At 51.6% G+C, this 412588-nt stretch overlaps 23 protein-coding genes and 2 long non-coding RNA genes across 98 annotated transcripts; 11 read left to right on the forward strand and 14 right to left on the reverse strand.

Moving 5' to 3' along the window:
- Window positions 1-351: 351 nt before the first annotated feature.
- Window positions 352-56234, forward strand: CDON (cell adhesion associated, oncogene regulated). 2 transcript variants are annotated; one of them, XM_051812590.1, is made up of 22 exons: window positions 352-547; window positions 17422-17511; window positions 19419-19549; window positions 21572-21844; window positions 23373-23519; window positions 23810-23953; window positions 24795-25079; window positions 25920-26189; window positions 27076-27414; window positions 31537-31817; window positions 33989-34163; window positions 36142-36270; window positions 37536-37742; window positions 38384-38565; window positions 39712-39817; window positions 43096-43218; window positions 44633-44860; window positions 45902-46173; window positions 48483-48562; window positions 53035-53291; window positions 53873-54850; window positions 55708-56234. In XM_051812590.1, exons 3-21 carry the CDS (start codon window positions 19480-19482, stop codon window positions 54037-54039), a joined length of 3735 nt encoding a protein of 1244 aa, XP_051668550.1. In that variant the 5' UTR covers window positions 352-547; window positions 17422-17511; window positions 19419-19479; the 3' UTR covers window positions 54040-54850; window positions 55708-56234. The 2 variants fall into 2 exon arrangements, with proteins under 2 accessions (XP_051668550.1, XP_051668549.1); XM_051812589.1 differs by lacking the exon at window positions 17422-17511.
- Window positions 56235-56354: 120 nt separating this feature from the next.
- On the reverse strand, window positions 56355-61900 carry VSIG10L2 (V-set and immunoglobulin domain containing 10 like 2). 3 transcript variants are annotated; one of them, XM_051812591.1, is made up of 12 exons: window positions 61765-61900; window positions 61330-61683; window positions 60232-60516; window positions 59316-59591; window positions 58883-59164; window positions 58331-58591; window positions 57940-58233; window positions 57553-57855; window positions 57220-57342; window positions 57122-57146; window positions 56928-57046; window positions 56355-56842 (listed from the first exon to the last, which is right to left on the reverse strand). In XM_051812591.1, exons 1-12 carry the CDS (start codon window positions 61838-61840, stop codon window positions 56766-56768), a joined length of 2475 nt encoding a protein of 824 aa, XP_051668551.1. In that variant the 5' UTR covers window positions 61841-61900; the 3' UTR covers window positions 56355-56765. The 3 variants fall into 3 exon arrangements, with proteins under 3 accessions (XP_051668551.1, XP_051668553.1, XP_051668552.1); XM_051812593.1 differs by lacking the exon at window positions 61765-61900 and having other exon boundaries at window positions 60232-60311; window positions 61330-61393; window positions 61640-61733; XM_051812592.1 differs by lacking the exon at window positions 61765-61900 and having other exon boundaries at window positions 60232-60311; window positions 61330-61733.
- Window positions 61854-76368, forward strand: PUS3 (pseudouridine synthase 3). 2 transcript variants are annotated; one of them, XM_051812599.1, is made up of 5 exons: window positions 61854-61917; window positions 72709-73142; window positions 74221-74774; window positions 75083-75273; window positions 75876-76368. In XM_051812599.1, the coding sequence occupies exons 2-5, from the start codon at window positions 72756-72758 to the stop codon at window positions 76136-76138; spliced, it is 1395 nt and encodes a 464-aa protein (XP_051668559.1). In that variant the 5' UTR covers window positions 61854-61917; window positions 72709-72755; the 3' UTR covers window positions 76139-76368. The 2 variants fall into 2 exon arrangements, with proteins under 2 accessions (XP_051668559.1, XP_051668560.1); XM_051812600.1 differs by lacking the exon at window positions 61854-61917 and adding an exon at window positions 68636-68689.
- Window positions 62740-70626, reverse strand: DDX25 (DEAD-box helicase 25). Of its 3 annotated transcripts, none has more exons than XM_051812602.1 (10): window positions 70571-70588; window positions 67523-67658; window positions 67344-67436; window positions 67157-67259; window positions 66394-66508; window positions 65890-66067; window positions 65082-65319; window positions 64716-64878; window positions 64416-64604; window positions 62740-63244 (listed from the first exon to the last, which is right to left on the reverse strand). In XM_051812602.1, the coding sequence occupies exons 2-10, from the start codon at window positions 67633-67635 to the stop codon at window positions 63180-63182; spliced, it is 1257 nt and encodes a 418-aa protein (XP_051668562.1). In that variant the 5' UTR covers window positions 67636-67658; window positions 70571-70588; the 3' UTR covers window positions 62740-63179. The 3 variants fall into 3 exon arrangements, with proteins under 3 accessions (XP_051668562.1, XP_051668565.1, XP_051668564.1); XM_051812605.1 differs by lacking the exon at window positions 70571-70588 and adding an exon at window positions 68368-68567; XM_051812604.1 differs by lacking the exon at window positions 67157-67259 and having other exon boundaries at window positions 70571-70626.
- HYLS1 (HYLS1 centriolar and ciliogenesis associated) lies at window positions 70863-76480 on the reverse strand. Its single transcript, XM_051812607.1, has 2 exons — window positions 76388-76480; window positions 70863-71779 (listed from the first exon to the last, which is right to left on the reverse strand). The coding sequence occupies exon 2, from the start codon at window positions 71753-71755 to the stop codon at window positions 71015-71017; it is 741 nt and encodes a 246-aa protein (XP_051668567.1). The 5' UTR covers window positions 71756-71779; window positions 76388-76480; the 3' UTR covers window positions 70863-71014.
- An 83-nt stretch (window positions 76481-76563) lies between these two features.
- Window positions 76564-79721, forward strand: RPUSD4 (RNA pseudouridine synthase D4). The gene is made up of 7 exons (XM_051812606.1): window positions 76564-76740; window positions 77740-77905; window positions 78120-78321; window positions 78501-78594; window positions 78669-78819; window positions 79056-79153; window positions 79274-79721. The coding sequence occupies exons 1-7, from the start codon at window positions 76579-76581 to the stop codon at window positions 79457-79459; spliced, it is 1059 nt and encodes a 352-aa protein (XP_051668566.1). The 5' UTR covers window positions 76564-76578; the 3' UTR covers window positions 79460-79721.
- A 97-nt stretch (window positions 79722-79818) lies between these two features.
- Window positions 79819-84030, forward strand: PANX3 (pannexin 3). The gene is made up of 5 exons (XM_051812601.1): window positions 79819-80961; window positions 81634-81776; window positions 81865-82079; window positions 82219-82883; window positions 83724-84030. Exons 1-5 carry the CDS (start codon window positions 80781-80783, stop codon window positions 83783-83785), a joined length of 1266 nt encoding a protein of 421 aa, XP_051668561.1. The 5' UTR covers window positions 79819-80780; the 3' UTR covers window positions 83786-84030.
- A 470-nt stretch (window positions 84031-84500) lies between these two features.
- Window positions 84501-89586, reverse strand: SIAE (sialic acid acetylesterase). 2 transcript variants are annotated; one of them, XM_051812595.1, is made up of 10 exons: window positions 89451-89586; window positions 87913-88077; window positions 86745-86908; window positions 86512-86650; window positions 86243-86426; window positions 85844-85953; window positions 85627-85760; window positions 85255-85409; window positions 84981-85176; window positions 84501-84904 (listed from the first exon to the last, which is right to left on the reverse strand). In XM_051812595.1, exons 1-10 carry the CDS (start codon window positions 89509-89511, stop codon window positions 84629-84631), a joined length of 1584 nt encoding a protein of 527 aa, XP_051668555.1. In that variant the 5' UTR covers window positions 89512-89586; the 3' UTR covers window positions 84501-84628. The 2 variants fall into 2 exon arrangements, with proteins under 2 accessions (XP_051668555.1, XP_051668556.1); XM_051812596.1 differs by having other exon boundaries at window positions 88912-89524.
- A 74-nt stretch (window positions 89587-89660) lies between these two features.
- On the forward strand, window positions 89661-91441 carry SPA17 (sperm autoantigenic protein 17). 4 transcript variants are annotated; one of them, XM_051812609.1, is made up of 4 exons: window positions 89661-89741; window positions 90065-90237; window positions 90542-90612; window positions 90738-91434. In XM_051812609.1, the coding sequence occupies exons 2-4, from the start codon at window positions 90084-90086 to the stop codon at window positions 90810-90812; spliced, it is 300 nt and encodes a 99-aa protein (XP_051668569.1). In that variant the 5' UTR covers window positions 89661-89741; window positions 90065-90083; the 3' UTR covers window positions 90813-91434. The 4 variants fall into 4 exon arrangements, with proteins under 4 accessions (XP_051668569.1, XP_051668570.1, XP_051668568.1 ...); XM_051812610.1 differs by having other exon boundaries at window positions 89676-89759; window positions 90063-90237; window positions 90738-91439; XM_051812608.1 differs by having other exon boundaries at window positions 89685-89800; window positions 90738-91437.
- A 2635-nt stretch (window positions 91442-94076) lies between these two features.
- Window positions 94077-101254, forward strand: NRGN (neurogranin). Of its 50 annotated transcripts, none has more exons than XR_007908565.1 (6): window positions 94077-94260; window positions 96826-97032; window positions 99923-100645; window positions 100686-100725; window positions 100844-100883; window positions 101082-101180. XR_007908565.1 is itself a non-coding variant. In XM_051812612.1 (3 exons), the coding sequence occupies exons 1-2, from the start codon at window positions 94246-94248 to the stop codon at window positions 97030-97032; spliced, it is 222 nt and encodes a 73-aa protein (XP_051668572.1). In that variant the 5' UTR covers window positions 94077-94245; the 3' UTR covers window positions 99923-101067. The 50 variants fall into 50 exon arrangements, 1 of the variants encoding a protein (XP_051668572.1); XR_007908582.1 differs by having other exon boundaries at window positions 99923-100487; XR_007908580.1 differs by lacking the exons at window positions 100686-100725; window positions 101082-101180 and adding an exon at window positions 100962-101067 and having other exon boundaries at window positions 99923-100487; window positions 100606-100645.
- Window positions 101255-101713: 459 nt separating this feature from the next.
- ESAM (endothelial cell adhesion molecule) lies at window positions 101714-110594 on the reverse strand. Of its 2 annotated transcripts, none has more exons than XM_051812597.1 (7): window positions 110498-110594; window positions 105008-105165; window positions 103448-103661; window positions 103216-103371; window positions 102946-103072; window positions 102708-102871; window positions 101714-102316 (listed from the first exon to the last, which is right to left on the reverse strand). In XM_051812597.1, the coding sequence occupies exons 1-7, from the start codon at window positions 110541-110543 to the stop codon at window positions 101769-101771; spliced, it is 1413 nt and encodes a 470-aa protein (XP_051668557.1). In that variant the 5' UTR covers window positions 110544-110594; the 3' UTR covers window positions 101714-101768. The 2 variants fall into 2 exon arrangements, with proteins under 2 accessions (XP_051668557.1, XP_051668558.1); XM_051812598.1 differs by having other exon boundaries at window positions 101840-102316; window positions 102708-102846; window positions 102950-103072; window positions 110498-110593.
- A 2123-nt stretch (window positions 110595-112717) lies between these two features.
- Window positions 112718-131961, reverse strand: MSANTD2 (Myb/SANT DNA binding domain containing 2). 7 transcript variants are annotated; one of them, XM_051812494.1, is made up of 7 exons: window positions 124073-128242; window positions 123951-123997; window positions 122515-123840; window positions 121877-121919; window positions 121006-121264; window positions 119247-119307; window positions 112718-114172 (listed from the first exon to the last, which is right to left on the reverse strand). In XM_051812494.1, the coding sequence occupies exons 4-7, from the start codon at window positions 121886-121888 to the stop codon at window positions 113320-113322; spliced, it is 1185 nt and encodes a 394-aa protein (XP_051668454.1). In that variant the 5' UTR covers window positions 121889-121919; window positions 122515-123840; window positions 123951-123997; window positions 124073-128242; the 3' UTR covers window positions 112718-113319. The 7 variants fall into 7 exon arrangements, with proteins under 7 accessions (XP_051668454.1, XP_051668453.1, XP_051668456.1 ...); XM_051812493.1 differs by having other exon boundaries at window positions 121877-121922; XM_051812496.1 differs by having other exon boundaries at window positions 121877-121922; window positions 122515-122597; window positions 123951-128242.
- An 8058-nt stretch (window positions 131962-140019) lies between these two features.
- Window positions 140020-152481, forward strand: ROBO3 (roundabout guidance receptor 3). Its single transcript, XM_051812299.1, has 26 exons — window positions 140020-140202; window positions 142830-143156; window positions 144046-144203; window positions 144988-145108; window positions 145181-145319; window positions 145737-145864; window positions 145945-146069; window positions 146521-146692; window positions 146783-146994; window positions 147246-147327; window positions 147412-147580; window positions 147666-147832; window positions 148063-148187; window positions 148268-148487; window positions 148569-148681; window positions 148777-148948; window positions 149069-149254; window positions 149334-149460; window positions 149541-149644; window positions 149729-149877; window positions 149935-149946; window positions 150042-150187; window positions 150259-150426; window positions 151739-151845; window positions 151926-152186; window positions 152267-152481. The coding sequence occupies exons 1-26, from the start codon at window positions 140052-140054 to the stop codon at window positions 152479-152481; spliced, it is 4056 nt and encodes a 1351-aa protein (XP_051668259.1). The 5' UTR covers window positions 140020-140051.
- ROBO4 (roundabout guidance receptor 4) lies at window positions 152423-160696 on the reverse strand. Its single transcript, XM_051812488.1, is given in 20 exon segments — window positions 152423-153889; window positions 153891-154002; window positions 154099-154233; window positions 154338-154681; window positions 154762-155151; window positions 155253-155375; window positions 155463-156017; window positions 156102-156393; window positions 156476-156652; window positions 157172-157302; window positions 157377-157527; window positions 157607-157778; window positions 158322-158443; window positions 158532-158751; window positions 158866-158978; window positions 159660-159787; window positions 159862-160000; window positions 160078-160356; window positions 160445-160489; window positions 160611-160696. Coding segments are annotated over 20 exon segments (3738 nt in total). The 5' UTR covers window positions 160690-160696; the 3' UTR covers window positions 152423-153858.
- A 1760-nt stretch (window positions 160697-162456) lies between these two features.
- Window positions 162457-166815, reverse strand: HEPACAM (hepatic and glial cell adhesion molecule). Its single transcript, XM_051812515.1, has 7 exons — window positions 166645-166815; window positions 164270-164611; window positions 163757-164038; window positions 163557-163650; window positions 162987-163060; window positions 162831-162901; window positions 162457-162752 (listed from the first exon to the last, which is right to left on the reverse strand). The coding sequence occupies exons 1-7, from the start codon at window positions 166727-166729 to the stop codon at window positions 162465-162467; spliced, it is 1236 nt and encodes a 411-aa protein (XP_051668475.1). The 5' UTR covers window positions 166730-166815; the 3' UTR covers window positions 162457-162464.
- Window positions 166816-167944: 1129 nt separating this feature from the next.
- CCDC15 (coiled-coil domain containing 15) lies at window positions 167945-182257 on the forward strand. Its single transcript, XM_051812503.1, has 11 exons — window positions 167945-167999; window positions 168576-168739; window positions 170372-170521; window positions 171311-171475; window positions 172202-172312; window positions 175809-175976; window positions 177080-177193; window positions 178825-178928; window positions 180827-180997; window positions 181069-181217; window positions 181907-182257. The coding sequence occupies exons 2-11, from the start codon at window positions 168584-168586 to the stop codon at window positions 182011-182013; spliced, it is 1395 nt and encodes a 464-aa protein (XP_051668463.1). The 5' UTR covers window positions 167945-167999; window positions 168576-168583; the 3' UTR covers window positions 182014-182257.
- A 1396-nt stretch (window positions 182258-183653) lies between these two features.
- On the forward strand, window positions 183654-193309 carry SLC37A2 (solute carrier family 37 member 2). 3 transcript variants are annotated; one of them, XM_051812490.1, is made up of 20 exons: window positions 183654-183775; window positions 185823-185904; window positions 186013-186100; window positions 186464-186542; window positions 186741-186876; window positions 187287-187363; window positions 187458-187624; window positions 188005-188042; window positions 188269-188448; window positions 188597-188687; window positions 188766-188828; window positions 189315-189400; window positions 190218-190266; window positions 190483-190556; window positions 191044-191122; window positions 191215-191312; window positions 191638-191702; window positions 191979-192027; window positions 192549-192581; window positions 193031-193309. In XM_051812490.1, exons 1-18 carry the CDS (start codon window positions 183717-183719, stop codon window positions 192019-192021), a joined length of 1554 nt encoding a protein of 517 aa, XP_051668450.1. In that variant the 5' UTR covers window positions 183654-183716; the 3' UTR covers window positions 192022-192027; window positions 192549-192581; window positions 193031-193309. The 3 variants fall into 3 exon arrangements, with proteins under 3 accessions (XP_051668450.1, XP_051668451.1, XP_051668449.1); XM_051812491.1 differs by lacking the exons at window positions 191979-192027; window positions 192549-192581; XM_051812489.1 differs by lacking the exons at window positions 191979-192027; window positions 192549-192581; window positions 193031-193309 and having other exon boundaries at window positions 191638-191968.
- Window positions 193310-198359: 5050 nt separating this feature from the next.
- TMEM218 (transmembrane protein 218) lies at window positions 198360-201113 on the reverse strand. The gene is made up of 3 exons (XM_051812526.1): window positions 200970-201113; window positions 200757-200859; window positions 198360-198898 (listed from the first exon to the last, which is right to left on the reverse strand). The coding sequence occupies exons 1-3, from the start codon at window positions 201071-201073 to the stop codon at window positions 198764-198766; spliced, it is 342 nt and encodes a 113-aa protein (XP_051668486.1). The 5' UTR covers window positions 201074-201113; the 3' UTR covers window positions 198360-198763.
- A 12007-nt stretch (window positions 201114-213120) lies between these two features.
- PKNOX2 (PBX/knotted 1 homeobox 2) lies at window positions 213121-298820 on the forward strand. 4 transcript variants are annotated; one of them, XM_051812499.1, is made up of 14 exons: window positions 213158-213197; window positions 254301-254362; window positions 262822-262973; window positions 263298-263383; window positions 271614-271722; window positions 277633-277772; window positions 281976-282147; window positions 285390-285578; window positions 290417-290549; window positions 292392-292489; window positions 294496-294615; window positions 296368-296444; window positions 296931-297109; window positions 297927-298820. In XM_051812499.1, the coding sequence occupies exons 5-14, from the start codon at window positions 271639-271641 to the stop codon at window positions 298172-298174; spliced, it is 1440 nt and encodes a 479-aa protein (XP_051668459.1). In that variant the 5' UTR covers window positions 213158-213197; window positions 254301-254362; window positions 262822-262973; window positions 263298-263383; window positions 271614-271638; the 3' UTR covers window positions 298175-298820. The 4 variants fall into 4 exon arrangements, with proteins under 4 accessions (XP_051668460.1, XP_051668459.1, XP_051668462.1 ...); XM_051812500.1 differs by lacking the exon at window positions 254301-254362 and having other exon boundaries at window positions 213121-213197; XM_051812502.1 differs by lacking the exons at window positions 213158-213197; window positions 254301-254362 and adding an exon at window positions 220052-220157.
- A 2139-nt stretch (window positions 298821-300959) lies between these two features.
- Window positions 300960-315193, reverse strand: FEZ1 (fasciculation and elongation protein zeta 1). Its single transcript, XM_051812516.1, has 9 exons — window positions 313396-315193; window positions 309297-309390; window positions 308054-308155; window positions 306506-306713; window positions 305146-305417; window positions 304125-304205; window positions 303667-303742; window positions 303108-303173; window positions 300960-301119 (listed from the first exon to the last, which is right to left on the reverse strand). Exons 1-9 carry the CDS (start codon window positions 313668-313670, stop codon window positions 301103-301105), a joined length of 1191 nt encoding a protein of 396 aa, XP_051668476.1. The 5' UTR covers window positions 313671-315193; the 3' UTR covers window positions 300960-301102.
- Window positions 315194-317089: 1896 nt separating this feature from the next.
- LOC127482324 (uncharacterized) lies at window positions 317090-317497 on the reverse strand. 2 transcript variants are annotated; one of them, XR_007908512.1, is made up of 3 exons: window positions 317446-317497; window positions 317331-317366; window positions 317090-317229 (listed from the first exon to the last, which is right to left on the reverse strand). It is a non-coding gene; the product is annotated as an uncharacterized LOC127482324 (long non-coding RNA). The 2 variants fall into 2 exon arrangements; XR_007908513.1 differs by having other exon boundaries at window positions 317430-317497.
- A 4174-nt stretch (window positions 317498-321671) lies between these two features.
- LOC127482199 (BRD4-interacting chromatin-remodeling complex-associated protein-like) lies at window positions 321672-325095 on the reverse strand. Its single transcript, XM_051812300.1, has 6 exons — window positions 324879-325095; window positions 323745-323790; window positions 323517-323559; window positions 323136-323201; window positions 322591-323043; window positions 321672-321962 (listed from the first exon to the last, which is right to left on the reverse strand). The coding sequence occupies exons 1-6, from the start codon at window positions 324931-324933 to the stop codon at window positions 321672-321674; spliced, it is 954 nt and encodes a 317-aa protein (XP_051668260.1). The 5' UTR covers window positions 324934-325095.
- A 723-nt stretch (window positions 325096-325818) lies between these two features.
- On the forward strand, window positions 325819-332610 carry LOC127482200 (ubiquitin carboxyl-terminal hydrolase 42-like). Its single transcript, XM_051812301.1, has 13 exons — window positions 325819-325939; window positions 326145-326292; window positions 327617-327817; window positions 328845-328955; window positions 329028-329127; window positions 329271-329338; window positions 329493-329563; window positions 330095-330177; window positions 330413-330524; window positions 330789-330929; window positions 331132-331232; window positions 331967-332325; window positions 332579-332610. Exons 3-13 carry the CDS (start codon window positions 327631-327633, stop codon window positions 332608-332610), a joined length of 1365 nt encoding a protein of 454 aa, XP_051668261.1. The 5' UTR covers window positions 325819-325939; window positions 326145-326292; window positions 327617-327630.
- A 1055-nt stretch (window positions 332611-333665) lies between these two features.
- On the reverse strand, window positions 333666-337352 carry LOC127482321 (uncharacterized). Of its 2 annotated transcripts, none has more exons than XM_051812525.1 (6): window positions 337191-337352; window positions 336443-336514; window positions 336260-336352; window positions 334545-334664; window positions 334141-334279; window positions 333666-333952 (listed from the first exon to the last, which is right to left on the reverse strand). In XM_051812525.1, the coding sequence occupies exons 1-6, from the start codon at window positions 337276-337278 to the stop codon at window positions 333676-333678; spliced, it is 789 nt and encodes a 262-aa protein (XP_051668485.1). In that variant the 5' UTR covers window positions 337279-337352; the 3' UTR covers window positions 333666-333675. The 2 variants fall into 2 exon arrangements, with proteins under 2 accessions (XP_051668485.1, XP_051668484.1); XM_051812524.1 differs by having other exon boundaries at window positions 333666-333955.
- A 785-nt stretch (window positions 337353-338137) lies between these two features.
- LOC127482326 (uncharacterized) lies at window positions 338138-338980 on the reverse strand. Its single transcript, XR_007908518.1, has 3 exons — window positions 338514-338980; window positions 338353-338418; window positions 338138-338240 (listed from the first exon to the last, which is right to left on the reverse strand). It is a non-coding gene; the product is annotated as an uncharacterized LOC127482326 (long non-coding RNA).
- Window positions 338981-412588: the final 73608 nt, after the last annotated feature.

The following is a 412588-nucleotide window of genomic DNA, read 5'->3' on the forward strand; positions in this document are numbered from 1 at the left end:
GGGTCCCGGTTTGCTCGGGTCCCCTATCCCGCGTGTTCCCAGGTCCCGCTTTGCTCGGGTGCTCGGTCCCGCGTGTTCCCGATCCCGCGTGTTCCCGATCCCGCGTGTCCCCGGTGCCGGCGCAGGGACCCCGCGGCGCCCCTCGCGCACGTGCAACCCCCCCCCCCCCCGCCCCGCTCCCCTTAAAGGGCCCGCACCGCCGCTCCCGCCGCCCGCTCCCCCCCCCCTCCGCAGCGCGGTGGGCCCGCCCGCCGGAGCACCCGCGCTCGCTCCCCCCCCTCCGCCCGGCGGTGGTTCGCTCCGCGGGGCGGGGCGCGGCGGCGGCTCCGCCCCCGACACGGGGCGCCGGTGGGAGCGGGGCGGGGAGGGCGGCGGGGCGGGGGGGGAGATAAGCGGCGCCGGGCGGCCGGGCGGCGCTGGATGGAGGCTCCCGCCCGCCGGGACGCCCGCCCCAGCCTGGAATGTCCTGGCGAGCCGCCGCCGCCGGCGAGCGGGACCGGCACCGGCACCAGCGGGACCGGGACCAGGGAGGGGGCGCGGCGCAGAGGTAACGAGCGCGCGCGCGCTTCCCGCCGCCGGCGCGCGAGTGATGGGGCGGGGGGGGGGGGGGGAGGCTCCCGGGAATCCTCACGGGGCTCCCGGGAATCCGAGCGGGGCTCCCGGGAATCCTCACGGGGCTCCCGGGAATCCGAGCGGGGCTCCCGCGGCTCCTCCGGCGCGCCCGCAGGTGTCGGCTCCCGTCGCCCCCCGCACGCCGCCCGGCTGCGCTCCCCGGTGCCGAGCGGGGCGAGCCCCCCGAGCCGCCGCCGCCGCCGCGCTCTGATTTACGGTCTGGTTTCTCCGCTTGAAGGAGGTGCCGCAGAGGGGCACATCCAGCCTTCTCGACCGCCTTAAGAGTGTTAGCCTCGGTGCTTTTAACCTGTAAAGGTCACTTTCCTCCGCAATTAGGGCGGTGGAAAGTCGGTCCCTGAGGCGGGAGGTGGTGTGCGATGCCCGAGGACTGCGGCTGTAAAGCATTCTGGCATCTTATCTCTAATTATTGCTGTTACTGCGTTAAGCTGCCTCCATCCTTAGAGCCACACGAATCTTGAATTTTAAATGATTTTAAATGATTTTCCCGTGCTTCGTCTGTCTCTTTGCCAAAAAAAAAAAAATATAAATTATACAGTTCCTGACTTCTAGTGGAAGAACTTTCCAGCCGTCTATCCCATACTTTCAATGCTGATGTTTTTTAAACCAAGAGAGACGTGTTTTTCGCTGCTGGGCAGAAAACAGGCAGTGTTTATTTTGCCCCCACCTCGCAACTGTGTAAAGGATTGGTGAAGGGGGTGAAGTGATGGCTCAATGTAGCTTTTTCTTTTTAATTATTATTTTACTGCTTTCCCCAGCTGTTTTGCTGCCTCTGGTCAGGAGTAGCTGTGCCGAGCCTGGGGCTGTAAAGCTGTCAGCTCTTGAGGGGCTGTTTACTCAGCAAGTTCTGTCTTTCACACATGCACCAGAAATACAGTTTACCAACCCAAACACCAGCCAGGGTTACCCAGGAGCGCGGAAACTTCGGTTGTTCAGGGTTTTATCCTCCGTGGCCCAGCATTTGCCTCGAACAAAGCAGGTAATCCCGGGGTGCTGCTGCCTGGAACCCGGAGGCTTCTCTGCTCATCTGGGAGTTTTGACAGTTGCGATTTATGGGATGTGCAGGAGAAAAAAGTGCTCTTGTGGTGGTGGTGGTTGCTGAGGGCGGCAGCCCGCTCCTTCTGTGTTACAAAAACTCGCGGCGAGCGTTTCCCGGCACGGTTTCTTGATGCTTTTCTGTTAAGCTCGATATTATTTGCCCTTAATTACGCCCGGCGTGCTTTTGTTCCCCCAAACTGAAACGGGCGGCGAGCGCCGCGTGTGAGTCGAACGCGTCCAAACCAAACCCTGCTCTTTCGAAGCAGTTGCAAACCTGTCTCGTGGGGAGGGCTTGATAATGAAGTGATTAGAGAGAAGTTAACATTTTTGTCCCGTTGTTACCCCCCACCCCTCCAAAAGAAGAGGGAAGCTTCTGCCTGGCTTGGTTCTGCATCTCTGAAAACCCGCAAGTTTATGGAGAAACCCATGACTTGCCCAAAGCTATTTAAAGTGGATTTACAGATAAAAGTACCAAGGTGGGATCCACTGGGTTACCTATTGTGTTAAAAGGGACTTTTCTTTTTTTTTTTTTTTTGTCTCCTCAAGGGGTAGGAAGTGAGATGGGCTCTGGTGTGGATTAGTAACTCACCCGAGGATGAGTGTGGTGACTTTGTCGCTTGGATTAATGTGATTTACACCCTTAAGCTGCCCCAAGTGCCCCTAAACAGCCATGCCTGTGTGTGCAAGGGGAAGTGTGGGAGGGCAAGCTCAGATACGCCACGGGAAGCAGCTTGCAGGGTTGGTTTTTGCCATCCTTCATGCAGTCTTGGTGATCTTTCATCCTTTTTCTGTGGTGGGACACCAGCTCTGCGTCCTTTGCCCACCAGCCCCTTGGGATGCTGGTGGTGGGGTTTGGTCCGAGGCCCCTCTGTGTGCTCCCTCTGCTGGCTTGCTGGGCTGCACTGGTGCTAAACTTTGTGGGTTTTACCCCAAAACTGAGGAGGGGGGTGAAAAAATGTGCAAGGAGAGGCCTGACTGTGCTGGGGTGAGTCCCTCCAGCACTTTCATTATCTCAAGGTGTGCTGTAAGCCCATAAACCGAGGCTCCTGCTTACTTTGGCTCGCTGGTGTGTCAGAGGAATAAGGCAGCTGTGCTCTGACTTCAGGTGATGTCACTTGAGGATTTTAACTGTCAGAGCTTAAAAATACCCTGGCTTGTTTAAAGACTGCTTCTGCAGATGTGGGGATGGGGGAGCAAGGCAGTGGATTGGCCCGTGTGAGCGCACAGCCGCTCCGGGGTCCGGCATCTCATAAATCCCCCTCTGCTGTCCCCCAGCAGACCTGCTCTGCCTGACGGGGCCTCGGGCGTGCCACCACTGTGACATTAATTGGTGGCTGCTGGAGGTAAGGCACGCTGCTCTGAAGTGTAAGACCAGCAAGGCTTCGGTGCCGAAAAGCTAACTGCGAGGCGTGTGATGAGTAAATAATTTTGGGAATGAAGCTGCTCTCTGATGCGATGGTACGGTCAGCAGCGCCTTCTCCCACGTGGCTGTTGGGGTTGTTGGTGTGACTGGGTGTGTGAAGGACCAGCTGCTGTGATTTTGGGTTGTTTGCAGGGCTGGGTGTGAGGGGCTGTGGGTTCTGAGGTGTTTGTACGTGCACGTGTCTCTCTTTGCTGCACAACAGGCTTTGTGGAAAAGGTTGATGCAGGTCGTGTGAGCTATTTCTGATTCTGTATGAGAAAAGGCATTGAACTTCACATGGCTTTCCTGTATCTCCCACTAAACCCACTTTTCACACCTTCTCCAAGAGTTCCTTTACCTCTTCTCATTTTGCCAGGCCTCTTAGCCTGTGCTGGGAAACCTCCTACTGTGCATTCTTGCTCATTCCCGTGCCCACAGTTGTGACTCCTGAGGGGTTTCATTGCTGTGCTCTGCTCTTGGCACACAGTCTTAAGCAAAACAACATGGGAATGGTGGTGAACCTGCTGCCGAACCTGGTTCCACGAGGCTTTGAAACCTTTGATTTAGTCCCAGAAGCCCTGAGACCTGAGCGGGTCTTCACCCCCAAAGCTGCTGGGATCGGGTTATCTCAGGTGATGTCTCCTATGGAGCCGCTTCCAATCGGCATCTGGGAAATTGACTGAACGAGTTTCGTTTGGCAACATTTTATTTGTTTATAAATACAAGTTACTCGATGTACTGTAAACTTGAGCTGTGTGTGTGTAGAGTCAGGTTTTTGTCTCCTACTTTGCTTATGATCTCTTAACTAGTGAGGGGCTCCCTTGAGCCGAGCCCTGCCCCTTCCTTGCTGCAGTGGTTTGCTGTCAGTTCTCTGGTTTTTGGGGTTTCAATGGGCTGGGGAGCTTCAGAGCCAGTTCCTGTCTGCAGCTGGGGTGAGCAAGAAACCTTGTGTCAAGTGGAATTGGTCAAATTTCCTCTTTAAATGGGAATTTGCAGCTTGCCCTGCAATTCTGACTCTTAAACTGGTACATGGGCAACAAACTGGGTTGTCTGTCTGCTATTTTTGCTATTCTGAGCTATTTTGTTAACAGGTGAGCTGGTACTCAGTCTGTTCTTCAGGCATTTTTCTTTTTCTGCTCCCTTTCTGCTCTCCTGGAGGCCTCCCTGAGCAAACCCTGCTATTGTGTGTCCCTTTCTCCTACAACACTTGCTCTGGGATGGTGTTTGTCCTTGGTAAAATAAGCAAAAACCTCTTTTCTGTATTACTTTGGCTGGCAAGAGGTCTCCAGCTACCCTGGCTCAAGAATTTCTAGACAAGATAGTTTCTCTGTGTGTGTGTACGTATATATATATAAACTTTTTTTGAGTTGAGTGTTCTTCCAGTAATTTCCTTGGTAGATGGCTCAGTAAAACTTCCAGGGCTGAGTGTGTCAGAGTTTTCCACTCACTTTCCCCAGCTCACTTTTCCCTTTCCGGTGGGGATGATGATTCTCCAGTGACAGTGATCACTTTAGGGGAAATGCTTGTTCAGCCCTGTGAGGGATTGAGCCTTGTGCATCGAGACCACCTGCCTTTCCCATTAAGCCCCTGCTTGCTCTTTCTGTGCGTGAAATATCTGCTGTCTTTCAACAGGAGGGAAAACAATCATGTAAGGTGGGTTGTTTTCCCATTTCCCATACCTATGAGATGTCTTGAAGCTCTTCTAGCCAGGTGGGATTCTGCTTTTTTCTTTTTTTTTTTTCCCCTTTTTTCCCCCCTCCCCGGTTCCTTGGGCGCAGTTTCACGTTACAGCTCCATCTGAGGACTCGCTGCTGCAGGAGGTGGCAGGTACATTCCTGCCTCTTCCCCTGCTGTGGGAATCCAGCAGTGGAGCAGCCGCAGGGGAGTGACTCCAGCTAACCCTTCAAAAAAAAAAAAAGGAAAAAAAAAAAAAGAAAAAATACCCAAGCCCCAAACTTTCCTGGATCTTGCCCCGCAGTTAGAGTTGGTAAATCTTCCACTCGGATGACTGGGGAGGCCCCGGGGGGCTGGGGGCGAGGGGGAGATGGCCCCTTTTGGCAGCAGCAGCTTTTCAATTGGCTTTGCTGTCTTCTAAACCTGCTCGCTCTGCTGCCGAGCCGAGGGCCGGGTGCCCTCCATCTCCTGCCTCTGGAAATGCCCAGCTGAACCGGTTCAGCTCGTGGAAACGGCAAGGAAAAAGGATAAAATCGCCCCCCCCAAAGCCCGGAGCGAGCGAGGCCAGCTCGGCTGGGATGTTCCCTCCGCCTGGCAGCGGGAGGGAACTGGGGCGGGGAAGGGAGACCGTCCCTCTGGCAGCGGCCGGGAGGCTGAGCTGAAAGGTGAAACCGCACCCTCGGCCTCACCTGTCTGCCTGATCGTGCCTTTGATTTATACCCCGGGTTCTGCTGTTTAGCTTTCCCCGCAGACTCCAACCATTGCATCTGATAACGAACCAAGTGGTTGAGCCTTATTTGTTTAATTCAAAGAGGAGTTTAATATTTCCTACCTGGCAGCGTGCGGAGGCTCTGCCTCGCAGCCCGTGGTTTTCCTTGCAGGGAACCTGTAAAGTGCCAAGACAAGGGAGAAAGGGCTCGAGCTGTGAGCAGCCCCTTGTTGGAACAGTCTTGGCAAAGAGGCCAGGCACCACTAGTTTACATTTCTGGGGGTGTTTTGTCTCTGCAAAGGTGGCTGAGGTTTGTGCTGCCTGTGAAGTGTTGTTCCCTTCCAGCTCACCTTCCATGTGCTGGTGAACCCCGGGTGCTCATGGAAGGGAGCTGTGGGGACCTTCTTGGCCCACCTTAATCTTAAATGAAGAACAGATGGGTCCCAAATGCCTCTATAATCACACTACAGCATCTGATGGAGCACTGAAGGACAAGCAGGTGCTGGAGATGTTCAACCTCCTGGAATTTTATTTTGTGTAGGCACCTTGTGTTGGAGACAGCCTGCTCTAGCTGGAGATGCTCCTGTTCCTGGAGGGGCCTGGCACCAGGGGTTTCCTTTCCCAGTCCTCAGTGAGTAAAACCAAGCATTTATCTGGGTAAAAGGCTTCGCTCTAAAGAATCTTACAAGAAAATAATCTTTTTTTCCGTGCCACTTTGGAAGGTAACCCCCAGGTGACTGTTATTCTGCTGGGGAACAGCAGAAGGGGACAATGTGGCCCCTTCTGAAACAAACTGAAGGTGTTTGTTCCAAGTTGAAATCCCCTGCTTGCTGCCAGGTTGACCCAACTAAAGTTACTGTGATCAGGTGGTATGTTTTCGGTTTTAAATATTTTTCCTTCTTTTTTTTTTTTCTTTTTTTTTTTTGCTTGTTGTTAGTTGAGAGCTGATAGATCGGCCCAAATAAGGCCATGAGAAAGGCTGGCCATTTCCAGGAGGATCCACAGACAGTCAGTGCATGACTTGTTGCCTTTATCTCTGAGATCAGGAGATTCCTTTGCAGTGATGGATTAATCCACTCCTGAGTGAATAATATAACCGAGAACAAGTAGGAGCCAGCGCTCCAAACAGATGATTTGTTCAGTACGTGTGTGCCTCCCTTCCCCTCCCCCTCTGAAAAGTGTCTTTCTTCACCGTTTCATTCAGCCTGTTGAAACCTCTCAGCAACCTGTGCCTGCGCCAGCCCCCGGCCCGACGGAGGGTGAGGATGGGGCTGTGCCAAAGGCCTCTGCTCCCAGGTGCAGGAGCAGATAAACCACAGCCCCAACGAGCCCAGGATGGAGAGGAGGTGCCCGTGGGCTGCTGGGGCTGTGTTGTCACCTGTCTGCACGTTTCCCTCACTGTAGGTAGAGGTGTTGATGCTGGCACCTGCCCAGGGTGAGCTCGCAGGGCTCCGGTCCCTCGGCAGCCATGGCTGTGCCCCAACATGAGGCAGCGGGCTCTTTGTCTGGGAAAAGTTGTGTGTATGGGAACTGGAACATTGGGGTTGGGGGAGTGAACTCACTGGGCACAGGGGGATGGCAGTGGATGGCTTCAAACAGGAATATGATGTTTAGGAAGATGGTTCTTCAGTTGTGCCAGGGTGGATCTGCCAGGCTGGTACCTCACTGGCAGAGCCACAGCCCCTGGAGCTGCTCGGGAGTGTCCTGGAGCTGTGCACCAAAGGCCTCCCAGTGACAGTCCTTGTTAGCACACATCCAGTAGGGTGCAAGGCCGGGAAGGGAGTTGCACAGCTACGAGCAATGGAATTCATGTAGCAAAATCGATTATCATCCCCATGGATATATTGGAATAACTCTTTGGCAGCTCACAGGCTGTGTCTTCTTGTTTTAACATCTTGGAACGCATCAAGGGCTGGTCCTGTTGAGAGGCTCAAACAGGCTGTGAGGGTGTGAGATGCCTGGGGAGATCCTCCCTCTTCTTGGGGCCCCCCAAGGCTGTCACAGCCCTACTGGGAAAAGCTCCAATAGCTCAAAGTCAGGTTGGTGAAAGTCCCCAGCTTTGGCTTTCCTTGTGTCATGAGTGCTGGTAGCCTTGCCTTGATCCCATGCACTTGGCCTATGGGATTGGAAGCACTAGTGGAAGCTTTCAGCTGGATTTTGGAGAATTTCTGTGCTGCGTGGGGCAAAGGCAACATCTTTAAAATGGCATTTTCCCTTTGGAGAATGGGCTTTGCTGCTGTTGGCTGTAGGTAGTTTCTGGGAGCTGAGGAGTTTTGCTGCGTAATGTTCCAACTCCATGTAGATTAAATGCATTGTGGAGTCAAACTAAACAATAGCATGTGGTTTTCCTTTGTTCCCCCCTTCCCCACGATAAGAGTTCACAAAAGTTCCCGAATTAGGGCTCTGTGTGCATGTGCTGGAGCGTAGGCTCGGATTTTCATAAAGCTTGCTGAGGGCTGTTACTGCCGAGGAACTGCTCACGTTTGCGATCCCTCCGGGAAACCTCTTTGTTTCTCAGGAGCCTTTTCCGAAGGTGTGTTCCAGTGTAACACTCAGTTACTTGTTGCCTTAAATACTTTGCAGTGACAGTGTATCACAGCTTGATGGAGATTTGAGACTCCTCTAATAAAATGCAAGGGAAGGAGGAAAACCCCGAGGGTTTTTTGGAACAGAAGATGTTTTCTGTTCCTGCCACTAATCTCTGTTGCAGAATGAAGTAGGAATGTATACTTTAAATCTTTGTCAGGGTGTAGAAGGAAGCTGGCAACGGATGTAATCAAAAATGTTATTATCAAAACTCTCTAAATATGTTGAAATTTCAAGCTTAATGATATAATTTTAAATGCAGCTATTCAGACTGAGGCATGTTTTTGGGGTGCAGATTGCACTTCCAAATTGCTGTGTGTTGGGATGGGCCAGAGAGGAGTTAGGAACAGATGGTGGGTACTGCAGAGGTGTGGCTGGAGTCTTTTCAGCCCTCTCATCTCCAGAGCACTGGTAAATTGGGGCATGCTTTTCTAAATTATTGGCTTTGGGGCTGAGCACTTTAAAAATGGTCTCCATTTCCAAGTTAGCATTTTTCCTAATTAGTGCATTTCTCATGGCTTGTAAGTAACTGGCACACGTGGAAAGTGTGTGTGTGTGTGTTCAGAGTTTGTCTGAAACAGCTCTGGGCACAGCAAAACACAAGGAAGCCACACCAGAATCAATGCACAGTAGCACAGACTCAACCCAGTGCAACAGGAGACAGAAAGCTTCCAGCCTTAAACTGCTTGGAATAAGGGAACTGGGAGTAACCTTCACCCTTCTGACCGTTCCTTGAGCGGAGAGGCTGCAGGTTGAGGACACAGGAGAAGCTGAAGTCCTTCTCCGAGCCAAAGGTGTGAAGCTGTTTATTTTCACTGGGGCAATGTATATATTGCAGGAGGCAGATGCTTGCCTGCTCAGCCCAAGCACTCGCTGCCTCTCTGGGCTCTGGCGAGTGTACAAGTGTTGTCCCTTCTAATCCCTCAACATTAAACAGTCCAGGCACCTTTCCCTGGCTGAGCCTGGGACTGCTTTACAAAACACACAGAGAGAAGCCAACAAAAAAGAAACATTTGCTTTCTTTGCCAAGTTTAAATGAAGAGTAATGCCGTGGTGCTGCTTAATCTTGTTTTTCTTGCTATCTGATGGATGCTAACGTGGGATGGAATCAATCCCGGCAGCCGGTTATCTTTGCAGGGCCTCCGTGTTGCTGAGCTCGGCATTAAAGTCTTGTGGGGGAGTTGATGTGCTATGAGGAGTCTGGAACCTTCTTCCTGCGTGGCAAAGCCACAGCAGCGGTTTCCCATCTTCCTTTGGGGAGGTTTCTCACGGAATTGCCGGTCTGCCGTTGGACATCCGAACAGAAACCCCGTTCGGCAGAGCAGGATGTGTCTGTGCGAGTGAGAACAGGGCACAGTCAGGTGAACCTGGCGGAAACTTCTCCCCGGTCCCCGTGATGAAACTTTAACTCCTTTCCTATCAGTTGCTCGTGTTCGAACTGGTTCTGCTGGGAACAGCTGCCGTGGCCCCGATCCTCGGGAGGAGGTTTGGGCTCTGACTCACGGCCTGGTGCTGCCCCAGGCAGGGGTCTCTGCTGCTGGCAGGGCTGAGCTGGCACTGCAGCAGCGGCTCAGAGCTCGGCTGCAGTGCGTGAGGCAGCAGGGCTGGAGCAGAGGAACCCTTGGGCCACAGCTTCGTGGTCACTGCTGCCTCCCTGCTCTGGATCGAGGCTCTCCTTCGGCTCCGCTGGCACGAGGAAGGAGGCGGGAAGCTACGGCCGGTGCTCAGTTGCGCAACACGGCTGAGCAAATCCAACCCAAAGCCTCCCTCTCCTTCCCCCCCCCGTGTTCCACTGCCCCTCTCCTCGCCTGGGAGCCCGGTCGATTTGTTGTAGCAAACCTGGCCTGCCCAACGCGACTTTCTCATTTATTTTTCTGCCTAGCTGCTGCTTTTATCTGGGCCCGAGGCGAAGGGGCTTGTTTTGCTAAGGAGTATTGTCAGTCGTGTCAGGATTCCTTCCCTCGAGGTGAAGAAGCGCAGAAGTGTGTGTTTGCCGGAGAGTTTGGACTTCAGTTTTGAAACCAGGTTTGGTCTTTCGAGTGTGGGGGGAAGGGAGGGGAGAAGAGCAGTAAAACTGAATTACTGTAAGGCTGGAGGATGGATTGTGCACAGGCTTGTTTCAGTCGGGGGAGGAAAGACCGGGGTCTTTCCTGCTCTCTCCCTCAGCTGTCCCTGGTTAACCAGTTTGATTTTAATAAGCACTGTTCTGCCTGGAGCCTGGGTCCAGCAGCAGGGAGTGTTGGCATTGCCTGGGATAGCATGTGGACGTAACAGGAGGGGAAGCAGTGATCTGGAGTGGAGGGCAGCACTTTTGTTTAGCAAACAGAGTCCAAATGGGTCTGTTGCTCCGTTTTGTGCCCCATTCCAGCCGTCTGCAGGCCCAGTGAATTCTGGAGGTGACTAACGACTGTAACACAGGCTTGGCTCTCCGGTTCCAGCGCGCCTCCCATATCCTGCAGCCATGAGTTCACAGGCTCCTAATTGCCTATGATGTAAGACAGCAGTAGATGAGGTTGCTATAAATTCTGGCTGCAGGTGTGGATTTAATGGTTGTGCTTCCCTTTAAGGGCTCACGGATAGCATGGATCCCTGCAAGTTACAACAGCCCGAGTTGGACTCGGGCTAAGGCAGCTAAAAGAGCCCATTTGTCTGCGTTTTTTAGAGCTGTTGCTTGCTGGAGGCTACCAAAGGACGAGGTGTCAGCGTTCATCTGGAATCACCTCAGGAATGAGCCCGCTGTCCTCTAGCAGAGCTCAGCCATGGTTCCAATTCTTTTCATCAACCTTCTCCCACAGCAAAACTTCCCAGGCACGGGAGTGCTGCTGGAAGTGGACCTTTAGGCAGCCTGTGTGGACACAAGGGCCTTTGTCTGAGTCTGACAGGTTTTTTTTTTTTGATGACCAGAACAAGCCTGTGGTTCTAGTCTTTTCTACTTTTTTTTTTTTTGAATTCATGCTTAATTCTGATTATAGGACCCATGAAGATATAATCATGGGTGATTGTCCTTGACATGCAAAATGCAGGCTTTTTGGAGGGGAAAAGACACCCCCTGGGGCAATAGTGCAGCTTGCTGTGGTGTGTGCACCTGTAGCTCGGGTAATTAGGCCAGCGAGTTCCCCTGCTCCCTTGAGAAAATGGGCATGGCTCACTTGGAGTAGGGTTTTGTATATTTTTCTTCATTTTTACGCACATTCTTGCAGTCCAGGGTTTATTAAACATACTGGGGTGGTGCTTCATGAGTCAGTCTGAGGCCTCACGCTGTTCAAGTGCAAAGTTCCCGTTCTTGGATGTCCTTTCCCAGCCCCTCCTTTGGGCCGGTGCTCCAGGACTGCGAGGGGAGCTGAAACTGCTCCCTCATCCAGGTGAAAACCGAATCTCATTTTTTCTCTGGCTGAGTTTTCAGCTGGGTCTGCCAGCAGCTCTGACTCACTCGCTGGCCGCGGGATCCTCGGTGCAGATTGGAGAATGCAAGCCAGGTCCTGAAGGAAGGTGTTGCTGCCCTCCTCGGCAGCGGCCTCTCTTTAAATTGGCTGAAAAGCTGGTTACGAAATCCCGTTCTCGGTTAAAAATCAGAGTTGGAAAAGCAAAGCAGGCGCCTCGCTCCGAGGCTCGGGCCAGCCCTGGGGAAGGAGCAGGGAGGGGGTGTTGGCAGAAGGACCCTTGGAGACACGGCTGAAGGGGAGCAGGGCTGTCACAGGTGTCTGTAGGTATTCATGTGCAGCGCAGGCTGCACAGGTGTGGAGCTGAATGTGGGGAAGAAAACGGGAGTAAGAGGTGAAGCACTGCCTGGGCAGGAGATAAGGAGAAGGGGGGAGGTCTGGGGGGCCTCAAAGAGCAAAGGGTGAGAACTTTGTATGTATTTGGCCTACAGTTACTGCGATGGAACTGTTAAACTAATGATACCCTCAGCTCCCTTGGGGGCTGAAAGCCCTGATTTAGGCATTTAAGCATAATTGCAGCCCAGCAGAACTGTATATCAGGCTAATGCTCTGTTCTCTTGCTTCCCCCGAGGCCAGAGGAGGCAGGAACCATTCCCACTTCATTAGCGTGGCAGCAGGGGGACTGTCTCAGCTCTTTTGCTGAAGTTAATAATAAAATTAACCTAATTGTTATGCCTGTTTGTGGGGAAGAAAGTGTGGCTTCTGTGGTGATTTATTTATTTTTCTCCTGATGTCTGTCTTGCTGGATGGGAACCCCAGGTCTCCCCCCTCAGAGCAGGGACGTGTGTGTCGGGAGCAGACTCGTGACTTTTGTGTTTTTCGGAGTGTTTTTGGCTGTGTGTGCCGAGGCACAGTACACAAACTGTTAAATTTCCTTCCCCAGGCTCCCCCAAATCCATTTCTCCAGTCCATGCCAAAGCATGCGTTCTTCTATCAAGACCATATGTACGCCAAGACCGAGGTTCTAAAGTCAAGGTGTTTTTGAAATATTGGAGTGCAAATTAAGGATCTGAGTAATCTTAACTGTCTTCTTTAAAAAAAAAAAAAAAATTCTCTATCAGCCTCACATATAACTCAAAGGATTAATGGAAAGCTAAACTTTGATCCGAGTCCAACAGCTGATACCAACCGTGAGACTTTCCAGGCCTGAAAGCAAAATAGAAAAATCCAGTGAAAAAGATCTGGTGCTCCATCTTTGAGGCATGCAGCCTCTTGGCCATGCTTTGGGCTAATACTGCTATTTTTTACTTAACCTCTTCTTGTGTCACCTCTGTGCTGTGCCACTGGACCTTACCTGTAACAGGTTGAGTAAATTACTGACATTATTTAGGGTGTGTAGGAAACACATCTGCCTGATTATTGAGGAAGGCCATCAGGGCTTGGGAGTCCCCTGTCCTTGCTGGGACTCAGTCACTGGTTTGCTCAGCACTGTTTGTTTTTCCTGCCATCTGCCACCCGAGCAAACACTCGTTCTATATTTTGACAAAAATAGCAACTTTTAGGTCTTTAAGGTCCCTTCCAACCCAAGCCATTCTATGAAAATTAGAGTGCTATTAGTGCTACACAATTGATAAAGGATTTTAGCCCCCAAAATTGCTCTTGGGATTCATCCCTGATTCATGGGGGGTTTAAATCATCTGGAGCAAGAAAAAAGATCCATGCGAGGCTGCTTATAAAAATAAATGTTGCATTAAAAGGAGTAAAAATACCAATTGAATCATTAAGTGGGAATCCACTTAGGAAACACTTGGATGTGACTTAGCACTGATGGATTTGGGTGCCAGGCATGGGTCTAGGCAAAAAAAGTGGAGGCATTAATGAAATCCAAGCTGAGGGTTGCAAAGGTTGAGCAACTGTAATTTTTCTCCCTTTATTCAGGAGATCCTTATCCTTCTGATAAGGATCTGGAAGGTGCACTTTCATTTGTTTAAAGTGTAATAAATAAATATGAACAGAACATCAAAGGATGCTTTTTCTTGTAATTTTTAACTGCCTCCCCAGTCGGGGTGTTTCTGTGAACGCCTCGGAGGGCATTTGGCCCATTCGTGTCTCTCACACTTGGTTTATGGGGTCACTGTCAGCAAGCTGGTTTTTGTAGGGTTTTCCCTTTCAGATTGTTTTTTTGGGGGATGGAGAAACTCCCAGGCGTGCAGGACTGCTCGGCAGAGTTCAGCGCGTTCCCTAAAAGCGCCCGCAAAATCCCTTTGAAGAACATAATTTTATTACTTACACCCATGAAATCCTCTCTTTGGTGATGCCATAATTCCAACACAAATGCCTAATTACGGTGGTTTTTCTTTTACAGAATCCCCAACCCTCCTGTAACCGCCTGGCTCCTTATCTCCAGCGCTCGGCTTCCTGTGATTTAGTAACGCGCAGGCTGCAGCTCCAGAGGTGGAGAAGAGTAAAACGGGAGCGCCTGAATTTTTTTTCTTGCCCGAGCTGTGATTACAGCCCTGGCGTTTCCCGGTGCTCCAGCCCTCTCTTCGAAGCGTAATTAGGAACACATTGATTCTTATTGCAGCTGGCAGCTGCTCGCTATTGCCTTTTTCAGCTTCTGACCCCCATAGTCCCGCTGACCTTTCCTGGGGTTAGTCGTAGGCCCTTTTCATTGTGATGGGCTCGAAGTGGCTCATGTGGAGTTGATTATTTCCTTGCTTGTCTGGCCTTTTTGGTGCCATAACTCCAAGTCACTTCCATTTTCTTCCCCTGCTTTTGGCTGACCACAGTGAAAGGAAATGCTTTTGCTGGCGACAGGATCGGTTTGCACGCTTGACTGACTCGATTGAGACCCTGAAAAGGGGGGGAGGGGGAGGGTAATGAACACTGTAGGTGCTGCATTTGCTTTTTAAAGGTTGATGTTAATGATTGAGTGGTCATTAAGCATTCATAAAAACGGGGGGCTTCGGCCGGCTCCGTGTCCTCTTGGCAATCTCAAACCCGCGGGTTGGCATCAAACATCCCCCCGCCCCATCCTCGACGGCAGCGGAGCCACACGGGGCAGGTCTGCGGCGTGTGGCGAGCCCGCCGCTGTCAAACAGCTCGGGAATACCTCGAGGTTCTCCCGGCCACTGGAAGACTCCGGGAATAAACCTGGGAGGTTGTTCCGTGAGGCCGCCGGGCGGGCTGCCGGTTGCTCCCGGGCTGTAACCCGCTCCTCCCAGCCCAGAAAGCTAATGAAGTCTATGTGCCAGCTGTTACACTCATTTTGCCAGACCCCAGGAGGACGGCATGAAGACAGTCAGTGATCAAAGGCTCTGGAGATCACTGAGGAGCCGAGCGGCAGGAATGTCTGATTGCTTTCTCTTGGAATGCCACAGGCTTCAATACCTCCTTTTTTTCCTTTTTTTTTTTTTTTTTTTTTTTTTTTAAGGTGTCTTGGTGTGAGATTTAATGATCTAACTCGGGCTTGCTCCTGCTAAAGCCAGAGTGTTTTAGTTAATTTTGGGGGAATTTGTTTGCTCTAAATTTAGGTGGTTTGAAAACCTGTGACTTTTCTTGTACTGGTGGCAAGTTAAAAAGGCATTTTTCTTGGTAACTAATGGGTGACCTAGGGAAAAAAAACCAACTTGCTGTGCTTTGGGTGTTGAATAACATATAATATGATAAAGTGAGTGGGATTAATCAATTTTGAGTTACTGCTGTTTAGGAAAAATGGGAAATCTTTGGTATCCAAATCCTTTACTCCCAGATGGCTGTCACGATGCAGCTGCCCTTGAGGCAGCAGCACTCAGTCACTTTTTCCTTGGGCTGCTCAGCAAAGGCCCGTCAGCTCCTGGAGGTGGAGTGGGCAACTTGAATAACTCCCTCTGTTCCCGAGGTGCCTGTTTCCTTCCTCCTCCTCCTCCTCTTTCTGCTTTACTCCAGCGTTTATGGGACCTGGTGTGTTGAGGTAGTGCAGAAACCCTTCCTCATTTAGCTCCAGCGTGCTGTAGTGGCTCGCTGAAGGTTGGAAGTGTGTTGGAGGGGACTGATGGAGTGGGAGTGCAGTAACAGATTGAGGTGGAGTGGTGGCTGTTGGGAAGGGAGGTCCCGGTGTTGTCGTGCCAGCTGGTCTGAGATGGCAGGAAGATGATTCAGGGAGCTCAACCAAAATGGGGATGAGATAATGTTCTTTTTGAAGTGACTCTGCCCTCAACTGCAAGGGTGGAGAGGAGAAGTTCAGGGTCCAATAAATCAGCAGGGCAGGATCTCGGCTGTGTTTGGAAGGACACAGGGTCCTCTGGAGCTTAGCACCATGGGAATGCATGGAAAACAGCATTTTGTCATCTTTTAGAGAGTGAAACCCTTTTTTTGGGGCAAGCAGGGGTAGGAGTGAGTTAATATGGAGGTGAGGGTTAAGTTACAGTGACAGGACCAGGTCTGTGGAGCCCTACATTGAAGACCACTGGTTTCTGGAGAAACAGGGACAAACGTGAAGCTTTGGGAAGAGAGGAGAGGGTCACTGCCAGGGCTGCTGAGACCCTGGATGGTGTGGTGCCTGTGTCTTGCCATCTTGGCTGAGTAGAACACTTCAGTAAGCCCATGGGCTGGTCCCTGGTCCGGAATGGCCCGTATCCATCCTGGTGAGGTCCTCAGGCCTTGAAAGCCAGGTGATGATGTGCCCTGCAGCATCCTGAGCGTGCCAGGGCTGGTGTGCCCTTCTGGCAGTGGGGACAGCCGTGCTCCCGTGCTGGGAAACCGCCGGTGCTCCTAAATGGAAAGTTGAACTGTCCCTTCCCCTCTGTTTGGACCCAGTGCTGATGGTTTATTTTCCTCCCTGTGTCCGGCATTCTGAAGGTCATGGGGCTGAAACTGGGACCTGCCAGACAGCCTGTCCCCACGGCTCTGGGCTGAGGGGTCCCTTTTGTAAAGGGTCTGTGACAAATGAGGTGCACAGCCAGAATTATGTCATCTGCGGAAGTGCTTCATCTTGCTAATTACCTCCAGAAGTACCAGCCCCAGGTTTCTGGGTGCCCCTGCGTGTGCAGTGTGCTTCCCAGGGGCAGGCAGCCAAAGGAATGGTCGGGATGGCCCCTCCCCCTGACACAAGTCTGTTATCTTCCTTGTTTCCCGTGATCCATGAGCAACAAGCTACTTTAGAGCTGACAAGGAGGTCAAGTGCTGGTTGAAGATAACTGGAGGATGACTTTAGGTGGAGATATCTGGGTGGAAGTAGGAGAAGTGCGGCCTTTGCCGTGCTGTGCCTTTCTGATGGGCTGGAGGAGTGGCCAGTGCAAGTGAAAAGTACATTCTCCTTGATCCACTAAACCCATGTCCATCTCTATTCAACCTTGAATATTATTCATATCCTCTTATTACTGTTTTAGTTTAAAAGGCTCAGACAGTGATACCTCTTGCTTCAATATAACTGACTCCAATCCACAAGTGATGGAGATTCATCCTCTCAAGTAAGGAACAATGAACAGTGGAGAGAGTTGTTCTGGGTTGAGCTCATCTTGGAGTCTGGGACACTTAAATGGAGCCACATCTAACCAAGGTGCTCCTTTTTCTGATCCTAGTGGGACCCCAGTGGCTGGTACTTGCTGTCAAAATGGGAGCTCAGGTTTATTGAAGTGATGGCAAAGGGGAAGAGTCATGTTTTTCTGTCCCTGAGGCTTTTTAATGTAATATGAAAGAGGCAAAGTTTCTCCACAGGATTTCTAAAGACCCTAAAACTACGAGCTGTGGTCTCGCCCTCTTCTCTGTGCTTAGCAAGGGGCTTCTGGAGTGTCACCATCTGCAGAAGAAAAAGAAAAGTATTTCTGGGTTGGGCTGCTTTGCTGGGTCTCATCTCCCCCCAGTGTTCCCATATTTACCAGCGAGGAAGATGTTTCTACCGTCCCTTCAGAAACAGATGTTGGAGAAACTTCATTCAGATGCCCCAGTGTTGATGCTGAACAATCCTAGCCCACTTAAAGCCAATATTTTTCCCTTTTTCTTTTTTTTTTTCTTCCCTCCAGTCAAAGAACTTTGGTCTTTGTGGCTCGCTGTGTGTACTCACTGCTTTGCAGTTGATCTTACCACTCCGCAAGCCTGCGAAAGCCAAACTGGTAGGTCAAAAGAGGAGTAGCTGTTGACACTGGCAGTAAGGAACATGTAAGGAGAAAGATAAACAGAGGGAAATCAGAGCCTGGATAAAGTAGATCTCCAAAGATAAAGTTTAGTTAAAGATAATGAGCTGGCCTTGTTTAAAAAGACAGCTGCAAAATAACCCAGTAGCTCCATGTGCTGGGGTTAAAGTTGACCCAGAATATACGTTTCATTGCTTTTGATAAATAAATAGTGGAGGGAAGATTTGGCAAAAAGCAACATTGCCCCCAGCCCTCTTCAGCAAAGTGTTTGATGTTAACAAGTTCTCTGGGTGTTTACTTTGTCCTCCGCGCGCGCTGGCGGAGCGGCGCTCCTGCCCTTGAACCGAGGGAGAACTCAAATAAACCAACCCCTTCGGCACAGCTGGGCTCCTCTGCCATCTGCGGCTTCCCAAAACAGCCCCGGCTCGCCTTGGGAACCAGCCTGGGCCGCAGGATTGCCGGGTCTTCCCGACAGCTGAAATAGATTTGCCGGATCAGATAAAACTGCCCAGAAACGGGAGCAGAACTCGGCAGCGTTTCTTCCCGCCCTCTCAAGCTGTCAGCGGGACCCAGAGTGCAGTTTGCAGGCAGAGGTGGCAGAGAGCAAATAGCCCCATAAAACCCAGAGTGATTCTCTTACAACCGGAGGCTTTTCCTGATGCTCAATTTGCATATGTGTTTTACAGTGATGCTCCGATGACAAAATACTCTTATTTTAAAATGAACCACAGGAATCATTTTGCTGTTTATATCTGCATCCAGCTTCTTAGAAAGCAAATGGCTCCACGAACACTCAATAAACTGGGACTTATTCCTCTCAGGCATGTGTGTTGCTGCACTTGTTTCTGTGCTTCAGGAAAGCTCCCAGTTGTTGTGTGTGTTGGATACGTGTTTATGTACACGGCTGATAGATGAGATGTTTAGAGTATATGTTGAGTGTTATCAGCGGCTGAATTGTATGGCCAGGCTGATAAATGAAGTAACTGTGCTAAACGAGCTCAGATCTTATTTATCATAATGTTATGCAAGGCCAATAGGACATTTAAGTGAACGACAGCTGCAGATTTATGGTTTTCTTGGGGAAATGAGCGTTTGATAGAGACTGGGAGTGTCACAAACACCATTCCTGAGACTCACCTCGGGGCAAGTTTGGTTGCTGATTCCGTGATTTAGTTTGTATTTTGCTCATTTAACCATTTATCACAGAATCACTTAGGCTGGAAAAGACCGCTGGGATCATATTTGTGATTTATTTGTATTTTGCTGGCTTAGTGACGCAGTTTATATTTTTTGATGGTGAAAGTTGTATATAGGAGGGAGCATCACTGGTTTGGGAGTATAAACGAGAACAAGACTGATATTGGTGTTTTCTTCAGTGGCACAGTTTGCCTGTAAAGCCCAGCAGAAGGAACCAGCAGATGACAGGTCTTGGGAAGCAGATTTAGAGCAATTGTGAGTGGCAGCAGCATCACAGCAGTAGATTCATAAAAATTTGTAAAACAAGCGCGGCCTGGTGATAGATGGTCAAATGATTATTGTTTACAAACAATATTATCTCCAACAGATAAGCTGTTTACTTTGGACTCCAGCTCCTCTGGGTGGAAAGGAGTCTTAATTCATCAGGGCAGCGGTTCGATGGGGATGCCTCATGCCCCAGCTGTGGAAGAACTCTTACATTAAGAATAGGACTTGGAACCACAGTGAAGTTCAGCTCTAACTCACTTTTACAGATGGTTCCTATATTGCAAAGAATATTGGCTGTTTCCTGGTTGAGCCTTTTTTTTTTTCTTTTTTTTTTTTTTTTTTTTTAAACACTTTGTTGTGAGAGAGTTAAAAGAGGGGGACTCCTGAAACTCACAGCAGACATCTGTTTGTTTGTTTTGTAGCTGTTTCCGTGCCTCGTCTTAGTCCGGAGCCTTGGGCTTTCAACTTGGATAATCTGGCGCTATGCATCCAGCCCCCGGGCGCTTCCAGGCACTGCTGCTCATCGCCGGCCTCGTCGCTGCCACCAGCCCAGGTGAGGCCTCACCCCATCCAGGGGGACTGGCTGGGAGGTTTCGGGGTCGAGCCCAAACTTCTGAACAAGCGGCGCTTGGGAGCGCGTTTCCGAGTGGCCTCTTTTCATGGACATTGTCAATAATCTGCTTTTAAGGGAGCACAGAGCACTGAAACGCGGCCTCACGCCGAATAGATGGCTTTGCTCGTGAAAACTTGGCTCAGAGCGAGCGCCAGAACGTGGAGGACGCTGGGTTACGTGGGTTTGTTCCTTGGGGTCTCCGCGGATTTAGCTGGACGCCGGTTCTGCTGCGTGCAGTGCATCCTGTGTTCCCAGGGGTCGGGAGGGGTTTGGATTTGCAGCAGGAGAGGGGAATCAGCTCTTTGAAACGTGGAGGCTGATGCGTGGCTGCAGTTGGAACAGCTCTGGCGCTAAAGAGAAGAAGAGGGATGGTTTTAATTGACACATCTGCTCTGTGTAGTCAGCTTGTCTTAACGTAACCACACGAAAAAGAAGCTTTTACTACTTTTAGCACTTCATAGCCAGTCGTTATAAGCAAATGGGATAAATTTTATTTTTCAAGCAGCCATAGCAGATAAATTCCAGCTGCAGGGTCACTGCTACCAATTTTGCCTTTTACGCGGAGCACAAAGTGTTGGTGTCAGAAGTGAGGGCAGGGGCGAAGATGAAAGTAGCAGTGTGATTTCATACAATTGGAGCGAGCAAACTGAAAGGTCAGTGCTTCCCTCTTATCCCTGGAAATTCAGACTGAACTAATAGGAAAAACAGTTTTCTAATTAAAAGCTAAAAACGGACATCTGGAGTCCTGTGAAATGCTTGGATACCATTTTTATGGATTTCATCTTTTTTTGTTAAGTGGAGCCACACTTTAATTTCCAGTTTTATTTTATGTTTATGCAGATAGTTTATGGTTCTGTTAAAAATGTGCAGTTTCTCATCTGAAACTCATAACCAGAGCTGGGATGGACTGACTTGAGAAGAAAAGCATGAGCCCAGGGCCCCACCTACAAGAAAACTGTCTCTGACTTGGATGTCATTTAATATTATCTTGACCCATACTATCTGGAATTCCTTAGCTCCTTTACAAACTAGGAATTGTTTTTTCCCAGCTGATGTGTCTATTTTTAATTTTGTTTTTTCTCCTAATTTGTATTACTAACCAAATAAGTGTCAGTGGTGCCAATTGCCTTTTGCTTGCTCCCTTCATGCAAAAATCTTTAGTGGAGAATTTCATAGAAAACAAATGGAAATAATTCCCAGTGTTTCACTGGCCAGGATAGGAAAAAAAAATCTCCTCCAACAAGCAGGAATTTTCTTCTGGCAAATAAATGGATTCTCATAACCAAGTTCTGTGGAATTGAACCTTTTATTTATTAGCAGCTCTTCCTGTTTCTGTTCATCTTTGCTCAGTAAAGATAATGGATGCCCAATTCATCATCCTTGTCCTGATGAAGTCCATGTATTTGGAATTAGCCAGAGCCTTTGCTGTTCGTCCAGCTTTTTTTATCCTGCTATTTTTAATTAGTTCTGCAGACTCAGAGACGGTTCTGTATAAATACCTGGCAGGCTCCTGCCATTTCTAACATTTTACAAGTCACGTCCGGGCCCGCTTCATATGGGACAGATCAGCTGCAGCTGCGTGTTCCCGTGCTCCGGCTCTTCAGGTGACGGCTGCTCTTTCCCTCTGGATAAATCCAGTGGGATTGCAGTTTTTGCTGGCCCTGGCAGGCACATTGCCTTTGCCTTGGGAATGTGTCATCCCCTACGCTGCACCTAACTCTGTTTAATTACTGTCACCCCCTTTGTGGGGTTCAAATCTTGGAGTTTTCCCGGTGTTTGAGAGTGAGCAGGAATCTCTCCTGAGCTCCTCTTACCAAGGAAAAGGCAACACCTGCTTGAGTATCATTTGCAGCTTGGGGCTTAGAGACCCTCTATATGCTCAGTCTTTCATACCAGTTTACCTCATCACCTGTCCCCGTGCAAAATGCTGCTCTCTAACCCGATATTTACATTTCCTTTCAGATTTAACTCCGCGTTTCATTTCTGAGCCCTCCTCTGCCGTCCAGAAGTCCGGCGAGCCCGTCCAGCTCCGCTGCTCTGCCGAGCCCTCCACAGCTCACCTGTCTTGGCTGTTTGATGGGGAGCCTCTGGACAGCAGGGCAGGAGAAGTGGAAATCCAGGCGGGATCTCTGACAATCGTGTCCCTCAGCCCGGCGACGTGCGGCCGCTATCAGTGTGTGGCGAGCAGCGGTGTGGGCGCCGTGCTGAGCCGGCCTGCCTCGGTGTCCATGGGCAGTAAGTGCCTTCTCCTTCCTGCCCTTTGCTCCTTGCAAACCCTGCAGACCTCAGCTGGCTCGTGTGGGTTGTTCTTCTTTGACTTTTTTAATTATATCATCTGTGACCTGTCGGGTGATGCAGCCCCTGGAGCAGATTCCCCAGAGAGCTTGAGGATCCCCACCCTTGGAGGCTTTTAAAGCCTCGGCCATACCAAACCACACCTGATGGATTTTGCCTCATTTCGACATGAAGGACCTCAAAAATCTTTTTCAGCAAGCACAAATATTATTCAGCAAAATAACATTCATTTCCATGAATTGGCCTGAAAGTACAAGAATCCCAAACACTTCCCTTCACAGATGATGTTGAAAGGGCAGCTGATCTGCCACACTGTTGCAGAAGTGTGCTTGAGAGTGGAGGAGAAATGAGTGAGAATTGTTGCCTAGGAAATAAGTGGGAGAGGCAGATTTTCCTTTTCGTTTGATTTGATCAAACCAACATAGATGTTCTGCAGGTGGGGACAGTCTTCTGTCCATTGAGGGACAGTTTCCCTTCTCTCAGTTTCACCGGTTCTTCTGATCAACCTTTGCCTTGGTGCTTGATCTGTAAATTATTTGATCTCGAGGGACTTCAGAAGAGGAAGGGGCAATGTTTTCCACATGGAAAGGACGATGTGATGCTGAGAATGGGAATACAATATTCCTGCATGAGCATGATTTGTCTGCTTGGGATCTCGGGGCTGTCTGAATCAGGCCTTTGTCAAGCAGGGTTTGAGTGATTTCTCTGGAAGGGTACCTCATCTATGGAGCATGTCCAAAATCCCCCTGGGAGGAAAATCTCTTATAAGTGAGAGAAGTAAGTGTTTTGGTAAAGTACTGACCCATGGCCAGACCCTCTCAAGAGAGCTCTAAGGGTGGCTAACATAGAAAAACTTCACAACCTCGAAGATGCTTTGAACATGAAGGGAGTAGAAGAGCAGCTTCCACACTTCCCTCCTGCCTTGGAGGTTTTGGCAGCATGTGGGGAGGTGCTGGGAGCTGGGGGCTCTCTCTTAGGGAAGGTGCTGGGAGCTGGGGGCTCTCTCCTAGGGAAGGTGCTGGGAGCTCTCTCCTTGCCTCAAGGCCAGTGGCAGCAAGAGGGAGGCACTGCTGCACTCACTGCTGTGTTCATTATCATCACAGAGAGACAATTCTATGTTTTTAGGGACAGTGTGAATTGTCTCCTGTAGTGCCTGCAGACCCCCTGAGGGAACCCTTTCCACTGTCTCTGCTTGCTTTTCCAGGAGCAGTTGAGGGAACATAGGAATTGTTTTTTCTCACTATTCCCATGTAAAAGCTGGTGCTTTTTGTAGTGAGGAGGTGGGTAAGGAGGGTTTGTGCTGCTATGGGCTGCAGGATAGACCATGCCTGTTGATGTGAATGTCCAAATGCTGCACCAAAGACAATCAGGATGAAGCCAGCTGTGTTTTGAACACAAATACTGAACTTGCTGCCCTTCCTCTCTCCCAGGCCATGGCTGCTCTTAGACTTTTCCCAAATCTCTCCAGGTTTAGGTGACTTTGATGCCTCGGTGACAGCTGCCATTGCAGCAGAGGAAGGAGGCTCAACTCTCATTGAATGCAAGGTGCCAGAAAGTCACCCTAAAGCACAGGTTCGCTTCCAAGTGCGGGGGAAATGGCTGGAACAATCAAGAGGTGAGATTTTGGTTTTTTGTGCAATGTAAGTAACCAACAAAAGCTTGCCCAGAGTTTTTTCTTAGAACCTACAGGAAAAAGTCCTTGTGAAACTTGCAGAACTTCCTGTGCATGACTTTATCTAAAGCTGTCTTTGGAAATGAATCTTCTTGGAATGGTGATCTCTTTGTCATCCTATGTTTAGGGTAGATTAGTATAGCTGAAAAGTTAATTAAAAACTAAAAAGAGGAAGCCTTTTCTTGAAACTACATTAAATATAATCTTCTTTTTTTCCTTCCCCACTTCTTTAGACAACTACCTAATTCTTCCATCTGGAAACCTGCAGATTTTGAATGTATCTTTAGAAGACAAAGGATCCTACAAATGTGCAGTGTACAACCCAGTCACTCATGATCTCAGAGTAGAACTCACTGGACGTAAGCTCACAGTCACACGTGAGTATCCTGTTCAGCTTCCCAGAATTCACACACCTCAAACTCAATAAATAACATCCCTAGGGGTTTTTGGCATGGGCATATCAGTGTCTCCAGTACTGTGTGATGTAAAATCTGTCCTGCATTCTTTGCACATTCAGTTCTTATTTCCCCTCTCTGTGGAGGAGCAGCATAACTGCTTCTCAAATCCCAGGAAGACACAGCACTCAGCCCTTGGAAAGGGGATATTGTGTATACTTCTGTCCCCAAACCTGTTTTGGAGCAGGACTTCTTGAAGAGAGCATCACAGCATTGTGCTTAGTCCCAAGTGCAGACACATGTTTGAAAGGCATGGAGGAGGACTGGGGAACAGGATGGGAGGTGTAAAAGCTTGATTGGTGTCAAGATTAGAGGGCTGGGGCACCTCTGCTGTGAGGAAAGGCTGGGAGAAATGGGATTGTTCAGCCTGGAAAAGAGAAGGCTTAGGGGTAATGTAATTGTGGCCTTCTAGTACCTGAAGGAAGCCCACAAGAGAGCTGGAGAGGGACTTTTTACAGGAGCATGGAGTGACAGGACAAGGGGGAATGGCTTCCCACTGACAGAGAGTAGGTTAAGATTAGATATCAGAAAGAAATTCTTCCTAGTGAGGGTGCTGAGGCCCTGGCACAGGTTGCCCAGAGAAACTGTGGCTGCCCCATCCCTGGAAGTGTCCAAGGCCAGGTTGGAGGGGGCTTGGAGCAACCTGGGCTGGTGGAAGGTGTCCCTGCCTGTGACCAGGGCTTGGAGCAGGATGAGCTTTAAGGTCCCTTCCAGCCCAAACGACTCCATGATTCTGTTCTACAACTCATCTCCTTTCTTCCAGGCCCTTCCTCAGGTGGCTCCCACATCCTTCACCCTCTGGCCCCCCAGACTCTGGCAGTGCCCCAGCACAGTGCCCTGACACTGGAGTGTGTGGTCAGTGGGGCGACTCCCTCCGTCCGCTGGGTCAAGGACGGCCGGGCCGCGCTGGGGCGAGGCCGGTGGGAACTGCTGCACTCCCACCTGGTGACGGACAGGCTGGAGGCATCAGATGCTGGGAACTACTCCTGCCTGGTGGGAGCTGACTCTGGAGCAGTGAAATACGTTAACTATTCACTTACTGTACTTGGTAAGAAAAAAAGACGTTTTGGATGTCCGGGCAATGAACATTTCCTTCATGTACGTGCTGGTTTTGGCATCTGCTCCCAAACAGCATCACATTCCTTCTCAGTCTTAAGCATATTAAAATAAAGAACACAGATCTGTTCATAATGACCATGTCCCGTCATCTCTTCCAAGTTAAAATCCATAATTATTTATCTCTTCAAATCCTGTGCAGTCTGAAGTAATGAAACAGTGAAGGATAACAAACTCCGAGGGAGGAACTGATCCATTTATTTTCCTGTGGAATGCCAGTGTCAGTGGTATGCCAGGGATCAGATGTGCCTCTCCTGAGGCTGTACACGAGCAAGAGGCTGGTGAGGGGAGGTGAGGTATTTGGATGAGGACATAAACAAAAGCAGAAGAAACATATTCATATATTTGGCCTCTTTTGTGTGGCTGCAATTTCTTCCTCATTTTCCTTTTCCATTGTAGCAGATATTCCTGGTGTTTGAGGTTTCTGCATCCTTGACTGGTTTTGTTTGGGTTTGGAAATGTGTACATTGAAGTTACTCAGAAAACAGGGTGTTGACACACAACATGCCTTTTGTTTTGGGGTTGCCACTAGCAAATTATTTTGAAAATAAAGGTGTTTTATTTACGGAATTCATGCAAACATGTGGCTGTTTGGGACAGAAGGGAGAGACCATTCAAATAAACCCATGTGTGGGAAAACCAGCCTTGGGCTGTGCAGAACCAGCAGTGTGTGGTGACGTGACGAGCCTGTGGGACATTTCACAGCAGTTTTTTCAGGGCTTAGTCGAAGATCAGCAGACGGTGGTTTATGTAAAATCACTTCCCTTTCCAGAACCTGCCTCGCTCTCCAAGGGGCTCCAGGATGAAACCGTGGCCGCCGGGAGGACTGTGCATTTCTGGTGTGATGCCCGTGGCAACCCCGCTCCAGCCCTCACCTGGCTCCACAACGCCGCTCCCCTCCGGCCCTCCCCGCGGCACTTCCCGACGGGAAACCACCTCTGGATCTGCGGGGTCACCCCGGGGGACTCTGGCTTGTACCAGTGTGTGGCAGACAATGGAATTGGGGTTGTGCACTCCACGGGGAGGCTCCGTGTCCAGCCAGGTAGGAGCACTCGCAGCCCTCAAGGAATCACATGAAGCATTTGTGCTTCAGGCTTTATTCTGGTTTGTTTTTTTTTCCCTCTGGATTATGTATTAATTTGCTTCTGACCACTAATCTTGCAAAGAAGGTGCTTTCAGTTGGATTTTAAGAGACTTTTGGGGTTGTGTGGTTACTTGATACTTAAACCTAGATTACCAGTTGCAATTAAATCAGCTTATGATTGAATTTGACATGATTTGTGCTCAAATAGAGTCTGGGTCCTGTTGTGCTGGATGAGCTGGTACTCTTAGCAGTATTGGCTGATGAGTAGTTATGCCTGTTCCATACTCTAATTTGCAAAACAATCCTCAGGCTGGGGGTTGATGCACACTTCCCCTTTATCAGATTGGCAGGATCAGGCACCAGGAGTCATCTAGATCACTTTTCAGTCTAAGATACTTTCTAATGCCCAGAGAACTTGATTTTTGCTAGCACAACGATGTTGGCAAGACCATTGCTGTCCCTGTTCTCTCCCTGTCATGTGTAGCTGAAGCTTTGAATCCTCTCAGTACCAGTAATGATCCCTGTGAGCTGTGCAGAGCCTGGCTGAGCAGAGATTTTGTGGCCTGCTTGTGTGTGGAGTGCCTAAGCCAGTCTTGCCTGCAGTGTTTTCTTCACTGACAGTCAAGTCTTCATCATTTAGAGAAGCTGAAGTGTGGTTTGAGTTTCTCTCAGCCTCCTCTAAGCAGTCTCAGCTGATCTCTCCAGTCTGGAAGGGAAGCCTGGAGAAGAAAAAACTGTTAAAATGGTTATAAAGAACCACGTGTGACATTTTTAATTGTACTGACTGACTTGGGCATTAAGTGTCATATTCCTTAGTCAAACTCATCGTTTGCATTTCCCCCAGGCACAGGCTCTGTCCCTGTCATAGTCTCTTCCCCCGGGAGTGTCACCGTGGTGGCTGGTGGGGATGTGACGCTGTCCTGCAACGCCACCGGGCTGCCCGCGCCCACCGTCCACTGGTACGACAGCAGGGGCCTGCTGACCAGCCACCCTGCCCAGGTGCTGCATCCCAAGGTGCAGAGGCCTCCCCCAGAAGGGCCGGAGCCCTCCTGCCCCTCTGTGTCCCAGGTGGGCTGGAGCTCCCTGCGCCTGCGGAACGTGACCCCGGAGCGCGCCGGAGAGCTCAGGTGCGAAGCCGTCAACGAGCACGGCTCTGCCGTGTCCAGAGCCTTCCTCACGGTCGGTAAGTGAAGCCCAAAACCATCCCATTGGCTCCCTGGTTTAGGTGAGAAATGCCTCAAAATAAGAGGGTGGGGTGGGATCCCGGGGAAACGAAGCAGAGGAGTCTCTATTGTCTCCATGGACCAGTTCCTCCCTCCCCCTTTTAAGCAAAGGAGAAGTGCTGTGTGCATTGCATGGACATCTTACATGTGCTAAAACGTATCCAAGGGTGGGGTTTTTAATTTATGGTTTGAAATTACTACTAGAAAAGACAGCTCTTATACTAAAGGCAGGATGGAAAAGAGCCATTTCCTTTCCTCACACTGGAATATTATGTGACATTAGTAGAAGGTTTAAGCCCCCCCCAGGTTTCCTTCACAAGAACTTAGATACAGATTTTTAGTTACATGAAGTGACTTAAGTTTCTTAGCTCTTTCAGCACCTTGCCTTAGTTAATTCAGCTGAATGCCAGGGAGATTTCGGGTCAGTGGGATTTAATAAGTGGCCCCATATTTAAAGTTCTTTGGTTAGAATTTAAAACTCCCGTAAATAACTTGAAAAGCTGCATAAAGGTTCACTTAGAGAAAAAAAGAAAGAAGAAACCTCAAGAAAGTGATCCCATCATGTAGTTTTATAAATCAGTTATTGTTGGACCTTGCTGAGTGGAAACACGAAACTAAATATCATCCCAGAATTCAGTCTGTGTCAAAGAGAAAAATCCCTCTGCTTTGCCTTGGAATTTTATGGCAGTAAGTTCAATTTTAATGCTTTGTTTATTAACTTTTATCGGTTTCTAATATGTTGTACTGGCTGCTGATTATGGTGCAGAGGGTGGTTAAGGCATTTGGTTTTGATATAAAAGTCCCCGAGGAGTTTCTGGGAGCTGTTAGGGCTTTAGAGCAGCTCCCAGCCATGCCGAAGGCATGCTCAGACATTCAACTGTCTGATGAAGAATTTGTGCCAGGTAACACTTCCGAAGCACCTGAATGACTTCAGCTGGGATTCCAGCGCATTTCTTCAGTAGCAGGATCAGCTTAAGCTCCTCTCAGCCTTGTCCCAGCACACAGTAAGAGAGCTCATTTGGCTGAAAAATGTATCTTTCTTTTTTTTTTTCCTTGTGCTGGATCTGTTCCAAGCCGTGATTCATCGCACGGTCTTACAGCGGGCAGGACAACTTCAGCTGCCACCAGAGTGAGAAACCACCAAAATGTAAAACGATGCCTCGGGATCCTGTACCCACGGCCCTCCCTCCTTTTGTGTCTTTTTTAGACAGTTGTGGGGTTTGCCTGCATGGCAGTAGCTTCCCAGAGCCAGGGAAAGAACACAAGGTTAATTCTCCAACATAACTTCATCTAATGGAAATGAAGGAGAAAAACACACTCCGGGCGGTTTGAGTAGCAGGAGAGTGAGTGTAAAACACAAGAAGGAGCATTTGGTGTAGGCAGGTGGGTGATTCAGGGGCGAGAGGCTGAAGTTGCTCCCACAGAAGCCTTATAGAACCTCTGAGAAGTCCTAAGGCGATTTGAAACTCTTGCCAGGTGGGGGTGACCTCACTGATGTGCTGCATTCAGGTTTTCAGGGGGCTTTCCCAGCCCGTGCTGAGGTACTTGCAGAGTGGGACAGATCCTGTGGCTGTTTAAGAGGCAGGGAAGCAGTGCCTGGGAATGTGATCTGTTTGCACAGCAGAGACAAACCCCAGAGCTGCTGTGCAGCCACGGCACGGCATGAGCTGGGATCTGCCCCTGGGTGCACCCCTGTGAGGAGGCTGGAAAGGTGAGGGCTCTTTGCCCTCAAAATGAGGCAGTTGAAGGGGAGAAACAACAACAAGCTACAAAGTACTGGGTATTATGGAGAGTGTGAATCACAGCTCTGGAGACAGGCTGGGAGAGCTGGGGGTGTTCACCTGGAGAAGAGGAGGCTTTGGGGACACCTGAGAGCCCCTTCCAGTGCCTAAAGGGGCTCCAAGAGAGCTGGAGAGGGACTTGAGACAAGGGCCTAGAGGGACAGGACAAGGGGGAATGGCTTCCCACTGCCAGAGAGCAGGGATAGATGGGATATTGGGAAGGGATTCCTGACGGAGAAGGTGGGGAGGCCCTGGCACAGGTTGCCCAGAGAAGCTGTGGCTGCTCCATCTCTGGAAGTGTCCAAGGCCAGGTTGGACAGGTCTTGGAGCAACCTGGGCTAGTGGGAGGTGTCCCTGCCCATGGCAGGGGGTAGAACAAAATGAGCTGTAAGGTCCCTTCCAACCCAAACCATTCTAAGATTTTATGAGTACATTCCTTTAATGCCCAAATTCGGGACATTCAGTCCTTCTCTGATTGCTGTTGGAGGCAGGGTTTTGGGGACATGCAGCCTTTGGTCTGACCCAGCTCAGGGCTGCTGGTGTTGTGTTCCACAGTGGGACTGGGAAGCTGAGGAAGAAAAGTCTCTGTGGCTGAAGGGAAAGGGATGGCACTGAGAGCAACAGCCAAAAAAAGTTGCATAATGACACAGCAGCAGAGAGAAAGCTGATGTGCTGGGTTATGTGGGTAGCAATTATGCCAGAAACTTCTCAAATAGAGCTTAGATCTGAATTGCTTAATGGGAATTGTTACCCAGGGGTTGTTTTCTGAAGCAAAAATACGAACAGCTCGGCGGTTGTTGACGACTCCCCCCCCGCAGCAATAAACACAGCGCTGGCTGCGGGTCTGCTGTCACCAGCTGAAACCACAACTCATTCTCCACTCCAAGAGTCCGTGTCCCCAGTGCCAGCAGGCGTCAAACCAAGCTGTGCCCACCCACACACCCTCAGGGTCCACCACGGGGCCGTGGGCCTTCCGCCTCCTCCCATTTGTTTCCAATATCGGGCCCTTCCCGCTGCTGCGCTGACAGCGGAGGTACCCCTTTCACTCGGGGGTTGTTCTGGGGGTGTCTGACATTTTAGGACCATCTGGCTTCGGGGACATCCTCCCCGCATTGTTCCCTTCTTCCTGTCTCCGAATTTTGTGGCGTTGCTAGATAAATGAGAAGGAACAAACAAGGAATGCTTGCCGAGAGCGTGTCTTCAATTTGAAAAGAGAACTTTCCTCCCCAGCTTTTTAGAAAGTGGCCAAAAATAGCAGCCACACTTGCTGCTGGTATTTTAATGGAGGTTTGGAGGAATCTGAGTCAGCCAGGCTAACACTGCCTAGGCTTTACATTACCAAGGAATTTGTTTGTTTTGTAAACCAAGTTCCCTTCATTCCCTTCCCCTTCCAGACCCCAGCACGTAACATAAACCTACACAAATCTGAGAGGACGGACAGGGCTCCGAACATCTGGCAGTCCCAGCACTGCCATGTGCAACCTTGAGGAGCTGCACTGCTTCCCAAAACTCCTTGCTTTAAGCACTGACGTTTTCTTGTCCTGGATAATCTCAGATGTCCAACCTGCCATCCCTTTCCTGCCTGGAATGCTGACGAACCCTGCATTGGCTGAACAGGGCTTTTTTTTTTTTGCCTCTTTCGAGCTAATATTATATATATTTTTCTTTTCATGCCAGGAAACATAAATAGGATGGAGGAGGCTGGAGAAGGATTTCTAGAAATGTGTTGGTATTAAATTGCATGTTAGATCTGCCTGTAAACTGAGTTTATTCTCAGCATAAATTTTCAAATGAAGTAGTTGAGTCGTGCAGCTTTCAAAGCTTCTCAAAATTACAGCTAAAACCTCAGAAACTGAGGTAGGAGAATGTCCTCTTGTGTGCATGCCAGTGCAGGCCATGAAAAGTTCCTTGTACAAGGGCGATTAATTTAAAATTGCTCCATTTGTGTCACAAGTGTAGCTATATATATTTATTTATTTCTTTTAACATGCATTGCCACAACTGAATTTAGAGGAGATACAGTCAAACTGTGCCTGCAGACCTCGAGTTTCAGGTTTTCTCTCTTTGCTACTGTGAAAAAAACACTAAACCAAATAAAACAAACCAAACCCCACTGCTGTGCCCTGGAAAAACACTGAGGCCGCAGCTTGGCACCGGGCTCAGGTCTGTGTGGGTACCTCTGGACCTGGAGCTTTGCAGCAGGGCTTGTTTGGAAATGTCACTCCGAAATGATTTAGCGTCCCGTGGGCGCGGGGCGAACGTACGTCATCGTGGGGATGTAACCAGACCCTCCCTTTGCAGTTCCTCCAGCAACTGGCACGAGAGCAGGAGAAACAGCTCCTCTGGAGCTTGCCCAGGGCGATGAGAGCGGGGGTGATTTCGGTGCAGAGGCGGCGTTTTCGAGCTCCCCTCCGACCAAAGTGCCTCCGGACGCGGCTGCGATGGACAAAGCTGCCCCGCCCGAGGCCCCCATCATCCTGAGCCCCCCACAGACACCAAAACCGGACACCTACAGCCTGGTGTGGCGGCCAGGCCGGGCCGGGGGGCTGCCCATCAACGCCTACTTCGTCAAATACCGCAAGGTACCGTCTCCTGTCCCCCGGCACGGGTGGATCACGGCACGTTGGGTTCCTCAGGGAACCAACTGTGCTGGTGTTGACCAGGCCATGAGGCTCAGGCCAGAGAGAACACAGGATTTAGTTGAAGCACAGCGTGCCCACAGCTCATTTTAGGGATGGCTGACGTTGTCACAAATACGCTGTTCTGTCTGGTTTGAAGTGAGAGTTATGCAACCAGCAGTAGGGCAAGAGGGCACAGTATTAAACTGTGCCAGGGGAGGTTTAGGTTGGACATCAGGAAGAAATTCTTTCCAGAGAGAGTGATCAGCCATTGGAATGGGCTGCCCAGGGAGGGGGTGGAGTCCCCATCCCTGGAGGTGTTTAAGGTGAGACTGGATGTGGCATCAGTGCCATGGGCTGGGTGACAAGGTGGTGTTCAGTCATGAGTTGGACTAAATGATCTTTTCCAACGTAGTTGATTGTGTGATTATCCAGGCTTTTATGACTTTTACAGTGTCATTATGGGCAATGGGCTCCAGGGCGTACTCTGTGCAATGTCAGTGGTGTTAAAAATGCATTTGTGTGAGCAAGCTTGAATCTGTGTGTGAGAGCAGAAGGGAAACTGGGTTTTACCCCAGCATGTCACAGAGTTTGCTGTTCTGCGTCCCAAAGGGACTCGATTAAACTAAAGTTACCAAATATGAAGGTGAATTAAAATTTGCTGGGCAGGTACCTACCATGTCCCTAAAAATGGTGTGTCAACACCGAACTCTTTTGCCTAAAATCACATGGTGGGATCCTTGGGGCTGTCCTGTGCAGAGCCAGAAGCTGGACTTGGTGATCCTGGAGGGCCTCTTCCAACTCAGGAGGTTCTGTGATTCTCAAATCAGAACCAAGCAATGCCTGGTTCTTCCAAGCAAACTTCTTCCAAGCAAAATCTGTTCTTCCAAGCAAACAGTCTTCTGCATGGCAAAGCTGTTTGATTTATTTTTCCTAAGCTTTTTAATCCCCTACATCCTGATCTTGTCTTAGCCTGGAGGGAATGCCTAGATTTTTGACCTGTTGGTTCCTGAAAACCTAGTGCCAGAGTCTGCTGATGATAATTTCTCATCCAAAGGCAGTTGGTTCACGTAAGCCCTGGAAGCTTTGGATGCTTTTTTGACCTTTTTGATGCTCACCCTTCACTTACACCAGTCCTTTCCACACTAAATGTGCTCACTCATGAGTTTCTCAGCAGGGAGTTTACCCTGGTTTTTAGGGTGGTGCTCTCTTTGTGTCATTAAATTATTTTATTGATTTCCCTCTTTTAATAGAGGGGGGGAAAAAAAGATGGGGGAATAAAAGACTTGGAGTGGTTGCTGCAGAAGAAAATAGTTGAACAAAGACCTCTGGCATAACCTTTGATAATCCACAGCGTTTAGATCTGCCTCCAATGTTTTATTAAAGTCTTATGTTGTTTAGTAGTTTATTTTTTGTGGAATCTTTGTCTTTTCCTTTGGGATTTGGGGTAATGTTTTCCTGGATAGGTCAAGCATTAAGAGACTACCCTGAATCTCTTTTCCTTTCTTAAGTGGAGCTGATGGTTTCACTGCTAACTTAAAAAGTGTTTTGGTTTTTGTTTTTAAAAAAAAGGAAACATGCATTAATAAACTGAAATCTTTCATCTCCCTGCTGACATTTTTCCAGGCTTGAGGAGTAACAAAGGCATAACCTTTGTTGCCCATTTCAGGCAGTAAATACTTAAAAATGCTGAAGTACAGCAAAAGCTGGGCTAGTTCAGGGAACATCTCTCCCATCAGGGTGTTGGGTCCAGCCCTTTAGTGGCACACACTGCCAGCTGAAGGCTGAGCAAAGGCTTGGAAACCACTTGGGCTCTTGTAGTTTTAACCACGAGTGAAAATGGAAAAACAAAGAAGGTCAAAACCACGTGTGTGTGTCTGTGTCTGTGTGTGTGTGTGTGTGTGCACGGAGAGGGAAAGTAAGTCGAGTTCATCCCAGGAGTGCTGTGAAAGTGGTTGCAAGAGTGGTGGTTTGTGGTAGAAGCACCTGGAGACAAACCATGGGTAGATGTAGGAAAACAGGAGGAGTTTTGGCAAGGGGCAGAGGTCGCTCGGGTGCTTGTTCATGGAAGCGGTGCGGGATTTGAGGGTCCCCTCGGGCTGCTGACGCTGAGTTTGTGTCCCTGTCGTGTGCAGCTGGAGGACAGCGTGAGTGCAGCGGGCAGCTGGCACACCGTGCGTGTCCCCGGCAGCGAGAACGAGCTGCGGCTCACGGAGCTGGAGCCCTCCAGCCTCTACGAGGTGCTGATGGTGGCCCGGAGCGCCGCCGGCGAGGGCCAGCCGGCCATGCTGACCTTCCGCACCAGCAAGGGTAGGTGCAGCCCCACGTGCCCTCTGCCCCACCTCCCAGGGACACTTGCTTAGTGACATCAGCCATGTGCTGTCTGCTGAGCCACATGTGAAATATTCCGCAATTTACTTTAGCCTCAGCAGCTAAAATAGCTGTAAGGGCAAACCTCCCTGAGCGTCACCAGGGTTGTTGGTAAGTAGAAGCTATTAAAAGCTTGATGATGTTGGTTTTTGGGGTGATTATTAAGATTTCCACTGTGAGGTTCCTCTTGCTTAAGGACGTGAAATCAAGGAGCAGCCCGTCCTTGTTGAGGCTTTTCAGAGAACCACAAAAGAAAGTCTGCATCATCAAGTTTTCATATATCAACAAAGCTGCTCCTGGTTTGCTTTGCAGACACCTCAGTCACAATCTCTGCTGACCACGAGCCAGCTGTTCTGCTAGTTGTGTGCAGACAGCAATAAGCACAAGAACATTCCTCCTAATCAGACCATTCTTTTTCTTTCAAGTTTGGACACTGGTGGCTGTGCTCTTTAGCATGCAAACAATTAGATATTTTTCATACTATAGTCCAAGAATGGCTTTAAAGTGACAGAGGGCAGGGTTAGATGGGATATTAGGAAGAAATTCTTCCCAGGGAGGGTGATGAGGCCCTGGCACAGGTTGCTCAGAGAAACTCTGGTTGTCCCATCCCTGGAAATATCCAAGGCCAGGTTGGATGGTGCTTGGAGCAACCTGGGCTAGTGGAAGGCGTCACTGCCCATGGCAGGGGATGGAAGGAGATGGACTTTGAGGTCCCTTCCAACCTCCCAGACCATTCTGGGATTCTATGCAGGACAGGATAGCTTAAAATTTTATTAAGAATGTGATGTATTCATGAAATCTGTGAAAGCTACTTGGGATCCTTTGCCCTATGCATCCTTATCATTGTTCTATCAACAAACAGATCCAAAACTGATAGCCCCCAATCTCTGGAAATCTTACCCCCTGCTAAAAAAAAGTCAACAACTCCCTAATTGTGACCTACCCACGTCCTGAAACATCTCTCCCTGATGAAACTTTGGGTCCCTCCCAGGCATCTGCCTGATAACACAGATCCTGACTGACCTCCTACTCGCCCTACATGTCACAGCAGACACAGCCCCAGCTGCCACTGCCCTCACCCAGACACACAGAAATGTTCACTATGGCTGATTGATCCCTAAGCTGCTCCGAATGGAGCCTCATTCTTCTTCACCTGCATCCATCAGCACGTTGAATGAGGATTCTGCTACAGCTCCTACTTATACAAAGAAACCTGCTCACCCTCCTAGCAGCTCCCTTCGTAGGCTGTGTGCTGCCATGAGGCCAGGTACCCTTCTGAGGGGCCACAGTCATCACTGGCCTGTTCTCAGCCATCCCCTACCTTGGACAGACTCTTGTAGAATGAGCCTGAGGAGGATTCTCCATAGAAAACCCCACACTTACCTGAATTTTTGCCCCACACTTCCTCCCTTTATAGTCACAGGCCCCAGATTCCTCCACCCCACCTTCCTCCCCGAGTCAGGCTCCAACAGCCCCCAGGGTGTGGTACCAAACAGTGGCAAAATCCCATTCCACCAATACTTTTCCATAAAAGACATCCTAGGATTCATGCTCATGTTCCTCCCACTTCTAACCCTCCCAACTTACTGGGGGACCGAGAAAGCTTCACACCAGCAAACCCACTTGTCACACCCCATTGTATTAAACCCCAACGATGCTTCCTGTTTGCTGTCCTGTGCGCAATCCCCAGAAAACTCAGAGGAGTCAATGCTGCTACCCCTACCCTGCTCTGTACTGTGCTGCCATACCCACTGGACAAGCCAAAAACCCACTCAGCCTGGTGTCGTGGCTGTGCCACAGCAAGTGACCTTCTAGAGGTCACTAGAAGGTCACTTCTAGAGGGGGTAGAGGGGGTCAGTGAGCAGCATTTCCTTATCCACTCCCTGAGCTGATGTATTGTCTGTCAAATCTTTCCTAGAAAGAACATCATCCTTGAAAAACACTCAGGCTCCATCACCACCCATGGGCATCCCCAAACAACCCGTTGTTCATGAAGGCACAAATAATTTCGGTGTTGTCCTTCCAGACCTGTCTCGCCACAGCGGAGGTAGGAGTGGGGATGGTTTGTGATCCAGGTGCTAAAGGTTGTGTTGCAAAGATCTGTGTTTGACTCAACCTGTGTTTATTACTGCTTCGGGTGCTTGTATTGCCTCTTCTGTTTCCTGTCTGTCCCAAGGCTGCTCTGTTGCACAGGGTATTTCCAAGGATGATGTTACCTGCAGGTGTGGCTCTCAAAAAATAAGAGAATTTTCACTTACAACCCACTTTCCTGCTGCTCGTTTTTCAACCTGCGGTTGCTTTTTGCAAAATACTCTGGTTTTCTCTTCCCTTCCACTGTAAAAGAGCCAGAGGAAGAAGGGAAGTGGGAAATGGCTGTGTCAGAGGTTTAAGTTCTCAGAGTGGATGATATCTGTTCTGAATGTCTTCCTGTGGCTTCCCAGGCATGGGCTTATTTCTGATGGCGAGGAGATACAAGCACTTCCCAGTAGGTGTGACTTTTACTCTACTTTCCAGTGAAAACAGCATTTTTGTAGTCCTTTTTCTCACCCAGCCCAGCCTTTGAACCCTTGGCCTGATTCAGGCAGATTTCCTCAGGGCCTGAGATCTCAAAGGTATCAAAAATTTGGGGTGAAGCCAAAGGTGAGCAGAGTGACACAGGCAGGGAGCTGAGCACTGCACACTTGTGGCAGCACTGAATGTCAGAGGAGCCACACAGGGGCCTTGCTTGTGTCTGCCTGCAAACGCTCAGCTGCTTCATGCCCCAGAGCTGCCAGCCTGCTGTTCCTTGCTCTGTTCCCCTCCTCAGTGTTCACAAATCCAGGCTGGCTCAGTAAAGCCTCACAGTTCTTACAACCAGATTTACTAACCCCCCTCTTTCCCTTCTCTCTGTCCCACTGCTGCCTGTAACTTCAGTGAGTTCCGTAAGTACATCCTAGCACATACTTTATTTGTTCTTCCTTCTCCTTTCTCCAGCACTCCAGTTAGTGTGGATGGGTTGACATTTCATTGGGTCTGAGGGAATTTGGGGGGGTTTGAAAATAATAATCACATTTTTCCTGTTCACTTAATGTATGTGTCCGTTTCCATGTAAAGGTGGTCAGGGTAGTGCAATACTATATGATTTTTTAATATTTTATTGAGAAGATAATCAATTCTTCTGTTGTCTGCTGGTCATCCAGCATTACAGGAGGATTTAAGATTCTCCTTGTTAATATGTGAAGTCCAACTTAATCACCAGCAATGAACCTAATTGGTAGTTACAGAAAATGGAGTTCCAGCTGACTCTAATCGTCTTGTAACCGAAATTTCCAGTTCCAGAAGCTCCAGACCGACCCACCATCTCCACAGCATCGGAATCATCCGTCTACGTCACGTGGATCCCCCGGGCCAACGGGGGCTCCCCCATCACAGCCTTCAAAGTGGAGTACAAGCGCCTGGGTCGCAACAGCGACTGGCTCGTGGCAGCTGACAACATCTCTCCCTCCAAGCTGTCCGTGGAAGTTCGGAACCTGGAGCCAGGTATTAGAAATGATCTTCCAATGCTGCAGCTCTCTGGTTGTTTCATTTTAACTTCTGCTTGGATTATCCTGTTTCTGCCTGATTGGGTTTGGAGTTTGTGTGTGTGGCCTAGGAGCCATACATGAATTCAAGTTGGTTTCTGGCTTTCCAAGTGGATAAAAACCCCCACCATAATTTAATACTTGTTCATGTGGAAAGCAGGGTTGTGTATCACCGCTATTTTTAACTTAATTGTCCTTCTAAGTGAGCACTCAGAATGCAAAGAGAAAAATGCACCGATGAAAAAACGTCTCTCCTGACTTCTCCCGGCACCCAGCCCTGAAAATTCAGGGAAAGAGCACAAGAGGAGAGGCAGTGGATGGTGACAGGGATCCTTTGAAGCATCTTCTCAGTACCCACCAGTTTAGGGACTTCCTGAGCTGATGGAGGCATCTCCATCTGTGCGTGGATTTTCCTTGAGTGGCTTTTAGAAGCTGTTTATACTCCTGATCTCCACGTCAGTCCGCGGCAGGGAGTCCTCCGCTTTTCCCAACTGGACGTCGCGCGAGAAAAGCGCCTCCTAATCTTGTTTAGTCTCTCCTCGAATCCCCCTTTCTAGCGCTCGTTTTGCTACCGGCGGCTCCTTTCTCTTCCCTTAAAAGGAGAAATGTACCGGTTCCGCGTGATCGCCGTCAACAACTACGGGGAGAGCCCGCGCAGCGCCGCGTCCCGCCCGTACCAGGTCGCCGGGTTCACCAGCCGCTTCTCCAGCCGCCCCATCGCCGGACCCCACATCGCCTACACCGAGGCCATCAGCGACACCCAGATCATGCTGAAGTGGACGGTGGGTACCGCGGTGCGTCCCGGCCCTCCCGCGGTTTTGTGCTGTTAGGAGTCGAGGATTAGGAGCTGTGAGTGGTGGTTTCCCCCCCTTGCCCGAGGCTCGGGGGTGATGGTGTTCCTCCTTCGTGCCCGTGGGGTAGAACTGGGGGAGCTGCCGGGCCATGTGCCTCTCCAGCCCTTTGCCCCCATTTCCAGACCCTTTTTCCCCCTCGGAGGCAGGCCTGTCAGTTGTCTGCTGCATTTGCACCATCTCCCCCCCACCCCACTCCCCTTCCAGCCCCCCGGGGACACCACACACCCTCCTCGGGTTACGCCAGATGTGACCCAACTGGCAGCTCCAGTGAGGGGCTGCAGCCGCCGAGTCCACCTGCTCTGGCACAGACATATCAGAGGCACCAGTGGGCTTAACTCTGTCCCAAGCCCTGTTCGTGCCATGAGTTGTGAGCAAGTTGGCTCCGTTTCCTGCAATTCCTGCTGCTTTTGTCAATCCAGGCTGGGGTGGCTGAGAGCATTTCAAACCCTCCGTCTTCCCTCACATCCAGTGGAGGTTTCATGTCAGAGAAACGTTTTCCTTTCCCCTGTTACCTCGTCTATTGTAAACAAGTACTTTAAAGTCCTTATTGAAACCCACAGAAATTCTTTGCTCTTGTTTTGAAATCTAACCCCCTGGTATACTTTGGAGGATTTAATGTGTAGAGTTCCCAGTGTTAGTTTGCTCTGCTAGCTCAACCTTAAGAGATGTTAAGGATAATAAACTTAAAATAACCTCTGATTCCTCAGGAGGCTGCATAACTTAAAGTAAAAGAGTCTTGAGCTGATTTTTAGAGTGACCTTAACTCTTTCTGAAGTAAAAATGGTTTTTAACTTTTCCATTTCCATTAATCACGAAAATTTTCAGGCCGTTCATGGTCAAACCCTAATTGAGGGTTTGGAAAGTGATGTGGGAGGAAAGTGTCAGCCCCAGTCAGTCTCTTATCCCCATCCCACACTCCTTTTTTTCAGCTGCTCTGAGGAGATCAGTCACCTTTACTTGTACAACCATATTAAGAACATTCACATTTCCAGGGGATCAGACACTCGGCGATGACAGCAGGGCTCAGTTAAAATTTTTCTTCTCTAATGCAGCCCTTTCAAATTCTCCTTGCAGTACATTACATCCAGCAACAACAACACGCCCATCCAAGGATTTTACATCTATTACCGGCCCACGGACAGTGACAACGACAGCGACTACAAGCGGGACATCGTGGAAGGTACGGGGCCAGGCCCGGGGGAAAACACCCCTCCAGGGGAGGGACACCCTGCAGCCTGGCTGGCTGTGTTTATACGGAATCTAAACTGCTGTTCCCAGGCGCAGTCTTTGCCATATGTCTGGCAGAAGGAGCTCTCTCAACTACCTAACCTCAGGTTCTGCCCACACATGAGCTGGTTTCTTCCTTCTGAAGCTGCTTCGATGCGGGAACTTGAGAACTAAATGCTGGGTTTAGGTTTGGGTTGTTGTACTGCTGCACATCCTTAGTGCAGGTCTGTTTAAACTGGTGTAGCTTCAAGTCGTGTAAAGAGAAAGCAGTGTAAATGGGGTTTAACCCAGGGTAAAAACATCTGGGTTACAGACTGTGCTAATAACTAGCAGGCTTTTAAAATTATTTGCCCCAGCACAGACTTTCTAAGCTGGTAGTACCTTGTGTGTAATTGCCCTTCTCTCCTCTTACCTCACCTAATCACTTCTCCTGCTATAAGGAAGTTGCTTTTAGCCCCAAGTGCTGTAGCACGCTGCAAATGCAGGTATGTTTGTGCCTCATTTTGCCTTTTAATCAAGTTATTTTTTTCCCCTGTGCATATTAGATCATCATTTTCCTGGAAGAAGTTATTAGATAATGTCTATATTAGTCCAGAAGTGGAAAACCCTTTTAAAAATATTTTATTTAATGTCCTTATTGCTCGGGCTGAGCAAACGCAGTGATCTCATTCTGGCCCAATGACGTTAATTATTTTTTTCCCCCTCATTTATTTCAGTTACAAGGGGAATGGGCCTTTATTTTGAAAATTTTCCCCTGCCAGACAATTCTGCACATAGTACTTTGATGCATGACATAAGCTTTTGCACACTATAAAGCTATTAAAGATCCAGAGTTTGGGCTCAGAGGCTTTAAAGAACCTTATGCAGGCTGCACCTTCATCTGCAAATGTATTTTAGCCTTTGCTGCACAGAACTTGTGTGTTTATAAGTCTTATACACTGAGCAGTTAGTTGTTTAAGTGGGCTCCACTGTGCTGTGAAATTAGCTTGTTTCGGATTTTTTTCCGAGCGTGTGTGTATTGAACTCTTTGTGGCAGTCTGAAACCATTAGCAGCTGCTCCACTCTGCCAGAGCCTGCAACAGAAATCACTCGGTGGAAAGATTTAAACCTCATCTTTTCTTTACTCTGCTCCCCTAAATTAGCTTTTCGGGGAGGGGAAAAAAGAAAAAGAGACAGAACTATTTTCAATTAAAGTGCGATTGGAAGCGCTTGATGTGAAATATGTAGAGGAACATGTGACTTAAGGTATTTTTGCCATAAATCACTTGTCCTTCACTTTTTTTTCCCCCCCCTCTCTGTTACCTTTGAATTAATCTGTCTGTTTTTTGACAGGGAATTTTATCTTGAAATGACTGCATGAGTTGTGGAAAAAGTGTTGTGATGCCTGTGTTAGCTAAGTGCTTGCCTCAGGCTTTCCTCACCGCTTCCTGTTAAGTCTTGTCTTTCGAGACATTCAAAACTCTGCAGAAAACTTTTTTTTTTTCCATATAAATGCCGCTACAGGCAAAATCAGATTTTATTTGAAGAAAAAAAAAACAAAAAAACAAGCAAAAAGCTTGGCTCTGGTGGCTCCTTGGTATCTCTTTTTAAGCAAAAACAAAGCCAAATCAACCCTGTCCTGCATCGATGATCTGAATTTCTCTGTTTCTGGTCTGAATTTCTCTGTTTCTGGTCAGAATTTCTCTGTTTTGAGGGTCCTGGAGATTGAATTTTAAATGTAAATGCAGTCTGATGTCAGTTGTTTAAATGTTTTCCCTTGCTAATGGTGCAAGAAGAGGACAGTTAAAAGTGCCTGTACTGATTCCAGTTCCACTAATGGTTTGAAGCGGAAACCTAAAACCTGGTGTAGTAATTACCGAAAGGAATGCTTGGGGGTGGGGGCGCCGGGAAAACCGAGCCTGAATCTTGGGAAAACGTGCGATTTAGGGAAAGGCGGATTCCAGCTTCAGCCAGGGCTTGTCTGCCCTCACTGGAACGCTCAGCGAGGGCTGAGCTCCGACCACATCTCATCTCCTGCCCTTGTGGGGCCGGGGGGGGGGTCCTGGACCTGGGCGGGGGTCCCGGAGGAGTTGGAGCAGTGTCACGGTGACAGCCCCCGCCCGCCGAGCACGCTCGGTTCTTTTTATTCCTGCTTAAATCAGTAGGTGGTATGACAGTTCCTTAGAAACAGGGGAAACAGTTCAAGGGGGTATTTTCCAAGAGGGATTAGGAGCACTCAAACAGTTAATTAAACTCCTTAAAAATAAAAAAGAATAAATAAAAAGAAAAAAAAAGAAAAAAAAAAAAGGGTTGCTGTTTATTAAAATTTGTCACAAGCCCGTGAAAGTAAAAACTGGGAATGATTTATCCCGAAGTGCTCAGTACTTCAGGAGGGTGTCTAAATGAAATGCTGGCCGGGGGCCAGAGATGACAAAACGGTCCTATTAGAGAAGATTGCTTGGCTCGGGCTCAGGCTCTGCTGGGGCAGCGGCACCGGGACAGCCTCGCTGGGTTCCCAGGATGGTTAATAAAATGCACATTTTGGCCACGTTGAGCAACCCAGATGTGTCCTTCCTGCGAGACACAGGCGGCTGCAGTCGTACCTCGCACCTCAAGCACTGCAGGCTGGGAGAGGGTCTTACCACAGCCAAGTTTTTCCACTATCTCAAGTTTTCTGTGCCAGTTTCCCTTGTTATTTGCCCAGTGTACTGTAAATTGCCAGCATAACCCACCCTAAACCCATCTGTGCAGCAGTTCCATGTTTAGGCTGCTGTTGAATTTAAATGCACAGATGGGGACACTTGGATGTCTGTTTTTTGAGTTTAGTGAGTTCTGGCTTTTATAGAGAAGGATTTTTTTTTTTTAAATCAATTGCCAATAGTGAAAAAGACTCACTTTTATTCATCAAAAGGTTCTTCTGATTCTCAGTTTCACAAGATAATGTGAATCTTATAGAACCATGGAATGGGTTGGGTTAGAAGGTACTTTAGAGAGCATCTAGTTCCAACCCCCTGCCATGGGCAGGGATGCCACTCATAGATCATGGTTTCAGCTAAGTCCATAAACAGTTACTAAAGACTTCTGTGCTAACAGAAGAAGCTGCAATGTCCCTGCACTTGGTAGAGAAGGACCCTGCAGTACACTCATCCCTAATTCTGGCTCAATTCCTAGATCTTCATTCACGAAGCCTGGCCATGAATTGTGGCTCACGGGAGTAACTGAACTGCAGTTGTTTTTTCTCCCCCCCCACAGGTACGAAGCAGTGGCACCTGATAAATCACCTGCAGCCTGAAACTTCTTATGACATTAAGATGCAGTGCTATAACGAGGGCGGGGAGAGCGAGTACAGCAACGTGATGATCTGCGAGACCAAAGGTGAGGCCGCGGGGCTGAGCCCAGGTGGCGTTCGGGGCGCGAAGTGCCCGCCGCGGGGAATTCTTTGGGCAGCTCCGAAGTCAGCTGCGATGATGACTGCGATTTTCTGGAATGTTTCGGAGGATTGTTTTGTCTTCCGAAGCCGAGATTGTTTTGAACATATGGAAAGTGATCCCTTGCGCTCCTCCCGGGGCCCTCGGCGGAGCCGTGCAGCTCTGCCTGCCCTCGGAGATAGCGCCGGCTCTGGGGTGCTGATGGCCTCTCCTCAGGAGACAACCATGCGCCTGAAGATGACAGAATTGATTTGTACGTCTGTTTTATGTCTTCGGGGCTCTGTGACACGTTGTATAAGTGCAGACCACAGCAATTGATGGTTGTGTTGGCTGCCTCCATCCCTAATCCTGCATGCCTCTGGCACAAAGTTTGTACTGTTCTTGGGAAGTGTCAGATATGGCAGTCACATTTATTTTGCGAAGGATTCCTGTCTCCTTTAATCTCTAAAACCAAGTAAGGCTGTAAAGGGAAAATGCAGACAGTAAACTTCAAATGCAGTGCTATGAAAAAATGTCTTTAAAAAAAAAAAAAGAAAAAAGCCCTCTGGGAGCGGAAGCATCAAAATTCAGCAAAGTGAGTAGTGAAACCTTTGAAGGAAGGAGTAGGAGCTGCAGGGCTTCAAGACTGTGTGCACAGTTGTTCTCCCTCCTGCAGGGAATATAACTTTCTTCTCTAATTTTAAAACTGACAAGATGTATCTGTCATTCACGCTGCCTCTTCCTTAAAATGCACCTCCCCCAGGCTTATAGGGGTGATCCAGTTTATCCAACATACCTCCAATGGAGGTGTTTTTGTCTCTCTGACCAGCTTCACTCCTAAACCAGGCACCTCTTTTAGGTTTTTAGTGTCAAATGAAATGAATCTAAGCTGTGGTGTGCTGGAAACTAATGTAAATATAATTCCTGGGTTAAACTACCATCTCGTTTTTAGGGATTTTCTACTCAGCTCTTGGTGAGGTTTGGAAACGGGGTTAGGAGGGTTCACATCAGATAAAAGTAGGTCATCTGGCAGAGGCTGGGCGAGAGAAATGCGTGTTGTGGTTTTTCCTGACCTCAGAAGTGGAAAGATTTGCGCTCTTTCAAGTTGGGAGTGAGAGCAGTTGTAGCCATGCGGACCCCGAGCGGCTCATTAAAGTTTCAGTGACCTCAAAGAGGGGGTGAGCAGGCAGGATAATCACCGTTTTCCAAGGCAAACAGCTATTACCCAACAGCAGTTGGCCTTCTCCTTGTAGGATTTAATATTGGCTTGGAAGCTTTCTTTGCGAGGCATTAGGACTTGAACTCGGCGGCGATTATTTTAGTTTCCTAATGAAAAAGAGCGTTGGGTGAGTGTGCCCATGCCTGTGTCTCTGCCCATCCAGTGAAACGCACGCCGGGAGCGTCGGAGTACCCGGTGAGAGACCTGAGCACGCCGCCGAGCCCCCCGGAGCGGGCAGGGGGCGGCGGGGCCGGGCCCGCCAGCGGCCCCGTGCGCAGCAGTGACATGCTCTACCTGATCGTGGGCTGCGTCCTGGGCGTCATGGTCCTCATCCTCATCGTCTTCATCGCCATGTGCCTGTGGAAGAACCGGCAGCAGAGCGCCCTGCAGAGTGAGTGGGGGCCCGGCTCCCTTCCGCGGCGAAAATATTATCAGGAGTGGAATTAGTAACGCTCATGCCGCATTTTATGGGTGGGAAGCGCCTTCCTGTTAGGAGCCAGCTGGTATTTCTGTAGAGACTTACACTTCTAAGTGTGCCCTAGGTGCAGATTTGGGTTTTTGAGAGTCTCCATTGCTTTTTGCACTGGTGCTCCCTGCCCTGCTGCATCCCCGGAGGGTCGTGCTGCAGTTTCACCCAGAGAATGGTGTGGGAAAGGCCTGGGCAAAGTTTCTGCAGCTTGTGTTTAACTTTGAGCCCCTGCCTAGGTCTCTGCTGATTGCAGAGGCAGAGCCTGTGTAATTGTAAGTACCTGTTAAATGTGGAGAGTTAAACCCTGGATCTCTCCTTTTCTTAGGTGTATCTGGAAAGAACAAATGTGCAGCACTAGGACAAGTCCCTTATTACCTCTCAGTCCCTGCACAGTGAGATGGCATTCAATGGCCAGGTCTGTCAGAGAGGTGTTAATCAGGCAAACCTGTTCATTAGCCCCTGGAGCAGGAGCTTTTCGAGGTGCTCTGCACCAACCAACAACCTGGTGCCAGCAGAATCTCTGGGCTGGCCTTTTCTGTTCCTTGTGCATAAATCAGCCTTGCTCTTGCCACGGCTTGTGGTTATTTTTAAATGTCCTTACTCTCTGACAGAGAGAAATGAAACAAAACTTCTTGCAAGATAAGATAGTGCCTTCAGCTGCAGCCCAGAGAGATTTTTGGGAAGCAGCTCATAGTAGATGGCAGAGGGGCTATCCATGATAAAAATGGCCCATTTTTAGGACACTCTCGTAGAGATTGATGTCAGCCAAGTCCTTCCAGACCAACATTCCTGGTCTGCTCTCCAGGATGTGTCTGTTTTCCATGTCTGTACTTGTATACTAAGCACTCGGATATCAGAGTTAGTTCACAAAAGCTGCAGGAAGACAAAATGAGCTTCTTTGTCTTTTAGGGACGCTCCTTTAGCTTCTCCTAAAGGCGCTTTCAGCAATAATGTCTTTTGCAGAATACGACCCCCCTGGGTATCTGTACCAGGGGGCGGATATCAACGGGCAGATGATCGAGTACACGACCCTGCCCGGGACGAGCCGCGTCAACGGCAGCATCCACGGGAGCTTCCTCGGCAACGGCCTCGGCAACGGCTGCCCCCACGTCCACCACAAAGTCGCCAATGGAGTCAACGGGATCATGAATGGAGGAGCAGGACTGTACCCAGGGCACACCAGCTCCCTGCCCAGGACACACGTGGACTATGAACACCCCCACCGCCTCGTGAACGTAAGCTCCTGCACCGGGTGGGAGGCTCAGCGCAGACCTTGGGGTTTATTCAGGGGCTGTGCAAGCAGATTTAATTCGGGTGGGGGAATACTCATCCGTTGATAACAGCCAGTTCCACTGAATCCTTCATCCCAGAGGAAGCAACTGGGCTGATATTTGTGATACAAACATCATGGTTTTCATTTGAGGATATCAGATGACAGCAAGAATTCCACTTACTCTGGGAAATCTGCCTCTACCCTCCTCCTAACAGCATGTAAGCTCTGAGAATGCCTCAGTGCTGGGCTGAGATCCTTTGCTCGTACATATGGTATTTCTCAATCTCCAAGTTAAATAGATTTAATTATAGCTGCTTATTCTGCAGCTTTATGGATCACCCGTTTTTCCCCCACCTGTTTCAGATCTGTAACTCTGAGCAATGCTATTAATTATGGCAAAGCACGAATGGAGCAGGAGGTTCCATGGAATGAAGTGCCCCATACATCTTGAACTGCAGCAGTGCAATAACGCTGCTGCTTTTTTCTTTTTTTTGCAGTCCCCTGTTTGTGACTGTTGAGACAGGCTCGTTTTTTGTTTTGAAATTGAAAATAAAATTAAAAACTAATTTCAGTCTGCGATCCAGCCTTTGTATGCTGTGGAAAAATACTTCATTTGCTGAAACGTGTCCCGTTTCCAAGAGAGAATAATGATTTCATTATTGTCTATGGAAACAGATGGCTTGCATTCAAACTTACTAAACTTACTCAAAACTGTGAACATTGCCCAGGAAAACTGAAAGAAAAAGTTCAAAAGTCTGAATAACCCATGCTGTTTCTGGAGAAAAAAAATGGGCCTATTGTTTGTGTTGGTAATTGAGCACAAGCACTTCTTTTTATTGAACAACAAATTAGCACTTGCACAGTAGTTGCCACTTCAGTTCCCTCCAGTCTCAGCCCAGACCTGTCAGTTTTTCACCTGATTCTGTCCTTGGCCTGCCAGAAGTGCCCATTTTTGGCTGTTTTCAAGAGCACCCGAGGCCCAAACTGGGTTTTTTGGACCTGTCCAACCTCCCAGTGGGTGAAACTCTCCAGAAGTCTCCAAGCCCCCAGGGAGAGAACATTTGTGGTGCTCGAAAGCTCGCCTGTGAGAAAGCCTGGGGGCTTGCATTGATGTTTTGTCCCTCCTATTTTTATTTTTTGGGGGGCTGGGGGAAAGAAGGAAATACATGTGTGGTGACAGAGGTCTCGGTGCTTGGAGCTCCTCCGTGCCACAAGCTGTCCACACAACGCCGCTGTCTGTAGGTGACGGGGATGAGTTTTTTGTTCCCCACACTCCTCGTTGTAGAAAGTTTGAGTCACAGGATCTCTGCCCACAGAGAAGGCCCTGGACTGGCACGTGGGCGAGGCAGCGCAGGGGAACAGGATGTTCTCATCCTCGTTAGGCCGCTCTTCATTGTTTCAGTGATTGGGCTAAATGAGGAAGGGAGAAGCTGGCCAGGATGGCAATCAAGACTAATTAGGCATTTCCTCAGTGCTCCCCATCCTTCAAAAACTTCAGGGTAAGCCCTGTTTGTGCAAAAACAGGGGTTGTTAGAAGTTCCCTACCACTTGGACTGCCAAAAGCCAGGTGAGTCTTCCCGGCCCGGCTCCCTGGAGCCCGGCACAGCGGCCTGGCTCCGCGCGGCTCCCGCATCACTGTCCGCCTGGTCCCTAACAATGAGGTATGTGTTAATCTGGGCATTTCGACTGGCTTGTAATGGCCCCCTCAGCCAAAACCAACAACGCAAAATCCCTCGCACCCCGAGTCATTGCTGGCTGAGGAATTACCCCATCTGTACAAATACGAAACGGCTCAAAAATCAGTGTAGCGAAGTAAACTGATCTAATCGGAGTAATTACAGGAAAGTGGGATGGGTTTGTGTGTGACATCAGCCCTCCAAATTTAATCCCCTGTCTCCCCAAACGAGCCCGGTGTGCTAACGAACGGCAATTCGTTTTCGTGTCTGTCATCAGCGTTAAAAATAAACATATTTACAGTGTGTTTATTAAATTAAACCTCAGCATATTAAGCTGAAAACAGACCAGGGAAATGACCACATACTTGTCTAAGCTGCAGTTATTTACTTTTCCCTGACACACACGCTGGCAAAGCCCTCCCCTGGCCTTTGGACAATCGCTCAGTGTTGCCGTGCCGTGTTTGGCCCAGAGCGGGGCATTGATAAGGTGGCTGGACTGGGAAAACCAAGTCAAGGAGCTGAGCTGCCTCCTCTCTTAGATGTTCTGATAGTGATCTGATTTCTAAGGATTTACTGTTAATCCTTCCTGCTGCAGGGTGGCGGGATGTACACGGCCGTGCCGCAGGCTGACCCCTCGGAGTGCATCAGCTGCCGGAATTGCCGGAACAACAACAGGTGAGGAATGGTCTGCACCAAGGCAGGACCTGCACCAAGGCAGGACCTGCACCAAGGCAGGACCTGCCCCGACAGCAGCCCTCGCTCTGCGTGCTGTGGTGAAGCTGGGACTGACAAAAGCCAGGAGCTGGAGTTCTGGCCCAGGGCACGAGGAGCTGCGTGTCAGGGGGTGGCTCGGAGAACGGTTGGGAATTGTCCGTGGGATGGCATAAAACAAACTGTTAAACCCCCCAGAGCTCACTTTGCTCAACATGCTCCTCCGAGGCTCTCTAGGAAGCAAAGCAGGTTGAGCACTGGATTTTTTAAAAATCCTTATTTCCTGTGTTTTCCTCAGCTTTGAGATAACAAGATCATTCCATGTGGAGTTTGTCAAATCGGATTTAATTGGTCTTCTGCATTTTACACTTCCTGCCATTCCCTTAAGAGCACCGACCAACTGCAGTTGCCCCTTTTCCTTCACAATGCTATTCTTTGTAAAACATGGGATTTGGGGTTCTTCAAGGCCTTCAGGAGCAGTTTGACCAGCCATTGTCAGTGTGGGATAGGATTTTTTCATGGGAAAAAGGATTCTTGTATAGAATAAGGGAAAATCTGTCTTCTATGTTGTATCTGGGAGTCAGGAACCTAATGAAAATCATTAGGTTTTTCGCTTTTGGAAGTTTTAATGAATATCCTTCCAGGCTTCTGACTAAATCTCTGGTTATTCTAATGACTATAAATAGGACTGGGCTACTCTGACTGGTAAATTCTGGGCTTTTTTTTCAATCATACTTTGATTTTTCTGTATTGTTAAAATGCTCAGCTGCCTTTAGGTGTACATCTGGAGAAGCTGAGTTGAAATGAATCATTGAATCATTGAATATTCTGAGTTGGACCCACAAATAGCGTGGAGTCCAACTCCTGTTGGACAAATAAGCTGTTGTTGAAGGCAAAAATCGTGTTCACTTTATTTTCACGGGTTTACTTTTTAAATGCCACTTATAATAGGCCTTAAATCCTTCCCCCCTCCATAAATGTGTGCGTGATAGTGTAATGTTGACGAGCTGCTGCTTGCACGTGGAGCTGGGCATGCTTTGCCTGGACCAGTGTCCCGACAGGTCTCCAGGGAAGCCCAGCACGTTCCCTCACACACCAGTTGTGTGTTTTCCAGCAGGCTCTGCAGCAGCTCTCACCAGGCTGTCTGTGACTCGCCGTAATTTGGAACATGCCATATGTGTTACGCTGTAATTAAGAGCTTGCGTTCCAGTTTTAAGCACATTTAATTTTTTACTTGCTCCCTTTTTTTTTCCCCCTAAGAAAGCAGGGAGTGGGTTCCATCCTCTGCAACTGCACTGCTCCTCCCAGACGGGTCATCAGCGGGGCCTGAACTTTGAGTTTTCACATCCCCCTTCTATATTTGACTGCTTGATAGAGAAACAACTTGTCCCTTACAGCTGCCTTTCCCCGGAGGGGACCATTAACCTCTGCTCTGGCGCTGGGGGAATGGGAGGAGGACATGGGAGAGGGGAATGGGGACGGACCAGAACGTGCCTGAGCATTCCACCAGGGAGCTGGGTGTATGGCCAGGGCGAGGAGGAGGAGGAGGAGGAAGGCCTGGTGCGTTAGTGCAGTCATGTCAGCAGGCTTTGGGGCTGGAGCCTTTTCCTCATTTTTGTTTAACCTCGTGGCACAGGTAAGGGCTGTTCCCTCCACCTGGGCTCCTGTTGGTGGAAAGAGAACCTGTTCCTTGTCCCACCCTGGGATCACTGCACCTTTTGTGCTGGAAAAGGCAATTCCCTCTGCAGCCCAGGAGGTTCAGGTGGCAGTACCTGTAGCAGGGCAATGTCTCCAGCTCAGGAGCATTGTGGGTGCACGTGGCCTTGGCACCACAAATTCCTCACTGACCCATTTCCACTGGTTTGGGTTGAATTTAGCAGTTATTTGAGTTGTGACCATGTGCAAATGAATCCTAGAGGTTCAATGTATTTCATAGCTGTTTTCAGCAATAGCCATCTCGGAGCAGGTTTTATTATTCCAGTGCTGAAATCCCTGGATCTTCTGTTTAAATTAGCACTTTATCCCTCCTAACTGCTCGTGGAGGCTTGCCAGAGGGAGAAGCTGCTGAAACCTGGAGACCTGCTTTGCTTTTGTGGACAAAGCCTGTGGTTGACAGGATTGAGAACTGATCTTTTTTTCTTCCCTGGTGCTTTTGTGTTAAAACTCTCGAGATACCTGGTGGCTGCAGAGGAATTTACACTTTTGCAGATCCCTCTTTGCAAATCCACTGTGTTTTGATCAGAAATGCGAAATGCATGTTTCAGATGTATCAGTTTGTTTTTCCGGTGTTTTCATCTAAATTATGCTTTGTTTAGGTTGTGGTTTGGTAGGGGTTTAGCACTGAGAATTGATAGAAAATGTGTTTTCTGGAGCAGGGATTTTACACCACTCTTCCTGCACACTCTGCTCAGGATATCCCCATGGCTAGTTTCCATCAGAATGTGGTTATTTAAGCTTAAAAAGCTGAACTGCTGTCTGGAAACATCCTTCAAGCCCATACAATAATACAGAGAAATACACCAACCTCTGTATCTTTAAGAAGAACCCCCAGAAACATGTAAACCCAAACATTTTAAATGGGTTTCTCTGAGCTTTTTTTTCCAAATAATAAGTGAGTGAAGTCAAAACCTCTGCGGAGAGAAAGGCAAACTAATAAATGGATTTGTTTGAAGACCAGATGTGTTTCATGTGGATTCTTCAGTGGCTTCTGTGGTATTTTGGTACTTGGAATAATGATTTTGGAGGCAGTTAGGGGAGCAGAAGGACAAAATAGGAGAGAGAAGGTTGAAAATGAAGCTTGGTGCTGCTCCATCCTCAATGGCTTTTGGGAGGGGAGCAGGCTCTGGAGGGATGCCCCTTGTCCCTTGATTTGGCTTTGCACATGAAGCATCTGCAGGAGGGGAAACTCTCACCAGTGCCTCCTCTAGGAAGTTTATTTGTGTTGTTGTTGGATGTTTTGTTGCTCTTTCAGTTTGGGCAAAACTGATCACGGGTTTTGTTCAGGTTTCAGGCGTGAATTGAAGCTCCTGTAGGGCAGGTCCCTGCAGTGGGATGTTTTTAAGCGTTGCACTGACCTTTTTAAAGGCATAAAAGTGGTTTCTGGGACTTGGGCAGGACCTTGCTGTGACTGCCAAGCTTCATGTATCCCAGTTTTAAACCTGTCTGAGCTCAGTGCTGAGGTGCTCAGGGCTCAGCTGCTGTTGGAGGTGGCTCTGCTGGCTGCTGCCCTGGCACTGCTGACATTCCAGTCCATATTCCCCTCCTCTTCCAGCCGTATTTCATCAGCCCTGCTCAGTTTTGGGCCAGAGTCACTGTGGAGCAGCACACCAAGCCAGCACCAAAGCAACCAGGTCCCAGGGAGCAATTTTTATACTTCCAGATGCCAGGCTCAGGCAGCCCCAGGGATAACCTACAGCAAATGCACTGGGCTGGTCCCTGTCAGCAGAGCAGGCAAGGGATGGATTTACACTTGGTAGGAAAGAAGAGGAGGATGCTCAGAGTTGTACCTGTATCAGCACATAAAAACCTGAAGCCTGTTCAGCCTTTGTGGGAGCGTTTTGGAGGATCTCTGGTGGGTGTGAACGCTCTCCATCCTTATTTCCATGCTTTTATCCGTGGATCCATCTCTGTCCTGCGCCGCACAACAAGGAAGAGTTTTGGGGGGTAGTTTCCCAAAGTTCGTGGCAGCTGTACAAGTAAACCTTTTCCTTTTGGGGTAATTATGGTTTTGTCTAAAACCACACTGAAGTGGAATATTGGGGGAGGGGCTTTCTTATGTAGGAATTATGTAATTATGTATATAAATGTTCCCTGAGGCCACGTTGTCCACGTTGCAAACACTGAGGCGTTTTCCCTGCCTGCTGCAGTGGTACATGTATCAAAGTCCTGCTCCTTTTTGGTTAAAGCTTAAATACCTCAGCTGTAACAGTTGATTCGCCACTTTAGCTTCGATTCCACAGCCTTACAAACATATTACGGGGCCACAACCTGACTTGCACAGCAGAAGAGGGCGTTAAATTTATAATCTTGCATCTATTTTTTTAATTTGTGTTCCCTCTGATAACACTTAGTATTAATTTTCCAAGGTGCTTAAGTTTGCTGCTCGCATTTCAAAATTTGAGCTCTTTATCTTGGCAGCGAAAATGTGTTTTATGGGGTTGCTTTGATGGAGAAGTGGACTCACAAGTCAGGTCATGGGGTCACAATCGATGGGGGAAAGAACTGAGCGTGTTTCGAGTGTTTTCAGCTGTCTGCTGGGAGAAAAAAAAACCCACTCGGTGCTTTTCTTAACATCAGGATTGCTCCAAAAATATATTTAAAACTGATTTTACTTTTGACACGTGGTAAAGCACTTAAAAGTTGCATTTTCTCAAGATGAGGGGTGGGGGGGAGAAAGAAGCCACTCTGAGTGACTGCAGCCTCTGTCCCGCCCACAGGTGCTTCACCAAAACCAACGGCACCTTCGGCAGCGCCGCCCTGCCCGTGGTGCCCCTGGGAGCCCCTTTCCAGCAGGATGGTGTGGAGATGAAGCCCCTGAGCCCCCACGTCATGGTGGCCATGTGCTTGGCCTCTGCTGTCCCGGAGTGCAGTGCCCGGCTGGAGGAGGACGGCAAGGAGGGCTCGGAGCCTCCCTCCCCCCAGCACCCCTGCTGCCAGGAGGGCGTGGGCCGGCTCCCCGTGGGCTGCATGGACGGTGAGGCAACCCCGGGGAGGAGAGCACCTGGCTGTGGGGCCGGGAGTATTCTGTAGGACAGCTGTAGGGTGCTTAATTGATCGTGGAGAAGCTGGTAATTAAGCCCACAAAAGAGCTGGCTCTTTGAGGGAGGTTAAGCGTCCCCGCCTTGTGCCTGGTCCTGTCATGTCCTTGTGATTGATGCCTCTAAACGGGGCTCATCCAGCACCTAACGAGGCTGTGACTGATTGATGCTGCCCCCACAGGGCACCAGTGGGCTCCGACACTGCTGAAAAGCTGCCTAATGGAGTTTTCCTTAATGAGCAGGCATTCCTGAGGGCCCAGAGCCATCCTGGAGGCAGGAACAGGCGCAGGGAGGGAGCTGGGCTGACCTCACCAGTGTGAGCTGTTCCATAGCTCTGCCAGGACAGAGCCGATGCCCTGTGCTTGTGCCTGGTACAGTGGGAATGAGCCTGAGCCCAAAGAGCATCACCCACTGGAATAAGGAATTTTGGGGGGGGGGGGGTGTGTCTGTTGAGCTGACAGAGAGTATCTGCTGAAAGAAACCACCAACAACCCCCCGCCCTGATCTTGCTTCGCAGGCAACAGCTGCGTGCACTCGGAAACATCGAACCACGTTCTGAGCTGGAGTCCCCTCATTCTGCAGCCTGCTTCCAAGGACTGTAAGGAAAAACCAGGATGGAGTTCATCCGGAGTCACCTTAAACGGTTCTGGGGACCTTCGGCAGCTCCAGCTGCGGGAAACCTGAGGAAGTGACCGTTGTCCCCACTAAACGCCAGGAACTGCCAGTGTCGCTGAGAGGGAGTGACGGGGGGATGTTAATTATAACAGAGAGAGTCACTATTTATTTTTTGTAGTAGTGTCATATGAATGTATCTTGGTTTTCAAAATGGTTGCCTTTTTATATTATTTATGCCTTGAAACCCCTTTTTTTTTTTTTTTTTTTTTTGTTATTTTTTTTTCCTCCCCTCACACGCCGCGAAACTAGCCCTGGTTATGTGTATAAAAAAGAATTGTAATAATATAAAGAAGGAGGATGGGAAATGTGGAGTGTGTTTCCGTGGCATGTTACCAGTGTGAGAAGCACTTCCGAGGAGCCCGGGACAGGGATTTAAGCAGGTCTGATGTGGTGACCAATGGCTGCCACCTCCCTGGCACTCAAACCATCCTTTCCATGAACACATCCCATCCTCTTTTGGTTTCTCTGGGAAGATCTCAATGAGAAAATGAGAAAATAAATAAGAAAAATGAGCCTCAGCTGAGTCCGTCCAGCGCAGCTTGAAGCAGAGCTTGGGTCGGTGACTGTGTCTTCAGATGCTTGATAACCCTTCTGTCTGCAGAAGCACAGGTGGAAATCCAGCCTGTCTCACCTTGCCCCTCACAGAAGACAAAATCCAGTTCTACTCTTGGTTTGAGGGAGTACTGACAGCTTGGATAGCTCTGAAATGAAAGCAGTGGTGTCGGAGCAGCTCCCACCGGCCCCGCGCGTGCCTGTCAGGAACCCACCCGCCCCGGACACAGCACGATGGAGGTGTTGCAACCTTAACTGCAGGGTTTGGGTAGGTTTTTTTTTCTTTTTCCTTTCCAAATTTAATCCCAGAAAATGAAACAACCTTGTGCTTGTAAAGCACTCCCTCCCCCACACCACTCAGGAGCGCAGGATCCCAGAAATGAGGTGCATGCCTTACGGTTACGGCTGCCCTGGGGACACGCCTGTGCAGCACCTTTGCACAGAGCAGCATGTTTCTGACCAGGCTGGAAAAGAAGGAGGCTGTGCTGGCCTGGCTGTGGCTGCTCCAAACCCCTCGGGGACCTCAGGGCTACAGGTGCAGCTTCACCAGTCGCGGGGTTTGGGGAGCGATGCCTGTGCGAGAAGGGAGCCCTTGAGATCTGCTTTGGCAGCGGTGTCTCCTTGGGCTGTTCCAGGTGTTGGGGTGGGCTTTTTCCTTTTCATGGAATCCCAGAAGGGTTTGGGTTGGAAAGGACCTTAAAGCTCATCTCATTCCAACCCCCTGCCATGGGACACCTTCCACCAGCCCAGGTTTCTCCAAGCCCTGTCCAACCTGGCCTTGGACACTTCCAGGGATGGGGCAGCCACAGCTTCTCTGGGCAACCTGTGCCAGGGCCTCCCCACCCTCCCAGGGAAGAATTTCTTCCTGATATCCAATCTAACCCTGCCCCCTCTGGCAGTGGGAAAACATTCCCCCTTGTCCTGTCACTATCTGCCTGCCTGTATAAAAAGTTCCTCCCCCTTTTATAAGCCCCCTTCAGGTACCGGAAGGTCGCAATGAGCTCTTCCCAAAGCCCTGTCTTCTGTCTTCTCTTTTTTCTTTTTTGTCTTTTATCCTCTCCCCTCCCTCCCCTCTCCTCTTGCATTATTTATGGTTGTATTTATTTTTTTACCTTTTTTTTTTAGGGTTTTGGATCCTCCCAGCCGGAGCTGCCTTATTCTGAAGTTCCCTGCAAACCCTGGACCTTACACCCATGGGTTTTGACTGGCATGTACCCTGGAGCCACCACAGAGCCCCCTCCTCCCCCTTTGTTTATCTCCTCCTTGCAGTCTGGACTTTCCCTTCACAGGACCTGCTGTGAGGCTTTCCCCTTTTCCGATGGAGAGGTTGGAGTTCACCTCTGGCTGCTTCGTCCTCCCCGAACACTGAGATTTAACCACGGTTTTAAACGACCTTGCTTAAATCCCCCCCCTGTATCGTGGGTGTGTTGGATAAAGACACTCTGTTTTCCAGAGAATCTGTAATATCCCTTTGAAATCTTATGTATTTGGAAACGATGCTGTTTTGCAGGGGTTTGGGGTGGGGTGTGTATTTTTGGGGGTGATGCTGCTCTTTGGCCAGCATGGGGGTTGATGCTCTGTGGGCACTGATTTGAGGTGTCACTCAATACTTCCCAATGGATAATTAACCAAATATAGGACAAATGGCCCAACATGCTCTTGTTTCCACAGACACCAAAAGATGAGGGGTTGAGGAAGGCTGGGAAGTGCCTGACACTTTCCTTAGACCCTGCCTCCCTCCATGCTTGCATGTGGGGAAAAACCATCACCAGTCACTGTTTTTGTCCTCTTGTGGTTTGGCTCGAAAATGGGGAGCTTGGGGTGAAGATGAGGCCCCTTCCCTGCCCCCCAAATCTTCGTGGCTGTTTTTGCACCACAGAAAATTCAGCACAGTCCCAGAGCAGCATCCCCATCCAACGCCAGCCCTGGGCCTGAGGGCGGCACTTCGACCCTCAGGGATTTTTTTCTGCCATCGGTGAGAAACTATTTATCGTAGCCTAAATATTTATTTTAGCTCCAGCGGTAACTGCAGGCCCGAGGCTGAGCCAGAGGGGCTTTCTCCGGGTGCAGCTCTCGGAGCCAGCTGCCTCCCAGCCTGACGTGACACAGGTGGGTGGGCGCTGCCGTCCCCTGGTGTGGGACGAGAGGAGCAAAGGGAAATAAAGGGGGAAAAGCCGGAGTGGTCACGGCGTCGCCGTCGCGGTGATGGTGACATCAGCTGGTGGGTCATCAGTGGTGCCTGGCGGTGCCGAGGGCGGCTCTGCAAGGGGTGGGAGCGCCCCGGTGCCACCAGGTGTCACCGGGGCGGGTGGCTCAGCCCTCGGCTCGCCCCAGGGTGCGGGTACCTGCTGCTGTGCTGGGGGCAGGCACTTCTCCCGGTGCTGGTGCTGCCTCCTCCTCCCCGCTCGCGGCTGCTTCAGCATCCTCCGGCGTGTCCACGGGTTCCTGGGCGCCAGGACCGGCCCTGGGGGAGGGACGTGCGGGGTCTCGCTGGCGCCAGGGCGGGGGAACAGCGGGGCAGAGGGATTTGGGCACTCACGTGCGGAAGAGCAGGTCGTGCAGCCCTGGGGAGACAGAAAGACGTGAGGTGTGGGGATCAAGGCTCCAGCCCACAGCCCCCCCAGGGCTGGCACTCACGTGGGAGAGTCTCCCGGTGGCGGGCGATGCAGCGCACGGCCAGGAGTGACGCTGCGGTGGCCACCAGCATCCCGGCCACCGCCGCCCCCGTCACCGCCGGGTAGGCCTCGAAGGGAGGCTCAGCTGGAAAAGAGCAGAGAGAGTATGGCAGGCAGCAGGGACGGGCAGAGCCCAGAAACGCCAGGGACCGTGCGAGGCTGTGCCCGTTCGCTCTGAAAACCTACTGACGGCTGCTCGCACTCAGCTCCTCAGCTCCACCGGGATGGAAACGTTGCCCTTCTCCACTCAAACCCTGCTCTGCCCCCATGGAACAGCAGCCCCTGCCCACTTCACCTGGCGTCTGCACCTCGGAGGGGTGCCCGGCCGTGCGGTGGTTGACGGCCAGGACGCGGAAAGCATAGAGGACCGCGGGGTCCAGCCCCCCCAGGCGCCGGTCGCGGGAGTGGGGCTCGATGTTGCCAGCGGCCGTTTCCCAGGGGCTGGGCGCCTCTCGGAGGGGTTTCTTGGTTTGGCGCCGCTGCACCACGAAGCCGGTGAGGTTGCCGGTGCCCTGCGTCCGCCACTCCAGCTGCACCTCGGTGCGCGCCCGCGTGTAGCGCAGCTTGCTGATGGTGACGTTGGGGGGGGCCGGGTACCCTGCGGAGAGATGGCACCCGGCAGGAGGGGGCTGACGCCCCCAGCCCACCTTGGGGGACCTCCCCTAGCCCTGCCAGGACTCACGGTCCACGCGGAGGCGGACGGGGAGGCTGGCGGTGCCCACGGCGTTGGTCGCGGTGCAGCGGTAGATCCCGCCGTCCCCCGGCCACTCGGCATCCAGGACAGTGAGGTTGAGCCACGCTTCTCCCTGCTCCAGCCGGTACTTGGCCAGCCCCTGTGTCACCTCCCGCTCCTTGGGGTCGTACCAAGCCACGGTGGCAATGAGCCTGGCGCTGGTGCCACGCTGCCGGCAGGTCAGCAGCGCCTCGCCGCCCTCCAGCACCGCCACCTCGCTCGCCGCCTCCAGATCGGGGACCTCTGCTCGGCGAGAAGGGAGGACAGTGTGGGCAGGGACGTGCCACCCCAACACTCCCGCTGTGGCACGGTGGGAGCACCGGGGACGGGTCTGGCTTACCCAGGCGCAGGCGGCAGTCGGGGCCGGGGGCCCGCAGCGGGTGGGCGGCCGCGCAGACGAACTCCCGGCCCCCAAGGCTGCCCTCGGTGCTCAGCACCAGGACGGCGGTGGAGGGTGTGGGGTCCCCCAGGGCCCGGCCCCCACCGTCCCTCCACTGCAGGGTGACGGGGGGCGTGCCCCCCTCCCACCGGCACTGCAGCATCACGTACTCGTCACCCTTGGTGGCCGCTGCCGCGCAGGTGGGGCTGCCCGGCGGGACCCCTGCGGGATGGAGCGGTGTCGGGGCGGGGCACTGCCGCGCTGTGCCAAAGCACCGCCAAAAAGCAGATACCACCACCCCCCCTCAAGGGCACGGGGGGCTTTTGCAGGGCTTTGCACCCTGAGGACCCCCATTCTGGAGCAAGCTGGGGGTGCTGGATGTCCCAGCAAAGGCAATGGCACCCTGGGGTGCCCATCCCGTGGTGTGGCCATGGCACGGGGTCACCACGGCTCTGGGGTGACACGGGGGGTCAGGAAGGGGCTTGGGGGGCAGATGGACCCATCGTCACTCACACAGGGTGGTCCCACATGCAGCCCCCTGCGGCAGCGCGGGGTGGGAGGCCAGGCAGGAGAAGGAGCTGCCGTTCCTTGTGGCTGCCCCTGGCTGGATCCTGGTGGCCATGGAAAAACTGGTCCCCATCACCCCCTCTTCCTCCTCCTCCTTCTCCTCCTCAAGGGAGCCCACCCAGCGCAGCTGGGCCAGGGGGAAGCCCCCCAGCCAGCGGCACCGCAGGGCCACATCCTGCAGGTCTCCCGTGGCCAGGGCAGAGCAGCTGGGGCTCCCGGCTGGTGGATCTGCAGGAGACCATCAGCGCTGGGGGAGGCTGGGGGCTCCCCCCCAACCCTCCTCGAACTGCCCCTCGCACCCACATCCTCACCAGGGAGCTGCGTTGGTCCATCTCACCCCGGGGGGCCCCGCCGGCCCCCCCTCCGCGGGGTTACTTACAGTACACGGTGAGGACGATGGTGGCCTGGGTGCGGGTCTGCAGGTGGGTGTTCTCGGCCAGGCAGGTGTAGGTGCCCGCCTGGGCGCGGGCGATGGCGGCGATGACGTAGGTCTGGCCGACGTGCACCTGGGTACCGTTGTGCAGCCAGACGTAGCGGCTGGGGGGGTTGGAGGGAGCCAGGCAGCTCAGCACCACATCCTCCCGCTCGCCCGCGGAGAAGCCCCCCTGTTCGGGGGAGAAGGGCTCCACGCTGATGGCCGGCTCGTCGGGGCCGTCTGCGGGCACACAGGGGTCCTTTAGCCACGGGGTTGTCCCCACAGAGGGGACACAGCCCTCCCCGGGGCAGCCTCCTCTTGGTGGGAAACGGGGCAGCGAAGCCTCCTTAGAAAGGGCCCACTTATGGGGGTTGGTGGCCAGGGACATACTGTGGTGCTTGGTGGCCACAGATGTGCCACGGTGGCCTGGGAGGTATGGAGGTAGCAAGGTGCATGGTTGTCATGGACACGCCTTGGTAGCATGGCACACGGTGGTCACACAGTGGCCATGGTGGCCATGGACAGGCTATGGTGGCCATGGAGGCATCATGGTGGTGGGGCGTACAGTGGCCAGGAATACATCATGGTGGCAACATGCCACACCATGGTAGCCATAGACACATTATGGTGGTCATGGAGGCATTCCAGTACGTGATGTCCATGGACACACCATAGTGGTTATGGATACACTATGGTAGCTATGGATGTGCCACAGTGGCAGGGTGCTTGGTGGCCATGGCCATGGCGTGGACATACCATGGAAGCATCATGGTGGCCACAGACATGCCACGGATGTGCCATGTTGGCATCTCTCGCCCCAAAGATGCCCCCCCAGCTGGTGGCTGAGGACCCCCGTGAGGGTGGTGCCCGGGGTACTCACAGACGATGTCCAGGTAGACGGGCTCGCTGGTGTGGCTGTTGACCTCGTTGCTCGCAGTGCAGAGGTACCAGCCCGTGTGGCTGCGGTTGGCGGGTGTCAGGCTCAGCTCTGCCCCGGAGCCCCTCAGCCCCACGGGGGACACTGAGGGACCCCCCCGGGGCTCCTGGTGCTGCCAGGAGAAGCTCAGCGGCTCCGTCCCCTCCCGCACAGTGCACGTCAGGGCCACCGCCGCCCCCTCTGCCGCCGCCGCCGCCGTCGGCCGCACGAAGGGCTTGGAGACAGGCACTGGGGACACTGAGCTGTGAGCAGCCCCCACAGACAGAAGGACCCCTTCAGGGCCCTCCTGTCCCCCCTCCCAGACCAGGTGATTGAACAACTGGTGCTGCAGCAGCCAGTAGGATGGCTAGTGAGGACACCTATGGGCTAGTGAGCGGCATCCTGGCTGTGGGCGTGGGGACTGGGTGGAATGGCTGCTGAGACCAGTTAAGGGTGGTGGGCTGCTGGAGTGGCCAGGGCAAGGAAATGGGGGTGGCTAGTGGGCTGCTACATTGGCTAGTTGGGGCTTACACTGGCTGGGGGTAAGGGGAATGCACTATTCACTGGCAAGTGGTGTGCTGGGCTGGCTAGTTGGGCTCTGGGTTGGCTAATGGGCTCTTCGTTGGCTGGTGGGTGCTATGTTGGCTGATGTTGAGCTACCTTGGCTGGTAGGATGCTATATTGGCTAGTGGGGTGCTATGTTGGCTATTGAGGGGCTTTGCTGACTAGTGGCAGACTACAGTGGCAAACAGGGTACTCCGCTGACTAGTGGGGTGCTTTGTTGGCAAGTGGAGTGCTACACTTATTAGTGAGCCACCCTGTTGGCTAGTGGGGCTCTCCATTGGCTATTGGGGCCCTTCATTGGCTAGTGGGGCACTATGCTGACTAGCGCTATGCTTTACTGACTGGTGGAGCTTTGTTGGCTAGTGGGGTGTTCCACTGGCCAGTGGACAGCTCTGCTGGCTACTGGGCGAGGGGCTGCTTGACCGTGGTGCAGGGGGGCACGATGCCAGCCACTGATGGCCAGCAGGGCCCCTCAGGGTGGCCACGGCAGGGGCTTACCCAGGACACGCAGGAGGACGGCGGCGTATCCCACGCGGAGCCGGCCCCGCTCCGGGAAGAGCCCCTGGCAGAGGAAGCGGCCCTGGGCAGCCACGCGCAGCTCCCGCAGCTCCAGCGTCCCGTTGCGCAGCGTCACCCGGCCCAGCGTCCCCGTGCCGGGGGCCACGACCACGTCCCGGCCCGAGCCCACGGCCACGGCCCGTGGTGGCCCCTCTCCCCGCGGTGTGAAGCTCCAGAACACCACGGCCGGCGGGGCCGCGGCCACCAGCCCACAGCTCATCTCCACCGCCCGGCCTCGCACGCCCGTCACCTGCCACTCCTCGTAGGCCGCCTCGCCGGCCACCAGCGGCTGCCCTGCCCCGGGGCACCGTGTCCATCAGGTCAGGCCTCTGCCTGCCCCCCGACCTAGGAATGCGGGGAGGGGTCCCTGCTCACCCCCTGCCAGCGCTGGCAGCAGGCACAGGATCCAGGGCCCCCTCCAAGGCGGCGGCACTGCCCGGCCACGCTCCATGGCGCCATGTCCGGCACCGGCACTGCCTGAAGCAGGGCTGTGCTCTCCGGCCCCATCTCCTCTCCGGTTACTCTCAGGTAATTAGGCCCAGCCCTGATTAACCATTAATTATTTATCAACCTGGTGGTGCAGGGGGGAACCCGACGCCGCCGCTGCTGCTGCCTCAGCCCCTGCAATCTCGGGGCTGAGGACGGGCGTGCTCACGGCAGCAATGGCAGCATCCTTGCCTTCCCCGTGCGGGGGGAATCGAATTCCTGAGTCCTCCCTTTCCCCACCCAATTTTTTTTGGCTAAAGCAGGGGGAAGATACACTGCCACCCCACCATGATCGAAGGCGGGGGGTTTGGAGCCAGGGAAGCCGGGCCAGGAGTGGGGTTTGATATTTCATCTCCCGCTCCCTGCCGAGCCCCGGCCCATCAAACATTCATGGGGGCGGCCGTGCCGTAACGCAATGCCGGGGGGCCTGAGAGCCCCGCAGGGGGGATTTCTGGGTGCACGTGGGGGAGGGATCTGGCAACACCCAGGAAAGTCTGGAAAATGACCCACCATCTCTCATCCCCTCCCCGATTCTTTAACTAGAATTAATTGTTCATTACCACAATTACACTGTTAACACTGAACGTGAGATTTCCCACAGAGGTTTCAGGCCTTGAAATGCCCCAAAGGGGTTAAAGCTGGTGGTGAGGGGCTGCAGAGCCAGGGCCAGGCCCCCATCCCGCTGCCACGTGCCTCCAGCGGTGCTCTGGTCTGTTTTGTGCTCCTGCAGGTTGGGCTTGGGAAGAAATTTGGATGAGGGGAGTGGAGGGCAGTGGCCCATCTGGGAAACGCCACCATTGTCAACACAACCCTCCTTCCAGAGGTGATAAATTTCAGGGGATTTTGCTAAGGAGGGAGCCACCCTGAGGATTACAAACCATTTATTTATTAAAGATTAACAAAGGCACAAACACAGCCCTGGGGCTGGGAACAGGCCGCTCCCAGGGTCCAACCTCTTTCCCTACACTGCTGGACCCCAAATGCTTGGATTTTGGGACCCCAGGGTCCAACAACTCTCTCCGCACTGCTGGGACCCCGAACACTTGGATTTCGGACCTCCAGGGGTCCAATCTCGCTCCCTGCACCACCAGGACCCCAAACACTTGGATATTGGCCCCGGGATTCGGGATGGCAGCGGTGGATTCCTGCTGCCATCTAGCGGGATGAGGTCTGCCCCAGCATCTCCTCAGGCAACAACAGAACTCAACAGCTTCAGAACACAAGAGAACCGGGAAGTTTTCCCCTGTAACTTTTCCTCCTGTCATGAACCAGAACTCGGATTAGTGGGAGTGAATCCCCACTCCTCACTCAGCTGCAAGCCTCTCGAGCTCATCCATGTCGTATGGGTCCAGCTGCTTGATCGTGGTCTCTGTAGGAAGGAAAGAGCTGTTGTCAGGAGGTGAGAGCAGAGCTTGTGCCCCCTCAGCTGGTGCCCCGTGCCACCTGGGAAGCTCCTGGAGTGCTCGCTGCAGCATCTCCCTCCACTGGGAAATCAGCCAGGAGGAAGTGGGGAGGGAACTGGATCAGTGGGGAAATCAGCTGGGAGGAGGCCCGAGGGGAACAGAGTCAGGGCAGCAGCCGAGGCACGGCAGCAAGAGCGAGAGGTGGCCCTGCAGCAGCAGCACACCAGGCTCAGCCTGTGGATGTGCTCCCGCTCCCTGCTCCCACCTCCAGAGCCACGCGGGACAGGGAAGGTTCATGTCCTCGAATCCCAACATCATGATGTGAAAAAGCACAAGTCAGATCGCCAGGAGTCCATCCCATTTGATTTTCATCCTCACACTGCGCTCCTTTGGCTCGTTCTGGCCATGGCTGTGGTCAGGCTCATCCACATCCCAGTTATTCCAGCTGCTCATTGCTTCTACTGCTTGGGAACAACCTTCGGACTATTTGGCTCGTGTATTCCCTGCCTGGTGTCCACCACAGGCTCGCTTGGTGTTTAAAGGACAAGTGGAAATTTAAAGGAACCAAGAGGGTTGAGCAGCTCCAAGGACGGAGCTGAGGAAGGAACAGCACTTTCTGCCCTCCAAAAGGTTTCCATAACTCTTTTTTTCCCCTAAAAATCACAGGGATGTCAGGCACCGGGATTCAAAAAGCAATTGGTACAGCCATGGCATCTGGCAAATCCCATGAAAATCCTCTTGATGTTGACAAGTGACAATCTATTTCCACTCAGGAAAGATTTCCACAGCTGCCAGCTCCTGTCCCACAGCCAGGGCTGAGCTGAGCTGCAGCACCAGGTCCCCTGGGACAAGGATTTGCAGGGAAAGGCAGAAAAAATGCCTGAAGGAGGGGGAAAATAGGAGGTTCTAAGGCATCCTGGGTGTTAGCAACATCCCCTGTGAGTTGCACACAATCTGTGGGGCTGTTTCTCGGAAAATTTGGCTGCTGGGGGGCAAAAAATCACCCTAAAAGCTGCATCTATCACCTGTTCCCAGTGGGATGAGCCCTGGGTAGAGGAGCAGCCCCGCAAGGTTCGAGGGGGAGGATGACAGTCCCAGCCCAGCCTCCCAGAGCGGTGGATCCACATGGATACTCACGGAAATGCTCCTCTATCTTGTGCACGAGCTCCACGGTCTCGTTCTCCACCATGCTGAAGGCGATGCCGCGGTGCCCGAAGCGTCCCGCCCTCCCAATCCGGTGCAGGTAGGTCTCAAAATCTGGCTCTCCATCCAAATCCCTGGGGAGGCCGAAGTTCACCACGGTGGTGACCTGCTGCACATCGATCCCTGGAAGAAAGGGAAAGGGGCTGTGGAAAGGGATCGCCTCGTCCCACGGCATCCACGCGGAAGAACCGCAGGCCTGGTGTGTTTCGAGGGATGCTGGGTTTCCCAGGATACCTCTGGCACAGACATTGGTGGCGATGAGGACCTTCTCCTTGCCCTCACGGAAGCGCTGGATGACGCTGGCCCGCTGGACCACCGTCAGCTCTGCCGTCAGCGTGGCCACTTGGTGCCCATCCCGGCTCATCTTCTCCGACAGCCAGTCCGCGAGCCTCCGGGTCTGGGCACGCGGGGAGAGGCTGAGGCCCAGAACTGCCCCCCCTCCCAAATCCCCTGCTCCTTTTGAGGGAGCTCCCAGTGAATTTCAACACCCCCCTGGGGTCTTGTTTTGGGGATCTTGTCCCCCCATCTCCACACCATAGAAGGACCCATTCCGGCCATCCCCAAGGGCCAGCGTGGGGCTCTCCTGGGCAGGGGCATTACCTGGCAGAAGATCATGACCTGGCCGATGGTGAAGCTGCCGTAGAGGTTGCAGAGGGCCTTGTACTGCTCTTCTGAGTTCTGGCACACCATGAAGTACTGCCTGATGTTGCTCAGTGTGAGCTCCTCCTCGCGCAGCTTGATCACGATGGGGTCGGGGATGATCCGCTCAGCAAAGGCCCGCACGGGTTCCTTGAAGGTGGCCGAGAACAGCAGCACTTGGCAGTTCTTGGGAAGAGCCCTGTGACAGGAGAGAGGCCTCCTCAGTCCCAGTGAGTGGCTTCTGTCCAGGAGGACATAAACTCTAAGCTGATTTTGTGTGGCCTGCGATGGAAAGGGAAGCCAAGGGGGCTTACAAAGAAGATGGACAGAGACTTTTTACAAGAGTGACAGGACAAGGGAGAATGGCTTCACACTGAAAGTGAAGAAGTTTAGATTGGATATGAGGAGGAAGTTCTTTGCTGTGAGGGTGGTGAGGCATTGGAACAGGTTGCCCAGAGAAGCTATGGCTGCCCCATTCCTGGAAGTGTCCAAGGCCAGCTTGGATGGGACTTGAAGCAACCTGGTCTAGTGGAAGACACTGTGCCCCTGGCAGCGGGATTGGAATGAGATGGGCTTTAAGGTTCCTTCCAACCCAGGCCATTCCACGATTCTCCAAGCTGCAACAGCTCAAAGGAAAGGTAAGGAAGGTAAAAGTCTTGCCATGTGTCCAGCAGATGTGGTTTTAGGGGAAGCTGGACCCCTCTACAAGCCCCCTCAGCACCATGTCTGAAAGCAGGGAAGGGGGATGCCAGCCATCAGGGACACTCACCTGTGGATGCGGATGCTCTGGCAGGAGAGGCCCTGCGTGTCGATCATGATGTCGGCCTCATCCAGCACGAACAAGGAGATCTTCGTCAGGTCCAGGATGCGGTGCTTGAAGCACCAGTCCAGCGTGGTGCCCGGCGTCCCGATGATGATCTGCTCCTCCAGGACCGTGCCCTTCGGAACTGCGAGAGGGAAAAACGCACCTGGCTGCCTCCAGGCACGGAGCTCTCTGCTGCTCCCCTCGGCTCAGTCAGACTCTGGCTGCTCAGTGATGCCTTCCAGGGGTCATCACGACACTTCCCTGCAGCCTTTGGGGTGGGAACCAGCCCTATGTGGGAAGGGGGAGTCTGGAAGCAGCCAGAGATGGTGGAAAAGCCTCCTCAGCAGGCTTTATTGGCCTTCATGGAGATCTGGCTGGTCCCTGGTAGCTCCAGGCTCTAAGAGGGGATCCCCGTGCTCCCTTCCCACTCCTGGGGCAGTCCCAGTAGCTGTGCTGGGCTGGACTCACTTCGGTTTCCCCGGACAGCGTAGTTCACCTTGATGTCAGTGCAAAACTTCCCAATGGCCCGGACCACCTGTCCGATCTGCAGGGCCAGCTCGTACGTGGGAGCCAGGCAGAGGCACTGGTGGGAGAGGAGAGGAGAAGAGGGAGCTGTCAGGCCCGGGATGGGACACGCTGGGCTGGCAACGAGGGCAGGGACAGCAAGAGGAGCACAGCAGCATTGCACAGCACTGAGGCACAGGTGATTGGGCAGCCGGGCATGCCTGGAGGTCTGGGAGCTGGGCTGTGTTCCCAGCTCCAGCCATGGGGGCAGAAAGAAGCCACTGTTGCTGTTTCTGAGGAGGAAATTCCCCTCTGGAAGCACAGTGCAGCTCATTCCTGCGCCCTGGTTCAGTCATCACATGCATGTGAGAGAAGATGTTACATGGCAGGAACCAGCAGGCAAAGCTGATTCTGCACCCAGAGAGGGGACTTGGGGGCATTTGAGCCACCAGAAAACCAGCAGTGTCTGCAGTTGCTCCTCAAAATTTAAATTCCAGGGCAAATGAAGCCTGGATTGATCCGCCCTGGCAAGTCAAAGTGCCTCCCTGGGGCAGGCACTGTGCTTTCAGTCCTACCTGCCACTGTGACAGCCCCTGGGGGTTTGTCATCCCCCTCCAGTGGGTGAAGTCACACAGGGACGGGGACAAAGCCCGGAGCTCTGGCCTCGGCAGTGTTCCAGGCACTTGGGCCAACCCCTCCTGCATCAGCTCTCCCTGTCCTTCGTTACCTGCGGGTATTTCTCGTTGGCATTGGCTCTGCTCAGCATGGCCAAGACAAAAGCTGCTGTTTTCCCTGTCCCTGACTGGCTCTGGGCAATCAGATTTTGGGGCCTGCAAGGCAAAAGCAGCTTAGTGGAGCACAGGGGTCAGAGCACTGGGATGCCACTCGGAGCCGGGGTTCTCATTCCTACTCACGGGTACGCCAGCATGAGCGGCAGAGCCTGCTCCTGGATTTTGGATGGTCTGTTGAAGCCCATCATGTAAACCCCCCGCAGGAGCTCCCTCTTCCTGTGGAAATAAAGCATCCCAAGGGCCCGTGTGAGGGCGGCCAGTGGCGCTGGCGTTCAGCAAGGCCAGGGGCTGTGGCTACTCACAGGGGCAGCTCCTCGAAGGTCTTGACGGAGAAGAGTGGGGAGCTGGGGTCCCGCTGCAGGATCTCCACGTGCTGGTCGGACTCCACCAGGGACGTGTGGATCAGCTTGTTCATCAGCGAGATCTCCGCCAGCGGCACTGGGGAGAGGCAGCAAGTGGAATAACACAAGTGGAATGGCAGAATCGTTAGGGCTGCGAGGGACCTCTGGAGATTGTGGGAGCAAGCAGAGCCACTCTGCACCTGCATTTAGCTAATTGGAGTTGAAAGGGAGGATCGACCTTGGGGAAGTGCTTCGAAAGAGAGAATGTTCTGCTTCTCAAAGTGGAAAACCACTTTCAACGGTCTACATGATACGCGTGTGTTTTTCTCTCGTGCCTGAACACAGCCACCACATGATGTGAGCTGAATGTGCGGGATTGAGGCACTGGTTTAGGACGATCCTGGGAATTCTGGTTAGCTAAAGAAAAACACCAGGTGCTGTTTACGAGAGAACACGAATAAAAGGGGAACACCGAAAAGGATCAGTGGACAGGTCCTGAAAATCGAACTCTGTGCAGCTCCATTTTCTGTCAGGGCCCGTAGAGACCACCCAGTCCAACCCCCCGTGCCCAGGCAGGGTCACCTGGAGCAGGTGACACGGGTGGGTCTGGAATGTCTCCAGAGAGAATCCACGAGCTCCCTGGGGCGGCCTGTCCCACCCTCCGCGGAAAGAAGTTCTTCCTCGCGCCGAGGCGGAACTTCTGCTGTTTTAGTTTATAACAAAAGGCCTGTGATTTGAACCCTCTCCCCTGCAGCCCCGGGCGGGGGGGAATCTGTCCGTGCTCCGCGGGGGGCTCCGGGACCCACCTCTTTCCTCGTCCTCCGCCTCGGCCCCGAGCGCCGGCGGCGCGGGGGGCGCGGGGAAGGGGCCGAGCCCGCGGGCCGGGCCCCGGCCGTGCAGCTGAGGGCAGGCGAGCCCGGCGAAGCGGGAGGGCGGGCGGCGCAGCGGGGCCGCGGGCCAAGGGCAGGGCAGGCCGGGCCCGGGGCCCGCCGGGCCGAACCTGCCGAGCCCGCGCCCCGCCTCCGCCATGGAGCCGCCTCACAGCGCCCGCGGCGCCGGACGGGGCGGGAACATCCGGCACCGGCGGGAGCGGGCACGGCACCGGCTGCGGTGCGGGGACGGGGACGGGTATGGCACGGGGAACGGGTACGGGGCACGGGGACGGGGAACGGGGACGGTATGGCACGGGGAACGGGGCACGGGTACGGCACAGGGCATAGGGACGGCACGGGGCATAGGGACGGAGATGGGGAAAGGGGACGGGGAACGGCGGGACTGGGGGAACGAGGGAGCACAGACCCCCGCGTAGGGTGGGGGTCCCTGGGGAGTTGGGGACAGCGACCTCATAGGGCGGGGAGGGTCTCCTGTTGGGACCCCGCAGGGTTCTGGAGGGGTATCTGGAGTGCTGGGGCACAGAGACCCCCCCACTATATCGTGTAGGGTCCCTGGGGAGCTGGGGACAGGGAAGGTTCCCTGCTGCAGACAGGGACCCCACAGAGTTTTGGGAGGATGCCTGGAGTGCTGGGGGACAGAGACCCTTCACTATAAGGTGGCGGGTCCCTGGAGAGTTGTGGGCAGGGGCCCCGTAGGGCAGGGACCTGATAGGTTTTTTGGGGGTGTCCCTGCGGTGCTGGGGGACAGGGACCCCCTCCCACTATAGGGTGGGGGTCCCTGGGGAGTTGGGGACAGTGACCTCGTAGGGCAGGGAGGGTCCCCTGTTGCACACAGGCACCCCGTAGAGTTTTGGGAGGATGCCTGGAGTGCTGGGAGACAGAGAGCACCCGCTGTAGGGTGGAGGGTCCTGGAGAGTTTAAAGGACCCCGTAGGGCAGGAGGGTTTCCTGCTGTTGCACACAGGCACACTGTAGAGTTTTGGGGGGATGCCTGGAGTGCCGGGGGAAAGAGACTCCCGCTATAGGGTGGGGGTCCCTGGGGAGCTGGGAACAGGGATTGTGGGAAGGTCCCCTGCTGCAGACAGGGACCCCATAGATTTTTGAGGAGTCCCTGCAGTGCTGGGGAATAGGGACCCCCTTGCTATAGGGTGGTCCTTGGGGAGTTGGGGACAGCAATATCATAGGACAGGAAGGGTCCCCTGTTGCAGATAGGGACCCCATAGGGTGCCAACCCTGGTCCCCATTTTGTTTTGGGGGATCCCTGGGGACAGAGCCTGTCCCATAGGATAGTGGGAGTCCCTGAAGAGTTGGGAACAGGGATGATGGTGCAGGGAAGGTCCCCTGCTGCAGACAGGGACCCCATAGGTTTTTGGGGGGTCCCTGAGGTGTTGGGGACAGGGACACACTCCCTCCCTGAATGCTGGGAACAGGGACACCAAGGGGGGAGGGTTGTCCCCAGGTAGATAGAGATGCAGGGACCCCATATGTTTTGGGGGCTTCCTGGGGTGTTGGAGGACAAGGAGCCCCCCCCCCGTAAGGTAGGGGTCAGCAGCCTATGATCCTATGGTCAGGAGATGAAGGGTGCCCCAGGGTGATGGAGATGCAGTGATCCCATAGGGTTTTGGGGGGTTCTCTGGGGTGTTGGGGACAGGGACCCCTGCAATGGGTGCTGGAGACAGGGACAGCAGAAGGGGAGGGGTATCCCCAGGGTGATGGAGATGCAGGGACTCCATAGGGTTTTGGGGAGTCCCTGGGGTTTTGGGCACAGGAACCACGGAGCAGGGAGGGTCCCCTGCTGCAGACAGAGACCCCATAGGGTTTTATGGGGTGGTCCTTGGGGTGCTGAAGGAGCAGGGACCCTGTAGGGTGAGGGTGCTGTCCCCCATAGGGTTTGGAGGAAAGTCTCTAAGGTTCTGGGAGACAAAACTCCCTTCATAGGTGGATGGAGGTCCACAGGGTGCTGGAAAGCCAGGGACCCCAACCCTGGAAGGTCCGTGGGGTGCCAGAACACCCCCAGTGTGGGGTAACCACACAGGCCTGTGTGTTTCCCATCTGGGATCACATTCAGAGGAGGTTTGGTGGGAGCTGGACAGAGAGCTCCAGGCTGCAGCTGTCACCTGTGTCCTGTCCTCCCCGCTCCCTTTTCCAGCCATCCCATTCAGCTTTTGGGGACTTTTTCCTGCGCCAGAACTGCCATGTTTTCAGTCCATCCCTATACCTGGGAAAAAAATTAACGCTAATAATAGTAATAACACTAATACTACCTTACTTCCATCCCAAAGCTCCCTTATTTTAAAAATGAGGTAAAATAAGGCCAAGGGAGCAGAGTTTGGTGGAGCAGGGATAAGTCTGGAATAACAGATGCTGCCTGTGGAGTTTCTAACAAACCCACAGAACAATAAGGAGTGTTTGCAGATGCTTTATTAAAGGAAAAGACGCTGCCGAGACATCGCAAATCAAACCTCCTCCACAGCAGAACTGGAGCGCGGCGAGGGGATTTTCCAGGCGATGGAGGATGCTGAGGAGGGGAAAGCGGTGGTGCTGGAGAGGGGGCTGTGGCTCTAGGAGGCGTCCTTGCGGGGTATGAGGCACTGGGCCAGGTCCCGGCGCACGCCGAAGCGCAGGGCGTCGCGCTGCTTGGTCGTGGGCACCACGTACGTGTTGGGCACGAGGCGCTTGGGTGCCCGGCGCAGCTCTCCCGGCTGGGCCATCTGCCTCCGCACGGCCCAGCGCAGATCATCGTGTGGATCTTCCCCCGGGAAGCTGTATCTCTCCCAGTCTTGTCTGTATCCGTGGAATTTGGCCACTGGGTCGGTTTTCTTCCGTCTGCCAACCTGCGGAAGAATGTAGGACGTAGGCGATCCCACCCGAGCGGAGTGCTGAGACGTGCTCCGTCTCCCAAGATCCTCAAGGAGAGAGCAGGGGCTGTCCTCAAGGAACCACTCATCATCACAGGGCATGCACTCCTCCAGGTCCTCGCTGCTGATTTCCCCCTCGGAGATGGTGTCCTCCATATAAACCCTGGAACGCTCCGTATTCCACAGCTCGGCACCGCACTTGGGCTCGGCACTGCACCCTGGCTCATTGTTCACTGACTCATCAAAGATCTCCACCATTCCATCGGGTCTGTGCCTCAGCACCTTCCTCTTCATCACCAACTTCCTGTTTTCCCTCTGATGCTCAGAAAGCACTGGAAGGTCTGACTGTGCCCCAAAAACGATGGAGGCATCGGCGTAGGGGTCGTCACGGGGACGCCCCAGCTCCTCGCTGCCTCCCGGCCAGGTTCCCGATGTCCCCTCCATGATTCTCACCAAACCGGGTGGACTCTGCAGAAAAAGAAACCAGGGTTAATGTCTTGCAGCATGTTCAAGCTGGCTAAAGGTGTCAAAGGGGGCTCCGAGACTCAAATGTTTGGGTTCAGGGGTGTTGATTTAGGTTGGGCATGTTTTCAGAGCACTGCTGAACCTCCTGCTGCCAGCAGAAGGCTCTTCCCTACAGTAGCAGAAACACAAGCCCTTAATTCCTGCTGGAAAACTCCACTAGAATTAGTTATGTGGTCAGTTAAGTCCTGCTTGACAAACACAGGGCAAGTTCCATGCACCGGGTGAGAGATTAATGGTTTTCTGCTTGTACCTGTGCTTCTAAATCCACACTATTTAGTCATGATTTAATCCAGGGACATCAGAGAGGGTGTTCTACTTCTGCAGAGGAGGAGGAGGCTCAGCACAGCATGTTTAGATGCTTGCTTATGAGTCTGGTGATAGTAAACCTCGAGTAAACCTCTAGCCCTGTGACAAAAAGGGATCCGGACACAGATCCCACTCCCAGCACAGGCTTAGGATATCTTTAGGCGGGTTGGAAGAGCTGCAGGAGCCCCTGGTGGCGCTGGGAAGGGCAGGAGCAGATGGCGGGGCGGGATGAGTGGCAGCCGTCAGCGCGCTGTCTGCAGCGGGATGCAGGTGTGAAAGTGAGAAGGCTCCGTGAGGGCTCGCCGGGAACGTGCTGCGCTGACGGAGCGGATCCCATCGGCTGGGGGAAGAGGAGTGATTAAAGACTCCAAAAAAAGAGACTGGAGTGAGATGAAGGCTGCCTGAGCTGAGCCCCCATGGCCCTGCCCATGCTCTGCTGGGAACATGGTGGGGCTCAGATGATAAAAACCGACCCCGTGGATAAAGGTTATTTTGCAGAGCCAGCCTAGAGGTGCAATAAAAACCACATAAAAATGTAAATCCACCATTTTTTTCTTTCCCTGCAGACCCCAAGGATCCACCAGCAACAAACTGATGCTCCGGGGCAGTGGCTATGGCCGAGGAGAGCACGGCTGCTGACCACGAGGGGCTCCTGAGGAGGGTGCAGGAGCTGGAAGCGGAGGTGAAGCGGCTGCAGGAGAAGCTCCAGGATGACAAGGAGGGCACTGGGAGGAGAGAGGCTGCTCTGGCCCCCGGCAAAGCCAAAAAACGCCAACAAAGGCCCTTTGATTTCAGCGCACACGGCCGCAGGCACGTGGCACTGCGCATCGCCTACCTGGGCTGGGGCTACCAGGGCTTTGCCAGCCAGGAGAACACCCCCAACACCATTGAGGAGAAGCTCTTTGAAGCCTTGAAGAAGACACGGCTGGTGGACAGTAGAGAGACCTCCAACTACCATCGCTGCGGGCGCACGGACAAGGGAGTCAGTGCCTTTGGGCAGGTCAGCATCTCCTGTGGGTTTTCCTGGGTGGGATGGAGATCCAGTGGGATTGCTGTCCCACAGCACAGCTTGGATTTGTTCTTTGAAAGCCATCAGCTCTTACCCCTGGAAGTGAGCCTGGCAATGGCTGTCCTGCATGTGGAAAGACTATTTCAGACCCCTGAAGTGTTTTAGTGCTGTTTTGTCCCCCATATTAGTTCAAGTTCTTTTCCGGGGCCCTGCTTTAGGAGGATAAAACATGGTTTAGGCTGCAGCTTCTCCAGTAGCTCAGTGCTGCCCAAAAAGGGGCGATGCCCTGTCTTTGGCAGGGCCCTCAGCTGATTTAACTCTCCAATCCCACCAAAATCCAAAAACCCCAGAAATTGGCTCCCTTCCTGCAGCATCAGGCAGCTGAATTCCTGCACAGAAGGGTCTGAGAGGAGCTGCAGCCAGCGGAAGGGAGCGTGGGAGTGGGAGCTGGAGGGAGGGGATGGAGCTGGCCTGCTCGGTGGGCACGGAGCCACCCGGCTGGCTGAGCCATTGGGGAGAACACAGCCGTGGTGGCTTCACCATTGGGCCGCTCTCCTTCCTTCCCTCCTGGTGCAGGAAGCAGAGCTGGCATAGGTTTGGCCTCGAGTGGCTGCTCTGCTCTCCATGGCAGGATGAGCCGCACGAAATCAGGGCACTTGGTGCCTCCTCTTGTGCTGTTTCAGCACATGGCGCCCGCAATGGGAATGAACTTGTTCCCACACCAGGTTTCCAAGCGAGCCAGGCTGTTACTGCCTTCACCTCCAGCTCAAAAAAAAAAAAAAAAAAAGCACATTATAACCCAAACCCAGTGACTAAAGTTGAAGCTGTTCTGAGACCGTGCTACGTAGGCAGCCTGCAACTTTGCCTGTTTTATTAATGGAATCTGTGGCATCTGCTCGGCTCCTCAGCAGAGGCACTCGCAGCTCCATGGTAGGATCACCCGACTGAAGCCACCTTCATCTGTAGGAGATCCTGGGTTTATTTCCCAGAGGCGTAGGAAGACTTGGCTCCACACGCCGCTGCGCCCATCCATCCGCGCTCTAATCCCGGTTTTTACTCGTCTCTGCAGGTGATTTCCCTGGATCTCCGCTCCAGCCTGCCACCGGAGGGGCAGCAGCAAAACGGGCACGCGGGCGAGGGGCAGCGGGAGGAGCTCCGCTACACCCACATCCTGAACAGGGTGCTGCCCCCCGACATCCGGGTGCTGGCCTGGGCCCCCGTGGCGCCGGAGTTCAGCGCCCGCTTCAGCTGCCAGCGCCGCACCTACCGGTACTTCTTCCCCTGCGCCCAGCTGGACGTGGCCCTCATGGACAGCGCCGCCCAGCGCTACGTGGGCACCCACGACTTCCGCAACCTCTGCAAGATGGACGTGGCCAACGGGGTGCTCAACTTCCAGAGGACGATCCTCAGCGCCCGCGTGACGTGGGTGGAGAGAGGGGGAGAATCCGGGCCGCGGGATCCCTTCCGGCTGTGCCAGTTCGAGGTGACGGGGCAGGCCTTCCTGTACCACCAGGTCCGCTGCATGATGGCCGTGCTCTTCCTCATCGGCCAGGGCATGGAGAGCCCGGACATCATCGACCAACTGCTGGACGTGGAGAAGAACCCCCGGAAACCGCAGTACAGGTAGGGATTGTTCTGGAAAACCGGACAGAGCGATGGCTGCACCCGGAGTGCTGCTGGCGAGCCACGTCCCTGCCAGCACATGGAGCAGTCTCCCAGCATGGAAGTAGGCTGCCAGCCTGGGATGTGTCCATAAGGACCTCTGTTGTCTTGCTCTCAGACAAAGCTTTAATGGCTTTACTCCTTGGTATTTGGTGAAAATTAAGTCAGCTTTTATTGGGAAAGGGAGTTCTGTGAAGGGCAGAGCTGGCTGTGGCAGATCCACTGTTCTTGAGCCTTTTTGTGGGCTCACCTCCTGTCCTTGTCCCCAGCATGGCAGTCGAGTTCCCCCTGGTCCTGTATGACTGCGAGTTCCCAGACCTGCAGTGGCTTTACGACCCAGAGGTGCAGGGCTTCAACGTGACACACCTGCAGCAGCTCTGGGCCAGCCACGCCGTCAAAACCCACGTGCTTCGGGACATGTTGGCAGGGCTGGACACTGCTCCCATGGCCACTGGCAAAGGTAAGGGGGGAGTTTGGGGGAACACCTTGGAATTCACACTGCCAGCAGGGTTAGATGGGATATTGGGAAGAAATCCTTCCCTGTGAGGGTGGGGAGGCCCTGGCACAGGTTGCCCAGAGAAGCTGTGGCTGCCCCTGGATCCCTGGAAGTGTCCAAGGCCAGGTTGGATGGGGCTTGGAGCAACCTGGGCTAGTGGGAGGTGTCCCTGCCCATGGCAGGGGGCAGAACAAGATGGTCTTTAAGGTTCCTTCCAACCCAAACCATTCTGGGATTCACAGAATCAATTAGGTTGGAAAAGACCTGAAATCAGGTCCAACCTGTGACGGATCACCACCATGTCAACTGGACCACGGCACTGAGTGCCACATCCAGTCTTTTCTTGAGTATCTCCAGGGCCAGTCGCTCCACCATCTCCCTGGGCAGTCCATTCCAACATCTAATCACCCTTTTTGTGAAGAAATTCTTCATAAAGTCCGGCCTAAACCTTCCCTGGCGCAGCTTAAGGCTACGTATATAATTCTGTGAACTAGAGGGGTAACTGGTTGAAAAAAAAAAAATGAAAGAACGGGGTAATTAAACGTATTTCTTCCATGATGTCACAGGTCCGGGGAGCAGCCTGGTCAGCAGCTTCGTGGAGGGGGTCCAAGCCCGCAGCTACAAGCCCTTGCTGGCCCGGCCCCGGTGCGAGGGGCTGGAGGCTCGGATCGAGCACTTCGTGCGGAGGGGCCGCATCGACCCCCCCCGGGGGCCGGGGGTGCCCGGGGACCAGCAGCCCCCCGGGGACCAGGAGCCCCCCGAGGGCAAGCGGGGCAGCAGCACAGCCCCCGAGCAGCCGCCCAAGAGGGTCTGCGTGGACACCGAGTGACGGGGCGCCTCGGCACTTCTTTGTATTACTGTTATTGGGGGGAAAAAGCGCGTTTCTTCGGTGCTGGTTTTTTATAAATCTCAAGAAATCTCTTGTAGCAGTGCTGTGTCCTACGCTGGGAGGGGAGGGAAGGAGGGAGGCGCGGCACCGTCAACTTGCAGCGGGGCAGCAAAGTGAGGCTTGCTGAGGTTACACTGGGTTATTTTGGGTTACACCGGGCTGGCCCCCCACCCCTGTCGCCCCCGGTACCTCCGGCCCGGCCGCGCCGCTCCCGCCGCTCCGTTACGGGCCGCAACCGCTGTCGCCGTTTAAACACCCCCGCCCCGCTGCCATTGGGCGGCGCGGCTGTCACTCAGCTCACTGCCCCTCCCCATTGGACAGGCCCTCCAAGGCGCCGCCGCCATTGGCCGGCGGGGGCGCGGGGGGAAGCGGGTAGGAAGATGGCGGCGGCGGGCGGAGCGGCGCGGCAGTGTTGGCGGCGGGGCGGTGCGGGGCTGGCCCGGGCGGTGCGCGGCCTCAGCGGGAGCGTGCAGGAGGCCGAAGGGCTGCGAGCGGAGGAGCTGGCGGAGCGGCTGAGGAGCAGCGCGGGGCAGCGGCGAGAGGTGAGCGGGGAGTGGCCGGCTGGGCCTTAGGGACTGGACTACAACTCCCGGCGTGCCCCGCGCGGGCCGTCCCGGGAGCGGGCTCGGGCGGTGCGTCCCGGGATGGAGCGGGGGAAAGGACCTTAAAGACCATCTCATCCCACCGCCTGCCGTGGGCAGGAACACCTTCCGCTAGACCAGGTTGTTCCAAGCCTGTCTAGCCTGGCCTTGGACACTTCCAGGGATGGGGCAGCCACAGCTTCTCTGGACAACCTGTGCCAGGGCCTCACCACCCTTACAGCCAGGAATTCCTTCCCAATATCCCATCTCTCCCTGCCCTCTGGCAGTGGGAAGCCATTCCCCCCTTGTCCTGTCCCTCGAGGCCCTTGTCCAAAGTCCCTCTCCAGCTCTCCTGGAGCCCCTTTAGGCACTGGAAGGGACTCTCAGGTCTCCCTGGACTCTCCCGTTTTCCAGGTGAACCCCCCCAGCTCTCCCACCCTGGCTCCAGAGCAGAGGGGCTCCAGCCCTTGGACCATCTCTGTGGCCTCCTGGACTCGCTCCAGCAGCTCCATGTTATTCCTGTGCTGTGATCCCAGGGCTGGAGGCAGCTCTGCAGGGGGGTCTCACCTGAGGGGACAGAGAGGCAGAATCCCCCCCTGCCCTGCTGCCCACGCTGTGGAATCAGCCCAGGGCACATGGACAGGGCATGTCCAGCCTCACCCACCAGCACTCCCAAGTCGTTCCCCCCAGAGCTGCTCTCCATCCCTTCATCGCAGCCTGGATCAATCCCAGGAGTTGCCCCAACCCAGGAGCAGCACCAGCACTTGGTCTTGTTTAACCCCATGAGGTTCCCATGGGCCACTGCTCGAGCTCGTCCAGATCCCTCTGGATGCCACCCTGTCCCTCAGGCATGACACAGGCGCACACAGAAGGCGAGTGAGTTGCTAGAGGTCCCACTGGAGCTCTGTGTGAAACCCAAGAGTTGTTTTTCCCCTGCTGAGTGTCTTGTTCTCTCCTCAGATCCCCAAGGATCCAGCACAGCGACAGCTCCGGGAGCTCACCGCGCTGAGCCAGCAGCTGCAGCGGGTTCACCCCAACGTCCTGGCCAAGATCCTCAAGCAGGAAACCGTGTACCAGAACGAGGAGATCGTGGTGATCAACAAACCCTACGGGCTCCCTGTGCATGGTGAGGGAGAGGGGGGAGTGGAAATGGCTCTGTGGTGCTGACAGGATCCTCTGTCTCTGTCCTCCCTGTGCTGGGGTTTCTCTTCCCAGGGAGGGTTCCTGGGGGTTGATCACTGTCAGATCTCAGCCTTCCCCTCCCCAGGATACCTTGGGGGTGGTTTAGGGTGCATGGGGAGGTGACCAGTCCCCTCACTGCCCTGCTGTGGGTCACACAGGCGGCCCCGGCATCAAGAACTGCATCGCTGACGTGCTGCCCATTTTGGCCAAGATGCTGGAGAACATGAGAGCTGAGCCCCTCCACCTCTGCCACCGGCTGGACAAGGAGACCACGGGTGTCATGGTGCTGGCACGGAACAGGGAGACAGCGGACAAGGTCCGGCTGCTCTTCAAAACCCGTCAGGTGGAGAAGATCTACTGGTAGGAAGGGTTTGGGTGGAGAAGGGGCTGCGAAGGGGCTTTGAGGAAGGGGTGAGGGGACAGTCCTCAGGATGTGGGGGCAGAACCGTTTTATAGGGCTGTGTGGTGGGAGAGGGCTGAGGGGAGGGCTCCCTTCCTGCAGGAGTGACACCCCACAGACTTGTGCTTTCCCTGCCCAGGGCAATTGTCCTGGGGGACCCAGACCCTGCTGAGGGCATCGTGGAGATCCCCATCGTGGAGAAGGAGGTGCAAAGCCACCAGTCGCACTACAAGGTGAGCCCATTCCAGCCTGCTGCCCCTGGCACTCCCTCCTGCCTCCCCTGGCTCACCCTCTCCCTGCCCTTCAGATGACCCTGGCTCCCAACTACCGCCTGTGTCCGGAGGATGGGAAGGTGGTGAAAATCCGCAGGAACCGGAGCGCCGAGAGCGCGGTGACGCGGTACCGCCGGCTGGCCGGCGCCTCCGCCTGCTCGCTGCTGGAGCTCCAGCCCATCACCGGTGAGGGGGCCAGGAGCAGCACTGGGAAGTGGCAGCTCATCGTTAGACATGACTGGAATCCTTTCTGGGACAAGGCTCTGGGAATAAGCCCCACTGGGGCAATGGTTTGCTGCTGAGCTGTTCTCTGGCTGCCGGCAATTTTGGCATAGCCTTGTCCAGCACTGAGGATGGTGGGTGGGAGGTGAGGCCTGGCACGGCTGGATGTCACTTTTCTCCTCTTTCTGTTTTCCCCTCAGGGGTGAAGCACCAGATCCGTGTTCACTTGGCCTATGGCTTGGGGTGCCCCATCCTCGGGGATCACAAATACTCACATTGGAGCAAGCTGGCACCCCAGGTAGGGCAGATCTTGCACTGGATCCAGCCCCTTGTGTCCCCCAGCTCCCTGTGGGCTGGGGATTTCATGTCCCAGCTGAAGAGCTGGGGTTTTGAAGGGACGTTTTCATCCATCCTGCAGAAGCTTCCCGTGCTCACCTTGAGGAGGCTGAAGCTGCAGCAGAGCAAGGCTCGGCACCTGCCCCTGCACCTGCACGCCCACCGGCTCTGTCTGCCCTTGGGCCAGCCCATAGACCTCGTCTGCAAACCACCCCGCTTCTTCCAAAAAACGCTGAAGAAGCTGGAGCTGGACATTGCTAAGGACTGATGAGGAGTGGGGCCGGTTATCTCCTCACGTCCAGCACGTGGTAGTGGCTGTGCCCGCCTTGGAGCCAGCGGTGGGTTGAAGCCTACAGTCTGTAGGCTGGTGTTGCTGGATTCAGAGCAGGTGCCTGCGTGTGCTTCTGGCACAGGAAAGCAGCTGGGCACACTGAAGAGCCTCTAGACAAATGAGGCTGGATGGACATTGGGCTCTGCCTGATCCATGTTTTGGACTTGTCTCCGAGCAATAAAAGCTCCGGTTCCCTCGAGGGAAGGTGTTGTGTGTCTCTGTGCTCAGGCCGGGTGGGACTCAGTCCCTGGGCAGGTTTGAGCACACCTGGGTGCAGCCCCTCCTGAATTGGAGCCGTCAGTTTTCCCTTTAGAGCTGTTTAGCTCAGATTTGGAAAGTCCCTTCATTGGAAAATCCATCGAAAGTGCGATTTGGCAGCGACTGTGGAGTTTTTTCACTATGCTGAGAGACTGCATGGGGAGTTCCTTGGCTTGGCTGGGCTGAGCAGCTCCAGGACTGCCCCTGCTCTGTGCTGCCAGCAGTGTTAGCATGGATTTCTGGGCACTGACTGTGCTCCTGGGAGAAACTGCTCTGTCCCACCGCCCCTTCCAGTTACCCCATCCCTTGTTTGTAGATCCTCTTATTGGGATCTCTTGCCCTTGGGAGCTTTTCTTGGAGCCAGATTCCTCCCTCTGTGCCTCGAGAGGGAGGCGAGAGGAGGGATTGACAATCTGGGGAATTGCAGCTGATGTTCTGCCTCAAAACTCGTTTTGTGACTCCTGGCCTGTGCCAGGACCTTAAGGCGGGGCAGCAGGTCCCCTCTAGCTGGTTTGGGTGCTGGAAAGGATTCTTTGTACCCCACAGGCCAGTGTGTATCTGGGGCTTCTCCCTGGGGGAGTGCCCTGTCCCCTGCCTTCCCACTGAAAATAGCCAGGCACCCCTGTGCCCTCGGGCCACGGCGCCAGAAATCCCTCGGCTGATGAGAGAGTGGTGTAAAACCGCGGGGAGCCGGGACGGCCACAGCCGGGCGGGAACCCTGCCGGGGAGGAATGCTGTCGAGGAGGAACTCTGCCTCCCCAGCCCGCTGCCGTGGCTGCTGGGGTGGGATTTTCTATTTCTATTTGTGAAAAGGCTTCCCCTGTAATTACGGGGCGATTTAACGCCCTGTCTGAGCTGTCCTTCGCAGCCATCGGACGCAGCGCTCGGCAGGGACTCCTCAGCTCGGCCAACTCCCTCCTGAGCCGGTCACACCTCAGGTGACACCAGAGCTGCCAGGCACCAGCAGCACTTGCCAGCGTCTCCTCTTCCTCGCTTCAAAATGTCCCTCTCGCACACGGCTGCCGAGTACATGCTCTCCGACGCCCTGCTCCCGGATCCCGGCAGTGCCCGAGCCAAGGGCCTGCGGCTGGAGCTGCCGAGCGATCGCCTGCTGAAGTTTGTCACTGTGGGGCTGCCCCTCTGCCTTGTCTCGCTGGCTTTTGCCCGGGAGTTCTCTGCCGGTGAGTCGCATGTTTTGGACATCCCTTTTCCAAAGGGATCTTTGGGCTGAGGGCAGTCGCTGGCAGGGGTTTGGTTGTCACGGCAAACCCCTCGTGTTCGTGCTGATGTCGTGATCCAAGGCAGAGCAGACTGGAAGTCCTGTTTTAGGGGCTGTTCTGCGTCATGGGTGTTTATTGATTGTTTTTAATGGATCACTGTTCACTGGGAAAGCCCGGGAACAGCCATGCTAGGCTGTTCATGTGCCCCAGGAGCAGTGCTGAATCGATGCCCAGCCTCAGCTGCTCGTGCCCAGCACCTTTGGGCGCCGTGGGGTTGTTTAGGAGGAGGGTGCTGGCAGCACAGGGGGATGCATTGATGGTGTGTCATGGCTAAATCTGGCCTCGGCCAACATTCTGCTGCTTCCCCTGGGGATTTGGTTTTACTCCAGCCTGGCTGGTCTCTAATTCCCGGCACCGTGTACACACCACTGTGCACAAAGGGTTTGTGTTTGGGAAGAGATGGAAAAGTCCTTGCTGGAAATGCAGCAGTGAGGAAAAGCAGCTCCAAAATGACCATGAAAAAGGCTTTTTTTAATTCAAAGCGATGCCTTAGATGTAATCACCCTCCTGGCTGTGGAATGCTCCTCCACCCTCCATGGCTGAGGTTCACTCCCCTCCTCCTCCTCACCCCAGGCTCCCAGATCAGCTGCTTCTCTCCCACCAACTTCACGGGGAAGCAGTCTGCCTACACCGACGCGGCTTGCTGGGACTCCCTCATCCACCACGGCTTCGACGCCGAGGGACACGCTGTCACCAAGTCCCTCTGGGCTCTCAAGGTAGGGTCAAAGTCACGTCTGGGTGCCCCCAAATGCCACCTGGGTGCACACTCTGCACCCTCAACGCCCTCTCATCCCCTTTGCCCAGGTCTTCCCCTACTCGCTGCTGGTGGTGGCGGTGCTGATGTACCTGCCGTACCTGCTGTGGCGTTACGCCGCCGCCCCCGCCCTGCACTCCGACCTGCTCTTCATCATCGACGAGCTGGATAAATCCTACAACCGCTCGGTGCGCCTGGTGCAGCACATGAGGAAGGTCCAGCAGGCCAGTGACGAGCCAGAGCAATTCTGGGAGGAGTACGAGAGGTGAGGCCCTGCTGGGTCACCGCGGCCCTTGGAGTCCCTCCTCGGGGTGTTGTGGCTGTGGCTGTTCCAGGATGGACTTGGGTGAAGCAGTGAGGTTTGGGGGGTGGCTCTCACTCCCACTGTGTCCCTCTGCCTCCAGGGCCCGCCGGGAGAGGTATTTTGAGTTCCCATTGCTGGAGCGGTACCTGACCTGCAAGCAGCACGCCCACGCCCTGACGTTCATCTACATCCTAAGGAACCTGCTGCTGCTCCTGTTCCTGGCTGCCACCTGCCTCTACCTGGTCTTCCTCCACCTCAACATCTTCTTCCAGGATGAGTTCAGCTGCTCCATCAAAACAGGGCTGCTCCAGGCAGAGCCCCACATCCCCCCACTCATCCCCTGCAAGTTGGTCTTCTTCTCCATCTTCCAGCTCATCAGCCTCTCAGTCGGCAGCGTCTACATCCTCCTTATCCCCGTTGTCATCTACAACGCCCTGCAGCTCTGCCAGTGGGACAAGGGGCTGCTCTCCGTCTACGAGATGCTGCCTGCCTTCGACCTGCTCAGCCGCAGGATGCTCACCTGCCCCCTCAACGACCTCAACGTCATCCTCCTCTTCCTCCGCGCCAACATCTCCGAGCTGACCTCCTTCGGCCGCCTCAACGCCGTCAGCGCCCTGAGGGAAACCACGGCCAACAAGGAGGACATCGACACCGTCATCGACTTCATGACGCTGCTGGCCGGGCTGGAGACCACCAAGCCCAAGCACCACGCTTGCACCCCGGAGGCTGAGGGTGGCACAGCCCTCTCCAATGGCACGGCCCTAGGTAGGCTCTTTGGGTAGAGACAACTTCCCTCTTCCTCTTAGTTCCTACACTGCCAGATCCCACCTCGGGAATGGGGCTGGATCCGTCCACCGCTGCCCTAAACCCTTTGCCAAGACATTGAGGTGTTTGGGGGGTAGTTGGGGGGCTGTTGGGGGTCACCATGAGGGCTGACAGCTCTGGGAGAGGGTTCTGGCAGCTGGGATGTAACGTTGCTGCAATCCCAGGCGTGGGCAGGAGTTGCTATAGGAACAGCAAGCAGAGAGCTTGCCACTTAAATCCAAGCTCTGGGCAAACTGCAGGGCCACGAGGGTCCCTGTTTTTGGCAGCTCAGCCTGCTGGAGTGGGATTGGGAGCTTTAAATCCTGGGGGGCTGATACCAAGGATGCCGTGCCTGCTCCCTTCTCCCGTTTGCATGGCACTGGTGGGCACAGTGGGGCTGTGTGTGGAGAGGGAGCCAGGCTCCAAGGGAGAGCCACATCCCTGGGGCTTGCACTGCTCCCTCTCCCATGTGCTTTGGGTTCTGGGGAGGTGGGTGCCTCCTTTGGGATCTCCAGGGATCCCCAGTGCCCACGGCAGTAGTTTCCAGGCTGTGTAAGGCAGCCCATCCCTGCAGGCAGGAGCTGGGAGGCCTGGGCTCCATTCCTGGCCCTGAACACACAGTCTGAGCTGTGGTTTAAAAAAACCACCCAGACTGAGCTGGATTTCACATCCTCGTTGCCATGGCAACCACAGGGCCAGCACACCTGGCTCATGGGCCAGTCGCACGCTGCTGGAGAAAGCCCAGCTCCCATTGTGCCATCGCCCTGTTAAATAACTGCCTGCTCTTCCTGCCCTGTCTAGGACCGAAGCCTGGAGTGGAAACGATGGGAAAACCCTCCCGGGACTCACTCGGCTCTGCCTGATCCAGGAGCAGGCAGGGATCCTGCGATCCCAGGATCCACTTTGATCCACATCCTTCTTTCCAGCATCACTTGAGTGCATTACCCTGGTTCTAACACAGCTGTGATGTGGCAGCTGGGCTGAGCCCACCTGCTTTTCCTGCAACTGGGCTTTCCCTTCTTATGTATGTTTTTCCAGAAAAAGAGGGTTAAACAATCAATGTTTTGTACAGAACCTCTTGGGTTCTCTTATTCCAAGCACTGGGTTCCACAATGTGCCTCTTCCACACAAATTTCCCTGCTGTTACAGCAGGAGGGGGAGGATGGAGGAATAAAGGGTACTCCTCTGAAGGAAAAAAGGATCCAGGAATAAAATAAGCTGGTTTATTAACTATTTACTATTTATTGTTTATTAACAGAGGGAGGTGGAAGGCACTCACACCCTTCACAGCTCCCTTTCCTAGCCCAGCCTTAGTCTTTGGCTGTGGGTTTTTGGCAGAGCTCCTCTCCCTCCCTCTACCCTGCAGCTGGAAGCTGATCCCTGGATCCCACAAGCACCCTGCTGTGGGGGTGAGCAGTCCATGCCCTGAGAAATGGGGTGTCCTGGGGAGCCAGGACCAGCTCCATGGGCAGAGGGAGAAGCAGTGAGGGGTTTGGCTCCCATCAGTGTGTCCTACTGCTTCTCTTAAAATAATTTTTCATAAATTTAATTGTAAATTGGCTTTTTTTTTTCCCCCTGCAGCCTTGGCTTGAAGCCAAAGAGGAGCTGGAAAGTTGTTTAATTAGTAGGACAGTAATCGAGCCCATTGCCTCCCAGGATTGGAAGGGGACCCAGAAGCCTGAGCTCCCTCCTCTCCCCTAAATCCCTCAGGAGAACCCAGAGCCAGGGAGGAGAAGCAGCTCCCTCCCTCCGTCGGTGCTGCCTGTGGGGAGGGTGTCCAGCAGGAAGGGGGGTGCAGGCAGCCCCTGGGGGTTGTAGAGGGGGCAGGACTGGTACTCACAGGGCCACTCGGCCCAGGCGTAGCGCAGGCCCAGCACCAGCGTCCCACAGCCACCCAGGGCCAGTGTCACCGTGCGGGACCCCACGGCCACCACCGGTGCCGGCAGCCACCGGCACGGGGACGCCTGGCTGGAGCAGCACACCTGGGGAGGGGAGAAACCCTCATCAGCGTGGCCTTCCCCTCTCCCAGCCCCTCAGGGAGGATTTCCTACCCCTCACCTCGAATGACCGTGTGTCCCTCTGACGGCAGATGAGCTCCTGGCTGTAGGTGACGTTCAGCAGCCCCCTGGTCACCTCCAGGACGGCCCGGGTGGGATATGGCCCCTGGAAAACCAGGTCTTTGTCCCCGTACGCCACAGCCCTGGCGCCCAGCAGCAGCCGGTGTGCCACGTTCTGCTTGTCCCGAGGGTGGATGCTGCCAAGGAAGAGGAAGGAGATGGGGTTGGTACCCAAAAGCTTCATCCCTACACCCTCACCCCGGCCCGGGACTCGCCTGCCGTAGGGAGAGTGCTCATCGCCCAGATCCATGGCTACGGCCATGAAGGTGCCGGGCATCCTGGCATTGGGAACAACCCCCAGGTCGGCTGTTTGGTGCCAGCGGAGCCGGGCAAAGCTGTCGTCGGGGCTCTCACGGCGGTAGGTGGACAGCTGGAAGGCAGGGGAAGAACGGGGGAGTGGCTTAGCCATCACTCCCAAAAATGGCCATTCTGGCCCCTGCCCGGGATTCAGCACCCAGCAGGACCTGCCCGTGTGTTTACAGCATCCTCTCCCTGCTGCCAGCTTGGATGTGGCCTCCAGTGGGGGAAAGGATGGGTAAAACCTTCCTGGGCAACCCCATGGGGGTCCTGCCTCTCACGCCCCCAACCTGCACGAAGCCAAAGGGGAGGAGTGGCTCCGTCTGTCCGGCTGATCCAGCGTGGAAAGCGCGGCGCCAGTCGGCGATGAGCGCGGGGAAGGTGCAGTTGTACCGGTCCGTGTGCAGGAAGGCGTTGGCCTCACCTGTCCCACAGAGAGAAGGGTCAGTGAGAGCCCCGTGGGACAGCGGGGGCTGCTCCACCCCGGGGGGATGCAAACAGGCTCACCCTGGTACCAAGCGATGCCCCGCAGGGTCATGTTGAGCAGCGGGTGGATCATGGCGTTCCAGAGCACGGATGGCGTTTGTGGGCCAGAGAGATGCCAGTGTGGGGAGGTGCTGGAAGACAGAGCTGAGCTTAAAGGGATTGTAAAGCACAAGGGGGGCTTAACCCTGCACGGTTAAAGCAAGCACCGTGCCAAAGGGGAGCTCTGGGGGCCTCATCTTCCCCCTCCACCCACCTAGATTTGCCCTATGCCCTTGGCATGGGAGGAGATTTTATCCAGAGGGGGACAAACGATGCACAGAGGGGACAGCAGGAGAGGAGGTGGGGTGGGAAGGGATGCGGATACTCCCCAAAAGCAGTGCGGAGCAGGGCAAGAGGTGTTTCCACAGCACCTTCTCTCACCTCCCCATGTCTTCCGGGAGCCCACACGCCTGCAGAGCCTGGCGGGAGGACCAGGCCTCGATGGGTGTTCCCCCCCAGGCCACCTCCACCAGCCCGACAGGGGACCCCAGAGCCTCGTACAGGGAGCGCCCCAACAGCCAGCACACGGCCGAGAAGTAGGTGAAATTCCCGTGGCCCAGGTTTTCTGCTCAAGAAACAGTGGGCTGCAAGGGGAAAAAGGGGGGGGAAAGCTGTTTCCAGGCTTTCTTTTGGAGGCACATTGCACTCACCAGCCGTGGGGATGGACCATGGCAAGGCAATCTGCTCCAGGTCCTCCAGCTCCACGTCGGAGCGGGCGGGCGCCGCGGCAAAGATGCGGACGTGGGGATAGCGAGCGGCGGCGGCGAGTTCCTGGCTGGCGTTGGCCACCTGGGGAAGGGGAGGGAGCGTGCCAGGTGCTTCCCTGCCTGATCCCTGCCTGATCCCTACCTGATCCTGCCTGATCCATGCTGTGGGGCCTTACCTGCAGGACTGTCATTGCCATGTTGCTCTGCCCACTGCAAAGCCACACGTCCCCAAAGTAGATGTCCCACAGTGTCACGTTCTCTGAGCCCTGCTCGGCCGTCAGCGCATAGGGACCACCCTGATCCATCGGGTCCAGCACAGTTGTCCATGTCCCAGAAGGTCCTGAAGGAAGAGGATGGTGCTTAGCTTCTACCAGCCCTATAAAGATCCCAAGACCTTCACAGGGATATTGGATGAGCGGCCAACAACCAGTGGGGATGGACAAGCTTCCCCACCACAAAGCTAGGCTGGGGAAATGGATTTTGGAAGCTCTCTGCCATCAGAGGGTCTTTCCTCCTGGAGGAATTAAGGGGTTAAAAAAGAAAATCCAGAAAACAAATGTGTGTCAGAGCAGAAGCTGCTGGGAGGAACCGGGACTACAGGAGCAGCTTGGTGTGTGTGACACTGAGATGTCTCTGGCTAATTTTAGAGGTGCCGAATTGAGGCATGAAGATATTCTGCTGGAGCTTAGCATGGATTTTTGGGCCAGATCCTGCAGATCTCCTGGAATCACTGCTCTCCCATAAGACATCTCCAGGCTCTCCAGCTTGTGGAGGTGCCCTTGGGCAGCAGTTTTGCCCCCTCAGAGGCGATGAGCAGCCCCCCAACTCTCTAAGCAGGGAAGCAGCTGGGATTTGAGGTGCTCCTGAGCCCTCTCAGCCCCCAGGAAGTCTCTGCCTGCACGGGCGACATCCTTCAGGGCTTAGAGATCCCAAGGGGGCACAGATAGAAAAAGAAGCCAGGAGTGCTCTGGAGATTCCCCAGAGATGGTTTTGATGGGGAGAGGAGCTGGACCCCCCTCTCCCCTCGGCAGCCTCGCCGCTCGGCTCCAGCCTGTGCGGTGCCACCCACTCCAGCGGCAGCTCGGCTCCCGCTGGGCGCCCACGGGATCCGCTGCTGGGAACCAAAGTGAGCAAAGGCTGGCGCTGGCAGGGATGGCTGAACCCCCCCAGATCTCCTGCAGAGGGGAAAGCATGATGTGGAGAAGTCACCATAGCCTCTGCACCCCCAGGAGACAAACCCGGAGTGGCGACAAACCCCACTGGCTGCTCCGGTGTGGGCTCGGACGAGCTCCTCGGCCCCCACAACCAACGGCCCCCAGTCCTTGGTGAGGGGCCAGGACTGACCTTTAACCTGTGCTGTTTTCTTCGTGATGACGAGGCCCTGAGCCCCCGAGAGAGTCACGGTCACCACAGCCCCTGGCTCCCCGTGGCCCCACACCACGGCCCCCGCCGGCTCCCTCTGCAGCACCATGTGGTCGCCGTAGTAGGAGGCAAAGTCGAGCATCCCCCCTGGAATCACCAGACAGGGCAAACATCAGCTCCAAGAAGAAAACAGCCTCTGAAATATTCCCACTTAAACACAGATTATATGAGAATCTGCTCAATTTACAGCTTCCTGGACAGCTGTAAGTGGTTAACATCACCCCAGAGATGAGGAAGCGACAGGATTGGAAGTCCCCAGGAGAGAATTCATCTCCCAAAGCACAGAGAGTGTGTTACATCTTGTGTTACATAGATTTGGACACAGGTTTTGGTATAAATTCCTCTAATAACAGCATGGGAGTGTCTCTGCCAGCCCAGCCTTGCTGATAGATATGTTCTGATGTATTTTTCCCTTGGGAAAAAAGTTTGGCAAGGGTGGGATGGGAAACACCAGGCATGTGGCACTGGCAACGACACCTTCAGCAGGGAGGGAAGCAGAGGGCTAAGCCCTGGCAGCCCCAAAAGCTCCATTTTTGGGGCGTGAAAAGAAAATCATGTTTGAAAAGGGCTTGGGGCGATGTTTGAGGGGCAATTTGGGGCAGGGATCCCAGCTGGAGCTCACGGAGCCCCATCTCCTCCGCAGCTCATCCCAGGCTGGGGTTTAAGCAGGGAACAGAATTCCTCAGCCCCCCCGGGAATCAGCTGCGTCGCCGGTCCCACTGCCTCCTGCCACGAGGCTCCGGGAAGAACGAGTTATATAAAAAACAAGTCGGAGGAGAAAAAAAAAAAGAAAAAAAAAATTAGAACTGAGACGCCAGGGAAGTGAGTGGAGGCTATAAAAAGCAGCTGGGAGGAGGGAAGGGAGGAGGGAAGGGAGGAAAGCCCACGAGACACGGCCGAGGAGCCGCATGTGGCTCCCACCTTACGTAAAGCGCCGTCCCACGGCGGCAGCTCCGGGCCAAGGGCACCGGGGAGGGGGTGCGGCGTGAACGGTGGCAAAGTGGGGCCCAGAGGGTGCAAAAGGCGTCGAACTGGGGCTCTGGGAGTGCACCGGGCACTGAAACAGCGCTTGGGGGTGCAAAGGGTGTCAAAGAGGGGCTGGGGGGCCGGCAAGGGCATCAAAGCTGGGCTAAGCAGGGGTGCCAGGGGCATGGAAGAGGGGCTGGGAGGGCACCAGAGGGGGGCTCGGGGTGGCGGCAAAGTCACCGAAGGGGGTCTGGGGGTGCACTGGGCGCCAAAGCGGGGCTGGGGGGGTGCCAAGGTCCCCGAAGCGAGGCTCGGGGGGTGTGCAATGGGCACCAAAGCTGGCCGGGGGGGGAGGTTAGGAAACGCCAAGGGCGTGGAAGCCGGGCTGCTGGGGTGCCAAAGTGCCCCGAAGTGGGGTTCGGGGGGGTTCCGCTGCAGGGGTTGCCCGCGGGGCTGGGAGGGGGGCGGAGGGTGAATCCCTCCCAGCCCTTTACCTGCCGCCGCCGGAGCCCGAGCCAGCAGCGCCAGCAGCGCCAGCAGCGCCCACGCCGCCATCCTGGGGGCACGACGGGCTGTGAGGGCGCCGGTGCCCCCCCGGTACCCCCCGGTGTCCCGGTACCCCCCGGTACCCCCCGGTACCCCCCGGTGGCCCCGGACCCTCCGGTGGCCCCGCCCCTCGCCCCGCCCCGCGGGCGGGGCCACCGCATGGGGGCGTGGCCTGTTTGCGGTTGCCAAGCGACGGCGTCCGCACCCACGGCCTGAGGCGGTGGCGCGGCCCGGGCCGGGTCTGACAGCAGAGGCCGAGGGAGGAAACTGGGAGAGCGGGGGGACCCGAGGGACCCAGGCGGGCACTGGGGACACTGTGGGGACACCGTGGGGACACCGTGGGGACATCGTGGGGACATCGGGGGCCTCCCCGCGCTCGCCCCCCCCCCTCCCCGTGCCCTGCGCGCTGCGCGTGCGCAGAGGGGATCGCCCCCTAGCGGCGGCGCTGCCCCCCTTCCTCAGCGCTCCCCGCACCCCCTCGAACCCCGGGTTCGAGTCCCGGCGCTGCCCGGTGGCACCGGGGGCTGCGGGCTGGGGTTAATCCCGGGCTGTTCTGCCGCAGGGAGTCCAGGAGAGCGGCCATGTCCGTCCCCTTCTCCACCACCAGCGTGAGGGTGCCCGCCGGCTTCCAGAACCTGCTGGAGGGGCTGGTGCGGGAAGTGCTGCGGGAGCAGCCCGGCGACGTGGTGGCCTTTGCAGCTCAGCACTTCCAAAGGCTGCTGGAGCAGAGAGAGGGTGAGTGGCCCGGCCCAGCACCCATCCCCACACTGCTCCATGCTGCACTGCCTGCCCAGCCTGTGTGGCATCAGGCCTGCTCCACGTCCCATCACCAGAGTGTCAGTCCTGCCCCACGTGCCCATCATCAGGCCTCTCCTGAGGCCCAGCACCCACGGCATCACACCTGCCCCATGTGCCCATCACCCATGGTGTTGTGCCTGCCCCAAATGTCCATTTCCTGTGGCATCAGGCCTTCCATTTGTGCCCATCACCCGTGTCGTTGTGCCTGCCCATGTGCCCATCAAGCCTCCTCTTTCCCCAGCTGGTGCTGTTGACCCGGTGGCGTGGGGAGCCCTGCTGGAGGACCACCGCCTCACCTGGCCCCCTTCCCAGGTAGGAAGGCCACCCTCCCTTCCAGGCCCCTCCAGAGAAATCCGGGTGCCGAGGGCTGCACTGGGTCCCACCCCGTTCCTGCTGCCCTTGTCCCCTACCACCTAAATTTCCCGCTTTTCTTCCAGGAACCAAAGGAGGCCAAGGACACGGGGGCAGCACCAGGGGGAGCAGAGAGCACCCAGGGCACCGACACGCCGTGATTCCACCCCAAAATGCCCAGAGAGACACCCAGGGGGTGCACGTTCCCATAACCCTCATGAACCAGGACACCTCCCCAGGGACACGACCCCAGTGCTTGCCCCAAATATCCCATTTCCCACCATCCGACCCCAAAACCAAAAAAAAACCCTTGATCCCACCCTGGCTCCTGCCCTTCTCCTGAGTGCTCCCATCCCACCCCTGCAGCGCTGTTTTAATGAGGACTTTTATTAATGAGGTCCTGACCATTATTAGCGCTGCTCACCTGAGATTTCTCCCCAAAAACTCCTGGGTTTGGGGCTGAGCGGAGCACGGGTTGATATTTTTAGCCTCTATATTTAGGCCCCTGCATCCCTGGAGGTTGGAAGAAACTTAATAACATCCCGGCGTGAAGAAACGATGTGACATTGCTCCTCTCCTACCCACCTCCAAGAGCTCAGATGCCTCTGTGGAATTTTGGGGTGCGTGCAGGGCTCCCCTAGTCTCACTCCAACCGGTGAACTTCACGTTTTCCCACCTGGAGTGGTTCCAAAATCCCCCCCTCCCCGCAATTAGTGATGGGGTTTGTGTTCTATTTTTGGGGGTGGTCTGAGCCCCCCACCCGTGCTCACCCTGTTTTTCCCCCCTCTTTCCTGTTTTCCCCGGCCGTGTGCGGCGCTCGCCCACGGCACGGGGCACGATGGCAGCTCCCCTGGGAAAAACAGGAAGGAGGGATGAGGAAAAAAAGCTGGCGGGGACCCCGTGCCGGGGCTGATGCCAACCAGCTACGCCTTGACCCCCACGCCGGCACCGCCTCGCCGGCTGCCGGCTCCTGCTTCGGCAGCCGGCAACGCTGCCCGCCCAGGGCATCTTTCCAGCATCCAATTCCCATTTTGTTTTTAAGGATTCTTTCCTTTTTTTTTTTTTTTTTTTAAAGGGTTTTTTAGCACCTCAGTGCCAACCATCTCAAACCACAGCGGCGGGATGTTCCCGGCAGGTCTTGCCCAGCTGCGATTTCCCGTCCTACTCCCCTCCCGAAATCTGAGTTGTTCTCTCTGGAATTCATATTTTGGAGGTGCTGGAGCACCTGGAAAAGCATCACCCGGATGAAGGGGCCCGGGGAGGAAAAATGCAGAGCCTGGAATGGGCTCAAAACCCGCCGTTAATGATTAGAAATGTTCTGGCATTTCACGTCCCTCCTCCGCAGCCGCAGCCTGCGGGAGACGGCGGCGCTCGGTGGCTCTGCCAGGACCGGGGGGCCACGGCTGGAGCGGATTTTGGGGACTAATTGAGGGACTAATCCTAATTTTGGGGCTAACTTCCCAGATCCTTGATGGATGAATCACCCCGAAAACCCTTCCCGCCTCGCTCCCCCAGACGCGCTGTCTCCTCTGATCGGAGCGGGCAGCGATGGACCTGCACGGTCTAAGAAAACAGGGAAAAGGATCCCAGAAGAGCTGCCGAGGCTTCTTCTGGAAGCTGGAGCGGGGTTTTCTGGAGCAGAGCTATTCCCCACACACCCAGCCACGCTGGTGGGAAGAGGTGGTGGTGGAAAAGCGTCTCCAGCAGGGAGAGTAGGGTGCCAACAGCTGGTGGAAGAACTGAGGGATGCTTGAGAGCATGTCCTGGAGGGGGATTTGTGTGCCTGGGTGATGCGAGGTGGGGGTGACCCCCATCAGCCTCCAAGTGTGGGTCACAGTGGGGGGCAGGGGTGGAATGTTCCTGGGATGAGATGGAATGGGGTGGAGTGGGATGGGGAGCAGGATGTCTGGGTGTCCTGGGGAGCTTGGGGTGACAGGGCACAAGGGGTGCCACCACCTGCATCCATCTGGAATGGCCCTGGGGACAGAGATGGAGATGGGATGGGAAAGGGACAGGGCTAAGGATAGGGACAGGGATGAGGGTGATGATGGGGAAAGGGATAGGGATGGGGACAGAAATGATGGGTTGAAGCTGGAAATCGGGACAGCGATGGGGATTTATGAGGGGGATGGGGACAAGAAGGATGATGAGGACAAGAATGATGATGGGGACAAGAATTGGGATGGGGACAGGGGAGGGGACAGGAATGGGGATGGAAACAGGGAAGGGGAATGGAGATCATGCCAGGGATGGTGATGGAGATGGGGACAGGCAAAATGGTGGGGATGGAGAAGGTGATGGAGGTGATGAGGATGAGGTCAGGGATGGGGACAGGGCTAGTGGCAGCAGTGGTGACAGTGACAGGAACAGTGACAGTGATGTCAGTGGGACAGGGATGAGATGATGGCAAAGAGGAAGGTCAGTGCCAGCAGGCCCCCTAGAACGACCCCAGGGTGAGCAAACCCTCCCTGGGTGCCCCGGCAGGGCTGGGCTGTGTGGGTGGGCCGGGGGTGCCGGTGCCTGTCTGGGGGGGCCACGCTGTGTTTTGGGGGCCGGCCGGAGCGGCATCGGCGCCGAGCCCACGGGCGACTTATGCAGTTGCTTAGCAACTCCCAAACCCGGATTAGAGGAGAGCGAGGCGGGCGATGGGGGGGCTGCAGGCTGCAGCCCCCCGCATTGCCCTGGAGGTCCCTCCTCTTTCCCGGGCTGCCCCGGCTCACCCTGCCAGTCCCAGCACCTCGGCGTGGTCTGAGGCTGGAAGCAGGGGCTGCAGGCAGCACCAAGGGCCAGGAAAGCAGCTGGGGGTGCAGCTCTGGTTGGAGAGCACCCCAAATGTGGGGGGTTGGATACTCCTGTGAGTGGGGAAGGGACCCTAGACCCCAAGAGTGGAGCCCACTCCTCTGTGTGGAGCCTGGAGTTGGGCACATCACCCCTGGGCTTAAGGGGATGCTCGCTGGGACGTGGTGTCCCACCATACCCACCCTTCCTCACCATTTTCATCCTCACCATCCTCATCCACACTCTTCTTTGAGACCAAGTCCTAAGTAGGTCAAGAACGATTTTCCCCCTGTGCAAACGAACCCGGGGGGGGGCAAAACCTCCCTCCAGCATCACTGCGGGCCAAGTGTCCCCCCCAAAAATGCACACGTAGCCCCCATTTACTACAGGTTTGTCCCCTCTCTCAAAAAAAACCCCAAAAACCCTCCACGCCGAGGGCGAGCCCCGTCAGATCTTGGCTCGCGTCCTCCGCATGTGATGTTGTGTTCCACGAAACTCCGAGGCGAGCTGCCGGCTCCTTTAAGTGTTAGGAGGGAGTTGGAGGCTGCGAAATAAAATTGGAGGAGGGAAAAAAAAAAAAAAAAAAAAAAAAAAAAAAGAGGAGAAAGGGAGGAAAAAAAAAAAATAAGACACCCCCCCTTTTTCCCCCCCAAAAGCCTGGCAGGGGTGTCGGGCTGATAGGCTCGCCCGGAGGAAAGCGCATTACGTAGGCAAGCGGCTCCGCTCAACTTGCCACCTGCGCCGGGAGAGCTGCCGGGGAAGCGAGATCCTGCCGGAGCCCCTCGCCCGCCGCTGGCCGCCCACCCGCCCTCCGCCATGGACTGCTGCAATGTAGGTCCCCCCTTCCCCCTCTCCCCCCCACCCTGCACCCGCTTTTCCGCTTTTAATCCGTTATTAGTGTGGAGGTCCGGGGGCGGCCGAGGGGGTTTGGGGTGGCGGGGGCGGGGGGTGCGATGGGTGCTGCACCCAAGAGCTCGAACAACTCCACGTCTCCCCCCGACCCCAGCGCTGCTGCAGCCCCCCAGGCCCATCTCCCCCCAGCCCCCCGCCCCAAACCCCCCTCCTGCTTCGCACCAGTTCAGGGTTCATCCCGCCGGGGCCACAGCACGGTCAGCATCCTGCATCCCACAGCCCGCTCGGGAAAATCACCCCCGTCCCCAAATCCAGCTTTTTTTAAAGCTTTTTCTTCCCCCTCCTCCACCCCCTAAATTACTGTCCAGGTGGGATCGGGGGTTGCCTGTGGATAAAGGGATTAAATGGAGCTGCACCCCTCGCTCCTCACCCGAGGGTGAGCTCCCCTTGCTGCTGGCCGGCTCGGGGAGCTGATCCGGCACAAACCCACATCCTTTTCCCCCTCTCTCCTTGTTTTCCCTGACTTTTCCTGCCCCTCTCCCCCTTTCTTCCCCCTTTTCCTCTTTTTTTTTTTTTTTTTCCCCTTTCCACTCTTTTTTCCCCTCTTTCCCCCCTCCTGTTCAGGTGGCAGCACTGGGAAAATCCCCCATCCCTTCTCCTGGGCACCTCCAAACAGGCAAAGCCCACCCTGGGTATAGGATTTCTCCTCTCTGGATATGGAATTTCTCCCTGACATATAGGATTTTTTCCCTCATATATAGGATTTCTCCCTCTGAATATAGGATTTCTCCCCTAGATACAAGTTTCCATCCGCTGTGTAGAGGTTTTTATCCCATGGATATGGTATTTGTCCCCTGAATATGGGATTTCTGCCCTGAATATAGGGTTCCTCCACCTATATAAAAGATTCCTCCAACTAGACATAGAATTTCTCCTGTGGATTTAGGATATGTCCCCCTGGATATGTTTTTTTTCCCCTGAATATAGGATGTCTCCCCTGGATATGGTTGTTTTTTTCTCCTGAATATACATCTCCCCCACCTATATATAGGATTTCTCAACCTGGATATAGGTTTTCACCACCTGTATGTAGGATTTCTCCCCTGAATATAGGATCTCTCCCCTGGGTATAGGAAATTCCCCTGCATATATAGATTTCCTCCACCTGTATATGGTATTTCTCCCCTGGATGCAGCATTTCCTCTCTCTCAATATAAGATTTCACCCTTGGATATAGGATTTCTCCCATGGATATAGGATTTCTCCCATGGATATAGGATTTTTCCCGTGGATATAGGATATTTTTCACTGTATATAGGTTTTCTCCCCCGACTGTAGGATTCCCTCCCCCGGATATAGTATTTCTTCCCTGGATATAGGTTTCTCCCCCTGTATATAGGATTTCTTCCCTGGATATAGGATTTCCTCCCTCTGGATATAGGATTTCTCCCCTGGATATAGGATTTCTCCCCTGGATATGGGTTCCCTCTCCTCCCCCCATATATAGGATTTCTCTCCTGAATGGAAGATTTCTTTCCTAGCTATAGGATTTCCTTCCCCTGGCTATAGGATTTCTGCCCTGCCTATAGGATTTCTCCTCTGGCTATAGCATTTCCACCCTGGACATATCACTTCCACCTTGGAGCCGTCACTTGAGCCTCTGCTCCTTTGCTCCCCTCACCTTTGGCAATGGTAAAACAACCTGAGCAACTCTGTGGAGCTGTGGCCGCTCTCCGGCAGGATGATCACCCTCCCCCCTCCCAAAATCTACAGCTTCCAAATAGCCCCCCCAAAAAAACCTCCTTTAAGTACTTTTGAGCCCCTCTGGGGGGACGAAAAAGCTTCACTCCCTGCCCAGCATCCAACGCTGGCTCATTTCCAGCTCGTTTCTTTTTCCTGTGGGTTTTTTTTTTTTTCCCTCTGGATCTTGGTGCTGAGTCCAACTGCTCCAGTGGGATGTGGCAGGAGGGGACTGGGCTGTAGTGATTTATCCCTGGGGGGGCTTTTCCTCCCCTCCAGCATCACTCCCTTCCCAAATTTCCCAGTGTTTTCAACCAAAGCCCCGGGGAGGGATACAGGAGGATGCAACAGGTTGCGAGGGAAGGGGAAACTGAGGCACGACCAGCTTGGTTTGTGCAGCGTGGCCCCCCCACCCTGCAAAAAATCCCCCCCAGAACCCATCCTCTGCTCCCTGTGTCAGAACCCCCAGGAACCAGGATCAACCTGGCTGGGGTTTGGCTTCTTGCAGCTGGGTGGCCCAGGGTGGGATGTAGGGATGGGCAGGGGGTGAAGCATCTTCCCTTGCTGCACCTTCGGTTGCAAAGCCCCCGAGGCTCCTGCAAGAGACCCCGATTTTTAGCAAACTCCCTCATTTTTAGCAAAGGACCCTCATTTTTAACAAATAGACCTAATTTTTAGGAATCCCCCCCTCCCAAATTTTTAGCACAGGGGCTAATTGAGGACCTTCTGGAACGGATCCCTTTGGGGAGGGGGATGCCCTGTTTGAGGTCCCACCAGCTGTAACCCTCGCCTTGCCACCGCCAGGAGGGAGCCTGCACAAAGCTGGACGAGGACATCCTGGACATCCCCTTGGACGATCCCGACGCCAACGCGGCGGCCGCCAAGATCCAGGCTAGTTTCCGTGGCCATATGACCCGCAAGAAGATCAAAGGGGGAGAAATCGATCGGAAAACCAAGGACGCCGAGTGCACCAACAGCACCCGCGGCGGCGACCTCCGCAACGGAGACTAGGTACAGTCCCAAAGCCCCCTTCCTCCCCCCAGAACGGGACCACTTGACAAGGATGCTGCTCTGAGCAGCCTTTGCTGTGTTGATTTGGGATGGAGCATCCTTCCCTGTGCTGATTTGGGATGGAGCATCCTTCCCCGTGCTGATTTGGGATGGAGCATCCTTCCCCGTGCTGATTTGGGATGGAGAATCCTTCCCTGCACAGATTTGGGATGGAGCATCCTTCCCTGTGCAGATTTGGGATGGAGCATCCTTCCCCATGCTGATACGGGATGGAGCATCCTTCCCTGAGCAGATTTGGGATGGAGCATCCTTCTCTGCACAGATTTGGGATGGAGCATCCTTCCCCATGCTGATACGGGATGGAGCATCCTTCCCTGAGCAGATTTGGGATGGAGCATCCTTCCCTGAGCAGATTTGGGATGGAGCATCCTTCTCTGCACAGTTTTGGGAAGGAGCATCCTTCTCTGCACAGTTTTGGGATGGAGCATCCTTCCCCATGCAGATTTGGGATGGAGCATCCTTCCCTGCACAGATTGAGGATGGAGCATCCTTCCCCATGCTGATATGGGATGGAGCATCCTTCCCCATGCAGATTTGGGATGGAGCATCCTTCCCCATGCAGATTTGGGATGGAGCGTCCTTCCCTGCACAGATTTGGGAGGAAGAAGGGGTTTTTCCTCCCAGGAGATGGAAGCACGCGAGCAGGCAGCCCCTGCCTTGCCCTAATTTTGGGCGCGCGCCGTAGTAGTTGGGAAGGATGGGAAGTAGGATGGGAAGGCGCAGCCCTAGATTTGGATTGAATCTCTCCCTTAGCAACACCACCCCGAGCGCCTCGCCTCAGCACATGCTATTTTTAAAAGCCTGTGTCACAGTCTCCTGGCAGGAAAAGGTAAATTTAAAAAGCGCCCACGGTGCTGAGGCCGCGTGGCATGGGAGCCCGGGGGGCGGCTGCTCCGTGCCCGGGCCGTGCCCTGTGCCGAGCCGGCACCGGGAGCAAGGAATGGCCTCGGATACCGGGAATGCTGGTTTGGGGTTAGCAGCGGGGAGAGCGTGATGCAGGCTTGGCCACGTGTGTGTGGCGGGGCTGGTGGGGATGGAGCTGGGATGGGACTGGGATGCAGTGAGGATGAAGTGGGGATGCAAGGGGGATGCAGTGGGGATGTAGTGGGAAGGAACTGAGGATGCAGTGGGGATTCAACAAGGATGCAATGGGGCAGCAACGGGAATGAACTGAGGCTGTAGCGGGGATGGAACTGGAATGCAGCTGGGATGCAGTGGGGATGAACTCAGGATGGAGCGGGGATGGAACTTGGATGCAGAAGGGATAAAGTGAGGATGCAATGGGAATCGAACTGGGATGTAGTGCAGTGGCAGTGGGGATGCAGTGAGGATGCAGTGGGAACTCACTGGAGATTCAGGGAGATGCAGTGGGGATGTGCTGATGAATGGGAATTCAGCGGGGCTGTGGTGGGAACAAACTGAGGATGCAGTGGGGATTTAGGGAAGATCCAGTGGGGACACAGTGGAAACACAGTGAGGACACAGCAGGGATGCAATGGGGAAGGAGTGGGGATGTGGTGGGGATGCATGTGAAAGCAATGGGGATTCAGTGGGAATGCAGTGGGAAGGAACTGAGGATGCAACAGGGGTTCAGTGAGGGTACAATGGGAATGAACTGAGAATGCAGTGGGAATTCAATGGGGCTGCAGTGAGGACTCGGTGAGGTTGCCCTGGGGCTGCAGTGGGGAAGCAGCTGCCAAGTGCAGGTGCTGTGCAGCTCCTTAGGGCCCGGAGGTTCCTCAGGGCTGCCTCGTTAGGGGGGCTGAGCAGGCTGGCAGCAGGGGGGACGGGCTCTCCCCCTCTGCCCCCCTCTGCCAGAGTGCTCTGCCCAGGGAGGTGCAGGCTGGGGGTCCCCCCATGCTCCCAGGCTGGGTGAGGGCAGGGTGCAGGCAGCAGTGGAGCCAGGACAAGGGTGCAGGCAGGGTGTGGGTGGGCTGCAAGTAGGGCACGGAGAGAGTGTGGGCAGGGGGAGGGCACAGAGAGGGTGCAGGCTGCAGGAGCAGTGCGTGGGCAGGGTGCAGGCAGGGTGCAGGCAGAGTGCAGCTGCAGGGCACAGGGTGCAGGCAGGGTGTGCAGAAGGTGCAGGCAGGGCACCGGCAGGGTGCAGGCAGGGCTCAGGGTGTAGGGTGCAGGCAGGGTGCAAGTAGGGCACAGGGTGTAGGCAGGGCTCAGGGTGCAGGGTACAGGAAGGGTGCAAGCAGGGCAGAGGGTGCAGGCAGGGTGCAGGCAGGGCACTGGGTGCAGGCTGGGCACAGAGTGCAGGTAGGGCTCAGGGCACAGGCAGGGTGCAGGCAGGGCACTGGGTGCAGGCTGGGCACAGAGTGCAGGTAGGGCTCAGGGCACAGGCAGGGTGCAGGCAGGGCACCGGGTGCAGACAGGGAGCAGGCAGAGCTCAGGGCTCAGGGTGTAGGGTGCAGGCAGGGTGCAAGTAGGGCACAGGGTGCAGGCAGGGTGCAGGCAGGGCTCAGGGTGTAGGGTGCAGACAGGGAGCAGGCAGGGCTCAGGGTGCAGGCAGGGAGCAGGCAGGGCACAGAGTGCAGGCAGGGCACAGAGTGCAGGTAGGGCTCAGGGCACAGGCAGAGCTCAGAGTGTAGGGTGCAGGCAGGGAGCAAGCAGGGCTCAGGGCTCAGGGTGTAGGGTGCAGGCAGGGAGCAGGCAGGGCACAGAGTGCAGGCAGGGCAGAAGGAGCAGGCAGGGCTCAGGGTGCAGGCAGAGCTCAGAGTGTAGGGTGCAGGTAGGGAGCAGGCAGGGCACAGGGAGCAGGCAGGGCTTGGGGTGTGGGGTGCAGGCAGGGCCAGGCCCAGGGCTGACTGCTCTCTCCTTGTTGCAGGGGCCTCCAGCCGCTCCCCGGACCCCCCTCGCCACCGGCCCCCCCCGCCGCCGCCCGCCGAGGCCCAGGAGCCCCCGCTTTGCCCCATCGCCCCCCGCATGCGACCCCCGGAGCCCCGCAGCAGCCAGGCCCTGCCCCCACCCCCGGCTGCCCCGCCCCGCCCCGGAGACCCCCCACCCCAATAAACGCCCCTGCCAGAGCCCCGGGCTGTCCTTGGTGCCGTTCCATGTCCCCGGCGGAGGGTGAGGGCACCGCGGGCACAGCGGGGAGGGGCCCGGGGCGGGGGGTGCCCGGCAGTGATGGCACACGTGCGTGTGGGACATCGTGCGGGCACGTGTGACATCGCTGCAGCCGTGGGACGGCGGGAGTGACATCACACAGCTGCACAGGGCGTGGTGTGGGAGAACACTCGTGGGGTGCTCCTGCCCCGAGGGGGGTGGTGACGTCACTGCTGGATGTGTGACAGCTGCTGTGACACCATCCAGGGGTGTGTGATGTCACTGTGGGATGTGTGACACCATAGAAATGTGTGTGATGTCACTGTTGGATGTGTGACACCATAGAGGTATCTGATGTCACTGTGGGATGTGTGACACCATACAAGGGTGTGTGATGTCACTGTGGGATGTGTGACACCATCCAGGGGTGTGTGATGTCACTGTGGGATGTGTGACACCATCCAGGGGTGTGTGATGTCACTGTGGGATGTGTGACACCACAGAGGTGTGTGTGATGTCAGTGTGGGATATGTGACACCACAGAGGTGTGTGTGATGTCACTGCTGGATGTGTGACACCACAGAGGTGTGGGATGTCACTGTGGCATGTGTGACACCACAGGGGTCTGTGCGATGTCACTGTGGGATGTGTGACACCATACAAGGATGTGTGATGTCAGTGTGGGATGTGTGACACCATAGAGGTCTGTGTGATGTCACTGTGGGATGTGTGACACCACAGAGGTGTGGGATGTCACTGCTGGATGTGTGACACCATAGAAATGTGTGTGATGTCACTATGGGATGTGTGACACCATAAAGGGAGGTGTGATGTCACTGTGGGATGTGTGACACCACAGAGGTGTGTGTGATGTCACTGTGGGATGTGTGACACCATACGAGGGTGTGTGATGTCACTGTGGGATGTGTGACACCATAGAGGTCTGTGTGATGTCACTGTGGGATGTGTGACACCACAGAGGTATCTGATGTCACTGTGGGATGTGTGACAACATCCAGGGGTGTGTGATGTTAGTGTGGGATGTGTGACACCACAGAGGTGTGTGATGTCACTGTGGGATGTGTGACACCATATAGGCCTGTGTCATGTCCCCACTGGCTGCCTGATGCTGGGTGTGACATCATGCAGGCCTGCAGGACATCACTCATGGACATGTGACATGCCTGTATGGCATCAAACAGGCATGAGTTGGAAGCCGTGATGTCACACACTCGTGGTGACATCGTGGTGACAGACAGGCCACAGGGTGTGAGAACACACGTGCACCACAGTGTCACCTCACCCCGAGGACCTTGGCTGGTGCTGTGACGTCACCCCGCCCTGTGACATCACCCAGAAGGCTGTGGGACCCCCCCAACCCCGAAATCCCCACAGACTCACCCAAAGCGCCGGTGCTGGGCAGCACAGCAGCTTTTAATCAGAAAACTCCTAAAAAAAGTGTGTCCCCTGCCTGCCTGTCGCCCCCCACCCCCCACTTTTAATGCTCTTTTATGAAAAATCCTCCTTTCCACTGATATATAGATATATAAAAAAAAATAAGAAGCCCCACACCCCCCTCGCCGGGGCAGGGCCAGGGCTGGTTTGGGGGGTGATATTTACGGGGAGACTCAGCCCCCCCAAACCCAGGGGGCCCCTGCACCCATTAAACATCCCCACGACGAGTCCAGCTGCTCGAGGCATGTGTTAAAAAGAAAAGGAACCCAAAAAGGGACAAAACCACCCCAGAAAACGGGGGTGTGGGGGGTTGAGGGGTGTGTGTGTGTGTGCTGGCTCTGGGCACCCCCGGTGTTTGAGGGGAGGTGCTCACACCAAGGACCCGGCTCGGCTCTGCGCCGGCACCATGACCGGGACGGCGCCCGCCCGGGCCAGGCTGGAGGGGGGCAACGCCCCCGGGGGGGCGGCCGGGTCCTGGTGGCGCCGGGGGGTCCCGTTAACGGCGGGGGGCGGCAGGTTGGGGGGGCGGCCCCCTCCCCGGGGCGGGGGTCCCCGGTAGCTGCCGGTGGCGGTGAGGATGGAGGCGGTGTCAGAGGGCGGTCTGGCCGCATAGAGTTTGTCCCGGGGGCCGGCGATGGAGGACAGGGTGCTGGTTTTGGAGATGGTGTCCGAAGCCGGTCTCCTCGCCCACGACGGGGTTTTGGGCGCCACAGCGTCCTCCCTGCCGAGAGGGGAGACTGTCGGAGAGAGTGGCACCGGGAACCCCGACATTCCCCGCCCTGGCGTCCCCTTCCCGAGCAGCGGGGCCGCCCAGGTTGAGTAGAGTTTCTGGACCCCCGAACAGGGGGACAAAAGGGAGCGGGGGGAAAACAGAGGTGGAAAATGCTCTCGTTAACTCTGAAACCTAATGTTAACTGGACAGATGTGGAACCCTCACCCCCGCTTGTTAACTCTGAAGCCTAATGATAACTGGCCAGAGGTCAGTACCTCCTTCCCCTCTGTTAATTCTGAAATTTAGAAAAGATTGGCCCGAGGTGAGAACCTCCTCCTCCCCCGTTAACGGTGAAACCCAGCGAGGGCGATTTGAACCTCCCCCACGAGAGGAGCCTCACTTGATCTCGTTGGCTCCCTCCTCCTGGCTGTCACGTTTCTTCCTCCTGTAGCCAACAACCCGCTGGGCAAAGAAGATGATGGTGGCGAGAGCGCCCAGGGAGCCCAGCACGGCGCCGGCGATGACTGCTTTAGTGCTCGCTGCCAGAGAGACACGGACAGGTCCCTTAATCCCACAGGGATCCCACGGGGACCTCGTGGGGACCGTGTCCCCCTCTCCCCGACCCTGCGGACACGTACTCACTTGACTGCACCTCCAGGACGATTCTGCACTTCTCAAAACCCGCTCGGTTTTCGGCTGTGCAGACGTAGAGACCCGACATTTCCAGGGAGAGGTTGGTCAGCCTGAGGGTGCCCCTGGCCAGGTCTGCGGGTGGAAGATTTGGGTTCTGCCCCACAGTCCCCCCCCTCACCGCCCCCTCCTCGTGCAGGCAGTGGGCAGGAATCCCCCAGCTGAAGCTTCAGGGGATATTCCAGCCCAGCCGGTCCCCCCCAGAGGTGCCCCCTTACCCTGCGCCGGGGGGAAGAAGACCTGCGGGGTGGGGTCCGCGCGCTCCCACTGGTACGTGGGCGAGGGTTTCCCCTTCTTGGAGGAGCAGCTGAGGGTCACGTTGGCGCCCACGGTGGGGGTGCCGTGCAGTTGGCAGGCGGGGACGGCCGGCGGCACTGCGGGCAACAACGTTAGTCCCGAGGGTCGCCACGGGGAGGCCGAGGGGAGCCGCGGAGTCCGGCGGAGCCTTACCCAGGACGGTGAGGTTGATGACGCCGACATCCCTGCCCTCGGGGGCACCGTCGTCCACCACGTTGACGGTGCACATGTACTGCCCCGAGTCGCGCTCCCGGGTGGCGTTGATGACCAGTGAGATGTTGTGGCTGAGGACTGGGTACAGGAACCCCACGCGGGACTTCAGGTCCGTCTCCCCCACCTTCTCCGTGCCGTCCAGGTACATCAGGATCTGCACGGGGGAAAACACCCCCTTGGTCCCCTTGACCCCTCCGGAGAAGGTGAAGAAGGAGAGAAAAGCCCCACAAATCCCATATTCTGTGGAGCAGCAGCTGCTGCAGGAGCCCCCTCCAGCCTCATCTGCCCTGAGCATCCTGAACGTGGGGACTGTGGGAACATGGGAACATCTCCCCACCATGGGCACCATGAGCATTCCCCCATCATGAGCACCAAAATCATCCCCCCCCATCGTGGGCATCTCCCCCTCATGGGCACCACAAGTGTTCCCCCATTGTGGGCATTTCCCCATTGTTGTGGGCACTATGAGCATCCTCCAAGGGCATTTCCCCATCCTGGGCATGACAAACACCTCCCTATGCAGGCATCCTGGGCATGCCCCCAGTGTGGGCACCTCCCTTCATGGGCCCAATGATCACCTCCCTATCCTGGGCACCTCCAGATCATGAGGACCATGGTCATCTCCCCCCGAAAGTATTTCCTGCTGTGGACACCACAAGCAGCTCCCTGCTGCAGGCACTGTGGGCATGACCTCATTATGGGCATCTACAGATCACCATGGGCACTCCCCATCAAGGGCACTGTGCCATGGTGGGCACCATGGTTATCACCCCACAGGGGGCCCTGTGAGCTTCACCCCATCGTGGCCACTACCTCATCATGGGCAACATGAGCTTCCCCTCGTCCTGGACACCACCCCATCACGAGCACCACAGGCAGCTCCCCACTGTAGGCACCATGGGTTCATCTCCATCAGGAGCATCCACCTGTCGTAGGTACCACGGGCACCAGGAGCATCTCCCCCACCATAGGAACCTCCCCATGGTGGTCACCATGAGCTTCATCCCATCATGGGCAACTCCTCACCACAGGCATTGCTGTGGGACCACATGAACCTCCCCATGAGCATCCCCCCACTGTGGGCATCTCCCCATCATGGACACCACGTCCTTATCATGGACACCTTCCCATGGTGGGCATCTCCCCATCATGGACACCACGTCCTCATCATGGACACCTTCCCATGGTGGGCATCTCCCCATCATGGACACCACGTCCTCATCATGGACACCTTCCCATGGTGGGCATCTCCCCATCATGGACACCATGAGGTTCCCTCCATCATGGGCACCTTCCCAGGGCAGGCACCATGAGCATTCCCCCATCACAGTCACCTCCTCATCACGGGCATCCTCCCACCATGGGCATGGTGGCCACCACTCCGTGGTGGGCACCATAAGCTTCCCTCCATCACGGGCACCACCGTATCACGAACACCATGAGGACCCCCCTCTATGGCCACCTCCCAGCTTGTCCCCTCTGTCCCCACCCCCCTGTCACCTGGAAGGGGCCAGCATTCCCCTTGTGCAGCAGCCAGAGGATGTAGGGTTTCTCCTGGGAGTGGCTGGTGTACCAGACGGGCAGCACTGCCTGCTGCCCCTCCACGGCGAACACCGAGTCCGTCCCCACGTGCACCTCCAGCACGGCCGAGGAGACACCTGCCCGTGGGAAATGGGGATGTGACTCAACCCCAGGTGCCACTTGTCCGTAGAACCCCCTCACTCGCAACGGAAAACCCAACAATCTCAGGTTATCACCAGGAAGCTGGGCCAGGAGGACATTTTGCCTCCTTCCCCGGCATGGGAAGGGCTTTCCGGCTGCTCCAGAGGATGCAAGACAATGCTGTTTCCTCCCATCCCGCTTCCCAGTGCCGCCCAGGATGGGAAAACATCCGGCAGTGGCCAGACACCCCCTTTACCTCAGTATTGGGGCATCCCCAACCCTCCCATGATGTTGCACCAGATCCCAAGGGATTTATTTAGAGCAGGGGCCCCCCTATGCACCCCACAAGCTTTCCCCAGCATCCCCCCTTTTTGCTGCCAGTGCTAAACTGGGGTAATTCATGGGTGGTCTTCCCTGACCTCGATCCCATTCCACCCCAAATATCCCACCCCAATCCCCCCATCCCTGTGTCCCCTGCACCTCAGCATCCCCCCAAACTCCACTGGATGGGATATGAGTGGGTACCACGGACCGGAGAGGGATGCTCGGGATTATTCCCCAGCTTTGCCTGGGAGGCTCAGCCAGAAAATTAATCGGCTCAGGGAGGCTGAGTTTGTGCCGGGGTTGCTTTGTTTTCCCCGGGGGCACATCGAGGCCCCGCATCCCGGCGGCTCCATCCCTGCATCCCGCCCATCGATCTGTGTCCCCGGCTGGCCCCGCTCCCGCCAGAGCCCCAGGGATGCTCCCGGCTGGGACACAGGGCGGAGAGGATGATGCCACCCCAGCATCCCAAATCCTGGCTTCGGAGGGAAAACCCCCGGGGTCTGAGGGATTTCGGGAGCCTCCAAAGGCCTCGCACTTTTCCCTGAGAGCTCAGAGGTTGTAATTGGATTTTTCCAGGGTGGGAAGAGGAAAACAAGGCACTGTGGAGTATTTTTAGCCTCCTCCCGCATCCGTTCATCCCCCCACCCGGCAAGGCATCGGCACTGCTTCCTGACGGAGCCTTCCAGCTCCGGGCAGGAAACTCTGCTCCGGCTGATAAGTCTTCTCAGGAATTAACAAAAAAAAAAATAATTAAATTTCCCTTTCTCTGGTGAAAAACCAGGAGAAATCAGGCCTGGTCTGGTGAGGATGCGTAAAAATAGCTCACCCGGGCTAAGAACATAAACCCTTAAGTCCTGGAGGGGGTGGGGGGGATGCCCGAGGCACCTGCGGGTCCCAAATCATCGATATATTATTAGTATTATTAATTACATCAAGCTGTGGTATCGAATCCAACAGACAGCATGGAAAAATAATGCTAATTATAGTGTAATTTATATGTAGCCATACAGATAACTGTATTAAATTTAGGGAGTGTGGAAGGAAATATGAGATGGAGACTCATTAAACTGGAATTTCCAGAATAAAATAGATCTTCGAGAACATATAATTTATAGCAATTATAAATATAGGTAGATTTTTGTGAGAATAGGGATAATAGTGGTGATGTGAGAGTTATAATGGTGCTCAGAATAATGAGAGCAGTGATCAAAGTGAGAATAATAATTAGAAAGGTGATAATAATAACGATAAAAGTGATATTAATAATGATAAGAGTGATAATGATAATAATAATTGTAATTTCAATAGCGATTATAATAATTACAACAGTGATTACAACAATTATAAATCATAATAATAATTATAACAGTGATAATAATGATTAAAATAATAATTATATTAATAATTATGAACACGGTTATATAGCTCATTAATTTTGCAGCTGGAATCATTAAATGATGCCACAGCCCCTAAACATTCCCAACAGCTGGGAAAATCCAGGTGTTTTCAGCCTGGCTCATCCATTATTAGGGATAAAATTGTGTTAAACTGTGATAATCTAGAGGAAAATAGATGATATCCAACAATTATATCGTGATTTCTACTGGAAAAGACATAACAGGTTGTACACACCTTGTGGAATAATTACGAACTTGATTGTAGTTTAATGAAAATAATTATGATAGTTTTAATATTTATAGTTACATATTATATTATAATAATTATTATATTACAACAGTTATGACGATTATATTTGTTTATATTATAATAGTTATAAGTAATAGTTATTATAATGATAATAATGATAATAAAATAGTGATAATAGAGGAGATTATGATGATGATGATGTTGATGATAATAATAATAATAATAATAATAATAATAATAAAGAGGTTCATTAATGATGCAGATGCCATTGATAAGTGACTCCTAAACCTCTGTGCATCCCCAACAGTTGGGAAAATCCAGGCTTTTCATCCCAGTCCCTCCATCAGGAGCAGTTTTGGCTCCAGTGCTGGGCCAAGGGGCGCTGAGGGTCCCCCAGTGAACTGGGGAGGGGTGGATGGAGCTGGATCCCAAGGCTGTTCCCTCCCCCAACTCCCCTTTTTCGAGCCACATTCGCCCCAAATTCCCCATCTCAGGCAGATGTGACCCTAAATAGGGCTGGGAGAGCTGCAGGCACGGGAGGGACCGAACCCTCTGGCACAGCCCCAGCTTTGGCCACCTCGACGCTCCAAATCCTCTAATGCTTTAACCAGATCGAAAAAATTAAGCCGCTCTCGGCGCTCATACGCGTTTGGGGGGGCCCCGGGCACCTCCTGCCTGCTCTCTGCTCAGAAACCTGGATTCTGATCCAGCTGCCCTGAGCTAAACACCTGCCCGGCTGCCTTCCCTCCGCTCCAGCCCATCTGCTGGGATTTTTTTTTTTCCATATGAAAAACCCAAATGAATTTAAATTTACCTTTAAAAATACTCTTACTTGTTTGGTTTGTTTGGTTTTTTTTTTTTACCCATGGAATAAATATCTTTTAAATTACCGTTGCAAACACTTTAAAGTTTTTTCCCCTATTGAAAGGAAAAAAAAAAAACCACAAACACTTTAAATTTTCCTTTGAATTTTTTCCCCATGGGAAAAAAAAAAATCACCTTTAAATCCCTGCAACCTCGACATTAATCCCAGTGGCGATATCAACCACCCCATTCTCATCCAAAATCTCATCATTTCAACCCCAAAAGAGCTGTTTCCTGGTTCACAGTGCAGCCTGAACCCCTCAAAAAAGCAACACCCCCAGGCCCCCCCCAAGCCTCTGAGCCATTTACTGTACGGGGAATTAAATCCCGGAGGCGGTTGGGGTTTGATGACCCCGGGTGATAGGATTAAGGCGCCGGAGTCATGTGAAACCCAGACCCAAATTAAATCCCAAAAGACCAAGCTCGGGATTTAAAATACACAGCGGGAATCTGGCCGGAAAAAGGACCCCTAGAAAAGCTTGGAAAAAGGTCAAGGAGCATCTCGGGGCTGCCACGCAGCCACTCGCCTCCCTTTGCTTTTTAATTTTTTTTTCTCAATTATTTTTGGGGATTTTTTTTTTCCTCTTCTTCCCTTAACTCCAACTATTTATAAACGGGCAGATAGGAGATGCCTGACTGTGGAGCAGTGTCCGTTGGGAAAATCCACCACGGCATTTCTCACGACCCCGGGGGTGGGGGGGAGGCAGGAGGAGCCGTGTCCTCCGGAGAGACCAAATTTGGGGAAAAAAAATTAAATAAAACAAAAATCATACGTGACTTTGCTATAGATGGAAACACGCTTCAACCCCTGCCGTGGGAGATGGAGGCGGGGATGGGATGGGATGGGATGGGAATGGAATAGGATTAGGAATGGGATAGGGATGGGATTGGGATGGGTTGGGGATGAGATTGGGGGTGGGATTGCGGATGGAACGGGTCAGGGAAAGGGATTGGGGATGGGATTGAGGGTGGGATAGGATAGAGAAAGGGATTTGGGATAGGGTTGGGGATGGGATTGGAAAGGGAAAGGGGTTGGGAATGGAACTGGGGATAGGGTGGGATGGGATTGGGATGAGGACAGGGATGCCAAACATCACCCCTCCTTTTGCTTTTCCCCTTTATGATCCTGTGCAGATGCCACAGGATGAGGATGGATTGTTTGAGAGCAAATTTAAAGGAATCCCACACATTTGGGGTTCAAAAGTGACTTTTTGCTGCATTTTTGGGCTCTTGGTCCCCATAATGTCACATCCCAGGGCTCGGGCATGACTTGTTTTGGGGTAATCCATCACGACTCCACGCAAAAAACGCTGTTGGGATGTGGCAAAGGAACACCCTGGTGGGATTTAAGGACTAAGTGACGCTGTGCTTTGTCCCAGCACCCTCCAATTAATTTTTATCAGGGAAGAAAACCTTCAAGGAGGGACAAGTGGCGGCTCCAGGACCCCCACCCAGCACCCCGCTGGGAGGAAATGCTGCTGCCATTGTTTTTGGGGCCGTTTCCTTTCCCCAAAGGCCTCTCCTTGTCTGGGAATGCCAAAGGATATTTCCCTTTGGAGCAACTGTGGCGTTTCAAAAAAAAAACTCCAATAGGGTGGGAAAAATAGGGAAGGGAAGGAGGGAAAAACTCGTGAACAGAGAAGGGTTGAGACTCCTCACCTCAAAACCAGCTGGGGTGGCTGTGGAGCACCAGTAAACGAGGGAAAAGGAAACCAAATGGATTTTTTTGCAGCTCGACGCCAGAGGGGAATTATCGGCTCCGACACATCGGAGTCCCCGGGGTGTCCCTGCATGGCTTTGGGTTTGGGGGTGCTGGAAGGTGCCATTTGGCAGCTTCAAGGTAAAAAATTGCTTTTCCCAGGGGGATCCAGATTTTCCCCACTCGGGACACCCCTAGATTGGGCCCCCCCACCTGCCAACCTGCCTGCTGGGGTGGGGAGACTGGGGCCACAGACAGGGGCAGGTGGGTGCTGTGACCCCCCCCGGTACCCCCAGGTCCTGCCCGATGCCACCCTAAAGCTTTCCAGGGTCCTATCCGGTGGTCCCGGGCTCCCGTGCGTCTTGCAGGATGCCCCGGGCTGCTCCACACCCTGCCCCGGTGACCCCCGCGGTACCCCCGGGTCCTGCCCGATGACCCCGCAAAAGCTTTCCCGTGTCCTTCCTTGTGCATCCCGCGCCTCCCGACTCCTGCCGGGTGCTCCCCCGCGGGACCACCGGGTCCTGCCCCGTACCCGCCGCGTCCTGCGCGGTGCCACCGCTCCTCCCGCGTCTCTCCGAGCGCAGCCCCGGCACCGCCCGGCTCCTGCCCGGTGCGCTCCGGGTGCCGCGTCTTGGCCGGTGCATCCCCCGCTACCCCCGCGTCCCGCTCGGTGCGCCCCGAAAGCTCTCCCGCGTCCTGCCCGGCGCCCCCCGGTTCTCCCGGCATCTTGTCGGGTGCCCCTCCCGGTACCCGCCGCGTCCCGCCCGGTGCCCCCCGGTGCCCGCGGGGCTCACCCAGCAGCGCCGCCAGTGCCAGCGCCGCCCGCCGCAGAGCGCCCATGGCCGGAGCCGCCGCCGCAGCAGGTGCCGGGGGGGGACCGGGAGGGACCGGGGGGGACCGGGAGGGGCCGCGGGGCGGGGCCCGCAGGTGGGGGAGGTGCCTGACGGAGAGGGCGGGGTGTATCCCCACCCCACCCCACGGGGGTGTCCCATCCCAGGCAGTGACAATTCCCCCCCGCTCCCCCCAGCCCATCCCTCCCCGGGGTCCAACTCCGTCTCCACCGTCTTTGCACCGATTAATTAATTATATGGGTTATTATTTATTACATTAGGGTTAAAGGGGGCGTGGTGCAACGTGGCACTTCAATGTCACACAGACCCCCCCGGAAGGGCACAGGGACCCCCAAGCCCCCCGCATCCCCATCCCCATCCCTCCCACACCGGCAGGGCGGAGCATCCCATCCTGCATCCCTCACCCTCATCCCGCCACCACCCTTCGGACAAACGCATCGCTCCCGAAAAATAAATAAAATGCCAAAAAAAGGGCAATTTTGACACCCTGGTTTTCAGGAGCCCCAGGGTGGATCCTCCCTGGCTCAGCCAGGGTTATCCCGGTCCTCGATCCGAGCAGGGTCAGACCTCGAAGCCCCAGTGGAGATTAGACACCGGCGGAGGAGGAGGAGGAGGCGGTGGGGGCAGAATTAATCCCTTCTCGCCCTCTCCTCCCCCCGTAAATCCAGGCTGGCCGCCGGGATTGCAGGATTTGGGGAGCGAGGAGGCTTTGGGGGATCGACCTGGCTTGATCCCACTGGGAACCAACCTCTCCCTGCTGACATTCTCACCTTCTGCTCCATCCAACGCTTCCGACTTGGCAGCGGCTCTTTGGGGCAGCTCTCCCTGTGCGGGGGTGATTCCCTCTATTTTGAGGACTGGGAGGGTGGGTAACCTCCTCCCCTTCCTCACTCCATCTCAGGCCTCAGCCGCATCCAAAGGCAGCGTCGGCTTCAAGTCAGGCAGTGATCCTCAATTTTCAAGGATTTTGAGCATCTCTGCAGGGAAAGGAACTGGCTCTGGCGGCACTCACCCCCCCAAAATAAATAAACACCTCCTGCAATGATGAACGAAGCCCTCACGGAAATATCCACAGGGAAGAGCACGGTACCACCCCAAACTCCCCCTGGGAGGGAGGAGAAGGATGTGTGGAAGCCCATAAGTGTTTGCTTGATTTTATTAGGACCGACACATTCATCGTATGTCACAACGTCACCGATGGATGAGCTCCAGGAAATAAAACCCACCGGCCCCAGGCGGGGCTGGACCAGGAACACGCTGCAAAGGCATAAATGCGTCCTCCCCCCGCCCCCCTCCCGCCCCGTCCCCCTCCCCACCTTCCCCTTCTCACAGCTTTGATTGTATCCATAAGCAATGGGTCGACAAAAAAACAAATAATAAAAATAACCATCACGTTTTCCCAGCTGCCAGGTTATTCTCACAGAGAGTTATGGAGCTCCATAAGGAAAAAAAAAAAAGGGGAGCCTCCAAAAGGAGAAGAAGAAAGAAAATAAGAAAGAAAAAAAAAAAAAGGAAAAAAAGAAAGGAAAAAGAAAGAAAAAAAGAAAAACGAAATGAAAGGAAAAAAGAAAGAAAAATAGAAAGGAAAAAAGAAAGAAAAAAAGAAAAGAAAAAAGAAAGGAAAAAAGAAAGACAAAATGAAAGGAAAAAAAGAAAGAAAAAAGAAAGAAAAAAGAAAGGAAAAAAGAAAGAAAAAAAGAAAGAAAAAAAAGAAAGAAAAAAAAGAAAGAAAAAAAGAAAGAAAGAAAAGAAAGATAAAAAAGAAAGAAACAAAGGGAAAATAAAAATAATAAAAATCCCCCAAAATTAAAAGGAACAAAAGAAAAAGAAAATACCAAAATGAAAAGGAAATTTAAAAAAAAAAAAAAAAGAAAAGATAAAAAAGAAAAAAGGAAAGAAGATAAAAAAAGAAAAAAAAGAAAAAGTTAAAAAAGAAAAAAGGAAAGAAGATAAAAAAGAGGAAAGGAAAAGAGATAAAAAAGAGGAAAGGAAAAGAGATAAAAAAGAAAAGAGAAAGGAAAAAAGAGGAATAGAGAAAGAAGAAAAATAATGAGAAAAAAGAGAAATAAGGTATAAATAAGAGGGAAATAGTGTTTTAAAAAAAGAGAATAATAAGAGAAAAATAAAGCGAAAAATAAAAGAGAAAAAAATACAGAGAAAAAATTAAAAAGGCCAGGAATTATTTTAATGTTTAAAAAAATAAAATAAAATAAAAGCAGATATGGCATCGCTACTAAGGAAGTGGAATACGTCACGGAACCCAAAGTCTTTGCAGGCAACACTGTTCAGAGAGAGGAGAACACTCGATGGTGAAAAAAGTGAAGTTCTAAATTATATACAAGATATCTAAGGGTGGCTTTGAAAAACAGTCCCCGGGCCGTCGGGGGTTCCCTCGCCGTTATCTATTGCTTATTGATTCAGATCCAGGATAACACTTAGAGACGGATGCGTCCGGATGAGACACCGTGGAATAAAGGAAAGACCAGACCCCCAGTTTCCGTATGAAAACGCCGCGTGCACGAGCTCGTCCCGTGTGGAATGTACCGACCGCCGTCTCACGGGCCGGGGGCTCCTCCTCGCCGCGCCGCTCCCGCGGGAAACCGGCCGGAGCGGGGAGAGCCGGGCCCGGCGCGTGGGGAGCGCCGCGCGAGCCTCCGCGCACCCCAACGCGCGGGGAAGTCCGAGGCGCCCGGCTGTGAACGGACAGGATCCGAGTGAGATGGAAAATGGGGCGGAAAAGCCCTGATCCTTATGAAGGACGAGACTCAGTTGTTAAATTTTAAGGGGTACCCGATGGCTTTTTCCAGGCACTCTACCAAAGAGCCGGCGGACAGAAAATCCCTCTCCACTTCCACAAATTTGATGTAGATGGATTTGGGCGAGACGCCGGGCTCTACGACGCAGTTCTGAGATAAAAAGGCGTTGATCCCGACCCAATCTTTGCTGAAGGTTTTGGTGTTTGCCTGGAAGTGTAAAAACAGGCACTGCTGGAGAGTCCGGACCTCAGCGATGCCAAGGTAACAATAGATAATCCGGGCGGATTCCATATCCACCCGGAGGGAGGCCTGTGGAGAGGGGACCTCCAGCTCCCCTGGAGTCTCATTGCTGGGGTCAGGCGCCCGGTGCTCGGCCAGAGGGGAGGGGGGCTTCTCGTGGCACTCCTCGTATCCGATGGCGTACAGGCCAGGGCTTTTGGGGATCCCTCCCGGCAATAAATACTGCACCACGTTCCCCCCGGTGGGTTTGGAGTGAGCGATGGGGATCCAGTCGATCTCCATGTGCAGCTCCAAGCATCGGGCTTCGCTGATGGTGATCTCCAGGAATTTGTAGTAAACGTTTTTCCAGTTCATTTTCTGCACTCGGGTCATGATCACCCGACCCTCGGGTTTCTCCGAGTTGAAGTATTCCCGGAGCCGCTTGCCGAGGGGCACCTGGGAGCTGATCTCTGCGTAGTGGTAACGGATATCCTCCTTCCAGCGGGTGTTGTACCCGATGCCAAAAATGGCCAGTTTGTTAGAAAGATGGAGCCTGGAGAAGTCCGTCCAGCTCTGAAACAGCTCCCACTTCAACTGGACCGACTCCAAGATTTGCATAATGTTCTGCATGACGTCACGCTTCCTGGAGATTAAGGAAGAGGGAGAGAAGGATAAAGGCGTCAGAGCTGGAAAACCATCCCGGCAAAAACACCGATCTTTGGAAAACATTAATCTCAATCGGCTTTCTCAGCTGATTTTTATGATTACTATAAATATTGCTGGGGGAGCTTATGGACTAAAATAAGCCCCTGATGGGTTTTGGGAATTTTTTTAATTAATCTTGGCAAAATCAAAACAAGCCCAACCCAAACTCCTCCCAACATCAAGGCAGCTCCAAGGAAACACGTGTCTGGCATTGCTGAATAAAACCACACCTAATTACTGGGTCATTCTTTCCATTGCCACGTGGTCCATGTGCTGGATCCCCAATTTACAACTGCCACTCCAAAGCTTGCTTCCACCTCATTGTTATTCCAAGAGTAATGCCAGCAAACAGGACTATTAATTGTAAAAACCCCCATGGAAGCATCAAGCTGCTCCAAAGGGCTCGGTCCCAGTGCTGGGATGGAAACATGGCTCAAGTGACCAACACCCTGGAGTAGAAGATACACCCAGACACATTCTCAATCCTGTGGGATCAACAGTGGGAATTCCTCTGGATAGGCAATTAAAAAATCCCCATGTTCCCAAAGAGCTATTTGCACTCCCAGTAGTGAGGTTCCATGGAGTGGCTGACATTGGCAGAGAGCATCCACGTGCACCTGTGGTGAGCTGGAGCAGCTTCCTCTGGGATGAATGAGACCATCAGGGTGTAATTAGCTGGCAGGGAGAACTCCTAATCTGAGGAGTTATTGTCCTGTGACCAAAGGTGTAGGAAGATAATGCAACTTGTCTGCTATCAGAGAAGCCTCTCTTGGTCCAACAAACAGAATGTCCATGCAAGTCTCCTTCCTTTTATCCATTGTGCCACGTCTGGAAACCAGAACTGGGGGGTCACCACATTCCCAAGAGGACATTTGCTCCTCCCAAACCCCACCAGGAATACAAACTGTACCAGGTAACACTGCTTTTCTTCTGTGGGGCAGAAACTTCCCTCTGCCCTGGGAGTTCCTCAAGAATTTGCAGCACCAACCATGCCAGAAGATTCCTGGATAGACCTTAAAAGGCATTTTGGGAAGCACATCTCTGCCATGGCTGGCGCATAACTGAGTTTCTAGAGAACAGAGGAGGGACAGGCTGGGCAAGCAGAGCTGTGTTTGGGCCAGAGGTTCTCAAAAATGCCTGTTCCATTGCCACCAAAATCCTGTTTCTTACTGCAAGTTATTCCTGAGGAATCAGTTCCACTGCCTGGCAGCAACGGAGAGAAATCCCGGGCAAGGAGAACACGTGTTCACCCCAAATCCACTTCCATTTACACACAGGCACTGTGGCAACACTGAGTCGAGGCTTCCCTGCTGCTCTGCCACCCTTGAAAAATGTCTTTTGGAGGTGCAGGTTCACCTTCTGGGCACAAGGGGAGGGGACAGACGAGGGGACAGGGCAGTGCCGGAGCCCAGCGCGGTGTCTCAGCGCCGGCACGCGCGCTCGACTCCCGATGGCAGCTGAGCTCCAGCTGCACACGGATTCCCATCCCAGGCAGAGCCAGGAGAGCGCGGCGTGGGCAGGTTTTCATTCAACAGCGGAGGAACAGAGCGAGGAACCGAAAGCAAAGCCCCCACCTTTATTAATTGCACTATAAATATTCAGCTTAGCTCGGCACAATCCGGAGCTGGAGCTCCGGTGCATTAGTCACTCCGACTGCTCCTGTGGGGAACAGGAGCCTTTCCATGAGAGGGGATCTCAGGCAGCAGAGAAAGGCTTTCCACAGGGAACTCACCGCTTCCAGCATAGAGGAAACCACTGAAAGAGGAATTTTAAGGAGTTTTGCCTTTCAGTTATAACATCTCCTCCCTTATGCTGGGACCCGACGGCTCAGCTGAGCTTCACATTCCAGGCTCTATCCGGGACCTCCACGTCAAGCAGAGGTATCATAAGCAGTAAGAATTATTTATTTATTTATTTATTTATTTATTTATTTATTTATTTATTTATTTATTTATTATTAAATTTTAATTGTCAATTGTTGAACTATTTTAAATTATTTATTTAATATGCATTTATGTATTTGTTTTATTTATATCACTAATATTATTCACTTTTCATGATAAAAACGGGAGGAGAGCAGAGTGTTTGCCCTGTCGTGTATCTCAGGGCAATCTCACTTGTCAGCTGCAGAAGGTGCCCTAGAGCTGGATTTTCCCCTGTCCTCAAACCACCACCTGCCTGCTGGAGTCTGGGATCTGTGTTTCTTCCTCCTTGGAAGCTTCTGCAATTCAAATGAGGAAAAGACTGGAGACAAGAGCCGGGGCAAGTTCGTTCCAAGGCGCTGTTCCCAAACCAAGCAGACTTCAAAGGGGTCAGAACAGCTGCTTTCAGTGGAGTTCCACGAGCTTTTCATCCTCCCAACGCCCGCAGTGAATCAAACTGCTCCTCAAATCAACTCAAAACAGTGGAACGGTCTTGAAGCAGCATTTCACTTTTCAAAACAGTTTATCTGGAGGCAGCAGCGTGCCAAGGGGAGGCAACAGCAGAGCTACTGCAGGGAAGGAGTATCTTGATGGAGCATGGGATGTGGACATGGGTTACCTATTCCCCTTGGCTTCCTACACCGCCCAAAATAAGGTGACACTGGAAAAGATGGGAAGTCCTCGTATGTCACAGACTCATAGAACAATTTGGGCTGGAAAGGACCTTAAAGATCATCTCATTCCAAATCCCTGTCATGGGCAAGGACACCTTCCACTATCCCAGGTTGCTCCAAGCCCCATCCAACCTGGCCTTGAACACTTCCAGGGATCCAGGGGCAGCCACAGCTTCTCTGGGCAACCTGTGCCAGGGCCTCCCCATCCTCCCAGAGAACAATTCCTTCCCAATATCCCGTCCAACCCTGTCCATTCCCCCTTGTCCTGTCCCTCCATCCCTTGTCCCAAGTCCCTCTCCAGCTCTCTTGGAGCCCCTTCAGGCACTGGAAGGGGCTCCAAGGTCTCCCCAGAGTCTTCTCTTCTCCAGGCTGGGAGTGTTCACCCAGAGAAGGTTGCTGGGAGACCTTAGAGCCCTTTCCAGTGCCTGAAGGGGCTCTGGGAGAGCTGGAGAGGGACTTGGGACAAGGGCCTGGAGGGACAGGACACAGGGAATGGCCTCCCATTGCCAGAGAGCAGGGGTAAGTGCAACATTGGGAAGAAATTCTCCCTGGTGAGGGTGGTGAGGCCCTGGCACAGGTTGCCCAGAGAAGCTGTGGCTGCCCCATCCCTGGAAGTGTCAAGGCCAGGTTGGACAGGGCTTGGAGCAATCTGGGCTAGTGGAAGGTGTCCCTGCCCATGGCAGGGGGGTGGAACTGGATGAACTTTAAGGTCCCTTCCAACCCAAATCATTCTGGGATTCTGATTCCCCATGTCCAAAAGCACAGCACAAGGTTCATCAGATAATTTGAACAATTTTATGGAGGTTATTTCTGCTGAAAATCTGCACTTGACCAAGACTGCAGATGAACCAAAATGCCCTGACTTTGAATTAAGTTATCTACATTTTAAAATGTACCACAAAGAGGTAAAAAGTTAGGCAACTATTTATTTTCTGTGGCTTTTAGATGCAAATCTATTTTTTGAAGATAACAAATAAGTATTCATCTTATCTTTGTATCAGCCCTACTACTCCTGACTGCTTTTAACCTACGAAGTCAGAGTCTAGAAGTTCCTTCCCCTCAGAGACAAGAGGAAAATCAGCTTTCAGCAAATCTGCGGGTTGGAAGATGCTTTGAGCTTCCACTGAGCACGTAGGACTGTCACACTCCACAAAATGTCCCAGAGTTCAGAGACTCCAGTGCATTTTAGGGGGAATTTAAGGGGGAAAAATGACCATAAAACTCTGAAAGGTCTAATTTACCAAAATCTAATCCAGCTGTCCACGTACAAAATTTCGAAGAGAAGTTTCAGGTAGTCCAAGCCTTCACCTCAGAAAATTCAGGATTATTTTGCTATGCTATGCAGTTCCCTAAAGGCAAAATTACTCCAGAGCAGCACCAAGAAACTGTTCAATAACAACATTTATGCTGAAAAACGTTATTCTTCTCCAGGTTGTCCCGGAGTTGCTAAACTGAATTTGCTCCACGTGAAGAAAAAAGTCACCTTTGGGCACGTGAAAATCCACCTGAAGAGAGAAGTTTGATGAAGCTACAGCACTACAATGAAAGCTTCTTGTTAATTATTTTTATTATTTTCTTTTTAAATTGTTTTATTTTTATTCGTATTTTAAGGTTGGGGTTTTTTGCAGGTTTTGGAGGACCTTTTTTCCGTTGAGTTACAGCACAAAGCCTGTGTTGTGTGACTCACCAGGGACGCTCAGCTGCTGTTCCCAGTGCTGGTGACCTCCTACGCTACAGGAGCTCGTTTTCCACCATGGAAAACCCCCGACTGACTCCAGATGACTACAAGTCATCTTGGCGGGGGAGCTCACGTGTGGAACACGCCCTGAAGGGTCTGTGAGCCCGGCTGCTGTGGCTCACTACCCCCACAGATGGATCCACAGCCTCCCCGTGGGTTTTACAACCCTAAAGGTTGGCAGAAAGCAGCACTGGATGGAGAAAATCCAGCACAATTCCTTTCATTTTTGGGAATGCTCCGTGTTATTGTTGGCGAGGGAGATCCGCGTGCTCAAAGCGCCCAGAACGCTCCAGCGTTTGTTACAGTAAACCCAGCCAAAAGGTTACAAATAAGGTCTGGAAAGTTATAAAAATGAAAATAAAAGGCTCCCAAGCTTTGGCGTGCCTTCCCACCAAGGAAGGGAGCTTTTCTTGTGGATTTTATCCGTGGTTTAAGTCCTTGCATCCATGTAGTAAGCCTCGTTTCATGTGCTGAACGGCAAAGCCAAGGAGAAACAGAGCTGCGAAGCTCTTCAGCTGTTCTGAGGTAACAGGAATAATGCATAAAGCAGATTCAACTGTATGAATAGTCTTGCACAATGTATTTATAATTATAATCAGAAGTTTCAAATATCCTCCCCTCCTGCACAACGTCCCCAGGGAAACACATTCCAGGGTAAAACATTCATAAACTACTTACTGCGCGTCTTCTGAAGACTCCTGTTTTATCTTTAGTGTTCTTTTTGTGGTAGGCATTTCATCTGAAAGGTAAAATTCCAACACATAATTATATTTTAAATAATGCACTTAGGGCTTTTTTTTTTTTTTTCCCCAGAGGCTGAAATTAAATAAAAAACAAATTAAAGTTGCTTCCTAAGCCAGGCAGTCTGCTGGAGTTCTGCACGAGACAGTTCCAGTTCCTAAACCCTCTGTAATTGATTTGGTTTTTCTTTAACTTGGAAGGGATGCTGTCAGTTAAGATCTGAATCTCTCCCTGCAAGTGCAAAACCTTTCAAGGACAAGGCTCCAACCCCTGCTGTTAAATCACAAATGGACTGAATCGCAAACTGCATTGTTTAAAGAAATAGGGAAAAAAAATAGGAAAAAGAAATAAAAAAGGCAATTTTGCTTCCAATGGCACAGCTGAAGACAGGCAGCAGCAGAACTGCATCTGTGTTGCACTCAGATGCTGCGTGCCAAGTGCTTTGCTCACAGTTTCTGAGCACGAAGGACATCGTCAGCCCCGGCGCACGCACACGGCCCCGAGAGCGGTGACGAACCAGGAGATCCCGCTTTGACTCACCAAAACAAGCCAAACCAGGCAGGATTAGCCGTCATTTACATACGTTTTGTAACGTCTTCTTCTCCCCACCGTTTCTCTCCCACATATTTCTGATTTTTAAATCCCCCAGGGAAGAAGCCTGAGGCACCGGAATGCACTCGACAGCCAACTTGAAAATTTTAATGTTAAACTGTGATTTAAGGCTCTTCCAAAGCATCCTGACTCACCAGTCCCTTAAACACAGATGTGAACACATACCCGACTGCATCTCCTCTCCCTCTTTCATCCTACAAATGGGGGGGAAAAAAGCCTTTATCTAATTCACCTTCTTCACTTGCAACTCCATTGAATTTGATCAACTTAAAGTTTCCTGTGCTCAGGCAAGGGAGGAACACACACACATAAGAGCAGTGGCTCAAGAGGGAAAAATAAGCCTAAAGAAAGCCACTTCTTCCCAGAACTGCTCAGACTGGTGTGCATTTTCCATCAGGAATGTGGTACCTCGCTCTGTTTAACAAAGTTCAGTAACCCACAAGCAAAAACTAAACCTCCAAATTAAGTAATAGACTGATTCTTATGCAGAGACAGCAATAATTCAGGCAAGAAAAGCATGTGGAAGAGTTTGGTTTAGGTCTCAATCCTCAAGTGTGAGCTTGCTTGCTATTTTTGTATTTAAGAAAGGCCACATGCCTGGATATAAACATGTTTAATTTCAATATATCAGGGTATAGAGGAAGGAACAACACTTTTTTATAGTTGTTGGTGTCACCAGCAGCAGGTTGAAGCCCTGTTCACAATTTAAGCAGATGGTGTTTGAGTGATAACACTCAGGTACCACTGAAAGGGAATTTTACTTCCCTTGAAGGGAAGTAAAACTGAGAGCAGAAGGAGAGACAGGGAAGGTGTCACCTCCTCCATCATTTCTGGTCACACAGCCCTTCTTTCCTCCTGCCAGGCTCTTTGAACTCCAGTCCTGACCCTAAAATGCTTCAAGAACCACGTGTTGCTTTTGACTGACCGGGGGATTTCTGCCCCTTTTCTCCCCAGGGATGTGTTTGGCACCCTGAGGACATCACACCCAAGAGATGAAAGCTGGTACTGAGACACGTTTGTGTGAGACAGGCACGAGCACAGGTAAAATCCAAGGCTGGAGATGTGCCAGGCTGGGGTTTCTTACCCAATTCCTGCTCGCCGGTCTGGTAGCAGTGAAGGTCCTGACTGTGGTTTCCCCAGTCCTCCTGGGAATACTCCTCCATCGTGCTGCCATCCGACTCCAGCTCCTGGTACAAGCCGCTGCTGTTGATGAGGACGGGCTGGCAGGGCTGGGAGTCCCATCCTCCCTGCCCAAACACCTGCTCCAGCTGCTCGAACGTGTAGCTGCTTTTCCTCTTCCCCACGCCGTGCTCCTTCACGCGGCTGTAGCACCTGCGGAGGGTCTGAGACAGAGAAAAGCAGGTTGAGCCACGGGGTGCTGGGCTGGACGACCACACAGGCACCTGCAGACAGTCACAGGGCTGCCAGGCAGAGTTTAGGGGCTTGGGGGTTATTTCTACTGGTCATATTTGCCCCACGCTCACGAGCAACGCTCCCAAATTAATCTACACCCACCAGGAAGCATCGTTATGTACCCGACGTTCCCACTTGGCATTAACGTTACTACAACAGAGGACAAGTTGTGTGGCAGCTACAGGTTCCTTGGGTTTAACTTGGCTGATTTATTCTCCTTCCCACTTATTAAAAAAAAAAAATAAAATCCCCAGATGTGCTATGGGCGCAGGGAAAAAAATAAAATAAATCAAAATACCAAGAGCCCCCCAGTCAGAGACACCAACCAGCCAGGAAAATGCACACCTACTACAAGGAAGAGAAAGCAGAGCTGGTGTTGTGCCCACAGCTTGGAGAGGGGGAAGCAGGGAGGAGAGAGAAAGGAAAGAGAAAGATTTCCCCCAAAGCAAAGACAGTCCAACCTTCCTTACTCTCGTAAGAAGACACAAGGTACAAAATGGATATGCCTAAGCTTTTCAGCTAGAAAAATATATATTACTTACACATTTTTGCATTCCTTACTAACTCACTCTGTCTCTTGTGAAGCTGCTGAAATTTAAAAGAGGTCAAATCAATAATGCTCCCAATTCCCAGACTTCCATATCAAGCATTAAGTAAGAAACAGCACTGAGGTGGCTTGGTCTGAGCAGCCTCTCAAACAGTGCTGGGGCCAAACCTCCCACACAGATGCAAAGGGCTCATCTGCCTTTGGTGATCCCTCTGACATCCCACACCAACGGCTGAGCTGCTCCACAAGTTCCATCCACCTTTTCCCCCTAATCCAGAGCAACATACAACTATTTGGGGGTAAAAAAACTAAAGTTTAATACGCAGGTCTCGATGTGGTTTTAATCCTAATACTGCTCTACTTTTGAAAGGCCCCAGGTTTGCTGGAACTTGATGGATTTTGGATCGGTAAAGTGCTAGAAAACATTAATTTTTTAAAAATTAAATGTATTAGATTGTTGGGGTTCTAACCTGAATGGCAAAGCTGCCTCTGGAATTCAAGAGAGGCAATAATTTGGGAAGAGCTAGTACTGTTGCTTTCTGGAGGAGGACTGTAACAGACACATCATTACAAAAAACACTAGTTTTATTCCCCAAAAAGGAACTTTTATGACTCCAGAAAGCTGGAACCTACCTAATGCTCCTCATATGCTGGTTTAACAGCATCAGCAGGAAAGGGATACATTTCTAACCAGTTTCCTCCTGAGATTCAGAGCCCTGGGAGCAGAAGCAAAACTGCTAAGCAGCAAGTCAGTATTACCCTGCTGTTTTAAACAAAAACACACAAAATTAACACAAAATAAAAAAACAACCCATATAAACACACAGGCAGCAACAGGCACCAGTGGTTTACAGCGGTTTGAGGTGGAACCCTTCCCACTTTTGCCTTTGCTACCTCAGGATAAACAGACAGATCCTCTTTGGATGGACACCAGCACATTTTAAGCTTCTGTCTGTGAGCTGGGGGGAAAACAACTGGCTACAGCAACCTGGAACCAAAACCTGGCCTTGAAACCTCTCAGCACCCACTAGGTGTAAAGTGGTTCCCTCAGGCTGTACATTTGCTTGCTAAAATTCAGTTTCCTCACTCCAATTTCTCTCCTTTCAGCTCAAATCTCACCAAGTGATATCTCAAAGTGCCCAAGTGATAAGAGCAAACTCTTGTTTCACTCACAGACTCTTTCTAAAATCCACCCCAAATCAGATCTTCTTAAAAATATATTTCCCAAATCCCAGTTCTTACGTCTGCCCTGGCTTATCCACCAGAGTTAAACACAGATTTAGAGCCTCTAGCTGAATTTATTAGCAGCCTTTAAGCGACACAAACTGTCTCCTAAACACCCCTACTCCTGGCCAAGCCCTCTGGGATCGCTCAACACCCACAGCCACTCTATTTTCACACTCTATTTTCAGCCTCTGCTTCCAACACTGATGGGGCTATGGAGGATCTCACACTGGGTTGTAGCCCAGTAGTAATTATTTCAGTCAGGCTGCAAACTGGCTTATTTTACTATGAAAATAATTTAGCAGCAAGTCAATGAAGGCTAGTGGAATAACTAAAGGGAGCAAAGCAGAAAGGGGGACAAAATTAAGTGAGCAGTAGTGTCACTGCTCATTACTCCTGCAGGTCAAGAGTACTTTTGGGGATACTGCCCAGATGCTCACCTGGGTGTGTTACCTCTGCTTCTGCCAGGAGATAACCAAAAATTTGAGGGAGATAATCTCAAATTTGGGGCTTTCCAAAGCACCAAAGGGCCTGTGGCCAAGCAGCTGGTGGCTCCTTGGTCTTGTCTGCTGGAGAATCGAGATTCCTGCTAGCTCTTCCTTCTTGGAGATTCTTCCCAGTGTCTCCAATGGGCAGTCCCTACTAGTTTTTATGATGTTCCCTCCCAATACCACAGGTCAGTCTTGTTTCACATAAGCCCCACAGCCTTCTCTTCTTCAGAGACTCTGGTAAGACCTAAGTAATTACTCAGATTTCAGGAAACCTGGAGAGTTTTTAGCCCTTAACCTTTCTCCCACCGGGTTATTCTGATCTCCAAGATCTAGGATCTGGTTTTTCTTACGCACCTCCTCTACTCCTCCCGGTGTCCAGCTCAACTCCTGCTCCGTGGTTCCTAAAGTGCACATACACATATTGATACAGAAACACAAGAAACCAGGAAATGTAGGACAAGTAACTGAAAACAGACCTGATCACTGCCCAGTGACTGCCCAGACTGGAAGAGATCGAGGCTTTTGCTTATTGTTCTGCAACACTGCCTGCAACACGAAGACAGATTATCCCCACTTAATTTATAATTAGGAAAACCAAAGGAGGAGACAGTCACAAAGCTCAACGTGGATTTTCTCACCATTTCTAACTCATGAGTCCTCATCTCTACGAGTGAAGCCACCGGAGAACCTGGACCTCTGCAGGAACTGCAGGATGAGGATCAGAGAAGCCTTAGGGAGTGACTTTAGGAAGGCTGATATCACAGTCCTCCCTCCAGCAAAAAATGAGGGAGAACCACACCACAGCGAGCTTTTTATACATAACCTGAGGTGGTCTAACACAAGGAACTCCAGATCCCTGAGCTTATGTTATTACTCAGGGAGACACCACAGGCTCTGCAGAGCATTTTGGTGGCCTGTGGCTGTGTCCACAATCATCTCTTTAAGCTGAATTACAGCAGCCTAAAGGGGTCCCTATGGCCCTGAGCACCGCTCAGCAAAACACTCAGCTCCAAAGATGCTCTTTTACTTAATGGGAGAGAGGAGCTCTCAGCTCTATATCCCAAAATAAGAACAGCAGTATCAAACAGCTCCATCCCTCATCGTGCCAGGATACTCACAGGCAACATGAGATGAAACTACACTGGGACAAAAGAAATGGCTTTTGAAGCCTGGAGTGGTTGTAGGGGACAGTGAAAGGTCTTGAAGTCTCCATTCCTGAGTTCCCAGGAGCAGAGGGAAACAGAACTGGTGACAGCAGTCTGATAGCTCCAGCTCAAGAGCTTTTAGATTAAAAGCTGTGTGCAAGGCAGGAGAACACAAGGCACACACTGGGTATCACCACAAGAAGCCCTGTTTGTGTGGTTTATCCAAAATACAAACAGAACAGCAGCACCCCAAACTCTGAAATCACACAGCACTGCAAAATGCAGCTGGACAGCCTCGACACGTCTCCAGCACGAGGAACCAAGCTGGAATGCTCCTCTGCAGAACACAAGAGCCCTGCACACACACACAGCCCCCTGAGAGCTCAGCGTGGGCCACAGGAGCTGCTGCAGCCTTGTCTGCAAAGGCTCCAGCCCCACAGCTGGCTGCACATCTGCCCCAGTACAGCACTGGGGTCACACCAGCCATCACAGTGAACCATGCTCTGCACCACAGAGCGAGGCCTCAGCTGTATCCCCACATACCTGAACACACAGGGACTTCCTGAAGGATTTGGCTCTCGGACAGAAAAAGAAAAGTGATGGGAAAGAACCTTTTCCTGACATCCAGCCTAAATGGATGAGATGCCTGGGTAAGGTTCAGCCTGCTCCTGGCAGAACCTGTTCAAACACTTACTTTGGAGTGATGAAGGCCACATCTGAGTAAGTTATCTTGCCTTTGGAAACAAGCTCATTCCTAAAATCAAACCTGAAGTTTCGTGCATCCACTGTGATCAGGACAAGCATCTTCACCCACAAAACCAGACTTTTATGGAAAACCCAAAACTGCAGCAGCCTGGATCAAAAGAGGTCTGAGATGTACTTAAGAGGTCACATTTGTGCAAGTCATGAGAGACCACAGACTCAAATCCTTGCTGGTCCTTGCTCTCAAATGAATGGAGCAAGGCCACAAGCCTGTCCAGAAGAGGAAGAGCAGCACAAACCATTCCACAGGTGAGAGGGAAAATGCTCCTCTCCAAAACAAGCTTCAGTCAAGTGGCTGAAAGCATCAACATGGGCAGCACCATGGGGGAGACACCTTGTGTAGTTCAGAAGGCTAAAACCTTTGCCATCCCACACGGTCCTAGCAGTGTGTTGTGCCCATCCTGGGGCTCAGGGTCTCTAGAGGAAGGTCCATGCCACTCCAGCTGTGCTGTTACCAGGGGAGAGCAATCCCTAAATCCACAGGAAGAGCTGGAAGTGAAATACCAAAGAGGGCTTGAACCCCAGTGTTCACCAGGACCAGTGGTCAAGGGTTGGTAACAGGTGAGACCACAGCAGTCCAGAAAGCATCATCTGCTTGGCCCCAAATTATACACTCAGCAGGAGGGAGGTTCTGCTGCTGTGCCAGTGCTGGAAGCTGTGTGCAAAAATCAGGAGGATTTTTAACACCTTCCCAAGTCCTCCATAGTCAAAGAGCATGACAGGAAAAAATTGTGTGTGCCCAATCTAGGATTTAATGTTCAAAAATCTCAAAAATGAGACTTAATGTTCAAGCTTAGCAAATTTGTCCTTCTGCAACAATTTCCTGACCATCAACTGTTTCTGTCTCAACAAGATAAATCCACCAGCTCGCTCCCAGCTTCCTCAGGGAATCATTCTGCACCCATGGAATGAGCAGTGGATGACCCAGGTGTACCAGAATGACCAGACCAGACTATTACAGACACACAACATGGCTACACAAGCCACTGGATTGTAAAGACACTCATCCTGCCCGTGCAATTCCAGCCAGATTCTTACGGGCACGACAGTGCTCTGCAAATACCCTGATTGAGGAGAGCGGGTCCAAGGGGGTTTGCTCCAGATGATGCTCATCTCCCTGAGATCCTCCTCTGCCACAGCCCCACAGAGGAGTAAAACAACTAAATCTGCTCTTTGTCACTGGAGAATTTATTTTTCCTGGCTATAAATGTCAACAAAAAGTTGCTCCCACCTACGGGGGCCCGTGAGATCCTCCAGCGAGAAGCTGGGCTGTGGGAAAGGATTCAAGGGATCATAAGAAACAACCCAGTCTGGAAAACACAGGAAAGAACCAAAGGTAACTTAAACATCTGCATGTGCTGTAGCCCAGGGAGCTACTGGGACAGGGACTGAGACAAACTCAAGATGAAGACACACCACATTCACAAGAAATACAATCATAGAATGAGCTGGGTTGGAAGGGACCTTAAAGCTCATCTCATTCCAAATCCCTGCCATGGGATCCACTAGCCCAGGTTGCTCCAAGCCCCATCCAACCTGGCCTTGGACACTTCCAGGGATGGGGCAGCCACAGCTTCTGTGGGCAACCTGTGCCAGGGCCTCACCAGGGAGAGTTTTGTCTTAATATACAATCTAACCCTACTGCTGACACTGTGGAGCCATCCCCCCTTGTCCTGTCACTATATGCCCTTGTAAAAAGTCCCTTTCCATCTTTCTTGTAGGCTCAAATCAAAGGCAAAGCTGCTTTGAAGGTGAATAGTTGGCTGGTTGCTACAAAACGCACCAATGCTCCACCAGTTGAGATCTTTAAATGAAAAGACAGCAGCTCCACTCAACCCTATTGGACCCAAGGATGGGATTCTGGGTGAAATCCAACCTCCTGTAACATGCAGCAGGTCATACTAGATCACAGTAGGTGTTGCTTCTAAGATAGCCTCATTAAAGCAGCTTTTCCTGCCTTAAAAATTACTTCATGTAAGATTTACAAACAGACATTTTACACTGTAAAGCAGCTAAAACCACAGCCCTGCTACAAATGAGCCCTCCACACGCTGCTTAAAGCAAGAAACACCAACAGCTGATAGCCAGGTGTAATTTTTCATTCCTTCCCCAGCATTCACGTGTAATTTTCCATCCCTTCCTGTTCCATGTGGGTTTGTAGCAGTCCCAGCTCCTCTTTGTTCCTACGTTCTTCCCAAGCTCTGCACCAGCCTCTTCAAGGTACAGAAAATCCAACAACAGGGCAAGTGGGACCAGCAGCAAGACTTGGGAATTCCTGCAGCTGGCAGGAATTGGAGATGTTGGAGCTGCTTCTCTTTGAATCAATGGCTTGGCATCGACTCTGGGAAAGGCAAAATGAAAGCAGAACTCGCACTTCCATGGAAGCTGAAGAAAAACGACGTGTCGAAAATGCCCCCGAATTAGTTTTAATGGCAACTTTTAAGGAGGGATTTGTCTTTGCTCAGGAAAGGCTCTCCAGCTGTGCCCACAGCCAGAGGACTTCCAGCCCTGAAACACTTTCCCATCTCAGCTAAGCAAAGTGCCATCAGGAGGGTGATTCCGTGAAGATGGGAGCAACAGAAGCAGAAATCCTTCCATGGGTTTAAAAAAATGCCTAAAATTCAGTTCTGAAAACACATCCGGAGCCCATTATTTCAAGAACACTCCTTTAAAACAAAACAAGTCTTTATTGCCTGAAAACACCCCTTGTGCAGCTCCAACTGCACCACCCGAGCTCACCTGAGCTCATTTTCTCATAGCTAAGCTCCCAGCAAACCTCCTGCTGCCTGTGCCCGGCTGAAACAGCACCACCAGGTGCAGGGCACAGGATCCTGGCAAGGGTTTGGCCAAATACTCCATCACCTGCCTGAAAACCCCGGCCCAAAGGTCAAACCTGAAAACTACAGGGCTGTCCATGAGCTGCTGTGGGGAGGTGATGAGTTTCAGGATAGACAAAACCAGGGTAAATCCTTGCTCAGGAACACAGGGAACAGGAGGAGGGCTGGCTGAAAAGCATGTGTGAATGGCTCCTCAACATGAGCTCCATGTCATAGGGACAGTCAGAGCGTGCTACTGAACAAGCAAGGATTAAGGATACGTTGTGACACAGAACTGTGGTGCACAGGACAGCTTTTCTGGGAATGCAACAGGCAGAAATCAAGATGTTTCACTTCTCCTGCGGCTCCTGATTGCTGAGCTCACCAAACCACCGACCTCAGAGCCACCAAGTCACACTCAAGGTCTCTTTCCGAAGGAAAAGCTGCTGGAATGGTTACATGTGAATCCCTAAATTTGAAACAGACCCTTCCAGAGCAGCTCCAACCCCACAGCAGCCTCGTTCCAGCGGCTGATGTGCAGAAAAACACATGCAGATGGTGAGGGATGGGTGAAAATCTGCAGTGGGACCTTCCTGCTCACCCTGTTTGAATTAGGAGGGAACACATCCACGCCATACAACTGGAAAACTCTCTGCTTCTAAGCTGACTTGTTCCTTTCCAGCTAAACTTGCTCCTCAAGACTTGGCTGTGGCCAGGGAAGGCAGGTATCCCAAAGGAACCCAGTGTCAAGCCCTTATCTAAAATGCATTTATGATATCAGCTGAACAGGGTATGTCTGAAGCACCATTTACATTTATAATCCAGCAGCAAAGCCTCACACTGCCCTTCCCTGACAGGCATTAAGTATCCCATAAAATCATGGAAATACAGAACATTATGGATAAGGAAGGGATGGAACATGGATAACTCCCAGCCAGGCATCACGGTGTTGAAGGAGAGCCCACCCTGACGTACTGTGGTCTACAAACATCCAACAGGTCTGCCAAGAGCTGCTCCTGGTGATAAACATCACCCTGTGCCCTTTCACTGCTGTTTGACTGGTGGTTTCTTTCAAGCTGGAACATTTCAGGAGTAAGGACCTGTTCAAGCCTCACTTTTGAAGGGAAGGGGGGAGAATCCTCGGCTGCAAGGAGCTCCAACTGCTGGGAATCACCCAAACACTTGCTCCGGCCACAAGGCACCCACAACCAGCTCCATCCAACAGCGTCCTCCCAACCCAAACAGCCGGTTCTGGGCTGTCCTAACAACCAGACGTCTCCTCACAGCCTGCTCAGCATCCCCCCGAGCCTTAATGCTGTGACCAAAACTGGGGCAGGGGGCTGTCCCTGACAGATGCTGCATCGACTCCCACCACAGCCCAAAACCATCAGGCAAAGCCAAAGCACCCCAGGGAACTCTTCCATCACAAACAAGCACCTTGAAAACCGCCAGGAAAACGAGGCACTCCGAGACAGTCTGCGGTGCAGCAACATTCCTCTCCAAAAATATTTGGTTGTGTTGGAGGGAAATAGATCCCTGAGCAGCAAATTCATGGACATGAGGAAACACACTGAGAAATCAAAGCTTCTGTAGGAAGGGGGTTTGGTTTGAGCACCTGCTTCCAGGGACAGGCTGTTCTAATCAACAGGGGGAATCTCTCACTTATTCCCAGGCATTCCTGATGCTGTAGCACCCCTTATTCCATGTATTTTGGAAACCAAAAGCAGCCTGGGTGTACACATCTGGAGAGGCCCAGCCCAGCTGGGCTGGCACAGGTGTATTTAAGGGATGGGAAAAGGAAGGAAGAAACAATGGGCTCCGCTGAGCCCCAGCAATAGCAACACGTTACTTTTTCAATCCACTGGCATTTTTAGGTGGCTGCAGGGGGATCTCGGGTCAGGAAAGGGGAAATAAAAGCCAGAGGGAGCTTGGAGAGTTTAATTCACCCTCCTAAACATCATCCATGTTTACAAACTCAAACCCTCCCCACAGTGATTCCCACCCCATCCATGATCCCTCTCTCTGTAAAAGCAGGATGTGGCTGCTCCCAAACCAGGCACCAAACCCAGCCCCTCCTTCCCCAGGGAATGATGGAACTGGAAAGATCCCTCTGAGAAACGCAGCCCAGGGGGCTGTTCATCAATTACTCAAGGGGTCTGTGAAGACTCAGCATGCTCCAGGAGAGCTGGGGAAGCCTTTGGTCCCTGCAAAGCAACTCCAAAGCAAAGGAGGGACAGAGCCCGAGCCACTCCTCCTGACTGGGGGAACTGGGAGCTCCTTTTTCTCCAGGGGGCCTCAGGGAGCAGCCAGTGCCAGCCCCTCATGGACAGAAGATGCTGGGGGATACATGAGGGGACAGAGTCAACCACGGTGCCCACCATGATCAGGGCCAAAGGAGGCGACCCAGGGCTGCCCCAAAAAACAGGGGAAGGGTCCTATTGGGGCTGTCCCCATGAGCAGGGACACGAATGACTGGGACACTGTATCCACTCATGAGAGGGGAATTCTGCCACAGCCCACCCATGCCAGAGGAACTGAGGGGCTGAACCCAGTGCCCAGGTCCCAAGGGTGCTGCTGGAGGCTGCGGGTGCAAGGGGTGAACCCAGGGGATGTGACACCCAGCAGATGGGAAGTGGCACCCAGGAGATGGGATGTGGCACCCAGGAGATGCCAGCCAGGAACTGCAGGAAGCCAGGCAGCTGAGGCAGGGATAGTGGTGCCCTGCACCCAGGGCAAAGACTGGGCTGGGCTGAGCCCTGGGGACACCCATGCCAGGCCCAGAGGATGCTTGGGAAAACTGCAGCACGGAGAGACTCCAAAAAGCTGAGCCCTGGGGACACGGTGCCTCCAAACCCAGGGCCAGAGGATGCCCACAGCCAGCACCAAAGGATGCTGTGGGAGAGATCCCGACAGGATTGAACCCCCAGGACACAGTGGTCCACGCTCAGGGCCAAGGGCTGGGCTGAGCCCTGGGGACACAGTGCCCCACACCAGGGCCAAAGGATGCTCAGGAAAACCCCTCTTCCAGGGGAGCCCCTGAGGGACGATCCCCTGGCGGGGTGACCCCAGAGCTCACCCACCCGCGGGGGGGCCGAGCCCAGGGACCCGCGGCCCGCCCCCCCTCCCGGGCCGCGCCCCCCCGGGGTACCTTGATGCGCTCCCGGCACTGGGACGGGGTGCGCTCGTAGCCCAGCTCGGCCAGGGCGCGGGAGACGCGCTCGTACATGGCGGGCCCGGGCGCTTTGCTGCCGAACACGGTGCCCGCGCCCTCCAGCTGCTGGTACCGAGCCTCCACCAGCCGCTCGTTGCCCCACACGGCGATCAGCGCGTTGGTCTCCGCCGGCGTCCAGGACATCCCGCGGCAGGCGGCGGCCGCGGCGGCGGCGGCGGCGCCGCCCGGCGAGAAAGAAACGGAGGGCGAGGCCCCGCCGCGGGCGCCCAGCGCGGCCCCGCCGGCCGCCGGCCCTGCGCCCAGTGGGGAGGCGCCGCTGGGCGTGGAGGGGTCGGACAGGCTGGGGTTGCCGTCGCTGAGCGCGCCCGGTGAGCCCGGGGACAGCACCTCCATCTTGGGGATGCGGAGCGGCGGCTCGGCCGGCGGGAGCTGCGAGGAGCCGCAGGGCGCCGCCATGATGGGGGTGCGCACCGAGCGGGCGGAAGTGACGCCCGGCCCGAGAGGCGGGGCTTCCGGCAGCGCAGGGTGGAGGGCGTGGTCAGAGCAGGGAGGGGGCGTGTCCGCTGGGCGGGAGGCGGGGCTGCAACGGGGGCGTGGTCATGAAAATGAGGGTTAGGCTGGGGCGTGGCTTGTTGTGGGCGTGGTAGTGAGAGGGGGCGTGGCGTGGAGTGGATGGGCGGGACCTGGTTGGCAGTGGGCGGGGTTGCGCGATGGGCGGGGCCACGCGAGTGGGCGCGTACGTGCGGGCGTGATCATATGTGTAGGCGTGGCCTCATTGTAGGCGTGGCCTCATGGATAGGCGTGGCCTGGTCCCCACCCGGGTTGGGGCCCCAGAGACCCCCAAGGACTGGGACCCCAACAGCCTTCCCTGCAGTGCCTGGGGCTGAGCACCCCCAGATGTAGGGCTGAACGTCCCAAGTGTGGGGCCGAACATCCCAAATCTGGGGCTCAGCACCCTGAAATCTGGGGCTGAGCATCCTCCAGTCCAGTGGCTGAACATCCCAAGTGCGCGGCTGAGCATTCCCGTCGTACCGGAGCTGACTTCCCTCTCCCGGGCTCAGTATCCCCGAATTCTGCAGCTGAGCAGCCACAAAAGTGGGGGCCGAGCAGCCCCAAATTCTAGGTCTGAGCATCAACCCTTGCCCCCCTCCCCCCCGATCTGGGCACCCCTTAACCCCGGGGTCGAGCACCCCTGAAGTGTGGGGGCTGAGCATCCCGAAGCACCGCGGCTCCCCCCGTTTTCGGGGGGGCCAGGGACCCCTCTTCCCCCACAGCTTGCTGCCCCCGGTCCCGCTGCCCCCGCAGCCCCGGGACCTCAATTAACGGTGGCCGTGATTGATGAGCCGAGGGGCAGCTCGCGGAGGGAGGGGGACACACCCCAGCTGCGCCCCAACTCTTCGTTAAGCCAAGACTAACGAGCGTCAGGGAGATTCGACCTCCCCAGACCCTCCCAAAAGCTCCCATCATCCAAGGGGGGTGGTTAAGAGGGGTCCTTAGGGATCCCCGCCTGGGCTGGTTAATTAAACGCTTTAATTAGGGCCGTGTTGGTTAAACAAATGGGGTGGGGGCGGCAGGACTTGGAGGGGGGACATCCCCCTGCCTCTGCCTGTCCCTGCCCGTCTCTGCCCGCAGCGCGGCGCGGAGCGATCAGGACTGTAATTATCCCCCTCTAATTAGCGGGATTAGGGGCTGGCGGCGGCGCGAGGCTGCGGGGGGGGGTAGGGGGAGCATTGACCCCCCCACACACACCCCGACCGGGCGGGGGGCGCGGGGCCGGCGGGCTCTTTGTCACCGGCTGCTGTCCCCAGGGAGCGTCCGCAAGAGAGATCCCCAACGCCGGCATGTCCGCACAGGGATGTCCCCACCGCCGGCGTGTCCCTGCCGCCACCACAACCCCAAGGGGTTGTCGCTGCTGCCAGCGTGTCTCCAAAGTACTGTACCCACCGTCACCGCTGTGGCACGTACCCACTGCTGGTGTGTCCCCAAAGGAGTGTCCCCACTGCCAGCGCGTCCCCAAAGGGACGTCCCAAATGTCAGCCCCATATCACGTCCCCGAAAGGATACATCTGCTGCCACCGTGTCCCGAAAGGGATGTCCCCGAGGGGATGTCCCTGCTGTCACCTCGTTCCCAAAGGTTTGCACCCGCTGCCACTCCTGTGGAGTGTCCCCAAAGTGATGTCACTGCTGCCACTGTGTCCCCAAAGGGATGTATCCCCACTGCCACCCCAGTGGCACGTCCCCAAATGGATGTCTCCGCTGCCAGCCCTGCTGTGTGTCCCCAGGGGGCTGCACCCACCATCGGCCGTGCCAAAAGGGTCCCCAAAGTGTCCCCAAAGCAGGGTCCCCAGAGAGGTGTTCCCACTGCTGGGGTGTCCCCCGGATTGCCACACCCTCTTCCAGCGCTCCCGCTCACCCCCATCCCCGAGCCCCGCGGAGCTGACCAGACCACAATTAGAGGCCTGGGAGGGGGGGTGGCGGGACGGATGCAAATGAGGGTGGCGGTTAATTAGGGCCTGAACACCCATTAGGGCCCTGGAGCAGCTGATTGCGATGCGGCCCCGCGTCCCGGCAGCGCCATTTGACCGCGGGCTAATGGCGCGGGGGGCGTGCAGGGGGGGCCCCCTCACCCGACCCCGCATCACATCGCCTCTGCAGTCATTCCTGCAGAGAGCTGGGCCCGTGCTCAGCCCGCCCGCAACAGCACGGCTCATCCCTGCCATGAGCTGTGGCTGTGCTCAGCCGAGGCTCATCCCTGCGATGAGCTGTGGCTGTGCTCAGCCGAGGCTCATCCCTGCGATGAGCTGTGGCAGTTCTCAGTCAGGATCGCCCCATGCGATGAGTTGTGGATGTTCTCAGCTGGGGCTCTCCTGTGAGATGAATTGTGGGTGTTCTCAGCCAGGATCACCAGTGCGATGAGTTGTGGGTGTTCTCAGCTGAGAGTTAACTGTGCGACGAATTGTGTCTGTTCTCAGCCAAGACTGCCCCGTGCAATGAGTTGCGGTCGTTCTCAGCCAAGACTCACCTGTGTAACGAGTTACGGGCGTTCTCAACCAGAGCTCATCCATGAAATGGTTTGTGGTCGTTCTCAATCAGGGCTCACCCATGCAATGAGTTGGCCATTCTCAGCTCCCCGGGGGACGCGCGGACGGCAGGACAAGGAGCTTGGGGCAGCAGTGGGGAAACACCCCCCTGGTCCCCAACACTCCCCCACCACCTTGTTCCAATCAACCTTCCAATTCAATAGAGATAATTAAAACTCCGCCAAAAAGCCGAGCGGACGGGTCGTTAGAGCCAGAGCAGTGTGCTCTGCAATTTACTGACCTGCTCGTAATTAACCTCCTGCCGCCAAAATACGCCGCTGAAAAGAAGTATAAACTTATTAATGGCGACGGTGGCTAATTAAAGCCAAAGCTGCAATTATCCTGAGACGTGGCCGTGGGCAGGAAACTGATGAAAGGCGAGAAAAGACGCTCGATGCAATATTCGGGAGGACGCGGGGATGCCGAGCGAGGCAGCGCCCTGCTGCCGTGCGCCGGTGCCCATCAGCATCCTGAGCGCCTGCATCCCGATCCAGCTGCCCTGCCCGCTGCACAAAGGGGACCCAGGCGGGCTGATTCGGCGCGGGGGCTACCGGCACGCCCCCCTCTTTGTCTCCCTTTCAAAGCCAATATCCCGACCCCAGATGGGTTAATACATAATGCAGACAAGCAAGTAATTGCCTGCCTTTGTGAGGCCGTCAGCGCTGGGTCCCCGGCCCTCTGATCCCCCATTAGCGGCCATGCAAACAAGCCTTCCACCCAATTAAGCCCAGCTTTGATAGAGCCTTTCCCAATGATGTGGCGGTCCCAAACTAGCGATTCGCACATGAGCCACTACCTGTTAAACCCGGAGCCGGCTTCCTTCGGGGATGAGCATCCCTCGCCTCTCGCCGTGACCCAGCTGCCGAGCTCTGCCCGGCTTCCCCTGGCCCTGAAGGGAGGCTCGGCTGATAAATGATCTCGACAAACTCTATATTAAAGAGGTGGAAATGGGATGTTAATATACCCCAAGCCGCTCATCTCGAGAATACACGGGCTCCAGCTTCCCGAAGATGCCGGTAATGAGGCGGGCTGGGATGCCCGCGAGGAGACCTCGACCCACTGGCCTCCTGCGCCTGCCAGGTGTGGAGGACAGACAGCCTGACACCCGTCCTCTGAGGCATCCTCACACCGTCCCGCAGAGCCCTCCCGGGTCATCCCCTAAAGCATCTCAATCTGCTCACCGAAAGCATCCCTGCAGCATCCCCTAAAGCATGCCAGTGTGCTTCCTTGGAATATCCCAGCTTTATCACTTAGCACACCCTGGCATCACCCTCTAAAGCACCTCAGTGCATTCCCCTAAATCTTTCCAGTGTCATCCTCTAAATCACCCCAATAAGCTCTCCTAAAGCATCCCAGCATCATCCCCTAAAAAACCCTGGCATCATCCCCTAGAACATCCTGGCATCATCCCCTACAGCCTCCCAATGTCATCCCCTAAATCATGCCAGTGTGTTCCCCTGAAAGAGCATTATTCCTCTGCACACCCTGGCATTGTCCCCTAAAGCATCTCACTGTCTTCCTCTAAAGCATTCCAGTGCACTCCCCCAAAACTTCCCAGGGTCATTCCCCTGAAGGATCCAATGACATCCCTTACAGCATCCCAGTACCGTTCCCTACAGCATCCCGGTGTTCTCCACTGTAGTGTCTCACTGTCATTCTCTAATACATCCAGACATTCCTCCATGTATCCCAGACTCATCCCCTAAAGCATCCCAGTGACATTCCCTAAAGCAACTCAGTTTGCTCCCCTAAAGCATCCCAGCATCATCCCCTAAAATGTCCCCATACGGTCACCCCAAATATCCCAGCATATCTCCTTCATTCATCCCACCATCATCTCCTAAAGCATTCCAGTATGCTCCCTGAAAAACTCCCAGCACCATCCTGTAAAGCATGCCAGCATCATCCCCCCTATGGCATCTCAGTCATTCCCTACAGCATCCCAGTGCTATCCCTTAATGCATCCCAGTGCCATTCCCTGCAGCATCCCAATGTCATCCCTTAATGCATCCCAGTGTCGTTAACTACACCATACCAGTATCATTCCATAGAGCATCCCAGTGCCATTAACTACACCATCCCAGTGCCATTCCCTACAGCATCCCAGTGCCATTAACTACACCATCCCAGTGCCATTCCCTACAGCATTCCAGTATCATCTCCTACAGCATCCCAGCATCATTCCCTACACCATCCCAGCATCATTCCCTACACCATCCCAGCATCATCCCCTAAAGGATTACAGTGCCATTCCCTACACCATCCCAGCATCATCCCCTAAAGGATTACTACACCATCCCAGTATCATTCCCTGAAGCATCTCGCTGTTCTCCCCTAAAGGATCCCAGCATCATTCCTTAGGGCATTCCAGCCTCATTCCTTAGGGCATTCCAGCCTCATTCCTTAGGGATCCCAGCATCATTCCTTAGGGATCCCAGCATCATTCCTTAGGGGTCCCAGTCTCATTCCTTAGGGGTCCCAGCATCATTCCTTAGGTCATACCAGCATTATGCACTAAATAATCCAGGTGACAATTCCCTAAAACATCCCAGGGACACCCCGTAAAGCATTCCAGTTTACTCCCCTACATCATTCCAGTGCCATCCCCTACAGACCCCCAGTATCATTCCCTACAACACCCCAAACCATTCCATCCCCATCCCCTCCATCTCCGCTGCTCCCAGTCCCCAGGATTGCTTCTCCCCACCCCCCAGCAGACCCTGTTCCCCCTTCCCCCCTCCCCATGTGCCGCCACAACCTCTATAAATATTCAAAAAGCCGCGTTTTCCGGCCAAGCGCCCAGCTCGGGGTGGGGGCTCCCGGGGGAAATGCTAATAACGGGGCTGCCAGGGATTCCCCCCGGGCAGCGGGAAGGGGGGCTCAGCCACTCATTTGCCCAGACAAATATCTTGTCGCTCCTCATTACGGTCTTCGTGCCTCAGTTTCCCCACCCGCTGCTGCCCGGCGAGGGTCGAGAAGATTCAGGAGGAGTAAGGAAGCAGCAAAAATAGGGAGGAATAATGAGGACAACGAAGTGTGGAGGAAGCCTCTCCCCCACCTAAAAAGTTTGGGGGGGGGGGTGATTTGGGCAAAGCCTGGGCAAACAACCACTAATCGCCGAATCAAGCGGCAATTAAACGCCGCGGCGGCGAGAATAAATCTGCTAACAAGGAGGCAATGCCCCCGCGCTCGGTGTTTGCCCAGCTGATTAACGGGGATGAATCTGAGGGGGATTATCCATCGGGATGAGGCGGCTCCTTTGTCTCCATTCCCCATCCCGAGCTGTCTCAGAGGAGGTATTGGATGCGTGTGTCACCCCCGGGAGCCCATCGATGCAGCCTCAGGACTCATAGCGGGATTAATACAGAGGTGCTTTAATCCCTGGGGCTCCCAAAACCTCCAGGATCCCCGTTAAAAACTCTCCCGTCTTCCAGGCACTCCATGAAAAGGGGCCCAAAAGCTGTCCAGGGATTAACATCCTTTTCCATCCTGTAGTCCCGTGACGAAGATGTCCCATCCCTTGGCTCAGCTCTCCAAAACGGGAAGGTGGGGAAACAGAGCAGCTTTTAATATTCCAGCGTTGCCATCAACTCCCATCCCGGAGAATTATTCAGATAATAGTTGGATAAACCTGTTATTCTACGGATAATTTATTTCTCCTTTTTTTTTCTTTACTTTTTTTTTTTTTTTTTGATCCTACTGAGAAATCCCTGGGCTGCTGCATCCCCAGCAGGAGAAACGGAAAAGCTTTGTGCTCCTATTAAATTAATATTTATTTACTTTCTCCGTGCCCAGCTCTGAGAGAGATGGATGAATAATGCATCACCCCCTGGACACCCAGATAGGAGCTTTGGATCTGACAGATTCGGTGGGATATGGAGAGCCCAGAGGGTGCTGGTGAGGCTGAATGGTCCCAGATGTGCACAGGAGTCCAGATGTGTGCCTGTCTGAGGCCCCAGCACAGCTCTGAGAGAGAAGTAAGCCTGTGCAAGCTCTCCAGATGTGCAAGCTGTCCAGATGTGCACTCACCTACCTCCTACTTACGCCTCCAAATGTGCACAAATAGAAACCAGCCGTCTCTCCAGATGTGCTTGAGCATCGCTGTGCCTTCAGCTGTGTGCCCAGCTGTGACCCTGGGGAGTCCTCCAGCTGTTTGCCCAAATGTATGTGCATCCCCCAGACCATCCAGCCCTCCCAGATGTGAACATCACAGAGATCCTTGGTGCCCCAGATGTTCGTGGAAAAGCCTCCCCTCTCCCCAGCTGTGTCCCAAGAGTCCTCCCAGATGTGAACTCCCTTTGGGGCACATTTGCCTCCCCCCGCCCAGATGTGCAAACGTGCTTGGGCCCGTTTCCTCTGCTGCTGTGCATCCAGATGTGAAGTGCCTTCTCCCTCGCCCTGTCCCAGATGTGTACACCCAGATGTGTGTCCCCCACCCTTCCCCATCACCCCTTCTCCTCCACACCTCCTCTCTCCCCCCAAGCCCCTCCGGGTTCCCCACACTCCCGACTCCCCCTTTCTCCCCACCTTTGCCCCATTCCAAGTGCCACTGTAACACCTCCTCTCTTAACAAATCCCCCTAATAAAGCCTCCTATTAAAGAACACCCCTAAATAACAACCCCCCCCCTATAATGGACCCCCCTAAACTCCCTCCCCCCTACAGAGGGCTCGCTGGAGGAGGCTCTTTGCTTCCCACATCAGCCCCAGCGCATTAATTAAGTGGCCAATTGCTAATTACGGATTCAATGGCATCATGTGCCGATTCCTGTGTGTTCCCTTCCTCCCCGCAAATTCAAGGCCACTGGTGCTCCCAGCACCCCCGAAGTGCCCTCACCCCTGCCAGCGCCCCCCGGGGTTGGGGTACGTGGCCCCCCCGAGCAGCCGCGGTTCCCCGGGGGGTGTGTGGGTGACGCTGCCTTTTGGGGTTCATTGAGGAGGGTCCCGAGTGGAGGGTGACAGCAGCCCTGTGTGGTGTCACCTACTCTGGTGTGAAGCCAGGGAGCTGCTGCCCCTCTTCCTCCTTCTGCTCCCTCCAATCCGAGGATTCCCCTTTTCCTTTGCTCCCCCAAAAGTCACCCCCATTCCCCTCCACCGTGGAGTCCCCACCCCGTGCGGGACACACCCCCTTCTGCCCTCATCCCGCTTCTCAGGGAGGAGGGGGGGACACAGGGACACCCCCATCTCCCCCCGCCCAGCACAGCCCTGGCCCGTCCCCCCACCCGGGAGGCGGTGCCGCAGGCTGAGCCGAGCCGAAGTGAGCCGAGCCGGGCTGAGCCGCGCTGGACTGAGCCGAGTCGGGCCGGGCTGAGCCGGGCTGGGCTGAGCCGACCCGAGCCCAGCCAAGCAGAGTCGAGCTAAGCTGAACCGGACCGGGCTGAGCCGGTCTGGGCTGAGCCGAGCTGAGCTGAGCCGGTCTTAGCCGTGCCGGGTCGTGTGGTGCTGAGAGGAGCCGAGCCGAGCTGAGCCGAGCCTTGGCAGGATGCTGCGGTACCTGCTGAAGACGCTGCTGCAGATGAACCTGTTCGCCGACTCGCTGGGGGCCGAAGGCTCCAACTCCTCCTCCTCGCTCCTGCTCGGCATCAACCGCTCCATCGCTGCGCTCCACCTGCCCGATCTCACCCCCGGTAATGGTACGTGGCCCCCGGTCCCTGTACGTGGCCCCCGGTCCCGCTGTCCTCCCGTCCCGGGGTTCCCACTTCTGGTCCAGACAGGATGCTGGAAGTAGCCCGCAGCCCCCCGCCCCAGCCGGGACCCCGCCGGCACCGACACTGGGCTCCCAACCTGGCCCCGTGGCCCCAAACCGGGACCTGCCCCATGTCCCAACTTCGGGATGGAGCTGATGCCCTCAGACCGTCCCTGTGTCCCCAAACTGGGACCTGCCCCGTGTCCCGAGTCCAGGACTGACCCTGTCTTCCCACATCAGCCCCACGTCCCCATTCCGGGACCGACTCCTTGTCTCCAGACCAACTCCCAGGAGTGATGCTACATCCCCAGACAGTGTCCATGGCCCCAAACCGAGACCAGACTGCTGTCCCCAAGTCAGGACTGACCCAATGTCCCCAAACTAGCTCTGTGTTCCCAATTCTGATGCAGGAGAAGTCCCCATTCCCAAACTGTCCCTGTGTTCCTACATCAACGCCCAGACTGCGAGCTGGGACAGACATGTCATTCCCAAATTGGTCCTACGTCCCCGGACCAATCTCCAGACTCCAAAGTGGGGGTGACTCAGTGTACTCAAACAGTCCCTCTGTCCCCACGCCCATCCTCGGTCTCTGAATCAGGACCAGTCCCATGTCCCCAGGCTGCCCCTGTGTCCCCAAACCAACTCCCAGACACCGAATTGGGAGAGACTCCATGTCCTCAAACCAGCCCTGTGTCCCCAAACTATTTCTACATTCCTAAACCATCCCAGTGTCCCCCAACCAGGTCCGTGTCCCCTAATTCTCTCCGTGTCCCCAAACCAGCCCCGTGTCCCCTAGCTGGGACAGAGCAGCGGTGGGGGAAGGAGATGAGGGAGGGGGTGTCTGCCTGAATTTTAACCCCATTTTGGGCTTTTTCCCTCTTTTTTGGTCTGAACGTCCCCCTCCATCTGGCTCTGGGTGGCTGGTGAGGGAGGGGGTGTCCCCAAACCCCGCGGGACCCCCGCCCCCGCACAGCCGGCTGGGCACAGGAGGGGGTCTGGCCTGACCCCCCGCTCATCCCAATTAGCCACCGGGCCCAGCTGCGGCCCCCTCAGTCCCCGCTGTGCCCCCCGGGGGTACCCGGTACCCCGCAGCATCCCTCCCGTCCCCATGGCAGCCACATCCTGTCCCCATGGCAACCCCGCGGGCTCCCCAAATTGCAGCCCCCCCCTTACATCCCGCCACAAGACTTGGGGCAGGGGCAGGAGAAAGGAGACACACCTGTGCATGCGTGTGCATGTATGTGCAGGCATGTGTGTATGTATGTACATGTATGTGTGGTGTGCATGTATGTGCATGTATGTGAATGTGTGTGCATGATGTGCATGTATGTGCAGTGTGCATGTATGTGCATGTATGTGCAGTGTGCATGTGTGTGCATGTATGTGAATGTGTGTGCATGATGTGCATGTATGCACAGTGTGCATGTATGTGCATGTATGTGCAGTGTGCATGTGTGTGCATGTATGTCAGTGTGCATTTGTGTGCATGTATGTGCATGTATGTGCAGTGTGTATGTATGTGCATGTATGTGCAGTGTGTATGTATGTGCATGTATGTAAATGTGTGTGCGTGTATGTGCATGTATGTGCAGTGTGCATGTGTGTGCACGCATGTGCAGTGTGCATGTGTGTGCATGTATGTGCAGTGTGCATGTGTGTGCATGTATGTGCAGTGTGCATGTGTGTGCACGCATGTGCAGTGTGCATGTGTGTGCATGTATGTGCAGTGTGCATGTGTGTGCATGTATGTCAGTGTGCATTTGTGTGCATGCATGTGCAGTGTGCATGTATGCACGAGTATGTGCATACATACGTGCGTGTGTCCCTCTGCATGCCTACACACGCGTGTGCATGTGTAAGGACACACACGCCCCTGCCTGAAAGCACACGTGTGTGCCGGTGTGTGTGTGTCTGTAACTACACACACACGTGTGTGCAGGCGTGTGTGTGCATGTATGTGCGTGCAGTGGCATGTGCCTGTGCACATGGTGACACACGGTGACACTTGGGGACCGACCTGCCGAGCCAGCCCGGGCGGCGCTGGGGACACGCGGGGTTCAGCCCAGCCGGCCCCAGCATTAACGAGCATTAATTATGCCGGCATTAATGAGCATCCATTAATTCCCATGCCCCAGCGGGGGGGAATTTTCCTGCAACGGCCTCACAGACCCAACATGGGGCTTTTTTAAACTTGAATTTAAGTGTTTCCTGCAGCCTGGAGTTACTGGCTCTGCTACGGAAAATCAACACTTGCAGATGATGGAAAAATCCCTGTTTTGGGGAGAATTTAGCCACAACTCCATTTCCACAGGGATGCCCAGTCGGAAACTGGGTGGAAAAGGGCCATTACCGGCAGCGGAGCTGCTTTGTCCCACTGTCCCTGTCTGAGCCCGCTCCCTCCCCACCGGCACCCACCCTGGGATGGGGCAGAGGGGGATACACGGGGCTGAGACCTCGCCACACTTCATCTCATCTCCTGCTCTCCAAGCAAAGCAGGGGCTGGAGCCAGGGAAGCGCGGATGATGCTCAGCCCTCACAAACCCCACCTCCCCACGCCCCTAATTTTTCCCGCAGGGTCCCAGTCTCAGCTGGAGGACACGGCCCCCCGCATCGTGGAGCACCCCACGGATCTCCTGGTCTCCAAAGGCGAACCGGCCACGCTGAGCTGCAAGGCCGAGGGGCGGCCGGCCCCGGCCGTGGAGTGGTACAAAGACGGGGAGCGGGTGGAGACGGACCGGGAGGATCCCCGCTCCCACCGCACCCTCCTGCCCGGCGGCTCCCTCTTCTTCCTCCGCATCCTGCACGGGCGGCGGGGCAAGCCCGACGAGGGGGTCTATGTCTGCGTGGCCAGGAATTACCTGGGGGAGGCCACCAGCCGGAACGCTTCCCTGGCGGTGGCCGGTGAGTCCTGGGGAGAGGGAGAGGGGCTGAGGGGTGATTTGGGTGGGGGTTTAGGGGTCTGGTGTCACCAACCCGCTCCGGTGGCTGTGGGACCAGGGGCTCTCACATCCCCGGGCGTGGCGCTGCCAAGGGAAAAGAGGGGGAAAGAGATAAAAGCAAGGAAAATAAGTGAAAAGAAGGGAAAAGGAAGTATTTGGAAATAAATAAGTGAAGAGAAATGGAAAGAAATTTGAGTGAGTTCGAAAGAAGCGAAAAACATTGGAAATAAATGAAACCGAGGGGAAAGAAATAAAAAAAAAAAAGGAGGAAATGAGTGAAAGTAGATGGAAAGAGTAGAGTGAAAGTAGATGGAAAGAGTAGAGTGAAAGTAGATGGAAAGAGTAGAGTGAAAGTAGATGGAAAGAGTAGAGTGAAAGTAGGTGGAAAGAGTAAAATGAAAGTAAGTGAAAATGAATGAAAGTAGGAGAAAAGACATTAAAACGTGGGGGGAAAAAAAGAAATGAAATGAAGTGGCAAGAAGTGAAAATGAATGAAAAAATAAAATAAGTGAAAATAAGTGAAGAAGAACAAAAATAATGAAAAAATCAAAATAATTGGAAATAGATGAAAAGAAGTGAAGATCACTGAAAAGAAGTGAAAATAAGTAAAAATAACAACAAAAGAACACAAAAGAAATGAAAAGAAGTTAAAATACTTGGAAACAAATGAAAATGAGAATAAACAAAAATAATTGCAACAAAATAAAACCAAATGAAAATAACTGAAAACGTTTGAAAATCAAGTAAAATCAATGAAGATAAACTAAAATCAGCTAAAGCCAATGCAGACGGTGTCCCAGGCGCCACTCCCAGGGCTGGGGAGCTGAGGCCGGGCTGGTGTGTCCCCCCAGTGCTGCGGGACGATTTTCGGCAGCCCCCCGGGGATGTGGTGGTGGCGGCGGGAGAACCGGCCGTGCTGGAGTGTGTCCCGCCCCGCGGCCATCCCGAGCCCAGCGTCTCCTGGAAGAAGAACGGAGTCCGGCTCAGCGACAAGGACGAGCACCTGACGGTGAGGGACGGGGCGGGGGGCACAAAACCGGGGCGGGGGTGTCGCAATGGGGGTGTGGGATAAGGTAGGGATAGAGGATGCAGCAGGAGCGTGGGATGTGAGAGGGATACAGGATGGGGATGTGGAATGCGGGATTCGATGGGGATGCAGGATGCAGACGGAGATTAAGGTTGCAATGAGGGTGTGGAATGTGATGGGGGTACCTGATTCGATGGGGATGCGATGGGGATGTGGGATGTGGTGGGAATGTGGGTGCAGTGAGGATACAGAATGTGATGGGGAGGTGATGGAGAAGTGGAATGTGATGGGGATGGGGGATGCAATAGAGATCTCTGATTCAATGGAGATACAGGACGTGATGGGGATGGGGGATGCAATGAGGATGCAATGGGAACGTATGATGTGATGAGGGTGTGATGCAGTGAGGATGTGGGATATGATGGGGATGCGAGGGGCATGTGGGATGCAGTGGAGAGTTCGGATGCAATGAGGATGTGGGATGTGACTGGGATACAGGATGAGATGGGGATGTGGGAATAGGGATGTGGGATGCATCAGAGATTTGGGATGCAATGGAGATATGGGATGTGATGAGGGTGTAAGTGCAATGGGAATGTGAGATGCAGCCAGGATGCGGGATGTGATGGAGATACGGAATGCAGTCGGGACGGGAGGTGCAATAAGGATTTGGGATGCAGTGGGAGTATGAGATACAGTGGAGATGCAGGATGCAATGGGGATGCTGGATTTGATGGGGATGGGGGATGTGATGTGCTTCCCCCAGATCCGTGGAGGGAAGCTGATGGTGGCCAGTACCCGCAAGAGCGACGCCGGTGTCTACGTCTGCGTGGCCACCAACGTGGTGGGGGAGAGGGACAGCGAGCCGGCCGAGCTGGTGGTCTTTGGTGCGTGGGGTGCAATGTTTGGGGTGCTGAGGGGTGGATGACATCCCAGTGGGACTGACAGCTGCCCCACAGAGCGCCCGGCGTTCGGCAAGAGGCCCCTGAACCAGGCAGTGCTGGTGGAGGGGACGGCAGAGTTCGCCTGCGAGGCGGTGGGGGATCCCCAGCCAGCGGCACGGTGGCACAAGGAGGAGGGCGAGATGCCACTGGGAAGGTGAGCAGGGGGTGAGGGGGCTGATGCAGGGCACCGGGGCCATCGGTGCAGGGCTCTGCAGTGCAGCTGGGTGGCATTACTGTGTGCTAGCCTGGCATCCCCATGACATCACGTACCCCATCACATCCTATATCCCTGGTGCACCCTCCATCCTCAGCACATCCTGCATCCCTATTGCACCTCAAGTCCTCATTGCATCCTGCTTCTCCGTTGCATCCCATATCCCCATCACATCCCACATCCTCACCACATTTCACATCCCCAATGCATCCCTCATTTTCTTTGCATCCCAGATGCCTGTTGTGCCCACATCCTCATCACATCCCACATCCTCACTGCATCCCAACCCCTTGGCACCTCACACTGTCCTGGTGCCCCGGCACTCTGCTGGTGCTACATCCTCACGGGGTTCCCCAGGTGGGAGGTGCTGCCAGACAATACCCTGCGGATCAGCCGGCTGCGAGCAGAGGACGAGGGCACCTACACCTGCGTGGCCGATAACAGCGTGGGCAGGTCAGAGGCATCTGGCACCCTCACTGTGCACGGTAAGGGGGGCCCTGGGGAGCACCCTTGGGTGCTGGTGGAGTGCCTGGGCAAGCCCTTGTCTCTCCCCACACTGTGGCAGTGCCCCCCCAGCTCGTCACTGGGCCCCGCGACCAGGCTGTCACCCCTGGCCAGAGCGTGACCTTCCAGTGCCAGAGCAAGGGCAACCCACCGCCCGCTGTCTTCTGGCAGAAGGAGGGGAGCCAGGTCTGTGCCCATCTCTGTCCACATCCCTGTCCCCATCCCTGACCCCAGACCCAGCCGTAGTCCTGTCCTCATCCCAATTCCCACCCTATCCCTGTCCCCATTCCATCCTCATCCCAATCCCATCACCATCCCTATTCCATTTCCATTCCACCTCATTATCATCACCATCCCCATCCCAATTCTTAGCCTGTCAGTATCTCATCCCCATCCCAATCTCATCCCATCTCACCTCATCTCACCTCATCCCCACCCAGTACCCATGACCATCTCGTCCCAGTCCTTATCCCATCCCTGACCCTGTTTCACCCCAATCCCAATCCTCACCCCATTCCATTCCATTCCATCTGATCCCTTCACACCCCATCCCATTCCTGTCCCCAGGCACATCCCTGTCCCCACCATGTCCCATCCCACCTCTCCCTCCCTCTCACTCAGCCCCCTCCCTCCCCAGACCCTGCTGTTCCCGGGCCAGCCCCCGCTCCCCTCCAGCCGTGTTTGGGTGAGCCCTGGAGGTGCCATGACCATCGCCGATGTCCAGCCCGGCGACGCCGGCCACTACCTGTGCCAGGCCATCAGCGTGGCTGGCAGCATCCTGGCCAGGGCACGCCTGGAGGTGATGGGGGGTAAGTCTGGCACCAGCAGAGAACCGGCGCATTCGGTGCACGAGTGGCACCCACCACACCACCCAGCAATTCCCGGTTTCCCCCCTGTAGCACCCACTGAGCTCCACCCGCCGGTGGTCAGCCCCGTTCCCGCCAACCGGACGGTGCTGCCGGTGGGGGCCACGGCCCGGCTGCCTTGTGGGGTGTGGGGCGGTGACCCCCCGGGCAGCGTGGGGTGGCTGAAGGATGGCAGTGCCCTGGTGGGTGCCCAGTCCCGTGCCAGCCTGCTGGAGAACGGCACCCTGCAGATCACCGGCCTCCGGGTGAGCCGGCCCCGGCAGGGGCACCCGTGGGGGTACTGCAGGGAGGGGAGGGGGGCAGTGGGTGTGGGGGGGTGCAAAGGGAGGTGGGTGCTCAGGTTGGTGGGTACAAGCAGTGCTGGGGCTCAGGGTGATGGGTACGAAGGGTGGTGGGTGCTCAGGGTGGTGGGTACAAAGGGCAGGGTGCCCAGGGGGGTGGGTGCTGAGGTGATGGGTGCTCAGGGTGATGGGGCAGGAGCTCTTCCCCCCCACAGGTGAGAGACTCTGGGCTCTATGAGTGCGTGGCCACCAGCCCAGCGGGCGAGACACGCTGGGGCAGCTCCCTGGAGGTGCAAGGTGGGTCACAAGGATGTCACTGCTCCAGGGACACCATGGCACCGGGGACAAAGCAACCCCAGACCTCCACACATCTCTCTGCAGGTGATGAATCTGACCTCTCCCCACCCTCCCCTGTGCCCGGAGTCCTCCCCGGGCCACCCTCCACCCCTGTGGTCACCAACATCACCAAAAGCAGTGTCACCCTGAGCTGGAAAGCGAACAAGGACAGCGATGCCACCCATGTCACCTCCTACATAGTGGAGGCTTTCAGGTATCACTCAAGCATCCTCTCTGGCTCAGGGATGTTGTGGTGGCCCGGTACCACCCCATCACGGGTCACCCCTGTCCCTTGGCAGCCAGGCGGCGGGTGGCCCGTGGCGGACGGTGGCAGCTGATGTGGAGGGTGAGACCCACACGGTGAGCGGCCTCGTCCCTGACACCGTCTACCTGTTCCTGGTGCGGGCGGTCAACGCCTACGGGCTCAGTGACCCCAGCGGCGTCTCAGAGCCTGTGCACACCCAAGGTGAGACCCAGCGGTGACATTGGTGGAGATGTCTGAACCCACCATCCACCTCCACTTGGTGACACACATGGAGGTGCCCGTGGCCCCAAAACCTTTGGGTCTGTCCTTACCCAGTGGTGCCGGTGGAGTTTCCCACGTACCCACCATGGGAAGGTGGTGTCACCGTGGCCTCTCCACTCGGTGAGGCCAGCGGGGATGTCCATGGACCCTCCATTCTCTCATGCTTCCAGCAGATGCCAGCCCCACGCAGCAAGGGCTGGACCCCGAGCAGGTGCAGCGGGAGCTGGCCCAAGTGGCTGTGCACCTGCAGGAGCCCGTGGTGCTGCCGCTGGGTGCCGTCCGCCTCTCCTGGACCGTGAGTGCCGCACCCCGCTGCCAGCACGGGGCTCCCGGTGCCGAGCATCCCCCTATCCCACCCTCCCCTTGGCCCCGCAGGTGGAGCGCCCAGCACCCTTCCTTCAGGGCTACCGTGTGCTGTACCGGCGGCGTGGTGGGCGCTGGGAGGAGGCGCGGGCGGTGCGGGCGCCGGAGGAGCGGGGGGCCCTGCTCACCGAGCTGCGCCGGGGCCAGGACTACGAGATCAAGGTCCGACCCTACTTCCGTCAGCTCCAGGGTCCAGACAGCGCCGTGCGCACTCTGCGCACCCCCGAGGCGGGTGACTGCAGGAGTGGAGGGGGAGGTGGGGGCCCCCAGGGGACAACCTGGAGGTGACACCCCGTGTGTCCCCTACTGGCAGCCCCCAGCGCCCCCCCGCGAGCTGTCAGCGTGGCTGGGAATGGCACCAGTGTCCGCATCTCGTGGCAGCCACCACCACTGGCCGAGCAGAACGGCGTCATCCGGGATTACCGGGTAAGGGTGGACAGCAGCAGGGACGTAGCAGGTCCCCTCTGTCCACCCATGACACCATGTCATGGCGTCCCTCATCTTTCCCTCCCCGCTCCCAGATTTGGTGCCTGGGCAACGAGAGCCGCTACCACATCAACCAGAGCGTGGAGGGGACGGTGCTGGCGACAGTGCTGCGGGGACTGGTCCCCGGGGTCCCTTACCACGCCGAAGTGGCCGCCGCCACTGGCGCCGGTGTGGGTGCTCGCAGCGCCCCTGTCCCCATCCGCGTCGGTGAGTCTCCTGTCACCGCCGCACCTACGGGTGGGGAGTGGCGGGGGTCACCCACTGTGGTGCTGCGGATGGCTCCTCGGCATCCCACCGCTGTGTCCCCCTTCCCCGTGTCACTCGCAGCCCCCCTGGTGGAGCGGGATGCGGAGCCAGCGGGCGGGAGCAGCATGACCGAGCGCTTGGCTGAGGTGGCCAGGCAGCCAGCCTTCATCGCCGGCGTCGGCAGCGCTTGCTGGGTCGTTCTCGCCGCCTTCGCCGCTTGGCTCTACAGCCGCCGCCGCAGGAAGAAGGAGCTCAGCCACTTCACCGGTACAGGGGGGTGCTACCCCTGAGACCCCCCACCCCTCACCCATCGCCCACCAGCCACCTATTTCCCCTCTCTTTACAGCCTCCTTTGCCTACACACCCACCGGTAAGCCCACAGGTGGCGCGGGGTCCCGGCGTGGCCTCTCGCCGCCCTCACCCCGCTCTCTTTCCGCAGTCGCCTTCCCGGCTCCAGCGCGCGGCAGCCCCAGGTAACCCCCCGGGTATCCCCCGCCCTCTCCAGGAGCCCCAGCGCTGACCACCAGCATCCCTTCCCCCCGTCTCCTTGCAGGGCAGCCGCCGGCAGTGGTTACCCGTGGCTGGCGGACGCGTGGCACGGTGGCGGCACAGCCAGTGCTGCGGGTTGCTTGGGCACCGCTGAGAGATACTACAATGGTAAGGGGTCAGCACGGGGGCGGGTGCGTGGCTCTGACTGGGGAGGTCATAGTCAGCCCTGATGGCGGCAGCCGCCCTCTGCAGACGCCGGCATCACCCGTTACATCGCCCAGACGGAGCAGTTTGGGGCGGGGGCCGGCGAGGGGCCGGTTTACAGCACCATCGAGGCGGACAGTGAGGAGCTCTGCACCTTCCCCCGTCCCTTCTCGCAGTATGGGACCCCCTATCCCGGGGTGGGTCCTCAGCCGATGGATGCTGCAGCCACCCAGGCAGCCCGAGGATGGGCTGAGCACGGTAGGGTGGTGGGATGGGTGGGGGGACACAGGGGAGCCCGGGGTGCAGTCCCCTCCCCACAGCCCCCCCAGCATCCTGCCTTGCCGCAGGGGCCAAAGCAAAGCTGGGGCAAGCGGTGAAACTGCCAGCGGTGAGTTGGACAGAGCTGCTGCCCCCTCCACCCTCGGCCAGCGAGCTCAGCCAGTGCACCCAGGAGAAGGAGGAGGAGGAGGAGGAAGAGGAGGATGAAGTGGAAGAGGCAGCCAGAGGGTGAGTGTGGAGGCTTGGGGGGGCAGGGGCCTGCTGCCCCCAGCACGCACCCTGTGCTCTCTGCCCTGCAGGTTGGGGATGGAGGTGTGGTACCCCGGTGAGGACATCCCCTGTGCCACCGCTGCATCCTCACCCACCACCTCCTCCGGCTGCCGGTCCACCACCACACTGACGCCATCACCCCGCACCACCGAGGACATTCCCCGCCTCCGGGACTTTGACAGCTCCCGCCTGCCCCGGTAGGAGATGGGCCTCGCTTGGTATGGCCGTGCCATAGGGGTTTGGATGTTCCATTGAGGTCCAGGTGTCCCACCATGGTCTGGGTGTTCCACTGTGATTCAGTCATGTTGTCACTATCCAGTCCCTGCTCTGCCATCATGGTCCAAATGTGTCATTGGGGTCCAGATGTTTCATAGGGGTCCAGATGTCCCACCATGGTCCAGGTGTTCCACCACAATCCATCCATCTTGCCACCATTCAGCCCTGCTTGTGCTGTCATGGTCCAGCCATGCCATTGAGGTCCAGATGTGCCATCTGAGGTCCGGGTGTCCCACTGAGGTCTGGGTGTCCCATTGTGATCCAGCCACGTTGCCATGACCCAGTCCCACTGTTCCACCATGGTCTGGCCTTGCCACTGGAGTCAGGATGTCCCACCAGGGTCCGGATGACCCACCACAGTCTGAGTGTCCCATCACAACCCAGCCATGTTGTCACAATCTGGTCCTGCCATGCCACCGTGGTCTGGCCATGCCATGGGGGTCTGGATGTCCCACTGGAGTCTGGACGTCCCACCATGGCCCAGGTGTCCCCTTGTGATAATTCCATGATGTCACCATCTCTGCTCTCCAGCTGTGCCCCGGCCATGCTGTCAGGTCACATCCATGACAGTGTCAGCTGACTGGGGCATCACCATTCAGCTGCACCATCACAAGCCAGCTGGGACATCATCATCCAGCTGTGCTGTTGTGGCCCAGCTCTGCCATGATCCAGTGGTGCCATTGCAAGCCAGCAGTGCCATCACAATGCTGGCACGTCACTGCACTCCAGCTGTACTGTTGTAATCCAGCCATGTGGTTGCAATCCAGCTGTGCTGTGACCCAGCTGTGCGGCTGCAATCCAGCTGTGACATCCGGGGCCAGCTGCATCACTGCCATCCAACTGTGTGCTGGAAATCCAGCTGTGCTGTGACCCAGCTGTGCAGCTGAAAGCTGTGTGGTTATAATCCAGATGAGCAGCCGTTATGCAGCTGTGCTCCAGCTGTGCCATTGCAGGCTGGCTGTGTCATTACAACCTTGCCAGGCTGTGGCTTGTGCTCCAGCTGTGCTCCTCCCCTCCAGCTGTGCCACTGCACTCATCCATCTGCCCATTGCCAGCCCAGCTGTGTGACTGCGATCCAGATGTGGCACTGCCATCCAGCTGTGCCAACACCCCATGTCTTCCCCTGGCCTCAGCACAGTTCTGGAGGGATTGTGCCAGCCAGCACTGTGGTGGCCACCGAGCCCCCCATCCCACTTGCCCCACCTCGGCTTCATCCCACCCCCTCTTTACCAGGAGAACCCCCCACAGCACCGGCACCCCCCCACAGGCACCCAGTCCCCCAGTGACTCCGGATGCCAGCGAGGGCCACCCACCCCGAGCCCGCTGCCCCCCCGGCGCAGGTGAGCCCTGGAGGGCCGGTTTGGGTGGGCGGGCACCGCACTGGCTGTGTGGGGAGGCTGACACTGCCATCCCCCCCCAGGGAAACACCGCGGGGCGGCCCCTAAAAGTCGCCTGAAGCCCAAATGCAGCCGCTACTGCCGGGAAAAGCAGACGGGAGGTGAGTGGGGGGGGGAAATTAGAGGCTCCAGGTGGGTCCAGGAGGGCTCAGCCCTCTCCTCCCTCTCCACCGCAGACCTGCCGCCGCCGCCGCTGCCGCCGCCGGGAGAGACCCGCGGCCCCTCTCCAGAGCGGGAGCCCAGCGGGGCCGAGCGCAGGGTCGCCCATCGCCCGCCCCGCGGCGGTAAGCCAGGGCCACCGGCTGTGTGACAGAGGGGTTGGGGGTGTCACTGCCGAAACCCAACCTCGTCCCGTCCCCCGCAGACGAGCTCGTCCCCTACAGCAAGCCCTCCTGCCTGCCCCGCGGGCAGGTGTCTGGCAGCTGCTCCACCACAGGCAGCGTCTCGTCCCGCGGCTCCGCCAGCTCCCGGGACCACGGCTCGGGGCGCAGCCGGATCCCGGCGGAGCGCGGCGAAGGGAGCGGCCATCGCCGCCGCCCGGGGGCCGCATTGCCCGGCCCGTCGCAGGAGAAGCGATAAAGTGGAGGGCAAGCCGGTGACGGGGTTGGGGACACGGAGGGACGTTCTTTAATTTCTGGGTGGCGTCGTGTAAATAGGGTTGCACAGAGCCAGCGGCCGGTGGGCGTCAGAGTGAGGGGGGACGGGGGTGCTCGGGGTGGGACAAGGATAATCACAAGGGATGAGGACCCTGGGGAGGGACAAAGATGCTCAGGGAGGGAGGAGGATACTTGGGGAGGGATGAGGACCCTTGGGACAAGGACGGTAGGGAAGTGCAAGGATACAATTCGGAGGATTAGGATGCTCAGGGAGACCAAGGACAGTCATGAGGAATGAGGACCCTGGGAAGGGATGAGGATGCTCAGGAGGGACAAGGAAGATGCTTGGGGAAGGAGGAGGAGCCTGGAGACAGAGACAGTTGTTCAGAGAGGGATGAGGACGTTGGGGACGGATTAGGATGCTGGAGGGGGATAAGATTGATGCTTAAGCAGGGCAAAGATCTTGGGGACAAGGACAGTTTGGAGGAACAAGGATGCTGGGAAAGGACAAGGACGACTGTGAGGGATAAGGATGATTGAAATGGATGGGGACAGTTGGGATGAGATTAGAAGGGAGGGACAAGGACACTGCAGATGGTTTAGGGTGCTGGTGAGTGACAAGGAAGGCAGGGGGACAAGGATGTCTGGGAGCAAGAGGACACAGGGAAAGGATAAGGTTGCTTGGAAAGGACAAGGACAGTAGTAAGGGACGAGGAGGATAGTTGCTGGGGGATGAGGACAGTGGGAAGGGACAAGGACACTTGGTGCATAGGGCAAAAACAATTAGAGAAGGATGAGGATGCTCAGGAGGGCTGAGGACCCTGAGAATGAGGATGATTAGGAGAGACAAAGACACTCGGAGGAGGCACAGGTGGTTTGGGAAGGATGAGGATGCTTGGGAGGGACAAGGATGGTTGAGGTGGGACAAGGATGCTGAGGAAGGACATGGACTTTTAGAAATGACAAGGACAGTGGGGAGAAATGGGAATGGTCAGCAGGCCTGGGGATGGTCAGGGGGACAACCCTGGGGAAGGACAAGGACACTTGGGATGGACAACAGTGCTTGGGCTGGACAAGGGTAGGTGGGGGGGATGAGGGCACTGGGGAGGGACGAGGACACTGTGGAGGGATGTGGACACTTAGAGGGGATGTGGACTCTTGGGAAGAATGAGAATGCTGGGGAGGAATAAGAAATTTGGGAAAGTATGGGGTCACTGAGGAGGGATGGGGACACTGCGGAAGGATGGAACACTTGGGAAGGACAAGGACACTGGAGAAGGAGGGACACCCACCCACCTTGGTGCCACTCACCCTTTGTGGGTGGCTTTTCCTAGTAAAGAGCCCCTTTTTGGGGAACTGCCTAATAAAACTGGATTTTAGCCGAGCCAAGGGGACTGGCCTTGCTGCATCCTGCACCCTGGGGACCTCCATGCTCCTGTCCCTCCTGTCCCCAGCTCACCACCTGCCCTGGCCCAGGGGCTGCCACTCCCTGACCCCTGGCCACCTGGGAAGAAAAGGGGACATTTTCCAGCACCCCGCAACAGATGGCACTCCCTTCCACCCCCAGTGCCCGTCACCACAGCATCGGGGCACCGCTCACCGTTCTGTGTGATGCCCAGAGGTGCCTCTGCCCTGACTCTCTGTGGGACCCCCAGCGCTGTCCCCCAGTCCCAGGTGGTGGTTGGGACCCCAGGTGAGAAGACCCGCTCCAAGGGTGACGGTGGCGGTGAGGGACCTGCAGGAGATGGCGGCGTCACCGTGGTGCCACGACAGAGGCACCTTCCCCAGGGAGGTGACGATCCTTGGGGTCAGAATGGGCGTCAGGGACCCTTCACTCACCCCTGTAAGGCCCGTCAGTGTCCTCGAGGCTGTAGCAGAGGCCATCGGCGGCCACGGCCAGCGCGTGGGCGAAGCTGGCGTCCAGGAGGAAGGAGCCGTCGCAGGAGCTCACGAGGCTGCAGCGGGCGCTGGCAAAGTTGTCCTCTGAGACGGACCCCCAGCCGTTCAGCAGAGACCCCCCCGGCGAGCCCCTGGTCGCTGTCCGCTCTTCCTCCTCCTCTTCTTCCTCCTCCTCCTCCTCCCCCTCCTCCTCCTCCTCGCCCAGCTCGGAGGCTGGTGGCCCGTAGATGTAGCCGTAGGTGTGCAGTGGTGAGAAGGACTGTGGCGTGCTTGGTGCCGGGGGTCTGGGGGGGACATGGGGCGGACACTGATGGCACCGGGGGGCGCTGCCATGGTGGGAGTGTCCCACGGGGGTGGGGAATACCTGAGGCAGGTGGTGTCCTGGTCCATCTCCAGGTCCTCAGCCACCTGCTGTTGTGTGAGGACCCCGTCGCTGAACGCTGGTGAGAGGCGCCCGGTGACTGGGGACCTGTCCCTTGGGTGCCTGGTGTCTGGGGACATGTCCTTGGGGTACCTGGTAGCCAGGAACATGTCCCTTGGGTGCCTGGTCTCCAGTGATGTGTCCCTGGTGTGGCTAGTGGCTGGGGACATGTCCTTGGGGTACCTGGTGCCCAAGAACATGTCCCTCTGGTGACCAGTTACTGGGGACACCTCTTCAGGATGCCTGGTGACTGGGGATGTGTCCCTTATGTGCCCAGTGGATGGGGATGTGTCCTTTATGTGCCCAGTGTCTGGTGACATGTCCTCAGGGTACCTGGTGACCAGAAATATCATGAAGGGACATCCCTTGGGTGCCTGGTCACCAGTGATGGGTCCCTCGGGTGCCTGGTAGCTGAAGATGTGCCCTTGGGGTACCTGGTGCCCAAGAACTTGTCCCTGTGGTGCTCAGGGACTGGTGACATCTCCTCAGGGTGTCTGGTGACTGGGGATGTGTCCCTGGGGTGCCTCATGGATGGTGACATGTTCTCAGGGTACCTGCTGGACAGGAACATGTCACTTGGGTGCTTGGTCACCAGTGACAGGTCCTTGGGGTGCCTGTTGGCTGGGGACATGTCCTTGGCATACCTAGTGGCCAGGAACTTGTCCCTGCAGTGCCTGGTAGCTGGAGACATCTCCTTGGGGAGCCTAGTGCCTGGGGACATCTCCTGGGGCAGCCTCGTGCCTGGGGATGTGTCCCTTGGGTGCCTGCTGGCTGGGGACATGTCCTTGGGGTGCCTAGTGGATGGTGACATGTCCCGCTGGCACTTGGTCCCTGGTAATGGGTCCCTGGGGCACCTGGTGACCAGGGATGTGTCCTCAGGGTGCCTGATGGCCAAGACTGTGTCCCTCTGGTGCTTGGTGGCTGATGACATGTCCCTGGGATTTCTGGGGACTGGGGACACATCCTTGGGGTACCTGCTAGCCCAGAGCATGTCCTTGGGGTGCTCAGTGACCAGGGACAGGTCCTGGGGGTGCTTCGTGGCCAGTGACACATCCCTGGGGCTCTCAGTGGTCGGGGATGTGTCCCTGGGGCGTTGGGTGAGTGGAGCTGTGTCCCTGGGGATCCCAGTGGACGGGGACAGGTCCTTGGGGTGCCTGGTGACCGGGGATGTGTCCCTGGGGCACATGGTGGCTGGGGACCTGCAAGTGCAAGCAACACAGTGGGTTTTGCAGCATGGGGTTTGGGTGCAGGGCACCCGTCTGGATGGGAACACTCAGACTCACCGTGTCACCGGTGGGTGCCGGGCATGGGGTGGTCTCGGGGGTGTCGCTGGTGACCCGGTGACACCAGAGGCCAGCGAAGCACTGCCCCGACGTGGTTTTGGGGAGCTGAAGACTGGCAGCTGCCCGTTCCCTCCGTCCATCACGGAAACAGTGGTGTCACCCTCGTGTCCCCTTCGCTGAGGCCACCTGGCTGCTGGCCCAAAATCTGTCCCCCACTCGCCTCTGCTTCCAGTGACAGGGACGTGGCCGGGGCCAGCCGTGAGCGCCGGGGTGCTGTGCACTTGATGCAGCTCTGCATGGGGGATGTGGGACACCGAGCCGTGGGACACCTCCCCGGTGCCCCCCGTGTCCCCCCGTGTGTCCCCCATACCCACCTCTCTTGCGAATGTGCTCCCAGGGCGCTGGGTTCGGGGTGCTGGGCGAGGTGTGCACCCCGGGGTGCCCCCCACTGCAGCACCCCGTGTCCCCGAGGGGCGGCGGGTGCCCCCCACGGGGGCTGCTGCGGTTGGGGGGCGTGGGGGGGCCAAGGCTTGGCGGCTCCAGGGAGAGGGCTGGGAGGGTAAGAGAGGTCATGGGTGCTGAGCTCTGTGCCCCTTGTCCCCTCTGCCCTGGGGTCTGTGTGTCCTCAAGTCCTTGCTGCCTGCAGACAGGCAGTGGGGACCACCGAGGTGCGGGTCCCATGGCACTGGGGTCCCAGGGAGAGGGTTGGGGTCTTGGGCACACTTTGCTGGTCCCATAGCACATTGTGAGGGTCCTAGGCCTGGGTGGGGGTTCCCATGGCATCAGGTCAGGGGTCCTATGGTAGCGAGTGGGGGGCCCAGAATACCCTGTGTGGGGGCTCCATGGCAGAGAGTGGGGTTTCTATGGCACCGGGTGGGGATGCCAGCTCTGGGGTTCACTGCAGGGGTAGGGGTCCCATGGCACTAGATGGGGGTCCCAGCTCCCACAGGGTTCACTGAAGGGGTAGGGGTCCCATGGCACTAGGTGGGGGTCCCAGCTCCCACAGGGCTCACTGGAGGGGTGGGGGTCCCATGGCACTAGGTGGGGGTCCCAGCTCCCACAGGGCTCACTGGAGGGGTGGGGGTCCCTGCTGTCACTGCCCAGCAGTCGGCTGCTGAGGCTGCTGCTGCTGCTGAGGTTTCGGGGGGCACAGCTGGGTTTCCAGGGGCCACCGAGCCACGGTGAGTCACCGGCCACCAGCCTGCAAGGCAAGGCATGCTGTCAGGGCATCCCAACCCCATCACAGCAGGGATCCCCCACCCCATGGCCTCTCACCTGCGGCGAGCTGCGGCGTCCTGGCTGGCGCGGCGCTGGCAGACGAGGAGGAGGAGGGTGAGTAAGGCCAACCAGAGCATGGAGCCGGCGGCTGCGATGACGGCAGGCTGCCGCAGGGCCTGGACCACCCCGCTGCTCCCCGCTGTCAGCCCTGCAAGGGTCCCACTGGTGTCACCTCGTGTCACAAACTTGACCCCCACCCGCTCCCCGCCTTGCTCCCCGTCCCCTACCCAGGACACCACAGGTGGTGTTGCTGGGGACCCCCAGCCCTGCACCGTTGAAAGCTGCCACCTGGACACAGAATTCGACGCCGGGGTGTGGGAGGAGGGTTTCCAGGCGGCGGGTGCCTCCGTCCACTGTCCTGTTGGTGGGGCGCTGCCAGCCCTCGCCCACTGACCAGACCTGGCAGGCACCAAGGGGATGAGTCCCCTTAGATGATTACCCTTGATGGACCCCCTTTAATGGATCCCCCTGTGGATGGATCCCCTTGGATGGACCGCTTTGGATGGACCCCCTCAAATGAATGTCCCTTGATGGACTCCCACTGATGGATCCCCTTTGAATAGACTCACTTGGATGGGCTGCCTTGGATGAATCTCCTTGATGGATCCCCCTTGGATGGACCCTTTTGGATGGGCTCCCTTGCATGCCACTAGGATGGATCCCCTTGGGTAAATGCCCCTGGGATGGACCCCCATTGATACATCCCCCTTGGGTGGACCCCCTTGGATGACTCCCCTAGGCTGGACCCCTTTGGATGAGCTTCCTTGGATGAATGGCACTAGACAGATGCCCTGGGATTTACCTCCACCTGGATTAGCCCCTTTGGATGAACCCCCATGTTGAGATCCCTCCTGGATGGACCCCTTGGATGGATCCCCTTGGATGGACCCTCCTTGGTCAGAAGCCCCCCAAGCCCTGCCCCCTCACCCTGTCACCCCAAACCTGGTAGCCCCGGATGATGCCATTGTGGGCCTCAGGAGGAGGTGGCTCCCAGCTCACGACCACGGTGCCGTTCCCCGTCTCAGCCTGGCCCACGGTGACTTGCTGGGGTGCTGCACTGGGCACTGCCGAGACAGGGGTGCTGAGACCCCTGGGACCCCCAACCAACCTCCCTATCCTCCACCCAGGCATCCCTGGGGACATACAGCGCACCTTCCTCAGGTATCCAGAGGTGCCTGCTGTTGCTGTCCGAGCCCTGGGTCCCTCCAGTGTAGGGTCGGACCTTGAACTCGTACTTGTAGCCCCTGCGGAGCGCAGGGATGATGGTGCTGAGCTCCCTGCCTGCGTCGTGTTGGACCCAAGGGGTGGTGGCCGGGAGCAGGCTGCGGTACAGCACCATGTAGGACACCGGCACCGGCACCGGCATCAGCATCTGAAGGGGATGGGAAGGGTTCCGAGTCGTGGTGGGACATGGGGATGTGTCTCCAGCCTCATCCCCGTGTCCCATCCCCGCCCTCCACTGGGGACATTCCGGCACGACACTGACCCTCCAGCGGAGCCGGACGGCAGCGGTGGGCAGCGCCGTGCCATTGTCCAGGTGCAGCCGCACAGCCAGCAGGTCCCGTGGGGCAGCGTCCCGCCGGCCCGTTGGCAGCCGATCTGTGGGGCAGAGGGAGGAAGGCTAATGGCAGCTCCAGGCAGGAGTGGAGTCCCCTGGCACCTACCCAGACACCCACCTCAGATACCTGTACCTGATGTCTCCCTAGATGGATCCACTCAGATGTACCCCTTGGGGGGGACCCCTTTGGACAGATACCTTTTCATGGGTCTGTCTTGGATGGACACATCTTGGTTGGACCTCTTGGATGGGCCCCCTTTGATATGTTCCCTTTGTGGACATGGGATGGGCCCCCCTGACACACCCCTATTGCTGTGTACCTCTTAGATGGAGCCTTTGGATGGATACCTCTTGTCCTATCCCCCTTTAATGGACCCCCACCTTGGACAGACTCCCTAAAATGGATACTCTCGTAGAAGCCACTGTGGCTGGATCCCCTTTAGGTGGGCTCTCTTGAACGGATCCCCTTGGATGGACTCCCACCTCAATGCGTCCCCTTAAGTGATCCCCTTACACGGACTTGCCTGGATGGAGCCCTTAGGCGGATCCTGTTGGATGGATGCTTTTAGATGGACCCTCCCTTTGAACGGATCCCCTCAGCTGGATGGACCCTTTTTTGATGGACTCCCCTCGAATGAACCCCTTGGATGAACCCCATTAGATGGACCCTGTTAGATGGCCCCCCAGATGGCCCTGGGCGCCTGTGAAGTCCCACCACTGACCCTCCACGTGGAGGAGGGCGGCGGTGGCGGCGGTGCCCAGCTGGCTCTGCGCTGTGCACACGTAGGTGCCGGCGTCGGCGGCTGTCACGGCGTAGATGCGCAAAGTGTGCTCCCGGTCCACCTCGTGCCTGCGGGTCACCAGCTCTCCATCAGCTCCATCCCCACCCCAGGGACTGGACACCTCCCCCCTGCCACCACGTACCTGCCCCAGGGCAGGTCCCCACGCTCCTTGTGCCACTGCACCCGCGGCGCTGGGTCACCTTGGGCGCCGCAGCCCAGCTCCACGGTGCTGCCGGCCACCGCCACGGCGTCGCTGGGGTGCCGCACAATGGTTGGCTTCTCTGCAGGGTGACATCGAGGATGTGGCACCACAGCCGGGTGTGACGTGCCCACCACCCACGGGAGACCCTTGGCTTACCCAGGACGGAGACACGGGCACCCCGGCTCTCCCTCTTGCCTGCCGCGTTGGCCGCCACGCAGATGTAGAGCCCGGAGTCGCTCCGTTGCGCTGGTGCCACCCTCAGCTTCCCATTGGTGACCACATACCTGTCACCCACCAAGTCCAAGGTCACCCCGTCTTTCTTCCAGGTGACGCGGGGTTCGGGGTGCCCCGAGGGGGGGACGCAGTCCAGCTCCAACGCTTGCCCCGCCGTGGTCACCAGATCGCCTGGCTGCAGGCGGAAATTGTCCCGCAGCACTGCCGTGGGGAGGGCACACCCTGGGTGAGTGGGACAGGATTTTCTTGGGGCCCTCCCACCCACATCACCCCCACCGAGCGTCCTTACCAGCCAGAATTTGTGGTGCCGTGGCTGCGCTGGGGGGGTGGCAGCCTGTGGGGTGACAAGGAGGTGGGAGGATGCCGGAGGGTGCCCCAGGCGGGCACAGTCTCAGCCCCAGGGTGGGCAGGGGGCAGAGTTAAGGGGATTTTGCCCCCCCATGGGCTGAACTCACCTCCACGGTGCAGAGCGGCGAGGCAGAGCCCCAGGCCCAGCGCCGTCGCCCAGCCGCCCGCCATGCCAGCCCCAGCCATCCTTCCCGCTTCCTCCCAAAATCCCAGTCCCTCCCTGTCAGCACCGGGGCCGGATCTGCCTCCGGATGGGGGGGATACAATAGCCGGATGTGGGGGCTGGGAAATGCCGAGGGGAGAAGGAGGGCTGGTTGTGGTGAACAAAAACAGCTCAGTCCCGTCGTGGCAGTGGGGGCACCTGGGTGCGGTGGCACTGGCAGCACCTGGAGACAGTGGGGCTGGGGACACCAGCAGTTAATGAATTTAATTAGTCACAATAAATTCCCCCCATCCTCTGCCATGTTCAGAGGAAGAAATGAGCTCTCAGTTGAGGACACCATCAGTAGGGACCAGAGTGAACAGGCCAGGGTCTCCCAGGCTCTTCAAGCTGAAACTCGAGTGCCAGCCAGGAGCATCGGGCTCGTGTGGTCTCAGCTGTCACCCACCTCTCATGTGTCCCCCCCACCCTGGGGAGGGTCCCTGTCCCACAAAGATACCCAAGGGTGCTGCTGCTGGCCGGGTAGTATGTTTAGTTTATTGGTTAGTAGTGCACCCCAAGCACTCCAGGGTGCCCCGGCACCCACCCCGGGTGCCCCAGGGCCCGGCTCGCCTGGCCGGCTGCCCTCTGCTTTTCATCCTAAACCTATTTCCTGGGAAGGCCTGGGGGGGAGACGACAGCGTGTGCCCCAAAACCGGGGTATTTTCACAGAAAACGCCGGTGCAGTGGAGGGGCAGCGCTCGGGCCAGGGCTTCCAGCCCACATTTAGAGGACGGTGCATCCGGGGAGCTGGGGGGCAGGAGGGAGCCCCTGTTTAGGCCACCTCTGTGCATGTGTGCGCTTGGGCGAGGTTGTGTGCCAGTGCATGCCCTGCTCCATGCGTGGGGGGGTGTGCCACGGCAGGCAGGCACGGTGCTCTTTGACACGCGTGTGCACGGGCGGTCGCTGGGCGTGCCATGCATGTGCTCCCATGTGCTCCTACACGCTCTGAGCACACTCAGCTGCACACGTCGTGCTCAAACACCTTTCCACGCGTGCCAAGCGCACTCGGTGGCTGCTCCGTGCGAGTGCTGCACACACCCTTCTCTCCTCACGCTCTTTGCACACTCGCTGCATTCTCCATGCAAATCCCGCGTGCACGCTCTCTCCACGTGCTCCATGTGCACTCTGCACGGGCTCTCTCTGCACACTCGTGGTCTCTGCGTGCTCTGTGCATGCTCAGAGAACACGCCCAGTGTTGGCATGCCCGGAAACGCCGTGCCTGGTCTTACCTGCACACCCCGTGCACACTCCGCTCACACTCGGTGCAGTCTTAGCTGCACGCTCCGTGTGTGTTCTCTGCATGTGCTCCACACGCTCTCTTGCACGCTCTGGGCATCCTCTCCCTGCACACTGTGTGCACACTCGCTGCCCACCCTCGTGCCTGCCCCCGTGCACCCCCTGTGTGCGCTCTGTGTGCTCTCCTGCACGCTCCATGCACGCTCTCTCCGTGCTCTGCCTGCACGCTCTCTCTGCACGCTCCGTGCACGCCCTCCCTCGTGCTCTCTCTGTGCACTGCTCGCATGTTCTCTCTGCACACGCGTGTGCTTCCTGCACGCTCCCTGCGCACTCATCCCGGCGAGAAAGCCATTAAAGCGACGCCCCAGGAAGACGGGGGACGGAAGAGGGGAGCTCCAGGTGGGATCAATAGGAAATTAGTGACTTTACGCCGAGTGGAATGATGCCCGGTGGCGGAAGCGGGGCCGTGCCAGTGTCCCCGCTTGTCGCACGCTGCCGCCGAAGCGCGCACAGTCCCCCCTGCTCAGGCGCTGATCTCCACGGCGTTGGCCTCCTCCTGCTCCCGGATGACATGGACGCCCGCAGTCCGCAGCAGCCGCGGGGCGCCGCGGGAGCGCGCTGGCGAGCCCGGTGGTGACCGGTGGGTCCGCGTGGAGGCGGGAGAGCGGGCTGGCGAGCGATGGTAACGACGGGTCGAACGCCCCACCGGCCCCGGCGAGCGACCGGCCGCTGGTACCGGCGAGCTGGTGTAACCCGGTTCAACTGTGCCGCGGGGTTCGGGTGGTGAATCCTCCTCTGCCTCCGGTGAGTCCTGCCAAAAGCCAACAGTAGATGAGCGTGGGATGTGAGACCCTGCACCGGCACGATACCAGTACTACTGCCTGCTCACCTTATCCTTGAGGATGTACAAGGCCACTGGGTTTTTGCGCTCATGGTCGCCGCTCCGTGGGATGCCCTCGGCTGTAGGGAAGCAAGGTGTTGCTCACAGTGCCAGCGACATTGGTGTTCCCCAACCCGCCACTGCCATGCCAAGGCCGGCACTCACCCTCGTGCTTCAGGCGCTCCTCATCCTGCTCGGTGTAGTCGGAGGCCGGTTGCGTCTCCGCTTGTCGCTTCTCCCTGGGAAGGGAGAGGGGATGGGGCAGCACCGGCATCGCGGTGGGGGCAGTGGGGGGGCTACCTGCGGCTCAGCCAGGGAAGGGCCCATTGCTGTTGGGAGGGAGAGATGGGATGGGGTGGAATGGAAGGAGGTAGAACGGGGTGGGAGGGAATAGGACAAGATGGGATGGAGTGAGATGTGAACAGATGGAATAGAACAGAATGCAATCGGAGAGATGGATCAAGGTGGGATGGCATGGGATGGGATGGTGTGGGACAGGACAGATAAGTCACGACAGGATGGGATAATATGGGTCAAGACAGGATGGGATGGGTCAGGTCGGGATGGGAAGAGATAGCATGGGATGGGACAGGACATATGGGTCAAGGCAGGATGGGATGAGGTACGATGTGGTGGGACAGGACAAGATAGGATGGGAAGAGATGAGATGGGACAAAACAGGATGGGACAAGACAGGGTGACCCCCTTTGGCTCCCGTGTTACCCCCAGCCGTACTTCTTGGAGGGTTTCCAGCAGGCGCAAACTGTCACCAGGGTGACAAGAAGGAAGATGCCTCCTGTGGACAGGATGATGTAGAGGGAGCTCCGGCCTGGGGGAGAGGAACGAGGGGGAACAACCCCCCCAAAATTTTAGCTGGAAGTATCTGCAAGGGATGAATAACCCTGGGGGTGCAAGAGGGGGGAACAGTGGCTTACGGTAGACAGTGAGTTTCACAGGGACACTGCGGCCATGGCTGATGGGGTTCTCCACCAGGCAACTGTAGACGTCATCGTCAGCCATGAGGACGCGGGTGATGGTGAGGATCTTCTGGTCGGGGGAGAGGAGCAGGCGGGAGTCATTGCTCAGTGGCCGCCCATCCTTCAGCCAGGTGTAGGTGGGTTTGGTGCCATTCTCGTGCGAGCAGTTGAGAGTGAAGAACTCACTGAGCTCCAGCACCGTTGAGGAGGCCACCAGCACTTGTGGCTTCGAGATGGGAACTGTGGATGAGCAGGGGAACCATGGTGACACCATGTCTCGGGGGACAGTTGGGCCCAGGAGACAGGAAGGGAGACAGCAAAACCCCACCAGGGATATAACTTGGCTGCGCGAGGTGGTTGAAACCCCCAAAACCACTCCTCAGTTGGAGAAACCCCCTCCCAAAAGTGGTCAGGGAAGACATCCTATGGAGAACCGAATCTCCACGGGATGCCCTTCCTTCTTGCCCTTACTGTCCACGGTGAGGTTGATGGTCTTCTCGCCGGTGAAGGTGTCATCGGTGATGGACACCTCCACCTCGTAAGCGCCTTCATCAGCCAGCTGCAAGGGGCTGATGAGCAGCGAGCCGTTCTCCAGCACCCGGATGCGGTCGCGGTAGTCGGGCCGTAGGTTGCCGATGATCTCGGTGCCGATGGACTGGACGACGGTGACGGGTTTGTCCCTCTTCAGCTGCCACTTGACCACCGGCTTGTCGGCGCTGGCGCTGGCGTAGCGCACCGACAGCAGCGCCGCCTTGCCCGCCGTGCCGCGGACCAGCGGCGTGGGGCTGGTGATGTTCACTCCTGCCAGCAGACCTTGGGGTGGAGAGACACACCTTGGGGGGGTGCTGAGCACGGGCAAAACTGGGGATCTCCCTTCCAGAGCATCCCTTCCAGAGCATCCCCAAAATGCCCAACCTGTTTCCGTGACCTTTGCAAAGGTGCACACATCGCCCCCGAAGTGCACGAGGGGCGGGAGCCCTCCTGAACCCAGATCAACATTGCTTTGGGCGTGGGAGGTGGGTCAATGCAACCCCCTGCAAAGATGCATTATCACCACCAAAACTTCATCGGGGGTGGGAGTGGTCCTGCAGTTGGGTCAGTGCGACCAACCCTCTGCAAAAATTCCTGTATCACCCCAAAAATGCAGGAGGGAGTGCTCCTGCAGTCAGGTTGATGCAACCCTTAGCAAATAGGCACACATCACTCCAAAAAATGCAGGGGGGGGGGAGGCAGCTCGATGCAACCCTTGGCAAAGATTCATCATCACCCCCCCAAAAACTGCACCCCCCCAGTGCCCAGATCAATGCTGTGCTTTGCAAAGGTGCCTTAATCCCCCCCAAAATGATAGGGGGAGGATTTTGCATCCCACTGCCACCCCCATTGAATGCTACTGTCCAGACAAAGCCCCCCTCAGATGCAAAACTGCATCACGGGCGTCAGTGCACGTGCAACGCTCCTCATCGCTGGTTTTAAGCCAAAAAAAAGGCAGAGAAAAAGTGGAAAAACATGGGTTTTGGGGGAGGAGCCTCCCAAAAACATCCTCTCTCCCCGAAATACCTTAGCTCCATCCCTCTCCTGCCATCCCAGGGGTCCCATCTATGAATCCCCCGTCCAGATGCCGTCATCTGACGGCGAACAAACCCCATATTGAAGAGGAGGGGAGAGTGGGAAAACCAGCTGGGGAGGGCGAAGCAGGAGCAAGAAAGGCCTTAAACAAGCCCGAAAAGTCATGGGACCTATTGGTATGCAGCGTCCGTGCATCCGTCCTCCTCGGGAACGCCACACTTGCCCTGCAAACATGCCCTGACTCGCCGAATTTAGGGCATCCTCCATAGGGAAAACCCAGGCACGGGATGGGGATGTGGCCTTTAGTGAATCCTTACCCTCTGCACGCCTCCAAATCACTGCTCTTAAACTGTTTCTTCCCTTTTTTAACCCAATTCCTAATTTTTACGCCACTCTGGGTAATAAATTCGGGAGTTAATTAATAAATCAGGCAACATTCCCATTTCCTACGGTATCCCTTGGCTTAGGGGTGCAGATCTCCCAGACTGTATCGACGGTTTCTGTTGAAAAAAACCCACCAAAAATCCTCTTTTGCCAGCTCTTTCATGCAATAAATCCCTATTTCTTTGCAAAAAGCACCACAGTATTTTCGGGGTGCCCTGGCTGCAGCCCTGGTGCTTTTTTAGGGTCTAAATCAAAGCCAGCAATGAACCCAGCTGGTTTTGCTTTGCACCCATCGTCCTCATCCGGGGGGAAATGGGGCCTCCCCAGGGCTTCTTTCGGGTCCAAACTTCGGTAAAATGGGGCAAAATTGTTGCAGGTGATTTTCTTTGTTGCCAGACGGGGTGGGATGGGATGGTTTAGGGTTCATTGAACCCCAAAATGTGAGGATTTAGGGAATAAATGATGGAGGAAACCAGAGTTGTAATGGGATGGGGGAAACCTAGAAATGGGGTGAAAAATGAGATTTTTAGGAAAGCTGAAGAATGGGTAAGAAAATAGATTTGGAGACGCTGAAAAATGAGGAAAAAAGGGGTTTGGGGGAAGACAAAAAGCTGGGGAGAAGCTCGGGGTGGGGGCGGTGCCAAATTCACCCCCCCCCATCAGGACCCGGTTTGTTCCAGAAAGTGTTTTCCCCAGTTTTATTCCCAATTTCACCCCCTTTTTCCTGCCTCCCAAGCAGAGGGTACGTTCGACAGCACAGCAAACCACCTCAACCCCCCTCCACTCCCCCATGAGGTATCGGTATCATCACCCTCCGGCCCTCAACCTCCATCTGGATACCCCCAAACCCCATGGAAAAATGGGGAAAAGCGTGGAAAACCGGGACGTCTCCCTACCTGCGTGCAGCGCCAGCAGCCAGGTCAGCGGCAGCAAGCAGGGGGGAGCGGGGTGGCCCCGCGGGGCGGCCGGCGCTCCCCACATTTCGGGCAGGCTCGCCCCCCGAATCGCTCCGCTTCCCCACTCCGGGCACGTCCCTCGGAGCTCCCGGCTTGGCGCTTCGCCCGGCTAATTTATTTTTTTCCCTTCTCTTTTTTTTTTTTTTTTTTTTTTTGTTCTTGCCTTTCTCAATAGAGCCCTGTGTCCCGGTGGCTTTCGCCTCCCCAGCGGCCTCGAGCTGACATTTATTTGAGGAAAAAACACTCAGATTTGCAGTTTTCCCCCTGTTACGGACCCCCAGTTCCATGTTTTCCCAGTTCCGGGGGCACACTCGAGGTGGGGGGCATCACCCCATCGAGCCCAAATAAGGTTTGCTGTCCCCTCTGCGGACAATCCAATGAGATTTAGGGCTCTGGACATACATTAAGTTGGGATTTTCTTTTAGGGGGGCATTTCTCGAAGCTGGACCCCTACCCCAAAGGAGCTCCCCCCCTTTTTTTCTTCTCTTCCCAGACTCTAAAACGAAGCTGCGGTCACATCCAGGCTTCGTTCCAGCTCCGGTGCCAATTAGCACTGGTTTCCCGGGCATCACTGAATAGGGCAGCGGGATGTGGGGCAGGATGCCCGGAGCCACTTCCCACCCCCCCTCTGAGGTCTGCCGAGCTCATCACCCCCATGAGCCACCGCCCGCCCCCGCCCGGAGGCTCCCTGGTCCCCGAAAGGGGTCGAGACCTGTCCCAGAGGGAGGGAGATGCTCTGGGGGAAATTTTGGAGGGGGACACGTTATGGTGGGATGGTACAGGGAGGGCTTGGGGGTTGACTTTTGGGGAGGACACTAGAGGGTGGTGCTAACAGGGAGGGATTTGGGGGATGATACAGGAAGATGCTTTGAGGGACTTTTGGGGGGACATTAAGGGGAATCGACTCCTGAGGGAGATACTTGGGGGATATATATATATATATATATATAGGGAGATGCTTTGGGGAGGGTTGGGGGTGTGTGTGTGCAGACATTCTAAAGGGGTACTTGGGGGGGTGGTTCGAGGGTGGTGTGAGGGACACCATACGGATATTGGGGGGGCGATTTTCAGGGTGATTCCCTGTGCGGGGGTGTTCCAGGGATGCCCAGGAGGGTGTTTCGGGGATGCTCTGGGGAAGGATCCCCGCCCAGCCCGCCCCCCCATTCCCTTTTCCAGCGGAGGCGGGACTCGAACCCGTGTCCCCGGGAGCACGGCGGGGCGGGGCCGCGGGCGGGGCCGCGGGGGCGGAAGTGGCGCCGCGATTCAAAGCCCGGTGGAGGCGGAAGCGGCGGTTGGTGCGGCCTGGGGGGGGGGGTCTGGGGGCTTGCGGGGTCCTGGGGGCGCTCTGGGGGATTAAAGTGCGGAGTCCTGCTGAGGAGGTTGGGAAGGAATAAGGGAGAGGGCGCCCGAGGCCGTGGGGGGGTCAGGGGAGGGATGGGGAGCTGAGGGTGCGGGGGTACAGGGGGCGCGGGTTGGGATGGTGGGGGCGGTGGGGTGGGGGGTAAAGGGGGACTCGGCCACTGGGGGTCCTGGGGAGGCCGGAGCTGAAGGTGGGGTTGGATAACTGGGGGAGGGACAGTGGGGAGAGGGGTGCGGTAATGGGGGGGTGCACAGGGGTGTAGGAGGCGCTCACCCCGAAGGGCGCAGGGACCGTGTGTGGGGGGAGCTGCAGGTGGGGTGCCCCGGGGCTGCGGGGCTGGGGGGGGGCACTGGAGGTGTCCCGGGGCTGCGGGGCTGTGGGGGGCACTGGAGGCGCCCCGGGGCTGTGGGGGGCACTGGAGGTGCCCCGGGGCTGAGGGGGTGGGGCAGGGGGCAGGTTGGGGTGCCCGGGGGTTCCACCCTCACCTCCGCTTCCCCCTTCCCTTCCCCAGGTGCCGGGATGATGCCCCCCTCGAAGGAGCGGCCCCAGGGGAGACCCCCGGCGAGACCCCCGCGGCAGAGCGGGCGGGTGCTGGGCGAGAGGAACCAGAGCGTGGCCCCCGTGGGCGTGTGGGTGGAGAGTGCCCCGGGGCAGCCCGAGCCCAGCCCGGCCTTCGTGAGTGCACCCAAGGCACCATCTGCCGGGGCGTCTCCAACCCCGCAAATGTGCCAGTAAAACCCACAGCACTAAAAATGGGCTTTTTCGCTGAAGGCGGCCAGGGATGTGGCTTCTGAAAATAGTAATTTATTTTAGTGATTTTTAGTGGGGTCAGAAGCTGCCATGGTGCCTATCGAGTAGCCTGGCCTCCCCCTTGCACAAGCCCACAGCATCTCTCTGAGTCAATTCCCCTCCAATAAACTGTGGTTTTGGGGCAGAAACGCATCAATTTTAAATATCAGTCAGGTGGGGAACCCAGCCAGTGCTGCTCTTCGCCTTCCCACTCATCCCTGAAGGATGTTGGTGAACGGAGATTTTATTCCATGTTGCTGATTTAAAGAAAATATATATTGAGTGTTTCAGGGTCTGGAGCCAATCTCAGCTGTACCCCATTAGAAACACTTAAGGAAATCTTTATGGATGCTTATCTCAGGGATTTCTGCTTTGAGGGTTATTCTAAGAGGACTAAAAGTGCATTAAATATCAGATGATGAGTTCAGTCCCCTGTAATTAATGTCTGAACGTTACAGAAGCTCCTGCCCTTTTGAGATGATTTATTTTTATATTGTAATTTAAATCCTGAAAGGTTGAGATAATATATGGAAATGAATCATCTCCATATTCCACAGAACTTCCATCTTGGTGCTGTAAAACTTCTGGGGGAGCTGAACTCTTCCTGAGAGCTTTGGGGTGCCAGGATGCTCCTGGGCCCCCCCCCGTGGGGCTTCCAGGGGTGGATGAAGCTGCCCAGGGTTATCTGAACTTATTTAATACTTTTAATTGATAAGTATTAATGCCTCCTGTGTCAGAGTTGCTGCTGAGGTGGGCAGTGGGTGAGCTGGTGTTGGGCTTTTCCCTGGAGCTCTGGCTTGGTTTCTTCCATAACAGTGTGGATTTCTCCCCATCTTGGAGCTTTGTTGGGCTGTGCTGACCCTGCTGTGCTGCTGGGAGTGTTCCAAGTTTATCTTCAGCCTCACCCCTTTCCTCCATCCCTGCAGTCCCTGGTTTCTCTTGCTGTGGTGGCAACCAGGAGAGGGATGCCATTGGTCTTTAAGCCACGGTGGTGCAGAGTTGCTTGGCAGGACTGCAAGGAATAAAAAATGGGGGTTTTTGGAGTTTTCAGGTCATTGCTGTTAATATTTCACTTCAGATGGTAAAAATATTCTGGAGCAGTGCTGTGGTCTGTGAACTGCTTCCCTGATGTGCTTCCAGCCTTGCAGAGTATTAACAAGATGGGGGGCTGGCCTGTTCCTTTTGGATCCAGGCTTTGGATATTTGAGCATCCTTTCATGGGAGCAGGAGTTGGGAGCCACTCCATGAAACTTTTTCTTTCCTTCCAGTTGTGTTGCAGAGAGGCAAGGGCAGAGGTGTGCATGCTCTGCATCTGTCTAATCAGACCCAATCCAGCCTACAATAATCCAGTAGACATTGTCCAAGCTGTTATTCCACAGATTATGAAACAAAACATGAAATTTGCTCTGTATGCTGCTTGTCTGCCTGGTCGCTGCAAGTGGGGGAAAAGGGGATGCAGGGATACAAGCTGCTCTGATGTAGCAAAAACCACGTGGAATCTGCTTCTGTCTCTTGCAGGCCTCAGTATTCCAGGTGGAGGAGGAGCTGAAGGAGCAGCAGCGGCAGAAGGCAGCCAACCTGAGGAGATTCCAGGGCGAGGTGAGGCAGCGGGTGAACCGGCAGGTCAGGATGCGCCGGTGGCAGGAGCTGCAGAAGTCCCACGAAGCGGTAAGCAGGGCTCTGTCAGGAGAGACTCCTCCAAAACCCAGTGTAAACTGGGAATTCCAAGTCCTAACACTTGAGCTCAAGTCAAGGTGTTAATGTTTGCCCTGTGGCGGCAAACGGTGTCCTGGCAGGCTGGGTCAGCGTGACACCTTGGCTGGCGCTGAAGGTGCTGAAGTCTCCCCACAGAAAGGTCACTGACTCCCTCGGGCAGCAGCAGAACAGAATTCCCAGAGCCCTGTGTGGAATTGCCTGGAGTTAAAAAGCATCCAGGCCAGAGCTGGGAATGATGTGAACGTCTCCTGGCTGCGTTTGAAGCAAAACAGCTTTTCTGCTGTCTGTTTTCCAATCCCTTTTCCAAAGCAGCCAAATAGTTTTCAAGCAACACTTTCCTGCTGTCTCCAAATTCCCTTTTCCCCCATGGGCTTGTTTTGGATTATCCCATGAATATATTTAATCTTTTCTACTCTCAAACAAGTGCTGAGAGGACTTGCCAGGATCTGACTGTGGCTCAGAAGGGAATGCACTGAAATGTCACCGGCTTTGGCTGCCCCTGGGGTGTTTGGGCTGTTTCCATGGCTGAGTGGGGATGTCCTCATGTAACTCCACCAGCTCCAAGTGGGAAGCCCGCAAATGCCCTCAGCCCCCAAGAGCCTGATGGTTCTTTGTGCTTTCTCAGCGTTGAAAGCCAAAACCTCCATCCCAAGAAATGCCACCTCTGGGTGGTGAAATGTCACCAAGGTTGACGTCCTTCCAGGTGATGGTTGGAGATCCCACGTGGTTTTTCCCCGGCAGGCGGAGCGGGAGAGCTGCTTTGCCGTGCAGTACTGGACCTCCTGGAGGAAGGCGTGTCCGTTCCGGAGCCACCGCCCTCCCATCATCTGTGGTCCCGGTGCTGGCTCCAGCCCGGCCCGGTGGGAGGGGACACACGGCGAGCCATTCCAGCAGCAAGCTGCCGAGGTGAGCCGTGCCCCTCCTGCCTTCCCAGCCCCGCTTCAGCACCCTGGGTCCTCGGCGTTTGAACTTAAGAACAGGCAATACTTCTTTTTTCTTTTACAGCACGTCCCTAGTATTCGCGTTTTAGTATTGAATGAAACATTAGCTCCTATTTTCACCCTGAATGTTGCTCCTCAGAGCATCCAGCCGGGTCACAGGTGCCTCCTCCTCGGATGCTGTGGCTGAACTCGTCCATCCGCTCACAGACACAGCCGTGTCCTGACGCAGAGCTGGCACTAGGTGGTGCCAGCTCATTGCAGCTTGTTTCCTGCAGACCAAAATCTGGGAAAACCTGCCTTGAGGACTGTTTTAAGCTTCCCCCCCCCCCCAATAGTGATGCTTCTGCTACATTTGGTGGTTTAAAAAGCCTGTGTGCTCACCTAGGAGCTGGAGTTATTCCATTTGAAACACTGTGGGGTGGGTTCCAGTTGAAGTACCTTAGGGTGGAAAATCACTGCTGGCCACCAAGCAGGAAAGTTGAGGATGTGGCATCTCAGCAGCGTGTTTTAGGAGCAGATGAGTGCTGAGTTCAGCACCTTGGGGCAGCTCTGAAAGACCCCTCCTGTGTGAGGGTGACTGTGTGTTGGGTGGTGCCACCTTGACCGAGCCCCTCGGCTGGAGCAGAGCGATTGGGAGATCTCTGGGTGCAGCTGAGCTTGTGCTGTGCTGTGTTTCCCTCCCCTCTGGCAGCTCAGCAGGGCCGTGAGGCAGGTGCGGCGCAGGCTGGCGTCCCGCAGGACCGTGGCCCCTGGTGCAGAGCCCCCCGAGCCCCCCGTGCTCCCCAGCGGCTGGAGGCAGGAGGTGAGCGAGGGCTGCCTGGGCAGGGGGGGCAGAAATTGCCGTGCAAACTGTTTGGCTCTGATTAAAAAGTGCAAAGCATAATTCAGGGATGAAATAAGCTGTGCTGTCCTGACCCACCTGGTGGGTAGCTCGTGGATTTCGGTGGCCAGAGGACTCTGTTTCTCTGCCCTTGCTGCCTTTCAGAGAAGGCAGCGGGATAAAGTGGGTGAAAACGTCTCTGAGATAAACTCAGAGACAAGAATTCAAAAAAGGCTTTTAAAGGCTTGTGATCCGAGATTGTGATCTGGGTGTTTGGGAGGCATGTGACAACCAGCTCTCCCCTCAGGTGCCTTTATTTCTTCAACAAACCTCAACAACTCTTTGCCTTGCATCAATCCCTTGTTTTGTGTGGGTGGCAAAGATCTGGAGTGTTTCCCTCACCCGGGGCTGTCTTCTGCTGGAGAATAGTTGGCATGCAGCTGCTTTCCTCGAAGCAGTGCACAGGAGATCAGTCCCACATTTTGCTGTGCTGAATTTCATCCTGCTTTTGCCCTTCCAGTTCTCAAGAACAACTTTGTGTTGCAGCTATTATCCTGCTCTCTATGCCAAGACCTTTCTCAAACAGACATACTTTGGAGAACACCAGCAGCAACCCAGCCTGGTGTTTTCTCTTATTGCCTCTGTAGCCAGATTCCTGCTCATCCTGCAATTCTTCATTCCCATCTCTTTCTCAGGTTCACCAAAGGTGAAGTAGATCTTGGCTGATTATCTAGAAAATACCTTTTATGTAAGGGCTGGTCTGGCTCTTCCTCCTCTGTGTACTCTTAGATTTCTGAGGAAGTCAGTTCTGCAAACAAGACTCGGAGAAACACGGTAATTATGGGCTCAAAAACCTCCTTACCTGTTTCCAGCACCAAACATCCCTCCTGTTTGAGCCCTCAATGCATTCAGTGAGTTCCAGTGATTCATGACTTCACTATTAGTAGCATTAAAGCTTCACATAAATAACAGAGCCACTGCCCAGGGGAGCCAGAGGAGATCCATGGGAGTCCTGGGCAAGTTATCCACAGCAGTGAGAAACACTGGGAGGGATTTGGGACCATCCTCCCATCCCAGCCTCACTGCAGCTACAGTTAATCTACATAAGGAAGTTTAACAGCTTCCCTGGGTGATTTATTCCAGGAGGAATATGTTAATTTATTGCACTGCTCTCTTTTATTACTCCAAGGTAGCGGAGGAGAAAAAAGCTCTAATATTATCTGGATCTGTCTCCCTGTATGAAGGTTTGGTGTGTTCCCACCTAGACAGGATAGCAGTGTGTTCCCTTCTCTTCAGGTGCAAAAGGCTGCCATGGACATAACCAGGGACTTAACCCCTTGGTCTCTGCTTTTGTCCTCCCTGGATTTCCTTGTGCTGTGTATTCAAGCCCATTTCTTTGGTTTGAACCCAAGGGCTTTCCACCCAATACTTCTGCAACTGCAGGTGGGGTCAGTAGTTTAATCAAGGTGCTTCTTTCTTCTCTCATCCAGGCTGATAATGAAATCATGGAGCAGAGCCCACCTAGCTCTTACCCTATTTCTGTGCAGTGAACTCCTGAGACCAAATCTGGGCTGTGTTTTTAATCAGTCCTGCACCTCCCATGTCAGACTTCCATCAAACAGGTTTTGCTTTACCCCAGTGTTGAATTAGGCCACGTCAAGAGCTCAGCTGAACCCCCAGAGTCTTCTGCTCTTTGCCTGAGGCCTCTTCCTTCTATTGTAGGAGAAATTTAGCCCAGCGTGACCTGACTTGCTCTTGACAAATTTATGCTGATTGCTGCTTATCTTGTTTTCTCGGGGCTTACAGGCAGTTTGCAAGGTGATTTCCTCTTGTTTTTCCAAAAGTCACAGTTAAACTCTTCAGGCTAAACCCTTCTATTTAGTGTTTCCTTTTCCCCTCCTTTAAGTAAAGAGAGACACTCCATGTGCCCTTTTCCGATAATCCAAACTTCCACGGATTTCAAGGAGCTGTTCCCACCTTGACTGCCACTCCTGGCAGTGGCCCCCGGGCAGGTCCTGCCTCCTTAAAAACCTCAGCTTCTAGGAGTAACGTGACTTTCTTCCCAATAACAGTACCAGCATTTTTCTCCCTGCTTCTAGCTCAGAGCAAGCCTTTGGCTGAAATGTTTTTTTTTCTCCTTCAGCCCTGTTTTCTGCATTTTTCTTCTCATTTTTCTATCTTCCCTCTAAAGTGTTGCATTCACTGTGATCAGTAATCCATGTTCCTAAAATCATTGCTCTTTCTCTCCCAGAGAGATTTCTTTTCAGGTCAAAAGCATGCAAAGAGTTGATTCCCTGCTTTCCCAAGCAGATACCGACCTGGTAATCACCTGGAAATGACCTGTTTGTTGTTCCAGGTAATCTCCTTCACCAAACCTTTACCTTCAGGGTTTGGTGGACTGCTGTAGCTCCCAAGTGGCAGCACACAAATTCTGTTCCCCAGTGTCTCATTCCACAAAGTTGGTGGGTTTTTTTCTCACAGTTTCATGTCTTTCAACTGTGAGGGCTCCAGTGCAATCTTCCAAAGAAATAACCCTTGCCCTGTTCCCTTGTCCACACCAAAGCAGCTCTTCTGTGTCATGTTTCTGTTATGATGGGGTTGATAGGGTAATTCCTGTGCCTATCAAATAATTCCACATTCAGACTGACTCCAGGCTATCCTCTGTCCTTCCTGTAAAGCAGCAGAGCCATCTCAAGGGATTCTTGGCATGACCTGGTCTCCTGCTGATCCATCCTCTCCCTCTGTCACCAGTCCTTCTCTTCCCTTCCCACCATGCTGAATGAAAAAAAAAAAACGAAGGGAAAAAAATTTATCCTGGCTCCAAGCTTGCTTCTGGCATTTTGATTCCTTGGTTTGTAGGAAACAATCTGCTGCCTCTCAAAATATTGTGGATTGCCACTGGGGAGCCTGCCCACTTCCCATCTGAAGGAGTACGCTCCCGTACTCCGGTGTCACTCCAGAAATCCCAGCTCCTTGCCATTGTGAAACAGTGCCTGGAGAGGTCTTTGCCTTGCTTTGCAGTCACCCCCCCACATGTCTATCCCGTAGTCACAGGTCACCCTGCCACGTTCCTGTTTCCCAACCCTGGTGCTGCTGAACACGTGGCGCTGCCAGATCCCATCGGACAGGCAGCACACGACAGGCAGCACACGACAGGCAGCACACGACAGGCAGCACACGACAGGCAGCACACGACAGGCAGCACACGACAGGCAGCACACGACAGGCAGCACACGACAGGCAGCACACGACAGGCAGCACACGACAGGCAGCACACGACAGGCAGCACACGACAGGCAGCACACGACAGGCAGCACACGACAGGCAGCACACGACAGGCAGCACACGACAGGCAGCACACGACAGGCAGCACACGTGCCCTCATGTTAAAGCTGCCCTGAGGGTGTTGGGTTTGCCCTTGGCGCCAAAGCAGCCAGATTTGAATTCCATGTTCCCACCCATCTCCTCCCTTCTCCAGAAACCAGAGCCTTGCCTGGCAGCCTCAGTGCCCACGGAGGGCGAGGGTGAGGAGCTGCTGCTGGAGGGACACCACGACCTGCCCGCTGAGCTGCAGGAGCAAGGCACAGCCCCGAGTCGCGCCGGGCAGGACGATGATGACTTCTACATCAGAATTGAATTCAAAAAAGTAAGACCCGTTCAGGGTTTGGTCTTAAGAGGTTCGGATCGTTGGGTTTATTTTGGATTAGAGCAGTTGCTCCCTCAGGCCTGCTTAACTCTTACACCTGCTGTTGTCCAAGTGGGCTCGGGAGCAGCGTCGGAGCTCAGTGAAGTCGGCGCTGCCGTTTCTTGCTTTCACGGTGCAGCTGTGGCCTCACAGGGGTTTGATTCCTGCCTGCCTCGTGATGCGGGTTGGCAGCCTCCCAGCCGAAATCTGAAACCCAGAGGCCGTGCAGTCGCATGGTGTTGGAGCCGTGCTCAACCCGCGCCGGCAGGACCCGGGCCCGCTGCCCTGCTCGGGGTGGAAGAGATCAAATAGGCCAGAAACCTCCCAGAAAAAGGAGGGGGAGGAAGGAGGAAAGCTTTGTATCAGATGAAGGAGGTGGCTGTGTCAATCCCGGTGCCTCCTGTTGGCAGACACCGCCCTTGGTGGCAGACACTGCCCTTGGTGGGGTCTGCTGAAGGAGCTGATGTTCTTATCGGTCCTCTTTTGTTTCCAGGCAGCTTTTGTTGAGCATCTGGGAGGGGTGGAAATGGTTTGGTCTGATTACCCGGGGCGGTTGGCAAAGGCTTTATGGTTGTGGCAGCCTGTGCCCAACCTTGGCTGGGGATTAGTCCAGCTTGGAGCAGAAGTACTGGCTGGGCAGACAGTGAGTGGGGGGAGATAGTGGAGGATAGTGGGGTTTACACTGAGGTTTTGGGAGATGTTGGAATTCCCCTGATGGTTTGTTATTTGTATTATTCTTTTCACACTTCACGAAGTTCATAGTAGAAGTCTGGGGAAGAGAGATGTGAATCCATCTTTAAACTAAACCTCCTACAGGGGATACCTTTAGAGGTGTTTTGGCAAAGCTTTCATGGTCAGACTTCTGTGTGGAGATGTGGCACATGTCTCCTGTCTGTAGCCAAAGTGTACCTGAAATATAGCCCATCTCAGAGATGGGTCACCCTGTTGAGGACTGTAAGGATCACACAGAGGACTTGCCTCCAGTGAAGAGCATTTTGCTGAGGGAAGATGAGAAACTTGACCCTGGTGATGCTGATGCTGCTCCCTTATGTTGTCTCTTCCAGGTCTGTGATGGGTTGGTGAAGGACCTGCCCGAGCCTCCCTGGAGGCCACAAGCTGATTACCACCCTTCCCTCCTGCGCTGGGCTGGTGTTGATGAGGAGGAAACCAGGAAGCAGGTCTGTCCAGGGGGGCCAAGCCCTCCTGGTTTTGTCTGAAAGGGATGGGACTGTCAGGAATGCTGATGGCTCAGATAAGAAGCCTCAGAGCAGCCTTGACGTATGAAACCCCTGCTGGGTTTAGTTTGTCAGCTCAGCCTCATGGTGTCTCAGGTCTTGGGCAAAGCTACCAGGTGATTTTTTTAAGGTCTCTTGTGACTAAGTGGAACTCTTCTGTACTCCTTCTGTAAAATCTAGGATCTGAATCACACCCAAGGGTTGGAGGAGAAATGGGCTCCATTCATTCTGCCTGACAAAAGCCAAGAGTTGCTTGCTGTAGTTGCAGGGAGAGAAGGAACTGCCAAAAAACCAAAACAAAAACCAACAAAAAACCCCTCAAACAAGCCCAACTTTATCTTGTTTGGGTACAAGGCTGGAATATAAAGATTTCTCTGATTTTGGGATAGTCTCAAGCCCGGCCTGATGCCGAGTGGATGATTTCATGAGGAGGGCTTACAGCCTGTGTCCAGGACACTTTGGCTTGTGCTAATCTGGGTGATGCAGAAGGGTGATGTTTGTCTTGGATGCCTAAAGTGAGTGACTTTTATTTTCCTGCTTCCTCCTGCCATGAAGAGGAACACTTCCCTCTCCTTCTGTCACCTTTTTGCAGCTTACAGCGTAAAACTCTGAACAGTTTGTTTTTTGTTCCTTACAAGTATTTTCCAACCAGCTGATCCCAGATCTGGCTGTGGTTTCTCCATGGTGTGACAACAGCTGGGGCTCCTCAGGCTGCTCCTTCCCCCCACCATTCCCTCTCCCCTTGCTTTTATCTCCTTGGCTCTGATCCACCCGAGATAACTGGTTTTGCAGCAGTCTCCTCTGCCTGGGTTTTTTCCATCCAGCTTTCTCCACTGGTGGCCTGGTGATCCCTCCTCCTCCTCCTTTATCTTCATCTGTGCTGGACTCTCCACTGTGTGAGATGGACAAACTTGACCCAAAAGCTTTGATGAAGAAAAATCCATGCCTTCAGCTGTTGCAAGTCATGGAGTTTAAACTAGCTCTGTACCTCCTCTGTGGGAGGGCTTTTGGTGGAGCTTTAGCCAGGAGGTTTCCCTGCCCTTGCTTCTTCAGTGGGATCAGCCAAAGCCCAGACACTAAACCCTCAGTATCCCTATGGGAATTGTTCCCTGCAGGGCTCCTGGATTTTCCTTAGCAGTGATTTTGCCACCTCTGTGGTTCTCCTGTGTGTAGCAGATCCAGGTTGGTGTTGCGCATTCATTTTTGTGGGGAGATAGAGGGTTCCAGTGAGCCATAGGGGAGCACCAGTCCCCAAATGGATCCAGATTGAAGTGGGAACTGGCTCTTTTACCCTCAGGAAAGTGAGAGTTTAGGAATTTGTCAGGTGGAAGAGCTTCCATCCGTAGGAAGCTTCAGTGGAGGGATGCTGGCACAAAGCTCTCCGGTGCTCCGAGATGACTTGGCCCTTCTCTCCAGCTTCCCAGTCCCGGGCCATGTGCACTCGGAGATGTCCATTTGAGGGTCTCTTGGAGAAGGAGCGAGGTTCCATCCTCCAGAAATCAAGCTGAGCACTGATACAGGTCGATATTGATCCCAGGCATCCTTCCCAAAGGTCCTTCTCTTCCTCTCCGCAGCGGCAGAGCGAGTTCCTGCGGTGCCGCCGCCTCTTCATGGCCATCGAGCGGGAGCGAGTGAAGGACCAGCAGCGGCAGCGAGAGAGGCAGCAGAGAGTTGCCCAGTGAGTCCATGTGGGTGCTGGGGTCACCTCCTCCATCAGGGCAGGGCCTTTTTGGAGGCCAGAAAGGTCTTGTGAACTTGTCACAGGTGCTGATCTGACCCCTGGGTGGGATTCACTCAATTGACCCCCCCCAAGAGAGACCCTTAGGCCCTGTCAAGTCCTTCAGCACTTCTCTACCTGATTTCTGAGTCCTGGTGCAGCTTGTTTAGGAGTTGGGAGCCGAAACATGGGGCTGGGAGAGATGAAACTTCCCAAGCCATGACCCTTGGGAACCCGAGCCTGTTCTTAGAAACTTTAGGGTGAGGTCACGCCGTTGTGGTTAAACTGTGCCTATCTCTGGCACTTTTAATGTCAGACCCTTCACCGTCACAGCTATAAAAACTTATACAGTGTAATAAAACGATTTCCACTCCTTTACACTCGGTATCTGTGTAAAAGTATCAGTTGTGGTGGGGATTTCTCAGCTTCTCGCTTGAAGTGGCTCGTTAAGGAGGAGCTCTACAAATTCACACTGAAACAGGAAAGCTCCTCTTGGCTTTTCCCTGGCTTACCCTCAAGTGAACTGACATAACTCTGACCATCCCAGCTCTTCTGTGGGCAGGCTTTGTGGGAGCAGGACAGGCACCTCAGGGCAGGATTTTCATGGCCATTTTTTCAAGGAAAAGCTGCCGGTCTTAATCAGTGCTCCTCCCACCACATCCCTGATGTTCTAATGGCACGTGGGAGCTTTGGAGAGCTTGTCCTGCCCTGCAAGTGCTGGCAAGGCCCCAGGGATTCCCTTGTTAGTGTGATACCTTTTTTTATTATTTTTTTCCCCCAGAGTGTGTGCAGGGAAGAGCTGGGTTTGTAATTACGGGGCGTAAAGCCCCGAGTTGGCCTTTGCCTTGATTTCTGGGGCAGGTTTATGGTGCTGTACTTAAGGCTTTACATTTCATTTGAAAAGCATTTCAGTGAACTTCAACCAGAGAAGTTTGGTTTCAGCACTTTCCTTCTGGAGGTAAAGATTTGACCCCCTACACGGAGTAAGATCTGAAATGTCTTGTCTGATGACACTGCCTTTCCCTGGCTTCTCCCCAGCCTTGACGTTGTGTTTTAATACCTCCTGGCAGCGAGACACACTGTTGCATTTGGGAATAAAATGGCAGATGCTTTGGTGTAAAGTCCTTGTGCTTTGCAATTGCTGTTTGTTAGGGAAATGTGTGTTGTGTTTGGTGGGAATTACACAACCCAGGGCCCACTTAAGGGCTGGAGGGCTTTGTAGGTGCAAGGGAGATTGAGGAAATAGAGGGAAACTTGGTTAAAAGTGCATCTTAAAGCCTGTTTTGGAGTAAAGGTGGGATCCTTGGAGTGTCTCTGCTGTACCCTGTTATGCTTCCTAGCCCTTGAAGCTGCTTATAGAAGGATCCAAGCTGCCTCATAACCAGAATAATGGGAAGTAGGGAAGCTGGCAAGCCAAGATGTTGGTCCTTTCTGGTGGGTATTAAAGAGCTTGGCTATTGTGCTTGGTTTAAGGACAGAAGAGCAACTCTGGGGAACTGCGGGTGACATTTCCTAACAGGAGCACCTGTGGATGTGATGCAGGAGGGAGTTGGAAAGGGAAGTCTACAGTGGTGACAAAATGAGCAGGCAGGAAGATTTTGAGGGCAGGAGGGTGTTCACAGGCTGGTGTTGCCTTATGGGGGGACGAATGGAGGCTCAGAAAGCGTTTTTGACTATTTTATGTTTAAAGCCAATATATTTATATTTATATGTAATGCTGTGATTAGTGCAGAGTTACTTTTGCCTGCAAAAGCAGCAGTGTCACCCAGATCCCTGTGCCCTGACCTCACAGACAGGGACTGGCTGGGAATGAGGGGTTGGGATGGGGAAACTTTCCCTAATGATGTGTGTTCCTGCAGGATTAAGAGGCAGAAGGAGAATCAGCGCCGGGTGGAGGAGCAGAGGATGCGGGACTTGGCTGAGCAGCGAAAACCCTCCCTGGGAGAGGGAGCCTGGGAAGCCCTGGCCCAGCTTCAGCTGGAGGAGAGGAGAGTGAAGGACAGACAGCAGCGGGATAAGGAGCACGCGAGGTAGGGCCGGTGCCCGCTCCCCACGCAGAGCCGGGTGTCGCTGGCAGGAGTGAATGTTTGGTCCCTCCCAGGTATGTGGAAGCTCTGAGAGCCCAAATGAGGGAGAAGATCAAAGCCTGTAACATCGACTTGCCCCCGCTGTGTTCCTGTGGGTCCGAGTTCTGGGATTCCCACCCGGATACCTGCGCCAACAACTGCGTCTTCTACAAAAACCACAAAGGTAGGAGCTCCTGCTTCCAGAGAGGAGGCATCTGGGCCTGGATCTCTGATTTTACAGGGAGAAATCAAACCAGCATAGGTGTTTTCATGCTCCTGGGCCACTATGCAGAGATGCTCTTCCAAATATACTCCAGAGAGGGCAAGTTGGGCTCTGTCCCTTAGGGACATCCTGAACAAAGGGCCCTTAATTGGCATCCTGAACAAAGTACAAACCCCTACAATGTGTTAAGTCATGCAGCTGTGACACAGCCACATGTGCATGGGGACACAGCCACGAGGAAAATGCTGCAAATCATCTTGTTAGGGACACGGAGCCACCTGCCTTAGATGCTTAATCTTCTACTGGGAGGATGCATGAAGGCATGGAAATGGTCTTTGTTAAGTGATTGACTGCTCTGATCTGGAGCACAGCTTGGGAAAGTACCTGGCTGGGCAACTGGGAGTTATCTGGGAGAGAAAATAGAGAAATTGGGGCTTCATAAAATAATCTTGGCTTACATACTGCTCTGTACTCAATGGCGTGCAGAGCGTGCAGGCAGGCGTGTGGAAAACTACAGGCATATAGATTTACCTTAAATCCCAGTTGTTCCCTCTCTGCTCTGTGGTGAAAGGCTGGAGCCAAGCCCAGTGTTGGGCCATAAGTGCAGCTTTCATCCCCTGACACGGTTTCCATGTCCCCTTCCTGCTCAGCCTACAGCCAGGCGCTGCACTCCGTGATCTCCTCCTGTGTCCACACGGCCACGCAGCCGCTCCAAGAACTGGCCGCTCTCTGCGCTCGCTCGGGGAAGCGTCTGTGACTGGGGCAGCCCCGTGTGCCCTCCCCATATCCCCGTGACTGGTGTGAGCAGGGAGCAGGGCTGGGCCCTGTCCTGCCTGTCCCTTGTGCCAGGCACCAGGATGGTGTCACCTTTGCTCTCCTGCTTTGTGTGCCCAGTTTGAGCTGTGCCTCTCCCGGTCTGAACCGGGGATCGCTCTGTGACAGGTTTATGAGCAGGCACTTGGATTCAGGCACTCAGCTATGGAATAAACTGTTTTCAAGGATTGTTTGTCTTTCTTGGAGTGTGAAAGGAGAAACGAGGTGCCAAGGGTCAGTATCTCTTAGGGGAGGGTTTCTTACCTCTTCCCCCACCCTCCTCTCCCTTTCCTTAGGGCTCCTGCCAACCCCTGCTACTTGGATCGCCCTCTAGAGTCAGGTATTTATTCTTAGTTCATTCTTTTCCATGCGAGGACCTCTCTTCCACTAACACCCACCCAGCATCACACCAGACCCACCCTTCCACAGCCTCTGTTTTGCTCTGGAAAGGAGCATTTTCCTAGTAAAAAAAAAAAAACCCTGCAGTCCTTTGCAGGGGTGACTGGAGCAGTATGGGTTTTCCCAAAACTGCCTGGGGTGGGGTAACACATGTTCCTGGGCGGAGGTTGCTCCATACCCTGTCATTAATATTTACTCCTTGCTGGGTGCCCTCTCCAATATTAACTGCAGCAGGAAGGATGGGTGGCCGAGCGTGCCGGATCATTTCCCTGTTCCCATCCCATGGGGCGTGAAGCAAACCCACGACCCCAGGCCGGAGGTAGCATGGAGGTGCAGAGCCAGGGGATGCTCCTCAGTTCTCCCTGGAGAATCATTCACCGAGGGATCCACGGCAGCTGATGCTGTTTATTAACTGCTGCTTGCGTCAGGGAAGGTGCTACAGCCCTAATTCAGGGTGTTGGAGTGGGTTTGGAAAGGGCAGGATCTGCCCTTGGAGGGGCCAGGGAAGCAAAAGGCTGAAGCTGCAAATGGGTTTTTTGTGACTGACTTCAGTTCTGGGGCAGCTGAGTACAAGTGGTTCCTTGGCAGGTCCCCAAGGTCTTGCTCAGGTCCTGGGGACTCCTGTTCCCACCTCTCTGGAGGGATCCTCAAGGGGCATTGGGCTGATTTGTGTCTTAAAGGAATGGTGGTTAAATAAAGCTGTTGCTGCTCCTCATCTTTGATCTGCCCCTTGCTTGGCTCTGTCCTGGCAGGATAAATGGGATACTTTAGAAGCAGGAGTTTTTGTCCTGGTGTGAAACCCCAGGGCAGAGGAGAGCAGGACTCCCAAAATCCCTGGAAATAACCCCAAAGCCTGTCTGGGATGGCTTAGCCGGCATGAGGGCAGCGAAGCCCGTTCGGGGGTGCTGGGAAAAGGAGCAGAAAAGTTAATCCCAGCTTTTTGCGCTGGAAAAAGCATCTGGGGAAGCTCCCAGAGCCCTGGGAGGGGCACGAACCGGCGGCTGCTGGGTCCTTTCGGGGTTTGTGTCCCCTCTCGGTGCCCAGCGCGGCTGTTTCCTCATTCCAGCCGCATCTGAAGTGGATTTTTGTTTCAAGGGAGAAGCAGCGACAGACAACCCGGTTCACCCCGCGGGGCCGGGGCTGTGCCGGGGCAGGGCCGGGGCGGGACCGGGGCCGGCGGGGCGGGAGCGGCGGCCCCGGGGGCGGTGAAAAGGAGCCGGGGGGGCCCGAGCGCCGCCGCCGCCCGCCATGAGGGCAGCGCTCGCCCCCGGGGTCCGCCTGCTCCGAGCCCTCCCGCGGGACAGCCGGTGAGTGGGAGCGGGGAGCGGGATGCGGGGACGGCACCGGGAAAGGGACAGCTCTGGACATAGGGAACGGCACCGGGATAGGGACCGGCACCGGGAAAGGGACCAGCTCTGGACATAGGGAACGGCACTGGGATAGGGACCGGCACCGGGAAAGGGACCAGCTCTGGACATAGGGAACGGCACTGGGATAGGGACCGGCACCGGGAAAGGGACCAGCTCTGGACATAGGGAACGGCACTGGGATAGGGACCGGCACCGGGCTGGGGATCGACACCAGGATAAGGATAAACCACGAACACAGGGACCAGCCCCGGTATCGGGACTGTCACCAGGATCGCGACCGACACCGGGATAGGAACTGTCGTCGGGCTGGGGATCGGCACCGGGACGGGGACGGGCGCTGGAACGGGACTCGCTCTCTCGTGGACCGGCACCAGAATGGAGACTGGCCCTGGACACAGGAACTGACCCCAGGCTGGGGACCAGAACCGGGATAGGACCGGCCCTGGGTTGGGGGATGGGGGAGTTTGCACTCCACTGGTGACTGGCAACCACTGGGAAGTGGAACTGGGATAGAGAAAGGTCCTGGACAAAGGGAGCAGCACTGGGCTGGGGACTGGCCCTGTACGGGGGGTCACTCGCCTGGGGGCCGACAAGAAGACAGGGTTTGGCGGGTTGCTGCTTGCAGGGACCAGCACCAGGATGAGGATGAGCCCTGGAATGGGGACCTGCCCTGGATGGGGGAGTCATCCAGGGCCCGGCATCGCCCCTCAGGCACCACTGTGAGGCAGGATCAGCTCACACTGGCTGCAGCCTGGGGTGGGCATGGCCCAGGAGGGGTGTGTGGGGTCTCTGAGATGCTCAGCAGTGCCCACCAGCCTCCAGCTGTCCCAGGCCCTCACCTTCAAAATTCAGCGGGATGTGGCCAACACACAACACAACCTTGCCCACTTGCCCCCCCTTTTGGAGAGGGGATGAGCCCACTGCCCATTTAATTTCAATTAGCGTTTTGATTTTTTGGAAGCCCATTGCCAAACACTCCCCCTGTTTTTCCATCAGCTGGAATGTTCCCTGCCAGAACACATGGGGTAAAAAGAAAACAAACAACACCCAAGTGTCTGGCCCAGCCAGGCACTGCATGTGAAGTTTCTCCTCCCTTTCCTCACTGTGATCCTCAGTGATTTTGGGTAGTTTATTCATTTTTTGGGGTGGGAAGCAGCAGTTTTCCAGCTACAGTTCAGCCTTAGAGCCAGCAGCCCAGTGCAGGGAGCTGCCCTGGGTTTGCAGGGTGCTGGTTATTGCTGCAGCTCTGGGGAGAAGTGAAACTTCTGGGAGTGTGATGAGGAGCAGGATGGGCCAAAACCGCAAAAAAGGGCTTTTTTCTAAACTTGGAGCAACCCCGTGACATGTCTGGGTGCTGCAGCTGCCCCTGACCACTTGCATTCTCTGTGCTGCCATAAAACCCTTCCTGAAGGCTGGATGGTCGCCGTGGAGATACTCATCTCATCCTGCTCCAGAGAGTGCTGGATCATATCTGGGCTTCTCCAGGCTTTATCTATCAGCTCTGCTGGGAGCAGCATCCCCATCCCTGAGCCCAGACCCCCTTTTCCCCCATTTCCCTGCATTTAATCCAAGCAAAAATTATGAAGTGTCTGTTTGGTGGAGGAAGGGAAGCTAGTATTGCTTAGGGCATCCTGCCCCCTGGCTTTTTTTTTCCAGCTTGTCTTTAATTAACCCTGGCAGTGATGATGAATCAGCCCAGTTTCCACCCGTGACACCAGGAAGGGACTTGCTCACCCCGTGGCTCACTGGGACGGCTGCTTGAGGAGGGGGAAGCACTGCTTGGTGTTCCCCATAAAACTCAGCTGACCTTTTCAAGCCGCATCCTGGGCTATTTTGGGGGGGGTGGTCACCTCCTGACTGGCTTGGCTGAGGGGGTTCAGGTCACCAATCTGGCAGAAGAGTCCCACTGGGTGCTGAGGCCCCCAACCTCTGTCCCCATCCCTGTCCCACCAACCCTGAGCTCTCCGCTCGCTCCCTCCCGCAGCTATCGGGGACTGACGCTGGTGCTGACCTTCCTCTGCTACACCAGCTACCACCTCTCCCGAAAACCCATCAGCATCGTCAAGGTGAGCGTCAGCCCCACCCCAGCTGTGGGGACAGAGGACCTGGAGAGGGGACGTGGGGCTGTGGGGTGCTGGCAGCACCCCAGTTTCACCTCCTCTCTCTCCCTGCAGAGCCAGCTGCACCCCAACTGCTCAGCCTTCGGCCCACACCCTCGCAATGTCTCCAACAGCAGCACGTGGTGCAGCTGGGCACCCTTTGGTAAGGCTGAGCCACCCCAGGCACCCCAAAACCTACGCTCCTGGCAGCTGAGCTGGGCTCCCCCCGTGCCCTAAAGCCGGGTCGTGGCCAGGGTTTGGCAGGGGGCCTGCTGCTCATAAGGCACCCGGAGGTAATTAAGCAGCGAGCTCTGCCCCATGCCCCCAGGCCAAAGGGCACCAGTGCCTGGTGGAATGTAGGACAAGACAGGACCAGTTCCCTACACTGATGGCACCTGGCCATGCTCCCAGAAACTCCCATGGGGACAAGACTTTTGGGGACAGGGGACAAGACCAAGCCAGCAGTCATGGGGAGGGGTCACAAGATGGGGGCCAGGCTGAGGTGGCCCTAATATTTGTTTTCCAGATCGGGACAACTACAAGGAGCTTTTTGGGGCCCTGGATAATGCCTTCCTGGTGGCCTACGCCATCGGGATGTTTATCAGGTACCCAAGGCCTTTGCACCCCTTTCCCTCCACACACCAGTTTGCACCAGTGTGCCAGGAAACTGGTTTCCCTCGGGATGCAGTTATGGGAAAGCAGTCGGAGATCCTCTCAGGATTTGGGCTCGGGCTCAGTGTGATAGTGCCCGTTGGTGGCATCACCCATGACAGCTCCTGTTGTGCTCTTCCCTCTCTCTGCAGTGGCATTTTTGGGGAGCGCCTCCCCCTGCGCTACTACCTGTCGGGGGGGATGGTGCTGAGTGGGCTCTTCACCTCACTCTTCGGCCTCGGCTACTTCTGGGACATCCACGTCCTCTGGTACTTCATCGTTGTGCAGGTGTGTCATGCCAGAGGATGCCCGGGCTTTACCACTATGGCCTCATCCCAGTTTTTCAGTGACCTTCAGGGATTGGGGTGGCCCAGTTTCTGAGTGGGGAAACGCCAAGTGTTTCCACTCCCCACAAAACCCGGCTGTGGTGTGGGCGTCGAAACCGCCGGGTGTGCCCGTCTCCAGGCAGTGCGGGCAGCCGGTTTGGCAACACCAGCCGCTCCCAGATTAGCCATGGGAATGATGGGAATGGCTCCAGGATTGCCCCAGCAGGGAAAAAGCCCAGACCAAGTGTTTTCTCAACAGCTTTGGGATGGGAGTGGCTATTTCTGAGCCCGGTTGCCCACGAAGCAGTGCGGGGGCTGCGCTCTGTGGCTGGAGTCGGTGCTTCCTGGGTGATGCTCCCCATCTCTTGCCAGGTCTGCAATGGGCTGGTGCAGACGACCGGCTGGCCTGCCGTCGTGGCGTGCGTCGGGAACTGGTTTGGGAAGGGAAAGTGAGTTTTTTCCAACGTGTCCCACCCCAGTCCTGGTCCCTGTTGGCCCCAGCAGCCACCCCAGTGACACTGACCCCGGATGTGTCCCCACCAGGAGAGGTTTGATCATGGGCATCTGGAACTCGCACACCTCCGTCGGCAACATCTTAGGGTCGCTCATTGCTGGTGTCTGGGTCTCCTCTGCCTGGGGCCTGTCCTTCATCGTGCCTGGCATCATCATCGCCACCGTGGGCATCATCTGCTTCTTCTTCCTCGTGGAGTGTGAGTGGTGTGATCCAGGGCACAGCACACAACCGGTGTGACACACACACGGTTTTCCACCTTGCCCACTCCCAAGCATTTTTAGCAATCCCAAATACTTGCTTCCAGCTTGTGGCAAGTAGGAATGGGGATCTGACCACCACAGGGATGCTCAGCATCCTTTGGGGTCATCGAGGCAGGCTCTTCCCCTGTGCTAGTCACTCCCCTGAGCCTGTCTTTCTAGGAAACATTTAGGAAGTCCTTCAGGACTTTAGTGGGGTGGAGGGTACCCAGAGATGCAGCCAAGACCTAGGGGTTCCCAGTCCCTGTGAGATGCTGGAGGAAGAGCAGGTGGAGTGGGGCTGGTCCAGGCTCTCACGGGATATCCCTTCTCCCTGCAGATCCCGAGGATGTTGACTGCAGTCCGCCACTGCATCATGTGAGTCACACTGATTCCCAATGGGCTTGTCCTGGGCTGGGTGTCACTCAGGGTACAGTAAAACAACCAGGGCATCAGGTTGTAATGGCAGGAGTTAGAGCAGTGTTCAGTTGTCATGGGGGATGCTCACTGTGAACATCCTTGGGTCACACCCTGGCAGTGAATCCAACCTTTCAGCCCCTTCCAGCCAGGAGAGCCACAACTCCTGCTCATGGCTTGCTTTTAGATGGCCTCTGATGAGGATCCTGGAGGAGTGACCACCAGTGAGAAGGATCCTGAGGCAGTCACCTCCAACGAGGGCCCGCTCAGCCTCTCAGGCCAGAGCAGTGTGGATCACTCCAACAGCCCCAAGGAGCCAGCTGAGGAGCCCGAAGCCATCAGCTTCCTCGGAGCGCTCCGGATACCCGTGAGTGGTGGGATGGAGGAAAGAGCAAAGCCAGGGCAGCTCAGCCCATCAGTAGAGTGTCCACAGGGTGGAAAACTGGGGAAACCCCCACCATTTAGAGGAGTTCAAGAGAAGGAGGCTCCTCTGATATCCCCTCCTCTCCTCCCAGGGTGTGGTGGAGTTCTCCCTGTGCCTGCTCTTTGCTAAGCTGGTGAGCTACACCTTCCTGTACTGGCTGCCCCTCTACATTGTCAACGTTGGTGAGTTCTGGGGACAGCAAGGCAGGAGAGAGCCTGGCTAGGGAGCATCTCCTCACCCCTCTCCTCTCTCTCTTGCAGCTCATTTCGGCGCCAAGGAAGCTGGGGACCTGTCAACCCTCTTTGATGTTGGGGGTATTTTAGGTTCGTCACGTACCCAACCGGAGGGGGTGGATCAAGAATGATTTAGGGACAATCCTGGCCTTGACCAGCTTTGGCTGGTCCCCTTCACAGGCAACACCATTCCTTTCCCCAGTGAGGTTTATTCAGCATTCATAGCGCTCAGCAGGCAGCAAATGCCCCTCAATTTTATTTTGCCATCCAGGTGACCACAGCAGCCCCTTTCCTCGGGTCTCACTTACTCAGACACTCCTTTTCCTTAGATAAATAAAACATTTTGCAAGTGTGGAGGAGACCAGAGCTGCACTGAGGTGCTGAGAAACCATCTGCAGGGAAGAAACGGCAGGGATAAATCAAAGGTCTTCACTCTGATATTATTATATTTAACCTTGAGGGCACACTGGTCAGAAGATGGGCGATGAAAGAGCATCCCGTTGGATTTCGGGCTAAGCCAGGGTGAAGTTTGGCCTTTGGGGTGGTGTGACTGGCACTTCTGACTCCTTCTTGCAGGGGGGATCTTCGCCGGCCTCGTCTCTGACTACACCGGCGGCAGAGCCACCACGTGCTGCGTGATGCTGGTCGTTGCTGCTCCCATGGTGAGCTGTCACATGGGGACAAAACCCCGTCACGAGGGTTTCCCCTCTTCTGGCTCCTTTGAGTCACGGCTGCCTTTCCTCTTCCCGAGCGCCCGGGATGAGCTGGTCACGCGCTCGGCTGACATGAGAGCTGGGATTGATCCACGAGCCCAGATGTTCCCAGGGAGGACGTCCAGCTCTAGGGACTGGGAGAGGGTTGCAGAGAGCTTAACAACTAAAAAAAGCCCTTTAGGGTTTTTTTTTTCCTCCATCCTGCCATAGCCCTGCTCAAAAAGCCTTGTCTCTTTGATTTTCATCCCAAAAGCCCCCACGCCGACGGCCTCATGCTCCGCTGGAGCTTGGCCCGGATGTCCTTCCCGAGCACCTGCACAGAGCTCATTTGGCTTCGCTGCCACAAAAACATGGCTAATTAGCTGTAATCCAAGCCCGGCTGGCTGTGGGACGGGAGCCTCTCCTGGCCGAAGGAGCTGGCGCACGCTGGGAAGCAGACAGGCCGCGTCACGTCCGCGGCCCCGATAGCACCGTCGGGGCAAATTAGCGTCTGGCTGCAGCCGGCGGGAGGCGGCGGAGCCTCGCCGGCCATAAATCGTGGCAGCACCTCGGTTTGCCAGCTGCCAGGTATTTCATCTGGCAGGCAGCCGGCGGGATGTGGAGGTCAGGGGCGCCCTCAGCCCCCCCGTCACAGCCGGTGCTGGGTGCCAGCAATAATTCAGGTCCCCGCATTCTCTGTCCCGTCCCCAGGGTGCAGCTGCAAGGAAAGTGCTTGGGAAAACAGCTGGAATAGCTGTAACTTGTTCACCTGGTGTCTCTTTTCCAGCTGTTCCTGTATAACCACGTTGGCCAGAATGGCATTGGCACATCAATAGGTAAGGAGCTCCATGGCACAGCCGGGCTCCCAGGCTGGGATTTGGGGGACGGTGGGGTTGGATGAGTGTTCACCGACTGCTGGGTGGAATCTCCGTGGGAAAATGGAGATGGATACATGGGACAGTGATGCCAACACGTGGGCCGGGGATGATGGATCCAACATCCTGCTGCTCCCTGCACCTAAAGGTTTAATCTCTTCCCGGGTCCCTCTGCAGCGATGCTGGTCATCTGCGGTGCTCTGGTTAACGGGCCCTACGCGCTCATCACGACAGCGGTGTCGGCAGATCTGGTAAGAGCTGCACCTCAGACCCTGCCATGCTGCCCCTGCACACCCAAAGGCTGCTCCCTCCTTCCAGAGGGATGTTTTGATGGGGTTTTTGTATTTTAACTTTGTTTTCCAATGCCTCCAAAGCCCAGTGGAGAAGGGCAGGGCTGTCACACCTGCTGCTGTGCTCTGCATCCTGCAGCTTTCTTTTCCTACTGCTTTTTCACCTTGGCCGCATGACTGTGTTTCAGCCATTGCTGCATCTGCCTCTGAGCACAAGTAGAGTGGAAAAATTTGCTGGGAAATCACCTGGCAATTCCTGTCCACTGCTGGCAGTCCAGGCTTTGCCATGGTTTGGCTGCAGGCAGCGTCTGAGTTTGGTCTTCCTGTCCATGGCTGGGTCTGACACATGGAAGTTCCTGCCTGGGATGTTGGCCTCATGCTGGGACTTGCCAGCTGGGGACCCCGGAGCTTCTTTTGCTCCTTATGTTTCATTCCTTCATCCTTGCAGGGAACCCACGAGTCTCTCAAAGGAAACGCCAAAGCCCTTTCGACTGTCACGGCCATCATTGATGGCACAGGATCCATCGGTGTGTACGGCTGGGGGTGCCAGTGCTGGGGGTCCCTGTCCCCTCTCAGCTGTGAACAGGGCATCTCCTAATGTGGCTCTGTGCCCCCGCAGGTGCTGCGCTGGGGCCGCTGCTCGCAGGGCTCATCTCTCCCACGGGCTGGAACAACGTCTTCTACATGTTGATAGCAGCCGATGTCCTGGCCTGCCTGGTAGGTCCCTCCTCAGCAGGATGCTTTGGCTACCCTGGAGATTCACAGGCTCCCTTTTAGCTGGCCACTCCCTGGTGGAGGGCGGGGATGATCCTCAGGAGACAGCCAGGCACAGGGCAAACTGCAAAGGCCTGTATCCACTCCAAACCTCTGCCTCCATTCACCGGCTTTTCCCAACAACCTCCTCCTCGCACGGATTTAATCCATGTGACCTTTGCTAGGAAGAGCCGTAGAACTGATCTCCTGGTGATGGAAACACTGAGGTCGAGGCTGGTGGCTGCAGAGCCACCCACCTCCCAGCCATCCTCCACCTTCCCTCTTGCAGCTCCTTGCTCGTGTGGTGGTCAAAGAGGTCCGTGGCTGGTGTGGCTACATGGCGAGGAAGAGAGGGTACGTACGTCCCACCCCAGGGTGGCCTCCGGTCCCACGATGCCAAAGCACGGTGTCGTTGCCGCTCCAGAAGGATGTTTGTTACCCCTTGCTGTCACTGCTGCATCTCCACGTGGGCATCGTGTCGGGCTTCACGAGGCCGTCTGCCCCGTGTCTCGCTCCCGTGGCCACAGAGACATTTCCACCTCGAGCCAGGGCAGCACCCGGGGGATTTTAACCATTGGCACCCCACAAAACTCTCAGGGTGCTAAACACACCGTCCTTGTGTCTTTGTAGCTCTAGTGTGCAGCTAACAGAGTCAGTGATGGATGGGAATTAGCTCGGTGTAAGTATCTCCGTTTGAGCCCTGAGGATTAAACGCAAACACAAGCCTGATTTGTCCTGATTCTGAGTTTCACTTGGCAGGCTCAGCCTAGAAACAGCCACTTCCCTGATCATTTAAGAGCTGAGATCAAGATTTGGGAATCAAAGGGTCAAATCACGATGGCCAGGGAGGAGAGTGCAGGGTGGGCAGCACATCTTTGTCTCCAGCTGACTTACTGGATGTTGTCCTAGATGCCTGATTGATTGGCATTGATGAACTCACTTGAAACAGCTGAATTTATAGGCTTTACCCACCTGTGCTACTGAGCTTGATTCCACACGGTCTGGGCTTGCTAATCACCGTAGCCAAATCACTGCAGCCATGGTATAAATAATCTCCAAATCAGCACTGGCTTGGCTATGATTGCCACTGACATCCCCCTGTGACACCAAGAGGGAAGGGGCTGCAGCCAGTCCTGGCATTGGGGGTGCCAGACCCTGGCCCCCTGCGAACATTTGGTCCATTATGTCTTGTGTTTGCAGGTGAAAGACCAATAGTCTGGGCCTCGTGCTGTGGTAAGTGCGGCCCAAATCTCCTTCTCTGGCCGCCGGTGGAGGGCTGTCGAACTCCTCTCTCCTGTGCCGGGGCTGGTTTGGATGAGGGCTTTCCTGGAGGGGTTGGCAGCACCAAATTCCAGCTGGTTTGTGCTGGGGGAAGCAGCTGGCTCAGTTTGTGGAAATACTGCAACATCCTGAGGGCTTTGGGGAGCGCCTTGTCTATGGAGCAGCTTGCAGAGAGGAGGCACGAACACTGTGGTCTTTCTGGGGACATTTCAGCTCTGGCCAGAGACAAAATGGTGGCTGGATCCCCTCCTCGTGCCTGCTTCTCCTCCTTGTGGTGCAGATGGGGCCAGGCTTTCCCTGCAGAGCCGTTTTCCCTTCCCATCTCTCCGGCAGAGCTGCGGTGCCCATCACACATCCCAACACGTGCCACCGCGCTCAGCCGCTCCCTTCTCTCCCCGCAGGTTTAAGGAGTTCTGACGTGCCCCCTGAGAGCTGCCCCACGCCCAGAGGGAGGAGAGAGGCTGGGGCACACCGGGAGCTCAGGGAGCTCAGGTGTCCCGGCAGAGCCGAGGCACAGCCTCAGGCACAGCCCCGCGGGCTCAGCACCACCGAGGGTTGGCTTCCGACAGAGGCAGCGGCGAGGAGCAGCCCGAGGGCCCCGGCCAGCTGGTTTTCTGGGTCGGTTCTTCACTGTCAGCTGTTTTATTAATAAAAACATGCAAAAACTCCGTGCCATGTCCTGCAGGGGCTCAGCCAGGTCTTCGTGGATTTGGGGGCGATGATCGCGCCCCTCTTCTTACTTTTCTCCACGTGCAGCCTCTTGTTTGTGAGCCTGCCCTGCTCTTGTTTGTGAGCCTGCCCTGCTCTTGTTTGTGAGCCTGTCTCATCCCAACACTTGGGATTTCAGGACCTGGATCAGGATGGTGATGCCAAATCACTTTAAGCGCTGCCTCACCAGCAAAGTGCTGCTTATTCTACGTAGACAACATACCTGGGCTGAGCCCAAATTAAGCTGAGTTTATTCCTCAGCTCATCCCACTGAAAAAAAAACCAACAGTGTTTTTCCTGATTGTTATGATTCCTAGGTCATGCTATTTAGCCTCAAAAGAAGAACATGAGTCAACCCCCACGCCACAGCAAACACCTGCTCGCATGCTGTGGCCACTCTCAGTCCGGTGTGGGCAGCTGATGATCTTCATTAGACACCTCCTAATTAGGAGGGGCCCCAGAAGGTTAAGCTGGCGCCGCTGGCTGCCGGTTCTGTGGGCTCCCCTGGCAGGGATGGGGCTCAGAGACCCCCACAGTGTCACCTGACTAAGGCCAGGGCCAGCTGTGCAGCCAGCTGTGCACTCCTGGGGGGCCCAGATTTTGATGTGTGAGAAGCTGGGGTGCAGGGGGTGCTCGGATGCCGTGGGTTGTGTTTCCAGCCTGCTCACTGCCCAGGGATCACGCCCAGGCAAGCTCCAGTTGTGCCCGGTGTAAACCTGAACTCTAACTGACTTCACCTTCTTGGATCTTAACCCGAGGAGAAAACATCTGGGCCTGATGTGATTTTATTAAGTGCTGATTTCATCAGCGGAGAGGAAAAAAAAGCCGGGGGGGGGGGGAAGGAGGAGACTTGCCGGCCAGTTGGATCAGCTCCCTGTAAACCCCTGAGGGCAAGGGAGCAGCACAGGGGGACAGGCAACTTGGAGAGTGGCAGCTGCAGGTCTGAGGTGGCCTTTGGTCCCCTCACACTGGCCAGAGATGCTCAGTGGGGCTTGGAAACTCATTGGGAGAAAAAGCAGAAAAAATGATGGAGCAGGCAGAGAAAAGCAAAACCACCAATTGCTCTTTTTTCCCAGGAAAATACCAACCCCCCTAGGGCAAACCCTGACGGAGTCATAGAGAGAGGTGTCACAACTGTGTCTGTCCTCAGCAGAGCCAAAAGGCTGACACTGCAGTGTCCCCAGGCCATGTGGCTCATGGCATGTGTGGCCTCTGAGGGGCCTGAGGACCTGGCAGCGATGCCACTGGGCTGAGAACGGCTCTTTCAGTGCACGTGTGACAGAGCTTTCGTGTTGCTTAATTACCATCCCTCTGTGCTGGAGAGCTGGAGCGCTCAAAATACATTTTCAAGCAAAAAATCCCACAAGCTCTGACACACACAGGGGCTTATTGCAACGGCAAGCTGGTTTGGGGAATTTTTTTTTCCCCTTTCTTCCCTTTTTGTTTGCCCCCTCCCCCATCCCCTCCTGCCTGTTCTTTCAGCTGACCATAGTTTTTCCAGGACAAATTTAGGTCTGGGCCATGTCCCACTCGTGTTTGGAAAGTCTGAGCAGCCTTGGCTGTGCTGCTGGGAGCGAGGAGAGAGGGCACATGGCCCATGGCAGTTTTAAACTTAAAATAAAGAGAGGCAAATGCCAAAGAAAACCCCAGAGCTCGCTGAGATTTGGGATTGAGGGGTGGGCAGGAAGGCGAGGGGGAGATCCCCTGGGTTTGCCTCAGCCAAAGAACTGTTTAAATGGAGCTGAGCTCCTCTAGGAGGAGCCTGGAAGGCTCACCTCGCCTTTTTCCTTCTCCGACAGAGAAGGGGCCGCTTCTTTTCCCTGTGCCACGAGCCCTTTCGGCACCGCGCTGCGGTGAGGGGTTGTGCCAGCACGGACACGCGTCCCCCGCTGTCCTGTGACGGGACAAATCCCGCCTGACACGGGCTCTTTTTGAGTTTGGCAGACGCAGAGCTTGGGTTTTTCCGCGGGTGACCCCACAGCCCCCCAGCACAGCGATACCGCTCACCCGGGGGGTGGATTGGGAAGAGGCTGCTCATATTTTGGAGGAATGCTGCTGGTCCGCCGGGCTGCTGGGGGGGTGAAGAGGTGGCTGGGACACTGTCCGTAATTACCTATGCAAGGAGCAGCCGGCAAAGGCTGAAGGGCTTTTTAATTAGCAGCCAAAGGCAAAGCAGGATCCAACAGCGGGGAAGCTGAAGTCAGCAAAGTCAAGGTGGAAATCTGAGGGCAGCTTTTCCAGCGAGGGTAATTAAGTGCCGGCAGAGCGCAGCGTGAGGCGTGAGGAATTGCCGTCATTCAAGGACCTTAAATCAAGGAGAGGAGTTTCCCCTGCAGGCACTGGCGCTCCCTCCATCCCTGCTTTGGCACTGCTCCCCGCCCGGCCTCGGGCAGGGCAGAGCGGCTGCCCTCAGGGTGGTGAGCCTGGGCACCCGCATCGCGGTGCAGGAGCATCCCCATTCACCTCTAACATGCCGGGCAGGGGATTTAGAGGGGAAAAGGGATGTTTTCCCTCCTGACCTGAAAGCAGCCTGGCTGTCCTAATCGTGCCACCTGCAGTATCTTTTGACATGTGCCCTTTTTGGCATGACAGGTTTCTCTGCCCGGGATTCAGCCTGATTTTTTGCCTGCACAGAGCTGGCATCTCGGGACACGGCACAGACGGTGCTCCCACCCTGCCAGGGGAAAGCTGGGACCATTTGCTCAGTTTGGGCTGGAGCAGGGCTCCTTGGCTATCCCATATCCCAAGCTCCCAACACCCTCATCAGCAAGTGAGAGGTTGGGATTTAAGCCAAACACACCCTCTCAATGCACAATAATTTAAAAATAAAGGATCAGGGTGCTAGGCAGAGGTGGATGTGCTAATGAGAGGTTATCCTCCGGGAGCTGAAGGTTTGGGATGGGGACAGCAGCAAAAATTCCCCATTTGGGGCTGGTTGGAAAGCGGCTCCGGCTCATACCAATTCTTTGACGTGGTCTTTCCTTTCCCAAAAATAAACAGGAACTGTCTGGAAAGCCCCTGTGCGGAGAGGAGCAGAATGGTCCAGAATAAATAAATACAGGGAGAGCCCAGCTTGAGTTCATCCAGCCGGTCGTTCCCCACTGCCAGGGGTGGTGAAGGATGAGGATGGAGCTTGAAACATCTTGGTGGGGGTGAGAGCACATGGGGCTCTTTCTCCAATTAATAGGATTTTGGGGAAAATGCTGAAATTGCCTCCTTAATCATGTCCCTCTTGCAGCATGGCTTTCCATTCTCCCCAAAATACCCCCCCGCACCATCAACCTCTTGACTGATTTTAGTCACACAGTTTAAGGGAAGGAAAAAGCACTTTTTTTGGGTTTATTTACAGCGCAAAACGGGAAGAATTTTCACATTTCTGCTTTTAGGGTCGGGTTTTTAGTGCCCCCAGTACTTTTGCCGTGGTTGGCCCCCCATCTGCCCTACTCCAACCCTGGCAAAGTGCCACCGTGGCCTCCCCGAGGCTCCCCCAAATCATCCCACCAGCACGGGAATAACGACACGGCAGGGGCACACAGACAACCTCCGTGTTCATAAATGTTACTAAGATGATGAATTAAATATGAATTTTCTTTCAGGCATAACTTCCAAATCACCCAGAGACCCCAACGCGCTTGTGTTGCACGAACGCTCGGCGCGTTCCTCAACACGACCGTTCGGCTCCCGTGGACAAAAGCGTTGGGATGGGAAGGGATTGAGTGTGTCTCCAGTTTGGAAAGCAGGGATGCCTCTCCTCTGCCTTTTTGGGGAGTGTACTTACCTTTTTTTAGCTGCCTGAGTTCATGCTCCGGGGTGCTGGGGCATTTCCTGCCAGGGAAGCATCTTCTCTGTGCTTATCAGGCTTTCATGTCCTGATGGTGCTGTTTGGTGACTGACAGATGTCAGGACACGGCTGAAAGAAGCCCATCGGTTCTTTAATTTACTCTCACCATCTTCAGTTTGAAATGAAAAATAATAATAATAATAAAAAAAAAATCTCTAAAATGGAGAAAGAATTAAAAATCTAAGTTTCTGCCCTGAAGTTTTTGGCTATATTGCTTCTGACCCCGACTGCTTGGGGCTGTCTCACACTTGGCTTTGACCTCACTGCAATCAATACCTGCTGCCTGCTGAACCGTGGAAGGCTGAGCAGCTCCATCCCCCTGGCTGGGGCTGGAAAATATGAGCCATAAGATAACTCACCTCACCTGTGGGGACCTCTCCCTGCTGCAGCAGGGGTGGTAAAGGCTCCTTCCCTGCTCCAAAACGGTCACGGGATTCTCCAGGCCACCAAAACCTTTTTCTCCTGCAATTTAAAAGCCCTTTGAAATTTCATGCAAGAAAAGAAACTGTTGCCACCGAGGGCACAGAGCAGCAATTGCTGTGCAGACACCCAGCCCAGCTGCTGCTGCTGCTGCCAACAGGTTCATCTCAGCACAGGTTGATGGCTTGGCTCCGCTTCCCCAAAAAAATTGGAAGAGAAATGGGATTCAACCCCATTGCTGCTGCTGCAAAACATAAGGAGTGGGTTTTTTCCCTGCAGAAGGAAAGATATTGGAGTCGACCAGCAGCTTCAGCAGGACCTGTGCTGGAGTGAGCTGTGGTTTGAAGCTTTAGGGCAGCAGCAACCCTGAGCCTTCAGCCCCACCCAGAGTGACACTTTGGGGTCCTTCACACCCAGGGGACACTTGGGTATCAGCAAGGGGGGTTTCCATGGCTGGCAGGACTGTTCTGCACAGGGAGCAGGACCCACCTTTCCTCTGCACCCCCGGGAAGGGCAGCTTTCCATGTGCTGTTTTGGCATTATTTTGCCTGTTGTTCCCTCCCCCCTCCAAAGCTCCTGGTTTCCAGCCCAAGGGACCATCCCCAGCAATCCACAACCACATACTGATGGTTTGTTTGCTTGGTTTTTTTCCACAAAACCCTCAGGTCTGCCCCAGGAAAAGGTGGTTCTCAGAGGCACCATCACCACAGGGCTGGCCAAAAGTGACATTCCTAGAGAATAAATAACGGCTGAGTCAGTGGTTTCTCAAAGAGTTTTATTAAATGACAGTGCAAAAGGAGCAGTAACAAACTATCTCTTGTGGGTAACAATAACAAACCATCTCGGTTCAGTTCAATTCCCTGAATCAGGGCCAGCACCAAGTGCCTGGATCTCAGCTCGCCTGTAAACGAGGAGACAAAGGTTCTAAAGCCTTTGCAGATGCAGAGGCTTGAAGACCCTGGGGAGGAAGAGGCTTGTGCTCAGCCCAAACCCTGCCTTTAAGGATGAAAGCTGCAGTGCTGGGTGCAAGTGACCTTCACTTGCTTTGCTGGTGCTTCCTGAGCTCGGAAAAACCACCATGGTCACCCCCAGAACAGCCTCCTGGTCTCCCTTCCTGGTCTATTCCCATGAAACTGGGATTTTCTCTTTGCAGGGATTGCTGTCTCTAGCTGCTGTGGAGTGGCTTGGCATACACGGGCTCCATGAGGTGGTAAATCAGGAGCAGGAACAGGCACCCCAGGAAGACCAGGCTCATCACAGCCAGGAGGACGAAGCGACCGATGAAGAAGGAGTCCACGATCTGGGGGGAACACAAGCACAGAGATCCCAGCACATGTCACAGCCCCAGTCTGCTCCTGGAGCCTGGAAAAGAGAACCTCTGGGGCTCCCCCAGATTTCTCCCCTTGCTTCTCGTCCCTGGCATGGGATGAGCGACAGGAATCGCTGCAAAATGCTACTTGTGGGAATGTTAATGTGGAGCAGCACAGTACTGAGCACAGGGAAGAGACACAAACCAAGCCCTGGAGCAGCTCTCCCCACTCACAAACCTCCAGCCCTGATTCCCTTTTAGAAGGGAAATAGTGGGAAAAGAAAAAAAAAATTAAAAAAAAGAAGCTACAGCAGCAAGGCTAGACACAAAGAGAAGCCAACAGCGAGGAGGCTGGTTACAAAATCCCCCTCTCTGCTCCCGAGACCCCCCAGAGCTTTGCTCAGCCCCGGCTCAGCTTTATCCATCACATTAGCACATGCTCAGCCCTGGTGCTGCTGCAGAGACAGTCTCTGGTGAGCGAAGTGCTGGCTCCTTCTCCACGTTTCACTTTTTAATTAGCCAATTAGCAGAGTTTTGGTGCAGAAAGCCCAGGTCATGTATTATTGATAGGCAGGGCAGGTCCAGTCCAATTGAAGATCCATGAAAAAAAAAAAAAGCTTTCCAATTTTGTTTGCCTCCCGGGCACAAACACGTGCTGGGCTGCCCTTCATCTCGCTCCCAACCTTCACACAGGCAGGTCACATGCAACACAGAGAGAAGAAAAGAACCTTACAAGTATCTTTTAGTAGGGATTTACCACAGATCAAAATCCAGAAAAGCAATAATTAACGCGCATTAATAATAGAACAGAGGAAACGGCACCTGAAAGGCCACAAAACTTTGTGTGTTCAGAGCCCAAAGAGCTCTGGGAGAGCTCAAGGTGGCAGCTCAGGCAGCCTGATGGAACCCCAGGTTGGGGGAGATCCTGTGCCTGAAAACACAGGTGGCTCCATGCTCGAGCACAGCAATACCCTACAAAGAGAGCTGATGAGCAGTTACTGGGCTTAAACAGAAAACAGAGCTGGGGGAAAGCGAAAGGCTGCAAAATCGGAAGGAAAATTATAAGGAAAGGGGGCGGCAGAGGGGGAGCAGGAGCTGCTGGAGCTGGGAGGGACCAAAGCAGGGGTGTGATGGCTGTGCAGAGCCCCTGGGAGCCAAATCCCAGAGGTCGGGGTGGAACAGCACATAAATCAGGGATTTAGTCAGAGAAACTGAGAGACGGCGGCCCCAGGAGCCACACAGCCCGTGCCAGCCAGAGACGTGCCAGAGGAGGAGACCAAAAAGGCAGCCCAGGGACATTCCCGGGGCCTCGGGGCACCCTTGCAGCCCATCCCTGGGATAAAGAACCATTCCCAGGGCTTCAGGATGGCCCCATCCTCGGGGAAATGACACATCTGGGGCCATTCCCAAGGTAAAGGCCCATCCCCGGGGCCGCAGGGCAGCAGTCAGGGATGTGCAGCAGGTAAAGGCACATCCCCAGGGTCCGTCCACGGAGCCTCAGGGCACCCCGGAGCCCATCCCTGGGATAAAGGCACATCTCCAGGATCCATCCCTCGAGCCTCAGGGCATCCCCGGAGCCCATCCCTGGGATAAAGGCACATCTCCAGGATCCATCCCTCGAGCCTCAGGGCATCCCCGGAGCCCATCCCTGGGATAAAGGCACATCTCCAGGGTCCATTTCTAGAGGCTCAGGGCACCCCCGGAGCCCATCCCTGGGGCAAAGGCACATCTCCAGGATCCATTTCTAGAGTTTCAGGGCATCCCCGGAGCCCATCCCTAGGGCAAAGGCACATCCCCGGGGTACCGCCCCCGCCCCCGGGCCCGCCTGGCCGCTCAGGCCCGGGCTCACCTCCTCGGCGCTGGCCGGGGCCGGGCTCTCGCCCTCGCGGGGGAAGAGCAGCAGCGCGGCCGTGAGCGCGGCGGCTCCGAGCACCACGGGCAGCGCGGCGACCCTGCGGGGAGAGCGGAGAACGGCGGGGCGGGCTCAGCACCGTGCGGGCCCGTCCCCCCTCCCCATCCCCGCGGCTCACCGGGGCCGTCCCGCCCCGTCCCCGCGGCTCACCGGGCGCGGCCGGCGCGGGCCAGCGCCATCCCGAGCAGCAGCGCCATGGCCCAGAGCAGCAGCAGCGCCAGCACCCCCGGCCCCACGCCCAGCGCGCCCGCCATGCCGCGCCGCCACTTCTGCCTAGCAACCGCGCCGCCCCGGCCAATCAGCGCCGCCCGACGCGCACCCCGCGCTGTCTATTGGCTGAGGGGCGGGGCGCGGGGCGTGACCGCGGCTTTCCCCGCCCCTCCTGGCGTGAGTTCGGCGCTTCCCATTGGCTGAGTGGCGGGGCGAGGGGCGGGGCCGGCGCCTTTCCCGCGCTGCCGGAGGCGGGGGCGCGCCACGGCCGATCCCGATCCCGATCCCAATCCCGATCCCACTCTCAGTGGGAGTCCTATTGAAACAAGTCCCTGTTGAACCCTGGCCCAGAACTACCCGCTTCAGCCGCCCCCCGTCCCGCGGCTGTGGCCCCCACCCGGATCTCGGAGCTGCTCCCGCTGGAACTGGAATTCCTCTCCTCTCCCAGTGCAGGCGGGTCAGTGCTTGGTTACCCAACTCGTGCCCACCTCGCTGCGGGGAGCGCCTCTGAACACGCTTTCGCCCCCAAACCCTAGAAATTCAGCTGTCCACGCCCTCAAAATATTTAGGGCCAAAATCAGGCAGATTTGGTTAATACACAGGGACTACCAACAGGGTTTTGGAACAGTCATGCTGGGGAGCTGGGGCAGCCAAGCCAAACCATGGGGATTTGTCAGTGCTTTGAGCATCTTCTAATATCAAGGCAAGAGAAATTTCCATTTAAAATCAGTTTTTCAGCCTGTTTATAAATCCTACCTCTTCACCGTCCCTCATCTTGCCCATCAGACCCTGGCCAGTGTGGTTTGATGAGTGACTTTGTCATAGAATCCCAGAATCCCAGAAGGGTTTGGGTTGGAACGGACCCTAAAGACCATTTTATTCCAACTCCATGCACTCAGCTCTCAACTACCAGTTAACCTGAAAAAACCCAAACACTGATATATTCCCTTTCCCCCCTCAAATGCTTGAAGTCTGACGATGCTTTGGCTGCACAGAATGTCACCCAGGTGCTGTTTCCTGTCACTCCTTGCGATGGGAGGAATAAACCAGCGGTTAATTGTGCTGTGCTGCACCGACCTGCCTCTCCCTGCGATGAAATCAGAGTCGCCGGCGTGACACCAACCGCCTCAGCAAGCAGAGCACAAACTGTTTCTGACACCTGCCTTTACTTGGCATCGAGTAGGAACCGGCTGCCAACATATTACAAGCGTATGTTTGATAGCAAACTCCTTCCTGCTCCACCTTGTGCTGTTAATCCCACCAGGCAGGTTTTTTTCCCCTCTGCAAACCCCACATCACTGATGTCCATCTTCTCCTCTGTTATTCCCCAAACCTCCTGCTCCTGTTGGCGAGCAGAAATCACAGATTTGCTCCTGTTGTTTGGGAACGTCCCTTCGCTTTTCTCTATTTTGCCATTTCTTTTCCAGTCGTTTGTAAAACCCCAAATTTCTTCTCCACAGCCCTGTTTTCAGCTGGAACCTTCTTTTTCTGCCATTCCTCTCCTGTCTTTTGGCTTTCCATCTGAAAGTGATAATTTTTTGTCCATCAGCCAGTGAGGCTTTTTCTTGACTTATTTTTCTCTTCTACCTTTTGTCCACAGCTTTTCCAACGGCCTCTTTAACTTCTTCCTGTGTTGACCAGATCTTTATTTCTTATCTCCATCTCCTGGTAGTTTCTTGATGCTGGCAATGACAACACCACGCCAGTTCAAGAGGTTGCAGCAGGGAACATGAATCATCCAGCTATTGAGCCCACTGATGGACTGCACCAAATCCCAGGTATTTGGCCAGAGGTTGAAGAATAAATCCAATATACACTCCAGCAACCACATCCAGCGGCCAGGTTTGAGCCATGCTGCTTGTTGTTTTCAACCCCACCATCAAAACTGGGCTGATGGCAACTCAAGCACTGAGATTTGGATTTGAAATGATGTCCAGCAGCTCCAAAAAGCCTATATATTTATCCCTATAATATTTATTCATAGGGATATAAATTGTATCTATCTATCTGTAATATTTATTTGCATGGTCCACAGGGTACCACAGCGGGATTATGGTTTCTTTGAGCACAAAGGAGACAAATGGTAAATCCACAGCTAAGGGATTGGGAGAAGGAACCTGGGAAAACCAAGCTCATTGGTGTGGTATTTCCAAGCACAACCTTCATTAGAAATTTCTTCATCCCATCTGCAACAAAACCCATCATCCTACACACAACCCTCTTCTGCATCTCAGCCTCCCCCTGGCATCAGAAATGCTTGGCTGGGGATTTGCCTTATGGACTGCTCTGGCAGCTGGTCAGTTGAATGCAAAGATTAGATTTTATGGCCAAAGGATCATTTACTGCTGGCCTAAAATAACTTTTCCTTCCATCTTTTACCTGCTGGGACTTGGTCCCATTTACTCTTTGTATCAGAGTTGCATTGCACCTGGAAAAAAAAGGTAACAGAGAGTAGGAGAAAGGCAATGCTGAGTATAAAAGGTAAATTAAAAAATGTATGAATGCACTAGAAATTGAGGATTTTTGTGTTGTTTGCATGAATCTGGGAGAAACTTCATATGTGTGGTTGTTTTTTTCCAGGATAACTGTTAATATGGGGGCATTTGCTGGTGTCACAGGTCCAGGTTTCTCCAAGACTTTTGACTTGCACCACATGACATTTGCATCCAAACCCTTGTGCTGGGGACAGGACCAATGACAAGTGATATTGTAATGATTGATTCCAGCTCCGTTGTGTTTGATAGCAATAATTTAGGTATCATAAAGCTTTTCCTGGCAAGGCTCTCAAGGAATACCGTGCTTTAAACAAGGAGAGGCAGATCATCCAGGTGCTGTTGGTTGCTCACAGCCCAGAAAACCCAATGCAAAGGGTTTGTTTGGGCATAAATAATTCAGCGTTCTCCAATGCTGAGGAATGATTTGAAGGATGCTTCATCACTGCAGGTGGTTTTTCCCAAGGGAAAAATCAGGGAATTGTGGCATTTCTTGGCAAAGGCAAGACAAAGATCCTGATGGTGGAATTGTACGAAATGGGCTTGGCATAGAGATGCAATTAGTGCTGAGGCTAATTAAACACTTGGCCCAGGAGGACGGAGAGGTGACCTTCCTTCAAGGCCTGCAGGACAGGATCATATGGATCAAAACTCTTGTAGGACACCACTCAAGGAGCAGGTCCTGGAAATGGGGCAAGTTTGGGTCAAGACACCCTTTTTTTGGGTTAAAACCTGCAAGTCCACCATGCCCAGCTCATCCTGGTGGCCAAAATAACCAACAGGGCCTACAATCAAATGATAATGAAGGATCAGACTCTCGCTGGCAGAGTGGGAAGTGCCGGATGGGGGAACTGATTTAAAACTCTTCGCGCAGCCGTAAAACTCCCGGTTTTCCGGCTGGAGCTCCTCGACGCTGCAATATTAGAATTAAAAAGAAACAGGCGTTGATGCAAGCAAGAAAATACTCTGCTCCTGATTTAAAGACTGGCGAATTGCTAAATATTTTTATTAGCAGCAAATTTGCAGCTTGCTGGAACTAATTTCACGCCCGGTAGATATGGAGCTTAAGCTGGGAATGGCGTTAAATTACTCTCTTGTAAAGGTGTTTAAGCCTTGTGATGGGGATCTGTTGGGTGGTGGGGACCTGGCTGGGGACCCCCTTTTTGAGGGGGACTCCTTGTGGGCTGGGAGCCCTGGGATGGCAGTTGGGGAAAACAGCATCAGTGCCAAACACATCATTTTCGTCCTTGGTGTGACAGGAACCACCAGTCCCTCTCATTTTAATAAATTTGGTCGTGGGGGTTTGGTGCAAACCAGCTTGATCGTGGGGCCCTGAGATCCTCCAGCCCGGAAAGGTGTTGTTTATATTTTAGGGATGTTTTTGGCCTGTTTTGGAGATTGTTTGGGATATTCGGCGTTTAGTCGATTTTGTTAAGTTTTAAATTTATTTAATGAACATTAAAATTTTATTTAATTGATTTAGACAAAAATATGTAATTTATTTTAATTGATTTTTTTTAATTCAGGACATTCCAGGTTTAGTTAATTTAAGAGATAGGCAGGAAGGACTGTATCCCCAAGTACTACTTGCCCTCCGTGCTCATTTTTTCCATGTTTTCTTTGCCAGCCTGAGGTTTTACTCCTTGCCAATGGTTTCCCAGCCCAAATCCCTCCCTCCTCCTTCTGCAAAGCCTCTGAGTGGTCCAGGAACCCACCCAGCTTAGTGCAGGGGAAAAACCCATCCCGTTTCAATTTGTCCGGATACAAACTGGGACAGGTGCAGGGATGGGGTCAGAGGTTGCAGAGCTCGAGAAAGCAAAGTGAAGGCGTTGAGAGGATCCTATTACTCCTCTAAAAATACCACCAGGAGGGTGGCAGTGGTAAACAAGAGCTATTTAAATCCCTCAGTCCACTTTTTGTGATGGCAAAACAGGAGGTTAAATAGTTCTCCCCAACTGACTTGGAGGCTGAGAAGCACCGAGTTGCCCTTTCCCAAAGAGAAATCACCCCCCCCCAAAAAAAAAAAGAAAGTTAAAATAATAGGAAAGGGTTAGTAATGGCTCCAGTGGGGATACAGCTCTCTCTCACAGGAACCCACTTCAGATTATCTTTCTCTTGCTGACGGCAGAAATCAATTTTAATCGTCCTGACGGGAAATGAGGATGTAAGACTTCAAACAGAACAAATCCTGCAACACTCAAAAAAATAATAAAATGGGATATGAAGTCACTTTTCAAACGAAAAAAAAAAAGAATCCCATCCCAGCAAGAAGAGATGCCTCTAAAAGCCCCAAAAGGTCCTGGTAGGTGGGAGGTAGAGGAGAGAAAACATTTCCTGTTGTGGGATGAGTCTGACCTCAACCAAGAAGCACTTGGAGAAGGTGGAAGGAGGAATACAGGGTGTCTCTGTCATCACCTGTTATGATTCCTATCACTCCCAAGTGGGAGGAAGTTGGTAATCTTTTGGTTTTGGTGCCTTGTTATATTAAATGGAACTTCAATTGAGTTTAATTTATTTGTACATTGGTGCAATTAAGTTTTTTTGATACTTGGCTCTCTGAAGTTCAAGCAACCACGGTGATTTCCCTAAAGCACCTATATAAAACAAAAGGTTGTATAAGTGTCTCCTGGGAATGCTTAAATGTCATCATGCCCACAAGGGGTGACATGTCCCCATAGTGTCAACACCCCTGGGTGATATCGCAGCAAAACCTCTTCCAGCCAAGGAGAGGAAGGAGGAGAGAAACCATCTGAGGGATTCCAATAGGACTGTAGAGCCCTCCCTGTGTGCTGCAAGGGATGGAGCAGAGGCAAAGCTAAAGGAAAGAGGTAAAGAACCCATGGAAAACGAGTTTAAGAAGGCTCAGCTGAAAAAGAAAGATAAGAACAGGGTCGGGGGAGACACTAAAAGTTAAAATTTGCTTTTATAATGGCATTCCCAAAGGTTGTAAAGCCCACGGTGAGAAGTTTTTCCAAGGAGTTTCTATTTCCCATATGTTCCTCCGAGAGATGCTATTTCCCATCAATCTTATCCTTAAAGGGTATCAATATGGGACCTCCTTGTGTCATCACTTTCAGAAACCTCCGGCCTTTACCTGCACCAACCTCTTCCTCCTTCCAACCCAAGAGTTTTCAGGCTGGAAACCAAAGAGCCATCCATAATGAAACCCACGACACTTCACGTTAAGCGGCTCATCATCCTCTGGCATTCCTCATAATGGCATTAATCACTGGCTGCTCATTAGACTTTAATGTGCCCCTAATATGTTCATCCATCGTAATTCCATTGCAATTGAGGGGTCGATGGTAATGCCTCCTTACTGGAAATGGTTGGGATGTTGGGTGGCTGGGAGCAACCAACAACTGCTGAAACGGCCCAAATTTATTGCTGAGGCTCCTGGGACTTCCAGGCAGGTGGTTTTTGTTTTTTTTTTTTGACAGCCAAGTGTGTTTGCAGTTTTCATTCTGGTTTTATCCTTGGCTCCTTGCAACACCTTTGCTCTCGCCCTTTTTCATTTGACATGTATCGATTTTTTTCCCCCCCTGTTCCCCAGGTGGCAGCTTGGAAATGATGTGGCTGTTGTTGTTGGTGGTGTTATTTAAAAAAAATTTAATTTCCTTCCCTATTTGTGTGTGACAGTGGGGAAATCAGTTGTGGTGGGAACTGGATGTGCAAGGTCAAAGCACCTCGTGAGTCCTGGGAGCTTCCTTCAAAAGTCACATTGTTTCCCTTAAGCTCTCCTCTCCCTGACTCCTGAGATGTGTTTTTTGTATCCCCAAATGAAATTTTGGATTTTCACACACCTCAGGCTCATCAGTGAAAAGGATGTTCTTGTGTATCTGACCATCACAGCCCTTGGTGAGCTCATGGCTTCCTCCTACCACCCGTGGACAACCCAAGGATGGAGATCACCCACCTCTCAGGCTTCCCTGGTGTTTCTCCTCACTTCCAACCTAATTTTTTCATTGCTGGTGGATGGAAAAAAAAAAAAAGGAGATGATTCCTTCCTGTTGCATCATGACTTTGTGGTCCTTCCAAAACCCTGCACAGGTTACCCGGTGCTTTGCAAGGGCACCATTTTATTTCAGCCCAGGGGTTTTGGTCTTGGGTCCCAGGAGTTTTGCATCCCAAAGGATGCATAAAGCTTATTTTGCTTTCCTTTGCCTGCGGAGCAGATATTATGTAGTGCTTTGGTTTGCTCAGGTCCATTAGCAAGTCTCTGAGATAACTCCGGCAGCCAAGGATATGAATCATTTAGATGGTATTTAAGATCCTTCTGGGTAACCTGTGCAAGAAAAAAAATTAAAAGGCGGCTAATCAAATGGCTTTGAGGGCTGTAAAAAAGCAGAATTCAATCCCTGCGAACTTTCCGAGATGTAATTTCAGGAGAGATCAAAGATGACACTAACCTAAGGAAGTAAAACTACTCAAAATTCAAAGTTTATAGTCCATCTGTCTCTTTGCTTCAGGGAGCTGGTATTAAATTTATTGCTAAATAAAACAAGCCTAGGAAAAGTCGGCGTTGAAATCTGCATACTCATAAGAGAATTAACAGAGCTCTCCTGCTATGATGGCTGCTTCTCAATTTGCATCTTTAAAGAGTTGTGACCATCCCTCCACTTCTCCCTTCACCGGATCCTCAGGAGCCAGGCCTGGCATCGCTCGGTGAAGAGATGCTGCAGATGAAGGTTGAACTCCCGTCGTGGACTGAACCGAAACGAGGACGGGGAAGGGATTTGCTGAAGCCCAGCCAAGGTGAAGAAACATCTCAGGTGGAGCCAAAATTTTAAAAGGCCAGGATTCAGCACCTCCACGTCACGTTTGCCGGCTGTCTGGTACCCAACTACTTCAGATATCCCCCGGGAAAAATAAACTGGGGGCGTTTTATTGCCTGACCTGGCTCAGCACACCAACCAACCCTGGTTTGGGTTTTACAGTATTTGTGCAAGGTGTAGTTTTATGATTGTTTATATTTTTTTATTCCCCTCCAGCCCATCCCTATCTCAAGCAGCTGATATCGCCTCCGGAAAACAAAATTCCAAAGCTTGCTGAAGTGCTGAAGGTAAGTCACTTTAAACATCCAGAGCCTCCTTTTTTTAATTATTTTTTTTTATTTATCCCTGGAAATGCTTGGGAAAGGATCAGTCAGTTGGATGCTTGCAGTAACTTTGCACAGGAGAGCCTGAAGGAGCAGCAAAAACCAGCCACAGACTTATTATGCCTTGAAATTAAACACTTAAAAGGACTAAGTTGGCAGCAGGGATTTTCTAATCAAAATATATATAACCTGCCATTTATCCAGCATTTGCCCTCTGGAAGGACCCCAAAGTGCTTTTCTGGCTCAACAAGCCATCCTTAACTCCTACTCAGCTGGTGTGGGGAGGGGAGAAATTCTGTTTTTTCAGGTATTTTCCCACTTGATCCCAGCTGCTTGGTGAGGCAGCAACTGGGAAAAATCCTTTTTTTTTTTTTGCTTCAACTTTCCTTATTATTGATCCATCAATACCACACAAGAAATAAACTTAATCTTATTTAATCTCACATGGGGAAACCTCTGGGAATGTAGAGCCATCCTGGCATTGATCACTTATTCTTAATACATCCTCCCTGTGCCTATGGATTATTGGTAAAACCTTTTAATTATATTTTCCCATGTATTTATCTATTAGTAGTTGGGGAATCAATGTAGTGTTACTTGGTCTAATGTATGTCTGAGACCGTTTAAAATGCACGATGCCTTCAAAAATAACATCACCTCATTGCCATAATTCTTTTGGGGTTGACTCTCATATTATTCCCAGGAAAACCATGTGCACAGGTAAAAAATAAACATTTTACAAGAGGAGTTGTCCTGTGGGTATGTAAAGTATCATAAATGGAGGGGAATCAGGTTGAATAAAAATCTTCTATGAGCTAAATAGGTGAAATTTGGGGAATCTCTTAACTTCACCCCAAATTTGGTACAAGCATCACTGGGTTTGGACAGATGGACGTGGGACGTGGATGGTCCCTGTGTTGCTTTTCAGGCTGCCTTGGTTGATGCTGTATTTTTTTCTTCACTTGAAACTCGTAACTGGAAAATATCCGTGTCCTAAATGTCTCCTAAAAACCCAACGCAAATTTTAATGAGTGATTTGCACTGAGCCTCGTCGCCCGAGCGCAGTGCGGTGCCCGAGCGGGAGGGATGGAGGGTACCACGGTTTGGAGCAGCATCCTGCCTGCAACGAGTCCTAAATTTCCTTAAGGGGTTCCTTTTTAGCATCCTTTAACTCCCGAGGGGGGTTGGACATCCTCCCTGGAAGGAGGACGTTAAAGGGTCGTGTCTCTCCAACCCGTTGCGGTGCTTAAGCCGGGCTCAGCTGCAGATCCGTGTCCTAAAACCCCGTCTTGTTTTTAACATCTATCACTGAATAATTTACTCGTACCTCGCGGAGAATCCCGTCACAGTTTTCGCAGAGAAATCCGACACGAGCAATAATGCAATCTTGGAAAGAGAATTGAATTATTTATGGAGGAGCAGTCAAACGACGGAGACTAAACCGCTATATTTTATGTAATTTGTTTCCTCCTGAAGCCTGTTATGTAAAAATGTAAATATTGCTGGTTATATATGTTGCCGCTGTTTAATATTTTAGCAAACGTGCTCCGAGTACTCGTTGCTTTTGGAAAGGAACAGGCTGTGTCCTCTTGAATAAGCACTGATGAGTTTGGGGCAATTATATATTTATGACACTGACTTCAGACATCAAAAAAAAAAAAAAAACCCTGAGGTGCCCACGAGGACCCCCAGAATCTGGGAGATTTTTAGGTGGAGAGGGTTTAATTCTGGGGAGGTTTTCCAGCAATCTGGACTGGGATAGGGATGGAGTAAGGTGTGTGGTGGAGGGTTTTCTAGTTCTGGGGTTTGGACATCCCTTCCAGCTGCAGTCACTTGAGGGTGGTTCAAGGTGGGGAGAAGTACCCTAAATCTGCTCAGTAGGAGTGCTGCTGAGCATCCTTGGTCCTGGAGATCTGGAGGATCAGGGCTGGTGGGATGAGATGTGACCAGAAAAAGATCACCCAGGGGTGACCTGTTGCAGCAGAAAGATGCTTTTTTTTTTTTCTGGGGAAAAACCCACCAGGATTGAGTGTGGGAGAATTTTAATTTACCATCAAAAAAAAATTCCAGCAAGCTCCCATGGCTGGATGCTGAAGTAGCCAATCCAACTGGGAAATAAGACACCGTGGTTTTTTTTAACCTGGGATGATAATTAACCTCTGGAAAAACTCTCCAGGGAAGAAGCAGCTTTTGCATTTGTGAAGGAAAAACCCGGGGCTGGATACTTTTCCTGGAGTTTGAGCATGAGATTCCAAAAACAGTGGAGGAATCTCTTTGGTGATTGGCAGTGGAAATTGGGGAAGAGGGATGCTTGAGTGAGGAGTGAATGTGGGATATTCAAGGAGCAAATGTGGAATTCTTGAGGAATGAATTTGGGATGCTGAAGGAGTGAACATGAGGTGCTCGCTGCTGCTGGCTCCAGAAGAAACATTCCTGCACCAGGGGAGCCCTAAAATTTTGAGCACTTGGATATTTTTGGCAATGATGCAGCTTAAAATACGCCCCACGTGTGCCTTCTCTCCCTATATCCCTGTTTTCCAAGATGACACACGAGCGAGATGAGAGGTCACGCGCGGATGATCCCGTGGTCCTTTGATACCACGATGATGGGGTTTCCATCTGCTTCCCTTTCACTCTTCCATTCCGATTCTCCAGCTTCTGAAAAAACCCAAAATATTTTCTGCCCAGCATCCCCAGCTGGCTGAGACACCCGGCGACAGCTTTATGGCTCCTCGTCTTCGCTCGCTTCCGTGGAATAGTAATGAGGGAGGGGAAAAACGTCCCGTTGGCTGATTTACAGGGCAAGAAATTCCTATAAATCATTCCAACGTCTCCAAGGGATCTTGGATGCTCTGAGTTCCCGCTGGTTGTCCCAGCAATGCAATGCAGAGATGCTTTCTTTTTTTGGGGGGGCTGGTGGGGGGGTGGGATGCATCCCAGCCATCCGGTGCATCTCTCCGTTATTTTATTGATGGATTCCAAGTGGGAACCATCTATTTTCTGTTGCTCTCCAACGGCCAATCCAGAGGACATCGACGTATGTCAGAGGCTGCTCCCGAGTAGGAAGCACAAAATATTTTCTGGATGGACTTTTCCGGGGGGATAAGCTGGAAAGAGGGATTTAGGAATAGAGATTTGGAAGCGTCCGCTCGTCCTGGGAAACTGAAGAGGAAAAATTAAGGCATTTTCAGTTCCCTGGACATAAATTTAAGCTTGTTTTTCCATCTTTCCCATCTCATCCCTGGCCCTATGGCCATTCCTTATGCCCCATTTAGTGCTGCTGGCTTGTACATCCCGCTGTAACTCTTTGGAGCCAATTTTAACCCATCCCAAAGGAATTCCAGGGCTGTTTTGAGTGACTCCCTTCCCCACCCAATATTCCTTAGGAAGCGGGCAGAAATTCAGAATTTCTCATTAAACCCGTGTTTGATGGCATTTTTTTATCAGGGAAGGGATGGAAAAATTGGGAGAAACCAGACCGTGGCTGGGCTGAATCTGGAAAAATCTGTCCCTGTGGCTTTTGCCATAAAATGTGGGAAAAATTGCCTGCAGGACCCAGTTCTGCCAGCTCTCCTAGCAAAAGTGACTCCAGGGAAACCTCGTCTGCAGGTCTCTGGGAGAGAGGAGGGTGGTTAATGTCTCACACGGACCAAAATTTGGGTGGGGGGAGATCGGTCAGAAAGCCTTTTCCCCAAATTAACAACAAATAGTAGATCGCTTCCAAAATCCCACAGGAAAGGCTTGGGGTGGGATTTTATGGGGTGCCCTAAATTTTAGGGTTTTGTTGGGGAGGGGGTTGGAGGGGATTGGTGACCCCACCCTGCAGGGGGCTTCGTGAGCTTGGTGGGGGGAGAATTTCCGAGGGAGTCCCTAAATTTTAAGGTTGTGCTGAGGAGGTGGAGGGGGTTGGTGACCCCCCCGTGGTCAGCTTGATAGTGGGGGGGGCACTCGGAGGGAGTCCGCGTGGGGGGGAATCGAGGGCCGCTGGGGTTGGCTCTGAGCGTGTCTGGGGGGGCAAAAGCGTTGTGGGGGGAAGTAAGGGGGGGGAATCAGATGCTACTGGGTGGGCAAATGTGTTGGGGGGGGATACGCTTGCGGGGGCGCGCGTGGTGTCGGGGGGGAGGCCTGAGCAATAGAGCGGGGAGACCGCGGGGCAGGGGGGTCCGAAGGCAGATGGGGGGGGTGGTGGTGGGTTTGGGGGTCCCCGGGAGGGGAGGGGGGGCAGGACTGGGGGGGCGCACAGCGCGGCCAGCAGGGGGCGCTGAGCGGGCCGGGCGAGGAGGCGGGGCTGGAGGCGTGGCCTAGGGCGTGGCCTCAGCGATGGGGCGTGTCGGGGGCGTGGCTTTGGTATTATAGGCCTGGCTTCGGCATTATAGGTGCGGCTTTGGCGTGGTGGGCGTGGTTTGAGCGCGGTAGGTGTGGTCTCGGCGCGGGGGGCGGGGCCCGGCGCGGGGGGCGGGGCCTGACGGGGGCGGGGCGGGGCGTGCGCGGCGGCGGTGGCGGGGCCGGGCGGGCGGGCGGCGAAGCGGCGGCCGCGCTGTCAGGGCCGGTGTCGGTGTGATGAAGATTGGCGGGCAGGTAGGGCTGTCACTCACTCACGGTCACGGGGGAAGCGGAGGGGAAGCGGGGGGGCCCCCGCCGCGCGCGGGGGGACGGGCGGGCGGAGCCGCGGAGCCCGGCGGACAAAGCGGCGCGGGGCGGCGGGGCACGTGCGGCGGCGGCGGCGGGGACACCCCCCCTTCGCCCCCCTCTCCCAATAACCCCCCCATCCCCTCCGGTGCGGGAAGTAACTTGCCGTTCCCGCCGTCTCCGCGCTGGAGGTGCCGTGGCCGGTGTCCGGTTGCCCCTCCGGGCTGAGCTCCGGCCGCGCCGCTGCGGTTCTCCGCCGCGATCCCCCCCCGCCTCCCGCGCTGATTTTGGGGGGGTGTGTGCAGCGGTTCGGAGGGCAGCGCGCTCCCGTCCTCCCCGTCCGCCGGGCGGTTGCGGCGGTGCCGGGGGTTTCCAGGGCTGCAGCCCCCCGATCGCTTACAGAGCTCCCGAGGGCTGCAGCCCCCCCGTAACAAGTTGCAGCCCCCGCTGCCCGGTTGCCGACCCCACACCGGGGGTCACGGTGCTTTTAGATGGGTTGCAGCCGCCTGCCCCCCACCCCGGCCGGTTCCAGTGCCCCTCCGGAGGGCTGCAGCCCCCCGAGGTAGCTGCAATGCCCTCGCACTGACTGCAGACCCCCGAGCGCTTGGATTGCCCCCCACCCCCGGGGTTGGTTCCAGCCCCTCCAGGTGGTTGTAGTGCCCCCCCAGGGGGGTTTGCAGCCCCCCCCGAGCAGTTGTTACCCCCCACCCCGCGCTGGTTGCAGCCCCCTCGCAGTGGTTGCAGTGGCTGGTCTCAGACTCCCCGGGGGAGGTTTTGCAGCCCCCCCAGCTCATCGCGTTTGGCAGCTGGGAAGTTGCCCCTCTTGCAGCCGGGATGGGGGGGCAGGGAGGGGGGCGCTTTATCCGCAGCCTCACAGCTTTGCACAGCACCCAGTTACCTCGGGGTGCCCCCCCGGGGCACCCACCGGGGGCGGGGGGCACCGTGGCCGCCTCTCAGGGCCCCACGCGGGCTCGGTGCCAGCGCCGGAGCACGGCCCTGGCCGACGTGCCACAGCCCAGCACCTCTCCCGGGATGAACCCCCCCGTGCACCCCCGTTCCCCTGCTGTGCCACCTTCTCTCGGTGCACCTCAGTTCCCCCAGTGCACCCAGTTTTCCCCGGGACGCTTCACGGGACCCCCTGGCTTGTCCCTCCCATCCCGCAGGGTTGGGTGTATACTCCATACTTTTTAGTGGCTCTGCAGCGGTGCAGGGAGGGCTTTTTGTTAATGATAATGATTATTATTATTATTTTTAATTTATCCTTGAATTTTTTTAGCACATTGCCATCTTGGGAGGGTGGCTCCGCCGGCGGCATCCTGCGACTCGGGGAAGTTTTGCTGAGGGACTGGGGTGTCCCCCCTCACTTCATCCCGATCCTTGCGGGGCGTCGAAGCTCAACTTGGGCTCCGGAGCTCTTTGTTTGGGCTCTTCCCGGTTTTTCTCACTCCCGGGGATCTTTTTTCCCCACTATCTCGCCGCCCCGCCGGGTAACGGGAAACCCTAAACCCGGCAGGATATTTTCAAACTCCCAGCCGGGGAGATTAGATTGAAGAAAGGGGGGGGATGGATTATTTTTGGCCGAGATGCAGGGCAGCTGTCTGCTGGGGAGAAGCAGAAAATAGGAGAGGAAATGGCTTAATTTGGCTTTTTTTTTTTTTTTTGACTTGTTTTACCTTTAAATCCTCAAAGATTCTGGGGGTTGGGGAGGGGAGAAGCAGCTCCATGGACCCGGCTCCGGCGAAACTTTCGGGAGTTGCGCCTCCAAAAGTGCTGACTCGGCGTGTTTGGCATCATCCTGTGGCAAGAAATTGGTTGTTCTCCCCCCAAAACCTTTGGGGTCTGATATTTAGAGGCCTATTTCTGGCCTCGCATGCATGGGAAGAAGGATTTGGGTGAATTCATTGGATTTTGGGTGATTTTGGGGAAAAAATAACACCGTGTTTTGGGTTTAAGCCGTTTGGAGCAGAAGGATGAGGGGATCAGGATTCCCCCTTATTTCCCCCCTCCCTTCTATTTTATTTAACTCCCTGCTCTGAGATCCCTTCATTAGGGGCAAAAGTTAATTGCTTGAGGCTAATTACGGGAGAGGTTAATAAGGGAGCTGGTGGTGTCAGGAAGGGAAAGAGATGCTGCCTTCCTCAGCATCCCAAAATTGGGCTTTTTAAGGCACTTTGCAACCCTGGCCCCCCAAAACCAGCACTGAGGGGTCCTGTGACCCCCTTCCTTTTAACTGGAGATCTGTATAGTATTATACATGTATATAGAGGTAAGATTAAACACCCCTGATGGGGCGAGGGGAAAAACAGGGGGAAGAATGATGCTGAGCTGCCCCACTGGGCCTGCAGAAACATATTCCGTTCTCCCTCCATCATTTTTGGGAGGGGGAAATAAAGGAAATCTCATTTTTTAAGGAAATCTCCCTTGCTTTAAGGAAATTACCCCTTTATTTTTTTTTTAAAGAGAAATTACCCCTTTTTAAGGGAAATCTCTTTTTTTAAGGGAAATCGCCTTTATTTTATGAAAATATCATCTTTTTCTTAAGGATTTTCTTTTTTAAGGAAATCTCCTTTTTTTTGGATTCAATGCACGAAGTTGTGTTGGGAGAAGAGGGTTTTATCCCACTGGTGCATCAGGAATAACTGCTTTTCCTAACTCAGGGATAAAATGAGTCCCTCACCGGGGCAGCTTTGGATTTCGGATGATTTTGGCTTTTCCTGGTGAACTCCTGAATTACTTCATGTCTTTTTTCCAAGTTGATCGACAGCATCCTTAAGTCTCTGAGCAACAATAGGGCTTTTTTTGTCCTCCCAGAAAACTTAAATATTGGCCTGCTCCTGCTGGGAAGAGCATCCTTCACCCATCCATCCTCATCCCCGGGGATGCAGGGGTTGGATTGCACCTCTGGGTACCGCCCTCATCCCAGCTGGGTTTGAGATGCCTGCTGGATTCCTGGGATATTTCCTGGAGAAGGTTAACCCAGGATGCTGGGACACCCAGTTTTGCATCATTTGTTTTCCTGGGAGCTGCCCTGGCTTGAAGTATCCAGTAAAATGAGTCGAGACGTGGGATGGGGCGGCTGAGAAGCCGATGGGCAGGATGCAAGGAGCAAGGAGCTGAGCTTCCTGAAGTCGGGAGGAAACTTTTGCCTCACTTGGGGTTAAATTAACGGAGATTTGACATCCCCAGTGTTGGTGGGAAAGCCGGACCGAGCATCAGTATCATCTTTATTTTAGGCTGAGGGTACCCCCCGATGGATCTCAGTGTCCCATCCCCAATTATTCCCTGTCCTTATTTCACTCCAGCTGCTTTTTTGGGGTGTTGGAGGGATAATTTACCGGATCCAGACAATCCCCAGTTGCATTTAATATCCCACGCACTGTCGAATGACTTGATTCCCAAATAATTTTCGCCGCCACCGAAGAGGGTGTTAACAAATGCCCTCTAATTAGCCCCAAAATAAATTAATTCCCAGCGTCGTTAGTCGGATCGTTAAGATGCCGGCTCCAAATAATAATCTGGAGGGATGGGAATTAATCCTCGACTAAATTTAAACTCGGGTTTATCCCTGCCTCCAGCCTTGGAAGGACTGAGGTGATGCTCCACGTAATCCCCATGGGAAAACCAACCCAGTTGGGATGGGATGGAGCCATGGTCCTGGTGGGATGGAGCCATGGTCCTGGTGGGATGGAGCCATGATCCTGGTGGGATGGAGCCATGATCCCGGTGGGATGGAGCCATGATCCTGGTGGGATGGAGCCATGATCCCGGTGGGATGGAGCCGTGGTCCTGGTGGGATGGAGCAATGACCCTGGTGGGATGGGACTGTGATCCCGGTGGGATGGAGCAATGATCCTGGTGGGATGGGGCCATGATCCTGGTGGGATGGAGCTGTGATCCTGGTGGGATGGAGCCGTGATCCTGGTGGGATGGAGCCGTGATCCCGGTGGGATGGAGCCGTGATCCTGGTGGGATGGAGCCGTGATCCTGGTGGGATGGAGCCATGATCCTGGTGGGATGGAGCCATTATCCTAGTGGGATGGAGCTGTGATCCCGGTGGGATGGAGCCATGACCCTGGTGGGATAGAGCCATGATCCCAGTGGGATAGAGCCATGATCCTGGTGGGATGGAGCCGTGATCCTGGTGGGATGGAGCTGTGATCCCGGTGGGATGGGGCCATGATCCTGGTGGGATGGAGCCGTGGTCCTGGTGGGATGGAGCTGTGATCCCGGTGGGATGGAGCTGTGATCCCGGTGGGATGGAGCTGTGATCCCGGTGGGATGGAGCCGTGATCCTGGTGGGATGGAGTCATTATCCTGGTGGGATGGAGCCATGATCCCAGTGGGATAGAGCCATGATCCTGGTGGGATGGAGCTGTGATCCTGGTGGGATGGGGCCATGATCCTGGTGGGATGGAGCCATGATCCTGGTGGGATGGAGCTGTGATCCCAGTGGGATAGAACCATGATCCTGGTGGGATGGAGCTGTGATCCTGGTGGGATAGAGCCATGATCCCGGTGGGATGGAGCTGTGATCCCGGTGGGATGGAGCTGTGATCCCGGTGGGATGGAGCTGTGATCCTGGTGGGATGGAGCTGTGATCCCGGTGGGATGGAGCCATTATCCTGGTGGGATGGAGCTGTGATCCTGGTGGGATGAGGTGGCCTTTGCCCAGCTGGGATTTGCAGCTGTATAAATAAGATGGGGATTTGGCCTCGGCTCTTCCCGACTGCTTCATTATATCCTATTTTTTTGGCTTTTCCGAATGGGAACACAAACCCTGGGTAGTCCCAGCTCCGGTTAATTGGTGTCTGTTAAATAGTTGGGTTGGAAAAGACATTTAAGACCATCGAGTCCAGCTGCCAAATCCACCACTAAACCACATCCCAAAGCACCACGGCTGCACATTTTTCAAAATTATTATTTATTTATCACTTATTTTAATTTTATTTTTTAATTTATTTTGATTTTTAATTTGTTTTAATTTTATGGTTTTTATTATTATTTCTGCTTTGTTTTTATTTTTATTCTAGATGAAATCTCTTATTTTTATGTTTGTTTCATTGTTTATTTTTTTCCTTCATGTTTATTTTTTCTTTCGTTTTCTCTGTTTTGTTTTTTCACCTTGCCTTTCAATTTCCCTGCCACTCTTCTCCCACCCACCTCTTCCATCCTCCCTATACCAAGTATAATCCAGGCAGGAAAATCCCAAATATCCAGACAGCCTCACCACAAGGCCATAAGACCTTTTAGGGTTAGGGATGCTGATGCTCCCCAAAAACCAGATTATTTTGGTGCAGGTGGAGGAGAAAGTGAAACCCAACTTGGGGAGAGGAGAAAAAACTTCCCCACTAATGTTCAATCTGGAGCTTTTGGCTTTAACAAGGTGTTACAAAAACTATGAAAAAAGTTATAACCCAACCCACGGTTTTTGGCCGGGTTTTCCTTTCCCCGGCTGGCTGGATCCCTGCCAGAAATCCCAGAAAGCCAATTAAAAATAATCCCAAATTTGGACCAGTTTTGGGGAGGCTTCTATTTTATTTCTTCCGCCATGCCGTGGTTTTTTTGAAGGTGTGTTTGGGAAGGGGCTTTGGAGTGGGAAAATCCCATCACGTCCCATCAGGGAGCCGGGAGCTTCTTTGGGCTTCCAGTTTGGGTTAGAGCTCGAACCCCCTGGACATTTTTCCATGTTGGGAAAAGCTGCCTTTGTTTTTCTTTTCTCCTCTTTCTTCCCCCTTCCCCCCCATTTTTCTCCTGTTTTCCCTTTTTCCCCTTTTTTCCTTTTTTTTCCTTTTCTTTTTACTTTTCCCCCTTTCTTTTCCTTTCCCCTCCATCTTTTTTCTTGTTCCTTTTTCTCCCTCTTTATTTCTCTTTCACTTTTTCCTTCTTTTTTTTTTTCCTTTCTTTTTAATATTTTCCTTTTTCTCTTTTCTTTTTACCTTTATTTTCCTAGGGTTTATTTTTTTTCTTTTTCCCTTTTCCCTTGTTTTCCTTCTTAATTTTTTCCTTTTTTCCCCCTCCTCCCCTAAAAAAGGCGGAAGCATTTTTTCCCTTTTCCCCTCTCTCTGTCTTTCTTTCTCTCTCCTATTTCCCCCTTTTTCTCTTTTCCCTGCTTTTTATTTTCTTTTTGGCTTTTTTTCCCTTTCCCATTCCCATTCCCATTCCCATTCCCTTTCTCTTTCCCTCTCCCTCTCCCTCTCCCTCTCCCTCTCCCTCTCCCTCTCCCTCTCCCTCTCCCTCTCCCTCTCCCTCTCCCTCTCCCTCTCCCTCTCCCTCTCCCTCTCCCTCTCCCTCTCCCTCTCCCTCTCCCTTTCCCTTTCCCTCTCCCTTTCCCTTTCCCTTTCCCTTTCCCTTTCCCTTTCCCTTTCCCTCTCCCTCTCCCTCTCCCTCTCCCTCTCCCTTTCCCTTTCCCTTTCTTTCTCCTTTCCCTTTTCTCCTTTTCCCTTTCCCTTTCCCCTTCCCCTTTTCCCTTTTCCCTTCCAGCTCTCCTCCCTTCTCCCTTCCTCTTCCAATTCCCCTTCTCCTTTTCCCTTTTCCTTTCCCCTTCCAGTTCCCCTTCTCCTTTCTCTTTCCCTTTTCCCTTTTCCCTTTTCTATTTTCCTTTTCCCTTTCCTTTCTATTTTCCTTTTTTTTTTTTTTTAATTATTTTTTTCCCCTTTTATCCCTTTTTTTTTTGTTAATTACTATTTTTTCCCCTTTTTCCCCATCATTTTTGGCAGCCCAGCCCTCTCCAGGCAGCAAACCCAACCCTCCCCAGCCCGGGCTCTCTGGGCTCCCTCACCAAAAGGGGGGCAAAACTTGACCAAATAATTGAAAAAAAATTAGAATATTGGATTGTAGCACTTTCCTTTCCCATTATTGGATCCTGGATTCCCGGGCAGGACGAGCCTCTCCCAGCTCTGTCATTCCCAGGTATGTCTAAGGCACTTTATGGCTTTATAAAGCCCTTAAAATGTTGGGGTTTTTTTTTTTTTTTTAAACACTGCTTGAAGCTTCCAAGGCAAGTTTAAGAATAGCAATTACCAGCTCCTACATCCCTGGGCAAATTCCCACGGCGAAGGTGGATGTAAACCACTTTAGACATTTTTAATGCTCCCAAGCAATAAATTTAAAAGGGAATTTATTGTTCCAAGCTGCTAATTTCTCCCCACGAATGCCACTGCCTGTTGCTGGTGCCGATGTTGAGGACAGCCAGGAGCCTGCTTGGAGATTTTTGGTGCTATCCCAGAAAAAAAAAGGTCTTTTACCTGCTTGGTTTTTCTCCTTTTCCTCCCCTATTTTGTATTTTCCCCCTATTTCCACTGTCTTTCTGCTGCCTCTTTCCAAAGGGGAGGTCCCTGGTGAGCGAGGCCGATGAGCCGAGCCCTCTCCAGGTCTTGTATTTTATTATCCCCTTGATCAGCTCATCATAAATAATTATAAATAATCAGCTGGGAGATGGTGGTTGGGGCCCTCCCCTCTGGAGCATCCCGTGCTCTGCATCCCACCTCTTGTATCCTGCATCCTCTCCCTGCCCTTGCCCATCCTGCTGACTCACCCAATTTAGATAAAATTATTTTAAAAAAACCCCAAAATCCGGATTCTGAGGAAGTGAACTTTGCTGGAGGAGTTTAAAAAAAAAAAAGAAAGAAATTATTATTATTTATTGTCTCAATCACAAGAAAATTCCATTTATATAGTGCCTGGCAAGGTCTTTTAATGCATTTACGTGCAGAAATTGGTTTCTTTGTATCTCGGTGCCAGATCCAACATCTCATAACTCTGACAATTAATTAATTGTTCTAAAACAGAAATTATGAGGTGGGGCACTTTGTCAGCGGGATGGCAAAGAAACAAACTTAACTATCATAGAAAAAGAACAATAAAAATTAAATAATAATAAATACTCAATAACCAGTGAAAAGTAAATAATAATTGATTAAAGATAATAGTGTGAAATAAATACTAAATGGTTTATTTTCCTATAAGGATTCACCGTGTAATAAGATGGGTAAAATAAACCAGGATTAAGAGATTCCTGGGCAGAGTCTTCACTGAATTTAATCTGGCTCGAATCTTAGGCCTGGCTTTATTTTCCAGGGTCAGGCTGGAACATCCCCCTTGCTGGATTTCAGTGGTGAACAGTGGGATGAGGCTCCTGAATCCCCCCATTCTGCCATACATGCACTTAAACCCATCATTAACACCCCCTCAGTGCCCTCAGCCACCCCCACAGGGAATGCTGGGGCAGCTTTAGGGATGCTCCTGCAATTCTGGGGGTGCTGGGGGAATTTTTAAGGTGCTGGTGCAGTTTTAGTGATGCCAGTCCAGTTTTAGGGGTGCTGGTGCAATTCAGGGATGCTGGTGTGATTTTAGTGATGCTGGTCCAACTTCAGGGCTGCTGGGGCAGGTTTTAGTGATGCTGGTCCAGCTTTAGGGTTGCTGCTGCAGTTTTGGGAATGCTGGTGCAATTTTTAGAGATGCTGGTCCAGTTTTAGGATTGCTGGTGCAGTTTAAGGAATGCTGGTGCTGTTTTTAGTGGTGCTAGTCCAACTTTAGGGTTGCTGGGGCAGTTTTAGGATTGCTGGTGCAGTTTTTAGTGGTGCTGAACTGACTTCAGGGATGCTGTTGCAGTTTTAGGAATGTTGATGCAGTTTTTAGTGATGCTGGTCCAGCTTTAGGGTTGCTGCTGCAGTTTTAGGAATGCTGGTGCAATTTTTAGAGATGCTGGTCCAGCTTTAGGGTTGCTGCTGCAGTTTTAGGAATGCTGGTGCAATTTTTAGAGATGCTGGTCCAGCTTTAGGGTTGCTGCTGCAGTTTTAGGAATGCTGGTGCAGTTTTAGGATTGCTGGTGCAGTTTAAGGAATGCTGGTGCCGTTTTTAGTGGTGCTACTCCAATTTTAGGGTTGCTGGGGCAGTTTTAGGAATGCTGGTGCAGTTTTTAATGGTGCTGTTGCAGTTTTAGGGTTGCTGGTGCAGTTTCAGTGGTGCTGGTCCAGTTTTTAGTGGTGCTGGTCCGACTTCAGGGATGCTGGTGCAGTTTTAGGACTACTGGTGCAGTTTGTAGTGGTGCTGGTCCAGCTTTGGGGTTGCTGGGGCAGTTTTACGAATGCTGGTGCAGTTTTAGTGATGCTGGTGCAACTTCAGGGATCCTGGTGTGATTTTAGTGATGTTCATCCCATTTCAGGGATGCTGGGGCAGTTTTAGGAATGCTGGGGCAGTTTTTAATGGTGCTGGTCCAACTTTGAGGGCGCTGGTGCAATTTTAGGAGTGCTGGTGCAGTTTTTAGTGGTGCTGGTCCAGTTTTGGTGATAATCATCCAATTCTGGGGCTACTCGTGAGATTTTGGTGAACCTGGTGCTCCACCATTCCTAGTAATGCTCCTCCAGCTCCTGGCTATGACTCCCACCAGACCAGTCCCCATCATGGGGAATATTCCCAGTTCCCACTGTTTTCCCCCATGCAATCCTGAGCCCTCCAATCCCTCTGTCTCAACTGTCACTTTTATCGAGTTGCTTTTCACTCTTTTTGAGCATTTCAGCCTTTTCCCCTCCTCTCGGGAGCCACCTCTCTGTTGGGAAGCTTTTCCTTCTTTTCAGCGTGACCTTTGCCATCTTAATCCCATCCTAAACCGTGATAAATCATTCCTCCTTCCCTAAACAACCTCCAAAACCTCAAGGCTGTTTTTTTTTTTTTACTCTTCCTCCCCTTTTAAATGTAACACCCCGAGCAGTGGAACTGAAGGACCCGGTGAGAATATTTATGCTAAAACCACTGAATAAAGCGATTTAGTAGCATCTTTAATAGCTGACCACCTGGCAAGTGGCCAAGGTTGTCTCAAGGTAGAGACATCGGGGGGTTTTATTTTCCCTGCAACCATTTATATTGGGATTTGGCTCGACGGGGGGAAAGCCAGAGAAATTCCCAGTGCTGTTATCCCTGCAGGAATTGCCGGGAGTGTTTTCGCCCTGAATTAATTGCGCTCGGGGAGAGGAGGAGCTCGGGGCAGCGGCGCTCTCGCACTCACTCCTGCGATGAGTTGGGACGGGCTCAGGGAATTGGGAAGCGGCTCAGGGAACTGGGAAGCGGCTGGATCGGCATCCCGGCCTCGGGTTTGGGCGCGCTGAGAGCAAACCTGGGAAGGGATGGGGCTGAGAGGTGCCCCGGGGCGGGATTTGCGGAACTCCCTGGGCGAGCCCAGCCCGGCTGAGCCCCCCCAGCCCCCCGGGGGGGTTCCCCGCTCGATGGCATCGCTGTCCCGGGCACGGGGGGGGGGACCCCTGGCCCCGCTCCAGCGCCTGGCGGGACACACGGCACCCCCGAGCCAGGCAGACAGAATTCCACCCTTTGTTTCCTGTTCGCCGGCTCCACTTCGGGGAGGCTGGAGCGCTCAACAAGCCCCTCTTTGTGCTAATTTAATTAATCGCCGGGGCCGAGGGCAGCGGGGATGAGACGCCGCGGCTATAAATACCTGCCGGGGGGGATGCGTGGGGGCTTGAGCCCGGGCGGAGGCTGAACCGAGATCTGATTAAACTCCATTTCATTCGAATCGACTTAGAATAAAACCCCTGGTGATTGATTGATTGATACCAGAAAGTCGTGGGGTTGATCGGGTTATAATAAATTATTGACTGATTTGGGATGGGAGATCACGGGTTGATCGATTTGCCGTGGAAAAATGATTGATTGAGTCGTAATAGGAAATAGTAATGGGTTGGTTGGTTAATAGTGAAAAATTCTAAGTGATTTTATACTAGAAAATTATTGATTGATGGATTTATAATAGGAAATTGTGGATTGATTGGATTATAATAGAAAATTATTGATTGATTGATCTACAATAGAAAAACATAGATTTATAATAGGAAATTATCAATCAGTTGTTTGATAATAGGGAATTATTAAGCTGGAGAGCAGTGCAAGCACTGGGCACGTGTCATCCTCCCCACTGCAGTTTTGGGGGAGGAAAACCATCGTGTCTCTCCTGAGCAGAGCGCAGCTGGTACCTGCTCAGGTTCTCCTAAAGGAAAATAACTTTTCTGATGTGAATTAACCATCCCAAGGGTGCTTTCCAGAGGGAAAACACCACTTGGATACACGTGCATATGCTCCTGGTGCACCTCCAGCCAATATTCAAGTGCATGAGCGTGAGGGATGCTCAGTTTCCTGGAAAATTCCTTGTCCTGGTGCTGGTTTTTTTTTGGTTACAACCTGAATTTCAAACTTTACATCCCGTTTGCAGGCGAGAAAAGGGAGGTGGGTTCCCTAAAGCTGCAGAAGGAGAGTCAAAAAGAACTTTGAGACTTGCTGCCAAGCGAGTTTTAGCTGCCAGAAATTATGTTGATCTTCCACAGGAGATGCAGATGATTTTTCCAGCTGATAAGTGGTAGTTTTCAGTCGAGAGGTTGGGATATGTTAGCAAAATTCTGTAATGTGTGTATAGTATAATATATATAATACATGTGGATAAATGCAAGAAATACAATTAATACAGTATAATAAATGAGATTAATAGAAATATATGTAATAATATAACACAAGTTCTTCTTTATTATATTAAGCAGTGATGTGGCTCCTAGAATGGGGATAATCCTAAATCAGAGATTTTTCACCCCAAACAGCAGAAATCCCCATTAGACACATTTCATAATAAAGAAAAAAAAAATCATCAAACAATAATTTTCCCCCCAATTTTTTCCTGTTTTGGCACACAGAACATCCCATCTCCACCACTGCTCTGGGTCAGGAGACCTGAGCATGCCCCTGTCAGGCACCAAGCCATGATTTTTATTTATTGGGGAAAACTTCCCAAATACGATATAAACACCCACCAGATCCCTCCATGGTCCCAAGCTCTGGATCTCAGCTGCATCTTTGCATCCCCTGCACCTTTAATTAACAGGATTTCCAACGATTTCCCGAAATCCAAAGTGCTTTTTGCCCTCAGCAAAAGTGCTTTTATTCTCCTTCCTAGAAATAACTTCGAGTGAGACAAATCATTAAGAGCGGTGTTAAACATTTCTCTTTCTACTCCCTTTAAGATGGGGAGTGGTCCCCGTTTATTTTAGGGATTCTGGGTCCGTGGCACATGACACTGAGGGGAATTGTTGGTGAAATGTTATCCCCATCTTAAAATAGCCCCGTTCCAGCTCTGCCCTGCAATCCCTTGGTGAGGCCGGATCCTGCAACATGAGCCCTGGATCCTGGGAATGAGGCTGGCTCAGTGCATCCCTGGGTTATATCCCGGGTTTATCTCCATGAGCCTCATCCTCCTTTTGCTTTGGAGGATCAAAAGAGCTTGTGCCTGCAGGCCTGGTTGAGTTTTCCATATGAATAGCCTGAATCCATGCAGGAAAAATCTGGGAATTGAGTATATCCGTGTTTGGTGCTTAATTTTCCCCCTGTGCACAGGGAGCTGGAGCATCCCTGGTCCAACCAGGATGATCCCTGTATCCTTGCTCTCCCTGTGCACAGGGAGCTGGAGCATCCCTAGTCCAACCAGGGTGATCCCTGTATCCTTGCTCTCCCTGTGCACAGGGAGCAGGAATATCCTTGAGCATCCCTGGTCCAACCAGGATGATCCTGTATCCTTGCTCTCCCTGTATACAGGGAGCAGGAGTATCCCTGAGCATCCCTGGTCCAACCAGGGTGATCCCTGTATCTTTGCTCTCCTTGTGCACAGAGAGCTGCAGCATCCCTGGTCCAACCAGGATGATCCTGTATCCTTGTTCTCCCTGTGCACAGGGAGCAGGAGTATCCCTGAGCATCCCTGGTCCAACCAGGGTGATCCTGTATCCTTGCTCTCCCTGTGCACAGGGAGCTGCAGCATCCCTGGTCCGGCCTGGGATGATCCATCATTCCCATCCTCAGTCCTCAGTGGCTCCTCAACAATAGGAGCATTTTTTAAATGCTTATTTCCCCCCCCTTGGCATTTTTAAGGGGGAAAAAAATTGGGATTTTTCCCATAGGAAGAAGGTCTCCAGCCTCACTGGAGGGAGCCATCCCAAACAGGAGGTGGGAGTGGAGCCTGGCTATGGGATGTTGGTTTGGGGCATTAAGACAAAACACTGGGGTTTTACTGGGGTTTTTTGGCTCTTTGGTTGGAAAACACAGATCCTTCCTGTCAAATAGTTTGAATTTTTCCAAGTGCTGGTGACATCTGCTGGGTTCTCATGTCTGTATTTACATAACTTCACAGAAATACTCCACATCCTCTTTTAATCCCACTTTTCCTGGAATGAAGAACTTTGCTCCTGCCCAAACTTTTCTGGGCAAAAAGGTTTTCGTGTAGGGTTTTTTTTCAATCTGAAGGGAAAGTTTGGGATGAGTTTCCTCTCCAGGAATGGGGATATTTGTACACTGAATTTTTGTTCCAGGGCAAGCAAAAATCCCCAAATAATTAAATTTCTATGGGGATGAAGTGAGACAGGGGAAAGAGTTGGAAGAGAGATACTGGAAACAGGGATTGGGAATCCCTGGGTGGTGTATTCGAGGTTTGGGTGGGGTTTTCCCTGCTATGTGGTGTGGGAATTGTTTTCATTTCTCCAGGAGAAAATAAAAAAAGAAAAAAGAAAATTGGTTAAAAAAAATGAAAAGAAAGAAAAAAGGTAATGGAAAAAATGAGAAAAAAGAAGAAAATGGAAGTAAAAAAAAATAAAGAAAATTGGTCAAAAAAAAGATAAAAAAAATTGGGAAAAAAAGAGAAAAGGAATTACAAAGAGAAGGGAAAATGGGAAGAAAAGGAAAAGGGAAAATGGGAAGAAAAGGAAAAGGAAAAATGGTTAAAAAAAAAAAAGATAATAAAGGAAAATTGGACTAAAGAAAAAATGGATTAAAATGAAAAGGGAAAACAGGGAAAAAAAGAAAAAATATTATAAAAAAAGTCCAAAGGAAAATTGGTAAAAGGAAATCAAATTGGAAAAAAAATAAAAAAAATATTTAAAAAAAAAGAAAATTGGAAGAAAGAAAACAAAAATTAAAAAAAGGAAATTGAAAAAAACCCCAATTTTAAGACAGAGATAAAAAGAGGATGCCCCCCAGTTTCAGGCAGAGCCCCAGCAAGGTGTTTTCCAGCTTTGCTGCCCTCCAGCTCTTCCCCCTTCTCCTTCCGTGGGAGTTGTCCCTCTCTCCTGCCGCCTGCCACATTCCCAGGCTCTGGGAAGATGCTCCTGCTCTCCCTGCTCCCCTCCCCAAATCCTCGTGCCCCAGGGCTGGGGTGGAGCTGCTCCCTCCTGACAGACGGCCCGGGAGCGACCCCGGGATCGAGCAGCCCCCCTCGGTGTTCCATGATTCTATTAGAGCTCCAGAGCTGGGATTAAGTGGACATGATTTCTTCCCACAGCCCATTAATTTTGGTTTATTGCTGGCCTGATGGCCATTACCCTTTTTTTTTTTCCCCTCCAGCTCCTTCCCCCATTAGGTTCGTACAATTAGCGGAACGCGAGCGGCCGGCGCGGTGCGGGGGCTGCAGGTGGGATTTTGGGATGCTCTGATGCCAGCAGGGCATCCCACGAGCTGCCCAGTGCCCCCCCCAGGGATGTGCTTTGCAGGATTTTGGGGTGCAAAGCCATCCCTGTGGGCGAGGGAAGGATGCAGCCCAGGGGGCAACGTCACCTCCGTGGCCTCTGTGTCACCTGCTGCTCGTCACCTCCAGGGCAAAGGTGCCACGGGGCACCCAAATTAGCCAAGGCCCCTTCAGGGAAGGACTTCAGCAGAGTACCCAAGTTGGCAGAGATCATGGGATGGCCCCCAAATTAGCCAAGGCCCTTACAGAGGCATCCTAATTAGCAAAGATGCTTGCAGGGCACCCAAAATAAAGACCCCAGCAGGGTACCCGAGTCAGCAAAGCTCATTGCAGGACCCCCTGATTGGCAAAGACCCTGGTGTGGCACCTGCACTGGCAGAGATCATGGGATAGGACCCGACTTAGTGAAGATGCTCTCAGGGTGTGCAGATCAGCGAAGGTCCTTGCAGGGCACCCAAATTAATGACCTCAGTGGGGCACCCAAATTAGCAAAGCTCCTTGCAGAGCCCCCTGATTAGCAAAAACCCTAACGTGGCACCCAGTTTAGCCATGACCCTGGTGTGGCATCTCACTTGGCAAAGACCACAGGGTGGGACCCAAACTACTGAAGATGCTCACAGGGCACCCAAGTCTAATGTCTGAGCAGGGCACCCTAATAAGCAGATCCTTGCAGAGCACCCTAATTAGCGTGGCACCCTAATTACAAAGACCCAGGTTGGTACCCAGATGATCAGAGGTGCTCCCAGGGCACCCAAATGAAAGACTCCAGCTGGACACCCTAATTAGCAAAGTCACTTGTGGGGCACCCAAGTCAGCCAAGGTCCTGGTGGGGCACCCTAATTAGCAAAGGTGCTCACAGGGCACCTGAATTAAAGCCCCCAGCAGTGCACCCACATCAGCCAAGGTCCAAATTCCAGAGCCCAGGAGCTGTGTTCTCCCTCTTAGCAGGGAGATTCCCCAAAACCCATCCAAAGAGCAAACTTCCTGCTCTGTGGAGCTGCTCGCTCCTGTCTCACCCAAAAATGGGTTTGGGCACCTCTGATGCCCAAGGTCCATAATCCCCATCCATGCCTGGTGCCTGTCGATGGTTTTCATTAAAAACAGAACTTTTCAGTAAAATCTGACTTTCTGTTGAAAGCAGGTCTCAAAGAAAACCACATTTTTCAATGTTTTTTGGTGTCCCAAGAGCAGGACCTGGTGAGCATCATTAAGGGATAAACCCCTTTTGCCTGAAAAAAAAAATTAAGTGGGTTTTGCTCAAAACTCTTGGCAAATATGGGGCAGAAATGGGACAACAGTGAGTTGAGGCCAAGAGGTGAAAAAAATTGATGGATATGGCAAAAAAAATTCAAATAATTGCATTAATTGCAGCCTCTGAGTCACTTCTAAGTTAAGGGCAGTGCAAATAATATTATAATATCCATATATACATATATATGGGAATATAAAATGCATAATATTGGGGAATATATTGAGAATATAAAATATTGGGGAATATTATATGCACTGAAGAATAATATATAGAATATTAGATAATATACCCCATGTGTATTGGGGAATATAATATTTTATACATATGTATGTATACAGATATGGAATTTTGGGGAATATAGTGGAACAATGTATTTGGGAATGTAAGATATTGGGGAATATATATGTTGGGGCTCTGCCATCTTGGATTTGGTTGGGATTTCTTAATTACCTGTTGCTCTGCCTGACATCAGGTGGGTCATTCCTTCAGTATCCATTGTCACCCTGCTCCATCATCTCTCTCCCCCTGGGACCCTGTGCATCCCTGGGTAGATTTTGCTGAGCTTGTCTTCACCCTGCATCTAAAAAACCCCAAATTTCCTGATTTTTTAGGTGGTGATGATGATATTATGTCTTTCCTCCAGGCAACTTGGGAACTGATGGGGGTGGGAAGCATTGTTTTATGGATGCTCAGCCTTGGAGTTGGAGGATGCTGCCAGGGGGAGGTCCCCAGTGGAAGTGAAGTCCCCAGAGATCCCTCTTGAACAAGAGACACATAAATATAAATATAATTATGGATATAAAAGCCATGGGTGTTCGCTGGGTACCAACTTTATGAGGTTTTTGCTTTCCCCTCCTCCAGTTTCTAAGGCATCTTGGAGCACCTCCTGGCAATGGGAAGGCTTCCCTTGCCCTTAATTGATGCTTTTTTATAGGTGATATCCTGCTAAAGCGAAAGGTTAAAAGAACAGCGGGTTCCTCCCCGCTCCTCCTACTGGTTGTTATCACCTCCAGGGTTCAATCCCAGGGAATTCTGAAGTACAGCAGCTTGTGCTCTCAGCAATTTTAGCTTTCCCTGTAGTGCTGTGCTGCCTAAACGAACGCCCTTAGTGTTATGACACGTGGAGGCCGCGGCGCTCCCAGGCATCGTTCGGGGCCGGTGTGAACACACTTAGGGTAAAAAACCCTTGTGGAAGAGACAGAAATAATAACAAAACATCTTCACTTGAAAAAAAATTCCCATTTGCATCGCTTGGTGCTCAGCAGTGGGCTGTGGGTACCGGTCTGAGCCCCCTGAGTTTTGAGGGGTTGCTGCGCCCGCACCTCCAAAAATACGTGGGGTTTTTTTTCCCCCCTGTTTTCTGGGGCGATGAAACCAAAAACTAATTGCAATTTGCATGATGCAATCAAGGTGTGCTGATGAGATGCTCAAGGGCTTCTCAGTGAGCCCAGGGAGGGTGTGTGTGTGTGTGTATGTGTGTCTTACCATTAACCCCCTCCCAAAGAAAGATCCCCCCTGTCCTCCAGCCGAGCTGCCTGTTGGAGCGCCGCTCTCGATTAATGACTCCGGTTAATCACCCCCCCTGTCCAGAGCACGATTGTCTTACGGATAATTTCGTTTGCCTAACGAGATTTTCACTAATTAAATCTCCTTTCGGTTGGTGCGGTTCTCCCTGCTGGATAAGGGGAAATGTTTGTGAAAGCCAGCGCCGCTCCCGGCTAAATAAACCTTTCCACTTGGCTACCGAAAAAATCCCCGCTGGGAATGCGGGATGCAAACGTTGCTTTGGCAAATTAATTCATTCTTGCAACCCTAAAAAAGCTTTTCCACCCCCCCCCAGAAATACAGCAGAGTCGCTCCCTACGTCCCCTTTTGTGACCTCGCGCGTCAAAAAACCGGAGGGATTTCTGGTGCAAGGCACCGAAATCAGGAGGGTTTTGGTTCAGCTGAGGTTGGTTGATCGGGAAAAATCAGAGCGGGGTTTTAAGGCTCTAAAAAGAGCTCCCAAATCGTCGTCAGGTTCTTGGGGTGTTGGCAGCAAAAGGTGGGTTTGTTGAAGAATAAATTGGTTTTTCTCCGAAGAGCCGCAGGTGCCAGGATAGCAAATTCCTGCAAAGTCAGGAAATTCGAGAAAATGAAATCAGGAAATTCAGGGAATCCGGGAAAAATCTAGTCAGGAAATTAGCGAAATTCAGGAAAATTAATTCAGGAAGGAAATTCTTGCAAATTCTGGAAAGTCCCCTTCACTCTCAAGTTGTGCATCTCTATAGTGCAGCGTCGGTTTTTCTCCTAAAAATCCCTTTTTCTACCAGCCTCCATAGGAATCTCTGAGCAAATTCACTTTGGATTAAATAGAATACCCTGGAATAGAATAGATCCTTGTAAATGAGATATTCCCAAATACTTCTAATATTATTATTTCCCAATACATGTCGCTTGAGATCCGGGATGGAGATCTGTTCCATCTCAAATATTATTGTTCCAGATTTCTGTCCAAGGAGAAATGATCCCTCAGGTTTTGGGGTTTTTTTTACAGCTTTTTGGGTGTCTTTAGGGGCTGAACTGTAGGTTGGGATTTCAAATATGTGTATTTTGTGTAAAATAGGGGCTGAACTGTGGGTTTTGCATAAAATACATATCATACCTACATTTATATAATGATATAATATGATATATGATGTGGCATATAATATCTGTGATATATGATGTAATATATAATATATGATGATATAGATTGTAATAGGTGATATAAAATATGTAATCTGTCATAGCTATAGGATATATAATATATATAATATGTATGATGATAGATGGTAGTAATAGAGAATAGATAATGTAGAATATATCTCTATTATATATAATAGAATATGTATTATAGGATAAGCTATAATATCTCTGTATATAGATATATTATATATAGATATATTATATATATAGATATATCTATTATATATAATAAAAATATACATAAAATATAATTATACAGTATGTATATATAAGAAATAAACTATTCTATATTTGTAATATATAGTGTATATAGTGTATCGTTAAACCTACAGGTAACATATATAATATATTATAAATACAAAATTGTTATATATATATATATATATATATATATATAAATTTATAATTGTATATTTAAATATAATATATTATTAAGTGAATTTTCCCAGTTCCAGAAAATCTAACAGGATTTTGAGTGGGAGGGAGGAACACTCTCTGTGCTCACTCCTTGCACACCCCAACTCCTCTTCCTGCTCCCACACACTGTCCCACACAGGCTCCCACCATGCTCCACAACTGCCTCCCCCTTCCCTCCTCCACCAGCTAAAAAGCTCCAAAATAACCCAATTTCCCCCCAGTTTTCCAGAGCTTTGCCCAACATCTTCCCATCAGGACTCAGCCCGCCGGTACCCAGTGCAGCATCCCAGCATTTCACAGCTCCTAAATGTTTGTGCATGTGGCTTTGGAGGGACATTTAATAAAACCTAATAGTGTTTTATACCGTTCAATAACATTTAATGTATTTTAAAATAATTTAAAAGGACTTATTATTATTTAGTATTATTTAATAACGCGTTATTGTGCCGTGTGAGCGTCACCTGTGGCTCGTGGGAGGCTAAAAAAGTTACAGGGAGAATTGTAACAATCCCTCTGGGGGCCAAATAATTGAAATATGGAAAAGTAAAATAAAGTAAAATAAATTAACAAAAAAAAACCCCGTGCATTAACGAAACATTAACTCCCAACATGAGGTGACTTCCATGGGAGCTGGGAAGGGGGGGGGGGGAGGCACCGCTAAAAAATCGCCCGGGAAGGGAAAGGAAAGAAAATAAAAATGTTTTATCTCCGCTCTCATTCTGTGATAATGATCTCAACAGAGTTGGGAACCGGCGAGGAAAAAAACGTGCGTGGTTTTTAAATGAAAGTCGCCCTCGCTCCAGAGGGCTGGGGCAGAGATTTGGGGTGTTTTATCCTTTATAGGGATTTTTTTCATTTATTCGGGAGCGTTTTATTACGTTTTGGGGTGTTTTTATTACTGGGGGAGGGATATTTTGTGCATTTGAGGGCTATTTTGTTATTTTGGTGGGTGTTTTCTATTTGGGAGCATCCCTGTCGGGGCTTGGGATGCTCCCAGCACTGTTGGCTTATCCCACCTGCCCCCGGCGGGACTGCAGAGACTCCAAGCAGGGAAGGAATTTTAAAGAGGAGCAGAATTCCCTTGGTGGTGTTTCACCTGTATTCGGAAAACATTTGCTGTGATGGGCTGGGGATTTAATCCAACCCTTTGGAACGCTCCCATCAGCTGCCAGAGCTGGATTTTGGGGCAAATATTGTGTGCCCAGAGAGTGGGAGCAGAGGGGGAAGGTGCTGAGGGGGCTTTTTGCATCCAACCCCTGGTTTAAGGCCTTTTTTTAGGTGCAAACACCTGTTTGAAAGCCCATTTTGGCTGTAAGCCCCAGAGTTTAAAGTGGTTTTTGGTGCAAAGCTGCTTGTCTGGGGGGGTTTTCTTTGGTGCAAACACCCATTTAAAGGATATTTTATGGTGCAAAATCTGTTTGAAGGACAGTTTTTGATGCAGACCCCCTGTTTTAAGGACTTTTTTTTTTTTTTTTTTTGCTGCAAACCCTTTGTTGAAGGATATTTTTTGGGGTGCAGACCTCTTTTTGAAGAGCTTTAGTGCAAACCTCTAAGTGAAGGACTTCTTTTCTGCAAAGCCCTGTTTTAAGGACTATGTTTTTTTTGCTGAAAACCCCCATTAAAAATACTTTTTTTGGGTGCAGGCCCCTTTTTTAAGGACTTTTTTGGGTACAAAGCCCTGCTTGAAGGACTTTTTTTGCTGCAAGCCTTTGCTTGAATGGCTTTTTTGGGTGCAAACCTGCAATTTAAAGGACTTTTTTTTCTGCGCACTGTTTTGGAGAAGCTGCTGAAGCAACATTGGGGTGGGATGAGGATGGGGACAGAGCGTGGATGTTTGTGCTGGGGACAGGGCTTATTTGGGAGGAGAACCCAGGATTTTAGGAGCAAGGAAGGAACCCACCAACAGCTGCTTGTGTTGGGTTTTGAATGTGATTTAACCCTCTTTCCCTGGGAAAATACCCTCCAAATCCCCACCTGTAATGCTTTTTATTCCTAATGATAATGTACCTAACACAAGTTTTGCAAAAATAATTGTGTTTTCTATGTGAAAAAAACCCCACTCTGATGCAGAGAAATTCCTGCTGCCCAGTGATGCTCCTCGATGACATCCCGTGAGCAAAACTGTCTCACTTTTAAGCTTCTTTTTTCTTTTTTTGGCTTTAATTCCAGCCTGGCCCAGGTGATGGAGGAGCATCACAGGCATCCCTGTGGACAGCATCTCCCACTCCAACCATTTTTTTTTTTTTTTTTTTTGCTCCTGATAGCTGGCTCACAGGTGGGAAAAATATTTTTTTCCCCCTGCTGGTTTTTTGGGTGAAAAAGATGAAGTTCCCTCCACTTTTCCCCCCCCTCCCCTCCGTGCCGAGCGCTTGCCACCCCGCTGTCTGTTTTTCCTCGCCGAGGTTCAGTTCTAATTATGTTGATTTTCTCCAGCCCACCCCCCTCCTGGCAAGCTTATTAGGGGGAATATTTTTATTTATTATCATTTCGCCCAACTCCCGCCAGCATTTCCAATTACTCTCGCCGCTTCCTTGTAATTGTCTTTCCGTAATGGCTGCGAAACAATTGCGCTAAATGAGGTGGCTCCGGCAAGATGAGGGTTTCACTTCATTAAAGGCTAATGGATTCCCAGCTCCAGCTCTGTGGGCAAAAGGGAAAAAAAAAAAAAAAAAGAAAAAGGGAAAAAAAAAATAAAAAGAAAAAGGGAAAAAAAAAAAAAAAAGGGAAAAAAACGGGGGAAAAAAAAAAGGAGATTTAAACAACTTCTTTTATCTTATCGGGATTAACTCGCCCCGCTCTGATGGGGTTGGAGTGGGGAATGTGTGTTGATGACCCGCGTGTTTGCAGCCTTGCTGAGGTGTTAAATGGGTTTTCCTCCAAATCTTTTGGGGGTCTGGGGGATTTTTAAAAATGCTTTTTCTCTGAGTTCCTACTGGCTTGCAAGAACTGGCTTCTCCCCCTTTTTTTTCTGTGTATATACTGATACACTGTATTTATTGCCATAAATATACATTTATATATATATAATTTTATAATATATATATCTATAAATATTTATACATCATATATTATATGATATATATGTATATGTCATATAATACCCATCTATAAATATATAATGCATATCTATAAATATCTATACATCATATATCATATGATATATATGTATATATCATATACATATATATGTATGTGTATATATACACATATATACATATGTACATATAATATACACATATATGATTTATATATATCATATATGATATATATATAAATCTATACTTATATACTTATATACTTTATATATATATCATATATGATACATATATATAAATCTATACTTATATATAAATCTATAAATCTATAAATCTATAAATATTTATAGATATATATCATTTTATAGAAATGATACACAGCAATATGATACATAGCAATATAATAACGTTGATATACAATATAAGTGACTAGAATGCACCTGTATTTATAATATTTAAATAACTACATTATATAATCCTATGTTATAGAAGTATATAATATACTGATTGCTATAATGTATTCACATGGATGTGTTGATTTATAATGCTTGACATATATATATATACTGATTATAGAATATATTTACAGAGGTAGGTAGTGATCTGTTGATTATAGAATATATATTAGATTGATATGTAATGCTTAATATCTAGGATATATTGTTATGTATTATGTAGTATAGATTATTTATGAGAGTATTAATCATATTGCTATGTATCTATAGCTATATACACTCAGAGCCAGATTCACCCCCACAATTAGCAGGTGCTTGGGTAGATGTCTAAAAATGGGTAAAACCCAGGTTGAAGTGGCCAGTTTGATTTCTTAAGGGTCACACTGGCTACGTCTCCAGAAATAGCTAATTTTGGCAACAAGGTGCACCCCAAAATGGAGGGGAAAATGCTTTAACCTGGGAATTGCTCATCATAGGAAAATGCCAATTATCCCCATTGTGGGTGAGAGGGAAAAGCCAAAAATCTGAGGAAAGATGTTTTTTTTTGAGAAAACTGTTGAAGTTTGATAAATAGATGAAAAGCAGTAGCAGAAAGGGTTAATTCTTATGGAAAGCAGGATATGTATTTTTATTAGATATACAGGTTGTAGTATCTGTATTACATTATATCCATCCATTGGATCTATTCCATTGGATGAATATATTGGATATTATATATATATATATATATATATACACACACACATTGGATACACATTGAATATATTTGAATGTATACAGTATAAATATACAATGTACACATTGAATGTTTATTACCTTTTATCCATCCATTGGATATATTATAGATATGCAGTGGATATATTGTATCCATACAAAATAGCCATATTAATGTATCAATATTATATAGCCACTGGATATATATAGTATAATATATCCAATATATTAATATATTCATTTTTTTTTATATATCCCCTCTCTCCTTTTCTCCCCTATGTCTTCTCTTTTTATGTGTATGGAATGAGTATATAAATGTTCTTTTAATATCAAATATGTATATGATTTCATCCACATTATCCAGTTCTATCCATGAAATATATATATAAAATGATCCAATTATCAATATCATGGGTGGATTTAGTTGGATAATGTGGATGAAGATATGTATATATATATATCTAACAGATATCTCTAATATATATATAATACTTGAATAATCTGTCTGTTGGATTATTGGATGGATGTGGTTGGATAATGTGGATGGAGACACACACACACACACACACACATATATATATAGTAATCCAGTTATCCATGTATGTAGTAATCCAGTATCCAGTTATAACTGGATAATGCAGATAAAACCAAATATATTTGATATAGATAAGAAGTGGAAGGTAGCTGTGGCTGTTGGGGATCAGTGGCTGGATGGGAAGGGCAGCTCTGGGGCTCCCACTGGTCCATCCAGCACCGGGATGCTGCTCTTTCCATATTCATCATGCTGGAGAGCTCCAACTCTTCTGGGTGTTAAACCACAGGAATATGGATTTACCCACCAAACCAGGGGAGCAAATCTTGTAATATCTCGGGAAAATCCCTTTTTTTTTTTTTATTTAAAATGCCTCTGGACACCTCTTGGCCGGGCCCGCATCCTTCACCGATCGTCACATCCCGCGGTGTCATTTGCACACATCCAGTGTCTCCCTCAAAAACTGCCTGTGCCCATTAAAGAAAAAAAAAATAAAGGAGATAATAATTTTGGATACAGGAACAAGGGTTTTCTTACTGTAAGTGTATTTCTCTCTCTGCATAGGAGTGGAAATATTGACCCACACATTTTTCCGGGAGCCGTGAGAAATTCCCGTGTGCCATCCCCACCCTTATTCCCCCTAAAAGATAAAAGGAGGGAAAATGCATTAAAAAAAACACCCTGCAAAATATATCTTTTTAAGAAGCTACCTGACCTCCAAGCCTTACCTTCCAGTGCAGTGCATGTGGGGCGATTTTTCCTAGAAAAGTGGTGTTTTTAGGCACATTTTGAAACTGTGTGGAGGTCCCGACAGGCTTTGCAAAACTGGGGTGAATCCTGACGGGGGGACCTTAGGTTTGATTTAACCAACTGGAGCTGCCATTTTGAGGTTCAGAAAGCAGAAAAGCACCTACAGCTGGGATGGTTAAAAAACTGGGGGCAGCTGGCAGCAGATGATGTTGAGGCGCCGTGTTTTAGCATCTCATCCGGGGCAAAATCCCGGATTTTTTGCCAAAGCAGCCGCCAGCTGCTGCTGCAGAGCTCCATTAACCCAGCGCCGGGTGCCACCAGGCCTCTGTGTCAGGTACTTGATGGCTCTTGCTGATTTTTGCCCTGTCCTTTCGGGGCTCCTGGCCATGTGGCACCCGGCCAGGATGGATGCACCCCATTGCCTTCATCCGTATTTTTCCAGCACCCTCGTCCTCGTCACATTTAACGTCTGAGCTCGGGGGTTGCACCCCTCTGAGCTTTCAGCCCTCCCTATTTCCAGGGGTTTTAAGAGCACCCAGTTTCCCTGTGTGCTTCTCCTTCCCTGGGAACACCAGCTTGATGATAGGAATAATTTGGGATATTATTTGGGATTATTTCAGCGCGGAGCCCTGATGGTGCCAGGCTGGTGCAATCCTTAATTACTGCAGGCGTGACCTTGCTGGGATGAGCGACCAGACGGCCAGGGATGTTCACTTCCCAAAAAAACCCAGGGCAGACTTGATGCAGGGTCTCCTGACAAAGTCAACGCTCCCCGACTTTAATTAGGTGCCCCTCATTAAGCACAGAGCTCATATAACTGTGGCCCAAACTTCCACAGCTCTGGACTGTGACATTATGGCACTTAAATGGGTGGAAAAAAAGGCCAGAGTGGTTGCAGAGCATCACATCTCACCCTACTGGAGCTGCATCCTTATTAAAGTAATTAGAAAACCATTTTGCAATTAATATTTTTTTAGGATGCAGCATTGAATGGGGCTTTAGTGACACTCAGGGCTTAATTTATCTTCATCCCAGGGCAGAAAAATGTTGTAATGTGGCTTCCTTGGCTTCAAAGCTCAGCAGAGGAATTATTTGCTGTCCTGTTTGAAACTGGGTGAAATTTGGATGGTTGGCTTGGGACTGGGAGCTGTTGCATTGCTATTAGGTTTGCAGGAAAACCATGATTTTTTGCATGATTTTCTTTGTCCTGGTGTTACTTCTGGGGGTTAAATCTAGCTCAGGTGTGCCGAGAGAGGGATGAAAAATCTTATGTTTCTAGGAAAAATCACCATTTAAAAAAAATATAAAAGAAAAGAAAGCAGTGAATCGAATTTCAAAGCATGAGGATTATTTTTTTTTTAATTGTGAGGTTGGGTAAAGGGTGGGATTACTCTGCACTTCCAACAGCTGATTTACCAATGCAAACAGGTGTCAAAAAAACCCCCAAACTCCAAGCCCCCAATGGGGGGTGGGAATGAAGTTTTCTGATGAGCTCGGGAATTGAATACAGAATTTTGGGAAGGATTTTTTTGGTTTGAGGTTGCTGTAAGCCTTAGTTAAAAGCTGAATATCCCCTGAAAAGGAGCATCACCATTTAACAGCCGAACCCTGTGCTCGGTGCAGGAGCTGTTAGCAGTGTGTTTTGCAAGAAACACTCAGCAGAAAGCACTTTCTGAGCAAAATGTCACTGAATTTGTGTGCTGGGGCTCCGTCAGGAGTGAAACAGCAAATGTTTTTTGCAGAAAAAAAGCACACCTTGGTTCGGAACAGCCCACGGGCTTTTGGGGAGTTGAAGCGACTTCCAGGCATGCCTGTACCATGCAGGCAGCGGGATGCAGACAGCCCCAGGCTGCCCTTAGCTCTGGAGCCAGGAGCGGGATGGACCTTTTGGGATCCAAACTGTGCCAGGAAACGTCTCTGTTTTTCCCAGCCAGTTCAGTCAGGTTAATAAAAAAAAAAACAACCCATCGCCGCCTCGCCGGAGGGGCTGTGGAGCAGTGCAGAGCATGGCTGGGCTGCTGGCAGCCTGGGAGACGTCAAAATTAGCATTTTTAAAAGAGATGGATGAGCATGGAATGTGGCTGAGCTTTGCTTTTAGCCACTGTCTTTGCTTTGGTCCTGGGCAACATCTTCACTTTGCTCTGTTAGTGGCCTCGGTTCATTCCGAGCCTGCATCCCTGGATTGATTCCAGCTGCCATCCCTGGTTTGGTCACAGCAAGGATCTGTGGTTTGATTTTAACATCATGGAATCCCAGAATGGTTTGGGTTGGAAGGGACCTTAAAGACCATCTCGTTCCAAGCCCCTGCCGTGGGCAGGGACACCTTCCACCAGCCCAGGTTGCTCCAAGCCCTGTCCAGCCTGGCCTTGGACACTTCCAGGGATGGGGCAGCCACAGCTTCTCTGGGTAACAAGTGCCAGGGCCTCACCACCCTCACAGGGAAAAATTTTTCCCCAGTCTCCCATCCAACCCTGCCCTCTGACAGTGAGAAGCCATTCCCCTTCATCCTGTCCCTCCAGGCTCTTGTCCAAAGTGCCTTTCCCGCTCTCTTGGAGCCCCTTTAGGTACTGGAAGGGGCTCTAAGATCTCCCTTGAGCCTTTTCCAGGCTGAACACCCACAGGTCTCCCAGCCTGTCTCCATAGCAGAGCTGCTCCAGCCCTCAGACCAGCCCTGGCCTCCTCTGGACTCATTCCAGCAGCTCCATGTCCTCCCTGTGCTGTTCCCCAGGGCTGGAGGCAGCTCTGCAGGGGGGTCTCACCTGAGGGGGCAGAGAGGCAGAATCCCCCCCTCCCCTGCTGCCCATGCTGTGGGATCAGCCCAGGGCATGGGGGTTTCTGGGTGCCAGTCCATCCTCTCTCCCACCTGCACCCCATTGTCCTTCTCCTCTGGTTACACCTCCACTTTTCCATTCAGTGGGAACGTTGCTGGACTGCCCCTTCCCAAATATGATGGATAGTGACTCAACCTCAGGGCAGGCAGATGCATCTCATCAGGTCCCATGGACTTGTGCACCTTCAGCTTCCTTGGATGTTCTTGAACCTGATCTTCTACACCAGGCAGTTGGATCCTTGATGTGATCTTAGCCACATTCTTGCTTTGCCTCTTCTGAGCATCCTCAGTTTGTATTCAGGTAGAAGTCTTAGTTTGATAAAAGCAGCATCTTTGGCATGATTCTAGTATCCTTGAGCTAATCCTACCTAGCATCCTTGATTTGATACTTTCCAGCATCCTTGGCTTGATCTTCACCTTCCCTCCACTTTGATTTCAAACCTTGCCTTGCTCCTCATCAGCATCCTCAGTTTGAATTAACACATTTTCCAGCTTATATATGCAAATATGTAAATAGATATATCCAGGCATTTTTTGCTGCCCATTCCCATTTTTCTCAGCAGTTTTTCACGGGAGGTCATCTCGGTGAGTGATGGGTGGCAGCTCCCCAGCTGGTGTTAACACAGGGGGGGATGGTGGTCATGTGTGTGGTGAGACCCGACAAGGTCGAGCCAAGAGTCCGTTTTTCTTAAAAAGTCTGAGCAAAAAATCACCAACGAGTTACATTTTACCCAGGTGGAGAAGAAATCAGGGTGAGAAATCAGGTTCACCAGCACTTGGGTGAAAATTCAAGCAAAACTTTGCAAGCAGAGTCTTTTTCCCCTGCCTTTTTGGGGATGCTCCGGCTTCGGCGCGGGGATATCGGCGCCTCTCCGTTCCTGCATCCCTGGAAAGCTGCGGCAGCCGGCTGCGTACTCGGGCTGTAAAGATAATTAAGTTGCATTTCTGTGTGTTGTTTACTGTTCCTCTGATCCAACGGTTCCCCTGGGACTTCAGCTCAGGGTTCGTTTTTGTTTTGCAAACCTCCTCGCGAGGCGCGTCCTTCAATTCTGCTCCGGGAACAATTTTAATTTTACTATTATTAAACCATCCCAGACGCTGCCTTATTATGTGCCTCGGAGCTGAAATTCCTGAAGGGGCGGGGGAACACCGCTCACATCTGGGCTTGTTCTGCAGATGTTTGCTCCGCTCTAGAGAGGAGCAGACATTAAAGCCCGACGTCGGAGTGATTTTGCCCCGGGATGGGTTTGCAAAGGTCGGCACGGGATGGGAATGGCTTTGGTACAAAGAGGAACCCCAAAACTTAGTTCATCCTCTGCGGGAGGCAGGTGTGAGAAGATCTTGTCTCGGCTTTTTTTTTTTTGGAAAGAAATTAATAATTTTTAGCCCGGGAAAAAAAAAAAACAACAATTAAAAAGAGAATAATAATTAAAAATTAAATAAAATTAACACGAAGGTTCTGCGCCGGCCAAAACCCGGAATTTTGGCGATCAAACCCCGTTTTGCACTTTTTAAACTCTGATGTGGGAGGCCGAGATCCCCCCTGATGTCTGGGAGCTCCACGTGGGGCCTGCACATCTTTGGGGTGCTGGAAGGATGGGTTTTGCCGGGAGGACTCCTGCACCTGTGGCTGCAGGGGCGCGTTGGCACGGCCGGGCTCGTGGTCGCGTGCGGGTTTGCACGCGTGTTTGCACGTGCGTGTGCCCACGTGTGGGGGGTCATTTGCCCGTGCAAATTGGCACGTGCATTTATTTGCATGTTTAAATGTGGGTTGGTGTGTGTTTGCACGTGTAGGAGCCTCTCTCCACGTGCTCCTGCCAGGTGCGTGTTTGCGCGTCGCACACGTCCCGTTCCCGGCTTTTCCCCGCGCGTTTGCACATTTGCATGCACACGCTCATTTGCATATATGCAAATGCATACGTTGCATGGCGAAATACATCCTTTTTTATTTTTTTTTGCCCACTAAGATCCAGCGAGGCAGGGCCGTGTGCTCTGAGCGCTCTGACCCCCGCACGCCGCTCTCCCGATTTACGCACCCTCAGTAACTTTGTTCCCATTATCCCTAACCCGCAGACTCGGGGAAGTTTAATTTCTCCTCGCTAGTAATCACCATTAAATAGAAATTGTCTTTTTCTGTGTAAACACGTCATTAGCGAGGCCGCTTTCTGCAGGGTCCAGATTTCATTTTTATTAAAATGAAACATTTTTTCGGCTCCTCACTGTGTCCGGAGATGAAGAGGATAATTTTAACCCGTTGGGTTGGCCACAGATAATTGCACCAGTGTTTGATTGGGGCGATTAGGGAAATATCCTCTTTTCATGCGGAATTTGCATTTTCCCCCCTTCCTCCTCTGGAGTGGAGTCGTGTTTTCCTACCCAGCCAGTTTTAATGAGCGTTATCAATCCTAACAAATAGCTTTTCATCTTCACTTTATTGACTTGTTTTTCAGCTGGGATGGGCTGAAAAACAGGTCCAGGTGAAAACTCCGGGTGGGGAAAGGCACCGAATTTCAGCTCCTTTTCTTGAGGTTGGTGCTCAACAAGGGAAATCCTTTTTTTTTTGCCACTGGAAGCATCCCTGAAATGATGCAGGGAGGTTTTGGGTGGGGGGAAGGAGGTGGGTTTTGTGCCAGGGGTTGCAAACAATTATCAGCATCTTCCCCTGCCTGTTGTGCAAGGGGCATGTTCACCCTAAATCCTCTTTCTGCAGCATTTTTTTTGGTGGTCCTGGTGGGCTGCCTCCACCTCTTCCCAGGTCCCACTGGGAAAAGACCTTTCCCCCACTAAATACCCAAGAAAATACTGAAGCTCACAAATATATAAATCATTCTATATGATGCATCTCACATCACACATATAATGTAATGTAAGTGAATAACAGGCAATATATATTAGAGTAATACATAATATATATGATTCCCATCAGATCATATGTATAACCATATAAGGGTACAATAGAAAGTAAATAATTTATTGTTCCCATATATTATAATAAGTATCATATATTAAATCAGATAAGATGGGTATAATCTGTTATTGGAATGATAACTAATATATATTACATTTATAGAAGGTATAGATGTTCTCTAATATAGCATGCTATAGATGTTATTTAGTAATATATATTACAGGTTACAAAATATATTAGAATAATATATATTAGTTATCTATCTTATATCACATATCATGATATCTATATGTTATATATTGCATTTATAGAAGGTATAGATGTTTTCTAATATAACATGCTCTAGATGTTATTTAGTAATACATATTACAGGTTACAAAATATATTAGAATAATATATAACATATAGATATCATGATATGTGATATATATGTAACATAGATAATGGCTTTAGGTGATGGAGTGGCCTCCCCACTCCCCTTTGTCATAACCAGACCTTGAATTTCCAGCTGGGTTACTAAAAAAAGACGAATTTATTCTGAATATACATATGTATGTCCCGTATACTATCCAGTCACTCCCTTTGCCGTTGAAAACCAAACTTCTCCTTCCTGTGCTACCTGGAAAATCGTATTTTTAGAGGCGGGGAAAGAACGGATCCCCCCAAATCCACCTCTCAGCGCCCCCAAAATGCAGATTCCCTGCCGGGACGGGGGTCCAGCCTCTCCCCCTGCCCCTCGCCTGCAGCTGATTTCCCTTATTTATTTAAAATCCCAGCTCGGAGGAGCGTGGCCAGAGCCGGCCGCGGCTGTTCCGATGCTGTTTGCACAAGCCCACTGGGGGCCAGCGAGGGATTGTGGGGCGGGAAAGCTGCTCTGCCAGGCTGCTTCCAACCTCTTTTTCCCAAACTGCTCCAACGAGCTTGCTTTTTGCTTGCCCTTTTTTTTTTTTTTTTTTGCCTTTTCTTGCTTTTCTTGATTTTCCTTGTTTCTTTTTTTTATTTTTGTTTTGCTTTTCCTCCCTTTTTCTTGCTTTTCTTTTGCTTTGCCATGCTTTTTTTCTTTTTTTTTTTTTTTTTTTGAGCAACCAGGCCTCTTCTCCCAGCTAGGAATTTGAAGTGAAAAATTCCCTTTTTGGGCACAGAGGCTTGTTTTTTCCCCCACTTTGTGGGGGCTTGGGGGGACATTGCTGCCAAAGGAAAGCATCACCTGGGTAAGTAAATTCCCGCGGTTGCTTCTGCGCCCGACAGAGTGTCCCACTAACATCTACAATGCCCCAAACCAGAGATTTTTCTCCTCAAAACGCAGCAGGATTGTGGCTTGGTCCTCTAGAGAAATGAAATTGTTCTGCAGAACCTGTTTTGGGAAAAAGGACAGTGGGAATAGTTATTTGTGGGAACACCGGGGTGCCACGTTGTCTCTGGAGTTCTGCAGCTGGGACTGGGGGGGGTTTCCAAAGCATCAGCCTGAACTGTGCAGGAAACTTAACCCGTCTTACAGAGATGGTTGAACTGATTCAGCACTTCCAAAGCTGCAAACACACTGGATCATGTTGGAAAAGCATCAGACAAACCCATGGGATCCCATGGCAAACCCTTCCAACCCTGGTGCCGGTGCGGAGTCGTTTCCTTGCTGTTGCCAACAGATTAGTTCCAGTAACTCCATGTTCTTCTGGTGCCAGAAACGAATTCCCCCTTCTCTTTTTCCTTTGGAAACTCAAGTTTAATGATGGGAATCTTCCTTTGTGATGAGGATTATTCCTTCCCCCTCCTAACTCATCATGCTTTTATTACCGCTTAACTTTTCTTAGGCGACCGATCCCTTTGCTCGTGATCCCAAATTTGCTCCTTATTAATAAATAAGTAAAACATTATTTTATTTGTGCCTTTTCCCTCATTGGGCTGAGCAGTTTCACTCAACACCAACTCCAAAAGTTGCTTTAAGCCTGTTTGAAACTCTCATTGCCTGATTATTATAATTTAATATTTCTTAAGCGATTTCGAACAAATAAAATTAAGTCTCAGAAGCTGTTTTTTTTTCAGATAAAATGCAGAAATATATATTATGTATGTTAGCCCTGGATGCTCAGCTCCTTGCCCCGATGCCAGGAAGTATCTGTGGGGCTGATTCCGAGGCTGGATGGTGAGAGGCGGTTCCATAAGCTGGGATTAATCCTAGTTTTTAATTTAAAAATTATCAAATTACAAAATAATTTGTATTATAAAACCATAAAATTGTTAGTAAAATAAAATTTTTTTTGTATTTTAAATTGAATTCTAAATTATAATTTTGCAATTTATAAATTTATTCCTGGTTTGGGGAATGCATCCAGCTGTGGGAAAACACCTGTAAGGACGTTAAACCTTGGTGGAATTCTTGGCGAAATTTGGGGTTTTTTGCCCCCAAACCCATCAAAACACGGATGCAAAACCTGGGATTTAAGGACTGAAATTAGTGTAAGGTTTAATTCTGGTATTTTCAAACCCCAGAGTTTATGTTCCCATGGCAACCAGTATTTTTATCCTCTTGGTTCGACGCCTTGTGAGATGGAGCCGTTGGGAAATGTCTTCCCTCCTGGGAGCCACGAAGGTGTTGGGGTCAGGTCAGAAGAAAAATAGACATAAATCCCCAGCAGCCAGTAAAAAAAAATATGCAGGAATGTGGAGGTTGTCCCTCTCTCAACAAGCCAAAAAAACCCCCAGTTTTGGGGATACTTCAACCAACAGGTCACAGGTCCTTGTGCTGCTCCTCAAAACCCACCAAAAAACCCCAAAACTTGGAAAAAAGATCTCATTTTTCCTTTTCTGTATCATTTTTAGATGCTCTGATCTGGGATGAGCTTTATGGGCTGAGTTGGAACTCAAGGAACTGAAGGAAATGAGGGAAAATACCCCAAATTTTAAATGGACCAACATTATCTGAACTCCAAACAGTCTTTATCTGTGGAAAATTATTTAGATTGAGCAGCTTTTACTCGGTCAAATCTCATCACCACTTTATTACCCAACATTGTTTGCTCGATGCATATTATAATAATTCCTCAAGTTTTTTGGAGTTCAGGTCTGGTATTTGCTGTCATTTTATTTTTTTTTTCCCATTGGACATGAACCAGTTGCTGGAATTCCCTTAAAAACAGTGAAAGTGGAAAAAAATCGTGATTTTCTGACTTTTCCATGATTAGACTTTTTGGTAGGAACTGATACCTGCATGTTGTGCTGGCAGGATGAGATGGAGCAGGAGAGAGAAATGCAGGTATTAAGATGAAAAGAACCTTAAAACAGTAAGATTTTTGCTCCTAAACTCCAAAACGAGGGGAATTTCACCCAAAAAAGATTTCCAGGAATTTAGGCAAAATCTAAATTGGGTCAAGGTTACTGTGCTCTCTTAATATTCAAATCCTAGATATTAATTAATTTTAATACTAATTTTATTCCTGTGATGAGGGTGTTCCTAGCATCAACTGACCGTGGGTGAAAACTCCGAATTAAGGAAAAATTACAGATTATTGCGCCGTATTTTTTTCCTCTTGCCTGGCTCAAACAATGCTGTTGGCATAGAAACAGCCTTTTGTGGAAAGGTCACCTGCGAGGAGGGTGGTTGAGGTGTAATTCAAGGAGATTACAGGGGATTAGGCTCCACTTATATATATATTTTTTATAGAGAGAGGGCGCGTGGGTATCTCAGTGTCCATGTGTATATTCATGGGTGCTTGCATAGCTACATGTATATATATATTTATATATATATATATTTATATATGTATTTTAAAAGGAAATGTGATAAAGGAGCAATATCAGGGAGGGTTTGCAGAATTAAAAAGTCGACGAGGAAGAGTTTATTTTTTTTCCTATATTTTTTTTTTCCCTATTTTTTCCCCCCCTCTCCTCCCCGCCGCATGCGGTGGGGCGATATCGGAACCGAGCGCCTGCTCCTCTGTGTTTTTCACTTGGCTTTAATTAAACCTCAGGCAGAGCTGGAAAAATGTGGCGAGACGAGATAATTGCGCTTATTCCCCGCGCGGGGCCGGAGCCCGGGCTGGGGGAGAAAAGGAAAAAAAAAAAAAAAAAAGAGGAAAAGAGAAATTTGGAGGAGATGTAAAGGTGATGGAGGGCGGCCGAGCCGCGCCGTCGAGGATGATGGAGCTGCGAGATTTGGGATGAGAAACTTGGCCGGTAATAATTCCAAAACTGCCAGTTTTCATCCCATTTTCTAACACTGCTTCTGGAACCAGAAAAATTGGGAAAATTCAATTTTTTTTTTTTTTTTTTTGCAGCAACTGCCCTGGATTGCTTGCCTTTTATTTGCTTTCTTTTCCAATTGTTTTTTTTTTTTTCCCATTTGTTTTGTTGGCGACGAGTGGCCAAGGCTGGAATTTAAAAGGTGAGATCACCGGATAATTGCATTTATATTGGATAAAACCCCCCACACCCTGTGCACGTGTTCCCTGCAGCCAGCACAGGCGTGGTAAAAACCTCACAGTTCCATTTCCTCCCAGTTCTCCAAAACTGATGGAGGTGAGGTGTCATCCATGCAAAATACAGGGAAAATCCGCCCCCAAATTTAAATGTTGCCTCTTTTAAAGGAGAAAAACCTTAAATTTTTTCAAGTCTTTTTTCCCCCATTATTAAGCAAAATCAATGTGTTGAAAACGATTCCGGATGGTGGAAGGGGCTTCCTGCACCCTGGAAATAACTGGTGAAAAAAAGGGTTCAGAGGGCCTACAATATCAAAAATCCCTTTCTCTTCTCTTTCCATGGAGCTATAGCAGACCATGGTAACAAATATTTGGCTCAGATTGTGTTTTGGTGATTACAGTTTGTCAGAAAATATTGTTTGCATCCTGGAGGAAATATTGTATTTTAGCTTTGTTTGGATTCCAAGAAGTCAAAATATTGATTTTTTTATAATTTGATATATATATATTTAATTTTTCGTTCCGTGATGAAGTTCCAAAGGCATTTTCTGTTTGGACACATGGAAGCAAAAAACTATCGGCACCGTCTGCAGACATGAAATGTTTTGACATTTTAAAATGTTAGTTTCCAATTGACATTTCAACATAAAATAGCATTAAAATGGCACCGAGTGAAGCTGTTGATTCAAACCAAAAATTAAATTTCATTGAGGCATTTCAAAACCGAATGGTTTTTTTCCATTCTGAACCGGCTCTTTGGGAAAAGGAGCATTTATTCCTGAAGAAATCAAATATTTTCCCCCCCCTTTTTTGGTATTAAACAGTCCTGACCCACTTGTTGTGGGACGGTGGTCACTGCACTGGACCACCCCCAGCTGCTCACTTAGAGACAGCAAAAAAGGGATTTTTCCATCTAATTTTGGATAAATCACTACGTATTCTAATTTTGGATAAATCCCCAAATAATTCACATCCACTGGAAAAAAAAAAAACCCCAAACTTGCCTTTATTCCTACATTGGTTGATGGCCAACGGCGTTGGAGGTGGGATGGATCTATTCAGCAGGGAGCAGCTGCGTAGGAGATCCGCCAATAATGTCTCATCAGAGAGCTGAAAAGCTACAGTGACCCTCAAAGTCACTTTTACTCTTATTTTTCTCAGTCCTTGCAGCTCCCATTTAATGGTAAATGAATGGGGGCAAACGTGGAGCACCAACAAACCAGCCGTGTCCAGCCCGGGTGGCCACGTGGCACGTTGATCTTGGCGACGTGTTGACTTGCATCCGTTCCTTATTCATTATCTCCTCTTCTCATTGATTTCAGTTATTTTTTTGGCAGGTTGTGATTTTGGGCAGGTTTTGGGCATCTTGGAGGACCGTCTAGGAAAAGGGGAAAGGCAGGGAGGGATTTGGAAGTTGTGGTGGTTTGGGTGTTTTCTCTGGTGCTGATGGAAGGGTCGAGGTACGGTGCTCTCTTGTCACTCATCGTTGTTGGAAGTGGTGGGGAGGAGTCTTCTTGTGGATTTTAGTTGGAGAAACAGCACTTCTGAATGCCCAAAAGGTGGTGACCATCTGCAGCTGGAGAAGGTGGAAGAAGGTATTACTTCTCATGGTTCTTCTGCTATCAACCCAAAAAAGAAAGACAAAACCTTCCTTTTTTAGGGTTTGTCTCTAGATCCTCCAGTGGTTCTTAATCAGCATCTCTCAAGTGGAAATCCTCATGTTTTTTCCCTGAGAAGTTTTTACCCTCTGACTTTGTCTCACAGGCTGCTCCTCTTGGAAGAGACCTTGTGGCCTCTTTCTGCAAGTTAGAACTAAAAAATATTTAGTAAAGAGATGATTTAAGCTTTGGGAGAATTTCCATATGAAAAATTGCCATTTCCACTGGGTCATACAATCTTTAGAAAGATCTCAAATTTGACCAGAATTGATGGCCAAGGCTGCAACTGCAGAGCACTCTTTCCACCCAAATTGGTTATAATTATTCTCTTTCTGGAGGTTTCTTGCAGTATCTGAAGTCACTTTATAGTGGCATTTGATTTTTATGGAATCTTTAGGCAGTTGGCTTGTGTTCTGCTTCTTCATCAGCTTGGGGCTGGGTCTTCTCTGTAGGACCAACACTTTACTCATTGCCATTGCAGTCATCAGGGTAGGGTTGGGTCTTTGAAGGGTTGAGTTGGAGTCATCAACACAGAGCTGGGTCTTCTCTGGAGGGTCAATGAGCTACTCATTGATGTTGTTTAATAACTACTCAAATTGTGTCAGCAAAGGCTTCATTCTTGGGGAAGCAGAACATCTATTTTCAAGTTCTTTCCACAGTTTGCCCTTTTCCTGCTTGGAATTTGACTAAAAATAGGGAAATTCTCAAATTGCTTGGAAATGAAAGTACTGAAAGATCTGGGAACATCCTGACGTTGCTTTCTTGGACTTCCATTGGCTTCCATTCATTGTCTTCCATTAATTTTCTTTCAATATTAATCAACATAAGTTAATGTGTCAGTGGTGTGGGTTGACACCCTACATGACCCTCCACAAGGTAAATGCTGCTTGCTCTCAAACTGTCAGCTCTCAGGAAAAAAATCCAGAAAACATGCATCTTTCCATGAGAAACATCACATTTCGTGGAGCTTCATTTTTTATGGAAGACCTCCGTGATTTTTTCCAACGTACATCGAGGGCGGACATTGGTAATAACACCTCGTACCGAGGGGCAGAGATCACATGCAGCTCAAATCTATCATAGCCTTACTGCAGGCTATTAATAGTTTATTAACTCCATTTAAACTCTGCCTTAATGCTCCTGGTGTGCCAAGTGTCTCTGTGTAGAAATTATTAAGAAAAGAGGTTTTTTTAATTGAATTATGGAGCGGTGCTGGGGCACGTTTGCAACCCGCGCCGTGCCCTGCAAATACTCTGTGTGCATTTGTGTGCAGTGTAATATTGGTGAATCTGGGGGGATGTGCTCCCTGGTTGCATAGGGATCGAGCCATCTCTGGGAAAAAAGTGCTTCTCAGGAGGTTGTTTCCAGCTGAGCCAGCCCAAAGCCTGGGTTTTTGCATGAGCAGCCCAAAGTGGGCTGAAGTTTGCAGGGATGAATATTTGGAGCTGATCGCCTTGGAGTAGCTCTGGTGAGGGGAAAGCCCTGAGCTTTAGAAATCTATTCCCATCACAAGAAAAGAAGAGTTTTCCTGTTCCTACTCAAAGCTTGAGGAAGGGCGTGTGGATGGCGAAAAATTCCACGCTGCTGGAACGTTTTGTGCCTCAGAAATGGGAACTTACAATTTATATCTGCCCTTATTGCTGGTCCCCTCATTGAATCTCAAGCACTCCCTTCCTGCCCAAGCACAGGAAAATACTTTTAAAATTCGTTTTCTACCCCTCTTTTCACTTTGCTGTGATGTTTCTTTGTCTCTCGTCGGTCCCCGGGTATCGAGAGTCAAGCCGGGACATTAATATTGATGCCGACCTCGGTTATTAGGAGCTGCATTTCCGAGTGTGCCGGCAGCATATAAATACTATTACTGGGTAATTAGTGAGCATCAAGCTGAGGCTGGATTGAGCAAGGCTTGGTGTCCTACTTTTGGGGCTTTTTTGTTGGTGTTTTTTTTTCTTTTTTCCACTGGATTGTCGGGGTTTTGCCCCAAGATGGAGATGGAGAAATGGAAATCCCAGCTCGGGTGCACCTGGGTGCTCAGTGAGACAGAAAGAAGCGAAACAGAGAGGAAAAACTGGAGGAAAAAAATATCTTCCAGGGCTTTTCCTTTCTGAAAATCTCCTGTATTTGAAATGCAAAGTAATTTTTGAGTTTCTTATTCATTTTCCTTTTTTTCCCTCCCCTCTTGATTGCTTCTATCCCTTCCTGCTGGATTTCTTGGCTTGCAATTTCTCTTCCAATCCCCCACTTTAATTTTGCTCCTCTGGTGCTATAAAAGTTTGGAAAAGCTTCAGTGTTACCAAGGGGCAAATGCATCCCGGATACTCTGCTTGGATGCACCTGAAAAATAGGTGCTGCTTGCATTCCTCACTCTCCAGCCCTTTCTGGATGTGGGAAACCCTTTTATTTCATCCTCTCCCCCTTTCGCTTCTACGCAGTAAATACAAAAAGGGTTTTTCCATCCAAACAGGGGTGAGGAGACATCCCAGGGTCATCAAATCCTTCCCTTTATCCCAGAGTGGGGCTTTGATTGAAACGCCATGTGAATAATTTAGGGGCGTTTTGCATCTTTTATACCTCTGAACTCCCACTAAAAGGCGTTTTGAGTTGCTGCTGCTGGCGAAATAGTGTCTGAAGGTGAACAACCCCTCAATTTTGCATGAACTAAAAGGGGATGGGGATGGGGAGTTGGGCTTTGCCTGCAAAGGCAGGGAGCTTTAGTGCATGAATTTCTTGTATTAATATGGGAGCAAAACAGTGGCTCCCTGCTTTGGGGGGTAAATCACTGCAGCTCACTGCACCCAGGGCTGCAACCTCAACTTCTTGCCCCATGTTACTGTCCCCCCTTTTCAATTGCAGCTCTGTTGCCAGCTTTCCCTCAGCATGGGGGTGTTCTGGGTCAAATCTCCTCATTTTCAGAACCTCTTCATGGGTTGAGGCTTTTAATAGGTTTGCTGGGAGAAGGCGCAGCCTCGTTAGCGGCGCGCTAATGGGAGCACCGCTGCATCCCCCACCTGTGGATGCTCACAGAGGGCTTTCATGGTGCTCAACTGAAAGAGAGGAGGTTTAGATATTAGGAAGAAATTCTTCCCTGTGAGGGTGGTGAGCCCCTGGCACAGGCTGCCCAGAGAACATCCCTGGAAATATCCGAGGCCAGGCTGGGCGGGACTTGGGGAAATTTGGTTTAATGAGAGGTGTCCCTGCCTATGGCAGAGGGTTTGGAATTAAATGGTCTTTAAGATCCCTTCAAACCCAAACCGTTCTGGGATTCTGGGATTCTCTGACTTTTCCTTTCAGGGCCAACTACCTCCCAGGGCTACATGAGCAGCAATATGTGGGTTTGACAGGGTGTCTGTGTCAAGCTGCTGGAAAAGATTTTAAATTCCCGGCTAATTTCTTTTCCTTGAAACAAATGAATCTTCCGAAGGGCCTTTCCTCACAGCTGCTAAGCCATTTAATTTATCTGAGTCATTTACAATTTGTGATGGGGCTGTTAATACCCTGATGTGGGGATCAACACCACTTAGACGCAGGGGTTGGTTTCTTTCTCTCTCTTTTTTTTTTTTTTTTTTTTTTTTTTCTTTTTTTGCCCTTTCGGGTTTTAATTTCTGGCTGGATTTGCCCCCAGAGGCACAGAGCTGTGTTTGGAAAACGTCAGCTCCGTCTCCCCAGCCCCTTTGTCATGCTGGGGCAGCTCGGGCTGAAAGCGCAAACCGCAGCCCACCCATGGGGACGTGCTGCCCTGCTACTACTTAACTGCTTCAAAGTACCTGTCTGTGATATGAAACATGCCATAAAATGAATATATTCCAGATGTTCCCAGCCGGTTCCCCTCAGCTTCCCCAGCCACCTGAAGGCAGCCGACACAGCGAGGTTCCTCAGTCCCCGCTGCCTCGCTCGCTGCCAGAAGGAGCAGAGTGGTGGCTCATTTGGGGTTGCAGTTTGGGAGGTGGCCATTATGGGACCAGAGTAGTGCCCCCAGGTCCTGCTCAGTGCAGGGTGGGGTAAAGACTCCAGTCACTGATGTCCCAGGGGGTGATTGCCCTTTGTGGCATTGGGGAAGATGGGGTTTGCATCCTTGGGTTGTTGGGGGGCTCTTTGTCCTCATAGCTGGAGGGGGTCTCTTTTTCCATGGAAGTTCTTCGTTCTTGGGTTGGGGTATCTCCATCCTTGGAGTCTGCAGAATCTCCATCCTCAGGGCTCTGAGGGTCCTTGAGTTTTGGGGATATACATTCTCAGGGTTGGGGGTCCCAATACTCACATCTCCATCCTCGAGGTTTGTGAGTCTCCATCCTTGGGTTTTGGTGATCTCCATCTGCAGGGTTGAGGGATTCCCATCCTTGAGGTTAGGTGGATCCATCCTTGTGTTTTGTGGAGCTCCATTCTTTGGGCTTGAGCATCTTCACCTTCAGAGCTGTGGGGGGTGTCTCCATCTGTGGGTTATAGGGATCTTCTTCCTTGGGTTTGGGGGGGAATCTTCATCCTTGGGGTTGGCAGATCTCCATCCTTGGGGTAGGGGGATCTCCATCCTTGAAGGTTCTCCATCCTCAGGGTTGGGGGAATCTCCACCCATCTCTGTCCTCCATCCTGGATGAAGCTACAACCCACAACCTCCTTCATACCACAACCTCCACCTTGCATAGGAGCTGTGGATGGGTCTGGCCAGGCTCATACCCTTGGACAACTGCCATTCTGGGATGTTTGGAACCTCTGAGCAGGCCAGGTTCCCAACCTTCCAGCCAGCTCAGCAAATATGACCCTAATTTATTTAAAAGCTCCAGAGAGAACACGTTGGGGGGTGTGTTTGCTGTGGAATTGGGTATGTCCAGGAGACACGCCAACAATTTCCTTGGTACACTCTGTATTAGGTACTGGTTGGCTGGGAGGACCATGGAAAAGCTGGAATAACAACCATGTAGAAGGCAATGAAGTAGGTACAAAAGCTAAAATTACTATTCATCGCTAATATGTTGCATGGCACTAATTAATTTTTAAACAGTCTTGCTGGGGACTTCATTGCTAAAACATGATGTTTTCTCCTCCGGCACCATAACTGTTAACTCAAAACAAAGCAGGAGGAAGTCAGGAAGGATGAGGAGCTGTGGATCAGTCAGGCTGCTTCCAAATTGCCTGCTCTGATGGCCAAATCCTGCCCCTGTGCCTGGGGGGATGCTCTGATGCTCTGTTACACCCCTCCACAGGGAATTTTTTGGGGGTGGGGAGTCAAATCCAGCTTCCTGGGAGTGCAGAAATGTTGTGTCTGAGTTGTGAGCGTGCTGGGAGCAAGGGAGAAGTTATTTTTGACTCTGTTCTCACCTGTCTCACTTTATCCTGTGAGCGTGGCTTTCCCTGGATATTTTTAGCCATGTTTTATTACTGGTCTCACAAGGCTCAGACTGGGGGTTATTGCCATCACACTCACTCACACTTAAGTTATTTAATTCAGTCTTTGTGAGTGCTAAGAAAAGACTTTCCTCAATGTTTTCATTGCTGCTGACATCTAGATCAACACCCAAATATATTTATTTGACATTTCCCATCACTCAGTCTATGACGTATTGCCCCCAAAATGGCCTGAGCTGGTAATACTTTATCTTCCACTTAAGTTTAATTATTCTTTAATTATTTGGACGCTTTTCTTGTCACCACCTTGAGTTCACCTGGTAATTCCAGCCTTTTGAGTTCCATCTTCTCCAAAAGAAGGGAAATCGAGAGAGCTTCTGCAAAGTTTATTTAAAAAAAAAAAAAAAGAAAAAAGAAAAAAAGATCGAGTTTGGTGGTTTCATTTCCACCTTTTTTTTTTATTTTAAAATCAGTAAACGTGATGGCTTGGGGGGGGCAAACCTCCCCTGGCATTCTGTGGGGGCTGAGTGTGAAAAAAATTACAATTGCACCATTGAAAAGGGTTGGTTTTGGTTTTTTTTTTTTTTGGTGAGAGGCTTTGCCATGTGCTGGTAGTGGCCCCGGGGTCACGGAGGGCTGCGAGCGAGGGGAGCTCACGCACCCCCAGACGGGGCCATTTCTGTCTCCATCTGGGAAAAGGGATGTGGCATCTGGTTTCACTCCCAGCAGCTGGCAGCTTGAAGCCTGTGTTTTCTGCGTGGTGTGGAGTAAAGAGAAAATAAAGTGTCGAATTGTTTGGCATTATCAAGGATTTCTGCTCCCCAGGACTCCTGCATAAAGAGATGGAAATTTTAGCTGCCGGAGCCAAGAAACACACAGAAGTATATGAATTTATTACATTTTATCTCATTCCCCTGCAAACAGCGCTGGAAATGTCAAAAGATCATCCATTGTTTCATCGTTTAGAGGGAATTTTTGTTTTCCAGTTGTAATTTCTTTGATGCCTGGCTGTGGGGAAGGAAGAGGGATTGGAGCGGGAGCTGGCAGGGCTGTGGCAGGTTGAACGTGCAGGTTTGCCTGGCCATGGAGCTCCGTGCATTTAAATTTCTCACATCTCGGGTTTTTAATTTAACAAATGTAATTAAGGCTGGGGTAGGTAGGTGCTCGGATTATTCATTTACTCCAGATGGAAAAAAAATTAAATTGAATGCAAATTCCGTAATCAGACATGAAGTTGAGGGTGTCAGACGTGATGGGGAGGTGTCAGCACATTAATCGGACCGCTTTCCCTAAACAGCACCCGAATCTGAGAGCCAGGGATTATTTGAATAATTGAGGTGGCATTTGATAAGATATCTGATTGCTGATATCTCCTTAAGACGGAGCCCTAATTGTAATTCTCCATCAAGAAGGATTAATCTGCGTAACAGGGTGCCCTGGGAATAGTGTGGTGTCAGGCTCCCTCCCTGGAGTTTTGGTTTTTTTATCAAGGGCTGCCATGCCCAGGGAAGGTGCCAAAGAGATTTATGACTTCTCCTGTTACTTTATATGTGAGCCAGGAGGTCGTCAGGTAGCACAGCTTGGCACGGGGGATCCAGACATCCAAGGCTGCCTGAGTCCCACGGCCACCAGCGTTGGATCTGTGCTTTGGAGGTACCTCCCATCATCAGACAAGGATGCATCGTTGCATCTTGATGTCACTTCTGTGACACATCTGTGTCTTCAGGGCACAGTTAGACCCTTTTTTCCCCTGTAAAATGAAGACAAACTGTCCTGACTTCTGCAGTTGCTGGAGGACCATGACTCCATCCACAACATCATCTGATGGGATCCAACCTTGATGCTCTTGGAAAACTGTTGGGGGTTGATGGGCATTGACTCCCAATCAGCCTTGGCTGGGGTGATGTCATGATTTAGGACTGATACCCCCCAGTTTAGTGCTTCTGCTGAGACTGTCCAGACCATGCTCTCCCTCCCCTGTGGCGGGATGGAGAGGGGAATTGGAGACACAAAAGGCAAAGATCACAGGGTGACAGGAGAACATTTTACTGGAAACACCAATGAGATAAGAAAAAGAGCAGTAACAATAACAAAAGTGTACAACCAAGAGTCAGCTGCCAGATTGAGTGGAAACTCTTCTTGTTACCTGTCCTGGTTCCAGGGTTAATTTTTGCAGCTGTCACTTGGTTGTAATCAGAGAAAGCTTTTCTTGTGGAGTCCTTTTCACTGCCAGCACCACTGACTCCTCTTAAAACCAGAAGGGTGGGGGAACAGGGGTGGAGTTTCTCCTTGAATCCCACAACCTGGGTGAGATTAGAAGGGATTTAAAGCAGTGAAAATGACAATTTAAAAAAAATTAACATGTCCATGTTGAGGATCCACTCTTGCAAACAAATAATCATGGTCTTTCCTTCCCTTCTCTATCTAGCAGCAAGTGAAAAAAAGAAAAGGGAAAAAGAGAGGAAAGAGGGCAAAGGGATAAAGAGTTTGCTGGTGGGTTTTTGTTGTGGGATTTGTTTGGGATTTTTTTTAAAGATTGAATATTTTGAAACAAAATGTAAAGACAAATCCTTCCCTGTGAGAGTGGTGAGGCCCTGGCACAGGCTGCCCAGAGAAGCTGTGGCTGCTCCATCCCTGGAAGTGTCCAAGGCCAGTGGACGGGACTTGGAGCAACCTGGGCTAGTGGAAGGTGTCCCTGCCCATGGCAGGGAGTTGGAACGAGATGAGTTTTAAGGTCCCTTCCAACCCAAACCATTTTGGGATTCTGTGAACTTCTATGTAATAAAAAAAAAAGGGGGTGTTGGGAAGAAAATAATCCTTAGCCCTCCTACAGTTGGTGGGTTGCCCAGCAGTGATGAGGATATATTGTATTTTTCCTGTCTCTAAAGTAAAGCCAAATGCAGAGATTTCTCATTTCTTCCTTTTGTCCCACCATCCCACCTCCTCCTGTGGCCACTCCTGATAAATGGGTGATTTTAGACAAGCTCTGGTCGGTACATTCCCAACCAGAAAAGTGTGATTTCCCATTAAAACCAAAAATTTGAAAGCCCCAACTTAAATCACTTGGGTGTTATCTTAAGGCTGCAAATTGCTTGTTTGCTCCTCCAGCTGGAGCTGTTAATTCAGAACAATTAAGGCACCCTTTAAAACCCAGACAACACGTGTGGAGGCAGTCCTGGGGAAAAGAGCCTGTTTGGGATGGAGCACCTCAGAGCTGGCAAAATTGGATGAATAACTCCAGTTTGTCTTTCCTTTGAGATCCTGGCAGGTGTTGTGGGGAATGACATGGACACTGGGGAGTTTAGCCCCCAGAACTCCTGTTGAGTGCTGTGTGATTCTCAAAGCAAGAGCCAGCTGGGTCTCTGGATCCAAGTAGAAATAAAGTGCTGATGTTTGTTGTTGGGATGAACTGAGGGAGTGCTGTCACCACCCTGCCCATCCTTCAGATATTTCTCCTTGATGAAGAAATATTGAATCCTAGAGTGAATCCTAAAATAATGCCTAGATTTTTTGAGGAGCCTCTTTGCAATGCCATGAAACACCTCCCTGGTGTTTCCTTTAAGGAAACATCCTTTAAGGCTTTTTTGCAGCATCATTTTGGACACCTGCCATCTATTTTCTCAGGTTCCCTTCTGAGTTCTGATGCAGGTGAAGAACAAAAGCCTAAATCCAGAAATAAACCCCAAAATACAGCAGTTCAATCTGCTTAAGATACTGAGGTGAGATCAACCTGCTTAAAATATCCCTCAGCCAAGGAGCAAGGAGGACATAAAGCACTGTTAGACTTCTGTGGGATGCTGTGCAAAAATGCAGTTGTTGCATTTTTGCAGCCCAGTGGTGGCTTATGGGATGGTCCATCCTTATTTCCACCCTTGCCTGCATTCATCCATGTATCCTTTCACCCATGGATGTACCTGTTCATCCCTGCACCCTTGCATCCATATGATCAGATGCACAGGATGATCCTGTTTATCCATACTTCTCTACATGCAGGCATCTCTAAATATATGCATGCTTGCATCTGTGCATCCTCACATCTGGGCATCCTCACATCTGGGCATCCTTACATCCGCCCATCCATCAGTTTTGGTCCCGTACCTCTGATCATAATTGTACACAAATTTTATAAATAGCACCCAAGAATTTGTTTTAAACGTGGCAAAAACCCTCCACAAATCCAAATGTGAATCTTTACAGGAATTGGCATGGCTCAACATGCAGCAGCTTTTTGCATCCTCTACAAATGATGGGAAAATGTCCTTTTCCACCCCAAAGTTGGCGCTAGGGTTTCAGGTTTGGGGACCCCTGTAGCATAAGCCCCTCAAAACCTGTGTCTGCCTGAGCTGTGAAAGCCAAGCAGGTCGTCTTTAAGAGCTTTTTCTGCAAAGCCTTTCCTGTTATTCCCCCATCCAAGGATGGATGTAGGCAGCATCGGCAAATCTGAATAACTAATCAGAGTCCTCATTAACCCCCCGCCGAGATGCTCAAACATTCACTTTGCTGTTTGTGAAGCAGGAAAAAAAAAAAAAAAAGAAAAAGAAGGAAAAAGGGGGAAAAAAAAAAAACCCTGCACAAGCCACCCTGCATTAAAATTGATGTATTGTTAATCCCACTGTTCCAGACCTCGTGGGTACTGAATTTTCCTGCGTCTCGCCCGGGGCCGAACGGTGTGGTGCTGCTTCTGTGGGGCACTTTGCCTTTCCATTATTTATCAGCACGGCATAGCTTTTGTTCCCTGGATCCAGATGTGTTCACGTGTGCACATCCTGGCTGAGGGTGTCCAATATTTCCCTCCATATCCCTTTGGATAGTGGGAGTCGCCTGGGGTGGGTCTGCACTGATGGACTTGTCTCTCCCGGCCGTGTTTTGCCTCAAAGCAGCTTTGCTTTTGCAGAAATGCAGGAATACTGCACATGTCTGGGCATGTCTCCAATCTTTTCACTCTCTCTGAAGAACAGTGGGGTTTGTGCATCACCAATTTTAACTTGTGGGAGCGGGGAGGATGAAAACACCGTGTTCCTCCTGGAGCATCCCCAACACCCGGCCCCAGCCCTTCCCCAGAAGTTGGAGGTGCTACAGAAATTGCACTGTGGGGGGAAAAACTCAATACACCAAAGGTTTTTATTATCATAGTCCTCATCATAGATGGCAGCAGGTGTTGCCAAAGTATTTGGAGGGTTGTGATCGTCTCTTGTTGCTCCTTGAAGGGTCAATGGGAATTTGAGCTTTGATTTCTGCATTTATAGTGTTTTCCTCACATACAGGGTTTCTTCAGTTGGCCCCATGGGTGTGGAGTTTGGGGCCTGTACGGCTTGTGTGGGGTATAAAAATAATCCAGCAAAGCTCAGTGTTATTGGGATTTTCACCATTTGTGGTTTCCACTTAAATCAGAGGAGCTGGCATTAAATTTATTAAAAAATGATGGTCACAATTAAACAGCACTGACATGGTGGGGTTTGGAAGCATCACGGTGTGCTCACATTGGAAGAAGCAAAGTGACATGCTGGGAAAATCTGCCTTGCTTCAAAATCCTAGACTTTCTGCAAAAATCCCGGGTTTTGATTTGCTAAATGTCAGCTTTACCATCATTCCCTCACACTTCATTAAATCTTTATTAACAGGGCTGCCCTTGGCTTTTTTGCAGCGAGGGAACAGGCTGAGGTCCCGGGATACTGGGCTCCCATCCCTGCTGTTCTGTTGGAGGCTATTCAGGTCAGCTAGATGAGGATTTAGGGCATTTGGGGGGGGGGCTGATGACTTGCCAGAAATGGTGTCTGGTTTATGATCCTGGGGCAGCTGCTGAGCGACACCACGAGCGCCTGGGACACCGCGTGTCTCGCTGGCCTGCGTCGCCCGCGGTGGAGCATCTTGGAGGAGGCATCTCCTCCGTTCCCTGTTGCATCAGGAGGACTTCAAAGGCCTCTGCTAAACTTCAAAGGCTGCCTTTTGAAGTCGCTAAAAGTGAGCGCCGGCTCAAAAAGACTTGTCTCCCTCTGCAAGGATGTTCGGGGAGGTGTCCCTGGTGGGGTTGGCTCTTGGTGCTCTTGGTGACAGGGACAAAAATGGCATCATTTGTGCAGAAGTTGCACAATATTTTTGCTCTACGTGCATGCAACATTGAAGACCTCAGCGCTGATCACCTCTAAGGATGAAAATCAGTCTACTAGAGCTCTTTTAACACTGGCAGAGCTTTATTTGTCTGCTCTTTTTCCTCCAGTCCTCACGTTTCGTTCAAGCAGCAAGCCCAGATGACAAAAGTCTTTCCTGTGGGATGGAAAAAAGCCTTTACAGGGATGAAGGATTGCTGCAAAACATGAACTTTTTAATCATGATGTCAGGACAAATCCAGTGAAAATCAACTGGGTTCTCAATATGTATTTGGTGTCAGCCCATTCATACTGCTCCAAGATGAGCCTTAATTCTTTATCACAAATAACCCTCATATTTCACCTGCTGTTGTGGTGGAAGAGTTTTGGACTCAGGCCCTTCTGAGCAGTGAGTGTAACCCAGATGAGGTCACTGAATCTCAGTGGCCTGAGAAATCAAGTGGTACCTTGACCTTTTGTCCCTTTCACCAAGTTTTCCAGGTTTGGGGGTTTCTGCCCTGTTTTGCCCTGAAATCACCCAGTTGTTTCCATATCTCTCCTCAGTCAACCACCTTGGTGATGTCCAGGTTTCCAGGAACAGCACTTCCTATGCAGCTTCGTCTCTCAGACCCATGTTCCCGGCTTAGATGATGGACATGGGCTGTGAGGGCACAGAAATGCCTGTGGTGTTGTTGCAAGGGGTTTGGGATGGAATTAAAGCCAGGGGAAACAGTTCTCATGGATCTCCCAGCTGGCCTCACCACACAAGACATGGCTCTCTGCTGGTAATGTGTGGCAGAGGTGCATCCCTGAGGTGTATCCTGGGGATCCAAGGATCTCTGGAAGTGCTCTACATGTTGGTAGTGAGTTGAAGGAGCATCTGAGGAGCTCTGGAGAGGTGATGTGTAACTAGAGGTGCATATATCAGATATACATTCAAATCAGCAGTTCAGCACATCAAGGGGTACATACCTATATATATTAGGCATATATCAACAGTCTGAGGAGCTCTGTAACAGGTCATATATTTCAGGGTAGGTATATCAGATGCATATTGAAGATCTGAGGAGCTCTCTGGGGGTGATGTGTACCAAGAGACATATATCAGACATCTGTCAGAGCTCTGAGGAGCTCTCTGGAGGTGGTGTGTGCCAGGCCAGATGTATCAGATGCATAATGGAGACTCGAGGAGCTCCAGCCAGGTGACATATATCAGAGTTGTGTCTGTCAGAGGAGAGGGTGAGGAGCTGTGCTGGTGAGGAGCTGTCTCGAGCTGGTTTGGATCAGGGTAGATATATCAGCTGTAGACTGAAGATCAGAGGAGCTTGGCAGGGATTATGTGTGTCAAGGGACATATATCAGACCTGTACTGGAGGTCTGAGGAGCTCTCTACCAGCTGATGTATGTCAGGGTAAATATATCAGACATATACTGGAGATCTCAGGTGATGTTTATCACCTGACAGAGAGGTAATATCTGGAGGTGATGTATGCTGAGGGACATTTATTAGATGGGTATTGGAGATCTGAGGGGCTTGCTAGAGGTGATGGATATTGCGAGGTCTGGTGAATTTTCTCTCTTATTCCTTTTTTTTGCAGTCAGACACAAACCACCCCCGTGTCGGTGGCTGTGCTGATCCTTGCTCAGCCCATCTTTGTTCTTCCACTGAAACTGCTGAAATCTAGAGATCCCCACCTTATAAAGGCCAGATTTTTGGTAGTTGCAACATCATCTCTAACATGTGTGGGGACTTGGCCTTATTCAATAGTGGCTGGGAGCTCCCCATTTTTAAGTTAATGGCTCTTCTCCAGTTCACTCTGTCTGAGCCCAAGTATAAAAGCACATTTACACTCAAGGAAAGATTATAATTAACAGGGAAATGGCAACAGCCAGTATGAAATGGGGACAAGGCCAATAGTTATGTTATTTCATTGCTTTTTCCCTTTTTTCTGCTTTTCAGACCCGGGTTGTAGCAGTAACCCTCAGTGAGATCTTGCACCGAGGACTCACCATCCCTCAGGAGCTGAAAAGGACGGGACAGGACTGTGCCAACCTCCACCCTCTGTGGATAGACCATCAACAGGCACACCTTCGTTTGCTGGACACGGCCCGGTTCGACCTCTAAAATTCTGGTTTAGTTTTTGTCCTTTCTGGGAGATGTTCAAACACACTGGGGCAAAACCCTGCTCTAGCTTAGACATCAGTCCTGCCTTCACCTCCCAGGGATATTCCCACCTAAGTTTTCCTTGATTCCTCTTATCTTCCCCATCATCCTTAAAAAAAAATGCTTTAAGAGTGGATTTGCCCACCACAGCTTTGCTACTCCTGCTAAAAGCCCTCTCCTAGTGCAGACCTTCATCCTCTGCTTAATATTTTGCCTTCTTGTTTCATCATTTTTTCTCAATATTCAAACATTTTCATCCTTTGCTTTCCCAGGTTGTGATTCCTATCCAGAAAATCTAGTTTTCGGGAAGGTGGGAGGACACTTCCAGGGCAGTGGCTCCCTGAGCACCCCACAAACAGTAAGGCTTCTTCTCTTTATATTAATTAAACAATTATACATGTTAATTGTGCAATTATATATACTAATTGAGTGGGATGTGTTGAGTCATGACCTCAGTATGGCTGTATTTGGGGGAATTTCTGTTGTTTTCTGGTACACTTAAATTGTATCAACCCTTCCCTAAATGCAGTGAGGGGAGAATTACACTTTTATACTATTTTTTTAAGAGATCAGTCTGTGCAGGGAGTCTTGATTTGAAGCTCAAGTGTCAATAACATGTTGTTAAGAGCCCTACGAGCCATAGCCAGCCTGGAGGAAAACACAGATATATTTCTGTGAAAATACTCTGAAATATGGGCTGTTATTACTGCAAAATTTTGGCACAGCCAGCAGTAGAATGCAGAGGAATGGTCACCAGCTAAAAATAACTGAAATGCAGAGCTTAAAATAAGATATACATGAAACCAAGGGTCTCACAGTCCTTTGGTCAACCCCGCTCACTAAAATTAGGGCTTGACAGGGTGACAAATGTCACTGTGCCAAAACCGGAGGCACCCGGCGGGTGACAAAGAAAATAAAACCCCCTTGGCTGCAAATTTCCTCCTGTAGGAGCAAAGAGAAATCTTTGGTCACTGAAAACAGAGGTGCCACCTTCAATTCCTGCCAATGCCCTGCAAAAGTGCCTGGTTTGTGCTCAAAATGGGGATATTGAGGGCGGGGGTTTCTTGGGGGAAAGCCCAAAACCTTCACCCAGTCCACGGCACAGCAGAGCATCTTTTCTTTGAGTGGTTTCTTTTGAGTCTTGTCTCCTTTGAGAGTCCCTCTTAATAAAAAGAGCAGCCAATAAGGGCAGGATTGTGTCCCCCAGGCTGCCCTTTCAGCCCCGATTCTTGCTGGTGACCTTCCCCTGGCCAAAAAAACCCACATGATGAAGGAAGTGATGGATTCCTCCTTAGTCTGATTTCACCCATGTTCTGATTCTGAGGTTGGGTTCACTTTGAAATGACTTTTCTGCTGAGTTTGTGGGGGCTTGGGGTCACCTCCACTTTTTTTGGGGGATCCTGCCTGCCTTGATGCCTGTTTTTCAATCTGTATTTCAATGAGAGCTGCCTGATGCTTGTGCTGATCCTTGCTCAGTCCATCTTTATTATTCCACTGAAACTGCTGAAATCTAGAAATCCCCACCTTATAAAGGCCAGAGTTTTTGGTAGTTGCAACATCATCTCTAACATCTGTGGGGACTTTGCCTTACTGAATAGTGGCTGGGAGCTCCCCCATTTTTAAGTTAGTGGCTCTTCCCCAGTTCACTCTGTCTGAGCCCAAGTATAAAAGCACATTTACACTCAAGCAAAGATTATATGGAAGGGCTTTGTACCCTGCCCTTTATTTTGGGCACGTTGTGTTGTTCTCTTTGGTGGAAACTGAGCCTGTGGAGAACACGAGCATGTGACTGCTGAGGACACAAATGCAACCTGGCCTGGAAGTATCTCCAGCAAGAAGACCAAACTGAAAACAGCTCAACAAATTGTGCCAACAAGGTCTAGGCACCTCCCACTAAAGGCACAGAAAGATGTGATGATGGGTGTCCACCTAATTACCTTCTGGAACACAAGGCTGGCATTGCTCTAAGTGGTTAATGATAGAAATTACCTGTCCTGATGACTTCTTCTGAGAACAGCTTGGTTCCACTTGGATTTCTCCACCTTGTGTGTTGTTCCCCCCAGTTTCCAGGCACGAAACTGTCTCAGCTTTCCTCCTCCTGAAGCCCACATGACCAGGGAGATGCACCTCAGAGGCCAGGCCATATCTTTTGTCACCGTGTTGTGGAAAAATTTGGCACATCTGTCTCACACCATGGACACTTTCCAGTCCTTTTTTGACCCCAATTTCCTCCTCGTGTTGAGGTCAGACCAGTCTGAGGTTTTCTCCCATTTGGAATAAATGGAGAAGTTATTAACTGTTATTAAGCATCTTTAAAGGAGTTTGAAACCCCTTGTAACTCCCCAGGTGCTGGAGCTTGTATAAATCACCACGTCACATCCCAAACTTCTCTTTTGTCATCAAGGCTGGAAATATGGCAAAAAAATTGAGTTTAAATGGGCAAATGAAACATGTTTCAATTGAAGTGATTAATCCAGGGGCTCCCATAGCAATCCTTAGTGTCTTGGCTCGGGGTTCGGGTAGGGACGACTCTCTGCAGATACCAGAAAGCCTGGAATGCCTCAATAAAACCCATATTTTTTTGTCTTCTGGTTGGTAGAGTCACTGCTCTTAGGGAATTTTACATTTTTAAAAAGGAAATTCATGGAGGAGGAAGACCGGGAGGAGACAGAGAACTGTGAGAGAGGGATGTGAAGCGGAAACTCAGCGAGTCAGGAGTTCTGATTTATCTGCCATATGGGAAAGAGGAAAACAGCCAGCTCCAGAGGGATTTCTTTCCCTCTCCCAAAGTGAAAATTTCCGAGTGTGATAGCAGGATACAGAGAGAAATGAGGCAGATTTAAGGGAGGAGAGGGTTTTATTAGGTGTGCTGTGGCATTGCTGTTTTGGGGGGTTTCCCATGGGGTGGGGAAATCTTTGCACACTCCCACCTGTGTTTCTGCAGTTGGGTTGGCTCTGCTACTTTTACCCCAAGTCCTACAAGTCCACCAAAAAGCAGGTTCCTGGCTGTGTTCACCTGCTGCTACTCGTGCCAGTGTTGGGAGATTTGCATGAAGCCTGTGAGCTTTGATTTGCAAAGTGAACACCCCAAAAGGGCATCAAAATCAAAGCTGCATTTAAAACCATGAAAAATGGCAGTGTGGGTCACGGGGTGTTTGTGGGCTGCACAAACAAACCAAGGTTGAAAGCACAGGGCAAGATTTTGGATGTAAATTATTTGCAGCTCACAGAGAAGAGCTGTTGGAAAATTCACCCGCTCCCTGTTTTTTTACAAGCACTTTCAAGGCAAACAGAGAATTTTTTTTGGATAATTTGTGTCCAGCAAGAGGAAGTTTCTGCATTTCTGGGGTTCCTCAGCTACGCTTCACTTCAAAGCTTTTTGATATGCCCTGTGAAAAAATTCACAATTTGCTCTTTTGGGAAGTTTTCTTGGGCCAAGGGCTGGGTTGCACAAAATGCAAGTATTTTCAGGTTACTTTGAAGAAGCTTCTTTGATGTTTCCCTGTGCCAGTTTGTTTTGGAAGGTGCTTTAATGGTCTTCCCCTATAAAAATAACACTTTAAAATGTATGTGGGTATCTCAGTTCTCCACTTAAAAAAAGAGGGAAGTTGTTTAATGCTGCTGTTCAAGGTACATTAACCTTGTCTACTAAAGCTCTGACTGGCTCTTGCAGGTTTTATTCTCATGTTTATGTTGCAGAGATATCCCTGGAGCCTTTTAGGGATGGGTATCTTTGGAGAGGAGAGAAATATTTAGCGGTAATTGTTGTTCTCATTGGAAATTCACTGTAGCAGCTCCCTCCTTTCTGTGGAGCTGGAGCTGGGAGGAGGATTGGGAAATATTAAATATATAAATGCAAAGAGCAAAGAAATACCTGCAAATATGAAATAAGTAAGTAAATAAATAAATATTAAATACCAAGGTGAAAGTATTAAGTAGATAAATGCTCCTTTTCCCTGTGCTCAGGGGCCCATCCAGGGGCATTCCAAACTGGTGCTTGGCAAGAGTTTTTTGACATTGTCTGACACAGTGTTTCCTTCTCCCTTTTATCCCAATTGCTTATGCATTGAGCAACTGTTCTTTTAGGAGGAAAATAGAAAAGGGATGCAGAGTTTATTCTGCAGAAGTATCAAATCACCACCTGCTTTAGCCCGTGGTTGTAGCAGAATCACTCCCCCAATTTGTCTTTTTTTACGGGGCAATAACTCGATAACTGGGTGCTGGGGAGGGTGCAAAGGTCAGCATCTAGAAAATGCATCATCTTGGTCGAGAGCATGGATGCTCCCAGTGCAAAACCTCCTGGGTTTGGATAGAGGAAATTTGGCAGCCAAATATTCCTGAAAAAAATTAAAGCTATTTGCTGGCCCAGTGGTGTGTCCTGCACAAATGCTCCTGATCTCCCCAGAGGAGGCATTACATGAGCCTGCTTGGAAGCAACCTGGAACATGAGGAATGGTCAAGAAATGGTTTATATCTTGAAAAATTAGATTTTTCCCCCAGTTTTCACCATCTAATAGTGGTTTATTTTTATCTTAACCACTAGTTAATAGTGGTTTGTTTTTAATGAGCTCAGGGTGGCATAAGGGACTTCCTTTAACAGCTTGTGAAAACTGGTGTTCATCTTTCAGGGTAACGTGTGAATGTTAGTAAAAACAAGCAAAAAGGGTGAAGATTGGTGGATAGAAATGAAATGTTCAAGAGCAAGAGGGTAGCTCTTAATTCACTTTATGGCCAATCAAGAGTTGGCATCACCCACCGAGGGTGAACCTGTTCTGGCTGCTCCGAGCAAGATGGATGGTCCTCTGGAGAACCTTCTCCCTCCCTGCTCTGCCATATTTCTTCATTTTAACTTAGCTGAATGCATATATCATAAACTTCAGCCTGCTCAGGCCCTCTCTGAAGACAGTGACATAAAAAACTGTGGAGGGAGCCGTGACTGATTCGGCATCGTTGCAAATCCCACAGCGGCCCCTCTTCAAAAAAATCCCCTTTGGAAAAAGGCAATCTTCCCTTAATACAGAAAAACCCCTTCCATGGCTGGAAAAAAACCCCTCAAGTATCTCTAATAATGTTGAAGCTTCAGGTGGAGAAGAAAAAAAAAGCCTGAGTTGTTGTTTTTCTGATTTCTCACGTTGAACCCTCCGCTATCAGTCGCACGTGTTGCTGCAGGGCAGAAACTGCTGAATGAGCTAGAAAAAATTATCCCCCTTTTCCAACTGGTTTGGAAACAAGAGTTGTGCTTTCCAAACCGAATGTTAACATTTTTCTTTGAAAAAGGAGTCCATAAATGAGGTTTTAAATTTTTTTTTTTTTGCATCCAGGCCTACTTCTAATACGGTTTTATGGGTGTTTTATTAATCAAGGAGGTCATATTCACCTGAGGGGTGGTGGGTGACTGACAATACTTTGATTTTTAAAATGTTTTAAGGCATCAGTGACCACATGGAAAAAAACCCCTGACTTTTCAACTTAAGTCTTTAATTATTTTTACTGGGAAAAGGATGTGATATATTGTTGGCAAAAAAAAAAAAAAAGCAGCCTATAAATTTGAGACTCTTTTAGGTAGGCACAAGCTCTTCGGGAAATACATTTCCAACGTAATGGCAACATTTCAATGATAGCTGAAATAATTTTATTTCATGAGGAAATTTAGGATACTTTGATCTCAAGTCGTTGCCAAAACGTAAAGTACAGCCGGGTCCGGAAATGAAAGAGCCTTTATGGGTTTTATTGCTCACCTTTCCATTCCTCTGTGCAAATGCCCCAAGAGTTGGCTGCAATTCCTGCCCTCCTCGATCCCCAGCCCCCCAGAATTCCCTTTTCACCCAAGGTTTGAGGATTGCCTTGAGCTGAGCTGGAAGGATTTGGCAGGGGTTTGGTGATGCTCTGCTCCTTTTGGCATCTGGGTGCCTGTGGTCAGGGGTTCACCAGCTAAATTGATTTAAGTGGTGGAAGTGGGGGGAAAAAAAAAGAAAAAAAAGAGGGGATTAGTGCATAAAATATAAAAAATAAGAAAGGATTAGTGCATAAAATAGCAGCTTTTGACCCTCCCTCGTGTTGGCTGCCGATAAATCCATTGGGCTGACAGCTTTGCCCTGTTATCCTGACATTCCTGGCCAGGGGCTCCCAGGTGAAACACCTGTCCAGCTTTTCCCTCAGGCATCAGTTGCTTCCCTGGATATTTACAGTGCCCAAGTGCATTTTTTCCCTCCCCAAGATAAATATATAGTGCTATTTGCAGCAGCTGCCTCTCACTTCCATCCTTTTTTTTATTTTTCACGTTTGGCTGTGAGTCCTGCTCTCCCTCCAAACCAACACCCACAAACCTCGATGAACGGCCCGATTTGAGCAGCTCAGATGTTTTTCAGCAATTAAATCGGGCTCTGGGCTGCCACCTTCTGGGAATGTGCTCACCCAAAACCTCACACCCCACAGTGAATCCCCACGTGCTGGCTGTGGGCTCGCTCCTGGCAGGAGCAATAGATGCCAAGCAGGGTATTTTTCCCAAAATAGCAATGTCTTTTTTTTTTTTTTTCCTAGCTTCCCACCCAGATGGCCAGACCATCACAATGCTAAATTCTGCTCTTCCCCAGCTGCAGCTATTTCTGGTGGGGAGGTTTTCCCCTTGGTGTTACCCCCCCAAGGACTCAGATATTCACGTGCCTGCAGCTGCAAGTGAATTTTGACATTGGACACCAAAGATTTTAAGCAGTGAGTTCACTCAGGAGCAGATAATTTTGCCTCCTGCTATTCTGCTGTTAGGGAAAAAAAAGAAGAAAAGCATCATTTTAATCCCATAAATGCAGTCTCCTTCTCCCTGCAAGAGATCTGTGCCATGCAAGAACCCCGCATGCACAGGATTTTGGGTGTGATCTCTCAATTCGTGGGTTATCCATATTAGTGCAAAGTTAAAAAAAAAGAATAACCTCATTTATTCATGCAAAATAAATAGGAGTGGTTGATGCCCATCCCATGCACACAGCACTTGGCTTTCTGTGTGGATATGGTGCATTTGTGAACTTGGGGCCTGGTGGTTCCTGTAAAGCTTGAAGCCTCAAGGAGAAAACCAGAATATTGTGACTCTTCCTCCCAAAAAATGTGGACCTCATGGAGAAGACCAGAATATTGTGACTCTTTCACAAAGGTTGCTGAATGTGCATCAGTTTTGACTGAGCTCATCACTATCCCTGTGACAGTCCCCTTTGACTTTTCCAAATGTCACCATTTCATGGCAAAAGCAACACTGACACTGTTTTTTGGTTATATCCCCTCACAGTGTCAGAGGACTTTACACACCCTTTTTCATTTCTTCAAGGGATGGCACCGTGGCTCTTCTCCAGGTGGGAAGCCAGTGGAGAAGCCAATGCACTGAGGGGCAACGTGAAGGGGAGATCCCTTCAAGAGATGTCATCTCTTACAAAAATGAGGCACTGCAGAAAGAAATGCACTTCTGGAGCATCTGGGAAGATTTTACTGGGTGGTTTTGTGAGTTGGCCCAAGACAGAGCTCAGAGCTGCAGAGGGAACAGGACAGGGGTTTTTTTTTAAGAATTTAAGTTAGATTATTGGCTTTTCTTCTAAAACAACCACACAGTTGCAATGCAATAATGGGAGAGGAGGTTTTTTGGGGCCAAGAGTTGCTTTTGGGTCACATCTACCACCAGCTTTATCCTTTGGGACTTCTCCCTGCCAAATGCTCCTCTACAAATTTGTCTCTTCCTGGTGCCCTTCTTTTTTTCCCCATCTCCTTTGGACATGAAGATGCAAAAAAAAAAAAAAAAAAAAAAAATCTGTTTTCCCCCCAGATAACTCTGCATTTATAGAAAGCAGCAACTTCCAGAGAGGTTGAGGGCGGCATGAGGATTGCCTCCTCAGTTTATGGGATCAAAATCCAGGTTTGCTTCCTGGTTCAAAGCAGGCAAGAGTTTCCACATTTCTGTGCAGTTAGTCACCTCAGCAGAGGAGTCAACTGGGCTGGACAGCACAACATGGGAATCAACTCCACATCAGACACAAAATGTCCCTTCTGGAGTGAGCAGGCAGTGCTTGAGGATGCGACTCTGTGGTGGCCAAAGGCAAAGAGACATAATTTTGGGGGGGATTTAGTGTCTGATTTCAGAAAATGGGCAAGTTTTGCATTTATGATTTGTCTTCTGACTTCCAAAAAGGGAGAATAACTGGAAAGGGGATGGAAATCCCTATTTAGGCCCTGTGGTCAGGCATGAAGGGTGGAAAGAAGACGCCCCGGGTGCACCAGAGCTCACCGGGGGAAAATGTATTGAGGTTCACCAATGGCAGTCATCATCTCCTCCTTTGCCTGGCTGCTATCCAGGGGAGATGTCCCTGCTGTGCTTTGGCCCTGATGCATTCCTTATCCAAAATCCCAAATCTCAAATAATCACCAAAGCACGATGAGGGTCAGCAAGTCACCTTGGGCTCCTCCCGGGGGCCACGTGGGGCAGGGCTGTGCCGGGGTGAGGAACGTCACCTCTCCTTGCTGTCTTCTTTTTTCTCTCCCTTTATGTGATTTTTTTTTTTGGGGGGGGGAAGAGATCCCTCTTAATGCAGCAGCTGCTCTCCTGCCCACAGGTTCTCGATGTGAGTCCCACCCAGGATGCACCATGTCTCCCCAGCACCGGCTCTGACGATGATGGCCACCCAGACAGTGCCTCCTCCTCCCTACCAAGACACCCCACAGGTGAGTGTCCTGCAGCACCCACGGGCTCCTCCAGACCCCTGGGGACCCCCAGGGCCTGCATTAATTACCCTGCCTTCCTAAATAATGGCCATTGCAAAGTATTTCACCCCGGAACGTTCACGTCAGAGACTGGCCAAATGAAACCCCTTCTTGACACAGTCTGCAAGATTGAAAGGTTTTGGGTCAAACTGTGTTTTTTCCCCCTTTCAGTCTTATTTTGGGGTCATTGAGTCTTCTTAGTGGCATGTTTGCAACCAGCAGTTTAATTACCTGGAAAGACAAAGTGTTTGACTAAACCAGGACGGGTTTAGCCATAGAAATGGCCCTTTGATTTGTTCCAATGGCATTTTTTAATAACCTGTGGCAGGGGAGAAAAAAAGATTTCGTCTCCAATGGTGCTCTAAGGGGTCAAATAACTTTTCCGAGCATCATTATGGAGTTATTGTAAGAAGAGGAGTTTGTCCAAGAGAAACTCTACTGGAGCACCCCAATAGGCTGGACTTGGAGGTTGAGGATGGATTTCAGAGGTGGTCCTGCACCCTGCAGCCCACCCTAAGATTTTTTAGGGGCGAATTTATGTCACATTTCTGCTAGGGATGATCCACTGAGCCCTGAGACAGCTCTGTTTCCAAAGCAGCTTTTTTTTGTTGTTGTCCATACGGAAGATTTTGAGTTTCTCCCCGTTTGCTGCTCCTTTCAGTCGCAAAAGCAGAGAAAAATCTCCCCTCCCAGGAAAAAAAAACCCCAAAACAAAACCCAACAACAACAACAAAAAAAACCCCAAACCCAAACCCCGAACCTGTTCTCTGCAAGCTAAAATAAATAAATTGACTTTTTCACCCCCCCCCTGAAGCCTCCCCCCCCCGGGTCAAAATCTCCCCTCCCAGGAAAAAAAAACCAAAACAAAACCCAACAAAAAAACCCACCCCAAACCCAAACCCCGAACCTGTTCTCTGCAAGCTAAAATAAATAAATTGACTTTTTCACACCCCCCCCTGAAGCCTCCCCCCCGGGTCTCCTTCCCGCTCGTTTCCTTGGGTGGGAAAAGGTCACTTCTCACAAACGACACCTCGGTGGGGTTTTTATGGCTCCTCCAACTTCTGTGTCATCATTTACTCGCTTGGCTGCTTCGCTCCAAGTAGGGCTTTTTTTTTTTTTCTTTTCCCAGTTTTTTTTTCTTTCCCTCCCTTTTCTCGCTTACACAGCGGGAGCCGCGGCGCCGTTTTAGCCCTAATGGGCAATTGAAAGGGATTTTTAAAATAGCCGACATTTTCCGGAGCATCCTACGGCGACATCCCCTCCACCCAGCTCCCTCCCTGCCCCTCAGCTGCCCCCCTCTTTTAATACACTGAATTTTGGGGGACCCTCAGGAGCATCGTTGACCAAATCCTTCCTTTTTTTCCCCTTATCAAGGGGGTTGCTCAAGTGTTTTTTGGTTTTTTTTGGGTGAGGAAAAGCTGAGAGTTGATTTCCTTGACTCATCTGTGGCTGTGCTGTGAACTTTTCACCTGCAAAAATTTGAGGTTTCTAAGGGAAAAGCAAATTGCACGCGAATTTCTTCTCCCCAGAGACGGGGAGGACTTGGTGATAAATAAATAAAATAAATTAAAAAATGATCAGTTGTTAGAGCTACGATGAGCTCCTCATCAAGGGGAGAAGAGTCCTAAAAAATGAGATTTGAGGAGCTTTGCATTCGTGTTTTACAGCAGAGGTTGGAAGCTGTTACCTTCACTGTCAGAAATGTGCAGAAATGAAGCAGAAATTAGGGGGAAAGCTGCCTTTTTGAGGGAAAAAAATGCTTTATTAATCACCTGAATCTGTTAAAGGGGTGTAACATGGAGCATCTTTTATACTGAGCACAGGCACTCTCTTCAAGCATTCTACCTGTTGACAATTAAGGAGTCTGCCTAAAAATCCATGTGTTTTCCATAATAAATTAAAACTAAAAAGCTAAAGAAGAGTCTTCAGCCACTGGCAAAGTTAGCAAAAAAAGAGGTTGTTTTAAAAATAGGTATTTTCAGTGCTGAAAGCGATGAAAGAAGCTTTGCCCTACCAAAAAAAGTGCTTCTTGGGTGGTTACAACAGGGAAAAAAAAGGGGAGGGGAGAGGAAATTATTTATTTATGTATTGAAAAAATTTATTTAGGAGAAAAGGTTATTAAAAATCAGGTGGAGATGTTAATTTTTCATAAATTTCAACACAGAAAGGGGTAAAAAGTATCTTCTCCCCCCTCCCCAAAGGTGGTTACAATAGGGACAAAAAAGATAACTTAATAAATAAATGTATTTTAAAAAATAATTAAAAATTGGATGGAGAAGTTGATTTTTCATAATTTTCAGCCCAGGAAGTGATAAAAGCAGCTTTGCCTTCCACCCCCCAGGTGCTTTTCAGGTGGTTATAACAGTGACAAAAATGGAAAAATTATGAACATCCTTCTACTTTTTTAGTCCTGAAAAATATTTTTGAAAAAGCCACGGGGTAAAAACTGAATGGACATCAAGATTTTTTCAGTGGGAGCCACAAAACCCCTCCAATTCCTGGTGTCCTCAGCTGGTTTTTGGGCTCAGAACTGCTGTTTTCAGCACGTGTGACAGGATTTCCCAGCGAAATGCTAAGAAAGAGGGTAAATATTGCTGATTTAGGGGATTTACTCCTTGAACTTGATGTCTTTGGACGTATCTTCACAAAAAAAAGCCTAAAGAAGAGGGATTATGGCATTTAAAACTGCAGGAAGCCCTCCCAGAGCTAATGCTGGCAGAGGATTTCCTTCCAAAAGAAGCAAAAAACCCCAGAAATATCAAATCTGAACCCCAAAAATGTAATCCCCAACCCCAGAAATATCATACCCAAACCTCAAAAATGTAACACCTGGAAATACTGTACCCAAACCCCAGAAATGCAATACCCAAACCCAAAAATATCATGCCCAGCTGGAGCAGCACCTTAAAAATATCAGCTTTACCCAGGCAAAAACACAGGGATTTTTTACTGTTTACTATTTATTTCCTATTTTCTGAATCTCCTTCTAATTTTTTTTTGGATTTTTTCTTAATCTTTAAAAAATTTTGACCTTTTTAGGTGCTCTACGTTTTAAACATGATTTTAAGAACATCTTTAACATAATTTTAGAACTGTTGTAGTGTTTTAACATCTTTTAATGTGCTTTCTACATCTGAAAACATTTGAGGTTTTTACATGTTTGTAAACGTATCAATTACATTTTCCCACATTTTAAATATATTATTTTTAAACATGTTTTCATTTTTATGTCTTTAAAACTATTTTTTACATTTTAAAACTGTTACTTTTGCTGACGTATTTGTAAACATACTTTGAACATATTTTTACATTTTTATATATTTTTACGTATATTTTAACATATTTTTAACATATTTAAACATGCTTTAACGTATTTTTAACAGTTTACACAATTATTTTTATTATCTACATTATTTTTTACCTTTCTTTTACTCTTTTCTCTACATTTTTTAACACGGAATTTGTACTTTTTTTAAATTTTCTTTCTTTATTTTCCTTTTTCTCCCCCTGCAACTCTTTTTGGACATATTCCAGGGGGAAAAAAAAACCTCAAAACCTGCATTTTTTTTCAATGCCTACAACTTTCATACCCAAATATCTTACCCTTATTTCCCCATTTTCCCACTGCCTTTTCCCTCCTTTCCCACCCCCACCTGCTCCCCTTAAAGCCATTTTTGGCTCCATTTTTGCCTTCCTCCCTGTCCACCTGCAAATCCCTCCATCCCAGCATCATCTCACCTCTTTTTCCACGGACTTGGAATTATTTTTGCTTATTTTTTATTCTTTTCTTTAGTCCAAGGTGAGGTAATGGCTTCGAGGTAAAAGCCCCAGAGGAGGCTTTTTTTTTTTTTTTTTTGGGTAAGAGCTCAATTAGTTGCAGACTTGGCTGGAAATATTCAGCTTGGCAGGATTTCGGGGCAGGATGCAAAAAGGGCTTTGGAATCCTGGTAAATGAGTGTGATGAGGGGGAAAAAAAATGGGAAAAGATTGGGGAAAAAGCCATTTTTTTCTCCCACAGAACTGTAATTTTCAAGGGAGATAATAGGGGAAAAAAGGGGAGAAAGAGGAGGAGGTTGGGAAGATATTCAGTGGCATGGCTGGAGCATCCCAAAATCTGCTGGCATTTTGGTTTTAGGTGGAAGATGAGAGGGGGGGAAAAGGAAAATCCAAACTGCTGGGGTTGGAAGGGGAAGGGAAGCCCAAATTTCACTCATTTCTTTAGCACCAGGGAAGGGAGGAAGGACAGAAATCAAAGTGGCTGCTCAGTTGGGAGAGCTGGAAATTAAATAGTGCTGGGTGAATTTGCAGGTGCTGGAGCCAAACTTTGGAGTTATGAACAATAAAGGAGATTGGAGAGGAAAAAAAAAAAAGAAAAAAAGTGAGGAAAAAAGCGACAGCAAAAGGTCAGGCAGGAGATATTAAAGGCAAATATTTTAAAAGCAAAAGGTGTCGTGGTTTTGGTCCAACTTGGGTTTACAAAGCTTTATATATATATAAATATATATAATAATGAATAACATAATAATTTATGCATATGAGCATTTTGATATATTAATGATCACAAAGAAATCTAGAGGCATATCAGACAAATAAATAAATAATACCTATAAGCACATTTCTGTGTAAATAAACACAGAAATAAATATGGGAGTGTATCAGACAAATAATATGTATTATTTATATGGAGATCTACACAGAAACATTATACAAATATAGATAATACATAATTACATATAGACACAGAAATAAGTACATATAAGTCTATTAGACAATAAATAAATGATAAATCTAATATTTAGCAAGAACCAGAGCTTCCTTTTGCTCCCCACCTCGAGGGAGGATTGAACATTTACTGGTGAAAATAAGCAAATGCTTATTTTTTACAAATTTTGACAGCAAAACAGGTGAAACAACCACTTTGCAGTAATTCTCTGCTGAGATTTTTGGTTAAAACCACCAGATTTGGGGCACTGCTGATGCATTTGAGCCCCTGTCACTTCACATTCCCACTGGATTTTTTTTTTTTAACGGAATCTTGTGAGGATAACACAAAGCTTGGACCTGTCTGAAGCCTGGCAGCAGATCATTCAGGGGTTTTTTTTAATGATATTGTCAGTTTTAAGGGAGAATTTCCCCTAAGTAGGTGTTATCCTGTACCAGAGGGCGGCAGTTTTGGGGTGACGCCGGAAATGTGTGCAGGGATTTGCAGGAGCTCTGCAAATCTCACGTCCTACAGACCCAAAATAATCCCAGATTTTAAAATAAGCACAAAGTTTGTTGTCAGGATCGTTTATGACACAGCAGATCCCCGGGTTGTCAGCAATCCTGGGCAGCATCTGGGCTAAAAATGGGTGATTTGCACGCGGGCACCAAAAAAAAAGGTTGATTTTTTTCTTTTTTTGGCCGTCTTCTCTCAGCGCCAAGATGAGTCATTGCTGGGCTTGGCGAGTTGGAAGAGGCTCGCCTAATTTTGGGATAAAGTGGAAAATGAGTGTGTCTAGACAGTAATACCTGCTCTGAAAAAAACTCCTGGCAAAGCTGATTTAATCTGGGGCTCGTGCGAAACGTCCCTCCCGAAATTACTGCACGCGGGAAGGACGGCGGCTCTTTTTCCTCCTGTATTTTCCCCAAGTGGAAAGTGGGGGAAAAAAACCTCTCTAAAACCCTAAACCTGCTCTTTCCAGGCCGAGATGAAACACAAATATATTCCTTTTACCTCCCCCACGCCATCCCTCTCCGAGCCCCGTCGCGGCGCCGCCGCCTCCCGATTCTCCAAAATTCCGAAAAAACTCGGCCGAAAAGCACAACAAACGCTATCAGTGTTTTATTTTCTTCCCTTTTTTTCTTTTCCCCCCCCTCTCCCCTTCCCAGATGACAGCCACAGCCCAGCAGCCCACCAAGGCACAGCCCGTGCACCTCGCCACGCCGGCGGCGGCCGCCAACACTCCGGTGCCGGCCACGGGCGGAGACCCCCAGGCGCAGCTGGAGGCCGACAAGAGGGCTGTCTACAGGTGATGCAAGCTAATTGCAGCGTGCATTCATTCATTAATGCATTAATTAATGCAGTCTAATTAATGGCTCGCTGTTGTAATGCATGGTTGGCGCGCCCATTCGGCGATGCATTAATTAATGCCCGGGTTACCCCCTCGATCCTTGGGTGCATCCGTTGTTATAATGCTTTATTAATCTGTTCTTCCAATGCATTAATTAGCATTAGAAGGGGGGAATTAGCAATTAGCTCCTTTTTTTCAATAGTACCTATTGGTCATAACTCATGGTGGTGGAGCTCCTTCATGTGCTTCGTTTTGCAGCATCTCCCCCCAACCTCTCCAAAATATTCACCCTCAAAAAAACCCCAGATTAATCTTTTTAGGGGGCAAAGCTGTGTGATTTGGGGTTGAATAAGTAATAAAGTCACATATTAACCTGAAATGTGCAGTTTGTGCATCCATACAGGATGGATGACTCCTTCAGTCCACTTTTCATGTCACTTTGGGGATGATAATATATAATATTGTAATATATGCAATAATGTGATCATATAATTGCTGTAAGTAATATTCTAATTATGTAAATAGTATAATTATATAAGTAATATATAGTGATATAAGGGAGATGTGATTATTTACAATATTAGAACAGTAATGATGTAACAATAACTATATTTTGATATAATTAGGATAAAGATTTAAGGTTAAGGATTAACCCCCTGTCAATGGCCAGGGCTGTGGTGGCTTGTGAACAAAAAAAAAACCTTGGGGTTGAAGGAATTAAAATATTTGTACTCCAAATATTCAAATATTACGAGGCTAAAAGGTCTGAAAAGGCAGATGAAAGTGTGGAATAAACTCACTCTTTCCCAGGAAAATGCAAAAGATTATTCGGCACAGTTCTCCCAGTGTTGAAAATCATTTTCTCAATGCAAAAAAAGCCATTTGAGGGCAAAACCACCTTCTCTTTGCCCTTCCAGGAGGAGTTTTGTTGAAGCATTCATGGGATAAGGAAAACAAAAAAACCCCAAACCACCTTTGGAGTTTTCACAGCCTAAATTTGAACATGAAAAACGTGCAAAAAATACCTTGTGGGATGTATTTCCCACCTAGAAAAGTGGGGGAAAATTTGTTACCTGGTCCCATGTGTGGACTCATTGCCCAAATTGAGATGCTTATTTTTTGGGTTCCAGCCAAATGACCCCCCAGATAAATTTTTATCCCTAAAATGACCCTTTTTGGATGAATATTCACCTCTCCAATGGTTAATATGGATGGTGGGTATGTCATTAGCTATCAAATGCACACAAGGATTTTCTCAGAAACCCTCCTTCCCCCCAAAAAATGGATTTTTGTCACTTTTCAATAATTGCACCAAGGCAGAAGGAATCAGCTGTAAGTGTCTGTTGATCAACCTGGAGGGAAATTGCTGGCAAAATGTGATGGGAAATATAAAAAAACCATGGACAAGTCACCCCACCGGGTTTTATGCTCTAGCAGGAGGTTTATCACCCATTTAAAAAATAGAAAAAAGGGAAAAAAAAAAAAAATCTTCCCCCTCTCTGCTTGGTGTGGGAGCAGCTTGGCCAAGACTGGTCCAGCAGTGTCACTTCTCTGCAGTTTTTTTCCAACTTAAATGTTTTCTTGACTTTATGCAACAGTGGGCCTGGGACTTCCCAGTGGATTTCTGGACCTGAAAAAAATGGTGCTTCTGAAGGGAAATGATGCTTAAACCACCCGAGCACCGCAAATTGGATTTTTCCAAGTGGGAAATGGCTGAGTTTCTTTGCATTAAGTTTCTTTTTTTTTTTTTCCTTTTTCTTTTTTTTTCCTTCTCTTTTTTGAGGGGGAAAGGGGTGAAAAAAACCCCCCAAAATTCCTGTTGTGATGTGCCCACAGTGCCACTGGCTCGAGCCTGGCTGAAGATGGGAAATTAGGCCATTAGAGGAATTCATTCCTCTTTATTAGCCCGTGTCGAATCCTTTTTATTAGTGGCTGCAAACGACCTCTCTCCTGCAGGAAAATGTCAGGGCTGGTTCAGCCCTTTCATTTGGAAGATTCCCTGGGAAAAAAACCCAAAAAAACCACAACACAGGTGGGTTTTTTTTTTTTTTGCAAGACTGTATCCAGCAAAAGCAGATTTTTCCATCCCAAAACTCTCCTTCTTGCCATAGGGGTGGTTTTCCACCTGTGTAATGCCAGGAGTGAGGAAAATCCTTCTGTTTCCCCTGTGCATCCTGGATATCCATCTGTTCTCCCCACTGCAAATTTCATAGCAAGGAGGGGCTCCAGAGCTCAATTTTTATGCCACAACCTCCACCTGCAAACCCCTGTGGTGGGCCAGCCTTTCCTCTGCCTGGTGTGACCACGGAGAGGCTGGGAATGGAGAAAATGGTGGTTGGGATTGGGGTTTTCCCCATGCAAAAATGCAAAAGCCCTCACAGAAACACAACGATTCAGCACATGGCTCATGGCAAACCCCCAAATTCCAGCGGTCCTTGCCTTTGTGCTCAGAGTGCCCTCAGTGCTCTTCCTTAACTCATCCCAGGGGATTTTGCCTCCCTGGTTCCCCCTTATTGTATTATATTATTTTGCTATTTTATCATTTTATTTAATGTTTATTTTGTTTAGTGTTTTCATTTATTATTTCCTTTCATTTAATTTTATTTACCGATGGATTTGATCGGGTCGGGTTCTACTTTGCTTCCCTTTATTTTGCCTAAAATTTTTAGTTTATTTTAGTTTAATTTTCCAACTGAAAAGCAAACCATTCTCCCCTCAGCCATGTGCATCCCCCTCCTCCTCCTCTCCAGCTCCAGAACATTCCTGGGGGTCCACAGCAGCACTGCCCCTATAATTAATGCTGAAGAGCACGGGGCGACGCCGGCCTTAATCCCCCCTTGATCGATGCAACCCCTCAAAGCAAAGGGGCTACAAATTGCTCGGGGGCTGCAATCCCCTTCCCCCCTCCTCAAACCCCCATGCTTGGGGTAATTCCGTGCCTTTGCTCCTAATTGATGGAGTGGCCCTGGAAATGGGAGCAGGCACCTGCTGCAGTGCCACCAGTTCATAAGTCCCAATAATTCCAGCCGCCGCCTGGAATTTGCCTTTCATATCCCCCGGCTAAGCCCCGGCGGGGCTGCTGAAATTATGAAATGATTTCCCCCCCTCGCCGCTCTCCGCTCCAGCCTCAGTGAATCTTGCATTAAACCAGGATCAGGACAGATTAAACTATAATATGCTGTGGTATTAACGGCTGCAAATGAAGACTTAGCCGGGGGGTTTAACCCCTTCGCCTGACTCCGGCTCAAAAAGGCTGTCGGGAAGGGAGTCGTGATCATCTTTTGGGACATCTTTTGGAGATAAAATGGTGGAGCCCATCCCGTTGTGCTGGGGTGACTGGAGTGCTGTGGGAGACCGTTTCTGCAGCACTGTTTTGCATTTCTGCCCTGAAAGACTCTGTGAAACTTTTTTACTTTAATTTGCACTGCTGGGGAGGCTCACTGGAGTTTGGGTTAACCCCTAGTCTGCATCCCTGTACTCCCCACATGCTTTGGTGCTGTATGTGTATTTGCATTTTATATTGCATCAGTTCAGCATCATTATTGGAGAGAATCGTGGATTTCAAGAGGAACTATAAATCTTTGTTTTCAAGAGTCCTCTCCTGGTAAGAAAGAATTGGGATTGGACCCACCTGTGTGGACTCGACAGAGGTGCAGAGACATCTTGGTGGAGGGGCAAGCCAAAGCAGGGTTGGTCCATAGGATGCTGCAGGCATGTAGGAGTCCCCATCCATCATGTCCAACAAACAGAGGTGATTTGAGGTAAAATATTACCACTGAAGAGCAGGATGCCTTTCTGTCCTTGAAATGCAAAGGCACCGAGACAGCAGATGGCTCCAAGACATCCACCTTTTTGTCTATGTAGGAAATACCAACTTTGGTGCAGAGATGGAAAACACCAAGGCATTGGGAGGAGTCATTGCTTGATGGAGGAGATGGTGAATTTTGCCATTTTTAAGCTTTTTTGTTGTTGTTGTTGGAAAAGGTCTAGAGGGAGCACTTCCAGCATGGCTTGGTAGCGAGGTTTGCACCACCAGGTTCTTACGAGCTGGGAGGGGAAGGATGGATGGATGGATGGATGGATGGATGGATGATGTGGGGTAAAGATGGACATGTGACCTAAACTAGTGGTCATTATGGGGGTCTCCTTTGTCCTCTGCAGGCACCCGCTGTTCCCGCTGCTGACGCTGCTCTTCGAGAAGTGCGAGCAGGCGACGCAGGGCTCTGAGTGCATCACCTCAGCCAGCTTCGATGTCGACATCGAGAACTTTGTCCACCAGCAGGAGCAGGAGCACAAGCCCTTCTTCAGTGATGACCCCGAGCTGGACAACCTGGTAGAGGCAGCTGAGGCTTGGCAGATGGTTTTTAGGGGGGGGGTGTGGCAAGAAGGTGGAGGGTGAGGAGCAAATTAAGATCTGCCCCCATGTCTTTGGGCTCTGTAGTGTTGGATCTCTTGGCAATGTTCTCCATAGACCTTGTGAAACCTTCTCCAGTACCTTCTCTGAGACCTTTTGCAGAAGATCCCCTGTGAGAACAAACCCCTAGCCCATTTTTGGCTAGTTTTCCCACTCAAACTCCATGGGGTCAACGAGGTTGCTGGAAACAGCCGAGGTCACTGGATGGTTTGTGCCCCAAAACTTGCAATCTCTCTAGGAATTCCTTCTCTTCAGTGCAACATTCAATAGCATCAGCATTCCTGTCTGGCACCACCTTGTTCCAAGTGTGATGGCCAGCTCTTGTCCTAGAAGCAGGGCAAAGGGAGAGCTTTTTCCATAAGGTGTCAATGATTTGGGACACACTGGACCAGTTTTGATGGCTTCCCTGTCACTGCAACCCCAATTTCCTACTGTACCCATTGCTGCTGGAAGGTGCCTCAGAAGACTGTGCTTGGGGTGGAGCTTCTGTCTTGTGCAGACCTCAGGAAGCATCCCCAAATCCCATTATTTTGTCTGGAAGGCATCCACATGTGGTCTTCATGGCAAGTGTGGGTAGGCAGGTGTGTGGCAACATCCTGATGCTCTGCAAACAAATTGTCAAGGCCTTAAGGGGCAATTTTGCCCACCTCTGATGATGCAAAGAGCAAAACACCTTCCCTGGGTGTTGGTGTGTTCCCTGGGATGTGCAGAAGAGGGATTTCCATCCCAGAAAAGAAGCAAAATCAGGCAACTCAAAGGCAGCTTTTTCTAAGTATTACAGATATCAAGAAGGTGATTTTGGATGATGATCTGTCACAAAGGGAAGAAGAAAGGGCAAAGCTTGTCTAGGTGCAAGTACTACTGCTTTCCTAAAAAATGCAAGAGGTGGTTTCAAGATGGAGTAAAATCCCACACGTTTTGTGCCTGATTTCAGCTCGTGGAGGAGATTTTTGCAACATCCCTAAACCAAGAGCCCGTGGAATGCCCTCCAAAAAATTTGCAGGTTGTGCTAAGCCCTTTTGCATGTTACTAAACCCATTTTGCAATAACCTGTAGTCAAGAACAGAAATCACTCTGGGACAAGTAATCAAAAAAACCCCCAAACAAACCCATGTTTTGGATTATTTCAGTTTTGGGACTAAACATGCATCTGATGCTGTGATACACCAACAAAACCCCATTGCATTAAAATAGCTAAAAATGAGTGTAATGATCTAGCAGGAGGAGAGAAATGAAACCAGGTGAAGCAACAAATAAATTCTAAAATTTTGGGGAAGGAAAACCTATTTCTACACATATCAAGGTGAAACACCTTCAGCAGATAGTGCAACAAATGTGTCCACACTGGTCATTTTCCCTGGTTTTTTTTTGTGGTTTCTTAAAAAAAACCCCACACAGTAATCATGTTCTTTGGGCATATTTGGAGCAACTCTTGCTGCCAAGGTGAAATTTGGCCGTGGGCAGTTGCACTGATCCCCTGTATAACCTTGCTGCACTCAATATGTTCATATTCATATTTATCTATAGCTTTCTATATCTATATCTGTAGCTATATCTGTGTCTCTGTGTATTTGTATACATTCTACCCAACACCCAGAACTCCTCCAAAAACCATCCAGGTTGCTCAGTGGGGAACACCTGCATCAAGACAGGGGAGACCTTTAACATGCTACTGAAGAAGCACCGTTCCTGTCGGTGGGAGGCACTGGCTGAAGGGAACGCCGGGAGAAAAAGTCTTGCAGTGCTCAAAACTCAACATTCCCACCTGTTCTTGAGCTGGCACTTCTCCCCTGTTTACATTGTTATTTTTTTCAGTGTTGGGTGGCTTGCCTTTTTTTTATTTAAGGCCACCGATTCGCCGGAAAAGCGGCGACGGCAAAGCGGGGATGAAAAGGCCAGTGGCATTAGCTATCATTAGAATAAGAGTCATGTATTCCTCACCGCCAAGATGCACATAATTAGAAATTAGAAAAAGGTCAGATCTCACCATTATCAACTCAATCAGCTGCCGAGTGCCACACAGTCAATTAATTCAGCATCTGTATTTTTTACAACCCCGCGCACGTCCGCCGTCCGACTGTAACTCTTTATCCGGACAGATATACGGCGCAGCGGAGCAGGGACATAAAATGAGACCCTAAGCAAATGAGCTGAGATAATTGAGAGATTTATTTTTTATACATATATGTGTCAGGTCTTCCTGCCTTTGCCCTTGAATATTGACTTTCATGGCCGCTGAGCCCTGGGAGGACGCGGGAAGCCGGGGCACGGCACCTCCGCCTCGCGCTCTGCCTGCAGAGGGAGGGGGGAAAAAAGTGGGAAAAAAGAGCAAAAAAACCCCCAATCCCCCCCCCCCAAAAAATCTTTCCATCCACAACCCATCATCCCCGTTGCTCACCAACCAAAAATTCACTTCCTCCGTGGCGGAGCCACCGCTGGAGTTTGGCCCTGGAATTTTTCAGGGTGTTTCCCAACCGTGGCGACTTGCAGTTTGTAAAGATGACCACTAAAATTTGCAAGTTAAAAACACCCTTTGAAATGCAAAGACGCTTTGTTACATAAAACGGGATTTATTGCCCCGGAGTGAATAGCTGAAATTTTATATATTATGCAAGATTTCAAACAGCAGCCATAAAACTTAAGGTTTCAGCTCGGCGAGAGGAATGTTTTATGTGTAAATTTTTTAAGGTTTATGGGGTACGTTTTAATGAGGCCCAGGCTTTGCACCAGCAACAGCTCACGGCTGAGTTGCAGCCCCGTAATCTTGTTAGAAGAAGTGGCCTCTGGAGAATAACCAAACACTTTTCAACATCCAGGGGTTTGGCTTGGAATTTTTTTTTTTGGGGGGGGGAGGGGAGGGAGGCACAGGAAGCAATTCCCACAAAGGTGAATTTGGTGATTTTTTTTTTTCCCCTCTTTGGAATTTCATTGATGGGGAAGGAAAAGAAATGCAGATGTGCAGACAGATGGGCTCTGGGATGGGTTTTGGGGCGAGAATATTGATTTTTTTTTTTTTTGGTTGTGCCGAGAAAGGAAATTAATTTGTTTCTACCACGGGGATCAGTTCCACTGATTTTGGGGTGAGAGTATTGACTCTTTGGGTGTTTTTTTCCCTGAGGAAAAGCATTATTTTAACTTTGCCATCGTGTGCCCTTGTGCAGATGGTGAAGGCGATCCAGGTGCTGCGCATCCACCTCCTGGAGCTGGAGAAGGTCAATGAGTTGTGCAAGGACTTTTGCAACCGCTACATCACCTGCCTCAAAACCAAGATGCACAGTGACAACCTACTCAGGAATGACCTGGGGGGGCCCTACTCCCCCAACCCCTCCTCCATCAGCCTCCACCCCCAGGTAACTCCTTAAAATTCCTCTCTACTCTCCATCCTTGCACCTTGGCCAAGTTGGGCCAACAAGGCTTCAGAGCTGCTCTACAACAGTTGTGGCCTCCTCAGAATCCATCCCCAATAATGAAAAAAAACAACCCTCTGTATCTTGCTCATGTGTCAAGTGACTCTGTGGTTGATTTTTTTTTTCTTTATTTTAATTATTTTTATGACCTTTTTTTTCTCGTGGGTTTGGCAGAGCTGCAACCCACAATGGTTGTGACTCTGCAGAAAGGAGAGTGGAGGACTTCTCCTAAACTCTAATGCTGCAGCAATGAAATGTGAGGGGAAGGAATATCAACAAGAAATCAGCATTTTTTTTCATGAAAAAATAGTAATTATTGGCAGGAGGGGCAGAGACACCTTAATTTTCTTCACTGCTTCTCTCTCCCTGTTTGTTTCAAGGCAGCTCAACAGATTTTTGGGTCTCAGATAACCCTTTTTGGCTTCACTGCTCTTTTTCTGGGGCCTCAGCACATCTTACAGTTCTTCCCCAGCATGATCAGCGTTCCCTTAGCTTCTTTTTTGCATAACTTGGATTTTAGCTGGGAGAAGAAAACATTTGGTGCCTCAAGCATAGTGGAAGAGTCCAGGGAAATGTTCTGTTTCTGAGAATTGCAAAAATATCAACTGAAGTGGCCAAACCAAGCTGCACCTTGGTGGCTTTTGGGGCAAAATAAGGGGTTGTAACTTTAATATTTGGAAAAGAACTTGCCCATGCTTTGGGGTTTTCACATGCATCTGCACTGCAGGGAATAAATCTTGGCTGGTTGCATCCCAAATAACTTGATATACTGCGTGTCTCTAGGGGATTTGTCTGTCTCAGACACTCAGTTTTTGGGGGTAGAAAAATGAGAAATTTAGGGTTGTACAATCCCACCAGGAATAACTGCAGCCAACCCAAAATAACCCAGGCAGCTCCTGGGGTTCTCCCTAAAAAGGAGGCAGGTGGTGGGGGCTTTTCAGGGCTTTTCAGGGCATTTCAAGGTGATGGAAAGGAAAAATAAATAGCATTTTTAGTAGCCCAGCTCCGGGTGCTACAGAGTTTGAAGCTCCCACCACTATGAAGGAAAAACCCCCCAGAAAAGTTCCATTTCTTATTTGGGTTCCCTGAAAGCACCAAACCACTTAATCATTGATCTAAAAAACCCCCATCCTCACTCTATTTTCTAATAATCTCTAGAAATGGACTTATTATCCCTTCGCTGCTTTATGGTAGCATTCCTTATGATCAAAATTAGCAAGACACTTGCATAAAAGAGAACAATAATTGCTCAACGAGCATCTCGTTTGTAATTTATTAGTTTCTATTATTGTGCATTGCCATGGCAACAGCTCACATCCCGGGTGATGAGAGAGATGTTAGATATGAGCCGACGAAGCTCCCGGTCCCAGCAAATGGAGATGCACGTTTTTTATCAGTAATTTTCATGAAAATAATAAGTGAGGGAGTTAATGAGATGGAAAGCCGTCCTGTGGCTATTGTGGGTTTTTTTCCCCTCCCCTCTCTCTCCTTTCCTCTTTTTTTTTTTTTTTTTCCCCTCCGAAGTGTTGATCTAATTAGAATGCGTCGGTCAGGAAAAGTAATGAGGATTTAGCGCCTCACAAAGAGGTGGGGATCATATCAGAAAATTAGCACAAGTCTTTGGGAAATAATCAGGCCCATGGAGAGGTACCAAGCTGCCTCTGATTCCTGCAAACCCGGAGCCGCCGACGTTTCCCTTCCGGGCAAGAATTGAAAGTTGAGGAATTCAAGTGAGGATTTGAAAAGCAGTTGCTGAATAAATGGGAACACACCCAGGAAAGGCCCAGCTGGAGGGGAGATGTTCACTCAACAGACTAAGGGGTTTTCAGCAGGCAACAGGAGCTGAAATATTCCCAGTGAGCCACTGTCTCATCTGGTCCTTGGATGAGGACGAGATGCTGTTGACAATACAATGGCAAATATTTTCTAAGTATCCAACTAAGAAACATCAACTTTGAACTCATTGAGGATACTTGAGTTTGCATGGAAAAGGCTTAAAAAACCAGGGTGGAAATACTCTGTATCCCTCAGTTGAGTTTTAAGGGCTGAGGATGCTCCAGAGAGCTGAAAATTCATGGGATCAGTGTTTAAAAAATGGCAAGTGGGATGATTTCTCTAATTATTGACCTATTTGTCTCATGCTGAGGGAAGGTGCAAGAGTGAATGGGCCATTAATTTAGGATTTGAAAAAAAAAAAAGTCTAAATAACAAAATACAATTAATATCAATGAATGAGGTTTCTCAGCAAATAGGTTTTTGTTGGGGTTTGGGAGGAGTGACAGTAATTTTGTGAGGAGATACACCAAGTTTGCCATGAAAGTGAAATATTTCAGGTTTTTTCAGAGTTTTTACCACAGGACAACATGCTTAAAAAAATATGGATGCACAATAACAACAGTGTCAAACAAAAATGGGAAAACAATGTCTGGAGCTGTCAAAATGTCATCACAGGACCACTGCTGTTGGATTTCCCTGGTGCATCCAAAAAGGCCCTTGACCTGGTGTTATTTGTGCTTTCTGACATTGAAAAGAGATGCAGGAATTTCTAGAATTGTGAAAAATGCTTGGAGATGATGGAATATGAGAGAACACTCAAACAGGTGTTTTGACTCTTGTTTAAATCTTCTTATGTCACCAAGTGTAGAGAGGACTCCTGGTGTTGGCCAAGTTTGGGTGACAAGTTAGGGGTTTCCCCACCTTTCCTGAACCTTCATTACCTTACAGATGTTTTTCTACCCTGTTTTCTCCATTGCTTTCTCATTTTGTGCTCTGCTTTGTTTTGTGGAGGAGTTGTAGCCTCTGTGTCCTGCAGTTCCCCCAAGAGATTCCCCTTCTGCCAATTTTGATGTTTTTTTTCACTTGGCTTCATTCCTCTCCCTTGAGTCCATGTCAGGCCATTTTTAACCCCCTCCCTTCATTTTAATAAATATTTTTTTAGTTTTTCAGACAGGGATGGGACAGGGGAGGTGCTTCTTTCATGGTGGAGTCTTCCCTTAACCAATTTAACCCAATGCTTAAAGTCAGTCCAACTTCCCTTCGACATCAAGGGGTCATCACTGCTCTCCACTTGTAAGAAAAAACCCACCACAAAGCCAATCCCATCAGAGACCCCAGTGCTGCTGGGGGACACTTAAACTGAACCCAAATTTTGCATTTTTCAGCTCTTGTTTCACACTGGCAGTGCTTAAACGGGCATTTTCAGGACAGCACTTCTGCTTCTCCAATTCCTTCGCCATAGAATCATGGAATGGTTTGAGTTGGAAGGGACCTTAAAGTTCATCTCATTCCAACCTCCTGCCATGGGCAGGGCCACCTTCCACTAGCCCAGGTTGCTGGTGGTTGGAGGCTGATGGGTTAGTGAAACTCCATGCAGTGCTTCTCTATATAGATCTTAATTTGTCCAAGTTTTCCCTGTGGACAAGCCTGGATTCCTCTGTTATTGAAAGCCAACTCTTTTCTCATCTCCATCCACCCATCCATTCATGAAGGTACCTTATGGATCACCTTACCATGGGTTTGTTTTATCTCCAACTAATCCCAGTTTCCCCCAGCACAACTAATTTGCATAAAGTTAGGGTGAAGCACAAAAATAAATGTCTCTGTCGTAAAGCACAAGGGGAAGAGCAGCAGCTCAATAGCACTGAATTTTAGCACTTACTTACACTTGGACATTTGCCTTATTGAAAAAAAGGATTTTGTTTTGTGCCTGGTCTTTTTCTTCACTGAAGTGACTTTTGATTTGGAAAAATCGTGTTTTGCCATTGGTCAGTGCTGAGATGTGGATCTGCAGAGACCCCTAGTGATGTATTTTTCTCACACTCAGGTTTCAAAATTGCCAAAAACGTTTCAGCTTGAGGGTGTTGAGGCCCTGGCACAGGTTGGCCAGAGAAGCTGTGGCTGCCCCATCCCTGGAAGTGTCCAAGGCCAGGTTGGACAGGGCTTGGAGCAACCTGGGCTAGTGGAAGGTGTCCCTGCCCATGGCAGGGGGTTGGAATGAGATGATCTTTAAGGTCCCTTCCCACCCAAACCATTCTAGAATTCCATGAACTTCTTTGAGTCTCAAAATATGAAATATTTTCCACTGCAGCAAAACTACCAAGTGTAATAGAATTTGGCTGACATTTGCAATCTGAGGCAATTAGTACGCAAAATATATTTTTTTAAATCTTCTTGGAGATATCTCTCTGTATTTATTTTAAGGCAGAGCCTCCACTTCCATTGGGTCCCCTTAGTTTCACAGTTCTGTTGCAGAAACACCATGAATTTCTTTCATGTCTTTTTCTAATAATTACCAATATTCTGCCTTTTTGGACACCACTGAGATGGCATTTCCCCCCCCCCCCCCAGCAATGGGAAATGCATCAGCGTGGACACAGAGTGCCCAAACTCCCTGTGGGATGATGCACCCAGGGCTTGATGGAAAATTAATTGGTTGGTGTGTTCAGATTCCCATCTCTGCAGTTCTGTTGAGTGGAGAAAAGGAGCTGCAGCTTCTGGTCTATCCTGATCCTTTTATTCCCTTTCGTTTTTCCTTATGGGAACCAGTGGCTGCATAAAGAAGGTGAGTGTGGGGAAGATGCTAAGTGGGAGCCTGGCAGAGCATTAATCCTTATTTTTCCATCTCTTTCTTGTGACAAACTGAAAAATCCCCTTTTTCCTCACCGTTAGACGACAGGAATATATAAAGAGCAACGGGGCAGAGTTATTGCATGGGGACAAATATAACCTTTCGTGTTAAAATTCATGGATTTAAAGTATTTTTGTTTTTCTCCCCCCTGCAGGAGATGCTGCAGAGCTCTCCAGCAGCCCTGCCACCCGCCTCCAACCCACCGCCGGGCATCGTGGTGCCCGCGGCCGCGCTGCCACCGGGCAACCTGGCCATGAGCACCGGCAGTGGCTCGCCCGCCGTGCCAGGTAGGGGCCACGGGGAAGGCTGGGGGGGCAGGTGGGAATTTGGGGGGGTTGTCTCAGTTTGGAGTTGGCTCCCCACGGAGTCCCCGAACCACACTGAATGTCACTCCCACCCTCTTTCTGGGCAAAGGAGAGAGGGAAGGAAAAGAAAAAAAACAAACAGAGAACCCAGAGCAACAGATTTGGAGCAGTATATATATATTTACACTAATTTACAGTTGTAAAAACACTAAATACATGTAAGAAAGAGAACCCCAACCCCCAAAGTCCCCAAACCACACTGAACATCTCCTCCCACCCTCCACCCTCTTTCTGGGCAAAGGAGAGAAGGAAGGAAAAAAAAAACAAAACAACAGAGAACCCAGAGTAACAGATTTGGTGCAGTATATATATATATATATATGTATATTTACACTTATTTACAGTTGTAAAAACACTATATACATATAAGAAAGAGAACCTCCACCCCCAAAGTCCCCGAACCACACCGAACGTCTTCCCCCACCACCACCCCCTTTCTGGGCAAAGGAGAGAGGGAAGGAAAAGAAAAAAAAAACCAACAGAGAACCCAGAGCAACAGAATCAAAGCAGTATATATTTACAGTTATAAAAACACTATATACATGTAAGAAAGAGAACCTCAACCCCCGAAACCAAAAAACGGAGGGGAAAAAACCCCCAACAAACCAGATATATGCAGATATACACAGGTAATAGAGAGCTAGCAAACTAAGAGTATTAATGCTTCCCTTGAGAAAGCAGAAAGCCACTCCACCAAGATCTCTGCTCCTGGATTTGGGAAAACAGCAGGCCACAGCAGGCCTCAGTCCCAGATAAGCAAGCAAGGACCTGCTGTTTTCAAGTCCAGTGGAAGAGAAGAGGGCAGACCCTCCTCTCTCCTTATTTATACTCTTGCTTATGTAAAAAATCAGTGTGCTGGTTTAAAGGTAAACTAGCAGGGGAAATGAACCCAACTCAAAAGAGAGATTATAAATCAGAATAACAATTCAATAAAATAATACAATAAGTACGATTATACAGACAAACAATTGGTTTTAACCCACAAAACCCAAATGTATAACCCAGCACCCTGGGGCATGAACAGAGTGGTGTTTGTTGGGCCCCCTGAGTCCAAAGGAAAAGGAGAGGGAAAAAACCTGTTGGTGAGAGTGCTGGTGCAGTCTGGTCAAGAGTGGTGGTTGAGTCTGGTTGAAAAGTGGTGGTTGCAGTCCAGTCGAGAGTGGTGGTTGCAGTCTGGTTGAGAGTGGTGATCTGCAGTCTTCCTCTGGATCCCACAAGTGGTTAAAAAAGTCCCAAGACTCCAAGATTATATATCCTCCAGTTCAGGCAGGAATGCCCAGTGCCTCCCTCAGGGCAGGGAGTTCCACAATGGGTATGAGGACAGGAGCACCCTCCTATCTCACAGTTCCACAATGGGTATGAGGACAGGAGCACCCTCCTATCTCACAGTTCCACAATGGGTATGAGGACCGGAGCACCCTCCTATCTCACAGTTCCACCATGGGTGTGAGGACAGGAGCACCCTCCTATCTCCCAGGCCTCTGAACACCCAGTTTACAGCCTGAGGGGTCAGGGGTGCTCTGGGCAGAGGGTGTAAATGGTCTATTGAGAACAGTTTCTGGGCAATGGCATGGAAGGTTATGGAATACCCAGTTTTGGGTTACACCCATCCAGTGATGAACTGGTCCCAGCTGTTCTAACGAGGACAATGGGATGGAATACTGGGACATGACCACTTCCCTGCTTTCGACCTGGTTACCAGGAAGGCCTAAGCTGAAAACCACCCCAGGATTTCAGTGCCCTCACGAGTGTCCCTTTGCACAGGTGGAGCCCTGTACCAGCCCGTGACCATGGTGACGTCGCAGGGCCAGGTCCTCGCCCAAGCCATCGCCCCCGGTGCCCTGCAGATCCCCAACGCCCAGGTGAGGCCTTCCCACCCCAAATCCCCCCTGTACCCAGAGCCTGGCACTGCATCAAGCAGTCCCCCAGTTTCTCCACGAATTCATGGAATATGCTGAGTTGGAATTCAACCCTGGGAGTATCCTAAATTTTTAATTAGCAAGAAGCGTTGATTAAATCCATCTGCCAAGTGCCCTTGGGGTGCCTAATGAATTATGGCAATGATCTAAGTTGTTACAGCAACACTTATATTATTGTTATTGAATACTGCAATATATAATATGTAACAATGCACGTAGTATTATATTGTGCAATATAATAATAATATAAAACAATATCTGATATAATGTATAATAAAACGTATTCCATTCTATTCTATATGCTATATTATATATTGTAAATTATATAATCTATATTAATTGTATACTATATATTATAGGATAGGATGGGATGGGAAAGGATAGGATGGGATAGGATAGGATAGATGTTATTGCTGATATATTATATCAGCAGTATTGATATATATTGTGATCTGGGATCACTGGCATTACCTGTCCAGTACTGCAATCACAGCTTGTGAGAAAGGCTCATTTTTTTTTCCTTGCTTCCTGGATTTGGGGATATTTTTTAACCATTTGCTCTGGTTTTAGTCCAGTTTTGGTTTTGTCTTTTGATTTTTTTTTTTTGGCACTGCAGTGAACTACGCAGGGTTTCCCTGCATTCTTGCAACAGGACAACGAGTTCTTCCTAACCTCCATTCCCCAGGAATTTGGGGGGGAAAAAACCCCATCCATTCCTGCTGTGCTGCTTCCCAGGAGCAGCAAAAATCCGCCCCCATTTTTTCTGAGATGCTCCATTTTAGTTGCAGGAGCCTCTTGCAGAACAATCAATAAACGGCACTTTGGAAAGGGGTGGCACCTCCCTGCCAGGTTTTATTGCCTGTGCAATGCTTTAAAAAAATTTCCTTCTTTTAATATCTCCCCATCACAGGTTTAAATCTTGCAGCAAAACCCTCTGTGGTGGGAAAAACACGCGCACAGGGAATATTGGGGCAGGGAGAGAGCCCTGGACAAGCACCTCCGGATGCTCTTCCTGTGCTGCCAGCATGATTTATTCAGCTGGAGCCCAGGGGAATCACAGGGACCTGCTGGCCTGATGTTTAATTCATCCAGGAGAAGTGTTTTGATGAAGAGGTGGAAGAAAAAAAAAAATCTCTTTTTAACTCAAGTGCTTAGATTTCCGTTCAGTTCCTGCCTCCTCATTAAAACTTCTCTTGCTGCAAGATGCTTATTTTTAATTTTGGGGGAGGGAAAAAGCAAATTTTGGCTCAATGGACATCTTCCTCCTCGTGGTGGGAAAGAGCATCTTTCTCGTGGTGGGAATCAGCTGGATGAGAACCCTGGATTTGCAAGGGGTCAGTGAGTGACAGGGTTTTAACTTTCAGTTGAGAAAATCATCTTTTTATGAGGTTTGGGTTTATTTTCCACTGATTTTTAAGGTAAAAGTGTTTTCCTCTTAAATCACATGTTGAAATTGGTTGAGGCTTCACCACCACAGTCCCCAACTGTACCATTGTCCCTTGCAAAGCATTAACAAAAAAGTGGAGATAAAAAATACAGATCCTGGGAGAAAATGTGCATTTAATGCACATTATATTGTGCAATATAATAATAATATAAAACAATACCTGATATAATGTATAATAAAACATATTCCATTCTATTCTATAGAATGCTATATTATGCTATATTATGCTATATTATATATTGTAAATTATATATTCTGTATTAATTGTGTACTATATATTACAGGATATATAGGATTTAATGCACATTTGGTGGGGGGAGAAATGGGTTTTAGATGCTCTCTGTAAGTGCTGGTTTTTTTGCACTTATCCCACCCCCAGTCTGGGTTGGCTCTGCTCATTTCTTTGTTGGTTTTGCTCATTTTTTGGGGTGGTTTTGCTCATTTTTTGGGCTGCCAATTGCCACTTTCCACCAATTCTCTCCCCATTCCTCTCCCCTGGCAGGTGAACCTGGATCTCACCTCCCTCCTTGACGGTGAGGACAAGAAGTCCAAGAACAAACGGGGCGTCCTGCCCAAACACGCCACCAACATCATGCGCTCATGGCTCTTCCAGCATCTCATGGTGAGCACCACAGTGGCCAAAACACCCTGCAAGCTGGGGGAAAAAAAAGGAAAAAAAACCCCAAAATGTTCAGTTCCAGGTGGTGGTTTGTCTGGATCTGTATTCGGAGGCACAAAGTGGCTTTGCTTGTATTTTGGTAGTATTTTGGGCATGACTTCACTGCAGGTGAGCAAAATATTCCCTCAAGGCATGAAGAAGGGAACAAAACTAAAAGGGGACTTCCCTGAACTTTTGCAGATGGATAATAGAGTGGTTTTTTTGCAGTTAACAGCTCCAGAATACCCTTTCCTAGCAGGCTGAAATGTGAAAGCTGCCTCATAGGTAGGGCTTTGGCACATCAGCAATCAGTCAAAATGCAGAATTACAAAATCACTCCATTTTTGGGGATTGGAGATGGAGGTAGGCTTAGATGCAACCTGGATATTTTCATGAAAGAAGAGTTCTCTCCCCTCAGCAGGGCTAGGAGAAAGGCAAAATGCTAAAAATCCCTTTTTTCCTGCATAATTCAGCCAAGAAATCACTTGGAAACTGGTTGCAAAGACTTGCTCTCTGGGAAGGTGGGAGATCCCCAAGGCATCAGCAATGCAGAAAACAACAGCTCCAAGGAGCAACTTCTGGAAAAACCTCAGCCAGGATGTGGAGCAGCAGCAGGTTGGGGAACTTCCCAGCCTTTTTTTTTTTATTCTTTTTTTATATGGGAAATTTTGGATTTACTGGATTGAGGACAGGAGTGTCGCAGCATTGGGCTGCCATCCCCAGCTGGGTCATTTCTGGAGGGCAGAGCTGCAGGTTTGCAAACACAAAAAGGATTTAGAAGACCAGAAGCTGAGAAGCCATTTCCTGCCAGGTGCCAGGAGAACCCCATGGTTTGAGATTTCCAAAGCAGGATTGAAAAAAACTGAAAGAAATTCTCCAGCTGGGAGAACTGGACCTTTGCTCTCAGCTTGGTCAGAAGAAACTTGGGCTTCTCCATGGGATTTCTCCATCTGGCATCATGGATAATGTGGTTTTTAACCAAATAGCATCAATTCTCATCATCTTATTGGATGCACCAGCAGGAAGAAAGAATGCTGGGAATAATAGACTAAAAATGGGGATATTTCTGCCAAAAAAAAGGAGCCTTTTTTAACCACTGACGCTCTGGTGGGACGTGAGTCTCCAGTTGCACTGACTTGGGGTGGTTTTGTCAAGGAAATCCCACTGTTTTGGGGGTGACAGCTGGAAAACAAATTACTGCAATCAACACTGTCACTGGCTGGAGGCTCCAAAAAATGGGGCTAGTTTGATAGTTTCATTTTTGGGGTTGGAAAGGAGGATTTCAGCACGGCTGGGAGGAGGTTGCTGAAGCTTTGAGTGCTGGTGGTCTCCCAGTGCAGATGTCTCAGAGTGTTTTATTGGTGCCTCTGGCAATAAGCGTTGTGGGTCTCGGGTTTTGGAGCCCAAATCCCACCTTTACCAACAACAGTCGTTAGAAAATTGCTAAAATTTAAAAAAAAAAAAAGAACATTTTTCTTGAAGGAAAAGCCTTTGATGGAAAGCCTTGGAAAAGCCCTCAGGACACTGGGGAAATCTTGATGCTCTTGGATGCCATCCTTCAACCATGCAAATGCAAGAACCCACCAAATTTAGGGTGGGGAAATAAAAAAAAAAAAAACAAACAAAAAAGGCAGGTTTTCATTATATTTTTCACTCAGACCTGGTGGTTTGCATGCTGGGATGTCATCTTGCTGCCCCATCCCTCTTTTTTTCCAGCACCCCTACCCCACAGAGGACGAGAAGAGGCAAATTGCTGCCCAAACCAACCTGACCCTCTTGCAAGTCAACAACTGGTGAGTGCAGTGGTGGCCTGCTTGTTGGCTTTAGGACTTTTTTCCACACTATTTTGGTGCTGTGGACTGCTTTTTGGGGGGTAACTTGGGTGTTAGGGCCAATTTTTGGGGTGTCTTACGTAGGGCCAAGAGTTGGACTCAGTGATCCTTGATGACCCTGATAAATCCCTCCCAACTCGGCATAATCTGCAATTCTGTGATTTCTGGCAGACAAGATCACTTGTGTTCAGTGCAGCCTTGCTTTGTGAGGTCTCAGTGCCCTCTCCTGGCAAATCCAGTGTGTGGCACCTTCCCACTCAGCTGGAAAAATCAGTGCAGTGGTATAAGGGGATAGAATCAACCCCCCCCAGATTTCTGAACCACGAAGGTACTTTTGGAAAGGTTTTATATTGCAGCTCATTGCTTTGCCACGGTGTCTGTTGTTTTAGCTCAGTGCTGGTGTAGGGACTCACGTTTACTCCAGTGTTCTCCCTTTTCCTTGGAAAGGTTCATAAATGCCCGGAGGCGCATCCTGCAGCCCATGCTCGATGCCAGCAACCCGGATCCTGCCCCCAAAGCCAAGAAAATCAAATCTCAGCACCGGCCCACGCAGAGGTTCTGGCCCAACTCCATCGCTGCCGGGGTCCTGCAGCAGCAGGGTGGCAATTCAGGGACAAATCCTGACGGTAAGGACAGAGCCCAGTGCCCCCTGCCCTTCCAGGAGGGAGTGGCCATGCATTAAGCGATGGCCTTAATTAGTAATTAAGGAGTTCTAGAGCCCTTTATCACACTGTGGGGAAAAACGTGTGGCCCACGCAAGAAGTTCCTTCCAGTTGGCCGTGGCAAGGCACTGGCCATGGGGCACTGCCATCCCCTTGGCACAGGAACAGCCCTCAGCAACCACCCACTTGGGATTTGGGATGTCTCCTGAGGTGCTGGGAAGGGGAAAAGGGGGAAATAGGGAGAGGGGAAGGGAGGGGAGGGGAAGGGAGGAGAAGAGAGGAGAGGAGAGATGGAGAGATGGAATGAGAAGGCAGATGAGACTAAATGGGAAGAGAGAAGATGAAGAGAATAGGTGATGAAAATGAAAGAATTAAGGTCAGTGACAGATGAGACAAGGTGGGAAGAGGGATGAACACAGAACAGACGAGGAAAATGAAGAGGAGAGAAGAGGAAGAGGTGAAGAGAGCAGAGATGAGCATAGACCAGGCAAGATGAGGAGATGAAGAGAAGGAAATGTGGGAATTAAGAGAAGATGAAGACAAGATCTGCCCAACCAATTTGGGCATCTACTTGCTCAGAAGTGAAGGTCTTTTGTCATTTAACAACAATACATTAGCTGGAAAAATTAAGGGTTGGACACTGGGGAGTGACTGGTGCAGGTGGGATGCTCTACAGGGTGCTCTCTGAGCTTTTCACTTGGTTTATTCCTGGTTTATGCACTTTTTTGTCCTTTCTGTATCAGCTGGGGAATCCTTATTGCTTTATTTTTTTATACTTCAGGCTCGCTCAGCATGGACAACCTCCAACCCCTCTCATCAGCCACAGCCACCATGGCCATGCAGCAGGCCATGCTGGCAGCCCACGAGGACTCCCTGGACGGCACCGAGGAAGAGGAGGAGGATGAGGAGGACGAGGACGAGATGGAGGAGGAGGAGGAAGAGGAGGAAGAGCTCGAGGAAGAGCCCGGTGGCCTCCCAGCAGCCCCCGGCGCTGACCTTGGCTTGGACCACAGTGACTCGCTGGAATAGCTCCTCCTGCACCCTCCCCGAATCACTTGACACCACCGGACACAAAATTCCCCCCCCTCCACCTTCAAAATGCCAAAAACAAAAAAAGGCAAGAACAAAAAAACAATTCGGGAGAGAAAAGCAAACCGGCGGCGCCGGCGGGAGCCCACGGGAGCGCGGGCACCGCCCTGCCGGCGCCTGGAAGTGAAGGACACATGTTTACAAAAGGCACATATTGTGGCCAAAATTAATCTTTTATTTCAGGTTTTTTTGGGTTTTTTCTTTTCTTTTTTTTCCCCCCCCCTTTAATTTTTTGGGTAAGCAGAAGTGTTTTTAGGGAATGGCGTTTTCCCCGCCGGGCGAGGGCGGGTTTTCCACCGTGGGTTTTCCACCCCCCCGTCCATCCTGTCCATCCCTTGGATTTCTTGGAGCAAAGGAAAACCACACCGACCCCGGGACTTGATGCTTTTTGGGTTTTTCCCCCCCAAAAAGGTTATTCACAGGCATAAACATCAGCACGGAGGGGGAAGAAGAACAACCGGCGAGTGCAAGTTCTGCTGGATCCGAGGAGGGTTTGGTGCTCAACCCTCTGGATTGCCCAAACCTCCCCACTGTGCCCCCGATGCTGCGGCTGTTTGGTGACTCCGGACACAACTTTCTGGAAAAGGGAGGAAGTTCCTCCAAATCCTTTAATTTATGTGCTAAAAACCCGTCGAATCTGGAAAAAAAAACCCAACTCGCCCCATTCTCGTCCTTAAGGGATGCAGAGCTGGGGCAAAGGCTGCCAGGAGTGAAACTTTTCCAAGGAGCTTTGGCACTGATTCAGGAAAAAAATGGGAAAAAAAGATGAGTTTAAAAAAAATGCAAGATTTCACCCAGAATTGAACGGCGACCCCCCCTCCCCAGGATTCGCATGGGTGGAAGGAATCTCAGTGGTTTCTCCCTGGAATTGTCCCTCCACGTGGGAAAATGGTGGAGTTTTAGCACCATGGGGGGAGGGCAACTGCCAAAAACCCTGAATTTGGTTGGTTTTTTTTAATTTTTCAATGCTAACAAGAAGGGTGTATTTCGCCTTAAAACGTGGCATGGGAGGAAACGCAAAAGCAAACCAGGGCAAAAATAAAGGAATTTTCTTCTGCAGGTTCCTGCTCTAAACGTAGGATTCTATCAGAGGGATAATTCTCTTTGTGGCTTTTTGCCCATATTGTCCTTTTTTTTTTTTTTTTTTTTTTTTGGCTCTTGGAGGGTTGATAAAGAAACCCAAACAGGAGCCAGGGAAAAAAACACGAGTGATGCAATAGGCAGAAAAGCCTATTTTTCAATACTGATCTGGCGTGAATGTAATCTGTAATTTCATAAAGGATTCATTGTAATTTAGTATTAATTCCTGGCCATTTATTATAAAGTGCTACGAGATGAGGGGTTGCAGCTGTATTTTCTTGGCAGCTTCTTCCTGTGAGCAGAGAAGATCCAAAATGCTGGAATAACTCCCCCATCAAATGGGTGAATGGACCCAAATTGGTACTTATGTGGAGAAAATTGGATTTATGCTTCCATAAGTGACAGTCCCCCAAAAATGAGAGATGCCCCTCCACCCCAAATGAGCTCCAATGGGATTTTGCCCACAAATTAATTATATCCCCCCCAAATTAGTGGTGGTTACCCCAAAATGAGCTAAGTTCTCCAAAAATGAGTGATTCTCTTCCCTAAAATGTTACACACAACCCCAAAATGGGTGATGCTCAGCCTCAGAATGAGTTATGGTCTCCAAAAATGAGGGATGCTCAAAACCCAGCAGTGACCCAAAAGGGGCAAATACCCCCCTGAAATGAGTGATTCTCCCCCAAAAATGAGTGCTCACCCCAGCATGTGTGATGTTCACCCCAAAATGAGTTGTACTCTCCCAAAGAGAATGATTCTCCCCCCAAAAAAGTGATGCTTCCCAAAGAGGAGTGACCCACCCCAGAATGGGTGATGCTGCCCCAAAATGTGCTGTGCTTTCTAAAAATGAGGGATGTGCCCCAAAATTTCAGGTGTTTCCCCAACCCTCCCAGCAAAAAAGTAGCATTTTCCATAAATGAATGAAGCTCTCCCCAAAAGAGGGATGCTTCTCCAAAATGAAGGGATTTTTTTTGAAGTAGGGCCCAAACATGATCTTCTCAAAACCACAGTGTTTCCCCCAAATGAACAATTCTCCCCCAAAATGAGCAATAATCCCCCAAATAAGTGACATGCTCCCAAAACTGGTGATCCTTCTGGAAATGAGTGACTCTCTTAAATAAGTGCCTTCCCCCAAAATGACTGAATTTGCCCCAAAATGAATGACAACTCTCCAAAAATGAGCAATGACCCCCCAAATTAGGGACTCTACCCAAAAATGAGTGACAAACCCAAAACAGAGCAATTTTCTCTGAAATAGAAGCCCCCCTCATTCCCTAACAAGCCATTGCTAATTAATGTGTTGATATTCTGGGGGGAAAAAAGGTGATTTTTGCACAATTCTTAGCAGAAAATGGGGCTGCAGAAAAGTGGAAAAAAAAAAAAGGGGGGGAAAAAAATCCCTGAGAATGGAATTTCACTGAGTTGAATTTCACCCCTGGGATGCCAGCAGCTGCAGCCACCTCTGAGCACCCAGCAGCTCGTTAGCCAGAAATCTGCATATTTTACAGATTCCAGAATATTCATGAGCACTGCAGCAAAGTCCACGTTGGGATTTTTTTTTTGCTTAAAAAACTGCATTTTTCCTATCAAAAAGTTGCAAAGCGCCGCCGTCGGGAGCAGAGGGGACACAGACACCGGAGGCCAGTTGCCTAATTAATGTAAGGAATCCTTTATTCCCAGCTGTGCAAAGGGAGGAGTGCAGGGGGGGGGGGCACGGGCGACCCGTTTTCCTCGGGTTTGGCCCCGTTTTGGGGGGCGCCGGGGTGGGGGTGCGAGGGCAGCGCCGCGTCAGGTCGGGCAGAGCACTGCAAAGAGAGAGAGAGAGAGAGGCCTGGGGGGCACCCCACGGGGGGCACTGCGGGCACAGGGAGGCCTGAGCGGGCACAGGGATGCACAAGGATGCATATGGATGCAGAGGGATGCACAAGGATGCAGGAGGATGGACAGGGATGCAGGAGTGTGCCTAAGGATGGGTGCACAGGGACAGATGAGTGTGCATGGGGATGTACCAGGATACGTGAGGATGCACAGGGGTGCACAAGGATGAATGAGGATGCACAGGGATGCATAAGGATGCATAAGGATTCACAGGGATGCAGGAGTGCATGAGGATGTGTGCACAGGGACAGATGAGTGTGTGTGAGGATGTACTGGGATGCATGAGGATGCACAAGCGTGCACAGGGATGCACAAGGATGAATGAGGATGCACAGGGATGCAGGAGGATTCACAAGGATGCAGGAGGATGCACAGGGATGCAGAAGTGTCCGCAGGGATGCACAAGTGTGCACAGGGATGCAGGAGGATGTGTGCACAGGGACAGATGAGTGTGCAGGGGGGATGTACCAGGATACATGAGGATGCACAAGTGTGCACAGGGATGCACAAGGATGAATGAGGACTCATAGGGATGCAGGAGGATGCACAGGGATGCACAAGGATGCATAAGGATGCACAGGGATGCGGGAGTGTGCAGAGGGATGCACAAGGATGAATGAGGATGCACAGGGATGCAGAAGTGTGCACAGGGATGCACATGGATGAACAGGGATGCAGGAGCGTGCACAGGGATGCACAAAGATGCATAAGGATGCACAGGGATGCACAAGGATGAATGAGGATGCACAGGGATGCAGGAGGATGCACAGGGATGCAGGAGGATGCACAGGGATGCAGAAGTGTCCGCAGGATTGCACAAGTGTGCACAGGGATGCAGGAGGATGTGTGCACAGGGACAGATGAGTGTGCATGGGGATGTACCAGGATACATGAGGATGCACAGGGGTGCACAGGGGTGCACAGGGATGCACAAGGATGCATGAGGATGCACAGGGATGCAGGAGTGTGTACGAGGATGCAGGAGAATGCAGAGGGATGCTGGAGTTTGCACAGGGATGCTGGAGTGTGCACAGGGATGCACAAGGATGCAGGAGGATGGACAGGGATGCAGGAGTGTGCCTGGGGATGCATGAGGATGTGTGCACAGGGACAGACAATTGTGCATGGAATGCAAGAGGATGCACAAGTGTGCACAGGGAGTCACGAGGATGCCCAGTGTGTGAGCACGTGAAATGCTGCACGAGGGTGCACAGTGACACCCAGGCTGGCACTGGGCTGCACAGGGGTGCACAAGAGTGCCCAGGAGTGCCTGGGGGCTGCATAAGGACACAGGAGTGTGCACAGGGACACCTGAGGGGTGCACAAGGGTGCATGAGTGTGCTCATGTGCATGAGGACTCAGGAGGCTGCGTGAGGGATGGACAGGAGGTGTGTGGCAGAGGCACAGGGATGCCTAAGGATGCTCAGGAAGATGAATGGGGATGCCTGAGGGAGGCAGGAGGGCTGCCCCACGGGGCATGAGGGCTGAGAGGGGGTGCCCAGGGGGTGGTGAGGTTGCTTGGAGGAAGCAGATGGGCCCCAGGATGGTGCAGGGAGGTGCACAGGGACCTCCACCCACAAAACCTAAACAAAGACTGCCTGAGGGATGTGCAGGAGATGCACCCAGGATTCCTGAAGGAATGGAGGAGGCACAAAGGATGCACTGGAGATGCAGGAGGAATGCACACAGGATGGATCCAGGATTCTCTGAGGATGCATGGAGGGTGCATGGGAAATGTGTAAGGGATGCATGAAGTTGCATGAGGGATGGGCAAAGGATGCACAAAGGACATGAGGGAGAGGCAGGAGGATGCAGGAGGATGCAGAAGGGATCCATGTGGAAGCACAGAGGCACAAGGGCTGCACAGGAACTGCACACAAGGAGTGCCCAGAGCAGGCAGGAGGGCAGCAGGTACCTTTGAGGATGTAATCCGTGAGCAGTGTGGGCACCTTCTCATTCCCCTCCTTCATGGCAAACAGGACTGTGAGGGGGAATGGAGCTGTGAGCCCACCCCTGCTGCCCCCCAAATGTCACTTTCCCCCCCCCAAAATAGCCCCACAGTCGCCACAGAATTTCCCACAATGCAGCAGGTCTGGAAGCATCCAAAGAAAAGCACTTTCACCCCCAATTAGCCAATCCATGGCAACGCAGAACGAGCGATTTAGCCCCAAATCAACGCTGCTGTAAGGTGCATAAATCAGAGGGGAGGTATTGGCTGCAAACCAGCTGTGCTGCAGTGATGCAAAACAGGTATTTCCCCTCCAAAATAGGTTTGTTGCAATGATGATGCAACACAGGTGGTAGCACCTCAATATGCCCAAGATGCAACGATGCAAAAAAAGGGGGATCGTCCCCCAAACTGAGTGTGCTGCAACAATACCCCAAATCACAGCTGCTGCAGCACTGCAAATGTGCCTTTGTGTCCCCAAAACACCCAGTTCTGCCCCAAAATGCCAGCTCCAAGGAATACTCACTGTTGGTGAGCATCTGCAGGTCCTCGACGGAGGGTGGTGAGCCCTTCTTCTCGTAGGGAATCACCGTGTTCAGGTACTGCAAAAACAAAAGCCACCCCAAAAAACCACCCAGATGGCACGAAACTGCCTGGTTTTTGCACTGCTTTGAGACAAATCCCACCCCAAATTCCTGGAGAAATAGAGTATTTCTGCAATATTCCTGCGATTTTGGGGAGTAGTGAATAAATTGGGTGCTTCAAACTCCACCCAAATGCAACCCTGATCAGGGAGGACTTTTTGGGGTGAAAACCAGTGATTTTTGCAGGATGGATTAGCAGGGTGTATGGGATGGAGCAGGGCTGTAAAACTTAAAATCATTTTAAAAAGGGGCTGGGGGATGCAAGGAAATGGGGAGTGTGGGGAGGGGGAGTGAAAGGGAACAAATTTGGGCAGTTTTGGGGTGGGGGAGGAAAGGGCACCTGCTTCTCGTTGGCGGCAGGACCAAAAGTCTGGCGCAGGCCGGAGTGCAGGATGCTGGAGATGCCCTCCATGCTGAAGCGCTGGGGGACACGTGTCACCCTGTCACCTCCCGGGGACAGCGGCATCACCCGTGGCACCTCCTCTGGCACCGACATTCCCCAAGCTCCCTGACTCCCACCCACATCCCTCCTTTTTCCCGGTCCCAGATCCCACTCCACCTATGTCCCCATGTCCCCATGTCCCCTTGCTCTGTCACCACATGCCTCCTGTGCCATGTTCCTCTGTCCCCACATCCCTGTCCCCCCATGGAGCTGCTCTCTGCTCCCACATCCGCACCCTGCCCATGTCCCTCTGTTCCATATCCCTCCCATCCCCCTGCTCCATATCCCCTCATCCCCCTGCTCCATGTCACCTTATCCCACATCCTCCCTATTCCCCTGCTCTCTGTCCCCCCCACCCCTGACCCATGTCCCCACATCCCTCTGCCCCATCCTGTCACAATTTCCATCCCCACATTCCCCTGTCCCATGCACCCTCATCCCATCACATCCCTCATCCCCCCCACTCCATGTCTCTCTGCCCAAGCCTGTCACCATTCCCATCCCCACCTTACCCTGTCCCATTCCACCCATCCCACCTCAACCCTCCTCCCTCTGCCCCCATGTCCTTCTGCCCAAGCCTGTCACCATTCCCATCCCCACCTTACCCTATCCCATCCCATCCCATCCCATCCCACCCATCCCATTTCAACCCTCCTCCCTCTGCCCCCATGTCCTTCTGCCCAAGCCTGTCACCATTCCCATCCCCACCTTAACCTATCCCATCCCATCCCATCCCATCCCATCCCATCCCATCCCATCCCAACCCTCATCCCCCTGCCCCCATGTCCCTCTGCCCCATCTTGTCCCCGCCGCCCCCCTACCCCGTGGCCCCATCCCCACATCCCCCACACCCCCACCTCCTTCCCTGCCCTTCCCCGGTGCCCCCAGCCCTGTCCCCACGGCCGCCGTGTCCCCGCACCTTGCGGGGCATGTGGTTCCCGCGGTCGGGACGCCCCCCTTGCAGGCTCAGCCCCTTGTCCCGGCGGCGGCGCCGGGCGGCCTCTCGCTGCTCCCGCTGCTCGCCCTGCACGGCCAGCAGGGCCCCGATGAACGCCGTCTTCACCTCCTTCTCGAAGGCCAGCTCGTCCCGCCGTGCCAGCTGTGCCACCAGCTCCGCCGACAGCGCCCGGCTCGCCGCCTCCGCCCGGCCCGCCGCCGCCGCCAGCTCCCGTGCCGACAGCCGGCCCAGCCCTGCGCCGGGGCCGCGTTAGAGACGGGCATGTGCCCAAGGGACATCCCGGGACGGGGTTGGGTTGGGTTGGAAGGGGCACTGAGATCTATCTCGTTGCAACCCCCCCACCACGGACAGGGACACCTCCCACCAGCCCAGGTTGCTCCAAGCCCTGTCCAACCTGGCCTTGGACACTTCCAGGGATGGGGCAGCCACAGCTTCTCTGGGCAACCTGTGCCAGGGCCACCCCACCCTCCCAGGGAAGAATTCGTTCCCAATATCCCATCTAACCCTTCCCTCTGGGAGTAGGAAGCCATCACCCCTTATCCTCCAGGCCTTTGTCCCCAGTCCCTCTCCAGCTCTCCTGGAGCCCCTTTAGGCACTGGAAGGGGCTCTCAGGTCTCCCTGGAGCCTTCTCTTCTCCAGGCTGAACACCCCCAGCTCTCCCAGCCTGCACCAGAGGTGCTCCAGCCCTCAGAACACCTCCGTGGCTTCCTCTGGACGTGGTGCAGTGACACACACGATGAAGGCAGGGAAATGCCCGGTGCAACCAGTGAAGTGCACACGGCAACCATTAAAGTGCATCTCGTGCCGAGCGAGATGTGCTCTGCATTTCCTGAGCCACCAAGAAATAAATCTATTGTGCAATTACCGATTAATGCCGTGCCCAGAGCAGCTACAGAACTGCCTGGCACTGTTAGTGACATACAAGGTGCACTGGGGGACATTCACAGTGATGTGCATGGCGCCATTAGTGACATGTATGCTGCGATTAGTGACATGCATGGCGTGACTAGTGACACGTGTGGTGTGATAAAGGGGCTCTGTAATTAGGGGAACGAGCAGAGCAATTAGTGAAATGCCTGGGGGGATCAGTGACACACCCCGTGCCACCAGGGACAAATCTCATGCGCGTGGTGCACTCCGTGTGGAACGCGAAGGCTCCTGGCGAACCCTGAGCCACATCCCTCTCTTCTTCAGTTTTTGCCAAGAGCCCCTCTGGCCAAGCCCTGGAGCAAGCCAGCACTGAGGCCTGGGAAGACTCAGTTGTCCAATTTGGTTGGAATTGTCCCCCAAAAGTGACTGGCCTGGGCTTTGCTGGCCGTACCTTCGTGGGAGCAGTTGTTGTTGAGGGCAGGGGAGAAAGCCCGCAGCTCCCGCAGCAGGATGGGCTCTGTGCCCCCGCCACCTCCTTCGCCTTCAGCATCAGCCTCAGTTTCCTCCTCCTCGTCCTCCTCCTCCTCTTCCTCCTCACCCTCGGGGTCAGCCTCAGGGTCAGGTGAACTCTGCATCAGCTCCTCCAGCTCCTCGATGACCTGCGGGGCATCAGTGTCCTCCGTCTGCGCCTGCATCCGACCTCCACCTTGTACCTGCTCCCTGCATCCCACAGCTGCAGCCTGCACTTGCATCCCTGTCCTCCACCTGCACCCTGCATCCCTGTCCTGCACCCACATCTGCCCTCTGCATCCCTGTCCTGCACCCACATCTGTAACCTGCTCCCTTCATCCTGCCCCTGCATCCTCTGACTCCATTTCCACCCTGCCCCTGCATTCTCCATCCTTATCAGCACCTGCATCCTCCATCTGCAAACTGCTCCATCTGCATCCTCCCTTCTTATTGACATTGAGCATCCTGCACCTGCATCCTCCATCCTCCTCTTCATCCTCCAGCTGCATCCTGCTCCCTCCATCCTGCACCCACACTTGCATTTACGTTCCTCTGTACCTCGGGTCCTCCATTTGCATCCTGCATCTGCATCCCACATTCCCATCTGCATCCAAATCCCACATGCCATGGGCACTCTGGACCTGCATCCCCACCTAAATTTGCATCCTGCTCCCTGCACCCCCCTCCTCCTCCTGCATCCTGGATCCTGTACTTGCACCTGCATCTGCATCCTCTATCCAGCCTCCACACCCTGCAGCTGCCTCTGCATCCCCCTCCCTGCACCTGCACCCTCCATCCTGCATCCCACACCTGCACCCTGCATCCCACACCTGCACCCTGCATCCCACATCTGCATCCTGTATCCCACATCTGCACCCTGCATCCCACATCTGCACCCTGCATCCCACATCTGCATCCTGTATCCCACATCTGCACCCTGCATCCCACATCTGCACCCTGCATCCCACACCAGCATCCTGCATCCCACACCTGCACCTTGCATCCCACAACTACACCCTGCATCCCACATCTGCATCCTGCATCCCATATGTGCACCCTGCATCCCACATCTGTACCCTGAATCCTGCACCCCACACCTGCACCCTGCACCCCACATCTACACCCTGCATCCCACATCTACACCCTCCATCCCACATCTACACCCTGCATCCCACACCTGCACCCTGCACCCCACATCCACATCCTGCCTCTGCAACAGCATCCTGGAGCTGCAACCCACCTCTGTCCCCCTACCCCTTTCGTTCTTCCCATGCCACCCACTTTATCCAGTACCCCCACCCCACGTTCCCATCTGCACCCAAATCCTGTGTCAGCACCCACCACCTGCACTTCCCTTTACATCCACATTCCACATCCTCATCCCAAGATAATGGGATTTGGCCTTTCCTTGTGCTTTCAGCACATGGCCATGGGGCTGGGGGGGGTTAAAGGACACGCAGGGATCCAGGTGCCCAGGGGGTGGGGGTACCTGCTCAGCTGTCAGCAGCGGCTCCTCGTTGATGCCCGAGTCCTGCTCACTCCTCTCAGTGAGCTCCTCCTCCTCCTCCTCCTCCTCCTCCTTCCCACCGAGCTGCAGGAGACACAGGCTGGGCAGCCTTGGGGGCACCACAGGCCCAGCCCAGCACGGACACAGGCACAGCCCTGGCCCTGGCACAGGGAGAGGCACCAGGGAACTCTGGCTCAGGGGGACACGCTGCACAGAGGGGGGCACGAGGAGACACCGGATTGAGGGTATTGGATGGAGAGGCTGGGTGGGGATGTTGGGTGGGAGGACGTTGGACAGAGGCACTGGATGGAGATGGATGATGTGGGATGGGGAAGTGTTGGACAGGGATGTTGGATGGGGCTTTGAACAGAGCCACTGGAGACAGAGACGATGAACAGGGAAGCACTGCAGGGGAGGTGCTGCAAGGAGATGTATAGAGATGTTGGATAGGGAGACACTGGGTGGAGAGTTGTTGGATGGAGACACTGGATGGAGAGTTGTTGGATGGAGACACTGGACTAGGAAGAAGGCAGGGAGAAGTACAGGTCTGTTGGATGGAGCTGCTGGATGGAGAGATGTTTTATATATATAAATATATTGGGTGAGGAGGTGCTGGATATGCTGGATGGAGATGCTGGGGATGCTGAATGGGGAGATGAGGGATGGTGAAGCTGAATGGTCTGATGGAGACACTGGGTGGGGACATGGGACAGGGAGATGGCAGAGGGGACCTCTGAATAGGGAAGGGATGGATGGAGATGCTGAACAGAGATGTCAGACAACGAGGCATCTTCTTTATTGCCACCTTTCAGTCTTTTTCACCTTTTCAGAAGCAAATAACCCGAGAAAGTCTCTTCCCCCTTCAGCCACGGGCTGTGTTAAATCCAAATGGGTTAAATTCCGTGGATTCTGGGGCGTTTTTACAACCCCAAAAGCAGCAACTGAGAGCACAAACTCACCACAACAATGAAACCACTGTTTTCTACCCCCAAAAATACCCCACCCCATCCCTGACATGGGGACAAACCAGCAAATCCCAGATTGTCAAACCAAACACTTCATCTTGCCCGTTTCAGCGTGATTTGACCCTAAAATGTGGACACTCGCTGCACTGGTGCTGCAGCACCCCAAAACTACCATTTTTGGGTAATTTGCAGTGCCCTGATGGTCATTAAGGCTGAGGAGAGGGGGGCTCTGGGGAGCCAAGGGGGGGCCACAGCCGTACCTGGGGGTTGGTGCCGTCGGGGGCCTCAGTGCCAGGGAGCCACGGCCGGGGGGAGCTCCGGGGGGCAAAGCCATCAGTGAGAGCATCCCAGACCCTGCAGGGAGGTGGGTGGTGAGTGGCAATTCCCAAAATGCTGCCTCTCAGAGAGCTGTCTCAAAAATGGCACGCCGAGACACCTCGGAACATCCCAAAGTGCAGCCCTGCAAACAACCTGAAACGCCCTACAAAAATCCCAAAACACCACTGAGACGCCTGAAACATCCCAGAACACCCCAAATGATACCCTAGAAGACCCCAAATGCTGCCCTAGAAGACCCCAAAGCTTCTCAAAATAGCACCATGAAATATTGCCCTGAAATACCCCAAAGCACCCCAAAATGCTGCCCCAGCACCTGAGATGCACCCAAATGTCATTTTGAAATGCTGCCATCAAAACACTGCCAAAAGGCCACTGTAATGTTCCAAAATGTCTCCACATGTCCCAAAAGACCACCAAAAAACATCATCATGACTCCCTGAAGTGGCCCAAAGCACCATCCTAAAACACTGCCCCAAAAATCTCTGAAAGGCCCCAAACCACCTCAAAATGCTGCCCTGGAACACCCCAAAATGTCCCCAGATGTTCTCCTGAAATACCTCAAAAGGGTATTTTGGGACCCTAAAGGTGCCAAAGCTCCAAAATGCCACCCTGAAATGCTCCAACCACCCAAAAAAGACCCCTGAATTACACCAAAACATCCCCTTTGAATACCTGGAAATACCTTAAAATGCTTTCCTGAAACACTGACCAAAATGCTCCAAAATGCTGTTCCAGAACTTACTGAAACATCTCAAAATGCTGTCCCCAAACTCCACCCCAAAAAGCTTCCCAGTGCCTCCAAATACTGCCCTGACATCCTAAAACATCCCAAAATGCTGCCCTGACACATTGCCCAAAAACCCCTTAAAAAACCTCAAAAAGCTGCCCAGCTTTTTGAAATACCCCAAAATGCTGCCACGATGCTCCAGAACACCCCTCAATTGTCCAACACCCCAAAACGCTTCCATAATGCCCCAAATGCCCCAAAACTCCCCAAAATGCTGAGCTGGAACAGGTTGAAAAACCTCACAATGCAGCCACAACACCCAAAATATGCCACCCTGAAACACCCCAAACTGTCACCTGGAGACAGCCCTGAAACCCCCCCAGAGCTGCCCTGAAAGGCCCTAAAAGATGTCCCTGGAACATACGAAAATCCTGCTTTGAAATATGCCCCAAAACACCCCAAAAACCAGCTGTGGTGCCCCAAGAAGCCCCAAAACACCCCAAAATTTCCCAAAATACAGTCCTAAAAAGCTGGAAACACCCATAGAAGGTCCCCAAAGTAGCCCAAACCATGGCCCTGATACCCCAAAATGCACCAAAATCCCGCAGAATTGCCCAGAATTCCCCTAAACTTCCTCCTCTGTGTCATTATTGGGGGTGTCTGGTTCTGCCCTGCAGGGCTGGACCAATTTTGCCCAATTTTACCCCAATAAAGTTGCATGGGGGAGGGGGAACAGAGGGGAAAAAAACAAAACCAGGGGAAAATGGGGAGAAACATGGGAAAAAATGTTTAAAAAAGTCCGAAAAAGTGAAAAAGAGAAAAAAGGGGGGAAGTGGAGGAAAGGGAGGGAAGGGGGGTAAAAAGGAAAAAAATTGAATTAAATGTGAAAAAAGGTGAAAAAAGGGGAGGAAGGGGAGAATAGAAAGAGAAGGAAAAAGGAAGAGAGGGGAAAAAGGGGGGGAAAGGAAGAAAGGGAAAAACAGAAGAGAAAAGAGAAAAAAGGTGTAAAAAAGATGGAGAAAAAGGGTAAAAAGGGAGAAAAGGGGAAAAAATGGGAGAAAGGAAATTTGAGTAAAACAGGGGAAATGGAAAAAAAATGAAAAAGAGGGAAAAGAAGGAAATAGGGGGGAATGGAGAAAGATGAGAAAAAGGGGAGAAAGGGAAAGAGGGGAAAATAGGGAATAGAGAGAGGAGGAAAAGGGCCAAAAGAGGGGAAAAAGAAAAACTGGGAGAAAAAGAAAGTGGGGAAAAAGAGAAAATGTAAGAAAAAAGAGGGAATGAGGTGAAAAATAGGGGAAAAGTGGAGAACTGGAGGAGGAACAGAGAAAATGGGAGAAAAGAGCAGAAAACAGTGGGTTTGGTCCAACATGGTACCACATCCTAATTCCCTAAAAATCACCCCAAACCCCCCTGCCCCCTTCCCAGCCCGAAAACTGCTCATTTTTGGGGATTTATCTTATTTCCCTCCTCACCAGAGCTGAATTCCCCTCGAAATTAAAGATTTCACCAATTAACACACAAAACCGCACATGGCAAACCCCCCACACTGCTATTTTTTAACAAAAAAAGCAGCAAATCAGTGGTTATCCCCCCAAATTTGCCTTTTCCCCCCTGCTCTTAAAGGGCCAGCACCCCCCCCCCCCAGGGCCAAGCCCAGAGCAGCAGTAATTTCTGGGTTAATTACGGCCAGAAATGGTTAATAATTGGGGAAATCCAGCGCCTGTAAGGCCCCGGCCCCTCCCCCAGCCCCGCACACAGGGCTCATTCAAGGAGGAAGAATAAAAAAAAAAAAGAAAAAAAAGCCCTGTTTTGCCCAAAGTGACCCAAAAAAGACACAATGAGCGGCACAAAGCGGCGACGGCGCGGCCGCCCCGGCGCGAGGCCAAGCTGAGTTTTGCTCTGAAAAACCAGCGATTCGGCCAATTGCGAAAATCTGCTCGGCCTCAGCTGCTCTCGGGGACAAAAAGCCAGCAAGACAAAACAAAATAATAAAAAAAATCAACAGATTTGGGGCTTTTTTGGGGGTTTAAAACAACCGCCTTTACACGGTGGGAATAAGGATTAGCAGTCGTGGCCTGGGGAATAATCCCAGTTAAACACACACCAAAAATCCACGAGAAACGTGAGAGTGTGTGAACATCACAGGGGGAAAAAAAGCCCATGGATTTGGGGAAAAAAAGACCATGGATTTGGGGAAAAAAAGCCCATGGATTTGGGGAAAAAAAAGGCCATGGATTTGGGGAAAAAAAGACCATGGATTTGGGGAAAAAAAGCCCATGGATTTGGGGAAAAAAAGCCCATGGATCTGGGGAAAAAAAGCCCATGGATTTGGGGAAAAAAAAGCCCAGGGATCTGGGGAAAAAAAAGCCCAGGGATTTGAGGAAGAAGAGGCATTTTGCGACAAAGCAAGGTTTTTAATGAAATTGTAGAATTTAACACAAAAGGCACAATGTTTATTGGGGGGCCTGGGGGGAGTTTGACCCCAAACTGGCTGTCCCCTGGCGAGGTACAGAGGAGGTGGCTAAGCTTTACTCACACCTTACTCAAGGTTTATGCTCAACCCCCCATGCTCTCCTGGCACAGAAGGAGCCATGACCCCCCGGGACATGCTGTGCCACCTCTTAGGATGCTGCTCCAGGGATCCCACACAGCTACTCCAAAGATCCTACATGGCTACTCCAAGGTGCTGCACGATCATGCCGCAGTCCAGGCACTGACTTGCGTGTGGTGGGAGCTCAGAAGCATGCAAGGAGGTGCAAGAGGTCCCAGAGGGGTGTTAGTCCTAAGATACTACACCGCTACTCCCAAGTGCTACACGATCACGTTGCAATAGGTGAGCTGGGCTGGGTGCTGTGGGAAGGGGGTGTGTGTATCATGACCAGGCAAGGAGGCATGCAGGCCCAATCATATGGCCTACTCATACAATCCTACACAGCTACTCACAGGATACCCCACAGCTCCTCCATGGTGCCCCATGGCTATACCACGGCGCAAAGGCCGAGGTGCATGTGGGCTGTACCTTGCTAGAGAGGCGGCCTGCAGACCCCAAAGACACCCTTTTCCATAGGGATACTACAGTGCTATTCCTGACATGGAGCACGACCATGCCCTCCATGCAGGGGCTGCTCAGGGAGGGGTGCAAGGAGGCACGCTGGCTATGAGAGGGCTTACTCACAGGTTACCACACCACTGCTTTCGTGCCTTGTACGGCCGTGCTGCAGTGCTGGGAGCCGGTCTGCACTGCAGGGGGGTGTCAGGGGTACACGTCCCCAGAGCAGGGGGGCCTTACTCACTCCTCATCCTGCAGGCGCTCCTCCTCCTCCTGCGCCTGGAGGTGCCCCCGCACCGGGGCCAGGCCCTCGGTGGCAGCGTCGTAGTTGCGGAAGCAGACGGTGAGCTTCTCGTCGAACTCCTGCACCAGGTCCTCCATGGACTTGAAGCTCATCATCTCGGCCGAGAAGCTCTCCAGCTCCGCCAGCGCGGGGTCCGCGGGGCGCTGCAGGGTCCCCCCGTCGTCCCCGGGCCCCTCCTCGAACTCCTCCTCCAGGCTCACCAAGGGCGCCTCCATCCTCCTCAACACCGATGTGCCGCCTTAGCTGAGGGGAGAGGGTGCCTGTGAGGCACCAGGCTACCAACAGGTTACACCCCCAGGCCCCCCGCTCCCTTTGCTGCTGCTCCGCTGACTGAAACCCTACTGCCAGGGCTCTTACACAACCAACAGTATCTCTGCAGTATCCTAGTAGTATCCTAACAGGATCTCAGTACTGCCTTCATAGAAATATGCTGACATCCTGACATCATTCTAGCAGCAATTTGCTAGTAGAAACAAAGTGCTGACAGTGGTCCAAGTAGCTTAGTGCTACTCTGATAGTACGTAAAAAACATCATAACATTACCTTTGTCCCTGAAGTGGTAGTATCTTACTGGTATCCTTATACTGTATCACTACTATCTTAGCAGTGGCCTGAAAGTATCATACTAGTATCAGTAATGGGCTGACAGTATCCCAAAAGTTTGAGTGTCGCCCTGAGAGCAACTATCTTACCACAACTATCTCACCACTATCTTTTCTAGTGCCCTTGTATTGGGAGTATCCTGCTGATATTCCACTTGCATCCTGAGAGCATCCTACTGAAAAATGAGTAGTCTTGATAGCACCTTAGTAGCTTTGTGATAATATCCTGGTAGTATCACAGTAGTACTCTCATACTATCTTAGTAGTATCCTGGGAATGGCTCTGTAGTATCTTAGTAGTGCCTTACTAGCATTGTGAAAGGATCTCAGCAGCAGCTTTGGAGTACCCAGACAGTATCCTGACAACATCGTAGCAGCATCCTGATAATAGCTTTTTGCTACACCTAGAGTATCCCAGTAGCAGCCACTGAGTAGCTCAGCATTGCCCTGATGTTGTACCAGCACAGGCAGGAATATCCTGATGCTATGTCAGGAGCATCCCAACAGCCTCCTGGTTCCAGACTTCACAGTGCCCTGATAGTACCACAGTATGTAAATTATTATCCCTGATAGGATCCTATTAGTGGTGTAATGGCATACAGTTATTATCTTCATAGTGTCCTGGGAGTATCTTGATAGTGCAAAGTCATGCCCAGATATTATCTTCCTGCCATGTAACTACACTGAAAGCAACTTAAACATATCCTGAGAGTAACCGGATGGTGTGTGAGCTGCTCCAGTGGCACCTTCATACGAGTATTTCAGTTATCAGCCCTGGAAATATGCTGGAAATATCCTAGTGGTGTCCTGATAGAATCCTGGTAGTGCCCTGACAGTACCTCAGCAGAGTTCTCACAGCAGCCACAAAGCATCCACATAGTATCCTGAGAGTATCTTAGTGCCACCCTGTAAGTTCTTTACTACAGCCTGCAAGTAACGTGTCCACATTCCACTAAACTCAAGATAGCACCTTAGCAGCATCCCAGCAGCATCTCAGCTGTGTCTAGACAGTAGTTCACTATGTCAGTAACTCAGAAGGTCACTGAGGATATCCCAGTAGTACCTGAGCAGTAGCTTCTTAGGAAGCAAATAGTAACCTAGTAGTAAGGCAGGAATAGCCCAGTAAAGGCATCCCTACACTTCCCTGGGAACGGGAGCAGAAACATCACAGCTCTGGGAGGAAGCCCGGCCAGATCAGGGCTTTGAGTAGCACCCACTCACACCCACGTGCAGCCACACCCACGTGCAGCACACCCACACAGCCCTGGGCACACGTGTGCTCCACGGTGTGGGCAAGAGCCTGCAATGCCTGCAGCACGTGCCCACACACACCTGGGCACACCTGAATGCACACACACCATGCAGGTGTGCACACCTGAATCCACATACACACACTGTGCACCTTCACACACCTGTGCACACCTGAATGCACACAAACCATGCAGGTGTGCACACCTGCATCCACACATACGCACTCTGTGCACACCTGAATCCACACACACACACTGTGCACCTGTACACAACTGTGCACACCTGAATCCACACACACTATGCAAGTGTGCACTCCTGCATCCACACATACCCTGTTCACACCTGTGCACACCTGAATCCACACACACATTGTCCATGTGTGCGCACCTGCATCCCCACACACACTGTGCACCTGTACACACCTGTGCACACCTGAATACACACACACTATGCAGGTGTGCACACCTGCATCCACACACACCCCATGCACACCTGTGCACACCTGAATGCACACACACTATGCAGGTGTGCACACCTGCATCCACACATACCCTGTGCACACCTGAATGCACAACCACTATGCAGGTGTGCACACCTGCATCCACACACACACACTGTGAACCGCTGTGCACACGTGTGTGTGTGTGTGTGTGTGTGTGTGTGTGTGTGTGTGTGTGTCCCCACTTGCACCACAGACCCCCTCCCACTCCTACACCACCCATGGACACCTGGTTCAAGGTCCCACAAACACCAGCACCCCAACTTCATGCACACACCCGTGCACATGCGTGCCTGCTCGTGCACATACCTGCACACACATGTGTGCACACACACAAGCCTGCAGCCGCACACACACACCTTCACATGCACACACCTGCACATGCACACACACTTGCACATACACACTTGCACACGTACACCCATCTGCAACTGCACACACGCCTGCACATGCACACACCTGCACACACACACTCCTGCACCTGCACATGGACACACACACACACACAATCTGCACACACACACCCCTGCACACCTGCATCCCCACACACACTGTGCAGGTGTGCACACCTGCATCCACATACACACACCGTGCACCTCTACACACCTGTGCACACCTGAATCTGCACAAACACACCCTGTGCACACCTGAATCCACACACACTATGTGACTCCCCCCACACACCCCTGCACACCCCCCTCCCCACACCCCTGCACATGGGCACACACACACACACACACACACAGAGCCCTACACCTGCACATGGACACAAACACACACACCTGTGCACACACACACCCCTACACGTGCACACACACCCCCTGTGCACACATACCTGCACATACACACACGTGTACATGCACACACAGAGCTGAACACGTGCACACACACACTGCCCTGCACGCACACACACACACACACACCCACACACACCTGCACATGGATGCACACACACAGACACACACGTCTGCGTGCACACACATCCCCGAGCGCACACATTCTTGCACATACACAAGTGCACACACACACACACAGTTGAACACATGCACACCCCTCTGCACACACACAGACAACCCCTGCACACACAACCCCTGCACACACAACCCCTGCACACACAACCCTTGCACACACAACCCTTGCACGTACACACACATGCACACACACACACAGAGCTGAACACACGCAGCCCCCCTGCACACACACACACAACACACACAATCCCTGCACACACTCCTCCATACACCCACCCCCCCGCAAACACCCACAACGTTGCACACACGCACACACCCTCACCCCTGCACACACACCCTCACCCCTGCACACACACACACATCCCTGCACACACACATCCCTGCACACGCACACACATCCCTGCACACACACATCCCTGCACACGCACACACATCCCTGCACACACACATCCCTGCACACGCACACACATCCCTGCACACACACACATCCCTGCACACGCACACACATCCCTGCACACAACCCCTACACACACCCATCCCTGCACACACACACATCCCTGCACACACACATCCCTGCACACACACATCCCTGCACACGCACACACATCCCTGCACACAACCCCTACACACACCCATCCCTGCACACACACACATCCCTGCACACACACATCCCTGCACACACACATCCCTGCACACACACACATCCCTGCACACACACATCCCTGCACACAACCCCTACACGCACACATCCCTGCACACACACATCACTGCACACACATCCCTGCACACTCCCCCCGCACACACGCCCCCGCTGCCCCCCCCGCCGCTCCCCGCACGCGCACGCCCCGCACCCCCTCCTTCCCCACCCCAGATCCCCCCGAACGCTCCCGCAGCGCATCCCCTCCCCTCCCCGCACCGCCCCCGCACCGGCGCCCCCCGACCCCCCCCCCCCAGCCCTCGCCCCTCCCTGCTGCGCCCCAACCCACCCCCCCATCCCCTCCCGCAGCGTCCACGCACCGCCCGCCGCGCCCCCGGAGCCCCCGCGCGCTCGCGGCCGCCACGCGCCCCCAAACCCGACCCCCCCCGCAACGCCCGCGCCCACCCCCGCACACACCCCGGGGGTGCCGCGCCCCCGCCCGCGCCCCAAATCCGCCCCCCCCCGGCCCGCCTGCACCGACGGCATCACCCCGCACCCCCCAAAACCCCTCACCCCTCGCCGGACCCCCCCGGCCCCCCCCAGCCCCGCACCCACCTGCGGCCCCGCATCCTCCGCTCCGCGCCGGGGGGGGCGGTGGGGGGGTGCACCGCGCACGCGCTGGTGACGTCACCGGGATGCGGGTGGTGGTCAAGGGAGCCGTGACGTCATCCGTCATCCCGGGGGGTGGTCCAGCCCTTTTTCCCGATCCCGACATCTGGTCATCCAGGCGTTTATACACGCGGGACTACGCGGGTCGAGAGGGCGCCGAGGGAGAAATGGGGGGGTGGGGGGGGAAATAATTGAAAACGAGGAAATGAAATTAGGAATTTATAAATAGGAAAAACAAAACAAAAGATGAGATAGAGGTGAAATCGCAGATGCAAAAATTGTTTCCCTTACAGAACAAAAATTTTAACGATTTATAGGCTAAAAACGAAAATAGAAATCTATTTATAAAATGAAAATAACCCCCCCTTTTTCCTCTCAAAAATTAAAATAATAATCACAAAAAAATGAGTCACTTTTCCTAATAAATTTTTTTTTTAACTTTAATTTTTAAAATGTCTTAATTATGAACAATTTAAACAATTGTTTTAGGGGAATGTTGTCATGCATGCTGACTTTTTTTTGGTTTTTTTTCTTTTTTAAATCTGTACTTGCAGCCCAGTGGAACATTTGGGTTCAAAATCAGTTTCTCTGATCCCAGGTTTAGGATTAGTTTCCCTGATGCTGGGCTTAAGGGGTGGCCTTTCAGCAGAGGGATGCAGGGGGAGGATAGACACCACCACCTGTGCTCACTGGCTCTTTCTCCGGGCTGGTTTTCCATGCAGCAGGACAGGAGAAGGGTTTCCCTGCTGGCACATGGCTTCAGGTTGCTCATATTAAGGAAAAAAACCTCTAAAGAAGCTGTGAAATGGTTGTTGTTAAGTTTAATGAGATTTTGCCAAGCTCTGGCTGGAGCATCCTGTGCTTTGGCACAGCACTGAAGAAATCCTGGAATCCCAGAATGGTTTGGGCTGGAAGGGACCTTAAAGCTCATCTTGTTCTTAGGGCTTGGAGTGACTTGGTCCAAGCACCGTCCAACTTGGCCTTGAAGACTTCCAGAGATGGAGCAGCCACAGCTTCTCTGGGCAACCTGTGCCAGGGCCTCCCCACCCTCACAGGGAAGGATTTCTTCCCAATATCCCATCTAACCCTGCCCTCTGCTATTGGGAAGATATTCCCTTTGTCCTGTGCCTCCAGGCCCTTGCCCCATGCCCCGCTGGAGCTCAGGGGCTGAAAGCTTGTGGGTGACAACGGGGGACCTGACCAAAAAAGGGCACCGTGTGCCTGGGGGCTGCTCCAGCTGCCAGACCGTGGCAGCCAGACAAGACCTTTCGCTCCAGCTCCAGGATCATCGTGCTCCAGGCTCTCACCCCGATGCGAGGTTCCAATCAGCCGTATCTCTGCTGGGAGAGCCACACTTTGGGGTGAAATGCCGGCAGTTTGGGAGCACGGCTGTGGATGATCTTTGATGGGGCAGTGACAGAGGACAGGGAGCGGCGTGGTGGAGCCTGCAGCCCGGCCCGGGGAGGCGACCGGGGCAGGCGGGTCCGGGATGAGGAGGACACCCCCGGGGCAGGAGGGTCCGGGATGAGGAGGACACCCCTTGGGCAGGAGGGTCCGGGATGAGGAGGACACCCCCGGGGCAGGAGGGTCCGGGATGAGGAGGACACCCCTTGGGCAGGAGGGTCCGGGATGAGGCGGACACCCCCGGGGCAGGAGGGTCCGGGATGAGGAGGACACCCCCGGGGCAGGAGGGTCCGGGATGAGGCGGACACCCCCGGGGCAGGAGGGTCCGGGATGAGGAGGACACCCCCGGGGCAGGCGCCGGGCGCCTCCCCATCTCGTCGGAGCTCCACCGAGCTGCTCCGGCCCCCCTGGCAATCGGGGATCAGTGCCCGGGAAGCCTCGTCCATCAGCGCTGTGGGACAGCCGCGTGTGCCCCGGGGCGCAGGGACCGCCGAGAGCCGGGAGCTGCAGGAGGAGAAAGAAGCGTCTGGGAAAGGCTCCCGGCAGCACCGAAAGCGAGATCCCCGGGCAGTGCGGGGCCCGCAGGGCGCTGTCGCTCCGCTTCTGTGTCCTGTGTCCTCCCATTTCCCTCCTCTTTCCATTCCCTTTCCCACAACGCTGTGTTTTCTCTCTTCTCCCCTCTACCTGCTTTTTCCATCTCTCTAGAACCAGCTCCCTGTCCCCGTCTCCCAGGTGCTTCCTCTCTCTGCCTGTAACTCTTTTCTCATTCTCCATCTCTCTCTGTCCAGCTCCCAGCTGCCATTTTTGCATTTCTCCCTGCCTCTCTCTGTAGCCCCTCGGTGTTTCTGCTTTGTCTCTCTCTGTCTGGCATCTTGTCATTGTTATCAAGGTCTTCTTTCTGGACCCTGTAGTGTGTCACGAGGGTATTTCTTTCTCCATCTTTCTTGATCCTGTACCCCGTCTCTCACTTTGAATTCCTCTCTCTCTGCCCTCTCACCCGTAGCCCTTGGCTGTGCAAAGAGAAGACCCTGGGCCTGGTCAAGCTGTCTGTCAGCGCTTGACACGCGTGGCCTTGGAGCGGCGAAGATGGTTCCAAGGTGAGGTGGTGGTTGTCTCAAAGTCTCCTGCGGCACCTCAGCGAAGCGTTTCTCCCGGGCTTTGCAGGCCCTCTGTGGGCAGCTCTTGGAATTGGAGGGGCATTTGAGGTGAGCTGCGCGGTAGCGAGGAGGAGGTGGTGGGGGCTGGTGATTTCTCACAAGTGCAGCGGTAGTTTTCTCTCTCTGAATATCTTCAGGCTTGCTGCAGTGACCGACACTGGAATCGATGCAGAGCAGGTGAGTGGAAGGCTTTTGAGGTGCTCCTCAGGCAGGAGCTGTTGTGGAAGGGTTTGTGCCCACTGACGTGATGCTGACTGCTGGCACTGGGGTTATTTTCAGATGATGAAGAAGAACCTGACAACTGCAGGAATATCCCAGCTGCAGCTTCTGTCGAGGATGGATTCAGACCCGTGGCCCTCTGAAAGCTCCATCGAGGGATCAAGGACAGAAAACATGGAGGCAAAGTGGAGAAACTTGGAAATAAAGGGGAAAAACTTGGAAGAGAAAAAGCTGAAATAAAGGGAAACAAAAAGTGGAAGGCCTTGGAAATAAACTGGAGAACTTGGAAATAAAAAGAGGAAACAGAGAAAGAAATTGGAACTCTAGAAAATAAAGGGGAAAAGATGGGAAAAAAAGCGTAAAACTTGGAAATAAAGGGGGAAATGGGTATTGGAGGGAGAACACTGGGAAATGAAGGGCAAAAATGGGAAACGGAGGGTGAAAACTATGCAATAATGGGCAAAACTTTAGAGGGAAAATAAAGTGCAAAATCTTGGAAACAAAGTGGCAAAGTTTGCTAACAATGTCAAAAAACTTGGTAACAAAGAGCAAACCCAGGAAAGCTGCCTCCTCACCTGAAGGGGCTGCTGGAAGGCACGAGGAGCCCTGACTTCCCTGGGGTCACAGCCCCTTTCCCAGTAGAAATGGGGATGGAAACGCTGGAGGTTTCCCTCTCCTCAGGGCAATGATATCTTGCAAACATCAAACAGACGGGGGATGCGCTTAAGCTCAAGCCCAAATACTAAATAATCCCATTTCAGATTCTCATGGCATGTTCTATCACGGAAAAAAAAAAAAAGAGTTTTATTTAAAATAAGAGATAAAAGAGCTCAGTCTCCTGTTTCAGCTCCTGGCTCTGGCAGCTTTTGCTGTGCCCAGCCTTGGGTGCCAGGGCGCTGCTGTGCCAGGGGGCTGCTGCTCCAGGGTGCTGGTGGTGGTGGGATGACCTGGCAGCAGAGTGTGGGAGGGCGGTGGGCACCTGGGCCAGTGGCACCAGTGGCAGCAGCACCGACACTGGCTGGCCCTGGGGGCTCCCCAGGACACAGGAGGGTGGGCCAGGGAACGGCTGCTTCCCCTGTGAGACGATCCCCTGCGGCACCTGGATGGGGTGAAAAACAACCCAAAGGGTGAAAACACGTTTTTAACCCCCCAAACTGCATGAGTTCAGCAGGGATGAGGGAGGGACCCTCCTGTCCGGCCACCAGTGGGCACGAGGAAGCACAAAGAGGGTGGGATTTGAGGATCTTCCAGGTTTTTCCAACCTTAAGGACTCCAGGATTCAAAAAGCTAGAGCTGCCCCTCTTAGGGTCTGAACCCCAGAAATGGGCCCATGTACCCCAAAATGCAAACCAAGGGGAGCTTGAAGATTGAACTAAATCAAAGTTCAAGGACTGGGCTCTTTGTCCCTGTTCCTCTTCCCCCTTCCCAGGTGAAAGAACTAAAGGAAAAGAAACAGAACTAAAACAATAGAATGAAAAGAAATAGAATGAAAAGAAATAGAATGAAAAGAAATAGAATGAAAAGAAATAGAATGAAAAGAAATAGAATTAAGTGACATAGAGAAATTAAAATAAATGTAAGTTAAAAAAATGTAAATAGGACTAAAACAACTAAAGAATAAAGCTAAAAGTGGAGAGCTTCAAACCCCAGAACTACAGAAGCCTGTCTGGGAGGTGCAGTGAATGTGGAGGTAGGTGCTGGTCCCTGATCCCCGGGGCTGCACTTGCCTGCTGGAGGAACACGACCTGCTGGGCTGGCTGGGCCATCACCTGCTGTCCCCACGCCTGGCTGGGCCCCATGCCCAGTGTCCCCCCGGGGCCCTGGAGGCTGGAGAAGGGCCCGGGGTGCTGCGGGAAGGGCTGGATGTTTCCCTTCTGGCGGGGGTGGCTGGCGGGGGGCTGCAGCCCCCGGCCATCAGCGGGGCAGAGCTGCAGGGTGCTGCTCAGAGCCACCTGGGGCTGGAACCTGCCCAGGTCCTGCTTGGCCTCGGCCTCCAGCAGCTGCTCGGTGATGCCCGCTGCCCACAGGCACTGCTGGAGCAGGTCGCAGGGTGGCCCCACCACGGCGGCCCCGCTGCCCCACTGCCATGCCAGGCTGGCATCCTGTGGCACTGCCAGGCCCGTGCCGGCCGTGGGCTGGCTCAGCTCTGCGCTCAGGAGGCTGCCGGAGGATTCCCAGAGCTGGGAAATAGATGAAAAACACGCTGAGGACGTTGAAAAACAACGGGAGAGAAAGGAAAGGCTCCCCAAGGAGAAATTAAAAAAAGACCTACCCCAGCACCTTCAAAAAAGGAACTGGCTGCATCCTTTGTGCTGTCCAGGATGGCACCACTGTCAGTCTGGAATTACAAACATTGGATTTACTTTGTTTAGACACAGAAAGAAAAAAAGAATGGGGGAAAAAAAGAGGGTGCAGTGGTGAGGAGCAGCCCCAGAAAGCACCGAGCTCTTCCCAGCAGTGGGGCAGTGGCTCTCCCTGTTCCCAGTTTTGTCTCAAAACACCACAAAATCCCAGATGGCTGCACAGCTTAAGTGGTGGCAGAAGCTCAAAACCAAAAAGATCCTGACCTTGGGAGAAGTTTGATGTAAAAAACCCTCATTTTTTACGAAAAAAACAGGATGTTTGTGTTTTGGAGAGGTAGTTGAGTTGTCACCTTTCTGGATCCAGGCAAAAAGCGGTTCACGACCTGAGGATCACTGCAAAAATACAGGAAAAGGTTTAGGAGACAGCACCAGCACCTAACTAACAAATTATTGCTAGTAAATGTTATAACTAATGATGGACACCCATTTGTGGCTCAATAATGACCGAGAGGAGAATCCCTGCTGGGGATCCAAGGGGGATGGAATCCCCTTTCTCATCCCAAAACCATGGGACTTACCAAAACACATCTGATAGGCCCCAGCTGTCTTCATCATCTGTATCAACTGCAAAGAACAGAGAGAGAAGGTTGTGTTGGGAGAGCAGGGGGATGATGATGATGATGATGGTGGTGACCAGAGCAGAGGACACCTGAAGAGGAGGCTCTACTACTCCAAGGGGTGTCAAACCCCTAACAGGAACCTTGCAAAGTTCCAGGGGGGTTCCTGATCCACCCACCTGATGGATTTCACTCCCAGTTCTCCCAGCCAGAGCTCAGGTTTCACCCTGAAACCCAAACCAGCAGGCTTTTGGCTCATTTTCACCTCACCACAGGGGCCTGCTGACCCTCGCTGGGACAATCCCAGTTCCTCAATGCCAGGAGCACCTGGAGCCAGATCCTGTCATGGCTTGGCAGGAACTCATCTTTAACACAACTTATTTATGCACTTTTATCCCTAAAATTCCACTGAGCAAAGTGGATTTGGAAGGAATTGAGGATTTTCTGACAATAACCCACGATCAGCCACAGGCTGCCTCCTCCCAAACCCCTGTGGATGAGCACATCTGGGAAACTCTGTGATTTTGGGGTTGGTTTTGGATGTTTCCCCTCATTTCCTCAGATCTGGGCAGGATCTGGAGGTGTGGCAGTACAAAACCACTAATAAAAATCAAGGGAAAAAATTACCTCCAGTCCGCTACCTCGATAAACTCTAAAGATAAAAATATTTTCAACTCTCACACCCAAAAATGATATATAGGAAGATTTTCCTCCTTGGCTTTCTTCAGCTGAGGGGGTGTATGTGGAGTAAGATGTTTTTCAGCTCCCTGGATGTCTGCAATAGTGCTTGAGGAGCGAATTAAAGCCGGTGATTACAGCAATGAGGGACAGCAGCCCCCACAAGAAGACCCTGAGGGGTGCTCTGTGGGGGTGCAGGAATCACCATCAGGCAGCACGAGGCCAAAATGCCCTTAAAATCAGACTCAAAATATTCCCCATTATTTTTGGCGGTTCCAAAGCAGCGCAGTTCCCACTGATTAAGGAGCAGGAGTGATGGCCAGAGTCCGAAAATTATCTTTACAATAAGCCCCTAAAGGGGTTGGAATTTTCCCCGTAAATATGGATATTTGATATCCCTTAAATAAAAGTGCTCACTTGGACCTGGAGGGATCAGGGAGAATAAGATGCTCCACGGGCGGCACCTGGCCATGTCTGAGGGCAGAATTCCCTTGCTGGCACCGGGTTGTTCCCAAGGGCCACGTCACTGGGGACTGGGCGTGACTGAGGGCCACCTGGAATTGTTGGCAACCAGTCTTGTGACCGAGGCCAACGTTCTTTGTTGGTGTTTGGGGGCTGCCTTCCGTTGCCGTGGGAGAGGAGCGGGAAGGGTTCTGTGAGCCCTGGCTGTGATGTCACGACAGTGTCGCTGATAAAATGTGTTCAAAGTCCATCAAAAGCTGAAGTACAAGAGACATGATGTACGTTCCCTGTTGTTGAGGCAGAACAAAACCAAAAGACACCAATAATACCCCATAGGGTGATGAAATGCTGCCCCAAACGGCCCCTTCTCACCCCTTTCTAACACAAAGAATGGGTTTGGGTTGGTTTGAGTCAAAACAGCAACCCCCTGGTCCACCAGGGAGCATCCCTCGTCCAGCAGCTTCCCTGCAGGGAGTCCAGTGTCCTTCCTCCTCCTCCAGGACCCAGGATTCACCAGCTTTTGATTCATTTTTACCCCTAAAACCACACTTGGTCCTTACAAATGAGTCTTCTTTTGGCTCTTAAAAGCGGGACTTTATACCCTGGATATTAGTTCTCTGCATCTTCAAAATGAGGCTTTGGACACGAAGAACTTGGGGCTTTGAGGAGTTTACACCCTAAAATGATGCTTTGGACCCCAACACGTTCTCCTGGGAGGTGGGTTTCAAAGTGTCCTGGTGTCCATGACTTCCAGCTGCCAGAGAGCTGGGCTGTGGTGGCCGCAGGGCCAACAACATGCGTGGCCCTGAGGGGAAAACATGCAGGACCTGTGACTGGTGATTGTGACCTCACCTGCCTCCTTGGCATCCTGAGGAGTGGGCCAGCAAAAGCTAGTTGGACCTGAGCTGGCCACTGGGATAACTTGGCTCCTTCCATTGCTACTTGCATGCTTGCCTGTTTCCAAGCATTTTTCGTCCTTGGCAGCAGCTAGAAACACCAGTTTTTGACAGCTGGAGGTGCTTTGTGGGTCACATTTGGGTTTTTTTTAAATAATTTTGCTGAGCTACAATTACTTCCTTTCCCAAGAGATGATTGGAACTGATCTGATCTTTCTGGAAGAGGTCCTGACATCCTCTGTCATCCCAAGCTTTTCCCTCTGTACCTGAGGGGGCGATGGCCTCAAGAGGGAACAACTTCTTTGAGTGATGGTTTCCCCAGCAGGCTTGGACTTTGTGGATGCCCTCGGACAATGGACATGGCTGTGGCTCCATCCCCACTGAGAACCTGGAGTGAATTCTGAGGCGCTTCCTGAGAGCAGCCAGACTGATCCAGGCGTCGCTTGTTTTCATCATATTACAGTCAGGAAAAGGTAAAATCTGACAATCCAAGGCTCTAGAGGGACAGGAAGGTAGTTTGTGGCCAAGAAATCAGTTTGCTGGACTTTTAGCACACTAAGCAGGGGAACAGACTTTCCAGAACTGTTTTCCAGAACTGTTTCCCTACCAGCTGATGTCAACAGGGTATTAGGCTTCCCCAGATGTTTTTGGGTTGGTGGTTAGAGCTGTTGGCCTTGGTGTCCTGTAGAGAACTCAGCATTTGAATATGTTTTTGAGCAACAATATTCACACACAGAATCACTGAATTAATTAGGTTAGAAAAGACCTCTGAGGTCATCGAGTCCAGCCTTTGACTGACACCACCTGGTCACCCAGACCATGGTACTGATGCCACATCCAGGCTTCTCTCAAACACCTCCAAGGATGGTGGCTCCACCACCTCCCTGGGCAGCCCATTCCAATATATAACCACTCCTTCTGTGAAGAAATTCCTTCTGATGTCCAACCTGAACCTCCCCGGGACATCTTAAAGCTATGTCCTCTTGTCCTATTGGTGATTGCCTGGGAAAAAAGGCCAACCCCCACCTGGCTACAACCTCCTTTCAGGTGGTTGTAGAGAGTGACAAGGTCACCCCTGAGCTTCCTTTTCTCCAGGGTAAACAACCCCAACTCCCTCAGCTGCTCCTCATAGGACTTACCCTCTAGACCCTTCCCCAGCTTTGTTGCCCTTCTCTGGAGACTCTCCAGTCCCTCAATGTCTTTCCTGATTGAGGGGCCCAGAACTGGACACAGCACTCGAGGTGCCAAGTACAGAGGGGCAATCACTTCCCTGGCCATGCTGGCCACACTGTTCCTCATACAGGTCAAGGTGCCATTGGCCTTCTTGGCCACCTGGGCACACACTGGCTCAGGTTTAGCTGCTGTCAACCAGCATCCTCAAGTCCTTCTCCACTGGGCCCATTTCCAACCACTCTGCCCCCAGCCTGGAGCACTGCATGGGGTTGTTTTGGTTGAAGTGTAGGACCTGGCACTTTGTCTTGTTGAACCTCATGCTGTTGGTCTCATCCCAGGCTGTCCAGATCCCTCAGCAGAGCCTTCCTACCCTCCAGCAGATCAACACTCACACCCAACCTGGTGTTGTCCATGAACTTACTGAGGGTATACTTGATACCCTCATCCAGATCATCAGTAAAGATATTAAACAGGACTGGGCCCAACACTGATCCCTGGGGGACACCACCAATGACCAGATGCCTTCCGAATGTAGCCCCATTCCCCATGGCCTGGCCATCACCCAGGGCAGAGTGCACCTCTTACCTCTTGTCTCACCTCTTTTCAAATGTCGTTCCCCTGCAGTCATTGCCAAGGAAATGACTCCACCAGAAAGGATCCTCTTTCCCCCAGAGGACATCTGCATGGACTGGCTGCACACGCGGAGACCTGGGCCGGGGCTCCGCAACCGGGGCAGCACCTGCTACGTCAACGTCATCCTGCAGTGCCTGACCTACACCCCCCCTCTGGCTAATTACCTGCTCTCTCGTCAGCACAGCCAGTCCTGTGAGTACCTTCAGGAGTGTCTCCCTGTAAATCCCAAGAATTCCCAGAACGTGGAATTGGATTTATGAGAAAGAGCAGCGGCTCTTCTTTGTCAGCTTGTGTTCCTTGAGGGCTCAAACTAAAAGCTGCTTGTCACAGAATTATAGAATCAACTGGGTTGGAAAAGACCTCTGAGATCATCCAGTCCAACCCTTGATCCAACCCCACCGTGGTTCCCAGCCCATGGCACTGATGCCACATCCAGTCTCACCTTAAACACCTCCAGGGACGGGGACTCCACCCCCTCCCTGGGCAGCCCATTCCAATGGCTGAGCATTCTCTCTGGAAAAAATTTCTTCCTAATGTCCAACCTAAACCTCCCCTGGCACAGCTCAAGGCCCTCGTGTCCTACTGCTGGTTCCTGGGAGAAGAGCCCGACCCCCCCCTGGCTCCCCCCTCCTGTCAGGGAGTTGCAGAGTCAGGAGGTCTCCCCTGAGCCTCCTCTTCTCCAGGCTGAGCCCCCCCAGCTCCCTCAGCCTCTCCTCACAGCACTTGTGCTCCAGACCCTTCCCCAGCCTCGTTGCTCTTCTCTGGACCTGCTCCAGCCCCTCCATGTCCTTCCTGAGCTGAGGGGCCAGAGCTGGACACAGCACTCCAGGGGTGGCCTCACCAGTGCTGAGTCCAGGGCAAGAATCACTGCCCTGCTCCTGCTGCCACACTCCTCCTGATCCAGGCCAGGATCCATTGGCTTTCTTGGTCACCTGGGCACACTGCTGGCTCATTGTCCTATCAAGGTGCTTTCATGTTCAGAAAGGCACCTCTTTTGAGCTCTGGGTCTCTGTCCCACCTTGTTAAACCCTCTTCGCTTATTGCACTTCAGCCTCCCTCTGAAGAGCATTTTCTGTGCACTTAAACGTCCTGGGCTTCTCAGGACATTGGCACCCTGAGAGAAGAGGAGTAGAGAGTCCTTAGAACTTCAAGACCTCCATAAGGTTTTCCACCACTTGGGATTGTTTTGCTAACCCAAGAAACTTCCCTCCCTCCCCAGGTGATCAGGAAGACTTCTGCATGATGTGCATCATGGAAGACCACGTTCGGAAGATCATGTATTCCTTGGCCAACGCCGTCCTGCCTAGGGCTGTCCTCAAGAGCCTCAGATGTAAGCAACTTCAGGTGCTTTGACAGGCCTTGTCCCCTTCTTGCAGGGTGGAACTACTAACTTCTTTCTTAGTCATAGGAGAATTTAAGCCTGACGTAGCAGGAGATGCCTACGAGTTCTTCTGCTGTGCTCTCCATGCCATGCAGGACGCTTGTCTGCCTGGAAGCACAGTGTAAGCACAAGCAAATTCCCTTTTCTGTGTTCCTGAACCTGTTGAACTCCTTGAAGTGCTCCTATCAAGGAAAACTTAAACCCAGGGGTTTCAAATCTAAACTCCTGGAGGAGGTAACTCTCTACCTTGCCATTTATTTCCAGCTTGGACGTCTCTTCTCAGACAACTACCCTCATCTACCAAATATTTGGGGGCTTTCTGAGATCCAGAGGTATGTTTCCACAACTATTGCTCTCCTTGGCCCTTTCTGTGTCCTTCTGTCTGCCTGTGACAAGCAGCTGGTCCTGTGACTGGTGCAGGAAGTCCCACGGGCAGAAACCATCACCGCCAATTAACTTCACCCAGCATTTTGATTTTCCTTCCAGTCACGTGCTTGAGATGCCAAGCAGTTTCTGATTCCTACAAGGCCTTCCTGGAAGTCCTTTTGAAAATCAAAGTAAGAGGGTTTGCAATTGTGCTTCAAGGGGTCTGGAGGCCCCTGTTGTAGCTTTCCAGAACCAAAGCATTTGTCTTAAAAACCTCTATTGCAGGCACAGGGGAGCTTGGTGGTGGGTGGGAAGGGGAATGAACAGTGTCCTCCTGCAGAGGCTGTGGCACTGCTCACCCATGGTGCTGGCTCTAAGCTGAACCAGCAGCGTTATGCCCTCTGCACCCTTCACATACTCTCCTCCTCCCTCCTTTGCCCTCCCTCAGCACCTGTCTGGCTGCCAGGCTCAGGGGTTGGATCAGTTTTCACTGCTGGTGCCCTTGCACACCATCAGTAGCTGAACTGAGCAGTGGCACAGAGAGGGAGCTCTTGATGGCCCCAGGAACCCCTGGGACACAAAGGAAATGTTCAGCATCACACTTCCCTTTCTACCTCCTCCTGGACAGTGCTTGCAGACAGTGGGTCTGCTCAGCATCAACAGCCTGGGTCTTGGGTGAGGGCATTTCCTGCAGCTCAGCAGCTCCTTTCTCACTCACCCAGGCAGCCTCATCCCTCACCGCGATCCTGGAGAACTTTGTGAAACCCAAGCTGCTGAATGGGAAACAGTGCATGAGATGCAGCAAGTAAGATGATCTCTAACGATATTTTAACAGCAGATCCTGCAGGAGGGGCTGCATGTCATCAAGCAGAAACAGCTTCTCATAGAGGTTTAATGCACAATAATGAGACACAGCCTTTTTTAATGTGGCCTTATAGCCTGGAATAGCCTTAAGGAAGTGTGAGACAGGAAAGGTTGTCTGGCCCTCCTGGGGCAAGATCAGGTGCATTTTGGCGCTTGGCTCTGTGCTTGGGTTCAAGGTACAGGAAGAAGATGATCGCCTCCAAGAAGATCACAATCCATCACGCGCCCCGGGTCCTCACGCTGTGCCTGGGAAGGGTTGATGTTCGGAGCAGCAGGAAAATCAGCGAGGTGTGTAGGCAACCAGAGGGCAACTTCCACTTCCTGGAGCAGGAGAATCCCCAAAGCAGTACCCTTTGTCACAAGCTGCTCCTGTTGGGCTTTCCGTGTTCCCTTCTGGGGAGAGGAGACTTCCTGTGGGAAGACCAGCCTGGACTCTGCTCTGGCAGAGCTGCTTTGGCAGGAGAACAGTTTCCTGCCACCCAAACCATTCCATGCTGGAGGCTATTTCAGCTAGCTCAGCGTCATTGCTGAGCTCTCTTGGTTTGTCTGTAGCTTGTGGAGTACCCTGAGTGCTTGGATCTTCAGCCATACATGTCTGAGGAAGCTGAAGAGCCCCTCCTTTACTCCTTGTACTCCGTCGTGGTGCACAGCGGTGAAACCTGCCTCGCCGGGCACTTCTTCTGCTACACAAAGGCAAGGAGCAACTTCCCTCCCCACAGGGAAAAATGTGTGCTGGGAAGACAAATGTTCCCAGCAGTGCTACTGGCAGCCAAGGCTTTGGGGGAGTTTCTCCTTCGGGGCTGGCCTGGGTTTGTGTTGGTGCACCAACTGTTCCGCAGTTTTCTGTGGAGAAATGCTGCGGTTCCCCTCCAGACACGGGTGCCTTCCTTTGCAGGCCAGCGACGGGCTGTGGTACAAGATGGACGATGAGACTATGGATGACTGTGACATCCACACAGTTCTGGGCCAGCAAGCCTACCTGCTCTTCTACATCAGGTAAGAACCAGGGGCACACGAGTTCAGAATATGTTTCCTCTTCCTGGCTTTCCCGTTGGTCTTCTCCTCCTCCTGAGTGTTTCTGCCACAGGAGACAACTCCTCCCTGTGTCCTTCAGTGCTGTTAGTTCTGAAGTACCCCATGCCAGTCTTTCTCTTCCTTTGCTGGGCATTAGGCTGCTGCCCTGTGTAAGCTGCCCTGCCTGCTTTCTGAAGCTGGCTAATGCAGAGAAGAGGACTTAAGGGGCCTCCAGGAAAGATGGGGAGGGACATTTTATCAGAGAGTGTAGTGACAGGACAAGGGGTAACGATTTCAAAGTGAAAGAGGGAAGATTTAGATTAGATATAAGGAAGAAATTCTTCCCTGTGAGGGTGGGGAGGCCCTGGCACAGGTTGCCCAGAGAAGCTGTGGCTGCCCCATCCCTGCGAGTGTCCAAGGCCAGGTTGGACGGGGCTTGGAGCAACCTGGGCTAGTGGAAGGGGGGTAGAATGAGATGAGCTTTAGGGTCCCTCCCAACCCAAACCATTCTGGGATTCTGGGATTCTGTGAAATGGAGGCCTTAGGGGGTATAAAGACGAGGATTTGCTCTGGGGGCAGACCTGGGGGGGAGATCCCAGCTGAATTTCCCATGGGTGACCTTGGTGAAGCCGTAGAAACGGCTCCAAGGAAATTACTGAATCCCAGATGAGTCTGCAAGAAATGCCCTAAACAGAGATCACTCTTTTTATCTTCAGGTGCCCTGATTTGAACACAGAAGAAATGGCAGCTTCTTCATCAGCACCACCCTATGACCATTCCTTCCTCAGTCAGAGTGGGGGCAGCAGCAAGCAGGTGGATTCTGCAGGACCACAGGATCTGCCTGGGAGGATTAAGGTGACACACAGACAGAGGAATGATGCCAGGGAGAGGAACAGGAGCAGATCCCCACGGTGGGGCAATGTTCACTACAGCTGGTTCATGAACAGCGCCAACTATGACAGCTCAACGGGGAAGAGGAAGAGAACTCATCTTCCAGATTATGTTAATGCTTCCAGGGATGACACAGCTCCAGGACCCTCCAACAGGAGCTGCCAGTGGGCTCCTGCACACAGGTGTACCTGCTCAGGAACTGTTCCTGCTCAGGAACAATTCCTGCCAAGACAGAGAGAGCAGGGCAGATCCTTACAGATCCGGAGCTATGGTCTCCCCAGACGATCTCTGGAGGTCAGGGAATACCCTCAGGCAGAAAGGAGGAGGAGGAGCCAACAGGAACCATTTGTAACCAACAGGCAGAGAAGTCACAGCCAGAATTAAAACCCCTTGTTAGCCTTGCACGAATAATTTACAGCATGTTTCCTTCTCTCTAGGTTCTGGGGCAGTTGGTGGAAAGAGGCAGTGAGGGATGATTGTGTGATGGGATTTTGAAAGCTGTGAGCTTGCAGGAACCCACCTGGCAATCTCTTCTTTGTAAAAATGGAGCTCAAGTCACTCAAAGGGACATGGGCAGGACGAGCCAGCAGTGAGCAGGATTGGAGCAGGCTGGATGGCCGGGCCCCAGGGGTGCTGCTCAGTGGCACCAAGTCCAGTGCAGAGCCAGGAACAAGCACTGTCTCCCAGGAATCAGCACTGGGCCCCATCCTGTTTAATGTTTTCCATAACTAATGGTCTGGATGCTGGGGCAGATGACACCAAACTGGGAAGGGGGGTGCTGAGGCCAGGACTTTATGCTGTCATGCTTCCTCCACTCTGTTCTGCTCCCTGTCCTGCTTTTCCTCTTTGCAGTCCCTCTGTCCTGCTTCCTGCCCCCATTTTTTCTGTCTTTATTTCTCTGTCCTGCTGCTTGTACCATAAAGTGTAAGAACCCCGTTTTTTTCAGTTGCTTTCTAACACTAAGTGTTGGTAAAAAAAAGAGGAAGAGAGGATAAAAGACTTTCTTTTTTGAGATTAACATATTCCCATAGAGTGCCCACCTTTGTGTGGTGAAGGTTTCCTACTGAAACATGATTTTGCTGGGCTGGGAGGCTGTACTGGAGTAGCAGAGGGAAGAAGCAGAGTCTTTCAAAGTAATAAAGCTGCAGCAAAACTAACAGGAAAAGCTCATTTCTTGCTAAATACTGCCTGACAAAAGTGGTAGCAAGTAAAGGCATTAGTGGATGGTTTTTTCAAGCAGTATTCATACAGAGCTTTTGATATGGAATTCTGAGAAGGAAGACCTGAGTGCCTGTGCTTCAAGGCTGAGGGCTGCAAGCCAAACCATTACATTTATTGCACCCCGTGTCTCACCAGCACGTCCCCATTCTTGTGGATGAAACCCCAGCTGGGAAACCAGGCTGGTGCTGGGAGAAAGGTGTCCTGCACTGGAATGCAGGTCTCTGCAGCTCCTCTCACAGCTCTGTGCATTCCACCCCGACAGAAACAGCCAAAACAGGCACGAACTCACTGCTTTTTGGCAAAAATATATCTTTTATCCATTCACAAAACAATCCTCTTTCAATGTGCAGTATCCCTGGCACTGGTAACAGCGATACCCAAACGGTGTGGGCTGAGAGGAGTCCAGCAAAATCCAGTTGTCACATGAAGAGGCACAGTCAGCCAGAGAGCAGCTGGGGCACGTGGGCAGAGGTGAGGGCCCCGTGACCATGTGCCTGGACATCTGGGCGAGCTGGGCTGCAAAGACCACCGGGGATGGGCTGGAGCTCTTGGTGTTGGCTTGTCCCGGTGCTTCTCTGGTTCTCTGGGTCCTTCTGTACAAATGGGTTTCAGAAAAGACCACTCAGTGACATGAACTAGGGGGACAGTGGAAGGATCACACCATGGAAATCTCAGCAGGGCTCTGCCAGCAGCTGCCTTGGCAAGCCAGCACGCTCTAACTGCAAATAGTTCATTGCCAAGAGCAGTAGTGAATAACTCTGGGAAAAAGCCAACTCACGTGTCTCTCCTGCTCAGCACTGACAGGACTATGCCCAGTACCACTATCCCAAGCAGCAGCACACTCAGGGCTGCTGCAGTGCCGAGGATGTAGAACTTGCTCAGTTCCCCATGACCAGCCTTTTCCCCAGCACCTGGCCCTGTAGGATGAGAGGCAACACCACAACATCACCCTAGGGGTGATCTCACAGTGTGCTTCACCTGCCCGAGGGGTTTGTTCTCAGAGGTGGGTGCTTCTGGCTCTGGAGGGGACAAGAAGGATCCCTCAAAGTTCTCGTGGAGAAGAGCCCGTCTGTCCCTCCAGGCTGCTGTGTGTTGGGGACCCACAGTCTCCACAAGGAGACACTGCAGGGGTGCAGCAGAAATGCTCCAGTTCTCCCAAGCTGCCATCCCCCCAGCACTCACCTCCAGGACGCCCCAGAGGCTGAGCAGGCGTGCTGGCTTCTTGTACTGCCTCTCTGCCTGAGACTGGCACCCTGTTGCTGCTTCTCATCTGCAAGGCTTCCTTCTGCTCTGTCTCCATCTCTAGAAAAGGACAAGGGGACAGTTTAATTAGAAGTAATCATTCCTCATCAGGAACACGGTGCCACGTCATGGGCACTTTGGCAAGGGGCAGTGGGGAGCTTGCTGTCCCCCACAGAACAGGAAAACCACAACTAAGCTTTCTGAAATGCAACCAGAAATGGAGAGCCTGTTGGAAATTACATAACTTTTATAATATTTAGGTTTAATATACGGTTTTAATTAAACCTTTTAATTAGGTGTTTTAGTTAATCATAAGCTGCGTTGGGCCTTAAATCACTTTTAGCCAGCATATAGCAAAAATGTTCTCATAAGCACCTTCTGTGAGAACACAGCTTGGGAAAGTACTAAAACTGTGAGTTTTGTTAAACTTTGATATGCTTCAAGGAACAAAGTCTGAGAGAGAAAGATGTGTTGTTGAAGTTGGACATCTGGAGTGAACTACATGGACATTTTGCAAAAAACAGCAGCTAAATTAAAGAATTAATGAAGAATTCAATAGAAGTGCTGGATTCCTTCCCTACTGGAGGAAAAAGATACTAAACAGACTAAAGATGTGGACTTAATTAGCATAGAAAGTGAAAAATTAATAGCCAATAGAAGGTAGAATAATAACTAATGAAAGTGAATTATGTAATTAAGAACCAATGAACATTAATTTCTTTGTTTGTCAGAAGTGTCTAAATGGGTGAAAAAGTGATGTATTGGTGTCTGTATGGAGGCAGAAATGCCTGCAGAATCAGGATCTACACGACTTCCAACATTAGGAAAGGGCAGCCAAGATTTCTTGGGATGCCCTTCATGCCTTGAGGCTGCTCTGTGCATGAGCTGAACATGAATTCAGCACACACCTGTTCCCAACACCTGGATACCCAGCACAAAGCAGCTCTGGCCAGTCATAGAATCACAGAATCAGCCGGGTTGGAAAAGACCTCAGAGATCATCAAGTCCAACCCTTGATCCAACCCCGCCGTGGTTCCCAGCCCATGGCACTGATGCCACATCCAGTCTCACCTTCAACACCTCCAGGGACGGGGAATCCACCCCCTCCCTGGGCAGCCCATTCCAATGGCTGAGCACTCTCTCTGGAAAGAATTTCTTCCTGATATCCAACCTAAACCTCCCCAGCACAGCTGCAGACCCAGCCCTCTTGTCCTACTGCTGGTTCCTGGGAGCAGAGCCCGACCCCCCCCCGGCTCCCCCCTCCTGTCAGGGAGTTGCTGAGTCAGGAGGTCTCCCCTGAGCCTCCTCTTCTCCAGGCTGAGCCCCCCCAGCTCCCTCAGCCTCTCCTCACAGCACTTGTGCTCCGGTCCCTTCCCCAGCCTTGTTGCTCTTCTCTGGACCTGCTCCAGCCCCTCCATGTCCTTCCTGAGCTGCAGCAGCCGCTGACCCTGGTACTCAGCTGGAGGCACAGCTGGGAGCAGACTGTGCTGGATCATCTCTGTGGCTCAGCAGCTCACACAAGGTGTGGGATCGAGTGTCCCTTCAGTGAGGCTCTGACAGACCCCTCCCTGCTGCCCAGGCTCCAGCGTGTCCCTACAGGAAGCTAAAAGCTCAGCTTCTCAGGTCCCACTGTTAACAGAGTGAGATATACTGACCTGATGTGGCTTTCTCCAAGTTTTTCAGGGCCTCTTTTGGAACTTCAGGAGTCCTCTGGAAATCCTTCCTTGTTTTAACTTTATACAAGGACACTAACAAGAAGTATGAAGGTACATTTCACATGAAGAACACATTGAAAAGGAATTATTATTCTGTGAAGTCTAAAGAGATTGACTACTCACCCCTGGGATACCAGCTGGGAATCAGCATGGGAACTGTCTGAGGAGCTGGAAGAGCCCTCCCTCTGGCCACATCTATAACCAAACACCCATGAGAAGTTACCATCACATGTTCTGCTCTGCACTGTCATACCTGTCACGTAATGACAGGGCATGCACAGGTGGGTCTGTGTTCTCACACCTGCAGGGGCACTTGGCTGACCTCGGGACTTTGAGCTGACAGCTCCCAGAGGAAGCAAAAAGCCACGGCACACACACAGACATGACCTGTCTGTGGGTCAGCCCTAGGACCCAGCCAGGAGGCTGGACAACCATCACTGAGTGGGGGATAACTCAGTGCCAAGTTTCTGGCCTGGCACTGCCATTCCACACCTCTCTGCTCATTGGGAACTCCCTCCCTGAAGCAGCTGCAGCCCCTCCTCACCTCCCTGTGCTGTGTCTGCCCCACTGCCCACACTGCTGTCTGCCTGGCTCACTGCTGCCAGCCCCAGGCTGGTGCTGGCCACTGCCTACCTACCTGCTCCCTGCCTGCCTAACCTGCTCCCTGCCTGCCTACCTGCTCCCTGCCTGCCTAACCTGCTCCCTGCCTGCCCACCTGCTCCCTGCCTGCCTAACCTGCTCCCTACCTGCCTAACCTGCTCCCTGCCTGCCTACCTGCTCCCTGCCTGCCTAACCTGCTCCCTGCCTGCCTAACCTGCTCCCTGCCTGCCTACCTGCTCCCTACCTGCCTACCTGCTCCCTGCCTGCCTACCTGCTCCCTGCCCTTGGACTGGAGCAGTCTGGGCGTCCTGGGCTTGCAGGGCCAACAGAAAGAGGAGGAGGCAGTGGGTGAGGAGCATGACCCCCCGTGCTCACACACACTGTGTCAGTGCTGCTCACAGCTGGCACAGAACAGCTCCTCAAAGCAGGGCTCTGTGACCTCACATCAGAGCCACCCCATGATCCCACCAGGACCTGCCCACTGCCAGGCCTCCCCACAGTGCTCCCATGGCCTGTGAATTCCTCAGTCTGCCCGCTGATGAATTCCCTTGTTCTGCACAAGCATGGCAGAAGAGGAAGTGGAGAAGGATGGAAAAGCTCATTTCTTGCTAAATACTGCCTGCCAAAAGTAGTAGCAAGTAAAAGTGCTTGCAGATGGATTTTTTATGCAGTATCCATATGGAGATTTTGACATGGAAGGAAGCAAAGGAGGACCCAAGTGCCCTTGCTTCAAGGCTGAGACCTGCAAGCCAAATCATTACATTGACACATTACATTGGTCCATATTATCTGTTTGGGATAATGCAGAGAGGAGCCGTGTCTCCCATCCAGATTCATGTGATCTAAGGGAGCATTTCAGCAAACCATTTCCAGCTTTGTCACCCCCTTTGCTTGGGGATAATAAAATGTATCAAAACCCCATTTGATGCCCTCCTTCCTGGCCCAATTTTGTACTACCCCACTGGTGAAATGTGATCCGTTGTTACTTTGTACGGTCAGGGACAGGGAGACTGGAAAACCAATCACAGAGTCCTGAAACAATCTCTTTGGCTCTGTACTCTCACATAGTTTCAATCTCGCAGAGATCCTGTACCTAAACTAACTGTATCAAGTGTAAATATTGGTCACAAAAGGTGCCTGCTCAGCCAGCTGTTGCTGTCTCCACATTTAACTCTCATCCTTTAAAAAGCAACACCCTCCCTGGGGTTTAGCACTTCCCTGCTCAGCTTGCATGTACCATCCTATTCTTTCACTCTTGCAGAGCACAGCTTCAAAACTTAATATGTGCAGCAATTGAGCAATTGCTCCCATGCCAAAGGTGCTGGAACAAAAAGGTTTGCAGCTTATAAACTGCATACAAACATATAAAAGCTTATAAACTCCATATAGACACGCACGGGTCTGTGTGCTCAGTCCTGGGCCCCCTCACACACCTTCGGTCTCACAGCATCCCTCTACAAAACTAAAAATGTCCAGCAGCTGGTCCCATCGGAAAGGTTCTGGAAGGAAAAGCCAGTGCTGGGATTCACTTCTCCTTTGCAGCCCAGAAAGTGCACAGACAACAAGGAGTTCATTGGTTTTCCTTCACACGTACGTGCAGGGTCACATTCTTCCAGCCTCGAAGAGCCAGGATCCGAAAGGAAACCCTTGCAGTAAGTGCTCCCACAACGATGGTGCCAAAAAGCTCCTGGCGTTTTTCTGCCTGCGCCCCTTCACCGCTCATCAAACCACCACGCGATGGCGGTGTGGACCTGCCAAAAAAGTCAGTGTCCCAGAACGAGAGCAGCGAAAGCAGCCGAGGCGCAGATCCGAGCTGAAAACGTCAGATCCGAGCTGAAATCGTCACTGCCCTCAGGACTGAAAGGTTTGGCTGACCTTCCCCTTCAGTGTGCAAACTCTTATTTGCACCACGCTCGAGAGGCAACACGAACTCCTTCCCTGTTATATGTACTAATACGTTTTGTCACTCTGGCAGAATCCAGCTACAGAACTGAAAACATGCAGCAGAAACAGAGCTGACAGAAGTGCCAGGTGAGAAAGCAGCGCTGGCTCCACCTTCCACTGCCCCCTTGAACTGCACCACACACCCCAGTGTCTGCACTTTCCTTCTCAGCTCTCTGTGCCATCATAACTGACCCATCTCTGTACCATCCAAAACTGAACCCCACCACTAACTCCTCAGACACTGAAGTGAGCAGCACAGAAAGCTCAACAGCTTGCCTTTTGCATTCTCACTCTAGCAGTTCAACAGCTCCAGCCAATAGCATTCAGTACTAGGAGAAGCACTTAAATTCACCAGGACACTCTCGAAACGGCCCAATGTGTGAATGCAAAAGTGATTTCCTTGCCAAAGAGAGGAACTGTGACCCCATCTCAAAAGAAATGCCATCCCCGCCTCCAAAATAGAAAACATCCAGGGATTATTCCCACTCAGAGGTTGCAGAGCACTGTTACCTGCCATTGCCTCCCCAAGGCAGTATATCATCTGCACACCCACACTGGGGATAGCTGCTTACCTTGCCAAAATTTCAGAAGACCAGCTGACAAATTTAATATGCTGGGAGGTTGCTCCCACACCAAAGCTGCCAGATAGAAAAACTGTTGCTTTCCCTTCCGTTCCCTGGGCACCCAATTCTTTGCAGCACAAGCCCTGGGACTATGTACTTTTGTTCTTAAGAAGAGCACTGTTATCCCTGTTCAGAAGGTGAAGCCCAAAATTTGGTTACCACCTGGATAATTGCAATCGTTGTGGGGTTGCTCCCACACAAAATGTGCCAGGATGGAAAGCTGCTCCTGGTGCTGTGGCCTAACATCTGCACCTGAAGCACTGGGCCTGCCTGCCTTCCTTCCCATGTGAAAGCACTGGGACACACTTCCAGGAGCTCAGATACCATCTCTGATACTGCATATTCCAAGAATTGCTCCTACACACAAGTGGCCAGGACAGAATTGTCCTGCTGGATTTTACCTCCCCACGGTGCCTTATCATCTGCTCCACAAACAGGGGGACCACATCCTTGACTTCCCCCCCAAAAAAGGCACTCTAATTCACTTCCTGAACCCAACCCTAAACATTTGGAGAGGAAGGAAACTGCAGTTGAGGAGTAGGCAAGGCAAGGTAATGCCAGGCAAGGAAGGGGAAAGGAAAGCCAAAGCAGGGGAGGGGTATGCAAGGCCAGGCAAGGCAAGGAAGGGCAAAAAAAGGCAAGGGAGGGGCATGCAAAGAAAGGCAAGGCAGAGGCATGCAAGGAAAGGCAAGTGGAAAGTGGGGCAGGCAACATATGATAAGGCCAGGAAAGAAGGGGGGAAAGCAGGTGCAGGTGGGGGATTGATATGAAAGGTAATGCAAGGTAAGGGAGGGGCAGGCAGTGAAAGGCAAGGCAAGACAGGTGTAGGCAAATCAAGGGAAAGCAAGGCAGGCAAGGCAAGGCAAGGCAAGGCAAGACAATGCAAGGCAAGGCAAGATCAGTGAGAGGAAGGCAGGGCAAGGCATGGCACAGGGGGTGATGGGCATGACAAGGCAAGGAGTGGCAAGGAAGTAGAAGAAAGTCAAGGCAAGGCAGGGCAAGGCAAGACAAGGCAAGGAAAGGGAGTGGAAGGCAGGGCAAGTCATGAGAGGGGTAGACAAGGCAAGGCAATGCAGGGGCAGGCAAGGCCAGGCTAGGGAGGTGCATGTAAGGAAAGGCAAGGTTGGGGTAGGCAAAGCAAGGTAAGTGAAGTACTGAGGCCTGAGCAGGAGGCCCTGAGCCAAAGCTGACCTCTAGATGAACCTTCCAACCTAACGTTATATTTATCTGTGTGTCTGCTCATTAGCAAAAAATATGTAGTTTGTGAGTGAAATAGGTAGTATGGTAAGACTACACCTGTGTATCTGCTCATTAACAAAAGATGTGTGCTTATTAGTAGGCTAGATTAGCATCTGCTCATTAGTGAATAATGCTTAGAAGGGCATAGCAGGTGTATGTAAGAAGTGATAAGGAAAAGGCAAAGGTGAAGGCAAAGGTGATGGCACAGTTTTTACAACCCCCCAAGGGAAAAATGCAGGGACCCCCCAGGACCAAAGGGAAAGGGGGTATCACCAGGATCTAACAGGAATATGCCTTCCTGAGAGGGAGGGGGTCAGCCAAGCCAGTGATTGTCAAGGAATCAATGTGCCATTTGTAAGAAAGGACATTGGGAGAGAGACTGTCTGCAGAGACAATGGACCCTTGTGAGGAAGAAGGCCACCAGCTGATGGAGATGGATTGCTGGGGGTGTCAGGGGCTCCCATTATACCAGGGACTCATCACACTGGAGCCCTTGATAACATGCAGAAGTACACTTAGTGTACAGGGGCCTCTTGGTCTACTTTTAATTTTATGCCAAAGTGGGGACAATGGTCAAAAGGATGGGTAACAATTCAAGGAGTGAACGGGAAAGACGAGTGGGTGTGCCTCACCCAACCACTGTTAATGGATGTGGGAGATAAATATGAGATGCATGAATTTTTATTTGTTCCTAATTGTGATTGTAATCTGCTAGGGAGAGATTTGATGGCTAAGGTAGGAATGCAAATTAACATTATTAAGAATGACAAAGAGCCTGATACTGTTGTAGCCCTGTGTAGGCTCTCTGATAAAGCCTGTGCTGAAATAGATCCAGAAGTGTGAGCAGTCCCAGGAAAATGTGGAGAATCAGACATAGAACCTCTTCAAATAACTTTAAAACAACCAAGTCAAGTGGTTTCTAAACCTACCTCATGGGATGGTAAAAAGGGTTACATCCTGTCATCAAATCTCTGCAGGTCTTTTGGAGTCATGCATGGCACTCCTATCTTGCCAGTCCTGAAATCAGATGGGATGTACAAAATGGTACAAGATTTGAGAATAATAAATGAAATTATTAAACCAAGGTATCCCACAGTCCCAAATCCTTACACTGCCCTAAAGCAGATTCCCCCTCTTGCATCACTATTACTCAATACTTCATTTGAAGGATGCTTTTTGCTCACTTACAGAAGATAGTAAACGGGATTTTGCCTTTGAGTGGAAGCAAGAGGAAGAAGGGAAAATGATAAAGCAACAATTGACATGGACAATATATAAGGAGGCACCAGTCCTGTCTGAGCAAGCCTTGCAAAAAATATTGACAGAGTTCATTCCTCCCCCAGGAGTTTGGTTATTGCAGTGTGTGGACAATTTGCTCCTATCAGGAGAACAGGAGGAAGTGGTAAAAGAAACCACTGTGAAATTACTTAATTTTCTTGCTAGAAAGGGACTTAAGGCATCTTAAAAGAAGGCACAAAGGGTGGAGAAAAAGGTTAAATATTTGGGACGTACTTTGACTGAAGGCTTGAGATGTATTGACCCAGAAAGAGTCCAGGGAATTTTAGAAGCACCATTACCTGAAACTAAAAAGGAACTGTGGCAGTTTTTAGGGCTGATAGGATACTGCAGAAGCTGCATAGAGGATTTTTCTGTTTTAGCCAGGCCTCTGTATGACTTTTAACACAAGACAGCCCCAGTGTTGTAGGATGGCCATCAGAAGGGCTTTAAAGCATTCCAAAGCAGGTCTGAGTGTGCCAAGTGGTCTGAGGAGGAGGAAAATTTCCTGTAAGTCCCCATTTTGAGGACAGTTTCCTACATGGGAAGTAACTCCAGGAGTGGTTCCTCTTATTGTGTTTCAGATGCAGAAGGGGTGTGCCAAGGGGTTGGAGCAGGCAGCTTCATCTGGGGGCTGCCATCACCCTCTTCCTCTCACAGCAAAGCAGAAGGAGCTTGATGAGATGGACAGGGAGGGTGGGGTGATATAAACTGCACCCTTGATCACTCCCTAGAGTGAAACTGGGGCTGTTTCCCGTGTTGCTGTGCTGGTTTGGAGGATCTTCTGAGTCCAGCACCACCGTGGGGTCTGCCTGAATCTCTGCAAATAAATTAACATTATTAAGAAATGAAATAGACCCAGAAGTGTGGGCAGTCCCAGGAAAATATGGAAAATCAGATTTTTAGGATTTAAAGTAGGAACTGGGAGATCCAGAGTGGCTGACATTCACACCTGCCTCTTCTGTGAAGCTTTTGGGATGATTTTCTCTGCTTGAGCTCCGACACACGAGCTCCAAAGCATCTCCAGCAAAGCCCTGGAGGGCTGTTTATAAGGTCCTTTAGGTCTCTATGTTTAGTACAGGTGTTTTACAAGTAATTGCAGAGCCTTCCTCTACTTACATCCCTCCTTGCCTATTAGAGCAGACTGGCTCCTTATATTTGATTTTTTGGGTTTTTTTCCTTGTTTTATTCCTCCTTGGGAAGCAGGGTTATTAATAAGGAGACAGTCTGTACAGTGTCTGGAACAAAAAGGCCATGGTGGGACCCTTGTTGCTATAAAAATGTTGTAATTTGGAAGGTTCTTTGCCTCCTAAGTGAACCTTTAAGTGAACAAGTGTGTTGTTGCTTTTTTGTGATGCTCTGCCAGTTCTGAGCTTGGCTTTGTGCTCACTGTCCTGTGATGTGGATTTTGAAGGGGCTCTTGGGCACTGGGAGCTGTTCCTCCCATAAATATCCTGAAGCCAGGAGTCTTTTTGCAAGGGTTGATAGCTCTGCTCTGCCTGGGTGATTTAATAGTGCAACTCTGTGTCTGCCAGGGGGATCAGGGGAGTTGTTCTAAGATGGGAACTGGGCTGACAAGTAACAGGACATGAGGAAACAGCCTCGAGGTGTGCCAGGGGAGGTTTAGGTTGGATTTCAGGGAAGATTTCTTTATGGAAATGGTGGTCCAGCCCTGGCACAGCTGCCCAGGGCAGTGGTGGAGTCACCATCCCTGGAGGGATTGAAAAGCTGTGCAGATGTGGCACCTGGGGACACTGGTGGCCTTGGCAGTGCTGGGGGAAACAGCTGGCTCCATCTAGGAGGGCTTTTTCAACCTAAATGATTCCATGAGTTTCCTATGGAAATCCATCAGGGCAAGAAGTGAAGAACCTTTGTAGCCAGTCCTGACCCTGGGGGGATCTCAGGGTATAATCAGTTTGGGATCAGTCCTGTGCTGGAGAGCTGGGAAGGGGCAGGGTGGGTGATTCTTGTGCTTTCCAGGTTTGAGTTCCCCTTAGAGGATTCCTGGTGTCCCAGGATTTGACCATGGATAATCACTGCATCCAAGCTTGTCAGCTGCACTGTGATGACCTTGCAGACACGAACCACACAGGGATCACACTTTATCCTTCATGTCCCCGAAAACCCTCCACACAGTCTGTGCCCTTCTGGGAAAAGCAACACCCCTGCTGAATCCCACACTCGTGTTGATTAACACACTCCAGACTCATAAATCGAAGCAAGTGGATTTGGGGAAAGAACTTTCCTGCCTCCAGTAAAACTTGCCTCTAAATTATTTAACAAGCTGCTTAAGCAACTCAGCCATTTTGCATGGAATTTGTCAAGGCTCCATCAGCTCTACCCAGCACAATGTGACAGCCATACTTTTATTATGAGCAAGCGCATTAATCTCGGGATGGTGCTATTTGTTTTCCTCCCTTGCTTTTATGGTGTTTAAAAGCATGTATCTTCTCCTGAAAATCAATAACTAAAGCTATGAATAATAAAAAACACTGCAGTGAATGGCTCGGAGAGATCCTAGGGATGGAAGTTGCAGCAGTAATGACTCTGTTTGCTATCCATTAAATATGGGAACTTGGAAGAATTATGCAGATTATAATAGCTGTATCAACATAAGTATGTTTTGCTGATAGACTTTCCTGATTGGATCCACGGGATATAAGCCTGCTAATCCCTTGTGCAGAGGACCTGATTATATGAGAGTGCTGTGCAGATTTGCTGATAGGAAGTTAAGAAACAATTAAAAAAACGTTGGCCGGCGTGTGGGGTTTCTCAAAACCTCTCTGTTTTGGTTTATGTTTGAAGCAAAGGTGGGTTTTCCCCCGTGTTTGGTGGAAGCCCAGAACCCAACTCCAAGCCCTGGTGTAAGTGTGGATGGTTTATGTGCACTAAGTGCAATTTGCCCCCTGCTGAGCTTTAAATGTCAGAGTGGTTTGCACTGGGACCGCTCAGCCTGAGGCTGGAGCAGCAATTTGGGGCTGGGAGGGGACCTCCATCAGTGCATGTGTGGTTGTAGCCTTGGAAATGCTCATCCAAGTGACCAACTCCTAATTGCACGTGGATGCTGGATGCTGAGATGGACCCCTCCTTGCCTCCAGGTTCCCAGTGATCCGGCTGAAGCTCATAAGGGAGCTGCAAGGTGGGGGAAAGAACAAAAACAACCCACCCTGTAATTAAAATAATCAGTTTGCTGCGCACTTGGCACAAGGTTAAACGTCACTGCAGTTCTGTGGGTAAAATTCTGCATGTTAAATCTGCTTATTAATATCACCTTGTTAATAGAGTGTGTCACCTCAGGAGGTGACAAGTGTGCTCTCAGGAGGTGACAGCGTGCTCTCCTAAATGACAATATGCTCCACAAAATTTCCTTCTCTCTTTTTTTATGATGCTCCAGCACTTGTAGAGTTGGGGAAGCTGAGGCTGTGCCCCAGGGAACTGATGGATCCTCCTTGCATGGCTTGGCTTTCACTGGTGAGGCACCTCAAGTGCTGTGCCAAGTTTTGGGCCCATCATGACGAGAAAGACATTGGAGGGCTGGAACATGTCCAGGGAAGGGAACGGAGCTGGGGAAGGGGCTGGAGCACCAGGGGCAGCTGAGGGAGCTGGGGGGGCTCAGCCTGGAGAAAAGGAGGCTCAGGGGGGACCTTCTGGCTCTGCAACTCCCTGACAGGAGGGGGGAGCCGGGGAGGGTCGGGCTCTGCTCCCAGGGAACAAGGGACAGGAGGAGAGGAAACGGCCTCAGGCTGTGCCAGAGGAGGTTTAGGTTGGATATTGGGAAAATTTCTTCCTGGAATGGGTAGTTAAGCATTGGAACTATCCAGGGAGGTGATGGAGTCCCCACCCCTGGAGGTGCCCAAGGAAGGCCTGGCCGTGGCACTGAGTGCTCTGGGCTGGGGGACAAGGTGGGGATGGGGCACAGGGTGGGCTCGGTGATCTTGGAGGTCTTTTCCAGCCTAAATGACTCTGGGATTCTGTGAGGATTTACTGCTGTTCTGCAATGCCCTGAGCCAGCTGAACCGTTTCCATCCTCTGCAGGAGGCACAGCCATGTGGAACGTGTCGAAATCCCTCATCCGTGCGCCCGCCGAGTCTCCTTGGGCCTGTCAGCCCTTGTTCTGCCGGGGGCTGGTTGGTCCTGAGCTCCTGGGGCCTGACAGACACCTTGGCTCCCCTTTGCCTCCTGCATCAGTGTCTGCAGAGACTCTGGCAGTCGCTGAAACGAGTGGGAAGGAGGTCGCTGTGTGTTAGGACTCAGCAGAAAAAGATCCCCCAGTCAGCAGAGATGAATAGAAAATTTGAGATTTTTTTTCTTTTTGAGAGAGATGAAAGCACCTTTCCACCAGAATATCTTCCAGCATCTCTGCTCCACGCTGAGGGATTGCCTGGCAGGGAGGGGGAGCGCTGAAGTTTTGGTATCTCAGCAGAGACTCGTGTGATCTGTGAACTGATGAGTCTGTGACAGTGTTTTCTGCAAAACTTCTTGGTTTTTTTTGAGAAATCAGCCCTGGGATGGATGGCTTCAGCTGTCCCTCAGTGTGGGGGAGGTTTGCAGTCAGCAGTATTAACAGGAGTGAGATTTTTGTCCTTGTAGCTGTCTCCTGGCTTGAATTTTGTCTCAAAAAAGAGTATGGCCAAAAAAAAAAAAAAAAGGAGAGAGAAATTTATGGCTTGATGGCGCTTCAGGATGCACAGGACAAACTTTTATAGCTTGAATTCCATCTGGGGTGTGAATGCACTTAATTCTGATTCCCAGGCTGGTGGGGGAATGCCAATGAAGGTGCTGCATCCATATCACACAACATCAGCCATAGGCTTGGCCTTGACTTTTCCATACAGCAAACTGGAAGAGCAACGCTGTGGATTGGGTTGGATGAGGAATTCATTGCCCACACTGGTTATTTTGTGCTCGGGGAACCCATTCTGCTGGATGCCACGGAGCCATTGCCTCGTGCAGCAGCCTTCCCTCCGCCAACCAGCGTCTCATTAGCAAATAAAATTGTTATTTTCGGGCAAATGCTGCAAGTTAATGCGATGTGAGCACCACCAAACCCCAAACGCGAGTGGGGGGAGCCGCAGTGATGAATGTCATGAGGAACTCAGAGGCACTAATTGAAGGTGGTTTCAACAGAATATTCAATTAATGCTCTGTGCGTCGCAGACAGTCTGGAAAAGGCGCTGTTTCCTCCCGAGGATCTGTGTTACTGTGCAACAAACAGATGAAAATGAACCGTTTTACGGCCTCCTAATTGAAAGTCGATGCGCCGGGTTTTATTAAAATTTTCATGGTGGGGGGAACTGGATGCCTCAAGGGCCCAGTAATGGGATGAAGAAGCTCCCTCTCCTCTGCTGCCTCGCATCCAGCCCCGGGCAGAAGCGACTGGAAAGAGATGCCTGAGATGTCCCTGGTGGGATCTGCGGCCTCGGCGTCTCTTCTGTGCTCACGGATCCGTTTTATCTGTGTCCGCCGCACCCTCGAGAGTATCCTGGAAACGTGTCTTTGTGGGGATTCCTGGGTGAGGAGATGGGAAATGCTTTTTCCCCCGTCTTTTCTGGGGGTAAAAAGCTTGGTTTCTTCTGGTTTTGAGGCTTTTGTCCTCTTTCTTGCTGATGTGGTGCCACGCACTGGGGAGCTGGAGCTTATTAGCAGGAGGATGGAGCAGAAGCCCCGTCATCTCTCCAGGGCAGACTGTCCCTGGGGTTGGTAGGAATGAAATAATTAAATGGGGAATAAAATAATTAAATGAACATTTTTCTAATTGTTTCCTCCTGTCATCCTGCTCCGCTGCATTTCTCAGTCAGTGCTGGCTGAGGGTGAGCTCTTGAGGACATGACTGAGGGTGTTTTGTTCCCTTCCTCCATCATTTTACCAGCCCCTCTCTCTCCTGACTTTCCAATTCCCAAAGGTTATTGGCAGGGAGTTGCTATATATTACAAGCAAAATGCCTGGCCCAGTGTTGTTGTTTCTGGGTGCTGGGAAGCAGCAAAAGGAAGATGTTTTCCATGCAGCTTCCAACAATCTCTGTGTTTGATGCATGGAAGTTGTTATCTGAGCCCTTCTGTGGTGTTCCATCTGACTATTAATTTATGCCCTTGCATCCAGTGATGATTTAGCTACTTTAAAGCCTTATTTATGATGAGTTCCTCTCCCCATTTTGCCATGGTGATGTTGTTGTGACAATGGGAATTTACAGTTCTTCCCGACATGAGCCTGTAAACCAACCTGCTGGATATTTTTGTATTCCTACAGGCCTAATTTGTAACATAAAGCACTTAATAATTGTTATTAATGAACCTGCTGTGGTTGGTCTATAGACCCAGCTGGAAATCACATCTGCTGGCAGATCTGCAGCAAACTCTTCGGAGTTGAGGGAGGTGTGAGCAGCCAATGTGGTGCCCGAGGATCCACAGGAGCTGTGCTTGGGATGTGTTTTTTGGGGGAGAATCGTGGAAATCATAAAATCCAAATGGCTGTTGGGCGAGGGAGGAACATCAGAACAAAGAGGATTAAAAAGCCCAGCTGCTGGTTTCTTAGGGACAGGGCTGTTGGGACAATTACATCCATGCTGAAAACAATTGCCAAGGACTTCAGTAAACATCCTTAGGGATTTTCAGACCCATTCCTCACTTGAAGGAAAAGCAGCCAAGCTTTTTACAGCCAGTCAGTGATTTCTGACTAGTTCCAGGCTTGGATATTCAACCTGGGATGGAAAGATAATGGATGCTTCTCATTTTTGCCCACCTCTCCCACTGGGTTGTGTGACCTTGAGAAAGGTGTTTAATCTTCACTCCTGGCTGGAATGAGGTGATGTTGTATTCCTTTGGGTTGTGGCCAAAACGGTGTGAAGATAACAGGCAGCACAAGCTTTATTGGTAATATCTTTGATTAAACCTAGAAAATCTCATTCCTGGTAGTCCCTCTTATTTATAGAATCACAGAACACCCTGAGCTGGAAGGGACCCACAAGGAGCATCAGGTTTGAGGATATTCACTAACTTGGGATAGCAAACTCAGCTCTGAGTGGAGGCGCCTTCATCACAAACGGCAAATTAGAATATTTTTTGGAAGTGCACAGATGCTTTCAAGGCATGATGTCAGTAATTAGATGACTTCAGAGGGTTTAATCACCGAGCATCCCCAGCTAAGCCCTCCTTTCCCAATCCACATTCCCCGTGCCTTGACCACGGCGTTGGGAACGAGGTAATTCTTTGAAGTATCACGAGCAGGGTCTTCGAGGGGAGGATATTTTGCATAATTGGTTTCTGACAAGGCCTAAAACACTATTTAGAGTTACATGGCTGAGTGTTAATTTATGCCCACGCTGCTCGGTGTAACTTTGTTACAGGGAATTGTTATTTATGATGCGAGCTCAGCTCCGACGTGTGGGGGGATAATGGAGATGTATCGCTCCTTGTGGCAAGAAGCTATAAAAGAAATGGGGAGATGTTTCTCTGCAGTTATGGACTTAATTTTTTAATATGAGCTATGAGAGTGATGTGATCTGGCAGTCAATAGGAAGCAGGATGGCAGAGGGGTTTTATTTTTATTTATTTATTTTTTGGTGTGTGGGGGGAGAAATAACTTCCTTCTGGAAGATGTTTTTTTTTTTAGCTCCTGCTGAGCCTCATCACTTCTCCTGGCATTTGAAGTGACTTGAAATCAAAATAGTGGGTATTGGCTTGTCACTTCTTTGTTTCTCTTAAATATCATTCTCACATTTAATTAAAGCTTAAATCATATACAAATTTAATCCTGTATATTTAATATGATAAGGAAAAGGTGAAACAAATTGTGTTTTGCTGTCAGTTTGATGCTTCTTGCCTATTTCAAGCATTTCCACTTGATGGAAAGGGTGACTTTATTCTCATCCAAGGCATGAATTTTGAAATACAAAGAAAACATATTTTTATGCCCTTCCACCAGCAAAATTCTGTCTTCAGCTGAGAGTTTTGGTGACGGTGGCTTTGATTTGAATGGGAGCAAAATACTGCGTTTCCAAACTCCTTTAAAACATTACAGACAGGGACATATCTTGGGTTTGCATTACCTTAGTTATGTCTTTATTGCAAAAGCACAGCAGGGAAACAATTGAGGGAAAACAAGTATGAGGTTACAGTTGTTTTGAAACAATGCAAATACCGGATTTGAGGAGTATCAAAGCAGGATGATTCAAAGTTGTCAGATGTGCTTTTTTTTTCCCCCCCCTCTCTACTGTGAAATGAAATTTCTGCAGGAAAAAAACCTGAGTCTGCAGAGCTCTTCCCTTCCAACAAATCTCCTTTCTCTGACGGGAAGCGGTTCCATCCCAGCCTTTTCCAGTCAGACCTGCGACTTACCCTTTTCCTGGGCCAGATTTATTCCTTCTCTCAACATGTTTCCTTGTAATCGAGGCGGCCCCAAAGCTCTGGGAAAGGAATCAAAACAGCTCCGGGTACTTCAAAGGGTGGAAGTCACTCCAGCACATCGTGTTAGATGTCCTGCGACAGCTAATCCAGCGTGTGATGTGACCCCTTCCCAGGTGTCCCTGCCTCTCTCAAAGACCTTGAAAAGAGCCCTGATAGACTGAACTCAACTCCTGCTTAAATCACCTGCCTGTGGTGCTGTCCCTGTGAAAATGCAGGGGACTGGGGGATCTGAAAGAAGCCCGAGGCAGATGAAATGAGAAACAAGGGGAAAGCAAACAGCACATGTGGGCAGGGGGCGTGTGAGTGAGATGGAGAGGAAAGGCTTTACTGCAAACAGTAAAAGCCAATCTGAAGCCATCAGGGTGGACATAAAACCAACAATTCACTGACAGCCCGTGGCAGTAAATAATGGGTGAGCTCATCTAAGGATGAGGAGCAGTGGTGTGGGCAGAGGCAGCTCAGGGTGGGGAGGAAAGAGGTTTGGGTGAGCAAAAGGGTCCATGTGCTGCTGGAGGAGGGTTTACAGGCTAAATATGTGCAAAACATTTCTCCAGCATGGAGGAGACAATGCTGTCTGCAGCCTGCTCGTGAGGGACTGTACTGATCTGATCTCTGTGACAGGGACAGGACCCGAGGGAAGGGCTGGAGCTGGGTCAGGGGTGGTTCTGTTGAATATTAGGAAGAGGTTCTTCCCCTGGAGGATGGTTGGGCACTGCCCAGGCTCCCCAGGGCAGTGGGCACAGCCCCAAGGCTGCCAGAGCTCCAGGAGGGTTTGGGCAACGCTCTCAGGGACAGGGTTGGAATGCTGCTGTGTCTGTGCAGGGCCAAGGGTTGGACTCTGGTCCTTGTGGGTCCCTTCCAAATCAGGATACTCTGTGATTCTATAAAAACCATGGCTCATCCTGGCTGAGTTCATAAAAGGCAGATCATCAGCTTCATGGGACAGCCTGGAGAGCGCAGTGAAATTGCTGGTTCTGGGCTTTCCTGTGTTTTCATAATTTCCTGGGAGCTACTCACAGGAGTAAAACCAGATCTGTGTTGTAGTGCATTGAGATTTAGAGTAACACCCATAAGAAATGGCAGGATTCTATTGTTTAGTCTTTAAATCTCACCCCTAAGTGATGCACAGGATGCTTGTTAATATTCTCTTGGAAGGCTGTTCCCGATGATTCTTCACTTTTCACATTGCATTTAAAAATTTTTCTTTAACAGCCATCGCTTAAAATCTTCTTTGCAATTATGGTTGTTAAAAAAAAACCCCACCACAACTTAAAATCCCCAAGGTCAAAGCAGTCTCTTCTTTATATGGCTCACAATAAATTACTTGAAGTCTATTCATAGCATAGGGAAGACCTTTTTATGTAGAAAGGATCATTATAGAGTTGCCAGGTCGTTAATTACATTGGGTTCTTCTACTTGCTATGTGAGTAATTTCCATGAAGCAGCGAAGATCCTGGTGAGAGATAATGCAGTAAAAAGTGTATTAAAATGCTCCAAATGTCCTTTTGCTCATATCTGTACATCAGTCAGAACGACAGCCGATTCCAAAAGGGCACTGCCAATTTAAATCAATAAACTTTTACTGGTGTGACTGTGACCCGTAGAGATATTTGAAGCCGGGGCAGGGGGCTGGTAGCACACTTGTTGTTGATGCTCAGAGGTATTAAAGTTTAATAGACACTCCAGACAGTCCCATCCTGGCTGTCTGTCGTGTTGGTGCAATTCCAGAGTCACTCCATAGCAGGCAAGGGAGGGATGCAGGTGCAAGAGCAGGATCTGGCCCTCGGTGCCTTATTTACCAGCCCCACCACCTGCTTGAGGAGATAAAGCAGCTGCTATCTTTGCAGCTTGAAATGTGACATTCAGCCAGTGATGTGCCTCGTCCCCTCAGCACTCGAGATGCTTGTTGATTTTTCTTAAATGTCACAAGAGTTTTTAAGCCTGATTGGAATTGGGCTGCCAAGCTCGGGCGGCAGCACCATCGCCTCCCTCACGTCTCTCCCACCAGGTCCTGTTGGGCTGTGGTGGTCTATTAAAATGTTGATCTGGGGGGGGAATTAGCCCTTTTTTACCTGCAGGGAGAGATTTTTGCTGTGGTTTGCCTCCCTGAACTCTCTTCCTTTCCATAGGCATTGGTGTGGGGCTGGGCTGTTCTCACCCCGTTCTCCTTCTGTCCCATGATGGCCAGAGCTGACCAGTAGATAAGTGCAACATGGCTTTTTTCTAAGGTGCTTTTACTTATAAGGGTGGCCAAAATAAATTATTTTCAAGGGAAAATTCAACCCCTTTTCTCGATATTTTTCTCCCTAAGCTCCATCAGAGTAATTCCAATGCATTCCCTTTCAAGCTGAGACATGGTCCTTGTCCTCCACTCACCTTGGAGATGATGGCATCACTTGGTGGTGATGGCATCAGGAGGAAGAGGAGGTTTCATCTTCCAAACCTGCTTTCCAGGGATCCCTCATGGGGGAGATAGCCAAGGAAAAGCCCTTGGAAGCTGTCAGGTCTGCCTGCTCTCAGTTCAGGTTGGTGGCTCTGGAAGCTGTGCAGGAGGACAGGCTGTCAGGAGGAGACTAATTCTGATTGGAATAAGAAAGAGGTAGCAGCTCATCCAAGCAGATCCAAAAGGCTGTGTCAGTCCATGAAGCTGGGAGGTGAATCCATTCTGGATTTGGCTCCCATGAGAAGGGCTGTGTAAGGTGGTTTTGGATAAACCCAGACAGGTCTCCTCCTGCCTCCATCAGGTCTGAGCAAGGTGGTTTGTGTCTGGGAAGGCAACTCATGCTCTCCCAAGGTCTCTGAGCCCCAGTGGTTTGCCAAACCCTCATTAGCAGTCCTGGGAACCTGGAGGAGAAACTTTGTCTGCATGGAAAGGACCATTGTCATCATCAGTGTGGCTCTTCAGGAGAGTTGATGCTTCGGATTATCAAGGTCTTGAAAACATGGAGCTGACCAGCTGCTCTAAATCAGCATTACTCTGTAGCTTTAAAACTTTCAACCACTCCTTTCCACTACTCCTTAAAGCTGGATATCATCTCAAAGCTGGGAATCATCCCAAGGCTGGAAAACAGGGGGTTTTTTTAAAGCTGTGGAGAGAGAAGTGTCCAAGGCCAGGTTGGACAGAGCCTGGAACAATCTGGTCTAGTGGAAGGTGTCCCTGCCTGTGGCAGGTGATGGCACAAGATGGGCTTTAGGTCCCTTCCCACCCAAACCCCCTTGGGATCCTTTGACGTGTGGGTTGTGAGGAAGAGGAGGAGGAAACAGCACAATGTGCAGCCACAGTGTCCCAGGCACTGCTCTTGTGCAGGTCGAGGAGCATTTCCAGCAGCTCCAAGGGCCTGACAGGAGCTCTGTCCCCCCTTTTTCAAAGGGACAGGGTGGTCATGGGGCAGGACAAACATGCTGTGTCTGATCATGAGCTCAAAGCCTTCGCTACCAAACCTTGAGCTCTCCACAGCCTAATTACAACTTGTCTGGTGCATTGGCTACGATGAGCAATGAAGATACAATCACTGCTTTTATTTGTCCTCCCTGGCTCCAGCTGTTGAAACAATTCCTCCTTCACAGCCCAGCCAATTTCATGGCTTTAATGTGGCCCCACCACTCCCAAATCCCGCCTGCGAGGAGCCACGCACCAGAATCTCCATGAAAGCAGCCTATTTCCTGCGTGAGGCCCGTGAAATTGGGGAAGATAATATTTTCAGAGCTGCTGGGACCCTGATTGCATGTTTGTTTGAAATGACAGCTTATGTTGTCTCTCTCTTTCATTAGGGAGGTTCAGCGCTCGCGATGTTATTAACTAACAACAGCACTCACTGCATATAAACATGATTCCACAGAGACACTCCAAGGAGCACTTGAAGGCAGAGGGGAGGGAGATGCAGGAGGAAGAGAGATGTGATATTTTATTCCTTCTTTTTTTTTTTTTTCCCTTTCCAGAGGAGTGAAGGCCTGGAAGAGATTTTTAACTAGATTAGAAGCTTGGAAGAGTTTCATTTTGTACTGAATGCCCTGGCAGCGAAGGGGAACGTAACACTGACTCCAGGGTGGGATGTCTGGAATTCCTGCAGTGCTGGACTCTTCCAGGGATCCAGGTAGAACACTGAGAAGCTGCTTTCTGTATAAACCAGTGTCTTAAAGATGGGTCTGAAACAAAACCTTCCATCCCAATGTTGCTGGCATCACACAGGCTCTACTGGCCACTCCTGCCACACATTTATCTGTATATAAAAACTACATGAACACTCATGTTCATGTAACAACGACATGTTGACAGATTTTACAGACTATTCTGAGTTGGAAAGGACCCACAAGGATCATCAAGTCCAGCTCTTAAGCGAATGGCCCATATGGGGGTGTTGACAATCTTTGTTACAGCAAATGATATAAAAGCAGGTATTTCCCCAAACTGGGATGTGTCGGGAGATCTGGTGATTTGTTCTTGAAAGACCCTCAAAAACTTTCTGAGAAAAAACAAAATTAATCTGCCTCCAGGCCCTCTAACACAGTGGATGGTTTAGAAGGTAGTGGTTAGTAATTCAAATTATTTTCACAGTATTATTTTTCACAGGATTGGATGACTCTCTCCTGCCTGTTTTTCCTTCTTTGGACAGGACCAGGTGTCATTCTCCCTGAGGGTGGGTCTTATGTTGCCTGAGCAGATCCTTTCCAGCCTAAAGATGGTGCTGAGCTGGACCTAGTGAGGTGCAAGGTGCAGCTGTATCCACCTCCCAGTGTCCGGAGCATCTCCTGGAGCAGATCCTTCCTCCATCCTAATACTTCGCCCAGCTCCAGCTCTGCCAGGGAAATATTGTCACTTAATTACCAGCCCGTGGCTCCACCCCAGCAGTCCCTGGCTGAAGGCTCATCCCCAGCCCTGGGAAATCCCCTGGGACTTTTCCTGGTGCCTGTGATGGGATCTGGGACTGCAGGACTGTCTTCTCCTGCTCCAGAGACAGGAATCAGTGTGGACTAATGAAACTATTGCTGGAGGGGGAGGGAAAGGAAGAGGGACCTTTATGATTCTGTAAGTTCAGGATGTTACTGGATGCTGAGCTGCTGGAATTTTCATGGACAGAGCTAAAATACTCCACTCAAAATTCCAGCAGATTTCCAGGAGTGCCTCCAAACCTCCCTGCCCCGAGTCTTGCAGCTGAGGGGCCGCTGGGCTGTAAAAACAGCCTCTTCCTCAGGTTCTGCTGGCACTGTGAGCTCCATAGGGGAAAGTACCCGTGTCTGGAGGCTGACAGCGGGGAGGAAACTGAGTTCAGCCCTGGAATCTGCCCTTGGAAATCCCAGAGAGGCAGCTCTGACTGCGGGGGCTGTGGCTGTCTCATCCTTTGGTGGGATTGCTGGGAAAGCAGGAGCTGGTTGTCCTGTGGGGACTGGGGCTCGCTGCCCTTAAATCTGTGCCGGGGGAGGAAGCAGACGAATGGGTTTGGTGCGTTCATCAGCACCCAAGCCCCGCGCTGGATGTGCTGCTCACTTCCCATGCTGCTGTTGCTGCCTCTTATTAAACATAAATAGCTGTGAAATGGGCTGCGGGAGAGGGGAGGGGGGGGATTTTATCCCGAGGTGTGGAACTTGCTTTAAATGAAGCCACTCAAGTTGTTTATAGCCAGGACTGCCCATTATAAGATCCTGTTTGCAGCGAGTTAACTCTCTGCCAAGCGATAATTGTTCAGGCTAAAAATTTCCATGCAGAAAGTCTGCCCGGGGCTACACGAAATTGGGGGAGAGGGGGGTGGGTTTTATCCGGTTTAAAGGGAAAAAAAAAGTAGCTTAACAGAGCTGAAGAGCTCCAGTCTCTCCATGAGATGGAGGCAGAGACTTGGAGTTTGGCAGGGGGAGGCAGAGCCTGCAGGAGCTGGGATTGAGCAGTGGGAAGAGCAGGAGAGATGGGTCTAGTGAGAGATAACTGTCTATTTGCATTACTACCGCTCGTAAACAGGAGACTTTGTGTCTCTCAGAGCTGCTGTGGTACGGGCTGGTTGGTTAATGTGGATCTCCTGGCTAGAGAGAGAAAAGGTTCAGGGAGATTGTTAAAGGGGCTGGATGAAAGGTATAACAGTTTAGGAGATGGCAGAATGCTCCTTTTCAGCCTTAATTTGGCCATTTGCATGGGTTTGTTCACTGTGATTGTTGGGAATGATGTAATTGGGTGTTATTTTCTCTGCGGGAGTGCTTTGCCTACTGCGAGGCAGCGGGAGCTGCGGTGCAAACACACCTCCCTGGGCTCTGTTTTACCTGTCCTGCCTGCAGGAAAAACCACGGGCAGCAAAAGCACAGGAGAGGCTGGAGACGTCCTTGGATGCTGGTTTCCAGCATCCTGTGGGTTAGGGAGTTTCCGAGATGGATGTGTGAGACTGTTCCTCCAAACGCCTTTTCTCCCTGAATTCGATCTCTTACTGCCTTTCCCCACACCTGTGCCCTTCACAGCGCCCTGGTGCAACAAGTTTGAGTTAATTGTGTGTGTGTGTGCTCGGAGAAAACTCTTTGCTTTTACACTTGAGGTCTGCAAAAACCCAGCGCCTCAACTTCAGAGCTGCCTGTGCCCCACGGCGCTTGTGGAGGAAGCCAGGGAGCTGCATCCTTTCCCTCCCTCAGGGAGGAATTCTGGGCTGTGGAGGTACCCAGACCCCTCCCCAAAGGCTGGCACTGCTGTCTGGATCCCTCCCTGCATGTGCCAGCTGATTAGAAAGCAGAAGAATGGCAAGAGAAAATGAAAATGGGAAGGAGCTCGACAGCCCATGGAGAGGTATTTCAGCTGCAACACAAAACATTTGGTGGTAATTATAGAATAACCTTCATTTAAATGCAAATAAGCCTGTAATTAAGATAAGGGCTCTGTCATTTGCCAGTATTCCTCCTTCCCTCCCTTGCCAGCCATGGCTTTGGAGATGTTCCCCATCAGGCTGTGGTGCTGCATGTTTGTCCAGGGGCTCTTGTGGTGACGGGTGAGTGACAAAGGAATCCAATTCTGCTGCCCTTGGAGGCCATCCCAGGCAAGCAGAGGAGTCTGGGATGGGGCTGTGCCCTGCTTGGACCCTGTGATGCCAACTTCAGCTAAAACCCTCTCTCCAAACTCCTCTCAACTCTGAGTTTTGAAAGTTGGATTTGGGTTGTGCTTGATGTTGTTGAGATGAAGATCTTCTCCACGGGCCATACTGAGGTTGTGGTGCTCAGCAGAGGCTGCAATGTCCTGCTGCATCTGGGAAGAGCTTGGGGGATACTTCTGGAGCCCAGTTCATTCAAGGTCAGGGTGGTCCCCAGCTCCCATTGCACAGGTGAGGTGTGAGCAGGGTTGTGGAGGGTATTTACAGCCTTACTGGAACGAGGACTGGGAGAAAAAAGATGTTACACTCTGGCCTGAACCACTGCAAACCAGGTAAAGATGACTTGGTAGGTTGAGTTGGAGTGAACTGCGAAGGTACATCCACACAGGGCTGGGGAAGGTGTAATAATGGAATAACAACACTCTCCATTCCATCCTGGAAGCATCTGTGTCACAGCACTCACAAAACACACATGACGACTTGTAACCCTTGGAAATGAGTGTGTGGGGAGGCAGAATCCTGCCAGGGCTTCCTGGGGGCACTTGCACAGGCAGCAGCTGGGCTGCCAGTGGTTCTCCTGGCTGGGGAGGGAAACCGGAGCCCTGGAAACAGCCATAGCTGGAAAGGTTAACCAGCAACCTTTGCTTAAACTGTCTCAATCTGTAGGAAATGTTATCTCTCTGCCTGACTAAAGATATGTGAGCCGAGGGAGCGGAGATGCTCCCAGATTGTATTTATCTAGGCCTTTGAAAGGGCGTTTGAGGAATTAACTCGGCAGCTTAGGAGAACTTTAATGTTCCGATAAGCGGCTGGGGCTGCATCTCCACCTGCCAGGGAGCAGCTCCGTGGCCTGGTTGGGAGGAGGGAAACTCCTCATCCCAGCTATGCAAAAGCTGCCAAACTCCCCAGTACCACTAGTGCCCCTTTCTTCCTGGGCCCTTCCCCTCCCATCCCTCTGGGAGCAGGGAATGCTGCCTGGACCCATCACTGGGAGCTGGGATTTGGGTGATGCTCAGGCTGAAGTGGCCTCCCCAAGGCCATCTGCGCTGCAAAGGATGCCTGGGATATTCATTTATTCCCTTTTTCTTGTCCATCCTCCACTGGAGGCTTCTGCAGGTGTCAGGGAGGAAGAAAGGCAGGCTCAGACCCCACTGCAGAGTCCGAGGTGCTTTCTTGGGATGCTGGTGGGATTTGGGACTTGCAGCTGAGGCTCCTGGAGCTGGAGGTAGAAAGGCAACCAGAAGCACCTGGAATAGGTGGTGGTGTGGATTTTCCTCTGGTCTTCTGCAGGGCAGAGCAGGAGACCTTGTCACCTCTAAGTTGTGATGCTAAAGAGGTCACATTTCCCTTAAATCCTGGCAGCAGGATTTGTTCCTGAGGCTGCTGTGCTGAGCAGGGGAGGTGGGAGAGGCTGCAGGGAAGGTTTTCCTTGCTGCAGAGGACCAGAACTTCCCAGCCTGCTGGCCCAGGGGATTTCTGTGCTCCCAGCAAGGTCCAACCATTCTCCAACCAGAGAGAGAGAGAGCATGGGGGAGTGTAAAGGTGCAATTAAACGGCAAGACACAGCAGGAAGCCCTCAGGCTGCTCAGGAAAGTCCAAAGGAAAAAAAGGAAAAAGGCAATTTACTGATGGAAGTGTTGAATATACACAGAATATGTCAATACAGCTCTGCTTTTAATATTTGATACTGGCCTATGAATAATTCCTCTCAATGTAAAGCTGGCTTAGTGACTTCTGAAGTGATTCTGGGGCAGGAGGGAGTGCCTGGACTCGGGATAAATGCTTGATAAGGATAAAGAGGGGAGATAAACCCCGGGGGAAAAGTCTTCCCAGTGCCCACGAGGTGGCAGACAGTGCCCACGAAGGCACCTGAGCACCCACCAGCTGAGCAGGGGGTGAAACCACACCTCGGTCCAAGCTCCCAGACTGGCCAAAACCCCAGCAATTGGGGCTCTTTTAGCACATCCGAAGTCAGGAGCTGCTTTTGCATCCCAAAAGGTGGGAGAAGGTGAAGAATCATAGAATGGTTTGAGCTGGGAGGGACCTTAAAGCTTGTCTTATTCCACCCCCTGCCATGGACAGGGACACCTTCCACTAGCCCAGGTTGCTCCAAGCCCTGTCCAACCTGGCCTTGGACACTTCCAGGGATGGGAAGAGAGACAAAGAGGACCTTCTATCACCTTATTTTCTCTAAAATGAAGCTAATCCTCATTCCCTCTTGTATCCAGGCTGATGGGCCTGCTTGGGAGTTCTGCCATGGAGATGGACTCTGGAGGGGAGCCCTGAGGAGGCACTGCCTGCTGAGGGGGTTTCCCATCATTAGCTGTCTAATTACTCTCCCAGGCTGAGCACAGGGCTCAGTGTCAGTCTCCTGATGCTTTATTGATTGCCACTTGGAACACTTCATTTCTTCATTTTCTCCCTTTCCTTCCAATCCAACCAGCTGGTGGGTTTTTAGCTCCCTCCTCCCAGCCCCTCTGAAGTCCCTTTGAAGATATATTTTTTGGTGATTTCCTATGTGTTAAATCTGCATTTAAGTTGCAAAAAAAAGAGAGATTCAACCCTTTACCCGCCTGCAGAGAGAACGTGGGGGTCCACAGCTGGGATAGATGGGGGGGATATTGAGTGTGCAGCAGGAGGGGTGTGGGTTAGTGCAATCCCATCTCCATCACCCATCCCAAAATTAACCACCGAGCACAGCAGAGGGCAGCAAGGCCCTGCTAAGCCAGTCCACCCTGCTCCCCCCTCCTCGCCCCTACAGCTACAATAGTTCATGTGCTACAAACAGTCCCAATTACAGTATTGATCTCCTACACGCCGGGAGCTGATGGTGGGTCCCTCCCCAGCTGCCTCGGTAAACAGAGCTCTCCATCAGCAGGCACTCCGTGAATGTCACGGAGCAACTTCCTCCTCATCCAGAGGGCAGAGTGCTGCCAGGAAAGGAGGGGCACCGTGGGAGGAGCAGGAAGAATTTGGCTCCTTCCACAGCCACGAGGCACTTTTTGTGGTCTTAAAACTGGATTTCTTTGCCAGAAAAATGCCCGTGGCAGGCTGCAAGCAGTGGGTGGGTGACTGGGTCCTGTTTGTGCTGGGGGGTGGTGACTTGTTGATGGCACTTTATGGGGCTTCCCGTTTTCCGTGGGTTACTTAAATGTTTTCCTGGGAAAAGTGAGTGCTGCCCAGCAGAGAAACCCTTCATGGAGTGGTGGAAGAATCCCAGAATTATTTAGGTAGGAAAAGCCCTCTAAGGTCAAGTCCAACTGTTTTCCCAGCACTGCCAACCCCATCCCTAACCTGTGTCCCCAACTGCCACATCCACATGGCTTTTAAATCCCTCCAGGATGGGGACTCCACCACTGCCCTGGGCTGGACAACCCTTTGGGTGATCCTTGCTCTGGTTTAGAAGGAAAATGGGATGTGGCCCGTGGTCCATTGTCCAAGTTGGGTCCAGCTTTTTTTTGCCTTGCATGACATGCCTGGAAATTCAGTTCCTTGCTCTGCCCTCAGGGGATTCCATCCCCAGCAATCCCAGCTTTACTTTTGGTGAGGAAGAGGAGAACCCCACAGCTGGGTGTGGTGTGGTGTGTGCCAGCCTTTACTGCTTTCATGGCTGAGCCAAACCAATGCATCACTTGCAAAACCCTGGCTGCAGGGCAGGTCCCTGGGGATGGGCAGCAGAACATCCTTCCTGGAATGCTGGAAGTTCAGAGCAGACAGGACCAGACAAGTGTGATGGATAACGACGGGTCATGGGTGGATGAGACCTGCATTGTTGTCTGGCTGGTAATGCAGTGCAGAGTCTGCAATGTTTGACCATGCCAAACCCTGCAGTGTGTGGGGCATATTAATCTGCCACACCTCTGACTGGAAACCTCCTCCTGCTCTCGGGAGCTGCATCCCAGCTCAGGAAGGTGCCGTTGTCTTTGCAAGCCCAGGGCAAATGGGTTTTTTTCCTCCTCATTTTGTCACTCTGCTCAGCCTGTGCTGCTCCTGTGGATGGAAATCAGGAGGGTGCAATGCTTGCTTTCCAGCTGATTCCTTGGGCTGTGGGAAAGCTGCTTCCCTGCTCTGCCCACCTGCAGGGGCCACTGTGCTGAATGAGAGGAGATTTCCAGACTCTGGTGGAGCTGATCCCATGGCATTGAGGATCCACCACAGCCAAGGAAACCCATGTCCACTAAGAAATGGAGTTTGCAGCAGTGCTTTCACTGACTTTAATTAAAATATTGAGGCCCAGGGGCTTCCTGCTCTCCTTGGGGTGAGATGCTTGAGGAACAGAGAGGAGGACTGTGTTCCTTGGCAGTGCAGGGTGACTTGGTACCTGCTGGTGGAATCAGCCTCATATCCCTGAGCTGTTAAAATCCAATATCTGAGTGTGCACAAGGTGATAAGGACAAATGGGGAGAGGGGCAGGGAAGCTGTAGGTTTCCTTTCTTGGTGTGCTCTTGTGTTGGCTGTGTTGAGTGGTGCCAAGCTCTGTTCTGTGGTGCTGCTGGAGCATTCAGCCTCATCTGGAATGGGATGAGTTGATCCCAGCCTGACTTTTGGGGTGTGTCTGGCTTAAATTATTAATGAGCAGCTCCCAGCAGGTGTGAGATGCAGTGGGTGAGTTGTACATTAATGTCTACTTTGAAACAAGGTCCTGCTTATGATCTTTTGGGTGGGAGTGTGCTGGGAGTCTCCAAGGATGTCATTCCTTACCTACCAAGGAGTTCTGAGGGCTCTTCTCTGGCTTTGCAGGCTCTCTGAGTAACCACAATCCAACCAAGCCAACGGGACAGCTTTTGATTGTGGGGGCATTTACCAGGAACCAAATTTAAAACCCCATTTGCATTCGTCCACCATTGCAATTTGCGGCCAAATAATGAGAGTTGGGTGCCCAGAGAAATCCACAGTTGCCATAACAACCAACAAACTGTAATTAGTCAAAGAGTTTGAGGAGAGGGGTGCAAAGAACGGGTGGAAAAAGGAGCTGCTCTTTGAGGGATGCTGATAGAGATCAGAAAGCCTGGGCACAAGCCTGTTGTGGGAGAACTAATCTCTCCAGAAGCTGTTCTGACTTTAGGTCCCCAGTAGAGTTGTTTGAAGTCGTGTAAACTCTGGGTTTTCTGATGTTTTCACTTCTAGAGGATTAGAAACACCCCATGTGTTGAGGCTGCTGCTCTTGATGCGTGACTGGGTTGAACTGGTGGAACTCTGTGGGCTGATTAAAGGGGTTGCAGAGTTTTTCCGTGACCTGGAGAGGTGGGATGTGGGATGTGAGGAAGAGCAGAGCTTGAGGAACCAGGTTGAGCTGCAGGAAGGGCTCCCTCAGCTTGGCAGAGAGATGAAGAGTGAAGGTTTGATGCTGCTGAGTAACCAAAACGTGTGTTCCTGTGTTGCAACACAGAGAAGTCACCACAGCACAAGCAGCAAAACTTTATCCACAGTATTTCAAGCAGCTCATAGAATCCCAGGATGGTTTGGGTGGGAAGGGACATTAAAGCTCATCTAAACTCAACTCCCTGCCATAGGCAGGGACACCTTCCACTGGACCAGGTTGCTCCAAGCCCTGTCCAACCTTGCCTGGTGGAATGAGGAGTGTGTGGGCAGGGGAGGAGGGCACAGCCTGCCCTCTGCCCCCTGAGCCTGCAGGGAGTGCTGAGTGTGCCAGAGGGACGTGGCTGCAGCTCCTTTCTCTTTGCTTCCCATGGGAACTGTGGGTGCCTTGTCCAGAGAGCCCAGAGGTCTTGGAGCCCTTGGTGTTTGTGCCTGTTCCCTGCTCTGGGACTGTTGTCCTGTGATCAGGGGGATGGGGACCCACTTTTGGTGGCTCCTGTGGTCACATGAGCCTCCTGCTGAGATCAGGTTTAACATCCCAGTTTCACTGGGGAGGCAGACTGGGCTGGCAGGGCTGGTGGGACTCCTGGGGCTCTTCTCTCCACCTCAGCATTCCAGAGCCTCATGCCCTGGGCTTTCCTTAAAAACACTTTTCCTCTTTCATTTTACTCATCTGGGGACTTTGTTAAGCTGTTGTTAAGACTGAAAACTGTTACTAAAGTTCTAAGAAGTGGCTCTTGGCAGCAGAAAACAACCCAGTGGCGATTTAAGTCAGGATTAGCAGGGAAGTGCTTTCACAGACACTGGGACAGAAATTCCTGGTTGTTAATTTTTTAGGGTATTATTTCCAGTCTGGCCTGGTACAGACCACTCTATTTGCTTTCCCAGTTCTGCAAAGAGAATTCTGGCAATAAACCCACTTGTAATGTGGGGAAATATAATGAATTCCACTGTGACCCTGGGCAGGGTTGTCCTGGTTCCTGCCCTTTTACCCCTTCACGTGCTCATTTCTGAGGATGCTGCTCTCATGTGCACAGGGGCAAGAGCAAGGCAGCCTCCACATGGAAAAAGTCATGCTAGCATGGAAAAAAAAATACCCATGGAACACCTCATAGGCAATATAGAACAAAAAAAAAATGTATATAAAAATTCTTATAATATGTCTGGAATACAATAGGAGCAAAATCTCCTGGCAGCAAACATTCATGCACTTGACTGCCAAGAAAAAAAGGACTTTACAGAAGATGAGACATGAAAGGGATCCCTGCACAAAAACTAAAAGTCGGAACACAATGGTGTGCATTTCAGGTGTATGAAAAGGGAGTGCGACAGAAATACTAAGGAGACAAGATACTCCAACAGAACCAGGAGGTGAGGAGGGAAGAAACTCAATCAGCAGTGACACAGGAGGGCTGGAGAAGGCAGCTCTTTGAATGGATCCAAGTCCTTTTAAAAAAAAAAAGAGGCAGCAATCCTGCCTGTTTATTTTATTATTATTAATTTTTTTTTCCCTGGGAATTAATCTTTCTCCATTCTTCTCAGCTTTTAAAGGAACAAGGCAGAGCATGAATAATGCATTGCCAAGGCCAACAAGATACAAGGGGCTGTGTGTGCATGGGGACTCGTGGCATCCATAAAATGCTGTGTCTACAAGGAGGGTGCTGCTGGATTTTGGCTGGGCAAGGGGTGTGCAGGGCTGCAGGAAACTGGGGAGGTGAGGGTGGTGCTGGATGGGCTCCTTAGGAGAGGCTGGGAGATGTGCACAAAGATCCAAGGTGGTGTAGGAGCTCATTTCTCCCTTGGTAGTGCCTATCAAAAATCGTGGAATCAGACTGGTTTGGATTGGAAGGGACCTTAAATCCCATCCATCCCACCCCTGCCATGGGCAGGGACACCTCCCACCAGCCCAGGTTGCTCCAAGCCCTGTCTTGGGCACTCCCAGGGATCCAGGGGCAGCCACAGCTTCTCTGGGCTACAAAAAATGGGCTTATTTCTGTCCATAAAGATTTCCAGCAGCTCTTCCTGAGGTCCCAAGGATTTGGGATCTCTGTGGGACCTGCGGGAGCCTTTGGAATGCAGGAAGTGCCGGCGCTGCTCGTGTTGGTGCTGGGGGTGCTGCGAGGGAGCGATGATGAGAGAGAAATCCCTGAGCTGCTTCCCAGCTGTCATCCCTGTGACAAGGAGGGAATTCCCAGCTGGGCACCTCCTACATCTCTCCCCTGTCAAACCTCAGCGAGACGTTTCAGCCTTAGAAGGTTTTTTTTGCGTATGTTTAACAAAAGAGATTATTTTTGTCCCACTGGGGTGACTCGAGCTGGTGCTTTAAGGGGAAGAAACTCTCACTGAGCTAAAACTGCAGGAGCTGTCAGTGCCTTGACTCTCCTGCTCGAATGAGTTGGTGCCAAAGCAGTACAAGAGCTGATTTAAAAAAAAAAAATAAAAAATTAAATATTCAAATACAGTTGAAGAGCCTAAACCTGGAGTTTTGCTGTCCTTGAAAGGTACAAGTGCCCTGAGGCAGCAAGCAGGGCTTTCCAAGAGTTTGATGGCTCTATATGAGAACCTAAATTCCTTTTTAATGGGCTGTTCTCTCTTTCCAAGATCAGAGGAGTCGCCTTTCCCCTCGCTCAGCCCCGGCACGGCCCCGCCGACTGCACTTCAAGCACAGACATTATTTTTAATGATGTCCTGTAACAAGAAGCCTCCTGCAATCATCCCCTTTAGATCTGGAGCCTCTAAAGGACTGCTCGGAAAACCAAGGGCTGGAGCACCTCGGGAAGAAACAAACCCCCTCTGCCAGGCATTCCCCCGCTGTGGCAGTGCTGCTCCTGCAGCCCCGGTGCCACAGTTGAAGGCTGGGAGGGGGAAACAATTTGATTACAATGTGATTTCTCCAACTGAGCATCGTTTTGGAGCTGAAAAGGCAGCCAGGTAGGTTTTTGGTCTGGTGCTGCTTGCCCTAAAGCAGGTATTTGGCTGCTGTGTTGTGGCCTGATTGATCTTAAAAACCAAACCCTCAGTTTAGGGCAGCCTTTTATTCCTGTTTTCGCCCATTTTGCGAGGAGAGAGTTTTCAAAAAAAACCCCCATGGTGCCATTTAAATCAAATTTACTCCATGGGGGTAAGTAAGGAGGAAAGCACCCAGTTCCCAGGCTAGGAATTCCCAGAGATAATACCCAGAGAAGCTGTGGCTGCCCCATCCCTGGAAGTGTCCAAGGCCAGGTTGGACAGGGCTTGGAGCAATGTGGGCTAGTGGAAGGTGTCTCTGCCCATGGCAGGGGGTGGGACTGGATGGGATTTAAGTTCCTTCCAACCCAAACCATTCTGGAATTCTAAATTCACTGTGTCTCTTGCAAGGGCTGACTAGGGGCTTAATGTGAATAATCCTGTGGATGATTCTGCAGGAATGTGAGGGACTGGCAAAGGCAAGAGCAGCTTGTAGGAGCTCAGGACCTTGTTGATTGGCCTGGCTGTTCCTCTGTTTACCTGTCCTAATGCTTTTTATGGGGCTGCCATAAAAAACACTCATTAGTGTTGATTTTCATTAATGTTGATTCACCAAAAGCTTAATCAATCTTGTGTGACCAACGACCCCCTTTCCCAGGGGAGAACAAAGCTGTTGAACAAATTAGCCTTTACAGATTGGAGGCAGAGCTTGCAGATGCTACAGCCTGGGTACCAGAGCAGGAGGTGGGGGGATTCCTGGAACATGCCAAGGAAAAAGGACACTCAGAGGCCTTTTTTCTCCTTTTATTTTTTTTTTTTTTCAGTTTTCACCAGGGGGATGGAGCAAGGAGGAGAGTTTTTCATAGACTGGGATGAAATGTGGGTGCTCTGCCTGCCACCAAGTCCTGTGGTGGCTGTGAAGTCCCTCATCTCTTGGTGCCCTTAATGATGAATTTAGAGCTTTTCCACCTCCAGGGGAGTGCAGAGAGGATACAACCACATCAATTGAAGGGGAGTTAGTTCTGCAGTGAGAAGTTGTTAAAAACAGCAGCATCAAAGTGTGTCCTTCATCTCTGCAAGCCCAAAATGTTGCAGCATCCTCGCTGGGAGAGGAGTGAAAATGCTTCCAGTGTTTGCCGTGTATAGGAGGGAATATCCTCAAGCTGCAGCCAAGGAGGGAGTGAGATGCTGCTAAACTCACCTAAGAGGGCTGCTCTGGACTCCACGCTGTGGGAAGGAGGGTCTGCAGCTCCCTCCTGGCAGAAAGTGCTGCTTGTTGGGAGCTCAGGGAATCTCTGTCCTGGTTCCACTGGATTTGTGGCATCAAACTGGGGTTGCTCAGAGGGTCTGCAGCCCATTCCTCACTTTCCTTGGGGTCTGCAGACCCACTGACTCGTTTCAGCCTGGCCATCAGGTTGGTAATGACTTTGCTTCTCCCTCCCTGGCTGGCTGTGAATGGCTGTGCTGGAGGTGAAAGGCCCCCGTTCCCATTACCGAGCCAATTTCCTGGACTTTTACCGGCTAGATAGGAATTGCCAGAGCGGAACAGCCTGATGGGCCATCGAGCCCGGTGTCTCCTCTCTGACAGCAGCTTGTGTTTGGCGTGTAATTAAAAGCCTTTGTACTATTTGACTTGTAATTTAATATCACGCTGCCACATCCATATCTCATTCAGGAAAGAATAAGCCCTGACATTTGCCAAGACAGAGACGAGCCCTCACCCACGCCGAGCATCACTCGGGGTGCTCAGGCAGGGACTCGGTGCCCTGAGCATGTGTTTGGTGTGAGGTTCAGGGATGCTTCCCTCTGGCACAGAGGGAAAACCCGGGAAGAGCGGGATTTGCAGGGAGCGGCGCCGCGGCTGCCGGTGGGGGAGCTGTGCCGTGATTTATTGGGTTCTGCTGCAAGCACCGAGATTAAGGAAAATGCCTTAAATGGTCCTTAAAAGCCGGCTTTGGGAGCAGAGATGAGCCCGTGTGATTACACCCTCTCTGCCTCGGTGGGGGCTTCCCCGAGCCCCTCTGGGCTGACATCCCAGCAGATGAGGAGGGTGCACAGCCCCATCTGGGGGCAGGATGGCATCAAACCACGCTCAGAGGGTTTGCTGCCCGTTATGTGCCTTCTCCCTGAGCCCTGACAGAGGGGGCTGGGCTGCTCTTCCTGCAGGGATAACCCCGGGAAGGTGGCAATCCGCTGTTCCTGCATTTTCTGCTTCCTGTCCTGATCCATGTGGATGGTCCTTTCCCTATAATTTCCCTATAATTTCCCCTTTGTTCTGCAGATGGCTGGTGGCCACCCTCCATGGAGGGTTTGTCCATCACAGGAGCTGCATGTCCAAAAAGACAGGAGCTGAGGAGCCAGGCTGGGAGAGCTGGGGGGGTTCACCTGGAGAAGAGAAGGCTCCAGGGAGACCTGAGAGCCCCTTCCAGGGCCTAAAGGGGCTCCAGGAGAGCTGGAGAGGGACTGAGGACAAGGGATGGAGTGACAGCACAGGAGGGAATGGCTTCCCACTGCCAGAGGGCAGGGTTAGATGGGATATTGGGAAGAAATTCTTGGCTGTGAGGGTGGGGAGGCCCTGGCACAGGTTGCCCAGAGAAGCTGTGGCTGCCCCATCCCTGGAAGTGTCCAAGGCCAGGTTGGATGGGGCTTGGAGCAACGTGGGCTAGTGGAAGGTGTCCCTGCCCATGGCAGGGGGTGGAACTGGGTGATCTTTCAGGTCCCAACCCAAACCGTTCTGGGATTCTGAGCTGAGCCAGGTTGGGCTCCGAGGGCTGAGTGCGAAGCCCGACAGGTTTGAATCACTCTGCTCATGAGGGGAAGCAGAACAAACTTCTGAAAAGAAATTTTATGGGGAATGAGATGATGCTGAACACCTTGCCTGGCCGTTTTGCAGGGACGAATCTCACCTCAGTGGAGCTGCTCAGTGAGGTTTTGCATCAGCACCAGACTTTGCCAAGCCCCTCTACTTGGGCAGGCTCTACTTAAGACTGATTAATTTACCCACCTGAGTGCTACTCCCTCTAATTGACTGAACCTACAAGAAAACAAACCTGGGCTGATCAATAGAGAAATAATTTGGCAAATTGTGGCCATAAATCATTCCTGATCGACGTGTTAATGAATAAACCAAACTAAATCAATTTTCTTTATTAAAACGCATTTCTTTCATCCAGTATTACTTTAGGCAGGTGGTGTGAGGAGGGGGATGGGGCTGTTTACCCACCAAAAGCTTGTTGTGTCGAGATGTGGTCAGAGCACACACCAGAGCCAGTTGTTCCCTGTGGTCTGTGTGTGTATTCCAGACAGGCAGGTGGAGTGGGAAGCATCTTTTGGGAAGCCCTCTGCCCAGCCAGCTGAGTGTCATGGGGTGTTAATTAGCCTTGTTACTGCAATATTTCTATTTGCAAGGAGGAGATAAAGGAGGCAGGTGACTGTGTCAGTGTTTTGTGTCGCTGCTGTCACCCATCACTCCCAGTCCTGGGATGGAAGGTCGGCAGGATCTTTCAGCTCTGATATTGTGAGTGTTTATCCCACTGCTCCCTTTCCCCCTGGGAGTTCTCCCTCCTTGGTCTGTGTGTTCTGTTGCTGGCAGAGCTGGAATTGGTGCCTTGGTCCATCCTTGGGCCTTTCCCATGACCATCAGTGGTGACTTTTTACCCCCTGGAGCACTTCCAGCCCCCGAGGGGCTCTGATCTGCATCTTGGCATCCAAATCCCTACTCCAAGGTGAAAAGCACTTTTCCATTCCCTCAACCATATTAAAAGGGTCAAGGCTGCTTTGTGACCTGATTTACAGCCCTTCTGGCCAGGGGAGCTGCTCCAGGTCGTTTGCCTCTTGCCCTGTGGGAGACCCACCTTGGAGAGCCGTGTGGGTGCTGCAGGAGTCTGTTTAAAGAGCCCCATCTCTTTTACTGATTCTGGAATAGTACAAATGAACAACTAGCAGTCCAACAATAAAAAGGGGGGATAAATAATCTGGTACTTGGCACACTCAGCCAAGTGAAATGCGATGCAGGCGTGCGCTCGGAGAAGGTCAAGTTTTTAAATCTAAACCGGAGTTAAGTAAAATATTGTCTAACTAACTGGATTCCAAAGCTCATAAAACGTTGATAGTGCTGAATGTCAGCTGGAATATATCTCCTCATCTTTTAGACAGAGAGCTGGTGCTTTCCTTGATCTTCCTTTCCCGGGGAAATGTTGCTCTGGAGCAGGAGGGAGCCTGTCAAGTGGCTTGTTTTCCTGTGTGCTGGCAGGGCAGAGCGGGGAAGGTCGCTGGGGTTAAGAGCAGCAGTGAAAGCTAAGCTGGAAGCAGCACTTTGAGTGGCCGTGCTTTGAGTTCTTAAGCTGAGCAGCAGGCTGGGGTGTTTGTGGAGGATGCTTGGGAGAGGAGCCCAGGGCTCAGCCCCTGCCGGAGCATTTCCCTGCTGCTGTTGAGTGCCAGGAGAGAGGGTTTGGGTGGGATGGGGGGGTTGTGTCTCCTTAGCTTGACCGTGGTGTCCTCCTGCAAAGCAGGACAGTGCCCTTGGGCTGTCACAGACTTGCCATGAAGATGGATGTTGTTCCAGATGAGACCTTCCACTAGATCTGTAATCCCAGAATGATTTGGGTTGGAAATCTAACCCTAACCCTGCCATGGGTAGGGACACCTGCCACTAGACCAGGTTGCTCCAAGCCATGTCCAACCTGGCCTTGGACACTTCCAGGGATGGGGAAGACACAGTTTTCCCTGGGCAACCTGTGCCAGAGCCTCCCCACCCTCCCAGGGAAGAACCATTTGCATATTTAAACCTTTTTAGTGCCATAAGCATCTCACAGCTCCACACTACCAGAGGAGGTACCAGCTGCATCACTGCTCCTCCAGAGGACACAGACACTTCCTTGACTTTCAGAACCAGCCCTTGAAGAAGTTTAGTACAAATCTTCTGTGTTTATTTGTTTTCATTTATTTTCTTCCATTCCTTCTCCCACGATCAATACCATTATTTGAATAAAAATGCACTATGTACAAGAGCAAATGCCACACAGAGAATACCAATTGAACAGTCTGCCTTGAAGTGAAGCCATCGAGGGGGAACGTAATTCTCCCGGGGAGCAAGAGGCCATCAAACCCTGAGAGCAGCACACACGGAGCCACACTCTGCACGGAGCTCTGGAGGGAACAAAGAAGAAAGGGAAGCAAAGAACCAAATCCCCGCTTCAAAAGCCTCCCCGTTTCAAAGCAGTGCACAAACATTAACTGGCTTGTCTTCCCCACAGCCCGTGGTGGTAGCACTGCTATTTTCTGCGCTGCAGGAGCTGCTCAGTTCAGGCCCCAGCCCAAAGCTTTGTGGGCTCTGCAGTTTGGAGATGGTGCAGCCAATGGTGCTTCAGCAGGTGAGGGAGCTGTGGGTTCCCTGGGTACCATCCTGCCCTTCCCTGGGAGCTGCTGGGCTCTGCCAGGCTGGAAAAGGGCAGCGCAAGTGGTTTCTTCATCAATCTGACCCTTTAGATTTTTTAATTTCTTTTTGGCGGATTCCAGTACCTCAAGGGGCTCCAGGAGAGCTGGAGAGGGACTTTGGACAAGGCTCTGGAGGGACAGGACAAGGGAGAAGGGCTTCCTGCTGCCAGAGGGCAGGGTTAGATGGGATACTGGGAAGGAATTCCTGGCTGTGAGGGTGGGGAGGCCCTGGCACAGGGAAAACTGTGGCTGCCCCATCCCTGGAAGTGTCCAAGGCCAGGTTTGGATGGGGCTTGGAGCAACCTGGGCTAGTGGAAGGTGTCCCTGCCCATGGCAGGGGGTGGGACTGGGTGATCTTTCAGGTCCCTTCCAACCCAACCCATTCCATGGTTCTGTAGCTGGGCTTGCACCTACTTGTAAATACTGATCACAACCCCCTGTTACAAAGATTCCTGGCAAGTCTGCCCAGAAAACAGGGCATTGCACCAGCCCAGCTCATGGAAAGGCCATGGACTGTTGCATTATTCTTTCCTCCCTAGGACAGCCATTCACTGCTGTTTCTTGCTCCTTTGTGAGTTTTGTGATGAGGACAGACTCTCCTATTTTATTAGAAGTATTTCCAGGCCTTGTGATTGATATGAAGGCAAAATGCATTGTCTGAAACACTTGCAAAGACTTCAAAAATCAACTTGTTTGTGGTTTTGGTCTATTATTGGTTGTTTTTTTCTGTTTTTTTTTTTAAGTAGTCCAACCTGGGGAGGGTGTTTAAAGGTGAGTTGCTTCAGCAATACTATATCTTCACACCCAAAGGATAGGAATTCCTCCCTCATTCTGCACTCCAACCTGCTACAAGAGCTGGGAACTGTCCTCTCCCAGGTCAGATGTGGCCTTCAGATAGTCCAGGTGAGCATGTTGCCTTGAGTGGCTCCTGCAAGGGTCTGGGAGTGATGGAGTGTGCCGTGGGAGCTGGCCAGCTCCAGCTGACAAGATAATGAACTGCTAAATAAAGCACAGGAGAAAGGGAAATCCATGATAAATCCACCTCTCATGTGCCGTGGAGGAGACGGATAAACTCCCTCTCTGCTCCTGACAGTGGGATTTTTCTCTCCTGTGACTGTCGCAGGAGACGTGGGGAGGATGCTGCTCCATCCCTGTCCTCCTCCAGCACTGCTGGACAGACAGACAGACACGGGGCTGTGCATCATCACACCCTGTTGGATCGTGTCCTCCTGGAAGGTCAGGCATGGCTGGGGACAGCAGACCTGTCCCCATGTCCCTCCGTGGGGATGTGTCCCTCCTGTGCTGCTCAATGACTGTTGGGCCCTTGTGCTTAACCAGTGATGATTAATTTGGGGGCCATTGGGCTCTTGTCCCTCTCTCTGGGATGGGAGGGTCCCTCCCCATCTTTCCTTGCTGCACAGTGGCTGAAGCTGCTTCTCCAGCTGGGTGCCACAAACTGCGAATCCAATCCCAGCTCCCAAGTCCAGACCCTTCTGCTCCTGTTTCTTCCCATGCTCTCTCCATGGGGATGGGATGTAGCCTTAAATTCTCTCTGAAGTCAGTGGAAGGCCCGTGCTGGGGAGATGAACCGAGGCCAGAGGAGTGTTGGAGGTGTGGAGCTGGGGAGTTTGGGCTGTGGGTCACTCGCTGCTCTGGCTGGGCTGGCAGTGCATTAATGGAGAGGCAGGGAAGGAGTTGAGGTGTGTCAGAAAAGCACTTTACTGCATGGGTCACAGGCTGGAATAAGGGGGCGGTGACTGGCCAGTGTTGGGATGTGTCATTGGAGCCAAACAGCCCCCAGGAAAGTGCCATTAGGGATGTTCTCGGAGCGTGACGGGGCCAGGCTGGGGGCAGGCTGGCTCTCAGCCTTGCCCAGCAGCTCGGAAGAAGTTGGCTTCTTCTTTTCAGCTCGTTCCCTCTCCCAACTCTTTTTGCCACGTCTGATTAATAAATCATGTCGTTTGCCCAAGACTCCCTCGGTCCCCACCCAAACACAAACACTCCCCGTCACCACCACCTTGCGCCTGGCAAAGCTGCTCCCTCTGACAATCAATTACCCTCCGGAGATGAAATTATTGTTTAATGGCTTTTGGAACAGGCTCCTGCTCTGACATTCATCACAATCAATAATGCATCAGCGGGGACAAAAGAAATTACCTGCCTCCTGCTAAGTGAAAGGGGCCATTTGTATTCTGCACGGCCCCTTCACGCCCACTGAGCCGGCGGCCGCGGGTGGATCGTGCCGGCGGCGCCGAGGGCAGCTGGATCCGCCTGAACTCCGGAAAACTTGGCTGCAACTTCGTCTCCAGGGCTGCTTTTGGCAGGGCTGGGCCTGAGATTAGGGGTTAGGGATGGAGGATGCCCAGTGCAGCAGGATGCTCTGTCCTGGAATGTGGTCGAACAACTCGAACGATGAACCTAAACAGCTTTCCAGTCATCCCAGGGCCTCCACAGCCCCTCCATCCCAGCCTCAACACATCAACTCCACACCACAGATACCCTCCAGAAGCCAGGATTCCCATCCATCCCTCGAAACACATTCCAGCTGCATTTCCAGCAAGGCCCAACCTAAAAAACCTACAATCTTAACCTTATCCCCTATGGGAGCCCTGTCCCAAACCATTTTGGGAGGCTCTCAGTGGTGGGCTGACAGAGGGTATGTCTTGCTGGTTTTGGTGTTGAATTGTGCTAAAACCAGTCTGACACATCAACCCCAAATTAACATCCTGATAGTGAGGCAAAGATTTGGCAGGTAAGGTGCTAAGCTGACCTGAAGACATAGGACTGGCAGTCAGTCCCTTCACACTATAAAAGTCCAGTCCTATGTTCAGGCTCCTCTCTGAGAAGGAGTTTAGAAAGCAAGGGGGTCCTTTCAGAACCTCTTGATTCAACAGGAGGGCTTCTCTAATGAACTTCATCTGAAGCTCCCACTCCCACCCGTGACACCAAAAGGTGGAGTGTGCAGGTGAGGGTTTGGTTTGGGACAGGGTTTCCCTAGGATAGGATTAAGATTTCGGTTGTGCCTTGCTGGAAATGCAGCTGGGATGTATTTTAAAGGGATGGGATGGGAATCCTGGCTGTTGGAGGGCATCCATGGTGTGGAGTTCTCACAGATTCACAGAGTGTGCTGAGTGGTAAGGGACCCAAAGGGATCACTGAGTCCAGGTCCTGGCCCTACACGGGACCATCCCCAGGAGTCACACCCTGTGCCTGAGAGGATCATCCAAATGCTTCTTGAGCTCTGGCAGCCTTGGTGCTGTGGAGGCACTGGGATGACTGGAAGGGTAGCTGGGATCATGGTGGGAGAACCAAGGAGGTGCCACATGTCCCCAGACAGCAGAGTTATCCCTTGCACGGATCCCCTCCCCGTGGGTTCCCTGATCTCCATGGTTGTTGTTTGGTCCTTATCTCCAACACCACAGGAAGCTGCTTTGGTCTTTCCTCAAAGCTCAGAGGGCAAAGTGTCCTCTGAGGGTCAGCTGTGATCTCTCCAGCTCCTCTCCTGAGCAGGGGTGTGATACCCATGTGATATCCGTGTGTCCCTGCAAAGGGATCAGCGGGATCGATGTGTCTGTAATGTGAGCTGTGTGTCCCCCAATGTGTCTGCACCACGGTGTGTCTGCAGCCAGGCCTCCCAGTTATTCCAGGTCCTCAGCAGGGGTGGAATGCTGGGTCCAGGGTGTGATGTTGCAGCGTCAGGGAGCAGCGTTTCATCCCAGCAATCCCAGATAAACCAGTTCTTGCAGCAGCCTGGGTGTCTGCAGGGAAGGTTTTCTGCCTTTAAATAATCAGCTAAAAAGCCCAAATACCCAATAGGCAGAAGATGATCCTGGTGCTGCTTCCCTTAAGGTGACTTTGAAGGTCCCAGTCTTCCAGAGGATGCCATGGCCATGCCTGGAAGGATCTCAAGGCGATCAGGTTTATTTTATTTTAAACATCCATCCCAATTAGTGGTGAACTGAGGAGCTTAATCAGCTCAGCGCCTTGAACACTGTTTGCCTTAGAGCCACTTGATCCCCATTGTTTTCCCACTTCAGCTGCTGCTTTTCCCTCAGAGTAGCTGTGGGAGCTGGGATCAAGGGGGTGCTGGATCAGGTGGGTCAAGTGTTCTGAGCAGGCAGGTCCCTGTTCCCACAGGAGAGTCTCTGCTGTAGAATTCAGAGGTAGGACCAACATCCCCCCCCCAGCTTGTTCCTTTATTGCTTGAAAGATAACATCTTTAATAGGTAGCCTGTTTCCACAAAGACTTTGGGAATTTGGCAGCCTACAGGGCTCCCTGGGACATAATTGGCTCCCACTGGGACACGGTGCATGACCAGAAGCACTGAATGTCTTGATTTTCCCATCCTGGCTCATCATGAGGCTCTTTGCTGCTGATTTCATCCCATGGGTGCCTTTTGCTTCAGAGGTCCAAGCCCTGAAGAGCCTCATGGGCAGCACCAGTGCTGTGTGGTCCTGAGTGACACCACAGTCCTGCAATAGGAGGGGGTGCAACAAACTGGGCTAAAGACAGGGCTTTCTGGGATTTTTCTTTTCGTTTTTAGGACCTTAAATTGTCTCCTTGCTGAAGATGGGATGAGAATGCAAACTGGGTAAAGAGAAGCCTTTCTGTTACCTGGGACTGTTCAGCCTGGAGCAGGGACAGCTCCGGGGAGACTTTAGAGTTCCTTCCAGTGCCTAAACTGGAAGGAACTCCAGTTCCAAGAGAGCTGGAGAGGGACTTTGGACAAGGCCCTGGAGGGACAGGGCAAGAGAGACAGGCCTTCAGCTGAAGGAGGGCAGGGTTAGATGGGAAATTGGAAGAAAAATGTTCCCTGTGAGGGTGGGGAGGCCCTGGCCCAGGTTGCCCAGAGAAGCTGTGGCTGCCCCTGGATCCCTGGAAGTGTCCAAGACCAGGTCAGACGGGGTTTGGAGCAATGTGGGCTAGTGGAAGGTGTCCCTGCTCATGGCAGGGAGTGGAACAGAATGATCTTTAATCTCCCTTCCATTCTGTGATTCCATGACTTTTCTTTTTCTTTCTGGGACCCCTAAACAGCTCCTTGCTGAGGGTGGCTTGAGCAAAGGGCTTCACCCTCCCCGTTTGGCTCTGGGTGCATCCCCTGGAGCAGAGACCCGTGGGTTTGGGGCTGGCTGGAGACCATCCCTGGCCGTGTGACCCCCGGGCAGCAGCGAGAGGAGGCTGCAGAAAAGAAGGGAGCAAACAGAGAGGCTGGAGAAGGGGGAGGAGGCTCTGAGAGACGCGTTCCCAGCGCGCCGTGTTCCGCTGTAATCCAACATGACTTTCCCCTCTGTTGGCAGGGGGTGCACACGATGTTAACATTCATTATCGTGTCAGACCCGAGCGACTGCCAGAACACATTACGTGTTCTCCTCTAACACACGGGGCGCTGACAAACCCCATCCGCTCGCTCGGCAGAGGTCTGAGCCTCCGCAGCCTCCCGGAACGCCAGGGATACCGCTGGAATGAGCGGCATTCCCAGGCGGAGGGCTCCCCCCGCTGCTGCTTGAGGGCCGGGATGCAGCTGCACGGGATGCAAAAAGAAATTAATAATAAAAATTAATGAGAGGCTGAGCAGGGTGTGATGACATTTGTGCGCGGGAATGTGCTGCAGGACTGTGGAGCAAGGCAGGAGGGGGATGTGGCAGTTTAATTCCTGAGGGTCGGTAATTGAGGATGTGAAATGCTTCCTGCAATCCTGCAGTTTTGGATTGTGTCCGTGCCCAGGGAGGAAAACAGGTGCTTGTAAAGGGAGGAAAACTCTCTGCTCCCTGTGCAATAAGCAAAGGAAACTCATTTTCTTCCCTTGGGTCAAATTTAAACCCAGCCAGGGAGAGCAGATCCCTGGAGTTCACTGCACAGATGTTGCCACCGGGTGTATTTGTTAGGGATATACACCTACAGGGTGACCCTGTGTGTGAGCACCAGTGGCTACTCCTGCACCTTTCCTGCCTGAGGTTTCTCCCACTGGTTGTTCCTCCAACCTGTAGCACCTACAGACTTGGCTTTGGGCTCTGGGTGATTCGGGCAGCAGATATTCCCAAATCCCCTTCGGAGCACAAGTCTGATGAGCAGCGGCTGAGGGAGCTGGGGGGGCTCAGTCTGGAGAAAAGGAGGCTCAGGGGGGACCTTCTCACTCTCTGCAACTCCCTGACAAGAGGGGGAGCTGGGTGGGAGTCGGGCTCTGCTCCCAGGGAACAAGGGACAGGATAAGTGGAAACGGCCTCAAGTCGCACCAGGGTTAGGTTGGACATTAGGAAAAAATTCTTTATGGAAAGGGTTGTCCAGCCCTGGCACAGGCTGCCCAGGTGTCCTAGTTAGAACAGCTGGGACCAGTTCAGCACTAGATGGGTGTAACCCAAAACTGGGTATTCTAGAGCCTTCCATGCCATTGCCCAGAAACTGTTCTCAATAGACCATTTACACCCTCTGCCCAGAGCACCCCTGACCCCTCAGGCTGTAAACTGGGTGTTCAGAGGCCTGTGAGATAGGAGGGTGCTCCTGTCCTCATACCCAGTGTGGAACTCTCTGCCCTGAGGGAGGCACTGGGCATTCCTGCCTGAACCTGAGGATATATAATCGTGGGGTCTTGGGACTTCTTTAACCACTCGTGGGAAACAGAAGGACTGTGACCACCACTCTTGACTGGACTACAACCACCACTTTTCAACCAGACTGCACCACCACTCTCACCAACAGATTTTTTCCCTCTCCTTTTCCTTTGGACTCAGGGGGCCCAACAAACACCACTCTGTTCATGCCCCAGGGTGCTGGGTTATACATTTGGGGTTTGTGGGTTAAAACCAATTGTTTGTCTGTATAATCATATTTATTGTATTATTTTATTAAATTGTTATTCTGATTTATAATCTCTCTTTTGGGTTGGGTTCATTTCCCCTGCCAGTTTACCTTTAAACCAGCACACCAGGGCAGTGCTGGACTCACCATCCATGGAGGGATGGAAAAGTTGTGTGATTGTGGCACGTGGGATGGGTTTGGCGGCGCTGGGATAATGGCTGGGCTCGATCCCACAGGGTTTTTCCAGCCTTAATGATTTTATGGTGTTCTCCCCCACGTCAGACAATACACCCTTCCCTGGCTGCTCCCAGCTGAAGCTCCTGCAACTCCCCAGACTTCTCCCAGGCTCCCCATTGATCCCCGGGGTGATGAAGCTGTTGAATCAGCGCTGCCGTATTTCTGGTGTCCAACTGTCATTTTTCTCCCAAGTCCTCAAAAGGATTTTTAACTGTCAGCTCTCTCCTGCATCTTTGCTCCTAATAATCAATATTGATTTTCCTGTAGCGCCGTCCATCCAGATGCCACGGCTTATTTGTTGTGAGATGAGAATCTCGATGAGCTTATCAAATGAAGTCCATATTTTCCTCATGCCTCTGCACGTGTGCATATGCAGAAATATCCTGTTAAGATGATTATCTTCCTCTTGCTGGGAAAAAAAAAAAATGGAGCCAGGCTCTGCAGCTGCAAAAAAATACCCAGTTTTGGTCCCTTTGCTCTTGCTTTAGGTTGATGTCTGTTCATATGGGCACAGAGATCCCCTGGCATTGGGATGCTGCTGCCCACGGGCAGGGAGCTGTTTTGGAATCCAAGTCCTGGCTGCTGCCATTCCAGTCTTTTTGTAACGTGTTATCCTGTCCAAGGGAAGATTTTGGCTGCTGGATTGCAAGGCCAGGATTTGTAAAGGCTTTTTTTAAAACAGATTTTCCCTCCATGAAGCCGCTGAGTTTCATAATGATCATCCCTGGCGTTAAATCCTGCTGCAAGTTTGGGTTTCTAAGTGGGATTTTTTCCAAGGGAAACTGGTGTGGTGTTGTTAGAAACCATGAAAGTGCTTTTACTGGTTGTCTTTAATCCCCCAGTGTCTTGGGGCTGGCCAAGAATCCAATTGTTTTCCTCCAGAATGAACACAAGACATCAACACTGTCCCAAAAATGTGGCTGATACCTGCCTAAGCAATAAGTGATATCCCTGTGCTGGCTGTGTTTTTCCAGGAATCTTGTTTATTAGTGTTTTAGGTCAGAGTATTGTAGGATTTGACTGGAAACAAGCTCCTGTTTCCTAAGCTGGGAAAGATTTTCTATAAGGAGCCTCAGCAGAGATAACACGAAAACAAAAGGTGATTGAATGTGAGTGAAAATGTGCCAGAGAAATATAGGGTTTTACCCAAACTGTTGGAAGAAAAAGTCGATTTTTCCATTTTTGACAGAGGCCTGCCAGATAAGATGCCTCAAATCGGCTTATTGAATTATAAACCACCGACATTTTGAAGCAGAACGCTCTGCTTTGAAGTGAAATGCTGAGATTTTTCATTCTGACATCTCCCAATTGATGTTTTTGGTAACTTTCTGCACACCTGGTAAAAGTGAGATTGGGAGGGGGAAAAGTTCAAGGCATTAAAATGCTGGATTGCTGAAGGGGTAAAAAATGGCCTTTTCTGGATAATTCTCATTAAAACCAACCTGTCCAGTTTCTACCTCATCTCTCCACTCTTCATAATTATGACCCAAAATTGCTTTGGTTTTTGGGGGGTTATTTGTACTTAGTATGGCAAAGATCCCCTTGAGTTTTGCAGCTCTGAACCATTGGAGGGGCTTTCTTGAATGTGGTGCTTTTTCTCCTCTTTTCCACTCAAAACTTTCCAATTATTGAAATGAGCTCCCAAGGTGGGGAGGTTTCATGAGGTGGTTCCAATATCCTTTTATATAAATAAATATTGTCTCCTTTTGGGTTTGCTGAGAGAGGGATTTCTGGAAGGGAAGAAAGCTTGATAAATTTATTTTTGATTCTGCACTATTCAATTTGGATAATACTGGAAAATAAAATTGCTGTCCTTGCTGGAAGCAGCTGGAGGAGTTGAGACATAGTTCAATTCCTTTGGTTCATTTTGGGGTTTCCTGCTTTCCTGATGGAGGGAGCAGAGCATGAATGGGAAGGGTCACCACAGAGCCTGGGGAGTGTTTTGGGAAAGAAAACAGATTGGAAATCTTTGATTGCTCCAATTAGTGTGTGCTGGTTTCAAAATCCCTGCTGGAAGAGGACATGGAGCTGTTTCCCATAGGTTGGAAGGGACCTTAAAGCTCATCTAGTCTAACCCCCTGCCCTGGGCAGGGACACCTTCCACCAAGTTGCTCCAAGCCTTGTCCAACCTGGCCTTGTTTGGATTTGATCCTCATCAGCCCTGCCATGGGCTCTTGGCCATGGGATGGGCTTTATCTCCCCCTCTTCTGCTTTCCACAGCATCCCCAAGAGGGGAATGTGCCTGGAGAGAAAGCTGGAGGGTTGTAATATGCACCAAAAAAGTGCCTTATAAAATAAATATAAAAGAATAAATAAAACTAAGGAGGGAAGGAAAACGAGACATCAAAAGAAATGAAAAGGCAGCAAAAGACAAAGTGAAGTTCTGCCTCTCAAGCGCTTTTGTGGCTTTCCCTGCACATCCCTCTTGGATTTCCTCCTGGTTTGGGGCTGGAGGAGGGGGTAGAAAGCTGGGGCTGAGCAAAGCTGAGCCAGGGATGGGAACAACCCCTGCTGAGAGTCCCCCAGCGCCTGCACATGAAAGCCCTGCCCCTGGCACTGCTGATCAGACAGCTCTAATTGTCTCCCTGGAATGCAGGAGCAGGGAGGAACCTACAGAGTGTTTGCTGAGCTGGCCAAACTCCGAAAATTAACCCCTGTTGGATTGGGGACCAGGAGCCACAGGTCTTTCCCCCTGGGGTTGGATGATGGGCTGAGCACATGGATGATGGGCTGAGGGTGATGCCAGAGGTCCCCTCAGCCTGGTCCCTGAATGGGAAAGACTTGTTTGGGTCAGTTTTGGGAAAAGCTTCAGCTTTAGCTGCATGTGCTCAATAAAGCTTTTAGTTCAATACCCCTTAATGCTGAGCTGGGTGTATTAACTCCAGACTTCCTGGGGATCAGGGCATAAACACGCAGGAGCTCTTGCTGCAGGGAAAATATTGGATGCTTCCATCAATATTTGATAAAAGTGGGAGATATCTTATCTTTTTCTGTATATTATACAGTGAGGCTGCACGTTTGCTCCAGTTTGTCTGGGACTTTTTATGGTCCCAAAGAGCAGCATCATCCCAGAATGGTTTGGGTTGGAAGGGACCTTACAGCTCATCTCATCCCACCCCCTGCCATGGGCAGGGACACCTTCCACCAGCCCAGGATGCTCCAAGCCCCGTCCAACCTGGATATCCCATGGAATCTGTTTGCAAGCACTCAGCTCTCCATGGCAAATAATTCAGGCGAGCGTTGCTCTCACGTCGTGTGCATTTGCAAAGGAGCAATTTATCAGAGTGATTTTTATTCTCATTAAGGCAAATTAAGCCCACAAAGCTGGCAATGGATGGAGAGAGAGGGTGGAAAAAAATGGAAAAAAATTGGCGTTCATGAAATATTTATTAAAAACAGCCATTGTAATAAATATTTGAAACCTGGTTATTAATGTTAAATCCTATCAGTGTCAAGTGTGTGTTCCACATGTTCTGCTAACTGGGGGCAAGGGTTGGCAGACCCGTGGTGCCACGGGGTCAGCTGGCACTGGGACCGATGGAAAAGCCTAAAATTTGTGAGATGATGGAAATAAGTGGGAGAAAAACAAGGCCAAGGGCTTGAAGGGCTTGCCAGGAGTGCCGTGGCTCTGCTGCACCAATGTCCCCCCTGGCGTGCCCTGATCACAACCTAAACACCTCTCCCTAACAACTGATGATTATTTTCCAATATGGAAAATAATGGCTCGTCAATGGGGCAGGATAATTATCCAGAGGAGGAGGAAAACCAGGGCTTGTGCTATAAACCACCATGTGCTGCAAAACAAGGAAATAAATCTTTAAACTGGGATAATAGCACAGGCAGGAAAATCAATATTGATTATTAGAAGAGGGGGCAGGAGGCTGTAAAACTCCCTGTGAGGCAGAGGGAAGGTTTTTGTGAAGAGCAGCTGGGGAGGTGAGAAGGGGTGGAGGGGTGAAGGCTTTTCCTGGGGGAAAAGGGATCTTTGCCTTGGTGCAGGAACCTGTAAAGGATGAAGGGGAGGAGGAGGACGGGGCTGTGTTTGATCCAGGAGGTTCCCAGTGGGTTTGGGATATCCTCAGTTCTACAGTGGGATGTACCAGCCCTGGGATGGAGGCAGGAGCCAGGTGAGGCTTTTCAGAGGGAAATCTCAAACACCTGGACGTTTTTCATGGTTTGTCTGGGGAAAAACATCAGTTTTACAATCCATAACAGTCTCAATTATTAATGGAAGCACTCTTTGGTTCAACTGACCTTTTGTTTGAAACATTGCTTTTCCCTTTTCCACCAAATGGAAAGGATAAAAGCCTGAAAGGGAAGCACTTGGTTAAATCCCAAACCTGATTCCCCTCATCCTCCTGGATGTGAAGGTGCTGCCTCAAAGGGGTGAGGGAGAGACAAGGGCAAACCTACTACTCGTTTACTAAATATTTTTTGGCAAGTAATACCCCTCTGTGCCTCAGTTTCCCTGCCCAGGAGGCAGCTGTTGAACTCATGGTTATTCAGAGAGTGGTGGTAATTATTTGATGTGTGGTTATTCAGGGAGCAGCAGGAGCATAAAAGCTGGATGGGCACTCAGGAGCTGCCAGGATGAGACTCCTGGCTCCACATCAGCTGTATTTCATCCCTCACAGGGATCCCATGGATGGATCAGCTCAGCCCAGCCTCCTCCTGAGAGAGGTGGGAGCTCTGCTCCATCCAGCCCCCTTGCAAAGCACGTGTCGTGATTCCAGCCCTCCAGTCTGAGCAGAAGTGGTGTTTTATAAAAATATTCGAAGCCGGCAAATAAAGAAATGGTAATTTAGTCATGGACCCAACCCAGCCTCCCATAAAAGCTGGTGTAGAGCAGATTTACAGCCCCGTGCTGAGATGCTTTTATGTGAAACACAGCTTCAGAGGGGAAGCCATCTATCAGGCAAGGAGCCCGAGTGAACGAGATTTAAAAGGCAGCTTCCTTTTGTTCCCTAATAGGTTGGACACTTGGGTGTGAAAGTGGAGGAGGCGGGAAGGGGGAAATCAGGAGGTGTTAGGAATGACATTCATAATGGCAACACCGTGCACCTATTTTGGTAATAGGCTTTAAGCATCTAAGAAGGTGAATCCTCTTATTGCCAGCGTTTTATTTTCTCCCTCGCTGTAAATGTCTCGGTCGGGGTTGACTCTGCCACGAGCTGTGAGGAGCCTGACGGGAAATGGGAGACCCTGGGCCCTTGGCAGTGCAGGAACCTGTAATTTCCCAGGTTTCAAACCCCCTGGGTTAATTTGAGTTTGCTTTTTAGACTTAGTGATCGCTGCCTGGTGACCATGGCAGTTCTCCTGTTCCCTGGCATCCCTCTTCTCTCCCCAGCATCCCTGCTCTCTCCTGCTCCCTGGCATCCCTCTTCTCTCTCTTCTCAGTATCCCTGTTCTCTCCTCTCCTTGGCATCCCTGTTCTCCCCTCTTCCTGGCATCCCTGCTCTCTCCTCTTCCCATTATTCCTGTTCTCTCCCCAACATCCCTACTCTCTTCTGTTCCCTGACATCCCTGTTCTCTCCTCTTCCCAGCATCCCTGCTCTCCTGCTCCCTGGCATCCTTGTTCTCTCTCTTTCAATATCCCTGTTCTCTCCTCTCCCCAGCATCCCTGCTCCCTCCTGTTCTCTGACATCCTTTTGCTCTCTCTTCCCAGCATCCCTGTTCTCTCCTCTCCCTGGCATCCTTGTTCTCTCCTCTTCCCAGTGTCCCTGTTCTCTCCTCTCCCTGGCATCCCTGCTCTCTCCTGCTCCCTGACATCCTTGCTCTCTCTCTCCCCAACATCCCTGCTCCCTCCTCTCTGTACCTGGAAGTGAGGTCCCTTGGCTAAGTGCATCTGGCACACCCTCAAAATTAACCACTAAATCTCCTTCTCCTGCCTTTTACCAGGGAATTAGGGAGCTATAGCCTCATTTAAATAAAAACTTACTCTCCCCAGGCTATTCCACTGCCTCATTTTGGGGCTGAGGTTGGGGAAATGCTCATCTCCCCCTTCCTGAATCCACCATTGCTCCTCTCCACGCACACAGAGGTGATTAGCAATGGCATTTGCACTTGCTGGGGGATTTTTCCTCTGGAGAAGTGCAGGCCAGCAATTCCAGCCTGCCAAAGAGAGGGGGAAAAAAAAATCCTCAGCTTTAATCTTTGTGAAGGGAAGAGCATGTGAGGGAACAAAGAAACAGGGAAGGCAGGAAAAGAAAAGGGTGGGCAAGAGGGTGTGGAGGGAAGTTGGCGTGTGGAGAGATCAGATGGAAGAGAGAGCTTTCATGGGCTGGGATGTGAGGAGGAGGACAAAGGGATGAAGGCAGAGACTGATGGTGTGTGGGGAAGCAAAGCCTTGAGCAGGAGCCTCCTGGGATCTCTTATTTTGGGCTCTGTGCCACCCACATTGGTGTCACCTCCCCTGGATCCTTCCCAGCTCCAGCAGGATCCAAACCCAGTGGTCACAGGCGTTGTTTCCTCTGAGCTGCCAGTGGCTCACAGGGCTGGTTTTAAGCTGTCCCTAAAATTCTAATTCCTGAAAAACCTGGGGTTATTTATTTCACATTCCCTGGTAGAGCCAGAGGGTGGAGAGGAAAAAAAGGAGTGAGGAACTGACACCCTGGGATTCCTCCTGGGAAAACTGGAGGCTGTGGCTCAGGAGGTTTTGTGCTTCTCCTCTGAGACTGGAGCATCTTGCTTTGCCATCAGCCCTTGGGATGGTCCTGGCAGAGCTTTTCCCTCTGGTCCCTCCTTCCACAGACCTGGTGCTCAAGGAAAACCAAATCCTGCTTACACAGAGCATCATTCCCATGTACCTCTCCCTAGGGAAGGGATGGGAAAACCAACGTTTCAATCAGCAGTCACATATATCCAAGGTATGGCTGGAATGTGCTCAGATGCTCCAGTGATAAGCATATTCCAAGGGACTCTGTTAAGAGAAAGATGCAGGAGATCTGCTGGGAAATAGGTTATCCCTACAATGAGGGACCCAGGAGATGCAGATTGACACAAATCAGCTCCCTGAATGAGGACAAAAACCTTCTAAAAAGACAAAATGCATTGGCTTTACAGCTTAGCTTTGAATGACTCAGCACTGCAGGTGCCTGCTTTTTCCATGCTGGAGAGCAGATCAAAAGAGAACACAGAAAGGGGGCAGAAATGCAACATTTTGGGGTGATCAGAGGCTGGTCCTGACTTCCTTTTAGTTCTCCATTTCTCCCCACGTAGACATATGCCAGAAATACATTATTTTTGGAGGATTTGTCTGGTTTCAGATTGGAGTCTCTGAGGGGGAAGCAATTCCCAGTTCAGCTGGAAGGTACAGGCTGGAGCAACGTGTGGAGCTGACTGAACATTCATAGGATATGATTTCAACTATTATCATAACTATCCTGTATTGCATTGCCTAATAAAGACATCAATTTAAGCCCCTTACAAGTGGCAATTACCTAATAAAATGCAGTAAGGATCTTCCAGCTTGGCAGTAAAATTAGCATTACTGGGTTTTAATTAATAGCCCAAGCCTGAATGGCTCTTCTATGTCCTGTGCAGGAGGAGTGGCTGTGTGGCCTGTGTGAGGGTGGGATGAGATCTGAAAAAGGAGTCAGTGAGTCCCAAAAGGGCTCCATGCCTGGGAGACAGAAGGTGCTGGAGGGGTCGAGTGGTAAAGGGGGTCTGTGGGTCCAGTTTGTGCTGGTGGGAGTAATGGGGTTTGTGTGCTGTCATAGAATCCCAGAATAGATTGGATTGGGAGGGACCTTAAAGCTCATCCTGTTCCACCCCCTGCAGGGACACCTTCCACCAGCCCAGGTTGCTCCAAGCCCCGTCCAACCTGGCCTTGGACACTTCCAGGGCTGGGGCAGCCACAGCTTCTCTGGGCAGCCTGTGCCAGGGCCTCCCCACCCTCCCAGGGAAGGATTTTTTCTGAATATCTAATCCAAATCGACCCTCCTTCAGTTTAAAGCCATTCCCCCTTCTCCATTCCTGATGCCACTTCCCCCGGACTGAGCAGCAGCACCTTTAGCATCACAGTCCCCAGGCAGGAGGAATCCACCTGAGAGCCCCAAATCTCCTTGTAGCTGACCCAGGAGCTCAGAGCTTTTTACAAAACACTTGTTGGAAGAGCTGCATGGCTTTGCCATCCCCCCTTCTTCCCACCAAAATGGATGATGTCCTCTCCTGGTCTTTTTTCCCAGATTTATTCAATGTGCCGGAGCCAGCGAGGTCCTGAGCTCTGTGAGGAGTCAGGTGAGTTCTCCCTCCTGTTAGAGCTGCACACACAGATATGGGCTGTGACAAAGGCAACGTGTCTGAAATCACTGAGCAAATTTGCAATGGCAGAGGGACTTTATTCTTCGATGACACAGTGACTTTATTCCTCGATGGCACAGCGAGTTCATTCCTTGCTGGCTCTTTGTATCATCCAACCACAGGATTTTTGATGTGCTCCAAGAAGCCCTAGAGCTGGGCTGGCTTGTGCTGTCATCCCCACTCCTCTCCAGCCTTTTTCCTTGCTCCCCATCCCGTTTTCCTGTGCTTGCTGACGAGCTGCCTGCTGGAAGCAAATAGCAGGGATGTGTTGATGGAGGGAAGGACCCCCGGCACGCTTCCCAGGGGGGTGGCTCCATCAGCCAGAGAAATCTCAATGCTCCAGCAAGATTGCTTTTCCAGGGAAAGGGGGGAGAGCCCAATCTGCCTGCCAGTGTGCACGTTGGAGAAGGGAAAATCAAACCCCTGCACTCAGCAGAGCCCATTTCCTCCCAGAACAGCACGAGGGAAGCAGTGTCTTGGATTGGTGCTTCCCGAGCTAATTGTATTGACAAAATAATGGAAGTATTTGTATGCATTTGTTCTTGTTGTGTATCAACTGCAGCAAATAGAAATCAGCAGGATTTTTTTTTTTTTTTTTACTGCTATTCTCAGGCAGTTCAGAGCTGGGAAATGGTGGGAATTCACTGGGCTGGCAGGTCAGTGTGACCTCATTCCCACCCTGCTCCTGCCCTCGGTGCCCAGGGACGGAGGGATGGGGCTGAGTCCTGCCTGTGCCACAGCATGGGCACAGCCACACACCATCTGTTGTCTCCCGGGAGGCTCCTCAATTTAAAGGGTGGGTTTTGATTAAGAAGCAGGAGCTGGGGGGATGTGTTGGCTCCCAGACTGTCCCAGTGTGGCCGGGAATGGCTTCTGTGTGAGCACAGGGCTGGTTTCTGGCAGAGCTGAAGGAAATGCCATCCCAAAACACATGGTTCCCCTACAGCAGCTGTGCTCCCTCCCTCTGTCAGATAACAGGGAAAATGCTGAGTGGCTGCTACGGTGGGATTTTTGGGTGGATTTTTGGGTGGATTTTCTTCTTTTTGTCAAATCTGCTTTAGCCCATTTCCAGTCCAAATGGGAATCACGGAATCCCAGAATGGTTTGGGTTGGAGGGGACCTTAAAGCTTATATTTAGGGACACTTTCCACTAGCCCAGGTTACTCCAACCTGGCCTTGGGCAGTTCCAGGGATGGGGCAGCCACAGCTTTCTGGAATCCCTTCCCTTTGGCTTCCCCTGTTTTATGGAGTGCTTTGTCATGGGCTGGTGTGTGAGTGTGATGATGGAGAGTGGTGCTGTGGGAAGAGTAATTGCTTAACGTGCCTGCTGATCCCAGATGTGGGATCAAGCTGCCAATATTTCAGCAGTTTGGAGCTGGGGGTTGATCCTGCCTCTATTTATGACCAGTTTAGGGCTGTGCATCACTTGCTATGTGTTACTGAGCTGCAGGTGTAGCTTTATGAGGTGCAGCCTGATGTCTTCAGCTTCAGCTCGTTCAGGGTTGTAGAGCCCAGACTGGAGATTCCTGGTGCAGGATGAGATGAGGGCTCAGCTCTGGGAAAGCCTTTCAGGCACTTGAACAAGGGAGTCACTGTGAACACCTCGGTTTTGTGGACAGGGGGATGCAGAGGAGGAGGTGAATGACCTTTGCTGCTGCTTTCCAGCCACTTTTAGGTCTTTTTTTTTGCAAGTTCTCAGCTCCCTCATCCTCTGCCAGCGCTGCACAGGACGAGCCCTGCTGCTGAACAGCCCTTCAGGCATTTCCAGCCACCCAGCTCGTCCAGGCCAGTGCTGGCAGAGGAGGGACCAATAACTCTGGAGACAGTACAGCAAAGCCAGGAGCCCTTCATAAAATGTCACTGATGTGGAAATACAGGATCAAATGAGTAGCAATTCGTGTGTCACCGCATGACAGAACAAAACCCTCTACCGAGGAATTAAAGCCATAAATATCCTACAGGGCCCCTTCCTGCTAACATGTTCCTGACATCTGGAGTGGCAGCCCACTGGAACCTATCTGCTGTCAAAGAGCTGTTGCAATTAAGTCGTGAATGCAGAGGGGAGAAGGGGGAAAACAATTTTTTAAATGACTTGGCAGGTGATGGAAAACCAAAATACCCTTTTCCATTAACGCGAGCAAATTTACCTTAAAAGGAATCGGGTTAGAGACTGAGGGAGTTAATTGCCAGAGTCATTCAGTCACTTTTTGGTCTCCTCGGGGCCGGCGCGGGAGCGATGGAGGGTCCATGGTTGGGTTCCCACCTGCTGCAATATTTAACACTTTGTTGGGCTTCTGTGCTCCCCCACGGCTTGGTGGGCACGTGATGGGGGGAGATCTCAGCCCTGGCCAGAGATGGGGAGGGTTTGGGAGAGGCAGTGATGGGTTTGCTGTGCCAGGAAGGAGCTCGTGGGGTTTTGGGTTGTGGGTGCTGCTTGGTGCTCCCATTGTAGAATCAATCATTAAGGGTGGAAAAGAGCTCTGAGATCGAGTCCAACTGTTAATCCAGCACTGTGTTCACCATTAAACCCAGCAGATCTCCAAATGCTGGAGATCTGCTGGATCTAGATCTTGTCAGATGGTTACTAGAGGGAAAAGGGTGTCAGGGTGGTGTTTTGTGATGTAATCAGCTCCAGTTGTGCCTTAGAAGCTGGAGAAACACGTCCCTGTGTGTTGGGCTCTCTGGGAGCTTTGTGGGTGCAAGCAGCCCCTCTGGGTGAGCACTGCCCTTGCTCCAGTTGGAAGCTGGAGCTTGGAGCTGGGAAGGGCCATGTGAAGGTCACCACGCTCAGTACCTGCTCCTGGATTGCTCTTCTCACAATCAGTGGGGGCTTTTCCTCTGCCAGCCTAAGGAGGTGCCATGCAGGTGGTCCTCACTCTGCTGTCTGTCCTGCAGGACTTATGATCCCTCAACCAGGCATTAGGCACAACATCCTTTACCACCCCACAGAGCATCATGACCACAGAATCACAGAATCACAGAATCACAGAATGTGCTGAGTTGGAAGGGACCCACAAGGATCATCCAGTCCAACCCTCAGCCCTGCACAGGCCCAGCCCCAAGAGCCACCCCCTGTGCCCCAGAGGATCAGCCAAACCCTCCTGGAGCTCTGGCAGCCTTGGGGCTGTGCCCACTGCCCTGGGGAGCCTGGGCAGTGCCCAACCAGCCTCTGGGGGAAGAACCTTTGGCTGAGATCCAACCTGAGCCTGCCCTGACACAGCTCCAGCCATTCCCTGGGTGCTGTCCCTGGTCCCCCCAGAGCAGAGTTCAGTCCCTGCCCCTCCTCTGCCCCTCCTCTGCCCCTCCCCAGGCAGTTGGAACTGCAGTGAGGTCTCCCCTCAGTCTCCTCTGCTCCAGCTGAACACACCAAGTGCCCTCAGTGTCCTCACACGGCTTCAAATCAAGGCCCTTCTCCATCTTTTAATGCTCTCTAGTGGCTTGATATCTTCCTTATACTGCAGTGCCCCAAACTGCCCCAATGTTGAGGTGAGGCTGCCCCAGGGCAGAGCAGAGCGGGACAATCCCCTCCCTGGCCCGGCTGGCAACACTTTGCCTGATGCCCCCCAGGACAGGGTCGGCCCTCCTGGCTGCCAGGGCACGCTGGTGTCCTGTGCAAGCCATCCCTCCATGCCAACCCCCCCCCCAGGCTGTGGGAGCTGTGCCTGTGGAGCCTCATTGGCATTCCGGGCACCGCTCGGTGCCATCCCGCTCCCGTCGCCTCTCGGTCTCCCCGCAGAGGTGGGATTTGCATTTCTGGAGTTTGCAGGAGGTGTCACGAAGCAGATATACTGGCAAGCTGCGTCTCGCAGGGAATTCATTTTCAGGGGGTTTCGCCCCCTCCTTCCCAATCTGGCTGCTTTGGTCTCCATTAAATCATCCAGCTCCTCCTCCAGATTATGAGGCACCAAACCCGACGTACGTTTGGGCTCGTTTTTCCCTCCTCCTTGCCCCCTGTTTGGCTCCTCTCCAAAGGGCCAGCCATTGAGAAACCTTTCCCACTGGCCATGTGAAAATCAGGAAGCAGAGCTGATCCTGAATGCTGAGCTCAGAAATAATGAGTCGTGAGTAATCAGAGGCTGAGAAGCCCAAAAGCGCTTGGGCGACTTTTTCATCTTGATCTTGTTTAAGGTGCCTGTGCATGGACCCAGTTTTCAGAAGGGAAGCGCCCAGCCCTTGGCTGAAGATTGATCCTTTGAAGATACTGTTTGAAAATTGGCTGCAGGTTTGCTAAACATTCAATTAATCCACTGGCAAAATGTTTTCTGTAATATTTTCCCCCCTATAATTTGCACGAACAGGAGTAAAAAGAACTAAACTGAATAATCTGTGGTGAGTGATCAGAGCTGTGTTTGTGTTTGATCTCTTTTGCTTTAAAAGGGATGATTTCTTCTCCCCAGACCCACCTGGCTCAGCACATCCTCTCAAGGGCTTTTTGGGCTTCTTGTATCTGAGATAAGGGCTGAGCATCACCTGGAGAGGAGGGTGGTTCTTCTATCCTCCTGGCTTTGGGTCTACCTTTTAAAAATAGGGAGAAACCCATCCTTTCTCCTTGAAGGAGTTCTTTTCTCTCCATCCCTGCTGCCCTGTGGGCAGCTGTGAGGTTTGATGCACTTTGAATGCTTCATTTGCTTTAAAGGGGGGCAAATTGTGGCCTGAAAGGAGTTTGTCCATGGTTTTGTAGGAGGAAAGGGGCTGGAGCAGCTCCAGCTGAGTCCTCCCATGGATGCTCATGGCAGGGAGGGGATGGATGGAGAGAAGAGAAGCAGTTTCAAGGGTGATGCTTCCATTACACACCATCCAAACTCTTCCTCACCACATGCACCTGACCATGGGATCCACCTCTAAGCTCTAAACAACCACCAAAACCAGGCAGGATTTTCCTTCCCCTTCAACCCTCACCTTGCAGAGCCTGTGCAGGAGCACTGGCCAGGTTGCCTGGGCTACACAACCGTCCTCTCGGATTATTCCTGGTAAATAATATTTAGTTTTTCACTCCCAGAGAATGGTCTTGGAGTCCATGGAGTAATTTGGGGCCAGCTTGCAGCGCCTGGGAGTTTAACTCTCCAATTTGGCCTTCAGTGGTGCTGGGCAAATTGCTCCCAGCAACTACTTTATTCATCCCTAAACGTGGTTTTGTGCTGACCCAAGCGGTCGATTCAGCACATGTTTTCAGCCAAGAAAAAAGAAATTAAAAAAAAAAAAAAAAAGAGGCAAATTGTTTCCAAATGGCCCGTGTTTTCTGTAAAACTGGCTGTGCAGGGGTTTTTTGAAGGGATGGTGAAAGAAAAAAGGCATCTGAAAGGGAGGTGTTTCAGCTGGTTCAACTGTTCTGCTCGTGTTTTCAGCCCCAGAAACACAGGTACTTGTTTTTAACTGACCTGTTGTGCTGGTGGCTTGTTCTTTTGAGTTTTAGCAGGAGGCCAAACGGCCTGGATGTCTTCCCTGTATGGGAAAATTGAAGGGAAGACATTAAAATAGGAACTATCTTATTTTGCACACTCTATCGGGGATCCCTTTAGACCAACTTTAGATTTAGACCTGGCTGATGCAGCTCCCCAGGCATGATCTTGATGCTTTTTTCTTCCATGTGAGGACCCACTGACTTTTAAGGAATAGCTTAACCCTTTCCTCCTTCTGCACAGATTGAGGCTCATCCCTGCTCCAGCTGTTTTCCAGCTGTTTTCCAGACGAGAACCAACCTCGAGGTCACCACAGGGGTGGGGTTGAACACTTGGCTTCTCCAGGAGTCACCTTTGGATGGCTGTTTGGCCACCTAAAGCTGAAGGACATCTCTGCCTGCCCCCCAAAGTCTTTCAGGTTCATATCACACCCCCACGAGTCTTCTTGGGAGACTGGGAACTGGCAACTCCTTATAGGAAAGGACCTGGAATCCTGGAGCGTGGGGACTGTGGCGTCTTGGCAGAGTGTCTGGGCATGTTTTTGTGCTGAGCCTGGTTATTTACAGGCAGCTCTGGAAGATTTTTGCTACATCTTACTAAGCAGATCTGATGTTTCCTGCAGGGAGGGCTGCTCAGAGCTCTGCCCCATCCCATGGTCACAGCTGGCAGATCCTGGCAGGAAGGGTTGGAGAGGGTTGGGATGGAGGTTCATGTCCCAGGTGTTCCATGCACTGCTGGTACGTCCTTGTGTCCCCAGCTGGCTCATCTGCAGGATTGTTTGATTTCTCCTTCCTTTCCTCCCCTAAAAGCCCCCCAGGTAACAACCCACCACCCTTCCCACGCAGCTGAAGCCTCCCCCAGCCCTTGCTGCCCACTTCTCAGACCCTTTGCACCACTGGGCTGACTGGTTTGGGTCTGGCCTTCTCCCAGTTCACCCCAGTTCACCCCAGTTCACCCAAGCACAGATGAAATGTGGCTGCATCGTTTATGACAAGGGGCAAATTTCTGGATCCAAACTCCCTGCCAGGAACCCCTTCCCATGCCAAAGGCTGTGATCCCAGCTCCTAGGAATTGCTCTTCATCCCAAGGCTGTGTTTAAGCTTCAATTGATGCTCCACGAATTTATCTGTGGGAATCTGAGCTTTGGGACACACACCTTAGCACGGAGGTGGGGGGTGTCTGAGCAGTTCCTGCACCCACTCCTGGAATTTTATGGGTCCTACAGCAAACAGGCCTCCTGGAGAGATGCAGCTGCAGAGATGAGGCACTTTGAAAGGGGTGAAACACAGTGGCAACGATGCTGATTGAAAAAGGAGAGCATGGTTGATGGTTTTGTCTTATTTAACGCTGACATCCTGAGGTCAAACTGCTCCTCTCCAAGGAAAGCTCAGCCCCATTAGTCAAACACAGCCATCTCTGGCTTTGTAGTTTTGTTGCATGATTTATAAGCCACAGGGGTAAAAAAAAAGAGAAGTTTTTCTCTGAAAATAACGGGGAATATTTTGATCCTTTAGTTTTCTCAGTGCGTTCCCTCACTCATTGTAACTCCAGTTTTACAACATCAAAGCTGGAGCTGAGCTCTCCTGGTACCTGTTTGCAGGATTTGGAATCCTGCTGTGACTGGCTGCTGGCTCTCACCAGTTGTACAGCACTGATACATCCCACATCCCTCTGGAATTCTGTGAATGAGCACCTCCTGCTCAAAAGAGATGGTAAAGTACCAGTAATGTGTATAAAGTGTTGTGACACCTGCCACAGGAGCAGGGAATCTGCAGGAAAGCTGCTTGGTGATGAGTGGCATGAGCTTTGTCAGTGCTCAGAGCAGGGGGCAGCTGAAATCCAGGTCTCCACCAGCACTGGGACAGAGGATTAATTTTCCAGCCCTGGCTGCTGTTGGGAAATGTCAAGTCCTCCCTCCCTGAGACCTTAGAATGTGAGTTTAAGGGACTAGGTGGGGATTGCTGCTCTCCTCTAGTCCTTGCATTTTGACTCTGTGTGAACTGTTGATCAGGCCAAGAAGTAAAATTCACTTTTAGGGAAGATTTTGAGCTGATGGAGGGCTTTGTGTAATTCTGCATTTGCAACTCTAATGTATTCATCCCCTGCACTCCCACCCACTCCTCACACTCAACCCTAGACTCTCTACTCACATGGCTATCAGTGTCACTTCTCAAACATGGCTTTCCTTGGAAATCCAGCTTTTCATCAATTAAACATTTTTGACAGCTTTTCTGAAACAAATCTGGAAAAAAAAAAAAAGAAAAAAAAAAAGAAAAATTCACTCTTTGCTTTTCCTGCAAAGTTTTGGTGGTTTTACCTTAAAAGACTCCAGCAGCCCTACAGTGAAGGGGATCCCAGCAGGATTTTGGGGCAGCTTTGGGCTGCTCCCACGGGTGCTGTGGGGCACAGCCCAATGTCACTGCTCCTGTTACTCAAATTCTACTTCATGTTTGTGCAGGATGGGCTGGAGGAGGTTGGGATGGAGATTCATGAGCCAAGTATTCCCTGCTCACACGTGTCCCTGTGCCCCCAGTTGCAGGATGGGTTATTTCTTCTTCTTTCCTCCCCTAAAAGCCCCCCAAGTAACGACCCACCACCCTTCCCACGCAGCTGAATCCCTTGCTGTCTCCATCCCAGTCCCTTTGCACCACTGGGCTGACTGGTTGGGGTCTGGCCTTCTCCCAGTCCAGCCCAGTTCACCACTGGCAGCTTCCTGGAGTGATTTCCAAGCACAGACAGATAAAAAGTGGCTTCATGGTTTATAAGAAGGGGCACATTTCTGGATCCAAGCTCTCATGGCATCAACTTTGTGCAGTGGGAGGCTTGCCAAGGGCTCTGATGGGGTGGTGAGCTGTTTTTCTTGGAAAAACAGGTAAATCTCTGCTTCCTTCATCACCTTTATCCTCTTCTGCTGCCAGATTTGAGTCCTCCAGTGTGACAAAAGGGTCTGAGCTGAAATCAGTGTCTTGTAGGTCCCTTTTGTGGGTCTCTCCCATGTTTGGGGAGCAGGAATCAAGCATCATATCCCAAACACACCCGGTGCCTCCTAAACCACAAATAGAGTGATCACATCATCGTGGCAGAAAGCAGAAAAGCTGTGAATAGATTTGAAAATGTAACTTCTGCAGCCAACTTTGCCCTTTTTGCCACAGAGTAGGTCCCACACATCATGCAGTGTAAAACAGCCTATTCCTTTTCCCTTTCCCGAAAATACTTGTCTTTGTCATCCATCCTTCTCCTCCCATTAAATCAGATTTAATTTCCTTGCCTAGTGGCACTTAGAAGTCCCTGATGAACAGGAGGTCCCATCCCTTAGTGCCAATCATGCAAAATTGGTTTCATGGGCATACAAATGTTTCAATGCTGAGACTGAACTGGCAGGACACGATGGCTTTGCAGTGACTTGCAGACTCCTTTAATGAAGGTGAACATGTTTAGCTGGGCCAAAAAAAAAAAAGAAAAAGCAGCCCATGGAAGTATGCTAAACATGTTGATTTAATTGGCAATTACTGAATTTAAAGTAGGCATCCAAGTGCAGCCAAACCCCTTGTAAGATAAAGTCTAGGCCTGAAGTCAAAGCACCAGGAAAATGAGGCACCAAAGACTCAGTGCCTTGGCCAAGGTCATGTGGGAAGATGTGCCAGAGCTGGTTTTTCCTGTGGCTGTTCTTCCTCATGGCCTTAAGCTGAAGGAAGGGAGTTTTAGATGGGATATTGGGCAGGAATTCTTCCCTGGGAGGGTGGGGAGGCCCTGGCCCAGGTTGCCCAGAGAAGCTGTGGCTGCCCCTGGATCCCTGGAAGTGTCCCAGGCCAGGTTGGATGGGGCTTGGAGCAACCTGGGCTAGTGGAAGGTGTCCCTGCCCATGGCAGGGGGTGGAATGAGATGAGCTTTCAGGTCCCTTCCAACCCAAACCATTTTGGGATTCTCCCCATCAAACTGTGATGCTCAGAAAGGCTTTTTTAACACAGTCTCCTCGGGGTTATCCCTTCCCAGTTTCCAGTGGCACTGGGAATGTCATCCAGCAGCTGGTGTGGGGCTTGTGCTCGATCTGAAGCTGCCTTATGTCCTACCAAACACCCTCCTGCACCTTTCCCCTGCAGATCCATCAGTATTTGGGATCTGGGGCCATGGACACAAACCAGCACAGCAAATCCTGGCCCCTTCACCTCCCGGGAGCTTTATTTGTTCATCAGCAGTGGGTGCAGAATTCTAATTATGCTCATTAGGGGTGTTTATGATCCCCTCGAATTTCGAGCCTCCTTCTGCATTAAAAATCCCTCCCAAAGCAGGTGGGGAGGGCTGATGGTCCCTTCCATCCCTGCAATATAATCATCTCCTGGGCATGGATACAATGCTGTGGCACAGGGTGCATTGGGAGGGACAGTGTGTGAGGAGCCAAACCAGGACCATGAGCACCAGCAGAGCTCATCAGCACTGGCCAAAAAGCAGCACTTGTGCTTTTTATTTAAATATGGAGGTTTTTTTACTATAAACCAGACCAATTTGGGAGTTTTCTCGAGGTTTTGCCACAAACTGCCCTTTGGGGAGGAAAGTCTCAGTAAGAAGCTTCGGGGGAACTGCAGAGTTGTGATGCTGAGCCCTTTATTTCTGCCAAGGATCATTTAAATTCTGCTTTTTTAGTGCCTCCCCGAGCTTTGCAAGGAGGGAAACTCCCTCTATGGTTTTTAGGATTGTCTTAACGCTTGCTAAGGTAAATGTAAAGCCTGGCCTATGTGCCAAGGTGTGGGGCAGCCCCCCCCCAGCTGCTCCTCTGCATCCATTGTGCTTCCAGCTTGCCCTGCTGAGCTTCCATCGAGGAAATGCAGAGAAATCAATCAAATCCAGCACTTTAAAAATATGGGGTTTTGTGCCTCCAACACAAGAGGCACGTCTGGGGAAACCTCTTTGCATTTTGGAGCTTTGCATCCCACACCTGGGTGGAGTGGGAGCTGTGGAGAGCAGCAGGCTGTGACTATGGGTGGGTGTTGTGGAGATGGACCAGGGTTGTGCAGGGACAGGGGGGATGGAAAAGTCTTCTACAGTGCAGTTCCTCCTGGAATTAGCTACTCAGGACCTAAAGGGATGAGGGATTTGTGTGCAAAGTGCTGACTGGAGAGGTGATGGTGTGAGGAGGGAGAAGGGGCTTTGGGCAGAGGCAGAGGGACTTCCAGCCTGGTAAGGAGGTGGGCCAGGGAAAGGGGCCAGAAATCCAGGGAACAAGGCCAGGGCAGGGTGGTTATAATTCCCTGGAGGATTGATTTGCCAGCTTCCAGCAAAGACAGCAGCCCCCTGAAATGGAGAGCAGCTATTTTACAGCAAATACGTGTCGCTGCCACTGCGACTTTTGGAGGGGAGCTGAGAGCAAGTGGAGAGGCAGAGGAGAGAAGAGCCTGGATCACTTTGGGATGGGCTGCTCAAACCCCTCCCTGGCATGTGAGAGGGGGGTGTCCATGAGGTGGGGGTGTCCTCGTGGCCCAAAGCTCAATGCACACAGCGTGGGGAGAGGAGCAGGTTGTTGCTGTTTGCCAGAAGTGAGGAGCTGCTGTAGGATGACATGATTTTAGGTCCCTGTGGGCGTACAGAGTTAAAATAACCAGTGATAGGGGTCCTTAAACTAATAAATCAGCCCCTGCTTGATGAGACCCTGGGCATCAGTGTGGGAAGGGAGGCTGTTCCCTGCCTGCAAGGGCTCATCCCTCCCCAAAGCCCCTAAAAACAGCACCTCCAGCAAGCAGGGAGTTAAATGAACTACAAGCCCATCATTACTACTTGATGGCTACCACAAGTGCATCACACCTTCCTAGCCGTGGCCCTCCCGTTTTCCGTGCTGGAGGGAGGTGGGAGGTGTCCCTGCCTCGAGCTGCCGGAGGGGGAAGCTCCGGGCGAGCGGGTTGTTGGGGGCAGGAGGCTGATGGCGGGAGTCTCTTCTTTTTACAGAAAGTGAAAAATCAATCCTTGACCTTTAAAGGAGTTTATGAATTCCTGGCTTAGGGATCGATGGGCATTGATTTCTGTGTGTCTGCGTGGGCTCGCCGTGTACACCAGCGGGTGAGGGAAGCCGAGTTTTGCTGAGTCTGGAGCAGGCAGAGGCAGGTGCTGTCTCTGCCCAGCTGCCAGGAGTGAAAACATTATTTTTCCTCCTTTTCCCCACCCTTTTTCTGCGTGGCAGCTGGAGGTCGAGGTCACTCGGTGATTCTGTGTTCGGTATTTCGGTCACAGCATCTCCCTCCCTCCTGCCCCGCCGCTCTCCGTCACCATGTGGAGCATCCCTGTGTGTCCCAGCCCTGCCCAGGGATGTTCCAGCCTGTGTCACTTCATTTAAAGGTTCTGGAGCAGAATCCCTGTGTGTCTCAGCCCTGCCCAGGGATATTCCAACCTGTCTCACCTCATTTAAAGGTTCTGGAGCACCTCTGTGTGTCCCAGCCCTAACCAGGAGTATCCCTGTGTGCCCCAGCCCTTCCCAGGGATGTTTCAGCCTGTCTCACCTCATTTAAAGGTTCTGGAGCATCCCTGTGTGTCCCAGCCCTTCTCAGGGATATTCCAGCCTTTGTCATCTCATTTGAAGGTTCTGGAGCACCCCTGTGTGTCCCAGCCCTGCCCAGGGATGTTGCAGCCTTTGTTACCTCATTTGAGGGTTCTGGAGCATCCCTGTGTGTCCCAGCCCTGCCCAGGAGCATCCCTTTGTCTCCCAGCCCTGCTCAGGGATGTTGGAGCTTGTCTCACCTGATCTGAAACTTCTGGAGTATCCCTGTGTGTCCCAGCCCTGCCCAGGGATCTTCCAGCCTGTGCCATCTCATTTAAAGGTTCTGGAGCATTTCTGTGTCTCTCAGCCCTGACCAGGAGCACCCCTGTGTGTCCCAGCCCTTCCCAGGGATGTTGCAGCCTTTGTTACCTCATTTGAAGGTTCTGGAGCATCCCTGTGTCTCCCAGCCCTGCCCAGGAATGTTCCTGCCTGTCTCACCTCCTTTGCAGGTTCTGTAAGAGGTGGAAGCAGCTGGTTTATTTGGGGGGGCAGCACCACTGTCCACACCCCTGAATTCCTCGGGATGGGGCTGTTCCTGCTGGTTCAAGGGCTGATTTTTGGCAGAGGACACAGAGCTGGTCCTGTGGGCACAGTGACATTGCAGAGCTTTGGTGTTAGTTGGGGTTGTCACCCCGAGTGGGTGAAGTGCCCAAGCCCAGACCGGCAGAGGAGGTGCCAGTGGGAACACAAATTCGGTGAGTCGGTAGCAGCAAGCGAAGCTTCCCCATTCCCACCCCAATAAACCAGCAATTTCCTGCAGGCTGCAGGCTCAGCCAGCACAGAAGTTGGCTTAATGAATTAAAAGGCGGCGTGGCCTGACCCCGGAGGTGTGACGTTGCTCTTGTGAATGAGGATTGAAGGGAGGGGACGTGCTGGCAGCCCACTCCCGACCCGCTCCCACGAGACGTGCGAGCAGAAGCAGAGCCCTCCTGTGCACATTTCTATATTTATTTGGTGTGTATTCATGTCCTCCCACCGCTCTGCCGAGATGGAGCCGTGTGAGCTGACAGCTGCAGAGGAGCCGGGAGGTGCTGAGGGTGGGATGGGAACAGAAGGCTCGGAAGCCTGTTCAGCTGCCACGGGATGGGGAGGGGGGCGAGGAGACGGAAAGGCTGACGTGTTTCAACTCACAAATGCTGGAAAAGGCACGGCATGGAATAGCAGCTCCCAACAGTCAGGCCGGAGTCGAGGCTCCGGAGCAGCGTCGGGAGAAGTTGCTGTTTTCTGCAGCAAAACCTCCTGGGCCAAAGCACCAGCTGATATCACAGAATCCCAGAATGGGTTGGGTTGGAAGGAACCACAGAGGGTCGTCTGGTCCGACAGGGTCGTCCCAGAGCACATGGCACAGGATTGTGTCCAGATGGTTCTGGAGTATCTCCAGTGAGGAAGGCTCCACACCCTCTCTGGGAAATCTGTTACCCACACAATAAATGAGTTCTTCCTCATGTCCAGCTGGAACTTCCTGGGCATCAGTTCCTGCCTGTTCCTCCTGTGCCATTGGTGCCCCTCAGCAGAGCCTGCTCCATTCTCTGCCCCCTCCCTGCAGCCCCTGACACACCCTGGGGAGGGCCCCTCTCAGGCTCTGCTCTGGAGGCTGAACAGCCCCAGCTCCCTCAGCCTTTGCAGCTCCCAGAGCTGCTCCATCCCTTGGGCATCTCTGCTCCAGGAGCTCCCTGTCCCTGCTGTGCTGAAGAGCAGGGCTGGGCCCAGCCCTGCAGATGTGCCTGCCCAGGGCTGGACAGAGGGGCAGGATCCCCTTCCTGACCTGCTGGATGCTCTTCCTGATGCTCTCCAGGATTCCATCGGCCTTCTTGGTTCCCAGGGCACACGGCTGGGCAGGGACAGCCTGTTGGCCACCAGCACCCCCAGGTCCTTCTCCACGGAGCTGATTTCCAGCAGGTCACCCCCAGCCTGTACTGTGCTGTACTTGGGGTTGTTCCTCTCCCCATGCAGGACCCTGCATTTGCTCTTGTTGAACATCAGACAGTTCCTTTCTCCAACCTGTCGAGGTCCTGGAGGGCTACACTGCCCTCTGGATTATCGGCCACTCCTCCCAGCTTCCGACAACTCCATCTCCATCCCATGAAATGGATTGGATATCAGGAAAAATGTCTTCACTGAAAGGGTTGTCAAGCCCAGGGAAGTGGTGGAATCACCATCCCTGGAAGTCTTCCAATCTTCCAAAGCCATGTGGATGTGGCACTTGGGGACATGGGTTAGTGGTGGCCTTGGCAGTGCTGGGGGAATGGTTGGGCTCGATGGTCTCAGAGGGATTTTCCAACCTCTATGATTTTATAACTCTTAAGTGTGGGAAAACAAGGTTATGAGACTTGCTGCTCTTGCAATTATGGAAAATGTGGCTCAGAGAAAGAATAAATCCCTGGAATCTGCAGCAGAGCAACAAAGCAAATTCAGGCCCATCTCAAGGCATTTTTTTCCAGAAGATCCATTTTTCCCCTTGCATCACCTCCTTCAGGGTGTTTTCCAAATATTTCACCTCTAGTGAAATCTGATAGGAAATGCACTCCCCTTTCCTGTGAGGAATCAGGAGATGGGAAGAGGGTCCTGCTGGCACTGGGGGCTTTATTCCCCACCCCAGGGCCCTGCTGGTGTCTCTGTGGCCGGTGGTGCCTGGGCAGGGTTTGAGAATCCACAGGGTGGGAGCTGTGAGGGAAAACAACCCTCCTGGTCAGCAGGGATTCTGTTCCACTTTATTTAATCCAACAGTTTCTCCAGCTTCTCTTAGTGTCTCTTCTAATGTATTCCTATTTGATCTCCTACAAACTTCCCCTCTCTGATCTCCTGATGAAATAATAAATCCAGGGCTCTCGAAGACACTTCATGGCAGGAAACTCTAAACGAAAACCCTTTTAAGCATTTAGAGGTTTTTTAATGTGACAACCCCCTCCTGCAAGGGGACCCTGGATCCTGGATTGTTCCTGGGCAACACAGGGCCACAAAACCCCTGTCTGGGGGAACACAAGGAGGTGGAACATCCTCCTGCCATGTGGCTGAACAGCTGAGGAGCAGATGCAGAGGATATTTGTACCTTTGGGAAGATGTATCCAGCTTGTAATGAGTATAAGGCACTCAGGCTGTATGGAAGAATGATGGGGAGAAAAGAGGAGTTGGAGGGAGGGGATTTCTTGTTTTCACTCTTTAAACTGCTTTAAAATATAAAAAAACCACCCCAAAAAAATGAGTAGGAATGGTTTTTGTGATGCCTGGCTGGTGAATGTAAGGAATAGGGGTAATTATGGGCAGCTCTACTCATTATAAATAGTGATATCAACCTGTGCTCTGATCTGTTTGCAATCCTTGCTGCTCCAATTGTAAGGCAGGAATTAATTAAAACCAACAGCCTGGGCACTGCAGACAATCTGGATCCATGTCCTGAGTTTTACCAGCAGCTCCTTTATGGCATAAAAGCTCTTGGAGTACCCACAGGTGAGACCAAAATCTCCTTTTATTCAACTCGAGACATTAGAAAACACTACTGCAACTATGCCAACTGCTGGGTTATCCACTGGAACTGGTTGCCTGGAGAAGCTGTGGCTGCCCCATCCCTGGAAGTGCCCAAGGCCAGGTTGGACAGGGCTTGGAGCAACCTGGGCTAGTGGAAGGTGTCCCTGCCCATGGCAGAGGGTGGGACTGAATGAGTTTTAAGGTCCCTTCCAACCCAAACCTGTCTGTGTTGCTATGATTGTGTCCTGCCACAGAGCTCCCTCCTGCCCATGGTGTGACAGAGGGCACCTCTGCCCTGGGCTGAAGTGGAATTTAAATGATGCTCTTGGAGAGACAGTCAGAGCTGGGATAATTAAATCTGCTGAGCGGGGACCCCACCTGGAGCATTTTCCAGCACTCGGGGGTGGACGCTTTGCAAAGCCCTTCCCGAGCCCCCTGTGCTGAGCCTGAGGCAGTTTGTGAGGTCTTTACAGATTTTCTGCCACACCTGAGCTGTTTTGCACAGGGAAACGCTGCCCTGGGAGCGGCAGGGCCAGGCACTGCTGCAAAACCTGCTGGAGTCGGAGGGCTCTGGCAACCGCAGTGCCATCGTGTGGCTTTGTCCCGGCCCCTGCTCCCAGGGGCAGAGGCTTGGTGTCCCCAGGCAGCTCTGCAGGGCCGACCCCGGCATGGATTTCCCTGGCTCTTCTTTCTTTCTGGTGTGTAAGGATGTTTGTCTGTTTAGTGTTCTCGGCTGCTGCTGCTCCTCGGATCCCTCAATCTGCAGCCTCTGATCACATCAGGGTCCCACGGCCCCCTGAACTGAGTTTGCTGCTGTTGAGGTTTTGAGAAGGAGGAGAGGGGGGCAGGTTTGGGGGGTCTGGCAGTGAAAGAACCTCTAGTGCTGGGAAATAAAACGTCTCTGCTCCGGGTCGTGTGTATCTGGGCAGGGCAGAGGCACATTTAGGGAGTCTGGAGTGTGAATCATAGAATCCTTTGGGTTGGAAAAGACTTTCAAGATCATTGAGCTCAACTGTTAACCCAGCACTGCGAAGCCCATCCCTAAACCATGTCCCCAAGTGCCACATCCACATGGCTTTTAAATCCCTGCAGGGCTGGTGACTCCCCCACTGCCCTGGGCAGCTGTGCCGGGGCTTTGCCATCCTTTCCATCAAGAATTATCCAACCCAAACCTCCCCTGGAGCAGCTTGAGGCTGTTTCCTCTTATCCTATCACTTGTTACCTGGGAGAAGAGTAATAACCTCTCCCCTGGCTCCCCCCTCCTGTCAGGGAGTTGTAGAGAGCATAGAGGTCCCCCCCGAGCCTCCTTTTCTCCAGGCTGAGCCCCCCCAGCTCCCTCAGCCACTCCTGGTGCTCCAGACCCTTCTCCAGCTCCATTTTCCCTTCTCTGGACATGCTCCAGCCTCCAGCCTGTCCAGATCCTTCTGTGGATCCCCCCACCCCCTTCCACTGGAGGATGGCACTGCCTAAAAGTGCATAAAAATTACAAATCCTTCATTCCTAGTGAAGGGGGAGGTTCCTTCCCCTCCTCCTGCCTTGGGGTGGAGATGCAAATTCCCTTTCCCTCGCTAATGGATGTCACTAAGTGCTTTCCAAAAGCATGCATGGCTGCAGCACTGCCAAGCTGTCATTTTTCCCCATCCCAGTGGCATTGGGAAACTTGGGGGTGAAGAGCAGGAAGAATCCTTTGTGCTGCATTCTGCACAGAGAGAGGGGGTGGCAATGGAAAAAAAATGCTTTTCCCAAGGTCACTGAAGGAGAGAAGAGCCCAGGTATTTTATTTCCAAGTCCAACAAAGCTTTTCCTTGTGCTTCTTTTTATCATCCTGGTTCTTTTTTCCCCCTTTTCCAGTGCTGGCACTTGCTGTTTCCATCCCATCCCTGGTAAGTATTCGGGCAGTGGAACGCCCGGATTGGCTAAACATCCTTAAGTGATTTTAAAACGAGGGGAAAAACACGAGCTAGGAAGAAAATAATGAAGTTTGTGGCTCTGAATCCTAAGCAGTTGCTCTGGTCGGGGCTGTGCAGGGATGAACTCACCCAGTGCCAGCCGATTGGAGGTTCCCTCAAGCCAAGCTGCTTTATAATTAAGTGATAATTGTTTTTGCTGGGGAGCACACAAGAAAGATAAACAGCTTGAGGAATCAATAAGCATCAAGGTCATAGGCTGAGTTATTTACTGAATCATCTGCAATTTATCTCCCAACTTTTCTGTACAAAAGAGAACACAGTGGCTGTTTCACGGAGGGTTTAGAAGTGCCAGGGTGAGTATCATTACTTGAAAACAAACAAAAAAAAATTGCAAATTTGGTGCTTTCCTGTGAAAAACATCCGGAATTAACCAAGGAAGCTTTGGGGGCGAAGTGCCAAGGGGCAATAGAGTTATCCACACACACATCCACATATCCACACGTGCACTTGCTCTCTTACATTGGTTTAACCAAATCAATGTAAAGCCCTGCCTGGACACTTATTCTCATTAACTTAAATTTATCTTTAATTGACGTGGACCAAACTGTGATGAACTCGGTGCACACTGAGCTGGGAGCAGCCCCTCTCATCCAGGGATTTGAGGTGCTTTGAAGCTGAACTCGTGCCCTGCAGAGGCCCCTGTGAAGCCCTGCGTGGTCCATCAGCGCAGCAGAGGGGTGGAGGGAGCAGGAGGACCTGCAGTGAGCAAAAGCAAGGGGTCCTTTTTGGGTAGTGGCAGCTGGAAGCAGCCTCTCTGTGCTCTGGTGGTCTCAGCTTCGCTCTTGGCTTGGTCCTTGCAAAGGACAAGGGGGAATGGCTTCAAACTGAGAGTAGGTTCAGAATAGATACCAGGAAGAACTTGCTCCCTGTGAGGGTGGGGAGGCCCTGGCACAGGTTGCCCAGAGAAGGTGTGGCTGCCCCTGGATCCCTGGAAGTGTCCAAGGCCAGGCTGGAGAGGGCTTGGAGCAACGTGGGCTAGTGGAAGGTGTCCCTGCCCATGGCAGGGGGTGGAATGAGATGGTCTTTAAGGTCCTTTCCAACCTAAACTGTTCTGTGATTCTGCCCTAAGCTGAGACTGCTCCTGCAGTGTAGCTGATTAAGTGATGCTTGCAGGTTCCAGATTTGTTGTCTCTTCCTTTGGTGTCTTAGGCTTTGCTGCAGACCCCTTTGTATGTTCCTCAATCCCTAAAATAATGATTATGGAGTGCTTTCCACTGGGTGACCTCAATTCTGTTTAACATCCCTCTTTTACCTGTGAGAAAGCAGAGAGGATACAACAGGGGGTTTTACATCCTCAAGGTTATCGACTGAAGCAGTGTCAGAGTGGGGACCCCAGGTCCCAGCCTGGCCTGTTATCCATCAAACAGCACCATCCCCTTGCACTAAAGTGGATGTTTAATTTAAACAGCAGTGTATAAATCAAGTGAGAGCAGGAAAGACTTTTCCCTGGATGGAGACACTGCATTATCCTCATCACCTTACGTGAAATCCAAATAAGCTGTGAGCTGATAAATGAATTAATGGTGCAGATATAGAATCATACAATCCCAGAATGGGGATGGAAGGGACCTTAAAGCTCATCTCATTCCACCCCCTGCCATGGCAGGGACACCTTCCCCTATCCCAGCTTGCTCCCAAGCCCTGTCCTTGAACACTTCCAGGGCTGGGGCAGCCACAGCTTCTCTGGGCATACAGGACCCACATTTCCATCACCTGGGTGCCTGGAGTGCTCCCAGTGGGGGAACATTTCCATGTAAAACCTTTTCCCCTTTTCCAAGGGTTTGGAGGAGGGCGTCAGGTGCCGCTTTGCCCACGGCAGCCCTGCCCCACCAGCTGGCCCTGAGCAGATTCATGAGATCCAAATGAACCTGGCAGCTCGTTTGCTGGGGTGGGGAGGCTTTGCCAGCCCTGTGGCTGTGAGCAGCTCTCCTGCTGTGGTAATCCCTGCCTGCCCAGTTCCACCTCCCCGTGTGGATCAGGCTTGTTGAGGATCTGTGGCTCTGGGGGTGGCAGAGGGCAGGGAGGATGTGGGTGCTCCTGCCTGTCCTCATGAAAGGGGGTCTGTAAGAACTCGAGCCTGACCTGCTGCTCTCTGGTCACAGAGTGTCACTGGGGTGCAGGGCCCTGCTCTGTGGCTTCTCTGTGTGGCCTCCCTGCAGTGCCTTTGGAGATGCTACTGGAGCCTCCAAACTCTCCAGTTTTTAGCATCCCTAATCTCTTGTGCTCCTTCCCCTTCTCCAGAAGAGCATCCTTCCCATGTTTCACTCTCCTGCTTTATAATATCCTGATGATTTCCATCACTTTGCTCCAGTCTCCAGTGTTTATTAGTCCCACTTGTGTGGCTGCCAAAGCATCCTCCTAGTTCTCTGTCCTGGTTTTCCATGAACCAAACCACCGGAGCAGGTACTCAGAGCCTGCCCTGCTCCTTCCCCTGTGGCAGTGGAGCTGGATTTAAACACCAGCTGAGGAGGGCTGGCTCAGTGAGCAAAGAGATCCTGGTGCTTGCAGACAGAAGTGTCAGGAGATGATGGGACAGCAGGGATTACACAGCCCGTGGTGCATCCCTACCTACTGCCCCACCCTCTGCATCCAGCCTGGACAGCAGAGCAGATTTCTGGCACCGGTTTTTACATCCCTACCAGCTGCCTAACAGCATTTCAGACAAGATCTGTGCTCCCCCTGTACTTGTGGGCATGATATTTCATTTTCCCCACAGTCTTCCTGGTTGGTGTCCTGAGGTGCCTCCCATGCGAGGGCGTTCACAGGATCAAGTAGCTGTTGGAATATTATTGTGTGGTTACCTCAGGGTGGGAAAAGGAGGAGTGCTTGACCCAAAGCTCCCTTTCAGCCCCCTGAACAACTCTGTTTGGTTCAGTTCTGTGCTCTAATGCAAACCATGAGCCCTGCTGTGACTCCCTTCCCTGCAGGTGCCACCAGGTGCTCTGTGAGTGCTGTGCCTGTTACCCCGGGTCCCTTTATCTCATGACTTTGTCTCCTCGAGGAAATGATTCACACCCCTCCTCCTCCTCCCTGCAAGGGCTGGAGCGAATTACCCACCGTGCTAACATCCAAAATTACAGCTTGGCATAGATCAGTCCTGGCTTTTGAAATCTATTTAAATGGATGGAGTGATCTCCAGGCTGGAGAGAAGAGATGCTGTTAATCCGTAATGAAACAAGAACTAACCCTGAAGGGAGAGACGAGAGCGGGTGAATGGGGCCCTTGTTGGAATGAGCATTTCCCGTGATGTTCTCACTCTCTTTCCATTTTTCCCTCTGTTTTTTTTCTCTCCCCTTTCTATGCCTTTTCCCTTTGGAAATGCTCTCTGTAATGATCCCGTCACCGGAGTTTGCACGAACAGAAACGAGTTCTTTTATTTCATTTGCTCACGACCTGAAGAGACTCAAATGGGGATGGTGGTGGTGAAAAGCAAGCTGTAAGCGTGGAGATGACAACCTTATATTATATTTATAAAGTCTGCCTTCAGATGACTTGGAAAATACTTTCTGTACTTCAGGAAAGAAACTTTTGAAATTACTCTCCCACATTACCATTAATTTAATTTCTTAAAGTTGAAGTGTTTGCAAAGTCAAAAAGTGCTTCCATTTGCTGGATCTCTGTGTCATAAACTTCGCTGCTTTATAACACAAATTAAATTGTTTTGAAGCTCAGACTGAAATTTTCAGAAACGCCTAAAGCACTTTGATTAGAGCTGGTTGAAAAAAAAAAAATTCTAATGAATCAGTTTTCAAAATGAAAACACAGATTCACCAAAATCAAATCATTTCATGGGGGCCATCACCATTTTCTCGTTTAAAATTCCATCAAAATGTTTAATTTCAATGAAGCCAAATCCCCTCGGTTCAGTTGCTCGTTTTCCATGTAGCTGATGCTGGAATTTGTAGTAAGGAGTGGTGTTATCAGAGGAGAACAAAGCCTTGGATGAGCTTGTGCTTCTGGTGAGGTCGACTCTTTGTTAAAAAATTTTGGTGGGAGGGAAAAACTTGCTTTTTGTGATTAAGGAAGAAAACAAGGCAGGTGGGGATTTCCCAAGGACAAAGAGGTGGTGGGTGGCCCAGCTGTGGTCTGGGGCCTGTTTCTGTGCAGGTTCCTCCTGGCACTGTCCCCGTGCTCCCAACACTTCCCATCTCCCCTGCCAGGGGAGCTCAACTGTCGCCACGACTCATAAATCAAAACTTGGGCCGTGCTGCAGCCGGGCTGAGATTGCTTTGAAGATTAATTCCTTTGAAAGATTGGGGCTGAGGGCGAGGTGGGAACCTTTGTCACCCCTTGAAATGGCAGCAGGGAACTGTCTGGGTCTGAAGGAAAGGTCAGGGCCGGGTGGTTATGGACGTGCTTGTGTTTGGGGAGGGCTCCCCTGCAGGGCTGGGGTTCCAAGGAGCAGAGGTTGTGCTGTGTGGTGGTTCACCACAGGCTGTGCATCTCCAGCTTCCTGGTCTCCACCTGCTCTTGAGGAGGATGTTTGCATTGGAAATTGGGGAATTGCATGCTGGAGGATGTGCTGCTCTAAATCCCACACCTGGACTGAGCTGTGCAGACCTGCCCTTAACACAGTCATGTACATCCCTGTGGTGCTTCCCTGAGCCTGTTGTCCTCTGAAGCCCATCTGTGTGGTTCCCTCAGTTGTGCACCACTCTCCCCGTGCCACAGCAATGGCTAATTCTCTTTAAACACAGAACATTATCTCCTGTGTCATGGGGCTCCATCTGAAGTCAAACCCTCCTGTTTTGTTGGTGAATAAATGAAGGAATCATCCATGCCCTGAGGAGTTTCTTGTCCAGCAGGTGACCAAAGCACGGAGGGAAGAGTGGAGGGTATTGCAAACCTTATCATGTCCTGTAGAACAGTGCTGAGCCATCTCAGGCAGATGCCACAATCCCAATAAAAGGCTTTCCCAGCTCCTTCAGAGCTCAGCCTTGCTCCCACTTGTTGCACACCAGGTTCTGGTACGTTCCTCATGCCCATGCTGTTGTTGTTTACTAGTTTTCCCTATTTTTGCCTGATGAAGGGTTGGAAGAGTTGAAGTGAAAGCCCCATGTCCAAGATCCTTTCCTGCTACAGCTTCCAGTGGATCTTGACACCCTTGTGCTGCAAAATCCCACGAGCTGGCCAGCAATGGTTTTTCCATTCCAGGTGCTGGCAGGTGCAGAGTGAGGGTTGGGATTTAGGGCTTGGCCCAGCCATTTCTCCTGCCTGCTCGCCGATTAATCCCCTGCTGAGTAAATATATTCCCTGTGCTTTATCATCCCACAAAGAGTCTTAAAGACAAACAGAAAAGCAAGAAAGAAGCAAACCAAGCCGCCCGCCAATAAATTAAATGCACCAAGGAAAACACAGAAAACACTGAGCAAACCCCAGCAGCCCCTTCCTCTGAGTTAATTAATTGGAGCCCTGTTTGAGAACAAGCACCCTCTTAAATCCCCCCTTGCTGAATGCAATTTTCTCGGCACAATCGCTCAGTGTCCTGACGGACAGGAGCCCAATCACTCCTCCACAGAAGGCGAGCGCTGCTGCAGCGCCCGAGTGAAAATAATAGATTTTTAACACCACTGCAAGGCTTGTAAATACCCAATGAAAAACAATTTCAACCCTCTGTGACTGCCTCGGTCCCCCCGAGCAGCCCTCGCTGACAGGGGCTGGCGTTGGGCTCCAGCTGGTGTTTCCTACAACAGGAGACACGGGGGTGGTTGGTGGGGGTTGGAATGAGATGATCTTTAAGGTCCCTTCCAACCCAAACCATTCCCTGATTCTGTGAACCCTTCTATTCCCACCAGTGCTTGAAACAGGTGAAGGAATCTGTAAATGTTTGGGATATGGAAGGTGATTTTTAGAGGAGGCAAAGACCTGGAAGGATGTGGAGCTGCTGGAGCAAATCCAGAGGAGGTCACAAAGATGCTCCCAGGGCTGAAGCCCCTCTGCTCTGGAGCCAGGCTGGGAGAGCTGGGGGGGTTCACCTGGAGGAGAGAAGGCTCCAGGGAGACCTTGGAGCCCCTTGCAGGGCCTAAAGGGGCTCCAGGAGAGCTGGAGAGGGACTTTGGACAAGGGCCTGGAGGGACAGGGCAAGGGGAAATGGCTTCCCACTGCCAGAGAGCAGGGTTAGATGGGATATTGGGAATGAATTCCTGGCTGTGAGGGTTATGAGGCCCTGGCACAGGTTGCCCAGAGAAGCTGTGGCTACCCCTGGATCCCTGGAAGTGTCCAAGGCCAGGTTGGACAGGGCTTGGAGCAACCTGGGCTAGTGGAAGGTGTCCCTGCTCATGGCAGGGGGTGAATGAGATGAGCTTTAATGTCCCTTCCAACCCAAACCATTCCATAATCCTATGCTACTACTCCCTGCCCACCCCTGAGGTGGGATGGCAACACCTTGGGCTGTGCCACCACCATGCAAAAAGCCCGGGAAGGAGATGGACCGGGTGGGAATTGTGTCTGTGTGAGCAAATGGATGGAGCAGCACTCGGGATTTGTTTTGCTTTGCTCTGAGCGGCTTTCAGCTGTTAAATTACTGGCTGAGTCCCTGAGCATGAACCAGCCCTGAAGATTTTGGAAGCTGCCTGTGCCGGGCAGCTGGCACAGGGCACGGGGGTCAGGCTATTAAAGGCCTAATTCCTGGGCACTCTGCTAACAACTTAACTATGTTTATAATATCAGCGAGAAGCCATGTCAAATCCATTGTTGCATGATGTGACCAAATCCATTACTGCACACATGGAAATCAATTACTGCACATTAGGGAACATTTAACACTTGAGCCTTTCCCACTGCCTTGTTTGCACGGCGGGGCTGGAGGAATCGTTATCTGCCACTCTGCACAGGGATCCGCTTCTTATTTTGTGTAACCTCTGCAACAAATGTTGGCAGGTACAGAGCCAAACGCTGGTGCAGAGCCCTTGATTCGGGGTGAGGGGCTGGGCCAGAGCTGGGTGGTGCACGAGCCAGAGTTACCACCACCACTTTTCATCCCAAATGTGTGGGAATCAGTGTTTTCCTCTGCCGTGTTCACACGTCCTCCTCTATCTGACGCTTCTCTCCCACGCAGGCAGCGCTCGTTGGCCCACACTGCTGCATCTCTTCTCAATTTTCTGTGTGTTTAACCAAAAAACCCCTCTGATAAATACACAACCTGCGTGTTTAAGCTGCTTTTTCAGAGGATCAAGCAGGAGAAGATGAGTTGGGACGTGCTTTGGTGGCAGAAGGGGGGGACAGCCTGTGCTTGCGGAGCTTTGGCTTTGCCTTCCTCCTTAAACACACTCACCTCCTGATGTTTTCGTGGGATTTGAATACAGGCATAGACAAAATCAATGTGCAAGAGCTGGAAAGGAGCATCCCCCTCCTGCATAATAGGATTGAGCAGAGATCTTCCCCACCCTGGAGCATCCCTCCTCATCTTGGGGGTGGGCTGATGCATCACTCCTTTTGCACCCCAATCCTTGCACCCTCTCCCAGATATTCCAGTTTTTCCTGTTTATACCTGCTTCCAAATCCCACTTCTCCCTCAGCATCATGCCCTCACTTAGGAGGTGCTCCCCACCTTCCTTCTCCCTCGCATGAGCTCCGGGGATGAAGGAAATGGATGAAGGTTAATTTTTTCGGTCCTTCTCATAATGACTCATCCATAACGATTTCCATTGGTTATATTTCCTTGTGTGACAGAAACAATTTACTGCATTCCTGCAAAGCCTATTTTCTCTGCATGATCTGCTTGTGCGGAGGTTTGGGGAAGTAATTTACAGATATTTTGCCTCAAAATAGCTTACAAAGACAAAAGAGTCCTGTTGACACCAAGGTGCGCTCCCCGTGAGCTGGGGAAACGGGATAAAACAGCTTAAAAACGAAAACACTTTGTGATAGTCACTCAAAGTCAGATTCTGCACCACACACTGCGGTCAAAAGCTCTTTTTGCTGGTGGGGAGGCGCAGGGCTTCTCCCAGGAATGCTTTGATTCGGGGCTGGGTTGTAGGAGGATCCTCAGCGACCTAAATCAGCAGGAGTTTCAACGGGGGGGGGGGGTTGGGAAGCTGCTCATGGGTCTGGCTCTGGGTTTTCTGTGCTGGGGGGAAGGCAGCTGTGGGGCTGCTGTGGGGTGTGGGAGCAGCGTGTTCCCAAGCCTCTCCTGGGCGGGATTTCGGGGTTTTGCTGCAGAATCAGGGCCAGCAGCCCCGGGAGGGAGTAGGGGGTCATGAAATGAGGCATTTTGGCAGAGCCCAGGTTTTCTGTCGGTGTCAGTGCCCTGCTGTCACCTCCTTGCCCTGCCCAGCTGCTGCCTCCACCGGCAGCACTCAGATCGTGGCCATCCAAGGGAATTTGCTCAGGCAAATGTTTCTGTTAATGTTCGTGTTCTCCAGCTAATCACAGAATGTTCTTTTTGTGTGCTGGTCACTCTGGGATGGATAACTCTGCTATTTCTCAGGTGTCCACCACTCCAGGAACTAATCCCCCCTGGCTGCTTGTTGCCACTGCCCCAAGAGCTTGGCATCCCCTGTGCCTGGCAGAGCACAGGAATCACCTGTGGCTGATCCAAACAGGAGCAGTGGGGGGATATTTCAGGTTCACTCCTCCATCTGCTCACGCACTTGGTTTGAATTTAGTTACTAGATGTGGTGGCAGAAGGTGAGGGTTGTCACCTGTGAGAGCAGGCACGGTTTTGCCCTCTCCTGCAGTGACTGGTGTGGATAACACAGATCAGACCTGCTGGGCCAGGAGCAAAGGCCACTGGCATGG

Source organism: Manacus candei, unplaced genomic scaffold, assembly GCF_025592945.1.
Source record: "Manacus candei isolate 608988 ecotype Guabito, Panama unplaced genomic scaffold, ASM2559294v1 h1tg000086l, whole genome shotgun sequence".
Lineage (NCBI taxonomy): Eukaryota > Metazoa > Chordata > Aves > Passeriformes > Pipridae > Manacus > Manacus candei.

Coding starts and splice junctions, on each gene's coding strand:
- CDON (XM_051812590.1), top strand. CDS start 19,480: ATGCATCCAGCCCCCGGGCGCTTCCAGGCACTGCTGCTCATCGCCGGC. Junction 37,743..38,383: donor AGTTCGGAACCTGGAGCCAG/GTATTAGAAATG, acceptor TTCCCTTAAAAG/GAGAAATGTACCGGTTCCGC. Junction 43,219..44,632: donor GATGATCTGCGAGACCAAAG/GTGAGGCCGCGG, acceptor CTGCCCATCCAG/TGAAACGCACGCCGGGAGCG.
- VSIG10L2 (XM_051812591.1), bottom strand. CDS start 61,840: ATGGAGCGTGGCCGGGCAGTGCCGCCGCCTTGGAGGGGGCCCTGGATC. Junction 58,592..58,882: donor TGCATGTGGGACCACCCTGT/GTGAGTGACGAT, acceptor TCCATCCCGCAG/GGGTCCCGCCGGGCAGCCCC. Junction 57,343..57,552: donor CTCCGAGGTGCAGACGCCAG/GTGAAGTGGGCA, acceptor GCTCTTTTCCAG/CTGAGCCTCCCTTCGAGGCC.
- DDX25 (XM_051812602.1), bottom strand. CDS start 67,635: ATGAACAAGCTGATCCACACGTCCCTGGTGGAGTCCGACCAGCACGTG. Junction 67,260..67,343: donor CCGCTCATGCTGGCGTACCC/GTGAGTAGGAAT, acceptor TTTGCCTTGCAG/GCCCCAAAATCTGATTGCCC. Junction 66,068..66,393: donor CGCTGTCCGGGGAAACCGAA/GTGAGTCCAGCC, acceptor TCCCTCTCGCAG/TTCCGAAGGGCACGGTCCTG.
- HYLS1 (XM_051812607.1), bottom strand. CDS start 71,755: ATGGAGGGGACATCGGGAACCTGGCCGGGAGGCAGCGAGGAGCTGGGG.
- PUS3 (XM_051812599.1), top strand. CDS start 72,756: ATGGCCGAGGAGAGCACGGCTGCTGACCACGAGGGGCTCCTGAGGAGG. Junction 73,143..74,220: donor GAGTCAGTGCCTTTGGGCAG/GTCAGCATCTCC, acceptor TCGTCTCTGCAG/GTGATTTCCCTGGATCTCCG. Junction 74,775..75,082: donor CCCCGGAAACCGCAGTACAG/GTAGGGATTGTT, acceptor CCTTGTCCCCAG/CATGGCAGTCGAGTTCCCCC.
- RPUSD4 (XM_051812606.1), top strand. CDS start 76,579: ATGGCGGCGGCGGGCGGAGCGGCGCGGCAGTGTTGGCGGCGGGGCGGT. Junction 78,322..78,500: donor CAGGTGGAGAAGATCTACTG/GTAGGAAGGGTT, acceptor TTCCCTGCCCAG/GGCAATTGTCCTGGGGGACC. Junction 78,820..79,055: donor GGAGCTCCAGCCCATCACCG/GTGAGGGGGCCA, acceptor TTTTCCCCTCAG/GGGTGAAGCACCAGATCCGT.
- PANX3 (XM_051812601.1), top strand. CDS start 80,781: ATGTCCCTCTCGCACACGGCTGCCGAGTACATGCTCTCCGACGCCCTG. Junction 81,777..81,864: donor AGTCCCTCTGGGCTCTCAAG/GTAGGGTCAAAG, acceptor CCCTTTGCCCAG/GTCTTCCCCTACTCGCTGCT. Junction 82,884..83,723: donor CTCCAATGGCACGGCCCTAG/GTAGGCTCTTTG, acceptor TGCCCTGTCTAG/GACCGAAGCCTGGAGTGGAA.
- SIAE (XM_051812595.1), bottom strand. CDS start 89,511: ATGGCGGCGTGGGCGCTGCTGGCGCTGCTGGCGCTGCTGGCTCGGGCT. Junction 86,909..87,912: donor GAAAACAGCACAGGTTAAAG/GTCAGTCCTGGC, acceptor CTCTTCCTTCAG/GACCTTCTGGGACATGGACA. Junction 85,761..85,843: donor GGGCATCGCTTGGTACCAGG/GTGAGCCTGTTT, acceptor TCTGTGGGACAG/GTGAGGCCAACGCCTTCCTG.
- SPA17 (XM_051812609.1), top strand. CDS start 90,084: ATGTCCGTCCCCTTCTCCACCACCAGCGTGAGGGTGCCCGCCGGCTTC. Junction 90,238..90,541: donor GCTGCTGGAGCAGAGAGAGG/GTGAGTGGCCCG, acceptor CTCTTTCCCCAG/CTGGTGCTGTTGACCCGGTG. Junction 90,613..90,737: donor TCACCTGGCCCCCTTCCCAG/GTAGGAAGGCCA, acceptor CTTTTCTTCCAG/GAACCAAAGGAGGCCAAGGA.
- ESAM (XM_051812597.1), bottom strand. CDS start 110,543: ATGGGCGCTCTGCGGCGGGCGGCGCTGGCACTGGCGGCGCTGCTGG. Junction 103,662..105,007: donor GGAATGCTGGCCCCTTCCAG/GTGACAGGGGGG, acceptor TCCCCCGTGCAG/ATCCTGATGTACCTGGACGG. Junction 102,317..102,707: donor GAGGGAGCCAACGAGATCAA/GTGAGGCTCCTC, acceptor CCCTCTCGGCAG/GGAGGACGCTGTGGCGCCCA.
- MSANTD2 (XM_051812492.1), bottom strand. CDS start 131,947: ATGGCGGCGCCCTGCGGCTCCTCGCAGCTCCCGCCGGCCGAGCCGCCG. Junction 121,265..131,467: donor AGTGCCGGGAGCGCATCAAG/GTACCCCGGGGG, acceptor TCTCTGTCTCAG/ACCCTCCGCAGGTGCTACAG. Junction 119,308..121,005: donor GACCGGCGAGCAGGAATTGG/GTAAGAAACCCC, acceptor TTTACCTTTCAG/ATGAAATGCCTACCACAAAA.
- ROBO3 (XM_051812299.1), top strand. CDS start 140,052: ATGCTGCGGTACCTGCTGAAGACGCTGCTGCAGATGAACCTGTTCGCC. Junction 143,157..144,045: donor CGCTTCCCTGGCGGTGGCCG/GTGAGTCCTGGG, acceptor GTGTCCCCCCAG/TGCTGCGGGACGATTTTCGG. Junction 149,645..149,728: donor CGCTGAGAGATACTACAATG/GTAAGGGGTCAG, acceptor CGCCCTCTGCAG/ACGCCGGCATCACCCGTTAC.
- HEPACAM (XM_051812515.1), bottom strand. CDS start 166,729: ATGTGGGGAGCGCCGGCCGCCCCGCGGGGCCACCCCGCTCCCCCCTGC. Junction 163,061..163,556: donor TGCTGGAAACCCTCCAAGAA/GTACGGCTGGGG, acceptor CTCCCTTCCCAG/GGAGAAGCGACAAGCGGAGA. Junction 162,902..162,986: donor GGAGCGCCTGAAGCACGAGG/GTGAGTGCCGGC, acceptor GCTTCCCTACAG/CCGAGGGCATCCCACGGAGC.
- CCDC15 (XM_051812503.1), top strand. CDS start 168,584: ATGATGCCCCCCTCGAAGGAGCGGCCCCAGGGGAGACCCCCGGCGAGA. Junction 170,522..171,310: donor TGCAGAAGTCCCACGAAGCG/GTAAGCAGGGCT, acceptor TTTCCCCGGCAG/GCGGAGCGGGAGAGCTGCTT. Junction 175,977..177,079: donor TCAGAATTGAATTCAAAAAA/GTAAGACCCGTT, acceptor TGTCTCTTCCAG/GTCTGTGATGGGTTGGTGAA.
- SLC37A2 (XM_051812489.1), top strand. CDS start 183,717: ATGAGGGCAGCGCTCGCCCCCGGGGTCCGCCTGCTCCGAGCCCTCCCG. Junction 185,905..186,012: donor AACCCATCAGCATCGTCAAG/GTGAGCGTCAGC, acceptor CTCTCCCTGCAG/AGCCAGCTGCACCCCAACTG. Junction 188,449..188,596: donor TCGGAGCGCTCCGGATACCC/GTGAGTGGTGGG, acceptor CTCTCCTCCCAG/GGTGTGGTGGAGTTCTCCCT.
- TMEM218 (XM_051812526.1), bottom strand. CDS start 201,073: ATGGCGGGCGCGCTGGGCGTGGGGCCGGGGGTGCTGGCGCTGCTGCTG. Junction 200,860..200,969: donor GCCCGCGCCGGCCGCGCCCG/GTGAGCCGCGGG, acceptor CTCTCCCCGCAG/GGTCGCCGCGCTGCCCGTGG. Junction 198,899..200,756: donor CCCCGGCCAGCGCCGAGGAG/GTGAGCCCGGGC, acceptor TGTTCCCCCCAG/ATCGTGGACTCCTTCTTCAT.
- PKNOX2 (XM_051812500.1), top strand. CDS start 271,639: ATGCACCATGTCTCCCCAGCACCGGCTCTGACGATGATGGCCACCCAG. Junction 282,148..285,389: donor ACCCCGAGCTGGACAACCTG/GTAGAGGCAGCT, acceptor GCCCTTGTGCAG/ATGGTGAAGGCGATCCAGGT. Junction 285,579..290,416: donor CCATCAGCCTCCACCCCCAG/GTAACTCCTTAA, acceptor TCCCCCCTGCAG/GAGATGCTGCAGAGCTCTCC.
- FEZ1 (XM_051812516.1), bottom strand. CDS start 313,670: ATGGAGGCGCCCTTGGTGAGCCTGGAGGAGGAGTTCGAGGAGGGGCCC. Junction 308,156..309,296: donor CCGACGGCACCAACCCCCAG/GTACGGCTGTGG, acceptor TGTCTCCTGCAG/CTCGGTGGGAAGGAGGAGGA. Junction 303,743..304,124: donor CTGCCGCCAACGAGAAGCAG/GTGCCCTTTCCT, acceptor TTGTTTTTGCAG/TACCTGAACACGGTGATTCC.
- LOC127482199 (XM_051812300.1), bottom strand. CDS start 324,933: ATGGCCAGGTGCCGCCCGTGGAGCATCTTATTCTCCCTGATCCCTCCA. Junction 323,202..323,516: donor TTTTGCCTGGATCCAGAAAG/GTGACAACTCAA, acceptor TTGTAATTCCAG/ACTGACAGTGGTGCCATCCT. Junction 321,963..322,590: donor AGGTCGTGTTCCTCCAGCAG/GCAAGTGCAGCC, acceptor CACCCCATCCAG/GTGCCGCAGGGGATCGTCTC.
- LOC127482200 (XM_051812301.1), top strand. CDS start 327,631: ATGACTCCACCAGAAAGGATCCTCTTTCCCCCAGAGGACATCTGCATG. Junction 329,564..330,094: donor AAGTCCTTTTGAAAATCAAA/GTAAGAGGGTTT, acceptor TCACTCACCCAG/GCAGCCTCATCCCTCACCGC. Junction 330,930..331,131: donor ACTTCTTCTGCTACACAAAG/GCAAGGAGCAAC, acceptor CTTCCTTTGCAG/GCCAGCGACGGGCTGTGGTA.
- LOC127482321 (XM_051812524.1), bottom strand. CDS start 337,278: ATGCTCCTCACCCACTGCCTCCTCCTCTTTCTGTTGGCCCTGCAAGCC. Junction 336,353..336,442: donor TCCCAGCTGGTATCCCAGGG/GTGAGTAGTCAA, acceptor ACTTCTTGTTAG/TGTCCTTGTATAAAGTTAAA. Junction 334,280..334,544: donor GCCTCTGGGGCGTCCTGGAG/GTGAGTGCTGGG, acceptor CTCATCCTACAG/GGCCAGGTGCTGGGGAAAAG.